Source organism: Sciurus vulgaris (assembly GCF_902686455.1).
Source record: "Sciurus vulgaris genome assembly, chromosome: 12".
NCBI lineage: Eukaryota > Metazoa > Chordata > Mammalia > Rodentia > Sciuridae > Sciurus > Sciurus vulgaris.
Window position 1 is genome coordinate 19,867,458 of NC_136473.1, and position 478,436 is coordinate 20,345,893.

General features: G+C 37.8%; 5 protein-coding genes, 1 long non-coding RNA gene and 1 pseudogene across 23 annotated transcripts; 2 read left to right on the forward strand and 5 right to left on the reverse strand.

Moving 5' to 3' along the window:
• The first annotated feature begins 29,253 nt into the window (after positions 1 to 29,253).
• ABI1 (abl interactor 1) lies at positions 29,254 to 145,494 on the forward strand. Of its 14 annotated transcripts, none has more exons than XM_079106510.1 (12): positions 29,254 to 29,505; positions 75,714 to 75,881; positions 117,227 to 117,403; positions 120,753 to 120,767; positions 121,478 to 121,578; positions 122,995 to 123,135; positions 127,563 to 127,663; positions 128,840 to 128,920; positions 132,866 to 133,039; positions 136,045 to 136,131; positions 139,826 to 140,011; positions 143,338 to 145,493. In XM_079106510.1, exons 1-12 carry the CDS (start codon positions 29,389 to 29,391, stop codon positions 143,511 to 143,513), a joined length of 1,524 nt encoding a protein of 507 aa, XP_078962636.1. In that variant the 5' UTR covers positions 29,254 to 29,388; the 3' UTR covers positions 143,514 to 145,493. The 14 variants fall into 14 exon arrangements, with proteins under 14 accessions (XP_078962636.1, XP_078962645.1, XP_078962642.1 ...); XM_079106513.1 differs by lacking the exon at positions 29,254 to 29,505 and adding an exon at positions 29,610 to 29,964 and having other exon boundaries at positions 143,338 to 145,494; XM_079106519.1 differs by lacking the exon at positions 136,045 to 136,131.
• PDSS1 (decaprenyl diphosphate synthase subunit 1) lies at positions 144,921 to 180,650 on the reverse strand. 4 transcript variants are annotated; one of them, XM_079106524.1, is made up of 11 exons: positions 180,448 to 180,650; positions 176,690 to 176,754; positions 176,267 to 176,387; positions 173,952 to 174,082; positions 167,350 to 167,491; positions 163,801 to 163,912; positions 163,600 to 163,709; positions 154,679 to 154,759; positions 154,431 to 154,544; positions 148,906 to 148,986; positions 144,921 to 145,693 (listed from the first exon to the last, which is right to left on the reverse strand). In XM_079106524.1, exons 1-11 carry the CDS (start codon positions 180,574 to 180,576, stop codon positions 145,553 to 145,555), a joined length of 1,227 nt encoding a protein of 408 aa, XP_078962650.1. In that variant the 5' UTR covers positions 180,577 to 180,650; the 3' UTR covers positions 144,921 to 145,552. The 4 variants fall into 4 exon arrangements, with proteins under 4 accessions (XP_078962650.1, XP_078962651.1, XP_078962653.1 ...); XM_079106525.1 differs by lacking the exons at positions 176,267 to 176,387; positions 176,690 to 176,754; positions 180,448 to 180,650 and having other exon boundaries at positions 167,350 to 167,576; positions 173,952 to 174,071; XM_079106527.1 differs by lacking the exons at positions 173,952 to 174,082; positions 176,267 to 176,387; positions 176,690 to 176,754; positions 180,448 to 180,650 and adding an exon at positions 169,373 to 169,468.
• A 93-nt stretch (positions 180,651 to 180,743) lies between these two features.
• Positions 180,744 to 244,573, forward strand: LOC306641450 (protein adenylyltransferase SelO-like). Its single transcript, XM_079106499.1, is given in 20 exon segments — positions 180,744 to 181,226; positions 185,109 to 185,227; positions 185,851 to 185,979; positions 204,077 to 204,141; positions 204,217 to 204,273; positions 204,361 to 204,459; positions 204,629 to 204,696; positions 207,068 to 207,155; positions 210,185 to 210,254; positions 211,096 to 211,168; positions 211,495 to 211,578; positions 212,306 to 212,435; positions 217,029 to 217,073; positions 217,194 to 217,275; positions 217,373 to 217,465; positions 232,318 to 232,397; positions 233,531 to 233,574; positions 240,112 to 240,191; positions 243,908 to 243,952; positions 243,954 to 244,573. Coding segments are annotated over 20 exon segments (1,776 nt in total). The 5' UTR covers positions 180,744 to 180,979; the 3' UTR covers positions 244,032 to 244,573.
• Positions 213,831 to 217,015, reverse strand: LOC306641456 (large ribosomal subunit protein eL8-like; annotated as a pseudogene). Its single transcript has one exon. The product of its transcript is annotated as a large ribosomal subunit protein eL8-like (transcript).
• A 5,639-nt stretch (positions 244,574 to 250,212) lies between the features above and the next one.
• On the reverse strand, positions 250,213 to 359,438 carry APBB1IP (amyloid beta precursor protein binding family B member 1 interacting protein). Its single transcript, XM_079106500.1, has 14 exons — positions 359,082 to 359,438; positions 317,973 to 318,044; positions 312,880 to 312,967; positions 309,561 to 309,853; positions 307,513 to 307,590; positions 300,874 to 301,033; positions 299,362 to 299,483; positions 281,052 to 281,138; positions 278,540 to 278,683; positions 273,951 to 274,061; positions 263,608 to 263,706; positions 262,805 to 262,919; positions 253,780 to 253,883; positions 250,213 to 251,115 (listed from the first exon to the last, which is right to left on the reverse strand). Exons 2-14 carry the CDS (start codon positions 318,042 to 318,044, stop codon positions 250,606 to 250,608), a joined length of 1,983 nt encoding a protein of 660 aa, XP_078962626.1. The 5' UTR covers positions 359,082 to 359,438; the 3' UTR covers positions 250,213 to 250,605.
• Positions 359,439 to 373,379: 13,941 nt separating this feature from the next.
• On the reverse strand, positions 373,380 to 378,128 carry LOC306641599. The gene is made up of 4 exons (XR_013758208.1): positions 378,061 to 378,128; positions 375,740 to 375,798; positions 374,133 to 374,177; positions 373,380 to 373,559 (listed from the first exon to the last, which is right to left on the reverse strand). It is a non-coding gene; the product is annotated as an uncharacterized lncRNA (long non-coding RNA).
• Positions 378,129 to 415,857: 37,729 nt separating this feature from the next.
• On the reverse strand, positions 415,858 to 416,142 carry LOC306641254 (small ubiquitin-related modifier 2-A-like; the record flags this gene model as incomplete). Its single annotated transcript, XM_079106251.1, has 1 exon — positions 415,858 to 416,142. The coding sequence occupies one exon, from the start codon at positions 416,140 to 416,142 to the stop codon at positions 415,858 to 415,860; it is 285 nt and encodes a 94-aa protein (XP_078962377.1).
• Positions 416,143 to 478,436: the final 62,294 nt, after the last annotated feature.

Consider the following 478,436-nt stretch of genomic DNA (forward strand, 5'->3'; position numbering starts at 1 on the left):
GATTCTTGCTTTTATTTCTTGTGCTATGGGAGTCCTGTTAAGGAAGTCTGATCCTAAGCCAACAAGGTGAAGATTTGGACCTACTTTTTCTTCTATAAGATGCAGGGTCTCTGGTCTGATTTCGAGGTCCTTGATCCATTGTGAGTTGATTTTTGTGCAGGGTGAGAGGTAGGGGTTTAATTTCATTCTGTTGCATATGGATTTCCAGTTTTCCCAGCACCATTTGTTGAAGAGGCTATCTTTTCTCCATTGCATATTTTTGGCACCTTTGTCTAGTATTAGAAAATTGTATTTATTTGGGTGTGTGTCCATGTCTTCTATTCTGTACCATTGATCTACCTGTCTATTTTGGTGCCAATACCATGCCATTTTTGTTACTATTGCTTTGTAGTATAGTTGAAGTTCTGGTATTGCGATACCCAATGCTTCATTCTTCCTGCTAAGGATTGTTTTAGCTATTCTGGGTTTCTTATTCTTCCAGATGAATTTCATGATTGCTTGCTGTATTTCTGTAAGGTACATCATTGGGATTTTAATTGGAATTGCATTGAATCTGTATAGCACTTTTGGTAGTATGGCCATTTTGACAATATTAATTCTAACTATCCAAGAACATGGAGATCTTTCCATCTTCTAAGGTCTTCCTCAATTTCTTTCTTCAATGTTTTGTAGTTTTCGTTGTAGAGATCTTTTACCTCTTTGGTTAGATTGATGCCCAAATTTTTTTTTTTTTTGAGGCTATTGCAAATGGAGTTGTTTTCCTCATTTCCCTTTCAGCTGTTTCGTCGCTTGTGTATAAAAATGCTTTAGATTTATGCGTGTTGATTTTATAGCCTGCTATTTTGCTGAATTCATTGATGAGGTCTAGAAGTTTTCTGGAGGAGGTTTTTGGATCCTCTGAATATAGAATCATGTCATCCGCAAATAGTGACAGCTTAAGTTCCTCTTTTCCTATTCATATCCCTTTAATTTCTTTAGTCTGCCTAATTGCTCTGGCTAGAGTTTCAAGGACAATGTTGAATAGAAGTGGTGAAAGAGGACATCCCTGTCTTGTTCCCATTTTTCAAGGGAATGGTTTTAGTTTTTCTCCATTAAGAATGATGTTGGCCATGGGCTTAGCATAAATAGGCTTTACAATGTTCAGGTAAGTTCCTACTATCCCTATTTTTTCTAGTGTTTTGAGCATGAAGGGGTGTTGTATTTTGTCGAACACTTTTTCTGTGTCAATTGAAATAACCATATGATTCTTATCCTTAAGTCTGTTGACATGATGGATTACGTTTATTAATTTATGAATGTTAAACCACCCTTGCATTCCAGGGATGAACCCCACTTGATTGTGGTTGCACGATTTTCTTAATATGCTTTTGGATACGGTTTGCCAATATTTTGTTAAGGATCTTTGCATCGATATTCATCAAGGATATTGGTCTAAAATTTTCTTTCCTTGATATGTCTTTTCCTGGTTTGGGTATGAGGGTGATATTAGCTTCATAGAATGAGTTTGATAGGGTACCCACTTTTTCTATTTCCTGAAATACTTTGAGAAGTATTGGAATGAGATCTTCTTTGAAGATCTCGTAGAACTCGGCTGAGAATCCGTCTGGTCCTGGGCTTTTCTTGGATGGTAGGTTTTTAATGTCTTCTTCTATTTCATTGCTTGATATTGATCTGTTTAAATTGTGTATGTCCTCCTGGTTCAGTTTAGGAGGAGCATATGTCTCTAGAAATTTGTCAATGTCTTCGGTACATTCTATTTTGTTGGAATACAGATTTTCAAAGTAGCTTCTAATTATGTTCTGTATCTCAGTGGTGTCTGTCATGATATTTCCTTTTTCATCACTAATTTTAGTAATTTGAGTTTTCTCTCTCCTCTTTGTCAGTGTGGCTCAGGGTTTGTCTATTTTGTTTACTTTCTAGAAGAACCAACTTTTTGTTTTGTCAATTTTTTGAATAGTTTCTTTTGTTTCAATTTCATTGATTTCACCTCTGATTTTAATTATTTCCTATCTTCTACTACTTTTGCTGTTATTCTGTTCTTCTTTTTCTAGGGCTTTGAGCTGTAATGTTAGGTCATTTAGTTGTTGACTTTTCATTCCTTTCTGGAATGCGCTCCATGCAATGAATTTTCCTCTTAGTACCGCTTTCATAGTGTCCCAGAGATTTTGATATGTTGTATCGTCATTCTCATTGACCTCTAAGAATTTTTTTTGTCTCCTCCCTTATGTTTTCTGTTATCCATGTTTCATTCAATAGCATATTATTTAGTCTCCAGGTGTTGGAGTAATTTCTGTTTTTTATTTTGTCATTGATTTCTACTCTTGCTCCATTATGATCTGATAAAACACAAGGCAGTAGCTCTATTTTTTTGCATTTTCTAAGGGTTGCTTTATGGCATAACATATGGTCTATTTTCGAGAAGGTTCCATGTGCTGCTGAGAAGAAAGTGAATCTGCTCGTTGATGGATGGAATATTCTGTATATGTTTATTAAGTCTAGGTTATTGATTGTGTTATTGAGTTCTATGGTTTTTTTGTTTGGCTTTTGTTTGGAAGATCTATCTAGTGGTGACAGTGGTGCGTTAAGGTCACCCAGAATTACTGTGTTGTGGTCTATGTGATTCCTGAAATTGAGAAGAATTTGTTTGATGTACAGTGTTGCACCATTGTTTGGGGCATAAATATTTACTATCATTATGTCTTCCTGATTTGTTTCCCTTAAGCGATATGAAATGTCCTTCTTTATCCCTTCTGACTAACTTTGGCTTGAAGTCCACTTTATCTGATATAAGGATGGAAACCCCCGCTTTTTTACTGAGTCCATGTGCGTGGTAGGTTTTTTCCCATCCTTTCACCTTTAGTCTGGTGCTCCACTGGCAGTTGGCGATCAGTTTGCTGACTGTCGGGAGGTGAACCTCCTGCATTGGGTGATGGATAGGTATAAGGCAGGCGATGGACTGGCCAGATGCAGGCAAATGGCGGATGATAGGCACCTGACAGTGAGCAATCTGCACTCAAAAAAGGCGTCAATATGCTGGCAAACTGCTGGTCATCAACAGCAGACAAGTGGGGTAAACACCAGGGAATTGATAAGCAGCCAAAATTGCCTCACCGAGAAACAGATATCCTCTGCTTGAAACTGGAGTTACAGAGCGACAAGGAACGCAGCCTCCCTCTAGTCCGCCATCTTGGATTCCCCCCCTCCTGTTTGTATTTCTTGTCTATAGTTCATATGCCCATGAGTTGATTGGGTTGCTTGGTTTTCTGGAGGCATTTTTTTGAAGTTCTTTATGTATTCTGGATATTAATACTACGTCAGAATAGTAGCTAGGAAAGATTTTCTTACATTCTATAGTTTTGCTCCTCCCACTCTCAATTGTTTCCTTTTCTGTGTAGAAGATTCTTTATGTCTTCTCATTTATTAATTCTTGGTTTTATTTCCTGAACTTTAGGAGTCTTATTGAGGAAGTCATTGGCTTCACCTATATGTTGGAATGTTGATCCTACATTGTCTCCTAGCAGTTACAATGTTTCTGGTCTAATTTGTAGGTTTTTAATCCATTTTGAGTTGACTCTAATGCAGGATAAGAGATAGAGTTCTAGTTTCATTATTCTACATGTGGATTTCTAGTTTTCTCAGCAACATATGTTAAAAGGATTGGCTCTTCTTCAACATGCTTTTAGTGTCTTTATCAAGGATCAGATGACTGTATCTTTGTGAATTCGTCTTTGGGACATCTACTGTTATCTGTTGATCTATCTATATGTTTTTATGCCAGAACCATGCAGTTTTTGTTAGTATAGTTTGATAGTATATTTTGAAATCCAGTTGTAATGCCTCTAGCATTGCTTTTTTTTGGCTTAGAATTGCTTGACTATTCTACATCTTTTATTTTTCCATATGAATTTTAGGGCTTTAAAAAAAATCTAACTCTGTGTAGAATGTCTGATATTTTAATAGGGATTGTGTTAAGTCTGCATATCATTTTTGATAGTATGAAATTTTAACAATATTAATTCTGCCTATTCATGAACGTGGGAGGTCTTTTCATCTTCTGGTGTCTTCTTCAACTTCTTTTTGTAGTGTCCTATAATTATCATTGTAGCCATCTTTCACCTCCTTGGTTAGAATTATTCCTGTTTTCTTTTTTGATGTTGTTCTTTTTAGATATACATGACAGTAGAATGCACTTTGACATATTATACATACATGGAGTATAACTTATTCTAATTAGGCTACCATTCTTGCAGGTATATTTGATGTAGAGGTTCACTGGTCTTGAATTCATATATGAACATAAGAAAGTTATGTCTGATTCATTCTACTATCTTTCCTATTCCCATCCCTGCTTTGTCCAGTCCAATACATTTCTATTCTTCCCTACCTCAGCTAGGTCATTAATCTCCAGGATTTACAAAGAACTCAAGAGACTTAACACCAAAAAAAAAAAAAAAAACAAAAAAACAAAAAAAAACCCAGAAAGCAAAAAACAAATAACCCAACCTAGGGAATTTTTGTTTTGTTTTGTTTGTTTTGTCTGAGGCTGACATGAATAAAATTGCTTTCCTGATTTCTTTTTCAGAAAATTTATTACTAGTGGTATCAGAAAGCTATTGATTTTTGTGTGTTGATTTTATATCCTATTTTTTTCCTGGATTTGTTTATGAGCTGTATACGTTTTCTGATGGAGCATTTTGGATTTTCTAAATATTGCTTCTTATCCATTGACCAATAGAGGTCATTTGATTTATTTCTTTCATTTGTATCCCTTTAATTTTTTGCTCTCACCTAATTTCTCTGGCTAACATTTCAAGTATAGGAATGATAAGAATGGACATTGTTATTTCATTCCTAATTTTGGGGAAAAGGTTTCAGTTTTTCCTCATTAAGTATGATGTTGAATTTGGGTTTGATGAATATAGCCTTTATGAGGTTGAGGTAAGTTTCTTTTAGCCTAGTTTGGTCAGCATCATGAATGGGTGCTGAATTTTGTAAAAAGCTTCTTTGGATTGATGATATGACTGATTTTTGTTCTTAATTCTATTTATATGGTTAATTGCATTTATTGACTTGCATTTGGTGAACCATCCTTGCATCTCTAGAATGAAACCAACTTGGTCATCATGTACAATTTTAACATGTTGTTGAATATGGTTTGCTAATATTTTATTAAGAACTTCTGTGTTCATCTGGGATATTTGTCTATAGTTCTTTTTCCTTGACATGTCTTTATCTGATTTTGGTATCAGGGTGAAACTGGCATCTTAAAATGAACTTGGATGTGTTCCACACCTTTATATTTCATGGAATAATTTGAGAAATATTGAAATTAGTTCTTTATAGGTCTGGTCTTCTTTATAGGTCATTTTGGACAGCTAAGAATCCATCAGGTTCTGGGCTTTTCTTTGTTGGAATGCTTTTTATTACTGCTTCAGGCTCATTGCTTGTTATTGGTCTGTTTAGGTTTCCTCTATCCTCTTGATTCAATTTTGGCAGGTCATATAGATCTAGATATATTTATATTTATTCAAATTTCCAATTTATTGTTATATAAGTTTTCAAAATAGTCCCTAATGATATTGTAGATGTCTTTTTTTTTTTTTTTTTGTACTAGGAATTAAACTCAGGGGCACTTAACCACTGAGCTACATACCCAACCCCTTTTATTTATTTTGAGACAGGCCCTTTTATTTATTTTGAGACAGGCTCTTGCTAAGTTACTTAGATCCTTGTTAAGTTGCTAAAGCTGACTTTTAACTTGTGATCCTCTTGCCTCAGCCTCCTGAGTCACTGGAATTACAGACATGTGCCACAATGTTGAGCTGGATGTCTTTTATGTATATGGTGATATCTCCTTTTTCTTCTCTAATTGTATTAATTTAATTTTTTCCTCTTTATATATATACATATAAATATATTTATATATTACATTTATATATTTCCTTTTATATATATGTATATATAATATATATTATATATATTTAGTTCTGGATGAACACAATACCTTTATTTTTATGGATCAAATCTAGTGCTTCATACATGCTAGGCAAGCTCTCTACCACAAAGCCACAGCCACAGCCCTGATTCTTACCTCTTTTGGTGAGTTTGACTAAGGTTTTATCAGTCTTATTTATCTTTTCAAAGAATCAACTCTTTGTTTCATTGATCCTTTGTAGTTTTTATTCTCTATTTTATTGATTTTTGGCTGTGATCTTAATTGTTTCCTGTCTTCTACTGGTTTTAGAGTTGGTTTGTTCTTTTTCTAGGTACTTGAGAAACATCATTAGGTTATTTATTTGGAATGTAGGCACTAATAGCTATAAACTTTATTTTTAGAATCTCTTTCATAGTGTCACATATATTCTGATATGTTTGATTCTAAGAATTTTAAAATTTTATCCCCTGATTTATTCTATCACCTATTCATCCTTCAAAAGTATATTTTTAAATCTACATGTGTTTATATATTTTGTGTAGTTTTTTTTGCTGTCAATTTCTAATTTCATTCCATTATGATATAAGATGCAAGAAATTATGTCAATTTTTTATACTTCTTAATAGTTTATTTGTGGCCTAAATATGATCTGTTTTGGAGAAGCATTCATGAGAAACTGAGAAGAAAGCGTATTTGTCTGTTGTTGGAGGAAATATTCTGTAGATGTCTGTTATGCCCATTTTATTTGTAATATTTTTTAGGTCTGAAGAATCTTTATTGAGTTTATGTCTAGATGACCTATCTATTGATGAGAGCAGTTTGTGGACATCACTTAGTATTATTGTATTGGGGTTCATTTGAGTCTTTAAGTCAATGGTGTCTGTTTTGTGTAAATAAATGCACCACATTAGGGCATAAATATATATTCTCCTCATATCTTCTTTTTCTAAAAATCATTTATATATATATATATATATATACATATATATATATTAGTTGTTGATGAACCTTATTTTATTCATTTATTTATATGCTGAGAATCAAACCCAGTGCCTCACACGTGCTAGGCAAGTGCTCTACCACTGAGGCACAACTCCAGCCCCTCCTTATATCTTCTTGTTGGTTTTCCCTTACCAGAACAAAGTGACCTTGTTTGTTTCTTCTGATTAATTTTGGCTTATAATCTGCTTTGTCAGCTATGAAAGTAGATACTCCCTCTTGTTTTTAGACTCCATTTTCATGGAATGTCATTTTCTATCCTTTGACTTTTAGCCTGTAGCTGTCTTTGTAAGGTGAGTATCTAGCAAACAGCATATAAGTGGGTCCTGTTTTTTGACCTATTCTGCCAATCTATGCCTTTTAACTGGAAAGTTGGGACAATTTATATTTGGTGTTATTGAAGACAGATGTTTATTAATTTCTGCTTTTATTTATTTTTGATGTTTAATTTGGTCCTATTTCTCATTTGTTTAGCTACTCTTCCATCATTTGTGAACTCTAGAGATTGTTTTGATTTTTTTTTTCTGTGTGTAGTATTTCTTTAAGTATTCTCTGTAGTGTCAGATAAGTAGTCATGGATTCTTTTGGTTTCTGCTTATTTTGGAAAGTTTTTATTTCTTCTTCAATGTTTAAGGATAGCTTTGCTGGATATGAGCAATCATGATTGATTTTTTTTATTTTTTCATGACTTGAAACACATCCTTTCAAATCTTCCTTAATTTTAGAATTTCTCCTCAATAATCCAAAGTAATACTGATTGGCTTGCCTCTAATCTATTTTTCTCTTAAGGTTTTTAAAATTCTATTCTAACCTGCTTGGGTTTTTTTTTTTTTTTTCATAATTTCTATTTCCCTATTCAACTTCTCATCAATATCTTATACTGAAATCTTTAAATTATTTGGCTGTGTATCTGTTTTCTCTTGGATTTCATTAACCATTTTTATAATACCTATGTTAGGCATTATAATTATAATGTGTCATGGAGAGGTTCTTTTTTGATTTTGTCTCTTTGGTATTTTGAATGCATCCTTATGTGGATGTCCATGTCAATGCCAAGGTTTAGAAAATGTTATTATTTCTCTGAAGAGGTTATTCATACCATTAGAATGTGTCTCACAACCCTCTTCAATTCCAATTATTCTTAAATTTGGTCTTAGGAGTTCTTGTATATTCTGATCATGGTTATTTATTTTCTTTTCATTAATACAGTTATGTTATGAATATTCCAGGCTTAATCACTTTGTTGATTTTTATTTGATTTATTAAACCTTTCATTTTCAAGATTTGTTTGGTTCTTTTTCAGTATTTTTATCTCCCTATTGAATTTCTCATTCAAATCCTGAACTACTATCCTTAAGTCATTAGTTGTTTTCCTCTGTTCTCTTAGAATTCATTAATCATTTTTTATAACCAGCCTTTTGAATTCTTCATCTGATATTTCATCCATTTCAGTGTCATTGGAGTCAGGTGCTGGTGAATTATAAACCTTAGTAGATGTCATGTTATCTTGTTTTTTAACATTTCTTGTACTCTTGTGTTGAAATTTGTGTGTGTTGGAATGGATTACTTGGGCCTTTTTAGGTCACAGCCTCCTCTTGGTTAAGTTTTCTAGGATACAAGATTGTTGTGAATTGTTCAATATATTCCCAAGAGTGTTTTGTAGCATACTTTTACTGCTAGTTCTTTGGTGATTATTAGTATACTTTGATCAGTGTATATTGAGCTCAATGATATCACTTTCTCTTTAGGTCTCACAAGAACAGGGTTTTTCTTATGGATCAGGCTGTTGTATACAGCAAGAATATTTAGGATGCACTCTCTGTGAATGCTATTCTGTCCTTAACAGCTGTATATTCTAAAGAGATATGGGTTGAGATCCCCCATAGGCATGATGTCCAGAGTCTTTTTGTTTGTTTTGTTTTGTTTGGTGAGGGCACTGGTGATTGAACCCAGAGGTTCTCTACAACTGAGCTATATTCCCAGCCCTTTTTTAAAAACTTTAAGACAGAGTCTTGCTCAGTTACCCATGTTGGCCTCAATCCTCCTGCCTCAGCTTTCCAAGTCACTGAAATTGCAGGCATGCACCACTATACTTGGGTTCTCTCTTTTTCCTGTAGGAGTGGATGTCCATGAGTGGGACCAAAAGGCCACCCTTTAGCTATTCATACTTGGGACTGATCATTGGTTTGGTTTTCCCTCCCCTATTCTTCTTTTGGGGGTGGTGGGTACCGGGGATTGAACTCAAGGGCACTCAACCACTGAGCAACATCCCCATCCCTATTTTGTATTTTATTTAGAGACAGGGTCTCACTGAGTTGTTTAGCACCTCACTGTTTCTGAGGCTGGCTTTGAACTCACAATCCTCCTGCCTCAGCCTCCCGAGCTGCTGGGATTACAGGTATGCACCACTGCGCCTGGCTCTCCCCTATTCTTTTTGTTAAAGTATTGCTGAAGTTTGTGTGTGGAGCAGAGTATGCTGTCTTTTGGCTGGGTTGTAGATATAGCTCAGAAGCAAAGTCTCTACCATGTGAACTTGTAATGTCCCAGTAGATTCCCAGCATCTCATAGAAGAGGGGAAAACAACAGCAACAACAGCAGTGAAAAATATACAGCATTAAAATAAATACACTTTGTGACATTTCCCACACTAATTACCACTAAAACAGGAATGGCAGGTCAATAATTGGCAATAGCAACAACAATAAACAACCATAAACTAGATCTAGCTTTAAAGTAAACAGGTGTCAACTATGCTATCAACACTAATAACCACAACAACACGAATGACTGGAACAGGGATTATATAAACTATGTTTTTCTAAAAGATGGTAAAAATGCAGTTCATTAAGAGAAAAGAAAGTGACTCATGAAGACAAAAACAAAGTTTAGAATATTCAAAGTGTGAACAGAAAGCAAAAGAGAAGTAGCAAGTGATGGCTCTAAAGAAGAAGGAGAAAAAGAAACAAAAGAAACAAAATTGAGACCAAGAGAATCTGGCTATTAGAAGAAGAAAGAAAAAGTAACAAGAGAAACAAAGAGAAGACAACATCAAAACTAAACCAAATAAAAACCCTAACCCTCAAAAGACAAGGCAAAATAACTAATGAGTTAAAAAGTGATAAAAATGAGAAAAACAAAACATACATATATATACATATATATATTTGAATGTATATATATTCTCATATACATGTATGTATTTATGTGTCTCCACAAACCAGGAATATCACAGCAAGAACACCAAAGGAAAAAAGTTCTTAATGAAAAATGAAAGAATTGTCTCCACCGAGGTGGTCGGAATTGTCTATGAGGATGAATGTTTTCTGCCTATGTTGGACTGTCCTTCTTTCCATTTCTTCTTGGGCTATATTCAGAAAATGCTAGATTCAGAAAATGGGCTAGATTCAGAAAATGCTGAAGGTTGTTAAACTCTTTTTCTTTTTGTGTTGCTCATCAAGCTGCCTACTGCAGTGATCCAGAACCAAAGGTGGTTGAAATAGCTCTTAGCTTCCATTCTCACCAGAGTAAAGTAGGATGGAATGTGAAGTCCTGTCAAATGGAGTTTCTTCTGGACAGACTAGATTGATGCCCTCCCAAGCAGGGCTGATGGAAAGTATTATGTGGAAAGTTCCAGCAGCTGGGGTTAGATCTGACTGAGCCTTTGGAGCTTCATCAAGCAGCATCTGCTCCAGGTGATATATGCTCAGGAGAGATTAGATCAGTCATCTCCTAGGGCCCAGCAGGTACCCATTTGTGTTGGTCATTTGGATCTTAGGGCCTCTGAAGAATTTTATTCATAGAGTGGGTAGTCTACCCTCCACAGACCTTATACACTCTGTTGCCCACAAATATGGCCTTTCTAGCTAGGCTCAGCTCCAAGTAGAATCAAACCCATTTGTTCAGTTTCCTGACCCTCTTCTGGCCACATGAGCCAGTTGTACTCTGCTCTGTTCCTCTAACCTGGAACCCCTGAGTACAATATTCTCTATCTCTTTCAATCACTTTCTGCCACAAGGTAGGTGTGTTTCCTCACTCTATGACAATATTTACTGTGATCTCCTGGGCTCCCCCAGCTGGAAACTGCAGCATGTCCTTCTCAAGATGACTCTGCCTCAGCTCACCACTGACCAGTTTAGAAACACAGAGCACTTTTCAAACACCAGCTCATTGTGCAGCCTCGGGTTCAGCTAAGTGCAGACTGCTTTTCTGTTTTTAGGTTTTCCCGTGCCAAATTTGTCCGCTGTGTCCCTCTCTTGCTGTTTGTGTCACCACTCCCTTCTATGGTGAACTGGTGCTGCTGCCACCATTGGCTACGCTCCAACATGCTTACTCTTGTCCTCTGTTCAAAGTACCCAGATTTCTGGGTCTTTATGAGTCTGTGATTATCCAATATTGAATCTCAGTATATCAATTCCCTCTGTTACATACATGGCTGAGGAGCACTTCTGGTCTTGAATCTGGAGCCACAGAGCAACAGGAAAGTGTACCCTTCTTCTAATCCACTATCTTTGATCAAGTCTGTTTTTTTTTTTTTTTTTTTTTTTTTTTTAAATAAGAGTAGCAAACCCAGACTCATGTCCAGCTCATGCCTGGCTCATGTTTGTAGTCCCAGCTACTGAGGATGCTGAGGAAGGAGGATCCCTTAAACCCAGGAGTTCAAGGTCAGCTGGACAACATAATGAAACCTCACCTCAAAAAAAAAAAAAAAAAACTTTTTTTTTTTTTTTGCATGATCGTGCTGGTTTAAATGTGGTAATTCCTAATGATGTGATAGACTGAATCACTTCCCAAAGTGCCTTCCAGTTATGTGAAGCTGTAATTTTACCTAAAATATGACATATTGAGACACTAATTAATGCCATTCAATATTTTCAGTACAGTACCTAATGTGAGGCATTCTTAATCATATATTTCTAGAAAAAATTGAATTAAAAGTAGATCTACTTTTATATATGCCTGTAAGGAAGGTAACAAAGCATTTATGGATTCTAAGAAACACAAAGGAATAAGCATTAAAATACCTTTTTAAAAGGATTCGTTTAGATTATCCTTCCTCCACAACATTTCCTTAACTCCTACCACGTCCCAAGTGATGTATTGACACTGAGATTAAAAATCCCCTTAAAAGGGCTGGGGCTGTAGCTCAGTGGCAGAGCACTTGCCTAGCCATGTGTGAGGCACTGGGTTCGATCCTTAGCACCACATAAAAATAAACAAATAAAATAAAGGCATTCTCTCCATCTACAACGACAACAAAAATTTTTAAATCCCCTCTAATGACAGACACAGTTTGAGGTAGCACATACCTACAATCTCAGTTACTCAGGAGGCTGAGGCAAAAGGATAACAAGTTGAGGCCAGTCTGGGGTAATTTAGCAAGACCCTGTCTCAAGGGGAAAAAATAGAAAAAACAGTACTGAGGAGATAGTCATTGGTAGAGCACTTTGCCCTTGCTTAACATGTAAGACCTTGAGTTCAATTCCCAATACTGAAAAAAAGAATCATATATATATATATATATATATATATATATATATGATATATATATATATGGTAATGGACCTTTATTTTATTTTTATGTGGTGCTGAGAATTGGACCCAGTGCCTTGCACATGCCAGGCAAGTGCTCTGCCACTGAACCACAACCCCAGCCCTATTATTTTTTAAGAACACACAAAATAACAAGTGTTGATGAGGATGTAGAGAAATTAAAAACCTTTGTACTTTGCTAGTGGGAGCATTAAATAGTGTAGTCACTGTGGAAAACAGTATGGTGTTCCCTTAAAAAAACTAAAATAGAATTACCATATAATCTAGAAGTTCTGTTTCTGAGTATTTTCAAAAGAATTAAAAGCAGGAATTCTAAGAAATAGTTCAGGTGATGTTCACAGCAGCATTATTCAAAATATAAAGTAACCCAAGAGTCCAACAACAGATAAATGAATAAAGAAGATCTGGCATAAATGTGCCATGGAATATCATTCAGCCTTGAAAGGGAAGAAAATTCTGACACGTGCTCCAACACGATGAACCTTGAAGACATTATGCTAAGTGGAATATGCCAATCACAAAAGGACATATTGTATTGTTCCACTTATGTGAGGTGCTAGAGTAGCTAGATTCATAAAGATGGAAGGTAAAATAGAGGTTGTCTGGAGTTAGGGGAGGTAGAGTAAAGGGAGTTTTGGTTTTTACTGGGGATGAAAATTCACTTTGAGAAGATGAACATTTTCTAGAGATGAATGGTGGTGATGACCACACAACAGTGTGAACAAAGGCACACTGAAGAGTACGCTGAAGTTGGTTAAAATCATCAGTTGTACATTACATATATTTTACAATAATAGCAAAATCAACTTTATGAAGTTACATGCCTTTGGAAAGTCTGGGAACAGTGGGAAAGGAGAGAAATCCTATTACATAAAAATTAATTTTGTTATTCAAGTCATATTTTCATGGATAACTCAAGCCTTTATATTTATTTCAATGAAGCCAAATCCAGTGAACTATTTTCGGTCAGGATTAGTCAGAACTAAAAGGCTGAACTGTTTTTCTTCAGAGACTGAATGTCGTCCCTGCCTGCAATAGACCAGTGTGTTCCAAACAGAGTAAATAGAATTGCTCAGAAAAAGAAAAAAATACTGGTTCCCATACATTTGGGGGCCTGTTTCTGAATTTCATATATTTTTTTTTCTTTTATCTGACTATGCACCTGCCATTGTGAGGCAAATTTAATTTTAGTTGCTTTTATTTATTTTTTAAAAATATTTTTTAAGTTGTTGATGAACCTTTATTTTATTTATTTATTTATATGTGGTGCTGAGAGTCCAACCCAGTGCCTCACACATGCTGGGCAAGTGCTCTGCCACTGACCTACAACCCCAGTCCTATAGTTGCTTTTAAATATATTTTAATAATATATTAGGTGAGATTCCTTATAAAAAAGTAATAACTGTTCATTGCAGTATTATGGTGATAGCCAAAGACTAAAATCAATTTACATGTCCCTCCAAATGGGATCAGTTATTTATGACTCATACATTCAGTGGAGTGCTATGAAGAATAATGGGTGAAGTTTTAATAGATGATATGGAATGATCTCCAAGATATATGATTAAATAAGCAAGAAAGAAGGCATAAGACTTAGAATTTAATAAAAAATAGTTTATATGTGCCTGGAGTAATCATGAATCCTGTAAGAAAGCAATAACATTTGTTGCCCCTGGTGTTGTTGGGGACAAAGTCTTTTTAATGCATATTTTTTAAACTTTTGAAAACTGAATTACACATTTGACTAAATAAATAAAATCTGTGAAAAGATAAGGGAATCAAAATATATTTCCTGCTTGCTTAAAGTGGGTATATTATCTATTAGGAGTAACATAGATATACATAAAAAGTGTTGGGGATCAAAATCAGGTTTTGTGGTATGCTAGGCAAGTGATCTACTACTGACCTAAACCCCCAGCCCAACTACATTCCTTCTGATCCTGACCCTTGAGATGATGTAAAAGTGAGCTTCATGTGTGGACATTTGTATTGACTTGACAGTGTGTGGTTCAGGTGTTTTACAAATTTTTGCACTGTGTTTCAGAGTAAAAATATGTTTTCCATCACCATCAAATACTCATATACACATTTTCATGTATACATTTTATTTAAAATTAATAAATAATAATTTTAAGCTTTGTTAAGTCAGAACAGTTATAAAATAAGTTTTATTTTAAAATAATATGTATTATGCACTCTAATACTGTCTCTTTACTTTTATAAATCCTAGTCATGACCTATTTTATTGATTTTTTTTTAACTTAAACTTTATTTATTTCCATGGAGCTGGGGAATGCAACTTGACATTACTAAGCATACACTCTTAACACTCCCCAGCCTCCATTTTATTGATTTTGTGATTATGATTAGAGAGATTCACAATCGAAAAACACTGGTGTTCTTTATGGTTATAATTGAATCCTTGCAAATATGTTACATTATTTCTTATCGGTATCTCTGTGAAAATCAAAAAGTATAAAACTGGTAAGTAGTGGAATAGCTAAGTCTAGAATTCTTATTTATTGGTACTAGGAATTGAACCCAAGTGTGCTTTACCACTGAGCTACATTCCCAGTCCTTTTATTTTATTTATTTTTTTTATTTTGACACAGGACCTCACTAAGTTGCTGAGGCTGGCCTCAAACTTGCGATCAGTCTGCCTACGCCTCCTGAGTCACTTGTACTGCAGCCATGCGCTTCTGTACACTTGTAGAGTTTAAGGTGGTTTAACTGGTGGAGCTGGTAGGGAGGAAGAGCTTTGTGAAAGAACACCACTGTTTTCAACAGAAGTGCTTACATTTGGTGAAAACTTATTTTTAAACAGGTACTGCTGAGTATTATATGATATTATCTTAAGTATATCATTTATTACTCCCAAGACAAAGAAGCCAGCAAGGTTATGTAACTTGCCTCTGGTCACATAACTGATCTTTAAAACAAATGAGGGATGCATTTCTGAAGGAGTGGTATAGAATACCTTCAAAGGCCTCTTCCATTAAAGTAATAAGAATATTGGCAAATATTGTAAAAGTCACATTTTTCAAAACTTTGGAAATTAATCAATCTTTGTGATACTCTGAGCAATATTGATTGAAGAAAAACAACCAAATCTCAATAAGAACAACACTTTTTAACTTGCCTTATTCCTATGCCTCTCTCCCCAGCTCAGCAGTACCTCTGAAAACAAAACACCAAAAAAATAGAATAGAAGGGGACATGCTCCCACTCATTCTATAAGGCCAGCATTACCCTGATAAGAAAAACAAAAATATCACAAGAAAAGTAGAGAGCTATATTGTATGCATGTGCCAAAATCCTCAACAAGGAACCAGCAAATCAAATCTAGCAGTATATCAAAAAGAATTGTAAAACATGATCAAGTTTGACTTGCCCCAGAATTGTAAAGTTATTTCAACATATGAAAATTAATCAATGTGATATATACCATATTAACAGAATAAAGGGAGAGGAAAGCATTTTTGTCTTAATTGATGGTAAAAAGAAAAAAAAATTGACCAAATCTAACATGCTTTAATGATAAAAGATTTAACAAACTAGGTATGGAGGGGAATTTCCTCAATCCAATAAAAGGCATTTATGAAAAACTCACATCTAATAACATACATAGTGGTAACAGAGTGAACGCTTTCTTCAAAGTCAGAAACATGAGAATGATATTTGCTCTTGCCATTTCTTTTTTTTTTTTTTTTGGTAGTTGTTGATGGACAAAATGCCTTTATTTCATTTGTTTATTTTATGTGGTGCTGAGGATGGAACCCAGTGCCTCACATGTGCTAGGCAAGCGCTCTGCCACTGAGCCACAGCCCAGCCCCTGCTCCTGCCATTTCTCTCAACATTGTACTGTTGGTCCTACACATGGGAGTTGGGCAAGAAAAATAAAATCTGGAAGCATCCAAATTGAAAAGAAAGAAGTTGAAGTATGTTTATTCACATATGACATAGTTTGGTATATTAAAAAGTCCCAAGTATTCATACACACACACACATACACACACACACACAATTGGAGTTAATATGTCAGTTTGGCCAGGTTTAAGAATACAAGATCAATATTAAAAAACAATGATATTTCTATGTTCTAGCAATGAAAACATCTGAAAATAAAATTAAGAAAACAATTACATTTATAATAGCATCGAAAAGGATAAGATACTTGAGGGTAAATTTAACAAAGGAAGCATAGATATTATATACTGAAAGTGACAAAACATTGCTGAGTGAAATGAAAGAACTAAATGAATTGATGTTCTGTGATCATTGACCAGAAGACAACATTGTTAATATGACAATAATACTCAAATTGGTTACAGATCAGTGCAGTCACATACAAGAGACCATTAATAAGATTAACAAAGTACCAGAAGACTTATTGCAGAACTTGTCATGCCAATGCTAATGTTGCTTTGGAAATGGATGGCAGGAACAATGAAAACAATCTTGAAGTAGAAGAGCCAAATTAGACAACTTGGACTTAATGACACAAAAGCCAGGTGTGGTGGTACATACTGTAATCCCAGTGGCTTTGGAAGCTGAGGCAGAGGGATAGAAAGTTCGAGTCCAGCCTCAGCAACTAAATGAAGCTCTAAACAACTTAGCAAGACTCTGTCTGAAAACAAACAAAATAAAATTAGAAAGGGCTGGGGATGTGGCTTGGTTAAGCGCCCCTGGGTTCAATCTCTAGTACCAATATAAATAAATAAATAATAAAAATGAAAAGGATTGGGATGTGGCTTAGTGATAGAATGCTTGCCTAGCACACATGAGACCCTGGTCAGTCTCCAATGATGGGAAAAAAAAAAAAAAAAAAAAAAAAAGGATTACAAGAGTTGCTTCCTAAAAACCCATAAAGCACTCTTGTGTCGTTTATTTAGTTCCCATTATGACTGCATTCTCCACCCCTTACTCTCCCCCAAAGGAGGAAAAGAACAATTGTCAGTGGCAAATGGCAGCTGTAGGGAAACACCAGCAGCTGGCTTCTCCTGGTGGCTTCCAGTGATACACACGTTATCAGAGAAAGTTCTCTAATAACGAATAATAGAAATGATTTCTGAAAGTATAGTCTTTTCGCTAACTTTATTTTTAAAATTTTCTTTGCAGTGCTGGGGATCAAACCCATATGTCCATATGGTAGGCAAGCATTCTATCACAGAGCTCACCCTCTACTAATTTTTAAAAAGCACCTCTTTTTGGAGTGAATGCAGTCCACACTAAGACTTTCAGTTTGGGACACCTAGCTCGAATCCTACAACGAAGTGCCTTCTGTGTATGTAATCTGTACTTGTAAAAATTCCCCCAGTTGTACTGCACACCTGACAATGTTGTTTTCTTTTGATTATCTACTTCCCGAAACTTCCCACGCAAACCTGAGGGTGATTCAAAGAGCTGCTTGATGCTGTTGTTTGAACATGCCTCTATTGCTGAAAGGGAAGAATAAAGAAAATGAAAATCAAGATGAACTAGTCAGATTTTCTTTTTGAGGAAGATGGGTTTGGAACTGATGAATTTCAATCTCCGATTTTCTTGAATAGAGTCAATGAAAAACGTGGGAACGGAGTTCTCCGTGATCTGTACCATTTAGAATGGGTAGCAGAGCATTCGTTGTAGAAATGACATCAAGTATACTGCCTCAGTTCTCACTCACCTTCCAAATGATTTGCTCTAGAATTTTCTTAGTGATTGCATTTCTCTCTGTGGGTTCTATGCATAAGTAATCCTGAATATTTATAACAATCCTTTTTAAAAAATCTTTCCCTTCCCCCCTTATGCTCGTTTGAGTTGTTTTCTGTAACTTCCAACTAAGTGCATGGATTGTCATTTGTCCTTAGAACTTTTTCCCCAGTACTTTAGATTAAACCTGGGGCCTTGTGCATGCTCCACCAGTGAGATATGCCCCATCCTATTATTATTGTTATTACTACTACTACTATTAGTGGTTCTGGGATTTGAACCAAGGGCCTATACATGCTAGGCAAATGCTTAACCACTGAGCTATACCCTCAGCTCTTTTTTATTTTTATTTTGAGACAGGGTCTCCCTAAGTTGCTGTGCTCTCAAATTTGCAATTCTCCTGCCTCATCCTTCCAAGTCCCTGGGATTACAAGCATGCACCACAGTGCCTGGGTCCTTAGAACTTTTAAGTATGTTTTGTTCAATATATTAGTCAAAGTCCAGTCAGGAAAAGAGAAATAACTAGATATTTCGAACAGTGAAGAATTTTTAAAGCCCTTCATAGGGTTAGAGGGGCAAAATTCAGGGAAATCCATTACACTAGTTCCAGGTTCAGAGAATTGAGGTACTTGTTATTGCTGTCAGGTCAGCTGCTCCAGAAACTGCTTTGATTGTTCCTAATGCCTACAGGATTATACTGAAATCAAGAAAGAAAGGGAGAGGAGGGTAAGTTGATTCTGTACCTTCCAAGTGCAACAAGAGGTTAATTTGTCCAATCCATATTTCAAATATTGCAACTTGTAGAAGAGAAGTAAAATCCGTATGAGATTTCACTTAAAGACTTTTTATTTGGTGTGTGGGGGAATAGGACACCAGGCATCTTGCATTTTTATTTTTCCTTTTTTTTTGTTTTTTTATTTTTTGAGGTTGAACCCAGGGATGCTCTACTGCTGAACTACATCCCCAGTCCTTTATAATCTTTTACTTTGAGACCGGGTCTCACTAAGTTGTTAACTGGCCTTGAACTTATGATTCTCCTGTCTCAGCACCCCCCCACACACACCGAGTCACTGGGATTACAGGTGTATATCAACACATCTGGAGAGAAGGCCAAAGTTCTCTAAGTATGAAATTTTCACTCCTGTGTGCCAGATAACAGGGTCAACAATTGCATATTAAGATAATCTAAATTATATTCTTTTGACTGGACTATCTCCTAATCTTTCTGAAGTATGGTTTCTATAATTTTCATCAATCTGATATTTTAGAGTACAGTACATACAATTTCAGTTTCTTCCCATGTGTATGTCCAGAATTTGTGGTTACAAACTGTTCTTCACAACCAAATTGATTAATCTGAGTAGATGACCATGAAATGAAAGTACAAGATCTGATTTACAGCTTGGTCTGATTTACAGTTTGAGTTCTAGGAATGAATCATTCTGTTTAATGTGAATACTATTATTCTTTCTTCTGTTGAACTTTTTTTGACTGGCATTTCATTATAATTCATTTAAATAAAATCCACAGAAAAATGCTGAACCAATAAAGAGCATGAAAGTACACACTACGGAGGGTGCTGGAAAAAGGTAGAGGGAAGAAGTTGATTTTTGAAAGTTAGCATGATGTTCTTAATTTAATGTCACAATGTCTATCTACAATTCTTTTTTTTTGGGGGGGGAGGGCAGATGGTACTGAGGATTGAACCTAAGGATGCTCTACCACTGAGCTATGCCCCCAACCCTTATAATTTTTATAAGACAAGGTCTCAGTAAGTAGTCCAGGCTGGCGAGGAATTTGTGATTCTGCCTCAGTTTCCTAAGTCACTGGAATTACAAGCATGTACCATGCCTGGCTCATTTACAATTCTATTTTATTTTATTTTATTTTTTTGGTACTGGGGCTTGAACCCAGGGGGCGCTCCCAGCCTTTTTATTTTTATTTTGAGACAGGGCCTCGCTAAATTGCTGAGGCTGGCCTGGAACTTGTGATTCTTCTTCCTCGGCCTCCTAAATCATTGGGATTACAAGCGTGCACTGCCATGCCCAGCTCATCCATAATTCTTAATACTATTTCTTGACCATTTGATCGCTTTTGCCTTTATTGCTTGGAAAAGCAAACTGTCCCATATCCTTTTGGATTGGGCGACTTCATCATATGTCAAAATCAACAAAAATATGTAATTTTTTCCTTGCTTTTTAATATTGGAAGCAATGGATTTTTTCCATTCTGTCTGAACTTTCTTTGATCAGCTTCCCTGAGATACAATTTAGTTATAGTAAAACTAATAGATTTTAAGTGTGTAATTCAAGGTAGTTTGACAGATGTGTGTAGTTATGTAACCCCCACTACAGTAATGAGCTAGAACTTTTCATCACTTCTAAAAGTTCATTTGTATCTCCGGAGTTACCTTTCACCATCACTCCAGCCTCTGGCAAAATCTGATCTGTTTTCAATCGCTATAATTTTGTACTTTCTAAAATTTCCTATCACTGGAATCATAAAATATATAGTCTTTTTGTGTATCTGGCTTCTTAGCTTAATGCTTTTGAAATTTGTTCGTATTGTTAAATGAATCAGTTTATTCCTTTTTAGTGCTCAGTGGTATTCTACTCTATGAATTTATTATAGTTAGTTCATTCAAATAAACATGATTTGAGGTTGTGGCTATTTTGAATAAAGCTGCTATGAATATTTGCTCATAAGTCTTCATGTGAATATATGTTATTGGTTTCTTGAGTAAATTCATAGGAGTAGACTTGCAGGATCATAGGATAAGAGTGTGTTTTTCTTTTCATAACTACATGATCACTTTTCCAAAGTGACCTTAACATTTCCACTTCTCAGTGGCAATGTGAGAGTCATGGTTGCTCCACACACAGCTGCTTAACACTGGTGTTATCAATTTTGGTTTTAGCTACCCAACTGGGTATGTAATAGTATCCTGTGGCCACACACAGCTGCTTAACACCGGCGTTATCAATTTTGTTTCTAGTTACCCAACTGGGTGTGTAATGGTATCCTGTGGTTTTAATTTATATTTAATTAATGACAAATGATTAGCATTGAGCATCCTTTTTGGTATTTATTTGTCAGTGTTTATCTTCTTTGGTGAAGTATCTGATCACATCTTTTGGCTTGTTTTAATAAACTGCTTTATTTGTCATTTTATTATTGAGTTGGGAGAGTTCTTTATGTACCATGGATACAACTCTATCAAGATACTTGTTTTGCAACCGCCTCCTCCTGCTCCTCCTTTGCTTTGCCCTCCTACTCCAGTGGTGTCACTCGAATCTTATTAGGACATGCCTTAATATAGGTATTGTGCTCTTGTTTTGTAAAGCATCCATGTGCTGCCAATTTTTGAACATGATACTAGGCAATTAACAGCCAAATGGATATTAACATAATTCTTTATCTGTTATTTTCAAATGGCCAGTGGAATCTTCTTCATCTGGAATTTGATTGTGTCAATTTCATTGACTTTGGTCACCATGTTCTGGTTGTGGGTCAGTAGAGAAGGGAACTTACCAATCGTATCAGAACCTAGGTCTACAATTCGTGTAATCTCCTTGATGAGAGACTCTGTGGTCAAAAAAGACATCAAACTTCTTGGTCGGTTTCTCAATCAGTTTTTTATTCTTGTTGAGTTTATTCAGTACCTTGATGTCCACATGGACACATGCAACACCTTGACCTTCTCAGTGCTGTTGTTCTTTCAGGACACACACACAGAACTTGGGATAGAGAGTGAACTTAAGTTTATAGGTGCAAACCACTCCAGACGCGGGAACTCACACAAGAGATTTTATTAAGCGGACAGGCACAGTGTCTGCCCATAGGGTGAGAGAGAGAGAGAGAGAGAGAGAGAGAGAGAGAGAGAGAGAGAACATGAATGGCGGTGGAGCTGTTCTTAAGTAGTGGAATTTCGTGGGCTAAAAACAATTGGACCAATGACTGACTAGGAAGTTTGCAGGCTAACAATCTGGGTTGTAAAATGGTGGTGGTGGTGGGCAGAATACTGGTGACAGCAATGACAGATCTGATGTCAATACCTGGGAAGCAATTGTCTCTCTAAGGGTCAGGATCTTCAAGGAGGTCTGCAGCTGATTGCAAAAAAATTCTGTTCCTTTTCCTGGTTCTAGTGCAGGATTTGCTACAGCACTTCATAGAGTATTGTTAGAGACTTTGCTTTGCTGATCATGGTGCCTAATTCCTCAGTAACTGGAAAAGAGAGCTGCCATTTCATTTTCTATTTCCCTTCCTTTTTTTTTTTTTTTTTTTTTTCGTTCAGTGCTGGGGGTCAAACCTGGGACCTTGTCCGTGCTAGGGAAGTGCTGTACCAGTAAGCAGTATTCCCAGACACCATTTCTTTTCCCTAACAATATCTTTTGAAGAAAAAATTCTTTACTTTTGCTGAAATCCAGTTCATCATTTTTTATTTTGCATTTTATGTTTTCATGACCTATTTAATTAATTATTGCTTAACCCAAGTATATTAAAGTTTTCTCCCATGTTTTGGTTTAGAAATTTTTATAGTTTTTTTTTTTTTTTTTCCTTTCATTTGGTCTATGACCCATTTTAAAGAGGCAAGGGAGAGGTCTTGCCCTGGCGGAGGGTTTGTGGGCCCAGCTTGCAGATCCTTGCAGGCAGTGTGGAAGTGTGGCAATGTGAGTGAGAGCAAGTTGGTGACATCTTTCAGCTGGATACATTGCCCAAAGTAGACCTCATAAGTGTGCTAAGAAGCAGTGATTCTATTGCAGAGAGCTACATCACAATGTACATCACAAGTCTATGCACCTGGAATCCAGGTATCTGCTTCCCTTCACTAGAAGCATTCATGATTCATTTCAAGAAGATATGAGAAGAAAGAATGTAATGAAGAAAGAAGGTGTAATGCAGCCTTGAAAATGGGTTAGAAGAGAGAAGAGATATGATCACATTTTTCCTGAAAGCCCCACACACAGCAGGCAGGTGCTTGGATCCTCTCCAAGAACATCGTCCAGCCTGAAGGCCAGATGTGTCCAGATGTTGACTTGAAGGCTACCAGCTCTTATAAGCCCTCATCTTGGTGCAGTTTTTTCTCCCCTTTATGCAAAACAAGAAAATACAGTTGGCCCTATACCCATCCTTCTCCCTCCACAGTCCCAGCAGCTGCAAATCAAAATGATCTGGAAAGAAATTGTATGTCTGTGGACAGATACTTGTCTCGTCATTGTTTCCCAGATCATACAGTATTAAAGAGAATTACATTGCCATTTCATTGTATTAGGTGTCAGAAGCCATCAATACAGGCAGAAGATATGGAAATACGCTGGCATTTTTAACAGACTTGAGCATGTGAGGACTGTGGCATTCTCAGTAGACTTAGAACCAATCTCCCGGTGTATTTCCTGTGATGTTCCTGAGAACCTTCAGGACTTCACTATGAGTCAGCCCCATGGGAATGCAGTAGGCGGGCAGTTGAGCTGGTGTGAAAAAACCTCAGTAAGGGCTTGTAAGACCACATCCAACACCGCAACCAGGAGCACAGAAGGAGCCCTCTCCCCATGTTTTAAGCTTAACTTGTTTTATAACAAAATCATGTCTTGTGAAATTTTGCAGACATTCTGAGTCATACCAAGAAGTTTGGATGTTCTGGGGAGCATAGGATGTCATTCAGTTTTGTCTTCATTTTGATGTGTTATCAGGTAGGAACTTGCAGACATGATTAGGCCATGGAGTCTCCTTCCTTGGGAAGGGGCTACTCCAAGAAGCCCTTTCTACCTTAAGTTCCTAGAAGTTCCTTTCTACCTTCTGCCACAGGAAGACACAAGAAGGTTTTCAGCTTGGGCACCTGACTTGCAACCTCCAGAATTTGAGAAATAAAACCTGTGCTATAAGTTAAAAAATAAATAAATAAGTAAAATAAAGAGGTAAGGGACTTTGAATCTCAAACTAAAATGTTTCTTAGCCAGGTGTGGTGTCACACTCCTGTGTTCCCAGCTACTTGGGGGTGGGGAAAGACTGAGGCAGGAGAGTCGCAAATTTAAGGCCAATCTGAGCAACTTAGTGAGACCCCGTATTAAGATAAAAAAAAAATAAATAAAAGGTCTGGGGCTGACAGAGCACCTTTAGGCCCAATCCCCAGTACATCAAAAAACCAAAACAAACAAAACAGAAGAACTACCACCACAGTAAACAAAAAGACAAAAACCTACAATGTGCTTTAGAAAATATTTTGAAACCCACATCATTGCACAGATCTGTAGAGGGACAAAATTTGTATGTATCCTCTTCTTCCCAACTGGTTAAACCAAAGGAGATACAGGTAGAATTACTAGTTATTATTCAATGCAGTTGCTGCTGGAAGACTGAAAATATCTTCCTTTTTATCATTGTAACTTGTATTATGTTTTTTTTCATTGTTTTCTTTCTTCTCTCTCTTCCTCCTTCCCTCCCTCCCTCCCTCCCTTCCTTCCTTCCTTCCTTCCTTCTTTCCTTCCTTCCTTCCTTTCTTTTTTGATGGAGTGTTGGGGAAAAGGGGCTGAGGATGAATTCAGGGGTGCTCTACCACTGAGCTATATCCCCAGTCCTTTTAATTTTTTATTTTGAGACAAGGTCTTACTGCGTTGCCCAGATGATGTTGAACTTGTTATCCTGTCTCAGCCTCCAGAGTAGCTAGGATTATGGATGTGAACCACCCTGCCTTGTTCTATACTTCATTTCTAATATCATTTTTTTCCGTGTCTTTGTTAATTTTAAGGCTCAAACATTTTATGTCTTTTCTGCTTGCTTCATTGTTCTCCAATAAGGATGTATTAACACCTTCCATTTATGACGATATATTAATTTTTTGTAAACTTTTTATTTATATATCGAGCGACTGTGATGTTTACTGCTAAGAAGTTATGATAAGTTTATTTTATTGAGGAATTCTTCCCTTTATTGTAATTGAATGTCCCTCTTTATATTTTGAGGTCTTGAATCTAAATAGCTTGATGTTATTGCTATGACAGTTTTTTTAGGTTAATATTGGACTGGTAAATATTTTTTCATCCCGTTACAGGTGTCTCTTGTAAGCAACATATAGTTGGATTTTTTTCTTTTAAAATACCGCACATAAACCAGGTGTTGTGACACAAGCCTGTATTCCCAGCAGCTCCTGAGGCTGAGGTGGGGCCAGGCTAGGCAAAGCACTAAGCAATTCAGTTAGACCCTGTCTCAAAATGAAACTTAAAAAGGGCTGTGGATGTGGCTTGGTGGTTAAGCACTCCTGGTTTCAATCCCTAGTGCCAAACGAAACCAAACCAAACAAAAAAACACATGTAAGCCAGGCATGGTGGCATAGCCTGTAATCCCAGTGACTCTGGAGGCTGAGACAGGAGGGTGGCAAGTTGGAGGCCAGCCTCAACAATTTAACATATCTCCTGCCTTGAGATAAAAAGGAAAGGTGCTAGGTAACTCAGTGAGATCCTATCTCTAAATAAAATACAAAATGGGGCTAAGGATGTGACTCAGTGGTTGAGTGCCCCTGAGTTCAATCTCTGGAAGCCCCCAATAAAAATAAAAATAAAAATAAATAAATAAAAGGGCTGGATATGTAGTTTAGTAGCAAGGTGCCCTTGGGTCCATCCCCAGTACAAAAAATAAACAAAATAAAATACCACGTGAAAAATCTCATATGTTTTATTTTTTAACTTGAAAAGAATATTTTGTTAATATAGGTAATCTGTGTTAGCTTTTTATTGCTGTGATAAAATTCCTGAGAAAAACAACTTAGATGATTTATTTTAGCTCATGGTTTCAGAGGTTTTAGTTCATGGTTGAAGCAACTCACCTCATTGCAGCCAGGAGCAGAGAGGGAGCAGGAGATAGGGGCCTGGGAAGAGAAATACTATTTCAGGGCACACCCCCAGTGACCTATTCTTTTAAGGAGGCCCCCCTCCTATAGTTTCTACCACTTTCCCATAATGCCATCAAATCATAAATCCATCAATGGATTAATCCACTGAAGTCAAAACCCTTACAATACGCTTCCAGGAGTCCCACCTTTTGAATATTTCTGTACTGGGAAACCGTCTTCAACACATAAGCCTTTGAAGGACACTCCAGATCCAAACCATAACAAACTCAAATTCACCAATGTATTTCATTTTCATTGTCTTGCATTCCACTTTCCCTGTACTTCAAAAAAAAAAAAAAAAAAAAAAAAATCAGTATGATCAAGGTCCAAGCATCTGAACCATGATCATCCTTTGAATGACATTTAGTTGAGTTAAATTCTAGGTTGAGAATTTTTTCCCTTGGTGCTCTGATGATATGGCTCCCTTACATTTTGTGCATCATGAAATCAATTTAACAGCCCTTATTAGTGTTAAAAATGAAATACCATTTACCAGAGTTAAGCCTCCCCTCTGCCTTCCTGGCATAGTAGGGAAGATGCTGCTGAGAATTCGAGCCTCTTTTATGGGAAATAGGCTCAAGGAAAGAAAGAGAAAATAGGATCACAAATGAGATTATATCTCTGATTTTTTTTCCTTCTTCTCACTAGCTTGTTAGAGATTGGTCCATCACATGAACTCTATGTGCACCTATGTATGTGAGTTTTTTCTTGTCTAGAAGGAGGTGATGTCAGGAGCTGTCATCATCAATATTAACACTTTATTTGGGCACAGGTAGGGTGATAAAAGTGGGTGGGGGCTTTGGTTATAGTCAAGGGAAGGATGATTCATGGATTATGTAGATTGTTTCATTTACTGGCCACTAAACAGATTAAAGGACTTCTATATGCAAACCCAAGACTATGCAGTGAAGGGGATTCCCAAGGGATTTACAATTCACATGGAACTCACAAGCAACTATACGCCAACTAGTTTCTTGAAGTGCCTAAGAGCAGAATGAAGTGTGTATGTTCTCATATGATGGAGTTTTGATCATCTTTCTTTTCTAGTAACTTCTACAGTCTGATTGACCTTCTGAGTGTACTCAATACTGCCTGGCTTCAAATCTATGATGTGAACTTACTTTCTTTTTTAGAAAATTGTTTATCTTCTTTATATATCAATGTTTGGAACATAAAACGAACTTTCTTTTTCCTCATCAAAGCATTCAAATTTTTGTTAAAAAATGAAATAAAGTGGAAACGTCAAGACTCTATATCTAGTTTTGTGAAACTTTATAGAGTTTTCATATCATGTATATGATATACGTGTGCCTTGGGTCATAGCATAATATTTTTTATTTTGAATTGTGTAAAAAACAGTTGAAAGACATTTGTTAGAGTATGGTGCTGTGTTTTATGGTTTTATCTTTACAAACCCCATTTTTTGTGTGTGTGTGTTCGTTTTATTCATTTTGTTGCCCAGGCTGGCCTTGAATTTCTGGGTTCAAGTACCTTAGTAGTTGAGACCATAGGTGTGTATCACTGTGCCCAGCTTAAAATTCATTTGGTTTTAAATAAATATTGCTTGATTACAGATTATAATTATCAAGGAAACCAGTTTTTAAAAATGCAAATATAAGGGATTAGCACTGAATCACTTTAAAGATATGAGTGATTGCTTCTTTGAAATTGACTTTGAATCACAAATTTTTATACATAGCTTCGTTATGCATTGGATAGGTGAAAGACTTAGCAAACTGGACTACTATTTTCAGTGCTCTTAGTTAAATCTCTTAAGCTAAATTTAAATTTCCCTATAAGAGAATTATATTTTGATTATCTCTCAGAGGTATAAACATTAAAGATATTTGACAGTACTTTGAAAATAGTAAAGCAGTATCACCTTCCTAATTTCTCTACCATTGTTGAAATGTATTGATAACATGGATATTTGCAAGCTTCATGATTTCCATTGTTAAATTTGGCCCATATGGAAATCAAAAACATATTAAATTATAATAATTTGGATTAAATCATGTTTGGCTTAATAACAAATACTAAAGAAAAACAATGATGCCTATTTCAGATATTATAGAAAGTAATCCATTTATCAATTTATGAACCATTGAATCCTTGATGTAGAATCTGTTGACTAGGGTAAGCTGTCAACGATATGGAGCTGTGGGAGATCAAAGTTTTTCCTTATAGAGGCTATATATTTTATGGTCTCTAGTAAGGGCAATAGTCTCTAAATATCTGTCAGATGGCAATGTTTAAAATTTGGTTAAGTAATGCTGTTACTCCTGTAGTTGTGATTCTAAGTGACTTCATGGACAGAAGTTAAAATGTGTTTTAAAACGATATTTAATGTTCTTTCCGCCTTTGAACAACACTTCTCATAGCCAATTATATGAAAGAATTTAATTTTCCCACGCAAAGAAAAGTTTGAAGTAAAGAATCTTTTGAACCTCTTCCAAAGCAAGTGATGATATCAAACAAAACCAAAAACTATTATGCACAATTTAGAGAAAATGTGTATGTGACTTTAAAAAGAAGGAATATATATGCAAAGGAGGATCAGGGATAAATGATACAAGAAAAATAATAGGACAGGAAAATACTGAAAATTATATGTTTTCTTTTTTAAATGTGTGTTTATTTTTAAATTGTCTTTAAGGGTACTCAGTATCCTTGTTCAACTTGTACCCCCATTGTCTAGTACATTGTTTGGTACAGAGTTGGCAATGTTTCCTAAATGAACTAATGGGGGCATAAGTTTAGGAAGGAAAACCTGAATCACATATCTCTCAGGAGATAAAGACTTTGAGTTTCTCTTTTCAATCCTTATCTGAATGGATGTCTTTGATTCACCGATGTTGATTAGTTGGCCAAGTTCTTGCAAGTTTCAAAGTCTTCTAGAATCACCCTGTGGCGCCATCATCCGGAGGAGCAAGGAATCTCCGGACTTAAAACTAATGCCCGGGTGCACGTTGTTTATGCTCCATCGCGTTAGTTGTGGAGGTTCCCTGAACGCATGCGCTTTTGATGGGACGCCTAGCCTACGAGAGACTACAATCCCCAGAAGGCCGTGCTACAAGAAAAAAAAGTCCCCTGTTGGGGCGGGGGCGGGAGGAATGAAAGCTCGCGAGAGAATAAGGTTCAGGCGGCTGCGCGAAGTGGGTGGAGGGGGGTGGAGAGAGTGAGGAGGAAGAGGAGGAGGTGCCGTCCCACAATACCAGGCGGGAGGGCGGGTAGGCGGTTTGTATCCGGGCTGTGAGGTGCTCCGAGCCTCGGCGGACCTTGCTGCCTCTGTCTCTTTAACGCTAGAGGAAGCGATGCAGAGGGGTGGAAAATGGCAGAGCTGCAGATGTTACTAGAGGAGGAGATTCCATCTGGCAAGCGGGCGCTGATAGAGAGTTACCAGAACCTGACCCGGGTGGCGGACTACTGTGAAAACAACTACATACAGGTGAGGAGCGCGGGCGGGCGGGCAGCGGGCGCTGGCCGGGGCCGAGGACCCGCCGCCGGCCGCCCGAGTGACCAGCCCACTGGGCGGGGTGCGAGCTGCCCCGACCTCAGCCGCTGCCTCCACCCCAGCCCCAGCCCCAGCCCCGCCGGGGAGAGGACAAGTGGCCGGGCTGAGGGAGTCGGGCTGAGATACAGGAAGTGGCCGCGGCGGTGGAAGCCGACCGGAGGGGTGGCAGAAAATGGGCGAGGGAGCGGGGAGCCCGCGGGCGGCGCAGTCCGGCGCCCCCCTGACGCCCGCTTCCCCGAGGGCTCGGCCCCCGGCAGCCTCCCATCCGCCGGGCGTGCGTCCGGGAGACCCCAGCGGCCGCCGCGCCGCCTGGTCGCCCCGAGACGGTCCTCGGACCGGGCGAGGGGAGAGGAAAGGGCAGGGAGAAGCGGCAGGAGGCAGAGGAAAAGCGGGGCGTGTATCCGCCGAGGCTGGGGTGGGGGCGATTATGTCAGTTCAGCCCAGAGGGTGTGTCTTTTATTTATTTATTTTTTTTAAAGAAAATTTGTCATGAGTCACATTAGACAGACCTCCCTGAGGAGAGAGGGAAGCGGGTGTGGGGAGCGAGGGAGGGCGTTTGGGAGAAGTTGATCCTAAAATTCCTGTAATTGAAGGTTAGTCAATCTGCCAGTTTGCCCTTTTTCAAGTCGGGTTTTCCCCCCTTCTCATCATTTTCACTTCCGCCTCCCGATAATGTATTCTCGTTTTTAAAGCACCAAGTATTCTTAACTATTTGGAAAAATGACTTAAATCCTCTCTCTTCCTCCCAAAAGTTCTTGAGCTGTTAGCTTCGTGAGTAACTTTAAATAGAGTGGTGTCATCGCCAGTTGCTTATTTTTCTGAGGTTTCTCTTTCTAATCTAAGTACATGTATAGAATTATGAATCCAAATAGATTTCCAAACGTACTTAGTTATTCTTTCAACCACAAAGCAAAATACCTGTTATTGTTACTTTATCAGAGAGTTCTTGGAATCTTAGCTATGACAGATGCTTGTTTTTATTTTGGTGATTGGAAGTGAATTGTGTGATAGTTTGATTTGTAGGTCTTTATGTAAACTGATAGTTTGCAGTAGAAGCAAATAAAGTAGCAGAGACCTTTGTGCCTTTAAAATGGCACCAAAAATTCGCATTTGGGGGGGGGGGGGGTACCGGGAATTGAACTTAGGGCCGCTTAACCACTGAGCCACATCCCCAGCCCTATTTTTTATTTTGTATTTTATTTAGAGACAGGGTCTCACTGAGTGCTTAATGCCTCTCTTTTGCTGAAACTGGCTTTGAACCGTGATCTTCCTGCTTCAGCCTCCCAAGCCGCTGGGATTACAGGAGTGTGCCTCCGGCCCGGGACAAAAATTCGCTTTTTAGGGCCAGACCAACCTGACTTTGAACGGTTTAGGGTTATTGCAATTGAGACTTTAAGTATTTATAGAAGTTCCTCCCATGTGATTATCGTTTTTAAGAACCAGTGGTTTCTGTGTGGGCACATGCTTTTCTTCTTTATTTTTAGAGGGAGATACTCTTTTCAGAATATTTTGAATATTTCTGTTTCTGGGTTAGTGACATTGTATCTTCAGTAACACTACTAGGAATTTCGTGACTTTTTCAAGCTATTACTTTAGGAATTCTACTGATAAGTAAACTTGTTGAATGCCTGCTATGTCTCCTGTATTACTTGTTTTTGCAAACTTTATATTTGGCCTTTTAAATCTTGTGGAAATGTGGATACAGTTTGCAAATAGAAAAGTGATCTTTTAGTTTATTGATATTAGAAATGTGCAACTTTCCATTCATCTTAATTGAAAAGCCTTGAAGTTGAGGTGAACCTTAATTTGCTGAAAAGTAGTAAAGGTTCTGAAAGGGCAAACATGGGAAGCTAAATTGCCCCCATTTTAGAAAAGGCATTTCTTCTCTGTAGAAGTCAGCAGATAAGTACTTCATTAAGGGGTGGCTTCTTGTTTTGCATATTGGGAAATCTGACAAGCATGTGGTGTGGTAATGCTTCTTGTTGGCAACTGTTGGTAACTATAACAGGTTTTAACCTGTCTGTTGACTGTTTATTTTTCAGGTAGTTGTAGGCGGTAGTACTTTTTTCCCCCTCCCAGGCTCCTTCCTTTTCTCCTGCTGTTAACATGTAACTTGGAAGCACTTTAAAACTTAATTGATAGTATCCTTGATTGACAGAAGTTATTTCTCTTGTTCTGTCACTTAAAATGTTAGACATGGTGCCAAGAATCACTGTCAATGACTCCAGGCTTTTTTTGGTGGTCCTAAACCTGAATTACTCTGATCTTACTGGGGAGTGAGGATATTAAAGTCACATAGCAATGATTATTGCCCTACCTGAGTTTAGTAGCCTTTAAACTTTGGGCTTTATGATTCATGTCACTAGTTGCCTTCCTAAGGGGCTTAGACAGGGTCAGGTTCAGACAAGCTCAGATTATGATGTGGATGTTCTTGTGGTATGTGGTACTGCTGACACTGGTCCTGTGAATGAGGAACAAATAGGATTAGAAATATCCATTTAGATGTCTATTGAGATCTTTCTATATCCTTTCTGTGATTCTGATTGGGTTGTAAATAAACATATAAATATACCTCCTCTAAGGTAAAGTATGTAGTCACCTGTGTTTTGAGTTTTAATTATTGGTTGGATGATTTTTGTTTTGAGAATTCATTTTCATTTTTCTTATATTTTGATAGTTCAGTCTTGCTCCACTGAGAATTTCTTTGGTTTAGTGCAGTTGAGTCCTTTGAGCAGTCTGTCTTTGGGTTTCATTGGTTCTTAATTATTAAATTGTAATTCTAATAGCAGAACTTCTCAAAATATTCCACTATTCTTAAAAAGGACAAGATTTTAAGGTTATAGGGGAAATAGTATTTAAAATAGAAAGTTTTTATGTAGACTTGTAGAGAAATCTTTGCCATTTACATCTTCTTGATATAAAATTAATTTTTTTTTCTGTTGGATTATGTCAAGTATAGTTGTTCCTTGAACACATTTAACTAATTCTCTTTGCTCCTCTTTAGGATCCTTACTCCTTTGCTACGAAAACTATTTTGGGGTATAGGAGGGAAAGAAAACTAAGTGGAGTGGAGTAGACATTGTTTAAGAAAGGCTTCTCAGGATGCAGATTACTATATTGGGTAAGGACAAAAATGTCTTCCATACAGCTTAACTTTTTAATTTTTCTGGAAGAATTCCACCAACAAGAGCATCATCTGGGTTAACAAGTATGTTCTAATCATTAGTCATATTATTACTGTGAGCCAGGTAGTTTCACTTCCTTTACTTAACTCCCGTGACATTTGCTTAGTTATGCACATTGAATTTTGGAAAGCAGGTAATTTTTGAGCAGGATCATTTTGGAGTTGGTAAAAGCTTACTTTTCTGGTATTGTACGAATTTATGTTAGTTTATAAATTGTCACTTATTGTATGTTTCTCCTCCATCCTTTCTTTTTCTTTTTGCCCAGCCTGATCTTATACTCCAGGGCTCAGGTGAATCCCCTGCTTCAGCCTTCCTAGAAGCTGAAGACTATAGGGGTGTGTGTGTGTGTGTGTATGTGTGTGTGTGTGTGAGAGAGAGAGAGAGAGAGGGAGAAGGAGAGAGGGATGTTGCCTCTTTCTCTGCCTTTTTTACATTTTTGGTAGCAAATCTGTTATCTAGGTTTAGAGACATTGAATATCTAACCTAAAGTTCAACAGCTTGTATGAAATAGTGACTGGAATCAAACCCCAATTTTCAGTTTTCCAAATTCTAAATTCCTTTTAAAAAATCCTGAATAGTCTGCTTATCATAATATAGGGAATTTAAAAAATGTGAAGAGAATAATAGAGAAGAGCAGTAGTAATAATCCAGTCAGTCATTCCTTTAATTTTGGAAAGCAAGTAAGTGACCATGAGTGATTGGATATAGGACCCTCAAGGATATCAGAGTCCCTGGATGTTGTAATCCATTATATGAAATGATGTAGTATTTGCATATAACCAGCACACATCCTTCCATATACTTTAAATCATTTCTTGATTACTTATAATACTAAATACAATGTAAACGCTATGTGAATGTTGCTTTACTGTACAGGGAATAATGACAGGGAAAAATCTGTACATGTTTGGTACAGATACAGGTTTTTTTCTTTTTTCTTTTTTTTTTTTTCTTTTTAAACCAGGGATTGAACTCAGGTGCAGTCGACCACTGAGCCACATCCCCAGCCGTATTTTGTATTTTATTTAGAGACAGGGTCTCACTGAGTTGCTTATCACCTGTCTTTTGCTGAGACTGGCTTTGAATTTGCAGTCCTCCTACCTCAGCCTCCTGAGCTACTGGGATTACAGGAGTGTGCCACTGCACCCTGCACATTTTCCTCCCCCCAATTATTTTGACCAGGGTTGGTCTACTCCATGGTGACTGAACCCATAGATAAGAAGGGTCAATTGTAATTGATGCTGTTAATATCTAATCTGTCACAGCAGATATTTATACTTAATCCTTACAGACTCCAAGATAGGAGTGCTCTCCCATAGATGAGGAAATTCGGGTTTAGAAAAGTGAAATGAATTTTGTTTGGTCACAAGATTAGTAACTGGCAGACAGGATTTCTGTCTAAAATGACAGACTCCATAAGCTTTGCTTTTTTCATGTAACATTGTTTCCACATAAATGAGTCTAGAACTTAGACTGGTTCAGGAATGTTATGGAATAAATAGATTCTTGGTAAATTTTGGGAACCTAGCAACTCTAAGTTGTAAATATAAGAATGTTTGTAATTTGGAGATTTTCCAAAATCTCCAAATGATGGAAGAGTTGGCTGTAGGAATTGCGGGCTAGTTTTTCACTGAGCCTCATGGATTCTTTTCCTTTCTATGCATCTCTTTGCCTATTTTTTTCCTATTCTGATCCAGTATTGTAATTATGGTAAGAACATTTGTAATATTAGCAGAAGTTAATGAAAAATGTCTTGAAATATTTTTGGTAGCTCTGATTTCCATACACGTTGGATTTGGGGAAGGATTCATAATGATTGAGGAGATTAGGGAACAGGAAAGGTTAGAATTCTTACGATTGCTCTTTGAAGTTTGAGTAAAGCAGTGATACAATTGGATATGTAAATGAAGTAAGCAGGGGTTTAGTTAATTTTATAGAAGATCCTCAGGTAATTGTTAAATTGACTCATACTGTTTCAACATGTTTATTAATGCTGTTGTCAAGCATCAAACTGGGTTGGGTAGAGCAGAATCTGACCTAGCACATTTCTTCTTTTGAAAGTCCATACCATGGGATATCTTATCAGTTCTTGCTAGAAATATTCTTAAAAGAATAATACTGAATATTTTTTAGGGTATATATTATTTAGAAGTTTGTATTAAAACTAATATCCTCTCTTTTTCCTTTTATAAACTTTAATGTCAATAAGAATTTTACATGTGGTACTTCAGTCCTGGTTTGTTTAGATCTTCAGTGTTCACATGTTTCTTTCTTTTGGAAAGTTTTTAGGAAATTGTTGAAATAATCCTGTAGGACACTTCTAATTCCTCTTAGGTGCTTCTGCTTTCTCCTGTTCATTCTGATAGCTGAGAAATATTCCTTGTGGAAGAGAAGAGATATTTGGGCAATTTAAGATCTGGCTATTTGTATTAAATTATCTTGTAATAATTTGTGACATTTTTGAGTTAACAGTCAATGTATTATTCAGGAAGGAAGAATATACCAGGGCACTAATGACACATGCCTGTAATCCAAGCTACTTAGGAGGCTGAGGCAGGAGGAATACAAGTACAACACCAGTCTGGGCAACTTAGTGAGACTGTCTTAAAATAAAAAATAAGAAAGTGCTGGGGATGTAGCTCAATGGTAGAGTGCCCCTAGGTTCAATCTCCAGTACTACACATATACCAAAAAATGGAAGGAAGAGTGCTAATATTGGAACAAAAGATTGAATCACACAACTTATGAAAATATAATTCTATATAATCTATGAAAATAATGTGTTATGAAAAGTAAAGTTCACAATTAAGTGCTAATTCTAGAGCATTTAAAAAGTTTTGAAGGAGGCTATACATTTTTTCTAATGTCTTATGTTGCTTATAATTTTTTGAAGTTGTGATTTGATTTTAGTAGAAATAATAGTCAAACCCCTAAACTACAGACTTCTTAAATCTTATTATTATATTAATAAGACATCATGCTATAAAATTAGGGATTTTTTTTTTTAAAGTATGTCACTGAGAAAAATAGCAATTATTGGAGTTTGTTTTATAAAGTAGTAGCTGAATTTTTTTTTTTTTTTTTTTTTTTTTTTTTTTTTTTTTGGTACGAGGGATTGAACTCAGGGACCCTCTACCACTGAACCACATCCCCAGCCCTATTTTGTATTTTATTTAGAGACGGGTCTCTCTGAGTTGATTAGCCCCTGGCTTTTGCTGAGGCTGGCTTTGAACCATCCTCCTGTTTCAGCATCTCGAGCTGCTAGGATTACAGGCTTGTGCCATCTTGCCTGGCCCAAAGTGGTTATTTTAATGGTAAATATCTATTCAGACATGGAGGTTATTTTCTAGTGCTTCCAGTGCATAGACTCAATAAGTATTTTAATCTTAAATTTTCTAACATTCTTCATTAATAAAACTTTCTCAGAAATGGTTGGTAATTAAGCTATTGTTTGTGAAGAAAATCTGAAAGCAAAACAAACAAAACATCCTAAGGAAGATAATGTGTACTTGTTATTAAATGTATTTTAAATTCTATATATATCTACTTAGCAAATTCCTTAACGGAAATGTTTAGCAAACATTTGTGGAATTGAATTTTTATGTTGACTAGAGAATACTGGTAGGAACATTTAAAGTATACCTATGAGTGGAAGTAAACTTTAAATCTTACTTTAGAAACTAAGCATAGGTATTCAAAACTCAATGGAAAATTTTAGGCATTTTTATAAATGAAAAAATGATATAGTGTAATGAATGCTGTTTATTTAATAAAGGTCACCTCATAGCTAGTATCTTTTCATATGTTCCTCATATCTCAAACTCATCTTTTAACATATAATTTCAGCCAGCACTGTTATCTGGAAGATATAAACTAAATCTATTTCATAAATTGTATTTATTTATTTATTTATTTTATTTATTTTGAGTATTAGGGATTGAACTCCTGGGTGCTCTGCCTTGAGCTACATCTCTGGTCCTTTTTATTTTTTATTTTGAGACAGGGTCCCACTGAGTTGCTGAGTCTGGCCTCAAACTATGCCTCCTGCCTCAAACTCCCAAGTTGCTGCTATACACGCATGAGCCACCATGCCCAACTTGTGTAAATTTTAAATGTGGGAGAAAGAAATAGTGAAGTTTATGTCAGTTTATTTGTGACAAAAGGGAATAGATATCCTTATAATTGATATAAGTTGATTTGAGGGTTGTGGGTTATTATTGTTTAAAATGGTTGATATATTTTAAATTTACAACTAATTTCGTTGGCAGTTCCATAGATTGATTAGAATATAGTTATATAATTTGCCTCATAATGGAATTTTTAAAATATGAGATGAATTCATGTGATATATAGCCAAATGCTTTAATGTGTATGGTTCAGTAGTATTTAGTACAGTGTCGTACAACCATCATCGTGACTGAATTTCAAATCATTTTGATCACTGCCAGAGAACACCAGTACCTATTAAGTAGTTTGTTCCATTTCCCACTCATGTTGTCTACTCCCATCTATTATCCACCAATTTCCTTTCAGTCTCAATGAGTTTACCTGTTGTATACATTTCTTATAAATGGAATTATATTATGTGGCCTTTAGTCTTGGCGTTTTTTCACTCAATACAAAAACATGTGAATAAACAATATTATAATAACATTTAGGCATGTTTTTTGAGATTCATTAACTTTGTAGTATATATGGCTACTTCATTTCTGTTTATGACTGAAAAATATTCCATTGTGTGTCTATACCACATTTTGTTTATCCATTCATCTATCCGTGGACCTTTGGATTAATTCTACCATTTGATTGTAGTGAATAATAGTGCTATGAAAATTCATGTACCACTATTTGTTTGAGAAACGTGTTTTCATTTCTTTTTAGCATATGCCTAGTCATGGTTCATAGTGGTATTTTGTTGTGAAACACATAATTGTCAAAGTTTGCACTTAGTTTTGAATTTTTAGCCCCCTACTTCAGTGTAATGAGGAAATCCTTGGCGTGAACACAGACTTAGAATTTTAGTGTGAATTGGTAGAATTTAAACCTTGAAGCCTGATTTTTCACTTCATGCATAAGTGAATTTTACCCCCTGCTTATGAGAGTAATATAGAGTATGGTAATTGTACAGATTTTAAGCTTTTTAGAAATATATGGCTTAAGTAGTACAAGTGCCTTGTAATACCATTCCTATGAATGGCCTTTCAGGAATTTATTTTTTATTATCTATAATTGGTAAACTCATTCGTTTGTACCAAGGCAGAAAATATTGTAGCCATAGCGTATTTCATTTCATTGTATTTTTATTTAAAAATCTTTTTTAAAATTAAAAAAAATTGTTTTAGTTGTAGATGGACACAGTACCTTTATTTATTTTGTATGGTGCTGAGGATTGAATCCAGTGCCTCACGAGTACTGGGCAAGCACTCTACCACTGAGCCACGACCCTAACACTTAAACATCATAATTGACTTCATTTTTTGTTCTATAATCAGGTAACTCCTCATTCCATAAAACAGAGTAAATGTTCCCCACGGTATATTTTAAAAATTAAAAATGTCTTATAATACCAATGAGGTTCTCTAATTATTGTCAAATGTAAATTATATTCTTATTTAGAGTGTAAATGAAACAGTATTGTAGATGTATAGTTGGACATTCTTAGTGGCTTTTTTTTTTCTCCCTCTGGCTTTTCTTTTCTTTTCTTTTTTGGGTGCTGAGGATCGAACCCAGGGGCCTTGTGCTTGCAAAGCAAGCACTCTGCCAACTGAGCTATCTCCCCAGCCCTCTCCCTCTGGCTTCTAATTGGAGAAAATTATTATTTATCTATTTGAAACTTTAAAGGGGACTAAAATATTAGGTTAATGAAAAAATGTTCTTGAAAAACTTCAGTTTACCTTTTATTTGTTAATTTCCTGAATGCTTTATAATTAATTCCTTTTTTTTTTGGTACAGGGGATTGAACTCAGGGGCACTTAACCAGAATCACAACACCAGCCCTTTTTTGTATTTTATTTAGAGACAGGGTCTCACTGAATTGCTTAGCTTGTTGAGTTGCTTCTTCACTGAGACTGACTTTGAACTCAGAGTCCTCCTTCCTCAGCCTCCCAAGCCACTGGTATTACAGGCATGTGCCATTATGCTCAATTAATTCATATTAATACTTTTTTTTTAGATTCAAGATATTTTATTAACAGCTACTACAAATAGTAAGATAGCTCAGTTAGATTACCAAATACAAAATCAACATAGAAAAATCAGTAGTTTACATATATTCAAACAATCTTTTGGAAGAGTTAATGGAAGAAAAGATTTCATATATAAAAGTAACAAAAATCATATTAGTGTTTGTCAATAAGAATGTGAGACCCATTAAAAATAAAAATAACACTGAAGCCAAAAAAATAACCTTTCTACAAATAGAAGGACCATATTATTGTGTAAGTTAATTTGTAAATTTTAACAGAATCTCAGTGAAAATTTAACAGTTTTAAGCTATATCACCTGATGCTAAAGTTAGTGAAAAAAATAAACATAGAAGTGGGACCAGCACTAAAACACATTAGGGCATTTATAAAAACCTAAATAATTTAAGAGTATCATACTGGTCTATTAGCAAAACAGAATGCCCAGATGTAAGTACACTCAGATACATAGAGAAATTGATTGTATAAAGAGGGCATCATTTCAAATCACTGAGAAAAAGAAGTAGTGAATAAATGTTATTTATTTACATAAGTAAAGTAATATCCCTGCCTTACCTCATATACCATGATAAATTCCATATTTACCAAATATATTTTGGTAAATAACACAACCATTAAATAAGAAGAAGAAAACTTGAAAGTTTTTTCTTTATAAATCTGGAGTTAGAACTATCTAGTCTTTCATGACGCAAAATCCCCGAGTCATAAATTATTTCACTGGTACTTTGTTATATAAAAATCAGTTTTTTATGAAAAGAAGCATCAGAAACAAACTTGTAAGAAAAGACAACTAAGAGAGATATTTACAGCTTATATCACAAAGAGCTGTCCTTCCTAACATGTAAATTGACAAGATCATAACCCTTTTGAAACATAGAAAAAGGAAATAAAATTTGCTATTAATAAACAACAAGATAGTTAACTCACTAAAAAAGAGAAATGTAAATTAAAACCGTGGATGAAAGATCATTTTCTCTCTCTCCATTGGCAAAAATCCAAAGTTAGCTAACATACTCTATTGATAGGACTCTGGAAGGGAAAGCATTTTCTCATGCATTCTGACAGCGGTGTGTTACAGTCACCCAGAATCATTGTGTTGTGGTCTATTTGATTCCTGGAATTGAGAAGGATTTGTTTGATGTACATGCATGTGCCATTGTTTGGGGCATAAATATTTATGATCATTATGTCTTTCTGATTTATGGTTCCCATAAATAGTATGAAATGTCCTTCTTTATCCCTTCTGACTAACTTTGGCTTGAAGTTCACTTTATCTTCTATAAGGATGGAAACCCCCACTTTTTTTTACTGAGTCTGTGTGTTATATGTTTTTTTCTCATCCTTTCTCCTTTAGTCTGTGGATATCTTTTCCTATGAGATGAGTCTCTTGAAGGCAGCATATTGTTGGGTGTTGCTTTTTAATCCTGTCTGCGAATCTGTTTTTTGATTGGTGAGTTTAGGCCATTAACATTTAGGATTATTATTATTATTATTTTTAATGATGAGTGAAGGTTTGGTGGGGTGAAGAAGGGAATGACTTTTTTTTTTAAAGTTCTTGAGTTAATTTTAATGAATTCTTTTTTTATTAAAAATCATAAATTTACATAGGGCAATGCTGTTTGATTCATTCTGTTATTTTTTCCCTTCCCCCCCACCCCTCCCACCCCTCTTTTCCCTCTATACAGTCCTTCCTTCCTCCATTCTTACCACCCTCCTTATCCCTAACCCTAAACCTAACCCTAACCCTAATGCTAACCCCTCCTACCCCCCATTATATGTCCTCATCCGCTTATCAGCGAGATCATTCGTCCTTTAGTTTTTTGAGATTGGCTTATCTCACTTAGCATGCTATTCTCCAATTTCATCCATTTGCCTGCAAATGCCATAATTTTATCATTCTTTTTTTTTTTTATTAAAATCTTTTTTTATTTTTACAGACACATTTTGATTCATTGTACACAAATGGGGTACAACTTTTCATTTCTATGGTTGTATACAATGTAGATTCACACCATTCATGTAATCATACATATACATAGGGTAATACTATCTGTTTCATTCTACTATCTTTCTGTCCCCCACCCCTCCCACCCTGTTTTCCTCTATACATTCCAAAGTTTCTTCATTCTTCTCTTCCCCCCATCACCCCCCTCGTGATGCACTTATCAGAGAAAACATTTGGCCTTTGCTTTTTGGGCTTGGCCTATTTCACTTAGCATGATATTTTCCAACTTCATCCATTGCCAGCAAATGCCATAATTTTATTCTTCTTTATGGCTGAGTAATAGTCCTTTGTGTATATATACCACAGTTTCTTTACCCATTTGTCAATTGAAAGGCATCTGGTTATTTTTATTAACACAAACAAGTTACTTATCAATCCATGCCTTATGATTGTGCGGAACAGATGGTGGTTGTCTATGTGCACAAACAAGATGCAGAGCCATTCTGTCTTGGTACTTATACTCAAAATGGAGTAGCACAGGGCAGGCTGCAGCTCTAAACAAAAGGAATAATTCAGGGTAAAAATTGAGTAATACAGGACAGGACACAGCCTGCTCTATGCACTGGGCAAGTGCTACAGCTGCTGCTCCCTGCCATTTTTTTTTTTTTTTTTTTTTTAAGTAATGCTTCCATCTTGGGTTGGGGATGTAGTTTGGGTTCAAGCCATTGTCTAGCAGGTTCAAGGTCCTGGGTTCAATGTCCAGTACTCAAAGAAGTCAAAACCAAACAAACAAAAAATCAATTTCTACTCCTGCCAGCAATGTACAAGAAACCCTTTGGATACAGATCCACATATTCTAAGAAGAACATTGTCAAACTTTAAAAATATTACCTAATCAAATTGGCATAAAACAGTGTTTCATTATGATCTTTTTTTAAAATTTTAATTAAAAATCATAAATTTACATAGGGCAATGTTGTTTGATTCATTCTGTTATTTTTTTCCCTTCCCCCCTCCCACCCCTCTTTTCCCTCTATACAGTCCTTTATTCCTCCATTCTTACCACCCTCCTTATCCCTAACCCTAAACCTAACCCTAACCCTAACACTAACCCTTCCTACCCCCCGCCCCCTTATATGTCCTCATCCGCTTATCAGCGAATCATTCGTCCTTTAGTTTTTTGAGATTGGCTTATCTCACTTATATCCTCCAATTTCATCCATTTGCCTGCAAATGCCATAATTTTGTCATTCTTCATGGCGGAGTAATACTCCATTGTATATATATGCCACAGTTTCTTTATCCATTCATCAACTGAAGGGCATCTAGGTTGGTTCCACAATCTGGCTATAGTGAATTGAGCAGCTATGAACATTGATGTGGCTGTATCTCTGTAGTATGCTGATGTTAAGTCCTTTGGGTATAGGCCAAGGAGTGGGATAGCTGTGTCAAATGGTGGTTCCATTCCAAGCTATCTGAGGAATCTCCACACTGCTTTCCAGAGTGGCTGCACTAATTTACAACCCCACCAGCAATGTATGAGTGTACCTTTCTCCCCACATCCTCGCCAACACCTGTTGTTGCTTGTATTCTTGATAATCGCCATTCTAATTGGGGTGAGATGAAATCTTAGGGTAGTTTTGATTTGCATTTCTCTTATTACTAGAGATGTTGAACATTTTTTCATATATCTGTTGATTGCTTGTAGATCTTCTTCTGTGAAGTGTCTGTTCATTTCCTTAGCCCATTTGTTGATTGGATTGTTTGTATTCTTGGTGTAGAGTTTTTTGAGTTCTTTATAGATTCGGGATATTAGCGCTCTATCTGAAGTATAAGTGGCAAAGATATTCTCCCACTCTGTAGGCTCTCTCTTCTGAGGATTGCTTTAGCTATTCTGGGTTTCTTATTCTTCCAGATGAATTTCATGATTGCTTGCTCTATTTCTGTAAGGTACATCATTGGGATTTTAATTGGAATTGCATTGAATCTATATAGCACTTTTGGTAGTATGGCCATTTTGACAATATTAATTCTTCCTATCCATGAACATGGGAGATCTTTCCATCTTCTAAGGTGTTCTTTAATTTCTTTCTTTAGTGTTCTGTAGTTCTCATTGTAGAGGTCTTTCACCTCTTTTGTGAGATTGATTCCCAAGTATTTTATTTTTTTTTTGATGCTATTGTGAATGGGGTAGTTTTCCTAATTTCTCTTTCTGAAGATTCATCACTTCTGTATAAAAATGCATTGGATTTATGAGCATGGATCTTGTAACCTGCTACTTTACTGGATTCACTTATGAGTTCTAAGAGTTTTCTGGTGGAATTTCCAGGTTCCTCTAAATATATAATCATGTCATCAGCGAACAGGGATAGTTTGAGTTCTTCTTTTCCAATTCGTATCCCTTTAATTTCTTTGGTTTGTCTAATTGCTCTAGCTAGAGTCTCAAGAACGATATTGAATAGAAGTGGTGAAAGAGGGCATCCCTGCCTTGTTCCAGTTTTTAGGGGGAATGCTTTCAGATTTTCACCATTTAGTATGATATTGGCCATGGGCTTAGCATAGATGGCCTTTACAATGTTAAGGAATGTTCCCACTACCCCAGTTTTTTCTAGTGTTTTGAGCATGAAGGGATGCTGTATTTTATCGAATGCTTTTTCTGCATCTATTGAAATAATCATGTGATTCTTAACTTTTAGTCTGTTGATATGGTGAATGACATTTATTGATTTCCTGATGTTGAACCAACCTTGCATCCCTGGGATAAAACCCACTTGATCGTGGTGCACTATCTTTTTAATATATTTTTGTATGCGATTTGCTAAAATTTTGTTGAGAATTTTTGCGTCGATGTTCATTAAGGATATTGGTCTGAAATTTTCTTTCCTCGATGTGTCTCTGTCTGGTTTGGGTATCAGGGTGATATTGGCTTCATAGAATGAGTTTGGGAGGGTTCCCTCCTCTTCTATTTTATGGAATACTTTGAGAAGTATTGGAATGAGCTCTTCTTTAAAGGTTTTGTAGAACTCGGCTGAGAACCCATCTGGTCCCGGACTTTTCTTTGTTGGTCGGCTTTTGATGACCTCTTCTATTTCATTGCTTGAAATTGATTTATTTAAGTTGTGTATGTCCTCCCTCCTCGTTCAGTTTAGGTAATTCATTTGTCTCTAGAAACTTGTTGATGTCTTCGAGGTTTTCTGTTTTGTTGGAGTATAGATTTTCAAAATAGCTTCTAATTATGTTTTGTATTTCACTCGTGTCTGTTGTGATATTTCCTTGTTCATTCCGAATTTTAGTAATTTGAGTTTTCTCCCTCTTTCTCTTTGTTAGTGTGGCTAAGGGTTTATCAATTTTGTTTATTTTTTCAAAGAACCAACTATTCATTTTGTCAATTTTTCCGATGGTTTCTTTTGTTTCAATTTCGTTGATTTCGGCTCTGATTTTAACTATTTCCTGTCTTCTACTTTTGGTGTTGGTCTGCTCTTCTTTTTCTAGGGCTTTGAGCTGTAGTGTTAAGTCGTTTATTTGTTGATTTCTACTTCTTTTGTTGAATGTGCCCCATGAAATAAATCTTCCTCTAAGTACTGCTTTCATAGTGTCCCAGAGATTTTGATATGATGTGTCTTTGTTCTCATTTACTTCTAAGAATTTTTTTATTTCCCTCCTGATGTCTTCTGTTATCCATTCATCGTATAATAGTGTATTATTTAATCTCCAAGTATTGGAGAAGTTTCTGTTTTTTATTCTGTCATTTATTTCTAATTTCAGTCAGTTATGATCTGATAGAGTACAAGGTAGTATCTCTATCTTCTTGTATTTGCTAACAGTAGCTTTGTGGCATAAAACATGGTCTATTTTAGAAAAGAATCCACGTGCTGCTGAGAAGAAAGTGTATTCGTTCTTTGTTGGATGGTATATTCTATATAAGTCGGTTAAGTCTAAATTGTTGATTGTGTTATTGAGATCTATGGTTTCTTTATTCAATTTTTGTTTGGACGATCTATCCAGCGGTGGGAGAGGTGTGTTAAAATCACCTAGTATTATTGTGTTGTGGTCTATTTGATTTCTGGAATTGAGAAGGATTTGTTTGACGTACATGGATGAGCCAATGTTCGGAGCATAGATATTTATGATTGTTATGTCTTGCTGATTTATGCTTCCCTTCAGCAGTATGTAATGTCCTTCTTTATCCCTTCTGACTAGTTTTGGCTTGAAGTCCACATTATCTGAAATGAGGATGGATACTCCAGCTTTTTTGCTGTGTCCGTGTGCATGGTATGTTTTTTCCCATCCTTTCACCTTTAGTCTATGGGTATCTCTTTCTATGAGATGAGTCTCTTGCAGGCAGCAAATTGTTGGATTTTTCTTTTTAATCCATTCTGCCAGTCTATGTCTTTTGATTGATGAGTTCAGGCCATTAACATTCAGGGTTATTATTGTGATATGATTTGTATTCCCAGTCATTTGACTCATTTTTGTTTTTTGACATGATTTGGTTTCCCCTTTATTTGACTATTCCTTTAGGCTAGTTCCTCCCATTGCTGATTTGCATCGTTGTTTTTCATCTCTTCCTCATGGAATATTTTGCTGAGAATGTTCTGTAATGCCGGCTTTCTTTTTGTAAATTAATTTAGCTTTTGTTTATCATGGAAGGATCTTATTTCATCATCAAATCGGAAAGTAAGTTTTGCTGGGTATAAGATTCTTGGTTGGCATCCATTTTCTTTCAGGGCTTGGTAAATGTTGTTCTAGGCCCTTCTTGCTTTTAGGGTCTGGATTGAAAAATCTGCTGATATTCTTATTGGTTTCCCCCTGAATGTAATTTGATTCTTTTCTCTCGTGGCCTTTAAAATTCTGTCTTTATTTTGTATGTTAGGTATTTTCATAATAATGTGCCTTGGTGTGGGTCTGTTGTAATTTTGTATATTTGGAGTCCTATAAGCCTCTTGTAGTTGATTTTGCATTTCATTCTTCAGATTTGGGAAATTTTCTGATATTATTTCATTGAATAGATTGTTCATTCCTTTGGTTTGTTTCTCTAAGCCTTCCTCAATCCCAATAATTCTTAAATTTGGCCTCTTCATGATATCCCATAATTCTTGTAGATTCTGTTCATGATTTCTTACCATCTTTTGTGTTTGGTCCACCTTGTTTTCACAATTAAATATTTTGTCTTCAATGTCTGAGGTTCTGTCTTCCAGGTGATCTATCCTATTGGTTATGCTTTCTATGGAGTTTTTAACTTGGTTTATTGTTTCCTTCATTTCAAGGATTTCTGTTTGTTTTTTTTTTTTTCAGTATCTCTAACTCTTTATTGAAATGTTCTTTTGCTTCCCTTATTTGCTCTTTGAACTGTTGATTGGTGCGTTCATTTAATGCCTGCATTTGTTCTTTCATCTCCTCGTTTGCTTCCCTGATTGTTTTAATTATGTACATTCTGAACTTCCTTTCGGACATTTATTCTGTTTTGTCATTGGGTTTTATTGATATAGTATCTAAGTTTTTTTCGGACATTTTCTTCCCTTGTTTTCTCATATTGGTCAGATGTCAGTGGGACTCTGTGATATTGTAGATTTCCTCTATTTGCTTATAGCGTCCCTATAGATTTCCAGTGTATCACCTACCAGCCTTCAGTAGCCTGAAGTCTTGGATTAACTTCATAATGTAGTGCTTCCAAAGAACGCTGCCCCTAGCCCGCTACTGGTTCCAGGGAGAAAGACCTGGAGAGGTCTCTTGCTGCCCAGCCCTGGTCCTAGAGGCTGGTTGCAGGTCGGAGGTCTCCACTGGCTTGGGGACTTGTGGCTGGCTCTGTGTAGACAGGCTCTCACTGGGCGGTTTGCCCTGAGAAGCTAGCCTAGAGAGGCGCTTCCTGCTGGAGGGGGCTGGGCTGCTTGGGGAAGTCCCTGGTGCCCTGTGCTGGTCACTGAAGCAACCTGCGGGCGGGCCGGAGCTGGCTGCGCTGTTTCTGTGCAGAAAGGCTCTTACTGGGGGGCCTGCTCCGCGAGACTGGAGAATCTGTCCCTGTGGGAGGAGCCCACTGCCAGACTGCACAGAGCTGCCTGGGGGAGTGTGGGGACTAATGACACGTTAACTAACTCAGGCTGACTCCTTACTCCCTGGCGAGTGAGCAAGATCAAGGCCTCAAAGGCGGTTTCAATAGTTAATGACGATGAACCGGACCACCGTCAGGGATTGGTTAACAGTAGTTCTGCAAACGTGATCAGCTCGTGCTTGCTATATAGTCTTATGGGACTCTCGCCTGCGTGAACACCCCATGCCTTGCTGACCTTTAAGCTGATTGGTTCCTGCCAAGCCCCTACCCGACATAAAAGCTGTGTGATTTCCTCAGTAAACGAGTTCCTGCTGTGACGGATCTCCCTGACGCGTCTGATTGTCCTCTGCATAGAGGGCTGGGAGCGGGCGATCAGCGGCCTTACCTATCCCGGTCTGACCTTGTTGGGGAGTGTCCCCTTCCCTTGCCGCTGGTCGAGCAGAGCAAGGGGGCTTAAGACCCCAACAGGGGAGACTCTATCTGCCCTGTCCTACTCTAATAAGCCACTGCAATCCGGGCCTGCTGCCCAGCTGAGCTTCACTGGGTGGGGGAGACTCACCCCGTGGTTCTATTTTAGTCCGAGTCTCTCAGTGCCTCCCCTTCTTGAATCCTGGGTTCTGGAGCGACTGGCGATGCAGTAACCCTCTAGTCCGCCATCTTGGATCCAATTTTATCATTCTTCATGGCAGAGTAACATTCCATTGTATATATGCGCCACAGTTTCTTGACCAGGAGCCAGTGCTAGGATTATTATTGAGACATGATTTGTATTCATTGGGTTTGTATTTCATTCATTTGGGTTTATTTTTGGTTTTTAACTTGACTTGGTTTCTCCTTTGATCAGCTTTTCCTTTAGGGTAGTTTCTCTGTTTGCTGACCTACATTGTTTTTCATTTCCTCCTCATGGAATATTTTGCTGAGAACATTCTGTAGTGCAGGCTTTCTATTAGTAAATTCTTTTAACTTTGGTTTATCATGGAAAGATTTTATTTCATCTTCAAATCCGAAGGTTAGTTTTGCTGGGTATGATTCTTGGTTGGCAACCATGTTCTTTCAGAGCTTGAAATATGTTGTTCCATGCCCTTCTGGTTTTTGTGGTCCGGACGGAGAAATCTGCTGATATCTGTATTGGTTTCCCCCTATATATAATCTGATGCTTTTCTCTCATAGCCTTTAAAAATTCTATCTTTATTTTGGATGTTAGGCATTTCCATTATAACGTGCCTTGGTGTGGATCTGTTGTAATTTTGTACATTTGGTGTTCTGTAAACCTCCTGTATTTGATTTTCCATTTCATTCTCCAGGCTTGGGAAATTTTCTGATATTATTTCATTAAATAGGTTGTTCATTTCTTTGGTTTGTATGTCTGTGCCTTCGTCAATCCCCATAATTGTTAAATTTGGTCTTTTCATGATATATCATAGTTCTTGGAGGTTCTGTTCATGATTTTTTACCATCTTCTGTGTTTGGTTAACTTTTTCAAGATTAAATATTTTGTCTTCTTCTTCTGAGGTTCTGTCTTCCAAGTGATCTAGTCTGTTGGTGATGCTTTCCATTGAGTTTTTATTTGGTTTATTGTTTCTTTTATTTCAAGGATTTCTGGTTTGTTTGTTTGTTTGTTTGTTTGTTTTTTAAGAATCTCTATTTCTTGTTTAAATGTTATTTTGCTTTGTGCAGTTGCTATTTTAACTGTTTATTGGAGTGATGGTTCATTGCTTGCCTTTGCTCTCTTATCTCATCCTTCGCTTCGTGAATCCTTTTAATTATGTTCTGAACTCCTTTTCTGACATTTCTTATACCATGCTGTCATTGGATTCTATTAATACAGAATCTTGATTTGTTTGGAATACTTTCTTACCTTGTTTTTTCATATTGTTCACATATCTTCCCCTCTAGCAGTGCAGATCTGGGGTATTGCAGTTTCTGCCCTATAGGCTTATAGTGACTCTGCAGGTTTCCAAAATCTCTTTTTAAGGGGGAGATAAATATTAGCAGCACTCAGTACAGACAGTATGCAGCCCTAAACCAAATAGCATGAAGATGTTAACAATATTGTCATAATAAACAGAGAGGATGAGTTCAATTATTACCTACAGAATAACAAATAGATTTGCAATGAGGTCTACAGTTTCTAATGGTGGACAAAAAATATGGGGGGTAGGATATAACTGTTAGTGAGATCAGAAAAGAGTATATAGAAATAATAGATTATAGAAAGAGTGAAAGCGGAATCAAAAGAAGTTGTTTGTTAACATGAGAAAAGGGAGAAAGAGACTGAGGAAACAGGTAAACAAAAGTAAAATAGAGACAGTAAGAAAAATAAAGAACAAAATTAAAATTTTTCAAAAAGGAGAAAAAAAAATCTACACTATAACAGTCATATAGTATTCAAACCTCCCAGTCTTTAGTAGCCTGATGCATGAGAGGTACCTGACATTGAGCTTCCAGTCTCCAGTAGGCATCTCAGGATGGGATTAGCCCCACCTAAAGATGGCAATTTCTGTTTCCAGGATAATCCAAAATGGTTCAACTGACTTCCAAACTTGTTGGCAAATGGGGAGCTGCAGCAGGGGATCTGATGTGGGGTGTGGTTGGTCGGGCCAGGGGTCCTGCAGGTCCTGGCTGTTATCCCAAAATGGCAGCAGCCACATGTAACCAAAGCTGCAGGTACTGTAACAGTGAACTTCCAGGCAACAGCAGGCAGCTGGCCATCTGCGGGCAGTCTGCAGGCTACCGGCGGACAATGGGAAGGTGGACCTCAGGCGGTGTATGATGGGTAGGTGAGAGGCAGACAATGGGCAGGCAAGAGGCAGACAAACGGGCAAATGGCGAATGATAAGTGGCAGTGAGCCATCTGATCAAAAAGTAGTTGATATGCTAGCCGACTGCGGTGATCTGGGCGGACAAATGGGGTAAACAGCAGGGGATCAATGAGCAGCAAAGACTGCCTCACAGAGTAACAGATTTTCCTCTGCTTGAAACCCAAGTTATGAAACAACAAGGAATGCAGACTCCCTGTAGTCCGCCATCTTGGATCTCCTCATATTAATAATTTTTGTAAGCCATGATAAACTTGTGCTTGGTAAATTAATTTTTTCTGTCGTAAAGCAAATATGGAACTTTCTCAGAACCCAGTCTATTTAGGCCACGGGGATTTACTTCCCCTCATTTATACACCACAAATGTATATATTCTACCATGTAGAAAAAGGTACTTCTTAATTTCCAATATTAGCAGCCTAAGACTTATAATAAATACTAATTTTAAGAAAGTAGTGTGTATGTAGGTGCCATTTTAAAATCTTGATTGCCACCCAGGAATGGGCTCTTAGCTCATAGCCTAGTAATACCATTATTTTTTGTCAGTTTAGTTTTTCACTTATCATAAACTATTTAATTTTTTTTTTTTTTTTTTTTTTTTTTTGGTGGTACTGGGGATTGAACCGAGCCTTGTGCTTGCAAGGCAAACACTCTACCAACTGAGCTACATCCCCAGCCCTCATAAACTATTTAAAATATTTTCTTCGCTTTTGAAATCTCTTTCCTTTCTTGTCTTTTAACTTATAGAGAAAACAGACTTCATAATATAAGACTTAAAATTTCCACTACATCTTCAAACCTATATAAATAAGGCATTCTTGCTTATCCTATTCTACTTTCTTGTTGTAATGAAGGAAAGGTGTCCTTCTGCCTAACTAGGGTCAGTCCTTTTTTTCTTTGCTCTGTGTTCCAATCTCCTTCCCGCCTTCCCTCCTTCTCCTACCCCTCCCCCTCTCTCTCAATATTTTTTTTTTAGTTGTAGATGGACACAGTACCTTTATTTTACTTATTGATTTTTATGTGGTATTGAGGATCGAATCCAGTGCCTTACACGTGCTAGGCAAGCACTCTGCCACTGAGCTACAACATACCTAGCCCTCCCTCCTCTCTTAACCTTTCCAGAAACCTTACACTTTTTTTTTCTTTTTTTCTTTTTTTTGGGGGAAGGGTGCTGGGAGGTGTTTTACCACTGAGCTACATCCCCAGTTCTTCTATTTTTTATTTTGAGACTAGGGTCTTTGTGAAGGTCTTGCTAAATTGTTGAGACTGACCTTGAATTTGTAATCCTGCTACCTTAGCCTCTCAGATTGCTGGGATTATAGGCATGTGGCACTGTAGCCTGTGAGAAAAGGAGTATTAAACTCCTTTTGCCTTTTCTTTTCCCTGCTGAATTTTTTTGCAGTCCAGATTGAATCGTTTCGAGTCTCCCCCATATTGGCAAACTCTTTGACTTTATATGCCCATCTAGTGACATATCGTTTTAAAACTATTGTCAACATCGTCCTTCCTCCTTCCTTCGTTTTACATTCACTCTTTAGTTTGCTTCATTTGGTTTGTCATCTCTACTGCCTCCTTGTTGCAAAATTCATAGACTACTTTTTTCATTCTCTTCTTACTTGTCCTCTCAGCATCATTTCACATAATTAGGCATTCACCATTTCTCAGTTATTCTCCTCTCTCATCTTACATAACTGAAAGTATAGACATGCCCCACTGAGCCATGTTCCCTCTTTTTTGAAAACTTGATTATTGGGCTTCTGTGATATCTTTCTTTCCTGTTTTTCTTTTCTGGCCTTTTGTTTTCCTTTATCTTTTCCTGTAAGTATTAAAGTAGCTTTGTATGGGCTGCTTTCTATACATGTCATCTTAAAATGTTATATTTATTCCCATTTGAATCTCCAGATTATATCTCTTACACTAAGTTTAGATTCATATGTCTAAACACCTACTTGTGACACCTTTTTGTTTGAATCACAGGTGCACTAGACTGACGATGCTAGAAATTGAACTCATCACCTTCCCCCAAATCTTTTACTACCTATCTACTCATTCACCTGTTGGAAACTTGTACATCATTCTTGACTCTTATATTTCCTTGTTCCTCCATCTCTCTCTCCACTAATGCATATATTATAGATCCTATTGATTTCTTCTTAAATGACTCCAAGATTTGCCTGTTCCATTCCACTGTACCACCCATTCATTACAAAGCATTCTCTGTTGCTTGGGCAACCGCTAGGGCTTCCTAACTTTCCTCTTTATATTACCACATATCTCTTTCTAATCCGTTTCCCACACTGAACTCCTGTGTGATACTGAGGTGTTTTTAAAATAGAAATTGATTGTGTCATTTCCCTGCTTAAAAATCCTTCAGTGATTCCCCATAAATACACTGCTCTGAATGATGGTTTGAATGATAATGTCTTGCTGCAATTCATGTTGTGCCAATGGTGGAAATACTGAGAGGTGGGGCCTTTTGAGGTGTACATGTTATAAGGGTTACCAACTCATTAATGGGATTAAGTGCCCTTATAAAAGAGCCTGAGGGTCTGTTTAACCTCATTGCCCTTCAGTCTTCTGCGATATCCAGTACCAAGGAACAGACCCTCATTAGACACCCAAAACAAAAAACAAAAAAAGGTGGATATTTTAAAGACATAGATGAATAGGACATGATGGTGGATTGAATATGGTATGTGAAGGAAAGAGAATCCTAAAACTCCTAGTTTAATTGTTTTTCCTAAGCATGTTAGGTGGAAGATGGCAGATGGTTGGGTAGCAGGTAGGAGGAAGAATATAGAGAAATCTGTTTTGAACATGTTAAGTATGAGATGCCAGTTAGACAACAAAGTAGATTGGTCAGATAGCCATTCTGGACTCAGGGAAGAGTCAAGAGTTAGACATTAACATTTCAGAAAAGAAGTAGTGCTATCCTATAGAAATAATGTGAACTATATACATGATTTAAAATTTTTCTAGTAGCCACATTCACAAAAGGTAAAAAAAGGTTGAAATTAATTTTAATAATTTTATTTAACTCAGTGCATCAAAAATATTTCAATAAGCAACCAATTTAAGTTGTTTGTTAATAGGATATTTAGGAGGATCACATGTTCAAGGCCAGCCTTGGCAATTTAGGGAGACCCTGTCTCAGAACAAAAAAATAAATGGGCTGGAAATGTAACTCAGTGGTGGAGCATACTGGTTCAGTCCTCAGTACTGCCAAAAAAATACATGAATTGTTCAAGGAGGCAAGAGGTTTCATTCTAGTTTTCATTCTATCACTTGTGTCTTAATCAGCCTTTGACTCTTTTATCTGCTATAATAGGATGAGTTTAAATTATATCCAAAGTGACAGTTATCATGATTTTTACAACAGTTTGTTTCTATGACTTCTTGGTTTACAATTCCAGTGATTTTCATTAGATTCTCACTTCTTCCCATTTTCACTAAAAAGACTTTCTGATTTAGTTATTCCTTCTATTAAGTTGTTAGCAAATGTTGCATTTAAATACTTACTTGTAATTAAGATGTCAAGACACTGAATAATATGTTGTTTAGGAAATGGTTTAATAAAAATTGTCTGTGAACTGTGATTCCTCTTTAATGTTCTAAAGTCTTTATATTCCAAATTTTTTCTAACTGAAGAGAGAAAATAAGATGATATATTAAATTGGAATATCTTCATCTTTATCCCTTGGGCAATTTTCTACCCTATAGATATGCAGGACTTAAAATTTATGATCTTATTACTCCTTTATACTCTAAAAATTATTGGGGACTCTGGAGAACCTTTTTTAGATGGATTATATCTATAAATTTTTACTGTATTAAAAACTAAAGTGGAAAAGTTTAAAACATTTTTTCATTCAAAATAAAATCTAATGGGTTTATTCTTAACATAAATAATATATGGGAAATAATAGTCTTCCAAAATGAAAAAAGTTTAGTGAGAAGAGCGGGTGTTGTTTTTATATTATTGTAAATCTGAGTAACTAATAGAAGATAGTTTAATTCTCATATTTGCTGCTACATTTAACCTGTTGAGATGGTTTATTTTGGTTGAAGTACATGAAGAAAATCTGCCCTTACACTATTTTAATAATCTGTGCTTATTTGTGCAATGTGTGGATAATTTTCTTTGATACTGTATTAAAACTTGGCGGGTAGTTGGTTGTTTCTTAAAGGTTAGTTGTAGGCCTGGAGTTGTAGCTCAGTGGTAGAGCACTTATCTAGCCATGTGAGGCACGGGGTTCAGTTCTCAGCACCCCGTAACAATAAATAAATAAAAAAAGGTATTGTCCATCTACAGCTAAATTTTTTTTTTTTTTAAAGAGTTTAGTTGTAGTGAGTGGACTGAAAGCATATCAGTGAAAATTTTATATTCCATTACATTAAAATTCATTGCAGTGGTCATTTGAAAAATACTTGTTCACTGAGTTATTCAGAGCCTTTTGAATGTAGGTACATTTCATTATATATGAAAAAAATTACATTGATTAATATTACACAGATTTCCTTAGAAGAATCTAAATATTGAACAGCTTTTAAGCTCAAGATGATGAATAAGGTTTTCCATAATTCTAATTTTTGCTAGAAAGGTTTAATGTTATTATTGGCAACAAATATTACCAGTAATTTTCCTTAAATTGATAGGGCTTTCTTCATGCAGTTTTAGGAATATGTCTGCCAAATATCCAAGTCTGAATAATGATAGTTTGTCGATTTTTTTTTTTTTTTTTTTTTTGTGGTGTTGGGGATTGAACCCAGGGCCTGGTGTGAGGCAATCACTCTACCACACTCTACCAACTGTCAATTGTTTTTAAAGTAATAATGATGTTTTGTGGAAAGTTATGTTATTCAGTTTGCAAATAAATTGCACACGATTTTTCCTAATGGCAACCTTTGTATTTAGTATGCATCAGAAGTGATTTATGTGGGCTTCCCATTTTGTCACAAAGAATATTAAAAGATATCTTTTTAAATTTCAAGATTTAATAAAATTTATAATTTTCCTTGCTTCATCAAGAATATTTTTACGTGAAACTGGCTCCCTTTCCCCTTTCTTTTTGTATAGTTATTTGACAGTGAAAACATAACGACTAGTACTGTAGTTGGTGGCAATGCTTTGATTTATGTTGAAGGATTACAGGTTGTACTCACCTTTGCTTTTGTACTACCAGTGCAAATGTCAGCGCAGAAAATGGTCAAATAACAATATTATTATGAAAATAGTTTTGACCTTGTTGTGAATATCTCTCCCCCTTCCCAAAGGATCTTAGGGATACCCTGTCCCCCAGAGCTCTGCAGACCATACTGCAGAACCTTTTTTATAGCTAAATGGTTCAGTAAACTTTATGCCTTCCTTATGTGCTAAGGGAAGTCTGAATTTTAAATATCATTGTATACCACTATGTATATTGAGCATCTCAACTAAAGTAAATTGAGAAATACCTCATAAAAATTTAAAATTCTTTAAGTAGGAATTCTCTTAGCATAGCATATACTATGCTAATTATTTGGGGTAGATTTTTAGATTCTGGGTCTTAGAATTTTTCTGTATATTTTACCTCTGGTCAAACTAATGTTTAAAAAGTTTCATATATCTAATTTTCCACAAACTTTACACATACCAAAAATTTGGTCATGTGTTTTTATAAATTTGATTTATAGGCAGTTGTTGAGATTATATGATTTTTAGGAAGCAGTTAAGAAATAATAGTTTTTAGGCTGGAGTTTTGGTTCAGTGGTAGCATGCTTGCATAGCATGCCTGAGGCCTTGGGTTCGATCCTCAGCACCACATAAAAACAAAATAAAGGTATTATGCCCACCTACAATTAAAAATATATATTAAAAAAGAATACTATACTAGTTTTAATTTAAAAGTGTAATAGTCATTTATTTCTAATTTTAGTATGCTTCTTTTTGATTTTAAAGAAATCTGTTGTTGGTACATTCACATCTTCCTTTTCAGTACCAATATATTATGTCTTTAAAAATAAAGCAAGAGAAAACCACAAAAAAAGGAGGGTACAATTTGTTTTAGCTGTTTTCTGGCATTTTTTCCCCCTTTTATTATGTCTCATATTTTCCATGAAGAAAGACTTTGAATTAATTCATTTCTTTGTCAAATCATATCTCTTTCAAAAGGTTTAGAAATCTTTTGCTTTTTCACCTCCAGTTCCATTAAAAATAATAATCATATTTTGCTTTGAGTAGTAGGAAGACAAACTAGAGTTTACTGTTTTAGAGTAATCAGAGAATGCCATAAAGATCCTAAAGAAAACCTGCAAGCCAGGTGTGGTGGTGCATGCCTGTAATTCTTGCAACTAGGGAGGCTGAGGGAGGAAGTTTGTAGATTTGAAGCCAACCTTGGCAACGTAAGTGAGACCCTACCTCAAAATAAAATGGCTAGGAATGTAGTTTGGTAGTAGAGTGCCCTGGATTCAATCCCCAGTACTACTAAAAAAACCAAAACCCAAACAAAACAAAAACCCCAAATATGGAATCTTATAGGATCTCATGTTAGAATTGCCAGAGTTCCAAAGGAAATGCTTGGTAACATGAAATGTATGTATAATTGTATATAATGTGCTTCACAGTTGACAGAATGTATTAATTCTAATGAGTTATTCAACAGCCTTTATTTTTGAGTTGTGTCTCACCATGTTGACCAGGCTGGCCTTAAACTCCTGGTCTCAAATTTTCCTCTTGGCTCAGCCTCCTAAGAAGCTGGAATTAGTTACACTACCATGCCTGACCCAGCATCCTATTTTTACATATTATGTGTTAGATGTGTTTTGCCAATCAAATTTAATCTCCCTCAAGGAATTTTTGTCTGCCTTCCTCACTAATGAAGTAAATCACCAACTATAATAAATTATACCTAGAAAAAGTACATATTAGCATGAGAATGTATATCAAGTACGCCCACTTACCTTGGTGTCAGAGAAGTGATGATGGAGTTCTGAAAGGTGAATATGTGTTAACCAAGAAAATTTACTCATGTAAGCGTGACCATTATAAGGGGAAAGCATGTGTACAGGCCCAAAGATGAGTGAAAGCACAGTGATTTTGAACAGTTTATAGGCTTGTGTTTTAGAGTGAACAAAGGAGAGAGTGCTATGTGAGGAGGTAGTTAGGAACCAGAGCAAACTCTTAGCCTCATTGACTCTTTTCAGGATTTTGGTCTTTTTCTGTTTTTTTCTGAGCTTGATGAGAAGGCATTCAAAGTTTTAGTGATGGAATAACATCATTTTTACTCTTTAAAAAGAGTGAAGAACAGTTTAGAAGGAGTCTTGGGTTACAGCTTGGCAAGAGCTCAAGAAGAGATTAGGAGCTGAGTGTGGTGATGCAGGCCTGTAATCTCATTGAATTGGGAGACGGGGGAGGAGAATTGGAAGTTCAATGACAGCTTCAGCAATTTAGTGAGATCCCCATTTTAAGATAAAATATAAACAGAACTAGGGCTATAGCTTAGTGGTAGAGCACCCAGGGCTCAAAACAAGGGGGGAGAAAACAGAAAGAAAAAGAAAAAAAGAGGGAAAAAGAGAAGAGATGGGGGAAGCTAGAATACAGGTGATGGTAGCAAGTAGTGGTGGATTATGAAATCCCTAGTGCCTGGAATCATCATGATAGGCTGTGACTCCTAGTTTTTGTTTTAATTTTTCCTAGAAAGAGGAGTGTTTGGGATGGAGGTACAACTCAGTGGTAGGGCACCTTGCCTAGCATGTGTGAGATCTAGAGTTCAGTCTCTAGCACAACCAAAACAAACAAACAAACAAAAAACCAAACACAAACAAACAAACAAAAAACCAAACACATAGAGAATCCTGGGCTGGCTTTACATTTTCTTCTCAGAAATTCTATATGGCACTTCGAATTGTTTAAAAATAAAGTTACTCAATTCAACAAGCATCACAAAAAAAGAAAAAAAACAAAACAAAACAAGTGTTCAGTACTTTGGGGATGTGTTGAATTAAAGTGAAGGGAGATTCATTCTACAAATAGTTTTTAATGACCTACTCTGTGGAAAGGCTCTACTAGGTACAGTGATGGGTGTAGTGTAGATATTATATATAATATAGTTACATTAAAATCACTGTATGATAGATTATAAAGCATAATCTAAGAAAAAGGAAACTGTAGTATTCATATTTGAATGAAGAAATGTTCTCTATAGAAGGAAAAATATTTTTTAAAGGTTTACAATTTTAGTTTTGGCAGTTGGAATTTTGCTTATGGAAAGAGAAAATGTCAAGTAGCTTTTTAAAAAAGTACCTAGATAATTAATATGTTCCTATAAAAGATTCAAGTAATGCAGTTATATTAAAAACAAAACCTGCCAGGCAGGGTGGCACACTCATGAAATCCCAGCAGCACTAGAGGCTGAGGCAAGATCATCATGAGTTCAAAACCAGCCTCAGCAACTTAGCAAGGCCCTAAGTAATTTAGCAGGACCCTGTCTTTATATAAAATATAAAAAGGACTGGGGTTATAAGTGGTTAGGTACTTCTGGGTTCAATCCCAGGTACCAAAACAAAAAAACCCTGAAATTCTCCTTTCTTCTCCCCATACTCTTTATTCATCCACTCTCCCTACTGGTGTTTGTTTTATATCCTTCCAGTTTGTGAAGAGAGGATGGGGTGGTTTAAGAAGACTGTCTTGCATTGGGGCATGATAGATTGGGGAAGGGAGAGACTGGATGCATTCTGGATCAATTAGAAGACTGTTAAATTTGTCTAGACCTGAAGAGTGTTTCTAAATTGAGTTAGCTGTAGTGAAATTTAAAAGGAAGGTAAGAATCTGGTAACTTTGGTGAAAGAGATACAAGTCCTCCAAAGAGAAACCTCAAAGATGCTTATTTTTCCTATGTCTATTCTCTTTCACCATAAAGCCTATAGAAGGTAATTTGTAGTCACAGAAGTGAATCTTAGAGACCCTCTCTTTTTCAGCCATTAGTACACAGTTGGTTCCTGACACTTTCTAGCTTTTACTCCTCCACAATGGTATTGATTGGCATAGCAGTGGGTTGGAGAGTAGGAATAAGACTTGACTGCTAGCTGACTGTGTGGGCAGAAGTAAGGAGAGGGAGGAAGGAGAAGAAAGAGACTTCAAGGTCTCTGGTTATATACTATTGTAACTTGAGGTTGAGGTACAAGTTTCTCTTTAATATTTTTATTTCTGTTATAACCTATATATTTTCATTTTCATACATTCAGGGTTTTTTTTAACAAATAATTTCTAAACATATATATGTGGATTGGAAACTACTGCTCTTTGAAAGGAACTTTAAGAATTCTAAGGAACTCGTATGTAGTGTTTGGGGGTGTCTCAGGAAATCTTCTCAAAGAACAGGTTTAACTAAGTCTTTAAAGGATTGAGGGGAAAGGGAGGTTGGGAGGCATGAGGTATAGGCAGTAGAAACAGCAAGGCATTTTTCGGAGAGCTATGAGTAGTGTCAGATGCAAGGGGTGGTGGTGGAAGAGATGAGGTCTCAATTGAAAATGTACCTGACTTGCTGCAGAAAATCAGTTCAGTGTTTCCCACATTTAAAAATAGAAGTCATGTTTTAAATTTTAACATTAGTAGGATGAAATTATGTTTTTGCTGTATCCTGACATACTCTGTTCCTTTGTCTAGACACATTTGGCATAATCAACAGAAACCATGGAATAAGTGGGTAAATGCAGGAGAAATGATTTATAGATCTGAATAAACCACTTTTTGTTTGAACTTACTGTCATAATTTGGGAACTGCTTTGCATTAGTGGATTTGTTGTGTTTATTGATATGTCATTGCATATAGAGCCACTCATATCCAGTTCAGTTGTGTATTTTCTTCTACCTATTCTTACTCTTCTAGAACTCTCCATCTTCCAGCCTAAGAAAAAAAGAGAGAAGAAAGGCAGCATGGTACCATCTGTGTAAAAGTTCATCACTCTTGTTTTTTTTTTTTTTTTCCTGAGGTACAGAGTACTATTGAACAAATATAAGATACATTTACATCACTGAGAAGATTGCAGTTCTTCTTTTTGCAAAATTGCAATAAAGCATTCCTTTTATAGTCAGAAGTTTTAGGAAAAAGTTTGCTTTCTGAAGATGTTTTGATCTCTTGGATACTGTGAATCATATAGTAATCTTGTTCCTTATTATTTGTGGATTCATAAGAGATTAGAGCCATACTTATGGCTTTAATTTATTAAGTAGTGCTTTTTGGTCTCTGGTCTGTGTTAACCTCTTACCTTTGTTTTATACTCTTAGATATCTTGATCCCCCGCTCCCCTTCCCGCCCCGTGAGCATTGAATCTAGGGCCTTGCATATGCTAGGCAAGCGCTCTACCACTGAGCTGTATCCCTGTCCTGGTTATCCTGCTTTTTTATCTTGTGTATTTTTCTGTTTTGTTTTATACTGTTTATACTAGTGTTAGCTAATGGTCCTACCCTAGACAAATAAAATTAGGCGAAGGGTTAGATTGGATACCAGGCTCTGGAATTATTTTCCCTCCCTTCTGCTCTTCTCTCCTTCTGACAGGGTCTTGCCATCTCTTGTCCTGAACTACTAGGCTCAAGCAATCTTCCTGTCTCTGCCTCCTGATTAGCTGGGACCACAGGTGAACACAACCATGCCTGCCTAGAATTTTTTGAAAGCTCCTTAAGTGGTGCTGATGTCCACCCAAAGTTTTTTTTTTTGGTGTGTATGTGTGTGAGAGAGAGAGTATGTATGTATTTTGTGTTTTTGAATATCATACCTAAGCTCAGGCAACAAAAACAAAAATTATATGTACAACAAAAGAAAACAATGAACTGGGAAAAATATTTGTAACCCATATATCTGGTATGGGACTGATATCCTAAACTTATAAAGAACTTGTAAAACTCAATAGTAAGAAAACAACCTGATTTAAAAGTGTGCAAAGGGCTTGAATAGCTATTAAGACATAGAAAACATAAAAATGGCCAACAAGTATATAAAAGGGTACTCAACATCATTAATCATCAGGAAAATGCAAATCAGAACTACTGTAGTACTTCTCACCCATTGGGATGGCTATTATAAAAAAGTCAAAAGATAACAAATGGTGGTAAGGAAGTAGAAAAGGGAATACCTGCACACTGTGGGTAGGCATGTGGATTGGTATAGTTATTGTGGGAAACTGGGTAGAGGTTTTTAAAGAAAGCAAAAATACAACTATTCTGTGACCCAGCAATAGCTCTTCAGGCGTATACTCAAAGGAAATGAAGTCACCATCTCATAAAGATTTCTGCACTCTCATATTCATTATAGCTTTATTCCCAATAGCCAAAATGTGGAAACAACCTAAGTTTCCATCCATGGACGAATGGGAAAAGAAACAGTGATATATACAGCTGAATATTATTCAGACTTAAACATGAGATCCTGAAAGATATACTTAGTGAAATAAGGTGAATGGAGAAAGATAAATATTGCATGATCTCACAAGTTGTATTTAGTTAGCTTTCTGTTACTGAAACAAAATATCTGAGATAAAGAGAGGAAAGGTTAATTTTGACTCACAGTTTAGGAGCTTTCAGTCCATTGTTAGTTGGCCTGTTGCTTTTGGACCTGTGGCAGCAGTACATTGTGGTAGGAACTTGTGATGGAGGAAGTCCTCATCTCTTGATGGTCAGCAGGGAGAGGAGAGACTAGAGTCCCAATATCCCCTTCAAGGGCATGCCTCCAACAATCTAATTTCCTTGTATCAGACTATTGTGGTTTGTATATAAGGTGCCCTGCAAAAACTCATGTGAAACAATGCAAGAACAGAGGTGAAGGATTTGGGGACTGCGGTTGTAGTCAGTGGTAGAGCACTCACCTAGCATGCGTTGAGGCCCTGGGTTCAATCCTCAGCACCACATAAAAATAAAAGTATTGTGTCCACCTACAGCTAAAACAAACAAACAGAAATGATTTGGTTATGAGAGCTCAGTGAATTAATCCCCTGAGAGGAATTAACTGAGTGGTATCTGAAAGTGGGTAGGATGTGACTGGAAGAGGTGGGTCATTGGGGATGTGCCTTTGGGTTATATATTTGGTGAACGGAGTTTAGTCTCTGCTTCCTGATCATCATGTGAATCACTTCCTTCTGCCACCCTCTTCCACCGTGATGTTCTGCCTCACCTCAAACTCCCAGGGAATGGATCCCATTGCCTATGGCCTAAGACTTCTGAAACCTTGAGCCCCCAAATAAACTTTTCCTCCTCTAAAATTGTTCTTGTCAAGTCTTTTAGTCATAGCAACAAAAACCTGGCTGAAACATAGACCCTACCTCTTAAAGGTTGTACCAGCTCCAAAAAGCTCCACAGACCAAGCCTTTAATACATGGGCCTTTAGGGGTAGGGGTTGCTTATCCAAACCATTAGCACATGTGGAATAAAAAAGAAGGAAGGGAGGGAGAGAAGGAGGAAGGAAGGAAGGAAGGAAGGAAAAGGAAGGAAAGGAAGGGAAAATATCAAATAGATAAATATTCATAGATAGAAAAACAGTGATCATCAAGGGCAAGTGGTGGGTAGAATTAGGAAATGTTAAGTCACAGTTTACAAAGTAGTGTCCATGTAAAATGAAAAAGTTCAGAGATCTAATTTATAATACAAGGATTATAGTTAATAAAATAGTACTGTATTTGAGGTTCCTATTAAATGAGTCATTTTTAATTACTCTTGCTATAGATCCACACAAGCAAACAAAAGTGTATGATAATTGTTTCAGTCATTTTGTGTTGCAGTGACAAAAAAAAAACCTTGAGAACTAGATATAAAGAAAGGGAGTTTATTTAGCTTGGACTATTAAAAGTTCAAGATCAAGTAGCTCCATCTGGTTGGCCTCAGGTAAGGGCCTTCTGACTGTGTCATAGTATTGTGGATGACATCACGTAGTAAGAGTACATGCAAGAGAACACAGAGGAAGCAAAGGATTGAGCTATGAAAGCCATACTTGTTTTATAACAGTCTGCTCTTACAGAAACATACCGTTCCTATGAGCCCTAACTCACCTCTGTGATAAAAAACAATCCCTCCTAAAGATCTAATTGCATCCCTTAAAGGTTCCACCAGCTTTCAGTATTGCCACATTGGAGACCAAGGTTCCAGCATGTGATAAACCTTTGAGGGACAAATCATAGCAATATTGGACGTGTTACTTTGCTTCACTTGAGTAACCATTTTGCTATTGATATGTATCCCCTAATGTCATATCGAATGCCTTAAGTTAAACACAATGAAATTTAAGAAATAATGCATGTAGTTCATAAAAAAAAAAAAAATGCCGATGTCCACCTAGTTGAGAATCACTATTCTAAGCAGGAGTAGGTAGATAGTCAATATTTTAGGCCTTCCATGCTGTATGGTCTGTCACAACTACTCACTCTGCCATTGTTGTATGAAATACAAGAGATGGTAGGTAAACTTCTTTCTTGTGACAATGGTGGGGATTGAACCCAGGTCCTCAGTACATGGTAGGCAAGCATTCTGCCACTGAGACCCCAGCCCTCCAAAAGCTAATACATTACCAAATGGGTGGTACTGTGTTCTGGTAGAATTTATTTGCAAAAATAGAAGAGGAAATATTTGACCTTTTTTTATAGAACCTGAACTTTAATTTTTATGCTATATTATGGTATTGCTCAATTATGGAGCATAACTGTATTTGAACTAGCATGTGAGATGAGTGACTTTCTTTTTAATGCTGTTGTAGTCCCTTCTTGATTTCTAAGTGATTAAATTATGTTTTTTGGGGATTCAATATGTGATAATTTATTAATAAAAAGTTTTTCTCTGTTGGGTCTCTTCCTTTATATCGTAATATACTTATGTGAATAAAATATCCCAGTGTTAATGTCGCAGAGTTTTTGGAATAACTGTATTTTAGTAAATTCAGTTTGTTACAATAAAGATTTATTAATTGAATTTTTAAAAAATGGTACTGGCAATTTATCCCAGGGGTTGCTTTACCATTGAGCTACATCTCCAGCCCTTTTTTTAGTTTTTATTTCGAGGCAGGATCTTCCCAAGTTGCTGAGGGTCTTGCTGAGATGCTGAGGCTATCCTCTAATTTGTTATTCTCCTGCCTCAGCCTCAGAAGTCTCTGGGATTACAGGAATGTGCCACCATGCCAGGTTGGTTCTTATAATTTTTATTGAACAGATCAAGACATTAGGATAAAAATAGTTAATCATACAGTTTCATGAATTTTTGTCTTGATTTGGAAAATATGATTAATGAATCACTAGGCTAGAGATAGCCAAGACTGATTCTTTGAAATTATATTGTAAGCTGGTGAGGAAATAGGCATAATCAGTGGTAGGACCAAGTACTTTTTTTTTTTTTTTTTTTTTTTTAAGAGTTTCCTTGTTATACATAGTAGTTGGGTTCATCCTGAATGGAAATGGATTTGTTCATGATCTCCCCCTTTTCCTACTGTCCTTCCTCCCATTCTCACTGTCTCTTTGCTCTACTTGACTTCCTTTTACTTGTCTGTTAATTCATATTTGATTTGTCTTTATATTATCCTTTCCTTCCCTTCCCATTTTCTTTATTTTACTCTAGTTTCTACATATGAGAGAAAACATTTGACTTTTGAGTTTCTGAGTTTGCCTAATTTCACTTAGCATGATAATCTCCATTTCCATTTGGGGTTAGTTTGTTCTTTATTTAAGGCCTTTTGGGATCTCTAATTTTTTAAAGTAGACATTCAGTGCTATAAATTTTCTTCTTAGAACTGCTGCCATACTGTCCTAGAGATTTTGATATGTTTGTATTTCTGTTCTCATTTTTTTTCTAAGAATTTCTTGATTTCTGCTTCCATTTCTTTGGTTTGTTCTTTATTTAAGGGAGTATTATTCAATCTCCTTGTGTTTATGTGTTTACTATTTTTCTTGCTGTTGATTTCTAGCTTATTTCATTGTGATCTGATAGGATACATGGGATTATTTCACTTTTTTGGTATTTGCTGATTTACTTTGTGGTCCAGAATATGATCTATTTTGGAACAATATCCATGAACAGTTGAGAAGAAGTTAAATTCAGCTGTTTTGGGGTGGAATATTGTATAGATGTCCATTAGGTCCATTTAATTTTTAGTGTTGTTTAGGTTGGAGATATATTTATTGATTTCGTGTTTTGATGATCTGTCTATTGGTGATAAGGGTGTATTAAAAATCATCCAGTATTGTGTTGGTGTCTACGTGGCATTTAATGTCATAGAGTGTTTTTTCCATGTAATTTGGTGCTTTGACGTTTGAAACATAAATATTTACTATTGTTATGTCTTCTTATTGGATTGTTCCCTTTAGTAGGATGTAGTGGCCTTTTTTTCTTCTGATTAAGTTTTGTTTAAAATCTGCTTCTTTTCTTGAACCATATACATGGAATATTTTTTTGCCATCTTTTTACTCTTGGCCTGTGGGTGTCTTTGCCTGTAAGTCTCTTATAAACAACATATAGTTCAATCTTGTTTTTTGATCCATTCTGCTAATTTATGTCTTTTAATTGGGGAGTTGAGAGTGTTAACATTCAGTGTTAGTATAGGTATGTGTTTGTAGTTTCCTACCATTTTGTGTGTGTGTGTGTGTGTGTGTGTGTGTGTGTTTTGCCAAATTTAATCTGCCTTGATTTTCATTTAGGGAATTATTCTGTTGAACTTCCTTTGTTTGGGAGCTTTGGAATTGTATTTGAATTTATGTGCTGTTTATCTTTTGAGTATTCTTTGTAGTGCTGACTTGGTGCTCATGAATTCTTTTAACTTATTCTTGACTTGGAAAGTTTTTATTTTCCTCTTGAATTTGAAACGGAGCTTTGCTGGGTAATCTTGGCTGGCAGTTGTTTTCCTTTAAGGCTTAGAATATCTCATTCCAGGCTCTCCTTGATTTTAGGGTCTGACTAAGAAATAAGAAGTGAGCCTTATTGGTTTACCTCTAAATGTGACCTGGTATTTCTCTATTGTGGCTTAGAGGATTCTTTCCTTATTTTCTGTGTTAGGCATTTTGATTATGATATGTCTTGGTGAGCTTCTTATTTGACTTGGTCTGTTTGTAATCCCGTAAGCCTCTTGTGTGTGGATGCCTATCTTGTTTTTGAAATGGGAGACATTTTCTTTAAATAGCTAATTGAAAATGTTCTTTATGACTTTAGTTTGCATCACCATGTTCTCTTCTATCCCAATGATTCTCAAGTTTGGTGCTTTAGAGTTGCCCTAGAGTTCTTATATATTCTGGTAATGTATAATTTTTTTTTTCCTTTATTGCCTTCTGTGTCCTCAAGATCATATAGCCTGTCTACAGTTCCTCAGTTCTTTCTTCAAGGGCTAAGGTTCTATTTTCTATGCAGTCTAATCTGTTAGTGATGCCTTCAGTTGAGTTTTTAATTTGATTGATTGTGTCTTGCAATTCTGCTTGGTTTCATTTCAGTGTTTCCATTTCTTTTATTAAAGTGGTCTTTCATCTCCTATAATTGCTCTTTTATAATCTTTCTGTTTGTAACTTTTTTGGGGGGGTACCAAGGATTGAACCTAGGGGTGCTTAATCACTGAGCCACATTCCCAGCCCTTTTTATTTTTTATTTTGATACAGGGTCTTGCTGAATTGCTTAGGGCCTCACTAAGTTGCTGAGTTTGACTCTGAACTTGCAGCCTTTATGCCTCAAACTTCCGAGTTGCTGGGATTATAGGCGTGCGCCACTGTACTGTAACTACTGTTAACTACTACCTTACCTAGTAGTTTGTAAAAAGACAGCTTAAGTAATTTTCTAGCAAAGTGCCATTAATTTTGTTATGGATCAAAGGTGTCAATTTATCATTTCAGTGAGGAATGATTTAGAACAGTGTTAAATGTGTGTTTCTTCTACTCTCCTGTATAGAACATCAATTGTTTCATGGATCAAAGACATTTTCAGCTGTCCTGAGAAAGTGAACTTTCTCATTCTCCTCCCTTTACCCTTCTGATGATTTAAATTCATGTGGTACATAAATTAGTTAATGATTTGGAGTGGCTTATCTTAAAGGCAGTACTTTAGTACATTTGAATTATTTGCTCTTGGAATTACAGATGAGGAGGCAGTGTGGCATAGTGGAAGACTGTAGCTTTTAGAAACAGTCTTTCACTTTAAACTTTCCATATTTTCTTTATCCTTATTATTAAGCTAAGTGGAATATTTAAAATAAAGACATCTTTCTTATGTGTGGGACAGAGTACAACAGAATCTCTACATCCATTTTTGTATCCTCTTGGCATTTACCCAGTCCAGATTACAAAAGCTGAAGTAATCTTTCTAAAGCTTAAAACTAGTCCTATCTTTTCTTCCTGAATTGTTTCAGTGTTTCCTTATTAACTTCAGGATGATGTCTAAATTTCTTATGCTTTCAAGAACCTGTAGAATTTCTCCAGCCTTGGGTTGTATTTTCCCATGGGCCTGCTTACTACTTAGACTCACTCATCTCCAAGCTAATGTTCATTTCATCTCCAAACATGTTCATTTCATTCTGGTTAGAACCATGTCTAATTCTTGCCCTTGCCCTTCTTTGCCCCCAAGCTGATTCTGTTGTTCTTTTAAAACATTTGGTGGAGTAAAGTTTGGTACCCAAATGCCTGACAAGATTTGTATAAAGATCACTGCACTATGATTCAAATCTGGATTCTAGTTCTAGCTCCTTCATTTACTAGTTAGGGAATTCTGGCAAAATTCTCTGTGCTGTATTTAGTGCCTTCATTTGTGAAATCAGGCATCTGTTTAGTTTGCAAATGCTTGGAAAACTGAAAATACATAACTATTAAAAGTTTATCAAGTGTGTACTTTGGTTTTGTTCTTTTTTTCTTCTTTCTGTAGTACTGTAGTTAAGCCCAAGGATGTTCTACCACTGAGCTATATCCCTAACTTTTTATTTTTTGAGACAGCGTCTCACTAAGTTGTCCAGCTTGTGATCCTTCAGTTTCAGCGTCCAGAGTAGCTGAGATTATAGACCTGCACCATTGTGTCTAACAAATTTGGATATTTGTAAGATGGCAACATTTCCTGTTTGAAGAGAGGGATTATGCTATAGACTGTATTGTGTCCCTCCCCCTCCTATTCATGTGTTGAAGCCCTGACTCCTTATGTGACTTTGTAGAAGATACGGCCTTTAAGGAGGTAATTAAGATTGAATGAGGTCATAAAGGTGGAACCCTGATCATGTAGAACTGGTATTCTTATAAAAGAGGAATAGACACCAGAGATTCATCTCTCTTTGCTATGTGAAGACACATTGAGAAGTCTCTTCAATACAGAGAGCAGTCCCTTATCAGAAACAGAACCCTGATGGAACTTTGATTGTGGACTTGGGGCTCCAACCTCCAGAACTGCAAGAAAAGAAATTCTGTTATGTCAGCTACCCAGTCTGTGCTATTTTTCAGAGCAGAGTAATACATATTAAAATATGATTGCCTTATGGGAAGGGCAAACTAAAATGATTTCTTAGATAACATTTTACTAAGTAACATAATCAGCTATAAATTAGCATAGTATTTTAGAAGATAGCGTCAGTAATTTGGAAATTACCCTAAATAACCAGGAATATAACTATAAATTGTTACTTTCAAGTTCAGCCAAGAGCTTCTTTTGAAAGTTAAACTTCTCTCACCCCTATCGTAATAAAAGTTAAATCATTTAGGATGTATTTGTAAGCAACAAAACACAATTAGGCTTAAACAGTAAGAATATTTATAATTTCTTACAACAGAAAGATCCAAAATGGAATTGTTTCTAGATTTGTTAATTTTTCACGTTAGTGTCAAAGACGATTCAAGTTCTTTACATTTTCCTCCTTATCCTCCATGGGATGGTAGTGAAGTGTATTATTTGCCTTATTAGTCTTTTTTTTAGTGTCTACAAGATGATTACAGTGAAAATGTTACATGGTAATTGTTGAACATTTGGAAATACCACAAAAAGAAAAAGATAAAAACACAAGTAACTTGAAATTTAAAAAATGAGCATGTTGATGTATTTGTATTATATTTTTTTATGTATTTGATATATTTGTTTTTATTATGTAGTATATTAGTTTGTATAGGTACTAATTATACCAAACAAAAGATTATTCTTCATACAAAAACACCTGTTTTGGGATTCTTTTTCAGTTGAAGATGTATCAAGAAAATTCTCCATGTCATCAAAAATTCTTAGAAAATTTTTTTTCTGATTCTTGTAGTAATAATCATTGAGAATAATTGGATGCAGAAAACTATAAAGAACCATAAAAGTTAACCATTCCTCATCACCCAGAAATAACTGCTAACCAATATTTATTTCTTTTTTAGACTTTGTATGTATATATACATATTTTTAAAAATCAAGTACATAATAATTTTTTGTGTGTATACTACTGGAGATTGAACCCAAAGGCATTTCACCACTGAGTGACAGCCTCAGTCCTTCCTTTAGTTTTTCTTTTGAGAAAGTATCATGCTAAATTGCTGGGGCCGCCCTTGAACTTGAAATTGTCCTACCTCAGCCTCCCAAGTCACTGGGGTTACAGGCATGTGCCACTGTACCCAGCAAGTACATAATAATTTTATAACTTGCTTTCATTATTAAAATTTATACACTTTATTTGGTTCATACTCCTGCTAATTTGATTTTTCACTCTTATCTCACACCTGTGGGCTCATGAAGATTTCCAGTTGACTGAGGAAGAAAAAAATTATGCTTATAGCTTAGACACTTATAGCACTATAGTCACACTCAGGAGTGACTGAAGGACAATGGTAAAGGGAAATTATCCCAGTCAGTGACGATTTCATTAGTGCACCCTAGTTATTCATTTTATCTATAAGAGAAAAGGTTAGAGATGTAGATCTGTGTTTCATGACAGTAGTTAATAGATTGACTGACTCTTTATGTACTTGGTAGGAATATGGTTAGAATTATAGGGAGTAGATATGTGGATATACTTCCAAATGGATGCAGAGTAATATTCTTTTTAAATTTTTCTTCAATGACTGTCTCCTCACGAGAACATCTTGATAATCATTTAGACAAAATAATACCTCTGGATTTCAGCTTATTTCTCAGCCACCTCTCTCTTTGCACAGTGTATTTATAAAAAAGATGTACAGATTATGGGTATGAAGGTTTTGCATGTGCTTAGCAACATGAGATTCCACTCACCAAGACTGACCTAGTTACTACTCTCCTGAATGACCAACAAGGAAGATGTATCAACTCAGTATTCAAACTGGAAAGCAGAACCACCTTGACTTATGGATAAAGAATTTATTAGGGGTTGGCATTGTGGCTCAGTGGTAGAGTGCTTTCGTAACATGTATGAGTCATTGAGTTTGATCCTCAGCACCACATAAAAGATAAATAAAATAAAGGTATTGTGTCCATCTACAAGTAAAAGTATATTTTAAATCTGGGCACAATGGCACACGCCTGTAATCCCAGAGGCTTGGGAGGCTGAGGCAAGAGGATCATGAGTTCAAAGCCAGTCTCAGCAAAGGTGAGGTGCTAAGCAACTCAGTGAGACTCTGTCTCTCTAAAATGCAAAATAGGGCTGGGGATGTTACTCAGTGGTCAAGTGCTTCTGAGTTAAATCCATGGTACCAAAAACAAACAAAAAAAAACCCCCAAAACTATAATAAAAATATACTATAATAAATTCTTTTAAAATACTATAAAATACTATAATACTATTTTAAAATACTATAAAAATTCTTTTACAATTATAGGAATAGTTGGGGAAGCAATAAAAGTCCAATAAGGGTGACCTCTATAATTTTTATTGACTACATGATATTCTGATATATGCATTTTTAAAATCCCGGTCATTGGCCACTATTGTTTCTAGTTTCTTTTTTTTTTTTTTCTTGTTGTTGTTGTTGTTATAACCAGAGATGATTTAAACATTTTTAAACATAGTTTGGCCTTTTATTTCTTTTGGGATAAATTGATTGGAAAATCAGTGCATTTTTTAAAAAAGTGTGAAACATTGTCTGCTTGTACTCCCCAGTATTATATGAAAGTATTTGCCCACGCTATACTGTTGGTCATCATGGCTCTTGCAATTTAATTTCTTTTCAGAAGAAATTAAGTTGTACAAGGTAATTAGTTAACATGTAAGGAGTAAATGAAAGGAAAGCAAGTATCTTGTGCTGATTATGAGATATTTTCAGTCAGTAATCCTTAAGTGTGTGTTAAACTATGTGTTTAAATATAGTTGCTCTTTCTGTACCTGGGTTTTCCTGGATTGTGCCTTAAGCCTGTTTTTGAAATGGGTAAGTCTGTATGGCACAGGACGATTAAAGAATTAGTTTGGGAAAAGTATCATTTTACTTAGACTATAATTATGGAAAAACTTTAAATTTCAGAACCAAATATATCTACTTATTGGAAATGCCCTGGGTATGTAAATTAACTTGTGAAGGTTTTAAAAATGTACCCTACATTACAGTTGAATTTGCAATTTTACATAATAAATGTAGTAACCCCGTTAATTATTTTGTGTTAGCTCTCCAGTAGCAGAAGAGTGTGCCTCAACTCCCATTCCTGTCCATCAGACACAGCAGGCAGCAGAGACTTCCTTTAGATGTTGCTGTGAGTGAAAGAGCTCCCGGACATGTTAGCTGTTGCTTAAGTAGGAGGGGGTGGAAAGATGGTGTGTTAAAGTTTATAAGGTCTCAACCTGAATTGTATGCAAAAGATTTATTGTTTTGACTGGATACTTGCCATAACCTGGAAGGATTTCTTTTTATTTTCACTTTTATTAGAATGAGAATTCTGTTGGAGAAAATTTAGATCCTTTCAGTGGTACCTGGGCATTTGAATATACATATACTCTAATCCTATGATTTGTACTTAACAGGTTTGTTGTTGGTAGTGTACTAGCACTTGACCTGTATACTCTTCTTCTTCTGATCCTTCTCCTCAAAATTGATTATGGATTTTTCCTGGGAGGTTTTTTCAGCTCTGAAACCAACCAAGGCCTTATGTTGGCCTTTAGCAAAGTAGATGTTTTTCTATAACTTATAGTGTTTAAAACTCTTCTCCTGGAAATTCCAATACTTGAAATTTTACATTATTTTTATTTGTATTATTATACTTTTTAAAGAGTCCATTAGGCCAAGAAGTGTTTTTTATATACTTGTATTTTGTCAATTCTCAGAACTTCCTTATAACTTTCTACCCTACTTAATAGCTCTGAAATTGGGATGGATTTTATAATTAATGATGGTCTTAAGAAGCTTTTGGTGAGGCAGGAGTCATAGCATAGTTTCCATGCTTTATGTTTGTGCAAATTTGTTTGTTTTCCTGGTGGCTCAGCTGGAGTTTTGGAACCTCTACCAATAAATATTTAAAGACCATTTGAAGAAAGAATAGAGTTCTGGTTTTTGTCTTAGATTTTTATTTTTGTTTTGTTTTACATCTTCTGGCAAAATCAAGAAAGTACCAGCATCAAAATGTGCAGAAATTGTTTTTGGCAACTCGGCAGAGAATAATGAAAATAAGTGTTATTTTAAAAGCTGTATCACCTGTGGTGGGAGTTCATAGTATTATTTACAGTATTCTGGCCACTATGTTTAATTTGAATATAACCATTAGGAAACATCAGATAAATCCAGATTATGGGACTTGCTGCATGACACGTGGCTACATTTCTAAAATAATGTCTGCATTTTGAAAGGAGGGGAGGGAAAGGTGTGTTTGGGCATGTTCTATATTTAAGGAGATGAAATGGACATGATTATTAACAGCTGTGTACAGTCTTTGGCTCTTGGATCATACAGAATGAAATAAAACAGTTTTGGAAGTTGGAGAAACTTGAGTTTAGGTTTGGAATAGAGAAGATAAAAGATATGAGAGACATGACATTTTAGAAAAAACTTAGAAATGATACTAACTCAGAAATGATACTCTTAAAGTTATCTGGTAGGTTGTACTTGAAACTTAAATTAAGCAAATAAAATAACTGGTAAGGAGTTGAAAGAAAATGATTAGTTTTGTTAAACATAAAAATAAATCAGTAAGTACTTTTAATAAATCAACAGCACTAGTATTTCAAAAAGTAAGATTTAAGGTGAGAGCTAGAACAAAACGACTGTTGTTTGGTATTTTCTGTAATATAACCATATCTGTATTAAAGCAGAGTTTACAAGGAATTCAGTGAAACTAAAATTTTAATGGCTTTTAGATATAAATCTTTGCAAACATTATAAACTAAGTAAAATATGAATTCATAAAACTAGGATGTTTATTGAAGTTGAAGGACAAGCACATAAGGTTATCCTTTATACTTTTATATATTATACTGTACTTATGCAGGGAAACAGAAGGCGATATTTATAATTGTGTATATTACCTTCTCAAGTCCTACATCTTGAAATTTTACTATCTCTTGTTTGATAATTTAGAGTAAGGTGTACTTGAACTTATTTTTAACTATGCCGAAATCATTGATACCCCAACTAAAATCAAATGAGAGCCAGGCACAGTGGTGCACACCTGTAATCCCAGCAGCTCAGGAAACTGAGGCATGAGAACTGCAGATTCAAAACTTGCCTGAGCAACTTAGTGAGGCCCAGAGCAAGTCAGTGAGACCCTGTCTCTAAATAAAATGCAAAATTGTGCAAGGGATGTGGCTCAGTGGTTGAGTGCCCAAGTTCAGTCCCTGGTACCAAAAAAAAAAAAAAAAGAGAAGTTTGATTAAAAGGGGAAGTACAATAAGGAGAGTAGATGCTAGGGGAAAACATTATGTGTGGAAAGGCTTATGGTACATTGTTAAATGAAAAAGGATATATAATTGTGGTATATTTTTTACATGCATACATACATGTACTATAATGACTTGAAGAAAATGTTAGCATGGTCTATTTGAATGATAGAACCATGATACATCTTTTCATTTGCCTTTATGTTTTTCTCTTATTTTCATTATGTCCACATTTAATGCATTAAAAGTCAGAAACAAGAAAAAAATTGAAAAGTATGTGCCATTTAAATTGTTACTTTCTTATTCTTTCCCTTTTTCCCCTTCTCCTCTTTTTTTTTTTTTTCTCCTTTTCTGTGCTGGGGATCAAACCCAGGGCCTCAGGCAAGCACATCAACACTGAGCCCCATCCCTGTCCCTAAATTGTGTTACTTTTTAATGACAGTCAAGACAAGAATGGTCTCTTTTTCTCTTTGGGGGATCAGGTATTTACATATAATAAAGAGAAGGAGGATGGTTTTTAAAGATTTTTTTCCTTTAACAATAGGTGAAGGATGAGAGAGTGAGAGGAAAGGCAGTTATGTGTAGGTGTGAGAGAGAGAGTGATTGATTATAGCTAGAAATTTCTGTTTTAGGCAGTGAAAAAGAAGAGATTACTTTGCCTGTGTAGTCACCTTCTGGGGTGAGAAAAGGACTGAGAAAGGCAGATTTTACTTGAAAAGATGCTCTACTTCAGCTCAGATCCTGACTTAGTAAAACTTAATTCCCATAGGTAGAGGAGAAAGAAGAGAGTTAATTATATGTATGAGATGTTCATGAAGTTAATTATCTAAGGAATTTCCTGTTTAGCCTTGGTTACATTGTTTTATTTTTTAAGGTTAACTATTTAAAACAACTAACTTCTTTTAAAACCAAATGCTTTATTCCATTAAGCAAACTTCATCAATGGTGTAAGACAGGAATGGCAAATGGGTTTCTTATCACATGTCAACTCCAGCAGTTAATTAAGAGTATTTAGACTTTGCAGTGAAGACTGCTACAATTAACAATGTCTGTTTTTGTTCCTTGGAGAAATGCTGGCTATTTGTCTTTTATTTTATCATCAGTTTTGTGTGACCTTTGGAAGATACTGTTTGGTGGTTATATGATGAAAATAACTAGGGGAGGAAGACCAAGTCTTGTTGGATACCAAACTTACAAACTCGAAACAAGTGGAAGTGGTTAATTTGTGTGTAGATTTAACTTTCAAATTCATAGTTCTTAGAGGAAATTAACTGTGAGTAGAACTGTAGCCCCCAATAAGGTAATTTAGTCTACATGTGGCAAGACTGAGAAAGTAAAATTTAAAATTTTATCTAATTTTAATTACTTCAAATTTAAAAATGGAGGCATTATAAAATACTGGTTTCTGCTAAACACAACTTTATTGTTTTTATACAAATACACTTTATTACCTTGGAACTTGCATGGGAGGTTTTTATGTTCAGGCCTGGAAGTGGCACCATTTCCAACTAAGATTTTATTGGTGCTTCTTTGTTACATGATCATACAGTAAAGGAAGTGGAGAAATAAAATGTACTTGTTCCTGAGAGGAAAGGAAAAACAGACTTTAGTTCAACACAGGCATTCTTTTCCACTCTTTTAGGAAACACTATGTGTATGATACGTACACTGAAAAGTAAAAAATAGATAGATGAAACTCTATAACAGTGAAAATAACTTTACTCCAGATTAGGTCTGCCTCACTTTGTAAACAGACTAAGAATAGTAGGGTACTTCCATAGCCTCTAAAAGAGCATTTGTGGAGAACCTTTGTTCTGTGTTTTAATGCTAAAAGACAATGTGTTCCCTCTTGTGGGGAGCAGCTACTTTTATTCAGTATTATACTAGAGTCCCCAGTCAGTGTAGGGGAGCACGAAAAAGAAACTAAGATACACAGATTGAGAATAAATAAAATTGTTTTTATTTAAAGACAGCATGATTGCGTAGAATATCCTAAGGAATCACCAAAAGCTAATAAGTGAATTTAGCAATGTTGTGGGATTACAAGGTCTGTATTTTAAAAAAAAACAGTTTTCTGTCAGTTGGCCTAATTCAATATTCCAAGACTAAAATCATATTGGTGCAATGATTTTTTTGATTGAATTGGGCTTTTTTAAATTAAAAGTTTTAACTTTTTCTATAGAATAAACGCATAATGAATGTTAACTTAAGTAAATATTGATTGTTTTTGTTTTTATTTCAGGCTACAGACAAGAGAAAAGCTTTAGAAGAGACCAAAGCGTATACAACCCAATCTCTAGCTAGTGTTGCTTATCAAATAAATGCATTGGCCAACAATGTACTCCAGTTATTGGACATCCAGGCCTCTCAGCTTCGGAGAATGGAGTCTTCCATCAATCATATCTCACAGGTAACAGCTTGTAAACACCTTTATATTTACATTTACTCAAATGACAGCTTATGTCTAAGGAGTACCATTGTACATTGCTTAATGACAGTTATATATTACAAGAAATCTGTTATTAAGTGATTTATTCTGTGAACATTGTAGACTGTGCCATACACACCTAGACGGTCTAAGTCAGTCACTTGATGTGGCCTCTTGATGCCATCAAGGGCAGCAAACACAAGTTGTGTGAGGTTGCTGCTGCTGGTATACCATGGCATACTGTTATACATAAACTTTTTTTTTTTTTTTTTAATAAACAAAAGTAGTACATTCCAACATACTGATAGAGTACAGTAAATACGCTATTAACATAATTGTTTCATATCACTATGAAGTATAATATGTACATAATTACATATGCTATCCTCTTCGATAACTGGCAGCACAGTAGATATGTTTAAATTTATATCACCTCAAAACACATGAGTTATGCATTATCCTAGGATGTTGAAACATCACTAGGTGATAGGAGTCTTTCAGTTCTGTTCCAATCTATTGGAACTACAGTTGTGTTTGTGGTTCACCACAGACAAAATGTGGTGATGATGGTGGACAGCCTGGAAATATTAATTTTTTGAAATATGAATTCTTTATCTTCTTACTGACTGTAGTCGTTATTACTTTTAGCTTCAGTTTTAAATTCAATAACCTACTTTTTTTAAAGACCTTTAAAAAAAGTTGTCCTAAAATAAAACATAAAAATGACCAATTAAATCTTTTTTGTTTTGTTTTGTTTTTCTGGTACTGAGGATTGAACCAGGACCTTGCACATGCTAGGCCAGTGCTGTGCCACTGAACTACATCCCCAATCCTTTTTATTTTATTTTGAGACAGGGTCTTGCTCAGTTGTGCAGGCTGAACTTGTGATCTTCCTGCCTCAGCCTCCTGAGTAACTAGAATTATAGGCATGTACCACCATGCTTGGCATTTAACTCATTTTTAAATGTGTACTTCAGTGGCATCAAGTACATTTATGTGCAACTCTTGCCATTCTTTGAATAGCTTGAGGTAAAATAAATTGCACGTAATTAAATTAAAGTTTACAGTTTTTAATATATTCTGACATACATATATACCCTTGAGATGATCAACACAATCAAGATCATACACAGATTTTTTTTGTAATTCCTCCATCTCTCCCTTTCACCCCATCCTCAGACTTTTTGTCATTATAGATTAGTTTACATTTTCTGGAATTTTATATAAAGAGAATCATACGATATGTACCCCCGCCCCTTTTCTGTTTTGTTTCACATGAATGGTTTCTTTGAAATTCATCCATTTTGTGTATAAAGAGTTCATTCCTTTTTTATTGCTAAGTGATTTGTATTGTTGCTCATTTTGTATATTCACATGTTATTTGAAATCTGGATTATTTTCATGTTCTGGCTCTTAAAAATGAAACTCCTATGAACATTTGTGTATAGAGCTTTGTATGGTCAAATGGTTTTGTTTCTTTTGAGTAAATATTTCTGAGTAGATAGTTCATATGGTAGGTGTCTGTCTGTAAGAAACTGCTAAATTGTTTTTCAAAGTGGTTATGCCATAGAGTCATAGGTTGCTCTTACCAGGAACAGATAATGTTCTTACGATAGATCCTGGATTTTGTCAGATGCTTTTTGGGCTCTGTTGAATGGACTATACTTCTAAAAAGTCTGTTAATATGGTGAATTACATTGTTTTTGTTTTTCATTTTGCTAATTTTAATGTTAAACTGTTCTTTCTTTTCTGGGGTAAACCCCAGTTTACTGTAATGTATTATCAGTTTCACAGATTATTAGGCTTAATTTGTTAGAAATTTGTTAGGAGTTTTTGCTTTGTTAGGAGTTTGGGCTCTTGAGGGTTATAGGTTATAATTTTTTTTTTATTTCGTGATGGTTTGGTGTTAGTGAATGCTGGTTTTATAGGCTCCGTTGGGCAGTATTCCATGTGGACCTGGAGTTTTCTCAGTGGAAAGGTTTTTAAACTACTACATATTTAATTTCTTTAATAGATAAAGAAAATGTATCTACTAAATACATAAATATATCTATTTAATATAAATACAAGCTTCTCCTTGAGTAAGCTTTCTGTCTTTCTTGGAATTTAGTCATTTCACTTAATTTGTTGGATCTGTTTCCATAAAGCTATTTATAACAATCCTCTGTCCTTTTAATATCTATAGAATCTGTCATGATGTAATATTACTCATTCTTGATATTGGTAATTGGTGTCTTTTTTTAACTTGTTAATAATATGGCTGGTTCATCAATTTCATTGATCTCAAAAATAGCTTTTGGTTTTATTAATTTTCTATATTGTTTTTGCTATTGCATTGATTTTCATTCTGATCTTTTAAATTTCATTTGTTCACCTTGGGATTAATTTTATAATTCTGCTTTTTGATTTCTTTCTGACACAGAGGCTATTTGGAAAGGTGTTATTTAGTTTCCAAATACTTTGATTTTGGGTTTTGCAAGGATATTTCTGCTATTGATTTCTTTTTTTTTCTCTTTTAAATTTTTATTTAAAAAATTTTTTTAGTTGTAGATGGACACAATATCTTTATTTATTTGATTGGTACTGAGGATCGAACCCAGTATCTCACATGTGCTAGGCAAACGCTCTACCATTGAACCACAACCCTAGCCCACTGCTACTGGTTTCTAATTTAAATCTGTATAGTCAGAAAATTATGCTTTGTATTTTTTAACATTAAATAATTAGGGTTTTTTTTTGCCAAATTTATTAGGGTAGAGTAGGGTGTGCAATATGGTATTTTGACATAAGTACATATTGTGTAATTATTACCCACTCTCAAGCTAATTAATATATTCATCACCTTTTTTTGGGTATGGTAAGAATATTTAAGATCTACTGTTATAGTAAATTTCAAGTAAACAATACTTTTTTTTTTTTTTTTAACTGTAGTCATCCTGGTGTAGATTAGATCTCCAAGATTTATTCATTCTGTATAACTGAAACTTTGAATCCTTTGATCAGGTTTGCTTTCCTTTACCTCCCAGTCTCTAGTAACTACCATTCTACTTCTGCTTCTATGAACTTGACTTTTTAAAATTTTGTATCTAAAAAAGTAAGCTTATTCAGTGTTTGTCTTTCTGTGCCTAGCTTATTTTGCTTATCGAGTCCTCCAGGTTTATCCATTGTTGCAGAGCTCAAGATTTCCTTCTTTTATGAGGAAAGAAAAAAAATATTTATTTTCTTTTTTAAGGATGAATAGTATTCAACACATATTGCACACACACACACACATATACCCTATATATTTTTTAATCCATTCATGGACTCTTAGGTTGATTTCTATTGTGAATAATATTTCATATGATTTCATCCTTTCAAATTTACCAAGAATTGTTCTGTACCAAAGAATATGGTCTGTTTTGATAAATGTTTTGTATGTATTTGAAAACAATGTGTATTTTGAAAATAATGTGTATTTTGATGTAATTGTATGAATTGTTTGTGTTTGTAACTCTCATTAGGTCAAGTTGGTTGATAATATTATTCAATTCTTCTGTATTTTTACTGCTTCTACTTGTTTTATTAGTTGAGAAAAATACGATATTGCCAACTGAAATTTTGGATTGGGCTGTTTCTCTCTGATTTTCATCATTTTTTGTTATGTGTATATGATTTTATTAGATGACTTCCCTGGACTTGTTATATCCTCTTGATGAACTGACCCCTTTATCATTAAGAAAAGATCCACCCGCCCCATTTGTTTCTTCTTGCCTTAAGTCTTCCTGATAATCATCTTTAACTTGTCACTTGAAGATAGACTCTGAGAAGCAGTCTGTTAAGACCTTGCAATAGTTTATTCCACTTCTCTCTTGCCTTTGTGCTGTTGGTGTTTTGCATTTTCCTTCTAAGTATGTCTTAAAACCCTGCAATGTTTTGTTCTTATTTTTATGCTTTTAAGAAACCAGTTTCAAAGAGATTTAGCCTTAGTTTATATTTAACCATAGATACCATTTCTTATTGGAAAATATATGATTTAAGTCCTTTTAACTATTGGAAATTATTTTATAGCTCAGAGTTCTGGTGGCCTTTATTCCTCTGTTATCCTTTAATATTTAGTGTTATGCTAGTCTGGTGGTAGTGAATTCTTTTCATTTTATATGTCTGAAAGAGACTTGTGCTTTCCCCCTTCCCTTTTATTGTTATAGCTAAAATACACAGAACATAAAATTTATCATTTTGACCATTTTTAAGTGTTACAGTTCAGTGGCATTAGGTACATGCACATTGTTGCACATCCATCACCATCATCCATCTTCAGAACTATTTTTATTTCCCCAACTAAAATCTGTACCCCAACAACCCTTGACAAATACAATTCTACTTTCTGTCTCTATGAATTTGACTTTTCTAAGTACCTCCCATAAGTAGAATCACAGAGTACTTATGACAGGCTTGTTTTTACTTAGCATAATGTCCTCAAGGTTCATCATCCACATTGTACTGTATATCAGAATTTCCTTTCTTTTTAGAGAGAATATTTCAGTCTGTGTATATATTGCATTTTTTTTATTTATGTATCTATGAACACTTGAGTTGTTTCTACCTTTTGACTCTTGTGGATAATACAATTATGAACCTGAGTACAAATATCTTGAAGACCCTGCTTTTAATTCTTTATACCCAGGAGGAAGTGGAATTGCTAGTTCATAAATAATTCTGTGTTTAATTTTTTTCAGCAGCTACTGTATTATTTTTAGATTTTGCGATAGCTTCTCTTTTGGATTTTAGAACAAAATTGATGTAGACTAGAATTTTGCTAAAATGATCCTCTGTGTAGAACAAAATCTATTTTTATAAAGTGATTCCTCCTGGATCTTGAGGACTTATACAATGCCTGGCAAATGATTGGTTTGCAGTAAATATTTACTGTGTTAAAATAAATCCTTCTGTGAAAGATACTTAGGAAAATTATAATAGAACCTAAGGTTTTGGTTGATTATTTTTTTGGTACCAAGGATTGAACCCAAGGATGCTTAACCATTGAGCCACCATCCCCAACCCTTTTTATATTTTATTTAGAGACAGGATCTCAGCTGAGTTGTTGAGGGTTTTATAAGTTTTTGAGTCTGGTTTGAACTTGTGATGCTCCTGCTTCAACCTCATGAGCCATGGGATTACAGGTGGGCAGTGCGCCCGACAGGTGATGACTTATGCATGGATTATAAGCAGAGAATCACTGTACGTTTAGTGTACCAGCAGTCATTAGTTTACATGGTTGTTGGAGATTATAAAAATTAACCAGTTAAGCCACCTTCTAACTGTATAGTTAAGTTTTATTATGAAGCAAACATCTTTTCTGTGCCTTGTGAATTGTTGTACTGCTAAGTGTGGGTCAGCTCTCAATATTTTGTCCGTTGGGCTTTCAGTGTTGTGAAGTATCTCCAAGAGTTTCGTTACTATGGAAGCATCACTTTATCTGTAATAGCATCACTTTTTTATCTCAACCGCTTTGTTTATGTATGTCATGTTCACCTTCACAGTGTTCCTCTATATTTATAGAGTCTCTCAAGTGACAACAATGTCAACATTCTTACAAACTACTACTACAAGCCCATTTACAGTCTCTTTGAATTTCCCTTTGTAGCATTATCACTTTTCATGTTTTTGCTGCAGTTTCATCTGTTGGCCAGTATCTCTTTTTGAAAAATGTCACAGTGGCTTATCATTGGGACAATTACATACTTTGCAGTCTGTGGATGAACCAAATGATAGAAATATAATTTCACTAATTAAACTTTGAGACAGTGACATGATTGGTCACTGTCACCTTGCTCATCTGATATTTATGTGATGATTTGTGGGCTGAATAACTAATAGTAACATTTGTACTTTATGGAATTAAAGGTTCTTGTGGTAACTGAATTCTGAACTACATTGTTGGGGAGCTAGTGTTATTTAACTAATGTGTCTGACTAAGATTCATGCATATCAGAACTCTGCAGAGCAAGGACTGCCTGTACATATTTCTTCAGTAACAAAACATTTAAAATTATTTTCTCCCTTTAATTATGCATGTTTTCTGTACTCTACTGAGTCTATTAAAGCTTACCAAATTCAGTTATCATGCTGTGGAAGATATTTTAATTCATATAATTGGAGAGGTTTTCAATAGATTTAAAAATATAGCTCCTATCAGTTGACTTACTGAGAGTAATGGGAAAAAGTTCAAAGGGAGGAAATGAAGCATTTTATTTGTAAATTATTTTGAAATACTTGGGACTCTTAAACATAACTTAAATCTAATTGGCTAAATTCACTTAGAAATGAGCTTTTGTGGGGTATATATTCTTTTGTGGTGCTGGGAATTGAATACAGGTTCTGTGTATACCAGGCAAGCACTATACCCATGAGCTACATCCCAGCCTTGAGCATATATTTTCCATTGGGGAGGTAGAAAGAGCATTTCCTTGCTGCTCCAAATTATTGTTCTTCAGTTATTACTTGAATGAACTCATTGTAGTGAAAGAAATTTGTTTTGAATCTCTCAGGGATTTATAAGAAATTTATTTCTGTCTTGCCGTGCCTGCAAGGAGGCATGCTTTTAGTTAAAATTTTGCTTTATAATCTAAAATATAGAAAGTAATATTAAGAGAAAACCTGTCAATATTTAAAAATTTCCAAATCACCCACTTCTTAACTTTATTATAATTAGTCTTTTGCTCTGTAGAATGATTATCAATATCCATGATGATTTCCTTTTCCATTTGGAATTTTAAGTTTTTCTCAAGTCATGGAATTCAGAACCATAGGAACATTAGGTCTTTTTTTGTTTGTTTTGTTTTTGCCATATTGGGGATTGAACCCAGGAGCGCTTGACCACTGAGTTATTTTCCCAGCTTTCACTTTTTATGTTGTGGAAGGGTTTCATTAAGTTGCCCAGGCTTTCCTTGAATTTGAGATCCTTCTGCCTCAGCCTCCAGAGTGGCTGGTATTACTCCACCTGGCAACTTTAGATCATTTTGTTTATCCTCTAACTTTTTTATGATTCATAACACTGACACCCAGAGAAATAACAAATCTGCTTTAAGTTGTAGATAACTAGGATAAATAAAATAAAAAACTGATCACTTTAACTTACAGATGACTCATTGGGTTTCTCTTCTGTACCACAATGCCTTCTTATTGTAATTGCAGTCTCCTGTATTTAGGAATGAGGTGAATTGCCCATCCCCTGTTTCTGTAGTGGGTGAGTAAAAACCTTACATAATGAACTCTTGAAGTAAGTGCAACTCTTAGGGGACCATTTAGTTTTATGTAGGCAAACCTAGTCATTTATAGGCACTGTATAGCTAGATTGAAAGAGCTAACTAACCAAATCAATGTTCTGGGTTCTCAAATGTTTTGTTCTTAGGATCTTATTACATGTTAAATTGTTGAGCATCTGAAAGGGCTTTGGATTATGTGGGTAGACCTTCCAATATTTATCAAAAATTCAAACAAGAATTTAAACATATTTGCTAGCTCATTTAACAATAAGATAAACTCATCAAGTTAATACAGTTGACATTTTAATGCAAAATAACTTACGAAAAACAGATTTTGTGAGAAAGCATTGTTTTTTAATTTCTGCAAATATCTTATGTTTAATAGAAGAAAATTAGATTATGAAGTCTGCTTCTGTATTCATTCTGTTGTGATTTATTGTTTGGTTGAATTACATGAAGAAAGTTTGGCCTCACACAGATAGTTGGAGAAGTTGAGAACTATCTAGGGACTCTAGGAATCTTTAGACCACAGTTGAGAACCATTGCTATATGTGGTTATTATAGTTTATTCCCTATGGCTATTTCATATTTCCCTATGGACATTTCATGTTTCCAATTTCATATACTGACATACATGTTTGTTTGTTTTGATAGTACTGGTATTGGAACCCAGGGCCTCATGCATACTAAGCATGTACTACCACCACTGAGCTAACAAGTCCACACGTTACCATATTTTATTTTTAGGGTTGTTTTTTTTTTTATTTTTACAGACTGCATTTGATTCACTTTACACGAATGGGGTACAACTTTTTGTTTTTATGTTTGTACCACAATGTAGATTCACACCACTCATGTAATCATACATATACATAGGATAAAAATGTCTGTCTCATTCCACCATCTTTCATACCCCACACCCACCCTCCCTCATTTCCCTCTACGTAATCTAAAATGTTACCATATTTAAAAAGCGCCCAAATTAATATGTTTCTACCGATAGTTTCAGTTGGCTCTTTGTTGAATTTTTGGTCTATCCTTACTTTAGTGATATTTTTGGTGCCCTTGTCTATAAAATCAAGGGACTTCTACTTATCCCTAATGGCTTGCTAATATTTATCTTAGGTTTCCTTAACCAGTGTACTAAAAGTATTTCAAGATTTTTTTTTTTTTTTTCAAGAGCAGGGGGCTCTTTTTTTAGTTGTTGAAGGACCTTTATTTATTTATTTCTTATTTATTTAATGTGGTGCTGAGAATCGAACCCAGTGCCTCACACACGCTAGGCAAGCACTCTACCACCGAGCCACAACCCCAGCCCATATTTCAAGAATTTTAAAATCAAGTATGTTATTCTTCTTTCACACTTGTTACTAAATTGCCCTTCTTCTCCCAAATTCATTTGTTGAAGGCCTAACCCCTATTAGCTTAGAAGCAGTCAGTGGAAATAGGGTCTTTAAAGAGACAGGTTACAATGAGGTTACTTGGGTGGTCCTAATCCAGTATGACTGGTATCTTTATAAAATGAGGAGATTAGGGTATAAACACACACAGAGGAAAGTCCTTATGAAGGCAAAAAATAGAAAATGGCCATCTGTAAGCCAAGAAGAGAGGATGTTAGCCAAATTTAACCTTGGTGATATGCTGGACTTGTAGCCTCTAGAATTCTGAGAAAATAAATTTTTGTTCAGTCACCACATCTATCATACTTTTTTATGACAGTCCTGCCAGACTAACTCAGCACTTTTATCTTTAGCTCATTGCTTTTATACTTTTTGTCAACTATTATGGATATAAACTTTTTACCAGAATCTTCAATATTGGCAGAAAGATATGTAGGTTAATGAATGTCATCCTAAATGAAAAAAGCATACTATGTTGAATTAGTGTCCAATGGCTAGCAGCATTCAGTAGTGCTAACATGATTGGTCAGTTTACCTTGAAAAATACATTAACTGCACTGTTCCGTACTCCTTTGATTTATGTATATGTCTGATATTTCTAAGATGAACCATGCTTTGATAGACTGAGTAATAGCCCCCAGAAATATCCAGGTCCTGATATTTGGAAATGTGGATGTTACCTTGTATAGCAGAAGGGGCTTTGCAGATAAAAATTAAAGATTTTAAGATGAGATTATCCTGGATTATATAGTGAACCATAAATGTAATAACAGATGTCCTGATAAAAGGGAGGTAGAGGAGGATCTGACACAAAAGATCAGAAAGAGATACAAAAACAGGAGCAGAGGTTGGAATGATGTGAGCATCAGTCAAGGTTTGTTAGTAGTTACTAGAAGCTGGAAGAGACTAGAAAATATTGTTCTCTTCGATGGGAAGCAGGTGTTAGTTTCTACCCATCTTAGAAAGTTTGGAATTTATTTTTTATATATATATATATGTTTATATATATTAAGTGTATGTGCATATGTTTTAGTTGTAGATGGACACAATACCTTCTTCTTCTTCTTCTTTTTTTTTTAATGTGGTGCCGAGGATTGAACCTCCAGTGCCTCACACATGCTAGGCAAGGGCTTTACTGCTGAGCTCCAGCTCCAGCCCGAAAGTTTGGAATTTAAATCGATGTAAGTTTACTATACTTTCTAGAAGACCATAACAAGGTCTAGAATTTCTATAAGGTATTATTTACTGTATATAAAATGCAATCTAAAATTACTGTTCCTCTGAAGAAACAGGAAAACATGACAAATACTCAAAGGTGTTGAATATCAAAGTTGAGATGAAAGTATTTTATTGTTTTATATTATATTTTTTTCATTATATAGTGTACTATGAAAGATTTTTTCCCCCCATTTGGACATATAACTGTTCCTTTGATCAGTCCTAGATTCAGGAGCTTAAAATGTTTTATGATCAAAGAAAGATTTCAAGATATTGAATCTAGTCTCATTCTTCAGTATTTTTCTCACATATCTAAGGTCTAACCTACGCCTTACAGTAGGCTAGTCTTTCTTACAATGGTATTTCTCACTTTCTTTTGTTGTTACTTCTTCCCCTGTAAGCTGTTACTTGTGTAGTTAATAGGTGATTCAAAGTCCAGGAAACAGAAACCATTCTAGCCATTTAAAGTATGAATTAGGTCTCCATGAATAAGTCCTAGAACTCATACTGATCTACTGTGGAAGCCATTAACACCTATGGTGCCACTGGTACTACTGACTTTTAAGAACCCGATTCATGGATTTCAAATCAAGGTGCCTGAACTGCCTCTACCTGTTCTTAGAAATCTCATCAATCCGGGCATCGGAACTTGGAATCCAGTCTTCAGTGCTGCTGCTTATCCAGGGAATGGGCTCCTGGAGCAATACTTTGGGGAAAAAAATCTTACTTCTCTACTTAGTAGCTTGTCATTAGAAAATAATGTGAAGGGAGTAGTAATAGATCTACAACTCACTTTTATTTTCTGTATTCTGTAAAAGTATTTTATTGCTAGATTAGAAATTATATCCAAAGGCCTAGTGGTAAGAATAATTGGACAATGTTGATTTTAGCTTTTTTAGCTTGTTAGCTTGTACAGAACAAAAAGGTACTTTGGGGAAGGTGGTAGGGAGGTTGGAATGAAGATTGAATGAGCCGGTTTTATAACATGCATTGAAGTTATTTATACTTCCTTAGCACTTCAAACTCATACCACATGGTACATTTATTATGCATTGGTGTTTTTTCCTGTACGTGACAAGTTTTGAAAGACAGAGGTTGTTTCATGTCCCTGCTCCATGCCCCACCAGTACTGGGACTTAAACCCAGGGCCTTACACATGTTAGGCATATCATTATTGAATTTTTTAAATTCTAGAACCTAGCACTCTAGCTGGCACAGACTAAGCATTCCATAAGTATTGGTTTAAAAATTACATTTGGGAGAGGTTGGTTTGTGTACTATTAAATACAATACAGGGAAGTAGTTAATAGACACTGTGATAGAGAGACAGAAGTGCTATGGGCATATAGTTTGGGTGGCACTGAGAGAGTGATATTTGAATTGACAAAGTTTGCACAAATAAAGAAAATTTTAAAAAATTTTAGAAAGTTTTTTTTAAATGCCTGTGCATTGACATGTTGACATGGGAGTATAAATTCTAGTCTGAAGTAATGGCATTAGACAAGACATTTGCCACTTTTCCCCAGTGACTAGGGTATAATGTTGGGAATGACATATGTACCTACAGGCTAGTTTGGAAAAATAAATCTAAAGTTCTAAATTATATTTTTTGTCCCTGTGATTTTATTTCATTGATGATGCATGATGGCTTGCATTATGTTAAAGGGGAAGATAGTATTCTTTTGCTTCTTCCCTGCTTCTTTTATCTGCTTGGTGCTGGAATGATACAGTTCCTGAGTCAGAGCAACATGCTTAGCAGAAATAAAGCAAATACCAGTCTTCCTAAAACATCAGATGGCAGACTGATTTGAGGCTTGAATTAAAGATGCTATCTTAGAAATTGGAGACTGTTCCTTGCGTTCAAGGTAAACACCAGGTTATTCTGCTTCTGTTCAATATGCTTTTTGGAGAGATGAATCACACAAGCTTCCTTATAGTCTTAAATAATCTATTATGGAGTTGAGAAAGCAAACCTTCAGTCTCCCTCCCATTGATTACAAAGTTTGGACTAAACCATTTCTTTATTGAACCTTAGTTAATAGTATAATGAGGGATTTTTCTTATCACAATAAAAACTACCTTTTTATTTTTTTTTAAGACTTTGGGTTTTTTTTTTTACAGCCAGGTTATAGAAGCTAGTTAGGGAGTCTTCTTTCCAGATATCAGATTCTTTGGTTGTCCATTCACCAAATTGCAGCTAAGACCTCCTAATTTGTTTCTGTGTCTTCATAGTAACCTGATCTTTATCAAAGTCTGGAAATAATTCTTTCACTTCCTAAAACAAAGTTCAGATTCCTTAGTGTGGTATAAAAGGCTCTTTGAGCTGGTTTTTTCCAACTCTCATCATATTTCTGCTGTGGTCAACATCTTGAAGTGTTCTAAACACAGCATGTGAATTTATACATTTTCCATAATGTATATTTTACCTGGAACAGGGTACCATCTGGAGTCTTCACTGGTCAGCTCAAGGTAACTGGCTTTCTCTTTTGAACTATACCTCTCTAATTTGATTTTGGATATGTGTTCCCTACCTCATTCTTTATAGGTAAGGGTCATATTTTATTTATCTATGTATCCTCAATACCTAGTAGCTGGCACTTAAAAGTAGTTTGTAAGTATTTGTTGAATGAGTAAGGTGTTAACGATGTGGTACACTTCATGTAAGATCTGTGTTTGGATCCTAGTTCTGCCATTATGTGATTTGTTCGATTTGTTCAAATTACATGTAGGGTTGTTAAATAAATCTGAGTTTTCTCATATGTAAAATTGGAACAAAAATGCTGACCTTAGTGATTCAATGAGGAATTGCATGGAAAACATTTAGCCTAACGCCTGAAGATAAAGTGGTGGCATTATTATTAAATGTACCATCCCTTCTTTCTCTTACAGTTAGTCTCTCTTGGCCTTTCACCGTCTTCTATTTAATCTCTCTTGTGCCCCAGTCATTGTTTAAACACATTCATGTTCTCCTGTCTTAAAATGAGCTTTCCTGTCTTTTGAGATACTGCCTTTTCTCTCTTGAGTTTGATAATACTGCCTTTTTTCTCTTGCATTTCTAACCCAAGTTCTTGAATATACTACCTCATGGCATCTTCTTCCTGAAAATATACATGCCCCAGCTCATTGTGATTTGACTTCATTTTCCTTCCATTCATGGGATTTAGTTTTTTAAGAAGTCATCAATCATATCTTTGTTCTAAATCTGATAGTATTTTTTAACCTCATCCTTGTTGCTTTTATTTGTTGCACATAACAAATTTCTAATCATGTTTATGTGATTACTTATTTAATTTCTTTCCTTTCTTTAGAGATAAGTTTAATGATAGCAAGTTTAATAATGATCTGTTTTATGTGTCATTAAACCCTAGTGCCTTCTTCAGGCACTATCTCTCAGGGAGTGGATCCTCAAGCCTTTGAGTTATCAATATGGCACTTTTAGAAGATCTTTAGTCCTTTGCAAATAGGGCATAGATGTTAATTTTAATTTTAATTTTTTAATTCTGGGGATTGAACCCAGGAGTGCTTTACTACTGAACTACATCCCCAGTTCTTTTTATTTATTTTGAGACACGGTCTAAGTTGCTGAGAGCCTTGCTAAGTTGCTGAGGCTGGCCTTGTACTTGTGGTCTTCCTACCTAAGTCTCCCAAATCACTGGCATTACACCTCCACACCTGGCATTAATTTTGATTTTAGAATGTTCTCCATTTCAAAGCAAAATGGGTGTACCCTATTGTAAAATTTGAATTACCAATTATTTGGTTCAAAATAGATTGCTCAAGGTGGTCACAAAAAGTGACCTGGAAAAGTCATAAAGTGCAGGGAATCTAATCAATGGGTAAGCCTGGGGATGTAGCTTGTGGTAGAGTGCTTGTGTAACATACATAAGGCCCTGGGTTAAGTCCCTAGCACCACTACAAACAAAAACAAAGAGCAAACACAAAAACAAATAAATAGTAGAAGAAGTAGTTTTAAGTTTGTAATTAAGTATTAGCAATGTTTGCATTGTTCTCTACACTCCCATTCTGTCTTGCCATTCTTGTGAAATGACCAGTTAAGAGCTGTTCATCCAAGAAATAGGAGAGTGAATTAACTTCTACCTTGTAAAACAAAAACAAAAACTCTGTGCCTGTTACAATTTTTAAAAACCCACATTCACTTATACATTGTGATGTCATGTCAATCCATTTCCCTTTCTGCTTCATACTCTGTTTTAAGCATCCTAATGTACTGGTCATGGAAGAGCACCTTTGTGGTTGCTCTTCCCTTTGAAGACTTGGAATATCTGCCTCCACTTTCTGCTTTTACTCCTTCACATTCTTCAGGCTTCAGCTTAATTGTCTCTGCCACATGAAAACCTTTTCCTAAGTCCTAGAAAGCTGAATCTTTCTTAGTTACTTTTGTACATAACCCGTATATGACAAATAACTTCTGTTTGATCATCTTGATCTGTTCTTTATTCTCTCTGCCTTGGTCTTTACCATGGAAGCTTACTTGATGGATTATGTTAGTGAGTGTCTGTGACTTCAGGCTTCAGAGTTCAGTCAGTGTGTAATAAAGGCAGATCAGAAGCAGTAAGGAAGGAAAGCCTCAGAGTGTTAGTGTTCTTTGTTTCTTCCCTGTGAAATTACCATGGGTTGGCTGTGTCCCTAGAGAGATCACAACTTCCATCAAGGTAGCCTTCTTTATATGACTTTTTCTTCGAAATTCTAGGAATTTCTCCTACCCCTTATCATTTTGGATTTAGATATTTCGTTCCTTTTAGCACTAGTTCCTGAATCTTCCCTTCCATTCTCCACCTTTCACCAGTCCTTTAGTTCCTTTGTACATAAATTCTCGTGAATGATTCTAATTTGAATATTTTATTGCTTTCTGATTAGAAATGTGACTAATATAGTCCACCATCTATTATTTGTAATAATACAAATAATACTACTTCCTGTCAAACAATTGCCCTTTTTCCACTTTACTTAAGTAAATAAGAGGTCCAGCTGGTTTAACTGGAAAGTGCTCTTTTCCTACTTTAGGGAGGGCAGTGCTATTTGTTTCTTGTATTATACATTGTGATTCTATGAAGGAGTTGATTTGAAATTAGGGTTATGAGCTGAGAGAGAAATCATGTCAATAGCTTGGCATCTATTATGAAAGACATTTTACCTGGTGCTCATACATTTCTTAGATTTTAGTCTACCTTGTTTAACAGTGATTTTCCTAATTTCCCCTTGTCTCCTGCATACATATTATTAGAGTACTCTGTTGTTTTTACAATATCCTATACTTTTCCTTCATAATATTTATTATTTGAATTATATAGTTTTCTGTCCATTTATTCAATATCTGCTAACTGTAGGGGGTTTGTAACGGACATTGCTGTCTGTATTCCCAGCATCTGGCATGTATGCATAAATATATTTATTCAACCAATAAAAGGAAATGAAGTTAAAGTGGAAGACCATAGCATCTCTTTGGAGAATCATGCTGCAGACTTCAGGGTTATAGTTTTGGAAGGGTACATCCTTTGCTAATTGCAGTTGATGAAAAATCATTGTATCCTCTTTAGAGATCTTACTTTACTATTTTCCTCCTCATATTGAGGTAACATTGTTTACTAAGTACTCCTGAATTTGTGCTCAGAAAGGTTTGTACTTGTCTGGCATGGTGTTGCATCCCAGCAACTGGAGAAGCTGAGGCAGGGGATTGCTAGTTCAAAGCCAGCCTCAGAAATTTAGCAAGGCCCTAAGCAACTCCATGAGACCCTTCTCTAAATAAAATACCAAAAAGGTCTGGGGATGGGGCGCAGTGGTTAAGTGCCCCTGTGCTCAATCCCTGGTACCAATAAAATAAAATAAAATAAAAGTAGGTCTATACTCATTTTTATGACTTGATAATAAAAATAATACTTTGTGACTTAAAACACTTTCCAGGGGAGCAGTTTTGAGTGTGCATGTTTTGAATGTGCAAGAACAAGACAAAGGTTTTTGCTTTGAACAGTTTGAGAATAATTTGTTGGTATGATGCTCCCATTAATACCTGAATACTATGGGCTGTATTTTTAAAAATTAGATACATTCTATTGCATAACCACAATACAGTGGTCAAAGTTGGTAATGAATATTGATGTCTAATCCTCAGATTCCCTTCAAGTTTGTCAATTGTTCCAGTATCTTCATAGGAGAAGCATCCAGTTTAGAAGCATTTAGGTATCATGTCTCCTTAGTTGCCTTCAATCTGTAACAGTTCTTCAGTCTTCCTTTTACTTCACCTGACCCAGCTACTTTTGAAAATGTATAGGCCAGTTATTTTGTAGAATGTGTCCTGGAATGAATATTTTTATTATTTCCTCAGGATTAGATTTAGAAGACACATTAAAGATGACTTTTTAAAGATAATAGTTTCCTGTTTAAAAAACACTCCTGTTGTTTTTGTTTTTAAACTTTAGTGCTTAGATTCTAAATCTTTTTTTAGTTTTTAGGCGTGAGAATCTATGATAATCTTTAAAGTTAGAGGAAACTCGTTAAAAAAACTTGGCACATATATGAAGACAGAACATCCCTCAAAATATTTTGTTAGAGACCAACAAAATACACATATCATAGGAATTTTTCCCAGTCAGGAACAATTTATTTTGCTAAAATTTTTCATGAAGATTATTTCTGATTGAAATTTTTTTTACATTTGCCAGCAGTGTTTAAAAACTTCTAAGACATAAATAAGTATATTAATTATGACAACTTATTTCTCAAATAGTTCTCTTGGTTAAAAACACATTTCATTTTTTGGTTTTTAGCCATGAACTAATTTGAATATCCAAATGAGGCAGTCAGAATCACTATTCTAAGCCTGTTTTTAGATTGTTTCTCTCTTTAGCTGATTTCCTTTTTCGCCACCTGCAGTTTTGTGCAATTGCAAGTATTCTCTTGTTTCCAACAGCCCTTCCCCCTCAACTAGCTGGGTGTTTGAGTAGCTTGTCTAATACTTTTGATTTGTTCTTTTTGAAGAATGAATGCAAGTTATAAAGCCTTCATTGAGTATTTATATTGATTTAAATGTTTTTGATAAGATATCAAGTTATTATGGATTAAAAGACTCCTTGTCTTTCAGAATCCCTTTTGATTATCATTTATCTTACTATTAATGTTAGTATTAATTTATAGAATATATCTGTTCCATTCTTGCAGGGTTTTTTTTGACATTTGTCTCTTCTAAGCATATAACTGGACTCAAAAACATATTTCCTTTAATGGAGTATTTATTGTATTTACAGTGAACATAATTATTGGTATATTTAAATTTAAATGAACTGCTAATAGTTTGCATTTCTACTCCTGGTATCTATTCTATTCCTTTTTTCTCCTACCTTTTTTTTTTTGAATAACATTCTTTGGAGGCCTTATTATATGTGTGCATGCATATATGTGCACATGTGAATATTTGTTTACTCTTGATTGTGGTGAATTATTTCCCTTTATGTTTTGTAGATGTTGTGAGCTCTTTTTAAGTTCTTATCTTTGAGATCTCTATGCAGCCTGTGGGATATATATTATAAACTAAAGGTATAAGTTCTTGTGCTACCACTTGTGCTAAGACTATTTATAGTCTTAAGGACTATTAAGTGTTCAGGACTATTTATAGCTTTTAAGTCTGAAAACTTAATGGAAACAAGTTACACTTTCTGAGATAATACCAGCAGTTTCCATGTATGTTTTCAACTGCTGCTATAAAAATTCATAAATTTGGTGGCTTATAAAACAACACATCTTCCATTATCTTACAGTTTTGGAGGATAGTCTGAATGGTGTTTCACTGAGTTATGTGGGTAGGGCTTTGTTGCTTTTAGATATTCTAGGGATGAAATCTATCTTCTTGGCTTTTCTTTTAAGCTTCTGGAGGCCTGTATATTTTGGTTCATGGCCTCTTCGCCCATCTTCATGTCAGCAATGGTCAGTTGAGTCTTTTTCACATTGCATTACTCTAATCAGTACTGACTCTCTTGCCTTACTCTTTTATTTATAAGACACCCTTGTGTTTTCATTTTGCCCACCCCAGGAATCCTGGATAATCTTCCCGTCTCAAGATCCTTGATTACATCTGCCAAGGCCGTTCCCCCCCACCCCGCCCCCCGCCCCCTATTGAACTCAGAGGCAGTAAACCACTAAGCCACATCCCCAGCCTTATTTTGTATTTTATTTACAGACAGGGTCTCACTGAGTTGCTCACTGTTGCTGAGGCTGGCTTTGAACTAGAGATCCTCCTGCCTTAGCCTCTGGAGCTACTTGGGTGGCATGCACCTCCATTCCTGGTTGCCAAGTCGCTTTTAGTATATGAGTTCTAACTTTGCACCTTCAGCAAGCCTGAAGGTATTCTTATTTTGTCCCTGTGTGGCATAAAACTCCAAGCCCCTTGTTTTCTGCTCTGAGTTTTAGTCCTTCCTCCTCCTTACTCTCCCAGGATTTTCTCTTCTTTTTATCATTGTACCATGAATTTTAAAAAGATGCTACCACACCTTTTTAAAAATCAAGCCTATTTAGGTAGTTTGTAGTGGGCAGGCTTTCAGGTTCCCAGGGTGCCATGTTGTCCCAGTGGGCATTTCAATGTATTTGAGTTTAATAAGACATATAGTTCATTACCTGTGTTTTATTTTTCCTCCCTCCCTCCCTTGTTGGACTGGGGATTGAACTCAGAATTGCTCTGTCACTGAGTTATTCCCCCAGCTCTATTTTTATTTTTATTTTTAATTTTTATTTATTTATTTTTTATTAAAAATCATAAATTTACATAGGACAATGTTGTTTGATTCATTGTTATTTTTTCCCCTTCCCCCCACCCCTCCCACCCCTCTTTTCCCTCTATACAGTCCTTCCTTCCTCCATTCTTACCACCCTCCTTATCCCTAACCCTAAACCTAACCCTAACCCTAACGCTAACCCCTCCTACCCCCCATTATATGTCCTCATCCGCTTATCAGCGAGATCATTAGTGCTTTAGTTTTTTGAGATTGGCTTATCTCACTTAGCATGCTATTCTCCAATTTCATCCATTTGCCTGCAAATGCCATACTTTTATCATTCTTCATGGCGGAGTAATATTCCATTGTATATATATGCCACAGTTTCTTTATCCATTCATCAACTGAAGGGCATCTAGGTTGGTTCCACAATCTGGCTATGGTGAATTGAGCAGCTATAAACATTGATGTGGCTGTATCTCTGTAGTATGCTGATGTTAAGTCCTTTGGGTATAGGCCAAGGAGTGGGATAGCTGTGTCAAATGGTGGTTCCATTCCAAGCTTTCTGAGGAATCTCCATACTGCTTTCCAGAGTGGCCGCACTAATTTGCAACCCCACCAGCAATGTATGAGCGTACCTTTTTCCCCCACATCCTCTCCAACACCTATTGTTGCTTGTGTTCTTGATAATCGCCATTCTAATTGGGGTGGGATGAAATCTTAGGATAGTTTTGATTTGCATTTCTCTTATTACTAGAGATGTAGAACATTTTTTCATATATCTGTTGATTGCTTGTAGATCTTCTTCTGTGAAGTGTCTGTTCATTTCCTTAACCCATTTGTTGATTGGATTGTTTGTATTCTTGGTGTAGAGTTTTTTGAGTTCTTTATAGATTCTGGACATTAGCGCTCTATCTGAAGTATGAGTGGCAAAGATATTCTCCCACTCTGTAGGCTCTCTCTTCACATTACTGATAGTTTCCTTTGCTGAGAGAAAGCTTTTTAGTTTGAATCTATCCCAGTTGTTGATTCTTGCTTTTATTTCTTGTGCTATGGGAGTCTGTTAAGGAAGTCTGATCCTAAGCCAACAAGTTGAAGATTTGGACCTACTTTTTCTTCTATAAGATGCAGGGTCTCTGGTCTGATTCTGAGGTCCTTGATCCATTTTGAGTTGATTTTTGTGCAGGGTGAGAGATAGGGGTTTAATTTCATTCTGTTGCATATGGATTTCCAGTTTTCCCAGCACCATTTGTTGAAGAGGCTATCTTTTCTCCATTGCATATTTTTGGCCCCTTTGTCTAGTGAGAAAATTGTATTTATTTGGGTTTGTGTCCTTGTCCTCTATTCTGTACCATTGATCTACCTGTCTATTTTGGTACCAATACCATGCCGTTTTTGTTACTATTGCTTTGTAATAGAGTTGAAGATCTGGTATTGCGATACCCCCTGCTTCGCTCTTTCTACTGAGGATTGCTTTAGCTATTCTGGGTTTCTTATTCTTCCAGATGAATTTCATGATGCTTGCTCTATTTCTGTAAGGTACATCATTGGGATTTTAATTGGAATTGCATTGAATCTGTATAGCACTTTTGGTTGTATGGCCATTTTGACAATATTAATTCTTCCTATCCATGAACATGGGAGATCTTTCCATCTTCTAAGGTGTTCTTTAATTTCTTTCTTTAGTGTTCTGTAGTTCTCATTGTAGAGGTCTTTCACCTCTTTTGTGAGATTGATTCCCAAGTATTTTATTTTTTTTTGATGCTATTGTGAATGGGGTAGTTTTCCTAATTTCTCTTTCTGAAGATTCATCACTTCTGTATAAAAATGCATTGGATTTATGAGCATGGATCTTGTAACCTGCTACTTTACTGAATTCACTTATGAGTTCTAAGAGTTTTCTGGCGGAATTTCCAGGTTCCTCTAAATATATAATCATGTCATCAGCAAACAGGGATAGTTTGAGTTCTTCTTTTCCAATTCGTATCCCTTTAATTTCTTTGGTTTGTCTAATTGCTCTAGCTAGAGTCTCAAGAACGATATTGAATAGAAGTGGTGAAAGAGGGCATCCCTGCCTTGTTCCAGTTTTTAGGGGGAATGCTTTCAGTTTTTCACCATTTAGTATGATATTGGCCATGGGCTTAGCATAGATGGCCTTTACAATGTTAAGGAATGTTCCCACTACCCCAATTTTTTCTAGTGTTTTGAACATGAAGGGATGCTGTATTTTATCGAATGCTTTTTCTGCATCTATTGAAATAATCATGTGATTCTTAACTTTTAGTCTGTTGATATGGTGAATGACATTTATTGATTTCCGGATGTTGAACCAACCTTGCATCCCTGGGATAAAACCCACTTGATCGTGGTGCACTATCTTTTTAATATATTTTTGTATGCGATTTGCTAAAATTTTGTTGAGAATTTTTGCGTCGATGTTCATTAAGGATATTGGTCTGAAATTTTCTTTCCTCGATGTGTCTCTGTCTGGTTTGGGTATCAGGGTGATATTGGCTTCATAGAATGAGTTTGGGAGGGTTCCCTCCTCTTCTATTTTATGGAATACTTTGAGAAGTATTGGAATGAGCTCTTCTTTAAAGGTTTTGTAGAACTCGGCTGAGAACCCATCTGGTCCCGGACTTTTCTTTGTTGGTCGGCTTTTGATGACCTCTTCTATTTCATTGCTTGAAATTGATTTATTTAAGTTGTGTATGTCCTCCCTCCTCGTTCAGTTTAGGTAATTCATTTGTCTCTAGAAACTTGTTGATGTCTTCGAGGTTTTCTGTTTTGTTGGAGTATAGATTTTCAAAATAGCTTCTAATTATGTTTTGTATTTCACTCGTGTCTGTTGTGATATTTCCTTGTTCATTCCGAATTTTAGTAATTTGAGTTTTCTCCCTCTTTCTCTTTGTTAGTGTGGCTAAGGGTTTATCAATTTTGTTTATTTTTTCAAAGAACCAACTATTCATTTTGTCAATTTTTCCGATGGTTTCTTTTGTTTCAATTTCGTTGATTTCGGCTCTGATTTTAACTATTTCCTGTCTTCTACTTTTGGTGTTGGTCTGCTCTTCTTTTTCTAGGGCTTTGAGCTGTAGTGTTAAGTCGTTTATTTGTTGATTTCTACTTCTTTTGTTGAATGTGCCCCATGAAATAAATCTTCCTCTAAGTACTGCTTTCATAGTGTCCCAGAGATTTTGATATGATGTGTCTTTGTTCTCATTTACTTCTAAGAATTTTTTTATTTCCCTCCTGATGTCTTCTGTTATCCATTCATCGTATAATAGTGTATTATTTAATCTCCAAGTATTGGAGAAGTTTCTGTTTTTTATTCTGTCATTTATTTCTAATTTCAGTCAGTTATGATCTGATAGAGTACAAGGTAGTATCTCTATCTTCTTGTATTTGCTAACAGTAGCTTTGTGGCATAAAACATGGTCTATTTTAGAAAAGAATCCACGTGCTGCTGAGAAGAAAGTGTATTCGTTCTTTGTTGGATGGTATATTCTATATAAGTCGGTTAAGTCTAAATTGTTGATTGTGTTATTGAGATCTATGGTTTCTTTATTCAATTTTTGTTTGGACGATCTATCCAGCGGTGGGAGAGGTGTGTTAAAATCACCTAGTATTATTGTGTTGTGGTCTATTTGATTTCTGGAATTGAGAAGGATTTGTTTGACGTACATGGATGAGCCAATGTTCGGAGCATAGATATTTATGATTGTTATGTCTTGCTGATTTATGCTTCCCTTCAGCAGTATGTAATGTCCTTCTTTATCCCTTCTGACTAGTTTTGGCTTGAAGTCCACATTATCTGAAATGAGGATGGATACTCCAGCTTTTTTGCTGTGTCCGTGTGCATGGTATGTTTTTTCCCATCCTTTCACCTTTAGTCTATGGGTATCTCTTTCTATGAGATGAGTCTCTTGCAGGCAGCAAATTGTTGGATTTTTCTTTTTAATCCATTCTGCCAGTCTATGTCTTTTGATTGATGAGTTCAGGCCATTAACATTCAGGGTTATTATTGTGATATGATTTGTATTCCCAGTCATTTGACTCATTTTTGTTTTTTGACATGATTTGGTTTCCCCTTTATTTGACTATTCCTTTAGGCTAGTTCCTCCCGTTGCTGATTTGCATCGTTGTTTTTCATCTCTTCCTCATGGAATATTTTGCTGAGAATGTTCTGTAATGCCGGCTTTCTTTTTGTAAATTCCTTTAGCTTTTGTTTATCATGGAAGGATCTTATCTCATCGTCAAATCTGAAAGTAAGTTTTGCTGGGTATAAAATTCTTGGTTGGCATCCGTTTCCTTTCAGGGCTTGGTAAATGTTGTTCCAGGCCCTTCTAGCTTTTAGGGTCTGGATTGAAAAATCTGCTGATATTCTTATTGGTTTCCCCCTGAATGTAATCTGATTCTTTTCTCTCACGGCCTTTAAAATTCTGTCTTTATTTTGTATGTCAGATATTTTCATAATAATGTGCCTTGGTGTGGGTCTGTTGTAATTTTGCATATTTGGAGTCCTATAAGCCTCTTGTAGTTGATTTTCCATTTCATTCTTCAGATTTGGAAAATTTTCTGATATTATTTCATTGAATAGATTGTTCATTCCTTTGGTTTGTTTCTCTAAGCCTTCCTCAATCCCAATAATTCTTAAATTTGGCCTCTTCATGATATCCCATAATTCTTGTAGATTCTGTTCATGATTTCTTACCATCTTTTCTGTTTGGTCAACCTTGTTTTCACAATTAAATATTTTGTCTTCAATGTCTGAGGTTCTGTCTTCCCGGTGATCTATCCTATTGGTTATGCTTTCTATGGAGTTTTTAACTTGGTTTATTGTTTCCTTCATTTCAAGGATTTCTGTTTGTTTTTTTTTTCAGTATCTCTAACTCTTTATTGAAATGTTCTTTTGCTTCCCTTATTTGCTCTTTGAACTGTTGATTGGTGCGTTCATTTAATGCCTGCATTTGTTCTTTCATCTCCTCGTTTGCTTCCCTGATTGTTTTAATTATGTACATTCTGACCTCCCTTTCGGACATTTATTCTGTTTTGTCATTGGGTTTTATTGATATAGTATCTAGGTTTTTTTTCGGACATTTTCTTCCCTTGTTTTCTCATATTGGTCAGATGTCAGTGAGACTGTGATATTGCAGATTTCCTCTATTGGCTTATAGTGTCCCTGTAGATTTCCAGTGTATCACCTCCTAGTCTTCAGTAGCCTGAAGTCTTGGAGTAACTTGATAATTCAGTGCTTCCGAACAACGCTGCCCCTAGTCCGCTACAGAGGTCTCTGGCTGCCCTGCCCTGGTCCCAAAGGCTGCTTGCGGGTCAGAGGTCTCCACTGACTTGGGGACTTGTGGCTGCCTCTGTGTAGAAAGGCTCTCACTGGGCGGTCTGCTCCGAAAAGCTAGCCTAGAAAGGTGCTTCCCGCCAGAGGGAGCTGGGCTGCTTGGGGAAGTCCCTGGCTGCCCTGTGCTGGTCACTGAAGCAACCTGTGGGCGGGCTGGAGCTTGCTGCACCCTGGCTCAGGGACTTGGAGCTGGTTGTGTGCAGAAAGGCTCTCACTGGGGGGCCTGCTCTGAGAAGCTGGAGAGTCTGGCCCTGTGGGAGGAGCCCATCGCCGGAGTGCTCAGGGCTGCCTGGGGGAGACTCTACCTGCCTTGCCCTACTCTAATAAGCTGTCCCAATCTGGGAGTGCCGCCGGGGCCGAGCTTCACCGAGTAGGGGAGACTCCCCAGTGGTTCTATTTTAGTCTGAGTCTCTCAATACCTCCCCTTCTTGAATCCTGGATTCTGGAGCGACGGGAGGTGTAGTCACCCTCTAGTCTGCCATCTTGGATCGCCCCCTCTTTTTATTTTGAGATAAGGTCTAAGTTTCTGAGGCTATTGGCCTTTAATTGCCTCAGTCTCCTGAGTCACCGGGATTATAGGCCTGTATCACCATACCTAACCTGTATAGTTTTTCTTAAATGGCATTATTTGAATCAGTCTTGTTTGAGAATCTGTTATCACTGTGTTTCATTATCCTTAGTTTTATATTGAGAATTATTTTCCCTAGGACCTTTAAAGGTAATAGTTTGTTTCTTCTATCTTCTAGTACTGGGGATTATATATCCAGGGCTTTGCACATGCTAGGCAAGTGCTCTACTACCATATTTCTTACTTTAAAAAAAATTTTTTTTTAAAGATGTTGACAGATCTTTATTTTATTCATTTATTTTTATGTGGTGCTGAGAATTGAACCCAGTGCCTATCACATGCTAGGCAAGTGCTCTACTACTGAGCCACAATCCAGCCCCATGTTCCTTACTGTTAAAATAAAGTTTTATGGAGATATGATTAATGTATCATGTAATTTATCTGTTTAAACAATATAGTTCATTGTTTTTTGGTAGCTATCACTCCCAGTTCTCAGCATTTCCTTCACCTACCTCCACACAACTAGTAATGTACTTTTTGTCTCTATAAATTTGCTTATTCTGGATGTTTCATATAAATGGAATCACCTAATACATGGTCCTTTGTGATGACTTATGTTTATCGTGATGTCCTCATGGCTCATTTATGTTAGAAATTAGTACTTCGTTTCTTTTTATTGCCAAATGATATTTCGTTGTGTGAACAGAGCACTTTTTATTTATCCATTCATCAGTAGATATTTGGATTGTTTCTAGTTTTTGGCTGTTATGATTACTGTATGAACATGTGGGCAAGTTTTCATTTTCAGTTATATTGGTTGGTATACCTAGACATGGGATTGCTGGATCATATGGTAACTTTGTGAGAAACTACCAGCTCTTGTCCAGAGTGCCTCTGTATACCTTTTTACCTTCCTGCAGAGCAGTATATGAAGGTTACAGTTTTTCTATATCTTTGCAAATGTGTTTTGCCCCTTTTTGGTACTAGGGATTGAACCCAGAGGTACTTTACCACTGAGCTATATGCTCAGTCCTTTTTATTTTTTTGTTTTGAAGGCAGTGTTTCTCTAAGTGGTTAGGACCTCGATAAATTGCTGAGGCTGGCCTGGAACTTGGATCCTCTTGCCTTAGCCTGCTGAGCCACTGGGATTACAGGTTGTGTGCCACTGTGCCCAGCTGCGATTTGTCTTTTTTAAGCATTGTTACTATAGTCATCCTAGTTAGTATGAAGTGGTAGCTTTTTGTGGTTATTTATTTATTTTTTATGCTAGGGATTGAACCCAGGGTCTCACCCATGCTAGGCAAGCACTAAACCACTGAGCTACAACCCCAACCCTTATTAGTTTTGAGACAGGTCTCACTAAGTTTTTGAGGCTGCCCTCTAACTTGACATCCTCCTGCTTCAGCCTCCTGAGTTGCTGGAATTACAGGCGTGCCCCACGGCACCTGGCTTCTCATTGTGGTTGTAATTTTTCCCCCATTTTGTAGTCTGTAGAACTTGGTACTTCTGAAGTTTTAGTCTCTCAGGGCTTTTTTTCTTTCAGGATTAAAAGACACATAGGTGTTGAAGGTGCTAGGTTTTTCTATTCTGATTAGTTACTACCTTGTCTTCATTTGCTTTCTCATATCCAAAGATTTATTAGAAATTTTTGTCCATTGATTATTTCCCTTATTCTTCTGAAAAGGTATGTGTAAAATATATGTAAAGTCTCAGGAAGGAGAGACATCAGTGTGTAATCAATTCTCAAGTACATACTTATTCTTTTAAGTATCCTCTGAGTATAAATATCCCTAGTTGTGGCCATTATTTCAAAGAATTACAAAATGAAAGATAGTCCTGTGATGAATAAAAAAACTAAGAAGGCTCAGAGTAGACTACTCTTGAGTATAATCCAAATCCTTTTGATATTGGATTTGATTCTTCTTTTTTGATAATACCTGCTGTGTATATAATGTAAATGGGGCATGTTGATATTTCCTTATTTCTGAAATTGCTAGTAGTTTTCTTTATTATTGGCTATAAGGTTTTAATGGTTTAATGTCAAGTAATCTCAGATAAGTACTTGAATATGGATTGAGGAACAGGATAATAATAACAAAAGCTAATAACATTTTTTGAGTTCTTTCTACATACCAGACATTGTCGAAAATCCCTTACTTATGTTAACTCATTTCATCCTTAAAATAATGGTCTGAGATTGATACAGGATTTTGTTTGCTTTTTATTTTCCAAATCATCATATATTTCAGCTTGTGTCACTGCAGATTGCTTACTCTAACTCTTTGACTTTAAATAGCAGAAGAGTTAAAAATACAATGCACTTGGTAGTTTACACTAAGATATCATAAGTACAGATAATATTGCAGTGCAAACCTTTTCCAGCAGCTTCACAGGGTGGTGGAGTAGAATCTTTTGGACAGGCTTGGACGTTTGTTCATAACCTGCCAGGATCACTATGGACCTGGAACACAAAGGTCATTAGCTGGACTCCCAGTTTTTTTCATCTCAGTGATTAACATTGACAATTCTTTATCAAGCACCTTCTGGGGTACTTTATGCAGAGATTTCATTTAATCTTTAGGGCAACTTGACAGTGTCCTGATGGGGGCTTCTGTTTCACAGATGGGAAAGCTAAGTTCTTACTCAGGGTTGTTCAGTTGAATAAATGGTAGAGAGGAGGAACTGACAAGCTCCATCTGAGTTCTGAATTGAAGTCTTCCATGGTTTCCCTGAGGGTGGCTCCCTGGGCTTCTGCAGGGAAACTACCTACAAATGTGGGTGGTTTGAGAATTAAGGAAGGTTTGGTAGAGGTAAGGATGGGATCCTGGAGACCCTGGTTCCAATCCCTGGTCCTCTAGTCTCCTGAACCCATCATTGTAGGAGGAGCCCTCCAGTTTATTGACTCTGAGAGTCTGTTCTCTGATTCTGGAAACAAGAGGGGCCTCTGCCCAGGGCAGGATGGTGAGAGCCTGCAGAACACATCATGGCCTTCCTTCAGAGCCTCACCTTCTCCCCTTCCCTCTGGCTCACATGCTTCCATCATGGGCCACACTCATCAGGGCCACCATTCTCACTGCCCCTTAGCTCGGACCCCTCTTTTCCCACAGATAGTTTCAGCACTGGCACCTCCCCATTCAAATTCACCATCCTACCATCCCTGCCCTGTTTTACTTATAAGGAGTCATCAGATGCCACTAAATAACAAAATCTTGTTGTTTGTCCCTCTGTGAAAGCAGAGCCATGGCCAAATTCTTTATCTGTTTCCTTAGTACCCAGCACAGTGCCTGGCACACTAGATTCTCAAGAAATATCTGTTGAGGAAAAAAATGACACATGGTTTATCCAGGAGGTAGAGGGAGGGCAGGGTTTGATTGAGGTTCTTCCTTTGCTTCTGAGCAGGAGAGGGAGGTGGGTGGTTCAGAGCAGATTTCCCATTGCCACAGTGGGTTGGAGCCCGTTTCTAAGGGTGGACGGTCAGCTCTGGCAGAACCCTGTGTCTACTCACCCGCCCCTTGTGGAAGATCTGGGAAAGAGCATGGTTTGGGAAGTCAGTGGGACTGGAATAGGTACCAAGTCCTTCATGCAGAGTAGTGGGTCATACCCTAGATTTGAGTAGTCCAGGTTTGATTTCTTGTAAATTACTTGATTTCTTTGGGCTTCAATATCCACTTCTGGTCTGTCCTTGGATGATGTCCTGGGGTAAATTTTGAGGATTTCTGTCTTGTTCCGTGGTTGGGAGATCCTGCCAGGATGGGGCATTCCTGTAGGGTTCTTAGCTGCTCCTTCCTTCCTTTTCTGTGGTCATAGCCTTCAGGCCATGGGCCAAAGTTTCCCTAGGTCCCTCACAGCAGCCCTCACCTCTGAGCATCACAACTGAGCAGCAGAGTCTGCTGAAGTGTGTAGGTGATCATGGAGCTGAGTGGAACATGTAGCTGAGCTGTTCTGCCCAGCATCATAGAGAGTCCAGTACTGCATTTCACTAGCCTCCTTTGTGCAGGTGAGCTGCTGAGTCTCACAGTGACAGTCAGGACCAGAGCTGGGCCTATATCATCTCTTACTCTTCCGAGCCCAAAGACACTTTGCTCGTCACCATGGAAGTTAGGCCTGAGCTTGCCTAGAGGAACAAACACACTTGTTCTCTGTGGAGATACATCCTTCTCCCTGCCGTAGTTCCCAGGGGCATATGGAAGGAAAGGGAAGAAGGAGGAAAAGACTGGAATGGAAAGGAAAAGAAAAGAAAGGAATAGAAAGAAAGGAAGGAAGGGAAAAGGACAGGGAAAGGAAAGGACTTTTTGGTTGTTTAAAAATGTCATTTATATGGTAAAAAAACTGAGGGTATAGAGTGGTTAACTTCTCAAGTTCACACAGTAAATTGTAGCGTCAGCTTTTTTTTTTTTTTTTTTTGGCGGTGCTGGGGATCGAACTCAGGGTCTTGTGCTTGCAACGCACGCACTCTACCAGAAGAGCTATTTTAAATCTGTGCTACTTGATTCTTGAGCCTATTCATTTAGTTGTTAGACTATACTGCCTGATATTTCTAGAGAAGTTAAAATAAATTACCTTTTTAAGAAGAGAGAAACATTCATGAAATATTAAAATAAAAGTTAATTTTTGTAGAGTGTGGTGGTGACACCTGTAATCTCAGCAACTGGGGAGGCTGAGACCAGAAGATTCCAAGTTTGAGGCCAGCTTTGACAATTTAGTGGGACCCTGTCTCAAAATAAGAAACAAACAACAGGGCTGGAATGTACCTCAGAGGTGGAGTGCCCCATCCCTAGTCAAACACGCGCGCGCGCGCGCACACACACACACACACACACACACACACACACACACACACACAGAGGTGACTATTAGATAAGGTAATAGGATGAGGAATAACTACAAATTCATGACCTGATATTTAGAAGATAAACTGCTTTAATGTCTTAAAAGTTCATATTTACCTTATATCCTAGTTTGGATAAAAAATGGTTATCACTGGGTTGGGGGAGTAGATCACAGTGGTAGAAAGTCAAGGGCTTGACTTTGATCACTAGCACTTCAAAAAGGAATAGTTACCATACAAGTGTTCCATACGTTGTCTTATTTATGTTCTTAAATAGGTGGGTAGGAGGCAAAAGATGTTATTGGTCAATACTGAAAAATTAGGCATGGGCCAAAGTGTTGGTGACAGATCTGGTTTTTCTCAGGATAAAATATTTCAAAGTAATTCTTATTCAAGTGTTTTATAGTATGTTTCCCCATCACAGTCTGATTTGCAACTCTTCTAAACAGATCTATTTTATAGTATATGTATATAGGTCATTCTGAATCAAGTTAACTTCAAAGTTGATTGGGGCCTTGTTTTGAGCTCATTGAACAAAGCTCTGTAACACAGAATTTTGGGCATAGGGCCATTTCCAGAGTCTGGTCCAAATAAGCATTTAACAAAGCCTGTCTCTTTGTTGGCTGAAGACTTTCTCTGTGGAGCTTATTCAGGACTCTTTTATACTTTTTCTACTCTTCTCCTTTTTCTATTCAGGGCAAAAGTATTTCAGTTTTCATTCTGTAGTTTTGGGTTTTTTTTCCTCAGCAAACATTTATAATGTTCTCATTTATATTAGGGCTCTTCACCTGTAGTGGCAGTGACAGTTGTGATGATAGTTGGCACCCTAATGTGATATTGTAGAAAAGAAATGAAACATTAAGTAGTGTTGCTATGCCATACTTCTTTCCTGCCTGCCTTTCCATCTTTTGGTAATTAGGAAGTTTTTTTTTTTCTGGAAGACCTTTAAAAGAAGCATGTATGTTATTTTTTCCCCAACAATGTGACAAGAGAAAGAGAACATAGGTAAAACAAGATATTTCTATATTGTGGTTTTAAGTAATCATATCTTAAAATATAATTTAAAAGTCTTTATCTATTCATCATTTTATTTCCACATTTGTTTTAGAACATAATGTTTTCCTATCTGAATAGAATTGCTTTTGGAGTATTTTCTCATTCCATTAGAACTTTATCACACAATTTGTTTATTCAATTTCTAGTTATCTAGTTAAGGTCCTCCTTAACCCTTTAAAAAGAAATTGGCAGTTGATCAATTAGTACTAAGTTACAGTTAGGTAGGAGCAACAAATTCTCATGTTTGTTTTTTTAAAATATTTTTAGTTGTAGATGGACACAATACCTTTGTTTATTTAGTTTAGTGGTTTTTTTTTTTTTTTAATGTAGCGCTGGGGATCAAACCCAGTGCATCATGCATGCTAGGCAAGTGCTCTACCACTGAGCCACAACCCCAGCCCCTCTAGTGTCTTATTGAACACACTAAATAACAAAAGTGTATTGTACATTTCAAAAACCTAGAAGAAAGGATTTTTTTTCAGTTGTATATATGTATGGATACATGATACCCCACGAAAGCAATTTCTGTTTTTCTGTATCAGTTAAAAATAAAATATCAAGTTTTGCTTCCTTATTTCCATAGTCTTATCATTGACTTTATTAAAAGTTGAAGAACAGATGCTTAACTTATTTTTATTCGTTCTTTGTTAGCTTCATATTTTCATGCCCCTTTACTTACGCTGTTAGCTGTGCTTGAATTTTCCTCATCTTTCTGATATGCTTTCTTAACCTGAGAAATATGGCTGACTAAAATAAAATTTCTCTAGTGGAGTCTGTGGATGCTGTTCCAGGAATTAACTTATCTCCTTTCCCCTTTTCCCCTACCTTCCTTTCTTTCTTTGTGCTGGGGATCAAACTGAGGGCCTCATATGTGCTGTGCAAACACTCTACCACTGAACTATATTTCCAGCCCTAGCAAAATGAAATCTTAATGAGCTAAAATGAGTCAGCATTCACTCTTCAGCTTTCTGATTTCAAACTAACACATTATTTTTTAATTTTTAATTTTTTTTTATTGATACCAGGGATTGAACCCAGAGGCACTTAACTGAGCTACATTACCAGCCCTTTTATTTTTAATTTTCTGACAGGGTCTAACTAAGTTGCTTGGAGCCTCACTAAGTTTCTGAGACTGGCTGGGATTACAGGCATGTGCCACCACACCCAGTTTACATGCTTTTTTTCTTTAATAAGTGGGTTGGGCTGGTGTAGAGATTACTTGATGAGCATGCACTAGGCCCTGGGTTCAACCCACAGCACCATAAAACAAAACAAAAAAACCCAGTGAGTCTATAGACTTCTCTAGGTGGCTCACCTTGGGACTTCTAATTCTTTTCATCTAGGATTACTAATTACATCTATAGTATAAGATTAAAAAGTATTTTTCTTTTCATGAACTGCTTCTTTTGTTATCTAAAGAAAAAAGTGTGAAAGTAAGGAAATTCAAGTATGAGAAAGAATTAGTTTTACTGCAAAAGCTGTCACTTGGTGAACATATGCATGCTGCTGTTATACAAATGTTCCAAACCTGTTCCCCTCCTCCTACTCACATTATTTGCTCACCCTGCCATACGGAGGGTTGTACATTACTGGACGGGCTGTGATTTAGACTTTCATGATTCAGAATGGGAAAAATGGGGAGGGAGTGGAACCATAGGAGAATTTTTTAAGCAATTTGAAACAGTGTACTGAATTTTTCTTTAAGTATGTGAGGGAAGTAAGAAGGATGAGAAAAAGATGTTTTCAGAAGGAGAGTTGTGGACTCCACGATGTTTGAGAAACAAGAAAAGGACTTGAGCCATTTTGAATTCATTTTTCTCTTGAAGACTGGAGATCATGTGAGAATGCTTTTTCAATAGGATTTAACCAAGTGAGATAAAAACTTTTTCATTTTGTTTTCTTTTTGGCCTTTTTTGGGAAGTAGGGGTAAAGATCACATAATTATAACATAGAGAGCTGATTGGAGAAAGACCAGATTGGATTCAAGTGGACCAATTAGAGAAGGATATTGCAGTAGCCAAGGCGAGAGAGGGTAGTGACTTAGGATTAAAGTGTTAAAAACAGAAGGAAACCAATTTCTGATATTTAAAGGTAAATGTGACAAGATGTAATGAAAGCAAATGGTAGATATCTGATGTATATAACTTAATAGAGATCCAAAAACAGGGTTGAGTAGACTTAATGTTTGATTTGGGACACATTCACTTTGAGATATCAGTGAAATACCCTAGAGGAACATCAGTTTTATATACAAATCTATAGCTCAGAGAAGAGGTCTTAATAGATAAAGTTTATGTGTATATAAACGTTAATTTAAGTCTGGATGTAGGTGAGCTTGTCAGGGAGAGGTTATAAAGAAGAAAATGCCTAAGACTAAACCTGTAAGATGACCTTCAAAAGGAGACACAGTGAATGTTCAGAAGAGGTAGAAGCAAACCAGGTCTTTAGTCCATCGTTTTCACCTTCAAATAAAACCTTAGTATTTTGTGTTTTATGGAGTTACAAATTCTTAAATTTAATTCCATGCCAAACAGAATTTAGCTAAACTTTGTTCTGGTTAAACTTGTGCTGAACCTCTTAGAAAAGGAAGCAATTGGGGCTGAGGATGTAGTGCAGTGGTAGTGCTTGCCTACCATGTGCGAGGCCCTGAGTTTGGTCTCCAGTACTATGAAAAGGGGTTAGGGTGAGTAGAAGGACTTGGGGCGGGGGGTGGGGGGGGAAGACATAAGAAGGCCTTATTTAAAAGAAAGTAGATCTTTACATTTTATAACATTAATGACTATTAGATAATCTTTAATGTTACTGAAGGAAGGTGGTCAGATGTGAATTGTTTTACTGTGAAAATAGCTGTTTAAAGAACTGTGAAGTGTCTTGAGATTTTGCCCAACAGTTTTATAGATGCTGGCTGAAGACAAAAGATTTATAGGTCAGAGACAGGATTTATGAAAATAACAGGAACCAGCGTTAGCATTTATGTCAGTTTGCCAAACCCTCTGATCCATAGAGGAACATGTTCAAGACTGAGTGATCCTGTGGTGATGCCTCTCTTATAGTAAAAACTGTTATAGCGGGGCTGGGGAGATAGCTCAATTGGTAGAATGCTTGCTTCTCAAGCACAAAGCCCTGGGTTCAATCCCCAGCACCGCAAAAACAAAAACAAAAACAAAACGACAACATCAACAAAAAACTGTTATAGGAAAGGAAATTCTAGGTTAGGGAACCCAGACTTTTATAATGGGCAGTAAGCCTAGCTGACCTTTTCCCTGGAAGGAGATAGCATCTTTATTATACTCAAGAAAAAAAACAAAAACAAAAACAAAAAAAAAACTGCCCTTTACTTCTTAGGGATACACTGTATCTGTACTTCAAGACTATTTTGTATTTTAATAAGACAGTATGGAACAAAGAGAATGCATTTCTCACAAGATGTATAAAAATGTGACATACCCAGGTATAATTTTGAACAATATTTATCCCTCCTCTCTGTACCTTCTTGACATCTAGTAAACTTTCCCATGATTACACAACTTCACTGGTCACTGATTAATCTTTAAGACAGAATCTGGTACTGGATCCATTCTGTTTTTCTTATAAGACATTGAATTAAGATTGCTATCAACAGGATGGCAGGATGGGGCCAAACTTTGATTATTTGCCTCTGAATCTGAGACCTATTCTGCTGAACCAATTTGGGGAACCTTTAGAGTCTATCTTATTGAGCCAAGTAGCTTTCTGTTTGTTTTTGTACTACCTTCCTGTTGACCAGAAGCATTAATGTGGATATTGCAGGATATGTTGTACAGATTTGGCCTTGTCTTACAAGGAGGAAGTGTTAGGGCTCTTCTATCATTCATAACAATCTTGGCCAGTTGACTTGAAACTGACCTGAATTCCTCTAGGCCAACATAATTTAACTGATTGCTTCAGCTTAAATCAGAGACTTATTTCAAACCTAATTGGGTGACTTTCATTGTAGGAATTGTGAGGAATAACTGCCTCAGTGTGCACATAATTAACTCATCAGTTTTCCTTATAGGAGCCTCCCTCCTGATCAAGAATAGCCTCATTTCAGAGAGATCACAGTTGTCTATGAAGTACATTATCCTCTCATGATTCTTTCTTAAACACTTGAAGGTCAGCTATGACTACCTCTAAGTTGCAAGTCACCACATTTTTGGAAGGAGGCAAGTTTTTGACTTCCATACAAAAAGTACTCTCTCAAGGCTGCATATTACTTATGAGGCTTTTACTTCTATAAAGAATGTCTTGTTTACAATTGTTGCCCACCCCACTGCCACAGGTGGGAACTGCTTAAGTCACAGATTGCAGGATGGCAGTTTCTCCAGTGTGGCTTTTGGCCTTAGGTTTCTCAGTTCAGTATGTATAATTGAGTCTAGTACTTGCTTTCAGAGAGACTACCTCAAGGCAATGGGTCCAATCTTTCCAATCTGTCCCATTTATCTGGGCTTCCAGCCAGGTGGCATTCATCTGTCCCTTGGAATGACTGAATAATAGCTAGAGGAATGGGGATAGAAAAGACATCTAGAGGTCTTGAGAATTGTTTTTTGTAGCAGACAAAGGATCTTGGACCATCCTCTGCTGCTTCCAACCTCTCTGCTGTGAGGTCAGAGAATGGTGATCAGAGCATGTTGGACTGGGTATGTGTTGGACCTGCAGTCAGTTAAATTTAAAATGTTGCACAGTTTGTGGGAACTTTATCAGGAAATTTTCTTTTGTGAAGATGACTCCAGTAGTGATTCTGAAAGACAGAGTTCACAAATATCCCTCCCTTTTTCTCTTGAGGACTGATATGTTTCTCCCACAGGTGCCAGGGTGTCATATGCCTTCTACTGCCACAAATACCATTGATTTCACATTCCAGTAGCTAACTTTACCCTTTTCTCTAGTCATTCCAGGCTTGTACCCACACCTTTTTTCTGGAGCAGTCAGGTATAAGAGGGACGACAGCATTTTTATTAAACTTATGGAGATCTTCTTCTCTCTTCCACTTTGGTCCACATGGGACACCGCAGGGGGACTTGATGAGCCGTGTATTTAACCAAGTGGCCATTATCTTTCCCAGTTTTTTTTAGAAGAAATGTCTATGTAAGTGTTCCTGCCGCCCCATTGTGTTCCTGGGAATCCAGTCCATTGCTTTGTGCATGCTAAACATGTACTTTCCATTCCTCCTTTGCCCATGTTTTCTTAGGGTTTTTTTTTTTTTTTTTTTTTTTTTTTGTTGTTGTTGTTGATGATGAGTTTTTTCAATTTTTTTTTCAATTTTTTCAATATATATATATATATTTTTTGGTGGTGCTGGGGATTGAACCCAGGGCCTTGTGCATACTAGGCAAACACTCTACCAACTAAGCTGTATCACCAGCCCATCAACTTTGTTTTTGAGGAGACTGTTTTTATTACTTATCAATACAAGATGCTTGTAGATGATAGAAAATGTGGAAGGCTATCAGATAATGTAGACTAACAGCCTATTGTTGAGTAATTTTTGTGATTAAAAGCATACCTTGCCCGTCACCATGACTCATGCCTAATCCCAGCAGCTCCAGAGGCTGAGGCAAAAGGATCGCCAGTTAAAAGCCAGCCTCAGCAACAGCTAGGTGCTAAGCAACTCAGTGAGACCCTGTCTCTAAATAAAATACAAAATAGAGCTGGATGTGGCTTAGTGGTTGAGAGTCCCTGAGTTCAATCCCTGGTACCAAAAAAAACAAAACAAAAAAAATCAGCATGTAGGGGTATACCCAGTCTACAAAATTATCCTCTTGACTTCATGTTCCTACTGCTCACATCTCTGCTACCCATCATTTTCAAAAGAGGCATACCTAGAATTGTCAGGAAGGGCATTAATCCAAATCCAAGAAGTGCCTCCAGTGGAGGTTCCTTCTCTTAACAAGAGGCTCCAGTTAGTAAAAGCATCTGTGAACAGAGATTTGTACTCAACGGATTATAGGGTCCTGAAGCTACTAGTGCTTTTCTACATGGCCTCTTATAGTAGGCATAATCTCTGAAGCTTATAAGCATTCAAAAATTAGGCATGTAAAATATCAGTGCCAATTATATATACTGAGCATGGAAGCCACAACTGTAAAACTTTGAATGAATCCCAGTGGCCCCACCCAGAAGGTCACATTAACTTTCTTTTCCCCACTGTTGAACCCTACTCAAAGGAGGTAACTTGTCCCTTCAAAGGATTTGGGCTTCTATATCCAACAGTGCCATAAAATTTTGAGATGGCTCTACCAGAGTTATCTAGTGTCGTGAGTGTATTTGTTCTTCAGTCTCTCTTGGAAACTTCAGAAACTCAGCCTCACACCTACTCATTCTTCTCTTTATAGAAAGGCTAACCTTGAGTTAGGAGGAAGCTTGAGAGAGAGTGCATCTTCACACTATTTATTAAAGGGCATTTATTCTAAGTTTTAAGTGCTGCCAAAGCTGCATTTCGATCAGCCAAATAAACCTGTGATGTTTTTGATCCACCCCAAAGCACTGTGTTTTGTGTCAAGACCACCATTATTGACATAACCATTTCAGTTTGGTAAATCTTGAATCCATAAATGGAGGCAATAGGTTTTGTACTCTTCGGTCAACTTGGGCTTAATTTACATAGTGGCATCATTGTTTTTAGGAGTCCACCTGTTTTGAGTGTGCTGTCATTATAGACCAAATACATTTGTGTCTTTCCACAGTATCAGAACATATTGAATAACAATTCACAGACTGTACCATTTTCATCAGTGGCAGTTCACTGAATACTTGTGGGTCATCTGGTAGTCAGAGCCAGTCAATCACAGGTTCTTCTATCCAGATCTTAATTTCTAGTATCTGTCACACTCAAGTCATATATCCCACTTTACACAGTGACATATGTAGGTTACAGGGTCAGTAAATTTTAAGGGTATCACAGGGGTTCAGAAGGCTGAACTGAGGGCACAGAGGGCAGATGTAAATGCAAAGAGTCACTGTAGGTGGTCAGATAAGATTATGAATCAGCCTAAGAACTTGTTCAAGGCACAGAGCTGTCAAAGTGTAGAACCTTATTCTAGACCAAGTTCCAGACAGATGGAAGGTTCGTTGTCAGCTTAGAGCATCAGCTTGAGATGTCAACTTGGAGTGGGACCTGTGTGGTTGTATGATCAGGAGAAATCACAATCTGCTAAAACCTGAGGACAGAGATTTGGAGGTTTGTCACTGCGGCAGTTTTCTTGGACAAGGCTTGTGACTAGTGACAAAATGACAGGGTCAAGGTGCTGCTTTCTAAGGGTTCTCCTCCTTTTATAGGTCTCAAGTGAGGAGATTGCATCGTTGTAGTGATCTGGTATGTTTGATAAACTCATGGACATGGTTTTGCCTATATGAATTTAATATGCCAGTCCATCCTTGTGTTTCTGATTAATTTGATAAGTTCACAGGGATCACTTTTATTAGCACAATTTATCAGGTTGTACCTATGGTTGTGCTAGGCAGATGATGGTGGTTTACTTGTATAAAGTGTAGAGTCTTTCCTCCTCAGTACTTAAACTCAAAATGGAGTAGTTTCTGGCAAACTACTGCTTTACAAAATGGAGTATCAGAGGTTTACTTAGCTTTAAAATGGGTGTTCTATACATTATGGAATAACTCAACATGGCCTGAAACCTGATGTCTATATATTATGGAGTAACTCAGCAGAGATCAGCCTGCTCTCCACATCACCTTAATGTGGGCTATTTGTTGTTCCATTGTCAAGTTAGCATTTCTTAAATTTTTGATCAATTTTAGTATTAAGGGTAGGAGAATTAGAGTTGACAGCAAGAATTTTTTAGATTCTCATTCTCCAGTGAATCAACTTTAGCATATTTTAATCTCAGTCCATAACAATAAGAATTTATGGACTGGTTGGTCCCTAAGGGGATTTGTCTCAGGGAAGTTTCTCATAGAAGATGAATGCTTTCTCACAGCACACAGGCCCCTCTTCCAGAGCATGCTGTGGCTCTTTATTGTCACCTCCAGAAGATTGACCTGCAGGAGGAGCTGAGCACTAAGATAGTTAGCTTTGCCATTTTTTAACAAGCATTATTTGCCTTATCCTTTGTCTTCCAAGCATGCTAACCAAAGATTTGCCTGGTTCTGCCCAGAGGAGCTGCAGATTTACCTCTTTTTCACACTCAGTGAAATATGTGTCTCTGTAACAGTTGTCTGAAAAGGGACAGAACCTTATGTGCTCCCCCTCCACCAGACAGATCTTAGTTGTTATTCATGAGACAGACCTACTCCTAACTATCAGCTTGGTGAGGAAACTCTTCCATCTGGAGGAGAGTTGGAAATAACCAGGGCATTATTAGTTTGTTACCTTTGAAACTACCTACTTCTGATACTCATCCTGAAATATCTCTTCAGTTCAGCCTCATTAACAGTAAAGTGGAAGACTTCACAACCATTCTCATGGACTTTTCTCAGTTCCTGTTAACTGCACCTTCCTTCTATTGCTAGAAAAACTATTTTCCTCCCTCCCTCCCTCCCTCCCTCCCTCCCTCCCTCCCTCCTTTCTTCTCTCTCTTCCTCCCTTCTTTCCTTCCTTTGTATGGGGGATTGAACTCAGGGGCACTTAACCACTGAGCCACATCCCCAGACACCCCCCCCCCCCCCGCCCCTTTGGATTTTATTTAAAGTCAGGGTCTCACTGAGTTGCTTAGCACCTTGCTAAGTTACTGAAGCTGGCTTTAAACTCACAATCCTCCTGCCTCAGCCTCCTGAGCCACTGGGATTATAGGCATGTGCCACCACACCTGGCTTAGAAAACCTTTGTAAACATTCCATCTTCATTGCCAAAACTGTTCAATATTGTGAAAAGTCTATGAGATTTCACCCTCGTAAGCTAATAGCTACCACAGTTCCATGGATTCTGTTGGAAGACATAAGACTCTTGAATCAGAGACAAAGGACATCATTACTCATGGCAATTGCAATAGCCAGAGTGTCAGCATTTATACTAGGTAGAGCCCCAGTTTCTACAGGATACTTTAAAGAGAGCCAGGTGATGCTTGCACACACAAAGTTGGATGCACTACAGGAAAAGGATTCCAGATGTGGGGTGGGGGGCATACTTTTTATTTATTGGACCTGGGGCCTTGCATATGCTAGGCAAGTGCTTTACCACTGAACCCCATTCTCAGCCCAAGGGGCCACACTTTTGAAACAGGCAGTAAAGCTTTTGACCTTCGTCTTGAAGGCCTATATTATATTTATTATATTAGATAGTAAACAGACTTTCCTTTTGCTTTCTAAGGAAACACTGTGTGTAACATGTTCTATGTGTAATTAATCAGAACAGAGGTACTTAGTACATTTTCTCAGAAATTGTACAGAATTGTTTTGGAGTTGGGCTAGCTGGCTAGCTTTTTTGATTATAGGTTCTTTTTTTTTTTTTTTTTGGTACTGGGGATTGAACTCAGGGTAACTTGACCACTGAGCCACATCCCCAGCCCAATTTTGTATTTTGTTTAGAGACAGGTTCTCACTGAGTTGCTTTGTGCCTCACTTTTGTGGCGGCTGGCTTTGAACTCACGATCTTCCTGCCTCAGCCTCCTGAGCTGCTGGGATTACAGGCATATGCCACCATGCCTGGCTTGATGACAGGTTCTTTCCCCAACCTATTTAAAAATTCTGATGAAATAAGATAGAAAATAGAATTTTAATAGATCTATTAGAGGCATAACATTAAGCTTTCTTTCCCCCGACAGTACCTTTCCTTCCCCCTTTTTCTGCTTTAGTTCAGTTCAGAGTTCTAGGCTTTTCTCATCTAGTCAACTATAGTTGCCTCTTAACTGGTCTTACTGTTGATAGTCTTATTCTTTCTATCCTCAACATCTCTGTCAGAGGTTTCTTTAAAATGCAGATATGATCATGTCACTCAAATTTGTCATTAGTTCCCCATTATTGTTAGTACAATACTTAAATTGTTGAGCAGTTGCATGATTAATTCTTGGAATGACTCTGCTATCCAGTTTTTAAATGTTCACAACTAAATAAAAATGCATAGTTTTATTATTATTATTGTTATTATTACTTTGTGGTACGGAGATGGAACCCAGGACCTTGCAAGTACTCTATCATTTAGCTACATTTCCAGACCCCCCAAAATATTTTTTTAATGAGCTGCATTCCTAGCTCCCCCAAAATATTTTTTTTAAAAACCTCATAGGCTATTAGTAGGTAGTCTGTACCAAACGGGTGCAGTTTGCTTGTTAATAGTTTATAACCTTTACTTTTATTTTTTCCTTTTATGTTTTTGTCTGTTGTGTTCAGTCTTTCTGCCTTTAATAATTTCCATGTTTGCCCCTTACTTCTTTTCATTTTTTAAAAATATATTTCTTTTTTTTTTTTATCTTTGTTTTATTTAGTTATTTTTATGTGGTGCTGAGGATCGAACCCAGTGCCTCATATGTGCTAGGCAAACATGCTACCACTGAGCCACAACCCCAGACCCTAAAATATATTTCTTATGTAAAGACTTTGAATTCTTTTCACCCTAGTTTAATATCTTACTCTGAATACCTTTCTAGTAATTTCAGATAATATGTATGTATGTCATTGCAGCACATAACTTCATTGTGTTATAATTAGTGATTTTTTTTCTGGTCTGCATCCCTACTATACAAAGTGTAAGCTACTCAGTACAGGATTCCTTAATTTGGTGTCCTGACAAGTTGTTGTAGAATCAAATTCATTAAATTAGTTAGTTGGTGCTTTTAATCACCACTTCGAGACTTGAGGAAATTTATTTGTTTAATTTTGAAGGTAAAGATAGGATTCACTGGAAAATAGGTAAGGGTTACAGTCCATGGTTCACCCTATATTTGGCCCAATATAAGTGGACTTTCATATATATTTTTTACCATGTCAATTAACACTGTCTTGCTTTATTCAAATTTAAAATACAGACTGTGGATATTCATAAAGAGAAAGTGGCTCGAAGAGAGATTGGCATTTTGACCACAAATAAGAATACATCAAGAACTCACAAAATAATAGCACCTGCAAATATGGAGCGCCCCGTAAGATATATTCGGAAACCTATTGACTACACAGTTCTGGATGATGTGGGTCATGGTGTCAAGGTAAGCATTTTATAGTACATTAACTTGAACTGATTTTGGATAGGAAATATGGTGATAATTTTCTTAATTGATAGTCTCTTTAGTAATTAGCATTATAATTTTTATATTTAATATTTATTATTTATTAAACTTGGAACAGAATTTTACCTTTGGAAGAGGCTATATTCAGAAAGATATTAAACTTGAAAAACCTGTTCATTAAATCAATCATTTGAATTCTAGACTGTTGTTTTAAATTTGTATTGTAAATGCTTTTACAACTGAATAATATTTAAAAATAAAAAATGCTTTCAAAAATTGGTTTAGAAAATAAATTATACATACTTTTGTCCTTTTATTCCTAGATATGTATGCATAGTTGTATATGTGTGTATGTTGATATAGTTCTAGCAATTTATAAAAAAATGAAAATTTTATGAAATTTTCTTCTTTATACCTGTTGCCCTTTTCCCTCTCTGAAAAACAAAACAAAACAAAACAAAAACAACAACAACAACAACAAAACCACAACAGACTTTTAGGAGAGATTATTTGTTGCTCATGTTCATTGATAAGCATGGCAGAATTACCTGATCTTGAAGATATCTATAGTTTGTCAGTTTTGGGTATTCATGTGTCACTTTGCAAGCATCAGGAACGAACTAAATTCTTTAACCATCTCTGCTTAAGATAAATCATTTCTCTGAAATACGGTAGTCCCTTTCTTAGAGAAACATTATTTTATTTTGTTTCTGGTCTTCAAAATATTTTATAATAATTTTTAAGGAGTGAGCTAGAATCTTGGAACTTTTTCTATCTTGTTGATCTGGCTACTATTGTTACTAGGTTTGTTGCATTCTTAGTTTTCTGACACCAACAGCATTGATCTTTATTTTACACTTATCTAAGACTTTTGAATCTTTTCTTCATTTTTATTATTGGGAATTATAGGTAAATAATATGTGGAGGAGAGTACTTATTTCTTGTATTTTTGTCCAGAGTTGTGAGTATGGTTGTAAAATAGGTAAAACTGAATTTTGAGAGTCTAGGAAAAGCATTTTGTATTATTACCCATCTTGGTATTAAAGCTAGGCACACACACACACCCTATACATATTTTTATGTTCACCTGTATACACATATACATTCTCACTTGCTTCTTTTGTCTCTTCTTGATTTTTCTTCCCACTAAAACAATATATATTCATAGTTTACAAAGGACTTTCCATATATGTTAGTGTTCCTGTGCTTATTTTTTAGCTTCAAAAATACCATGCAGTCTAGGAGTTCTTGGATTTTATTAGTGGTGTTAAAAGATAAACATAGGAACATTAAAATTTGGTAGCTCCAGACCACAGGGGATATGAGGAGAAATTCACAGGAGCAAGACAAAGAAAATGTTTGGTTAATTAAAGGTTATTTGGCAATTTTGGGGTGATAAAGTCTTTAGAGATTAGTTGTCAATTTTCTGGTTATTTTAAGTTGGGTTTTGGTTTGCTTTGTAGGAACAGAATACCAGAGCTTTCTTAGCATAATGGCCTCCCAGTTCATTTAACAGTGTAGATGATAAAGCTTTATAATATTTCCATAGGGTTGTTATTTTTAAAATTAATTTCATTAAGTAAATGAGTGAGCTAATCAGTCATTTCAAAGAAAGAATTGACCTTACATACCTTTACTATCTGTCATTTGTAAAACTCTGATCTGATTATGGAGAGAAAAGAGAGGAAGTATAGAGAGTTTTTAACTTTTGATTCTAAATGGTAAAATTACTTATCCATAAATGTAACTGTTAAGAAAATGAAGTAGAAATCTCAGGGAAATAATAAATGTCTTATTTTGGGTATGTTTTGGGTATATTTAAGTCGACATGTAACTTATTATTTTAGGTTGCTCACAATTAAAATATTTTGAATTAGAAGATAATTTTCGACAGCCTCAACACATCTGCATATATAAACACATTTAATAGAGGAGACTGAGCTCCATAAAATGTTAAAGGTTACACCATTGCATAGAAGCAGAGTTCAATCAGAATTTTCATTCCCAATCCAGCTGTGACAAGCTTACACTTGAATGTTAATGTTTTTGGTTTCCTGTTTACTTGAAACAAATGAGCAGAAAAGTGTAAGTGCATTTGGAATATTTTTGGCTATTTAAAGATAGTGTTCACTATATTGTAATGCATATACATTATAAGATACATATACCATAACCTGTATATTTAGTCAAGATCCCATTGTTAGTCACATTTATTCTTCTAAATCCGGGTGTGAAATGAAGTGGTTAGGTAGGGTTCCAAACATTGTTTTCCAATGATTGTGATCCCTATTATTTTATGCACCAAAGAATACCAAATTCCTGGCACAGTTTCTATAATGGAGAACATATCTAAGAGAAAGTAAATTCCTCTATTGGATGATTTCCTTAGAGTCACCTGAAAAATGGTAGATACTTAGTGATAATAACAGATGTTAAGGACAAAAACTTGAAACCCAGAAAAATCTATAAAAAAGTAAGACTCTAGGAACTGAAGTTTTTTTTTCCCTAATGGCACAGTGTAAGTAGTGATGCATTTAGGACTATACACGTTGTTGGATACTTGTAACTAGTCATCTTTCAAAGAAGTAGCCCTTAGAATCAAATCAAACTTTTTTGAATTTCAAATTTTGGCTAAACTGGTTCAGGAGAAAACTTAGGAGTAAGAGTAACATAATAACCTCCTGTTAGCGTTGGATTGCTCAGGATTTGACTTTGTAAGCTAGAAATGAGAATTTTTTCCAGACCCGGTTTGCTAGGTCTTTTCAGTAAAAGAATTTGGAAGCAACCTGTGGTTTTGAATTTTAACATTTGCAGTCTGGCACCTTTTTTAAAAAAATGCTTTGATTAGTGCATTATAGTTATACATAACAGTCTAGCACTTTTTATGATGTACTACTGTTGAAGTAATGCTTACACATGAACATTCACAATCCAGTAGTCTTATGACTTGTAGACTGATACATTAAAATAGGTTTACATCTAATGTATTGTGATTAAACTTTATCCTATGAACTAATCTGCTGAATTAGTTCCATGGCATAAAATTTTGATCTAAGAAATTATTGGGCTTGGATCAGCTTGACATAATTAAGTGGTGGTTTCCTTATAAATATATTTCTTTTGAAAACTATATGAAATGTGTAAGTATTTTCCTAGTAATTATGAATCTTTTTCTTTATGAAATATTTGAAAATGAAATATTTGAAATGTGGCTGGATTTGTTTATTAACAAAAACTGAGTGACTATAAATGTAAACCTGTCCTATCAGATATAACATATCTAGAATTAATTTCTACTTTTCCCCCCCTTTTTTTTGCCAACGTAAAGTGGCTAAAAGCCAAGGTAAGAGACATTACTTATCATTTGATCCACAGTATTTCCTCTATATTGGTAGAGACTGCAGAGCCACTAAAATTTGAAAACTCTTCTTATGTCTGTCTGCTTTTCCCTATAGGTTTTATGTAGATTAAATATACTCAAACAGTTCAAATCAGCAACATTTAGCTTGGCTGTGTTAATATATCAAAGATATATTGACATTTGCATTTATATAGGAACATTAATTTTGCTAACATTTATTGCTTTGCTCATTTTTTGATAGCTGCCTTGCTTTCATTGACTTACAATTAGGTTTCCCAGACATCATATGTGACTTTGTTACTGAATTATTAGATAATTTTTTAGATGGGTGTCTTAGCAAATTGACAGTGAGATCTATAGTTCATGTTTTATGCATACATTTCAGAAATTTTAAGCAACTAAGTATTTGCGTGCCAATGTTTGATTTTCACAAACATGTTTAACAATAAAACAGTACGTAAACTTTAATAGTCGTACCTGTATTTTGCCATGAATCAGTATGAATGACATAAAATAATAGGAAAGACTGAGTGCAGGTGGTTCCTGAGTTATTAAAATGTACCAAAGTCTTTATTAAATCTGTCTGGGAATCCTTACTTCACATTTTGATATTAAAAAAAATAATACATGGTGTTAAAACATCAAGAGAACAATTTGATATAAAAATAAATGCTTTTCTTTCCACATTTTAGCATGGAAATAACCAGCCTGCAAGAACTGGCACACTGTCGAGAACAAATCCTCCTACTCAGAAACCACCAAGTCCTCCTATGTCAGGCCGGGGAACGTTGGGGTAAGAATTCAACTGCATTTTACAAAAGAATTTCTATGTTAAAAGATGTTTCTTAAATGTATGGATCCTTGTCTTGCGACACACTTTGTGTGACACTACCATTTACAAATTGTTTTGATTCTTATTTCCCTAAACAGAATCCAAAGTGAATCTCCCTGCTTAATAATATTCCTTGTATAAGTCTGTACTAGAAAAGTTGTTTTGTGTATGTATAAATTAGTAACATTTATTTTTTTGTCTTCTATTGTTTAAAATTAAATAGAAATCTGACTATTTTATTTCAAATGCAGTGAGTTTTACATGTAAATGGTGTCTTTGCCTTGTATTTATAATATTTATGTAACAGAACTAATAAGTGGTCTACTTAGTGTAGTTTTACTTACTAGTCTGCAACTCCTCTGTTTCTTCTGGAACCTGAGACTTAGACACTCTTTACTTGGAGTACTTCTACCTGTGTATTGACTGGTAATCTTAAGCCCCTTCATACTGGAGTAGTTTATGAAAAGGCCAGTTGGAGAAGTAGAAAAGGTAATGGTGGTTTCTTTCTCCCCATTTCTCAAGGTATTAAATATATCAAATACTTACCAAGACTTTTTTTTTTTAAACCACTGAGTCATACCCCCAGCCATTTTTAACTTAGTGCTTAGGGCCTCACTAAGTTGCTAAAGCTGTCCTTGAACTTGAGATCCATTTGCCTCCTGAGTTGGTGCGATTACATGTAGCATGTGTAGTTGGTAGAGGTGTTGACCAACAATTGGAGCTTAATTTCTGTTTTCATTCTTTAAACCCTCTGTCCCTGGGGCAGAGGGGAGAATGAACTTATTAAACAGAAAAGTAAAGATCAATTATTTGAGAGATCAGTGACTATACTTAGAATCAGAATGTACTTCCTCCATATTCATGTTGAAGTTTGGAAACAAATTGATATTTTAGCTTCCTATGTAAAGGACAGGACTTGTGGATGACTGAAGTGGGAATAAAGTATATTTCAAAGTTTTATATTATTGAGCATAAAATTACAACCATTATTTTTAGAAATAAGAGCTTTAAATTACCCTTTCCTTTAGTTTTCCTACGTTAAAGTAGCAAATTTTAGTTTTTTGTTAAAGTAACAAAAATTTATATACCCCAATTAAGAATTACTTTAATTACAAGCTTTATTAATTTTTTAAAAAATTTTAAATGTTGATAGATCTTTATTTTTTTTCATTTATTTATATGTGGTGCTGAGAATTGAACCTAGTGCCTCACACATGCTAGACAAGTACTCTGCCACTGAGCCACAACCCCAGCCCCAAGCTTTTTAAATTTAAAAAAAAAAATCTGTTAAACCTATTCACAAAGGGAGAATCAGATTTGCAGGAGGGAATACTGTTTTATCTCTCTTATTTGTTATTTCTTTGTTTTCTTCTTTAGACGAAATACTCCTTATAAAACCCTGGAACCTGTTAAACCCCCAACAGTTCCTAATGACTATATGACCAGTCCTGCAAGACTTGGAAGTCAGCATAGTCCAGGCAGGACAGCTTCTTTAAATCAGAGACCAAGGACACACAGGTAAGCTTCAGGTTGAGCGTTTGAACATTTGAGTGTTATGATGGTGTAAAAGGTGCTAAGTTAAGGTGAAGTACTACTCTAATGTTAATATTGAATGTGAAAGTCAAGGGTAATAACAGTAATATATGTGCTGCTACAGATTTGTTTAATTCCTGTTTTTTAGATTTTTAATTTTTTTGTGGTATTGGAATTGAATCTGATGCCCTGTATGTGCTAGGCAAGTACTCTACCACTGAACTACTCACCTAGCTTTTTAAAAAATATATGTTTATACTTAACAGATTGTAAATATTTCTCCCTTTCGACACAGATACAGTTGTATATTTAAATTAAAGCTAAAGAATATTTTTTCAAATGGTCTTTTAAAAAAGCACAAGGAAGGTACAGAATGGGAGAAAAACTTTGCTGCCTGCACCTCAGAGCATTAATATCCAGGATATACAAAGATCTCAAAAAACTTAACTCCAAAAAACCAAACAACCCAATCAATAAATGGGCAAAGGAACTGAACAGGCACTTCACAGTAGAAGAAATACAAATGGTCAACAAATATATGAAAAAATGTTCAACATCTCTAGCAATTAGAGAAATGCAAATTATAACTACACTGAGATTCCATTTCACTCTGGTCATAATGGCAATTATCAAAAATACAAGCAAGGATGTGGGGAAAAACGTTCACTCATACAGTGTTGGTGGGATTGCAACTTGGTACAACCACTCTGGAGAGCCGTATGGAGATTCCTCAGGAAACTTGGAATGGAACCACCATTTGACCCAGTTATCGCACTCCTTGGCTTATACCCAAAGTACTTAAAATCAGCATACCACAGTGACACAGCCACATCAATTTTATAGCAGCTGAATTCATAGTAGGAAAGCTATGGAACCAAACTAGGTGCCCTTTGACAGATGAATGGATAAAGAAAACATGGTGTATATATATATATATACACACACACACAGTGCAAGATTACTCAGCCACAAAGAAGAATGAAATTATGGCATTTGCCAGTAAATAGATGGAACTGGAGACTATCATGCTAAGTAAAAGAAGCCAATCCTAAAAAAACGTTCTCCTTGATATGTGGATGCTAACACACAATAAGTTGGGGGAGGAGGGAAGAATAGAAATTTATTGGATTAGATAAAAAGGAATGAAGGGAAGGGGGAAGGATGGGAATAGGAAAGACAAAATGAATCAGACATAACTTTCCTATTTCCATTATGAATACATGACCAGTGAAACTCCACATCATGTACAACAACAATAATGGGATCCTAATTAGAATAAGTTATACTCCATGTGTGTATAATATGTCAAAATACACTCTACTGTCACATATATCTAAAAGAACAGATAAAATTTTTTAAAAAAGCATGAGGCAGGACTGGGGTAGTACAGTGGTGGAGCGTGCTTGAAGCTTTGCGTTCAGCGCACGCGCACACACACACACACACACACACACACACACACACCCTCACACCCTCCTGCAGCAAGGAAAACAAGCAAACAAACAAAAACAACCAAAAACCCACAGAGCAACAAAAACTTAAATACCACAGAAGTTAAACCACATTAAATACCACAGAAGTTAAACGTTGTGGTTTAAACTTTAAAAAGTTTGAAGAAAGAAAATTTCACTGATTCTTGAGGATGAATATCTTAAGAGAGTTGATACTCTGGAGTATGTTATTGTATACATGTAGAAATCAGATACCCCAGTGGGTGTTTTAAAAACTTAGTTAGGAAGTATAACTTATGTTCTATAAGTTATGTACCAAGTATCTAACTTGATAGAGTAATTCAAGTTGAACTAACATATAACTATCACCCAGAGCAGAAAATGGAACATCATCAACAACTCAGAAGTTCCCATCAGACTATTTCCTAGAGCCTGCCTTATTCCCCCTAAAAGTAGCCATCTTAATTTTTGAGCACTTTTGTAAAGTCAGATTTATTATATAACTTAGTATGCTTTTGTCTTCAATTTTATCTCTTAGTAACTTGGGCAAGGAACCTCCCTTGCCTTGACTTTTAGGTTGGCAAATTGGAGCTAACTTATTAACAAAATTATTTGGGAGGATTCAGCCAAGTAGAGCACGTGAAATAGATAAATGCTAGGTAATTGCTAATTGTTGGCTGTTGCTACTATGGTAAATACATTGTTGTGTTGATACTTGCATATACTGTGCCAGATCAAGTTCAGTGAGGACCAAAATTATTCTCTTTTTTTGTTATTGAATTACTTGATAAAAGTATGGTTTTACCTTGTAGTGGAAGTAGTAATAGTTTGATTATATTTAACAAGCAGATACTAAGAATTACTTTATTAGATACTAAGCATATACCATAATAAGGGATGGGGTGGGTTTTTTGTTTGTTTTGTTTTGTTTTTTTCAGGAGCTCATTCTGCTAGAACAGTGGTCAACATACTTTTTCTATAAATAGCCAGATTGCCAGTATTTTAGGATTTGTAGGTCACATGACCTCTGTTGCAATTACTCAATTTTGTCTTTGTAGCACAAAAGTAGCCATAGACAAATGTGTGAATGAATGAGCATGGCTGTGTTCCAGTAAGGCTTTATCTATGTCACTGAAATTTGAATTTCATTTAATATTAGTGTATTACAGAAAATTAGTCCTCTTGATTTTTTTAAAAATGTAAAAAATTTTCTTATCTCATAGGCAAAAATCAGGAAGTGGGCCAGTTTTAGCCTGCAGGCCATAACTTACCAACCACTTTGTTAGAAAAAAGACATTTAAGACAACAATGGTAGGACATAATAAATACAGAAATATTTGTGTGCCTATGATGCAGTGATGGTACAAAGCTGAGTACTGAGGAAGTTTGGAAGGCCCTCTCATTTAAGCTTTCCCCCTATTAAAATGTAATAATCTAAAGATAGATTTATCATATTGGAGAAGGACATAAAAATCTTATGCAAGCACTGCAAATCTTTGCCCTTTTGGGCTTGTGGGCGTATTGAGCAAATATTGATTTTTAAGTACAGTATGAACTGGGTGGGGCGGCCTGTGCCTATAATTGCCAGGTACTTGGGAAGGTGGGGTAGGAGGGCCGCCTAACACCAGGAGTTCAAGGCCATTAATCTAGTGGGACCTTGTCTCAAAAATAAGTAAATAAAATCCGGAGCCAAAGGCTATATGTGCACATACAGGTGTTTTCACACATGTATTTCTCATGGCTAAAAGGATAGTATATCCTTGGTAAGTAGAATAGTAAGGAGTTGATGAGAATTTATCAGCAACGGTTATTCCAGAATATCCATGCTGAAACTTTACTACCTTTTTTCTGTTGATGCTCATTTTCCATAAAATTTCTGTTTTATCATTTTTCTTTGAGATCAATGGAATTTTTTAAAAATTAAAGTCAACTTATTTATTTCTCTAATAGAACCTTTCTAAGTAGAGACTACTAGGGAAGAAAATAGTTGTTTAAAAAGTGAACACAAGCAGGTGCCATGGTGCACACCTGTATTCCCAGTGACTCAGGAGGCTGAGGCAGGAAGATTGAAAGTTCAAAGCCAGCCTCAGCAACTTGGTGAGGCCCTTTTTCAAAATAAAAAAGAAAAAGAGCTGGGGTTGTAGCTCAGTGGTCAGTGACCCTTGGTTTCAATCCTTGGTTACCCCGCCCCCCCCAAAAAAAGGGTGAACATAAAAATCTTAGATATTCTTGCAGACTTTTCCTGCAGTAGAAGCAAATAATTCTTCAGGGAATGAATGGAGTTTTTCACATAAATTTTACACCACGATTAATTACTCATAGTTCATTCACTTTCATCTTGTACATTCTCTTTCGTAGTGACCATAGTTGTTTTTCTTTCTCTTTTTTAACTTCCCCAGTCCTGGGGATCTGAACCCAAGGCCTCATGCATGGTAGGAAAACATCCTAGCACTAAGCCACATTCCCCAATTTCTTTATGCTTAACTGTTAATTCCATGATAGTGTTGTTCTTTTCTGCTTTGTTAACTGCAGGTTTTAAATACACTTGTCAACTCCCTGTGAGATTTTTATTGACCATATCTTTCTCAACAGAGATGGTTCCAAATGTTGAGAATTAGAGTGAAACACAAGAGCCACTTCAAGTGTAAGAGTGAAGTTTTGTAATACATAGTTTTAAAATTTACACAGTCATAAAAGGAGTCTTTAGTGAGTTGATTATTATTATTATTTATTTTATTTTTTTTCTTTGGAGACAGTTTTTCTCACTATGTTGTCCAGGCTGGATTTGAATTCCTGGTCTCAAGGTGATTCTCCTGCTGTGACCTTCTGAGTAGCTGGTACTGCAGGCATGCACAGCCACTCCTGTTTTACCTTTGGTCTTTTGTTGTTGTTGTTGTTGGGGGGGGGTTGTTGTTTTTAATCTTTAAATGCTTCTTTCATGTGTTTTTCTTTTCTTTGCAGTGGAAGTAGTGGAGGAAGTGGAAGTCGAGAAAATAGTGGAAGCAGTAGTATTGGCATTCCCATTGCTGTGCCTACACCTTCACCACCCACTATTGGACCAGGTATGTCATTCTTTATTTTAATATGTGGTAATGTTTCTGGGTTAAAATAAATTAGTCATATTAGATAGAATTATTTATTAAATTCATGATTGGAATAACAAATTTAAGAATATTTTAGATTCATTTTCTTGTCCTATTTTTTTTTCTTTTTGTGTACTGGGGATTGAACCGAGGGGTGCTTTACCACTGAGCCACGTCCCTAGCCCTTTGGATTTTGAGACAGTGTCTGTGTCTCACTTAGTTGCTGAGGCTGGCCTCTGACTTGTGATCTTCCTGCCTCAGCCTCCTGAGTTGCTGGGATTACAGGCATGCACCACTACACCTGGCTTTTAGATTGATTTTCACAAAGTCATTAGGATTTTACCAGTTCTTTCTTCTTACATATGGTGCATATTCTTCTTTACCATTTTGCTTTAGAAATAGAAATACTTGTCTTTTTTTTTTTTTTTTTTTGGTGCTGGGGATCGAACCCAGGGCCTGCAAGGCAAGCACTCTACCGACTGAGCTATCTCTCCAGCCCCAATACTTGTCTTTGTTAGTAGTCAAGAATGACATTATTTCAAGAGCAAATCAATATTGTATGATATGTCAGCCAAAAGATCAGTGTCTATAAAGGTGAATTGATTCCAAGAGTTTTGATGTTGCCTTGTGGGCTAGTATTTCATCTCTGATGTTTGCTTGTTCTGTGACTTTACTACTTTTTTTTATGAGATTCACTACATAATTCTGTGAAATGCAGTGAATATAAAATGAGATTAAAATAGGAAAAGTTCTTTTCCTTTTTAGAAAATATACAAATTTAAGACACCCTTGGAAAACATTAAATCAACCTCCAGAATTTTAGAAAATGAAGTGGAGACTTTTGATAGTGTTAAATATGTATGTTTTAAAAGTAAATATTATAATGAGAAATGTTTGGGAAAAAAATCTTAAGCTTCTCAAGTATACAGGTGAAGGAGAAAAAGGTACTTATAGAAGCAGGCATGTTTTATAGTTAATACAATTATAAATTCAGGGTCCATTTTACATAGTAAAATACTTTTATTTGAACAAGCTTACATATGAGTTGTCTCTTTTTTCTTTTCTTCTTCTTTTCAATACATTGTGTTTTTCTGCTGTAGAATGTTTAGATCTCTTTTCTTGCACTCTGACCTGAATTGTAAACTATTTTATTAGAAAACATTTCTGTCCCTCCTCCTTCTGGAGTTCCACCAGCACCACCTCTGCCACCAGTTCTCCCAGTGAGCACTGTGATAGGTGAGATTGCATAACCATTGGAGCCATTGAACTTACTTTATATAATTCATAATAAACTCCTTTGTAGCTAATAGACTAGTAGCTTTTATAGATAATAGATTATAGTTGATAATACAGAGGATAAAGTATGAAATCTAATTCACACTAATCTCTTCTGGTGAAAAGCCTCTGAACTTACATAGTAAATAAATATATAGTAACATTTTCCACAATATGAGACTTTTCTGTGTGTGGTTAACCAACTTAATTTGGTTTTTATTTGTCATTTAGATTCTTGTAGAATTATAACAATGACTGTTAAAAAGAAATTTTAAAAGTCAGCAATAAAATTCCCTCTTCCCAATAGTGAAGGTTGGATTGGTGTATACACCAAAGGATTGGGGTGAAGGTGGGGACAGGAGGAAGAAAAGTGAAAGGAAAATGTGTGATGTGGGGTGCTCTGATGCTTTCCTGTGGATTATAGTTTGAAAAACTCTAGTTTCTAGTGATAGCTGAGAATGCCATGAAACAGTTTTCTCACTAAATGCATTTAAATTGTTCCAAGTTGGGCAAGATTAGACCGAACATATAAGTAGTTCCTCATATGTAGTTAGTGTAAAAACCATTCAGCATAGAAATACACATTAATAGTAATCTGGGTAGAAATGGATAATGAGGTATTTCAAATAATGAGAACTGTGTTTCATTTTAGGTAAAATTTAGCTGTATGGTAACATCTTTTCAAAACATTTACACATATATACAAGGAAAAGGGGGGTAGGCAATAAAAAAAGAGCTTGATAAAAGAAATTGTTAATGGGAAGTCTGTGTGAAAATATGTCTTCAACCTAATTAATAGTCGAGAATAATAAAACCACATCGAGACACTATAACTACTGGATAGGTAAAAATGTAGACCAGTGTTGGTGAGGATGTGTTGTAATTGAAATGTACATTGCTGGTGGGTATTTTAGTTGATACACTCACTTTACAAAGTAATTTTTTGTTAAACCTGGTCAAGTTGAACATATGACTACCTTAGATTTATCAGTTTCATTTCTAGATATTTACACTGGAGCACTAATTCCCAAAATGGTTAAGTGATCCCGTGGGGATTGCAAAGATCCTTTCACAGAGTTTTTGAGGTTATAATCATATCCATTATTCGTCATTTTCATTCACATTCTATTAGAAGTATATGGTGGAATTTTCTAGAGGCTACATGAACTGTAATAAAGTCATTGCTACATGATGGAATATGTACTTGCGTGTTTGTGTGTTTCAAAGATTTATCAGAAAAATTTCTAATATGATAATTATCTATAGTTGTAACACATATCAACAAATGGTTTTTGAGGTTCTCTAGGTTTTTTGGGTGACCCTAAGAGCAAAAATTGAAAACCACTATCTTAGAGCAGTGGCTTTTAGAGTTATATACCCAGATTATCTACATCCAAGAACTAGTTAAAAATGTAAATTTTTAGATTTTAATTCATTCCAGACTTACTCAGTCAAAAACTCTGAAGGTGGGATTCTGCAATCTGTATAACAAGGTCTTAAAGTGAAATTCTGATTATTGATGAAGGTTGAGAACAGTTATCCCAGGAAATTCAGGAACTGTATGTAGGAATTTTTATAGTAGTGGTAGTAATAATAGCACAAATCTTTATGCAACCCAAAACCCAAATGTCTAATAACAGTAGAATGGATAAATTAATTGTGGTATATTTATATACAAATAGAGTAACAGAAATGAATGACATTGGTACACTTATCTACATGGATGAAAAAGTAGTATTAAGAGGAAAGAGTACTTCAACAATATGTATAGATTCATTCCATTACAAAAATTTTATAAATTTATAAAAACTCTTATTAGTTTATTGTTTTTTAAGGTTTTATATCTATCTATATATGTGTATATGTATCAAAAACTACGTAGAAAAGAGAGGGTTTAACACATGCCTTGTGGGGTTGGGAATGCAGGAGAGGGGCAGAAAGCTTTAGTGATTTTGTTAGTATTCTATTTCTTTAGCTAGGTGTTTGTCTTGTTTAAAAATTCATCCATACTTGTATGTATTCTATATATAATTAATATATAACATGTATAGCAGACCCTTTGACATTATGATTTATTTCACAGTAAAATATTAAAATCTAAAATAGCTTGAAACTGCTAAACAATTGTTTTTAATTTGAATCACCAAGAAAAATAGATTAGATATTTTATACCTTTAAGTCAAATATAGAAATCATTTTACAAAGATTTATGTTAAAAATTACTTAAGGTTTACTTCTTAGCTCTCTGGAACACCTATCTGTTCAAAATTACTCATTCACAAAGGCTTTGTAAATATCTTATTATTTTTAAAATGTATTTCTATTTAGAAAATGATTATGTAGGTGATTTAGATAATTAGTGATTGCCTTTGGCTTAGTAGTTGCAAAAGTATCAGATCTTATAAACCAAATTACTTTTTACTTTTCATGGTTCATTCAGCATTTGGGTAGGTTAAGGAGGATAATAGTTTTCCTGAAGTTGACTTTGAAAAGTTTAGTTAAAATTGCAGATTGCTTTGGGCATAGTATAGGGAGAAAGCCTATGTATGGGAAAAAAAATAGATACTCTAAACAGAGCTGTCTTGAAATGCCTTATTTTATAGAATCTAAAGGTTTTTCTAGTTTTGACATTTGGGAAAGTTTAAATACTCTGATAAGTAAGTTAATCTTTCATTTAAAAATCTGATTTTTTCCTCCCTGAGTACTAGGGATTGAACCCTGGGCACTTTGCCACAGAACCACATCCTCAACCCTTTTTAAATTTTTTATTTTGAGACAGGGTCTCGCTAAGTTACTTAAAGAGTTTCAGTAACTTGCTGAGGCTGCCCTTAAATTTTTAATCCTTCTGTCTCAGTGTCCCTAGCTGTTGGGATTACAGGCATACCATGCCTGGCATAGAAATCTGATTTTATATGTGTTTTAAAACTAAAAATCTTACTTCTCATAAAAATGATTCTACTGTAATATGTAATGGTAATATTATCTGCTAGCACAACAAAGATAATATTACCATTACATATTACATACTACTGAAAATAGTAGTCAATGTAGAAGTTATGCTTAACAGTTTTAACTTTATCTAATTTAGACTTAGCCAGATAGATTCTTATATATTGTTAATCAAAATTGTGAAAATTTTGGCAATTTAAAGGAAGAAGTTTATAAATGTGCTTGCCTAGCATGTGTGAGGCCCTGGGTTCGATCCTCAGCACCACATAAAAATAAATAATAAAATAAAGGTATTGTGTCCATCAACAACTTAAAAAAAAAAAAAAAAAAAGTTGGCCTTTATTTCCATGGGTATTGTTTCCAAGATCTCCCAAAGATACAAGAATTCTTAATGCTCTAGTTGCTTATATAAGATGGCATAGTATTTACATGTAACCTACACACATTCTTGGTATACTTTAAATCATCTCTAGTTTACTTATTAGATCTAATACAATGTAAATGCTTTGAATACTTGTTAATACTATATTGTCTAGGGAATAATGATAAGGAAAAAAAGTCTGTACATGGTTAGTATGAATGCAGGTTTTTTTTTTCCTTGAGTATCTTCCATCTGAGGTTGATTGGAACCAGAGATGTGGAACCCATAAATACAGAGAGCCAACTATATTCTAAAATGCACAGAAAGTTCATATTTTGGATTATGCTTATTTGAAAGGTGTAGAATATTGCATTTTTACTTTTATTGCTTTCTACGCAGTAACTGATTTTACCTGTTTTTAACTTCAGAGGTAGAGTTATTTGATTTTTATCTTTACTTTTCTCTTTATTTTGCACTTTGGGCTTTACAATTAAATATTTCTCATTGAGAATTCCCCCCTCTTTGTTCTGCCATCTGAGGTGATTATAATGCTCAAGTTTCTTTGTTGGTTGCCTTTGACTAATGCTTTTCAGCAGCCCCGGGCTCAGCTCCTGGTTCCCAGTATGGCACAATGACCAGGCAGATTTCTCGACACAACTCTACCACTTCTTCGACATCTTCTGGTGGATACAGACGAACTCCCTCTGTGACTGCTCAATTTTCTGCTCAGCCTCATGTTAATGGAGGTCCACTTTATTCTCAAAATTCAAGTAAGCTTGTGCTTTGCAGGCATACAGCAATAGTGGAGCTCCTTTTGAAGGAAATTATTTGAAACGGGCTTTGGCAGTGATAGACAACAATTGAAACTGTGCTATTTCATGTTTACTTTTGCTTTAGTTAGTTCTTGAATCATATCATTTTAAGAGTAATTGCTTACCCCTTTCTTCTCCAAAATTCAAACTTAAGTATCAAGTCTGTACTAAAATTTAGTGCTTCAGTATTCTTATTTTTATTACTACAATGTAAGTGTAGTAAGTTTTATTACTACAGTGTAAGTAATAACAAAAACATCACTGAAATAAATTAAATGAATTAATTTTTATTGGCATGCTTGCAGCAGTTCAGAAATACTAAAATCAAAGGCCAAACATTGTGAAAAATTTTCTTTAAAAGAATAAAATTAAATTGCTGGCTATCACTTTTAAGGCCGTTAACTTATACTGAAGTGAGTTAAAAACATTTGTGATGCCTGCTTAACTACTCCCATCTTTGAATAATTCTAACAGTGGGAAGGATTTTCTTTTGATTGCTTTTTGTTTGCCTTGAATTGCACATCTTAATACTAATTACAGACAATATTTAAAGCTGATAAGGTTAGAAAACAGTTTAAAGATAGGATTTTAGAAAGTTTAATAACTTACTGTAGTCATTTCCTTCACTTAATTCAAAAAAGGAAGAAAAGGAATAACAAACAATGCAAAATAGGATCTTAAATGAGCCTGTTATCCATTATTTGTTATTGGCTCAAAGTTGTGGTTATCAAGCATAGACTGTAGTTTTTGTAGTTACTTTCTAGACCAGTATACTGTATTATTTTACTTGAAAAATGTTGAATGCTCCATATTTACGTAGAAGCTTGGTTTAAGTTCTTTTTATTTGTAATGCATGTCCCAAATATGTATTTTAAAGCAGAGCTAGGGAAAGTTTTCTGACTCATTTTTGGTTTAAATTTTAGAGATGAAGATTAATTATTTTTGTAGCACAAACTCCTAGAAATTGAAAAGAACTTTGGTAGAAATGTCAGAATTCCAAGATAATTCCAAACTTATACCATTTTTTTCCATACTAAAATTTTTATTCAAGCTGCCAAGAAGTATTGAACTACCAATCAGAAGTTTACCTCACATTTTCCCTTGTCTTCTTTTGATATTAGAAGATAGTGTCTAAATATTCCACAAATTCATAATTCACCTCACTTGTTTTGTGAACTTTCATTTTTCATATTCTGCCTTTTTAGATCCCATCTTTATTATTATTTTTCCCCACTTAGACATTTAAGTTACTCTGCAAATAGGTATTTCACCTAATACATGTTTGTGTAGTTTTGGTAATATTTGAATGAATTATTTTCAAACAAGACACTTTGATTAGTGGTTGTCTACATTCTTTGGAATATTAGCAAGCAAATTTGACCTCAAATTTTAAATATATTATTTTTTGTCTAATTATCCTTCAATGAGTTACTGTTGGTGTTTTGGTAGTATGTAGTATGTTTTTAGTGTTGCGATGTGCATATTTTTCTTTTTGTCTAAATGTGGTGCTAATGATAAGTATCTCCACAGCATAGCTTTTCTTTTTCCTTTATATACTAACCAGCATGGCTAGACACTAAGGGTTGTTTCTAAAAATCATTTAGACTGTGGAAGCTTTTCTATTTATTTTTTAATTAAAAATCTAACCTTTTATTTATTTAACAGCCTTCTATATACAGATTATCAGAATGAAAGAGGACCACTTTCTTAGTGAATTGAATGTAATTTTTGGCTATATAGTGAATATTAATGTAAATGTATTGCTTTAAGTTGTTGCTTCTTTGAACCCTGAACCTCTTTCAAATTTTTATGCTTAACAGCAAAATTTGTATATTGGATTAATTGAAACAACCTTTTAATGAAATGATCCTTGGAAACCAATAAATTACTTTTCTTGTTAATTTATTGTCATTTATTGGTGACCACCAATATATTGAATTTTACGATCTAGTTTTATTGACTTTTTCTGAGTCATTTTTGGCAATTCCATTCTTGTTAAAATGAGACAAAATAGTAAAAGTTTGAATGTTTTTTTCTAACTTATGTTTTTATAATTTTTAATAACATTTGCTGCCCACATGAGCAGTTGGTATCAATCTCCCATAAATTATGTCCTTTCTCTGAAAGAAGTTTGAGTATGTTTCAAGCTAGCCAATGATTTGTAAAAAAATAATTTAATGTAAATAGCTGTACATTTTAACTTACTGGAGATCAGGTGTCCTTTTCAGAACATTGATAAAAATGTTACCCTTGAGATAGCTTGTCTCCTGAAACTCTGAATTAACATGGTATATGGAAGACTAATTCTTTAGTAAGTTTAGGAGTGATATTTTTAAAAATAAAATTGCCAGCTTAAAAAATAATAATAACCTTGTTTTACAAACAAGGGGTTTTCCTGGAGACCTGTGTGTATATTTAGATAAAAACTGTCTTTAAAGAAAAATCTGAGATTAATATATTTATGTATGCAGTCAACAGCTATTATAGAATACGTTTATTTATTTGACCTCTAATTTACATTATCTTAAGATTAGACAAACCTGTTAGTTTATAGAGTTATAGGAAAAGCAGTATTCTGGAAACTTCTATAGGTATTTCATTATCTATTTTAGAAGTCTTTTCTTAGAATTAGAACACTTCATTGTATTCAAGTGAATGTAATGGAAAATTAAATGTTAGCCCAAGCAATATAACATTAGCATTAAATTAGGTAAGTTTGTTCTTTTATACATTTAACCAATTGGCTAAGTACAACATGGCTTCTTTATGTTTATTTTTGAGACATGAACTTGAAGAAGGTTCTGCAGGTTTTTGTTTTGCTTTTTGTTTTGTTTTGTTTCATTTGCAAACTGTTCTTTGCATACTTATGTTTGTGGTCCTTGTAACTGACTTCTGCTTTTTGTTTGTTTCCTTTTCTTTCCTTTATCTGTTTTACTTCCCCCATACTGTGTTGTTGCTACCAGTTTCTATTGCTCCACCTCCTCCCCCTATGCCTCAATTGACTCCACAGATACCTCTCACAGGCTTCGTGGCCAGGGTGCAGGAAAACAGTAAGTTTGGAAAAAACTGAGCTATCAAAGAATAGAGGCTGTCTCTTATAGCATGCATGGCTGATAAGTCATCATTTTCCTTTTATCGAGAAGCTAATCTTATCTTGAAAATAGGTGCAGATATGATTGAAACTGAAGAGCACGGTCTTCAGTTTCTTCTCTTGTGCATGATTACTGACCCATATAAGTTTCAAAACTGCAATTTACTTGTTTTTTTTTTTATGATCTAAAACATGAGATCTGATCTTTGCATATTCTTAAGGAAAGTACTCAAATACAAAAATGCAAATTGTACAGAAACTCCTAATAATTATTAAAATTAGAAAATAACATATAAGCATAATAGTGTGAGATTATATTTATTAAGAAATTGGGACAAAGTTTGTCCCTCTTTAATTACTTTCTTTTTCTTTTTTTTTTTTGGTGTCAGGAATTGAACCAAAGGGCACTTAAACACTGAGCCACATTCCTATCCTTTTTAAGTTATTTTGAGATAGGGTCTCACTAACTTGCATAGAGCCACCTCACTAAGTTGCTGAAGCTGGCTTTGAACTTTCTATCCTCCTGGCTCACCCTCCCAAGCTGCTGGGATACAGGTGTGCCACCATGCGTGGCCTAACTACAAAAATATTTTAGAAAAAGCTTGTAGTCTCAGATCTTTCTACATAGAATGATTTTAAACATATATGAGGTTTTCTGTTAAGAATGAATCTTCAGGAAAAAGTAAATTACATCCCTGCTATCCATTTAAAGGTGAGTGATAAGGAGTATAGAGCCTGCTTTCCATTTGAACTACATGTGGGCCCATGAGGATTATTCCTGAATATGTACATCTGCCAATTTTTCTAGGTTACCTCTGAATGAAGATCAGGTTTAATGATTTTTGTCATTTTTAATATGTGGCTTTAATCAGGACAGACTAGTTTATATTACTGCCTGGTTATTTTTGAATTTCCAGAAGGTATATAATCCTAACTACATGATCACCCTGAATGTTGTGTGGCAAAATGTAAAATAACCACTACTATTGAATTATATTGTGCCAAAAAGCTGTTGAAATTAAGATGAAAAAGTGGTCTAGTTCTTATTTACTTCTTTTGAGACCATCACTATGAAAATAGGAATGGTTTAAACAAATGAGTAAACTATTTGACCAGCCCATTTTTCAGGAGAATATATTGTGGCAAATTCCATTTCAATGTTTGCTCACTCTGTTGTGTTATTTTCCCCATTCCTTCCCTTCCACCAGCCAAATATTTGTTTATTCAGTGTTCCGTGCTAGGTTCTGGGAAGAATACAAATAGTTTAAGACAAAGTCCCTTCCTTCAAGAAATATATGATCTAGTGGATTTATTATAAAACATTATAGTCTAAAATGTTGAAATTTCTAAGTGTAAACCATCTTAACTGTTCTGTTGAAATCTCAAAAACAACTTTTAAAAGTAAGTGAATAAGTAAACTGCTAGTCTTTAATGCTGCAGCAGTTTAAAAACAGCCTGCAAGAATTTACAAACTAAACTAGTTTGTTTTTGTGAACTGCCACATTTCTAAGAATTAATTAGGAAGTAACTTAAAATAGCCATCTTGAATATTAGTTTTGTGGGTCCAAAGGTCATTGACTCACTTTTTGGTAAAATTTAAAAATAAAAATCTAGTATTACTGTACATTATTTTAAGCATGCATGATCTGCTAAAGAGGCCGATGGAACAGCTTTTTAAAATTCTTTTTACCAGACATGAACTTGAATCTTTGAGTTATTCTCATTGTAGATTGACAAAGTTCGTTTGATATCTATTTTCTGTGAAAGCAAGTTTAAAAATTTGAGAATAAACGTGTATTGGCACTTGAAATGTTTTATGAAGTACAGATTTCCTTTTTCTTAAATACCCAGTTTCATTGGGACTCAAAAGTGGGTGATAATAAATGCATGCAATAATTAACCTATTAATAAGTGTTGGTTTAAGACATGAGCTCCTAAATCAGCATTATGTTTACATCTCTTTATGATTAACATCACAAAGCCTTTTTGAACTAAATATGCACTGTGCATATTTAGTGTAATGCAGAGAATTGACCAGACTCCTGCCATAATTTGAAGATATGTCAAATATAGATTTATAGCAGTTCAACTTTTGAGTAAAAACATCACATTAGTAAGTGTGTATAAACCAAGAGCAGTGGCTATTTAGTTAGGCAAGCATATTGCAATTTGTACATTAACCAAATTAAGGATATGAGCTATGGCTATTTGATATCAAGAGGGGTTCATACCTATTTTCCTCTTCTCGGTAATAGAAAGCTTTGGAGGTATGGACAAAGAAAATGGATTTATTCATGTGATTGAAAAAATGAATAGTAGACCCTTTTGATAGCTATTAGAGTAAGTATCACTACCCAGGATTTTTTTTTTTTTTTAATTTTAAAAGCCCTTTTCATCTCCTAAGAGGATACTATAAATCACAGTTGAAGTGATAATGCAAGGACTATTCTCTGCAAATGTTTTAAATATGGACCTCTTGGTTATACTTTTAGCACATTTATTACAAATCAGGTAAACTTTAAAACCTGTGTCAATTTTCATAAAAACATTTTAATTTGTCTTTTGAACTTTTAAGGAAATTTGTAGATCAGAAATGTAAGCATAAGTTGTGTTCCAGGTTTGAATTCCTTAATATTGGGAGCATTTGTTACTTGGTATCATAATGGTTCAGTGAATATAGTTCTAATCTGACACTTTCCACTTCTCTGTTAACATTTTTGATCATTTAAAGTACACACACATATACATACCACAGCCATCTAAAATTTGAGGTATGAGTCATTTTTATTGTTTTATTTGATATTAGCTCCTTTTTTTTTTTATTACATCTTCCCTCAACACTTTATGTTTAAGTCTTAATTATGATTGTATTTTTAGAAAATTGAATCTTTAGGATCTGGTCTTTCCCTCATCTCATGCCTATGTTTTATTAGCCATATGGAAAATGTTAGCTTCCTTTCTACATTAGAAATTTATTATGAATATAAACATTTTTTAAAATAATGTGGTTATCTACTTGTTGAATTATTTTTTAATTTAATTTTACTTGTTAAAATTTAAGTAATGGAAAACCTAGAAACAGAGCAGACCTGATCTACCAACTTTGCTTTTCTCTCCATTGAAACAAACAAGTAAAATAGTCAAATAAATAAAAATATGCCACTTGAGATTTAATTTCTAGGGCACTGAAGCTATTAAAAACCCAAATCAGGGGCGTGAATGAGCACAATAAAAAGTTATTAAATCATTGTTGTAGTGTTATTAGCATTTTACTATAGACTAAATGACAAAGATGAATAAGTTTTATTAAGATAGTTAGGTCTAAAGAGCAACATTTGTCTTGACCTAAGCCTTGGAATAAGGAAACTTCTTCACTCCTGTAATCTTTATAAAAAGAGACATTGTGATCTAACAATCTCTTGCATTCATTAATTCGCAGTACTTCTTGATACCCTTATAGCTCATTTTAATATTGCAAAATTATTCTTAAGAGTAGCATAAACTTAACATACCAAGCTTTTATTTCTAATCATTGCATGTTACTGTAGTGCATGCTATATATGAATGAATTAAAGCTTTCTTAAGTTCTGTTAATTTACAGATTTCCATTTAGACTATTTTCTTATTGAAATTAATTATCTGAATCTTTTTAGTTGCTGATAGCCCAACTCCACCACCACCACCTCCACCAGATGACATTCCCATGTTTGATGACTCTCCACCCCCACCCCCACCTCCTCCAGTGGACTATGAAGATGAGGAAGCCGCCGTAGTTCAGTATAATGATCCATATGCTGATGGGGATCCTGCTTGGGCCCCTAAGAATTATATTGAGAAAGGTAAGATACCATCAATATGGAATTGATGCACAGGACAATAATCTAATTACACAATTTTAGAACTATTTAAAATAAAACACTTTGCCCCATGTTTCTCAGTTTGACCTGTATTACCAACCAATATGATTTACTTAAACCTTACTGCCTGTACTTCGTGTTATTTCCCAAAATAAGAGGGTTCATTCTTCATATTTTAAATTAAAATATGCTTTCAACTGCAGATTAACTAGTCTATCTGCAGTTTATAGACACAACAAATAAGGTACAGAAAGGAGCTAATTGACTAAAATAATATATAATTGGTAGAGATTAAAAAGTTTTGCAAGCTCTTAATTAAAATAGAAATCTTTCACATCTAAATATTTAAAAATTTATTGGCACTATCATGAGAAAAAGCCTAACTTGATTCTTTTATGATTTCTTAGGTGATAAATCATTAGCATTGTTTTCATGAAATTCTAAAGTCCAAATTTACCTACTATACCTGATATTCATCGTGATTATCTATTAAAGAAATCTGGATGGGAAAGAAAAAATCAGGTTTCTAGAGTTTAATTTTTCAGAGTAGTTAAAAAAATGCTTGTAATTTAGTTGCTCAATTTGGGTTGCCTTTGAACTATATTGCCTTCCATTTACTTTATTAACTGACTTAATTAGCAAATAATTTTAGGTAGCTCTGAGACCACTGACAGTGTTTGAATTATGTGACAAAAGCAAATTCATTCTTTTTCTTTTTTATATTTTTAAACACTAAATATTTTACATATTATTAGGGAAGTCTTGAATGTTCTTCATATTTGGAGGCCTGTGTACCCTTCAAATAGGGATAGGTTTCTAAACTTTAGTTTTGGATTGTGGTTTTATCCATATTTTCTTACTTTGTTAAGCAAATTTAACTTTATGTACAAGGGACTGTTACGTTTACAGAAATTGATAAATTTGGAATAATATATTGATATACTTGATAGTAGAGCAGGATTAAAGAATTTCTTCATATTTTGAAATAATGAGTCTTAAGCCAGAGGTTACTTTTTTTTTAAGCAAGTCCAGATAGTAAATATTTTAATTTTACTATTTTATTTATAGTAAATATTTTAATTTACTATACTTAAAACTCAACCTGTGGTAGCACAAAAGCAGGCATAGGCAATATGTGAGTAAATGTGGTTTTGTTGTAATAAAACTTTATTTATGGAAAAAAAGCAGTGGCTTGAATTTGTCCATGGGCCATTGTTAATGGACCCCTAGTCTAAATCAAAAGATGAGATTTATTAGGATTATACTTAAACCCAGTATGTCACCATTGTAATTACAAAAATGAATGAAACCTGAAATTTTTAAATCAACAGTTAATTTCATAACTTTTCCAAAAGCCCTGTTCTTATGTTAACTTTACCTAATATTTACCAATCTACCATAGTATTTATGTTAAACTAATAGATCTTTGAGTTCCAAAGAACCCTGCAGTACACATGGAGGGGTCTTTTATACGGATTAGATTCTGGAGAAGAATGAATTTTTTTTTTTTTTTGGCACCAGGGATTGAACCCAGGGGCGCTTAACTACATCCTCAGTCTTTTTTGTTTTATATTTTATTCAGAGACAGGGTAACACAAAGTTACTTAGGGCCCTGCTAAGTTGCTGAGGCTGGCTTTGAACCTACGATCCTCCTGCCTCAGCCTCTGGGCCACTGTGATTACAGGTATGCACCACTGCAGCTGGCTAATCAAGTTGTTAATGGTTAAATATTTTAGCAGGAAAAGAAATTACCTGAGGGAGTATATGCATTGGGGAGGAGGCTGGGTGGGACTAGGTTTTATTTTAAAAGGGCAACTTAAGAAACAGAAACATAAATTAATTTGGCTCAGTACTTTATCAGCCTTTTGCCTAAGTGGAACTAAGAACATAATGAAGTAAAATTTTTTTTAAGACTTGAGGTTCAGGCCTTTGTCATTATCAGTATAAACATCGTCTACACCCCTCAGAATCTAATAATCCACTTTGGATCTAGATATAAAGAAAGGAATATTACCAGTGTCAAACAATAAATAATTATATTATTAATTAAGTTAGTAGTTAATTGATTTTTATTCTGTTTTCTTTACTAAAATAATTTTAGGATAGTTAATACTATTAATTTGATATATTTTTGAAACTTGGTATGCCATTAAACTCAAAATCACAATGCTATCATTCTCTTGCAGAATTAAAATGGAGGGAAATGCACTTGTTTAGTCTACTTAATACAGCATTTTGCAAAGGGAAAAAAAGACTGCCTATTTTAACATAGCAAATGATGACTATGTAACAGTACTTCAGATGTCTCCCTTGTAAGCCACTAATTCAGAATAATTATGGGGAGAGGCAGTCTTTCTTAGGGGAAAATGAATCTCAGAGTTAAATATCTTTATTAAAAGTGCTTATTTTGGGGCTGGGGTTGTGGCTCAGTTGGTAGAGCGCTTGCTTAAAATGTGTGAGGCAATTGGTTCAATCCTCAGCACCACATAAAAATAAATAAATAAATAAAATAAAGGTATTGTGTCCATCTACAACTAAAACAAAATATTTTAAAAATGCTTATTTTAAGAAAAAAATGACCACAAATAAAAATGAGGTAAATCAATGAAAAAAATTCATATATAAAGATACCATTTCATGTTAGAAAATTATATTATTTTAGAATTATGTAATAAAGGTGGACTGAAGGAACTATTTAAATTTATAAGCCAATGGAAAACTAATTTTTTGGTTTGCTTTTCATTTCTATAACACCGTTTGCAAAGAAAAAATATTTTGAACTCTGGTTTGGAGAGGAAAGAATATTTTGAAATTCAAATTCCAGATACCACAAAATTGCAGGATTTTTTTTTTTTAAGTTTTAATTAATTTTTTTTTTTTAAACTACCTTTGCCACCTGACTAGTCCTAGCACATGCCTATAATTCCAGTGGCTCTGGAGGCTGAGGCCAGCAGATTGCAAGTTCAAAGCCAGCCTTAGCAACTTAATGAGACCCTGTCTCAAAATAAAAAAAAAAAAAAAAAAAAGGTCAGTGGGTGGTGCTGGGGCTGTGACTCACTGGTTAAGCACCCCAGGTTTCAATTCCTGGTACCAAAAGGAAAAGTTCTTACCTTTAAGGTAAGTGAATTTTTTTTTTTGAAACAGTGTAGGTATGTATCGTTATAATCTCTATTGATATATATCACAACTTAAAATCTACATAAAAATAGTTTGTGTGCTACATTATAGATTTAATTGGCATTAAATTTTAAAATTCAAGTTAAATGTTAGGTAAAGTATACTTACATGGTATTTTGTTTTCTTCATAGTTGTTGCAATATATGATTATACAAAAGACAAGGATGATGAGCTGTCATTTATGGAGGGTGCAATCATTTATGTTATAAAGAAGAATGATGATGGCTGGTATGAAGGAGTCTGCAATCGAGTGACTGGTCTCTTCCCTGGGAACTATGTTGAATCAATCATGCACTATGCTGATTAATTATTTTTCTTTCCTTTTTTTTTTTTTGGCTTTTAAAGTAGGTTCTTATTATTCAGTCATACTGTGGGACTCTTATGTTAACAGAATTGTCTTAATGTTTGAAATGTGCCCATATTTTCAGGAAATGCTGTTTTATCAGTATATTTGAATGTCTACCTGTAAGCATAAATCTTTGAGACAGTTTTTATATTGCTAAATGGCAATTTTTACAAGAGGCTGTCCATAATTGATTATGCTTATGTACTTACTTACACATTGTTAATTTTATGACCAGCATAAATATTCTGGGGAATTGGGGTATATTTAACAAATCGTGATTCAGATTGTATCATTACATGTTTCAGTGCAGCATGGTTACTAATACTATGTCAAACTAATATTAAAATCAGAAAACTTAAATGCTGGTGCTGGTCATACTTCTTTTTAGATTCTTATTTTTAAAAAGTTTAAAGCATGCAAAAAAATTCATGTATTGAAATGTACTTAAAAATTCCAAGATGCTTCCAATTTGTGTAATACTTACCTGGCATACCCATTCTAGGTGAGTCTCTAAGGTCTACATGTGAAACAAAACAAAAGGGGTTATCTGTAATGTTGTAATTTGTACCTAAGTTTTTTAATGAGTGAATTTCAATTATCAATTTTTTCCATTCATAAATATGTAAGTGAACCAAAGGTTTTTGTCCTTTCCTTCACTGGTTTGCTTTAAAAAAAAAATACAAAACTGATTTATTGCAGAATTATGGTTCTATTTTCTCAGCATATTAACTTGGAGAAAAAATTTTTTAGCCTTATCTCAGTCTGTCCCAATAGTAATGTGACGGATGTTTGCAGATTTAAAATCTGAGATGATTATTTCAAGTCAATCTACTGAATTACTTTTTTAAAGTAACTTTTGAATCTAAGAAAATGTGTCAAAGTATGCACATCCTTCTATAGGTAAAAGTCTTAAAGATTGCCATATTAGTCCTTCAGTTTTACAGTGGACTGTTCTAGTACACTGGTTCAATGAAAGGAAATTATAAGTATCTTTTACATATTGTAAAAGTGTATGCGATTAATTTGTGAATAGGCACTATTTAATCCATTACCTGGCACTAGAAACATAAGATTTTAAAATAATTGGGAAAGAAGATGGGTCATGTATTAATCAGTGAACAGAGATATACTTAACCAACAGATTTGTATTGAAATGCAACACATGCACTTTGTGTGTCTCCTCTTAATTTAAGGGAAGGTTAGAGGGATGTTTTCTCTTCTTGTGTATAATTCTGTATTGCTTAGGATATTAAAGTAGAGCACTCAGTGTGGGTTTCTGTGTATTGAGGATTTATTTGAATTTCAAATTAAAGTTATGTACTGGGCGTTACAGACTTAACAGCATAGTGAATGGTGAGACTAGTGCAAAACATTTATTTCTGAAAATTAAAGACCATTATTACTACCAAATCAATGTGACTGTTTCATATGCATTTTGCCTTTGTTAATTTCAAACAAAGTATCATTAGTGATCAACTAGCTACCTTCTTTTTTCTTCAAGTGGAATGTTCTCTTAATTTGTATATAACCTGTTGTCTAAATTTTATGTACAGTCTTTTATAATAAACCATTCTCCTATATGAAATTTTGGATACTGTTAAAATATAAATAATGTGGATTTAAGAGCAGACTTCACAATTTTCTGACCTTTACTCCTATGGTGAAACAAGACAAATCGTTTGAGTTTTAACATTGATTATTTATTTGTGTAATGGCTTTACATGTGGATATTAACAGTGTAAACAAATACCACAAATAACCATCAAGATACCTCGATTAGAATTTAAAGGATTACATGACAGATTCAGGCAGTTTAATTAATTACATTTAAAAAGTTCTGTGGAAAACTTGCCAATAAAAAAAATTGCCCATCAATAAGATTGGAATTATTTTTTAAAATGATTTTTGGTTATTTGCATATGAAGCAAACAAAGTATATTCCACAAAATTCTTTAGGCACAATCTGGTAAAATAGCTGCCAGAAAGAAAAGAAAGAGTTGTCATTTATCTCTTGTAAGTACAATTTCTGAGAGCTGAATGAGGGCATCTCTTTCTGGGGATGGTCGAAGTTTACTGATCTCTCTTACTGCTTCGTGGCAGTACCGCTGTGCGAGGTAGGTTGTTTGTTGCACACCATCACTCTGCAGATACGGAACAAAACAGAATAGCAGAACAGCTGTGACTGACTGGATCAGCTCTTGGGTTTCTGCTGTGCTATGATGAATTAAAACATACTTTTGAGGTCAAATGAGCCAAGGGTTAAGTCATATATAGTTAATAGCCAAACTATATATCTCATGGTTCTATTTCCAACTCATAATCCTAGCTTCCTCTGCTTACTTCTTTTGGTTTCTTTTCTCAGACCAAAGCACATTTTTAGTCTGTTAGCATACAAAGTGGCTGACTCATTAACATCCACTAGCCATCTTATTTCTTCCTACTTTTTACTTAAGTATTAGAGGATTTAAAAAGTTTTATCTATGTAAAATACCTAAAGCAGAATTTTAAATGAAAAAGTTTAAAAATAAGGAGAGCTGGGTGCAGTGGCACACACCTGTAATCCCAGCAGCTGGGGAGGCTGAGACAGGAGGATTGCAAGTTCAAAGCCAGCAACTTAGCAAGGACCTAAGCAACTCGGCGAGACCCATCTCTGCATAAAATATAAAAAAGTGCTTGGGGGTGTGGCACATGTGGTTAAGACCTCCGGGTTTCAATCCCAGTGAAAAGTACTTTAAAGTGAGAATGGGGGCAGTGTCAAGAGAGGTGCCTTCGGGATGAAGCAAGGAATGTACACTCAAGGAAGAATGCAGGCAACCTGGAGTGAGACGTCAACCTGTTTATATTCTTATTTCTTGATTACCAATTTTTATTGCCTTTCTGTTAACAAAGATGGGCATTTGGCCACCTACACATAGTGTGTCTCCTAATTTAACCATTATATTGCTGTTTAGTTCTTCTGTTAATGACTTGATACCAGTGCTCCTATCTTCTCCTCTATCACTGCTCTTTAGAGATTTACATTCTGATCTGTAGCTGTTTTTTTTTTAATGTTGGTGCTCTCTAAAAAGCTGAACACTAATAAAATTCTATTTCTATGATGTAAAAATATTTACTGTGAAATTAAGTCATGACTAATTTTTATTTCCTTCCTGGCTAATGATCCCTTTTCCATTTAGAGTATTTCTAACATCATGATTGAAAGGCCTGATTTTCCCTTCCAATTGCTCAAAATATGACACATTTTAGGTTGTTGTGTCTTTCTGTACAGAAGCTTATCTTTTTCTTAAAATGTTTCCACATATTTTGCCATCTGCAAATGACCTACCCAGAAAGTGTGAATGGGAATTCAACCTCTGAGTCCTTACGTGTGATGACTTGTTTGCCCTTAAACAGATGGATTGACTGAGTATAGAACTGTAGGTAGGAAATGTTTCTTCATCACTCGAAAGGCCTTGTTCCATTGCCTTATAGTATCTGCTGCTTTTTCTATTGACTAAGCCAGTTTTGACATCTTTTTCCTTTTGCAGACCATTTTTTTGTTTGATTTTCTTCCTGAAATGTCTGTTAATTATAACAATTTTTCCTTCTCATTTTTCCTGTAACTATTAGATTTTTGGAAGATTTCCTTAATTTTACACTGCATCCCTTCTTTGGATTTTTGTTTTAACTCGTTTCTAAAATATCCTGCTTTTTAATTTTATGAATGAAGTATCTTTTTGGATCATTCTATTTATATTTTTCCTGAGTATTTCTGTTCATCTTGGTCTTTCTTGCTTAGCAAGCTTTAACCAACTCAGTAATTCTGAGTTGTCTATTCATATTTAATGAAGGAACATGTCTAGAAGCTGAGTATAGAGGGAACTATAATTGAGAGAGGCCTTTGGGCAATTGGCTTCAAGAACATTTCTGTGGAGTTTTGTGTAAATGCATTTCTGGCTAGGCATGCTTCACCAAGAAAAAGGCAGGTTTCTGTATAAAAAGGCACAGCAAACTCTTGTGTTTTGAATTGCGTTTGGAGCATTTCACTATTCTGCCTATAAGCCACAATTTCCCTCTTTTCAGTCCCACTTCTCAGTCCAGTCTTCAGTAATACAGTTAGCACTCTGTTCAAGCAACCACAGACCGAACATTTTTTTAAAAGTGCTTACCGAACATGTAGATACATTTTCCCCCCAATACAGTATAAAAACTATAGCCATAGCATTTACATTAAAGAAGTGGGTACTGTAAATCATCTAGAGATGATTTATGTATATGAGACAATGTGTACGTTATATGTGAAGGCTGCACTGTTTTTTATAAGGGGCTTTTGCGTATCTATGGGGTTGGGGCAGGGTGTCTTGTACCCAGCGCCCTAGGGATACTGAGGGGTGACTATAATTATTTCTAAAGCCAGAACCTCTCTCAGGTTTCTTTTTCAGCTCTAACTCCATTTCATACTGAGTTTTTATATAACTGCCAAACCACCCTCTTAGCAAATTGTGGCATATAACATACATTAGTTAAGACAAATATATCCTTTTTGGAAGGGTTTTCTGCCTTTGGAAATTTAAAAATCTGAGAGGTTAATAACTTAACTTCTTTCAAGTATTAGTATATACTAAGTCTGGATCTTAGACCACTTGTTTAGTAACTGTTTGCTTACTCCACCTCTTTTAGTAGATCTGTTGCCTCCAAATGACTTTGAATTTGCAAACAGCTCATTCTCAAAAAACAGTCACCCAAGTTGAAAATTTGCAAAGATTTGCCTTCTACAGAACAGTGCTGAAGATATATGACAGTATATTTGAAACAAGCCTCTAGACCCTGAACACAGTTAAATGCTTTTTACTTTAAAAGAAAACATTCATATAAATCTATAGTTTGCCTGTGTTGGTTTAATTATTTTTAAATGACCATTTCTTTAGTTACCCCTTCATAACAGTTATATAGCATGGACCAGGAAAGACCATTTATGAGACTTGCAGTCTTAGCTGTAGAAGGATGAGGGTTTGGACTAGGGTGGAGGGCAGTCTTGGGAACCTTGGAGCAAGCAGTGCTGCTGACAGATACGGGGGAAGACTGGTTTAAACCAACATGGCTCAACTCTGACTGCACAGTAGAATCACTTGGGTGACTTTTAAAAACAATGTGCCAGCTGTACCTATGACCAATTAAATTAAAATATGTATTATGGAAGTATTATAGAAGTGAAAAATGAGTATTTCCTTCCCAGTTTCTATTAAATCAAGAGTTGACTGAAGTTGGTCTTGTATCTGAAATGTAATTTTTCATTAATGTTACATGATTGTTTGGGTACGGGGCTATACCACATTGTACATGCTGCTGCCTTTTTTCTTTTAAAAAATCTTACCTGTAGTACGTACTGTCGAGCTCTGTCCACATCTCCTGGCAAACTGAACCGTCTCATTATCATTGCATTCATTTCTGGGAACTAACCATAAAGAAAGAAAATCTATTTACTGTTCTTGAAGAATCAAGTGTTCTGACACTAGTTGGTAACAATTGGAAATGATAAGAAACAAAGGAGATTACTTCTAGATAATGTAAGGGAGCAGTAAACTGTAGCATTAAAGACACTGAGCTAGGAGGGACAATGTCCATGCCCAGGAGCTATGTTGGTGACAGGAGAGGAACAGCCATTGGTCCTTAGTCCAGTGCTGAATGAGAGAGGCAGTAGCAACAAAGTACATCTCTAAAAATCATTAACTTCTCTTCTGAAACTTCAGATTGCATCAGAATCACCTGTGCTGCCTGTTGTGGCTCTGCCCGTTTCCAGTTCAGTAGCAGAGAGCCTGAACATGTATTTCTGACAAATTCCCAGGTGATGCTAATGCTGCTGTTCCATGCTGACACCGTGAGAAGCACTGGCCTAGGATTAGAGTAGTAATTAGGCATTCTAATACTCACCTAAGTGGAAATGAAAGCTACTAAGGTTGCTAAGCAGAAGGTATTGTGAGCTCTGCTCTACGCAGTGTGTAGAGTGGGTCTGAGCAGTGGTGCTCAGTGATGGCTGCACGTCGAAATCTTTTGGGGAAGTTAAAATACAGTTGCCTGAATCCCACTCCCAAAGATTTTCATTTAGCCTACTGGTTTAGGGTTTAGCTTAGGCCCAGACATTTTTAATGTGCAGTCCAGCTTGAGAACCACTACATTAGATCCTAATCAGGCTACTGTAGTAAACTGAAAAAGGTAGGAATAAAGCTGTGGTAATTAGAGGGAAAAAAGCAGTGAGGTACAAAAGACACTGAAGATATAAGTTTGTATTTTATAGTACTCAACAACTATTTTGAAGGATTGCCTCCATTAATAGTAAGGAAACCAGGAGAGCAAATCACTTTACTCCCTGGATCTAAGCACCAGTCGTGGTCGGCCACCAGCTGCCACAGCTGAATGAGTTCCTTAATCTCATATCTTGGCCTGCTCATCTGCCTGGTGATCTGAAATTCTTGATTTCTAACAGTCTTCCATTCCTTGGAATAAGAGGTAAGATGTGTTTGGTGTTAGACATGTCAGTGCTTACAGCAGTTGCCAGTTTTTCCCTGGCAGTGAACCTGAAGGATGAAATGAGTTGTCCTGCAACCATCACCATGGAAGAAAAAATAGGGCACACAGAAAAACCTCAACCAAATGACATGAGGAAGATTTTTTTAAAGTGAAGTATATGTTAGGACAAAGTTCTAAACATGTTGAGGCTGCTAACATGCTTATAGAAATTAAAGAGCCAGCAACTAGCTAGTTCTTAAAACAGCAATTTGCTTTAGTTGTCTTTTAAAAATAAAATAATTTAAGATTTACTGAAAACAAATCAGGAAAGCCTCAATTTTATTTGTGAAAAGTCAGATCAGGCAGGTATTTGTTAACATTTTTTAATACCACTGTCAAAAACTGGGTAGCTAGGATGCTCTATCTTTAAAGTTGATGTGAACCTGTCCTGGGCTTTATCTGCAGCTTCAACAAGTAGTAAAATGTGCTGCCTGGGTGGTTTCTCTGATGCTTTTTTTATACTAAAAACATTTGCATCAAGTGTGACTATATCCTTCCTTTGTTTTAACATGCAAATAACAAACCTCCCCATCCCCCTTCAAGTGTATGTGAAGAAATGAGAAACAGGAAGAATAGTTGTCTGTCTGCAGATTTAGTGAAAAAAAATAAGAATATTTTTGTTTGCTTAGGCTGTTTTTAAGAGTAGGAAAATGACCTGTAGATGAGTCAGAGTCCAACTGTGAAATCCTCCCATAAATGAATCTACAAAGGTGATCAGTAAACTGGAGTGTTTACCAGAACAAAACTTGGGTAACTCTAAGGCCCCAACTAGTCACCACAACAGCATAAGCTTGTGCAGCTGGTGCAGGGGATGGTGGTGCCAGCTGGAAATACAGCTACGTGCTGACATTTAGTGACTTACCAAGTAAGATAAACAGAAGAAAAAGTTTTCAAAAAGATCTTGCAAACTAATGTCTCACAAAAGAAAAGACTTCCATTTTGTTTCTGAAGATTTTAAGGTCTGATCAATATATTCTTGAGAAATTTAACAAGGTATTTGTTCTTAAAGACAGTATATATACACATAGATGACCTCTCCAGTTATCCTGAAAGTATTCTATTTTCTTTGTGGTGCTGAAAATCAAACCAGAGCCTTGCACATGTCAGACCACTGAGCTACAACCCCCAAAACTTGTTAAATCCTCTGTAAAAACTGTTATCAGAAAATACTTTTAGAGAGATGTCAAGAATATTAGGATCCTAAACACAGGGAATTTCACACCTGCCAAACCCAGCAAATTCTAATTTCAAGATAACCCAGCATGCCTTAAAAAGGCAGTTCCCCAATATTACCAGTGAGACTCAAGATGTTCGCAATGGTTAAATTCAAAGACTAGGCTACAAGCTCACCTTTTACACACACCTTAGAACTACTCTACTAAATGGGTATGTTAATTGCAAATAAGAAAGAGCAGATGCAGAGCACTGCCCCTGCGTTTTCAATGCCAGGGCACACTGGTTATCTTCTCTGTGGGGAGACTAGACTAATGGGTATTACCCAGGCTCACCAGGTACTACCTTCTATCAACATTATCAGTGGCAATAATAATCCATGGTGTAGTAAAATGAATGCTGGTTCTGGAAAACTTGGCAATGTTCAATTGCCTTTTGTGCCATTTACCAGATGTTTAATTTTGGCCAGACTTGAGTGTCAGTTTCTTATTTGTAGAACAGACACCATCATTTCTATCACAAAGAGGAGTTGTGAGATTAGATATAATATATGAAAGAATTCTTTATCAACCAAAAAGAATGCATTTTCATTAAATGAAGATACTGTACTTCCTCATGTTATGTTTGAAACTTGTTTTAACCAAAATTAAAAAATGATAAGCTCCATAAAATTGAGGGGAAGGACGGCTGGGGTACTGGGGATTGAACCCAGGGGTGCTTAACCACTGAGCCACAGCCCCAGCCCTTTTTTATTTTGAGACAGGGTCTTGCTAAGTTGCTGAGGCCAGCTTTGAACTTGCGATCCTCCTCCCTCAGCCTCCTGAGCCACTAGGAGTATAGGCATGTGCCACTGGGCCTGGCTCCCATAATTCTTTTGACAAATTTCTTGCTAAGAATACCTTTTTGACACTGTAATCCATTAGTAGAACCTACACTTGCTGTTTTATTTGAAAACAATTTATAAATACATATTTAACTAACTATGAATACATATTTGACTAACTTCTGGCCCTTGTGCACCAGACAAAAATCAATCTATGAAATGAGTATTATCCAGAGTTACTTCCTGCTTGGCCTCATCATGTGTTCCCTTTTCTAAGGCTACAATGTGCCTTTTTAACTCTCTTTCCCCACTGCCTTATGGGCAGATGAGAAAAGAGCTGCTGTCTGGTGACAGTGAGTGGATGCCTCATGACCCTGGGATTTCCCACTGAAACACGCATAAAATCGTGGTTTGGGGCTGTGAAACTTTTTGTTCCTTTTTTCTTGCCCCCGCCCCTGCCCCACCAAACCCACTATTTTTCTATCACACATTGCTGACACATCAATATGTAGGAGTCCATTCAAACTTCTTCTGACTTTGCACCATTATATCTGAAGGCAGAATTAGCCACTACTCCTATGTGTAGAACAAATTAATTTCTTTTGAAATATGTTCACAGTGAAATAATAGGAAAAGGCAAGTCTGTTCTGGAACCAGTCATCTTAAGGTTTAAGTAGGACTCAACTGTTAGTATCATGGGGCTCATGAAAAATATTTATAAATGTGAGATTTCTAAAAGTATAGCAATCACAACTTTGTAGGAGATTGTAGGCTTTTTTTTTTTTTCTTTTTCTTTTTCACAAGGAAAGGCTTGTTCCTTAGTTATCTTGATTGATAATCCCAGGGCCTAACTGAATCTTTGCCAAACTAGCTGGATCAGCCTATGTAGGTCATATTCTTTACTCACATTTACTAGCCACTATCTAAGGATATTGTTATAGTTGTACCTGTAATGATAGCTAGTGACTAATTTTTCTAATCTCATGCAAACCCTTACATTTACATGGCTAATGAGTATTTTTTTGTGTGGGGGGGGATTATGGTAAAACAGGAAATGTTCCTCACTCCTGCCTTAATGTATCAAAGGGAGTTTTATTAAATTTTTACCAGAACTTGGCACACACATTTAGTAATGTCCCTGAGTTTAAGCTGGAGAGGTAGTCTCAGTGGGAAAAAGGACCCATTAACAGCACACTTCACTTCTTACCTTGGCCTCAAATTTTTTCAAGAGGATGGAGCCTGGTAATAATGATGTTCCTACCACGTGCCCCAACATCTCTGTTCACAGCCTTTACTCTTCAATTGACTGCTTTTGCCCAAGGCAACCTGACCCAGCACCGGGGACATCAGCCTCCCCTGGGATTGAATACCCTTGGCAGCAACTCTACTAGATAGTGAATGCAAGATGATCACTCCTCTCTAGAGCAAAATGGAACCGAGTTCTACAGAAGACATGATTTATCTTTGTAAATTTCAAATCAAAAAGCTAGTCTTTAATTTAGTGACATGGTGATAGACACCTTGGGTGTTTAGCAGTAAGAGCATTTAGCAAAGCCACAAAGGTGAAAAATCTGTTTAAGAAAAGGTCCGAGCAGCAGTCAATGCCCCACTTTTTTTCAGATAACATTTGGTACAGCCAAATGCAATGTGGCCAGGGACTAGCGCAAGCTGTGGAAATGTCGCCTTGCAAGTCAGCACAGCATCTTTGATGCCTCCTAAGCCTTTCATCCATATTAAGGAGAATATGAAGGCAGCTTTACTTACTTCCTTGACAGTCCCTCAATCTGGAGAAAGAAGGAACTGATTCTAGTGCATTCCATTGACTCTCAGAGCAGTGAACAGTCCCATTAAACTTCTGGAACTGAAGAATTTCTCAGAATTTCTTAGGCTTAGAGGCCCTTGACGTTTCCTGTGCCTCTTTAATGGGCTCTAAGGCACACCCAAAGTCTAGTCCTACAATCAAGATATGGAAACCATTCACCTTGCCAGTGCCTCAAATATATGAAATAAATCCTAATACTACCTTAAATGAAATGCATATGGCACTTAACATTTACAAGATAATGAGCATTATCTTAATCTTCCTAACAACCTGGGGAGGAAGTCTCTAATCTTTTCTATTTTACAGATAAGGCATAGAAGTGGAAATGACTGGCTCCAATATCTCAGTCCTGCAACTAGAATCAAAATAGGATCTGAAACCAGGTCAAAACCAATTATTTAATTAATTCCCTCCCCAGCTACTCCTTATCTCAGCCTTTCCATCAAATGTAACCAGAGACATTGGTTCTGTAAGGCTACACAGCAGTGCATCAAAGCGAGTTTGTAAAACCTACCTGCTGACAAGCAAACAAGACTGGGCCAGTGGCTAACCCGAGTTTTAGATCAGCAGATGTTGGTTTGCCCATCTGATCAGAACAGGAGGTGAAGTCCAGTACATCATCTATGAGCTAGGGAAAAGAAAAGGGGAATGTAAAAAGCACCACAGTGCCGACATCACACGGAAAATCCTGACACTGGGCGGGTGGGGGGAATGCGAGCTGTCCCTCCCACCACCATTCTCTTAAATAAGAAACACACCCACCTGAAAAGCTATTCCCACATTTTTTCCATACTGATAGGCAATCTCATGCACCATTGGGTCAGGACATCCTAGGACAGAGACCTGAAATAAAGATTGTCAGATAAGCTGCTGGCAGCCAGAAACAAGGCAGCCAAACCCTAGATCAAAGAGCCAGATGGCTATTTCCTTAAATAAGAGGTTGTGAGGCTAGATTACTTACAGTCAGGAGATACTGATACCAAAAGGATACAAATGGGTACAAAATGAATGTTTTCTTTTTCTTACCTTTTTTTTTTTTTTTTTTTGGTAGTAGTAGGGTTGAGAACCCTGGGCCTTGTGCATGCTGGGCAAGCACTCTTTATCACTGAGCTAGCCCACCCTCTGTTTTCTCAAATGCTAAGAAAACTATCTTCCCTCCACCCAGTCCCCTCTTCTTTCCAACAGGATAAACAGTCTTTCTCATTGCTTGGGAAAAACTGAGCTATTAGGGGACAGTTCTGCTAATAGGCTAAGTAAATCTTTGTGACATGAAAAAGGAACAGATTCTAATATGTGAGATACTGGCTTCCAGCACTTATCACACTGACCCAATTACTGTTGGCTTTAATAACCTCTACAAACTATCCTTCATTTAGGGCAAGATATCTCATCTCATCATACATGTGGACGTGGCCTCGTATTTCCCATCTGTCCTCCTTTCTTTTAATAAATTTTGGTGATTCCACTTACTTCTGAATGCAGTGGTTTCCTGCTTTGTCTGTAACAGTCTCAAGCCTTGTGCTTCAGACATTCAGACACTATTCTTTCATCATCAGAAGGATGTTCCTTGGTTCTACTCTTCCTATATTTCTCTTGCAAGTAATATCATTGTACAACAAGTGTTTTATCCCCTTGTTAATGGAGAGAGAAATAGGACTTCAAAAGTCTTTTTTAATACGCAAAATAACCAGTGGATGCCGTCCACTCGAGTGCATTTCCCACTGCTCTGCTAAGCATGCTAAGCAGGCCTGGCAACATTTGCAGAAAACAAAGCATGGGTAAAAAACCAAAAGAGGGAAGGGGGTGACACACTGTGCTTTACTGGAGAGGAAATGTGTACACTGTCTATACTGATTCTCAATGAGGAAGAGAGAAGGAGGTCTTCCCGTAAAGATCACTGGTCGTAAATAATCCTGTCCCCTGACCTTTAGTCCCTACCTCTGGTTCTCTGTTTAAGAACCGTTTTTCAGGCATCAGCATGGTACAGGGGGCAGTCTCTGCAGTTCGCCAGCAGGGTTGGGTTTATGCCCCTTACTACTACCATATGACCTTGGCATGCTATTTAAGCTTTCTGTGCTTCTGTTCCCTTTTCTGTAAAATGCAGGCATTACAAGCACTTACCTCACAGGGCTGCTGAGAAGTAAACGTGATGTTACACCTACGCCCTCAGTAATTTTGCATGGCATCTGGTTAGAATTCAATCTTTGTTTGCTCTCATTAATCTTCCCTCATCTTCCTTATCCCCTGGATTCAGAACCAGGAGCCTGGGCAGGTCCACTCACTTCTGCTTTTTAAAGCTAGATCAAATAACTTCCTGAGCCTGGAGAATGTTTTTTGACAATGCTGTGGCTATAATGCTTGGCAATAAGTGCAGAATAAAACTGCACACAATCATAAGAGGTCAGGTGACCACTTACTTGAGTGAATAATAAGCTCATAACTGCTTTCAATAGCAAAGACCTAACCTATAGGCTGGATGGAGGGGCTCCCCTTTTCAACTAAATAATCTCTATGAGACAGGGGAATAATTTTGAAACTTTGAAAGAAGCCAAGGTATCTATCAAATTGGCTCAAAGAATGAGCATGGCAAGATTTGGGCAGCTTGGGATATGCTGAGCTGGGATAAGTAACTGATAATGAAGCACTCTCCTGTGGCAAGATTCATGCTGTCTTTTAAACAAAAAGCCACCCAGAAATACAAACTGAAAAAAAATGAAACCTTTTTTAAAAAATGTCTTCTAAAGTTAACAGATTAACATTTATGGAGCATATGTGATTAGCACTTGGTATCATCTTGGTTAAAGTTCACAACATCCCATAAATGCTGTTATGAGGCTGACGATGAGAAAAGCTCACAATTTCTGGTCACTCACTCTGCATTCTGAGATTTATCACATAGGAGGTCACTATGAGGCCTGAGGAACTGAGATGCCAAGGGAACAAGTATTATCTGTCAAAGACGCGCTGGCATCAGAATCTGAATCCAAGTGCCCGGCTTCAGATACTGTTCTATCTTTTTGCAAGGCTGCTTCCAAAAGACAACACAATGGCAGCTCAGAAAGGTCAAGGAACATGCCCCAAAGTCAGCATAAAGCTGTGAGATCTGCATGCCATGTCCCCTCCCCACTCACATCTGCCAAAACAGACATGAGCTCCTCATTAGTGGGCAGCTTCTACCTCACACACAGGCAAGAGTCAACATTTCTGTTCAGATTGCAACTTCTACAGTGCGAAGACCTCCCCAGAGAGTCCTGTTCCCCTGCCTAGAACTTTCTGGATCTGGGGCCATCTAACTGAAAACAACCACACATAGCAAAATCACGCAACAAAGCACAACCCATGTGGCAAGGAGGTGGGCTGACATGAAGGAACACGCTCAGCATCAGAGATGCTCACAGCTTTCTGATAGTGGGTGGAGTTTGGAGAACAGTTAAGGAAAGCTCCACTGGTGTCTGTGTTCGGAGCAGACGCGACAGCCAGGTTGTGCTGTGCGAGTGCGCTTCTTCCTGGGGAAGGGCCACACCTTGCATCAGGTTCTTAGGAGCTGTGTCTCAGAAAATTTGGTAAATACTGTTTGTGTTAGAGGGGACAAAATATTTCATATTTAATAAGGATCTCTATCTTTTTTGTGTGTGGTACTGGGGATTGAATCCAGGGACACATTACCACTGAGTCATATCTCTAGCCCTTTTTATTTTTCATTTTGACACAGGGTCTTGCTAAAGTTGCCAGGTCTGGCCTGGAACTGGCAATCCTCTTTCCTCAGTCTCTTCAGCCAATAAGATTTTAGGCATGCGCCACCCAGCAAGGATCTCTACCTTTGAAGGATCTGTTTTGGCACCAAGGATTAAGAGAGATATTTGGATGGGTGAATGCACATATTGTGGTCTTATTTGTTAAAAACACCAGACAGAACTGGAATTCTACTACCACAGAAAATATCAAAACAGGATATTGTCAAAATCAGCTGAAGATATTGGGAGAAAGTACACACAACATAATATCTACAACCATAATCATACAACCACATCCCATCTCCCAAAGTTTCCACCCAATGATGCCACCAGCAAGAGACAAAGCATTCAACACATGAGCCTTGGGGGACAACCCACATTTAAACTATAACTCTACACACATACATAACACATGCATATGTATTTCCCAGCTCTTTCATTGAGAAGGCCTGGAAACAGTGACATATTCTTAATATATAAAGAGCTCTTAAAACGAGGGGAGAAAAGACCAAATACCCACTAGAAAAATGGGCAAAACACAGGAACGGAGAATTCTCGAAAATGAAAGAAATAATAGGGCTTTTAACCATAGGAAAGATGTACAGCTTCATTCAGAAAGGAAGGACACAAAATAATCACTGTGATACCATTTCTCATATATTGAATTGGCAAAAACTAAGAAGTCTAATGCCATATTTAGTGATTAAGGCTGTGGGGAAAGAAGATACCCTCATCAACTCCTGATAGAAATGCATACTCCAAACCCTTGTACAGGGGATTTGGTTACGTGTCTAACAAAGCCACAAATACACTGCCTCCTAAATCTACCCTGAACACACCTCTCACAATACAAAACTATACTTACATAAGGTTAGTCACTGGAGTGTTAGTTGTAATGGTAACATACTGGAGACCTAAATGCCCATTCACAGGAGTAGCTAAGTAAACTATGCTACATCCACCCAATGGACACAATTTGGCTGTTTTTAAATGAAGTGGGTTCTAGAATCATCATGAAATCACTTCAGAATATATTACTAAGTGAAGAAAGCAAAAGCAAAACAAACACATAGACCACTACACTCTTTGTTGTAAAAAAGAGAACTAACAGACACCTCTTTGTTCATTTGTGCAAAATGAAACATGGGAAGGAGGAAATAATGAGACTAGTCACCTATAAGGTGGGTGCAGCAAATGGGGGAGAGACAATGGCATAAAGAAAAAGAAAAGGGAGTTGACTTCTTGTAAGTTCTGACTTTTAGAGCAACGTTACTGTCTCACATGCTCAGAATAACAAGAGTAACAAGACCCTCGACACAAGACAAACAGAATCGGTAACAATGGGAAGGGACCCCTAACATGGAATTAAAAAGATCCAAATTATATTTCAAACAATAACATAACCACACCAAAAAGGAGAGGTAAAAAAAGGAGAGGTAACTTTTTTTTGTACCAGGGACTGAATCCAGGGGTGCTTAACCACTGAGTCACATCTTCAACTCCTTTTAATTTTTATTTTGAGACAGGGTCTCACGAAGTTGCTGAGGCTGGTCCTCCTGCTTCACCCTCCCCAGTCACTGGGATCAAAGGTATGTGCCACCATGCCAGCTAGGAAAGATTACTTTTAAATAGTGCTTTGATTTATCCTCAAGCTAAAGACAAGAGAATGGGAACCAAGTTTCTCACTGTTGGGGAAGAGTTACAAATATGGAAAAATGGTATGCTAGAACAAATCATGAACCCTGAGGCATTAGGTGGATTTGGAGCCACCAGTAGGATACCTCAAGGTTCCAAAGAAGTAGGGATGGATACAGAAGTACAGAAATGCACATATCCATTTGAGTTAGTCAGCTGTTTGTCACTTTGAAGAAACACCTGAGAAAATCAACTGGAGAGGAAGATTTATTTTGGCTCACAGTTTCAGAGGTTTTCCAGTCCACGGTCACTATGCCCTGCCACTTCAGGCCTTTGGTGAGGCTGAACATCATGAAGGGGAGTACTCTGTGGATCAGAAGTGCTCAGCTCAGGGCATCCAGGAAGCAGGAAGACAGAGAGAAGAAGGGTCCAGGCACAAAACACAGCCTTCAAAGGCATGCCCCCAGTGATCCGCTTCTCCCAACCACATCCCATCTCCCAAAGTTTCCACCCAATGATGCCACCAGCAAGGGACAGAGCATTCAACACATAAGCCTTGGGGGACAACTCAGATTTAAACTATAACTCTACACACATACATAACAAATGCATATGTATTTCCCAGCTCTTTCATCGAGAGGGCCTAGAAACTGACATCCAGTGCCAAAATTCTGATTTCTAAATATCACCTCCATCAAAAGGAATCTGGGCTCGGTGGACGCCAGGGCTGGAAAGCACAAGATGCGGGTGGAATATCTCCTGCCAGAAATTAAGAAAGTGCTAAAAGAACGGTGGGTGCATGTTAAAGGATATAGGAGCAAGACTAAAAACCTTCCCCACTGGCTGAATATGGGACAATTAAGCATTAAACACTGATAAAGGGTTAGAATCCTTAGAATAACAATCTAACATCATCCAGATAAGAGCTAACCAGAATACTTACACGACTGTAGAAGAGTGATTTGGAAGGAATGACAGGAAAACCACCATTTGGCAACCACCTCAGTAATAACTGCCTCAGAAAAGAATCATTAGTAGATGCTGAAACCAGTAGGTGAGAGTTTGATGAGAAACAATATTTACATAATATGAAAATGCCTCCTTAAAAATAGGGCAATAGTTAACTTTAAAGTGAAGAAACCTGGCAGACAGCACCCTTACCAAGTGATCAAAGTACACATCACCACTTATAAGCTGGAGACATCTTGCATCTCCTCAGGTGATAAGACGGAGGAGAGCATAGCAGTGCACGTTGTACTCTTGCCAAAAATTCATAACCTGAATCTAATCTTGAGAGGCTCAACAACATAATTAGCCCATGTTCTTCAAACCATCAAGGTAATTACATAAGATGAAGACAAAGAACTGCTCTAGACTAAGAGAGACGAAGATCTCATGGCAACTAAAGGCAACAAGAGATCCTGGAATGGATCCTGGGGAAAAAGACTTCTTCCCTTATGCTACTTTGTATTTGGACAATTGGCAATCTGATTAAGCCCTATAGATAGAAATATGGTAACAAAAAATACAGTATTCTGATAATATGACCCATAGCACAAAATTCTGTGGTAGCACCCTAGAGCTTTGAAAATAAAGCAAGAATAAACCCTACTGGTTCCAGGCCACACATAGTTCTGGAGAGACAAGAAACTCAGGCAAAAGGGCTGAGGATATAGCTCACTGGTGGAGCAACTGTATATATGAGGCTCTAGTTCAATCCACAGGACTGCAAAACCAAACCAAACCCACCCCTCCACCGAGAAAAAAAAAAAAAAAAGGGACAGAAACTCACAAGAAAAACAAAGCAGGATTATCATACCTAGTTCTGGCTGAAGAACACTGGACAGGCAATATGACCTGACAGCTCTCATTCCCATCCAATGGTCTGGGCGACAAGTCATAACTTTTTTTGATAAGCTACAAAATGTATTTTGCATGACCATATAAATAAATGCCCAATCATTTTTTGAAAATAAGATTAATTCTATTTTAGTATCAGTCACAAAACAATCTCCCTAGATAGCCCTCTCTTAGATTCCCATATTATTTATATATTATTAAATATATATATTATATATTAAATTATTAAAATACAGTGGTTGGTTAAAAAGGGTAAGGTGGCTGGGGATTAGGTGGTAGGGGAAAAATGGTGTCCTCAGTAGAATGAATCATAAGCTGGTAAATTTTCTTCCAATTCTTAAAACATTTCAGAAACCCATTAGTTCTTCTATAATAATACCAGTCCCTACCTTCCTATTCTCTCTTTTGGTCTGTCTAATTTGCTTTGCATGCATTCCTTCAGAGCTCACATAAGTCTTTGCATTTTAAATACCAAGAGTACATAAAAATAGCAATTTCCAATACATAACACCTCTGGAATATTTCCACCGATGGACACTTAAATATAGAAGCTTTTATTCAGAGAACTCACACTATGATTTTGCTTTATTATTCTAACAGCTCTGGGGTTTAGAAATAAATTACATGGAAAATAGATAGTTCTGGGGTGATGTCGGCATTCCTCCTAGTGGAGAGCATAGAGCATTTATTTCGTTTTTAATAAAGGTTGAGCCATGTTCACATACACATCCATTATTTTCTTGCTAATAATCTTTGAAGAATGAGGTCTCTTTATAAAAGAATGCATGCACATTTTCTTTGGCTTTGTAGGCAGAGGATAGCGACCAGAATTAAACCTTTCCTTGATAACTTAGATCTGTCTTCTTGGATTCCAGCACTGAGTGAATTAGTTACTGTTCTAGCCCTAGGCAATACAGCGCCTTTGTGCCCAGGATTGTCTACTTTGTGTGATTCCAATTCCAACAGCCCCACCACCTGCTCATGCCTCTGAACTGCAGTCTCAAACCTATGAAATTACCAATGAACTTCTCACTTAACAGACTGGTATGTCTTACGATGGATCCTGATGCAGATTTTGGCCATCTGGGGTAGAATAATCAATGAAGGATTAATGTAACAGCTTTAAAGTACCCATTTTTAAATGGGTCATTCTTTTATTTAACATTCAGTATCTATCATATTTTCATCTCTTAAAAAAGAAAAACACACTTGTAATTTCTTAGAAATAAGAACATAATAGCTCTTTCAATAAAAAGACAAAAATGGCTGAGATTCTGGCCAGCATGTTCTACATAATTCACATTCCTTAGGGTTTCAATTAGATCTATTTTAGGAAGAAAGTGTTGTCCTCATTCTTTCCCGGCTCACAATTACACATTTCTTGACACTTATCAAAACAGAAATGGTATCAGCAAGGGACTTATTCACTGGAAAAGTCTGAGAAAAAGCTGTCTTTAATTGTAATTATGTTAACAGTATGTCAAAAGCAATTTCCTTTCGACCCTCAGAGGTCTTCCTTTCTTACTGCTTTAATCACATGGGACGATTATATATCTCTGCATCCGTTAGGCTAAGAGATGTTCAAATGAACAATTGTATGGAGACATTGTTTTTCACTTGTGAGCTTAAAAATGTACTACACCTTTGAGGCCACAGATTAAAGACAGTGATGTTAAAATATCAGTATAAGTAAGTGTGAATAAATCAGTATGAATAAATAAGGCTTATTTATATTTCATATAATGGTATTGTGAAGATCTGCTATCTATAAAAAAAAAAGTATGGGGCTGGGGTTGTAGCTCAGGGGTAGAGCACCTGCCTAGCATGTGTGCTGCACTGAGTTTGATCTTCCACACCACATAAAAATAAATTTTTAAAAAAGATATTATGTCCATCTACAACTTAAAAAAAAAAAAAGTAGGTAGAACACTAGTAAAATCGAATATTTTCTGCTGGGTAATCATTATATTTACGAACACAGCACTTTTTAACTTTTTAAAGTAAAATGTCAGAAAAATTTATGTGACAACAATCGTGAAAAAATTTGCCATAAATTGTTCAGAATGTAATACATTGGACAATAGATTGGGGATATATTATAAAGCTTCAATTTGATTCAATTCTTAGGAGGTAAAATTATAAGAATAGTTAATGGCTGCATACCAAAAGACAGCAAAAATAAAAACTACAGCCCATAGTAGAACTTCTCTGTTGTTTGGGACTATAATTCTTCCTCACTGACCTTCCAGGATTTTGGAGAGTATTTGTGTGTGTGTGTGTGTGTGTGTGAAACCCATAGCCTTGTGCATGCTAGGCAAGCACTTTGCCACTGAGCAACGCCCTCAGCTCCTATTTGGATACTCTTTTAAAGTTCTCCAGTGATGTTTTCTAGAATTAGCTCCAAAAAAGAGCTATAAGGCTTTTTTAACTTGAAAAAAGACAGAACGTACATACTGCTTTACAACTGTTGGCTATCAGACTTGCGGTCTTCTTGAAGGTCTTTTCAAGATAGTGGGCAAATCTTTCATTCTCATTTTCTTTTGACCCTAGCTGAAGAAATTCACCTGTAAAGAAGGAAAAAGGTCTCTTGAGATATGGTTTTATTGCTTGCTAAATACCAGGACTGAATAAATAAAAAAGTTATCATCAACCTACCACGCACCAAATCTTCAATAACTTGGGTTAAAATAGATATAACAGTTGTGTTTCCAATCCGTGCCAGAGCTATAGATGCTGCAGAAAGAATTAAATCTCCAGCAAGAACAGCCTAGAGAAAGAAGAGAAAACACTCAAATAAAAAGATCAGAGCAACGGAGTCAATGATGAAACTACCTTTGTCAGGATAAATGTGGAATAGGAAAGAATAAGTCCCCCCTTCTCAGCAGGATTACATAAGGATCAGTTACAGATTTGGGCCATTGTCTGACCTGAACTGGATTTCAGATAATACCTTACTCACGGAGAAGGAGTGGACTCCTTCTGACTTCATTCCCCAGATGCCACCAAAATGCAGCTGCCTTTACTGGATCATTTGCTCTTGCCATAAACCATGTCACTGTGCCTTTTTACTTATTGTTCCTTCTGCTCAAAAAGTTTGGAGGCTGGGGTGTAACTCAGTGACAGAGCACTTGTCTAGCATGCCCAAGTCCCTTGATTTGATCCCCAGCAACACACAACACACGTATACACACACACGCACGCACACACAGTTCTCCTTTTTTCACTTAGCAAACTCTGATATGGCAGTCTGACCAAATGCCTCCTGCTGACTGAGTGAGCACAACCCTTGAACTCTGCGCCCCCAAGCAGTGTTGTCCTGCTCTTACCACTCCCAAAGGACCCAGCTGAGAAATTGTTCCTGCTAGTACCTAGCACTCCAGTGCATAGCACATTTTTTTGACCAATGAGAATTCAATTAAGGAAATTTTGCTCCAAGTTCAATGCTCTTTGCACTATTCACACTACCCTTCTTTCATAGAACTCACCCCAAATTTTTTTCAGTGCTGGGCATCCACCACAGGACCTTGCACATCCTAGCCAAGTGCTCTACCACTCAACTATACTCCCAGCCCGATAAAATATAGTTTTCATTGATCATTAGGTAATCAATACTTTCCCAACTTTAGATCATGAGATGTCCACAATGTATTAGCAAATAATTATAAATTATTTGTAGTTGAATAATACACTGTAATCATACACTCACATTAATTAGATATGGCTTACATGTTATTAAGTCCTATTGTAATTAGTCATAAATACTAGAGCTCACAGAAATTGTAATTCACAGAATTTTCAACATAACCATTTTAGGTATTTATTGTCTTTTCTCTAGTATCTAAAAGAGAGACATGTAACATTCAGTGTACGTTTACCAATTAATCACCATTTTTATTTAATACATATTTTGTATAAGCTAGCACCATGTAAGCATAACTTATAAAGTCATTTTACCCATCATGACATATATGGACACACTTATGCCCACCCATCTACCCTCCACAGCATTAGCAACTTGAGGCCTGAGATTCCTGAGCCTTTACCTTTTTGCTTTCTGCCCCTGAGGATCCTAGAGGCCAAAGAGTTACAGCATATGAAGCTGGAACCACAGCCTCTAGACGGCTAGGTGTGAGGGGTACAGGGAATCAGGAGTACAGGGCTCACGTGGATTCTTGTAGTGATAACACAGTCACTGCGGTTCAGAGAAGGAAAAAGGTGACTGGCAGGCAGAGCTGTGCCGAGCACTCTCACAGCAGAAAGAGGCAGGTGATGGCAGCAAACACCTCCTTTTATCTGCACTCAGAAGCCCCCATCAGCAGAGGCAGACGCGCAGGGCACCAGTCAAGGAGGAGACCATAATTTGTTTCCCTGATGGTCCTTCCCTGCTCAATAGCTCCAAATAAGGCTTCAGGACTGGCTCTGCCTGAAAACAGACATAGCTTATTGCAGGAACGAGTCATGAAGTTACCCATAGCCTCTCCAATACAAAACTCCATCCTCTTTTTGCCAGCATTCTGATGTTTAGAATTCAGTGAACAGGACATAAAATATTTTAATCTAAAATTTGATTCCATCTCACTCTAGTCAGAATGGCAATTATCAAAAATACAAGCAATAATAAGTGTTGTCGAGGATGTGGGGGAAAAATGTTCACTCATACACTGTTGGTGGGACTACAGATTGGTGCAATCACTTTGGAAAGCAGTATGGAGATTCCTCAGAAAATGGAATGGAACCACCATTTGACCCAGTGATCTCACTCCTAAGTTTATACCCAAAGGACTTAAAATCAGCACACTACAGTGACACAGCCACATCAATATTTATAGAACCTCAATTCACGACAGCAAAACTATGGAACCAACCTAGATGTCCTTCAATAGATGAATTGATAAAGAAAATATGGTACATATACACAAGGGAATATTACTCAGCCTTAAAGGAGAATGACATTATGGCATTTGCAGGTAAATGGATGGAACTGGAGAACATCATGTTAAGTGAAATAAGCCAATCCCAAAACACCAAGGCCAAATGCTTTCTCTGTTAAGTGGATGCTGATCCATATTGTGGGGTAGGTAGGGAAGAATGAAGGAACTTTGGATTGTACAGAGGAGAGTAAGGGGAGGGGTGGGACAGGTTGGGATGGGAAGGACAGTAGATTAAGACAGACATTATTACCCTATATACATGTAAGAAAAAAATTAATATAAATAAATTTATTTTAAAAATATAATAAAACTTGATATAAAAGTCATATACATCAAATTGCAAAACTCAATTTCACAACAAAGGCATTCCTGTTAAAGTAAAATCACCACACGAAGGACAACTGAACAGGAGGGAACCAGGTATTACAGCTATGTGAGGGAGAAGATGAGAGGGCAAGTTATGTTTGCATAAATTTTGCTGTTCAACTGGGCAAGATGGCCCAGGGAGGCACCTATGTGGGGGTGGATGTCTGCTCTCAAAAGGCCTCTGCATTTTTATTTGTTACTTTTTTAAACTTTATTCCCACTGTTCATATGAATCATTGTATATATGATTTACATATCCTCAAACCAAAGTCCCCACCGTGCATGCTGCCCTCAAAGAGTGCTAATAAACTAATACAGAATTAATTTTAAAATACATATCCATACAAACCAAACCCTATCATACTGACTGTATTCAAAAAGATAAGATTTTCATGGTAGAACCGTATCTGAGATTTTTCTTCATTTTTCATTTTATTTATTTGCCTCGACACTCTTGCACACAGAAGTCAGTCAATAAATATTTAAACTGAATCTGAGTAATCTGAGTCCAAAAGTAAAATGTATGATTCCTCATGAAATTCACTTTTTGGAAACCCATGGATATCCCTTTCCTTACAACCAAAAGAAATTCTATACGAAATGGTGAGTAGGGGAGATAGCTCAGTTGGTAGAGTGCTTGCCTCGCATGCACAAGGCCCTGGGTTCAATCCCCAGCACCACAAAAAAAAAAAAAAGAGTGAGTAAACAGAAATACTAAGTTTATTTCCCTATGGCATTTTCTCTTGTATACCAAGTATCTATATACAAGGATGATGTGAATACTTTTTTGAAATTTATAAGACTATGTTTGAGCAAGTATATTTTACTTTTGAATGAGAGTCATATCTGAAAAGCAAATGTAATCCAAAAAGCACGTGATTTGGTAAGAAAGTTTCAAAAGCCATACCTTCTTTTCACCCCAGATCTTATTAACCGTATGTTTTCCTCTTCGAGAACTTGCGTCATCAATAACGTCGTCGTGAACCAGACTAGCAGTGTGGATCATTTCTGCAATTAAGGCTATGGAGCGCTGGCTGGCTTGCATATCTCTAATTAACAGAAAGCAATGCTTTTTAACAGAGGCGCCGCCTAGAACCTTCTCAGCAATCATCTTGTGAAAACGGGACATCGGATCTAGGACAAAGAATTTTATTTCTCTAAGAGAAACTGTGTAAAAACGTTGGCTTCCCTACAGAGCCATTTCCATCACTTGGAGAACATTCTAAAAATGTACAAAGACCCTGCCAAGATTCTAATTCATGGACCCTACATTAAGGAGTAGAATTTGCATAGTCAACAAAAAAAGGATAAACATCTCAAACGTCTGGCCACTGGGGTGAAGAATCATTTTTATGTCCTTTAGTAGTGGACTTGGCCAGCTGTCCAAGTTATAATTAGGTTCCAGTTAAATTTCAGGGTTGCAAGGTGAAAAAAGGTGAGACGTATTCTTAAAGTGTCTTAAAGAATCAACTGTCACTACATTCAAAGTTCTTAATAGTGTTAAATTAATGTTCAGTATGACAACACCAATAACCAAGACAGCGTGTTTTAGGTTTTCTTCTAATTCATATTTAACTTTTGTCTTGCTGGGCTGCCCAGGCCTGGGCTAAAGTGCTCCTCCTGCCTCAGCCTCCCCTCAGCCTCTAGAGGAGCTGGGACTACAGCATGTGCCTCTGCGCCTGGCTCCCGGCACAGTCTTTATCACTATCACCATCTGTGGGGATTTAAGAAACCCAAATTTCAATAAAATCAAACTAAAGAAATAGCCAACTACATTTTCTGAATCTTAAACATATGTCTGACTTAAATGTGCACTAAACACCATGTTTCACTTATTCTGTTTACTTTCCAAATAACACCAGGTTATACTTTTTTTTTTATTTTTGGTACTGGGGACTGGACCCAGAGTGCTTACCATTGAGTTACAGCCCTTTCTTGATTTTTTGTTTCGAGACAAGGTCTTGTTAAATTGCTGGGATTACAGGCATTCACCCTGCGTCCAGCTAGGTTATATCTTACGAGGGAAGAAAACAGAGTCCTATTGAAACGACTCTTTTCTTTAAAAATCAAATCTGAACGTCTGTACAAGGGAATGTTCATTCCTCATACCCAGCAGAATGTAATGAAAAATGAAGTGTAACTACAGAAAAGATGCAGGAATTAACGATAGACACTAAAACAGCATGTGACTATCTTCTGATGTTGCTTTAAACAGAATTTTAAAATATGACTCCTTGCTGGGTTCTCTTACCCAAGGCCTTAGAGCTAAGCCTCAGAACCTTCAAATGCTTTCAGCTCAAAAATCAATTTTACATGTTGCTCATCATTTATTAATATTTCACAAGTCACAACATAACAGTGCTTAATACTTCCAGATCACAACAGATTCTTCCAAGGAGGAAGAAGTAAAAGAAGAGCAGTGGAGTTTAGAGACAAATTGTAGTACAAAGCCACTTCAGTGGGCTGGGGGTGTAGCTCAGTAGTGCATGTATGAGGCCCTAGGTTCGATCCCTAGCACTACAACAACAAACCACTTTAGTAAGTAAGAAAAGAGATTGACTTTCAGGAGCTAGCTCTACATCACTCAGCGAGACACTCAGACTCTATATTAGGACGCTTACAGTGTTTTTCAGTTAAAGTCACTAGGCCTTGTTGTTGACTTGAAAGCATAGGGAAAGATAGACTCTTACAGTTGGTTTTAAATATAAGGTTATTTACTTTTTATCTTTTTAGTTGTAGATGGACCTTTATTTCACTTATTTATTTATGTGTGGTGCTGAGAATCAAACCCAGTGCCTCACACTAGGCAAGCGCTCTACCACTGAACTATAACCACGGCCCAAATGTAAGGCTATTTAAAAGAATATTTTCTCAACTAAGTTTCAGTCTAATAAAATATACTTTTCTTAATAACTAATAGTAGAACTTACCTTAAAGACACTGTCAAGGCCTCTAGCTTTTCTCAGCATTCCTAAGTTGGGCACCACTTCCATTATCACAAGTTATGTCAGCAGACAGGGCTCCCGCTGGGAGGTTGCAATGGAATGGAAGCGCTCACTGAGACGCTAGTTTGTTTTGTTTTGTCATTTGAAGATATTAAAACAAAGATTTATTAAAATATTCTGAAATTTCATAGACTAGCTATGCACATAAAAATGTCATTTTGCATGGCTTAATTACTCACGAACGAAACGAGAATTCTTGCTTAGAATGTTATTTGGCACTGTGACACAGCCTGTACATCAGGTTTTAGATGCCTTATGAGTCTGATGTATTTTTTTCTACACAATAAGGCTTTAATGTGTGCCAGCTTATAACTGCAAAATACTGCCACTGCTTATCCTTAATGCAGCGTCCTGTGGGGACAGATGACTGAAATTTACAGATTACAAAAAAAAGCTCACGCCATGTTTAAGATGAAATCTTTGAAGTGCCAAACCGAGTCATGCCTTTGAAAAGCTGGGCACCATTCCTACTTCCTACTGTGAAGTAACTGCCACACTTTTCCAGCTCCTTGGCGAGGTGACAGGCAAGGTAGCACGAGAAAAAGAGGCCCTTCCTTCTGAAAGCTGGCTTCATCCTGTGTGCTGTGATTCAGCAAGCCCCTCAGAATGCTTCCCCTTCATTAGATCAAAATGATTTCCAAATGAAGAATTTCAAACATACATAAAAATGAGTATCATGACTCTCCTCTGGCAACCCCTTCATCCAGCTTGCACATGACTTTACCTTTATTTATTTTTTAGATACAGGATTTCACTATGTTGCCCAGCACCTCACTATGCTGCTGACCTTGTTAGCACTCCTGGGCTCAAACGGTCCTCCTGCTTCAGCCTCCTGAGTAGCAGGGATGACAGGAATGTACCACCGTGCCTAGACAGGTATGGCTAAAAGCATTCCCCACTCACACTATTACATAATGTGAAGTCTTCAGTGTGCGGGGGATGCTGTTGGCATCAACATCAAAGGTGTCCATAATCTAAGGGGTGGCACAGGATGTAGGAGGGATGCCTGTGAGCTCAAACTTGTGGGCCATTGTCCTTGGCCAAATCCATACCCTTCTCCAGGTACTCCCCATCATTAACAAGGGCATTTACTTGCCAGTGCTGGAAGTTTCACACAGGAATAGATAGTACCGACAATAGTAGGACACTTCAGCAAGGCTACTGAGTAGGAGAGCTTTGGGAGAAAGATGCAGAAGCCACAACTGTGCTGTATTCAATCAGTGGAGCAATTTTAGAGAAATGTATTTATTATCAAGCCCCTCCTTCAACTTTTTTTTTTTTTTTTTGAGGTAGGGGGTCTCAGTATGTGGCTCAGGGTGATCTCAAGTCTGATAAAGCTCAAAAACTTTGGTATCATAAGTGCTACAGTTAGTTTGGGTTTTGCTGAATTCTATTTCAAGTTAGGTTATCTGGGAGGCACTCTGAGATGGAGACTAATTTACAGGATGTGGGCTGGGCACATAATGTAGCTCAGAGGTAGAGAGCTTGCCTAGCATGAGCAAGGCCCTGGGTTTGATCCCTAGTACCACCAAAAAAACAAAAAAGTTAATGAACTGGATCCCATAGGAGTACCTGTGGGATCAACACCCAGGGAAAGGAGGGCAGAACAGGAAGGAAATGCAGACCCAAGAGTCTTAGCCCAGAAGCTCTGCAGCTAGAATGGTCCTTCATCTATCAGTCCCTAGATAGCAGATGCCTCCAGAAGGGACAATAGCCTAAAGTAAAAGGGTTCTTTATGTTAGAAGCACTTCTTGATGGGCTGAGAAATGAAGGCCAACAGGCATCAACAGCACCTGGTATAGTGGCTGGGGCAGAGTCTTTCAGTGAAGGGTGCTGGAGAAGGAAAAGCTCAGAATCCACCACAACTCTATTTATTGGACACTGGAAGCCTGAGTCTGCATTCTCACTTTACCTTTCCATGTATGGTGATTATCAGGATACAAGGAGAAAAAGATTGGGTCTTAAGCTTTTCAGGGCCATATTATCTTTTGAGAGTATATTATAAGCCATGGATACTCTTCCCTAGAAAAACGCAAATACACAAAAAAATTTAGCTGGGTGTGGTGGTGTATACCTGTAATCCAACAAGCTCAGGAGGCTGAGGCAGGAGGATCTCAAGTTCAAAGTCAGTCACAGAAACTTAGTGAGGCCCTAAGCAACTGAGTGAGACCCTGTCTCTAAATAAAATATAAAAAAGGGCTGGGGATGTTACTCAGTGGTTAAGCACCCCTGGGTTTAATCCCCAGTAACAACCCCCACCCAAAATTTTGTATACAATTTCAAGGGTTCACAGACCCCCATAACTCCCACAGACCCCAGGTTAAAAACTCCCAGTCAAGTCATCCAGCAGAAAACATTTAATAGACAATTGAAGAGATTAATAAAGACAAAAAGAAAAATCAGTAATAAGTAGTTTTCCCTTCCTTCGCTATTTCTTAAAATACTTGTTTCCTGTCTTCTAAAATCCTCACCACGTTACTACTTACAGATATTATACACACTTCGGAAACAGAATGTCTGATAAGCTTCATAAAGACCCATAAAACTTTGATTGTCAAATGATAAAGAGGGTCTCTTTCCATTGTGCCATCACCAGGAAACAAGCATGTGAGGCACAAGAACACACTTGAGTGTCACTGGGAAGAAAAGATACTCTGGTGGCACTGGCTAAAACAGAGGCAGGGAATGGTCCTGCTCCTGAATCTTAAAATGTTTTTTCACACTGTTCTAGACCTTTCTGGGCAAGTAAATCACAAATGGCCCGGCTCTTCAGAGGTCCGCTGCCCCTTCTTGCTTCAAATGACATAGAAACAATAGACAGATATTTAGCCCATTAAGGGCCCAACACAGAAATGTCTCTGGGAAGCAAGTATTCCCAAGAAGTTGGGACCTGGGGAGTAACACTGGTAGAGTCCTGGACCATCCAAATGCAGGCTGGGATTGTGACTCATCTATGCTGGACACTGCCTGTGTATTATATCGTAGTTTAAGAAATTAAAAATATAAATATACTTTCTCTAGACCAGTGGTTCTCAACCAGGGGTGATTTTGCATCCCAGGGGACATTTAGCACAGTCTCAAGTCACTTTTGGTTGTTATCAACTGAGTGGCCTTCAGTGGCAGCCTAGGGATGGTGTTAAACATCCTATAATGCACAAGACAGTCCAATTCCCTCCCACCAACAAAGAACCACTGAACCCAAGATGTCGGTAGTGCTAAGGCTGAGAATCTTTGCTGTAAGACCACGTGAGATGTATTTCGAGTTTGGTTCAGGGGGATCATTTCTGCTATACTGCCTTCCAGGTAAAGTAAAAGTGGTCCAGATGATGGTTAAAAGGTTTTACTGCATTCTCAAAATACACTGTGAGTTCTCTGAAAATCTAAGTTAAATGGAAGGTGATTCTGAGCACTCCAATTGACCTGGACATAGAGCGGTACTGCTGCAAGACACATGGCTGAAGGCAGAGGTGGCACCTGCATTTGCTAAGAAATACCTGGTGCTCATTCTTACAGCAGTATCATTAAAGTTAGTGCTGACAACTCTTAGAAATTCCTTCAAAGTGTTATCTATTAAGAAAAGGAAATATGAGACTGTTCAAGCCTAGGGATGTGTATCAGTGCATTATGGTCTACTCAGGACCTGCCATCAATAGATTACATGAAGATACTTCAGCAATAAGGTAAAGAGTTTAAAAAATAATGGCAAGTAAACAGAGAAGAACACAAAACTAAACATATCAAATAACCGAATACAAGAGAGGGGAAGCAGAATTAGCAAGAGGGCTGGCTGCACAAGGTAATGGGGAAATGGTGTTTCCTTTTAAGATTTCCTGGAATATTAAAATGGTGTAGCTATTTAAAAACAAGTCAATATGTCTTCTTTAAAGATTTCTCTTCTGCATGATTCAAAAAGTCACAGGAAGCAGCAAACCTGGGTGTGTGCATCCACAACCCAGAATAATGGCCTGCTTTAGAACAATCAACCTTTGGACTAACCGTCCACATGTATAATGATTAAATACATATCCTGGTATTCTTCACTTCCCAGTGAGAAAAACAAATCTGGTTTTAATTTTTTTTCCAGAATTTTAATTTGTAACTTAAGCACATCAAAAGGTCTGCAAAAGGAAGATATCCAGGGTGACATTAGTGACTCAAAAGTAAGAATCTATACATCACAGAGTGAATTCTTAGATATAATGCTTTTGTTTTTGGTAATGGGGATTAAACACAGGGGTGCTTTACACTGAGCTACATCCCTGGCCCTTTATATTTTGAGACAGAGTCTTGCTAAGTTGCTTAAGGCTTTGCTAAATTATGGAGGCTGGCCTTGAACTTACAATCCTCCTGCTCTAGCCTCCCGAGTTGCTGGGATTACACGTGTGCACCACTGCACCCAGCTAGATAAATGTTACATTTAAAATGGGAAACAAAATGGTAACCTGGGGAATGAAAAAATCCCAAATATAATACAATGGCAGAGGTGTGAAAGTACGTAACTCACCGGGAGTTATTATGATGAATATTACATGCTCTGGCCATTAGCACCACAATTATTGGTCGAAAGGCTTTTCCTTTTCCATCAAAGTAGTACTCAGACATTTCCTTAAGTTCTGTTGTAGATATGAGCAGCTCCTGAAATAAAGTTTTTTGTATCGATAAGGCATTTTAATTGTACAATAAAGTCAACAAAATTTATTTTTACAAACTTTGTCTCAATTTCAGTATGTCTACTTCAATGAAGAAAGCAAACACTCTGCTGGATAAGGCTCCAACACTGTGGACACAAACCTGGATGCCCTGCAGGCTGGAACACGAACAATGCCTGGCTCAGCCCCAAGCAGTCTCCTGCTACAGCAGGTACTGCTAATGGTATTGGGGATAACATCAGATAACAGGTGACGCTGACAGACAGCAGTAGATGAGAGGGAGCACTGAGTGGCCCAGGAACTCTGGACAGAGAAAGAAACAGGGGCTGGGAGGGAGCTTAGAAGGCAGAGGACAGAAGAAAAAGGGGTGTGTGGGAGATTAGAAGTAGGTCAGGAGCATGCTGGAAGCTGCACATTAAGAGAAGGAGACAGACAAGATGGTGTGCAAGAAGAAGCAGGGGTCAGTAAGTCTGGCTGGGTCTGTATTTAGCAGAAGATATTTCAGAGGTTCATAGAGGAAGTACAGGCATAGTTTGCCTAATGACAGCAGCTTAACATTGTGTTAGGGAAACGTTTTAAAAATATGAGCTTTGGAATGGAGAATACAGAAGTAACCTGAACAGAGCTGTGCGTGAAATACTGAAAGTTCAGAGAAGGAGGAGATTAATGAGGGTTAGAAAACCCAAATATTTCATGGGGGAGATAAGCTTTGACTTGGATTAGAAAAACTGGTAGGGTTTTGATTTGTGAAGAGGGGAGAAGGCCTTCCAGGTCTTCCATGGGTGTGTGTCTGTGCTGCTCAAGGTACATGGACGAAATCAGACCTTATCTCCTGGGAACAGTGGGACTCAGGGGAATTCAATACTGTAGGTCTGTCACTAATTCATTAGATTACTGATTCAGTGCCAAACACTGGAATAAAGGCAGAGGTCGCAAAGATAAGCAAGACAACCCTTGCCTTCAAGGAGCCCAGGCTCTAGATGGGGAGAGGTAGACCAGGAATAGCCATCAACACCATCCAGTGTGATGAGTGCCATCATCAAAGGAAGCACAATCACCCTGGGAACACCTGGGGAGCCTCTGGCTCAGGCTGAGATAGGACAACAGCAAGAATGGACGTGAGATATGGGGGTGGCCTGACCTGAGGCAGTGGGGACTGAAGGTAAGAGACGGACTAGAAGGATATGTGGGGAAAGGAAAGGAACAACTTAGAATCTTTCCTGTGTTCCTAGGTGGTACTACAGTGACCAGAGACAAAAGGAGACAAAAGAATTTCTGAAGGGCTGGGATGTGGCTCAGTGGTCAAGTACCCCTGAGTTCAATTCCCAGTACCAAAAAAAAAAAAAAAAATTTTTTTTTTTTTGAGGGAAAAGGAGAGTTTCAAACATGTTAAGTTAGATTCAATCATGGACACTTTTTTCTTTTTGTTCCCCCCAAATCTGCAAGTGTGGAGAAAAAGGAGTGCTACTGGAGACTGAGAACTAATGGTGGAAGCTTGAGGAAAAAGTGGAGAACTTTGGGGCAAGAAGCTAACAAGGGGCATGTGAACATTTCCAGGCAACACTTAATTTATTTTATTTTCCCCTTGTATAACCCACTTCAGTGCTAGCAGCCTGTGGACAGAGGCCAGGTAATGGTTTGGGGTCATGGTTTACTCTGGCATAGGGCACTAAGAGAGGTCCAGGGGGACAGGCCCGCCATAAATTCAAATCCATACATTGGACAGAATTTTAGAATCCATGTGAGGTCAGGAGTCACTGAAAGTTTATGGGAAGAAGAGTTAAATGAAGGAAGCCATATTTGGGGTAGTCAATGATGATCTTCAGAATTAGGGAAGATAGTCACAGGAGTCATTAAGAGGTGGTAGATATAAAAAGGAAAGGTTAGATTATTCACTACACATCTTTATGCTTCCAGTACCATTTTTTTCAGCTTCTAAACTCAGCAATAATGTCTTTCTAGACAGTAACATGTACTGTATCCTCCATCTTGCCCAGCACTGGGTTGCAACATGGTTTTTGTTCAAGTAACATTCGAAACCTAATGTATGCAAGTCAAGTTCACAGTGGCATTACACAAATGTGAAAACCTAAACTGTTTTTCATAATTGTAAAACTACTAAGTTTCAGTAAACTCAAACATACTTCACAGCACAATCAAAAAAACTTACCTTTCTAATGTCCTCATACAGACCTTTCAAGTCTCTCCAACCCAGTTTAAAGGGATCGGTGTATTTCTCACCACTCTGTGTTTTACTACAACAGCACACTGCTGGTGTCATGTGATGAAATCTGGGAAAAGTGAAAATGCACACAACTTCATTTTAGATTAAGTATAATGTACATGCCTAGCAATAGATCATTTTTATAAAAAGGACCTTGAGGATTGACAATATCAAAGAATGATTAAACTATATTCATTGTTTTTGGGTTGAGTTCAAATTTTATTATATTTCTATTTTTTGAAAAGGCAGAAAGCATGTAAAGCAGTAAACTATCATATTCAATTTGTCGTCTTAGCCCACTGTAATCAAGTACAGAAATCTATTGGCAACATAATAATTTTAGTAGTTCAGTATGAATTACAAACTTACCGTGACACAGTATATACATTTGGAAAAGCAGAAGTTAAACTCTTCACAAGACTAAAACATGGCATCTAGAAAACAAAAGTATCAAGAAACTTGTAAGAATATTGCGAAAAAAACTTACTTATAGCATTGATAATAACCCTCCCATAATTCATAATAAACATAATTTATATCTTTTAAGCATCCATTTATGGGTAATTGAAAACTTTAAAGACAATTTAAAAAGTTTCTTTTTCTTATTACAAAAGCAGTACTTGTCATTACAAAAAATATAAATAAGAAAAAAAGCAGAAAAATTCTAAAACTCTATAGATTCTTGAAACAAATAAAAGCATCACCTGAGATGGCAAGAAGGTAAAAGATTTCAATATTAAGTAAGGTATTTACATGTATACAAACTACCTATTTTAAGTTATGGTTATTAAACATTTTTGGAAATGGTGCTTTTGGATTAATGATGTTTAAAAAAGTGGGTTGCAGGTGTAGTTTAGTGGTAGATTAACAATTAACCTCAGTGGCACGCTCTAATATTAACTTAATCAGAGATCTAAAAAAAATTCAGGGGTAGCAACAAATATTACTTTTAAAAATCATTAAGCACTACCATTGTAGGCTAGAAATATTGTAATAGGCACCATGGACTTCAAAATGGATTTGCAGTCTTGAATTCAGGAATTTTACTAATTTGTTGTGTGTGAGGGCAGATGCCAGTAATCCCAGCAGAACGCTAAGGCAGGAGGACTAAGTTTGAATCAATGTGGGCAACTTAGACCTTGACTCAACCTATTTTGTTCAGTCTTCATGGGTAATTAATTCATACAACTTCAATTACTTTATTAAAATACTTATAAACAGAACATCTTAGCGGAATAGGCCAGGTTAGGCTGCACACACTTGTAATCCCAGCAACTCAGGAGGCTGAGGTCAGAGTATTAAAAGTTTGAGGTCAGTCTCAGGAACTTAGTGAGAACCGGTCTCAAAACATAAAAAGAACTGGGAATTTTGTTTAGGGGTAAAAAGAAACAAGAAGAAAAACCAAAAAAACAAAACAAAAAAACAAAAGACAAAAAACCCTGCAATCAATGTTCAATACCCAAAAGAAAAAAAATAAGAGGAACAACTATTCAGTTTGAGACTAACTTGGGGTTAACGGTTAAAATTACAGTTAATTTCTAACAGTTGTTAGTAGCATAGTCTTTGGGAGACAGAGCTAGGTTCAAATCTCAATATTCTTAGCTATTTTACTTTATGACAGCTTTTTAGTAAAAACTACTTATGGAGGGATACTGAGATTAGAGAGTACAATGTATGTATAGCACTCATCTCAGAGTCTAGTACACAATATATATTTTTTAACTTTTTATGATACTGGGATCAAACCCCGGACCTCATACATGCTAGGCAAGCCCTCTACCACTGGCTTCATATTCCCAGTCCCAAAGGAAGCATTTAATACTATATTTATTCCATCAAGCTGTGTTCTGCTTTAGGAGTTCCTTAACAGCAATGTTTGCCAAAGGGAGATTAAAATTTCTTGGAAGAGCAGTAAGGTATTAAAAAGAAGCTGCAAAACTACAGCTGAAGCACACTGCTAGTAGTAATGACAATCCTTTTCAAATTCCAAGTGTTCCCTCTCTATCACTTACTCTCCCTCAAAGTAGACCTTTCCTCATGAATTCACTTTTTAAAATAGGGGAAAGTGATTGATGAGAATCAAAGACACATTGACAAGTGATTTGGCATGATAAAATGTACACTGATTTTTATCCTGTTGCACGATTTGTTACTAATACAAACATCAGGAAGTAATAGCACTGTGTTGGAGAGTCAAATGTGGCTTAATTATTATTGCTCTGTCCGTATGGTCTATCAGGCCCTGAAAGACTTGAAATAAGTACATATGCCTGAAGCAGACACCTGAATGCTAATCTGTTAATTTAATAGTGAGAAATAGTTTTCACATAAATCAGAAATATACAGATTGGCATCATCAGCACTGTCCCCGCTTGTGGTCCGGGAGGCAAATATGGAAGCCATGAAGCAGATTCTCTTTTTGGGCTTCCTTGGTGGGCACAAAGTCATAAAAAGGAAAACTTCAAAGAAAGAAGCATTAGGCAGACATGATGGCACATGCCTATAATCCCAGCTACTCAGAAGGGTGGGGCAGGGGGATCAAATTCAAGGCTGGCCTCAGCAACTTAGTGAGATCCTGTCTCAAAATAAAAAATAAAAAGGGCTGGATATGTGGCTCAGTGGCAGAGTGCTCCTCAGTTCAATTCCCAGTATCTATCTACCTTAAAAAAAAAAAAAAAAGTGAGAAAGAAGACATTAAGTATCCAGTTGCACAGTGGCATATGCCTATAATTCCAGTGGCTTGGGAGTCTGAGGCAGGAGGATGGAAAGGTCAAAGCCAGAAAAAGCAAAGCACTAAGCAACTGAGACCCTGTCTCTAAATAAAATACAAAATAGGGTTAGGTATGTGGCTCAGTGGTCAGTGCTCCTGAGTTCAATCCCCCCGTATCCCCAAAAGTATCTAGTGGCATTACATGGTGCATACATCTATCTCCTCCAATAAGGTCATGATCTTTCCAACTAGGACAGCACTTACCTTCCCGTAAGAGTCTTCTACTGTGTTTCCTACACCTCAGACAGTATTCCTTTTTTACTGTCCAGGTTGTCTAGGAACTCAGCTACCATGCTTTCTCCAAACTATTTTTGGATAATGTGTGATATGTATCCACTTTGGTACAAAGTAGACATTTATAAATGCTACATATCTCATGCTAGTAAATAAATGGTGTTTGATGAGTACATGGATAAATGAAGTGTACCAAATCCAACTGCAAACTTAATCCTAAATTCAAATAAAAAAGGGTGGGAACTTTGCAGATACAAGGTGAATACTTGGATTGGGTGACTGGAGAAGTCTCTTAAAAACCAAAGTCAGGGTGTAGATATACTAATAGGATGGGCCTAAGTGGTGGCACCCTGAGAATCAGAGCCATAACAAGTTTATAACTCCTAAAATGAACAAAAAATGAGAAAAACAAAATTGGACCCAAAGGCAGTAGGACAGAGCCTCAAGGAATCATGGTTATTGCAGAGACTCTGACTTTACTTCAAGAAGCCGCCGGTGAGATTTTAAAGATTCAAAGTTCTCTCCCCAGGCATCCTTAGCCTTGTCTCCTTCCAAAGTCCTTCTAGTCCCATGCAGATGGGCGCTTCCTGTGAAGCACCGACGTACGGTACCATTTAAGTCCGGGCCACCCCGGCCAGCGTCAGACCCGCCTTCTCCTTACGACCCTTTCCGAGCAACTGCTCCAAGGTCGAATGCATCCTCGGTGTCTTGGAGAATGAGATCGGAACCCCTTTTGCTTTAAGAGGTCTGTCCTCCTGGAGTCGGCCGGCTCAAAGGCGCAAAGGGACCGGGGCAGATGGCCTCCAGGAATTTCCTCAGTGTCCACACCCACGAGACAGTCTGATCACTCCTGCGTCTCCCCCGGGGCCAGGCTCCACACCACTTGCCCCCACTCCCCCGCCGACCAGTCCCCGAAGCTCCCGGGTCCCGGGACACCCCTCCTTCAGGCAAACGCGCAGCTCGGTCCCACCAGGGATGCCCCGTTATCCCGGCCGCCCACCCCCGGGCGACCCCGGGCCCCCGGCCTCGGCGCACGTGCTCTTCGCTCCCATTCATTCCGCGCGTCGCTGTCATTGGCGCGGTGACCTCTGCGCCCGCCTGGGACACGCGCTCCCCGCCTCACCTGCGCTAGGGGGTCGGGAGCGGCGCGCGGCCCGGGTGGCCCCGCGTGGCGGCGAGAGCCGGGCCCGGGGTTCCGCGCCGCCGGCCTCCAGGAGCAGCCGCGCCGCCACCGCCACCAGCGCGAGGCCATGGTCCGAGTCTGAAAGTCGCGGCCGGGCGGCGGCTCCGCCTCTGGCCCCGCGGCCCTCCTCCGGGGACCCGGAGCCGGAAACCTGGCACAGGAAGCGCTTGCGCCCCGCCCGCCCCGCTCCCGGGCACGCTTCTCGGGCGCCTGGCAGCCTGCAGCCCGCGGGGCAAGGCCGGGCGTCCCGAGAGGCGGAGGGAAGGCGTGCGCGGAGGCGGCGGCCCTGCCCGGGGCCCTAGGCCTGACCTGCCGCGAGGCGAGCGCTCTGTCTCCACCCCTTTCCCGGAGCCGCCCGGGGCCGCCGGTCACTCCCAAAGGTACCTGGGGTGGACCGGCTGTTAGCCAGAAGTAGCGCAGTGCGCCAGACTCGGCACCGCCAAGCTCTTGTTCTGCGTATTTTGGCAGAAATATGATTCAGAGAAGAGGGCTTGGGTGTTGTTGCCTAACCCGGAGACCACAGTTTCCACATCTGCTTGTCTTGAGTGTGGCCTGCCACGCTGTCGTTTGCTGCCTTTTACGATCTGCCCGAGAAGGAAGTGCCAACCTTCTGCTTCTTCCCAGTAACAAGTCAAACCATGTTCAGGGCTATTGTGAAATAGAGGCTAGATTGGCCCCATCTCTCGACTTTTGGACTCTCTCCTCTGAAAACCTAATAGGTATAGTTTGACATCTTGCTCACATCTGGATATGTGAGTCCCACGTTTGGGTGTACTGAGCTGCATGCTTTTAAAAAATGTCAAATTTATTTGTATCCAGCCCAGGAAGTACTGAGAATGCACAGGGTTGATACCTAACTCTATTGTCAGATCTATTCTGGTGTTGAGACAGCATATTAATAACAGAAATCTGTGATACAATTAAACATTCACACACACACAGCCAAAAGAGGTGTAAACATCAAGGATACTGAAAAGAAACTCTTCGCTGAAAAAGGTCACTGTTAGGAAGAAATAAACCAGCAAATAGGTAATTGCAGCTCCAATTTGTATTTTTTCCTTTGTTCTGAAAAACGCTTGCATCGAATGCAAGTAACCCTATAGCTGAGCACATTCATTTTATATTTATTTTACAGGTAAAAAACTTTTTTACTGAATAAAAATGTTGCAGAAAGGAACCTATCAAAATAAACCAATTTTGTCTTACATTTTCCAGGTCATGAAGAACACTTTTAAAAACATGTAGTGCTGTACAAGTAAAAGTTAATATGCACATATGGCTTATCTTGATGGAGAGTAGGTTTATGTTAAACCTCCAACAGGCAGAATTTGCCAAAGTCAAATGTAGCATCACTTGCTTGTATTGTACTTGACAATCCTTTATTAATGTACTATCATTTTTTACAGATAAGGAAATTTGCAGAAGAATTAAACCACTGTTGGCAAGTATAGTACTGCACAATTCCACCACACCATTTGCATTTAGAGATTGCTTGGCCAGATTAAAACCAAAGTCCTGGTTTTTATGTGTTGTAATATGAGGAGCCTAAGTAGGAAAACAGGTGTAATTAATTAAGACTTCCAACACCACTGTATGGCTAAACCCTTGAGGAACAACCATCTGTCAGTAGGACATGCAGAATTCAAAGGTAGTTTTTTTTTTTTTTTAAACTGGGCCAACCATGAGTTTAGGAAGTCAAAAAACTGAGCTGTGCAGGTAACTGTGAAAGAGCAGACTTCTCTTGTGCGGGGTCTAGGAACGATTTCATTATTTTTTTATTGTACTTAGGCAAATGAAATTACCAGTACTTATGGATAAAAATGGACGAAGTAGGTCATTCATAGTATTTTCAAAGTTGTCATTTCAATGTTGGAGTGTTGGCTACACTTCAAGACATTTTCTTGCCATATTAATGGCACTCAAAACATGGAAGGCAGGTTTTATATCAAGGAGGGATTATAAACAAAATACTGTATGGTTTTGTTTTGTTTTGATTTGGTTTTTGATACTGAGGATTGAACTCAGGCACACTTAACCACTGAGCCACATCCTCAGCCCTTTTTGTATTTTATTTAGAATCAGGGTCTCATTGAGTCACTTAGGACCTTGCTAAATTGCTGGGGCTGACTTGGAAATTCTGATCCTTCTGCTTCAGTCCCGGGAGCCGCTGGGTTTACAGGTGTGCGCCACTGTGCCCAGCTGTTCCGATGTTTTGACATAGCACTGCATGAAACATCTCTTCTAGATATTAGTAGAAAAAAAAATCAGTGGACAATCAACATAATTCTGGCAAGAGCATTTATTTGAGAGCAAAGTTCAAACATTTACATTGAAAGATTAGCAGATTGTTTTCCCCTGTGCTGGAGTCCAAACCCAGAGCCCCTGCAAGTTCTGTACCATTAAACTATATTCCCAGCCCTTCTCTGAGATTTTTAGTGTGACAGGTTGAGGGGTGGATATCCCTGAAACAGATCAGACTTCTTTGTTCCATGACCAGAGGTCACCTATATTGATGGATCCCCTCCTTGCGAAAACTGTTCTCTATGTGGTACATACCATGACTGCTAATAGATCATTATATATTACCCGTGCTTTACTAAAATGTCAATCCATCATAAAGGAGAGTGCATTAATTAGGTAATTTAGTCAAGTCACACACAGACTCATCTAAAAGAAGAAAATAGATGGATCTTCTACTCTTAATCATAATTGTCAGGTTTTCTGAGATTATCTGTTTTTATTTTTATTGTGCATGTTGGGGATTGAGCTACATCTCCAGCCCCAAATCATCTGTTTTTTGATTACTCACTTGCTCCCTCATGATTCACCATGTACTTAAAGGGAAAACATAAAGAACTGACTCTGGGCCATATTTTCCTGAATTTATTGCTCATGTGAGGAAGATAGAAACATTACTCTCGTTGTTATAACCAACATGTATGTAGTTCAACTAGGCTTGGATGGAATAAATTGTAATTATTCCAAACAGTTTAGCAAATTGTTCTTTTGCCACCCTTCTCTACTGATTTGAAATAACATTTTCTCTATGTAGGAAATTCTGTTATAACTTTGGGCTGTTTTTGTGCTTTTTATTGAGTTTCATTGATCTTTGTTTTTATTTTTTGGACAAAAATACTTTCAATTATTGTATTCTTAGAATTTTTAATATGATAAGCAAACTAATTTCTCTTACTTAAAAACATGTATTCTGTTTCTTTTTCCAGATTTGCAATTTATCTGCTTCTTAAAAAAAAGAAAAGAAAAACCTCCCACTAGGATTTTAATTAGATTCCTATTAAATAAATATTAAATAAATAATAATAATTTGGTGACACATTTTGGCTATAAGTTCTAGCCGGAAACATTGATTTTTATGCACATTAGTCTGATTGATTAATTAATTGATTGGTTGACTGATTGATTGATTTTGTTGTTCTGGGGATTGAACCCACGGCCTGGGCATGCTAGACAAGCAATGGACCACTGAGCTATACCCCCATTCCCTATGACACTATTAATATGCTTACTCTCTTCTATTTTTTGTTTTAATTGCTTTGGATTCAGAAAGCAGATTAAGAATTTAAGAATTATTTGTAAAACGAGAATAAATACATTCTTGACTAACCGAAGCAGGTTCAATGCTCTGTTTTCCTTCACAGCTTCTTAAGTGAGGAACATGTGCTTTAATGTTTGAACTTTATGAAACAGTTTGTCAGATGCTCTTTGGATTTTAAACTTTTATCCTTTTGAGCAGGCATGAATCAAATGTTTCAAATTTTGCAATGGGATCCAGAATAAGTTTGTACATTTAGTAAGCCATGTGTTGCTTGATCTTAGAGTTACTTATGTATATATCTGTGTCTTTGGTTATTATGAGTTTCTTAAGGACAGAATGCATGTGCTTAAGTGCAGAATGTTTTGGTTCTATTGAGTTGACTAACGTAGTTATGTAGCTCACCTCTATTTTATTTGTTATTATTACTTATAAACATGTTGTACATCCTACTTGTCTCCCAAAACGAAAATCTTTATAGACAGAATATGTGTCTTGTTTCAAACATTTTCCATTTCTCCATCTTCTTGGACAGATCCATATATAGGTTGAGTATCCCTTATCTGAAGTGTTTGGGACTGGTAGTAATTCAGATTTTGGAATTTTTTTTTTTAAGCTTTAGGAATGTTTGCATATACACAATGAAATATCTTGGGAATGGGATGAATATCTAAACAAAAAACTCATTTATGTTTCATATATCCCCATATGTGTTGCCTGAGGCAATTGTATATATATATTTAGTGTGCTTGCATTTTAATTGTGACCTGTCACATGAGATCAGATCTGGAATCAGCTTGTGGCATCATGTAGGTGCCCAGAAAGTTTAGGATTTTGGATCTTCAGATTAGGGATGCTCAAACTGTACATGCTCTGTGAATATTGGATAATGTTGAAAATGATAAAATAGTCTAAATAACAAAATATGAAGAAAATGGTGGTTTAAGTAGGCATTTTAAAGAACTGTAATTTTTCAAAAGAATATTAATGCTGTATATGCAACAAATGAGAACAATAAGAAGGGTTTTGTTTTGTTTTGTTTTGACAGCTGTGTTGCCAATTGATCCTGTTCAAGAAAATTATGTTCGTAAAGTGAAAAACTGTATTTTTTCAATTGCCTTCCCTACTCCTTTCGAATCAAGAGTACGTCTTGTAGCAGTCTCAAAGGTTAGACTTTATTTTTTTCACACCACAAATACTTAACTCACTAAAATGTTTGTCTAAGAAGGTATAAAAGTCGTTTCGAGTTTTTATTGTTAATCTATTGATAACTCTTTGTATTTAAAACTCAGAAGCCTGGAAAATATCATTCTTACAATTCACTTTTTGATACTTATTCCTGGAGCATAGTATTCAGTTTCATCCTGAAGTTATTTTACAATAAAGATATGCATTTGTGGAAAAGAAGAAAATGAGTTAAATTCTTATTCTACGTAACTTTGAGAAATAATCTCTAAAAAATTCTAAATTGTTCTCTCATGATACAAATGTGTTTGATTGATGTCAAAATAGGGCATTTACTTCTTTCTCGTTCCTTCAAAGAATCCATGCTAGGAAAAATATTTTTTGATGTATCACAGGAAATCCCTGAAAATTTTAGAACCATCTCACAGAATTAATTTTCTGCAAATAGCATCAATAATCATAGAAAGTCTGGTATATCTCTTATAAAAATGTAAACATTTTGGGAAGAAGTTTATTCTTACAATCTTCTTCTATTAGGTCTCTTTTCTTGAAATTATTCAAAGATTTCTAAGGTTTTGTATGATGATTTTTTTCCCCTACCTCAGGAAGTTCTAGAAGATATTTTGGATCTAGATTTATCTGTATCAGAAACGGATGATTTTATCCAGCTTGTAAGTGGTGAAAAGATAGTATCTGAATCTGTTCCATTGGCTCACCGATATGGTGGCCACCAGGTAAGAGTACAACATCATTTCCTGTATATAAATGGAAACATTTGGTTGAAATGCTGACCTATTAAATTATTTTACATTATTTTCTCTAATATTAGGATATTGAGGCTTCAACAAGATGTTTCTAGAGGAATGTCATCATAAGATGCATATGTCATGGGTGAAAAACCTGAATACATAACCAAAGAATATAAAGAGAGAGCAAACAAGTATATGAAAAGATATTCAATGTCATATCATTAGGGAATTGCAAATTGGGACAATGAGATATCACTCCACACCTATTAGAATGACAAAAAAAAAAAAAATCCAGAACACTGAATGCTAGTGAGGATGTAAAACAATATAGAGTCTCATTCATTGCTAGTGGGAATGTGAAATAGTACAATGACTTTAGAAGATAGCTTGGTAGTTTCTTTAAAAAGCTAAACTTACTTCTACCATATAATACAGTAGTTAAACTCCTTAGCATTTGAGTTGAAATGCATTGAACTTTATGTCCACACAGAAACATGCAAATAGATTTCATAGTAGCTTTATTCATAATTGCTAAAACTTGGAAGCAACCAAGTTACCCTTTAGTGGGTGAATGAATAAATAATCTGTGGTGCATCCTGACAGTGGAATAGTATTCTGCACTAAAACAAAATGAGCTATCGATCCCTTAAAAGGCATGGGAAAACTTAAGTGAACAAAGCCAATCTAAAAAGGTTATGCTCTGTATGATTCCAACTTTATTACATTCTGGAAAAGGCAAAAGTATAGGGACAATAAAAATATCAGTGGTTGACAAGGGTTAAGAGGAAGAAGGGATGAATAAGCAGAGCACAAAGGACTATTATATCAATCAAACTATTATTTGTGATAATATAAATGGTGGCCGCACATCATTATACATTGGTCCGAACCCAGGGAAATACACCACCAAGAGTGAACTCTAAGCTATGGACTTTGGGCAATAATGAGATGCCAATGTGTATCACGTTGGTGGGGGATGTTGATAATGGAGAGGTTATGCATGGAGCGGGGAGAGGGATCTGGGAAATCCCTCTACCTTCTCAATTTTGCTGTCAGCCTAAAATTGCTCTGAAAAATAAAGTCTTTTTACAAGGTGGAAGAGAGGAGTCGATGGAGAAACTGAAACCTAAACTTTTTAAATAGTGGGTGGAGCCTAGTTCAGGCTAGTTCCGTGACAAGTTGCCTAGCGTTTGCCAGGTCCTGGGTTTGATTCTTAGCACTACAAAAACAAACAAACAAACCAACCAAAAACTTAAAAGCTAAGCTTTTAAAAGTGGAATTAAGAAAACTGGGGCAGCACAAATATAAAATTCATGTGAAGTTTTGCTAGAGAACTCAGTGCAATATTGGCAAGAGATATAAGCAAAGCCAGCTAGCACAATGTGTCAATATTAAAGTCTCAGAAGGACAAACATAATTTTGCCAATGTAGCTGTAGATCAGCGTTATACAACTGCTAGAAAGGCAATACATAGGAAATCAAAATTCATTGGAGGGTGTAATAGATGCTGTAGCAATCAGGAAATAATGAAGGCACATTCTAAAAAGTGAAGCAAAATGTTCAGACAAGTTTAGGGCATGGTATGAACAGATAAGAAAATGCAGGACCAGTTGTTGAAATTTCTGTCTTTTCTAAAGGTTAAACACAATTAAACATTGCCTTTTATTTAGGGGCTGTTTTTGTAATGCTTGTTTACTAGGGAATAATATTTAGGACCAGCAGTAAAGTATAACTGTGTTGGTGTAAGGATTAAATTAGGACATATGTGAAAAGTGCTTACATAATAACTGTTACAGTAATTATAATGTTGTGCCCAGCGACTGAGACCCCACAAAGACCACCAGAGACCATGATCAATGCAAACAACAAAGAGTCATTTATTAGCAAGCTCGAGCCTGGTCCTCCCTGCACTTGGTAACCAGTGACGCTAAGAGGCCCTGAGCCTTTGTTCAACAGGTCTTTTATACTGCAAAGCAAACAGTTTTACAGTGTTCTTTTTAATTGGTTAACATTTGAACAGCTAAACATTAGTCCTCCTCTGGTTGGGTCCTGCCAATCTATTTGATTCTCATTGGGTCCCACCAGAACTGAACGGTCCTAGAGAAGAAGGGAGGAGGGAAGGGGTGAACTGTGTAGGAGATGAGTCGGAGTTAGGCCCCCCTGTCCTTGATAGATAAGGTTTCTAGGCAGCTGCACATTCCTCAGACAAATGTCTCTTAACAACCTCAATAAGCATGGGGGCCCAGCAGTCCTGTTTGCCCTGTATTGGCTTTTGAGGGTGCAGTCGCAACTGCCTGCATCCTGGTGATTAAGACAGTTAGCTGCACAGAGATCACCCTGGTCTCAACAATAACATCTGGCTCTGGTTTGTTGGGTTAGTTAATTCCTTTCTTTTTCAAAGGCCCATGAACTAAGAAGCAAAGTAATTGAAACCATTAGAATTAGAAAGGATTTTAAAGGTCACCTGTGACCAACTTGCACCTCAGTTTCTTGATCTGCAACGTAAGAGGGTTGATTTTGGTTCAGGAGCTTGGACCAGGAAAAGTAGATCAGCAAAGAAATCTGCCGAGTTTTATTGAACACACCATTTTCTAGACATACTACAGGGTTTGTTGTTTTGTTTTCAAGGAATAACAATGTTTTACTAAACTGTTTCTCAGTTGAGAAACTTCTGGACTAAATGATCTTTTAGTCTTCTCTAGCACCCAAATGCAGGAATGTCACGGTTCATCTCATATGTATTAAATTTATTTGAAAGTCTCTTATACTAGTGCTCACCTATACTGCTGAAGTACAAAAACAAACCTTAAGCTCTACAGAGTTTCATTAAAGCATTCTTTTTTTTAAATTTTTATTTTTATTGTAAACAAATGGGATACATGTTGTTTCTGTTTGTACATGGAGTAACAGAACACCATTTGCGTAATCATACATTTACATAGGGTAATGATGTTTGATTCATTCTGTTATTTTTTCCTTCCCCCCACCCCTCCCACCCCTCTTTTCCCTCTATACAGTCCCTCCTTCCTCCATTCCTGCCCCCCTCCCACCCCCCCATTATGTGTCATCATTCACTTATCAGCGAGATCATTCGTCCTTTGGATTTTTGAGATTGGCTTATCTCACTTAGCATGATATTCTCCAATTTCATCCATTTGCCTGCAAATGCCATAATTTTATCATTCTTTATGGCTGAGTAATATTCCATTGTGTGTGTGTGTGTGTGTGTATATATATATATATATATATATATATATATATATATATCACAGTTTCTTTATCCATTCATCAATTGAAGGACATCTAGGTTGGTTCCACAGTCTGGCTATTGTGAATTGAGCAGCTATGAACATTGATGTGGCTGTATCTCTGTAGTATGCTGATTTTAAGTCCTTTGGGTATAGGCCGAGGAGTGGGATAGCTGGGTCAAATGGGGTTCCATTCCAAGTTTTCTAAGGAATCTCCACACTGCTTTCCAGAGTGGCTGCGCTAATTTGCATCCCCACCAGCAATGTATGAGTGTACCTTTTTCCCCACATCCTCTCCAACACCTATTATTGCTTGTATTCTTGATAATCGCCATTCTAATTGGGGTGAGATGGAATCTTAGTGTAATTTTGGTTTGCATTTCTCTTATTACTAAAGATGGTGAACATTTTTTCATATGTTTGTTGATTGCTTGTAGATCTTCTGTGAAGCATCTGTCCATATCCTTAGCCCATTTGTTGATTGGGTTATTTGTATTCTTGGTGTAGAGTTTGTTGAGTTCTTTACATATTCTGGAAATTAGTGCTCTATCTGAAGTATGATTGGCAAAGATATTCTCCCACTCTGTAGGCTCTCTCTTCGCATTGCTGATAGTTTCCTTTGCTGAGAGAAAGCTTTTTAGTTTGAATCTATCCCAGTTATTGATTCTTGCTTTTCTTTCTTGTGCTATGGGAGTCCTGTTAAGGAAGTCTGATCCTAAGCCAACAAGGTGAAGATTTGGATCTACTTTTTCTTCTATAAGATGCAGGGTCTCTGGTCTGATTCTGAGGTCCTTGATCCATTTTGAGTTGAGTTTTGTGCAGGGTGAGAGATAGGGGTTTAATTTCATTCTGTTGCATATGGATTTCCAGTTTTCCCAGCACCATTTGTTGAAGAGGCTATCTTTTCTCCATTGCATATTTTTGTCCTCTTTGTCTAGTATGAGAAAATTGTATTTATTTGTTTGTGTCCGTGTCCTCTATTCTGTACCATTGATCTACCTGTCTATTTTGGTGCCAATACCATGCCGTTTTTGTTACTATTGCTTTGTAGTATAGTTGAAGTTCTGGTATTGTGATACCCCCTGCTTCATTCTTCCTGCTAAGGATTTTTTTTAGCTATTCTAGGTTTCTTATTCTTCCAGATGAATTTCATGATTGCTTGCTCTATTTCTGTAAGGTATGTCATTGGGATTTTAATTTGAATTGCATTGAATCTGTATGACAATATTAATTCTGCCTATCCAAGAACATGTGATATCTTTCCATCTTCTAAGATCTTCCTCAATTTCTTTCTTCAATGTTTTGTAGTTTTCATTGTACAGATCTTTTACCTCTTTGGTTAGATTGATTCCCAAGTATTTTATTTTTTTTGAGGCTATTGCAAATGGAGTTGTTTTCCTCATTTCCCTTTTAGCTGTTTCGTTGCTTGCGTATAAAAATACTTTAGATTTATGTGTGTTGATTTTATAGCCTGCTATTTTGCTGAATTCATTTATGAGGTCTAGAAGTTTTCTGGAGGAGTTTTTTGGATCCTCTAATATAGAATCATGTCATCAGTAAATAGTGACAGCTTAAGTTCCTCTTTTCCTATTCCTATCCCTTTAATTTTTTTAGTCTGCCTGATTGCTCTGGCTAGGATTTCGAGGACAATGTTGAATAGAAGTGGTGAAAGAGGACATCTGTGTCTTGTTCCCATTTTTCAAGGGATGGTTTCAGTTTTTCTCCATTAAGAATGATGTTGGCCATGGGCTTAGCATAAATAGCCTTTACAATGTTCAGGTATGTTCCTACTATCCCTATTTTTTCTACTGTTTTGAGCATGCAGGGGTGTTGTATTTTGTCAAATGCTTTTTCTGCATCAATTGAAATAACCATATGATTCTTATCCTTAAGTCTGTCGACATGATGGATTATGTTTATTGATTTATGGATGTTAAACCATCCTTGCATTCCAGGGATGAACCCCACTTGATTGTGGTGCACAATTTTCTTAATATGCTTTTGGATACGGTTTGCCAATATTTTGTTAAGGATCTTTGCATCTATATTCATCAAGGATATTGGTCTAAAATTTTTTTTCCTTGATGTGTCTTTTCCTGGTTTGGGTGTGAGGGAGATATTAGCTTCATAGAATGAGTTTGGTAGGGTACCCTCCTTTTCTATTTCCTGGAATACTTTGAGAAGTATTGGAATGAGTTCTTCTTTGAAAGTCTTGTAGAACTCGGTTGAGAATCCATCTGGTCCTGGGCTTTTCTTGGATGGTAGGTTTTTAATGGCTTCTTCTATTTCTTTGCTTGATATTGATCTGTTTAAATTGTGTATGTCCTCCTGGTTCAGTTTGGGAGGAGCATATGTCTCTAGAAATTTGTCAATGTCTTTTGTAGTTTCTATTTTGTTGGAATACAGATTTTCAAAGTAGCTTCTCATTATGTTCTGTATCTCAGTGGTGTCTGCCGTGATATTTCCTTTTGCATCATGTATTTTAGTAATTTGAGTCTTCTCTCTCCTTCTCTTTCTTAGTGTGGCTAAGGGTTTGTCTATTTTGTTTACTTTCTCAAAGAACCAACTTTTTGTTATGTCAATTTTTTGAATAGTTTCTTTTGTTTCAATTTCATTGATTTCAGCTCTGATTTTAATTATGTCCTATCTTCTACTACTTTTGTTGTTATTCTGTTCTTCTTTTTCTAGGGCTTTGAGCTGTCATGTTAAGTCATTTAGTTGTTGACTTTTCATTCTTTTCTGGAATGCGCTTCATGCAATGAATTTTCCTCTTAGTACCGCTTTCATAGTGTCCCAGAGATTTTGATATGTTGTATCATCATTCTCATTGACCTCTAAGAATTTTTTTTATCTCCTCCCTGATGTTTTTTGTTATCCATGTTTCATTCAATAGCATATTATTTAGTATCCAGGTGTTGGAGTAATTTCTGTTTTTTTATTTTGTCATTGATTTCTACTCTCAGTCCATTATGATCTGATAGAACACAAGGCAGTATCTCTATTTTTTTGCATTTCCTAAGGGCTGCTTTGTGGCATAACATATGGTGTATTTTTGAGAAGGTTCCATGTGCTGCTAAGAAGAAAGTGAATCTGCTCGTTGATGGATGGATTAATTTATATATGTCTATTAAGTCTAGGTTATTGATTGTGTTATTGAGTTCTATGGTTTCTTTGGTTGGTTTTTGTTTGGAAGATCTATCGAGTGGTGACAGCAGTGCATTAAAGTCACCCAGAATTATTGTGTTGTGGTCTATGTGATTCCTGACATTGAGAAGGATTTGTTTGATGCACCATTGTTTGGGGCATAAATATTTACTATCGTTATGTCTTCCTGATTTATGGTTCCCTTAAGCAGTATGAAATGTCCTTCTTTATCCCTTCTGACTAACTTTGGCTTGAATTCCACTTTATCTGATATAAGGATGGAAACCCCTGCTTGTTTACTGAGTCCATGTGCATGGTAGGTTTTTTCCCATCCTTTCACCTTTAGTCTGTGGATGTCTTTTTCTATGAGATGAGTCTCTTGCAGGCAGCATATTGTTGGGTCTTTCTTTTTAATCCATTCTGCCAGTCTATGTCTTTTGATTGATGAGTTTAGGCCGTTAACATTCAGGGTTATTATTGAGATATGATTTGTATTCCCAGTCATTTGGCTTATTTTATTTTTGGTTTTTAAGTTGGCTTGGTTTCTCCTTTGAGTGGTTTTTCTCTAAGGTAGTTCCTCCCTTTGCTGACCTCCATTGTTGTTTTTCATTTCCTCCTCATGGAATATTTTGTTGAGAACATTCTGTAGTACAGGCTTTCTATTTGTAAACTCTTTTAACTTTGTTTGTCATGGAAGTATTTTATTTCATCTTCAAATCTGAAAGTTAGAGAGGTTTTGAAGATGGCGGACTAGAGGGTGGCTGCATTCCATGTTGCTCCAGGACTCAGGATTCAAAAGAGGAGATATTGAAAGACTTGGGACCAACTCAAAGCAGCCGGGTGAGTCTATCCCATTGGGGAGGCTTCCCAGGTGGGGCAGTAGTCCCAGAACGCAGGGAACTTTGTGAAGTAGAGCTGCCAGCGAGATGCCCCTCCCCCCGCTGGAGCAGTGAACTCGGACAACTGGGAGAGTCGTAGAGGAGGCCGCTCAGCACAGCGCTGGGACTCGGAGCAACCACTGGGGCTCCGGTGGGTGCCCAGGGGAGGAGCGGTGAGGAGAGCTGTGTGGACTCAGAACACCGGGGCCTGCCCTGAGGAGGAGGAGGAGGAGCATGGCCACTTGGATTCGGAGTGACTGCACCAGAGCTACAGGCGGTTGCCAGAGGAGAAGCTGCGCGGCGAGCTGTTTGGACTCACACCACTTCTGAACACCGGGGCCTGCCCCGAGGAGTAGGAGGAGGAGGAGGAGGAGTGTGGCAGGTCGTTTGGACTCGCAGTGACTGCATTAGAGCTCCAGGTGGCTGCTCAGAGGAGGAGGAGATTGGTGAGTGGTTTGGACTTAAAGCGACGGCTCCTGAACACAGGGGGGCTGCCTGGAGGGGAAGCACAGTGGGTCGCTTGGTCTCCAGTGGCCGCACCAGAGCTCCGGGCGGCTGGTAACCTGGAGGAGGAGGAGGAACGGGCTGGGTCACTTCCATTCGGAGCGATTGCCCAGGGCTACGGGTGGCTGGCGGGAGGAGGAGGCACGCAATGAGTTGCTCGGATTCCTAGTGACTGCACCGGATTACTGGGCGGCTGTCTGGAGGAAGAGGTGTGAGGCAGGTCTCTGGGACTCAGAGCGATTGTACGGGGCCCCAGGTTGCTGCTCAGAGGAGGGGCCGCATAGCCAGGCGATTAGGTGCAGAGCAGGGTCCCAGGATCTAGGAGGCTTCTTGGTGGAAGAGCCGCACAGAGACACGCTTAGGGGTGGAGCGAAGGTTCCAGGACTGCAGGCAGATTCTCTGAGGAGGGGCAGCCTAAGGAGATTCATTTGTGAAGGGTGAGGCTCCCAGGCCCAGGAGGTAGGGCCAGGCCCCTGGGAACTTTGCAGAGGAAGGCAGCCTAGCCCAGGTGGTAGCTGTAAATTGAGGGGAACCTCTAGGAGGGGAACCGAGACCACCCCACCGGGTGAGTCTTCCCTGCCGGGTGAGGTTTCCCCAAAAGGACGGTAAAACCAGAGACACAGGCCCAAACAGGCCTTGCCTCAGCCCACAGCCTAGTTCCCCTTTGGATGACCATTGGTCAACAAGTGGAGGCACCTCTGCCCACTAGCAGGGAATATACCCCACCTGAAGGCCACCACTCCTAGAGAGGCAGCTTCCTTGTGGAGCACCGCATTATCAACTTCCTCCAAGACTTCAGCCTACTGAGGCTAAGAGGGAATATATATAGAAATCTTCAAGGACATTGTAAGTCAATAGAGGAAATCTGCAATATCTCAGCGGTCCACTGATACCTGAACAATATGAGAAAACAAGGAAAGAAAATGCCGCAAACAAATCTAGATGTTACATCAATAAAACCCAATGACAGCATGGCAGAAGAAATGACAGAAAAGGAGTTCAGAATGTACATAATTAAAATGATCAGGGAAGCAAACGATGAGATGAAAGAGCAAATGCACACACTGAATGATGAGATGAAAGAGCAAATGCAAGCATTGAATGATCGCACCAATTGACAGTTAAAAGAGCAAATACAGGAAGCAAAAGATCATTTCAATAAAGAGTTAGAGAAACTGAAAAAAAAAACCAAACAAAAATCCTTGAAATGAAGGAAACAATAAACCAAATTAAGAACTCCATAGAAAACATATCCAGTAGGATAGAACACCTGGAAGACAGAACCTCAGACATTGAAGACAAAATATTTAACCTTGAAAACAAAGTTGAACAAACAGAGAAGATGGTAAGAAATCATGAACAGAATCTCCAAGAACTATGGGATATCATGAAAAGGCCAAATTTAAGAATTATTGGGATTGAGGAAGGCCTAGAGAAACAAACCAAAGGAATGAACAATCTATTCAATGAAATCATATCAGAAAATTTCCCAAATCTGAAGAATGAAATGGAAAATCAAGTTCAAGAGGCTTATAGGACTCCGAATACACAAAATTACAACAGACCCACACCAAGGCACATTATAATGAAAATACCTAACATACAAAATAAAGACAGAATTTTAAAGGCTGTGAGAGAAAAGAACCAAATTACATTCAGGGGGAAACCAATACGGATATCAGCAGATTTTTCAATCCAGACCCTAAAAGCTAGTAGGGCCTGGAACAACATTTTTCAAGCCCTGAAAGAAAATGGATGCCAACCAAGAATCTTATACCCAGCAAAACTTACCTTCAAATTTGACGACGAAATAAAATCCTTCCATGATAAACAAAAGCTAAAAGAATTTACAAAAAGAAAGCCAGCATTACAGAACATTCTCAGCAAAATATTCCATGAGGAAGAGATGAAAAACAAAGAAGCAAATCAGCAAAGGGAGGAATTATCCTAAAGAAATTGTCAAATAAAGGAGGAACCTAGTAGTGTCAAATAAATAAATAAATAAAATTTAAAAAATGAACCAAATGACCGAGAAACCAAATCATATCTCAATAATAACCCTGAATGTTAATGGCCTGAATTCATCAATCAAAAGACATAGACTGGCAGATTGGATTAAAAAGAAAGATCCAACAATATGTTGCCTGCAAGAGACTCACCTCATAGAAAAGATACCCATAGACTAAAAGTGAAAGGATGGGGAAAAACATACCATGCACATGGACTCAGCAAAAAAGCTGGAATATCCATCCTCATTTGAGATAATGTGGACTTCAAGCCAAAGTTAGTCAGAAGGGATAAAGAAGGTCATTTCATACTGCTTAAGGGAAGCATAAATCAGCAAGATATAACAATCATAAACATCTATGCCCCAAACAGTGGCTCATCATGTATGTCAAACAAATCCTTCTCAATTTCAGAAACCAAATAGACCATAACACAATAATAATAGGTGATTTTAACACACCTCTGTCACCACTGGACAGATCTTCCAGACAAAAATTGAACAAATAAACCATAGAGCTCAATAAAACAATCAATAATTTAGACTTAACGGACATTTATAGAATATACCATCCAACCAAGAGCGAATACACTTTCTTCTCAGCAGCACATGGATCCTTCTCTAAAATAGACCATATATTATGCCACAAAGCTAATGTTAGCAAATACAAGAAGATAGAGACTCTACCTTGTATTCTGTCAGATCATAATGGATTGAAGTTAGAAATAAATGGAAGAGTAAAACACAGAAACTATTCCAATATCTGGAGATTAAACAATATGCTATTATATGATGAATGGATAACAGAAGATATTAGGAAGGAAATTAAAAAATTCTTAGAGGTAAATGAGAACAAAGAAACATCATATCAAAATCTCTGGGACACTATGAAAGAAGTACTTAGAGGAAGATTTATTTCATGGGGCGCATTCAACAAAAGAAGTAAAACTCAACAAATAAACGACCTAACACTACAGCTCAAAGCCCTAGAAAAAGAACAGACCAGTACCAAAAGTAGTAGAAGACAGGAAATAGTAAAACTCAGAGCTGAAATCAATGAAATTGAAACAAAAGAAACAATACAAAAAATTGACAAAATAAATAGCTGGTTCTTTGAAAAAATAAATAAAATTGATAAACCTTTAGCCACACTAACAAAGAGAAGACAAGAGAAAACCCAAATCACTAAAATTCGGAATGAACAAGGAAATGTCACAACAGAAAGGATTGAAATACAAAACGTAATTAGAAGCTATTTTGAAAATCTATACTCCAACAAAATAGAAAATTTCGAAGACATCAACAGGTTTCTAGAGACGTATGAATTGCCTAAACTGAACGAGGAGGACATACACAATTTAAATAGACCAATTTCAAGTACTGAAATAGAAGAAGTCATCAAAAGCCTACCAACAAAGAAAAGTCCGGGACCAGATGGGTTCTCAGCCGAGTTCTACAAAACCTTTAAAGAAGAGCTCATTCCAATACTTCTCAAAGTATTCCATAAAATAGAAGAGGAAGGAACCCTCCCAAACTCATTCTATAAAGCCAATATCACACTGATACCTAAACCAGACAGAGACTCATCAAGGAAAGAAAATTTCAGAGCAATATCCTTAATGAACATCGACGCAAAAATTCTCAACAAAATTTTAGCAAATTGCATACAAAAACATATTAAAAAGATAGTGCACCATGATCAAGTGGATTTCATCCGAGGGATGCAAGGTTGGTTCAACATCAGGAAATCAATAAATGTAATTCACCATATCAATAGACTTAAAGTCAAGAATCACATGATTATTTCAATAGATGCAGAAAAAGCATTTGATAAAATACAGCACCCCTTCATGCTCAAAACACTAGAAAAAATAAGGATAGTGGGAACATTCCTTAACATTGTAAAGGCCATTTATGCTAAGCCCATGGCTAATATCATTCTAAATGGTGAAAAACTGAAAGCATTCCCCCTAAAAACTGGAACAAGGCAGGGATGCCCTCTTTCACCGCTTCTATTCAACATCGTTCTTGAGACTCTGGCCAGAGCAATTAGACAAACAAAGAAATTAAAGGGATACGAATTGGAAAAGAAGAACTCAAACTATCCCTGTTCGCTGATGACATGATTATATATTTAGAGGAACCTGGAAATTCCACCAGAAAACTCTTAGAACTCATAAGTGAATTCAGTAAAGTAGCAGGTTACAAGATCCATGCTCATAAATCCAATGCATTTTTATACATAAGTGATGAATCTTCAGAAAGAGAAGTTAGGAAAACTATGCCATTCACGATAGCCTCGAAAAAAATAAAATTCTTTTGAATCAATGTCACAAAAGAGGTGAAAGACCTCTACAATGAGAACTATACAACACTAAAGAAAGAAATTAAAGAACACCTTAGAAGATGGAAAGATCTTCCATGTTCTTGGATAGGAAGAATTAATATTGTCAAAATGGCCATACTACCTAAAGTGCTATACAAATTCAATGCAATTCCAATTAAAATCCCAATGACGTACCTTACAGAAATAGAGCAAGAAATTATGAAATTTATGTGGAAGAATAAGAAACCCAGAATAGCTAAAGCAATCCTTAGCAGGAAGAGTGAAACAGGGGGTATTGCAATACCAGATCTTCAACTCTACTACAAAGCAATAGTAACAAAAACGGCATGGTATTGGTACCAAAATAGAAAGGTAGATCAATGGTACAGAATAGAGGACATGGACACAAACAAATAAATACAATTTTCTCATACTAGACAAAGGTGCCAAAAATATGCAATGGAGAAAAGATAGCCTCTTCAACAAATGGTGCTGGGAGAATTGGAAATCCATATGCAACAGAATGAAACTAAACCCATATCTCTCACCATGCACAAAACTAAACTCAAAATGGATTAAGGACCTCGGAATCAGACCAGAGACCCTGCAGATTATAGAAGAAAAAGTAGGTCCAGATCTTCAACATGTCGGCTTAGGACCAGACTTCCTTAACAGGACTCCCATAGCACAAGAAAGAAAAGCAAGAATCAATAACTGGGATAGATTCAAACTAAAAAGCTTTCTCTCAGCAAAGGAAACTATCAGCAATGCGAAGGAAGAGCTTACAGAGTGGGAGAATATCTTTGCCACTCATACTTCAGATAGAGCACTAATCTCCAGAATCTATAAAGAACTCAAAAAACTCTACTCCAAGAATGCAAATAATCCAATCGACAAATGGGCTAAGGAAATGAATAGACACTTCACAGAAGATCTACAAGCAATCAACAAACATATGGAAAAATGTTCAACATCTCTAGTAATAAGAGAAATGCAAATCAAAACCACCCTAAGATTCCATCTCACCCCAATTAGAATGGCGATTATCAAGAATACAAGCAACAACAGGTGTTGGAGAGGATGTGAGGAGAAAGGTACACTCATACATTGCTGGTGGGGCTGCAAATTAGTGCAGCCACTCTGGAAAGCAGTGTGGAGATTCCTTAGAAAACTTGGAATGGAACCCCATTTGACCCAGCTATCCCACTCCTCGGCCTATACCCAAAGGACTTAAAATCAGCATACTACAGAGATACAGCCACATCAATGTTCATAGCTGCTCAATTCACAATAGCCAGACTGTGGAACCAACCTAAATGTCCTTCAATTGATGAATGGATAAACAAACAGTGGTATACATATATACAATGGGATATTACACAGCCATAAAGAATAATAAAATTATGGCATTTGCAGGCAAATGGATGAAATTGGAGAATATCATGCTAAGTGAGATAAGCCAATCTCAAAAATCCAAAGGACGAATGATATCGCTAATAAGTGGATGATGACTCCTATTGGGGGGAGGGAAGGGTCAGTGGTAGGGTTAGAGTTAGGGTTAGGGAGGGGGGGCAAGTATGGAGGAAGGAAGCACTGTGTAGAGGGAAAAGAGGGGTGGGAAGGGTGGGGGGAAGGGAAAAAATAACAGAATGAATCAAACAACATTATTCTATGTAAATTTATGATTACACAAATGGTATGCCTTTACGCCATATACAAATAGAGAAACAACATGTATCCCATTTGTTTACAATAAAAAAGAAATCTGAAGGTTAGTTTTGCTGGGTATAGGATTCTTGGTTGGCAACCATGTTCTTTCAGAGCTTGAAATATGTTGTTCTAGGCCCTTCTACCTTTTAGAGTCTGGGTTGAGAAGTCGGCTGCTATCCTCATTGGTCTCCCCCTATATGTAATCTGATGTTTTTCTCTCACGGTCTTCAAAATCCTATCTTTATTTTGAATGTTAGGCATTTTCATTATAATGTGCCTTGGTGTGGATCTGTTGTGATTTTGTGCATGTGGTGTTCTGTAAGCCTCTTGTATTTGATCTTCCATTTCATTCTTCAGGTTTGGGAAATATTCTGATATTATTTCATTGAATAGGTTGTTCATTCCTGTGGTTTGTAGCTCTGTGCCTTCCTCAATCCCAATAATTCTTAAATTTGGTCTTTTCATGATGTCCCATCGTTCTTGGAGATTCTGTTCATGATTTCTTACCATCTTCTCTGTTTGGGTGACTTTATTTTCAAGATGAAATATTTTGTCTTCATTGTCTGAGGTTCTGTCTTCCAAGTGGTCTAGTCTTTTGGTGATGCTTTCCATTGAGTTTTTTATTTGGTTTATTGTCTCCTTCATTTCAAGGAATTCCATTTGGTTTCTTTTTGAGAATCTCTATCTCTTTGTTGAAATGATCTTTTGCTTCCTGCAGTTGCTCTTTCAGCTTATTGGTATTATCATTCATTGCCTGCATTTGCTCTTTTATCTCATCCTTTGCTTTGCAAATCATCTTAATCATGTATAATCTCAAGTCCTTTTCTGATATTTCTTCTAACATACTGTCATTGGATTCTATTAATATAGAATCTAGATTTGTTTGGATCATTTTCTTCCCTTGTTTTTTCATGTTGTTCATGTATCTTCCCCTCTAGCAGTGCAGATCTGGTGTGTTGCAGATTTCCCCCTATAGGCTTATAGTGGCCCTATAGGTTTCCAAAAGCCTTTCTTTAAGGGGAGATCAATATTAGCAGTGCCCAATTCAGACACTGTGCAATCCTAAACCAAATAGCCCCTATGAGGATAATAACAAAAATTGTCATAATAAACAGAATGAGTTCAAATATTATCTTCAATAAAACAAACAGATTTGCACTAAGGTCTGCAGTTTCAAATGGAGGATAAAGAGGATGCAGAGGGATGTAGAATGTGGCTGTTAATGGGATAATAAAAGAATATACAAACGTTCTAGATATTAGAAAGGGTGAGAGTGTAATCAAAAGAAATTGGATGTTAGCATGCCAAAAAGGGAGAAAGAGACTCTGAGGGAACAGGTAAACAAAAGGAAAAGAGAGCAAGAAAATTAAAGAAATAAAAACTTAATTTTTTTCTATAAGGAGAAAAAAGAAAATCTACAGTATATCAGTCATATAGTAATGAAACCTCCCAGAGTTTAGTAGCCTGATGCATGAGAGGTACCTGACAATGAGCTTCAAGCCTCCAGCACACGTGTCAGGATGGGATTTGTCCCACCTAAAGATCGGAGCTATGGCTTCCAGGATTATCCAAGATGGCCGCTCTGGCTTCGAAATGTGTTGGCAAATGGGGAGCTGCAGCTCAGGGTGTGGCCGTGGTCAGCTGGAGGTCCTGGAGGCAGGACGCAGTTGGTCAGGCAGTGGTCCTGGAGGACAGGTGCGTTTTTGGGGTTGTGGGATCCTGGAGGCTGGTTGGAATCAGTTGGTCTGGGTTCTTGGTGATAGGGCGCAGTCAGTTGGTCCGGGGGTCCTGGCAGCAGGGAGCAGTCAGTCGATGTGAGGGTCCCAGAGGCAGGGAGTGATCAGTTGGGCTGAGGGATCCTGGAGATGGGGCTCAGTCAATCCGGTCAGGGGTCCTACGGGGCCTGGCTGTTGTCTCAAAATGGCAGCAGCCACGTGTAATCAAACCTGCAGGTACTGTAACAGTGAACTTCCAGGCAACAGCAGGCAGCTGGTGCTCTACTGGCGGTCAGTGATCAGTTTGCTGACTGTTGGATGATCGGGAGGTGAACCTCGTGCATTGGGTGATGGATAGGTGTAAGGCAGGTGATGGAAAGGCGAGAGGCAGGCAAATGGCGGATAATAGACGCCTGACAGTAAGCAATCTGCACTCAAAAAAGGCATTGATATGCTGGCAGACTGCAGGTCATCACAGCAGACAAATGGGGTAAACACCGGGGGATCGATAAGCAGCAAAAACTGCCTCACCAAGAAACAGATATCCTCTGCTTGAAACCGGAGTTACAGAACACAGCCTCCCTCTAGTCTGCCATCTTGGATCTACCCAAGCATTCTTTTTTGTAGGTTTTTTTGGTAGTATAATAGGTTAGACTAATAAATTAAAACTTTTATCAATTTCATATTAATGTTATAAATATTTATTTATAGGGATGTCTTAGCCATTTTGACCTTTAGTTCAAATTAATTTGTTTTTGATTGATGGAAAACTAACTTCCTGGTATCCCAAGTTCGCTCCCAGCATTGGAATTAATCATTCTTTGTCCTTTCCTCTCACAGAGTGGGATAAAATTAAGTATTGTTCACTTTGGAACTTTTTAGATGTTGGTGAGAGCACCTTTCAGACTCTTATGGATACTTGAAATTAGTGGTGGTCTGTTCCTGGTTAGGATAACAAATTAAAATACTGGATGCATTTTTCTCAATTCCATGTTTTTAAGCATCATTTAAATATTCCATAGCTGTTTTTAGAACTCCCAGTGTGTGCTGGGAACTGTAATGGTGAATGAACTGTCCTCCTTTCCCTCAAATAGCTACTGGTCTAGGGAAGTTGATAAATAACCAACTCCAGGAACATGAAGGTAGTGATTCAGGCCAGTATAGGAATTGTGGGAGCTTCTAGAACCACCCCTGCGTCCTACAGAATCAGAGGTGACTTTCTGGTGGAATAATATCTATGTTGAGAATGGAATGTTCTCTATGTTAGCAAATTATTGTCGGCCATAATAATTATTACTGTCTTATGGACACTGGTAAATGTCAGACATTGTGCAAATCACTTTGCATATATTAGTGTTCATTCTAACATCAACATGGCAAGGGTTATCTCATTTAGAGAAATAAAATGTCAGTCTCGGGTTGAACAACCATAAATAAATTTTATCAGAAAAATTTGAAAATAGTAATCATGAAAGTTCAAGAAGCAATTTTTTCAGGTACAAGTGTAATTATGATTTTATATTATATACATATAATATAGGCATATTCTAATTAATAAATTGCTCTGGACTGGGGTTGTGTCTCAGTGGTAGAGTGCTTGCCTAGTATGTGTGAGGCACTGGGTTCGATTCTGAGCACCAGATATAAGTAAGTAAATAAAATAAAGGTCCATCAACAAGTAATAAAAATATTTGGGCTGGGGAGATAGCTCAGTTGGCAGAGTGCTTGCCTGGCAAGCACAGGCCCTGGGTTCAATCCCCAGCACCGCAAAAAAAAAAAAAAAAAATTAAATAAATTGCTCCTAGTTTTCTCTCTCATTCTCTTTCACACACACACACACAAACACACACACACACACACACACACACAAACACACACACACACACAAACACACACACACACAAACACACACACACACACACACACACACACACATGCACACACACACACACACAGGTATATATATTTTTGGTCCTGGGGATTGAACCCAGGGTCTTGGACATGCTAGGTAAGGACTCTACCACTGAGCTACATGCCCAACCCTAGTTTATATCCTCTAAATAAATCAGTTCTAAGAGTTCTATACCTTACAAATTTGATCTGAGTTATAGATGATAAAAGAATCAATCATGTTTTATAAAGTTTTTATTAATGGATTATAGCTATATATAATAGTAGAGTTCATTTTGACATATTCATACATGCATATATAATTTGTTTCATTCCAATCCCCAGTATTTTCCCTTTCCCTTTCCTCCTCCTTTTCCCTGATCCCCTTCCTCTACTTTATTGGTCTTCCTTCTATTAATTTATTGTTTTTTAAATTGGTGCATTATACACATACATAAGAATGAATTATTTTAAATTTATATTTTATTAAGTGAATTTCACTTGTTTTATTGATTTAATTTATTTTCACCATTATCCCAGTTGTTGAATTCTACAAATACAACACCTCATTCTCAATTTTGACAAAATGACCTTGACTATAAAAATTGTTATTAAAGCTTTAAAGATAATATGCATGAATAATTTTCCTTTGCCCCTTTTAGTTTGGAGTATGGGCAGATCAGCTTGGGGATGGAAGAGCTCACCTTATTGGAACCTATATGAACAGGTATCATATGTTTTCTTATGTAATAATGTGTTTGTTACACATTAACCTAAATCTAATATGTAAATTTTTTTGAAGACAGGGTGAAAAATGGGAGCTCCAGTTAAAAGGCTCAGGAAAGACCCCATATTCCCGGTATAGTTTGGTAATGCATTTTGTAATCTGATTAAGAATTAATGTCTTGATTACAAATGAAATTCTTTTTACTTGTATTTCCTATAGAAATGGTGATGGGAGAGCAGTACTTCGTTCCTCTGTGAGAGAATTTTTGTGTAGTGAGGCTATGCACCACCTTGGAATTCCAACTAGCAGGGCTGTAAGGTAATTCCTTTTTCCTTGAAGTAACTTTCAGGACTGCATCATATTCTCTTCTGCAATGTGTTAGGAAAATACAGCAGATAAATCTCTGAGAACATGTTCTCTTGTAGTTTCTTATCATTTAAGGTATTTCTTCATAGCAGATAAATGGTTGGATTTGCTTTTGTTTCAGCCTGGTTGTAAGTGATGATGAAGTATGGCGAGATCAGTTCTACAATGGAAATATTTCGAAAGAACGAGGTAACTGTTTTTAGAATCCTTATATAAAACTGAACTAAGTTCTTTAAGATCAACAGTTATTGGACATCTTTGTGATCATCTTAAAAACAATGCATGGTGGGGCTGGGGTTGTGCTCAATGGTAGAGCACTTGCCTAGCATGTGGGAGGCACTGGGTTCCATCCTCAGAACCACATAAAAATAAATAAAATAAAGGTATTGTGTCCATCTACAACCTAAAAAAAAAACCATTGTTCTCCAAGATGTAATTTCAGCATTGCAGTATCAGAATAGAGTAGCCTTTCCTGTATCCTTAAATCACCAATCCATCCATTTCAAAGGCAAATATCTGGAAAGTGAACAAAAATGTTTAAGAATAGCTGGGAAAAATGTCACAAAGCCAATACAGAAAGGTTCTTATATTTCACTCCCAGGAGAGCCCCACAGATCTTTCCAAAGAGCCTGATTACTGTGACTCTATGTTCTCTTCCAGTAAGCTGAATTTTCTTTTTCCTTTGCATTTAGTAATTTAGAAACAAAAAACTAGTAAGGGGGTGAGAAAGTATGCTGTAGAGGCACATTTGCACGTTTAGAGAGGCAAAAGAGACGGAGAGAGACTTGACTCTGAATCTCTGGGGAAGAGAGGAGACCTGAAGATTAACAATTAACATTTTAAGAGCTTAAAAGTGAAGCTGTCAAGAACTATTGACAGTACTTTGATAGTACTTTTATCCTAATATTTGCCCAGGAACCATGATTAGTGGTGGACAAGAAAAAGGATACATGAAAACTGGAAGTGGTTCTTCAAGAAATAGCTTTGTGACTTGGGCAAGTCACTTAAACATTCTGCCCCTTAGTTTCTTCACCTAAAATTAGGGGGTTAGACTTAATGTCTTCTCATGCTAAATTGAGCGATTTACTGACTCTTCATTAAGGAGACACTTAGAATACTTTTTTGAGTTTTTACGTATTTTCCTAGATGTTTCTACATCTTTTGTTAAAAAAAAAAGCACATGAAAACTATCCAGGTTAGTATTAGAATGAGTCTTGACTCTGTGGATAAGGTATTCAACCCAGAAAATACTACCCTTTCTGTTTTTACCATTGGACTAAACTCTAGTGGGTCCAAAATTAATAAGTATAACTAGTCCCTGTTCTTAAGAAACTCAAGAATCTTTGTAGAAAAAAGACTCAAACTCATGGAGCAAATTAATAATAAAAAAATGAGAGGTCATTAAAAGGGAGATCAGTTGAGCTTTATGGAGGAAGCAGGAATTGATCCTGAGCATAAGGTTAGGTAGGAGTTCAGTAAGGAGAGAAGAGGGAGTGGGGTATGTGGAAGAGGGGAGACCAGCACAGGCAAAGACCTGAGGGAGCATTGAGCCTGGTAGTCTACTGAAGGACAGACAGCACAACAGAGCAGGGACTTGCTTTACTCTGGCATAGACTTCACCTCGACATACAAATGATGTTAACACAGCATTTTGAAAAACCAAAGGCCGAACGAATGTTTTCCCTGATAAGTGGAGAACGATATATAATGGGGGTGGGGTGTGGAGAGTGAGAGAAGAATGGGGGAACTTTAGAGTATGTAGAAGGAAATGAAGGGGTAATGAAAAATGGTGGAATGAGACAGACATCATGACCCTATGTACATGTGTGATTACACGAATGGTATGAATCTACATCATGCACAACCATAGAAATGAAATGATGTACCCCATTTGTGTACAATGAATCAAAATGCAGTCTGTAAAAAATTAAAAAGTAAATAAATAATTTAAAAAAAGAATATCTATGAAAGAAAACTTGGTATTTTAACAGAAAGGTAAATACATTGTATCCATGTCAAAAAAAAAAGAGAAAGAAACATGGATTCTGTTTACTAATTGTATTAGTAATGTCTATAAGCAAAACAGAGGAAGACAATAGAAAATAAAAAGACAAAATGCATGGATTCATTTTATTTCTTCAGTATATTTTTAAGTTAGAACATATACAAGAATATTAGTTAATTCTCAATTAATTACTGGTCTGGAAGACATTTATAATAAACCTAAGCAAAATAAATAATTTAATAATTCCTTACTTCAGGATGAGATACAGGGAAAGGGCCACAGTTGATGAGGCAGTGGAGAATCTGTAGTCTGCAGATAATAGCCACTTCTCAGCCTTGAGCCTTGCTGTTTCTACACGTGTAATGGTTCTAAGCATTCTGATCTGGATGATAGAAAAAAACTCTTGACTGTTCATACGGTAGAACTTAGTTGTTTTTTTGGTAAATTAAGTAGTTATCTTCTTTTTTTATTAACATTTAATTTTAAGGCAAACATTTTACTGTTATTGGCGTAGCTTAACATAGTTTTAAGCTAAAATAAGTGTTTCTTTTTAAGGTGCAGTAGTGCTGCGTGCTGCAAAATCATGGTTTAGAATTGGATCATTAGAAATTTTGGCTCATCATGGTGAACTGGATTTATTGAGGTTAGAAAATTGCTTTTGGTTACAAAATTCCTTTTTTTTTAAAGTTATTTCCCCGATTTTACTGAGAGGTAATTTGTTATAAAAAGTGTACATATTTAAGGTATACAATGTGATGTTTAGACATGTATACATTGTGAAATGATTATCACAATCAAGCTCATAAACATATCTATCTCTTCCGGGTTACTTTGTGTATATGTATGTGTGGAAATACTTAAGATCTACTCTGAGGAAATTTCAAGTATACAATATATTATTATTAACCTCGGTCCGTATGTGAGGTCCACAGAACTTATTCATGTTATTACTAAAACTTTGTGCCCTTTTATTAACATCTCTCCCTGTCCCGGCCCCTGGTAACTGCCATTTTTTCTCTATTTCTGTTAAGTCATCTTCTTTAGATTCCACATGGAAGTGCACTCATGCTGTATTTGTTTTTCTGTGCCTGCCTTCTTTCACTTCACATAATGTCTTCCAAGTTTATCCATGTTGTTGCTAAAGCTAAGAAAATTACACTTTTTAAAAATGGTAAAAACAAAAAAGTAGGGGAAATGCTTATTTATGAGCTATGAAGTTAAATATTTTGTTTTCTTATAAGTAAAACTGAGAATTTCAATTAACTCTGTGTGTGTGTGTGTGTGTGTGTGTGTGTGTGTGTGTTGCTGCGTGTCAAACTCAGAGCATCACACATGCTAGGCAAAAACTACCACTGAGCTACACTCTCAACCCTCAGTTAATTATTTTTAACACTTGCTATGTGTCAAATACCTTGTGAGGTTTCTAGGAAGTTAAAAAAAAAAGAAGAAGGATAACACCCAGTGGTCCCTTTTCTCCAGGGATTTATTATGTAATATGCAACCTGATTATAGCTGAGGGTCTTCATGCCTCTGAGAGCCACGGGAAAGTAATTCAAACTCCCGGTTGTGCAGCCTCATTAGCTCTCCTCCCAGTGCTAGGATTCCCGGGTTCATCCCCTCTCGTCTGTTCCTTTACACATGGATTGACCCAGCAGTGAAGTTCAGCCCGTCAACAGAACAGACAAGCAACAGTCCAGATTTACACAGAGCCTTTAGGATAGAGTACATCTCTCTGGAGATTTCTACGGGGGAGCCAGAAGAGAGGTTGTTTCATCTTCCATCATTCTCTGTTGTCTCGGTGCCTGCTGGGATCTGTGCACACAAAACTCCATCTTCTTCAAGCCGACTTAGCTAATTGTTACTTCAGACAAAAACACTTCCTCCTTTAAGAGGAGTTCTATTTCCATGTTAAGATTATACAGTTTTTAAAAATCATTATAAATATAGAAGAAAAATTCTGCTAGACTCTTGTATCATTTGGAATGAGGATCCTATATTGTAGTTCTTGGTGTAGGAAATCTCATAAATGAGAATTATTCCTCGTGTGACAAATGAGAAAAAAATGATGGAAATGAATCGTTAACACTTACTATGACTGCTCCGAGTCTCTCTTTTAACAAATGTTTACTGAGTTCATGGTCATTCTGCTGTAGGAGAGAGTCGTTTGTTTTCCCTGGGTATTATTTCTAACCACCCATTTACTTTCTGGGCTCACTATTGCTTGAATTCCCTCTGTGTGGTAGTCAGCTTTTCATTACTGTGACCAAAATACCTGTCCAGAGCAACTTAGAGGAGAAGTTTATTTTGTCTCATGGTTTCAGAGGTTTAGTTTGTGGTTCACCAAGTCCATTGCTCTGGGCGCAAGGTGAGACAGATTATCATGGTGGAAGGACGAGGTGGCAGCCAGGAAGCAGAGAGAGGGAAGCAGGGAAGAGGCCTCAGGAAAGAGAAAGGCTTCAGAGGCAGGCTCCCAGCACCCCAACTCTTCCAGCCATACCCTATCTGCCTGTAGTCACCACCTACTTTATTTGCTATTAGATCAGAGCACTCAGATTCAATCATTTTACCTCCAAACATTCCTGCATTAACACAGGAGCTTTTGGGGACACCTCACATCCATTGGAATGTTCTATCTAGTGACTGTACTTCACTTATATCTCTGCATTTGATTCGTATTGTTCAGTAATTCATCCTTGACATGCCTCCTCCATTGGCTAACAGGACATTGCTCTCCTATTTCTGTCTAGATATTAGATAAACTCTACTCCTATTGTTTTGACTGAGTTATAGTAATTTCCAAATCATATTTACAACCCATTTTGTTTTCTGAATTCCTTCTTATTCAATGCAGTCAACTCTAGTGGTTAGTCAATTAACTAAGATAGTTGGTTAAAATAGAAAATAAAAATATAATAGTAGATAAGCGCTTGAAATATTTTAACTCAGTCATTTGCCAATTCTTTGTCACCTTATTTGTGAAGTTTTAAGTGGCCATCCACATATAATCTTTCCCTGTTCTCTTATTGCCTTATTGCTATACTTTAAAAATACTTCTTTTCTTTTTTTTCTTTTCCTATATTTTTGGGGGGTGGAATATCAGGGATTGAAGCCAGAAGCACGTAACCACTGAGCCATATCCCCAGCCCTTTTTGTTTTGATTTAGAGACAGGGCCTTGCTAAGTTGCTGAGGCTGGCTTTGAACTTGCAATCCTCCTGCCTCAGCCTCCTGAGCCACTGGTATAGTTGTGCACCACTGTCCTGGCTAAAGGTTTCTATTCTTACATTTATTGTACTGCAATATCCTGATTTCTACACATGTTCTTCTTCCCTAACAGACCATGAGCTCTGGCCTGGATCTTACCATTCTTTTTCCTAGTACTTGTCCAGGTTTTGGCATACATTAGGTACTCAATGAGTGTTTATTGAGCTGATCTGAACTTGTAACTTAATAAGGTAGACTCTAATATGATTTTTGAAGCATACTTCTATTTTTGGTGTTGAAGAAATATTTTTCTTTTGCCATTTTGGCTTAATTCTTATTAAAGCTTATTCTTAAAATTTTTAAATTTTAAGGTTGATCTAATGAATTCATAAATGCTGAGGGTAGATTGAGATGCTTGGATATGCAGCCCTGTATTCTGAAGAATATTGACACTATCTCCTTCTCTCCAGGACACTATTAGACTTCATCATAGTGGAACATTTTCCCTCCATAGATGTCAAAGAATCTGATAGATATGTGGTAAGTGGGACTCCTTTTTCTCTCGTTGGCCTACCAGTGTTAGAGAGCTGGGACAGGAAGTGCAGAGCACTTTGAACATTTCATCAGAGGGAGATGAGATGAACCATATTGTAGACAAGACAGGTGTTCTGTTTGAAAGATGCCTCAAAAAAAGCAGGTGTTCCTACATCCCAACTGCTTGTTATTTTTTGGCATTTATAACTTGGTCATATATCTTCCTCCCTCACATAGTAGGTATATAGATATTTCTATAGTAATAGTTGAAAAGTAAACCAAATACCTAATAAGAAAACATGATTTCCTATTCTTGTGGGAGGTTCTCAATCTTCATAGCCCTCTTTGTTCTTTCAACAATTACAGAAAAGGGAATTCTGTTATTTTTCTTGGTGACACTGCAAAGTTTGTAACTCCCAATGCTTTACTTTAACTCCCTTGTGAATTTTATTCAATTTTTCTTCTTGCTCATGGAGGATGTTGATCATAATGCCATATCTGAGTCTCTTAAATATATTATTTCTGGATGAAATATTAAAATATTATTTTATTCCATTTTACTTACATGTGTGTATTTCTGTTCTTTAATTGCCTCCCTTTTTTAAAAGTAGTTGTAGATGGACACAATACCTTTATTTATTTATATGCGGTGCTGAGGATCGAACCCAGTGCCTCGCACGTGTCAGGCAAATGCTCTACCAATGAGCCACAACCCTAGCCCTTTAATTGTCTTCTGATACATGTTTGAATTCTTCCCATATTCTTAAATATGTACATTGTTTAAAGATCATAAAAGATTGTATCATATGCTATAAAAAAACCGAAAAACTCCTGAATTTTATTTTAGGATTTTTTTTCTACTGTGGTATCTGAGACAGCACAACTTATTGCCTTGTGGATGTCTGTTGGCTTTGCTCATGGTAAGTTATCTATTGAATTCTTCTGATGAGAAAGTAGAATTAATTTTTTTTCAAACTTAAAGTTGTATTTTTATGTATTTAAAAATATTCCTATGTCCTAGCAGCTCAGGAGACTGGGGAAGGAGGACTGCAAGTTTAAGGGCAGCCCCAGAAACTTAGCAAGACCCTAAGCAACCAGTTAAACTTTCAATTTGTAATCTAAGTTTGTTTGGTCTCTGAAAAATGTGATATTCCTGTGACCTTTTCTATTCTGAATAATTTTATAGAGTTAAAAGAAAAAGTTTGTTATTTTAATATTGTGTTTTCAGAATTTTCTGTTGTTTCAGGTGTTTGTAATACTGATAACTTCAGTTTGTTATCCATTACAATTGACTATGGTCCATTTGGTTTCATGGAGGCCTATAATCCAGGTATGTATGATTTATATATATTTATGTATTTCATTTTTAAAAATCACAGGTTTACTTTAAACTGTTATAAATAATATAGTGATATAGTGTAGAAAGAATTGGGTTCATTCATAAAATGGTTTCTTTTATGCCTGCTCTATCTTTTGGGTACCACAAATGATATAACAGTGAATCTTTTGGTGGTCTCTGAATTACACGTTAGAGAAGATGACATAAAGTGTATCAGGGAATATGTTGTTAGACAGACCTGGGCTTGAGCTTTGGTGTCTGGACCTTGGAAACTCCTCACTTCACTCATACATAAAATACAGGTGACAGTAATACCCTACCCAGTGGAGGGCTCGGGAAGGCTGTGGATAGGGCAGCACTTTGAGCTGGAGTTTGGGATACATATGTGATTGGGGTGTAGCTCAATGGTAGAACACACCCCTTCTTGTACAAGGCCCTGGGTTCTATTCCCAGGATGCTCTTCTCCCCACCAAAAGAAGAAATAGATATGTGATGAACTAGAAATTCTTATAGGTTAGAAATGTATTCCTCTACTAGGCAAATATTCATATTTTAAGAACTTTTAGTGTGCATGGGTATATTGAGTTAAATATTTAATGTCAGAACTATTTATCTAATAAATATATATTTATTAAGTTTAAATATAACCTTAAAACATAAAAATGCTATTTATTTATAATTATCCCCATTTTTAAGCTATAATATCTGTTTTAAATAGATTTTGTACCAAACACATCTGATGATGAAAGAAGATATAAAATAGGAAATCAGGCCAATATTGGAATGTTTAATTTAGGCAAGTTGTTGCAAGCTCTAAACCCATTACTGGATCTTAGGCAAAAGCAGCTGTGAGTAAATCTTAAATCTATGTGAAAATATATTGTATGATGATCACTTTTTGAAAAACAAGAAACTAACTTTTTTAAGGAAACATTTGTTAAATACTGAAGGTATACACACACATCTATATATAATATTTACTATAAAACTGTATGTGTTTATTTATTTTTGTGGTACTGCAGATTGAAACCAGGGCTTCTCTACCACTGAGCTACATCCATGGCTTCTCTTTATTTTTTATTTGGAGATAGACTCTTGCTAAGTTACTTTGGCTAGCCTTGAAATTGTGATCCTCCTGTCTCAGCCTCCTGAGTATCTGGAGTTACAGGGGTGCACATGTTGTCTGGATCAAGCTATATAGTTTTCTCTAGCACAATTTGGACTTTTTTCCATGGTAACTAAGGATAAAGTCTTTATTGTTTATTGCTTTTGAGATGTTATGAGAGCTGAGTTTATTTCCTACTTGATCCAAGGGTGATTTAGCACTATGTTTCTTAATTTCTAGTTAGTGGGAATTATTGTCAATATTTTTATTTTTATCTTTTTTTTTTTAAACAGTACTGGGAATTAAACCCATGACCTCAAGTATGCTAGACAAGTACTCTACCCCTGTGGTACATCCTCACCGGTCCATATTTTTATAATCAAAAAATGTTTTTGGTAAAACCTCTATTTTTCAGAATATGATGAGGGTTCTTTGTGGGCCAACATAAAATATTTTTGGACATGTTTAACAATCACACATAAAAATGCATATTCCATAGCCAAAGGTTTTAATATATCAAAGTGAGGGTATTAATTATGTTATTAAAGTTCTTCAGGATACTTTTTTTAAATGTACTAGAAAAGTTTGATTTTTAAGAGATGCATATTAAGAGCTTCTTCTTTAGGCTCAGAATGTGGTTTAATGGTAGAGTGTTTTCCTAGCATGTGTGAGGCCCAGCACTGCAGCAAAAAAAGAAACAAAAATAACAACAAAAGTCACAAACAACTTCGTTTTTTTTGTTTGTTTGTTTGGTTTGGAGGGGTACCAGGGATCGAACCCAGGGGTGCTTAACCACTGAACCACATATGTAGCCCTTTTTATTGTTTATTTTGAGACAGGATCTGGCTAAGTTGCTTAGGGCCTTGCTAAGTTGGAGGCTGGCTTTGAACTTATGATCCTCCTGCCTCAGCCTCCTAAGCCGCATGAGCCACCATGCCTGGTTAATTGTATTTTTTATCAAGTTTTTAAAATTGTCTGAAATTTGCATTTTTATTCTATTTATTTATTTATTTATTTATTTATTTATTTATTTATTTATTTATTTATTTATTTTTTCGGTTTCCGAGTATTTTACTGATATATATAGCTTTTTCATGCAAGTTACACAATGTTTCTAAAGCTCCCACACTGCGGGGCATGTACTTGGTACAGACAAGTTTACTGCCTTTAGCCCAAGACACTGGACGAAGGACAATTTATTATTTTTATGTACAGAAACCCAGCAGTGTACATTCATCCCAATTTTGTGGCGAGTTCTTTAGCCCTTGTCTTTTCCAGCTTGGTGATGCGAGCCACAGATTTTGAACCCAGGACGTTGCCTCCCCAGTGGCTACGGACTCATCATATCTGTCATTGTAGTTGGTCCTGATAGCTTCCACCGTCTTAGCCAGAGCTCCTTTGTCTTCTGAGTTCACCTGTGTGAAGGCAACTGCGGTGCACGTCTTCCTGTGAACCAGGCGTCCCAGCCTGGCCTTCCCCTTGATGACCCAGTAAGGGACTCCCATCTTGCAACACAGGGCTGCAGGAAGACGGCCAGCTCGATGGGGTCCACGTCATGTGCAGTCACCACCACTGAGCCTTCTTGTTCTCTACCAAGGTGGTGACAGTACTGACCCCTGCTCGAGGGACTGGTGGTTTCTGTGGGGACATCCCCCTTGCCAGCGACCTGCTTCTCAGCCGGGGCCAACAGCCTCTGCTGCTTCTCCCGCTTCCTCTCTGGTCTGTACTTGGCCAGCTTGAGCAGCTGGGTGGCTGTTGGCGTCCAAGGCCTGGGTGAACTGGTTAATGCGGGAGGCACTTTGAGCTGCTTGTAGAGAATAGCCCTTCGCCGCTGTAGCCGGATGTAGCGGGGCCACTTCACAAAGCGAGTAAGGTCCCTTTTGGGCTGGATGTCCTGTCCGATGCCAAAGTTCTTCGATCTCTTCTCGAACAGCGGGTTCATCACCTTCTTGGCTTCCTGCTTCTTGACCACGTTGGGGGCCGGAGCCACCTTCTTCCCCTTGGCCTTCTTTCCTTTCGGCATCTTGGGCGGCCGGAAGAGAAAGAAAGTGCATTTTTATTATTGTATTATTAGTGCATACAGATCTTTACTTACATTTTCTTCAAAAAAGTATCTTCTACCTTCCATAGTTCTTCATCATCAGTATGCTGTCACCACCCCCACCCCTCTTTCCTTATCCTTTTTAAATTTGAAATACTCATTCAGGTTTCCCCTGTTGGTTCTTACTAAGTGGTGTAGGGCCTCACTAAGTTGCTGAGGCTGGCTTTGAACTCATGATCCTCCTGCTTCAGCCTCCCAAGCTTCTGGGATTACAGGCGTGAGCCACCGCACCCAGAAGTACATCTTCGGTTTAAAGAGTCTGTGCCTTTAGCATTCCATCATCCTCTCATCCCTCCATTTATAGTCATTTCAATACTTACTACCATTTTGTTTCCATGGTTTTATCTTGAAGTCTCTGCCTCAGTTACTCTCCAAGTATTTCACACATACAGGAAATATAGGTACATTCTCTAAATTGCATAACCCTTAGTGTTTAATTTTACTCTGGTAAATGATTGATATCAGTATATTAGTATGGATTCAGTTGTATGTAGCAGTATTTTATCATGCACATTTATCTGCAGACCTAAGCCATGTTCTCCAGACTAGTTTTTTTGGTAATAAAGCTGAAATTTTAATTTCCATCTATCAATTATTCAGAATTTAGACTAAAGAGAAAAGGGATATTTGTCTTTTTCAAACAAGAGTAAATAATGATTAGATAAATTTGCAATGTTTAGAGTTATTCAAATTGAAATATCATTTAGCAAATATACATGAGTGATAATCTGAATACATTAATAACAGAAAATGTTAAGATATTTATTGGTTCATCCACTGGACATTGAGCTCTGTAAATGCAAGGACAATATTTTAATAATTTCTGTGTCTCTAATGCATTTGATGAAAGCTAAAATAAATCTTAAAAAATTTAAAAATTTTTTTGCAGTATTGGGGACTAAACCCAGAGTCTGCACGTTAGGAAAGTGCTCAGCTACATCCCCAGCCCTATATTATACTTTTTTTCCCATCACCTTCCTCCTTACTCCCCACAAAATCTAAAATTTACCATTTCCAATACATGATCCCAAACAGAAATCAGGGCATATAGTGATATTTTTTAGCCACAGTAGCAAAAATATTACTAAAAAATTTAAATTTTGCATGTCTTCTATTGTTTTCTTAATTTAACTAAAAATATTGGAAATACAGTCACATAGTTAAAAATCAAAGTGGTATAAAATGATGGTCATTAAGCAATATTGCTGCCACCCTGTGTCCCATCAATTTTATATCTGATTTGCCCTGCAGAGTTCATTGATTCAACTAGTATTTATTGAGGCACTCAATGTGTTCCTAACACTGTTCTGAGTGCTAAAGCACAGAGCAATGACTAAAACAGCAGAGGGAAAAAAGCCCAGTAGTACTTACTTTTGGAGGGAAAGACAGTCAATAAATAAAATAAGTTAATTATATAGAATACTAAGAGTCGAGCACTATGGAGGAAAACGAAGCAAGGGATGGTGGCGTTTAGAATTTTAAAAGAATAGTCAGCACTGGAGTAAAGACTTGAAGGGTTTTCAGGAGCAAACCATGCAAATATCTGGGGGAAGGACACTAAAGGCAAGGGGACAGCCTGTGCAAAGGTCCTGAGGTGGAAGTGTGTGTGGTGTGCTTAAGGAACAGCAAGAATGTCAGTGTGACTGCACAAAATAAGTTGGGGGAAGTTACAGGAGATAAGGTCAGAAAGGTAAAGGGAATGGAATTTCAGAATGGGTTAAGCTTTTGAATAATTTAAGATATACTTTGGAATGTTAAGAGATAGTTTATTTAAAGATGTGTTTAAGGTGAAAAATCTTTAAGTTTTATATTTCCATAAAACATTTTATTGTTATTTCATACTTTCAGACAAATAAAATGTTTGAATCGAGTGAGATATTTGTAATTCATTATTTTGGCTCTAAATGATTTTTTAAATTCACCAAAAAAAAAAAAAAAAAAATGTCTGTTACTCTGTTGGTATTTTAGATACATATCCACCTTGATCCCACAAGCTAATTGTTTATGGTGAAGACATGATCTGACCTGTACTATCTCCAAATCTTTGAGACAATATACTGGTAGTTTTCTTTGAGATATAATATATAATTAAACTGCTAAGTTGTAATTAGTAACATTTAATCTCCATGTGACTTAATATATATGAAGGTTCTCTTTAGTCTTACAAAATATAATTTGAGAATGTTAATTTTAAATCAAAGTTTAACTGTTTTTCTTTTTTACTCCTCATCCTAGTGCTGCTCAGATTCTTGATCGGTACCCTGCTCAGTATTATGCAAGGTTTGTCAGTCTTGAATATGTGTTCTTGAATCTGTATTAAAACGTCTTGGTTATTTGGAGGAAAATTGATAAAGTAGTGAGAATTTTAATAACAAATTGAACTGACATTTTTCCTTGTAGGTTCAGAAAATTGTTCAAAGCCAAATTGGGATTACTTGGAGAAAAGGAGGGTGATGATGAGTTAATAGCATTTCTCTTACATGTGAGTTTATCATTTTATGTATTTTTATTAACATTTGAATTACTTCACAGTGTCTTTTTGAAGACTGGAGATTGCTAAATGTCATTACTTTCATTAGCTCATGGAAAAGACAGAAGCCGATTTTACAATGACATTTCTACAGCTCAGTGAGATTACGGAGAGCCAGTTACAGGAGCTCAACATTCCTCAGGTATTAACTTGTGACAGTGGCTTTTTTCTTAATTCAGTTTTCTTTAACGGGTTTATTGACATATCATTATATATTACAGAGTCCCACTCATGTGACTATACAATTGAGTTGTTTTTAATGATTAACAGATATGTGTAATTGTCATAATTCAGTTCTAGAACAATTTTATCACTCTAGAAATATCCCTGTGTTCAATCCTTGTTTCTACTTCCAGCCCCAAGTGATTGCTAATCTGCTAATCCACTTTCTAGATATTTCATATCCCTGGAACCACATAGTAGGTGAGCTTTGGTGCCCAGCTTCTTCACTTAGTGTAGTTTCAAGTTCATCCATGTTGTGAAGTACATCAGTAGTTCTTTTCCCGCTACTGACTGTGGGACTTTGTCCATGTGTGGATACACCACATTTTTCTTGTCAACTTACCACTTGATAGACATTGTGTTGTTTCCATTTTTTGACCATTATGATTAAATGCTACTATAAATAATGATATACAAGTTTTTGTGGATATATGTTTTTATTTCCCTCGGGAAATGAAAAAAGGCAATATGAGTCATAGGAGTAGAATTGCTGGATTGTTTAGTAGATTCACGTTTAATTTTTTAAGAAACTGCCAAACTTTTTCTAAAGTGGCTGTGCTTGATTCACTGTTAAGAATATGTGTTGCCTTTTCATTTCAATGCGAATACATAGGATTTATGGAATGACATGGGTATATTTAAGGAGTCTGGTGAACTTTTAAAAAAATTTTTTTAGTTGTAGATGGACATGATATATTTATTTTTATGTGATGCTGAGTATCAAACCCAGTGCTAAGCAAATGCTCTACCACTGAGCCACAACCCCAAGAAGTCTGGTGAATTTTAAAGTGATTTTTCATAGACATGTTCAGAATCTAGAAGTCGCCAGAAATGTAGTTTATTAAACCTGGGGACCAAAACCTACTAATATTGTACAAGACCTGAAAACAAAGTCCTAAAGTCCATGTCGTTTGAGGGAATAGCTCAATGTAGTAATAATGGTAAAATTTTCATTAATTCTTTAACTCATTTTCTGTCAGCATTTTCTGTCATGTCTGATGAGGCCCCTTCTTAAAGGCATTTTCATGCTAAGAGCACGTAGTCTGGAGATCCGGCGGCAGAATATCATGGTAGCTATGCCTGGAGCCGGGAGTAAGCCCTACGGGTCTCCTAGTCCGTCGGACCTGCATCTCCATACACCGCATAGATCAGTATGTCTTGAATTAAATGCAGATGTGGAGTCCAGAGAGGAAGCAAAGGGTGGACGACTTCTCTTTGGGGCCCTAGATCCAGTCGCAGTCACGAAGGGAAGTCACAGGATGTAGAAGTAGGTCCTACGGAATTTGAGTCGAGATGTCTCCATCTAGTAGCTGAATACGCTTGAGCTCCTCATTTCACTCCTCCAAGTCCCGGTGCCTCATCACTAACACAGGCAGTCAGACCCGATCGCCCACCCACCTCCTCCCCGCATGTTTAAATAGGTGGTGTAGTCACCTAATTAATAACCCTTTCTCCATCCACACATTCCCCTCACCCTGCTCCTGGGAGAAACCATTTTTATTAATTTCTTAAATTGTACTTCTAGCATTTCTTGGTGCAAATGAAAGTGTATATGTGTTTTTTCATATTAAACAGAGCCTATTTATATAATACATGCTTTTACTAATGTGGTATAATATATCCTGAAGATCTTTCCATGTCAATAAATAGAAAGAATTCTCATTCTTTTTATGGTGCAAAACACTCTATTTGTTGAAGTACCTTATTTTATCTAACCAGTTCCCTACAGTGGGATTTGCGTTGGTTGTTATTAGGGCATATATAGATTATTTCATTTGGTACAGATGTAGGGAATTTCCAGTAATGAAGTTCTAGGTTAAAGGACATGCATTTGTAATTATGCTAGATCTTATCGAATTGCTATAGCCTTGGATATTTTGAATTTTTATCAGAAATATGCCATTGTCCTGCTGTAACTGTGGGGGACTAGTTTGAGGACCCCAAAGGATACCACAGTCTGTGAATACCCAAGTTTATCATATAAAATGATGCAACATTTGCATATAACCTTGGTTCATCCTCACACATACTTTTAAGTTGTATCTAGATTACTTATGGTACCTAATATAATGTCAATACTTACAAATAGCTATCACACTATACTGTTAAGGGAATAGTGAGGTTGGTCCATTCAGTACAGACCTGATTTTTTCCTGAATATTTTTGATCTGCAGTTGATTGAGTCCATGGACATAGAACCTGCAACTAAGGAGGGCCAACTGCCTTTATTTTTAAGAGGGAAATTTTTATTAATGAAAAAGATCAAAATGAATGCTGGAAAAGAAAATACTATGATTTTCTTCAAGGTTTATTTCCCTGATATTTTTGATCCATTTGTTAAAAGTAGTCTCAGGCTTAGCATCACAAAATTTTACACTGGGAATGACCTTTAAGATCAATTCATCTTACTATATGCAGACAAAGAAACTTTAAATGACTGACCAGTTTCACAGAGCAGGACATTATAAAGTCAGAACTAGAACCAACATTTCCTGCTGTCCTTTTCATTATGCCATTTCTGCCAATTTTTTCTTTGTTAATACCATTTTAGTGATTTGGCATTTTAAGCACCATTATTGGACCAAAAATAAGTCTTAGTTTTCATATGTAGTGCAACTGAGGCAAGAAAAGTTTTTTTCAGTCATTTCAAAAGGTAGTAATTGTAATGATTGCAGAGAGCAAGCAGATTAGGTGGCTGTGGATCTAACCTTCACTTGCTTTGTTTATAAGACAGGAATAATAACAACAGCAACAATATCTGCCTCATATGTACTCCATAGTTGTTAGTGATCAGTGGCAATGCATAGGTAGTTCTTTTAATTTCAGCCCTGTGAGTGGGATTCTGAGTATAGAGTCCATGTAGGGTTTGAAGGAATGGTATCATAATGGAAACGATTGACAGGAGACCTCAGCCTCTTGTCACTTACTTTAGAATTATTAAACAGAAATAGTTGTTTTCAGCATGTTAAATAGGAGTTAACCAGTTAACTAAGATTGTTTGAAAAAAAAGCATGGCAATTATTGTTAAGGTGGGTATAGATCACACTTACTATTTGATGTACTTACAGATATAGAATAGCTATAAATTGCAAATCTTAGGAGTGATTTGAATAGAAGAATGTCTGCCTGTTTAGTTGGAACTACCGAAATGCAGAAAAAGTTAACCAATAAGCATTTTTGTTGTAATTTAAAAATATATGTGATTTGTTTGTTACAATTATAATTTAATTAGTGATAACCAGTAATCATCATTTTATGTGTGGAAAACTGGGACAAACTAATGTTAAATTGACTTGCTCAAGTTCATGACAGGTATAAATATTTAAATTACCAAGAGTTGGAAATTGGACCAAGGTTTCAAGATGGTGGACTAGAGGGTGGCTACATTTCATGTTGCTCCAGGACTCAGGATTCAAAAGAGGAGATATTGAGAGACTTGGGACCAACTCAAAGCAGCCGGGTGAGTCTCTCCCGTTGGGAAGGCGTCCCGGATGGGGCGGTAGTCCCGGAATGCAGGGAACTTTGTGAAGTAGAGCTGCCGGCGAGACGCCCCTCCCCCGCTGGAGCAGTGAACTCGGACAACTGGGAGCATCGGAGAGGAGGCCGCTCAGCACAGCGCTGGGATTAGGGGCAACGACTGGGGCTCCGGAGGCTACCCAGGGGAGGAGCGGTGAGGAGAGCTGTGTGGACTCAGAGCACCGGGGCCTGCCCTGAGGAGGAGGAGGAGAAGGAGCGCGGCCGCTTGGGTTCGGAGTGACTGCACCAGAGCTACAGGCGGTTGCCAGAGGAGGGGCTGCGTGGCGAGCTGTTTGGACTCAGACCACTTCTGAACACCGGGGCCTGCCCTGAGGAGGAGGAGGAGGAGGAGGAGGAGGAGGAGGAGCAGGGCGGGTCGTTTGGACTCGCAGTGACTGCATTAGAGCTCCAGGCGGCTGCTCAGAGGAGAAGGCGAGTGGTGAGTGGTTTGGACTTAAAGCGACCGCTCCTGAACACAGGGGGGCTGCCTGGAGGAGGAGCATGGTGGGTCGCTTGGTTCCAGTGGCCGCACCAGAGCTCCGGGCGGCTGCCCAGGGGAGGCGTGAAGCGGGTCACGTGGATTCAGAGCCACTCTGAGCGACTGCTCCTGAACACCCGGGGGGTTACCTGGAGGAGGAGGAGGAACAGGGCGGGTCACTTGGACTCGGAGTGATTGCGCAGGGCTACGGGCGGTTGATGGGAGGAGGAGGCACGCAGTGAGTTGCTTGGACTCCCAGTGACTGCACCAGAATACTGGGTGGCTGTCTGGAAGAAGAGGCGTGCGGCGGGTCTCTGGGACTCAGAGCGATTGTACAGGGCCCCAGGTGGCTGCTCAGAGGAGGGGCCGCATAGCCAGGCGATTAGGTGCAGAGCAGGGTCCCAGGATCTAGGAGGCTTCTTGGTGGAAGAGCCGCATAGAGACACGCTTAGGGGCAGAGCGAAGGTTCCAGGACTGCGGGCAGATTCTCTGAGGAGGGGCAGCCTAAGGAGATTCATCTGTGAAGGGTGAGGCTCCCAGGCCCAGGAGGTAGGGCCAGGCCCCTGGGAACTTTGCAGAAGAAGGCAGCCCAGCCCAGGCGGTAGCTGTAAATTGAGGGGAACCTCTAGGAGGCGAACTGACCAGCGAGACCTCCCCACCGGGTGAGTCTTCCCTGCCGGGTGAGGTTTCCCCAAAAGGACGGTAAAACCAGACACAGGCCCAAACAGGCCTTGCCTCAGCCCACAGCCTAGTTCCCCTTTGGATGACCATTGGTCAACAAGTGGAGGCACCTCTGCCCACTAGCAGGGAATATACCCCACCTGAAGGCCACCACTCCTAGAGAGGCAGCTTCCTTGTGGAGCACCGCATTCTCAACTTCCTCCAAGACTTCAGCCTACTGAAGGCTAAGGGGGGATATATATAGAAATCTTCAAGGACATTGTAAGTCAATAGAGGAAATCTGCAATATCTCAGTGGTCCACTGATACCTGAACAATATGAGAAAACAAGGAAAGAAAATGCCGCAAAAAAATCTAGATGTTACATCAATAAAACCCAATGACAGCATGGCAGAAGAAATGACAGAAAAGGAGTTCAGAATGTACATAATTAAAATGATCAGGGAAGCAAACGATGAGATGAAAGAGCAAATGCAGGCATTGAATGATCGCACCAATCGACAGTTAAAAGAGCAAATACAGGAAGCAAACGATCATTTCAATAAAGAGTTAGAGAAACTGAAAAAAAACCAAACAGAAATCCTTGAAATGAAGGAAACAATAAACCAAATTAAGAACTCCATAGAAAGCATATCCAGTAGGATAGAACACCTGGAAGACAGAACCTCAGACATTGAAGACAAAATATTTAACCTTGAAAACAAAGTTGAACAAACAGAAAAGATGGTAAGAAATCATGAACAGAATCTCCAAGAACTATGGGATATCATGAAAAGGCCAAATTTAAGAATTATTGGGATTGAGGAAGGCCTAGAGAAACAAACCAAAGGAATGAACAATCTATTCAATGAAATCATATCAGAAAATTTCCCAAATCTGAAAAATGAAATGGAAAATCAAGTCCAAGAGGCTTATAGGACTCCAAATACACAAAATTACAACAGACCCACACCAAGGCACATTATAATGAAAATACCTAACATACAAAATAAAGACAGAATTTTAAAGGCTGTGAGAGAAAAGAACCAAATTACATTCAGGGGGGAACCAATACAGATATCAGCAGATTTTTCAATCCAGACCCTAAAAGCTAGAAGGGCCTGGAACAACATTTTTCAAGCCCTGAAAGAAAATGGATGTCAACCAAGAATCTTATACCCAGCAAAACTTACCTTCAAATTTGATGACGAAATAAAATCCTTCCATGATAAACAAAAGCTAAAAGAATTTACAAAAAGAAAGCCAGCATTACAGAACATTCTCAGCAAAATATTCCATGAGGAAGAGATGAAAAGGGAGGAATTATCCTAAAGGAATTGTCAAATAAAGGAGGAACCAAGTAGTATCAAACAAATAAATAAATAAAATTTAAAAAATGAACCAAATGACCGGGAAACCAAATCATATCTCAATAATAACCCTGAATGTTAATGGCCTGAATTCATCAATCAAAAGACATAGACTGGCAGATTGGATTAAAAAGAAGGATCCAACAATATGTTGCCTGCAAGAGACTCACCTCATAGAAAAAGATACCCATAGTCTAAAGGTGAAAGGATGGGGAAAAACATACCATGCACATGGACTCAGCAAAAAAGCTGGAGTATCCATCCTCATTTCAGATAATGTGGACTTCAAGCCAAAGTTAGTCAGAAGGGATAAAGAAGGTCATTTCATACTGCTTAAGGGAAGCATAAATCAGCAAGATATAACAATCATAAACATCTATGCCCCAAACCGTGGCTCATCATGCATGTCAAACAAATCCTTCTCAATTTCAGAAACCAAATAGACCATAACACAGTAATACTAGGTGATTTTAATATGCCTCTCTCACCACTGGACAGATCTTCCAGACAAAAATTGAACAAAGAAACCATAGATCTCAATGACACAATAATTTAGACTTAACGGACATTTATAGAATATACCATCCAACCAAGAGCGAATACACTTTCTTCTCAGCAGCACATGGATCCTTCTCTAAAATAGACCATATATTATGCCACAAAGCTAATGTTAGCAAATACAAGAAGATAGAGACACTACCTTGTATTCTATCAGATCATAATGGATTGAAGTTAGAAATAAATGAAAGACTAAAACACCGAAACTATTCCAATATCTGGAGATTAAACAATATGCTATTATATGATGAATGGATAACAGAAGATATTAGGAAGGAAATTTAAAAATTCTTAGAGGTAAATGAGAACAAAGGAACATCATATCAAAATCTCTGGGACACTATGAAAGAAGTACTTAGAGGAAGATTTATTTCATGGGGCGCATTCAACAAAAGAAGTAAAACTCGACAAATAAATGACCTAACACTACAGCTCAAAGCCCTAGAAAAAGAAGAACAGACCAGCACCAAAAGTAGTAGAAGACAGGAAATAGTTAAACTCAGAGCTGAAATCAATGAAATTGAAACAAAAGAAACAATACAAAAAATTGACAAAATAAACAGTTGATTTTTCAAAAAAAATAAACAAAATTGATAAACCTTTAGCCACACTAACAAAGAGAAGATGAGAGAAAACCCAAATCACTAAAATTCGGAATGAACAAGAAAGTATCACAACAGACAGGATTGAAATACAAAACATAATTAGAAGCTATTTTGAAAATCTATACTCCAACAAAATAGAAAATTTCGAAGACATCAACAGGTTTCTAGAGACATATGAATTGCCTAAACTGAACAAGGAGTACATACACAGTTTAAATAGACCAATTTCAAGTATGAAATAGAAGAAGTCATCAAAAGCCTACCAACAAAGAAAAGTCCGGGACCAGATGGGTTCTCAGCCGAGTTCTACAAAACCTTTAAAGAAGAGTTCATTCCAATACTTCTCAAAGCATTCCATAAAATAGAAGAGGAGGGAACCCTCCCAAACTCATTCTATGAAGCCAATATCACACTGATACCTAAACCAGACAGAGACACATCGAGGAAAGAAAATTTCAGAGCAATATCCTTAATGAACATCGACGCAAAAATTCTCAACAAAATTTTAGCAAATCGCATACAAAAACATATTAAAAAGATAGTGCACCATGATCAAGTGGGTTTCATCCCAGGGATGCAAGGTTGGTTCAACATCAGGAAATCAATAAACGTAATTCACCATATTAATAGACTTAAAGTCAAGAATCACATAATTATTTCAATAGATGCAGAAAAAGCATTTGATAAAATAAAGCACCCCTTCATGCTCAAAACACTAGAAAAAATAGGGATAGTGGGAACATTCCTTAACATTGTAAAGGCCATTTATGCTAAGCCCATGGCTAATATCATTCTAAATGGTGAAAAACTGAAAGCATTCCCCCTAAAAACTGGAACAAGGCAGGGATGCCCTCTTTCACCACTTCTATTCAACATCTTTCTTGAGACTCTAGCCAGAACAATTAGACAAACAAAGAAATTAAAGGGATACGAATTGGAAAAGAAGAACTCAAACTATCCCTGTTCGCTGATGACATGATTATATATTTAGAGGAACCTGGAAATTCCGCCAGAAAACTCTTAGAACTCATAAATGAATTCAGTAAAGTAGCAGGTTACAAGATCAATGCTCATAAATCCAATGCATTTTTATACATAAGTGATGAATCTTCAGAAAGAGAAATTAGGAAAACTACCCCATTCACAATAGCCTCGAAAAAAATAAAATACTTGGGAATCAATCTCACAAAAGAGGTGAAAGACCTCTACAATGAGAACTATACAACACTAAAGAAAGAAATTAAAGAACACCTTAGAAGATGGAAAGATCTTCCATGTTCTTGGATAGGAAGAATTAATATTGTCAAAATGGCCATACTACCTAAAGTGCTATACAAATTCAATGCAATTCCAATTAAAATCCCAATGACGTACCTTACAGAAATAGAGCAAGCAATTATGAAATTTATTTGGAAGAATAAGAAACCCAGAATAACTAAAGCAATCCTTAGCAGGAAGAGTGAAACAGGGGGTATTGCAATACCAGATCTTCAACTCTTCTACAAAGCAATAGTAAGAAAAACGGCATGGTATTGGTACCAAAATAGAAAGGTAGATCAATGGTACAGAATAGAGGACACGGACACAAACAAATAAATACAATTTTCTCATACTAGACAAAGGTGCCAAAAATATGCAATGGAGAAAAGATAGCCTCTTCAACAAATGGTGCTGGGAGAATTGGAAATCCATATGCAACAGAATGAAACTAAACCCATATCTCTCACCATGCACGAAACTAAACTCAAAATGGATTAAGGACCTCGGAATCAGACCAGAGACCCTGCAGATTATAGAAGAAAAAGTAGGTCCAAATCTTCAACTTGTTGGTCTAGGATCAGACTTCCGTATCAGGACTCCCATAGCACAAGAAATAAAAGCTAGAATCAACCACTGGGATAGATTCAAACTAAAAAGCTTTCTCTCAGCAAAGGAAACTATCAGCAATGCGAAGAAAGAACCTACAGAATGGGAGAATATCTTTGCCAATCATACTTCAGATAGAGCACTAATCTCCAGAATATATAAAGAACTCAAAAAACTTTACTCCAAGAATTCAAATAATCCAGTCGACAAATGGACTAAGGAAATGAATAGACACTTCACAGAAGAAGATCTACAAGCAATCAACAAACATATGGAAAAATGTTCAACATCTCTAGTAATAAGAGAAATGCAAATCAAAACCACCCTAAGATTCCATCTCACCCCAATTAGAATGGCGATTATCAAGAATACGAGCAACAACAGGTGTTGGAGAGGATGTGGGGAGAAAGGTACACTGATACATTGCTGGTGGGGCTGCAAATTAGTGCAGCCACTCTGGAAAGCAGTGTGGAGATTCCTTAGAAAACTTGGAATGGAACTGCCATTTGACCCAGCTATCCCACTCCTTGGCCTATACCCAAAGGACTTAAAATCAGCATACTACAGAGATACAGCCACATCAATGTTCATAGCTGCTCAATTCACAATAGCCAGACTGTGGAACCAACCTAGATGCCCTTCAATTGACGAGTGGATAAAGAAACTGTGGTATATATATACAATGGAATATTACTCAGCCATAAAGAATGATAAAATTATGGCATTTGCAGGCAAATGGATGAAATTGGAGAATATCATGCTAAGTGAGATATGCCAATCTCAAAAATCCAAAGGACGAATGATATCGCTAATAAGTGGAGGATGACACATAATGGGGGGGAGGGAAGGGTTAGTGTTAGGGTTAGAGTTAGGGTTAGGGAGGGGGGCAAGTATGGAGGAAGGAAGTGCTGTATAGAGGGTAAAGAGGGGTGGGAGGGGTGGGGGGAAGGGAAAAAATAACAGAATGAATCAAACAACATTACTCTATGTAAATTTATGATTACACAAATGGTATGCCTTTACGCCATATACAAATAGAGAAACAACATGTATCCCATTTGTTTACAATAAAAAAAAAAGAAAAAAAAAAAAGAGGTGAAAGACCTCTACAATGATACAATGAGAACTACAGAACACTAAAGAAAGAAATTAAAGAACACCTTAGAAGATGGAAAGATCTTCCATGTTCTTGGATAGGAAGAATTAATATTGTCAAAATGGCCATACTACCTAAAGTGCTATACAAATTCAATGCAATTCCAATTAAAATCCCAATGACGTACCTTACAGAAATAGAGCAAGCAATTATGAAATTTATTTGGAAGAATAAGAAACCCAGAATAGCTAAAGCAATCCTTAGCAGGAAGAGTGAAACAGTGGGTATTGCAATACCAGATCTTCAACTCTACTACAAAGTAATAGTAACAAAACGGCATGGTATTGGTACCAAAATAGAAAGGTAGATCAATGGTACAGAATAGAGGACACGGACACAAACAAATAAATACAATTTTCTCATACTAGACAAAGGTGCCAAAAATATGCAATGGAGAAAAGATAGCCTTTTCAACAAATGGTGCTGGGAGAATTGGAAATCCGTATGCAACAGAATGAAACTAAACCCGTATCTCTCACCATGCATGAAACTAAACTCAGAACGGATTAAGGACCTTGGAATCAGACCAGAGACCCTGCAGATTATAGAAGAAAAAGTAGGTCCAGATCTTCAACATGTCGGCTTAGAACCAGACTTCCTTAACAGGACTCCCATAGCAGAAGAAAGAAAAGCAAGAATCAATAACTGGGATAGATTCAAACTAAAAAGCTTTCTCTCAGCAAAGGAAACTATCAGCAATGCGAAGAAAGAGCTTACAGAGTGGGAGAATATCTTTGCCACTCATACTTCAGATAGAGCACTAATCTCCAGAATCTATAAAGAACTCAAAAAACTCTACTCCAAGAATTCAAATAATCCAGTCGACAAATGGGCTAAGGAAACGAATAGACACTTCACAGAAGAAGATCTACAAGCAATCAACAAACATATGGAAAAATGTTCAACATCTCTAGTAATAAGAGAAATGCAAATCAAAACCACCCTAAGATTCCATCTCACCCCAATTAGAATGGCGAATATCAAGCATACAAGCAACAAAAGGTGTTGGCGAGGATGTGGGGAGAAAGGTACACTCATACATTGCTGGTGGGACTGCAAATTAGTGCAGCCACTCTGGAAAGCAGTGTGGAGATTCCTTAGAAAACTTGGAATGGAACCGCCATTTGACCCAGCTATCCCACTGCTTGGCCTATACCCAAAGGACTTAAAATCAGCATACTACAGAGATACAGCCACATCAATGTTCATAGCTGCTCAGTTCACAATAGCCAGACTGTGGAACCAACCTAGATGCCCTTCAATTGATGAGTGGATAAAGAAACTGTGGTATATATATACAATGGAATATTACTCAGCCATAAAGAATGATAAAATTATGGCATTTGCAGGCAAATGGATGAAATTGGAGAATATCATGCTAAGTGAGATATGCCAATCTCAAAAATCCAAAGGACGAATGATATCGCTAATAAGTGGAGGATGACACATAATGGGGGGGAGGGAAGGGTTAGTGTTAGGGTTAGAGTTAGGGTTAGGGAGGGGGGCAAGTATGGAGGAAGGAAGTGCTGTATAGAGGGTAAAGAGGGGTGGGAGGGGTGGGGGGAAGGGAAAAAATAACAGAATGAATCAAACAACATTACTCTATGTAAATTTATGATTACACAAATGGTATGCCTTTACGCCATATACAAATAGAGAAACAGCATGTATCCCATTTGTTTACAATAAAAAAAAAGAAAAAAAAAAAAAGAGGTGAAAGACCTCTACAATGATACAATGAGAACTACAAAACACTAAAGAAAGAAATTAAAGAACACCTTAGAAGATGGAAAGATCTTCCATGTTCTTGGATAGGAAGAATTAATATTGTCAAAATGGCCATACTACCTAAAGTGCTATACAAATTCAATGCAATTCCAATTAAAATCCCAATGACGTACCTTACAGAAATAGAGCAAGCAATTATGAAATTTATTTGGAAGAATAAGAAACCCAGAATAGCTAAAGCAATCCTTAGCAGGAAGAGTGAAACAGTGGGTATTGCAATACCAGATCTTCAATTCTACTACAAAGTAATAGTAACAAAAACGGCATGGTATTGGTACCAAAATAGAAAGGTAGATCAATGGTACAGAATAGAGGACACGGACACAAACAAATAAATACAATTTTCTCATACTAGACAAAGGTGCCAAAAATATGCAATGGAGAAAAGATAGCCTTTTCAACAAATGGTGCTGGGAGAATTGGAAATCCGTATGCAACAGAATGAAACTAAACCCGTATCTCTCACCATGCATGAAACTAAACTCAGAACGGATTAAGGACCTTGGAATCAGACCAGAGACCCTGCAGATTATAGAAGAAAAAGTAGGTCCAGATCTTCAACATGTCGGCTTAGAACCAGACTTCCTTAACAGGACTCCCATAGCAGAAGAAAGAAAAGCAAGAATCAATAACTGGGATAGATTCAAACTAAAAAGCTTTCTCTCAGCAAAGGAAACTATCAGCAATGCGAAGAAAGAGCTTACAGAGTGGGAGAATATCTTTGCCACTCATACTTCAGATAGAGCACTAATCTCCAGAATCTATAAAGAACTCAAAAAACTCTACTCCAAGAATTCAAATAATCCAGTCGACAAATGGGCTAAGGAAACGACTAGACACTTCACAGAAGAAGATCTACAAGCAATCAACAAACATATGGAAAAATGTTCAACATCTCTAGTAATAAGAGAAATGCAAATCAAAACCACCCTAAGATTCCATCTCACCCCAATTAGAATGGCGAATATCAAGCATACAAGCAACAAAAGGTGTTGGCGAGGATGTGGGGAGAAAGGTACACTCATACATTGCTGGTGGGACTGCAAATTAGTGCAGCCACTCTGGAAAGCAGTGTGGAGATTCCTTAGAAAACTTGGAATGGAACCGCCATTTGACCCAGCTATCCCACTGCTTGGCCTATACCCAAAGGACTTAAAATCAGCATACTACAGAGATACAGCCACATCAATGTTCATAGCTGCTCAGTTCACAATAGCCAGACTGTGGAACCAACCTCGATGTCCTTCAATTGATGAATGGATAAACAAATAGTGGTATATATATATACAATGGAATATTACTCAGCCATAAAGAATGATAAAATTATGACATTTGCAGGGAAATGGATGGATTTGGAGAATATCATGCTAAGTGAGATAAGCCAATCTCAAAAAACCAAAGGACGAATGATATCTCTAATAAGTGGATGATGACACATAATGGGGGGAGGGAAGGGTTGGTGGTAGGGTTAGAGTTAGGGTTAGGGAGGGGGGCAAGTATGGAGGAAAGAAGGACTGTATAGAGGGAAAAGAGGGGTGGAAGGGGTGGGGGGAAGGGAAAAATAACAGAATGAATCAAACAACCTTGTTCTATGTAAATTTATGATTACACAAATGGTATGCCTTTACGCCATGTACAAACAGAGAAACAACATGTATCCCATTTGTTTACAATTAAAAAAAAATACATTATAAAAAAAAAGAGTTGGAAATTTCAAGTACACAGAAAACTTAGCACTGTTGATTATTTCAGTATTTCATTTCTGTAGTAAACTACTGTATTTTATATATGAAACTCTTCCCACTCTATAATTCCCTAGGTAGAACTATTTGCTTTTGCTATATATGTATATGTATGTTTATATATACATTATTTATAGGTATTTGTATACTTTATATGTATATAAATAAATATAGAGAGAGCAAAGTTATAAGCATGCCTGTATATATGCATGTGTTTTATAGATGAATATAAAAATATAAGAAAATAAATAATACACATAATATATAATAATATAATAAAATATATAATTATGTAATAAATATAATATGTATTTTATCTGTATATATATGTATATAAGACACTTCTCAAATGGCATGGAATTGTTTGTCTATATACTTTTCTTCTTTTTTTTCTGGTACTGGAGGTTGAGTCTGGGGTGCTTTACCACTGAATTACATCTTCAGCCCTTTTTACTTTTTATTTTGAGACAGGGTCTTGTTATCGAGACTGGACTTGAATTTGCAATCCTCCTACCTCATCCTCCTGAGTTATTAGGATTACAGGGTTGTACCACACTCAACTATAATACATTTTTCTTCTTAAAGTAGAGATGGTGTCCTACTAATTTTTATATCCTTGCACTTAACTGTAGTTCCTAGTACATAGCCAATATTTCATAAATATCTATTAAGTGAATTAATGGATAAGTAAACAAAATGCATCTGCAGATTAAGGTTTTTATACAATAAAGGTTTTCCCTATGTAAAAGAAGACTTGATAATATAAGTATTCACTATATAATCTCTACTTATAAGAACTTTGTGCATTTGTTTCTCTTAAATCATGCCATTAACCTGGATTTCTGTGAAATAGAATTTTAGAGTTAAATGAAATACGAAAAATGTTTTTGTGATACTTCTACTTGAAATAGCATTCTTTATAAAAATCTGGGCAAGTTATTACTAAATAACAAACAATGTAAAGGAAGATGAAATTAGAACAAACTGAGCAAATATTAATATAATAAGCAATATATTGCCATATTTTCACTTAGCAACTGTGGGCATTGAAGACAATTTCAAGGCACGAACTCTTTCCTACCTGGGTGTCCAAGTACCTTTTGAGACTGAAGAGGTAAAGTCATCTAATCACTTCCGAAAGACAGCGTGTGATATATTATTTTATCATTGTCAGCCTGTCAGGTTCCTGTCTTTGGTTCCATTTTTCAGCATTTCCTTTTTCTCCTGGGTGAAGCACTAGGGTCACACCGCACCTGAGCAGAGAGCATCCATCTGTTCACTCAACTCAGATTACACAGCTCCCACATGAGCCCTGGAGGGGGGTCCTTAAGTTTCTGTCCAGTGTCTATTTATTGTCACATCATGATTCATAATGAATCCGAAGCAGCTGACATGAAAGAGAAAAGAAGTTGAAGTATTGGCAGGTGAAGGAAAAAGGAAGAGCCAGGAAAACCACAGGACATTCAGGACAAAATAGCCCTTTGCCGCTTAACGGGCCCTGCCAGCTATTTATAAAATGAACCCTCAAAAGGGAAACTTCAGTACATCAATAAAAAGTTATGTTCAGAGAACTATGTTTAAGACAAGTAAAAGTATCAATTTAGATTATTTTAGACAAAATGTTTTGTTTTTCAGAGGTGGAGGTCCAGGGATTGAACCCAGGGGTGCTTAGCCACTGAGTCCACACCCCCCGCCCCTTTTAAAATTTTCTATTTTGAGATAGGGTCTTGATAAATTGCTCAGGGCCTTGCTAAGTTACTGAGGCTGGCCTCAAACTTATTAAGTTACTGTTACTCCCTCAGCCTCCTGAGTTGCTGGGATTACAGATATGTACCACTACACTTGGCAAAAAGTTTTTTATTGGTTAAAATAAAAGATTTTGTATTACCTAAAACAACTAAACAAGGTAGTATTTTTTGTAGTAGTGTTTATTCAAACTTAGTCTCATATTGGTTCCTTTTTTCTTTTTCTTTTTTGTGGTGCTGGGGATTGAACTCAGGCCCTACATATGTAAGTCTAGCACTCAACCACTGACTTACATCCCCAGCCCACCAATACAAATATAATATGTAATATATCACTGTTGTGTCTTTTCAATCCTTCCTATCATCCTTTTACACTCTGACTCAATGTGATTTTTAAATGTTTTTTCCTCACTATTTGTCTGGTGAAATGATTTTCTCCTGTTTGTAAAGGGAACATAATTTGGGGAGATGGTGGTTAATTTTGTCCTCTGTTCATTTTTAGTAACAAGAATGACTCAGATTCTGAAAGAAGAAAAAGAATGATAAGTAAGCAATCCTTTTGATTTTCTTAATTTTAAGGATTATCACATAAAAGCAACATTTATACAAAATCAAAAGCAATCACTTTTTTAAAGGGGTCTGAGTTTTGTTTTGTTTTTCACTAGAATAAGTTTAGGTGAGTATTTTAGTTGAGTTTAAGTGTCACATGTGGGTCTTCCTAATTTTAGCAGATGTCTTTAAGAGTATGATAGCTCTCCAATTAATAAGTTTTCATACTAATGTTAAATAATGTTGTTAAATAATGTTGTTAATAGACAAGAAAGTTGTTTGGGATATGGTGGAAAGGACATGGGTTTTTTTTTTTTTTTTAATAGTCTTTAGTTGTTGATGGAGCTTTTAATTTTTTATTTATTTCTGTGTAGTGGTGAGAATTGAACCCAGTACCTCATGCATGCTAGGCAAGCACTCTACCACTGAGCCACAACTCTTGCCCGTGGATTTTTGAATAAGGCAGATGAATCTCATCTCTGCCAGTTTTTAGCTAAATGATCTGCAAGATATTTAACTCTCTCTCAAGGCCCTAAATGTAGTAAAATGGGGATATTTTGTAAGGATATTGTAAGGATGAGCAATACTATGTAGAAAGTATCTTGTTACAGTGCCTTAGCAAGTGCTAATAAATGATAGCTTTAAAAATAGCTATCTTTTATGTATTGATTTTCAGTTTACCATGTAACTTCATACCTAACTTGGAGATGGAAAAATAAGAAAGTTAGTTCATTTTGCAATGCAGGTTCTAGCAAGACGAAGGAGGTCATGACAGAAAAACCTAAGACTGCCTTGAGACTTGTATCAGGAGCTAATGAGTGTCATCGGAATGGTTGACTCATATGATGAAATAAGGTCATGCTGTCAATCCTTGTGAGTGAGGAACAAGATGTTTCTTGAACTCAGAACATTATTGTAGAAATAAAAGCAAGTCTAAGTTTTTATATTTAAGTAGGTCATCTGTTTCGAGTTCAACATGGGTTTAGGTGCTGACCACTTGTTTTAGTCAGCCATTTCACTGCTGTGACCAAAAGACCTGACAAGAATAATTAGAGGAGGAAAAGCTTGTTTGGGGGCTCATGGTTTCAGATGTCTTAGTCCATAGATGGCCAATTCCATTCTTTGGGACCCGAGGTGAGACAGAACATCATGGCAGAGGTGTGGGATCTAGGAAAGCAGCTGGGGACATGGTACTAGGAAGCAGAGAGGAGAGCTCTGCTCAACAAGGACAAAATATAAACCCTAAAGTCACGACCCCAGAAACCTACTTCCTCCAGCCACACCTACCTGCCTCTATTTACCACCAAGTTAATCCTTATCAGGGGATCACTACACTGATTAGGTTCAACTTCTTATAACCCAGTCATTTCACCTCTAAACTTTCTTGTATTGTTTCATATATGAGCTTTTGGGGTTAATATCTAAACCATAGGCACTTAGGTCCATGTGGACACTCATACAGAACTCATGGGCCAGCCCAGAATATCAATAATCTCAGCAGCCAAGAGAAAGAAGAAATTGAAAGAAAAAATATGTGGTGCAGTCTGTCATATTTAGAGTTGTTTGGTTATAACAGAGTAGATGAGGTGGTAAAATGAAAGAAATTTTGTGAGCTCAAGGCTATAGTTTTGCTTCTGTTATTTTAGAGAAATAACATGCTCTCAAGAAAACAATAAAAAATCAGTTTCCACAAAAGACAGAGGCAAAATGAGTTCATAATGACAGTTCATTTTTTTAAGGTACACCTTCATATATTATATTTAATTGATCTATACATTGAAGTATATAAAAAAATGGTTGCCCAGTTTATGTAACAATGTCTCCTGGGGATAGAATTAAAGAATAATACTGGCATGAAGAAATAAACATCTAAAAAAATATACAGTTCAGTGAAATCTGAGTCCTCAAATCCCTTCAGGATCTTTTCACCTCTTTTCACTTCTGGGTACATTCCTGGCCCAGGTTGGGTCTACTGTCCTTAAAGGAGCATCGTAACGTGGGCTCTGGCCAGCTGTGAGTTCTGGGTCTGCCTGGTCCTAAGTGTTTCCTCAATGGTATCACCATGTCGCTTGACACCTCACTTCTTTTTCTCTCTGGTGTACAATTTTTTTTTTTAATTTACTGGCTCTTTTTAATTATACATGACAGTAGAATCCATTTTGATATAATTATACAAGCATGGAATCTATCTTATTCTAGTTAGGACTCCATTCTTGTGGATGTACATGATGGGGGGATTCACTGTGACGTTTTCATATATGTACACAGGAAAATTATGTCCGATTTGTTTTGCTGTCTTTCCTTTTTCTATCCACACTCCCTTCCCTCCATTCTCCATTGTCTAAATTACTGAACTTCTATTCTCCCCACCCCTTGTTGTGGGTTAACTTCTACCTATCAGAGAAAACATTTGTCTTTTTCAGGTTAACTTATTTCACTTAGTGTAATAGTCTCCAGATTACTGCAAATACCATAGAATTATTCTTCTTTATGACTGAGTAATACTCCACAGTGTAAATGTACCAGAATCTTTATGCATTCATCTGTTGAAGGACACCTGGGTTGGATCCATAGCTTAGCTCTTGTGAATTGAGCTGCTATAAACATGGATGTAGCTGCCTCACTGTAGTATACAGATTTTAAATTCTTTGTATATATTCTGATATATAATTTTGAACCACTTAATTGAACTATAATTTGAAAACCATAAAATTTGCCTGTTTTAAGTTATAATGATTTTTTTCTCAAAATTAAAAGTAGTTGTACTATTATGGTCTAGTTTATTATGGTCTAGTTTATTATGGTTAGTTATTATGGTCTAGTTTTTAAGCATTTTAGTCCACTTAACTTGTCTTAACTTTTGTTTCCTCATCTATACAATGCATTTATAAGTTGTTGAAGAAATTAGTGGCACATAGTAAGTACTCAATTACTGCATTATTTATAGCGCACATTAACTATCTTTGCCATAGGAGGGTAGGCAACCCTGGAATGAATACAGTGTGTCTATTTGTTTGTTTGTTTTTGTGTCAGGGATTTAACCCAGGGGCAGTTAATCACTGAGCCACAACCGTAGCCCTTTTTATTTTTTATTTTGAGACAAGGTCTCACATAGTTGCTTAGGGCCTCACTCAGTTGTTGAGGCTGGCTTTGAACTTGTGATCCTCTTGCCTCAGCCTCCCAAGCCTCTGGGATTACAGGCATATTCCACTGCACCAGGTGAATATAGTGTTTTCTAGAAACCTGAAGACTGAAAATATATTGCCACTTAAAATAATTTCAACATGTTAAAAAAACAATAATTAGGGAATATTGGCTATTAAAATTTTTAAAGAAATTCACCAAGTTGCAAGCAATGGGAATGTCCAAGATGAGTGACTTAAAGATCCTGGAAATATTTTTTAACAACACTTAACATTTATTATTTTTAGGCTTTCAAATTACACTAAGATCATAATCCACCAGCAGGTGTTGGTCATTTCTCTTTCATGCTGCTTGGTGCCCAGTCCAGGGTCAAATTAAAACTGTATTTAATAAATGTTTTTGATTACTGCGATGCTCAGGACAACCACTGGGTTGTTTTGGTTTTTGTTTTGTTCAAAGATGATACTTCTGATGGTGTTTACTTTTATATGACTGTAAGATTGATTAGGAATAGTTTTAGTCTTTTTTGACTATAGAGATTGATGATAAATAGTCTTTTCTACAGTTGTAATGGAAAAAATTAAGATTGCCAGACTTTCAGAGGAAAGCAGCTGGTACCCCCAAATGAAATATCTCCATTTATTTAAAATGTTACCCTAAGTAGCTCTAGCATTGGATGATTGGGTTTATATTGCCAAGGACATTTTCTAAAGCCTTGAAATACATACATTGGCATTATCTGCATTAAAATTTGGTTGGATTTAATTCTCCAGCACTAAATGATTTATCCAGCGAGCATTGTTAAGCCCAATTATGTGCCTTTTGTATGAGTCACATTATTTAAAGCTGAAGTCACCAGAAGGAATTAGATTTCTGCCCTCAAAGAGCCTATAATCTAGTGAATCAGTGCTTATCAAATTATATGGAACTCTGCTGGGACTTTGTTCTCATTAAGCACTGCTTAAATTTTATTGCCGAAGAGAAGGTTCCAAACCAGATATGATTGTACAGAATTAGGTAGTTACTCAAAAAATCTTGTACAAGTGGAACATCCCTTATTCAATGTTCATTTCCGATTTCAGATTTTTTACATTTTGAAATGTTTGTATAGACTTTAGTGGGTGAGACTCCCTGTCAAAAACCTGAAATCTTAAATTTGATCCCAAATATTTCTGCCTGCAGCTGCAATTCCTAGCGTGTTTTAATAGTACTTCCTTGCCAGGTTCCTATGAAGCATTCGTCAAATTTGTGACTCTTAACTAGATGGCTGAGTGTGTCCACAATTCCTTTTTATGTAAAGACCACAAATATTATTTTTGTATATATGTGTTTTTATTATAAAGGAATTCTATATGAAAATGAAATCTCACAGAAAGAATTTTAAAAGAATCCTTTATTCCCTTCATCCAAATACAATTACTATTTACATTTTCATGCATTTACCTCTAATTTCTCTTTTTCTATGTTTTTTTTTCTTCTTTTTTGGTACTGGGAATTGAACCCAGGGGCACTTAACCCTGAGTCCATCCTCAGCCCTTTATTAAATTTTTTATTTTGAGACAGGGTCTTACTAACGTTGCTTAGGGCCTCCCTAAACAGCTGAGGCTGCCTTTGACTTGTGATCCTCTTGCCTCAGCCTCCTGAGCCACTGGGATTGCAGGTGTACACTACCCTGTCCACCTTTCTATGTGTTTTGATTAGGAGAAAACAGAGTAGGGTCATAGCATGGTATAATATTCTTTGTTTGTCTCTCCCTGCTCTCCTTCCCTTTCTTCCTTCTTCCTGTCAAACCCAGGGCCTTACATATTCCAAGCATATGCTTTCCCACTAAACTATACCCTATTCCCTATGGTATGATTTCAGATATTTTATTCCACTAAAAATAAATTAAGCATATTTTCTTGCTATTTCTTTTTTTTTTTTTTTTTTTTTGGTATTGGGAATTGAACCAGGGGTGCTTAACCACTGAGCCATGTCCCCAGCCCTTTTTGTTTTTTATTTAGAGAGACAAGGTCTCATTGAATTGCTTAGGGCCTCGCTAAGTTGCTGAGGCTGGTTTTGAACTCTCCATCCTCTTGCTTCAGCCTCCCAAGCCACTGGGATTACAGGCATGCACCATCACACAAAGGTTAAATATTTTAAAATTTGTTCTTGTAAGTTATATGTGACAGTGGAATGTATATGACATGTTATATTTATAGGGAGTATGACTTCCCATTCTTCTGATTGTACGTGATGTGGATTTACATTGGTTATGTATTCATATATCCACATAGGAAAGTCATGTTGGATTCATCCTACTATCTTCCCTATTCCCATTCCCCCTCCCGCTGCCCCCCACCTGCTTATTGTGAATTATCAGAAAGAACATTCAGCCTTTGGCTTTTTGTATTTTTGCAGTGCTCAGGATTGAATCCAAGGCCTTTTGAATGCTGAGCATTCACTCTATCACTGAGTTACGCTCCCAGCCCTATACTATATATTTTTATGGCTGCATAATATTTCTTTGAAAATACATGTAATGTTTACTTAACCATTCCCTTATTGTTAAATATTTTTTAGTTTTCCTTTAATATAAATAATGCTTTTTTATGTTTAAATGTATTTCCTTATTACTATATTCCTACAGAAGTAGAATTACTGGACCATAGGATCCTTAATTTTTAGATTATCTATTATACTGGCAGATCTTTAAAACTAAGTTGAAATGGAATAGATATGTTCTCTTCATTTTAGTTGTTTGGAAACTGATGCTGGGAATCATGTAACTGATTTCTTTAGAATTCTCAGAATTTCTGTTGGGCCAATGGGGAAAGCATGCCTCCTCCCCACCCAGTTGATAAATCATTTTAGAAAAGGCTCATCTCAAATAAACACATGGTTCCCAGAGTTTTCAAAGTGTACAATTATTGAAGTACTTTTTTTAATATAAAAAAGTGTGTTATTGTCAAAAGTACAGATATACAAAAGGTTTTATCATGTGACCTTTCCTGTTCGCTGCTGGGTCAGACCGAAATTCTGTTGCTTGCAGATGCTAAAGGCAGAAACTCTTTTTATTCCTCCACCCTCCATGTGGGCTGCTAGGCCTAATGCAAATGAAGTATCTATTTCTCTGAACTTTATGAAATGCTTAATAAGCCTACAATGATGAAAAAAACAAATTAATGATGAAACTGAATAAAACAGGTAAATCATAATGCTAAAATGTTTTTATGAATCATAAAAATACTCAACATTATTTAAATAAACACTCAAAATTGTCTGATACTGACACTTCTCTTTTGAGCCAGCAAAGTTTTTAAAGATTAACAAATTTCACTGGTGACTTAACATGGCCTTTGTTCTCTCAGTAATTTATTGTTCTAAGTTTCTTTTCTCCTCTGGGTTAAGCTATTAACCCTAGGTATGTACTCAAGAACTGGATGGCTGAATCTGCAGTTCAGAAAGCAGAAAGAAATGATTTTTCAGAGGTAAGATGGTTGACTTCTCTGGTTTATTTTTATTAATTTTACATGTGACATATCTTAAATGCACTTATTTTGTTTATAAACATTCTCAACCATACCATCGCCAACACCAGCTTCCCACATTCAGTCTGCCTGTATTTTCTTGTTTACCAGAGATTCATTTTCTCTTATTTTCTACTTTAATGTGTTCACATTTTTAATTATTCATTTTCATTTTAAATATACATATGTACATTATTCGAACATCTGAGGGTCTGATTCTGCTGTTTATTGTTTGTGTTTGGGCATTTTGAGTTGAGGGCGTGTTTTTCCAGAGGGAATAGTTAGCATTTGCTCCTATCAGGTTAGAATTATCATGTGCTTTACCAGAGCACTACCAACCTAGGTTCATTTTAAATTAATCTTAGCAGCAATGAAGATAAATCAACTAGAGCTACACACATCAGCATGAATGAATCTCACATATAATATGAAACAAAACAAGCAGGAAACAGAAAAATTTATACATTGTGTTACCATTTAAATATAGTAGAAAAACATGCAAAAACACACCAGGACCATGCACTGTGGCTTCAGCCATATTGGAAGTATTTGATTTCAAATCTTTCATAATTAATCATTTAAAGATACATTACATGTAATGTATTCCTTTAGGCCAAAAATGGCCCTGGCGCTCACGATGTCAATGACCAGTCCTACACCTGGCGCAGGTATTATTGATGAGCTGGCCCTTTCTCTCTAAAACTTATCACAGCCTCCAACGTGCTCACAACATGCTGTGTCGTCACTGTCGACTATCAGAGATGGCATGTGAGGGAAACTGTTTTTGCTATTTCTAATTCAGAACTTGCGTTCACTTTTTATTTCAGTAGTCTAACTAGCTTGACAATTTTAGGTTTTCACTTCAGAAAATGGAATATTTTTAAATGTAATCTTTTTGTGGCATTAAGGAAAACAGAGAAGGAAATAACTCAGCACTTATCACTAGATAAATTTATCTGAGCTGGGAAATCTAAGGTTGTTTTGTTGGTCTGTTTCTCCTGCCTTCCTAGCTTATATTCTTTCTCTTTCTCCAAATTATGTTTGATTAATAATTTATTGCCTACTGGATGGAGTGGGAGAATAGGATTTCTTAGGTTCAGGCAAACATTCAGATTGATATGACTTTTGTTTATTTTCCTGGTGTAGGGGATTGAACTCAGGACCTTGTGCATGCTAGGCAAGCTCACTACTACTGAGCTGTATCCCCAGATTGATTTGACTATTTTAGACCACACGTGGCCCCCATCAGCACAGAATGTTAGAGGACAGGTACATAGCTTTCAAGAGGGCAGCATCAGGTTCCTCGTGTTCAGGAGTTTTTGCAACAGTACACACCAGCAGTAAGTCAGCTGGAGTGCAGGAGATGAGAGCCACAGTGGGAAGATTCAGGGGTCTCCTTGGCCTAAAGATGCTACCCAGAAACCAGTCTTTCATCACAACATGATAGGCAGAGTTTCCGAAGTCCCCACAACAGACAGTACCTACAGGCACCACACTTAGGAAAGCCCAAAGCATTATATCAGGTATTTCCAGTTCTACCAGTCCTTAAGCAATTATCAGTCATAGTAAATATTGTATGGTGATACTGTTCACACACCACCTATCAGGTTATCAGGGGAACAGACCTAGAAACTAACGATCAAATTCTCATGCAGGAGAGGGAAAAGAATATGTTAAACCTTTGTACATGTAGCCCTTTATATCTGTAATTGGTTTTCTTTTTCTTTCATCAAATATTTCTTGAGAATCCACTCAATGCAAGCCACTGGGGAAAAGTATAAAAATCTACTTGAGTCACTTTTAAACTAGTAGGTGAGATTGATAGTCATGTGGCTAACTTCAGTAAAAGGGCCTGGCTAGAAAATACCCGGGGAAAAGTTCCAAGAGGGGTTCTGTTTATCAGATGCAGTCTTCCTATTTGAACATTAATGATGCACATGGCCAAGAAATAAGTGAAAAAACAATGTTCAGCATTCTTAGGAATCAGGGAAATGCACTCCAGTGCATTCATCTCACTCCAGTGAAAATAGAAATCGTCAAGAATACACACAGTAATAAATGCTGGTGAGGATGTGAGGGAAAAGGAACATTGATACATTGTTGTGGAATTGTAAATTGGTACAACCACTGTGGAAATCAGTATGGGGGTTCCTCAAAAGATTAGGAATGGAACCACCACGTGACCCAACTATTACCACTCCTCAGTGTTTATCCCAAAGAATTGAAGTCAGCAGAGTACAGCACACACAACATGACTGTTTACAGAAGCACAGTTCACAATAGCCAGATTATAGAGCCTGTCAGCAGATGAATGGATAATGAAAATATGACTATCTGTATAATGGAGTTTTACTCCTCTCAGTCATAAAGAAGGAAATTATGTCATCTGCAGGAAAGTTGTTGGAACTGGAGAGTGTTGTTAAGCGAAATAATTCAAGACTCATCACGTCAAGGGTTGCATATTTCTCTCATGTGGAGGCTACAGAGAAAAAGGGAAAAAAAGTTGGAGGAACTCATGAATTTAGAAGGGAGAACGAAGAGTAGAAGGAAATCACGGGGAGAGAGGAGAAAAGGGAAAGGGGAGCTACTGGGAAACGGAACTGACCAAATTACACTAGATACATGTAGTAACATGTCAGAGTGAATCCCACCATTATGTGTGACCATAATGCACAATAACATTAATTAAAAGATAAAAGTCGGTGATCCTGCTGGACGTGCAGCACATGCCTGCAGTCCCGGTGCTCATCAGCTGAGGAGGTGGTTGCTTGAGCCTTGGGTTTGAGGCCAGACTGGGTAAGACCCTGTCTCAAAAAAAAAATAGTGATATAATAATATGGTCTTTTGGCTTTATTTCCTTAGTGTAGCTAATCATCCACCTTTTTAGTTAGTTCATTTGTATTTGTTTCGTTTGAGACAAGTCTGCTCTGTTGCCCAGGCCAGGGCTCAAGAGACCCTCCTGCCTCCGCCTCCTTAATAGTTGGGACTGTAGCCGCACACCACCACATCCAGCTTCAACCACCTTTGTCTCTCATGATGAAGCATTTACTGTACAATACCTGAGGAAGTCACAAAATCACTTAAAACACACATTTTGGTTTTGGACTTACTGTTGAAAGACATGTGACTTAGATGCCTCTGTTTATTTTCACGGGGCAGAATTCCAGGAGGAAGCAACGTGAGCTGGAATCCATGCCCTTGATTTGGAAAGTTTGCAAATCATTAACAACCTTTTATTTTTCAAAATATTTTAGAAAGCTATGATCTTCTTAATGCTTTGAAGGAATCTTGAAATTACTGGGATATATTTGTAGTCTTTGTGGCACTATGTATATTTGTTTGCTCTCTCATTTTGGTCCAAAGTAGTACTTAAAGAACTTTCTGTGGAATAGAACAAATTCTTTTTTTTTTTTTTTTTTATTGTAAACAAATGGGATACATGTTGTTTCTCTGTTTGTACATGGCGTAAAGGCATACCATTTGTGTAATCATAAATTTACATAGAGCAATGTTGTTTGATTGAATAGAACAAATTCTAAGTAACAATTATAGTTGAGGTTTGGATACAAGATAAAATGTATCAGATTAAAAATGTTCCTTGCCACTTTAGAAATTTAGAAAATTAGAAGTGTCCTGAGTAAGAAACTCTGTTTTACCTACTTGAATTGTTTAACTAGGTTCGTCTTCTCCAGCAAGTACTTCGGCGTCCTTTCCAGAAGCATCCCTGCCGCTGAGAGAGCAGGCTACGCCTCACCTACTCCTTCTTGGGCCAAAGATCTCAGAGTTAGTTGCTCATCTTAATTTGGGAACAACCAATTCAGAAATACCCCTATTATTTAACTTAACATAGAATAATCTATTTAATAAATTCTTAATGACCATTTACATTTTGATGACAATCTCACATTTAATAATAATGATTACATACAAAAGTATTTTTAGCCAAATTAATTGGACCTTCTTATTTGAAACATCTCCATGACCGTTTTTGTTCTAATCAATAACTTAATGGAAAAGGAAAATGTTTTTAGCAAACCATGTGAGTTAATTTGAATGACTAAGAAATCTTATGATGGTTTTTTAATCAAAATGGTTTGTAAGTATTCATCTAGTACTTACTAAATATTATGCATTGGGGGTACATTGATAAGTATGTAGTTTAATTGTACTCTTAGAAGATTTTTTTCTGTTATTGAATTTTGAAACATTTACTGAAGTACAGAAAATAGTTTTATGAACCCAATTGACATTTACCATCATACTAGGCATAAGTGCATAGCCAATCTTTCCTCATCTATATAGTGACACTCTTCCTCTGTATTCCTACTTACTGTTTTAAGTAAAGTATATATATGTATGTGTGTGTGTGTGTGTGTGTGTGTGTATATATATATATATATATATATATATATTTTTTTTTTTTTTTTTTTTGGTGCTGGGGATCGAACCCGGGGCCTTGTGCTTGCAAGGCAAGTACTCTACTGACTATCTCCCCAGCCCCTAAAGTATAATTTTTATATCCACACTTGTTTTTAGGAAAATCTAGACATTGTTTTATTTCCTCTACAAATATTTCTGTATGCATCTCCAAACGTTAATATCTTAAAACTCATACACCCAAAGGACTTAAAATCAGCATACTGCAGTGTTTATAGCAGCTCAATTTACAATAGCTAGATTGTGGAACCAACCTAGATGCCCTTCAACTGATGAATGAATAAAGAAACTGTGATATATATACACAATGGAATATTACTCAGCTATAAAGAAGAATAAAATTATGGCATTTGCTGGTAAAATGAATGAAGTTGGAAAATATCATCCTAAGTGAAATAGGCCAAGCCCAAAAAACCAAAGGCCGAATGTTTTCTCTGATAAGTGCATGACAATTTGTAACAAGGGGGTTGGTGGCAGGGGGAAGAGAAGAATGAAGGAATTTTGGATGGTGCAGAGGAAAATGGGGTGGGAGGGGGTGGGAGGGGGTGGGGGTGGAAACAGAGTAGAATGAAACAGTATTACCCCATGTATATGTATGATTACACGAATGGTGTGAATCTACATCGTGCACAACCATAGAAATGAAAAGTTGTACCCCATTTGTGTACAATGAATCAAAATGTGTCTGTAAAAATAAAAAAATATTTTAATTAAAAAAAAAAAAACAACTCATACAGACCAGGTGTGGAGGAGCATGCCTAAGTTCTGGCTACTCAAGGCTGAGGTGGGAGGATTGTTTGAGACCAGGAGTTTGTGGCCAGCCTGGGCAACATAGTCAAACCCCATCTCATCAGCGGGGGTTGGGGTGGGGAGGGAGAAAACTCATTCAGACCTCTGATACCTATCTTTATCACTTTAAGACAAATTAGCAATTAGTCCCTAATGCATCAAGTGAATTTTCAAATGTTTTTACATTGTTCCAATTACAAGTTACTAACATCATCATTCTTATTTTATTTATTTGTGGTACATGGGATTGAATCCAGGGCCTTGCACATGCACGCAAGCACTCTGAGCTGCACCCCAGCCCATCATTGTTATTTTGTAGTTACTTATGTTAACTGGGATCCAAATAAGGACTGCACATTAAAATTAAGTGATAATATATCTTTGATATCTTTTGGTATCTTTGGGTATATTACCTATATACATACATCATTTTTTCCCTTGGTTTTTCTTTTCTTTTCTATTTTTTCCTTTTCTTTTTGTGGTCCTTGAGATCTCATCTAGGACCTTGCACATGGTAGGCAAGTGCTGTACTACTGAGCCACACCTCTGGACCAGTTTGTTTGTTTTAGATTGAAGAACCCAATTTGTTTATTCCATACTGTTTCCCACAGTCTGCATTTTGCTGCTTGCCTCCTGTGGAATTTAGTATATTTTTACATCCCCTGTATTTCTATAGAGATTTAAACATTCAGAATTGTTACAGTTTGCAGAAATACCATCAGAAGGCAAATGTGCACTTCCATCAGGAGCTACATAATATCTGTCTCTTGTTGTGATACAGCTGTTATATCATTGCCTTGACCCACTGATGTAATAAGGGTTACAAAATTATGCTAATATAATCATATTATTTATTAACTGGTATCCCTCTATGAAGAAAAAAAAAACTAGAAAAATCCAGACAGAGAATACAAAATGAGATGCTAAAAACAGATATATAACTGCAGTAAGAGCAAAAAGAATACATTTGCCAGTTCAAAGATAGTAACTGCTGAATTAGAATATAAACACAACAAATTCTGCTTATATGCTATTTGTAACTGGCAACCCTAGAACATAATGGCAGAAAATTTGAAAGTGAATGAATGGGAAGATTTGTCAGGTGAACAACTGAAAAAAGGATGTAGTTGTATGAATATACAACCAAGTAAGCATATTACATAGATATATTATTCAATTCACCAGGAAGACCTATAACTAAATTTTGATTATATTTACTAAACTGTGTCAGAATATACAAGGTGTAGGTTTTCAGAACAGTGAAAAGATATTAACAAATCTACCCTCATAGAAGGAAATCTTACATCTTTTTTAGCAATTGATGGCTAAGCACATCAGGTATTAGATGTTGGAAGATTGAACAACATAATCTTGTTCTAAAGAACGAATATGGTACATTCTACACAAAAATACCTGTACCATCTATAAGAACTGACAACACCGCAAGTCATAAAAAAAGTCTAAATAAATTTCAAAACCCCAAGCTAGTATAAAATAAGGAAGAGAGAGAGAGAGAGAGAGAGAGAGAGAGAGAGAAGAAATACAGGGGTGGAGGGGTGGGGGCGGGGAAGGAATTCCATCAAAAAAAAAAAAAGAAGGAAGATCAGGGGAATATAAGAAGGAATTGAGGGGAAGGGAGGAAGGGCAGGATAAGGCAAAAACAGTGGAATAATTCTGATGTACATATATGAGTAGACTACGGTGAATCTCACCATTATGTATATCTATAAGACACTAATTAAAAAAAACAAATATAAGCAAATAGATCAGTAGATTAGAGGAAAGGGAGTAGGGAGAGGGAGGAGAGGGAAGGTAAGGGTAAGGATAAATATTGGGGACTGAATTAGAGTAAATTATATTCCATGCATTTATAATTATATCAAAATGAACCCTAATGTTATATATAACTGATATGAATCAATACAAAAATGAAGAAAAATAAAAAAGCTTCCAAGACTCAATTATTAAGTTGGATAATCTTAATACCATACTGCCAATGTTTCTATGAACGAATCAAATATGTGAATCACATAATAAAGGTTTCAATGTTCTCCCTTTGAAGACTTAGGGTAAAATCTTCCTTCAGATCCTATCATATGGCAGGTTAAATGTCTCCCATAAACTGTCAAATGCTGTGGTGTTGGTTGCAGTTGATCTATTACATGAGTCTTTGTCCTGATGACGTTATGTAAGAAATTTTATAGTTTTTATGAATCAAGATATAGGATTACTGTCTTAATCCTTGCACTCTTTCCCTCATCCCCAGCTCTACCCTGGCTTTTGCATTTACCCACATCCAGACACCTCTTGGCTTCATGGAAACAGAATGATTTTGCTTTGCTTCCAGGGCTAACCTAAATAATCCCATTCAAGTAAAGGAGCTGTCTGTGAAGGCCTTCCGGTCAGATACCAAAGACTCTGTTCCACTGAGTGAAAACTGCAGAGTTCATGCAGTTTGGATGCTGGTGCTTGGGTCCATCAAAAGCAAACTTCTGCCCAGGACTAACTAAAAGCAGCCCAGATTTCTAAGACTTCTGACAATAAATACATTAATAGTGGATTTGTACTCACATAAGAGAGATCAAAATGGACCTACCATGTGGGTCATCCTGAGACGCAGCATATTAACCCTTTGGTCAACTATAATTGTGTCAAAATTTTGATTACAAAAGTAATTCTCTTCAGTATCTTGCCTAAAATACACATCATCAAATGTTAAAATTCATGAAGAGTGTAATCAGTTTTAATTTTTAGTTTTTTCCCCTATAAAAGTGTATGGTATAGATGAAAGTTAGGAGACCTGGGATGTGATCCATCTCTGTGGCCTGATTTCTTCCTTGTAAAGATAAGAAAATGTTGAAGTGACACTTTTGGGGTTTTCTCTGAATCCCATTACAACCACATACCTTTCTTCTACTCTCCAAAGTCCCCACTTCCTACTCTCTGGACCCCTCCTGATCCACAGCAATGGGTTCCTATGACCTCTTTAATCATGTTTGACTAAAGATGGTGTGACAAGGAAATTGTCTTTATTTACCTTGACTGATGATGTACTTTTTCAGAGAATTTTCCCAGTTAGGATGAAAGATAGCCAGGTTGTCCCAGCCTCCTTAGACAGAGTTGATAGAAATTTGGGAATTGCAAAGTGACTTTCCTGTATCATAGGAACTGAAAAGTACAGGGACAATGCAGAGAGTAACAATGTTTGCAAAGTAACAATAAGGTGAAAGTACAGAGAAGTGAGAAATGAACTGCATTTCCAAGAACCCTCCTAGGCCCTGCCTGAGATTCTAGGCACATGCTGTTACTGGAACTGTGCCTCTGATCCATGGAAAAAATGCCACTTTTGCTTGAGCTTGTCCAGAGTCGTAATTGATAGAATGGGTTTGATTATTTTCCGGGTGCCTCCATCCTTAAGATTCTGTGGCTGTCAGATGGAAAGAACACTTATCCCTCCTTCTGCAGCTGTGATCACGAACTACCTTTGAGGTTTTTAGACTGAAATAAGCTCAGCCAAGTACTACTCTTTTGGTTACAGTGGCCCTAAATTCTAAATTATTCTTGAAGATGAATGCATTTTCTGATCTGCAAACCAGTTGGTAATTTTGACTCAGATAAGTAAATCCAGATTATAATCCTTTTGAAGGATCTTTTGTCCTGAGCCACCAGTGACTGAACTGAACAACTGTGTGTGGCAATAGATATTTATCTCTCCTTGTTGGAACTTAAATCTCCAAATCAGTCTGTCACCAAATCTTGCTATTAATACCTTTCCTGTATTGTCCCAGAGATCTGTAGAATGGCCGGGCTTTGGTCGGGTTTCAGAAAAGCTGTTTTTTCAGTGCACTGACATTATAAAAATCACAAACTAAAACAAACCGGTAAGAGAACGGGAAGAAATGTATTGCAAGATAATGATTTATCTGTTATCAAGTGCTTGCTTGAGAAAAATTTAAGAGCACCTTATCCAGATGTTCCCTTCTCCCTCTATAGGCCTACCTTACCACTTTAATTACTAAATATTTTGGTTTTTAAAACCAAATTTAAGTTTTGATTTAGAGTTCACTTTCCCCAAAATACTGAAACACAAGATTAATTATCCTCCTTAATTAAAAAAAAATGATTTGTTAATTTTCTCCCCACTCTAAGATGATTTTGAGGAGTTTTAAAATAAAATTTAAAAAACCAGAGTCATGAAAATGAAAAAAAAAATTGTAAAAGGCTTATCAGAACCTAATTAGAGGTTTGAAGTAAAAGGAATCCAGGATAAATTGAAGTTGGGCATTAAATTCATCTCTGAACAGGACATGGTGGTCCATGCCTATAATTCCAGCTACTCCTGAAGCTGACATTGGAGGATTGCAAGTTCCTAGAAGCTTGAAGACCCCCGACTCAAAAACAGAAAGGGCTGGGGATGTAGCTCAGTGGTAGAGTACCCCTGGGGGCGGGGAATCAAAAGAAATCTCTGAGGAAAAACATTCTAGGTTGATGACCATGTATGAAATTGCCTTTTCCTATATTTCTTTGTCTACATTTTATAGGATATTTATAGCATTGTAATATTAGAGAATCCAAAAACCATTTTTTTCAATTATGTACTGTATCATCACATATTAAAAAAGCAAAACCCAAACTGTATGTGTCTAGGACCCTGATTAATCAAGCCAAGGGTTTCACAGAAACTGAATATATTCTGCCTGCTGCCTGTCATGTTTATCTTTTTCCTCTTGATTTTTTTTTTTTTTTTTTTTTTGAAAATTCTGAAGGTCACAGACATAGAGATAGAAAATATGTTTCAAATCAATAAGACTTAAAAAGGCACAGGATTCGGAAAGCTTTTGGAAGGTCAAACATAAAGTAGTGTTGATACTGCTTAAAATCTATCCGATACTTCTAGGAATACCGTCTTCAGCAAAAACTTCCAACTTTTATTGATCTGAGGCTTCTGAGCATCATAAAACAAACGAACCCGAAACATCGTTTAGTAAACTTGAAAGGGAAGGTGAGTTCCTCCGAGGAAGAGGCGCGTCCATCGTCGGGGGTCGAGGCTGGCCGGGGGGCCTGGGGGCGGAGCGGCGGGATCAGCCCGGGTCACTTGGGGTCTGCAAGCTCCGCAGCTGGTCCGGGGGACAGTGGGCGGCGGCCCCGGCTAGGCCAGGTGGCCTCTCTTCTTCTGCAAGGCCTTCATGAGATCCGACATGAAGTCCTGCTCCCCGCCCGCTGCCCCGCCGGGGGGACCCGGGCTCTCCTGCCTCTTGGGGGGCACGGGAGGCCTTTTGGCGGCCGTCGGGGGCGGCCGGGCGGGTTCCGGGGCCAGGCCGGGCGGCGGCGGCGGCGGCGGCGGCAGCGCGGAGCCCGGGTCGCCTGCGAACGGCGGCGGCGGCGGGGGCACGAAGTCCGGGGGCGCGTCGTTGAAATCGGGCGGCGGCGGCGGGAGCTCCTCGTCCTCGGGCGGCGGCGGCGGCGGCGGCGGCAGACAGTCGTCGGGCGGGGCCGGGAAGCCGCCGGGGCCCGCGCCCCTGGCCTTGGGCGGCGTCGCGGGGCTGCCGCCGATGTCCGAGGACCGTCGCAGCGGAGGCGGCGGCGGCAGGCTGGCCTTCGGGAGGTGGTGCGCCCGGGGCGTTCCCGGGTCCTGGGTACCCGCGGCTGGCTTCTTATCCTTCAAGAGAGAGAAAGGCACTCGTTATTCTTGACAAAACAGCCACCGTGGAGGTGAAGACGACAATGACACTGATATGTTGAAATTCGAGGTCTCTGCCCCGGTGACCTCAGTCCCTCGGTCCCATGTTCATGAGTGCGTCTTTGCTCTGGGATTCAGGGATGGCTCCAAATGGCCTTTAACATCATCACCCAGGGTGCTCAACCACCACGTCTTCTCCACGTGGAAGACTTGGCTGTATTCGACCAGGTGTTCATTCCATTTAGATCCTGTATGTGTCTCCCTGGGACTCACTTTATTCAGGAGTTGGCCCTTGACTCTAAAATGGCTTTCCTGGCATAGATCTTAGCTCCCTATGGGGTGGCCTCAGTCTTATCTACCAGCTCAGCCTTGAGGCAACTCAAAATAGAAACCAGGTAGCCGCCCTGGACTCCCTGCTCACTCCTTAGTACCCAAGACAAGACACCAGGGTCCTCAGCATATTCAGGGGCACATTTTTTCCCCTTGCTCTGGGCTGAGCTGGTTGTGAAGCTCAGCTGTCAGGTGTAGGCATCTATAAAATTATGTTGTTCCTGAACCACCCCCTGGATAGCACAGAGGTGATTAAGAGGCTCCCCCAAACCTTCAAAAAAATCTCCTGGCTTAGGTGTCCTACTTTGATTCGGACCAAGAAAATGGGAGAGGAAAAAAATGAATGTAAATATTTCTCTCTGGGCTACAGGTGATAATCTTGCAATCTAGGCAGAAAGGATCTCTTAGCTGAGAAGGGTTCCACTTGCTCTTGGGTCCCTATTTCTTCTCATTAGATTCCTAGAGCATTCCTTTTTCAGACTGTGGACTTCTAGAAAGGAGCTTCTGCTATAACAACTTCAGAGGAGGCAATGTGTGTTTGGTGGGGAGAGAAAACATGATACCGGGTCTACTGTCAGTTACCTTAATAGTGTGAAAGTCAAGTATAAAGCAAATGCCATATCCCTGTCATATTGGTCTCAAGTTATGGTGATATCAAATACAATAAAATCCAGAATACCAAATCTGACTAAAGTCCAACGGGAACATTGCCTTCATCTACCAGCAGTGGAACTGGTAAAAATCATGATGTATATTTATGTCTTGCAATTTCCCCAGGAAATTTAGGTAACCAAATTGAATGTCTTTGTTTTGCTGATAATTATCACTCCTGTTTACATCATATCAGGTTTCCATTTTCTTTCTTTCTGTGCTTAAGAAATTCTTTACACTGTGAAAGTTTTTAGAATTTACAAGTTTTTTCCTTAACAAAATGCTTCATGACTGGTTGCTATTTAGTTTATTTATTTAACATGATAAGCTAATTAACTGGTTGTGTGTGTGTGTGTGTGTGTGTGTGTGATTTCTGAATAGACAGTTTGGGAATTGTGCACACATAGTTAAATGATTTCTGTTCTGTGGTTCTTTTATTTCTCTTGTCCTTTTAGAATACTTTCTTTCAGTTGACATTATAGAAATAATGAAAATAGGGCTGGGAAGATAGCTCAGCTGGTAGAGTGCTTGCCTTGCAAGCACAAGGCCCTGAGTTCAATCCCCAGTAAAGCAAAAAATAAAAATAAAAAAATAAAAAAAAAATAATAATAATAATAGCTGAAAGTGCATTGCATGATGAGATTTTCAGATTGGAGAAGACAGCATTTAAAAGCCTACATTGATTTTCAAAATAATAAGACATTCAATAAATCCCAGGATTTAATTGTTTCTACCACTGGATGATGGACTAAAATAAAGGAATGAATGAAGTGAAAAACTATTGAAGTTAAGCACACTGATTATAATAGCTGGGTGGTATGCTATTATTTAAGGCTGCTTTGAATCACACATGGGAAATATTTAATGGAATTTATAGTCATTTGAGATGTTATGAACTGGATTAGTAACTAAATTATAGTTGCTAGCTATGATTTTTAGATAGATTTAAATGAACTTTCATTAACCTGTTGAAAAAAAGTTAGAATGTTTCACCAATTGGGCTATTATTATTGTTGTTTTTTGTGGTGCTGGGGATTGAACCCAGGGTCTCACACATGGTAGGCAAGTCCTGTACCACTGAGCTACATCTCCAAACCTTGGCTATTATTATTATTATTATTATTTTGGCTATTATTTTTGAATGTATTTTTTTTTCTCCATTACGCTGAGGATATATGTAGAACATTAATAGGAAAAATGTAAAATGCACTTTTTGTAGTGTAATCTTTTTAGTAGTCTTATAATGTGGTTTGGGGTTTCACTTAACACTTCATATAGGGTTGGTTGTCCTAATTTACTCAGGAAAAATAAGCAAAAATTTCCGGATCTTAAAACTCATACATACTACTTGCAGAGAATACTAAAATCACTAAACCAAGAAAATCACTTCTTTTAAAATAAATGTAGCTAAATAGTTTCAGCATTTAAAAAAAGTGCTTACATTTTCATGAAACAGTAACAGTTGGTTTAAACTTTTGATTCGTGGTAACTTTAAGATACAAAATATAAAGCAATTTCCTAATGAAATTATAGTATAGTGACTTAGTTACTGGAGCTATATTTGCTCTTTGAAAAAGAGCAGTTAGTGGAACTCTGAGCCTGGTTTAGAAGATAGCTTTATAGATTCCACTTTGATTTGTGTTGGTTCCACAGTGGTCTTACCTTAGTTGTTTCAACATGTCTCTGGGCCTCTTCAAGAACAGCCCTGACGGAAGGTGCAGTCTGGGGTATCTGACCGTTGGGCTGGGCAGGGCCTGTTTTAAGTCCTGATGGGGAAGAAAGCAAAGAATGGGCAAGATATTTTCAACATCCTTGAACGTAAATCTGAAAATACATAGTTTACATCACTAAAGCAAAAGGAGGATTCATAGGTACGATATGGTACCCGTGACCCTATGAAAAATCAGGTTCTGCCTGAGAGTGTAGCTCAGTGGTAGAACCTGTACTTCAGTATGCCTGAGGCCTGGGTTCCATCTCCAGCACAAAATAAATACATTAATTTTTTAAAATTGGAGGTTCTGTGCCAAAAGTTTACATGAGATTCAGCAGAGTCAGCAGGGGGTGGGAATGTGGCTCTGTGGTAGTGTGCTTTCCCAGCATGCACAGACCTTGTGCTTGATCCTTACCACTGCAATCAGTCAATCAATCGATTCTGGAAATTGAACATACTTAATAAAGCCGACTGAAAAAATTCCGGATGAACCGGGAACCTAGACAATTGTATGTTCTGCTTTTAAAAACTTTTTGGCAATTGGAGAATAAACCTTGAAAAATCTATACTTATTTATTTACTTTTGGTAAATAAATTTTGGGTTAAACCCAGGGGCGTTTTAGCACTGAACTACATCCTCAACCCCTCTTTTATTTTATTTTGAGACAAGGTCTTGCTAAGTTGCCCAGGCTGGCCTCGAACTTGCGATCTTGCCTCAGCCTCCCAAATTGCTGGGATTATAGACGTGTGTCACCATGCCTGCTATAAATCTACTAAAACTTTTTTTTTTTTTTCTGTTGAAGGTTTTTCTGAAATGTATTCATCCAGTTTCATATCATGCTGAGAACAGGAACAGTATTTTAACATTATCCTCAACAAAAAGTCCTTTAAGCATAGAAATAGATGAGGGTGAGCAGAGTGGTCTACCAGTGTGTAGACCCTGAGGTATCCTGGAATTAGATGCATTTTCTTTTTCTCTCAAAAGTCCTGTCATGTACTTTTTATTTCCCTGCCTTTTAATTTGCTACAAATGGATGGCTTATTGAGGATTTATGATTTTTTGGTGATGGCGAGGATGGGGCCCTGGGCTTTGCATATGCTAAACATACACTCTACAACTGATCTACACCCCCAGCCTGAGTTTTATAGTTAGAAGAATATCAGAGAGAAGATGGTACATGTTGTGTTGATTATTCTGTCTCCTTAACAAGCATCCTGGAAAAGATGTTTTCCACACACTGAGGCCATTTCTCCTGGGCCTGCACTGCCACCCAGCCCATGCCATAAGATCTACTCCTCATCTGGTAAAGGTGGGGATTGCTTTAGCCAGCCTCAGTGCCTGCGATTCTGTCACGTAGTTACTTTTTCAAAGGGTTTTCCAACAATTTGAGGAACCCATTCATCTACATAACAACCCAAAGAAGCCTGTTAAGAATTTCAGAAGGTCAGGGAGAAAAAGGCAAAGTTTGGTGAGGAGTAAGATAATTATAGTCTCAAAGTATCTCTCTACAAACCATTAGGTACCAAATGAAAAATCCATTCAGAAAAGAAACTGGACAACATCTTAACCATATGCTCAAAGTGAATGCTTCCATCAGGGACAGACAGGCAGGACATGCATCTGATCCTCGTACCCTGAGGACCCCACGTGACTCATGCAGTGTTCTTGCCAAAAGCGTATAACCTGAAATGAATCATGAGGAAACACACATTTAAACCTAGGGACATTCTACAAATAAAAGGCCCCTTTTCTTAAAAAAATGCAAATGTTTTGAAATTCACAGAAAGGCTGAGGCACTATTCCAAATGAACGGGGACTTACAGACACAGTGCCCAGATGTGATGTATAATCCTGGACTGAAGCTGTGCCAGGAAAAATCCATTGCTGTATAGGCCAAAACTGAAGCAACTGGCAAAACTGAAATATGGACTGTAGTTCAGATGGAAGTATTCCATCAATATTAAATAGCAGACTTCTTGCATTTGAGTCTCGTAACTATGGCTAATAAGAAAACAGATTTGTTTCTAGAAAATACAAATTGAAGATTTAAGGAACAAAGGGGCATCTACTCTCAAGTGGTTCAGGAAAAAAATATGTGTATATAACGTGTAGAAGAGGAAGTTGAGAGAGAAGGATAGACGTAGTGAAATATTCAATACTGATCATCTGGGTAAAGAGTACATGGGAGAGCCAGGTGCGTGGTGCACATCTGTAATCCCAGCTGCTCAGGAGGCTGAGGCAGGAGGATCACAAGTTCAAAGTCAGGCTCAGCAACTTAGTGAGGCCATAAGCAACTCAAAATAAAATACAAAACTGTCTCAAAATAAAATACAAAATAGGGCTGGGGATGTGGCTCAATCGAGTGCCCCTGAGTTCAATCCATAGTAGCCACGCCCCCCCGCAAAAAAAAAAAGTGCATGGGAGTTCTTCTTTATGTTATTCTCACAACTCTTCTGTAAGTTTGAAATTTTCTTAGAATAAAATGAAAACGGATGTTAGTGTCCATTTCTAAATTTAAAATAGTCCTGACTGAAAGCACTTGCTATAGGCATAAAGTCTTTTTATAAGTACCCAATGCCCAAATGAGAAACCTAGGGATTGGAGTCTTAGTCTTGGTTCTTTCCATGGCCTTGACCTTGAACAAGCTACTTAATTTTTCTGGGGTTGGGTTTTGGCTAAGTGATTTCTGTTTCTTTCTTTCTTTCTTTCTTTCTTTCTTTCTTTCTTTCTTTCTTTCTTTCTTTCTTTCTTTCTTTTTTCAGGGTATAAGGCCATTTTTTATTAACCCATTTCATTTTAAATACTATTTTTTTCACAAATATCACTTTTTACATATATCACGTGGATAAAAGTAATGTGTAATTTAAGGAAGCAGTTTTTCTGAATGCATAAAATCAGCATGATGGTTTCTAATTCAGAGTTATGAGACATCAAATGTTAAATGTAAATTCCCTAGCAGATTGCTGGCATATAGTCAGTGTTTACTGTTTCCTTCTTTCTCCAAGTTTTGCTGTATTTTCTATAAGAAAAAATATCTTGAAAGCCAAACAATCAATATAGAAATATTTAAGTAGGGTACTGCAATTTCAGACTACATACTATTATGTACAGTTTAATAGATTATGACAAATATTCAAGACGATAGAACTTTGGAGACAAAAGCCCTTTTCATTAAAAAAAAAAGTAACAGTAAAATGCACAAATTAAGTACATACCAAAAATTAATTTGATTGGTGAAATTTAACATTCTTTCCCTTGATGGCCATGGATTTGTTTCTTTTTTTAAAATTTATTTTTATTGTAAACAAATGGGATTCTATTGGTTTTTTCTAGCTCAAAACTCTAGGAAGATGGCTGTTTGCAATTCCAATAGGGCATATATACCTTATCTTAGGTGGGCATATGGTTTGTAAAGACCATTTGTCCATGGAACTGAATTTTGGTACAAGTTCATGCTGGCTATATCACCACTATTGCGTGCCCATGGTGTGTTCATTGCTACAGAGAAGTATAAGATTTAGACTATTGTTAAGTATCAAGGATTTGTTGATTTTTAATGTGTAGAATTAAATCATATAACTATACCAGTATTTCTTAATACCTCCTATTGTTGATGAATATATATGTTGTCTTCAGTTTTTAGCAATTTAAAATAATGCTCCCATCCACATTTTGTACTTGTGACAACCTATTAGCATGATTTGAAAAATATCATTGCTATTAATAATATGCTGTCCATTTCAAAAAACTGGAAGAAAAGATTTTGAAAGTTTTTACCAGAAGGACATGATGAATGTTTGAGGGAATAAATGTTTGACTTGATATGAATATTGCATAATGTATACATGTGTCAAACATTACATAGTGCCCCATTAATAGGTATATTTTTACATTTTTTATAACACTTTAAATTAAAATAAAAATCATTGTTATTGAAAAAAAAAAAGTACTAAATAGCAAAGAGCAAACTGTCGTTGATCTGGAATAAATCATTGTCGTTTACTACTTTTGAAATAGAATGTCTCCTGTCCTCCTCGCCCATTTGGGTAATCCTAGCGGAAACAGTAATCCCTGTGGTTTCTGACTCCAGCCAGACTTACACGGCCTCCACATGTTTATCTAGGACTCTGGGTTCAACTGTCTCAAGGAGGAAGGACGGGAGAAGAGAAAAGGGAGGAGATGGTAGATAGAAAGGGATGCTAGATTCCCAGAGAAAGATTTCAAACTAAAACTGAGGAGACAATAGGCAGACTGGGCTGGGGTTTATTTCCTCTGTCTCCTGCTAAATGATTTGGCAGCATGGAGAACGGGCGAGAGAGACCAGGGATGGGGTCGGGGTCCCATGGTATACCTCAGCTGAGTTCTGGTTCAGCACTATCCTGTGCAGTTCCAAAGGTCCGCTCTGCTGGGCAATGACCCAGGGAAGCAGTTGTTAGTGGTGAAGAAGGGGCTCCCTGACGAGGCTGCAGAGAACTTACGGTTCCCGTGAGTGTAGTCAGCCAGTACTCCCTGGCCCTGCTGTGGTTTGGAAGTTGGGTGCCCTCCAGAGGCTCATATGGATTGGAGGCTTGGTCCTGAGGGTTTCAGTGGGAGGTTGTGAGTTTTTAAGAGGTGGGGCCCAGTGGGTGGTCCTTAGGTCGTTAGGGTCACTGCCCTACAAAGGGAATATCGATCTCCTGGAATAAGTTCTCAGGAGAGTGACTCCTGAATATTTCTCTCTGGTTTCCATTTTGCAATGTGATTTCTTGCTCCCACACACACTCCCACTATCTATCATGGGAACCTGGCCAGAGCCTGCAGCATCCTGTTTGGACTTTCAGTATCCAAAACTGTGAGCCGAGTAAACCTCTTTTCTTTATAAAGTTAGACTACCTTGGGTATTTCATCATAGCGACAACAACAATGAAATAGGCTGATATAGATCCTAAGGAACATATTTCTTTCAAGGCTATTCTTGATGTCCCCCTTAACATTTTTTTTTTGGGGGGGGAGAGGGTACTGGAAGGAACATATGCTTTGTTTTGTACTGGGCCCCTAGGTTATCTTCTCATGAGCAGGTTCTTTTTTTTTTTTTTTTTTTTTTTTTTAAGTTGTAGATGGCCACAATACCTTTATTTTATTTATTTATTTCTTATGTGGTGCTGAGTTTTGAACCCAGTGCCTCACACATGCTAGGCAAGTGCTCTATCACTGAGCCATGACCCCAGCCCATGCACAGTTTCTTGATAAAAAAAGATGAGTTTAACCCCCCATTCCCCTCTCTCCTGTGAGCTCTTTCTAGGAAATGCTTTCTGCTCTGTTATAACACAAAAAGAAGACTGTCACCAGATGGAGTTCTTAGGTCTTGAACTTCCCAGCCTCTAGAACTGTGAGCCAAAACAACTTCTGTTGTTCATACATTACCCAGTCTGTGATATTGTTAGCACAGCACAAAACACACCGAGTCCCTTAAACACTTTCCAAGAGCCCTGCTGATTTTGTGTGATGTGCTCAGGTGGAGAGAGAAGCTTCAGTAGAACTACTTGGCAAGAACTAAATTTTAAAAGATGGCATAATTTCAAGCTGGTCTTTATTGCTAAGAAGCAGGTGTGATCATTCTGTGTGTACAAATGGGTGTTACTAGGAAAAGTAAACCCGAGTTTCTTTAAACTCATCTTCCGTTCTTTCTCAGCTAGTCGCTGATATTGCCCTTTAAAACTAAAAATCCTACATGGAAGTTGATGGTGGCAATAAATTCTAAGGCATACCTGGAAAGAAAGCTTAAATTGAGGATTTTCCCTTCATTGAAAGATTTGATTAATAAGCAAAGATGGCTACCAGAGATAGGGGACAGACAGATGTAGACGATGGGAACATGAAGTTAAGGGAATAATTCTATAAAATGGGCCCAGTGTGCTGACCCCCACATGCTTTCTTCTCCAACAAGCAATTTGCCTGCAGCCCTGCTTGGCTTACGTGGACAGGATATGTCACATTCCTCAGCAAACTTTCTGTTATCTGCAGGAGAAATGCAGGCCTGAAATAGTGTCGATAAGAGGAACCCAGGTTACCCTGAAGGGGGAGAATCTCTTGACCCTTTTCATAGACCAGATCCCAAAACTCAGGGAGATAAAGAGAATTCCTCCTAACTGTAAAGTCTGTAAGAATTTATGGTTAAGAATCCAATTAGAACCAGTCAGCATGGGCCAGAGTGACCTAGAGTTGTCATGGCAGTCTGATGTCACCCTGCTGTCAGTTAGAAGTCAGGAGGTGGAACTGGGCAGGGTTCTCCAGAAACTTCTCTAGGATTCGCAGTAAAACTGAAGGGCGGAAGGGGCATGTTGCCCTTCTCCTCTGAGAGGAAAAGTGTTCCCTTTTCCTTTTCCTATCCCTTTAATAAACTCATGCCTATTATTCTGAAATCTTTCTGACTTGATTGTAAGAATTGGGATTTGAAGGAGGGTATTCAAGCTGTCTCAATTTCCCAAAAGGCCCCAGCCCTGTAATACCAGTGGGGTTTATTTTAAAATCTCAACACATTTGTTCTTTGGAGGGTCAGCGGCTATGACAGAACCGAAGAATTTTTGGTTAATACGACTCTACAGCAGCACCCACATGGGCTAATTTGCTTTCCTTCTGCTAAGGGACATTTAATCATGTGCAAGATCTCTCCTCTGAATCACTGAAAATCTCATGGGTTGCAATGGCAGGCTTAAAAAAATGATATTCTTCAAAAACTGGTTACAAGCAAGTCACTTAGAAGGAATGGCACTACCATTTATTGAGCACATAGAATTAAGGGTATTCATATACGTTGCTTTACTCCAGACTTAGAGGAGCTCTGTAGGGGACCCACTCTGTTTTTCACTTGTTATTCCTACCATCTTTGAATTCTACCTGAGCACCTGTGATCAGCCAGCCTCTGCTCTCTGTGCTGAGGAGACCATGATTCACAAGCCCCGCCCCTGACCTCCTGATGTACTGTGAAGTCTAGAGCAGGGGGTCAGATACTAATATTACATGAACTATTGATTTTGACTGACATACCAAGCACAATTAATTTGAGACCTGAGGATAGGTAGGAGTTAGCTACATGGAGGAGTGAACATCTGAAAGAGTTCTGCCCTGTCTCTTGCACGGGTAGCTCTGGGCTGCCTCAGGACTCTGCAGTATCCCCACCATCAAGAAGACTCTCACCGGATGTAGCCCCTTGAACTGGGACCTTCCTGAACCAGGAGCTAAATAAACCTTTATTCTTCATAAATTACCCAGTCTGTGGTATTCAGTGATAGCAAGGGAAACAAGGATTAAGACAGAGGCCTTAAACTGCCTTTAATACTTCCTTCTAGAAATCTTAGTGTTAGAAGAGATTCAGCAGGTACTGATTTTTGGAAACTGGGCATATTGCTCTAGACCTGAGTGAGACTTAAAGCTAGAGTATCTGTCTTGAATGACCCTAGGGGTCTTTAATGGAAAGGACACCAATGCCCCTGGGAGAGTTACTCTAGCTGGCGTCAGAAGACCTCATTCCAGCAAGTGGTCACATCTTCCGTGGGGGAAACTTGACAGTCCAGGAACTTTCAGTGGTATTTCCTTCCCAAACTGGAGGCCTGATAGAATTTTGACATCTTCTAGAGTCATTGAGACCCAGCTCCCAACCAGTCTCAGCAGCCCCTCATTTTATGAGCTCAACAAATATGCCAGGCTTATAAACTCTGGGGACACAATATAGAACAAGAAGAAATAGTCTTTTTTTTTTTTTTTTTTCTTTTGAGACTTAGACTGAATGGAGAACACAGGCAAGAAACAAGTCAATGAAGTAAAATAGTCACAAATTGTGACAAGTTCTCTCGAGAAAACTAGCATGAACTCTTGTAGGGATGACACTGTTCACAGAGCAGCCAGATTGGACACATCCAAAGAAACAACAACCTTCAATTGTTGGGTCAAGTCTGCCTCACTGTAACCTGCACGCTTTCAAGCTGGTTTTACCCTTCAAAGTAGCAAAGAGCACATTTACTGGAAAACAATAATCATAACTCTTCTGTTATAGGTGGTCAAGTTTTTTCAGTCATTATTTATCATAAACATAATGTCCTTGAATCCAGCTCAGTCATGTAGAAGATAGTGGATACTAGCTTCTTCCATCTTCAGTTTTCTCAGCTGCGGCATGGGGATTATAATCTATATTTTGCAGGGTTATTGTAAGAACCCAAAATAATGTAATCATCCCTCTGTATCCCTGGGTCCTACATCTATGAATTCAATCAACCATAGATCAAAAATATTTGAAAAAAAAGAGTGTCTGTACTAATATAATACAATAACTACTTACTTAGCATTTACATTGTATTGGGTATTATAAGTAATTCAGAAATGTTTTAAAGTATGCGGGAGGATATGCATATATCATATGCAAATATTCCAGTATTTTACATAAAAGACTTGAGCAACTACAGATTTTGGTGTCCATGGGGTCCTGGAACCAATCCCCATGGAGACGAAGGGACAGTTGTATGTGTAAAGCAGCACATGTACTCATTCCATCCCTTTTTCTTATAAACATAAGCAAGTTGCCATTATGTTGTCATTAAAATGTGTCCAGGATTGAGTATGAAACTCTAGTCACAATGCCACTCAGGCAAAACACCAGGCCATTATCTCATCCTTGGTGTAAGTAGTCTGCTGGGTGCTAAAGGGCCTTGGACAAATATACTATTTGAACTCTGATGAGACACATCTCCCTACTAGCTCACCCTGAACTTGTGATTGCTACCTTCTCTACAAGCATATCATGAAAAAATAGTCAAAACTTTGTTAAAGTTACTTGGATGTATGCTTGGGGTGGGGTGAGGTGAGGCTGAACCTTTCCATGGGAAAAGAAATGTATTCCAAGCAGTGTCTACAAAGCGTGTTTTTCTACAGTGTGTTGGATAAGTTTTGAACATGAGCTCTGAGCTTCGAATGCACATGGGAATTTCTCCTCTGCTTAGTACCTGTAGAAGGTTGATCTGGCGGAGCTGCGTTGGCGGTCCCCAGGTTTGTCCACCGAGAGGCAAGTCCAGCCCTTGCCACAGCCCTCTGATAGTTATCATAGAGAGTCTTTCCATACTAGGGAAGGAATACAAAGGAAGAAAGAAGGAAATCCATGAATCTCAAGTTCTGCACTCGATTGCAATATATGCATTGAGAAAAAAAAATATATTCAATGATTGCTCTTTTCACTCCTTTCCCAAGTTGGTGCTTTTCATATATTTCAATAAAAAGCCACTCATTGTTTTTTCACATGTCAAATATTTTTTCAGATTAATATTTCTGAAAAAATATTATATTTTTAATACAATGTTTCTACCTACACATTAGAAGAGAGCTGTAGCCAAACAATTCTGATTCCATGTGTTTACGTAATTCTACTGTAGATTCAATCTTGTGTTTCCGTTTTGTAGGGCTGGAGGTCAAACCCAAGGTCTCATGCCTGCCAGGCAAGTGTCCTACCACTGAGCCACAACCCCAGGCCAATCTTGTATTTTTTAATTGCACCCAGAGCTTGCAATCCTCTCCATGAGTGAATATCTGAAAAGTTTCATTTGAAAGTCAATCTTTGGTTCTCAGGTCGGTAGAGAGGTGCATATGTCTAGCACTCTCATTAATTAATAAATGCAGTGTGCAAATAAATGAGATGCTGTCTGAGGCTGTTCCAAAAGTGGGTCAGCTGTTTCACAGTAGCACAGGAGCTGCACCCAGGCCAGGAGGCTGGCTGAAGAATTCCCAGCAGGGAGAAGCCGGAAGGGGCTCTCACCTTGGCGATCCTTATTCCCATGACCCACTGGTTGAGCGTTCTCGCGTCGTCACAGCAAAGATACTTGATGTACTGGGACTCCTTCTGAATTTGGGGGTGCTAGAAAGAAGCAATTTTGAACAATTTATAAACTTCACTTATTAGGACATCAAAGATGCGCTCACAATAACTTTCTCTTGTTTTTTTTTTTTTCCAATCCCATGGTGCTGGGGATTTGACCCCGGCCTTTCCGCTTGCAAAGCCAGCGCCCTACGGGATGGTCTATATCGTCAGCACACTCTCACAATAACTTTAAAAAACAATGATATATGTGATTTACAGAGGGGTGGCAAAAGTTACTGGTAGCCATTTTAGGATTAGGAAATGAGGCATTTTTAAAAATGACTTTGAAAAAATTTGAGAAATCTGCTATACAAGTTATCACAAGCACCTCTTACTGTAATTATCTATAGTAATGTTTGTTTTTGTCTTTTTATTTCCATTTTTTATTTCAGGTGGTACTAGTAGTGATTGAACCCAGGGCCTCACTCATGCTAGGCAGGCAGTTTACCTCTGAGCTACATCTCCAGCTCTGCCTTTTTAACTTTTGCTCCTTCATATCTCTTCTATCTCTGTCTCCCAAAGAAACCCAACTTGGTTCTCCATTTTCAGATAAAGAAACTTAATATGCTTCTTATGTTATTAAACAAATGCCTATCAGAATGGTGGTTTTGTGACTCCCCAAGCCTAGTCCAAGGATTATTTCTGCTACAAGAATTCGGTTTTGCAATGAGCTCCCTTTCTTAACTATTGTCTAGCACCCAAGTGGGCCAATGGCTTCTGGATGAATGGGATGACTTCATAGAAATGTTTCCATCCATTCTCAAGTGACACTGAGCAATGATGGCTTGTGGAGATGATCAGCGTTATCTAGGCCTCCAAGGAAATCACAGGGAGAACAATGACTTGGCAGACATGAAGGGGAGAGAGAGAGAGAGAGAGAGAGAGAGAGAGAGAGAGAGAGAGAGAGAGAGAGAGAGAGAGAGGGAGGGAGGGAGGGAGGGAGGGAGGGAGAGTTGTCCTGTAAGGCTTATTCTTAGTCCTTATTGCTCTTATAACCTCTGTTTTATGTTTCTATCTCTGATAGACCATGTGTTCCATGAGAATAGGAGTTACGTGTGATTTGTTGCTTAGTACCTGGCCTGGTGCACAGTTGGTATTCTAGTCTTGGTGTCAAAATAATTGTTGAAAGAAATAAACAAGCACAAGGTTTCTTGTTCAAATAGTGCAGCCATAAGGTGAAAGGCAAGCAACCAAGCCTAGGTTCTGAAATATGTGCCACATCAATTTTCACAGGTCATTATAACTTTCAATAAACTTATGGGATAGAAAAGTAACTACCAACCACAACCATTGTGTGTGTGTGTGTATGTGTGTGTGTGTGTGTGTGTGTGTGTTGTGTCATGTCATGTGTACCATCTCTTGTTCCTCCATTCCTCAGAGTAGTTTGTTAATCCTGCCAGGATAAGCATAAATTGCTGCTGGTGCTGAAAGAGAAATGAGATGCCAAGACAGCCGGAAGCAGCTATGAAATTCAGTGGTCAGGAAAGGAGCAAAGCTGCCCGAATCTTCTCGTAGGGATTGCATAGACCCCTCCGCTTTTACTTTCAGCATAATCACTGACCTCCAAGGAAACAGCTAATTTCCAAAGGTGATCTGAGTGAAGTGCCTCTGAATTTCAGCTGGAACCTGAGAGGCAGCATCTGGACCAGTGGACCTGCTGGTCTTTCCAATGAGCCAGTCTTGATATTTTTATTACTGATCAGAAAGAACAAAGACATATACATATAGAATGTAAGATACGTGTGTGTGTGTGTATGTACGTATATATATAGTATGTATATATAGTATGTGTATATATATGTGTACATATATATAGTAAGAGTTTGATGAGGCTCTGAGAGGTTAGTATATGTCTCTTGACTTATCACCTAGAATTTTTATATTCATATTAAGCTATTAAGCCAAAATGCCAGAATCCAAGGATGCTGCAGAAAATTGAGCCGACTGATGAAAATTCTTAGACGTTTGATTTTTAAACATATTGCTTTCTTTATTTTCTTTATTTAGGTCCTTTACCCCTCAGCATCTCTTGCAGAATGGTCAGTTCCTATTTGCTTGGATTCTCTCTCCTGAGGTTTATTTGAATGCTGCTGTAGGTTTTCAGTTTGGCCGGCAGATGGCAGCAAATGCTTTGGGATGGTTACTGCCCATTTCATTTTTTAAAATTGTGATTCAGAGCTTGCTTGAAAATTCTGAATGTTCGATTTTAGTTTTGCAAATGTTACTCCAATAATCATGTTCTTTGGAGGCCTTTAAAACTGAAAATCTCTATCAACTCGAGCATTGTGGTCCAATAGCAAAAAAGAATTTGTTGCATTAATGAACCTCTGAAGGTCAGATTGATGAAAAATATAATAAGCCAGGCACTTATTAGACAGAACGTAATATTCCACAAATGCCTGCAACATTCTCTTCAACAATAAAATCTGCAGAACCAAACCAAAGCCCTGTCTTTCAGTTCCAGAAACATGGCTTCCTAATCTACAACAGCATTTGTGTTCCTGATTGTCAGTAAGAGGGGCAAGCATGGGTCTCTCCAGTGATTTAAGGTTTGCAACTGTTCTTTAAAGGTACATTTTTTTCTTCTGGAATATTTTTAAAGTTGATATTGTTACCTTGAGCTTAGTATTTGTTGTTTTGGTTTTTTGTTTTGGTGAGTGACGTTATCAGGTGCAGACCGTAAATTGTGCTTGCAATGAAATGCACAAAGCAATTGTTTGCCTAGAGGTATCCATTTAAGCAGCACAAGCAACAGTTTCTTAAGCATGTTATTCATCCAAATATAGCAGATGTGGTTTTTCCATTAAATAGACTGGTTCTGAACATGAAACAGAGATCTCTAAGGTCTCTTGCAGTGCTCAGATTTTGGGGGTCTAAGATAAGTCCCCTAATGGACACAAGGCTCCTTTTGTGTTTTCTTTGTAATGGATTCCAGGACACCATGGAGCCAGTCAAAGCACTGGTTCGCCAGTCCTGAGACCTCACCTAGCGGCTTAGTCCCTAACTGAGACCTTCGACTGAAAACTTTTTTGCCAAGGGGTTTATGGAAAATGCTGGGTCAGTGCACTGCCCAGATTCTTCCTCAACGATCTGATTGTTCCTGACCATAAGAAAAGAGAAACTCTCTTAGGACATGCAGTGCAGCACACAAATTGCAGAATGTTACTGACCAAGGGATCTTACAGATCCTCTGAACTTACAGAATGAGGAAACAGAGCATCAGAGAGGTTAAGCAATTTGTCCAAGGTCAAAGGTAGCAGCAGAACCATGACTAGAATAAAAGTCCCATTCATTCAACCAATCCCTCTGGGTGCTGAAAAATACACTGATCTCCAGGTATACAAAGAAGAATAAGAGACAGCTCCTACCATAAATGAGGGACAGTGGCTGGGGGAGACATATACCAACAAATATGGGATTACTCTATGACATGGTACATTTCATAATAAGAGTCTGAAAACAGGCTGAGAAAGGATTTTTGAAGCAGTGACAATGGTCTGGGAACCGTGGACAGAGGCAGACACTAAGGTGGAGAGAGGAGTTGGAACAAGGGCCTGGATTCAACCTAGGATCGTCCTCCAGGCATTGGGGGCCATCAGACATTTTAAAACAGCAGAGGAAGGCAGGAAGTACCTGGTGGCTCTGAGGAATATGGACCTGGCGTGGAGAGCGTGATTAGACAGAGGGAGGGCTGAACAGAGACCCTGATGAAAAATCAGAAGCGCTTTCGCCTCAAGGTTTGAATGAGAGATTTCTCTGATTCTATCTTGGTGAAGTAGGTGGCTGTTTCGGGTTTGTGTCTCTTCTAGAAGACATGTTGAACTCCCGACACTGGGTAACCTTATTTGGAATAGAGTCTTTGCACGTCTGGTTAAGTGAAGATGAGGTCATGCTGAATCAGGGTGGCTCTAAATCCAATATGATACGTGTCCTATTGAACCAGAGGAGTAGAAGAAACACAGACTAGGACACACAGCCATGTGACAGCACAGGCAGAAACAGGCATCATGTAGTTGGAAGCCAAGAAATGCCGAGGATTGCTGGGCATTTCCAGAAGCTAGAAGAAAGGCACAGAACAGATTTGCCCTCAGTGTTCTCCAGAAGGAATCCAACTCCAGTTTTGATTTTGGACTTCTGGTTGCTTGAACCATGAGACTAATCAATTTCTATTGTTTGAAGTCATCTAGTTTGTGGTTGTTTGTTATGGAAGTCCTAGGAAACTATTACAGTGGGTGATGGGTCCATTAATCTTGAGAGGTACTGAAGAAGGAGGTTGTGAGGACAGAGAGGAAGTTGAAATCACTGTCTGGCAGGTTATGGTCGAGGGACACTTTGAATGTGGTTACGGCAGGTCTGGGGCTAGGACAGGAGGTGAGTCTACAAGCCAAGTCTGATTGGAAATGACTATCATATAGATGGCTCTCTAGTGTTTCAGAGAGAGCAGAAGTCTGGTGAGAACCAAATGTAGAAAGAACAATAGAGAATATTCTAGTGTGTGTGAGGGAGGGGGGGGAGGAGGAATCGGCAGAAGTGGAACAGGAGCAGGTGGATAGAGAGGGGTCTAGGCTGAAGATGATAAATGAGGGAGTGTTCACCGGTGCAAGAGATGTCAAGAGGTGCAGAAGCCTGAGGCCTGGAAAAAGCCACTGTTCACTGGAAATCTTAATAGTGAATTTCAATGGAGGTAGAGGGATAAGCCTGTTAGCATGCCGACTCCACAAAGCCATTAGTTTTGTTCACTGATGTATCTCAGGGCCTTGGATAAAAGCCGATTTAAAAACAAATATTCTTTGAATGAGTGAATTATCCTAACAGAGAGAGTCGAGGACCCGGAGACCCTAGGACTCTCTCAGTACATCTGAGTTCAAGGGAAGGAAGAGGCCACCTCAACCCCTGGATTGAAAGGGTGGGGCAGATAAAACTGAGATGATTTGGAGCTCCCAAACCTAGGAATGCTTGAACATGTCTGTGACCCAAGGAGAAGAATTCTCTAAAAAAAAAGGTTGGAGATGCTGAAGCAGAATGAAGTCAAGGGTGGCTTGGCCTCAGGGGTGCTCACTTGGCCTCTGAGGCAGAAAGCAGGCAATAGGACAGTTTCTGTGTTAGGTAGGTTGAGGAAGTAACTGGGGCTATTCAACCCTGTTTGCTCTCTTCTTCAGCGAGGGGTGCTGAGTGAAGTGTTTGTGGGTGAGAGACCATTTGAGAAGACTGTCGACAATGTCTGGGGCCGAGGAGGTGGAAGAGTAAGAAGAAATCAGGACAAAAGCTGGTAACATGTGTGAAGGCAAAAATGACCTAGAGGTCGTCAAAGAGCAGACTCCAGGATTAGAGTGAGTGACTTGGCTCAAGTGAATGGTCCTCAAATGTGGCATGACTCTTGAGCAAGCAAGAAAAGGGGTCTAGAATAGGGAATGTTGATCCAGAAGCTCAGTTCTAAGAAAAGTTAAGATAGGAAGTAAAGAAGAAGATAGGAAGTTGGTTTTCAAGCAAACACATTTATATACCTTATGAGCATGAGTGACTTTGGCCAAGTTCATGAACCTTTGTGAGTTTCTGTTTCCACTTTTTAATATAGGGCTGATAATACCTCTCAAAAAGGGTCATGCAAAACTTAAATGAGGTAATGTGAGAAAAAAACTCAGTAACATGACAGGGAATTTGTTACTCCTAATGTTATCAATGATAGAACCAGGTTTCAAAGAGCACAGTGGTGAAGGGGGCCTGCTGTGCTTTTCTGTCCATCCACCCACCCACCCATCCATTCATCCATTCACCCACCCATTCATCCATACATTCATCCACCTACCCACCCATCCATTCATCCATTCACCCACCCATTCATCCATACATTCATCCACCCATCCATCCATCCATCCATCCATCCATCCATCCATCCATCCATCCATCCATCCATCCATCCTTTTATCAGATGTGTACTGAGCTCTTGCAATGTGTCATATATGAACTGAGGCTCTGGAACACAATGGAAAAATTCCCTGCTCTCAGGGCACGTATATTCTACACAGGGAGAAAGCCAATGAAAATGCAAAGCAGTAATATAATTTCACATAGTGAGAATTATGTGATGAAAACATAGCAGAATGAAGGGTAGGCAACAGGCGAACCAGGGGGCAGAATTCCAGGGCTCCTTCCATGCTCTACCATCTTGTAACAGATCTCCATAAAAACGTAATTTTCCCTGGAAAATATTTCCTTCTTCTGCTCTACCACATTTCGCTGCCGAATGGAGTGAGAAAGAATTCCCAAAGGAGCAGCTTCCTCGTGAGCTCAGGGTGGGAATGTGCTTTAAGAGTGAGAGGACAGGGAAGGCAATGATTCCTGGGTACTTGACACTTCCTTTGGCTTCCGGTGTCTGTGCCTGGTGTCACAGCCTCTTTGGGACCTGTGATGCCTATACTGCCTTCTTAGATGTGGTTCTGGACCAAGAGCATCTGCATCACTTGCAAACTTGTTAGAAAAGTGAATTCCTGGGCCTGATCCCGGACTTCCTGAAACAGGGACTCTAGGGGCCAGCAGTCTGTGACTTCACAGTGGTCTAAGCAATCCCAGTGCAGAGGAAAGTTTGAGAACCACTGGCTAATAAAAACAATTATTTAGGGGCCAAGGGGAGAGTTCAGTGGCGGGGTGCTTGCTTAACATGCACAAAGCCCTGGACTTGATTATCAGCAATACAAATAAATTATTTAATACTAGAGTGAAGTAATAATGACCTACTTACTGAGTGCTGTTATGCTTCTAGACAGTATACTGATGTTATTAGGGGCTTATTTTATTTACTTTTTAAAAAAACTTTTATTGGTTCTTAATAATAATAATGCAGAATAGTAGATTTCATTGTGGCCTGTTTGTATATGCACATAACATAATTTGATCAATTTCAATCTTACTTCTTAACGAAGGATTGGGTACTCATGTCTCTACTTTGAAGAAGAGTCAATGAGTCTTAGAGTCTTCAATGGTGTCCCAAAGGTCACAGTTAGTAGATGATAAGCCCAGTACTCAAACTCCAATCTTTCTGACAGTATCTCTACCCCAGCCACCATGGACTGCCACAGTCATTAAGATCATACTCAATAAGATACTCTGGCTTGAATTTATGTGTCAGTGAGTGTCCATAGAATCATGCAATCACACAACGTGTCTCCCTGTATTCCTGAATCTCTCTTGGAATCTGTACATAATTTTTGTATTTTAGAAATTGGCTCACTCTAATGAAATATTTGAAAATCAAGAAGTTTTTCTTGGGCTGGAGTTGTGGCTCAGTACTAGAATGCTTGACTGGCATGTGTGAGGCCCTGGGTTCAATACTCAGTACCACATATACATAAAGAAAAAATAGAAGAGCCACTGACAACTAAAAAAAAAATTTAAAAAGAAGTTTTTCTTTTAAATAATAGGCAGAAAGGAAAATGAGTGACCGCAGTGTTCATAATCAAATTATGTTCCCCAATTACAGACCCTTTAACTCAGCAAATTAATAAAAATTCTCAATATTTTGGGAAGGAACTAAGAAGTATGCTTAAGAGCAGGCTGCACAGGGTGGCTGAACATAAAGAAATTAGCTCAAGATCAGAACTGATCATCTTCCTGTAAAAAAGGAAATGCTCATTCTTCTGGGGTTGCTCATCACGTTCCATTGGGCTCTGCTGGCTTCTCCACCTCTGATCCCCCTCTTCTCTTCAGGGGTCCCTGACTCTGCCCTGAAGACCTAACCCTTATATAGAAGAGCTTTTTAAAGTTCTAGTTCAGCATAGCTATTCTTGGTGCGGCCCTGGAGAACCTTGTTTCTGAGGTCAGAGAATTCAACCGTGTGATGATTCTAGGACCTAGTCCCAAACTTGTGAGTCAGGGTGAAAAATACAGTCCCTGTCCTGTTCACTGTCTAAATCCCCACCCAAGGGACCTCTGGTCTGAGATCTTGTCTTTCTCTTGCCAGGCAGGCCTGCTTTCTGGTCTCTGGATCCTAGTCCTGGAGTTTGGTCCTTCCTCTCTGCTATTAGATTTCCATTCCATCTGTCCACTCCAAAGGATATTTCATCACCAACTAAGTCCTGACTTGCTATTTAGTATTGAGACACATGCTCATACTGTGCAAAACTTGACCATTTTAGGAAGAGTAACTCCTGGGCTTCATCCTTAAATATTCTGATTCAGTGAGCCCACAGCCTGGCAAGCTGCATTTTAGCAAGCCTCCAGTAATTTTGCAGCCAATTTACTGGACAGCATGTCAGAAATTTTCCCCAAACCTTCTCCTTATTTAAGAAATGTGGACAATGCTTGAGCAATGAACTGTGTTGGAGTGCCCGTTTGGAATTTAGAACCTCTGTTCTGGCAATCGCTCAGAGTCTTAGAATCCTAAACAAGGACCACTGGGTCAGATAGGAAGACGGTGGAGACGTGGTTCAAGGATGGGTGACATTGTGATTGAAGGGTGACAGAAGAGGCTTTGTGTCCAGGTCTATGGTGGCCTAGAGAACAGTGTCTGAGAGAACTGCCTCTGAGCCACCTATCTGGGTTCTCATCCTGACTTAGCCACTTAGTGGCCAGGGAATCTCTGTGCTCAGATTCCACATCTACAAAATAAACTAAATACTATGTAAATGTTTCCATTATTCTTATTATTCTTCCTAAACAAGGAATAGACAAGAAGATGCAAGAACCAAAAGATCCAAAAACCTCACCCGCCCTCCTTCTGACCTAGACGGACCCCCCACCTCAGGTCCTTTGTTCTTACAGGTCTTGTTCCTGGGATGCTCTTCCTCCAGGGGATTCTTGCTCTCTCATTTCATTCACATGTCACTTTTCTCAAATGTCACTGCTTTTCTTTGATCATCCCATCAAAAGAGGTCCTGGTACCAGCCCTGGCACCATCTGCCCCCTTCCTGCCTCATACTGATCCACAGTCTTATTAATTACCTGCACATGTTTCATACATTTTGTTTATTGCCACTATCCTCACACGAAATGCAAACTCCATGAGGGCAGGGATTATTGTCTAGGTCACTTCTGGGTTCCCAGCACCTGGGACAGTCATTCAACAAATATTGAATGAGTGAGTGAGTGAGTGGATGAATCCCTCTCCCTTCCTTCAGCCCATTCACACTAGTTATCCTAGGGTAGAGTCTCTCAACAGCAGCACAGTGGACACCCAGGGACAGATAATTCTTTGGTCTGGACTTGCCTTGCCCTTTGAGGGATATTGAGCAGAAACCCTGGCCTCTCCCTGCTAGATGCCAGTAGTACCTGCTTTGTGTCCCCCAGTTCTGACAATCAAAAATGTCTTGTGACATTGCCCAATGGCTCTGGGCATTTGCCCCCGATCGAGAACTGCTGGGGCAGAGTCGGGATGACTAAGCTGGTATAGTGCTCAGTATTATTAATATGATTTATAAATCACTAAAAGTAGATGTCCAGTAATGAGAAGGAGGGCTAAGATGTCTAAATGAAAACTAGGAATATCCCAAATCCCTAATGAAGGTGACAATTTCAACCAATTATTGATTATAATAAACAATAGCAAGTTTGCAGGGAGTCAAAATTATTAAATATGGTAGATTTGGCCTGTGTATCATATTTGACTAAGAACAAGCAGAAACAAAAACTTACCATGGTCCTAATCCCAGAGATCTGTAGGCTTAAGGACCCTCAATACATCACGTGTGTGGTTTATAAGCATAACACATCTACTGATCTGACTGATCTGAGATTCTAATTTAGAAACATGTAAACCATGCCAAAAACCTGATAATATACACTACCTTTTGACAATACTCACCTTAAAAAGTTTCATAACCTGGTAATGGTAAATAAAATCAGTTTTTGCTATTTTCTATTTTTTCTAGGAAATCTTGGCAAGTTCTTAATTTCTAAAAACTTCTTACAGGGGGAAAAAAGAGTCCAATAAATAAAGAACTGAAAACTTTTCTGTTTCATCAATTAAATCATAAATTAAAATTTTCAAAATATGGAAGTTTTATTTTCAGCAGTGAGGAAGAATCCCAGTCAGATTTACTTGAAGTTCTAGGTTCAGAGAGTAGGCTTAGGGGAAATTATTCAAATTGATAGAAATGTTCCCCTTCCCTATTATGCTTTAGAAACAAACAGAAAAAATTATGTTACATTTGTGGTTAACTGTACAACATTTTACATTTTTTTTCCCTGAAAAGAAAATATTAACCAAATCACTCACAAATCTCAGTGAAGGACTTTTTACCACATACCTTTAAAACAAAGCAGTAGTCAGTGGGTGCTTTGTATTTCATTTTACACTGAATCCCATAGTAAATGTTGACATTTTCAAACTGTATAAAACATGCCAGATCTCGAGATGTCTGAAAGAGAGGGGAAAAAATCACCTCAACTGAGACAACAGTTAATAATTTTCCAAGGTTGTTCTTGACGGCACAACAAAGGATTTCATTTTAGTAGAGAAAACATTGCATTTGGGGAGAATTTATGTGAACATCTCCCACATCCAGGTTTCTCAAAGTCAAGCCTGCATAAAGGGTAAAGGAGAAAGAGGCAAGGAGGGCAAGACCGTGTGCCCCAAAATGCGGTGGAAGATGCCTCTGTCGCTGTAGCCCAAGGACTCCCAGACTCAGAACCAGCCCACTTCCAGAGGTGGCTTTTGATGAGTCAAGACCGGTGACCTCTGGACGGAAATTTCATTTTGGCTTTTGCCATTCCAAGTCAGTGAAAGATTTTGTGATTGAGCATTTAAAAATATTCCCCTCTGGCTGAACTAGGAGAGGTAAATCGGATGCTCGGTAAATTATCTCGCACTCTCTGCACTTCCTCAGGGGGAAGAAGGGTCTCTTTCATGCTTTCCCTTTACTGCTGTTGGGGTTGCCATGGAAACGTGAGGCCTCCACCGATAATCCGCCTCGTGAAGACACAATCTCTATTCTGTATATTTGATTAGACCTGAATTACACACTTGTTCCATTATTATTATCATTATTATTTTTACGTTTGCCTTCTATATAATTGTTAACCTCGTCAGTGAATAAAGAACAAAGGGCAGAAAAGGCTATACCTTGGTACGCAATTATTCCTTTATATACGGTAGTGCGTTTTTTTCTTACATTTTCTTCTGGATTTTTGGAGTTTTAATTTTTTGATTACATTTTTTGATTACATTTTTTTGATGCATATTTTTCATGATTTAAAAATATAATAAGGGGCCGGGGTTGTGGCTCAGTGGTACAGCGCTCACCTAGCATGCATGAGGCCCTGGGTTTGATCCTTAGCACCACATAAAAAGAAAATAAAGGTATTATGTCCACCTACAACTAAAAAAAAATAAAAAAATAATAAAAAAATAATAAAACCTACACCTTCCTTTACCACCTGTTTCTTATTCCTTGTCTGAGGTACCACAGTTAATAGTGTGATAGTATTCCTCCAAATGTTTTCTGAGGAAACATTTCTCTACTTATGTATGTTTAGAAGTACTTACCCATATACATTCATATATATATATATATATATATATATATATGCAATTTTTTTTTTTTTTTTTGCAGTGTTGGTTGTTGAACCCAGGCCTCCTTCCTTGCTAGGCAAGTGCTTTCCCGCTGAGTTACACTCCAGCCCCCAAAAGAACAACTTTTGTTCAGTCTTTATTAGTATTTCTTTTTCTGTGAATTCTCACTTAACAAGTGTTGCCATTTTTCTTTCTTCTTCTTCTTCTTCTTTTTTTTTGGTACCAGGGATTGAACTCAGGGGCACTCAACCACATCCCCAGTCCTTTTTTTGTATTTTATTTGGAAACAGGGTCTCACAGAGTTGGTTAGGCCTCACTCACTTGCTGAGACTGGCTTTGAACTTGATCACAGCAGCCTTCAGAGCTGCTGGGATTACAGGCATGTGCCACCACGCCTGGCTCTTCTCCTATTTTTTTAAAAATATTTTTTAGTTGTCAATGGATCTTTTTATTTTATTTATTCATTTATATATGGTGCTGAGGATCGATCCCAGGGCCTCACACATGCGAGGCAAGTGCTCTACCACTGAGCCCCAACCCCAGCCCCTCTTCTCCTATTTTTAACTATGTTGGGGATTGAACCCAGCATCTCACACATGTGAGGCAAGTGCTCTGCCACTGAGCCACACCCCAGCTACAAACAACTATTATTTATTTAAATTTTTCTGTTTTTGAGAAGAGGTCTTGCTGTGTTGCCCAAGCTGGCCTCCAACTTGTAAGCTCAAGATCTCCTCCACCCAGCCTCCCTTGTAGCTGGCAGGTGTCACCATGCCAATGGTCAATAGTTTTCTTATTTTGTCACAAATGTGTATGTTTTTCTTGTTGATGTTTTGAAGTTTCTACATATTATGGAGACACATACCAGGTTTTCCATGCTGTAAATATTCTCTTTGACTCTAGTCTTTAATATCTTGCTTGGTATCTTTGGCCACAAGAAATTTAAAACAATTTTATATAGTCAAATCTGTCAATATTTTCCTCTTGGTAATTTTGCATTTTTATTTCTTATAAAGAAAGCTTTCCTTAGTCCCCATTTATGAAAATAATAACCTTTATTTTCTTCTATGACTTTATACTATCTTTTCCTTGAGATATTTTAATTAGTCTAGGATTTAACGTAGTCCATGAAATGATGGGGAAAACTATTTTTTTTCCAAATGGATATATAATTATTTCAACACTGTTTATTGAATACCACACTGTTTACCCTCTGCTGCAAAATGCCAGTTTTAATTTCCCTTATATGGGATGGTTTTCTGTGATCTATTCCTCTCTACGTGTGTTATTTTTTATTTACTGTTTTGAACTCTGGGAGAAGAAGTTTTAGTTCAAGTTTCATTACAATTTTAGGAGTCTATTTTAGAACAGTATTTCTTTCAGATTAATCTTAGAATCTGTCTGTGAATTTAAGTAAAAAGAATCCTACTGAAATTTTTGTAGAGAGTGCATTGAATTTACAGAAATATCTGGGGGACATTAATCTTTTCTTCTAGCAACATGGGATTTATTAAATTCTACTTCATTTCTTTCATTAAATTTTCTACTCTATGCTAGGTAAGTCTTGAACATTTCTTGTTCAGTTTATTGCTAGGTTTTTTTGTATTCATTCTTACTATTCATGGAATCTTTTGCGTTATGTTTAATTTGCATGTTGCTTATGTAAAGGAAAACAATGACCAATAATTTGGTAAGTTTATTTGCTCCTAATAGTTTTTCAGAATTTCTTATTGAGTAGACAATTATGTCAACCATGAACAATGAGGATTTCTGCTTATTCTTTTCCAAATTATACTTCTTATTATTTGCCTGGCCTTGCTCATTAGTTTCCATATCCTGATGTTAATGACAGCAATGAGAGAGGGTATCTAATGTGAACTCTTCTAATTTTTATCACAGTGAATTGATTCTAAAGGCTTAATTACAAATATTACTTATATTTAAGTATGAAAGACAAAAAACTTTCTATAATGAAAAAATTATTTATGGGTCAACTGTTAAGTCCCTGGTGTGGACTGGAAAGAAGATGATACAGAGAAGAAGGTATCAGTTCTAAGATTGAGACCAGAGTACAAGAGGCTGAGGGAGAAGCAGTAGCTTTACTGCACCTAGAGTTACCCATAATGCTCCTGCTGCCTCCCACAGATTAGAAATTTTCTCACTAATGGGGACTGACCTTGACTTTCACAGTGGCTTCACCTACTTGGAATGTGGAGTAAACCTTTTATCAGAGGAAGCCTGCAATTCAAAAACAAGCCATTTGGTGGTGCCCTGGATTTGGTTCACCCCAGATAGATTTGTGATAGATCCTAAAGCTTTTTAAAGATGAACAAAAGATGGAAATAGCTCAACCCGCTAAGAAAGATCTTAGGAAAAGCTAACAGGTATAATGAATGTTAAGATTTCATTTCAAAGAAGAATTTACTACATGCTTATAGATTGTGGCAATAATCCCAACTCACCAAGTAGAAATTAAACTTTATCTAAAATTAGGCAGAGAAATGCACCTCAGAGAGCAATTTAAATCTTCAGAATACAAGGGCTAAAATTTCAATGAAGACCTTATTGAGACTTCTAAAACCTCTATGATTCCAGATAAAATAAGTTTTATCACAATGACTATAGAACAAGAAAGTGAATATGGGAGGAAAAAGTCTTCAAGAATGGGAAAAAGTAACAAAACAGTCTCCAGAAAGTGCTTCTGCCATAATTTTGGAAACTGGACCTATTTTTTATTTTACTTTCAAGAGAGAGTTATGAGAAAACTCAAAAGTATTCCAGTAATTCTGTCCTGTAGGATATGTATTTGTATAAATGGTATCACAAATATCATGGAAATGGGTGTACGTAAATTGCTACCGGAGGGATTTCTGTAGTTTTACTTTCATGAAATGCTTTTTGCTAAAGTGTTCCTTTTTGGTTGCTGTTATTTTGCTATTTTGTTTCTTTTTGATTGCTATAGTTTGGATATGGAATGTCCCTCAACGACCCACATGTTAAAGGCGGGTTCCAGTTTGTTGCTCTACTGGGAGGTGGTGGAGCCTTTAGAAGGTGGGACATAGTGGGAGGAAGTTAGGTCATTGGAGGCACCTCCCAAAGGGGATTGTGGAACCCTGGTCTCTCCTCTCTTTTGCTTCTGGTTGAGATGAGGTCTTCTTCCACCATCTCCTGCCATAATGTGCTGTCTCTACACAGGCACAAAACAAAGGCACAATTGGCATGGACTGAACTCTCCAAGACTGTGAACAAAAATAAATTTTTCTTCTTTTTAAGTTGATTATCTTAGGTAATTTGTCACAGTAATGGAAAACTGACTAACACACTGACCTTAGTCTTTCCTTTGGGGACATAATAAATTCCAGAAGCCCTTAAAAGAAAATATCGCCTTTTCCAGGATTTCTTTCCATCTTCTTTCAAATAAAGAGCTCCTTCAAGTTCTGGTACAATGACAGATGTTCCACAGAAACTTTCCTGAAATTGAGATTCAAAAGACATAAGGCATGGAAAGTAAAACACATTCTTATTCACATTTAAACAAACTTTCACGTTAGCCTTCAAAATGAAAGTCAATTTGTCTGCAACTCTGCACGTGTTTACAGTATATGCTATTTGCCCAAAGGGAGGAAAGTACAGGACAGAATTGGACACTAAAGTTTCTTGACCTCTGAGCTCTGTGACTGTGGACCATTAAACCTCAGTTACTTTACTTGCACCAATGCAATAATAAGCCAGTCTTCAAAAAGTTGGTTGTGAGTACAATTGTGGTAAAATTAAGCATTCAGTAAAGTCTACATCCGTTGTTATAAATTGGAGAATTGAAAAATGATTACTTTCCAGGTAAGTAAAAAAATTACTATTTTGCTGTTAGTAAATACAAAAAATATATAATTCTACATATAAGATAAGTTAATATTTGTTCTTGAGATAGTTTTCTTTAAAAAAAATGGAGATAGGAATTGTTAATACTACATTATCAGAAAGGAAAAACAAAGCACATTTTCCAAGTGTATGTTTCCAAATCTCACAACTTGCATAGAATTAAATAATTCTTAATAAATTTGTTTTAAAAGACAATAGAATAAAATTACATATTCTAGGGGCTGGGATTGTGGCTCAGGGGTAGAACACTCACCCAGCACCCATGAGGCCCTGGGTTTGAATCTCAGCACCACATAAAAAAAAAAAAAAGGTATTGTGTCTGCCTACAACTAAGCATATATATATATATATGTTTAGTATCATATATATATAATTAAAATTACATACTCTATCTTTTTAGTTCAAATACTCAAACTATTTTTTGCTTGCTGTTTATAACTCTCAATATTCTTTTTTTTTTTGATCCTATAAATACAAAACAACTTAATTTTGAATCCCAAGTAAATTTATATGTGGTAGAGCTGGAGAACATTTTGATCACATTTTCCCCACCCCAATTATTAGTTAGTTGACCTGTTAACCTATATTTTGACCCAAATTAGCAGGGCAATGTTATTTTTCATAGCAAAACATACTTTGTATTTTCTTTCACATCCAGCTATAAAACACTGCTGAGTTCCTATCATAAGGGCAATTCAAGTGATTGTATCAATCATTACATAAACAGTGCTCAATTTACGGATAGCTTATTTCTAAGCACTGATTAAAAACAAATAGCTGTGTCAGAAAATATTCCCTTTTCATGTCTGTTGGTCTCCATTCCTGTTAGTTACGTTCAGAATCCTTCATCCTTATTGTCAGGGACACCTGGTGCCTGATATTCTCCAGTTGAACCCCAGGTCTTGTTTGGTAAGTAGAAAGGACATCTCTATTTCCACTGTTGGATCTTCTGGGAAATGCCCGCTATACCCACAGTCCTAGGAACCAGACCTTCAAGCATGTGCTTGGGACCTTGGGAGGAGTGGCTTGCAAGGTTCTGGAGCCGGATGCACTTGGTACAGGGCTTAACAGAGCTTGGGAAGGAGCAGAATCTTGAGCAGGGGCCTGGATAGACCTTGGTGAGTGGGAGAGAGCTCTCTTCAGTGTTAACAAATTGACCCCAGGAGAAATGTGGGCCAAGGCACCACCCGGTCTTCTGAATTTTCAAGAGTTGTCCAGAATCTACTAACTAAAGAAAAGAGCCAATCTTCTGTCAGGGGCAAACAAAACCTGTCTGGGCTCCAGCATGCCCATTTGTGACCTTTGTCCTGGTACTTTCATCTGTACTGGGAGCTGGGAACACAGCAGAGATTTTTTTTAGCATGGTTACTAGGTAAAAACTCATTAGGAGTCTCCCAAAAAACAATCATCAAATGAACTTCTGGAATTTGCGCCTATAGTGATCATCATCTGATATCTGAGTTTTCCCATCTCCCTGAGTCTCTGTGATGATCCAATACAATGGTTCACAGTAGGGCTCAGACTTGCCCATGAGCACACTGGGCAGAACCACATCCCACCTCAGCTCTCTAACTGCAAACCTCATACCTCCTATCAAACCTGGCTGCTGGAGAAGCATCTCAGAAGATTTAGAGAAGATTTAGAAATCCTTCCGTCTGACTTCCGTGGAACACTTAAGTAATAAAACATGAACATTAGCAGATGAGTGTATCAGGATCTGAGTCCTTTTAGTCAAGAAATGCAAACTATATTGTCTGAAGCCTTACTTTATTACAATGGATCAAAGGAACAGTTTAATTATTTAAAAAACTATTATTCAGTGATAATTCGATTTTAAAATTCCAAGTTAAAATTTCATGGCATGTCTCAGAATTTCGTATTGTTCTAAGGAGCAGATCATTTAAAAAAAAAAAAAAAGGTCCTTTTCTTTTCTTCTTCCATTCTGCAAAATTAAGCTTACCTCAAGTAAGGATTCCTTGTTCTTGGCATTCATTTTTTCATTGGAGTCCTTGCCTTCTTTTTTCCCTTTGTTATCCAGGTAGAAATTCTAAATAAAATGTTAAGAGATCAGATCAGCAAGGAAGTCAAGGTCTTTGGGGAGAGAGAAGATGTAGATGCACATAAATAAATGGAACCATGGGGTATATGGCTGACGGCTAGTCAACTGGCAGAAGTGACTACGGCAACCATATGGTAAAAGCTAACCCTTTCCTCTTTTCTGTCTTATAATGCACAATCAATGAGGAAACAAGAGAGAAAACACTAGCAAAGAATGTGATATTATTTAATTATTCAATGCCATAGTCGAGAGCATTGGTTTCAAATGCTGGAAGCTGAGAAACCCTAAGTGCCAGGAAGGACCTGGGACTGGAGTGAAGGCTGAGCCCAGGTCCCAAGTTCAAGAGAGCAACTACTCAGGCTGGTGTATGCCCCACCAGAGCCCAGTGCCCTGTGGACTGGAGATTCTGACTTCTCAAGAGAAGCTTGAAATTTGAGTTTCTGCAAATGTTGCTGACTGCTTTCATTATTCTTTTTAACTGGTGGGTCAATCGCAATGAGGGCTTTGCTACTTGGCAACCACTAAGGGGAGAGAGAAGTGCAAGGGACAGTTCTGAAGAGAGCAGTCTAAACCAGGGCGGGGAAGACCACGATTCAGAAGTGCTCACCAATGGGGCCTGGGTGTGAGCGCGGTTTGTGTTCATGCACGTGTCCTATCTTGTTAATACTGAATATCAAGGAGGTAGTTGAAAATAAAGTGTTTGAGTTTCTAAAACATCATCAGCAATCGAGGACTAAGTTTTATATAATCGGTACAGCTGAGGTACCCACACGCAGTGAATATTATATGTGACCACTGTCACAATTCATGTATTGGGGACTTTTATATAAAAACATAGAATTTTATAGAATACCATGTGAAGAAAGGTATTCAGAATAGAAATTAAACCTCAGGAGCACAGTGACTACATTAAGGACCTTCCTGAATTTAGATACGAATGTTTACTTACATCATAAAAGTGTACTCCAAGTGTGATCCCCAGATCACCTTAATGTCCAATCTCAGGAGTGGTGGCAGAATCCACCTGTATTTCAATGTGCTTCCTGGATTTTTTTTTATGCACACTGCAGTTTGAGAACCAAGTGTATGAGACAGAAAGTTAGGAGGCAAACTACAGGCAAATAAGATCTGAAGAATTAGGAGAAATCCTAGAAATGCAATGCATAAAAACAGTGATTTGCTGAAGTAAAAAGGGGAATTATGTCAAGTACAATTCCTTTGAGAATTCTTACTGAAAAAAAAGGTTATTTTTTAATGTATTTTTTTTAGATTTTTCTACTTTTACTTATTGTTTGAAAAGACAGTAGGTTGTGAATTACTATGGTTATAATGCAGGACTCAAGGAACTTTTAATTGTACATGATTATCTTGAGGAATATAACTAATCATACTAGATAACATATACTAGCTGCCAGAAGTCTCTGCTAAGGCCTTACAGGTATGCTTTTCAATTCATTCTTACAAGAACTTTGGAACACAGATGCTATTGCTATTGCTGCTTTACCAATAAGGAAACCCAGATTAAGTGATTTGCCCAAGGCTAATTAGTTTCAGAGCTTTGAGGTCTTCATAATTTTTTTCAGCATTAAAATGCTTTATATAGTAGGAGACAGCTCAGCACAACAATGTGAATGCACTAAGTGTACTGAAGGGCACACTTAAAAAGGGTTAAAATGAAATTCTAGGGAGGGGGAAAGGTTGATAATGGGTAGGAATTAGAGGTTGATAATGGGAACTAAGTTACAATTACGTAGGATAAGAAGTTCTGATGTGTCACTGCACAGTAGGTTGACTATAGATAATGAGAACGCATTGTACATTTTGAAAAATTGAAAGAAAGCATTTTGAATGTTTTAACCTTAAATAAATGATGATTGAGGCCATACCCTGATTTGAACATTACACAATGTGTACATGGAGTGAACATGGACATTACATGGTACCAGACATATATGTGTATGATTTTTATGTTTCTATGTATCAGCTAACATTTCATGAGTTAAAATTGCATTGTGTATACAGAACACATTTTCTTTATCCATTCGTTTGTTGACAGGCACCTAGGTTGGTTCCATAAATTGGCTATTGTGAATTGTGCTGCTGTAAACATTGTTATGAATGTATCGCTATAGTACACTGATTGTAGTTCTTTTGGATAAATACCAAGGAAAGGGATTGCTGGGTCATATGGTGGTTCCATTTCCAGTCTTTTGAGAAAACCCCATGTTGCTTTCCAGGGTGGTTGTACTAATTTGGAGTCCCACCAACAATGTATAAGTAAGTGTACCTTTAACCCCACATCCTTGCCAGCATTTATCATGTCTGTATTCTTGATGATTGCCATTTTGACTGGAGTAGGATGAGAGTTTTGATTTGCATTTCCCTGATTGCTGAGGATGTTGAACAGATTTTCATTTTTTTTTTTTTTTTTGCCGTTTGTATTTCGAAAAATGTCTGTCTAGTTCATTTGCTGTATCTCAGCCATAAAGAAGAAGGAAATTATGTCATTTGCTGGTAAATGGATGGAACTGGAGAACATCATGCTAAGTGAAATACACCAAACTCAGAAAGTCAGGAGTTGAATGTTTTCTCTTATATGTGGAAGTTAGAGAGAGGGGGGAAAAGGAAATAAAGAAAGGAGGGGACCTCACAAAAATAGAAGGAAGACCAACAGAGTAGAAGAAGGGGACTGAGAGGGAGTCAGGAGGGGAGGGCATGGAGTTCCGGAGAATGAAGTCACCAAATTATGCTATGTCCATGTACAATGTAGCACAATGAATCCTGCTTACATAGATAATTTTAAAGCATTAATTGAGATAATAATAATAATAATAAAATAGTAATAATAGAAGGAAGATCAGAAAGGTAGAGTAAGAGGATCAGGAGAGAGAGGAGGAGCGTAAAGGGAAGGTATGGGGAATAAGATTTATCAAATTATGCTATGTGTGTGTATGAATATGGCATGAGCGTGGAATCATGGGTCCCAATACTATGTTATCATTATAACGTACCAATAAAAATGTGTAAAAAGAGTTATGGAGATTGACTGTGGTGATGGTTGCATAGCATTATGAATGTGTTAAACCACTGAATTATACTCTTAAAAATGACTACAATGGTACATTTTTTAATGGTATATTTCACCATAATCAAAACATGGTGGGCTGGGGTTGTGGCTCAGTGGTAGAGCACTTGCCTAGCATGTGTGAGGCACTGGGTTTGATTCTCAGCACCACATATAAATAAATAAAAATAAAGGTCTATCAACAACTGAAAAATATTAAAAAAAAAAAACATGGTAAAAAGCAAGGCATGGTGGCACACATCTGTAATCCCAGGGGCTTGGGAGACTGAGGCAGGAGGATCAGAAGTTTAAGGCCAGCCTCAGCAACTAAGCAAGGCTATAAGCAACTTAGTGAGACCCTGAGTCAAAATAAAAATAAAAAGTGTGGCTCAGTGGTAAAGCACCTCTGGGTTCAATCTCCTAGTACCAGAAAAAAAAAAAAAAAAAAAAGTAAAAAAGTCATAGGAATTTTTTTTTAAAGCCTGAAAAATGTTATGAAATGTTTTAAAATAATTATTTTGTTGCTTAAATAAATACAAAGACAATGAAACAAAAATGATAAATTCTATGTTACATATATTTTCTTGCACTTAAGAAAAGGTAACCTGACATGCACTGGCCTATTCCTGAGAGTGAACCGAGTATCTAGGAAGCAACTCTTGATCTCGTGTCTCAGACACTGGAATCGTGTGGGGTGAACTGAAGGACCGGACAGAACTCGAGGAGGACTCCATGGCACTGTTTCTCCTCCTCATCTGGGAGAAGGCGAGCCTGTGTCACTCTCTGCCGGGATGTTGAGGGAAGAGCATAACTAAACCGAAGTTCACTTTTGACAGCCTCTCACATTTTCAGTTTCTAAGTAACATTTTACCTTCTAACGTCCAGTGCTACACTGTGTTTTAAAATAATTATTCTTTTTTTTACATCCTCACTAATTCCAGTATAATTGACAGTGGTATTTAAACATATAGCTGATAAAGTATGAAACCAATGACTGACAATTAAATACAGATGCTAGAACACACAATAAACAGGAGGAAAATGTAACAAAACAGTGGAACAATGATTTTAGGAAAGCATATAAATTCAGAAAATAAAATAACTCGATTTTACAATGTGCCCTCAAAAGTACATTATTCTAAATTGTACCTGATGTGACATAGTCAAGTTACTTAATTGACAAATAATAGTTGTGTATCTTCATACATGTGACAACTTTGTATATACATTATGTGAAGATTTGGTCAAGCTCTGTCACCTCACCCATGTATCATTTTCTTGTGGTGAGAATGTTCAAACTCTATTTTAGCTATTTGGAAACATATAATCCATTATTATCAACTGTGGTTCCCACAAAGTACACGAGATCACTAAAGCTTACTCCTCTAGGCTCACTGAAATTTGTACCCTTTGATCAACATCTTCCCTTTCCTGGTCTTTTCTTCTTACCCCACCTTCTGATACCCACCTTTCTACTCTGTCTGAGATTAACCTTTTTAAATTTCACATGTGAGTGAGATCATAAAGTATTTGTCTTTTTGTGTCTGGCTCATTTCATTTAGCACAATGTCCTCAGTTTCATCCATGTTGTTGTGAATGAATGCAATTTCCTTATTTTTTAGGGCCATATAATATTCCATCATGTATATATACCACATTTTGTTTACCCCTCATCTACCGATGAACACAAGCCTTGTTTCCACGTCTTGGCTATAGTGAAAAATGCTGCAATAGATATGGGTGTGCAGATATCTCTTCAACATACCAATTTAATTCTTTGGATATATATACCCATATGTGGGATTGCTCAATTTTTTTAAATTAAAAAAAATTTTTATAGTTGTAGATGGACAGAATGCCTTTATTTTATTTGTTTATTTTTGTGTGGTGCTAAGGACCGAAACCAGTTCCTCACACATGCTAGGCAAGTGCTCTGCCACTGAACTACAGCTCCAGCCCTGGATTGCTCAATCCTATGGTAATTTTTAGTTTTTTGAGGAACCTCCACACTATTTTCCAAAATAGCTGTGCCAGTTGGCATTTCTGCCAGCAGCATTCAAGGGTTCCCTTTTCCCCAAATCCTCATCACCATGCTTTTGGTTTTGTTTTTACCATAAAGCAAACATACAAAGGAAGCCTGTGTTGGAGGCTTATTTTTAGAATAAGGCTGATTCTCTTCAGTCAGAACTTTCAACAGTGCTGGGGTCAGTGGCTCTATTCAGGTTGCTCTGTGGCAGCAAAACTCAAAATGTATTCATTTTCTTTTGCAAATGGAAACTGGACAAATGAGTTGAATAATAAGAGGATTTTAAAGTGGGAAATGTGACTTTTGGTCACAGCTGGTTCTCTCTTCTTACAGCTCCTGAGAATGCAAGTTTTGGAGAGGGATAGGGAAGAAATAGAAGAGACACATTACTTTTTTTAAAAAAAAAATCACCTTCTTGGAATAAAGAATAAATCCAGCAAATAGTGACCAGTTCCTGAATAAATATTTGTAAGTACCTTTTACACGTGCAAAATGTCCCTGTCCTTAAGACTCTTGCTACCACAGTAGGAAGACAAATAAAGACAGATGAGAGAAGATGGACAGGCGGCTACGTATCGATGGTTGCGTGACACAACAAAAACTCAAAACGAGTCAAGTTCTATAGATATTCTTTCAGAGGAAGAAATTACTGTAGACTGACATGGTCAAGAAAAATCACAGAGGGAGTCAGAGGTGAGCCAGGCCTTGAAAGATGATCAATATTTAGATAGGGGTCAAGAGAATAAGAATATTCTAGGCAGGAGAAAAAGCATGTGCAAAGGCACAGAGGTCTTTAAATATCAGGTGTCAATGAACGACCAGCCCGGCTAGAGCTGGAGGAATTAATGCCCTCTACCAGAACCAATATCGGAATATTGCTCCCAAATCTCTTCTTTCCTGTGTCAGAACACACCTGTGCCTGTCATCAAGCAACAGAGCAGAATGGGTGAAGCTTATTTCCATGCCTCTCTTATGCTGGACTTGACTGTGGGACTGCTTTGGCCAACAGAATGTGGGTGGAAGGGACAAATCATCAATTTTGAGCAGAGGACTTATTTGTCTGTTCCTTTGCCATTGGAGAGAAGAGTGTGTCACAGGTGTGTGCTGCCCAGGACAAGAGATGGGCAAAAGTCCCTCAATCTGACTCATGCTCCGGAGCCAAGGACAGACCTATGTACCCAGGAGGAAGTCGATGTCTGCTGGTTCAAGGCACAGGATTCTGAGGTTGTTTTGTGTACACAAGCCACACTGTCTGGGGAGAGGACCCAGGGCACCCAAGTCAGGGGTAGACCTTTCTTTAATGTGATAGTCCACCCCGGGAACCACAAAGATGATGACTTATGACTTTCCTTCTGGTTGGGCCTCATCCTGGATGGTCAGTGGGTAGAGCAAGGCTGGACTAGAATGGAGGTGGTTTCCCCCCACAGTGAGTGACAGGCGATGGCTTGAAGCTATTCTGCACCTGATAGCTTGGAGAAATTGTGTTTTTCTCCTCTTCACTTCTTACTATGACAGCCAACAATAAACTATCACCACCTCCAAGTCTCAGATAAGAAATGGAATTACCTATAAGTAAAAAGTGCCTGAAAAATCAATAGGGGTAATATTAGAGTGTGGGATTATGGGTGATTTAAATTTCTTTTATTTTTTCCGAATTTGTCAGCTTTTTAAAAATAACAAGTTGATGTTACTTTTGATGTCAGAAAAGCAAGCTATGAAAACACATGAAAAGTAGCCTAGTAAGCAAGAAACTATACAAGAATGGGCTTTACCAGTACCGTGTATGGGAAACAGATTCTTAAGGATCCTGTCAATAAGAATGGCTATTGTTGATACTTGAATAATTGCCCATCACCAGAACCAGTTCTCAGTCCTTAGATTTCGCTTTTTGTTTCAGGTGATGAGGTTCAGGACCCACTGCCCCCAAATATAGCACCTGGGCACTTGAGAAAACAGCAGAAAGGGGGGAAGGTCAGAGCAATCTTCTCCATCCTTCTTCCCTGAAGCAGGCCATAAAAGAATTCTCTGACCTTATTGTAAAGTAGATCAGAGATCCTAAAGAGCTTCACATGAGGGCTGCCCTCTCTGACCCCAGAGAAAAGGAATGTCCTTTACTCTGAAGTCACAGAGCGCGCGCGCACACACACACACACACACACACACACACACACACACACAATCTGAACAAACAGGCTTTGCTAAATTCCCCCAATTTATTACCATAAGATCTTCTTGTCCTCCTCTGCTTGACAGTCCATAAAAATACCCAGTTTTCTGTGTGTCTTTGGGTTTTTATTCTAAAGTCTCCCATGTCACGCAAAACTTAAATAAAATTGTGTGCTCTTCCCTTGTTAATTTGCCTTTTGTTATAGGGGCCTCAGTCACAAACCTAATGATGGTTGAGGAAAGAAATCTGTTTTCCCCTACACTAGTAGTGTCGCTGATCTTTGCCCAGTGAGTTTCTAGGAGCTACTTTTACTAAGACAGTAATGTTCTACTGCCTCAATCCACTTTCCCCTAAAGAGACGAGACCACTTGGTCAAGGGGCCCCTGTAGAGAAGAAAAAATAATAGCTTTCCATCACCCATTATAGGAATCAAGGATAGTGCCCCTACAGTAAGACAGGTCAGCAAGGGAAAAGCTTAACAAGTTGAATTAACAAAGTTTTATGTGATATGGGCTCCTTCAGAGATGAAAAATCAAAGATGCAGAGAAAACTGAGTTATTATGCTTGTCTGGGGAAAGAAGGGGACAGAGGTGGAGAAACACGACAGGACAAATGGGGTGTGATCTAACGATGATAAACTAGTGGACGAGGGTGACCAGATTCCTTTTGGTCCCTCTCTGTATGACATTCCTTCCCCCAGGACATGGGACAGGACATCTGTCACATGAGAACCTTCAAGTGGGGAAGGGAGGAGATCAGAGAGTAACCTTTCCAGACTTTATGGTTTGTGTTGGGGAGAATAACTTTGGTTTCTATGACCTGCTTTGGGGGACAAACAGGGGAAGGAGGAAAGAGGGAAGAAGATCAGAGAGTATTTTTTTGCTTTTGAGGCCCTTCAAATGTCCTTTAGCTCAAATTACTGAGCATGCCAAAGTGCACTGGGGTATCATGTTCTGAGTTCCAGCACCCTTGCCCTTACCTCATGCTTTAAAGGGCCTCTGCATTAAAGGGTCTCTGATTCTCATCCGGTCACTCCCCTACTCAGAGTGATATCAGGGGGCCAAAGGGACATGATCACTTGAAGCCAATGACCCTGTCCACTGGGCAGTCCATGAACTGAGGGCCTTAATTTCTTGCTCACATGGATCTGAGACTCTTCCCTGAATCCTTCCTCCTGAGGGTTAAGTTGTTACTAGTGGGGACTTCCTAGGACAGAGGGCATGGCCAATGGGCTACTGTTTGCAAGGGGGAATGAGGCATTTGGAGCTTGTTGTTTGGGCAGGAGTGTCCACATCTGTGTCCACAAGGCCCTGTGGAGCAGGATGGGTGGTTCTTGTGCAGGTGATGAGAACCAAGCCACCATGTTGTCACATGGAACCCAAAGGAATTCGTACTTGGTGATTATGAAGTACGGAATAGAGAACACTGCTTATTAACTGGGTCTATGACTTTACACCTACAGATGCATGTTATTTGAATCTTCTGTACTGTTACTGTAAACTGTGCTGTTACCCCAGACCCTGTAAATGTTGGGGTGTGACCTGCTCCGAGGCATGTCCTGCCTTCCTGTGGAATTCCCTGCTGCTTTCCCCCCATCCTTTCATTTTCTCTTCTCCTCATCATCAGGCCTAACTGAATTGCAAAAGAAAAATACAGAAGAATTTTTCGAGGTGTTCTCTCTTTGAGAAGGTAATACTTTTCCAGGATCCCTGGAGCCCTGGGAAGTTTATCAACTACACAGTGGTCAGAATCATCAATGAACAAAGTACCTCCTCTTAGGTCTTGTTGCCCACCAGCCTACAGTTTCTTTCACTAGGTTCCCATCCTGACAACTCTGTCCTGGTGCTTAAGGTAGAGTGCCTGCCCCGCCCCCCTCAGCCCACGGTATCCCTGCTACACTCTGCCACTCCTTGGTCCACGTCCCCAGAAACCCAGCCTCGCAGAATGTCCCCATACCACTTGACTCCTTTTGTCCTCTGCTTGGAGCCTCACTTCTTCCAGAATACCGGCTATTGATGTCTATTTCAGGCCATCTCCTAGATACATCTGCTGTATCTGCCTCTGGCTTGCATTATGTCATCCACAGTCTCCTGTGCTGGCTTTATTCCAGCACAAGGCAGACACTCATGGAATGTTTGTTGATGATTCTCGAGTAATGCTGGACATCATGGGGGAACCCTGAGATGAAGGGGTTTAAATTCTCACTCCTTCATTTGTCTGGGTCAGTTTCAGGCAGCCCAAGGTTAGCCTCATATTCACGCTTCTTTGACATCCTGCCTACAACTTCAGGGGTTGGTTATACAGCACTGTGTTGCAGATCAGAGTCTGGGCCAGTCACCTTGTGAAAATCCCTATCCAGAGCTCATTGCTGACACCTTCCTGGATAGGTGCTCACATCCTCCCAGCCTCCTTCCCCTCCTTCCTTTTCCAGACTCTTCTATACACTAAAGCAGACAAAAATAACAACAATGGTTATTATCATTATTACAGAAAATGTCCTTTAATTCTCATGATATATGCTTTAAAAATAAATTATGTCTATTTTTTTTTAAACAGGAACATAGAGACCTGGTGAAGTAAATTGCTGTTCAAGGGCCCAAGGTTGGTAAAGTGAAAGAGCCAGGATTTAAAACCCACACTCAGCGCCCACACTCAGCAGCTCCACAGCACTGCTTTACAGCAAGAGGCAGGCTCTTAAATGACAAATCTGAACAGAAAATTTCCTCTTTTGTGAAGCTATGACTTAAACCCTTGGCACAGTGTAGCAGGTCCTCCACAATAAGCCCTATGCACGTCTGTTTCCGGAATGTCCTTCATATCACCCTCACTGGGCCTTTTCTACACCTCATCACATGATCTTGACTGGTCCTTGATAATCCTGGACTGTGATTCAGAATCCTCCCCCTCCTGCCTTGCACACTGGTCTTAACCCCCATGGCAAACATAAAAGACATCAGTTCCTCAGGGAGTTCATCCCTCACCCCCAAGACTGAGAGACCCTGTTGCAGTTCTCAGAGTTACGTGGTTAGTCCCTGCTACCATATCTACTTCTATAAAACTGAGTGAAGTTTGGCCTCAAGCTGCCTCCGTATGATGTGCATGTATGCGTGCATACCTATAGATATTCTGTGGTTGCTGTTGATACTGGAAATTGAACCCAGGGTCTATCTACCACTGAGCTGCATCCTCAGCCCTTTCTGTTTTATTTTGAGACTGGCTTTCACTAAATTGCTGAGGGTCTGGAACTTGCCATCCTCCTGAGTATCTGGGATTGTAGGTGTGGATTACTGTGCCTTGCCTCTGTACATATTTTAAGTTTGGGCTAAAAGTTTCTCAGTCTATAGTGAATTTGATGTGTAAACAGACTGTAACCTGTTCTTGTAACAAGTTGCTGAGTCTCAGCCAATCCACATGTGACCACTTAAACCATGTTTGACTAAGACAGACAAGAGCTATAACCAAAGGAGCTGTCGCTAAATCTCACTTCCCTTTCTATATGTCACTTCCTGTCCTCTGGCTATAAACATCACACATGCATGTGATGAGGTGGAGTATTCCAAACCACTTTTGGTCCAGACTGATGAAATTATCTTCTGATATGTTCACCCTGATCATACACACAATTTCTCATAGAGGATTTGACTTGTATAAACTTTCATGTATTTTTATATTTCTTCTTAAACCAATTGTAATTAACCTCTCAACAAGGAAAAATTTTGTAGATTACAAACTTTTTGCTTCGCATTACTGTTGTTTTGGTATTTATTTGTGTATGTACTTATTTATATTGTAGTCCTGAGGATCCAATCCAGGATATCACACATTCAGGGAAAGCTTACCACTGAGCTCCATCCCCAGCCCTTGGCTTAGCACTATAAGAGAGAGAAGACTCGGTGTTCCTCAACAATGCTAAGCCCAGGAAAGACAGCCTGAGGTGCACAGAATTTATACTGCTTAAAGATCAGCAAAAGTAGATTTGTAGACATTTTTTCTTTTAACAATTCAACAGCTATTACTTGCTACACGTCTTCACTGGTTGGGAAGAAATTCAACAGGAACAATCCTCATGGAAACTTCCAATTGTTGAAGATGATAAATAATTACATAAACCATTACTTCCTGATAGGCACAATATCTCTGTGAAGCAGAGGACAGTTAACTCTAGGGGACCCTAAGTCCTGGGGGCTTTAAACAGTTTCCCCCTGGAGGACACTCTCCAAGGACACACCAGCATCAATTTCTGTTTCTTCAACCTCCACGTGTACTCTTTTCTAAAGTAAATCTGCCTGAGAATGGATGGCTCCTTCCACAACCGCTTTATACCTGTTAGAAAGGAAAGGCATCTCTCACGCCCACAAGAACTTTACTGCCCTGGGGTGTGGAGCTCAAAGATCCTGAACAAAGGGGTAGCTTGAGAGACTGGTATAAAAAAGAGGAAGACTCATAACAAATCCTTTTGGAAGTCAGGTGATTTCTAGTTCTTTGCTTCCAACACAATGGAAAGTACCTAATTATCTTGCCAGATGATGGATGAAAAGAATCATCAGTCATCCTTCCGTGACCTTGAGCTGACAACTTGGAAGGAGTTCAAAGAATCGAATGGTATTCTTCTTTTCCCATCCACTTATTAATGTGAACAAAGTTTCATCTATACAAAGTACTTAACATCCATAAAAATGAAAAATAGAAAACCAATATAACTTGTGTTCCCTGGTATGATATGGAACATTCATTCCTTGATTCTAGAATTAATCGGGGGGAAAATGACTCCATTTATTTATATAATTAAGAGATGTCCTTCCCATTTTTTAAAAACTTGTTATGCTTAACTAATGTCAAAATTTTAAAATGTTTTTGTATTGTTTTATTCAACTGTGTTTTTTTTTTAACACAAGTATCTTAGAGTGGGCAAAAATTAAAGTTTATCAATTTATAAACATAAGCTGTAAAAGGGAGGTAGAAGAGGGAAATCAAGAAAAGACTTTCGAGCATAAAAGATTACAATATGATAAATATTTGTGGAGCAAATAGAATGGAAATAGTTCAAGGGACCGGGGAGGAAGGAACAATGTAAAAGGTTCCAAATGTTAAAGAAGCTTATTGTAGGACACCAAGAATGAACCCCAGTGTCAATTATAGACTTTGGGTTGTAGTGACAATGATCTGTCAACATAGGTTCATCCAGTGTAAAAATATGCCATTCTGGTGGTGGTATTTAGAGTGAGCTATGTGGGATCTGAGGCATAAGAGAACTCTACATTTTCTGCTCGATTTTTCTATGAACTAACTGCTCTAAAAAACGACCTTATTCATATGCTTCTTAAATGGGTGTTGTTAGAACTCAAACTGCCATGGGAATACTTTTTAAAGTATTGGATACTTTTTAAAGGTGCCAAAATTGGGTTGGATACTTTTTTAAACAGTCCTAATTTAAAATATGCTGGACATTGCATTCTTGGCATTTGCTTAAACTTCTGATGAAAAAATTAGAAGTCAACAGGCAAATATGTGAATGGTTCATGTTGTTACAAAGTACTTAAAGGGGTTATGCAAACACAAAAGTTTGAACTCCATTCATAGATGGATCCACTGTGTGAGGCTGGCCATAAATCGCAGTGTGGGAAGAGAGGAAAGAACAGAGGTAGGGGGTCTACAGGGAGGGAGAGGAACAACAGCTGTGGACAGGGACAGAGGGCAATAGGTAGAAGCCCATGGGAAGGCTGGGACCAAAATGCTCGTCATGGTCTCAATAACATTATCCCCAGCTCCAGACCCTGGGAGGCCTGGCCACACTTCCTGTCTTTCACTCAGTGATACACCTCTGAGGACTTTAAATTTCGGTTTGAAAAAATTTCAGACAGAGCAGTATCTGTTCTGATCAAATCATCTCAATGATAGCTTATAGCATATAGTTTGCAGCATCTGTGCACCCAGACCAATTCCTGTTCTTAAATGGAATAGAGCATAACAGCAATCATCAGGAGAATTAACTGGGACTTACTCTGTTTTTCTTCATTTTCATGAGAACTCCCCTACTCTCCTCCAGGAGCAGTGCCCCCAGTTAACCCAAGGACCTCCCCCTAGGCCCTCCCTCTCAAAAGTTCTATCTTCCAATATCACTGCACTGAAGACACAGTTTCCAGCACATGGACTCCTGGGAGACAAGCCATACCTGTCAACAGTACCTCTGTGTGGTGAATACATTTTTTTCTTACGGTTAAGCCCACTTCCTTGTTTTACTGCTTCATCTCAATAATACATCATGCTGTAATTTTATCCCACGTGGTTCCTGTCTTAAACCTAGAAGTTTTACTTCAAGCATTTTTGCACGTCTTTTTCTCCAGCTAGATTATAAATTTCTTGAGGGTAAAGATTATCTTAATCTACATATTCTCCACAAATAGCACAAGGTCATACCTGTAACAGACACTCCATAAACATTTGTGAAAGTCATACATATGTCTGTTGGAATGAATTTCATTAAAGTCTCTTCATACGTGTCAACATTGGAAAGAGGTTCAATTTGTTAGAAACTTCTGTTGAGACTTTACTAAATAGGTCACTAAGAATCCGTCCTTTTATGATTCTGATTAGATCCAATTCTTCATGCACAGTTTCTTACTAGCTCTTCAAATACGTCCTAGGAGGTGCCATGGCTTGGACCAGTTGAGCAGGAAGATAAAGCCTGAATCCTCAATGACACAGTCCTGACTAGTGAGTAGAAGCTCCCTGTTATGCTCTTCCAATTTCAGGATTCATCATTTCATGCCAATGTTGGCAATTACATCTAGAAAAGCCTAAATGAAATACAGGATTATTTGGACTTTTCAGTTAACTGCTTGAGACATAGTTTGAGGAGAAAAATCTAAGGCACTTCAATGAAAGAACTTTCTGGTTGTATTTATGTTAAAACCTTCCTCTGGAAATACCCTTCTCTGGGGCTCTTTTAGCAGAAATCTAGCATAAAAAAAGACTTATGTTAAAAACCATCAAAGGGTCTCAGCATAGAACTTTCACAAGGGGATTTTAGGTATTTCAAAATCACAAAGCCTCCCTTTTTAGGGGCTGCGACATCAGTATGGGAACCAGCACAGTGTACTTCTCTCACTCTGGGGTCGGCGTACCAAAACCACTATGTATGCAGGGCACTGATCAGAAGTCAGAATTCAGCCAAATACTGAAAAAAAATACTGACTTTTTAAAAAATGCCTCCACTTCTATTTTGGTCTTTAAATTGGATTGCAGATTAGGAGAATCCAGTTACTTAATTTTAAGAACATATCATTATTCAAAAGAATTCATTAGGAGGATTCCTGTTTCCTCCTATGACACAATAGCTTGCAGTAGACCAAACTTCCACAAAAAAACAGCTAGACAAGCTGGATTAAAAAAATCAGTGTGAGGGCTGGGGATGTAGCTCAGTTGGTAGAGTGCTTACCTCACAAGCACAAGGCCCTGGGTTCAATCCCCAGCACCGCAAAAACAAAACAAAACAAAACAGAACAAAAAGTCAGTGTGAGAGCAGTTGAGGCAATCAAAGACTCAAAGGGTCAAGATTGAAAAGAGAAAGGAGCCACAAAGAGGTGTCCAGACCTTCTGAGAGTCATGTTTCCTCTCAGGGTATTTGTTGATACTTAACCCAAGGTGAGAGGCTGGCAAAGGACTTGAAGAGACACTTCACAAAAGTGGGATATTCAAATGGACAATAAACATTTGAAAAGGTACTTGAGTCATTTGCATAGAGAAAATTCAACTTTAAAACCATAGGAGGGGCTGGGGTTGTGTCTCAATGGTAGTACAGCGCTTGCCTAGCATGTGTGAGGCACTGGGTTTGATCCTCAGCACCACTTATAAATAAGTAAATTAAAGTCCATCGACAACTAATAAGAATAAAAAAAAACCATAGGAGATGCCACTATACACCCACAGAATGGTTCAAGTTGAGCGAGAGAGAGAGAGAGAGAGAGAGAGAGAGAGAGAGAGAGAGAGAGAGAGAGAGAGAGAGAAGCAACACCAGGGCTGCCAAGTATCTGGAACAACAGGAATTTCCATACAATGTTAAAGGGAGAGCAAATCATAGGGTGCACTTGAAAAATTGCTCAGAATATCAGCTAAAGTTAAATAAGCATAACTTATGATCCAGAAATCATATATATATGTATATATATGTGTGTGTGTGTGCAAGAGAAATGTCTCTGCATTCAGTACAAGACATGTACAAGATATTCCCACCAGCATTACTTGTTTAAGCCCCAAACTTGTAGTTTGGGGCTTAACAAGTGAACAAGTGAAATGTTCATCAATAAATATATATGGGTATAGTCACACAATGGAATAAAAAACAGGAGTGAAAAAGAATGAAAGAAATGGAAGTTGAGTGAGAAAAAGCTAAACACAAAAAAAAGACTATGTGATTCTATTTCATATAAATGCCCCAAAGAGGGGAAAACTAAGATAATAAAGATCAGAAGAGTGGTCACCTTGGTAATGGGGAATAAAGACTGTGAAGGGGTGTGAGGAGCTCCATTAATGCTGTGTCTTGATGTGGGTGGTAGTTACCCAGGTACGTTCACTTTGTACAATTTCATAGAGTTACAGTTATGAGAAATGCATTGATTCACTTGACACTTTGGCAGGTTGCAGACATCCACTACCGCTCATTCTCCCCTTCCTTCCCTGACCTATACGACAGCCCTGCTGCACCAACTCCTGGGCGCCATTTTTATGGACTCATTTTAAAGGTGCTTTGTGGAAGAGTTATTCAAAGTGGTAGTCACCAATCTAACTCCACAATTTTTGCTGTGTACATAACTATTCATACAAAACTGTGTTTCTCTGCATCTCAGTGTCACCATGTAGCTATGTTTGGGCAGATGGAATGTACGTAAGTAGAAGTCTGGTTGTGCATTTCCTGGGTTCTCTTCTTTTCCTATAGACTAGAAAATGGGAAGTGGAAAAGATGCCTGGGGCCCAGAGACGGAGGTGACATGTGGAGGATGGATGAGCTGTTCTACCTGCTCATGTCTGGACCAGAACGTGAGTGAGGAATAAGTTTCTGGGTTGATTGAGCCACTGATTAAGGGGGTCTCTTTGTCACCGGGGCTTAGATGATGCTCTCATTAATACAGACAGGAAAGTCTGGTATTGAAGGTAGTTACAGGCTAAAAACTTGATACTTTTAGTGTTTGATATTTGTCACAATTGCTTTGTTGTCAGTTGACCACCATATCATCTCTAGAAGACCCCAGAAAAGAGCACAGTAGAGCATTTTCCCATGAAGGAGCCGCTCTGGAGTCTCTTAATTCTGCCCCTAGTTATACAGGACTTGTTTATTTTACCGTAAAAAGGAAAGTGCCTGGATAACCCCGGAATCTCTTCCATCTCTAACATTCTCAGACTTTCCTAAAAAAAGGTAGACTTTCATGCCATTATGTAACAGTGGTCCACTTCACCTTTTGAATATAGCTCTGAGGCTTATTTTTTTTAAAGGGACATGTTTTCCTTTCCCTCTTCTCCCTCTCCCCCTCCCTAACCTGGGGACTGGAAACAAGATTACCTTGAGTTAACTTTACTCAACAGGAAGGAGAAGTGTGTCAGAGGAGTGACTATCTCCCAAATTAACAAGGGAATCCTAACCCTCCATCAGGGAGCCCCCATCAGGCACACCTGGAATGGGGCCTTTGAACAGCTCCTTTAAAAGCCCTCTGTTTTCCCTGACGGCAGAATCACAACCTCGGGGACAGGAGTGCCCTGTGTTTCTCCTTTGCTAGCAAAGCAATAAAACAACTCTTTCCTTTTTCTCAAAACCACGTCTTCCTTACTAAATTGGCATTAACCGACATTGGGGATAAGGACTGAGCTTTTGGTTACAATTACAGTTGCTCCAGGCCACAGTGGGAAAAGGTTGAGACTTCTCAATGACATACTTGCACACATGACCTAAGGGAAGCATTTTCAAATTGTACATTTTTGAGGTGTTCCCTTTAGTTATCCCAGCATCAATAAACAACAAAGATATGAAATTGTTTTTGTTGTTTGTTTGTTTTTTTGGTACCAGGGATTGAACTCAGGGGCACTTAACCACTGAACCACATCCCCAGCCCTTTCTTATGCTTTATTAAGAGACAGGGTCTCACTGAGTTGCTTAGGGCCTTGCTAAATTGCTGAGGCTGGCTTTGAACTTCTGATTCTCCTGTCTCAGACCTGACCCCCAGCCGCTGGGATTACAGGCATGTGCTACTGCGCCCACAGGATCTTCAAACAGAAAACACTAGTAGCCAAAAGTGCATCAAGGTATAGAAGCCTAGTGGAGTCCAACTGTAATGCTGACAGAAGAGGAAGGATAGACAACCACAGATAGGTGTGTTTTGGTTCTGAATGAAAAGAAACAAACCGATTTTTTTTTTTTTTCTCAATTCTTCCAAGGGCTCTTAGTTTACAATAGTCAAAGATAGAATTTGTATTTATTTGAAAGGAATGCGACATTTTGTGAGATAATACTAGGGTCCATACTAATATAATATAAAGCTGCTCCCCCGCCCTTTACACTGCAGTCATTTCCCGCCTCCCAGCTTACAACCTAGCTTGTCAGTCTGTGAACATCCTAGCTCGCTATTGGTTCATCAGTCAGCCTGCAAGTATCCTTCTCCGTTATTGGTCCGGTTAGCCGGCAGAATTCAACTGCTTCAGAATAGCTCCCCCGCCATTTTGCTCTCTCTTTCCTCCTGGCTGTCATGCTCTCTCCTCCATTTCACTCTCTCTTGCACGTGTGCTCTCTCTCTTTTCCTCTCATTTTCTCTCTGACCCTGCAGGGAGATACTCTGTTTGCTTAATAAACTCCCTTATGTAAGTTCCTGTGTCCGGAGTGGTTTCTGGGTTCTTACACATACACAGATGGAAAAAAAACTCAAACCCTTCATGCTGTATATGGTTTAACAATACATGGGCATCTTACCTGGGGATTTTTAAATACAGCGTATTTTTCCTCTTTCTTCAAAAATAGTACTTTATTTTCTGTGTCTCTTGTCCAATCTGATAAGACTTCAACAACGTTTTCATGGTCTTCAAACAACCTCTCTGACGAAATAAGGAAATAGCACTTTTTCAGACCTGAGACATCAGGATTTTCAGCTGAGAAATAAACTATTATTGAACTGAATCCAGGGCTTCATAGTTTTCATCAAGGTTTCTACAATTCTTAATTCTTACATGATGTCACGCTGTTACACCCCTATTATGTTTATCTTTCAGAGGCAGGCTTTCAATTTATCTTCCATTAGGAAAAACCCATTGCAGGTGGCAGAATCTACAATACAGCGACAAAGGTTAGCCATCATGCTTTATTATGATAGCCTTTTTTTAACTTTAAATAGTCCTAAGAGGAGGCAAACATTTTCTTTTGGAAAGGACAATAGGGCAAAGATTATTAAAGACTTTGAATGCAATTGCGAGATCCACAATGTGTACCCTAAAGCACTGCTCCCTAAAACTATTAAAAAAAAAAACAATGTGTATGAATACCTGAAACAAACTTAAAACATAAAGGAAAGCTTTCATTTATCTTCTTGACTCATAGAATTGAAGAAAACGTCAAAGGACTGTTTAAGTAGAGAGTATTTCTTGCAGAAAAAAAAAGATCGCACCCAAACTTCTAAAACAGGTAATTTTGGGTTCTACCCATCTCTGCTGGAGGCAACGTAGGGTAAGTGCTATTAAGAAAAATAAGTAAAGCAGGCTTGGTGGCACATGCCTGTAATTCCAGTGGCTCCAGAGGCTTAGGCAGGAGCATTGCAAGTTCAAGGCCAACCTCAGCAACTTAGCAAAAAGCCCTAAGAAACTTGGCGAGACTCTGGAAATTAAAAAAAAAAAAAAAAAAAAATTAAAACAGGCTGGAGAAGTGGTTAAGCACACTGGGTTGGAATCCCCAGTAACAAAACATGAACAAAAATGAGAAGTAACAGAGAATTTCTTAAATTGCTTTTGAAAAAGAAACTTCATTGATTTCTACCGTTTTCCTGTCCTCTCTGGGGCTAAGGTTGTTCCTCTAGACCAAGTGTCAGAGATTAGGCAAGCGGGAAGGGAGGGCGAGGGAAATGAGCACAGATGTGAGGTCCTCAGAGTTACCAAGGCAGCAACCTCAGGGGCATCGACTGACAGATTCCCAGGCTCTCCCACAAGCTGCTGAGCTCACTAGGCATGCAGCAAGAGGAATCACCCTGCCACATTCTTTCCTTTATGGACCTAAGAGAAAGATGGCGATGGTAATGCTTATAACCCTCCAGGTCCAGCCACCTGCTACAGTCTAAGTCTTCTTGCCATAAAGAAATGAAGAGGCAAGCTCTAAACTCACATCAGGGCTGTGACATATGGGAGGTCTTGAGTCTTGAACAAAACTCTTAAGAAACCAGAGGCCATAAAGCAAACCCGCTTTTTGGAGTGCAGCCCCATTGCCAGGGAGGGGACTTACCAATTTGTAATTCTGGGTATGTTTCATAAAGACACCAGTCCACATTGCAGTCACAATGAGTTTTTTCAAAAAGATTATCCAGAACATCTCGGGCCAGCTGTCGCTCATCCACCATCAGTGACTTTGTGCTGTTATCATTCATGTGCACCTTGACCACTAACTGAGGAGAAAGCCACAGAGCAGCCAGTAAATTTCAGCAAACGGAGAAGTCCATGAAGATTAAGGTTTCTACGTTGTTATTTTTGTCTGCCAGCTTAAGAACGTGTCCTGTAAACTCGCTCATTGTGAACTCACTTGCCAGCCCCTCATATGCTAGGAATACATAGGTGGAAGAAGCAACTCACAAAAATAGAAAACAGACCATAAAAAAGCCTTTGTCCCACATTCAGAGTCATTGCATTCTGGGTGGGAGAGGAGAACAAACAGACAGGACTAAGTGCCGGCTTCTTGCTTTCCCAACATCTTTCCTGGTCCATCCTGGAGGCCTGCAGCATTTCTTATTTGAAAGCCACATCTGCATCTTTTTAAAAACTTTAGCTGGAGATAGGTTTCATTTCATACAACTGCAGAGTTGGAAGACACCTCATGGCAAGGCCAACTTTGTAACAAGATATCAGTGATCAGTCGTAGATTAAGGGAAAAGAATGCAGACCGTAAACCAAACTGTTCTGGAGGCATACAGGCAAATGATCTAATTTACTTTCTATTTCATTAAAAAAAGTCTATTGAATGAATTTGCAACCCAATTGATAGCCATCAAATCTGGAGATTTGGTGGGGGTAGAATTTACTTATCTTTAATTAGGACACAAAATATCACTGGCAAGGTGTCAAAATAGTTGAAACTTCTGATCTCCCAGAGAGGCTATGATTTGGGTGTGATGGGATGTAATAGAATTCATGAAGAAAAGCAGCTAGGATTTGGATTTTCTTTGATAGCTGTATATATGTAGTGTGTTTGCTGCATGTTGGTTCTGGTTATTTCCCAGTATGACTCATCATTATTAAAATTCTGATTTGATGGGCTGGAGAGGAGAGAAAGGCCACAAAATGGGCAACATTGCTTCTTCTCCAAAAGTTTGGATGAGGTTCTGAGCAGCTTCTTGTCCCGCTCCCACCTAATCCAACCTTAACAACATTCTAGTGAACAGAATGAGCAGTTCCTATAGATTCCTATGCACAGGTACTGACAGCAACGAAAGGATGTGTATGGTGCTAAAAATCTGGGTGAGCAGCAGGCAGTGGCCATAGTTGAAGCATTTACCCAAAGTTTCCTCTTCCCAGTACACACACACCCAAGGTTAGAGGTAAATGTGTACTTCCTCCTCCAGGGGCCCATCAAATCAGATCCCTTTTCCAGGCTTGTTTGGTACCTATTTCCCTCAAAAACCTGTGACCCATAAACCAACAGTTGGAATGTTGTTCTCTTCATATATAAATACGTGTGTGTGTGTGTGTGTGTGTATGTATATATATATTTTAATTTTAAGATTTTTTCTTTGTTTTAATTAGCTATACATGACAATAGGATGCATTTATGCATTTTGCTAAGTCATTCATAAATGGAATATAATTTCTCATTTTTCTGATTGTACCTACTGTAGGAACACATAAGTTGTGCAAGTTCCTTTTGAAATATTTAAAATAATTGGCTCAAGTTCCAAAGTGTCCAAGACAAATTCCTCTGACCTTAGAAATGAGGCATGAAGGGTTGTATGGAAAAATAGAAATTCCTCAAACTGCTGTCTTTACTGAAATTTATTTTTCTGTGGAAGGCATATTTGCTGCTCTCTGCTGAGAATTCTTGCTGTGAAGTAGCTACATGTCGTAAGAAACATGACTGGTGAATATTAGGGCTTAGAAAGCAGGGTTTGATTACATTTCAATTCTGTGTAGGAATGACACACCAACACATGGTGTTTTCCCCTTTTTAAAAATTTTTTCTTTTTACTTTTTATTAGATAAATGTATTTGCATGTAAATAAACATTTTTTTTTGTTTGTTTGTTTGGTAATGTTTTAGGGGGAAAATCCTACAAACAGATTTTTGTCTACTTTCAAACAATGGAAAACCCCAAAGTATTTCAAATTTGAAATATTTTCTTTAGAAAACACCCATCCCATGACTTCCTATGTACGTGATGTCGATTTCTACCTTCCTTCTGCTGCTGGTGTCTAATGTATCCTCCTTTTCTGTCTTTTGGTTTCATGTTGGGGGTTCCTTTGTTTTTATAGAGTGGAAAAATATACGAAACCACATAATTTCATGGTGAAAGAGAATTTTTTTTGGCAAAAATTGCAAAGGATTTAATACACATATACTTGTGAATATCCATAATTATGGAATTTAAGAAATATGAAAATCAAGAGAAAACTGGTGACTTTTAACAGGAAGAAATTATATTTATTATTCTTCGCAGCTTCTATCATATTTGCAAACTGTAGAGTACCTGTATACCAACACTACATCTCAGTTATGTGAGTTAGTAAGTTGTAACTTCAGTACTTTCCATATTTACTTGATATCATATGGAGCAAAATGATTCAAGAATGAAAAATAACTTCACCTTTCTAATCCACTCTAATCTATAAAGATTTTATAGTTTCTGTAATTTTTCTTCTTAGTGTTTTCATTTGCGAGATGTTAGACACTAAAATATCCTAGCCCTAACTCATTTACAATACTTTTTTTGCTTCTATAATAAGATTTACAAATGGAAATGTTCTCCTGTGTTTCAGAGCTTTAGAACAAACAAATAAATTAAGTTAATGAATGAATGTGATTCTCTTTCAAGTTCCAAAAGCTTTGCAGCACAAGCATGTTCATTATTCATAATTCAAAATGTTGTCAACCCCCGAGGTAATACTTGAGGACAAATACTTCAGAGGGACTTGATTTTCATCCTTTAAAAACATGTTGGAGGTGGGGTTGTGGCTCAGTGGTAGAGTGCTTGCCTCCCACGTGTGAGGCCCTGGGTTCAATCCTCAGCAATACATATAAATAAACACATAAAATAAAGGCATTGTGTCCATCTTTAACTACAAAAAATTTAAAAAAAAAATGTTGTTACATAACGTGTGAGCACCTTGCAGTTCCTAAGTAGGAGGGTCTGTTATTTTCTTTACCATGGGCAAGATTTAAAAAAACTTATTTGCAGTTTCTGAAATCAGAACACATACAGAAATCATTTTAAAAATTTTCTGCCCTTCCCACGAATCGGAGAGAGTTCTGTTTTACATCTTCTTTGTTGAATCCAGCCGGATTGTGCTCTGTATTGACTGTGACAATTCATCTAAACGAAGTATGGCTGAGCTCTTTCATTTTCTGATAGATGGCAGGAAATCGGCACCGTGTCCTCCTGTTCTCCTAAGGGCCAGCTGGAGCAAACAGACTGCATCTGCTACGTGTCCTGCCTTCTCTTTTCATTTCTCTTACTGAGAACATACACACCGCGGCCCTCATTTATAAGTCATCCAGGGGTTTGAAATCGTCTGATTGCTACTTCTGTCTTTATTTTTCTTTGGTCTCTCTCCCTCCACAGGTAAAGTCAGTGACCGAGCACAGCTCATCCCCACTTGACATTTGGCAAGTTGTGCTGTGTATGATTCTGGGTTAGAGAGGACACCCCACTGGCGTCCCTGTGCCTATAAGTCGTTTTCCATGCATCAGTCAGCGTGATCCTAACACTGTATATTAGTCTCATACTCCCATTTTTATCTTATTTTATTTTTAAAAAGATTTTTAGATGTTGATAGACCTTTATTTTATTCATTTATTCATATGTGGTGCCGAGGATTGAACCCAGTGCCACACACCGCTCTACCACTGAGCCACAACCCCAGCCCCTCCCCTTTTTAAAACCCTCAAACCCACTGTGCTTCTGATATGATCCACACTTCTTCTCCTGCCTAAGACACTCTATGGCTCCCACCTCCTCTCCAACTTCAATTCCTTCCTTCACTCAATGGCTCACTGAGCGGTGGCCACACGGTCCTTTATTTTTTCCATCTTGTCACGCTCATTCTCACCTGTGCCTCTTTCCCCACCTGTCCCTCTTCTTGGGATGCTCCCCTACCACACTTCCATATAGCCATCTGCTTCTCACCACTGAAAACTTTGCTCAAGAGCTGCCTCCTCAGTGAGGCCTCGCCATCCCCAAGTCCATCTAAAAGAGTAACTCGGGTACTCCCTGCAACTTCTTGTTTCATTTTCTTGTAGCAATCATCTCCCTTGCTAGAATTCAACTCAACACAAGTAATGACCTCACTTGTTTACCTCTTGACCCCCTGGTACCTGCTCTAAGAGCTGGGGATACATCACTAAGGGACACAGGTAAAATTCCCTAGAGGAGCGTCTGCCCGGGAGGGAAGAGGATACAGGCAAGAACTTAGAAGACAGTAGGTTGGATGGTCACAAGCAGTGAGGAGAAAATAGGGAAGGATAGGGAGGATCTGGGAAGTGTATGCGTAGTGATAGGGACAGCCTTGCTAAGGCGGTGACTGAATACTTAAAGGAGGGACACAGGGTCCCCACTTAGAATCTGCAGAAGAGGTGGGGAACTGACAGGTGCAAAGTTTCCAAGGCAAGGTCTTACCCAGAGTGTCTGAAGAGTAGCCATGACAACAGGGAGCTAGAATGGGGTGAACTAGGATGAGAGATGAGGCCAGCGAGATGACTGCGGACGGATCACTGTAAAGGCTTTGGCTTCACTGTGCAAGATGGGCAGCCATCGGAGGCTCTGGAGTAGAGGAGGAGAGAGTGGGAGCCAGGGTGAAAGAGGGGAGGCTGGCCTTAGCAGCATGCCAGCTCATCCCTAGTCACGGGAAAGAAAACGGGATCCATGAGAGTCGGGAAACAGGTTGGTGGGAGCTTGTGGAACTTCTCTTTCCATGGCTTCTATCTTTGCAAAGAAATTGGCGACAAAATCAGTAGCCGAGAGAATGTGGTTGGGGAAAGAGGTTCTGAAGGTTTTACAAAAGAGGACACAGTATAAATGGTTTTCTAACTTAGTGTGAGAGTGACTGGACCTGGGGAGCTCCGGCAGCACTGAGTCTCAGGACTGAGTTGGAGGAGGATGTGGGATTTGGCCAGGGTTTGAGAGAAGGATCGATAATTCCATGATGACCACGGAATTCTATCTGCTGTGGTTTGGGTAAGTGTTCCCCTAAGGCTCATGTGATGAAGGTTTGGTCCTCAGCTCATGGCAACACTGGAAGGTGGTAGAGCATTTAAGAGGTAGGGCTAGTTGGAGGACATTAGTCAGTGGGTTTATGCCCTTGAATGGGTTCACTGGGACCCTGGCACCTTCCTCTTCCTTTTTGCTTCCCAGTCATCATGAAATGAATAACCTTCTCCACTGTGGGCTCCTGCCATGATGGACTGGGCTGCCACAGCCCAAAGGAAAAGGGACAAGTGACCCTGGAACCTCTGAAACTCTGGGCCCAAACAAACCTTTATTCTTAGGAGATGATCATCCCAAATATTTATTACACTAAGGTAATACTGACTAACACATAATCATATGTAATGGGGAGAATAATAGTAAAGAAGTTTATGCGTATTTGAAAGAAATGGAACCAGACAGATCTGGAAAAAAACTCTCCTAGATGAAGCTTGAAAGTCTGGATTCAGGGATAGTCAAGGATTATTGAACAAATCAACATGTATGGAACACCTTCAAAGAACGGTGACAGGTGTTTATATATAAAGCATAAGACCCTATCTGAAAATGATTATTCACCTGACTATGAATAAAACATTCTTAATGAGTCTCAGAGATGTTAGATGCTTCAGGATTGGAAATAAGATGAAGGCTGTTTCATCTTTCCATTAATTTACCAAATTAACCATTATTAACAAATTTTATTATAAGGTCTAGGCTTCTAATGAGTCTAGGTATGGGTGTTTCTGCTATAACACAATGCACATATTCCTGAAAAACCTCTGCTCTGCAAAAAATGCACAATAAAATTACAGACATATTGGGAAAGTAGGATTAGGGATATGTCACTCAAATTCTATGCAACTTGGAAACCTGAGTACCAGCAAAAACATTTGGTTCTTGGGGAGATGACTTGGACAGCTAGGGCAGGCAGCAGGGCTAGAGGCTGCCCCAGGGGAAGTGAAAAAATGCACAAAAGCAATTGTGGCAATGTGAGAGCCATTGAAGCTGACCTCTGACCCAATTAAGGCAGGTCCAGAAGGTGGCGCCACCTGCTATAAGCAGACAGCAGAGCAAAGCCCAAGGAGCGCTCTTCATGGGAAGGAGCCCTAGATGGACAGAATTGTTTTAAATTTTCTCAAAATAGAGCTGAAAGGGTCCCTGCTGGTATGGCAGCCAAGCCAGAGCCTTATCCTTTCTTATTACAAGTAAATTCAACTCCCCCTACTTCAGCTAACAGAGAAAATCATGCATAAACTGACATAAAGATCATGTACAAAGCCAAAGGTGTTTCCATTTTCATATTAAGACAAGTCCCCAGTTTATCAGATTAACTATGTCCCTTACCTTTATTCTTAGAATTTTTTTAAAAATAAAAACTATTTGGAGAATACCATTTGAAATTTTTATTTTTATCATTAAGTATAATAAGTTGTTACTAATTTAACCTCCCCCATGCAAAAGTGATTCATAGTTTACCTTTTTAACCTTGGCCTCCTTCAGTTTTTCCAATGCTAGCTTAATTTTATCAGCCTTGGCTTGGGCTTCTATTTCTTCCTGTAAAATGGTGAGATATTCAACACGGTCCATTAATAATACCAGTGAGTATTTACTTGTGCTATCACACATGGTCCAATTTCACATGCTTGATTTCAGAATTTAAATAACTATAACCCAAAATTTCAATCCAAAGACACAGAAAGCAGTCACCATTCGTACCCTGAGAATTTCAACATAAAAGATGAAATGATGATCTTAACAATTCATCACATAGTTAGATCACAAAAATCTCACAAACCGGTGAGACCAACCTAAATAAGCTATAAATGGATTCAACTCAAGGAATTTAAGCACTTTAGAAATTATATGCACATTCTTGGATTAGCATTTTAATATTCCTAGTTTCTATTATATTCTTTAAAAAGACCCTTAACTCCCCAAAAGTTAAGCACTAGACCCAAACTTAAGCTTATAAATCACCAAGAAAAGCACTGGTAAACACACATGAGCAGACAGAAAAGAGAGCAAAGTATTTTATGAGCCTAAATTCCTTTGATTTTCTTAAGTTAGTATTGTGAGAATAGGGTTATTAAGGCTCCCCTATCTATTTATGATGAGGAAATGAGTTTTTCGGGTTACATTTTTAATTACTTGAAAGTAGACATATATCTTTTTATATCAGTGGTTTTTAAAAATATTTTGAGACCCAAGACCCTTTAAGAATACATTGAAAGTGAGGAATTCTCTAAAGCTTCCTGTGTATGTTCAACTTTGTATTTACTTTGGGAACTCACTGGCCCCCTTGAAATCTTCAGGGACAGGAGCCTCGGCTCTATATTGATTACCAATTGTCAAATAGTTTTTCTAAGTAAACACAATGGAGCAATGAGTGTGACAGAGTATGATTTAATATTTGATTTATATTTAAAATTTGTCGACTCAAAAGGCATAACTTCCAGGGTCACAAGGGTCAAATTTACAAATACCACAAATACGGAAGCCATAGGAAATTGAGTTGGGTTACTCCAAAATGTTTTTAGTGGCTCACTCTAAGAAAAATCCTTCAAAGTGTTCTTTTTACTTTTGTGAGAGACAAATTTGGGGTAACATCCCAAACAATGACAATATGAACTTTTCAGCTGAATATTTTCAAAATTAAGAAATTTATTACTATCGGGAACTCATTAGCTTATATCACCCTCCCCAGTGATGATATTATAAGTGATACTTAAATCTATCTTTGCCTTACTGAACAGGGATGCCAATGTCACCGAAATTCAAATTCAGTTCAATTCAGGGAATTTGTAACAAGTGCCCGTTATTCCCTATTCCTGGGCTAGAGCTAGGGACATTAAAAAAAAAAAAAAAAAAAAAAAAAAATCAATGCTGGAGTTCATACAAAGTTTGTAAAACATTTCTCCCCAAATTGAGTATTATCAGGGAGTGTGTGTATACAGCCATAACTTTTAACCAAACTGTCATAAATATGGCCCTAATGTGTTCTTTATACACACCTGCTATGGTGTGAAATGTTCCAACCCAAACTCATGTTGGAATGTAATTTCTATTATGAGGTATTAAGAGGTGGGACCAGGTAGGACCTTTAAGAGGTGGTTGGGTCATGAGGGGTCTGCCCTCATGAATGGATTGATGGATTAATGGATTAATCCACTCATGGGTTAATGAATTATTAAGAGCAGCTTTGTCAGGCATGCTTGCTGTGTCTTGCCAGGTTATGATGCAGCATGAGGCCCTCACTAGAAGCCAAGCAGATGCCAGCACCACACTCTTGAACTTCCCAGCCTCCAGAAGGGTGAGCTAAATAAGTCTGTGTTCTTGATACATTACCCAGTCTATGGTATTCATGCATCTTGTTTATGGAGGACTCTGGTTTTGCAATGAACATACTCACTATCCTTATTTTTTTAGTACTACAGAGCTTTGAGCACGTAAATTTAGAAATGTAATTATCCAAGATGATGGATGGCAGAGGTCAATGGTTCTGCCATCTTTGGCCCCACACTTACCTGAGAGAGAGGCTCAGGAGGTGGTGGAGGCAGTGGAAGGTCTAACATGGGATCAGCTGGTGGAGGTGGTAAATCATCCTCATATTGGCTGATACTGGTTGCAGCAACATTTGCTCTATAATCCAGAGAGGCTGCACCACTGCAATTTGATGCCTCCAGAGCTGCTGAATGGTGTTGCTCTTGAGAGGATTCTTTCTGTGCCTGGATTGTCCGCTGCTCAGCTTCACTTATGTCTGCTACCAGATCCGCCATCAGGGCATCTAAATCTTGGTCTTCCAGTGCATTTAAAGACTCTGACGGGGAAAATGACATTAACAATAAAAAAAACTATTTGCACCTGGAAAATCCAAAAGTAGATATTTTTAAGTGTGATCTCATTCTTTTGACTTGTTATGATATAATGAAAAAGGTTGATAATATTTTTATTCAGTAACACATGCAAGTATAGGAATTTCTAAAATGATTATTGCTGCATTTGTTGAGTGCAATGTGAGCTTTTAACATGAAGAAGAGAAAATGTATTTTATACTTATGTATAAAATGTATTTTATCACATCAGCTATAAAGTCAAATCTAAGCACAGAAATAGAAGACTAGGTAGTGAGGAATTCTTCTGTAGTGCAAGATCTCAGGATTTTAGGAAGTAGGGAAGGGAAATGGATGGAAGACGAATTCTCCCTAAGTATTTGGAAGGTAGACAGAATAATGCTGATAAATATATTTGGAACAATGTGGGTTTCAATCTACCAGGTTTAATATGACTTTAGACTTTAGGGTTGAAGATGGAGTTTTTGTAGACTCCACCCAGCTACAGAAGATCTCACATTCAAAGAAGGAGTAGTTAATAATAATAGCAGGAATTAAAGCAGAAAAGGTGTTAAGGAATTAAAAATGTTATGGGATTAAATGGTAAAGACTTTATGAACATGGTGAGCGGGGAGTGAACTTATGAAAGAAAGGGAGAGCATGGATTTTCAGGGTGAAGGGCAAGGAGAGAGGTACACCTTAGACTTTCTTCCAAGCATGAGTATGATCCTGAAGGTATTAGATTGCCAGGCATAGAGGGAGTGGTGTTGGTGGGTGGTGTTAGCCGAGCATGTTGAAGATCAGGCAAACACTGTGGGGTGAATGTAATGAATTACAGATGGGCAGGGTGGAAGTGACCCGCAAGAAAGAGGACTCTTGTTGCTCCAGGAGGAACTGAAATGAGGAAATAGGGGCAGCAGAAATAAAGCCTAAGCATAAACCTTTGTGAAATAATTTATTGTCAAATATTGTCAATGCCATATAGCATATTACATCAGAACTAATAGTTCTAGTGCACAGTACTTTATACTAAAATTCTGATCAACTAAATGTGTAAAATAGATTTATTTTATTGTATACCATTTTGACATAAAATTTCTTTATAAGATAAAGTTAAATTAAAATATTTTCAGAGAAATATATATAGGACTAATAGCCTGTTCATAATTTCCTAACAATTATATTTTGACTGTTGACATGAAAACTGTTTAATCCATTCTAAATATTTCAGGATAAAATCCCAATAATGATAGTTAGATAAATAATTTTCAAAGAAAATTTAATATATTGATGAAGAACCCTAGATTTATTAATATAAATTAAATGAGTAATATGAAACAGGAGAATGGGTTCTGAATTCTGTCACTAACTCTCTGAATGACTTTGAGCAAAATATTTTGAACTAATTTTAGCAATTTTTTAATGTGAAGACAGTAAAATATTTATTCCTGAATTTACTCTAAAATTATTTAATTTTTCAATCAAAGGGAGATCTGCAGAGGAAAGGGAAAAGGGGTAAGGGGTGAGGTAGGAGGGGGGAAATGCTGGGGAGTGATACTGGACAAATTATATTGTTGTACTGTGTACATGTACAAACATATAACAACAAAACCCATCATCCTATGCAACTAAAATGCACCAATAAAAATGTGGAAAATAAAAATAAAAATTTCAGTTTTCTGTAAAAAATGGGACATTTAATTGGTCTTGTCCTATCCCCAAATTAAGTGACATGTGTGCATCTCACCTCCTTAATGAGATGAGTCTCTTAGTTTCTTGTTACTGCACTGTAACATTGCTATGTTTAGAGATTGCTAGGTTTCCTTGTTCCTGGCATTTCCCAGTATTTTTTGATACCAAGCAGTAAGTCAGTGCTAAGAAAACTGGTTGAATTGAATGAAATGTTGATTAAATTTTAATTTTAATTGAACCGATTATATAGCACTTAGCTGTAGTAACTGTGGTAAAGCTAAATCTGCATCATCCATACTTGAAAGACTTTATTGCTATTATAATTTTGCAAAAGTGTATTGCTTTTTTGAAACTTCATGAATTGCTGCCATATTGGTGGAAAGAAATCTGACTGGAAGAAATAAGTTTATGTGGGAAATAGCAAAGAGTAGAGAAAAAAGACAAAATCAGAAGATGTGTCTTATAATGTATCAAGGAACAGTCATTGGCATTCAATGACTTTTCAAAAACTACTGAAAATGATAGAAACATAGAAACTCAACGAAGAAAAAAAGAAAACTTGGAACTCTGGATTCTCTTGTATTGGGGCTTTTATTTTGTTTTTATATTTTTTGTAGGCACTGCAAGATTTTGGCAAAAACTTTTTCAAGAGCTCCAGTGAATTCTCATTAATTTGAAAGTGATTAAGATTTAATATAATTTGAATAGCATTTGAGCTAAAGATTTTTTCTGTACTAAATAAGAAGAGAGATTTTTATTAATAATAGAAAATGTCAATCTCAGGGATAATTTAAAAATGTCAAATATAGCAAATTGCTTATAAGCATATATCATATATAAATTAGAACATTTTGAAGTATTCACTCCTGTATTCATTCATGTATAATCAATCATTGTGAAATAGGTCATTTTTATCCTTGAACAGACATTTCCTTATTGATATTTGCTTACATTACTCCTTAGCAACAAGAAGAAACTCCCCTTCTCCAAAAAACCAAGATTATTTAAAGTTTTCACAAATGCCTCCTCATGAAGGTTTAAACAATGATATTAAAGAAATACCTAGTTATTTGGAGGAGAAAAGCTATTTCAGGATGCAGTTTGCCATTTTGTAGTAAAATATTATTTCCTTTGCATTACAGACAAAAATGTCCAATTGATTTTCTTAATTTAATCTAGATACAGTAAAACACAATTTGAAATCTCAAAACTTTAATCATAAAGTTCAGGTTCCTTTAATTTTGTTTTCAAATTATAGTTCCATACAAGTTTTAGTCATCATTATTTCAAATTCCTTAAGAAAAGAAATTGTTATGCTTACCATTTAAATCTTTAAAACCCACACTGTAGTTAAATTCTGTTGTAGGTGGTTTAGGGTCTGGAGGAGGAAGAGTGTCAACTCCCAAACTCTGTGAAAACAGATCCCAGTCCCCTAAAAGTTATTCATGATACCAACATTGCACATTTTAATCAGTAAGTCAAAAACATTTATTATTTACACATTTTCTCTTTAAATATGTTCTTTAAAGACCATATTCTTACTTGAAAATGTTTTATGTGATTTTTTTCCCTATGGAAAATTACCATTTAAGACATTATGCTTTAAGGAGCATCTTGAAATGGACCAGGTCAATTGAGAATAAAGCAAATGACAATTAATTCTACAAACAGTGGAAAAATCTTCTTGTAATGATGAACACATGATACTATGTATACATTGATAAGAACTTAAGTAATGACATCATAAAAAGAAAAATCTAGCCATTTGGAGGGGAAAAGCTGTTTCAGGATGTAATCTGTTATATAATAAAATGTTATGCTGTTGGTCTTAACTAGTACAAATTTTATGAAAAGAAAATTAAGGCACTGTATGTATAGATCTGAGGTAGAGTCCTTGCCTAGAATATCTGAGGTCCTGGATTTAATTCCCAGCACTACAAAATTAAAAAAATAAGTAGAATAAGTTATTAATTGTGTAAATAGTATTATTTTTATTTGGAAATAAGTGATTTTTATGTGATTTTAAACTATATTACATTTATAAATTAATTTTTTCACATGTTCTCAAATGTGAATATTTTTATGATAGTGAATGTATCCCTTTATATTAATTTAATTTGATTTAAAAAAAAATCCCTGTTCATTTTTAAAAGTTCTGGAGGAAACCAATCAGTATATATTTGAAAATAAATTAATGAAATACAGCAGTTTTTCAAATGGCTAGGAAAATATGCAATCAGTTCAAAGGGCAATTGATGGTAGATAAGCTGAAGAACAGATCTTGGACTCAGGGATGAGGTAGGCCTTTTTCCTTGCCTTGAAAGAAAAGGGGAAAGAACCTACCTGGTGGGAGAGCTGTATCAGCCAAACTGAGGACCACACCCGCTTGGGCACAACAAAGAGCAAGTAAAAAACCCCAAGGTCCTTGACTAAAGGTAGGGTCAATAGACTTGGAGGCTCCTTTTTACCCACTTTTTAAAATTTTCTTTATTTGTTCTTTTTACTTATACATGACAGTATGATCTATTTTGATATATTTATATAAACATAGAATATATCTTATTCTAATTAGGATCCCAGTCTTGAGAATGTACATGATGGTGAGATTCACTGTGGTGTCTTCATATATGTACATAGGAAAGTTATGTGAGATTCATTCCACTGTCTTTCCTATCTCCATCCCTTCCCTTCATTCCCCTTTGTCTAATCTACTGAATATCTATTCTTCTGCTCACCCCCATTATTGTGAGTGAGCTTCCACATACCAGTAAAAACATTTGACCTTTGATTTTTTTGGGACTGGCTTATTTCAATTAGCATGACAGTCTCTAGAGTCATCCACTTACTTGCAAACTTCATAAAGTCATTCTTCTTGATGGCTGAATAATACTCCGTTGTGTATATATACTACAATTTCTTTATACATTCTTCTGCTGAAGGGTACCTAAGTTGATGCCATAGCTGAGCTATTGTGAATTGAACTGCTATAAACATTGATGTGGCTACATTGCTGTAAATAGTGATTTAAAATCTTTTGGATATAAACTGAGGAGTGGGATAGTTGGTTCAAATGGTGGTTCCATTACTAGTTTTTTGAGAAATCTCTATACTGCTTTCCAGAGTGGTTGCACTAATTTGTAGTCCCACCAGCAATGTATGAGTGAACCTATCCCCCCACATCCTCACCAACATTTTCTTGTTACTTGTATTCTTGATAATTGCCATTCCGACTGGAGTGAGATGAAATCTCAGTGTAGTTTTAATTTGCATTTTTCGGACTGCTAAAAACGTTGAACATTTTTTCATATATTTGTTGATCATTTGTATTTCTTCTTTTGAGAAGTGTCTGTTCAGTTCCTTTGCCCATATACTGATTGGGTTATTTGTTGTTTTGGTGTCAAATCTTCGTAGATTTTCTCCCATTCTGTAGGCTCTCTCTTCGTGCTCTTGATTGTTTCCTTTTCTGTGAAGAAGCTTTTTAGTTTGATGCCATCCCATTTATTGATTTTTTTATTTTCCTGTCCTAAGCTGACGTAGTGGAGCGTTTGGCCTACATTTTCTTCTGGTAGGTGCAGGGTTTCTGGTCTCATATCTAGGTCTTTGATCCACTTTGAGTTAAGTGTTGGGCAGGGTGAGAGGTAGAGGTTAAATTTCATTCCAAATGAATTTCATGACTGCTTTTTCTATTTCTATGAAGAATGTCAATGGAATTATAATAGGAATTGCATTAAATCTGTATAGTGCTTGTGGTCGTATGGACATTTTTTTGGGGGTGGGGGATACCAGGGATTGAACTCAGGGGCACTCAACCACTGAGCCACATCCCCAGCCCTATTTTTTGTATTTAATTTAGAGACAGTGAGCTGAGTTGCTTAGGCACCTCGCTTTTGCTGAGGCTCGCTTTGAACTCGAGATCCTCCTGTTTCAGCCTCCCGAGCTGCTGGGATTACAGGTGTGCACCACTGCATCCGGCAGTATGGCCATTTTGACAATATTAATTCTGCCTATCCAAGAACATGGGGGATCTTTCCATCTTCTAAGGTCTTTAATTTCTTTCCTTAGTGTTCTGCAGTTTTCATTGTAGAGTTCTTTCACCTCTTTTGTTAGATTGTTTCCTGAGCATTTTATTTATTTATTTATTTTTTTTTGAGAAAATCGTGAATGGGATAGTTTTCCTAATTTCTCTTTCAGCGGATTCATCATTGGTGTATAGGAACAAATTGATTTATGGGTGTTAATTTTGTATCTTGCTACTCTGTTGAATTGATTTATAAGTTCTACAAGTTTTCTGGTGGAATGTTTTGGGTCTTTTAAACATAGGTTCATGCCACCAGCAAACAGAGATAGTTTGCTTTTTTTCTTTTCCTATTCATATCCCTTTAGTTTCTTTCTTTTGCCTAATTGTTCTTACTAGGGTTTCAAGGATTGTGGTGAGTAGAAGTGGTGAAAGAAGGCATCACTGTCTTGTTCCAGTGTTTAGAAGGAACTCTTTCAGTTTTTCCCCAATTAGAACAACACTGGCCTTGGGTTAATGTATGCAGCTTTTACAATGTTGAGGTATGTTCCCACTATCCCTAGTTTTTCTAGTGTTCTAAATGGGAATGGATGATGTATTTTCTGTATTTTGCTTTTTCTGCATCTATTGAGATAATCATGTGGTTCTTGTCTTTAAGTCTTTTTATGTCCCACTCTTGAATTATAGTAATAATTATCCACCATGGTTCCATGAAAACCCCAGACTGCCCGATCAAGGGCAGTCACTCCTCTCCCTCGCTGTAGAAGTGAGTGAATGAACAGAGAAAGGTCATAAATGTCCACTCACACTCTCCCCCTCGTGGGAGGAAAAATAAAGTCCTCCTCTGCAGAAATATGGCGCGCGTCCTAACTCATCTTTTAACCAGGACCCTTTCACTGATGCCTAGGGCCTCACATTTTGTCTCTTCTTTTATAGAATGAAAACTTTCATGAATTTTATTAGCAATGTAAAGTAGATATAACTAATTTTTTTTCAAAAAAGTCTTTGAAAACATTGATGGTTCATTTATTTTGTAGAAAACTCAAGATCTCTGTCTTCTTCAGGAATATTGGGTTATTTTTATTTTGATATATTGTTATGACCTGAGTGTCCTCTGAATCAGAGAAGCATTTATGAGAACATTTCAAGACACTCTAAAGCTCACCAGACTTTGTGTCCTGGGTCAGTGGCCTTTGGGTCTGTGGCTGCTGGGCTCCGGTTGACCTGACAGTGGGGGGACCTCTGAGTCAATCTGGTCTTGATGACCCCACTTTTCTCAGACCTGGAGCCTATGGCTGAATGTTCTTCATGTCCTTTGAGGGAACCAAATTCTGACAGTCCACTCAGGGGACCACAATTACTCCCACTTAGTCCTTTACAATGTAGCATTCTCTCAAAGGTGAAAAACATCTTTACAAAAGATGATGTCATGTTCTCAGCTAGTCTTAATAAAGTTAACCACAGGAGAAACTACTAGGTGGTGATGGTGGTCATAGGGGAAAAATTCCTCCATTGAACACAATAAGCATTAAAATTTCCATAACAGACTGCATGAGACTATATGTATGTATGTGACCAACATACTAAATTACTAACTCAGAATGATAGAATCAGGAAAAGGTTTTATCCCCCCCCCACCACTGTCACAGTTATATCAAGAATATGTAATACAGAATATTGTCAGTCTCCAGGTTTATTTTTTTTTTTTATTTTTTTAGTTGTCAATGGACCTTTATTTTCCTTATTTATTTATATGTGTTTCTGAGGATCAAACCCAGTGCCCCACACATGCTAGGCAAGTGCTCTACCACTGAGCCACAACCTCAGACCCTCCAGATTTATTTTCTTATTTTTTTGCAGTGCTGGGGATTTGAACCCAGGGCCTTATGCTTGTGAGGACAGCACTCTACCAACTGAGCTATATCCCCAGCCCCCTTCCAGGTTTATTTTTAAAGACATCACTCTTGTCATATAAAAATCAAATTCTATAATTCCATTTCCCTCCTCCTTCAGGCAAATGGATGAAATTGGAGAATATCATGCTAAGTGAGATAAGCCAATCTCAAAAAGCCAAAGGACGAATGATATCGCTAATAAGTGGATGATGACACATAATGAGGGGAGGGAAGGGTTAGTGTTAGGGTTAGAGTTAGGGTTAGGGAGGGGGGCAAGTATGGAGGAAGGAAGGACTGTGTAGAGGGAAGAGAGGGGTGGGAGGGGTGGGGGGAAGGGAAAAAATAACAGAATGAATCAAACAACATTACTCTATGTAAATTTATGATTACACAAATGGTATGCCTTTACGCCATGTACAAACAGAGAAACAACATGTATCCCATTTGTTTACAATAAAAAAAATACATTATATATAAAAAAAAAAAAAAAGAATGGCGGTTTACCTGGGTCAGAAGATCCATCTCTCCCAGCAAAGTGCTGAACATTTGGTCTATATCTTCATTTGAGTCACCCATCTGAGAAAGGGAGAAACCCACATGTTAACAGTCTCATAAAAGCTTATCTTGGGATCATCACCATGTCATGTCACCTTTCTTCAAATGTCCGATCCATGGCAGGAAAGACGGAAGAGAACTGTACTGAGAGGAAAGTCCGTGTTACCCTGAAGTCCATGCTTGACTGTGATCCAATCTGCATGGTCCAAGATTGAGCCAGACCTTGAGAATTGCCTCAAAGTGAAAACAGAACTTTGCTTTTATAGACTAAACTAATCTCCTTGGAGCCAAGTGGCCAAAGTAGACATCATTCTGGAATTCATGTCACCATATGACACCTAGTCATAATGGAGAAAGCTTCAAAGCTTGGGTATGAGAAATGTAGAGCTTCACCTGCATTTAAAAACTTACATGAAAATCATATGTCAAGAGTGATCAAACACATTTACCATGTGATTCCCTGCTTTACAAAGATATCTCTGAAATAGAAGCTTTTGTCACATTTATTTGGGAACACTGGATTTTTTAGAGAACTAGAAAGGCCACACAGTCAATGACAAAAACACTATTTTTAAAAAATGTTATAACCTCTCATTGCCTAAACCAACTGAAGCAATTATCCCAGAGAGGAAAGTGTTTTTTAAAGTAGTGGCCCGATGCCTTGGGGGGTGTAACCAGCTACTCTCTTTCTTGACATTTTTGGCAAGACTGGGATGAGAAATCAGGAAACAGGACTAGCCTTCTTACTGCTGTTTATTAGCTGTGTGTAGTTCGAAAAAGGGAATCAACTGCTTCATCTGTCAAATGAGGAATTTGTCAAATCATTTGTAAGAGTCCCTAAATTCTCTAAAACACTGTAAGATGAATGCCAATTGTAGTTCAAACTAAGGGATCTGGCAGGGATGGAGGATTAGCCTATATTACAGATGGCCCACCATGTCTATGGGTTCAACCAAACACAGCTCAAAAATATTCAAAATTTTTTTTCTGTACTGAACTTGTACAGATACTTTTCTTGTTATGATTTCCTGAACAATACAATATAACAACTATAGTTCCACACCACATAACAACACATGATTTCTTTGGTCAAGAACAGACTGCCTATAACACCAAGGTCCTGTGATCGTATTGCTTGGTGAAGTTGTGACCATCTTTGTATGATATGATGTTCTCATGACAATGAAATTGTTAAAGACACATTTCTCAGAACTTACCCCTATTGGTAAGGGACGTGTGACTGTATTTTCATGATATATATATAATTTAGGTAATATATGTAATCTAGAGATGATTTAAAGTATAGAGGAGGAGGCATATAGATTGTATACAAATTTAAGAGAATTGAGTATCCTTGGATTTGAGTATCCCGCCACAGATGTTTAGGGATGACTGTATTTAAGCCAAATGAATGATACAATGATTATCATGTACTCACTGTTCAGCTTTAACAATTATCAACTCATGACTTACCTTTTTAGTTTAAACATGTCTATCTTCCCCCAATAGATTATTTTGAGACAAATATTATTTTTTCATAAATAGTACATAGCTCTATTGATACCATAACCAAAATATTACTATATCTATAGAGGTGTGTGTGTTTAAAATAAATTATCCACTGAAAAAGGTTCAGTCACAGCAGATTTATTCTTCCAATAAATCATTCTAAAAACTTATAGTTCAGCCTTGTTATGATTTAAAAAGAAGATACCCCTCATAAGTTCATATGTGAGATAATGCAAAGATTTTCAGAGGTGAAATGATTAGATTATGAGAGTCTACCTATCAGGGGATTAAGCCACTGATAGGGATTAACTGAGCCATAACCGTAGGCAGTAGGCAGGTAGGGTGTGACTGGAGAAAGTAGGTCACTGGGGGTATGCCTTTGGGGTTTAGATTTTGTCCTTGGTGAGCGGATCTTTCTCTGCTTTGTGGTCCTGAGTTACTTTCCTCTGTCATACCCTTTGGGCACAATGTTTCACCTCATTTTGGGCTGACAGCCATGGCTGATCATGGACTGAATCTTTGAAACTGTGAGCCAAAATAAACTTTTCCTCCTTTAAGTTGTTCTTGTCAGGTGTTTTGGTCCCAGTGAGGCAAAGCTGACTAAACAACCCTCTCACAAGACTTCAAACCGATACTTCAGCTGTACCACATTTTCAATTTTAATAGCACTAACCAATTAGAGCTTCTCTCTCTCTTAATACAATATTTATATGGAAAGCCTTTGTCCCACTGACTCTGCTTTCTTCAAAATGACACAAATGATTTTTTAAATATCCCAATATTTGAAAGCAAAGTGATGCCATGATGATGATGATGGTGATGATGATAAAACTAATCTAGCACTAACATGTTCTGAGAACATTTCCATAATCTAGAGCTGATATCAAAACATTTAGGCCGAGTACAGCACTGACACACAGCCATGAGAAGAGATGAGGCTATAAAGACCATCTGAATGAAGCAGTGTAGATATCCACCTGCAGGGTGAGTGCTTAATTATCCCACTTTACCCTTGACAGTAATTTTGGATTTATCACACAGAGAATCTGACATAATGACCTCTCCTTGCTAAATTTTCCTATCATATATTTTCTTCTTTCCCAATTTTAAGAAGGAAAAGTGATATTCTCCCTCTCTTGTGAAACACAAAAGCTGCCCTGAGCTACAGTTACTGAATATATTCAATAGCAATTTCAAGTTTTAAGTTTGTGTGACGGGCTGACAGATCTGGTTCCATGAGAATGTTACAGGTCAGACTATGAAGGAATTGACTAAACAGACTCCATTTTGCTCTGAGACTCCATGTTATGTAGGAAACAAGTTTCTCCCATGGGAACACCCCGCCTCTGTACCCATCATTAGTTACTTGGTGTGACGTGTTTAACAAGATAAAATGACAGTTCCTATGTAATGAAAAATTGCTCTCTTTTGATCTCTATTGCTCCTAACCAGTGTACCATGTAGCAGTAATTGTGTGGTTGTTAGTAACCATTCTTTAGTTTATACCTAGGTGACCCACTCCCCACTTCCCCCTCTGTCGATGATCTCATGATGTTAATGTGTAATTTCGAATCATAGCAACAGACACTTATGATTGATGTGATTTTTGGTATAAGAACCTCTACAACCCTGTGGTAGGGACTGTTTCCCAATAGCCATTTTTGGGGCATTGTGTGAGACAGTCAGCCGGCCGGCTTAATAAAGACTCTCAAATTTGGACTTCTCAGTGGTGATTGGTCTGTTCTTATGTTGTGCCCCATAACAGTTTGCATGTCGTATATTAAAGGAGGCACATTTGACTTGCTATGAGATAATTTTCTGGATCACCCTATCCGGCTTCCAGTGGAGGAGGCATCTTGTAGAAGCATCGGAAGGGAAAACTGAGTTGGCCAGGAGGGACCAGTGCACTTAGAACAGAGAGACATGTGAATCCAAGGAAGCCACTAGGTAAATGCTCTGAATCAGACCACATAAGGTAGGCAGGTGAGCACCAGGTACAGAAGTGACAAGGAAGGCATAGTTCTAAGTCTATGTGGGCAGGTCTAAGAGTCAAGGAGATAAAAAAATAAAATAAAAAATGACTGGGGATGTAGCTCAGTGGTAAAATGCCCTGGGTTCAATCCCCAGTATCACACAAAAACAGAAAGCTGGTAATAAGGATCCTGCTGTTGATGGGGTGTTCTCCTAAACCATGAAACTTGGAAAAGCATTAAAATGATGAAGAATAAAATCTTGGAAGGAAATGCGACAATCACGAGTCAGAAAAGCCCACTGAGCCCTCAGACTTTAGCTTCTCAGCCTATACACACCACTGATATACAGTGGGCCAGGGACACACCAGAGTGAATCACCACCCAAGACAGAAATAACTCAAAACAGCAGCACATCCTCGTGGCTTCTCCTGAAACTGCCCCTACATTCATCTGTAAAAGTACTCCCCTCTGCCCTTTCATTCCTTTCCCTCAGAGTCCGCTATTGAATTATTAGAAGGTTCACATCAAAACTGTGCTGTAAATCTAGAGTCATAATGAAATATGCTTCTGAATGAGTCGCAGTTCAAAAGACATTTCACTTAAAGGCTATTTTTAACATAAATTTGTATTAATCGGTAAATTCAATCATCTTACAGGATTGTTCTCCTTGCATTCCTCATTTTTGGAATAAACAAACAAGGTTTCAAACAGGTATTATGTATATATACATATATATATATACACACGCACACACACACACACAGACATAAATATATATATACACACTTAAATATATATATATACACGCACATAAATATATATAAATACATATTATATTTGTGTGTGTATTCATATTCTCTCTTTCTCACACACACACACACACACACACACACACACACACACACTGAGAAAGCAGGGCTGTGCATGTTAATATGTGTGGTATTTTCCAAAGGTCAAGCGAAAGAGAGAGAACACCCAGCCCTGAGAGCCAAAAGTGTTACTGGGGTCATTGTGGGGTGGGGAGCCCTAGTGAGGCAACTTATTGCAAAACAAATCCTGTCGACTGGGTGGAGTCAAAATCCTTTCATGGGTATGTCATTTTTGAGTTCATTTTGTGTTTTGGGGAGAACAACAAATTGCTGATTGAAGGAGAATTGGAATAGTACTTTACCAGATAGATTTTGTTGTTCTCCTCTTTGGGGAGAGGTGATGGGTGGGATGGGAGAAGCTGTGTATCCAGGCCAAGCCCTGCCTTGCACTCCCTGAACAAGGAAATTTCCCCTAATGCTCAATGTTTCCCAAAGTCTCAAGTTTCTAGGCCTCAAACAGTTTCTCTTGTCCACCTCAATAAAGTTTGAAAATACATACTTTAGAAACCCACAGGTTGGAGGTGTCGCTTAGTGGTAAAGGGCTTGCCTGTCATGAAGGGGGCCCTGGGTCGAATTCCCAGCATGACACACAAAAACAAAATCTATCCTAAGTATTCTGACATATATATTTGATGGAACACCTGTATATGTGAACCTCACATAGTTAATTAGGTTTGGAGGCAGGTTTCATTCTCTTTTAGTTTAGCAACCCCAGCCATGATTCTGGACCAAGATCAGGGTAGCCCTTATCCTACCTGTCAGAGTAGCTGGCCTAAAAGCAGCCAGTTCTACGTCCCACTGGCATTTCCAACCAAGTAAGTCCAACTCAATAATCCCTTCCTCTCCATGCTTCGCCCACATGCCCTGACTTGGTTAACGATCATTCATCACTCATTCGTCTGATTTAGAAACTTTAGTATAGTTCTTTCTTTGCTCTTCCCATATTTTTTTTTTTTCCATCCTGTGAGTCAGGAAATCCTGTTGATTTTTCCTGTGGAGGGCTTCTCCTTTATTTTCCCTGTCAGTCTTAGATGAGACCTTCGTCAGCTCCTTCAGCCTCTCTGACACCACATCAATTCTCACCACCACCACCCCGGCTGCAAACTTCAAATATGAATGTGAACCGGTCCCTCTCCTGTTTGCAAACCCTCCATGGCTGACTGTGAGGAAGTGGAGAGAACTCAGGTGCTCACATGTCTTTCAAAGTCCTTCATAATTTGCTTAAATCTACTTTTCAACTCCAGTCATTTGGGGCCACTGATATATATATATATATATATATATTTTTTTTTTTTTTTTTTCATTCTCTGTTTAAAACCTTTGCATCCTTGAATATGCTATTCCCTTAATGTAATATCCTCTGTGCATGTTTCCTTCATAAATGCTGCTTTATCAATCAAAATTCAGCTTTTATGTCAAGACTTCAACAGTGTCTTCATATCCAGTAGTGAGAGACATTTGCTATCCATTGCTCCTAGCAAACTTATGAGTGAATCCTGGCCCCAGAAACCACCTCAATAAGGTATTGAACCTCCTTTAACCTGAGTTTCAGAGTGTTTATCTGTAAAGTGAGAGAATAATGCATCATTCATAGGACTTTTGTATCATTTATATGAAAGAGCATATGGTGCTTGGCATAAGTACTCGATCATAGCCTTTACCATGTGGAATCATGCTAATTTTGTTACTGTGTTAGAATCTCTTATAAAACTGAGAAATGTTATTATGTAAGGATCAGATCTTGTTGATCTTTGTTTTAAAAAATGCTTTGTTGAAAGCTCAGAGAGATTAAGTAACTTCCCAGATGAATGGTAAGAACTGGGGCCAGAGCCCAGGTCACAAACTGCATGGAGATGCTTTCCAAGGCTCCACTGGCCATATTCTGCACACGGTTCCTGTTGTATTGCATCAGATATGATGGCCAGTCCCTAGAGCCCTCCAAATGTCACATTTCCTGTCACCACAGGGCAAGTACTAGAGATTGAACTCAGGCCTCACACCTCAGGCAAGTGCTCTACCACTGAGCAATCTCTCCAGCCCTGTTTATTTTTTATTTTGAGACAGGATCTCACTAAATTGCCTAGGCTGACCTTCAACGTGTGATCCTCCTGTCTCAGCCTTCCCAGTGGGAGGCTGTCACTGCACCTGGCTTCAGAAAGTGTCCCTCTAAGCTGCCTTCACAGCTCTAGGTTTGTGAAACTTCACTCACTCTATCAACATTATTTTTCTTTATCTGGTGCTTTCCGAGTGACATTTATGAGATACATTTTTGTTGGGAAACACAAAAGTTTCATTGGGGTTACATCTATTCAGGTCCGAATTGGTTTTCAAACTGAAAGTTTTAGTTGTTTTGAGAAAAATTCTAATCGCCACCATGCAACACAAGTGGCATTACCGGTGGCTTTCCTTTTCCATACCATTCTGATGTCAATTAATACTTCAAGTGATAAATTAATGAACCATTATTTAATAAATAGAAACAACTCATGTTTTCTTAGTTGTTCCTTTATTCCAATCATATATTTAATTAATTTTAACTCCATAAACATAGTTTAGTTGTGCCATAATAGACCAGATTGTCTGTGTCACATTAATAAATATAATATGGAATACATTTATGTGGGTTTTTCTATTTACATAAAATTATATGTAATATATGCATTGGGTTTCAAAGTAGAGAATAAATTTGGGGCATGTGTATTTGGTGGTTTTTCATGTGCTTATATAAATTTGCTAATCTGTAAGAACAATAATGAAGACACAAAAATGAATACACACATAAGCATGTTCAAGTACTGCTGTGTTATATATGTAATGATTTCTGGCTATGAACTGAATTATGAGCACAATAGTATTAGATGAAGGGTTTGAAACTAAAATATTTTTGTAAAAACATTTAATATATTAAATAAAATATCTGATAAATTTTCATGTAAGAAGAATTTTTTCATAAAACAGAAATCACTTAAAAAGATGAAGTACTTTTCATTTTGATTTTCTTAAAAAAAAAAGTGGTCCTAACTTCAGCAAACACTCAAAAGCTTGGTAAGATTTTGTTTTCTCTTGTGATTGCCAAATTTTGGCTTTATAGAAATGATGTATCTAGCGGCAGCAAGCACCAACATAACAAATAAATGTTATTTACATTTTTATAATGAAGCTTATCTCAAAAATCCCACTTTATCCATAACACCAGATTAAGATATCACAAACCCAGGGGTGGTGTCAGCTCATCTGAATGGTGGCAAAGCTCATCTTTTTAGCTGTGCCTGTAGTTAGGTATAGCTTTTTCTTGGATTGAGTTATGTACAACAATAATAAGATGAAAATTTTAGAACAGTAAGAATTAAAAGACAAAATACTTGTGAGTAGGAGTTTTTAAATAAAAGCATGGGGGATGTGGATTATAAATATGACTTGGCAATCACAAGTCACAAAGAAACACAGGCAGGTTAGATTAGTCATATATATATATTCACATACATATATGTGAATATATATATATTATATATATGTGTATATATATATACACACACACACACACACATACATATATATATTTTTTGGTACTCCCCAGTACTTCGTATTTTATTTAGAGACAGGGTCTCAATGAGTTGCTTAGTGCCTTGATGTTGCTGAGGCTGACTTTGAACTCCCGATCATCCTGAGCTGCTGGGATTAATATTTTCTTAGGGCAGTTGCTATCTATCTGCAGAGAAGCCCCCACTCTGTTGATTGTGTGCATGGCTGTGGGTTGAGGGGAAAGGAACTAGACATTCCCTCTACCCACCTGATGTTGATGACAATGACAGTTAGTGAGTATTAGCTGTTCTCATTCTCTGCCAGGCCCTGTCCTGCTACTATACATGAACTGACTGATTAAAGCTGTCCTCATTCCCTGAGCAGAACATTTAAATTCCACGTTGTACGGATGAGAAACCCAGGCACCCAGAGGTTAAGTAGCTTGACCAAACCCTGTAAGACTTCCTGTATGGGTTTTCCATAACTGTACATCTCCTTGTCAATATGACAAGCATTAAGTATCAAGACTTTATCTATATACTGTCTTTCCATTGTGACTATGGCTAAAGAAAAATCATTGCATCCTAGCATTGAGACTCTAATTATTTATAGGTGAGCAGTGTTCTGAGTCTACAAGTAGCTCACCAGAGCCAAAATATAATTAGAATTAATGAGAAATAAGGTTAAAAAATCTGAGACTCTCTGTATCAATTTACTTTGATTTAAAAATTACTTTTGTTTTAAAAAATCTAGATAGTAATATTTTTTTCAAGTAAAAAATATCAACACATTACAACAACAGATTGCACAGAGGAGAAAAACCTTTAAAGAATATGCTCACGAAAGGGATCATACTTGTATGGAATATAATACTGTAGAACCCAGACAATCAAATGCTGAAATGTTCTGAAATTGCTAGGGTAAAAAGTAATTGGAAAATAATTTAAAATATTGAATTTTCTCTGATTCCTTCAGTGTAGCATTTTTTTCAAAATGCAATGAAAGCACTTTATCAAGAGGAAGTGGTTGACAGAATAAGCTGGTTAAGGTCGTTGCAATGTTTGGGGGTGGAGGCAGGGGAAGCCTGGGTTCTGTGCAACATAAAACAGGAAATAGAAGTATCTCTATCTCTAAAATTACACATAACATCGAATTAATTCACTGATAAAGAACTAAGATGAAAAAATCACTTGGGCCTTCTCAACCAGCTTTTCCCATTTCTGAGATCAGTGAAGATCTTAACAAATAGGTTACCAAGTGGTTACTGAGTTAATAGGACAATCACAATGGACATAGATGATCAATACAGCATAACACAACAATCAGTCACAAAGGAAATTAGTATGGACATTGCAGCTACGCATATGTGTAGCTATGTAAAAGGATATGCAAGACAACAGACTTCTTTTACAAGTGATATTGTCATGGCAGAAGTTAGAAAAAAAGTAAAAGAAAAAGTAAAAAGCAAAAGCAAAAGAGTCATCATGAAATGACATGATTGCTTTCAGTAATTTAAAAAACGCTGAGGTGATGCTGAAAATCTTAGAATTTGGTATGGGGTAAACGCGCGCGCGCGCACGCGAGCTGAACTATCACATTTTTCTAAAGGATGACTTTTAGATGTACCTATTTCCCAAATGCTTTGATTTTGCCTGAATGCAAGGTGGGGGGAGGGGTAGAGTGGGGCACTGTGCTAAGTCAAGCTTCCGGGTTGGTAGGAAGTAGATGACTCAATAAGACCTGGAAATAGTGGTGCAAGCCTGTAATCTCAGCTACTTGGGAGACTGAGGCAGGAGGCTTGCAAGTTCCAGGATGGCCTGGGCAACTTAGCAAGACCCTGTCTCACATGGAAAGGGCTGGAGGAGGTGTAGGTCAGAGGTAGAGCCCTTGCCTAGGATGCACGGAGGCCCTGGGTTCAACTCCCGGTTACAAGGGGGGGAGGGGAAGACCCAGTAATGTTCTAACACAGCTCAGAAGTAAGACAGCATGTGATACATGAGGTCAGGTCATAAGAACACAATCTTCTCATATCCTTCAGGGTGGCTTTTCTCTTTCTCTGGGAGACAAGTTGTAGACCAGTTTCACTTGGATAAACAGAGGCCTCCTCACATTGAAATTTTTCTTAAGTTCCCTTTTTATTCTATTTTGTCTCTATAAGGAAAGGGGAACCATTTTTGTATTCAGGATCAACTATGACATAAAACCAAACTGAAAACATAATTTAGGGTTTCCTGAAGAAACAAAATAGAAAATATTCCATTCACATACTTTAAATGAACTCTATAGACATTAATTTTCATGAACAAAGCTCCTGTGAATAATTAAGTGTATTCATTGTCCCCTGCTTGTCTATTTTCTTTTGAATCTACTCCACCTTTTGTCCCTACTATGTCGCAAAACTGTTTGGATCAATGGTTAATTCTTAGTCAGCATTTCACATACCATTTAACAATACGGATTGCTCCCTCCATATCCAGGGGTCCCACATCCTCAGATTCAACCAACTGCAGCTCAAAAATGTTTGGTTAAAAAATCAAGTCTGTACTGAATGTGTACAGACTGCTTTTTCTTGTCATTATTCCCTAAACAACATAACAATTATTTACATAGCATTTACATTGTATTAGGTATTATAAATAATCTAGAGATGATTTAAAATACACAGGAGGATGTATGTAGGTTATATGCAAATACTGTACCATTTTATACAAGAGCCTTGAGCACCCTCAGTTTTTTATTCCATGGGTGCCCTGGAACCTACCCTCCATGAATACTTTCTGTACTTTGTTCAGTTGGCTTTCCTGACAGATTTCTTTCCTGCTTTCCCTCCTAACAGAGCCAATTTACCTTGAAGGTAATAAAGTTTAAATTTCAGGTCTCCTTATATGCAGATTCCTTTTGAGACTGAGTTTCTTCTTTGACATCCAACAGCAGCATGAAATACTGCTCTTCTGTTGGGAGATCAGCCTGGTAGTGTTCCAGGGTTTAGGATGGGGCCAGGGAGCTACCAGTACTACCTCTACATCCCCTGGATTCTAGAATGATGAATCTCATGGACATCGACTTTCTCTGATTCCAAGGAGAAGATCTGAAGGAGATCCTACATGGGGTCACCTTGAGACAGGCTTTGCGACACTTTATATGACTCCTGGGACCTGCCTAGCAGCTGGGATGGGGTGTATTTTGGCTGTGTGGTCCTGGCTGAGCTGACTAGCGGCTGTCTGGCCTATAAGCCATCGGTGCCAGGCCAGGTTTAGTGAGAGCAAAGGCTGTGGTTCTTTGAAGTCTTGCCCGAGGAAGAAACCACAGAGGAAGTTACAGATGAGGCCTCACCATGGAGAGATGCCAGGCTAAGGAAACTTCTCTTCTAAACTATAAATCATAAAAACTAATTTTGAGCAACCATGCTGGAGGAATGACTAAATTACCTCTTACCTCTACAGAAAATTGTATTTCAAATTCATTCACATAGGAAAGAATGTATAGCTAAAAAAAAAAAAAAAAAAAAAAATGTAGAAAACATGTTAGTTCTCAAGTAATACAATTAAGAACGTTGCCTTTATAGATATTTATGGTATTTGTTGGTTTTAAAAAATTCATCATGTGTTCTGATTTTCTATTTAAAAAAATATTTTCAGTGATAGATGGAAACAATACCTTTATTTTGTTTGTTTATTTTTAATGTGGTGCTGAGGATTGAACCCAGTGCCTCAACATGCTAGGCAGGCCCTTTACCACTGAGCCACAACCCCGTGGTCCCATGATTTCCTTTCTTGCTCTAAATATTTTATTTACTTTTTGGGGGAATTTGAGGACGGAACCCAGGGCCTCATGCATGCTAAGCACATGCTCTACCACTGAGCTACGCCCCCTGTCTCTAAATATTTAATTTTGTTCTTAATTTTTTGTTCATAATTTTGTATTCTTTTTCCAAAAGAGAGTTTCCTCAAATTGGGTAGGATTTGGACCCTGCAGGTCCTGGCTGTTCCTGCCAACCTTGCCAGCCTCTGCTTTCAGCCTCCTTCGTCAGGTCCTCCTCATTCCCTCTGTCCCCCTCGTTTCTTTTCTGGCCTCTACACTGGAGCCCTAGGTGGTCTCGTGCTGACTCATGACTTTACATACCAGACACTTGCTGCCAGCTCCCCAGGTGTATCATTAGCATGAACATCTGCTTCATCTGTCCAACTATTTACTCTTCACCACCCTGGCTCCCCCCCAACCTTTGCCTCATGGATTTTACTCCTTTAACACTCTGCTCACATGGTCCTCCCCACTGTTCCTTGAACACTGCAAGCATGCACTCTGCAAATGCTCTGCTCTCTGCCTGGAACACCTGTTCCCCATGTACCTGAAGAGCAGCTTTCTCTCTGCCTTCAGGAGGTGCTTACATGATCCTTCCCCGATCTCGTTCAAAATCAGTTCTTTCCCCGCATCCATCTCTACCCTCCCCTGTTTATCTCCTCTTCCCACTTATCAACTAGACTACAAGCCTCATGAGGGCAGGGATCTGGCTGCCTTTGTTTACTGTTGTATTCCCAGAAAACAGAACAGTGTAGATAACAATGTAGATATGTGATAGGCACTGAGTGAATATTTGTTAAATGAATTGATAAATTAAAACATTAAAATGTAATACATTCACTTAGGGTCCAAGAGGGCAGGGGTCAAGGCTGCCTTATTCACCTTTGTGATTCCATGGTGAAATGCAGTGCCTACCTTGGTCATGGAAGACTTTCAAAAGTATCTGCTGATATCTGCTGAATAAGGTGACAAGGGAGAGAAGTAGAGAAGGAATGAAGAGAGAGAGAGAGAGAGATTTAAAAACAGAGAATGGTTTACAACCATCATGGTTGGTGGCAGTAATAAGGAATGGATGTTAATACCATTGGGTGGAAGACGCTGGAGAACATGATGTTCATTCTGTGCATTTCATCCACTCTGTTATAGAGTCAAGCTATAGGATTGGTAGAAAGTGAGATGGCCAAATAAGACCCCAAATGCTCAACAGACTCTGAAGTAAAACTGTACAAAACACAATACTTACCACTTATCAGGGAAATATTTTAAATGAAAAAGTCTGGTAGACACAACTTAATGAAATGATCAAACTCAGGGTCACTACCAGTGGGACAATATGACATCATGTGCTCCTGATGCACCTGATGTCCAGGGCCAGGCAGCACCTCTAGAAGACTCTGCCAGTTCCAGTCAAGAGGGATGCAGAGGAAAAATTCAAATGGAAGGACATTCTTAAACAACAACAACAACAACAACAACAACAACAACTGTTCTAGATTCTCCAAATTAAAAAAGAAAAGAAATTATTGGAATATTTTGAAAAGTTAGAATATAGCCTAGGTGTCAGAAAAAAAAGGATTAGTTAAAATTTCATGAGTGTGATAATTGTATTGTGGTAATTGTATTCTGAATGTTTTTGTTCTTCAGAGATGAGTGATGGGAAAAACAGGGTAAATGTGGCAAAATGTGAATAATGAGTGAATCTAGGTGGAAGGTGGTCATTGAACTGGTCTTTTTTTTAAGATTAGAAACTTTTCAAAATAAAAAAAAAATAAGTGGAAAAAAGAACCAAGGTGAATAGATCTTTGTTAAACAAAATGAAAGGAGAAGGACGAGGAGAAAAATGAAAAGTAGGGGTAAAGAAGATGTAAATGAAAAAGTCTATTCCATATACTTGTATGATGTTATCTCATCTAATTTTCATAAAAGCCTTGTGGAAATAGATAATATCACTTCCATTTTCTTAGATAAGGAGTGTGTGGTCAGGAGTTTGAGTGCCATGCTCAATATCACACAGTTAAGATGTGGTTGGATGGGATTCAAATCCACGTCTGGACTCTCTGATGCCATTGCTCCTGCTTTCCTCAAAATATATCATGTAGATAATGACTCACTGCAAGAGAAAAACAAGAGAAAACACAGGTGGAATGTATCCTTAGATATGCACAACACTTTGCTGAGACATCACACATATTCAAACACATACAAAGGCAAAGGAAGGGGAAAGATCAAGGCACAGAGTCACACAGAAGACAAACAGAAACAGAATTTCATGGAGCCATGTTTCCATCTCAAAGACGAGCTTTCACATCACTATTTCTAGAAATTTCTAAAACAACATTATGTTTTTGTAGTCATGATGGTGGATGTTACATGCTGGTACTTTCCCTCTATGAAAGATAACACTAATATCTTTTCTTTATAAGTACTTAGCCTCAGGTATTTTGTTATAGCAACTGAAAATGGACTAGTACAAAGAAGAAGGAGGTTAAAACAGTTTGGACTTGATTTTTAGTTTTGCTTTGGCAGGGAAGATGAATGTTTTCTAGTATAAGAAAGATTTCCCTGTGTGATTAGTAAATAGCTAAGCTTGGGAATATTAGTGTTAAATGACTTTTTTAATTTCCAGGATTATAAAAAGGATATTTTCTAAAGATTCCTAACAATTGAGAGTCACAGTCTTGTCCATTTTTGGAGTAATGAAAACTAGGCACGCCCGCCAAGGTTAGAGAATCAGCACTAGGCAGAATACATTTTTTCAAGCTTTGCTAGAAAGCAGTATATGGCCACTGAAGAGCCAAAACTATCACTGTACACAGTTAATGAATGCCTGAATTTACCACAATACTACGGTAGGACTGATGGTTAGTTTTATGAATTATTTTAAATTGCAAAACAAATTCATAGGTCGTTACAGAATAGCAAGGAACACTAAAACCAAAAGGAAAAATAAGGACAACATATTTCCTTTATTCAAGACATGTGTTTTTATATTTTACACTTCTGAGATCAGGATGATTCATATTATAGAAAATTTGTCTACCATAAGCATGAGTAATCTATGATATAGTTTTTCCCAATTACTTGTGTAGGAACTGAGTGGAGCAGAATAGGTGTCTATTCTTCTAATTGTAATTCAGATGAGTTATCTGCATTGGCATTCGTATTAGTCTGCTTTCTGTTATTGTGACAAAATATCCAAGATGATCAACTTAATAAGGCAGAAGGTTTACTTTGCCTCATGGTTTTGGATCACTGTTGCCTGGCCTTGCTGCTTTCAGTCTGTGGTGGCACAGTATACCACGGAGGGAGGGAGCTTATAGCAGCTGAGGTCTATTCATTGGATGGCAGCTGGAAGCAAAGAGAGAGACAGGAAAGGGCATGCTCTGCTTGCCTTAGGATCTTTACATTTTTAATATGACATACTTTGTAATACTAAGAAGAAAGGATATGTGATTCCATCATTAACAGTATACTCTTATTTCTTAAAATCTCTCTGAACATTTAATGCAGCATTCCTAAACCTCCAAAAGAAAGTGTTAATAAATGAATGAATGAAATATAGTATCAAAGGTGAGTGGTCCTCACGACGAGGACTGAAAACTGACCTTTGGTTTTAAGCTCACAGATAACTTCCCTGGTTATCTGAGGAGGAGAGTTCAGGGTGGAAGCTGAGCACCCTCATATGCATGGTCTGGGGATGTAGCTTAGTGGCACAGCGTGTGCTTGGTATCTCTGTGGTCCTGGCTTTGATCCCCAGAACTGCAAATTAAAAAAATGAGTAGGAAATAGAGACAATAACACTGACAACTCTCTGAGAAGGTGGGGTCCATAGCGTCCGGGGCAATTGTAAAATGCTTTCCTCCCCTCTCCTCTCTCTCATTTGGAATTCTTCCAGAGTCACTTTCCTTGCTCCAAGCATCTTTCATGTGGACGCGCTACACTATAATGTAATCAGTTCTCTATTGCTGGAAATGTGTAGCTTGCTGTTCTTTTCAAGATAGTGTGATCTCAGCCAGACATCTTCATCTGCAGAAAATTTACACGCAGTAGGACTTTAGGATAAAGCAGAAAATGTGCACCTTCTCTTGCCTTTCTGGTGGGGAGAGGGATTTTCTGTGCTTTTGTTTTGTCAACATCCTGCACCTGGCACTGCAAACCCCAAAGGACTGTGGCTGTTGGTGAAGATAACAGTCAAGTGTGGTAAACTCTGAGTTAATGTGCTGGCCCTTTATTTCTCTGTGTCTGAAAGTATGTATGTATGGCCACTTCTGTGACTGCTGGTTGTCCAAAATATATTAGGGTAATACATGCCATGGAAAAAGACAAGCTAGATTTCTTTTCTTTTCTTTCTTTCCTTTTTTGGAAATGCTGGTGCTGGGGAAGAGCTCTACCACTGAGTCACATCCTCTCTTCCCCAGTTTTAATTCCTTTCATGAGTCTCTTAGTAAATATTCTCTCTTCTTCTTCTTCAAATACACTACTGACAATACTTTTATTTTCTTATTTTGAAGGAAGATGGGAATTGAATCTTTACTCCCTCATATTCTAGGTGATTCACTCCTTAAAATAAAACAATATGAAATATTTTTTCTCCTACCTTGCCTTCCATAAATTTTCCAAGGTACAATGTGAGGACTTCTATCTTGTACACATATCATTTGTGATATATGGACCCATCTAGGTGGGTGGGCCACACTCTAAGGGACCACTGAGCCCCATGCGTTGGACCAGACCCTTTGCCAGGGTCAAGAATAGAGTTCAAAACCCAGCGCTGCCACAGGTTGGCTGTGTAACTCTGGGCAAACTACTTAATCTCTCAATGTTTTAGTGTTCTCATCTTTAAGAAAGGTGTGATAATAAGTTATTTCATGGGGTTAAAGTGAGAATTCTACAAATTAACACATCTTTGTGAAGCACTGAGGACGGGACCTGGCTTAGATAGGAGACCTCAGGAAATGTTGCTCTTAAGGCCATCAAGTCATTGAAGCTACGGTCATCATTTAGCCTCCCTGGATGCCTGGAAAGCTGATGTGCACAGTTACAGGCTGAGGTCAGTGACTCAGGAGAAGAGGAAGATGGTGACCACAGCATGGCATTTTAGAGTCAGTCTCCTGATGCACCACCTGCCCCTCTCTCCACCAAGGAAATCACCCATCCCCACAGTTGTAGCTGGTTGTGGTTGGTGGGGTGGGGAGGCCATGGGTTAAAAACAAAGGGAGAGGATTAAAAAAGAAGAAGAATAAAAGAAGGACTACATCTTTTGAGACCCTAAAGGAAACCAAGAACACAGATCTCTGCTCTGTGGTTTATGTTGGAACTGCCTAGATTAACAGCTAGGCTCACACCAGATGCACAATAGTCAAGAGGAAGGCAGGGGCTGCCGGTTCAGGAAGGGTAAAAGTTAAACAGCCACAGGAGCAACATGTGGCCTACGGGTGGAACCAGCACTGCAGCTGAGAGTCACAGCAGGTGCTGTGGGAACGATTATCATCCCTTCGGCACAGGACGGTCACATGGGAAAACTCTCCGGAGATGCACCCAGGACTCTGAGGAGGAGCAGAGAAAGCCTGGGAGCTGGGTGTGTGGTGAAGCCATTGAGTGTGCCTGGAGCAGGGGCTGTTACTTACTTACTGTTAAAATAACAGTATTTCCCAGTGATACTTTAGGTCCCTAGGATCTAGAGAAATGGCATGCTTGAACAATATGCATAATGATCACTTGTTTATTTTCACTTAAATTATTTTATCTGTGCAGTGATGGGTCAGAATTTCAGACCATGATTTTTCACTTCTGAATTTACTTATTCATTAGCTCAGGAAGCATTCACGGAGTAGAATCTCTCTGCCAGGAAATTGCTAGACTCTAGGACTTGAATATGGGCTAAGTGAATGAATAAAGTTGAAAGTCTAAAGAGGATAAAAGGCACAAAATAACTTAGCACTAAACAGCAATAATATAAAAGGCATAAAAAAATAATAAGGGACCAGAGAATAGAGACCACTAATTCTCTTTGGGTGATGACTTGTTCTTGGCAGCCTGAGGGATGGGTAGATGATAAAGCTGTTAGGATCATGTGCAAGGATTTTGGATCCTGGAAGACCTGAGTTCTTTACTGGCTTAATTACTATGTAATATTGGGAAACTTAGACTTAACAGAGTCTTGATATCTTCATCAACAAAATGAGAATATTTCACTATAAAATGAGGGTATTTCCTTGTTAAATGCTCAGAAAGTGGTAACAGTGGTTTCTATAATTATTGCTGTCATCCTACAGTTAGTAAATGAATCTTATAAAGACAGTACCAACACTTGAAAGTACATGTGGGTTCATCAAGGTAATTAATCTACTGAGGCCAAAGCTTTGGGTTGGGTTTTGCATTTTCCCCACAACCTTGCAGCATGAGCATAATCCAGACACTGAAAATGAAAATTCTTGGGCCCTACCCAAGAATCAGAAACCCAGGGGTGGGGGAACCGATAATCTGTGTTTTAACAAAACCTCCACGTGATTCTCTTGCATGCTAAGACTTGAGAATCATTGTTCGACAGGTAGATGGCACAATTTAGGGGAAAAAAGAAAAAAAAAAAGGTAAAGCACAGAATGTGAAGAGATTAAGAGAACCAAAAACTTTAGTCAAGACAAAAATCGTTTCTGTTTTATGTCCAGCACAAGGGAAGAAGGCAGCCCTTATAACCTCTGTCGTTGCAATGTTGAACACACATTAGAAACCATCATGCATTTTTATTGTTTATAAGTACAGAACGGAAAAGAATCTGGCGTTAACCTATGTATTGGGAAACCAGGCTCCTTCTTACCAGAATGTTCCTGCCCTGGGCAACTGCACAACCTCTTGAAGCAAGTATTCACTCAATTCCTATTGAATGACCAAGCACTTGCTTTATTCTTATAGAGGCACATTCACTATATAATGATGATGATAATTGGTGGTTTTAAACTGGGCCCCCCATTCTTTAACTAACTTATTAACAAGTGGGGTCTATGTCCTACTACTTTGAATCTGAGCAGGTTTGTGACTGCTGCGATGGATGCAGTATGACAGTGTGACTATGGAGGGTAGGGCAGTAAGGGCATCCATCTCTTAGAAGCTCAGGTCACTTACAGGGGCTGTAAAAAAAGGGCTCTTTTCATCAATCTCAGTCTAGCTCAGCCCAGTCCAGGGGCCAGGTTAAACAACCGCCAGGTAAGCCCAATTTCCTACTATCTGAGTTACCCCTGGCTGTTTGTTTTCCTAACCAAGGAGGTCAAAGATATCAGGGAACTGAGACAAGCTAGCCCTGCTGTAGCTCATCTGAATTTCTGACCCACAGAATCAGTGACTGTCATAAAATGATCTGTTTCACACCATTGAGTTTAGGGTAGTTTGTTATGCAGCAATAGAGAAATGAAACAAACAATCCTACACCACTTCCAGGCCTCTACTACGCATCTGACACTATGCTATGCTGTATGTGCTGTGGTTCTCATCCTTCCCACAGATCTGTGAAATATTTATCCCTGTTTTGCAAATGAAGAAATGAAGGCTTGGAAAAGATTGGTATCAATCAAGGGCATGTGTCTGGTAAACAACCTCTTTATATCAAAATTTAGGGCATAAAAATACAAAAGTGTCAGTCTTTAGCAGAATAAACCTAAAAATTAGGAAATGGCAAACATTACAAGTTATTAATGACATTATTATATTGTCTTTTCTTTAAAAATATTCATGCCTAGTTGGGAATAGCGGTGCATGCCTGTAAACTCAGCAGCTTGGGAGGCTAAAGCAGGAGGATTCCAAATTCAAAGCCTGCCTCAGCAATTTAGCGAGGCCCTAAGCCACTTAGTGAGACCCTGTCTCAAAATAAAAAAAAAAAAAATTTAAAAAGGGCTGGGGATGTGCCTTAGTGATTAAGCACTCCTGGGTTCAATCACCAGTACCAAAAAAAAAAAAAAAAAAAAAAAAAAAGAAAAAAAAAAGAAAAAAAAATTCATGCCTTTTCTATGAAGAATGGGTATCTATGCATCAAGAAGTGTAAAAGCCAGTAACTTATTGCTAATTATATTTTGTAATTGTATCATTGTAATATATACTACATAATGTCAATATTAGTAACCAATTTGATTTAATTTCCTTTGCCATAATTGTGAGATGTTTGTAATGAAAAAATGCAGAAATTTGTGTCCTTGAATAGACCATTTGGTCAGCAATTTACCTGCCTGCAGTGTCACTAACTGAAAACTAGCTAAGATCTGAGCATGTTTATGAAGCAAAGAAATGTGCTTATCAGTTCAGTGGACATCTGATAACAATTAACAGCTCTACATGAGTTTCTTCAATTTCTTTGTTAAATATACTTACAATTTCCCATGACTATTTTTGTATATGGAAAATGAAAGCCTTTCAATTTAGTTATATTGTTCTACAGAGTCTACTTGGGATCACACCTGGTCTACAGTACACATTTTTCACTTCTTTCAGAGTTGTGAGGAAACCCAGGTCTGGAGTGGAAACAATGCATTTGCAAACACTGAAGCCCCAGATTTTTTTAAATCATTAAAGCTAATTCTCAATTTCACTCATGTGTCAACAAAATAAAAAGAGTAAATAAGGATCTTGGAATTATCCCTGGTCACCATCCCAATGGTACCTGTTGGGGACCTGCTCTACCATCAGAAAATGTACGAGGAGTGAATGGAATATACAAATGTGTCAACCTTGACACAGAGTGATGCTTGCCTACAGATAGGGACATTTGAAATTCACTGAGAACTTCTGGTTCCAAATAGTGGGGATGAAAATATGCTTTCTCCTAAAATTCCAATGAAGTGACTCCATAAGAGTCTGGAAAGCAAGGGATGTTGGCAACACCAGACAAAAGTTGTTGAGGAATTTTTGGAATCTGTTAAGCAGAAGGGGCTGTATAGATTGAATAACCAGAGCTATGGAAATGCAGGGGTTTAGAGGAGATTTAGAGGAGTTTAGAAGAGGTTTCTAAAGATAAGAGGTTTACAGGAGGCTTCTAAAGATAAAGCCAAGACAACTCCCAAGCTCAAAGTCATCAAGAACAGACATCATGGGACACTCAGTTGGAAGAGTAACTATTTAAAAATTTATAGGTCATTTGACTTCTCTGTCACAAGAAAGAATAAGCTGTCTCCAGTGTAAGATCAGCAAGAATCTTTGCCTTACATAACTTGGGATAAGTGTCTCAAATTCCTAAAAGGATCTCAAATCCCAAATCAAGTAGGCCAGTATCCAGAAAACTTGGGACCACATACCAGATAGGTAGATCCTAATCTGCCTACCATCCAACAAATCAATCAGAAGAAAACAGGAAATTTAGCACTGGAGTGCTCAGCTTCCAGTGCATGGCTTTGCTGGTTTTAGCAAATAGTAGTTAAAGAGGACTGAGATTTATATATCTGATCATTACCCAAACCAAAGAGGAGGGCTGCCTATCTATAAACCCCCACCCTCATCTACAAACCCCTAGATATAGCCAGCCTCCTAGTCAAGAAGGAGGCTTGCGATAGCTGCCAAGTAAATCCACACCATCTTCCTATATTATTCTAATCCTTGAATTAAAATTATGAAACAACAAAGGGCATCAACTATTTGGGCAAAAATAAGAGCACTGAGATTAAAAACCAAAACACTGACTCCCAGGAAACAGTTGATGAAAGAAGTGGAAGAGAGATTGCTTAAAAATTCCAATTGAGGGCTAGGTTGTGCCTCAGTGGTAGAGCATTTGCCTAGCACGTGTGAAGCACTGGGTTCGATCCTCAGCACCACACAAAAATAAGTACATAAAATAAAGATATTATGTTCATCTACAACTGAAAAAAAAATTTTAAAGTTCTAATATATTCAGAGAGATTTAAAATGACATACATCAAGAATAATTAGTCATTAAAAAAGCAACCAGAAAATAAGAAAACAACAATCAATATTACTTGATAAACACACATGCGGAAATCACAAAAAAATTTTGGAAAATTAATTTCAGAAATATATTAAAAATGCATAATAACAAAGAATGTAACAATAACTCATCAGTGGGAAATACATTAGAGTGATTCACTAAATTAACATATTAAGCAACATAGTATATGATCATTACAATGCATAATGGACAGGCAATTGGTACAATCCAACACCCATTCCTGATAAAAACTTCTTCTCAAGGTTGAAATTGTTAGTGTTTTTCCTAACTTGATAAACGACATCTACCCAAAACAAATGACAACCATAATTCTAATTGTAACAGCAAGGATTTCTATGTTAGACGGCACCAAAGGGGTCCTACCATTATTGCTACTCTTTATTTTTGTTCTGGGAGTCTTTAATAACATTCCAGAAAAAGATCTTAAATTTATAAATAGTTTATCGCAGGATTTGGTAAACTTTAAAGAGGTTTGCAGTTCACATAGTTTTGTTCAAATTACTTGAGATTGTTGTTATGGGGAAAAGCTGTCCTAGATAATATGTAAACAAATAAGCATGGCTAGTATCAATAAAACTTTATTTACAAAAGCAGTCACAGTGGATTTGGCCCATGCATGGGTTCTAGGAAAAAGAAACAATATAATATGTACATAATGTGACTGTCTAGATAGAAAATTCAAGAGAATCAAGTCAAAAGTTGAATTAATAAGGTGGGTAATAGGAATTAACTATAGAACATCAATAGCATTCCAGTATATACAAAAACGAATATTAGAAAATGATACAGCAAAATGATCAAATTTATAATAGCAACCAAATCTATGAAAAACAGAAATAAATTATAAGCAATTTACCGACTCTATAAAGAGAAAATCATAAAACTACATGACATTAAAAAAAGAATTGAAAAATAGAAGGAACAACTACGTTAAGGAACATTCAATATAATAAAGATGTCACTTCTCCCTAAAGAAATATAAAACTTCTTGCAACTCCACTTGAATCTCAGTGGATTTACAAAAAGAAAAAGAAAGCCAACAAGTTGATTCTGAACTAATAGTAAGAATTGTATTTTAAAGACAAATAAAAACATTTTGGCACATCAAAATTTAACAACAGAGATTAAATAATTCAAATTTAATGTATAAAAAATTTAGCAGATTAATAATTAATAATCCCTAATTGTTTATTTAGGGATTTAATTCAAAAGAATTTTACAAAATATGAAAGAACTCAAATGCCCGAAGATGGAAACTGTGGGATTGTTGGAAATTCAAAACTATTTAAATATCCAAAAAAGATGGGAAGAGTTAATTAACGCACTCATTTTTTTTGTTGTTATTGTTATCATTAAAAATGATGACTATGAAGACTATAACAACATACATTAGATAAAATAAGTGGGACACAAAATTATGTATATTTTAATATTATAATATAGAAAACAGAAAGAAAAACAGATATAGAAAAAATACCAAACATATCAAAATGTGAAATTGTACTAGAATGTTGGTTTCTTTTCCTCTACTTTAAAAAACTTCTATAATATTGTATTTAATTTAATTTCATAATTTAAAAGTTAAAAGTCACAATTACCACATACAAGTAATTGGTGCTAAATCCAAAGAAGTAACTACTATGGTTTGAATATGATGTGTCCCCTGAACTCATGCAGGAATTAAAACTAAACTGTAGTTATAAGTAAATGATATTAAGGTGAAAAACTTCAACTATGGTGTTTATGTGGGGCCTTTGGGAAGTGATTAGATTAGATTAGATTGGAGTAGGTCATTAGAATAGAGCACCCATGATCAAATCCTGGTAGTTTACACTGAGAGTGAGAAAGACCATGCACAGATAGAGATACTCAGACACAGGCTGGGGAGATAGCTCAGCTGGTAGAGTGCTTGCCTTGCAAGCACAAGACCCTGAGTTCAGTCCCCAGTACCGCAAAAGAATAAAAGAGACACTCAAACACATGCATGATTCCACCAGAGTGAGGTCTTCACCAGAACCTATGCTATGCTCTTTGAACTTTGCATCTCTAGAACTATGAGCCCATATAAGTCTCTTTTCTTTATAAAGTAGCCTTTCTCCTTTATTTCATTATAATAATGAAAAACTGACCAATAAAGTAACTTTAAGGGCAAGTTAGCACAACCACAAGTGAAAATATAAAATTCCACTATGAATGCTATTCATAAAAAATGGGGGAAAAGATTCTTCTCCACTTCACCTTATCAAGGCTCTGTTTCCCCCAAATTGCTGAGGAATTGATTTGAGGAGGACAATTTGAGATAGATAAGCGCATTACAACACTTCTTTTTCTTGACCAGACTCAAAAAGTTCATCATGAAAAGAAGCAGCAAACTAAATGAATGTGTTGTGTATTGCTTGGGGGGCAAACTTTATGACGGTTATTTCTAAGATGTGTCTGTTTTTGTTACGAGTCTTTGACTTGTCATTAGTTAATTATTTTATTTAATTCTCTGGAGGCAACAACTGCAATTAAGAATTTAGCATTATTTGCCTTGGTTCAGAATGATTCATCATTAAAATTTTCAACCAAGAATATATTATTTTGTTTATATAAATTATGGTAAACACTAAACTAATGTTTTATAGAAACCAATATTAAATAGTTAGCTTACAAAATTATAAGCTTAAAAGGATAGCACATTTTCTCTATTTGACTAATTAATGAGCCCTAAAATAAAGACATTACAGAGAATTTGAATAAAAATAAGATTTATTTTATATTTATTAAAAACTAGTCATATACAGAAAATCTCAATATATTTCCTAAGGGAAAAATTATATAGATGAAGCCTCTGACCAAAATATAACACAAATCAATAATAAAGGATTAAACAAATAAAGTTTCTTAAATAAAAGGCATTTTTCTAGCAACTTATAGAACAGAAAAGAGAATTTCGAAAGGACAATGTCAAACAATCTAGAAATTAACCATAGTAAAAAACACATATACACACATCTTCCTAATTTAACCAGAGTCAAATCTGGAGGAAACTTTGAAGGAAAAAAGAACAGTGAAAGCAGACAATAATTAAAGCAGAATACTAACAGCAAAGGAATGAAATAGATAATAGAACAGAAGAGAATGTAGAAATAACATTAAATAATATTGAAGAATTGTGTGCTTTCTAATTTTACCAAAATTTAAAACATAAAATGAAATACAATTTTAATTTTTAGGGAACAGCATATTATAGAGTTTTGTGCCTACTTTATCACTAAAAACATTTTTCAACACTATGTCTTCCAGTGATGCACTGATATACAAGACAATAAGGTACAACTGAGGTACAACATAGGTGTTTTGAGGCAGACACTGAAAGAAAAATGTGACACTGGAAAATGTGCTTGTTTAGTTTTTTGGGTCAAGTGTTCATGAAACTTTCCAGATAACTTTTCAGTAAAATTTTAAAGTAACCATCTATTAAGTCCTTGCACCTCTGATTTACAAAATTTCCCTGTTGTCCAAGGAGGCTGTCTTAACAAAGATAGTTAAAAAACTCAGATTTCATAAATATGAATAAAGATGCAGCTTTGCCACTCTCAGTAGTAAAAGTGGCAACAAGTTTTTCCTTTCTAAAAAAAAAAAAAAATGATTTAGTCATTTGAGCTTTGATCTAGATTATCCTCGCAGTTAATTTAATCTTCCCTGATCTTTGTTTTATTTTATACTTATTTCTATTGTCTGATATTGCTGTAGAGGGAAGCGGGAAAATCTTATTTATCTGTCTCTCCCTCTCTTACCTCACTCTCTTGTCTGCAATATTATTTCCCACTGAGTACAGGGCCTTTGTACCAGGTGGTCCCACAGGGGTCTGCAGCAAAGTCCTCTTCCACCCTCCTCTTCTCTACTCTATCTAGAATTCCTGGTTTGCCAGTATAGATTGTGATATATCGAGATCCAAGCCAGAGGTTATCTTGGGAACTGGGGAGAAATCAGCCCAGGCAGGGCATGGATGAAAATCAGATCTGGGTCCGGAGGGGTGGACAGGGCAGTGAAGGGAGGCTGTGTCTGGGTGTCTGGACAGAAGGCATGAAAATCAAATTGAGAGTTACCAGAATCATGGAACTGAAACAGAAACCCACATTAGGATGTGGGAAAGCAGAGGAAATGAAAGGAAGAAAAAGCTTGGAGAAGAAACACACGTGTGCGGACTCCACAACCAGGACATTTGCAATGTCTGGCCACAGCCTGGTCATCCATGCTGTGGATGTCTAAAGAGAGTCACTTAGACACAGCATCCATCTCCCCAGATAATCCCCTCTCAGCCAAAAAGTAAAATAAAATGAAATAGGCAAACCAGATCATATTTATTTATTTATCTAGACCTACAGTCCTAAATCATTCTTCTTCTCAGGACCTTCCCCTGTTTCTGAGGTCCCCGTTCTGATCAGGTATCTTGGCAGTTTAGCCTTTCCAATGCCCTTGAACCTGTCTCTTTCTTTTCCTAACTACCCTGCTGGGTCAGGTCCTCCACATGTCTTATCAAGACTCCTTAGCTTATTGTTTATCTCCCTACCTAAAATCTCTGCCTTTAAAATCAGCTTCCAGAATGCCACCCAAGTGATCTTCCTAAAAACCAGTTTAGTTCACATTCTTTCAATTAGCAAAGCTGGGTGACTCTCTACTGTCTGTAGGATTTATCTAAACTCCTCAATGTGACTTTGAAATTCTTCCACAATCCTATTCCTATTGTCTTCTACTTCATCTTTCAAATATCCATCCCGTTCACCCCATAAAACCTACTCTGTTCCAGTAACTATCATTTTATCCTTCTCTGGAACACTGAATGCTTTCACTTAAATGCACTGAATCCAGAGCACATATTGCTTCCATTGCATCTTTTCATCTTCTTAGTGGCTCTTTGAAATGGGATTCTCTTTATATAAATTTGCCTATTCTGGATCTTTCATATAAATGGAATCGTACAATACATGGTCTTTAGTATCTGACTTCATTTACTTGGCAAAATACATTCAAAGTTAATCTGAACTCTACCATGTATTATCACTTCAATTATTTTTATCAAATGAGGGGTATTGGGGTTGATTCCCTTCTTCAGCTCTTAGAAAATATGATGCCATGAACATTTGCATGGATGTGTATTTTCATTTCTCTCAGGACTTTCAGGAGTGAAATTACTGCATTTAACTTTTTGAGGAACTACCAGACTGTTTTCCAAAGCTGTGGTACAATTTCACATTCTACCAGCAGACTATGTAGATCCCAATTTCTCCACAACCCCAATAACACTTGCTATTTATTACCTGTCTTTTTGATTATAGCCATCATAATGGGTGTGAAGTGATATCATGTGTTTTTTTATTTCTAGTTCCCTTATGGCTAATGACATTAAGAATATTTTCATATAATTTTAACTGGTTATTTCTGTATCTTCTTTGGAGAAATGTCTAGTCAGATTCTTTGGCCCAGTTTTAAGATAGATTATGTCTTTCTATATTATAATTAGATTGAAAAAGTTCTTTAAATATTCTAGATATAAGTATCTTATCAGACAGATGGTTTTCAAATATTGTCTCCCATTCTGTGTATTGTCTTTATGGTTTCTTGATATTTTTGCAGCACAAAAGCTTTAAATTTGTCCATTTTTCTTTCATTGATTTTGTTTTTAATATTATATCTAAGAAACCATTACTTTATCCAAGGTCATGAAGATATAGTCCTATTTTTTTTTTCTCTAAGAGTTTTATGATTTTTTATTATTTGGGTGTTTATTTTTATGTCTATGATCCATTTTGAGGTAGTTTTTCTGTAGGATGTGAGTCATTATTTTTTAATGGATGCTATTGGAAGCAGAGTTTTTTAATATTAAAAATGCTCTTTCTCTTTCTGTAATGTGGTGACTTACAGTTCTCTGCCATTCAATAAAAGCACACTTATTGAGACTTTTTTGCAAGTGTCTGTATCAGGCAACCAGTCCCTATGATAAAATAAAAAGAAATGTTTGCAGTAAGCATGATAGTACTGTAGCCCAGGAGTAAACTAAATTAATTAGGCTAAGTTTATGATTTCTCCTTTAGAGAACCAGATTCCAGGAAACCTGGTTTAGACTGAACCCATCCATTGAAAGATTATTGACTAACCTGGCATGGAAATGAATCCTTGCCTTAAACACACAAACATGACACACTCACACAAATTGGAAATCCCCAAGTTGGTTTAGGGATGCAGGTCAGTGGTAGGGCACGAGTAAGGCCCTGGGTTCAATCTCCAGCACCACCAAACAAAAACAAACCCACAAGTTCACAGCAGATGTAGAATAAATTGAACTTCTAGAAGTATATGTACTTTATATGTGCTTGATCCAACAGTTCTCATGTAACTTCATTAAGTTAAACTGAAAATCCCCAAAGATTTATTTCTTTGGTATGACATACTTACAGACTTAACTGTATTGCTTCTGTTTATATTTCACCTAACAGACTGTTTCCCTCATTTCTTTTGGTAAAGAATCTGAACCACCCGACACCAGTCAGCTATCCTCCAGTTTCTTTTTCTTCCTCCACAATTTCTTGAGCAGCACAAATAAAGTTTTGCAGCAGAGATAGCCAGTCAAAAATGAAATTATTCTTCTCGTCATTTCATAATGTGAAAGGAGGGCCAGGCAATCCCTCCATGGCCCGTATCCACCAGGATCAAGAGCCCTCTTAGGCCTTTTTCTGGAGTGATTAGATTCTGTACTCAAGCCCAGAGGAGCTTTAACACTCCTCAAGGACAGGTTACCAGGATATCTGGGCCCTTTAGGTCTCAAAGGGATGAACACCAAATCTGGCAAGACCACATCAACCAGGGAAAGGCAAGCTCAAGGTGAAGGAGTGAACAGTGGAGACAGGCCATTGCTTCCAGGTGAGGATCGGGGGCCTTGTGGGAAAGCCCAGGCCAGCCCTCATTGTCACTGGTGTGTACAGGGCATCCTCACATCTCCCCAGCTGGCTAAAAGAACTGCTCAGAGAAAACACCTCAGAGGCTGGGCTCACCTACAATCAACTCCCAACACACTTCTCCAAGTTCATCTCCATCTTCCTGTCACTAAAACTTAGCTGATAGTGAAGGTGTCCAGGGGCATATATTCCAAGAGTCTCAGCGGATGCCTGGAACAGCACTAGTACTGAAACTTATGATGCCATGTTATTTTCTATATGAACATACCTATGATAAGGCTCATTTATGTAATTGGGCACAGTAATAGGTTAACAATAACTAATGATAAAACAAAACATTTAGAGCAATATGCTATAATTGCCAGCACCACTATTCTTGAGTTTGGGGGACATTTTTAAGTAAAATTAAGATTACTTAAACACTGATATCATGACTGGTGATCTGATAACCTAGAAAGTAGCTATTGACTAATGAGAGGGTAGTGTACACAGCATGGGGACGCTGGACAAAGACATGATTTACATCCCAGGTAGGATGGAGTGAGATTTCATCACGCTATTCAAACTGTGCACAATTTAAAAGTATGAATCACTTCTTTCTGGAATTTTCCATTTAATATATTCATATTGCAGTTGATTATGGGTAACTAAACCTGTGGAAAGTGAAACTGCTAACGGGGCAGGGGCTAGTGTAGTTTATTTTTAAACACATGATTTGCATTACTGCTGTGCTAGTTCTCCCATTTTTCTTCACTCAGGTAAGATTCATCTCCACATGAGCCCAGTTCAAGATCTATGACTTCATTCCAGCAATTTACCCGTGACTCAAATCCTATTGTAGCAACAGAGTCAGGATCACGAATCTGACAGTTTAAGACCTTATTATGGTCTCTCTCTCTCACTCTCTCTCTCTCCATTCTCTACGATGTTAACAAGGGCAAAATTTACACAACTCCTTAGTACTGGCATAATGACTCCACTGGCATTTTAACCTTGAAATGTGTTAGTTCATATTAATACATGCAAACACTTACTATGAATAACAGGAGTTATAGGTGAGCACAGGGGCACACACCCATAATCTTAACCACTTAGGAAGCTGAGGGGGAGAATCACAAATTCCAGGCAATTTAGTAAGACCCTGTCTCAAAATTTAAAAAATAAGATGAGCAGGGAGGTAGCTCAGTGGTAGAGTGTCACTAGGTTCAATGCCCAGTACCAATCAATCCATCAAACAAAAATAAAAATTTAGTAGGAGTTATAAATATGGAATAATTATTGAAGGTCAGAAACCTATAGTATCTTACTTAATTCCCCAAACAATCCTATGAGTTACTGACATTATTCCAACTTTATAGTTTACAAAAATCAGGCCTAGCAAAAGGAAGTTGCCTGTGCACAGCGAAGCTTGACTATACTCAAAGCAAATTGTGAAGCTCGTGTTCACAATCACTATGTCCTGTTGCCTCCTGAACATGCATTGTGTTTACAAAGAGGGGAAAGTTGGTGGCTGCTTTTTCTGGACCTCTGTTACCTTGCCGATCTGTCCAGTTCTCATATAATTGGTTGCACGTCTGCTTCTGCACCACACTATGAGTTCAGACACAATACTGTAATTTCCTCCAAGCATGTGATACATACCTTGTAGCTCCTGGGTGATCTTAGACAAGTTATTTAACTTCTCTGTTAGCTTAGTTTTCTCATCTATAAAATGGCAACGAAAACAATTATTGCTACTTTAGATATTAGTACAAAATTACGATACTCTTTAGGGTTTTGTTTGCTTGTAGGTAGTGAATAAACACATATGCTTCCTTTATTTTCTCCAAGAATATGTTTGATATGATTCATAAAAACTTTAAAAATTTCTGGTTGTTATTTTTTTTAAGTTTCTGAAATTGAAATGCATCATTGATAATTTTTTTTTTTTTTTTTTTTGGTGGTGCTGGGGATCGAACCCAGGGCCCTGTGCTTGCAAGACAAGCACTCTACCGACTGAGCTATATCCCCAGCCCCATCATTGATAAATTTGATGTCCCACAGTACCTCATGTGTGCCTCCAAAGACACTATAAATAGGACATTTATTTATTTATGCATTTATATGCTTTAACCATTCTTAAAAGAAAATAAATATCTTTTTTTGAGAAGAAGTATTTCCAGTTGATACCCTCTAATATATTGACTTCACTCAGTAGTTTAAAGTCGTTATTTATGCTCTTACATGGGAGGTCTTTATGTTTACTACTCTTAAGTATTGACTAAATTAAACTAGTCTTTATTTTTGAACAGTCCTGCCTCTATGCTTATCATCTTAAAGCATTAAAGCGAGGGAAAAAAAACATCTTGGTTTAACTTAATCCAAGTCTTTCGTTTTATAATTGGGAAGACGGGGGGAAGATAAATGCCTTTTTCATAGTCTTCATTAGTTAATAATCATTCTACATCCCCTGAAAAAGAATTTAAGGTAATTTATGGATATAAGACAAGAAAATAGGAAATAGAATAGGATTTAAACAGCAGCTGAATTTGATCACAGATATGGTTCTGGGTCTTCAGGTGGCAAAAGCAGAAATGCAATCTTTACAAAATCAAAGATGCTTCTGAACTCTATCAGATCAATTCCTTAAGTAAAGCATGGAGTCCTTACAGTGGGTTGGGAACAATGTTTTAAATCTACTACATCCTTAGAAGTGAACAACCGGCTCCCAGCTTGCTTGTCTTCTCTCCTGCCTCCTAAGTCAGTTTTGCATCACATAGGAAAAGATTATTAGAAATGAAACATCCCTCCCATGTCTCACAACTTCTGTCTTTAGAAATGGTTGTTCTGTTACCCGCTGCTCCTTATGACATCTTGTTGGCACTCTTCACACACCTGCATCTGAGAGCTGAGAGGGCAGGAAACAACTTTACCTCTACAGTCAGTGACCCATATCCATGGGTCTCATCCATGGATATGACCAAACTCAGGATATATACATATATATATATATATGTAGAGAGAGAGAGAGAGAGAGAGAGAGAGAGAATATACATATAGAATATACAATATAAAATTGCATCGCTATACATGTCAAACTTTCTTGTCAGACTCTGAACAATACAGTGCAACTATTTACATAGCATCTACCTTGAATTAGGGACATTAACCAATCTAGATATGATTTAAAGCATATGGGAAAATGTGCATGGGATATACACAAACACTACACCATTTTATATAAGGGACTTGAGCATCTGCGGAAGAGTTCCTGGAACCAGCTTCCAGTAGAGAGCAAGGAATGATTGTACTAGTTTCCCACAGCTGCATGACAGAGTGTCCACAGAAAGTAACTGTTAAAAATGGTTAGACAGAGAAGGGAAGGATAAAGTGAAAGAATAGAAATATGTGTACTCTTATCATTTACCTATTGGTCATTTGACTGAAAGATGGTGATGACTATGCTTTATGTCCTTCAAGGCATATGAATAATAAAGGTTTATTTCCAATGTGAAAATACAGGAGAAAATATTTATTTTTGAAGGGAGTGTATTATTTTCATTTTGCTTTGTTCCAAATGTTGGAAACAAAATATTTCAACATCTTTTGAACCCTTACCATAAGTCAGGCATGATTCTAAGTGCTTCATATGTACAGACTCATTTGATAGCTAAGAATTCATAAGGGTTCATCCAGTGCCCCAGTGGACCTGCTGAAAATCTGCCCCCAGTTTAACAAAAGCCTTTCTTTGCTGTCAGATGCTGTCAACTAGTCTCTATATTTTTCTTTTCCTTACTATGGCTTGCACTACTTTTTGATAGAATGTTGTCGATTTTTAAGCACCGCTGAGTGAATGCTAATGAGAAATGTGACAACTACACTGTAACTAGGGAATCATATTTGCAGTAATGATTTGATACCTAGAACTCTCCTATAAATGGCAATTAACATGGTATGCCTTTGAAATAAGTATGAATATATCTGTTCTACTGGAATTCAGAAAGAAACAAAAGGTTTACACACACACACACACACACACACACACACACACACACACACACACACCGGTGTGTACAATCCTAAATCCACAATGGGATAGCTACTTCCGTCTGTTGCATTTCCAGAGTTGAACTGCTGCTTATTTGTAGAGCAGACACACCTTTAAAAGACCGAGCCACTGGGAAGAACATCTGTAAGTACAGTTTCTGGGATGGAGACTCAACCATTCTCAGCAAGAGAGAAACTGCACTGGAATCTCCCCGAGGCTTTTTCAAGCCATGCCCTAGACATTTCCAGCTCCATATTTCAATTTTACCACTGTCACCCTCTCCTGAAAGGGAGGTGTAATTTTGGGGTGGAGAACCACCGCAAGGAGAGTTGCCGTTGAGGAGGGGGTGTTTTGCTTGTGAACTAGTAGGCGGAAGTAAAAGTGGAAAAAAAAAAAAAAAAGAGTTGACAACATGGTTGCCAAGGGCAACAGATCACATTTTCAGGATGTGGGTTTAGGGCAAACTGATTTGCCATTTATTTCCAGTTCTTTTTCATTCTTGTGGCACATTCTTAGGCACAATCCAGAAAATATAAGGTGGAGAGAATGGATAAAAAAGGAAAGTAAGCAATGACAATTTGAGGTTGCTTGGTTTTGTGGCTAAATGGTTAATAAAGCAACCTGGGTGCAGGTTTAAATATGAATTCAAATCAGGTGCTAGAGACAATTTCACACGAATAGCAAATACTGTTCCCTCTTTTTTCCTTTAGCTTACTTGGGAATTCATCTAATGCCCTCTGTTCAGCTGCAGAGTTAACCTACAATGTCAGATATGATGTTTGTTGATTTATCTCAAGTTGTGCTGTATATTTCAGCAGTCGCTAGCCACATTCAGCTACTCAGCACTTGAATTGTGACTGATCTGAACGGAGACAAGCTATCTGTGTGAAAAGATATTGGATTTGGAAGATTTAGCATGAAAAAAATAGTTCACTCATAATTTTACTATTACTGGAATTTGACATAAATTCAAATAATATTAAAGAACAATCTTTATCATTAAATAAAATATATCATTAAAATTAATGCTATTGTTTCTTTCTGCCACGTGGCTTCTGGAAACTCTAAAGCTCCACATGTGGTTTGCATGTTTCAACTGGATAGCACTGTCTGGAGTATCACTATGCTTACCTTAGTTTTTGACTCTAAGATGAACAGTTGTAACACATGAATGCAGTCTGAATATTACTCATCAGGGGTTAAATCAGAATCACCTCATTTCCTTTCCCACTGTATTTTAAGGTCCAGCACTGTTAAGCTGTTTTAAGCCTGGTGCTTGGGCAGGCTTCTTCCATATAGTTACCTGGAAATGCTTTTATCCTTCAGAGTGCCCCTTGGTCACCCCACACAAAGTCTTCTCTACTGTCAATGTCTTTACTGTACTACTTCTGCATCTATCACTGTACACTATGCACTGTGATGTGTTTGTTTACAGACTAGTCTCTCCCACTAGACTGGAAGCTTCTAGAGATAAGGGACCAGATCTTTTTGTATTGCATATCCCTCCACGGTGGCACTTGGTTGGCCCTTAGTAGATATGATTGAAGCTGGAAGGAAAAACCAAGTTCCACTTATATTATAATAAGCATTTGATGCAACTAAAGGGAATGTTCCGTTCCGGCTCCCACTCTGTAAACCTGGCTTTGAGGATAGTGAATGTAGTGAGCTGCCTCAGAGTTTCAGCTTCTTATGTGACAGTGGTTGTAAGGCCATTTTCTTTGGACATCGTACTGCATTTGTCCAAGTTCATGGCCCAGCAACTTCATTTCTGTTTGCTGCTTCCAACAAGGAAAATATAATGTACCAGAATTCTAAACACGTGGACAAAAAGTCTTGGCTTGTTAAGCACAGCATTTATGGAGTTGAATTAGAAGAAGTATAAAAATGTGGATGGAGATGTAGTTCAGTGATACCAGCCCTTCCCCCTCAAAAAAAGAGGGAAGTTATTTTAAGGCGATAATACTGCATCTCAAATATAATCAGTTCATTGACTTAACTGTCAGTTGTGAATCTTATCAGCAGAGATGAATGAGCTTGTTAATCCTATAAATACAGTAGCCTTCAATAATCATATTTAACCAGTAACTTAGTTTGATAATACATTGTGATACAATGTGAAATCACCTGAAAACTATTTTTTAGGATCCTCCCCCTTGCCCCCGGCTGCCATGAAGCCTATGCATTAATAATTATTTAATTTTTGAGACAAAATGCAAATAATACACTTATAGACTGGATTTTTGCTCTGTGAAAAATGTGGTCTATGAAATAGTCATCATGGACTTTTAGCAGCATTCCACCAAATACAGTATTATTATGTTGTAATTGTGCTGCTTGGATCCCTATTAATGATTGCTAAATGTCAGTTAGGTTGATCTCTCTGAGGAGCTACTTCCTGCCCACTTCTGGCTTTCCAAATATCTGAGCAGGGTCATCTCACCTCCTTCAGCAGCTCCTAGCAAAGCTTAGTCTTTCATTCTTGAATCCATTTGAAATCCAGCTGTATAAAGAGGAAGCTCCCCTCTCTTCCAAGTCTGGTCTTAGATTTTGAAAACAGAAACATCTTTAACCTCTGGGCACAAAAAGCTCTTTTGTGGAAAAGGCCTCAGTCCTTCCTCCCTCTGAATCTTGTTTGAACTTTTCTATTGCACACAGCATCCGTGTCACTGGTTAAAATTTTATGGACAAATATAGGGCTTTATATTGTTCATTTCTCGCTTTTTCATTTATTAAAAATAATAATTCTCATGGTCCCAGAAGTTACAGAAGTGGACTGTTATTGATTCATTATGTTCTTATTTAGCTACATAGTAAAGATTGCTTATTGGCACTTTCCTAAATTTTGAAAGAAGGTTTAAAAGATTTAGGATCCCCAAGATCTGGTTTCATGTTCAATTTCTTACTCGGTGTAACCTTGGGCAAATTCTTTAATCTCTTCAAACTGTCAGTTTTAATTAATAAAATGGGAATAATCACGGTATCTTCCTAGTTACTTAGCCTTATGTATAATAAGCACATCATTACCAATTGCTACTTTATATTCATAAATCAAACTGAACCTCTGATCATCTCCTTTCTAACTTCCCATCTTAGTAGATCATAATTCCATCCTTCTAGTTGTTTAGATCAAACACTTTGGACTCATCCCTGGCTTCTCTTTCTCTTGTACCCCACATCAACTCTTAGAAAATCCTGTTGGTGCCAAGTTCAAAAAATGTGCAAAATGCTGAAACTTCCTAATAGACTCGTCCCTCTATAACTGCAGAGATCACTCGCATACATCATGCATCCCTTGATCACTTGCCTGTACCACACAGGCCTTCTGGCTGTCCTCCTATAACACCATGCCCTGGCCCTGGCTGTTCCCTTTGCTCAGAGCACTGTTCCCCTGATGGTTAACTCCATCGTCTCTTCCAAATCTTTGCTTAGATCTTACCATCTCAGCGAGGCCACGCCTGCACATCTTATTCAAAACACAACTTCACCTTGGTCAAGTTAGTCTTTTTTTTTTTTTTTTTTTTTGGTACCAGGGATTGAACCCAGGGGTGCTTAGTAACTGAGCCACATCCCCAGCCCTTTTCATTTTTTCATTTAGAGACAGGGTCTTGCTAAGTTGCTTAGGACCCCACTAAGTTATTATTATAATTTTTTTTTGATATAGGGCCTTGCTGAGTTGCTGAGGCTGGCTTTGTACTTGCAATCCTCCTGCCTCAGCCTCCCTAGTTGCTGGGATTACAGGCGTGCACCACCAGGCCTGGAACTTAGTCTTTTTTAGGGTCCTTTTCACTTAATACTATATTAGTCACTTATTTATTATGTCTATCAAATATTCTTTGTCTTCCCCCTAGAACAGAAGCTCTATAAATGCTGAGGCCTTTGTCTCATCTGTTCACTGATGGTTACTAAGCACCTAAAATAGTGCTCAGCTAATATTTTTGACTGAAAATGATTGCTGTGTCTTTAAAGTAGAAATCTAAGTAATATGAAAAAATTGGCAGGGTCTAAAGTACCCACTTTATTACACTTAAAAATTATAGTCATCTACTGATGATCTTGATCCTTCATTAATGACTAAGAAATCACTATTTCTGTGGTACGTACTCTTAAATCATTTCTAGTATGCTTTGCTTTTATGTTATTTAAAGTAAATTGTTTTTACTTGGTGGAACACTCTCCGACCATTCTTAGCGTCAGTAGCGTTCCTAATTTCAGTTTCCAAGTGCCTAGGTCCTCTAATCCCCAGCCTGACAACAAACTTTGCAAAGGTATGTGCATGATTCTTAAATGCTTTTAACAAACTAGCACATTTAGAATAATGTTACCTTTAGAGCAGATAGGACACTGTTACTAGAAGGAGGCCAGGAGATGTACTGGTAATACTGGTGACACATACCCAGATGATGGCTTTCTTACCTTTTATTATAATGCCCAGTTATATATTTTTATTCTGTATTACAAATATATATGTATTCATTTGTATATATGAAATCATTTATAATAAATATGAAGGAAAAATATAGTTCACTTGTTCTAATATTACTTTTTATTTTTCTTCAGTTTGAAATGACAGAGCTTTCTGGATATAAATCTTCCAGCCAGTTGTGGAAACATAATTGTTGTGTGATGAAGCATTTATCCCCTCTCCCAGCCCACAACCATCTCACTGATGAATCTGCGATATGAAACCAAATCAGAAAGAGTTCCATCAGAATTTGATAAAAAAAAAAAGACTTACTACTTTGTTGATTTAATCAACATAGCAGGCTGTCATGAGGAATTTAAATATAATAAAGATAAAAATAAAAACACATGATTGCTGCCAAAGCAGATTATTTTTTCAAAAGACAAATATAAAGATAATGACTTTAACATTGATTATACTATCTGGTCTTCTCACTGTAACAATCCAAGTTCTTTGCTTGGTTACTTTCTATTCATCCTCCTTCCCCGACCCCAATCTGGTGTAGGGACCCAATATGTGTTCACATAGCACATGACTCAGGTCATTTGTTGAATATAACTTCCTAGTTATGCTTCCCTTTCTAGACTGTAAGCTCGTTGAGGAGAGGATCCATGCTTTCTCACCATTGGTACCCTAGTCTTCAATGTGGCACCTCAATGTGGCCTGGTTTAAACATCAGCTCTGCATCTTATTCCCTGTGTAAGTTTCTTACCCTCTCTGTGCTTTCAAATTCACAATGATGAAAAGGGAGTGATAACAGTCTAAGCCCAAGATGCAAGGATAAACAAAATGATACCTCTAAAATAGTTAGCACAGCATCTGGTACATGACTGAGTGTCCTTAATCTAAAAATTAAAATCCCAAATCCTCCAAAATCAGAAACAATTTTGAATGCCAACATGGAAAATTCCACACCTGACCTCATGTGACAGGTCACAGTCAAATGCCGGCTTATCACATACAGTTTATCCAAGGGAAAAATTACTCTCCAGGCCCCATGAGGCAACAATATACAAGGTTTGTTTCATGTACAAAATTATTTTAAAATATTGTATAAAATAATCTTTAGGTTATGTATATAAGGAGTATTTGAAATCAAAAGGGAATATTGTGTTTAGACTTGGGGTTCATCCTTTAGATATCTCATTATTTATATGTAAATATTCCAAAATTTAAAAAATTCAAAATCTAAAATATTTACAGTCAAAATATTTTGGATAAGTGGTACTCAACCTGTATAAACTAAAGGAACATTATAATAAAATGTTATTTACTATTACCATATGGGGATCAAAACGGAACCTGAGTTGACAGAAAAGAAATCTCATAATTTTAATGATTCAAGTTCATAGTCAATGCTAAGGAAATGTTTGGAAATGGAGCCAAGAATTCAAGTCACAGAGTATGTACTGAGATTGTGTAGTGCTCTGGAGCAGAGTGACATTTCTACCAGCTCAAGCCTCATTGTTGACCGAAGGATCAAAATTTGGGACCAAAGGTCAACTGAGATTCAGGGAGCTTCATACATTTTGATGGTACCACCCAGAATGAATTGAAATATCCTGAACTTTTAGCAAACACATTTTGAGTCCTGACTATGGTGATGGAATTGTCTAGATAATGGGGATACAGTGGTGGTGGGTGCTGTCTTCTCCCAGATGCTGTTCTCAGGCCCCACCCTGCCATGCTACTGTACAATCCAGTCCCTAGTGCTGTTTTCCCTTCTGTAGAAAAATGTAATTGTTACTTTTCTAGATACTTTCTCTAAAGTTCATGTTTTTCATGATCATTATATTTGCCACATATATAAAAATCAATATCCAACTAGTGCCCCTACCTAATATCAGTCAGTCTTAAAATCTACTATTTATTATATACCTGAATTTACATAATAAAGACTTAAAGTTCCTTGACACTTAAGATAACAGCACTGATATAAAACACACACATAACTTTTCATTTTGAAAATGCCAATTATATCAATAATAATTGCTCTATCTTGAGGTTCTATTTAGTTCAAAATTGTTCCATTTTGCAAACTCCTAAGATCTTTCTTTTGCCTTTAAACAAACTTTTGAGGTTCTAGAAAACTGTAAAGTTGGCTGTCTGTTAGGCTATAGAACACAAACTTAGTTTATTCTAAAATTTGTGGACTCACTGAAAGGCTTTAGGTATAAAAATAAATAAAATAGAAGAAAATTAGAAATAAATGAAAATAATAATGCTATTTTGAAGAAAATTCAAGGTGGCATATCAAAAACAATAAAACAGTTTATGACAATAAACTTTATAAATAGTTCATTTATCTATAACAAAGTTAAAAAGGCAAAAAATGTGGGAAATTGGTATGCAGCTTGGGATATAAATATAAAAAATTTAATGGGTGCTACATAGACGAGTACTGTGTGTAAGATTCAAAGTAGCTACCTGTTTCAAAGTTATATTTTTTGAGAAATAGCAATAGAGCACTTTTGAAATGTAACATTGATCTGTGGCTATTCTCTGTTTTTCAATAGAATGGAAAGTTTCTATTTTACATATAGGCTAGAAATCGACTTTTTACTTTTCAGAAACAAGACTTTAAAAGTGTTACTATTCCAGAACTTAACAAAATCCGTCAGCATTATTATTATTTTGTAGCAATGAGGATTGAACCCACCCCCTGGGCATGCTGGTGCTCTTCCACTGAGCTTTGTCCCAGTCCCTTGCTATCGGGATCATTTCCTCCATTATTACACAGTCTAATCATCTCACTTTACTGTTAAGTTATCTGAGGTCCAGAGAGGTCAAAACAATTTCAGGTCAGCTTTGTCTGGGAGTTAGAACCCAAGTCTCAAATACCCAGAAAAGACACAAATAGTAGTAAGAATGTAAAAATTATGAAGTATGAATACTTTGGGGATGACATTAAATTTCACAACCATGGAGCTCACAGGAAATACCACTGGAAACACTGAGGAGGATTTCTTCACAGATGCCTGCTAACCTTGCTAGGCAGCATTTCTGGCCCATGTGCCATGCCAGTATTTCAGTGAGGCCCAGAGGAAATAGCGCTCTGGGTTTATTTAAAAGGACAAGGTTCTCTTTCTGAAATTTCAGTTTGGACCCCCTGATTTAAAACTGAGCAAAGGAAGTACCCTTGCCAGTGTTTAAACCACATTATACCACCAGAAAGCATACCTGGAGGGGTAATACTTTCTTTTCTTACTCATTTCTCTTTCTCCAACAATCACATTTAAAGTTCCTTCCAAAAGCACTTTGCTGGGAGTGGCTCTAGGAAACATATTTTGCTTTCCATCCTGGTATGAATGCTAAGAAATACCTTCCCAGAGGGAAAAGAAGAGGTACACCCGTCAAAGGGGCAAGGTCTTTATCCCAGGAGAGCTTGCCGGGGACACACGGACATTTTGGTGAGTTTCTTTGAAAAGGCCTACTGCACCTTCACTCTAAGCCAAACGATGAAACTTATGTCTGGTGTCCAAATTTTAAAATGAAAAGGAGACTATTTCGGAGGAAACAGTAATTTTGATAAAAGAAGACACAGTTGTCTAAAAGTTTTAAAGAAAGGAAACACTTTGAGATGTATCTGGCAGCCATCGACACCAATTCTCCCAGGACTTGCATTTAAACTGGGGTCCCAGAGCGGGGGAATTCCTCCAGCTTCGGTCAGGTTGGGGCTCCTGGACGTGCTGGACCCGCGAGGGTGCACATCAGTTCCCTGTTCAACCTTGTAGCAATTTCCTGGGCAGGAAATCTGTCAAATCTGATGAAACAGAATGCGGCGAAGCCTAAACCGAGACCCAACCCCTGGCGCCAACTGGGTTGGGTGCGGAGGGGACCCCGGGGACCGGCTGGTACCCTCCAGGGTCCGGCCAGGGGCGCGTGTTCCCGTGGCCAGCGCCGGGAGCCGCGCCGGGCCTCGGGCACCACAGGCATGACACATGGTCCGGTGATGCCCGAGGGGCTGAAGTCGCCGCTCGCGGGGCTCCGGACCCGGCGGGAGCCGCTTACCTCGACGGCTCTGCGGGGACTGACGCGCGGAGACGCGGTGGGGGCGCCCGGCGGGCTGGGCAGCTGGGGGCGGGCGGCGGGGCAGGCGGCGCGGTCGCCCTCGGCTCTGAGGTCGGCTGCACCCTGGCTCGAGGTCCGCCGCCCCGGGGAGGAAGTGGTGTCGGCCCTCCCCTTTCCACGCAGCGCGCAGACGGGTGGCGCTCGCCGCGCTGCTTTGCACCGAGGTGCTCGGAGGCGTCTGGTTAGGGGCCAGGGACTCAGAAACAGGGCTGCAGGACCCCTAAAGCTCGCGGGCTGCTCTCCCAACTCATCAGGCCTGTGCCTTCTTTCCTTTATGTACCCTCCCCCACACCCGAGAATAAACAAACGAAAAAAAAGCCCAACAACGAAAACGATGTTTGTTTTGTTTGGTTTTTAACTCTGGGACAAGATGCGCCTTCCTCCTTCATCCTTCTCCCACGTGCGCGGGTCTCAGGAGCGTCCCCTGGCGAGCGTCCCCCATCTTTGTAGCCTTGATAAATTAAGAACTGAGGAACTCCGGGCCAAGCCTGGTTCCACAAAAGGCGTAGAACCCACTCTGTTTTGCAACCGTCATCCGAAGCGTTACTTCAGCCTTCTCTGTGCTTCCTCTTTCGGGCCACTTGGGTAAGGCTTCCCGGTCTTGCAGTCTGCCCACAGGGCATGCGGCATGGGACAGCACAGAAGAGTGACTGGGTGCCAGGGGTGGCCAGGTGACACCGGAGGGAGTCAGGGCCTGGGTGAGGGCAGAGAGGAAGGGTGTGCTCAGCATTTCTCAACCATCAGCGTGGCAACCCCATCAGATACAGTGATGAAAATAAGTGATGCAAATGCACAGGGTCCTTTGAGGCCCCGCAATTTGTAACAGTGAAGGACTGACTGGAAATACCCAGTGACTGTTGGGAGTGGGGTCTCCTGAGAAAAAGTGGCTGGGGAAGTCTGAAAATACAGAAGTTAAAAATTGGTTACGATTTGTAAATGTGGTTGAATTCATCGCCTCTTCCTCTCTACAGCTGGGTCTGCAAGGGCTTACAGGCAGCAACAGGACTGTGGCAGCAATCTAACGACATACATTAGGCACATAAATTACTAAGGGAACTTCTGATAGATGGGTCATTTACTCAATGAGAAATTACTTATTAAGCATCCACTCTTCTAAGAACAAGAAAAAATGGTGACGAAAACAATTCCTCCTCTGGTAGATGGTGCATTCTAGTTGACAAAAAAGCAGATGATACAAAAATGAGTAGCTACCATGTGGAAGAATGTGTTTTGAGGGAAACTAAAAGGCGAAGGATAGAAAGTGATGGGTGTGGGAATCTTGTTGCTGTGTTGATGAGGGCGACTGAGGAAGAGCCATCTGATAATCGATTCTTGAGCCAGGCCGAAATGACATGAAAGATTAATTCATGTTGGATTTTTGGATGAGAATATTCCAGGCAGAAAGGACAGCGCCTTTGACGGCCCTGAGTTAGGAGAGCACTAAAGATATTGGAAAAGCAGCCAGGAAACTAGTATGACTGGAGCAGCCTGAGAGGAACAGATAGAAGATGAGATCAAAGAGAAAAAGGTGACCAGATTGTGTGTGGCCTTGCAAGCTCTATGTGGATGAGATTTGGAGGTGACATGGAAAGTCATTGGAAGGTTCTGAACAGAACCTTAAATGCTATGTAGAAAAAAAAAAAAAAAAAAGCAAGCAGTGAAATGGGGATCTTGTGGGAGGGAAAGTGGTTAAGGAACATCTCCTGGTGAAGTAATGAGAAGGGACAGTCATTCAGAGACTTGGAAAAGCATTCCTGAAGAAGAGTAAGAAAAGGTGCTCAGATAGGAACATGGAGGCAGACCAGTGTGGCTGAACACAGTAAAAGAGTAGGGCAGTGGTAGAGGACAAGGACAGAGAGGTGAGTAGGGACCAGATCAAGCATGGCCTTGTGGTCAGTGTTGAGGGCTTTGGGTTGTATTCTAATTGCAGTGGGAGATACTAGAAGGTTTTTTTCTTTCTTTTTTGTTGGGGGGGGGGTACCAGGTGTTAAACCTAGGGGCGCTTAACCACTGAGTCACATCCCCAAGCCTTTTAAAATTTTTTTAAATTTTGTGCTAGGGCCTCGCTAAAATGCTGGAGGCTGGCTTTAAACTTGTGATCCTCCTGCTTCATCTTCCCAGAGGCATATGTCATACTTATGGTATAAGGCATCATATTGTTTGGAAAACAATTGAATAAGGCAAGGGGAGAGAGAGAGAGAGAGAGAGAGAGAGAGAGAGAGAGAGAGAGAGAGAGAGAGAGAGAGAGAGAGAGAGATCGGTCTGTCCCTTAGTAGGTTGTGGCAAGAGTCCAGATGGAAAAGATTGTCGCTTTGATTAGTATGCTAACAGTGGGAATGGTAAGAGTTGGGATTCAGGACACAGTTTTCAAAATAGAATCAACAGCATTTGATGATGCGCCATGTTGGTGGTGGAGCTGGGGAAGCTGCAGAAGGGATTAGGAATTCAATGTAAACCAGAACATTTATAGTCATGGAAACTGGTTCCAGGCAAGTCAATAGAAAAGTCAGTAGGGACAAGCCATGCAGGGTTGTGTGGACCATGTCTAGGATTGTTTTCTCAGTCTAAGAATAAAGAGAATGTGTTAATAATATTTTAATTTGGCAGGTGAAGGGATTTAAGTTTTGGAAAAATCATTCTGGCTATCATTTGGGAAATTGATCAGATGAAGAAAGTAATAGACACTGGAAGATGTCCAGGCTAAAATGGGAAGGAGATTATATGGTTTTGACTAGGTTGGTAGCAGTAAAGAAATGTAAAGAAATAGATGGACCAGAGGGATATTTGCAAGGTGTTGGCAGGAAACTGTGATGACTGAACACAGGCAGAGTGCAGAAGAGGGAGAAAGAAGTCAAGACTGACTGTAAGAATCAAGCTGGTGTCATGATGGCTGACAGTGCTGGTATGGAGACGAGGAAGTCTGGAAGAGCACTAGCTGGGCAGGTGAACACCATGAAGTTTATTTCAAACAAGCTAAGTTTAGCAAGACTTTGAGACAGCCGAGCGAAGACTTCTCTGTAATAAAAAAATGAATATAACTATGACAACATGGATGAACCCCCAAATAATGCTGAGTGCAAAAAGCCAGATTACAGAAGTACATGTATATGAACATATTTATATAATATTCTTGAAAATTCAAACTATTGTGATCAAAAACACAGAGGAGGGGAGAAAGGAGGGAAAAGGGAAAGATAGACAAGTGGCACAGGAACATTCAGAAGTGATGAACATGTTCATTACTAGGATTTTGGTGGTGGCTTCAGTGAATGTAGCTATGTCAAAAAGGATCACACTGAACATGTTAAATATATGTAGTACTATATGTCATTTGTACCTCAATAAGACTGCAAAAAAAAAAAAAAAAACTTTACACCCTGCACTGCTATTCAATTAATGATTTAAAAAAATTTAAGTCTTGAAATCTAAACTAAATTTTAGTTATAATCTTATTTATTAATAAGAGAACATTTAAAAGTCTGTAATATTAATATTTTAAGCAAATATTGATAAATAGGGAAGGCTTTTTGCTTTAGATTTTTCTTAACATTTTGTTGTTGGAATCCTTGGTCTGAAATCAAGGCTTATTTATGTTAATAAGAGAGCAAAAGGGAGAAAATTTCAAAATTTTCAGGAAGAAATATGAAATGAGATAATGCTAATTTTCTAGACTCTCTGACCAATACCAGAGGCAGCAAAAAGTAATTGGATTTTGCAGATATCCAGGTACCATTACAGGTATCATAAGGTGATGAAATAATATAACTGTGCTATGACAATAGTTTTTTTTTTTTTTAACTTAACATACTAAAATTTAAAAAAAAGCAGGATTTAAGCAATGCTAAAGTTACTGTGCCCCCCCCCCCCCCCAATACTGGGGATAGGATCCAGGGCCTATGCATGCTAGGCAAGCACTCTGTATCTCCATCCTTTTGAAAAAAGTATATAATTGTTATAATTATATAATTATATAATTAATTTTCTGTATGTGTAGATGCATGACAATAGTAGTTAGATTGGTTAAAGTCAGACAATGTGCATGAGAATTTATTGCAATATTGCCCTGTTAAATATTTTAGAAACTCAAATTAAGATTTGGCAGCTTTAAATGGGCACAGAGTCACATTTAAATTCTGACCATAAACATTGCCCAGCTGGATATAAGTTCAATACAAATTATTTCCCTAGGGCATTTAGTTTACCAACAAGATCTTGTTAAATGGAAACATATGAATTATGGTTTGCACTACATTATTTATCTTTCTTAGAGATGAAGAAAAACTAGTGCAACAAAATTTCTGCACTTTAAAATAAAATTTGATTTCATTAAAAGAAGATATTAGCAGGTATTTTATTATGATTTTATGATATGATAGTTTTGGCTCTGCATATAATAATAGTAACTGCTGTTTACTATTATTCACTTTTTGTGAACATTAACTTTTATGCACTATGATTTTTTTTCATTTGTACAGTGAATCTTTTCTTGGTTCACAACGCTTCATTTCTTAATTTACAGATAGAAATAAACAGCTTTTAAGTGTACAAGTTGATGAAGTTTTCTTGATGGTATTTTTAATATTGATAAAGTGCATTGTATCATTTTTTTTCTGTTATGATAAGCAGTTTCATGTGCGTGCCTACCCTATGAAATCTTTGCCTATTCCAAGATCATCAGGATTTTCTTCTATCTTTTCTTATAATTTTAGTTGTAGTTTTCATTTTTGCATGTGACCAGTTAATTTTTACAAGTGGTATCAGGTAGGAGTTGAGATTCAATCTATTTCCATGCATTTATCTTGTTCTCTAAACAACATTTGATGAAAAAATTTTCTGGTTTAGCAGTGCCCTCTAATTTGGGTAGGTGAATTGCCTAATTCTGGGGTTCAGTGACAGCCCACTTGGCTCACATTCTAACCTACTTCCCCTAGTTTGTTTTTTGTATTTTATGAAGCTGATCCTTTGGTTTCCAATAATCATTTGTCTCTAATTCAATGTGTTCAGAACTCAGGTGGGAAAAAGGGGTGATATAAGTCCCTTCCAACAAAGAGGTCCAGGTTCAAAGCCAGAGGCTGAGTTGTTTCAGGTCCAGGATCCATGAATGTTTCTGTTGCCTTCTTCCCCAGTAAGTAACCACTTACATGGGGGCGATAACTAGGTAGTGTTTGGTTGAAGAATTTTTTTCTCCTCATCTTCTTTTAACTGGACAGTATCCTTGACTCCTATTAAATGATTTTTTTAAAAGATAAAAATATGATCCACATACAAATATAAAATCAACACTTGCCAAGGATTTTAATTCATTAATTAATGAGGGAACTTGTAAGATGTCACAACTGTTTCAAAGAAGCATATGTTTATATGTAATGAAGGAATGCAGAAATTAATTTATAAATAAATAAAAGACTAGCCTCTCCCCAAGGCAAGTCAATTACATTTCACTAGACAGGAGTAATTTGCATTTTTGTGGGCTAGAATCATTTGTATTGTTACCAGTTTCCTACAGTTTACAGAGTTGCAAAACAGCTCAAAGACAATGAAAGATGAAGATAACCAGATGTTTCAACTAGACAGAACACTAATGTTTTCTGCTCACTTCAGAAATTTTCTGACACTTCTAATCCTCACCCTGTTTTACCTGGGTATCTCCATCACCAGCATCTAACCAGCTTCTGTTACCTGATTTTATCTAATTGTCTTCTTGATCTTTGCACTTGGTATTGAACAGGTACTTCAACTTAAGTATATGAATACAAAGAACTTCTAATTTTCCCTTAAACTAATTTACCTCCTGTTTTCTTCTTGTCTTAGAAATTGATTTCTCAATATAAAACCCAGGAGCTATCACTGATTCTTTTATTTCTTCCTCCTCATCTAATGCATTAGCATATCTGCTCCCTAAATATGTACCCTTCTCTTAGCCTCATCTTTTATACCAAGCCACATAGACTATTCCTCATGGTCACTTTAATATCATCTCAATTGGCCTTGATGCTTACCCCATCACCCTCAATCTGTTTTTCACCCAGCAGTCAGAAGTATTCTTTAAACAAAACCAAGTAACATTTACAAATGCTCACTGTAAACCAGGCATCATTCCAAGTGTTCCATAATAAAGCACTTTAAACAGCCCCCTGCTGTGCCATTGTTGCTACCTTTGCTTTATAAATGATGAAACTGACATATGTAGATATTAAATAACATGCCTTCATTCACACATTTAATAAATGGTAGAAATGGTGTTTGAATCTAGGTAGTCCAGAGCTTGGACTATTAACCACTGTATGTCCAGCTTCTCTGAACATGTAAGATTTGTCTTACTTGCTTACATGAAATCTGAACTTGTCCTTATACTTAGGTTAACATTTGAGCTCCATGCCACAACTTCCAAGTCTCTACAAGATCTGAGGCCAAGCCCATCTTCCCAACTTCATCCCATAGCTGTCTTTCCCACAGCAAACCAAGTTCAAGCCATACTGGTATTTTTCCCACTGTTCCTAAGTATGGAGAGGCTCTTAATTCCTTGGAATGCAGATCTCCTGGTGTTTTCCTTACTGATTGATGTCTCTCATTCTTTCAGTCTCAGCTTAAAGATGACCTCTGGCCCCTGCAAGGTGATCTCCATAAAGTCAAGGAGGTATAGCTGTAAGTAGTGGGTGAAGGGGGTCTGGGAGGCTCGGGGGGGTCTTCATTTCCTCAAACACATCATCCTAAATCGATGTATTCTAAGAAATGTAGTGTGAACTATCCTATTTCAACCCCCATGATCAGACTGTGAAACCTAAGGAGGAGAGCGGGAGATGACTCTTTTTATGTTCTTCCCCCACCCCCAGCTATAAAATCAGGTCAATCACAATGGCTTCCTGCCCTAATCATGGGTTGTTGTGTTGATAACATATTCAAGATGGCTTTCAAAGCTGGAAACAGGAACAGACGTTAGTAACTGCAGGCTAATGTGGACTTCACACTATGGTGGTGTCATCACTTGTGAATCATGCCAAGGACCAGGCAGTGAGCTCAACAAGCTCAGGAAAGAACTTGGTAAGCTTTTCATTTTCCTGCTCTGGAGACCTCCATCGCTGCATGAGCATTGATTTAGTAACACTATGTTTACTTTACTATTTCAGTAAATGTAGCAAGGAATACACTTTATTTTTCCGTGGTACTGGGGATTAAGCCCAGGGCTTCACACTGTAGATACTCTACCACTGGCCCTAAGAAATACACGTTAAATGAGAAACTTCTCCCTTGTTCACTTGAGTCCAGATTTTCCGACTACCAATTATCCTTCACTTTTTCTCATCCTTTCATTCTTCTCTCCTTCCTTCCATGCACTCTCGCTTTCTTCCTTCTCATTTCAGCCAAGATTGAAGAAGGACTCTGGTCAAAGTGAAAACCTCTGTATGAACAGATGAATTTCAGGCATAGTGAATCAGGAGGACAGTATTCTCCCTCTTAACCATTAATGATATAACGATTCCTGGTATAGTCAATTGATCAAGCAGAGTTGTTAAGACTCCACAAAAGCTACATCAACTACTTCTACTTTTCTTGATTTTGTTCAGTTTTATATCCTATGACCTCAGGTAAAAAGACAATATAATTCATAACTGAAAATTTAAATTTGGAACGAGAGTCATATAAAATATTTCTTTCCTTTTTCATTATCATCTATTCTCTATCAGTGTCAAAAACTAAATTGTCTTACCTGGAGCCATGCTTCCAATTTGTCAGTGAGATGGTATTTGGTGAAATCATCATTTCTGTTAAAAGAAATTATTGCAGCTCCCATCCCTATTTCTGATACTGTTATTTTTATTATTATTTTAAAGGGAATCTTACTTAGTCCCCCCCCCCCAGACTCTTTTCATTGTGATATGATTCTCTCTTGTGAAATGAAACCCAGGAAACCCTTATGGGCAGGGTCGCAAAGTATGTGTCCCCTCCCTCTTCCTGGTTTGTAGGATCTCCTCCAGTTTTAAAGCTGTCAGTATCTTGTTGTCGTCATTCTGAGCACACAGGAGACCCGTTTGACTACTTCCCATGTCACGCTGGGGCTCAGGGATTGTGAGCAGCATTTCCCAGTCCGGTCTGCAGTTCTCTTTATCCTCCTGGATGCTGCTTCCCTCAAGGGCAACCAGATGAGAATCAGGGCACGTGTCCACCTGACTCAGAAGCCTCATCCCCAGAGGCTGGGCAAGCCCTTTTCTGTTCCTCTTCTCACAGACTCTTTCCTCATGGCCCCAAGTTTTATCTTATCAGAGCCTGAAAGTGTAGGTGGGAGAACCGAATTCTGCTCAATTGCACATTATTTCAAATCTTTGTAAATACTTTGTGCTAGTATGACTCACCTCCAACATTCATTCTTTTCCTCTCTGACACAGAATCTTGGGTAATGTGTCCAGTGAGAGGGTCTAATTCCAGGCCCCATTGCAGTTACTTATGGCCATGGGAATAAATTTTGGCTCATGAGAAGTAAGTGAAAAATTATTTGAAACTTTAAAGAAGTGCTTTTAAGATATGTCTTTCTTCACATCCTCCTTCCTATTGCATGGACTGTAAACCCTGCTACTGCCCTCTTGGACTATGAGATGACCTTGAGTTTAGGAGCTCCATGATAAGAACACCAGGGCAATGAAGCTAGAGATGCCTGTGTTTTTGAGAGCTGTGAAGTACCCTCATTAGCCCTGGACTGCCTACTCTAGACTCCTTGTGTGAGTCAGTCCCTAATTTTAAGATCTCTGTCATACACAAATATGCTTCCTATCTAATATATTCAGGGGTCCTTGTTCTTTTAAAAAATTTTTTTTGTAGTTGTGTATGGACAGAATGCCTTTATTTTATTTGTTTATTTTTATGTGGTGCTGAGGCTCGAACCCAGTGCCTCACACATGCCAGGCCAGTGCTCTGCCACTGAACCCCAGCCCCAGCTTGGGATCTTTGTTCTTGAAGCTCAAGAAAACAAGAACTCTCTATTTTCTGGTTCTTCTTGAAAAAAATAATACATATATTTACAGATAATTTCTAGCCGACACACCTGGATCTTGGCTTCTTAAACTTACAAGCCAAGGACACCAACCCTTGGGTCTCTAGGTTCTGAGTTCTCTGCCCTCAACTCCCTAATGCTTATGCTGGCTGACTGTGCTGAGGAGTTGGTTAGGTCAGGAAAGAATCTTTAGATACTGTTATGGGGTGCAACTTAAGAACAGACCAATCACCACTGAGAAGTTCAAAATTGAGAGAAGACTCAAATTAAGCCAGCCAACTTACTGTCTCACACAATGCCCCAAAAAATGGCTATTGGGAGAATAGCCCCGACCACAGGGTTGTAGGGGTTCTTATACCAAAAAATCACATCAATCATAAGTGTCTGTTGCTATGATTCGAAATTACAAACTAACATCATGAGATCATCAACAGAGGGGGAAGTGGGTCAAAGTGACCCTTACCTAGGTACAAACCAAAGAATGGTTACTAACATCCACACAATTACTGTTTACATGGTACATTGGTTAAGAGCAATAGAGATCAAAAGAGAACAATTTTTTATTACATAAGAATTGTTATTCTGTATTGTTAAACATGTCATGCTAAGTAACTGAGGATGGGTACAGAGGTGGGGTGTTCCCATGGGAGAAGCTTATTTCCTACATAATATGGAGTCTCAGAGCAAAATGGAGTCTGTTTAGTCAATTTCTTCATAGTCTGGCCTGTAACATTCTCCTGGAGCCAGATCTGTCAGCCCATCACATTCCCCACTGGTTTTTTGTACATAATCAAATCATTGATTCATTAGTATAGAGGTGATTGTAGTGAGTGTGCAACACTATTAGTTTAACAGATTGGATTTTATCTCTAACATATTTAGTTAAAGAGTTTATCATGCATGGCCTGATTAAAAGCCCCAACATAAGTAGGATGAGAGGTCTTGCCATCACGGTTATTAGTTAACCAGGGGGACCAAGAAAACAGATTTTGGTACCAATTTTCCTCGGTTTTTAGCTTTTTCTCACTTTTTGAGCCTTTTTAAAATCAAAGATAAGCTATCATGAATGACAACTGAGTGGTTAGTATAGAAACAATAGTTCTCCTCTAAGGCATATATAATTTTCCTTATTTTAAAAACAGCAAATTTAACCCTCTTTTGTTTTGTAAAACTACCTCAGCAGGTGAATCAAGGGAATTTTTAAGTGACTTACAGAGTTTTTTTTTTTTTTCTTTTTCTGTTTGTCTACTTAAGGTTTTGAAATTTTAGTTTCCTGTTACGTGGAGTTGGCTATGTTTATTCCCATTAGGAGGGGAACTAAGACAGGGGTCACTCGTTTAGATATTAGCCCCATATATTTCTTTTTTCTCCCCATCATACTAGTACAGCTGGGGAAAGATGTAAACAGTAACACAGAATTCATCCCATTTGGTAATCTTGAAAAGTTGAAGGGCCAAGCATGGAGTTATTCCTGACATAGTTCAAGCAAGAGAAAAAACATGATTAAAAATTTTTCAGTCTTATCTTTAGATGATGGTTGGGGTCTCTGAGGACTGTCCATTTTTCTGTTGTCTTAACTCAGATGTGATGAGTCCATGTGTGAGTAAGGTCCCTTCCATTTCAGCCGGGCATTAGTCCTTTTTGGAACTGTTTGACATAGACATAGTCTTTTGACTGAAATGGGTGTTGGAAATCAGTGGTCTCTTGGGGCTGGTTCTCTCATAAGTTGAACCTGTTGGAGAGACTTAACAACAGGTCAGAACAGGAGCAGGTTCTTGGTAAGGGTGGAGGAAGGGCTCTGGAGCATTAACATTTTAATCTCTTAGAAGTCATTTGCCTCCAACTTTCTGGACCCAAACTGGTCCTTATTTTTGTGATTTAACCCAATTTACCTATCTATATTGACTGTCTTTTAAAATTGTTATTATTACCCCTCTAAATTTAGGGACTTTTTACTGCTGTAAGGAAAAAGGGTGAAGACTGCTCTTGCTGCTTCAAGCTGAGAGGGGACAATGTGGGGTGGAGTAAGCAGTAAAAAGTTCCTTTTTAGAAATTTGATCTTTCTAGGGGCAAAAGTCTTGTTCTATGAAAGAAATAAAAAAACATGAGTACAAAATAAATAGCATCTGGAACATGTCAATGAATATCATGAAGCTGATAGAAATTAATAATCTCTTATCAGGAGGTAGAAGGAAAGAATCTCTAGATACTGTTACAGGGTGCAACTTAAGAACAGACTGATCACCACTGAGAATTTCAAATTTGAGAGTCTTTATTAAGCCAGCCAACTTACTGTCTCACACAATGCCCCAAAAAATGGCTATTGGGAGAATAGTCCCGATCACAGGGTTGTAGGGGTTCTTATACCAAAAAATCACATCAATCATAAGTGTCTGTTGCTATGATTTGGAAATTACAAACTAACATCATGAGATCATCAACAGAGGGGGAAGTGGGTCAAAATGACCCTTACCTAGGTACAAACCAAAGAATGGTTACTAACATTCACATGATTACTGTTTACATGGTACATTGGTTAAGAGCAATAGAGATCAAAAGAGAGCAATTTTTCATTACATAAGAATTGTCATTCTGTATTGTTAAACATGTCATGCTAAGTAACTGAGGATGGGTACAGAGGTGGGGTGTTCCCATGGGAGAAGCTTATTTCCTACATAATATGGAGTCTCAGAGCAAAATGGAGTCTGTTTAGTCAATTTCTTCATAGTCTGGCCTGTAACATTCTCCTGGAGCCAGATCTGTCAGCCCATCACAATATAAGGAAGCGCATATGGAGGTGGAAAGATCTGGTTAATTCTGGTGACTTCTAGAAGGTACTTTTGCCAGAAGCTCCACACTGTGGTTAGAGTTGCCTGTTTACACAGACTAATCTGCCCATATCACCTTCTTACAAAATTAGGATATGCATGGATTCATCTGTGTTGACAGATCTTTTGGTTTAGGCATGTTCCAATGGGACCTTAAAAAGAAATCATTATTTCAGCTTTTTGATTACAAGTAATCTATTACACAGGTATCTTCACTCTATTCCTGGACTTAATATCTTTAAGATTTCCCTCCTGGGAGTGGAGGTTGAAGATGGTGTGCAGAGGGAGAATTGAGAGTGAGTTAGTTTATGGTTTAAAAAAATGGGTGTGAACAAGAGAGGATTGTGGGGCAGAGGGAGTACGTAGTACTTGAAAACAGAGGTACAGATCTCCTTCCTTACTCATTTCACAGACATCAGTCTACACAGCTTTGACTTAGTCTGTGAGAATTATATGCTGAGGGGACAACAGACTTTTAATTTTTCCTGATAATAGTTGTAGTCAGTTACTTCTGATTAATATTATACTGATTTGTTTAATAATGGGATTGTACTGGATTGAATGGTGTCTTAGTCTGTTCAGGATGCTAGGAAAAAATACCATGGACTGAGTGTCTTATATAGACATTTATTTCTCATAGTTCTGGATACTGGGAAGTCCAAGATAAAAGTGCCAGTAGATTCAGTTCTTGGCAAGAACCCTCATTACAGCTTGTAGAAGGCCACTTTCTCAGCATATCCTCACGTGGCAGAGAGAAGTTCTGATGTCTCTTTCTCTTCTTTTAAGGGAACTAATCCCATCATGGATTCCACCCTCTTGAGTTTATCTAAGCCTAATTACCTCCCAAAGGTCCTACCTCCTAACACTATCACCCTGAGAATTAAGGTTTCAACAAATGGATTTGGGGAGGACACATCAACATTAAATACATCACAAATAATGTCCTCCCTAGCCCCAGGTTCATGTCTACCCAGAATCTCAGAATGTAACCTTATTTGGAAATAGGACCTTTATGGATATAATCAAGTTAAGATGAGATCATGGTGGATTCGGGTGAGCCCTCATCCAGTGACTGGTATTCTTCTAGGAAAAACGGAGAACTAGAAATACAGAACTATCTATGAAATTGTTTTTGTCCTCAAGGTTAGTTAAAACATTAGAGAATAATTACAGAAAGAACACAATATTAGAATTTGAATAATAAATACTTTCTTATATATAATTAAATTGATTAGAATATAGGCTTATATGCTATGACAACAAACCAAAATATCAAGAACATTGTACATTTTGGTCTATGTCAACATCACGTCTGGTCTGGTGGCCCTGCTATATGAGGCTGTTACACATCCAGAATCCCTTTAGTTTGTCGTTCTGTTGTGTTATCTTTTCCTAGAGGTCCACAGGAAATCTTTAGTAGAGTCCTGTATTACTGTCCTAAGCATTTTGGAGTCAGAATGTGTTTCTTTTGAATGTGGCCTTGTGCTGGGACCAACCATGAAGCAAGAAAAAGAAGTTCCTGCTTAGGGAAGTTAGTGGAGTCTTTATGTGCGTGGTCGGTTAATTTGTTTTCCATCACTGTGACGAAATATCTGAGATAACTTAATAATGGAAAAGGTTTATTTTGATTCATGGTTTCAGAGTTGAAGTCCATGGTTGATGTCCTGGATGCTTTGGTGCCATTGGTAGTGCAGTAAATCATGGTGGGATCATGTGGTAGAATCAGCTGCTCAGTTCACTATGGCTAGGATACAAAGAGGGAGGGGGAGAGAGGAACAGGAGAGAGCATCAGGGTCCCAGGATCTTCCTCAAGGGCACACCATCAGGGACCTAACCTCAACCCACCAGGCCCTACCTCTTAAATGTTCCACATGGCAAAGTCACAAGTCTCACTTGTTTGGCTTATTATCCACTGCATTTATATGTTTATATACGTGCCAGAGAATTTTGGTTTTATATCTTCAAAATCAGTGTTTTCTCTTTTGTGGTGAATGACCTTAATGATTATAGATAAGCAACAACAACAAAAAAAAGTCCTCTTAAAAACTGTCATTCTTGTCAAATTTTTTCTTCTCATGTGGGTAAAAAATTGATAGTATAGTCTCCTGATTTTTATCTAAGCAGAAGTTTAAATCATTTATCACCATAACATTCTGTTGAAATAATTTTTTTTGGAAACTGAAAAGGAAGTCATTAGAGATAAGGTTTAGCCCATATTAGAGTGTTACATTGTTATTTGCTTTTTTAATACATGGTTACCTTGATGATTAGCTCAGATGATGTATATAAAGCACGTAATAGTTATTTGAATTGTTGGTAAATAGTGTCCTCCTCAACATACATTTTTTTCCAGAAGGAATGTCCATTTATTAACAAAATAAAATTTCCTATCCTTATTACCCTTTGTCCCCCAGCATCCCCTGGGAATCCTTGGTTTCTCTTGCTCAGTGATCATGAAGATTTAGAGACTGAAGTGGACAAGAAGCGATGAAGTGTAGGGTTTTGCAGCTCCTTCGGAAGTGACATGTGTCACTACAGACAAGTAAGCATGGGTTCTGTGGAGCTGACTTTGGTACAGGTTAGAGCCAGTTAATTTTGACCAACCTGTAACATAGAGGTTTAAACTTTTAAAATATTTTTTGTAGGGTTTTGTTCAAACATTTGCAGAGGCAATAAATGATTTCCAACAAATATAAATCTATTTCCTTTTTGAAAAAACTTAAGTTGGCAAACAAAAATTGTGTTTATGGTGTACAACATGATGTCAAATTGCTAATTACAACATGTTGCTAAATTAAGCTAACATATGCATTACCTCATACTTTTTATTGTTGGAACACTACAAACTATTCTCCTAGTCGATTTCCAAGTACACAATGCATTGTTATCAACTATAGTCACCATGTTGTACAATAGGTCTCTGGAACATATTCCTTCTGACTGACATTTTGGATCCTTATACCAGCATTCCTCAAAATCATCCACCTCCTTTATATTTTTCACTGTCACTCAGTGGTGCCTGGGCCAAGTAAGTCTTCCTGTCTTTTTTGCCAAGGAGCCACCTATGTTATCACTCATTTCATTGCTGCTTTGGGTTATTGTTTACCTGTGTTAGTTTTTGTCACTGTAATAAAATACCAGAGAAAAACAATTCAAAAGGAGGAAAGATTTACTTACAATTTTAGAGGTTTCTGTATGAGTGTGGCTCCATTGTTTCTGGGCCTGAGACAAGGAAGAACATCATGGTGGAAGGTTGTGACAAAGAAAGCTGGTCAACTTGTGGTGTCCAGGAAGCTCTGAATCCACTGATGAAGCCAGAGCCCTCATGATCCAATCACTTCTCAAAGCCCCATCTCTGAACACTGCAGCATTGGGGACCAAGCCCTCAACCCATGAAACTCTGGAGAACACTTCATATCTATGTCATAACAGTCTGCATTCTGAAGTGACCTTCCTCATCGTTAAGTTCATTGTATTGTGGAGGTGATGGGGGCAGGTCTTAGTTTAGTGGCTGTGTAGCAGCCCTTCCTGCTTCTGTCTATTGGAGCTACCCCAAATCTTTCACATTGTTTTATAGTCAGTTAGAACCATAGCTCTATAGTTGACTTCTTTTTCAGGAAAAGTAGTTAGCACTCAGTGGAGAGGAACACAAAACTCACATGATGAATATGAGGACACCCCTGGACATTTTACATGGTATATGTTTTTTTATTTTTAAAATTTATTTATTTATTTTTTATTTTTACTGTCTGCATTTTGATTCCTTGTACACAAATGGGGTACATCATTTTGTTTCTATGGTTGTGCATGATGTAGATTCACACCATTGGTGTAATCATACATGTACATAGGGTAATGATGTCTGTCTCCTTCCACCATCTTTCATACCCGCTCCCTCTCATTTCCCTCTATGTAATCTAAAGTTCCTCCATTCTTCTCTCACCCCCACTCTCCCCCCCATTATATATCATCATCCACTTATTAGGGAAAACATTTGGCTTTTGGTTTTTTGGGATTGGCTTGTTTCACTTAGCATGAAATTCTACAATTCCATTCCTTTATCTGCAGATGCCATAATATTATTCTTCTTTATGACTGAATAATATTCCACTGTGTATATATACCACAGTTTCCTTCCATTCATCTGTTGAAGGACATCTACTTTGCAAAACTTTATACCAAAAATACAAAGAACCCAATCATTTAAATGGGCCAAGAAACTGGACAGACACTTTACAGAAGAAGATATACAGGCAATTAATAAGTATAAGAAAAAGTGTTCAACATCTCTAGTAATTAGAGAAATAAAAATTAAAACAACTCTAAGATTTTATCTCACTCCAATTAGAATGGCGATTATCAAGAACACAAACAATGATAGATGTTGGTGTAAATGTGGGGGAAAAGGCACACTTTTACATGGTATATTGACAAAAACTTTTTACATAGTCTTAAAATTCTGACATATACTAATTATAACTTTAAACAAAAATAAATGTGTACTGACAGGGACTAAGAACTAAAATGTTGGATAGAAGTTAATTCTTCATATTAAATGTATCACAAAATCTGTAGCTAATGGATAACTGGGGTTTTCAGGGCTAATAAATAGCACTCCCCCGTTCCCCTCTTGGATTCTAAGCAACTAAAGGATAGGAGTAAGAATCAGACAGATGGAGATTAAAAAAAAAATAGGAACTCTGTAATTGAAGTCTGAATTGTAGAATTTGGCTTGACCAGGGGCAGATCTAGTTTTCTGATATTCCTCTGAGAATTGAACTTACCTGAGACAGAGCTGAGGAGTTGCTTGTAGTTTCCCATCTTGGTTGCACATTTGTATCATCTGGGAATTGTTTTGAAAACAGCAGGTACTCAGACCTCCACCTCCAAAACAGTTGAGTCATAATCTCAAGCATGGAGGAGTTTGGGTATCTGTATTTTTAAAAAGCCCCCCAAATGATTCTCAGGGAGCACTGAGAAGCTCTGAGGGTGAGGACCACGGAGCCCGATTGCTGTAAAGTCCTGCTTCCGCAGGATGCTGCACAGAAGAAGGGACATGGGGAAGCAGATAGGGGATGAGCTATACTTCCCTGTGAGATGAGTGAAAAAAAATGAATGTGTGGTTTGATATCTACTTTTGATTTCACAAAATTTCCTGGCTTTTATTTCATTAAAAATGACATTTGCCCTGGGCTTTCTTTCCTCTCTTTCTGGAACCCTAATTGCAGGTATGCTAAACATTTTTACTGTGTTCAATGTGTCTCTTATGACCTTTTCTGTAGTTTTAAATCTTTTTTTTTTCTATCTGTGCCTTAGTCCTCTAACATGTATATGATAACCCAGTAACTGTAATTTCCCATTGCTCTGTTTATTCTGTTAATTATTTTGACAAAATTACTTGCCTTTCTTGTGCGATGTCTGGCAATTTTTGATTGAATGATAGACATTGCAAATAAAAGCTGCAGAGATCTTTTGAGTGTCTAGATGATGTCATATTCTTTGCATTCTAACTTATTTCTAATTTGCTCTACTCCTAGGCTCCTTTATGGGTCTTGGGAGTTCACTGAAAATACTGAACTGTTCCCTCACATCTCTGGTTTTCTGGTTTTCTGGATTCTGAACTCTAATCAGTCTCCCATCTTGGTAAAGATGCCAGTTTCTCAGCCTCTTCCTTGCAGTTTGTAAATCAGCAAAATCCCTTAAGGGATTTATGAATTAAAAATGAGCAGAGCTTGTGTCCTATTAGGTGGGTTACTTTCTGGAGAAGAGACTAAGTGAAAAAACAAAGTCACACACACAATCACAAATGCACACACTGCTGACCACTGGTGGCCACACAGATAAGCACTTGAGAGAAGATATGATCCCATTTTCCTCCTCTACAGGATATGATTCACCAAGGTAGCATTTTCTGCACAATTATATTCTTTCCTGTGGTTAATTCAATTCTGTGGATAGACTTTGGGGACTATAGGACAAATGGCACGTTATTTTGAGATATGATTGTGTGTGGAATTCAATAACCATGGAGTTTTTATATCACAGTTGATTACTTTTGGTTTTGAGGCATCTATTAAATTTTGATGCTAAAGCCTAAAGTAGTCTAAGATGTTTGTACATGCAAATAAGTGAAGAGTGTAAAGCTTCATGTTGGTGCATAAGTAGAATGTTTCAGGACTTAAGATTTTCTTAAAGATTCTGAAATGGAAAGTTATGTTACTAAAAATGGATATTTTAAACTCAACTTTTGTAGCTTTTCACAGTGCTGAAACTGGGATGGAGAACAAAGAACAGTTATGTGGAGATATATTTGTTGTTCCTAGTATGTACAAGAGGAGATGAAGTCCTATCTGGGGATGCTCTAGACCTTCAACTGGAGTTTGCAAAGGGCAAGAAAAATTCACTAAGAGGCTAAGTGGCCAGTATGCAGTTATTGCTGGTTTGCAGCAAAATCTCACAGAACATCAAATATTGATTAAATAGCAATAAGCAAAAGAAAATATATGGGGCTGGGGAGATAGCTCAGTTGGTAGAGTGCTTGCCTTGCAAGCACAAGGCCCTGGGTTCAATCCCTAGCACCGCAAAAAAAAAAAAAAAAAAAAAAAAAAAAAAAATGTATGAGCAAACAAACCTTTGATGTTGGGAAAGTGACTATCTTTCCACAGCTTGCAGGAGTATATTTAGAGTTATTTTGAAACTTGTCTTCAGGGACTCCAGGATCAGCTCAGAAATCATCTCTAGTAGTTGTATTCTGTGGAAAGTTGATGCAAAAGTGGAGAAATCTCACTAGACTGTGGCCTTTGTGAAATTGACAAATTTTGCAGTTTCCAAAAGAGAACATCAGTGTGTAAAACATGGTTTATATTCCTATAGGTTTTTTCTTTTTTCCTCAAATGCCTGTATGTTTCACACACCTGGATAGGATTACTCAGGTAAACTATTATAATTTTGTCAATCATAATTAGTGATTTAAAAATATGTCTGTAAGGCAATGGGCTGCATTTCCTAAAGTTGTTGAAGTAATTATGACTCTTAAGTTCAGTTTTGCCTGGATTTAAAAAAAAAGTTAATGAAGCCAAACATGGTAGCACGTGACTGTAATCACTCTGACTTGGGAGGCTGAAGCAGAAGATTGCCATTTTGAGGCCAGCCTGAGCAACTTATTCAGACTCTGTCTCAATAAAAAGAAAAAAAATAAATAAAAATGGCTGAGGATGTAGCTAAATGGTAGAGCTTTTGTGTAACATGCGTGAGGCCCTGGATTCAATACCCAGTGTGCCCCCCAATGAAAATTTGCCCCCCAAATTCATATAAAATATTTCAACTTAGTTTGTATATATAATGAGCCTCCGAGGGGATTCTGTTTTTCCCTCTGCCTTCAAGGCCTACTGCCAATGGCCCTGCCTTTCTTCACCCCTCCCCACCATTAGTTTCTAGAAAAGAGACGATTCAGGGTATAAAACTGCAAATGTGAAGGACAAGTGCATTTTGATTAGAGATGAGAAGGTTAATAGAGTTTTCCATCACTATATCTAAGTTGATGAGAATTTTTAATAAGACACGTAATGGACAGGTTATCAATTGAAGGTGAAAGTGTGGGAATATGAGTCTAGACCAGTTGATGCCTGGAGTCTGCTATGATTCTTTTTTTTTCCTGTTTATCAACAAAGACCCTGGGTGTTACCGGACCTGACAAATCCTCTTTGGGGGATTAGGACAGGTGTTATCATTTCAACTTGGGACCTCATTAGGTTAAGGTGTCCAGTGGGCTGTGTCAGCACATTTTGGAATGCCTGAACTTGGATGTACATTTAGTTTGAATCAGCATACATTCAGAGAGTTGATTGGAATTTACAGGGTGGTAAGCTCATAACTTTTCATATAAAAATGATTGGTGTTTTACCTCAGAAGCATTGTTTTCAACTTTGCTTTTTATTTTTGGCTCCCTTCCTTGGTCTAGTCATCTTTTGGACAAATTCATAGCTTTAGAATCATTTTGTTAAAAAAATAAATAAGCCAGGTTCGATGGGGCATGCTCCTCAGTGGCTCAGGAGGATGAGGCAGGAGGATCACTACTTCAAAGCCAGTCTCAGCAACTTAGTGAGGCCCTAAACAACTTAGCAAGACTTTGTCTCAAAATAAAACATAAAGCTGGGAACGTGGCTCAGTAGTTAAGCACCCCTGGGTTCAATACTGGTATAAAAAAAATGATAAAATAAATAAATAGAAAGAGGGGCTGGGGTTGTGGCTCAATGGTAGAGCGCTTGCCTAGCACGCATGAGGGATTGGGTTCAATCCCCAGCACCACATAAAACTAAATAAACCAAATAAAGGTATTGTGTCCATCTGCAACTAAAAATATAATAAATAAATAAATAAAAAAAAAAGAAAGAAAGAAAGAATGGGTCTTGGTAATTCAGCTACTGTGTTTTCTACAAAGGTTTAAAAGGGGTAGTTTTTAAAAGTCCTTTTTAAACAAAAGACTCAATCTGCTCAGAAGTGGTGCTGTTTCCTATTTGATTAAGAAAAGAATGTTTCTAGGTTTAAGACAATCAGTTTTCTCATTCATATGCCAAGACCAGGCCTTACCTTCCATTGTTGATGAAAGGAGCCAGAAAAGGAGAGAACAGAAGTAATGAATGAAATGCAAACCGGAGATGTGGACATCTCGGGTACTAAATTACTGGGGGTCAGTGTAAGGTTAAGTGACATCTGGTGTCTCTCCTGCCAAGCTGTGCTTCCAAATGCTGTGTCTTCTCTTCTCTAATGAGCTAGGAGAATTAAATTTTTCACAGTGGTCTGCCCTTGGGGTTATAGTCATACCCAAGACTTATTTTTGAAGTCTCTCAACCTTTGACTTAATGTTAGAGTAAATCTATGAGTCTCTAACTGAAATTGTGGTATAATTTGCTTAGAAATATAATGACCATATTTCTCCCTTCTACAAAATTATGCTGAACACGGATAGTCTAATAATTAACCCCCTTAGGATAATACACTTTCCCCAGATTTGTTTATTTTTCCAGAAATTGAATTGTAATGAGTTAGATAATGCCTTAGCTTTCTTTATGTAGATTTAGATAATTTTGTGTTAACTCAGAGAATTTAAGTTGAAATACAACTGATGTCTCTGTTTATCTTATAGTAATAGATATCATTGGGTTAGCCCATTTTCTTCTCTTCTCCATTCACACACACACATAGTACATGTGTGCACATGTATCCTTAAGTATGAAGATGCATATACAGCTTTTAGTCTTTAACAGCAGAGTAATATCTTAAATTTAGAAAGGAATATTGAGATTTTTTTCTTAGTTTCTACCCTATCTCAGCAAACATTTTTTTAAACATTCATAGTGTAACTAATGATTGAAAATTACTAGAGTCAAGAGAGGCATTGCCTTTCAAGGAAGCTGTGAAATTTTCTGGATGGTACATTTGAGAACTAATCTTGAGACCTATTGAGACCTATTGTTTTAAGTCTGTTTGGGTCACTATAACAAAATTCCATAGAATGGGCTTATGGACCATTTCTTTTATTTCAAATATTTTATTTCCTCACACATATATAACAGTAAGCTTCTTGATCTATGTTTAAATTTTTATTTTGAAATTTATTTAAAAATGTTAATGCTATGCATATTCTTTCTTTCTTTCTTTCTTTTTGTACTGGGAATTTAACTCAGGGGTGCTTTACCACTGACCTACATCCTCAGTTTTTAAAATTTTTTATTTGAGACAGGGTCTTACTGAGTTGCTCATGAGAGTCTTGCTAAACATTGCTGAGGTTGATCTTCAACTTGCAATCCTCCTGCCTCAGCCTCTCAAATTGCTGGAATTACAGGCATGAGTCACCATGTCTGGCTGCTATGCATATTATTTCTTCTTAAATAGGTGGCTTCAGGTGCCTGGGCATTGCCAAGGATGTCTGGGTATTGCCGAGAAAGATGCCATACTGGGATTTAGGTGGTTGCACTTTCTTTAAAAAAGAATCACATGAATGTCAGTTTTGTTTGACGTGGTTGTTTGGGGTCTAGTAGAAAATAGCTCTCCAAGAACTGAACGGCAGATAGTTCCTCTCTGCCAAGTCTTCTGCTTAAGCCTATGTTGAACTGAAACTCAAGGTAAAAGGAAAGGCACCCTGTTCCACAGCATCCACTGAGGACAGCAAATGGTATTGAGAATATTATTTGCTGTATTTCTCTAATCTGTGATTTTATTTTCTGCAGTTTCAGTTTCCTATAGTCATCTGTGGTCAAAAAATAATAGGAGGAAAATTCCAGAATTTAATAATTCCTAAAATTTAATAGTGTGCTGTTCTGGGTAGAATGATGAAATTGCCTATCTTCCTACTTTATTCTGCCTGGTACATGAATAATCTCTTTATGCAGCATATCCTCACACTGTACCCTACAGATCCAACAGTGATGCACTACTAAAGTAACTGTTATCCATGTTTGAAATGAGCTCTGTCTGAGCCACCCAAGACCAGCCCACGCCATGCTGAGGCAGGGAGGGACTGTATGGTTCACTATAGCTAACCCATCACATTTGTTTTCCATGGGCCTTGTAGTCCCAGTGATGTCCGTGAAGATTTCTCCTTGATCTTTTACATCAGCAGGAATGGTTTCAATGTGAAGATGATGACTATATGTGATCAGGTGTTAATTACTGAGCCACATCACTCTCTACCTCTGAAGCAGCCAGGGACCAGGCTGGAGAGCTGGGGAACCTTGAAATTCTCTCCCCTGCTCAGTGCCCTCTGCTATTTCAGCGATAGCTCTACTGTTTCCTTTGCATTTGGCCCTTCTCGAAAGGCAGTATATAGAGTATAGAATCCCCATGTTTTGCCTCTCTACTGAATCTGTCCTAACAAATTGTGTTGCTTTTTCAAAAAAATCATCACAAGGGTGTGACTATGGAGAAAATGCAATGTCTAGCTTAGCTGTTTATATAATCAAATTGTTTGAAAGGTGGTGATTACTGATTACTGATGTCTTTTGCAGTTGTTTGAGAACATTCCTGTTTGCATCTACAAATTCTGACTTGTGTACTGTTATATTGTTACTTTGGAAATAAGAAAAGTGCCCCCCGCATCTGCTTCTTCAGTTATTGAGGCAAAAGAAGGCAGACTTCATGTCCAGAGAATAATCAAAGAAACTTTATATGCCAAACTGAAGTGTTCAGTCCGACAGCCAAATTAAAAATCCTTAGTTTCAGCCATGAATAAGCAAAATCTCAACACTGTTCAGTACACTGGGCTAAATAACCAAGGCATATAAAAGGAAGCCTGTGTTCTTGGTGTGGCAGTGAAATAAAGCTTTGAGATGGGGCCAAAGGACTGATGGGAAATCGGTCCTGATCTCTGAGGTCATGATTCTTAAACCACTACAGCTGATGCACTTGGCTCCATGTGTGATTTATTTTTGGCCACATGAAGTGGCAATGTGCCTGCCAGTCATATTTGACATCCACTAGCAGTGTAGGAACATTCTCAATCCCTGAGCATTAAAGCCACCAAAACTGTAACTGTTTTAAAATATCAAAAATATGAATAAGGTGGGTATGAGGTAGTAGTCTGCCTTCATGGAATTTTCACTCAAAAGACTCTTGAGAATTATTTTTAAATTGGTATTTACATCCTGAGATTAAGTTTTCCTCAGTGGTGTGAATGCAATCTCTCTTCATATATTTAATCCTGTAAAAACTTGTTTGCTATTTAATGGTTTCTGATTGAGTATATTTCAATATGCCTATCCTTTCCATACCAAAAGTCTTCTATTAGGGATATAGAGTATTATTGATTACATAGTAATTTATTTATTGAATATGAGGGATGCTATGTTGTGCATGCTATGCATTTAAATAATTTCAACTTCATAAGAATTGAAGGTGGTCAAGGAATAAATTATTTTTTTCTGAGGCTTCTAGGTCTTTCAGGTATACTTTCATAGTTGACTAATGTTTAATGAACTGAGACTACCATAACAAAATACCATAGAGTGAGTATTTTCACTATGATTTTCCTTATTGTTCCAAATTGGATTTATTTTTTTGGTGATGGCTCTCTTTCTGGTTTGCTGATGGCTGCCTGCTCTTTGTGTCCTCACATGGCCTTTCCTGGTGTCTCTTCTTGAAGGACACTAATCTTATTAAATCAGGACCCCAACCATTTGATCTTATTGAGCCATAACTACTTCTTTAAAGGTTCCCTTTCTAAATACAGCCAGAATAGGTGTTAGGGTTTCAACATACCAGGATTTTTTTGGAGGTAGGGAATGGGATACACAGATATTCAGTTCATTGCAATTGGTATTCAGAGTTCCACATACACAAGGCAAGCTACCCTTTATGACAGCTGAATAGAACTTTCCATTATAGTTGGAAGAATTGACTTATGAGATTTCATCATAACTGATCTCTGAATGGTGGGTGAGATGTACCACAGGTTAATATGAAGTTGCTTTAGTTTTTTTCTTTTTTAGCCATTTATACCCATGCAGCAGCATCAGTACCATTCTTTCATTCTATGTGGGCTAGTTTTCAAAACACTACTATGTCATTTCTTCCCATCACACTCCTAATATCCACTTGTGAAACAGTGAGCATGTGCAAGCTGGCTAAAATTTTAGTTTCCTCATTTTAATTTAAACGATATCTGTGTTAGCAGGTAGTATATTATTCTCTTTGTGGTGGTCTGGATAGAAAACAACTGGCCAAGTTCACAGAGCTTGTTCTGGCGGAGGTCTGATCTGAACACTGTTTGGCTCTATTGTACCTTGTGCTCTTTTCTTCCATCCCATAAGCAAGTGTGCTATGTTCAGGGATTTGATGAGACAAAAGGAGGTCTTGTGTTGTGATTCCTGTCCTTGGGATTCTGGTCTGCTTAGCCTCCTTCCTATTACCAGGACAAGATGGCCATGCAACCACTAAGCCCGATCTGACCTCCCCACCTGTTGAAGTTCAGGAGAAATTTTAAAGAAAATTATTTTCAAGAAGGTACTTTGAGAACTGTAGTCCATGTATAACTTAAATGATAGTATCAATGAAACTCAGGTCGAATTGTACTTCTGTAAGTCAATCCAGCCTGAGTACCTTAGTTTAGGTAGGCCTGCTTGTAACATTTTGGTGCTTTACTTTTTACTTGTGTGATTCAGGTTAATAGCACCTTACAATTTAAGTCAGTTCTTTCTGGCATCTGGTAGTGTTTCAGGCCTTCAGCACAATATGTCGTGTGGGGATCCACATTAAAATTTACCAATAGTTGCCTGTTGAATAGGAAGTATCAGGTAAACCCCACAAAATCAGGAGGTCAGTAGATAGCAGAGCAAATGCTGGCCCCTGAGCATGAATGTGGACTTCTGACATGACCTGGGACATCTTTAAGGAAGTGGCAAGATAAAAATAAATTAGGGAAGGACTGAGTTTCATCCAGTTGACCATGACTGCTTCAGCCAGCTATCTATAAATCTGGCAATACTAACTGATGACAATGCAGTGCTACTTCCTTGGTTTTCATTAAAATCAACTCAGCCAGAGAAGATTTCTTTAGTTCATTTTCTTTTGTGTTATAATATATTGCTTTCGTTTCACTAGTTATTTGAAGACAGGTCATGATAAGAAGTAGTTGCTGAAGCTACACATACATTGCAAATGCAGAAGGCATCCAAAATTCCGACTTTATTTTCAGGCTGAGTTGGATACATATTTGCATTTATTTCACAAATGACAGCTAATTAAAATCTGAAAGTAAAATGTCACTTAAAGTTGAAATAATAGGGATTTGATATTTTTAAAATTTCCCTTTGTAGTTTTTTAAAAAATTGTTTACTAGATATTTTTACATGGTAATGCATTGTCAAATTTGAAAAGTGTATTTAGACATCACTGCAATGATAGTTTAACACAGTAAAACTTTTTAAAATAATCAGAATCTCTTTTGGAGTAACATAGGTATGACTAATTAAAAAATAATGTTCACTATATCTAGTCAGATGGGAAGAAGATTAATCTTGCATCACCCAGTGTCCAGGCAGGTGACAGAAATTGCACCAGTGATTTAAACAAGGAAAATTTAATGCAAAGATTATTAATTAGGAGAAGGTAGGCAATCAACAGGGGGTGAAAGAAAGCTCCACAGAATACAATAGCCAAGTTACTAAGGGAGAGAATTCCCAGGGCTTGACTTTGGTTTGTTCCTTCCAAATTCATGTCCTAGAAGTTTGGTCCTCAATGTGTTGGCGCTGAGGTGGCAAAAACTTTAACAAGTGGGACCCAGTTGGAAGGCAATGAGTTGATGGAGGCTCTACTCTTATGAATGGATTACTTCTGTCTCTCAGAAGTTGGTTAGGTCTAGTGGAGCTAGATTAGTTAGAGTGTGAGTTGTTATAAAAAAAAGTGAGTCTGGCCCCCCCTGCCAAGTCTCATGCATCCTGTCCTGCAATGTGACTGTTCTCTGCCTCTTGCATATAGTTCTGCCATGATGCTATCTGCCATGTTGTAATGTAAGCAGAAGGCCCTCATCAGGGACATTCAGCCTCCAAAACTATGAACAAAATAGATTTCTTTTCTTTATAAAGTACCCACTATCTGGTGTTCCATTATAGCAACACAAAATGGACTAAGACCAAATCCAAGGAAGTAACAAACTTGGAAAAGGAATCTTTTCCCACCTCCCCCAAGATAAATATTCTGAAATTTTCAGAGATGGCACTGCTGTATCCTGTGCCAAAGAGGTCCCTGAGGTGCTCCACATGAGAGGTTGTCAGCAGCTATTGGAATGGGACTAGTAAGAAGTAAGAAGGAAGTTGCTTGCCAAAAATTCAGACAAACTTGAGCACCAGTGGGTACTTGCATGCCCCTGGCAGTCTCACCATAGAAGTATGAAGAAAAGCACACAAGAACCAGCAAGAGAAGGCTCTTCCTTTTTCAGTATCCCTTCCATGCTCTCCACAGAAAAGGTTCACCTTGTGCCAGAGGGCAAAGAAAAAACATGTATTAGGTCTAAATCCACTATCACAAATCCAAGAATGAATTCCACAATGACGCACCACTTCATATGCACTGGGATGCCTACCCCTGTCCAAAAGATGTTTTTTAAAAAAGCAATCATATCAAAGTTTGGTGTTTTAGTCAGATTTTTCACCACTGTGCCCAAAGAACCTGACAAGAGCAGTTTTAGGGGAGGAAAAGTTTACTTGGCGTTCATGGTTTCAGTCCACAGACAGTGGACTCTATTGCTCTGGGCCCAAGTGAGGCCCAGAGAACATTACCTGGGGCCTATGGCAAAGAACATCATGGTGGGAGAGTGTGGTGGAGGAAAGCAGCTCAGAACATGGCCACAGGAAGGAGAGACAGTGAGTTTCACTCACCAAGGACAAAATACATTCTCCAAAGGAATTCCCCCATTAATCAACCTCCTCCAGCCACACCTACCTGCCTACAGTTATCACCCCATTAATTCCTATCAGCAGATTATCATGCTGATTAGGTGAAGGCTCTTATAACCCTGAATTTCACCTCTGAACCTTCTTACATTGTCTCATACATGAGCTTTTGGGGGCACCTCCTGACTAAACTGTAAGAGTTGGTGAGTGTGGGGTTCAACGAATGCTTTCCAACACTGCTGGTAGGAATTGGGAAGGGGTGCACTGGAAAGCAGTCTGGAAGTTTCTCAAATGGCTAAGCATAAGAGCTGCCAGGGGATCCAGCAATTTTATTCCTAGGAAAGAAAAGAAAAAGGAGAAAAGTAAATATATCTCCACATAAACTTGAACACAAATGTTCATAGAAACATTATTCATAATAGTGTAACCGCGCTCTGGGGGGGTGGGGGGGGGCTCTCTGCCATGTCCTGCATGGAGGAGAAAAGGGTTCATTGCCAGAAAAGAATCCTGGCTGTATATCACTCAATTACCCAAGAAACTTATCTACTCAATAAACACACAAGAGCCAATACTCTTTAAATGAGAGGGGGCATGATGGGTCCGGCCATACCAGCTCTGGCCTCTTATAGCAACTTGTCCAACTCTCTTTTATTTATAATATATAGATAAAGGGGGCAAGGACCAGGAGGAGCTTCTTCTGTGATGGACAGGATAGGGTGGATTAGGGGAGCCATTCTCTCAAGGGGAAAATTCCAGAAGGAGACAGGGAACCACTCCCATGCAGCGCCACATGCTTCCCAGCAGATCCTAGAAGCCAGGCCTCTGTGTCCCATGGCTTAACCTAGTCTGATTCTGCTAAATAAGAATGACTTCCCACAGTGGTCCACTTTACACTTTGAATATAGCCCTTGCTGCTCTGACACTGTGACTTATTTTTAAAATGGACATGTTTCTTTCTCTTCCTCTCCCTCCCCTTCCTAATATCTCCCCATTCCTAGTCTTGGAGGAAACAGGATCATCTCCATCCTAGGTAGAGTTGATACAACTTGAACACACATCCGTTACAGGTATGAGGTAATTCAGACTTTGGAGATGGCACCAGAAGATCTCAGAAATGACTATGTCACAATTTAACAAGTGAATTACAACTCCAACAGAGAACATGTGGAATGTAGCCTTTGAATCACCTTTAAAAAAGCCTCCTGTTTCCTCTGGTAGACAGAAGCACAGCCTCTGGGATAGTAGTCCCCTCTTCTTCTCCTTTGCTAGTGACAGAACAAAACTTCTTTTCCCTTTTTTTCAAACCTGTGTCCTCATTATTGGATTGGCACTGGGACAAGGAAACAACCCAAATGCCGTTAACTGATAAAAGTGTAATGAAGTGTGAGATAGCCAGAGGTTATGGTTTTGATATGAGGTGTCCACCAAAAGTTTCTGTGTTCCCGCAGGAATACTCAGAGGTAATCGTTGGATCATGAGAAGTTGTAACCTAATCAGTTCATCCTAGTTTGAATGGACCAAACTGTACACAGGCGGAAAATGACTAGAGGAGATGTGTCACTGGGGCCAGGCCCTGGAAGGGTGCATCTTCCCTGTGTCCCTTCCCCTCTCCACCTCACTCTCTGACTTCATGCTTCCATGAGGCAGGCAGGTTTTCTCCTCTGGGTCTTTCCCCCATCATGTGCTGCCTTGTCTCAGGCCCAGAGCAATGAGGTTGGCCAATCTGCAACCTTGAGCCCCAAATAAACTCTTCTTTCTCTCGGTTGTTCTTGTTGGGTATTTTGGTCACAGCAATGAAAAGCTAACTAAAACACCACATAGAAGAATGTTGTTTGGCAACAAAAAGGAGCAAAGTACTGCAGTGTATTATAACTGGGATGGAAATTGAAGCTACTATGATAATTGAGAGAAGTTCACATACCAAACCACATGGTGCTGCATTTCTTTGAGATGTTCAGAATAAGCCAAACTATAGACACAGAAAGCAGGTTAGTACTTGCCTGAGCTGGTAGGAAAAGGGTGAAGAACCGAGAAGTAATGGCTAAGAGGTCTGGTGCTTCTTGATGGGGTGATAAAAATGTTCTAAAGTTGATTGTGGTGTTGATTGAACAACTATGTGAATGCATTAAAATTATTTAGTTGTACACTTTAAGTGGCTAGATTTTGTGGTGATTGAATGACAGCTTATTAAAGTGATACTGTTTTTTAATTAATAAGAGAAGTGTTGAATTGAGAAAAATAAATTGATAAGGGGTGAAAATCTCAAAAAACAATGGCTTATAGTGTATCCATTTTATTATGCTAATTTCAAAGTATTCTTTTATGGGAAGCTGCTAAAATATCTGAAACCCAGAGAGGTTAGATGAGTTGCTTAGAATGTGAGTTTCCTGACTCCCAGTCTCTTTTTTCTTGTCCAAGAAAATATGACTTCAAGAGAGTCTTTCAACCTGTAATTTAAATTCTAGATTGTAACAGCCTATATCCTTCCCAGAGAGAAGCACTTCTGAGAAATGTGTAGCAGATTTATCTCCAACTCAGAGGTGTTAAAGGGGCCAAGTATTAAGAAATTTAGTCATGTGAAAAGTACATGTCAGGGTGTGGCTATGGCACAAGGCCCAGTTATGAAAATCTGCTGGTTGGGAAATAAAGATCTGAAGATGAAAGTATTGATAGTAAGATGTAGGAAGTATCAAGTTCTTTTTAATTTTAATAAGTATAGACTCCTTTCTTTTTCTTCATTTTTTATTTGTTTTAATTAGTTATACATGACAGTAGAATATTCTTTTGATATATCTTACATAATGGAATATAATTTCTCATTCTTCTGGTTATACATGATATAGAATCCCACCAGTCAAATAGTTATATGTGTACATAGGACAACAAAGTCTGATTCATTTTTCTATCTTTCCTAGCTTCATACCCCATCCCCTTCCTGCATTTCCCTCTACCTAATCTAAAGTAACTCTATTCTTCCCTAGACCCCCTCCCCATTGTGAATTAGCGTCCACATATCAGAGAAAACATTTGACCTTTTGTTTTTTGGGATTGGCTTATTTCACTTAGCATGATATTCTCCATCCAAATACCAGTAAATGCCATAATTTCATTCTTCTTTAAGGCTGAGTAATATTCCATTGTGTATATATACCACATTTTTTTTATCCATTCATCTGTTGAAGGACACCTAAGTTGGTTCCACAGTTTAGCTATTGTGAGTTGAGCTGCTATAAACATTGATGTGGCTGCATCACTGTAATATGCTGATTTTAAGTCCCTTGGGTATCAACTGAGAAGTGGGATGACTGGGTCAAATGGTAGGTCCATTCGAGGTTTTCTGAGGAATCTCCATACTGCTTTCCATAATGGTTGCACCAATCTGCATTCCCACCAGCAATGGATGAGTGTAACTTTCCCCCCCACATCCTTGCCAACATTTATTGTTGTTTGCATTTTTGATTATGGCATTATTTGAGAATGCCATTCTAACTGGGTTGATATGAAATCTTAGAGTAGTTTTAACTTGCATTTCTCTAATTGCTAAAGATGTTGAACATTTTTTCATATATTTATTGATCGATCGTATTTCTTCAAATTCTGTACCTTACATGCATGCTCTTGTACTGCTTTGCATTTTAAACTCCCTAGACATAAACCAAGAGACACAGTTCTAGACCATACTCAAACAACATTTCTTTCTTTGATAATTCATACCCCAAATTGTTTAGCTATAAAGTTTTGCTTATCTGTGGATGATTTTTATTCATTTTTCTCATTTGCATAACAATCTTTCTTTCATCATTTCTATTTTGACAAATCAACATATGGAAGTTATATGACAGACTAATGTTATTTCCAGTAATACCTAGAAAAGAAATTATTTTCTTTCTTGAGTAGAATTATCACAACTAACTGAGTTTCAGTTATATAGTGGAGGTTAACCTTTCTGAATAGATCAGGAATTCAAAAAACTTTTTCCTTTTAAATACATAAGTTTTATATTAACTTAGTACATTTTAATGTACATTTTGTAATATAAGTGATATAAATACACTGAAAGTTTCAGTGTATCATCCAATGTTATCTTTTTAAACCAATGATAAGTTTTAGAGTTTGGGCATCTTCCTGCAAGGGAAAACTTTCAGGTCATAATAAGAAGGGATTCAGAATCATTAAATCACAAACTTTGCATAACACCAGAGATGATAAACCAAGAAGTTTTAAAATTCAATGAAAATATTAGGCTGAAAATATTGGTCTTGTCATGTGAACTGATTTTTGACTGGGAGAGCTATAAAAGGCAAGAAGCTCCTAGTTTTGACAGAGGGGTGGTAAAGAGGATGGCCAGAGTCTTCATTCACATCATTTGAGGTCACCTTTGTGTCCCTAAACCAAGCAAAGCTAGTGTGTGGTTGTGATTGTTTTCATAATTGAATTGAGTAACATAAACCAGTTGATAAATGCTTCCAGATCTTTAGAAAATCTGGCAGAAAGTCCTCTGTGTGTTTAAAATTTAATCATATATTTCTGAACAAAAATGAAAGACATGAAATAGACTTAATTGCAATAGAATAAATGTAACTGGCAGCTCACATTACTTATGTATATGAGAGCTTTCAAGTGTTCATGTAACAGGCTTAGCCTTCACAATTTGATGAGTAATTTTTGCTGCTGCTGCTCTTATGAAGACAATCTGAATGGTAACATTCACTGAGAGAAAGGAAATTGAAACAGTCTCTTGTCCACGTGCTGCTGTTGGTATTTCTTTGCTTCCCTAGTTGAAGCAGCGTGTGCTTGTCCCGTGCTACCTGGAAAGCTATGTGTGTTGGTAGAAGATGGGAAGAGGAGGACCTGAAAGAATAATTTTACCTGCACTATCTCACCATGAATGGGAGGCCAGAAGATATCAGAATAAAGATGTAATTCCTGCTGATTTTCAGTTCACCCAACTGAAACGACCAGGTCCTGTTTGTCACAGGAACCAGAGCAGCTGGAGTTCTTTCCCCTTCCAGATACTCAATCCCTCCTCTAGGGATACAGCAGCATTTACAGCTATCTGTAGGAGAATTATTTCATGCCTTTGGAAATCACCTGTGCAAATTGTTTTCCACTCCCAAACACATGCCAAGTCCCCACTCTCAGGTTTCTTACTCTACATTTTCAGGGTAACATCTTGCACTTTGCATTTTTAATAATCTCCATAGATCATTCTGATGTGCAGCCAGGATTGAGAGCCAATGTCTGATGGAGTAATAACAAATATATTATTTTTGCTTTCTTGCATGCTTGTTTTATCTAAGTGTCTCCTTGGATTTGACTATTTTTCTGAAATCCATTTGTTGATTTATTGAGTCATAAATTCCTTTATTCCATTTATAATTTATTCAGGCTACATTTCCTGTACACACAGGGATTGTGCCATAGTAGGCTCACTTATGGCTAAGTGAGAGTGAGGAGTTATGGAAGGGGATATAAATAAGAAACAAGTAATTTTGACATAAGGTAAAAACTACTGCAACATTAGACTTAGAAATGAGGTAGGGTCTTAATCTAAGAAACACAATATTGACATCACTAAAATAAGGACAGAGTGGAGAGGGCAGGGAAGTAAACCTGGGCAGGTCTGGTTGTCCCTGTCCTTGGTGCTGAACAATTCCCCCCCCCCCCCCCCCACTTCCTCACTAATTGTAAAACAGGTGAGGAAAGGAATAGAGAAAGTGGTGGAACACAGACACAGGCAGATTAATGAGGTTGTTGGAGAAAGTCATCGAACTATTAAATCAGTGATGCTAGAACTTTGGGAGAGTAGGGAGAAAGATTTTAAGTAATTAATTTCCAAGAAGTAACTTTGTTTCGGGCGGGGGGAGATGGAGTCTCCAATACTTTATACACTGCTATTCTATTGACAGAAGTGGATTTTCAGGAGTGTTAACGTGATCTTCAATGAGTTCTGAAATACACCTTTAAGCCAGGGGTAACTGAGAAGCATTTCAAGGTGAGGAAACAGAATTAATAACAAAAAGAATGAAATGGACTCACTCAAGTTTAACATGGAATGAACATAAGTGTGGTGGCAGGATAAAATGGTGAAAACATAGCTAAGAATTGTATTATGGAAGTTCTTGTCTCTAGGACTTATAAGAGGGGCTTGCAAAGTCATTCTAATGGGGTCTCAAAGTCAACAGAGCTTAAACTTTCGACTGTTAAGTAGTAAACTTGGGTGATGGAGGAGAATGAGTTTCTGTTATTTTGTGTAGATTTTTGCCTTATGTACACATGTGTGTGGCAGGTTTGAATACAGAGACAATTCTGCTAGCCACAGAGATTGTTAATATGGGAAGCTGTTACATATAGAAGGTGAGCTGGCATTGAGAGTGAGAAACAATGTTTCCTAGGTCTCACTTCAAAGATATTAAATATGTTGCTAATGTTTCTACTCAAAGAGCTAATTTTTATCCAGTGCAAACTGGTTGGGTTCTTCCAGGCATTAAAATATTAAAATAATTCTGTATTGGTTCATTTACTGCTCTAACCTTAAGCTCCTAACTGATTCCTACTGACATTTTGGTTGCCCTACCCAACAATGGGAGCTCTTAATGCTCTGTGAATAAAAGGGTCATGACTGACCAATGAGGAGCATCCAGACTCAACCCGAGCACATGGTCTTCTGATTGGTTGGTTATCATGCCATTGTTAATAAATTCTGACACCATCCCTGTCTGCTCATGCTATGCCCCTCTTGCTCCAGAGGGCACAGTGAGATAGTCTCAAGGAAGGTCAGTCACACTATCACCACTTATTTGAAAAAAGTTGTTTGTTTTCTGACACTTCCTTAGTGAGCATATTACCAGTGATTCATCACTTAAATTTCTTCATGATAACTGTGTTAAATCAACTTTTAATTACTTAATGGGATAACAGAGGTCATTGACTTACACAGAGAAAAGGTTTATTTTGCTCACAGTTGGAGGTTCCAGTTCCTGATCAGCTGAGCTGTTTCTCTGAGCCTGTGATGAGGCAGCACATTATGTTGAGATTGTGTGGTGGAGCAAAACCAGGAAGCACAGGAATGGAAGGAGGGGGTCAGGAGTCCTATAGTCCCTTCAAGGACATGTCCTCAGTGACCTAAGGACCTCTCCCTTGGTCCCACCCTTAATGGTTTAACCATTCCCAATTGTACCACCCTGGGGATCAAGCCTTTAACACATGGACTTTTGGGGGGCATTCAGGATCCAAAATGTAGCAGTAATTTTGCATTTCTTCATTTCATATTTAGTATGTTATCATTTTAATATTTTATATTCTTCGTATTCATAAGTTCTACCAATTTCATGTGAAATCAAGCAAACTTCTTATACTCAAGTATTCAGAACATATTATTTTCATTTTAAATCAGATCAAATGATGGTAGGTTTTCAGATCAACTTATATTTTTAATACTCACACTTTTTTCCTAAATACTATGTTTCCTGGATTTGGGTCTTGTTTGGAAAATGATTTAAATAACACTATATCATTTTTACGAATAGGAAAAGAAGAACTCAAGCTATCGCTATTTGTTACAACATGATTCTATGTTTAGAGGATCCAAAAAACACCAACAGAAAACTTCTAGAACTAATAAATGAATTCATCAAAGGAGCAAGATATAAAACCAACAATCATAAATCTAGTGCATTTCTATTCATAAGTGATGAATCCTCTGAAAGGGAAATTAGGGAAACTACTCCATTCACAATAGCCTCAAAAAAAAAAAAAAAAAAAGATACTTGGGAATCAATCAAACAAAAAAAGGTAAAAGACTTCTACAATGAAAACTACAGAACATTAAAGAAAGAAATTAAAGAAAACCTTAGAAGATGGAAAGATCTCCCATGTTCTTGGATAGGCAGAATTAATATTGTCAAAATGCCATACTACCAAAGGTGCTATACAGATTCAATGCAATTCCAATTAAAATCCCAATGACATTCCTCATAGAAATAGAGAAAGCAATCATGAAATTCTTCTGGAAGAACAAAAGACCCAGAATAACCAAAGCAATCCTAAGCAGGAAAAGTGATGCAGGAGGTATCACAATACCAGAATTTAAACTGTATTATAGAGCAATAGTAACAAAAATGTCATGGTATTGGCACCAAAATAGACAGGTAGGCCAATGGTACAGAATAAAGAACACAGAGATGAACCCACATATGTATAGTTATACTAGAAACAGGTGCCAAAAACATACAGTGGAGAAAAAATAGCCTTTTCAACAAATGGTGCTGGGAAAACTGGAAATGCATATGCAGTAAAATGAAACTAAATCCCTATCTCTCACCCTCCACAAAACTCAACTCAAAATGGATCAAGGACCTAGGAATTAGACCAGAAACTCTGGACCAAATAGAAGAAAGAGAAGAAAAGAATCTGCATCATGTTGGCTTAGGACCAGATTTCCTTAAAAAGACTCCCAGAGTGCAAAAAATGAAAGCAAGGATCAATAAATGGGGTGGATTCAAACTAAAGAGCTTTTTCTCAGCAAAGGAAACAATCAACAGTGTGAAAAGAGAGCCTACAGAGTGAGAGAAAATCTTTTCCATATGCACTTCAGATAGAGCGCTAATCTCCAAAATTTATAAAGAACTTAAAAAACTACACCAAAAATGCAAAAAATCCAATCGAAAAATGGACTAAGGAACTGAGCAGACACTTCACAGAAGAAGATATACAGGTGATTAATAAATATATGAAAAAGTGCTCAGTGTCTCTAGTAGTTAGAGAAATGCAAATTAAAACCACCCTAACATTTCATCTAACTCCAATTAGAATGGTTATTATCAAGAGCACAAGAAATAATCAGAGTTGGGCATGGGATATGGGAACAAAAGCACACTCATACATTGCTGGTGGGATTGCATATTGGTACAGCCTCTCTGAAAGGAATGTGGAGATTCCTCAGCAAACTTGGAATGGACCTACAATTTGACCCAGTCCTATACCCAAAGGACTTAAAATCGGCATACTACAGTAATGCAGTCACATCAATATTTATAGCAGCTCAATTCACAGTAGCTAGATTGTGGAATCAACCTAGATGCCCTTCAGTAGATGAATGGATAAAGAAACTGTGGTATATATACACATGGAATATTATTCAGTCATAAAGAAGAATAAAATTATGGCATTTGCAGGTAAATGGATAGAGTTGGAGAATTTCATGCTAAGTGAAATAAGCCAATCCCCCAAACCAAAGGCTGAATGTTTTCTCTGATAAGTGGATGATGATACATAAGGTAAGAGAAGAATTGAGGAACTTTGGATTGTGTAGAGGTAAATGAGGGGAGGGGAGGGGAGGGGGATGAGACAGACATCATTACCCTAGGTGCATGTAATGAATACACTAATGGTGTGAATCTATATCCGGTACAATCAGAGAAAAGAAAAGGTGTACCCCATTTGTGTGCAGTGAATCAAAATGCAGCCTGTAAAAATAAAAATAAAGAAAGAATACATATAAAAAAATTTAAATCCCCCAAAACCATAAAAATAACATTATATCATTTTATCCATAGCATGTCTCTAGAAAGCAGTATGATGATGACTGTCACATCCAGAAAATAACAAAGTAATTAGTTAACAAGTCGCCACAGCTTTCTCCCAGGTGTCTCAGTAAGTTCATATGCTGATTTAGTTTAATTATTTTAGTATCATTATGAATACCTGGGGGTTTAATGTGGTTTAAATATTATTCTTTTTCTTTTTTGTCACACTGACCCATCTTTGGCCAGTGGGAACTCCTTCAAATTGTCTCATGGATGAGTTGATGTGTGGTTAAATTTGCTGCATTTAAAAATCACTCCAAATAATTTCTCTCTGTGTGGTTAAACCACCAATTTGATGCAAAGATGATTTGAAAAATATTTATATATTTGAAAGTCAAGTCTACAATATATGTTGTATTCAGAAAAGTCAAGTTTCTATTTCTGGCCCTTCCATTCAGTAATAATTTTAAAGTACATTTTATGGTTTATCCCTTGAAAGTGTAAGTGTATGTGTGAGTGGAAGTTATGTGTTTATTTTTATATTTTTCCCTATTAGATAAATACTACATGCCTTTCATACTCAACATTATATTTTGATGATCGCTTTGTAGTACTGTATAGAGGTAATCTCCATTCTTTCTTTGTGGCTGTATGTGTTGTAATAGAAAATTTAACTTATAATCTGTTTCTAATTTTGCATTAAATACATTTACATTTAAATTACATGTCAGTCCCATTTTCTGCATCTGTATCCAAATCAATAAAACACCCTAGAGAAAAATCTCTCAAATGTATACTGAGATGTATCAAAACAATAGCCATAGAGGCATTGTTAATAATGTCAAAAACTGGAAAGAACCTAAATATCTATCAGTAGTAGAAAGGATAAATAATTATAGAACAGAACCCTGCATAACAATGAAAATCAATGAACTACACTCATGAATTCAACATGGATATATTTCACAAACACAAAATCAAGCCCCCCCCCGAAAAAAAAAAGAAAACCAAAACAACAAATAAACAAATAACAGGACACACACGATGCCTTTTTTAAAGAGATAAAAGATATGCAAAATTAAAGCACTTTTTGTGCTTTTGATATAACCATAGCATTAAAACAGTATTTAAAGCCAGCCCAAAAAACCAAGGCCAAATGTTTTCTCTGATATGCGGATGCTAATTCACAATAAGGTGGGGGAATAGGGAAAAATAGAGTTACTTTAGATTAGGTGGAGGGGAGTGGAAGGAGGGGAAGTGGTATGGAGGTAGGCATGATAGTGGAGTGAAACAGACATTATTACCTCAGGTACATGTATGACTGCATGACCAATGTGATCCTGCAATATGTATAATCAGAAAAATGAGAGATTACACTCCATGTATGCATGATCTATCAAAATGTATAAATGCATTCTACTGTCATGTACAACTAATAAGAACAAGTAAAATTTAAAAATTAAAGAGTCAGGTAATGATAAACACTAACTTTAAAATGGTGAATCACCAGCAGGAGTAGACTGAGTGCGAAGGAAGATAGTGATATTAGACAGGGAACCACCCAGGACTCCAGAAGGACAGGTAATGTTCTGATCTTAAACTAAATGTGGTATTTAGTTTTAATTGAATTTTTTCTTTTGCCTGATGAGAAACAACTCATTCATGTATTATAGATATTTTGTTTATTCAATAATGTTTTTCTAATCAAGTGGTAATGTCTAGAAATCAAAGATATACACATATAAGATGAATAAAATAACTGAAATTATGCTGTGAATGGTTATTCATGGCTGGGAATAAAGATTTCAGAGCCAGAATCATACATATATATTTTTCTTCTTTTCTTTGAGACATGATATCACTGTTTAGATCTCAAACTCTGAGTTCAAGTGATCTTCCTGCCTCAGTTTCCCAAGTGCTGGTGTAACAGGAGTTCACCCTCAACTTAGGATCATACATATAAATGCGAATAACAAGAGTGTGGTCTGAAAAGCTGCTCAGTGACTCCAAAAGTTACTGTAGTGATGGTGAAGGTAATGATGTCAAAGGTACATGTGAGTAATTTGAATGTATACATCTATATTCAAATTATATATATAAATTATATATAAATAAAAAAATATAATATAAAAATAAAAATATATTTATATGTTATATATAAATATAAATATATACATATATATATATTTTTTTTTTTGCAGTTCTGAAGATTGAACCCAGGGCCTTTTACACTCTAGGCAAGCACTCTACTATTGAGCTACAGCTACAGCCCAGCGCAGTGTAATTTTTTAATGGAATATGAAAGTGGAAAAAATTGCTTTTCTTAAATTAAAGGACATTTCAATTATATGTGATTAAAGTATGTATGCAACTAAATTAAAACGAAATAATATAGACAGGTAGACAATTTGAGTATTTCAGATACACCTTGCAATGTTTATGTATATAAACATACGTAAACATATACATATATATATGTGTGTGTATATGTTGGGTGTATACACTGCACCCAACCTGCATGGATTTTTTTTAACTTTTCAATGCATCTGTTTTTTTCCCCCAGATGTTGATAGACCTTTGTTTTATTCGTTCATTTGTATGTGGTGCTGAGACTTGATCCCAGGGCCTCACACATGCTGGGCGAGCACTCTACACTGAGCCACAACCCCAGTTCCTTGCATGACTTTTTAAAGGGCTACTTTTATTCTGAACAACATGAGAAGCCACTGAAGGGTCTTCTGATTGTGCTCAGGTCACTGTAGTTCTTAGTTTCCTGTTCCCAAACTATTGGCTACCTTCCTAGCCTGATGCACTGCATTTTCACAAGATGTATTTTAGGCTACTTCATTTCCTCGGCTCCCTTTTTACTTCCTCTTTTATTTCAACATTCCCATGTTTACTTCCTTTTCTTTGTCTCCTATCCACTGGTATCTTCCATTTTATAGAGTCATCACTTTCCTCTTCCTTATTATCATTTTCTGTAAGTGCTCAACTGAATTTTTTATGTTCATTAGCCTATTTTTTTCATCCAACAATTTATACCTGTGTAATAATACCACACTGTACCCTGTAATATGAAATATTAACTAAAAATATAAAATACTTTAAAATAAATAAACGAATGGCTTTTGTTTGGATGGAAATGACTCATTTTCAATGCTTTCCCTTCCCATCTTGCCCTGTCTCCTTGTAGATCCCCAACCCAGGAAGTAGGATTTATGGTCCTCCCTTTTGAGACTGAGATTCAGCTGTTGAGAAAGAACTGGTCATTGCTAGGGAATGGACAGACAGGACTGAAACTGCCCAATCAGGTCTCAAATGAATCTTTTGTATAGTCAGATGTTATCCTGAATCTTCTGTGACAGTTGGCTTTCTGTTACTGTAACAAACATCTGAGAAAACTCATACAGAGAAAATATTTATTTTGGCTCACAGTTTTGAAGCTCTCAGCTCCTGGTTGGTTGGCCCTGTTACTTTTGGGCCTGTGGCAGCACATCATGGAGGAAACATCTGAAGAGCAAAACTCTTATCTCATGGTCAAGAGCAAAAGAAAGGAAGACACCAGGGTTTCAAAAATGTCCATCAGAGGCATGGCTCCAATGATTTAAACTTTCCCTTTAGGCTTCACCTCTTAAAATTTCCACCAACTCCAGGAGCACCATTTTGGGGACCAAACCTTTAACATGCGGACTTTTGGGGGACCTTCCAGATCCAAACTACATCAGCCTATAAATCACTTTAGATAGGTCCTCAGGATAGTCATAGATTTTCAAGAAACTCTTGAAAACATTGTTCACAAAGAAGATGTAATACTAATAGCACCATTTTTTTTTCTACATTGTTTTTTTTTTATTTTTTTTTTTCTATTTTTTCTTTATTGTAAACAAATGGGATACATGTTGTTTCTCTGTACATGGCGTAAAGGCATACCATTTGTGTAATCATAAATTTACATAGAGTAATGTTGTTTGATTCATTCTGTTATTTTTTTCCCTTCCCCCCACCCCTCCCACCCCTCTATACCCTCTATACAGTACTTCCTTCCTCCATACTTGCCCCCCTCCCTAACCCTAACTCTAACCCTAACACTAACCCTTCCCTCCCCCCCATTATGTGTCATCCTCCACTTATTAGCGATATCATTCGTCCCTTGTCTTTTTGAGATTGGCTTATCTCACTTAGCATGATATTCTCCAATTTCATCCATTTGCCTGCAAATGCCATAATTTTATCATTCTTTATGGCTGAGTAATATTCCATTGTATATATATACCACAGTTTCTTTATCCACTCATCAATCGAAGGGCATCTAGGTTGGTTCCACAGTCTGGCTATTGTGAATTGAGCAGCTATGAACATTGATGTGGCTGTATCTCTGTAGTATGCTGATTTTAGATCCTTTGGGTATAGGCCAAGGAGTGGAATAGCTGGGTCAAATGGAGGGTCCATTCCAAGTTTTCTGAGGAATCTCCACACTGCTTTCCAGAGTGGCTGCACTAATTTGCAGCCCCACCAGAAATGTATGAGTGTACCTTTCTCCCCACATCCTCGCCAACACCTGTTGTTGCTCGTATTCTTGATAATCGCCATTCCAATTGGGGTGAGATGGAATCTTAGGGTGGTTTTGATTTGCATTTCTCTTATTACTAGAGATGTTGAACATTTTTCCATATGTTTGTTGATTGCTTGTAGATCTTCTTCTGTGAAGTGTCTATTCATTTCCTTAGCCCATTTGTCGACTGGATTATTTGAATTCTTGGAGTAAAGTTTTTTGAGTTCTTTATAGATTCTGGAGATTAGAATAGCACCATTTTAAATACCTATTACATCTATGCTGTTTGGCATTGTTTAGGCACCTTCTGCTTAGTAGGAAGCAGATGATTTGATGATTTACAACTCAGTTCTACCTTTAAGAAATAAGGCTATCCCATTTTGACTTACTCAAATGTAGAGTTTCTGCCACACCCAGAGTGGGTGAGGGAGAGGGTTTCTGTTGGAGGAATGTGCTGGCTGTAGATTAATCATTAAGAAACTTATTTAATAAAATAAACACGGGAGACAATTATCTTTTTAAATTAAAGGGGGTGTGATGGATTCAGTCATGTTAAGATCTGGCTTCTAATACTATGGAGGAGCCCACCTTCCCTTTATTTATAGTCATACAGGTAAAGGGGGACAAGGAGGAGTTGCTTCTGTGAGGAACAGGATGAGGTGGAGTTAAGGAAGCCACTTGCTTTAGAGGGTCATCCCAGTAGAATTAGCATTTTCTCAGGTGGCGAGCCACTCTGCAGAGAAGTCACCTACCCCACGCTATCTGAAATAGCCTCTCATGACTGCCAGTTCCTGGAAGTCAGACTTTCATGTCCCATGGCTCAGCCACGCCTGATCCTGCTAATCATGGATGGCTCCCCACACTCAAACCATCGTTTTCTTTTGTACGAGCAAAAGACCAACTTAAAATACATGCAATGAAAACTACTGATTTTTTTTTCCTGCTAGGAATTGAACTAAGCTAAGCATGTGCTCTATCACTAAACAATACTCTCTGCCCTAAAGTATTGATATGTGTAATTTCTTAGATTCACGGTTTCATGGGTTTCCAAAACCAGAACTGACACTAGCAGGTTGGTACTCAAATGGCATCTGTTTGGACTGATTTGGCTTCCATTATGAGCAATAAGGACCTATACTCTAGAGACATTAAATATTTGATCTGCCTATGGCACTCAAAATTCCTTCCCTACTGCGTTTTATCTAGAAATCAGAACTGAATATGGGATGGTTTGAGCATATTTTTAGGACAAGTTGTTATCAGCATGAAACCCTCCCAGCTGATGTCCCCTCAGCAGAAGTGAGTGTCATGGCCACTTGCTGCTTCTTGAATTTCTTCATCAGGTCACTTCTCATGACTGGCCAAATTTCAGGCAAAAAATTATGAAATAATTTCTCTAAACATTTAGGGGCACTCATATATACATTAAGCACCTTAAGATTGCCCTGCTGCAGGGCAGCTAGAACTTTCACACTAAGAAAAATTACCATAAATCTTTTTTCTCAAGGAGTTTCAAAACTGAATTACGTATTGTAAAATATTCTCACTTTAGAATTCTGCAGCCCCACTAAAATTTAGCATGGAATTTTCATTTAAGAATTTCTACAAGTTTTGGAGAAAGAGGTGTAGTATTAGCTGATGTCCCAAGGGCAGCACAATCACAAAGGTTGAGTGCATAAAGGGAAAAGAGTGTGCAGAGCTAAGAAGGTGCAGCTCCCCAGGTGAGCATATGTTGCTTGCATGAAATCAGAGCTCTGAGGCCAGGCTCTCTGTGCAGTTCTGCATGGAAGCTGCCAGCATCAAAGGCCATTGAAGCCATTTTCCTCCCCATAGAGCATCAGAGCAGAGATGCATGCCCAGAGAATAGCCCAGGATGCTGGGGCAAGTTCCTTTCATAATATGTGGTAGCAAACCTTCCTTCATTTGAACCTATTATGAATCTGGTATTTTCTTAATTGGTTTCTCAGAGACAAAGTTCAAATATAGGGGTATCTGGTTCAAAACCACACATTTTGCCAAGAGGGTAGCTCAGTGGTAGAGAGCTTGTCTAGCATGCACGAGGCCCTGGGTTTGATCTCTAGCGCCACCACCACCACAAAAATCAAACAAACAAACAAAAAAGAATGCTTATGTTGGCAAGAATTAAGGTAAAAACTTTGGTCGTGGAAGGCAAGCAAGTGAAAGGAAAACGGGAAAAGAATGGAAGAGCATAAACTGCAAAGAGGAGACAAAGAGGTTAGAGGAAAGATCAGAAGGTTGGAATGATGGAAAAACATTGAGAGGAAGGAATAGCAACTAACAACACTATTTTTAAAAATGATGAATACAAAGGAATTGTAGGTTAGGAAGAAAACAAGGATAAAAAGCAATTGCTGCAGGGTGAGTTCAGTAAAGCAATGCAACAGATGGGAGGGAAATGGAGCAAAGCTTGTAGAAGGGATTTCCCAGAGATGAAGCTCCTCCTACTTATTGTTTAAGCAAAGAGGTGGACAGAAGTCAGAGGCCAGATAAGAAATGGAAAATACTCAGAAGCAATGGCCAAAGCAGGGGCTGAACAGAACAGCAAGAAGACACAGAAACATTTGTGCCCCAACTGGGAGCCTCTCACAGACTCCTCTGGCTTTATACTGGGCCTGTGTGTGAAAGCAGCCAACCAGGTGGGAAATACAGAACCTGGTACTGAGCACATTCAGAGTCTTTCACTGATGTTCTTCCTCCAGAAACGTGCGTATTGGTCTCAGTTGAAAGGAGTCCATTGGAACCTTTCTACACTAAAATGAGATTTTTAAAATAGTAGTCTCAAAGTAAAGTAGTATAGCGGTTATCGAAAACAGTATGGGGTTTCCTCAAAAAAGTGAACATAAAACTACCGTATGATTTAGCAATCCCACTATTGAGCCTATATTTAAAGGAAATGAAATCGTTGTATCAAAGAAATACCTCTACACCCATGTTTATTGGCAGCACTCTTCACAATAGCCAAGATATGGAATCAACCGGGGTATCTTTCAACGGATTAAGAAAATGTAGTATATATACACAGTGAAATATTATTTGACCTTAAAAAAATAATGAGATCCTATCATTTGTGGCAACCTGGATGGAACTGGAGGGTGTCAAGGTTACGTGAAATAAGTCAGGCACAGAAAGATAAATAACACATGTGCTCACTTATTTTGTGGAAGCGGAAACAGTTGGTTTTATAGAAGTGGATCTTAGAAGCCTGGTTACAAGAGGCCAGGGGGAGGGGAGGGGATGGGAGAGAAAAAGAAGGGCTAAATAAGGGGACACCAAAACATAGCCAGGTAGGAGGAAATAGTCCTTGTGTTCTACAGCACAGCGGGGAGCGGACAGACTACAACAATTTATTACATATTTTGAATTAACTAGGAAGGAGTCCATAGTCTCCCAACTCATTGAAATTATAAATGTTTGAGGAGATGGAAATAGTAATTTTGCTGATCAGGTCATTACACGTTGTATACCTGTATCACATTATCATTCTGTACCCTGTAAATGTGTACAAATATTAGGTGAAAGTTAAAGATAAGAATAAAACATCATCTCTGATCATGTAAATGTAGTAGTGGAAGTTTAGAGTTAATTCCTCTATCAATTCGATTATGTGATTTAAAAATTTATGTTTTAGGAAATTTAGGACTAAGTAAGTTTAAGGTAAGTATTTAAAATTGTGTGACATTCTGTCTGGAGTTTACACCCCATTGAACTTGTATCTGAAAGAAAAATGGGTTATATTTATTTTTATTTTTATTTTTTTTTTAATTTTTTTTTTTATTGTAAACAAATGGGATACATGTTGTTTCTCTGTTTGTACATGGCGTAAAGGCATACCATTTGTGTAATCATAAATTTACATAGAGCAATGTTGTTTGATTCATTCTGTTATTTTTTTCCCTTCCCCCCACCCCTCCCACCCCTCTTTACCCTCTATACAGTAGATCCTTCCTCCATACTTGCCCCCCTCCCTAACCCTAACTCTAACCCTTCCCTCCCCCCCATTATGTGTCATCCTCCACTTATCAGCGATATCATTCGTCCTTTGGCTTTTTGAGATCGGCCTATCTCACTTAGCATGATATTCTCCAATTTCATCCAATTGCCTGCAAATGTCATAATTTTATCATTCTTTATGGCTGAGTAATATTCCATTGTATATATATACCACAGTTTCTTTATCCACTCATCAATTGAAGGGCATCTAGGTTGGTTCCACAGTCTGGCTATTGTGAATTGAGCAGCTATGAACATTGATGTGGCTGTATTTCTGTAGTATGCAGATTTTAAGTCCTTTGGGTATAGGCCAAGGAGTGGGATAGCTGGGTCAAATGGTGGTTCCATTCCAAGTTTTCTAAGGAATCTCCACACTGCTTTCCATAGTGGCTGCACTAATTTGCAGCCCCACCAGCAGTGTATGAGTGTACCTTTCTCCCCACATCCTCGCCAACACCTGTTGTTGCTCGTATTCTTGATAATCGCCATTCTAATTGGGGTGAGATGGAATCTTAGGGTGGTTTTGATTTGCATTTCTCTTATTACTAGAGATGTTGAACATTTTTCCATATGTTTGTTGATTGCTTGTAGATCTTCTTCTGTGAAGTGTCTATTCATTTCCTTAGCCCATTTGTCGACTGGATTATTTGAATTCTTGGAGTAGAGTTTTTTGAGTTCTTTATAGATTCTGGAGATTAGTGCTCTATCTGAAGTATGATTGGCAAAGATATTCTCCCACTCTGTAGGCTCTTTCTTCGCATTGCTGATAGTTTCCTTTGCTGAGAGAAAGCTTTTTAGTTTGAATCTATCCCAGTGGTTGATTCTAGTTTTTATTTCTTGTGCTATGGGAGTCCTGTTAAGGAAGTCTGGTCCTAGACCAACAAGGTGAAGATTTGGACCTACTTTTTCTTCTATAATCTGCAGGGTCTCTGGTCTGATTCCGAGGTCCTTAATCCATTTTGAGTTTAGTTTCGTGCATGGTGAGAGATATGGGTTTAGTTTCATTCTGTTGCATATGGATTTCCAATTCTCCCAGCACCATTTGTTGAAGAGGCTATCTTTTGTCCATTGCATATTTTTGGCCCCTTTGTCTAGTATGAGAAAATTGTATTTATTTGGGTTTGTGTCCGTGTCCTCTATTCTGTACCATTGATCTACCTTTCTATTTTGGTACCAGTACCATGCCGTTTTTGTTACTATTGCTTTGTAGTAGAGTTGAAGATCTGGTATTGCAATACCCCCTGTTTCACTCTTCCTGCTAAGGATTGCTTTAGCTATTCTGGGTTTCTTATTCTTCCAGATGAATTTCATAATTGCTTGCTCTATTTCTGTAAGGTACACAATTGGGATTTTAATTGGAATTGCATTGAATTTGTATAGCACTTTAGGTAGTATGGCCATTTTGACAATATTAATTCTTCCTATCCAAGAACATGGAAGTTCTTTAATTTCTTTCTTTAGTGTTGTATAGTTCTCATTGTAGAGGTCTTTCACCTCTTTTGTGAGATTGATTCCCAAGTATTTTATTTTTTTCGAGGCTATTGTGAATGGGGTAGTTTTCCTAATTTCTCTTTCTGAAGATTCATCACTTATGTATAAAAATGCGTTGGATTTATGGGCATTGATCTTGTAACCTGCTACTTTACTGAAATCACTTATGAGTTCTAAGAGTTTTCTGGTGGAATTTCCTGGTTCCTCTAAATATATAATCATGTCATCAGCGAACAGGGATAGTTTGAGTTCTTCTTTTCCAATTCGTATCCCTTTAATTTCTTTGGTTTGTCTAATTGCTCTGGCCAGAGTCTCAAGAACGATGTTGAATAGAAGTGGTGAAAGAGGGCATCCCTGCCTTGTTCCAGTTTTTAGGGGGAATGCTTTCAGTTTTTCACCATTTAGAATGATATTAGCCATGGGCTTAGCATAAATGGCCTTTACAATGTTAAGGAATGTTCCCACTATCCCTATTTTTTCTAGTGTTTTGAGCATGAAGGGGTGCTGTATTTTATCAAATGCTTTTTCTGCATCTATTGAAATAATCATGTGATTCTTGACTTTAAGTCTATTAATATGGTGAATTACGTTTATTGATTTCCTGATGTTGAACCAACCTTGCATCCCTGGGATGAAACCCACTTGATCATGGTGCACTATCTTTTTAATAGGTTTTTGTATGCGATTTGCTAAAATTTTGTTGAGAATTTTTGCGTCGATGTTCATTAAGGATATTGGTCTGAAATTTTCTTTCCTTGATGAGTCTCTGTCTGGTTTAGGTATCAGTGTGATATTGGCTTCATAGAATGAGTTTGGGAGGGTTCCCTCCTCTTCTATTTTATGGAATACTTTGAGAAGTATTGGAATGAGCTCTTCCTTAAAGGTTTTGTAGAACTCGGCTGAGAACCCATCTGGTCCCGGACTTTTCTTTGTTGGTAGGCTTTTGATGACTTCTTCTATTTCAGTACTTGAAATTGGTCTATTTAAATTGTTTATGTCCTCCTCGTTCAGTTTAGGCAATTCATATGTCTCTAGAAACCTGTTGATGTCTTCGAACTTTTCTATTTTGTTGGAGTATAGATTTTCAAAATAGCTTCTAATTATGTTTTGTATTTCCATCCTGTCTGTTGTGATATTTCCTTGTTCATTCCGAATTTTAGTGATTTGGGTTTTCTCTCGTCTTCTCTTTGTTAGTGTGGCTAAAGGTTTATCAATTTTGTTTATTTTTTCGAAGAACCAACTATTTATTTTGTCAATTTTTTGTATTGTTTCTTTTGTTTCAATTTCATTGATTTCAGCTCTGAGTTTAACTATTTCCTGTCTTCTACTACTTTTGGTGCTGTTCTGTTCTTCTTTTTCTAGGGCTTTGAGCTGTAGTGTTAGGTTGTTTATTTGTTGAGTTTTACTTCTTTTATTGAATGCGCTCCATGAAATAAATTTCCCTCTAAGTACTGCTTTCATAGTGTCCCAGAGATTTTGATATGATGTTTCTTTGTTCTCATTTACCTCTAAGAATTTTTTAATTTCCTTCCTAATATCTTCTGTTATCCATTCATCATATAATAGCATATTGTTTAATCTCCAGATGTTGGAATAGTTTCTGTGTTTTACTCTTTCATTTATTTCTAACTTCAATCCATTATGATCTGATAGAATACATGCTAGTGTCTCTATCTTCTTGTATTTGCTAACATTAGCTTTGTGGCATAATATATGGTCTATTTTAGAGAAGGATCCATGTGCTGCTGAGAAGAAAGTGTATTCACTCTTGGTTGGATGGTATATTCTATAAATGTCCGTTAAGTCTAAATTATTGATTGTGTTGTTGAGATCTATGGTTTCTTTGTTCAATTTTTGTCTGGAAGATCTGTCCAGTGGTGAGAGCGGTGTGTTAAAATCACCTAGTATTATTGTGTTGTGGTCTATTTGGTTTCTGAAATTGAGAAGGATTTGTTTGACATACATAGATGAGCCACTGTTTGGGGCATAGATGTTTATGATTGTTATATCTTGCTGATTTATGCTTCCCTTAAGCAGTATGAAATGACCTTCTTTATCCCTTCTGACTAACTTTGGCTTGAAGTCCACATTATCGGAAATGAGGATGGATACTCCAGCTTTTTTGCTGAGTCCATGTGCATGGTATGTTTTTCCCCATCCTTTCACCTTTAATCTATGGGTATCTTTTTCTATGAGGTGAGTCTCTTGCAGGCAACATATTGTTGGATCTTTCTTTTTAATCCAATCTGCCAGTCTATGTCTTTTGATTGATGAGTTCAGGCCATTAACATTCAGGGTTATTATAGAGAAATGATTTGGTTTCCCGGTCATTTGGTTCATTTTTAAAATTTTGTTTATTTATTTGTTTGACACAACTTGTTTCCTCCTTTATTTGACAATTCCTTTAGGATAATTCCTCCCTTTGCTGATTTGCTTCTTTGTTTTTCATCTCTTCCTCATGGAATATTTTGTTGAGAATGTTCTGTAATGCTGGCTTTCTTTTTGTAAATTCTTTTAGCTTTTGTTCATCATGGAAGGATTTTATTTCATCGTCAAATTTGAAGGTAAGTTTTGCTGGGTATAAGATTCTTGGTTGGCATCCATTTTCTTTCAGGGCTTGAAAAATGTTGTTCCAGGACCTTCTAGCTTTTAGGGTCTGGCTTGAAAAATCTGCTGATATGCGTATTGGTTTCCCCCTGAATGTAACTTGGTTCTTTTCTCTCACAGCCTTTAAAATTCTGTCTTTATTTTGTATGTTAGGTATTTTCATTATAATGTGCCTTGGTGTGGGTCTGTTGTAATTTTGTGTATTTGGAGTCCTGTGAGCCTCTTGAACTTGATTTTCCATTTCATTCTTCAGATTTGGGAAATTTTCTGATATTATTTCATTGAATAGGTTGTTCATTCCTTTGGCTTGTTTCTCTAGACCTTCCTCAATCCCAATAATTCTTAAATTTGGCCTTTTCATGATATCCCATAGTTCTTGTAGATTCTGTTCATGATTTCTTACCATCTTCTCTGTTTGTTCAACTTTGTTTTCAAGGTTAAATATTTTGTCTTCAATGTCTGAGGTTCTGTCTTCCAGGTGTTCTATCCTATTGGATATGCTTTCTATGGAGTTCTTAATTTGGTTTATTGTTTCCTTCATGTCAAGGATTTCTGTTTGGTTTTTTTTCAATATCTCTAACTCTTTATTGAAATGATCTTTTGCTTCCTGTATTTGCTCTTTTAACTGTCGATTGGTGCGATCATTCAATGCTTGCATTTGCTCTTTCATCTCATCGTTTGCTTCTCTGATCATTTTAATTATGTACATTCTGAACTCCTTTTCTGTCATTTCTTCTGCCATGCTGTCATTGGGTTTTATTGATGTAACATCTAGATTTGTTTGCAGCATTTTCTTTCCTTGTTTTCTCATATTGTTCAGATATCAGTGGACCGCTGAGATATTGCAGATTTCCTCTGTTGATTTACAATGTCCCTGAAGATTTCTATATATATCCCCCCTTAGCCTTCAGTAGGCTGAAGTCTTGGAGGAAGTTGATAATGCGGTGCTCCACAAGGAAGCTGCCTCTCTAGGAGTGGTGGCCTTCAGGTGGGGTATATTCCCTGCTAGTGGGCAGAGGTGCCTCCACTTGTTGACCAATGGTCATCCAAAGCGGACCTAGGCTGTGGGCTGAGGCAAGGCCTGTTTGGGCCTGTGTCTCTGGTTTTACCGTCCTTGTGGGGAAACCTCACCAGGCAGGGAAGACTCACCCAGTGGGGAGGTCTCGCTGGTCAGTTTCCTCCTAGAGGTTCCCCTCAATTTACAGCTACTGCCTGGGCTGGGCTGCCTTCCTCTGCAAAGTTTCCAGGGGCCCGGCCCTACCTCCTGGGCCTGGGAGCCTCACCCTTCGCAGATGAATCTCCTTAGGCTGCCCCTCCTCAGAGAATTTGCCCACAGGCCTGGAACCTTTGCTCCGCCCTAAGCCTATCTCTGTGCGGCTCTTCCACCCAGAAGCCTCCTAGATCCTGGGACCCTGTTCTGCACCTAATCGCCTGGCTGCGTGGCCCCTCCTCTGAGCAGCCACCTGTGGCCCCGAACAATCGCTCTGAGTCCCAGAGACCCGCCACAGGCCTCTTCCTCCAGACAGCCGCCCAGTATGCCGGTGCGGTCACTAGGAGTCCAAGAAACTCACTTCGTGCCTCCTCCTCCCACCAACCACCCGTAGCCCGGGGCAATCAATCACTCCGAGTTGAAGTGACCCTCCCCGTTCCTCCTCCTTCTCCAGATAACCCCCCGGGTGTTCAGGAGCAGTCCCACTGAGTGGCTCTGAATCCACGTGACCCGCTGCACGGGTCCTCTGGGCACCGCCCGGAGCTCAAGTGCGGCCACTCAAGACCAAGCGTCCCACCACGCTTCTCCTCCAGGCAGCCCCCCTGTGTTCAGGAGCTGTCACTTTAAGCCCAAACAACTCACCACTTGCCTTCTCCTCTGAGCAGCCGCCTGGAGCGCTAATGCAGTCACTGCGAGTCCAAAGGACCCGCCGCGCTCCTTCTCCTCCTTCTCCTACTCCTCCGGGCAGGCCCCGGGGTTCAGAAGTGGTCAGAGTCCAAACAGCTCGCCACGCAGCCCCTTCTCTGGCAACCGCCTGTAGCTCTGGTGTAGTCACCCGAATCCAAGCGGCCGCTCCTCTTCCTCCTCGTCCTGAGGGCAGGCCCCGGTGTTCAGAAGCGTCGTTCTGATTCCAAACAGCTCGCCGCACAGCTTCTCCTCTGGCAACCGTCTGTAGCTCTGGTGCAGTCTCTCCGAATCCAAGTGGCCACGCTCCTCTCCTCCTCCTCAGGGCAGACCCCGGTGTCCTGAGTCCACACAGTTCTCCTCGCCACTCTTCCCCTGGGCAGCCGCCGGAGCCCCAGTGGCTGCTCCGAGTCCCAGCGCTGTGCCGAGCGGCCTCCTCTGCGGCGCTCCCAGCTGTCCGCGTTCACTGCTCCAGCGGGGGGAGGGGCGTCTCGCCGGCAGTTCTACTTCACAAAGTTTCCTGCGTTCCGGGACCCCCGTCCCATCCGGGATGCCCCCCCAGGGGGTGAGAGTCACCCGGCTGCTTTGAGTTGGTCCCAAGCATCTCAATATCTCCTCTTTTGAATCCTGAGTCCTGGAGCAACATGAAATGCAGCCACCCTCTAGGCCGCCATCTTGAAAAACCGGGTTATATTTAGAATTCAGGCTGGCATAAGACTGAAGTGCAAGTTGAAGCGAGAAAGTTTTAAATCAAAGTGAGATTGGTGTGTCAGAAGTGCTTGTGCCAGTGTAATTGGGAACTTTACAGGAAGTAGAAACTGATGATTATCTTCAAAGACCTTGGATACAGATTGAACTAGGGGTTTAAGTCTTCTGAAAAACCTCATATAAATGTTTACAAGTGTTCAAAAGGCGAGATAAAGAGCAACTATGCAGGATTTTTTATGTTTTGACCTTTCATCTAATAAATTCTCTGAGAAACATTTCTTATGAATGTCTCACAGAGAGCTCATAAAAAATACAGAATGGAAGAAGCAGTTATCATTTCTTTAATTTTCAACACTGACTACGGTGACATTGACCATTTTTTGTCCATTTGTAAAGCGTTTCCTACATCCTCATACAAAATTGTTTTATGTTATATGTATTATAGGCTTTTTGTTAGCTGAGGTCTTTCAGAAAGAGAATTTAGGGGAGTTCTGCCATATCCAGTGTGAGTGAGGGTTAGGGTTTCTGTCAGAGGACGGTGCAGACTGTTGATTAATCACTAAGAAACTTATTTAATTAAAATAACACAGGAGCCAATTATCTTTTTAAATGGAAGGCAGTGTGATGGATTGAGCCATGCCAAGATCTGGCCTCTCATCAGATGGAGAAGCCCACCTTCCCTTTATTTATAGGGGATCAGAAGGAGTTTCTTCTGTGAGGAACAGGATGGGGTGGTTAGGGAAGCCATCTGCTTTAGCGGGTCAACCCAATAGAATTAACATTTCATCAGGTGGTGAGCTACTTCTGTACAGGCTCACTTATCCCAGGCTATCCAACAGTCGCCTGTGACTGGCAGTTCCTGGGATCAGACCTCTGTATCCCATGGCTCAGCACACAAGAGAGAATAGATGCTTATGGTTTTTAAGCCCATGCACTCCTCTCTAAGTGCAGCGGGAAGTCCAGGAGCGGGGTTCTGTGAATCAGAAAAGTAAAGATAAGAAAAGAAAAATTTCTCATTCCAGGGAAATTTCCCCCAAAATATCTGGCTGAAGAGTGCACGGCACTTCTTCTCAAAGCTCTCCACTCAAACATGTTCACCTACTACTGAAATTCTCTCACATCTCTTTCCCATTTTCCGTCATCTTAAACAGACCCTCTCTCCTGAGACATACTCTTCCAGAAGCCCCCCCCATCCCTTGGAAAGAAGCATTCGTATATATTAGAACACTTGATTTAGGACCCCTTGTTTCTCTCAAAAAACAAACAAACAGAACCAGTTAGACATCTCTGGGACTTCCTAGACTCACCTGTAGGAGTCTAACACCCATTTCTCACCCTGCAAATATTCCCTCGAGGATGCTTTCTTTTTTTTCCTAAATATAGGAGCTTGTTGAGATTAAAGAAATCAGAACTTATCTTATGTGGATCACTCCACATAAGAATGTGCCAAATAGCTGGCTGTGGTGGCAGATGCCTGTAACCCAGCTACTCAGGAGGCTGAGCAGGGAGGATCCCAAATTTGAGGCAGGCTGGGAAACAGCGAGACTCTGTCTCAAAACAAAATATGCTGGGAATGTAGCTTAGTGGTAAAGTGCTTATCTAGTTTACACAAGGTCCTGGGTTCAATCCCCTATTCTGGGGGAGGGAGGTGGGGAAAGAATGTTATAAATGGATCCTTCTCTGAAGAATGTCAAATCTTAAGTTAATCAAATATTTTTTTCATCAATTAAGAAGGACACAAAGTTGTAGCCATACAAAACATTCTCAAGCTAGATGTACATATCCATGTCTTCCATCTGCTCTGATGTATTGTTTTGATAGAAGAATTTTTAGAGCAGTTTTAGGTTTACAGAAAATTGAGCAGAAAATAGAGAGAATCCCCTATTCCCTCTCACTCTTCAATCCTTTCTATAATTCCCCCTATTTTAATATCTTGCATTAGTGTGGTATACTTGTTACAATGGATGAACCAATGTCAAAACATTATTATTATCTAAACTCCATAGTTTTCTTTAGGGTTTACTCTTTGTCCTTGTTTACGAGTTTTGACAAATGTATTATGTATCTACTATTATATTTCATACAGAATAGTGTCACCTCTCTAACAATACTCCACGGTCTATACAGTTCTCCAGAATGTCATAGAGTTTTAATCATGCAGGATGCAGCCTTTCAGGCTTGGATCTTTCACTCTGGAATATATGCTTAAAGTTTCTGTTTTTTCAAAGCTTGGTAACTTTTCTTTTTATTACTGCATAATATTCCATTGGACAGGGGCATCTGAGTTGGTTTATTCATTCACCTGCTACTTCCAAGTTTTGGCAATCATGTATACAGCATCTATTAACATGTACATTTTTGTGTGAATATAAGTTTCAATTTATTTGGATAAATGTCTAGGAATGTGATTGCTTGATCATATGGTAAGACTAGGTTTAGTTTTGTAAGAAATTATCAAATGGTCTTCCAAAGTGGTTGTACCATTTTGAAATCTCACCAGCAATTTATTGTCTTTTCATACCCTTTGGGTCAGCATGAGGTCACTGACCAAAATTTTGGATGGGAGTTCATGATATGTATTGACATCTACTAATCTGTGGGAGCTTCTATGCCAGAAGACATAATGGAGTAGTCACTTGCTTGTATCTGTTTGTAGACATTGTCAGTGGCAGCTCAGATTGATGCAGATGAATTATATTGGTGATAAAAATCCCATGCAAAGTTGTCACTGGTGATATGGTTTTCTGAAATATTGACTGTTTTTGATAAAATTGATTTTGAAAAAATTTTCCTGGAAAATTGTGTTACATTAAAAACATGTAAAATTGCTTATGTCTACATATACATAGACTGTAATTTCAGATAATTATGTCCAGGTGTTTTGTCTATTTATATGTCCACAGGGAGCATTTAAAATTATTTGTGTTGTGCAGGAGGATAGCATGCATTTCAGGATGCGTAGAAGTGCTACTGCTCTTTTTAAGAGCTGTGGTCCGATCTTAACTGAACATGGCATGATGCTAGGGCACCCATCTTTCTTTGAAAAACTGGAAGGGGGGCTTCTTTCTAGCACCATGTTAAGGTGGATGTAGCTGCTGACCAGCTGCCACTGTCTTGTGGATTGTTCACAGGGACACCTTGGATGCCATCAGCATCTCTCCTTGAAGTTTGTGCTTGCTTCCTGGAGACCCTACCACAACCAGCATTCCCATAATGCTCTGTGCTGTGTGGGCAGGGCTGTGGCACCCAGAAGCTGACATTGCCTTCAAGGCAATTGGGTATTTTCTGTCAGGCTCTTCAAAATTCTCCCAGCCTCTGTCCATTGCCCAATTCTAAAGACACTTCCATGTTTTAGGTATTTATTTCAGCAGTGCCCTGTTCTTAGTACCAAAATTTGTATTACTTATTCCTCTAGTTTGTGTCCTCTCCAAAATGTAAGTGGTGCCAATGTGATAATATTCAGAGGGGACCTTTTAAGAGGTGATTAGGAGTTGGAGGTGTAGCACTTGCCTACCATGTATTAGATCCTGGGTCTGATTCTCAGAACCACTAAATAAATAATTATGATTAGGTCATGAGGGATCTTCTCTCAGGAATGGGATCAGGTGACCTTGTGAAAGGGTTTGGTGGAGGAAGTTCATCACTTTTGCCCTCTGCCTTCTGCCATACAGTGTTCCCCGCCTACGGAAGATGTGATATCCAAGGTACCATCTTGGAAGCAGAAACTGGAGAGCTCAACAGTCAATAAACTTGCACAGTGCCTTGATCTTGGACGTCCCAGCTTCCATATTTGTTTGAAGTAATTTCTCTTCTTTGTAAATTACTCAGTCTCAGATATACTGTATATACTGTTATGTAACAGTATAATGGAGTGATAACAGTTTTCTTTGATGTTATGAACAGACTACTACTAACTTAGTGCCTTAAAATAACATTTAATTCTGGGGGTCAGAAGTCTGAAGTTGGCTTCATTGAACTAAAATCAAGGTGTTGGCAGGGCTTCCCTCCTGCTGGAGGCCCTAGGAGAGAATCCATTTCCTTGCCTTTTCCAGCTTCTGGAATTCTGCTCTCATGCTTTCTTCCATTTTTTTTTTTTTCATTTTAAACAAGAAGTTTATTTAAACAAGACACTTGACTTGAAGGAAAAACTATCTAGGAATCTTTTTTTTTTTTTTTTAAGACTAATTTACTCCTATTTAAAGACAGATTGCCCTACATGTAACAGCTATGTACAAAAAAGTTATAAAATTGTCCTTGGTTTTACAATGATAAATGAAAAACATTAAAATTCTCCAATCGAACGAGGTATGCAAGGATTTTTATGTTGTTCAGGGTTTTTTTTTGTTTTGTTTTGTTTTTTGTTTTTTGTTAAAACAGTGAGAGCAAAATAACTTACTGGAATATAAAGATCAGAGCTAAATGAGCAAGCCACTAATGGAGAAAGGGGATAATTTCACAGAACCAGTATTTTCCGCCCATCCCATCTCCATTTGATGTCAGTCGAAACGTATCATTGGCCATTTAGTTGAAAAAATGCAATATGCTTGTGCACATATACCAGTTACTTTATGTACAATAAAGGAATGGGGAAGGGGAAAATGAAAGAGTAGAGAAAACTATACTGTAGTAGTCAGGATGTGGTGGAACCAAGTTGCAGTTTTCTAATTAAGAATGTATTCTTGGTCTGTAGGAACAGAATTCTGAAGTAAAGTAGCAGGTTCCCTTTTTAGTAGACACCTGTCTGCTGCTGGAACACATCCATTGTATCTTCATCCTCCATTTCCAAGTGTGCAGGTGTGTCTGTTTCATTAATTGGCTGCCAATCGAATCGGAATCTGATCTGGCTCATCCACAAACCCTGTCGTTCACAACAGGCTTTCATGAGTTCACTAAGTGGTGTCTGCCTCTTCATCTTAAACCGCACCACAGAACCATCCTGCCCCTCCACCTTCAAGTTAATATGATCGTTGGTCTCAGTCTTGACTCCTTCCTTGGGCTTTTTGTCCACCATGGTGAGTGCTCGAGGCCGCTTCACAAAAGAGGTACCAGGTCCGCACCGAACGAGCACCCAAGCAGCTCCAGGAGTGGCAGAAGAAGGAGGTGGAGAGGGCCCACCGCCTTCTTCCATCTTTAAGTCAGAAGGCTAGCATCTCTCTGCCTCTGCTTCTTCTGCTTCTCTCTTCTAAATTTGAGGGAATTTGGATTTCATTGGGCCCATTTGAAAATCCAGGATAATCCCCCACATTTACAGTGAGATGATCAACCTTGGTTCTGTTGGCAATTCTTAATTCTTCTTTGCTGTGTATCCTAACATAGTCACAGGTGACAGGTAGCAGCATGTAGACATCTTCGGGTAGCCTTTCTGTGGCCACCACTTTCTATGTCCTCATATTCATTAGATGATAGGAAATTTCAAAGTTTTAAATCTAAATTCCCTGGATATTTCTGATGGAGTGACTTCTCTGAGGACCTCTTGAAATAGAATATGCGGAGAGGGGCAGCCTAAAGATAAACTGTTCCTGAGGATGGTACTATCCTGACACTGCTCCACAATGAAAGCTATAGCTTGTCCACCGGCAAGAGACTGAGTCAGTCTCAACTTCCTGTGCTCCTTCCCTAAGATTCCTGTGAATCATAAGGCAACTCTCGGTCCTGCAATGAGGAGGGGGTCAGCATCCTTGGAGGAAGAACAGAATGGATTTTCCTTAATGGCAGTTGTGAGAGATAGAATTTATGTAATTTACATTTTTCTAAGTTCCTAGGGTCAAGATATTTCCAATTCTGATAGACACAGTTTTCCTTCAGTTATTAATATACTCATTACATTCAGTCATGTTACAATTAAATAGTTAGCATAGGGATCACACTTATTTTATAATAAATGATACTTTGGCATGCATCTATTTGGTTCTACCATGTGTTGATATCATGTCAGAGCCTACGTGACTGATTTTCATGTTCTTGGTATTCGGAAAGGAGTGTACAACTGCTTAGTCTTCTTGGTGGTGTGCATGACTTTCTTCTGAAATACATCTTGATTTTTAATTAAGATAAAGAAGTCCTGTTGAAAGCCTTATCTACAATTCTCCTTTCTGACTTGTATTTGCAGAACCATCTCAAGAATTGTATTAGTTTCAATTCTGTAGAACAACAGTATTCAATTCGGACAGACTGAAGGCAAAAATAAAAAGATAGTGGTGGGGGACTTACTATGTGGACACAAGGAGTCTCACAGACCCCAGGGGCAGAATGCAGTTGAATTCATGGAACTGGAGCCAGAATACAAAGCTGCCAAGACCCTCTCTGCATATGCACTGCATCCTTCTCTTGCTTCTTGGTTTCAAAGGGCAGAATAGGCCACTCTTCACACTTTCCAATTACATGTCCTAATACCAATCATATTCTCTCTCTCTCTCTCTCTCTTCCCCTGATCCCCAGTTCCCTAGTTACAAATTGTTGGGAGAAAAAATTTGATGGACCTGGTTTCATTCTTGTGCCCAGTTCTAGCTCAAAGAGCAAAGCCAGGTGCTGTACTAAGCATCCATATACACCTTTGAGTTAGATCTCGGTTGATTTGGAAAATGAAAACATGCTGTTTTATTAACATTTAACTGTGTGTACTAAGAATGACCCAGCTGGCATGGGTGGAAGAAGATGCTTTATCTTTAAACTATTGCTGAAATCCTGTATATACACCAAATAAGCCCAAGAACAAGGGGTGAGCTCTGTGCCTTCTTGAATTGTGAGAAATGCAAAACTTCTTCATCACAGAAACTTGCAATGAAAATTTGATAGTCAAGTCTCTGAATATTACTGGAAGCGAAATGCTGAATTTATCAAAATGAACAGAAATAGCATCTCATTCAAATGCAAATAAATGACTTAATTTCAAATGAATTTTTCTAAGTAGTGATATTTTTTGATACTTCTGAGAACCATTTCTCTTTAAAAAGGGTCATATCCTTTCAAAAAAATGAAGATATGTGTTTTCTTATTTTTAAATCATTTTGAGAGAATCACATAGTTTGTGAAACTTATGTGGTGAATATAGAAGTGAAGTATTTAAAAACCTGTGCACGACTACATTTAAATTTCACCCTTGAGAAAATTAAAACAATATGCAACTCCTGAACGACAATTAGCATTCCCATCTGTTACTGAAAGCAGATGTTGTCAATAAGCTCGTGCTTTTGGCTTCCTGAAAAATGTTTTTCTTCTAAGTCTATATTTTTTGTAAAAGCCCCAAATCTTACCACACTAGAAAGCCAAATTTCTATTTAAAATATTTCTATAAGTGATCTGAATATAGGAAAAGAAGAACATGCCTAGCACATTCACACATGATATTGAATTGGTTGAAACTGAAAGACTACATAAGTTAATTGTACTGACACTGTAATATTAGAATACAATTTAAATAGAAATTGAGAACATTGAAATATAGTCTCTCCCAAAAAGAACAAAATTCGGGCTAGAGAAGTTAATCACTTCCTTGGTGTCTACACCTCCTTCTCTGATAGTCTGAGGAGGTTCTCCTCCCTTCTGTATGACATTGATCCTTGTCCACAGCTAGTTGGAATGAAGGTGGTCACATGACCCTCACCAATCACCCAATTCTCTCTCAGGGGAATCTGGAATTGCAATACAGAGAATAAGGGAATTTTACCTCATGCTGTTAAAACATATTTCTGAGACATGATTTCAGGGCTGAAAGTGAATTTTATGAGGAAACATGAGCAATGAAAGTTAAAGGATGATGCAAAACTATGGAGCCTCACAGAGGAAATAGATCTGAAGGGGAGTTTGATGTGCAGGAAGATAAAGATGAGGGATCATCTCTCCATCTACTTTATTCCTCCATTCCTCCCTCAAGTAATCCACCGTTCATCAGTGGTTATGGACAGGGTTACTGATGAGGTGGTGGGACACCCCGGGGCTTGACTACAAGTGTGGTTGATGGAAAAATTAAGGATTTTGAATTTTTTTCTAGGGGTGGTGGGAAGATAACTAATTGGAATTGGCCTGAATAGATTTGTTCTAGGAAGCTATCTTTGATTGAAGGATGGAGAATGAGTTGGAGTGAGCAAAGAGTAGATGCGAAAGGCCCAGAAAGACAGCAAGGGTTGAGAGGTGGGTACCTTGGAGACTCTGATTTTACTTCCTATGTGTGTCAACTTCCAGTGTTGTTAAAATAACCTCCCTCTTCCTTGAGACTATTCCTTTTTATTCAGACACTAAACAATCCAAGTTGTCCAAGCAGAATGCTAGATAAATATTTCCACACAGGTGTCCCAAGTTCACTTCAAAGGTAAGATACAATGTAACCAATCCCAAACCAACTTGCTCCTCATCCTGGGCTCCTTTGGTGAGTCTCCTAAAACTGGGATTTATTCTTGGCTCCTTTGTCTCCTTTAGTCCATTAGTATAGTCACTAAGTTCTGTAAGTTGATGCGGTTTAAGTCTGTGCTCCCTTCCCTTCTTATATCCCAAGGGCAGTGGCTCTTTCCCTAACCTTCTTCGCTCGCTCCTGAACTGCTCTCTGGTCTCCCCACCTCTTGTCTCTTCCATTTTAATCCACATTTCCTATGGGTAACAAAGGAGTTTTTAAAAAATGAAAATTCAAGTGTTCATACAACTTCCTAATGAAAAGAAGGCATGAAATAAAATTAGCCTAGTTTTCCAGCACAATCTAATCCTCATTTATTGCCCAAATTTTCCCACTTGCCATTCTCCAAAACAAGCCTTGCAAGCCCAATAACTTTTTCGTTGAACTTGCTTCCTGTCTTCCTATGCCCTTCCTTTATTGATTCTATTCAGAGGTGAAGTGTATTTCCTACCTTATGTTTTCTGTCTAGCTTCCCTCCTCCCTTCAAGGTCAGGAACAAGAAAACTTTACTAACACTGGAGCACAGAGCAGGACTAAGCATAAATGCAATCTGAAAATATTGCTATTATGGCAAATGTCATCATTGCTGAAGATTTTATGTGAGATTTGAAAAGGCAGACCAAAATCTTAAGAAAATTAGAAAATCGTTTTTCGGTTATCAGGTACACCAGAGAGCATTTACAAACTGGAATCCAGCTTCAAGCTTATGACCCGGTAAGTAGATAACTTTCTAGGTAGTGAAATTTCTTAGAAACGACTATCTTAGCTTTAAGAAGTAGGTGGATCTGTCCCCAAATACACCTCAGCTGTTCTGAAGACCCCTGTCAAGAGACTCAGAGGCTTCTAGAAAACTGACCTTCTGTTTTGGTTCCCAGTGCCAAGGTCAGAAATGAGCTTGGTCCAGGCTGGGGGAGCCTGGGAAGGTGGAGGATCCTTGCGGTTGCATTGCTGCTTGCGTAACTGGGCAGTGTCCCCAGAGCGGGTAAGGTGATCTCTAGCACACTCCAGAGTAGGCCTACCTGGACGGGGACCCTGAGGCTTCTAGTGCCATTGGCAGTGACACATGTCCTGGTTGGGGTCCAGGAGCCTGCACCTCTTGTTGCCTGGGTGATGTGTTAATCTCTTTGTTGTGCGTCCTACCTATACTCCTTTCTTTTTGATTTACCTAAGTCCAGTCTGTTCCCAAACTATGGAAATCTGATCCAATTATTGAGCTTTGTCAGAGTGATATCAGTATTATTTATTTATTTTCAGTTGTTCAGGTGTTCCTCTTTCTTTCGTGTCAATGGAGATTGAACCCCGGGGTCCTCTATCACTGAGCTACATTTCCAGCCCTCCCCCTCACCTTTTAAAAATGTGAGACCGGTCCCATTAAGTTGCTGAGGCTAACCTTGAGTTTGCAATCCTTCTGACCTTGAGTTTGCAATCCTTCTGCCTTGGCCTCCCAAGTAGCTGGGATTACAAGCATGTGCCATGGCACCCAGCCTGTTCAGGGTTTCTAAAAGCTATGCCTTTTATAAGGAGCCAATGTTTTCTTGAATGAATACTTTCAAATATTCAAGAAAGAGATAATTATGAGGTCTTTATAACCATACCAGAGCATAGAGAAAATCTTTTTAGAAAATCAGCATGTAAATTCTGATCAAAATAGCACAAAAAAGAAAATTATAGACTACTTTCCTATGTGAATATCTATGCAAAAATCCTAAATGACAAGGCAAATAAGAATCCAGCAATAAATTAAAAGAATATACAAAACCAAATGGGGTTTATTCTGGGATTTTAAGAAAGCCTTAGTGTTAAGATATTTATTAATATAACTCCCCAATCTACCTAGGTGTCCATCAACAGATGAATGGATAAAGAAAATGTGTTATAAATACACAATGGAGTTTTACTCAGTCATGAAGAAAGATGAAATTATGTCATTTGCAGGAAAACAGATGGAACTAGAGATCATTATGTTAAGTGAAATAACTCAAACTCAGAAGATCAGTGAACGTATATTTTCTCTCATATGTAGAAACTAGAGAGGAAAAGGAGAGGAAAGGTGGGAATAGACCTCATGAAAATCAAAGGAAGATCAATAGAGGAGCGGGACCAAGGGGTGGAAGACAGGGAGGGAGCAGGGAAGTGCTGGGGAGTGATATTGGCCAAATTATATTGCTATATTGTGTGCGTGTATGAATATGTAACAACAAATCCCTTCATTGTGTACAGCTGTAATGCACCAATAAAAATGTGGGAAGAGAAAAAATATAACTCCGCCAATTTATAGGTTAAAAGATAAAAAGATAAGTGTACATTGATAAAAGTCAACATCTGTTCCTGACTTTAAAGAAGTCACATAAAACTGAACAAATGAATGCTCCTTTAATATGATGACAGTACATCTCTCAAACCAGAATGTAGGATTATACTTATAGCAATATGGGAGCAGTCATATTAAAACCAAAAATAAGACTGAGATGGTATTATTCCTGTTACTACACATTAAAACACAAAAGTGAACAGTTTTCTTATATTAGCACTAATTAGTTAGGAAATGGATAGACCAGGTCTTGTTTTCATGAAGGTAATTATCCCTACAGAGAGATTTAAAAGAAGATAGAGCTGTACTTGGGGATAAGAAAACTTTTTAGATATCAATAATCAGCAGGTACATTCAGTAGGAGACCCCATGTAAAATTATATTTGGAGAAAAAAAAATTTTTTTTTATTGTAAACAAATGGGATACATGTTGCCTCTCTGTTTGTACATGGCGCAAAGGCATACCATTTGTGTAATCATAAATCCACATACAGTAATGTTGTTTGATTCATTCTGTTATTTTTTCCCCTTCCCCCCACCCCTCCCACCCCTCTTTACCCTCTATACAGTACATTCTTCCTCCATACTTGCCCCCCTCCCTAACCCTAACTCTAACCCTAACACTAACCCTTCCCTCCCCCCCCATTATGTGTCATCCTCCACTTATTAGCGATATCATTCGTCCCTTGTCTTTTTGAGATTGGCTTATCTCACTTAGCATGATATTCTCCAATTTCATCCATTTGCCTGCAAATGCCATAATTTTGTCATTCTTTATGGCTGAGTAATATTCCATTGTGTATATATACCACAGTTTCTTTATCCACTCATCAATTGAAGGGCATCTAGGTTGGTTCCATAGTCTGGCTATTGTGAATTGAGCAGCTATGAACATTGATGTGGCTGTATCTCTGTAGTATGCTGATTTTAGATCCTTTGGGTATAGGCCAAGGAGTGGGATAGCTGGGTCAAATGGAGGGTCCATTCCAAGTTTTCTAAGGAATCTCCACACTGCTTTCCAGAGTGGCTGCTCTAATTTGCAGCCCCACCAGCAATGTATGAGTGTACCTTTCTCCCCACATCCTCGCCAACACCTGTTGCTTGTATTTTTGATAATCGCCATTCTAATTGGGGTGAGATGGAATCTTAGGGTGGTTTTGATTTGCATTTCTCTTATTACTAGAGATGTTGAACATTTTTTCATATGTTTATTGATTGCTTGTACATCTTCTTCTGTGAAGTGTCTATTCATTTCCTTAGCCCATTTGTCGATTGGATTATTTGTATTCTTGGTGTAGAGTTTTTTGAGTTCTCTATAGATTCTGGAGATTAGTGCTCTATCTGAAGTATGATTGGCAAAGATATTCTCCCACTCTGTAGGCTCTTTCTTCACATTACTGATAGTTTCCTTTGCTGAGAGAAAGCTTTTTAGTTTGAATCTATCCCAGTTATTGATTCTTGCTTTTATTTCTTGTGCTATGGGAGTCCTGTTGAGGAAGTCTGGTCCTAGGCCGACATGTTGAAGATCGGGACCTACTTTTTCTTCTATAATCTGCAGAGTCTCTGGTCTGATTCCAAGGTCCTTAATCCATTTTGAGTTGAGTTTTGTGCAGGGTGAGAGATATGGGTTTAGTTTCATTCTGTTGCATATGGATTTCCAATTCTCCCAGCACCATTTGTTGAAGAGGCTATCTTTTCTCCATTGCATATTTTTGGCGCCTTTGTCTAGTATTAGAAAGTTGTATTTATTTGGGTTTGTGTCCGTGTCCTCTATTCTGTACCATTGATCTACCTGTCTATTTTGGTGCCAGTACCATGCTGTCTTTGTTACTATTGCTTTGTAATAAAGTTGAAGTTCGGGTATTGCGATACCCCCTGCTTCATTTTTCCTGCTAAGGATTGCTTCAGCTTTTCTGGGTTTCTTATTCTTCCAGATGAATTTCATGATTGCTTGCTCTATTTCTGTAAGGTACGTCATTGGGATTTTAATTGGGATTGCATTGAATCTGTATAGCACTTTTGGTAGTATGGCCATTTTGACAATATTAATTCGGCCTATCCAAGAACATGGGAGATCTTTCCATCTTCTAAGGTTTTCTTCGATTTCTTTCTTTAGTGTTCTGTAGTTCTCATTGTAGAGGTCTTTTACCTCTTTTGTGAGATTGATTCCCAATTATTTTATTTTTTTCGAGGCTATTGTGAATGGGGTAGTTTTCATAATTTCTCTTTCTGAGGATTCCTCACTTATGTATAAAAATGCATTGGATTTATGAGCATTGATCTTGTAACCTGCCACTTTACTGAATTCACTTATGAGTTCTAACAGTTTTCTGGTGGAATTTCCTGGTTCCTCTAAGTATATAATCATATCATCCGCAAATAGGGATAGTTTGAGTTCTTCTTTTCCTATTCGTATCCCTTTAATTTCTTTGGTTTGTCTAATTGCTCTGGCTAGAGTCTCAAGAACTATATTGAACAGAAGTGGTGAAAGAGGGCATCCCTGTCTTGTTCCAGTTTTTAGGGGGAATGCTTTCAGTTTTTCACCGTTTAGAATGATATTGTCCATGGGCTTAGCATAGATGGCCTTTACAATGTTAAGGAATGTTCCCACTATCCCTATTTTTTCTAGTGTTTTGAGCATGAAGGGGTGTTGTATTTTATCAAATGCTTTTTCTGCATCTATTGAAATAATCATGTGATTCTTGACTTTAAGTCTATTGATATGGTGAATTACATTTATTGATTTCCGGATGTTGAACCAACCTTGCATCCCTGGGATAAAACCCACTTGATCGTGGTGCACTATCTTTTTAATATATTTTTGTATGCGATTTGCTAAAATTTTATTGAGAATTTTTGCGTCAATGTTCATTAATGATATCGGTCTGAAATTTTCTTTCCTCGATTTATCTCTGTCTGGCTTGGGTGTCAGGGTAATATTGGTTTCATAGAATGAGTTTGGGAGGGTACCCTCCTCTTCTATTTCATGGAATACTTTGAGAAGTATTGGAATGAGCTCTTCTTTAAAGATTTTGTAGAACTCGGCTGAGAACCCATCTGGTCCTGGACTTTTCTTTGTTGGTAGGCTTTTGATGACCTCTTCTACTTCATTACTTGAAATTGATCTATTTAAATTTTGTATGTCCTCCTCGTTCAATTTAGGCAATTCATATGTCTCTAGAAACCTGTTGATGTCTTCGAAATTTTCTATTTGGTTAGAATATAGATTTTCAAGATAGCTTCTAATTATGTTGTGTATTTCAATCATGTCTGTTGTGATATTTCCTTGTTCATTCCGAATTTTGGTGATTTGGGTTTTCTCTCGTCTTCTCTTTGTTAGAGTGGCTAAGGGTTTATCAATTTTGTTTATTTTTTCAAAGAACCAACTATTTATTTTGTCAATTTTTTGTATAGTTTCTTTTGTTTCAGTTTCGTTGATTTCAGCTCTGAGTTTAACTATTTCCTGTTTTCTACTACTTTTGGGGTTGGTCTGTTCTTCTTTTTCTAGGGCTTTGACCTGAAGTGTTAGGTTGTTTATTTGTTGATTTTTACTTCTTTTATTGAATGCGCTCCATGAAATAAATTTTCCTCTAAGTACTGCTTTCATAGTGTCCCAAAGATTTTGATATGATGTTTCTTTGTTCTCATTTACCTCTAGGAATTTTTAAATTTCCTTCCTAATATCTTCTGTTATCCATTCATCATGTAATAGCATATTGTTTAATCTCCAGGTGTTGGAGTAGCTTCTGTTTTTTACTCTTTCATTTATTTCTAACTTCAAACCATTATGATCTGATAGAATACAAGGTAGTGTCTCTATCTTCTTGTATTTGCTTACATTAGCTTTGTGGCATAATATATGGTCTATTTTAGAGAAGGATCCATGTGCTGCTGAGAAGAAAGTGTATTCGCTCTTGGTTGGATGGTATATTCTATAAATGTCCGTTAAGTCTAAATTATTGATTGTGTTATTGAGATCTATGGTTTCTTTGTTCAATTTTTGTTTGGAAGATCTGTCCAGTGGTGAGAGAGGCGTGTTAAAATCACCTAGTATTATTGTGTTATGGTCTATTTGGTTTCTGAAATTGAAAAGGATTTGTTTGACATACATGGATGAGCCACTGTTTGGGGCATAGATGTTTATGATTGTTATGTCTTGCTGATTTATGGTTCCCTTAAGCAGTATGTAATGTCCTTCTTTATCCCTTTTGACTAGTTTTGACTTGAAGTCCACCTTATCTGAAATGAGGATGGATACCCCAGCTTTTTTGCTGAGTCCATGTGCATGATATGTTTTCCCCCATCCTTTCACCTTTAGTCTATGTGTATCTCTTTCTACGAGGTGAGTCTCTTGCAGGCAACATATTGTTGGATCTTTCTTTTTGATCCAATCTGCCAGTCTATGTCTTTTGATTGATGAGTTCAGGCCATTAATATTCAGGGTTATTATTGAGATATAATTAGTATTCCCGGTCATTTGGTTCATTTTATTTATTTATTTATTTATTCATTTATTTATTTATTTTGAGACGACTTGGTTCTTCCTTTATTTGACAATTCCTTTAGGATGGTTCCTCCCATTGCTGATTTGTTTCTTTGTTTTTCATCTCTTCCTCATGGAATATTTTGCTGAGAATGTTCTGTAATGCTGGCTTTCTTTTTGTAAATTCTTTTAGCTTTTGTTTATCATGGAAGGATTTTATTTCATCATCAAATTTGAAGGTAAGTTTTGCTGGGTATAAGATTCTTGGTTGGCAACCATTTTCTTTCAGGGCTTGAAAAATGTTGTTCCAGGCCCTTCTAGCTTTTAGGGTCTGGATTGAAAAATCTGCTGATATCGTATTGGTTTCCCCCTGAATGTAATTTGATTCCTCTCTCTTGCGGCCTTTAAAATTCTGTCTTTATTTTGTATGTTGGGCATTTTCATTATAATGTGCCTTGGTGTGGGTCTGTTGTAATTTTGTATATTTGGAGTCCTATAAGCCTCTTGTACTTGATCTTCCATTTCATTCTTCAGATTTGGGAAATTTTCTGATAGTATTTCATTGAATAGATTGTTCATTCCTTTGGTCTGTTTCTCTAAGCCTTCCTCAATTCCAATAATTCTCAAATTTGGCCTCTTCATGATATCCCATAGTTCTTGGAGATTCTGTTCATGATTTCTTACCATCTTCTCTGTTTGTTCAACTTTGTTTTCAAGGTTAAATATTTTATCTTCAATGTCTGATGTTCTGTCTTCCAGGTGTTCTATTCTATTGGTTATGCTTTCTATGGAGTTCTTAATTTGGTTTATTGTTTCCTTCATTTCAAGGATTTCTGTTTGTTTTTTTTTCAATATCTCTAACTCTTTATTGAAGTGATCTTTTGCTTCCTGTATTTGCTCTTTTAACTGTCGATTGGTGCGATCATTCAGTGCCTGCATTTGCTCTTGCATCTCGTCATTTGCTTCCCTGAGCATTTTAATTATGTACATTCTGAACTCCCTTTCTGTCATTTCTTCTGCCATGCTGTCGTTGGGTTTCATTGATGTAACATCTAGATTTGTTTGCAGCATTTTCTTTCCTTGTTTTCTCATATTGTTCAGGTATCAGTTGACCGCTGTGATATTGCAGATTTCCTCTATTGTCTTATAATATCCCTGAAGATTTCTATTATATCCCCTCTTAGTCTTCAGTAGCCTGAAATCTTGGAGGAAGTTGATAATGCAGTGCTCCACAAGGGAGCTGACTCCCTAGGGGTGGTGGCCTTCTGGTGGGGTATATTCCCTGCTAGTGGGCAGAGGTACCTTCACTTGCTGATGAATGGTCATCCAGAAGGGAAGTAGGTTGTGGGCTGATGCAAGACCAGTTTGGGCCTGTGTCTCTGATTTTACGGTCCTTTTGGGAGAACCTCACCCAACAGGGAGGAGTCACCCGGTGGGGAGGTCTCGCTGGTCGGTTTTCCTCCCAGAGGTTCCGTTCAATTCACAACTACCGCCTGGGCTGGGCAGCCTTCTTCTGTAATGTTCCCAGGGACCCGGACCTACCTCCTGGGCCTGGAAGCCTCACCCTTCGCAAACGAATCTCCTTCGGCTGCCTCTCCACAGAGAAGCTGCCTGCAGTCCTGGAGCCTTCGCTCCGCCCCTCAGTTTGTCTGTGGGGCCCTTCCACCAAGAAGCTGTCTAGGACCCTGCTCTGCACTTTTCGCCTGGCTATGCGGCCCCTCCTCTGAGCAGGCACCTGGAGCCCCTTACAATCGCTCCGAGTCCCAGTGACCCGCCACACGCCTTTTCCTCCAGCAGCCACCTGTTGTTCCGTGCGGTCGCTCTAAGACCAAGTGACCCACCACGCACCACTTTCTCCACCAGGCAGTCACCCAGAGATCTGGTGCGTCACGAGTCCCAAGAACTCACTGTGCACCTTCTTGTCCCGACTGCCTCCCGTAGCCCTGGTGCAGTCACTTGGAGCCCAAGCACCCCGCCGCGCTCCTCCTTCTTCTCCAGACAACCCCCCTATGTTCAGGAGCGGATGTTCTGGGACCAAACCACTCACCACGCTGTTCCACCGGATAGCCGCCCAGAGCCCTGGCGCAGCTCCTCCAATTCCAAGCGACGAGCCGAGCCCGTATTTCTCCTTCTCCTCTGGGCAGCCCCCCGGCTGCTTTGAGTTGGTCCCAAGTCTCTCAATATCTCCTTTTCTTGAGTCCTGAGTCCACGCTGCTCCTCTGGATAGCCGCCCGGAGCCCTGGCGCAGCTGATCCAATTCCAAGCGACCTGCCGAGCCCGTATTTCTCCTTCTCCTCTGGGCAGCCCCCTCTTCAATGCTCCCAGCTGTCTGTGATCACTGCTCTGGTGGGGGGAGGGGCGCCTCGCCGGCCGTTCTACTTTGCAAAGATCCCTGCTTTTGGGGCTACCGCCCCGTCCAGGACTCCTGCCCCGTCCGGGACGCCTGCCCAGTGGGAGATTCTCTCCCGGCTGCTTTGAGTTGGTCCCAAGGCTCTCTATATCTCCTCTTCTTGAGTCCTGAGTCCTGGAGCAACACGAAACGCAGCCACCCTCTAGTCCGCCATCTTGAATCTCCTGCAGAAAAATTTTTTAAAAAGTAATTCCAAACTTCATCTAAAAAAGTAAGTCTGAAAATATTTGGGAAAATTTGGTAGGATGTCTATGACATCACTAGGCTATGGGAAATTTTCAGCTCTATTATAATCTTATGGGACCATCATCAAATACGTAGTCCATTGTTGACCAAAATGTTATGCAACCTGTGGTGCATATGTATAGAGCACATACATTCACTTGAACACAAATACACCTCAAATAGAGTCTCATACATATACGTATTTCTCAAATTTTACACAGTATATTTGCTTCTGCATTTAGTCATGCAAATACATGCATAAAAACATATACTTTCAAATATTTTTATGTATATACATACAATTGTTTTTTGTATCTTTACAAATCTTTAGACATTTGCAAATGTGTAGAACACTCCAGTTTGATATATTTAAATCTCCTCAGAGGTTATCTCTACGGAGTGCCATGCGAAAGGGCTTCCAGCTTGCTTTTTACCTTTCTGTATTTGTTGTGTTCTCCCTGTTTTATTGTTTTAGAGAAAAAAAATCAGAAATGAAAGCTTGTTTGAAAGGACTATAAAAGGTAAAATGAAGATTGAAAATATTTGTAGGTTTTAAATTTCACCAAAGTACTTGACATGAATTTACCACCATCATATGCGTACTGGATGGCTTCTTGAATTTTGGACTGTCTACTTAAAAACAAACTGTCAAAATAAAAAGATTCTTAACCAATAAAATTTGACCTAGTTTATTTCTGCAATTCTACATAAAACAGAAAAAAGCAAAATAAAGATAGAGTAGCCCTCAGAACCAGAACAGGTCCCAAGAATTCCCACCAACAATGTGATTGACAGCATTTCCAGAAAATGGTATAGAGACAACTTAATTGGTTACAGTTTAATTGGTTAATAGTCACAGAGACTCCTACAATTAACTAAGACTTGGTGAACTAAGACTTGGTGACTGTAATTAAACTCCATGTTTGTTTGGTCTGTTGTGCTTAGTGTAGGGGCCTAGTCCAAGTGAATGGCCTCCTACAAAAAGTTATTTAACAGAACACACAGAGGAGACTGGTGAAACATTGACAGGGCTTGTGTGTCCCATGGAGAAAGACAAAGCCCACATCTCCAGTCTCTCAGGAGCCCAGGCTAGGCTGTGGATCCTGAAGCATGACTTTCCTCTTTTTATTCTTGTTGATATTTTTATTATTTCTTATCATTTTGGGAGGATGGAAAGAGACAAAATATAAAACCTAATATTCTAATGTGCTTCTTCCGTGTGTGTGCGTGTGTGTGTGTGTGTGTGTGTGTGTGTGTGTGTGTGTACTTCCTAATTTATATCGGTAGGTGTCTATAGTAGACTCTCACAGAAGCAAATTGCTATTGCAGACTTGGACACTGGGGAGTAATATAATACTTCATATAGAGCATGTACAGACTACAGACCATTTTACTTTTTCCAAGTGCTATTAATTGTGATTTGCCAGCTTCAGTATCAAATTCATCAGTGTGCTGGCAATGTGGCTCAGAATACCCTTTCTCTTGATTTAAATGTGCTTTAGTTCTTGCTCTGCTTGTGAAAGGAACTTGAGGGCTCTAATTATGTATGAAGAATAGATAAATGGCAAAAAAAAGATTTTCTTTCCCAAGAACCACAATAGAGAATTAGAAATGGAACAGGAGAAAATGGCAAGAATACCAAATAATAAATTTCAGCATGTCCTTAGAATTTGAGGTGAAAAATGTGCACAAGCCAGAAGTTTGCAGTCTGTATTTTGATTTGTTGTACACAAATGGGGTACGTCATTTCATTTCTGTGGTGGTACACAATGTAGATTCATACCATTCGTGTAATCATACATGTACATAGTGTAGTGATGTCTGTCTCATTCCACCATTTTTCATACCCCACCTCCCTCTCATTTCTCTCTACGCAATCTAAAGTTCCTCCATTCTTCTTTCACTCCCAGACCCCCACCCACATTATATATCATCATCCACTTATCAGGGAAAACATTCAGCCTTTGGTTTTTTTGGGATTGGCTTATTTCACTTAGCATGATATTTTCCAATTCCATCCAAAGTGAATTGGAGGAAAAGAAAGCAAATATAAATGTTGTCTGAATTAAAAGTCACATTGGGGGAGAAATATGAATTCCTTAAGAAAGATACTGCTGCTGCTGGCCCTGCCATTTTAGCAGGTTGAACTATAAAGGTGACAGTGAATACTAGATATTGGAGCAGAGTCCCTGAGATAATAATATTGGTACCAGCTTCCAAGTATTGACTCAGTGCCACCCATGAGCCACTGAGACGCTGATGAAAAAGATGTCATCAGGTAACTTCCCCTGATGTTGAAGAAAAGTGAGCATGTGGGGACTGACTTGGGACTACTGTGTGTGGATGTCAGAGTTTTAGAAGCTGGTTACAGGGTGAGAAGGATTGAGAAGGAAATGCAGATATCCAGGCCACCAGTTCAGGATTGAGTTCGTGTATCTCCTCTGAATTTCTATTGGTTATAGTCCAGGAATTTGGCAAGTTTTCCACTTTTGTTATACTGTTTATTGAGGAAAAGCAAGCTCACAGGATGGACCATGTGATTAAAGTCCAATGTCATAAATGCAGTTTTATGCTCCTCTCTTTAATTTCTGAGAAAATGTATCCACGTATCCTAAGAGTAGCCTTATTATATGAACTATTGGTAGCCATGTGGGAGGACACAAGGGAAAAATTAAATTGTTGAAATTTGAAAAATCTTAGTGAGAAGCTTTCTATGAGAAAAAAAAATGGTGCTTTTCTGAAGTACCACATCCTGGAGAAAGCTAGTGAGGCTATTTGAAATTTTCTTGGAGGGGTTTTAGAAGACGTCAGAATTTAGCCAGGTGTGGTGGCACACACCTGGCACTGGAGGCTGAGGCCGGAGGGTCATGAGTTCAAAGCCAGCCTCAGCAAAAGCGAGGCACTAAGCAACTCAGTGAGACCCTGTCTCTAAATAAAATATAAAATAGGGCTGGGGATGTGGCTCAGTGGTCGAGTGCCCCTGAGTTCAATCCCCAGTACCAAAAAAAAAAAAAAAAAAGGATGTCAGAATTTTTGGCATAGGAGAAAAGATTGGCATACAAATTAGATAAGGTAAATCTCAAATTAGTAATAAAAATCATTAAAACTTTTCAGAAACATCTTAAATATTTGAGGGTTACTTCACATAGAATAATCCTGTTTTCCTGTTTGCCTAATGTAAGTCTTTTTTGGTGCCACCATAGACACGCAGTCTTAAGACAAGTTGGGCGGCAGTTCTTGTTTCAGTTAACATGTTCTATATTTTCTCCATGATTCTGGATCTATGTGTTTTAGTCAACTTTTTCACTGCTGTGACTAAATGATCTGACCAGCACAATTTTAGAGGAGGAGAAGTTTATTTGAGGGCTCATGGTTTCAGAGGTCTTAGTCCATAGAAGGTCGGCGCCATTCCTTGGGGCTTGAGGTGAGTCTGAACATCATGGTGGAAGAGTGTGGCAGAGAAAAGCAGCTCACATGATGATCAAGAAGCAGAGAGAGACTTCGCTGGCCAGATAGAAATATATACCCCAAACCATACCCTAATTCCCCCCTCCTTCAGCCACACCCTACCACTTCAGTTATTGCTTGGTTAATCCTTATCAGGGGATTAAATCACTGATTGGGTTAAGACTCTCACAACCCAATCGTTTCTTCTCTGAACCTTCTTGCGTTTTCTCACACATGAGATTTTGGGGGATACCTCACATCCAAACCATACCGCTATATAGTGTCTAACAAGTCAGATTTGGCAAAGCCACAGCCAGAGTGAAGGTGGAGTTGGAGACGGATGAAGAGATGACAGGGTGTTATGGTTTGTACATGAGGTGTACCCCAAAAGCTCACGTGCGAGACAATGCAAGAAGATTCGGAGGAGAAATGATTGGGTTGTGAGAGCTTTAATCCAATCAGTGAATTAATCTCCTGGTAGCTATTAATTGAGTGATAACTGAAGTGGTAGGATGTGGCTGGAGGAGGTGGGAATTGGGGTCAGGGCTTTGAGGTATATATTTGTGTCTGGCAAGTGGAGATTTCTCGATTTCTCTGCTTCCTGGTCATCACGTGAGCTGCTTTCCTCGCCACACTCTTGTGCCATGTTGTTCCTGCCTCATCTGAAGCCCTGAGGAATGGAGTTGGCGGTTTATGGATTGAGACCTCTGAAACCGTGAGCCCTTAAATAAACTTTTCCTCCTCTACAATTTTTCTGGTCAGGTCCTTTAGTCATATCAGTGAAAAAGCTGACTAAACACAGGGAGAGGGTCAATTGCTTTGCACATTGGTAGAGATAATAGGTCTGTTCACTGTTAACTAAGAGACATTTTGGGGGGTATAGATTGCTGACTGAAATCTCCCTTAGAAACAGGAAAAGAATTCTAAGTGGTGACAGGGACTGGATGAGGGACTCTCACTAAGCAAGTAAGAGCTTGGAGCAGGGTACTGGGTTCTGGGTTCCCTCTTCTTCTTCTTTTTTTTGGGGGGGGGAATTGACTTCTTATTCCTGTGTTAGGATGTCAGGTAACCTTAGCTCTATATATATCCTCTGTTCCTGTTTCCTTTGTGCTAGTTTGGAATTGGATGAAATTTGGTGCAGCAGTTAAGGCACCTGGTAACAGTTGGCCACAGGTGGGAATATGCATTAATCAGGGAAGACAGCAATTAGAGGGAAAAAAAATCACATGAATATAATTTTTAAAAAAATTTTGTGAGGCTGGGGATTGAAATATTATTTCAAAGTTCTTTAAAATTCAGATTATCTTGAGCTTGCTTTAGTAAATAACAGAAGGTATTTGGGGACAAAATAGCATGTTTTTAAGAATAAAAGAATCTTTTCAATGAGAGAGGTTGCCAACTGAAATAATGTTTGTCAAACTGTGACAAATACATTTGTTCAAAAAAACCTGGGTTAGGCAGTAGGTGCAAGAAGAGGAACTGCAGAGTGACTGTTTAGATGTTGAGGGTCCCAGCATCCTTCAGATGAAGGAGAATTGCAGACTCAGGTCTGTGACCTCCATTAGGGGAGTTATCCTTCTGACCTTTCTATCATGGGGATGCTTTTGCCCAATTTCCATTCTGATCCTAAATTTGGTCCAAGTGTTACATTTACTTTCATCACCAATTTTGACAGATCCTAAAATATATTTTGCGTTGAGGGATGGAGAGGGGTAGGGGAGGAGGAAAGATAATGGGATGAGACAAACATCCTTACCCTATATACATGTATGTTTACACAAACTGTGTGACTCTACTTCATGTACAACCAGAGAATTGAAAAGTTGTACCCCATTTGTGTACAATGAATTAAAAAAAATACATTTTGTGAATCTAATAGCTGCCTGTATGTGAGGTGAAATATATTTTAATATAGATGTTGAGTTTAACAAAGAAACTAGAAACTTTCTGTGGCTTTGGATAGAATCCATTAATTGAATGGAATCATTTTATATGCTTATGTGAGTGACTTTCTCAGTGGATACAGAATTCATAGAAAAGCAACTGCAAGCAGACAAATAATAAGAGGGTTAGCTGAATTATAAAGGCTACTGCTAAGTTAATTTCTTATCATTCTGAGTATTTTATAGGAATTAAGGGATGGTCTGGAAAGCTGGTTTAAATTAAACTTCTTAAAAACAACAAAAATATTTGCCGACTTGGTCTACTTGAGGAACAGTTAAACTATTTATGTCAGAATCCAGTATATGATTTAGAAATTTTTTTTTTTTTTTTACAGTCAGTTGCTGAAATAATGTAGTGAACATTTATTGAGCAAAGTTTTATACTGGGCACTAAAGTAGATTTTAAAAACAGTTAAGACAGAATTATGGCTCTCTAATTAGCAGGAAGAAGTAAAGACAACAGAACTTCCAAACTTGCCAGTTTAGATGATTAACATCATTCAGAACTAGCTGGGTGGAATATTGATATTTTATTATAGCAATATGGAGTTGATTACGGTTCTCTATTCTTTAATTGGTGGTGGTGGGGTACTGGAGGTTGAACCCAGGGGTGCTTAACCACTGTGCCACATACTTAGCCACCTAGCCATTTTTTATTTTATTGTTTTAAAATTTTGAGACAGGATCTTGCTAAGTTGCTGAGACTGGCTTTGAACTTGGGATCCTCCTGCCTTAGCTTCCCAAGTTGCTGGGATTACAGGCATGCACCACCACACCTGGCTCTGTTTTCTTTACTCCCCTCTTGACTTCATTTTGTAGTACCTCCAACTAGATTAAGAAGATGTTATTTCCTTGCTCCATTGATGTTGGACTTTGTTATGTGATTTTGCTTTGGCCAACTTAATGTTAACAGACAGGACACATACAGAAGCTTGAAATGTGCTTGTCTGATATAGCTTGGCCTTTTGTATTTCTGCAGTCGATCATGAAAAAAACACTCCAGGTAATTGTCAACCACAGGATCAGAGATATGTGAAAGAGCTGAACCCAACCAGAAGCACAGGACCAAGCCTAACTAATACCTGTCAAGAAAGGTATTTTGGGGTAAAATAATATTTAAAAAAATTTTTTTAAAAAGTTGTCTTGCAGGTCTTGCAGACCTGTCAGCAAGAAATCACTTATCATGCCACTTCTAATTTCATTTTTCTCTAGCCAGTGGTGTCTGGACCATATTCTACCATATGGAAGCTTTAGCATTTCAACCTTTACATTCTGGCATTAATCCTAATTGGACAATAAATGAAATCCCATTTTTACCTGCAGATTTTTCCCTCAACCCACCTTTCTGTAGAAGTAAGGTAATCATCAAGGTGAGAACCTTGATTATCCTTAATGGTCACAAAAAGAAGTCACAGCATACACTTCATGTCAGGCTCTAATTAGACTCTCATATCAGAATTACACATGGAATTTCTTTAAATGCACTTCCCTGAATAATCACCAGAGAATAGTGATTCAGCAATGCTCAAGCCTAATTCTTTTGACTTACTCTTGGCAATGACATGGTTATTATAACATAGGATGTCTATATTTTAATCCAGTTGGTACTTAATAAAGTCCAGTTGGGAGAAAGGCTTATGGGACATTGTCCAAAAGACATATGCACATTTGCCTTTCTATGTGGTCCAGGATCCTTGAATCAAGTTGGACCATCAGGGAAGCAATTTTGAAGACATATTTTTCTTAGATCGCCATCAAAATGTTTTCATCAGTTGCATTTTGAATTCTCTAACGAGAACTCTATTCCTGTTGTTGAATATGTTGCCCATGTGTTTTTCTCTCTTGTCTTTATTGCCTGTCTGTGGGGCCTTTAAGGAAACACTTAACAAATGCCTGAAGGAGACAGACCTAATATATAGAAACAAAAGTTGCTCGTGTTGAACAGGTTTAATTTTTAAAAAATACTCTGCCTACATGTTATTTTCTATTTTCAGAAATTCCATGAAACACAGAGACACACACATACACACAGTTTTACTTTATTAATCTCTCTTATTTTTAAGATAAATTTTTTTATGATTAAAAGCAACATACTATCTTCATAGCAAATTTAGAAAATGTAAAGTATTAGGAAAAATTCATTATGTTTAACATAAAGATTTAACATTTGGTATATTTCCCTCAGCCCCTTTCTGTCTGCTTCTGTATCTCTTCCTCTGTCTCTCAATACACACACACACACACACACACACACACACACACACACACACACGCACACACACATTATATACATTATAATGATACTAATTTCAAAAAACCTGAGCTCATACTCATACACTGCTTTGGGTCCTGTACTTTTTACATAATATTATGTGTTATTTTAAAATTTTATTTATTTTTTATTTCGATTAATTGTACACAAATGGGGTATTACATGTTATTTTAATGAAAATGTTGTGGTCTGTTGTAAGAAGGTAGCAACTTTTAACCCTTGCCTTATTGTTCTATATTTAGACTGTTTTCAGTAATTCACTTTTATAAATCATGTTATGATATATATCTATATATATCTTTGTGCTTATAAGAGATTTTCTGTAAGACAAAATTTCAAGAATTTATATTCTTCAAAATGTTCACATTCCAATCTTCACTTATACTGAGCCAAATGAAAGATGCTTTCTTTAATCCCTTTCACTCTGGGCATAAATTTCTTTTAAAACCCTATTGAATGAGCACAGGATCCTGAATTTTATAGTAGAACCAATGAGCTGACAAAAGTTTAATGAGCCCATCCATTTGAGGAGGACTTAAGGAATAAAATATTCCACTGTTGCTCATTGATTGTGCTCTACTTATGTGGGAGACCTTAACAACTTTTCATTCCGTTACACCGTTTTCCAATAATTTTATATCTCTATGTATTTACTTCATTCCTCTGAAGAGTAAATGACCTAAAAGTAACATTATAAGAATGAAAAATAGTCCATCCTTTTAAATGATATTGTCTCTGTAAAACATATCCTTAATAATCTATGAGTAATAAAAGGAATAAAAGATGATATTCACCTGCTGAAATAAAAGCAGAATGAAATTTTATAAAAATGTTCTTATGATATTCAAATATTAGTTGCCAATGTGAACCTTAAGTTTTTATGTAATTGGATCAACTACAATTTCAGCATTTATTTTGACCACCATTATTTTACATGAAGTTTTATTTTTGTGGATATGTCTATAAACTTGGAAATTGCTTCTAATTGTCCTCACCTCCAAAATCTTTGAAGTTCTTTGGGTTGGCTTAATGTTTTAGTCAGCTTTTTCACTATTGTGACCAAAAGACCTGACATGAACAATTAGAGTTTTTTTTTGGGGGGGGCTCATGGTTTCAGAGGTCTCAGTCCACAGATGGCTGACTCCATTCATTGGGGATTGGGGTGAGACAAAACATCATGGCAGAAGAGTGAGGTGGAGGAAAGCAGGTCAGGACATGGCCACCAAAAAGAAGAGAGGGGGAGAGAGAGACTCTCCTCATCATGACAGAATATAAAGCCCAAAGGCATGCCCCCAATTATGCCCACCTCCTCCAGCTAGAAGATTAATACACTGAATAAGTAAAGGCTCTCTTAACCTAATTCTTTCACATCTAAACTTCCTTGCATTGTCTCACACATGAACTTTTGAGGGGGCACCTCATATCTAAATCATAACACTTGGTGTGTTAGATTTTCATTGCTGTGACCAAAATACCTGACAAGAACTATTTAGTGAAAGAAAAGCTTATTTTGGCTCAGTTTCAGAAGTTCAGTTCATGGTCCTCTGACCCCACTGCTTGGGGCCCCAGGTGAGGCAGAATATGGTAGAATGGAATGGTGGAACAAAGCTGCTTAGTTCATGGCAGTTGGGAATCAGAGAAGAAGGAATGGCCCTGGGTTAGATATAATTTAAGGCCTTTTCCCCAGTGATCTTCCTCCAGCCCCACCCCACTTGCCTACAATTACCACCCAGTAGGCCATTCAGCTATCAGCAAATTAATCCAGAAGAGGTTTAGACTCAATCAGGAATAGGGAAATGTCCAAGGAAAGAATAAAATGGTCAAAATGCTTATTGAATATTTGGAAAAATCTTACGGCATATTTTTTTGCTTCTCCATTCTAGAAAGTTCCACGTAGCTCATTGACATCACTTCATTCTGATATCTGCCATGTAGAGTCATGATACTTTCATAATTTCTAAGAAATTGTTTGCTTTGAAAATTTCCTTAGAGAAATACTTAAATTTTTTGGTGGCAGATTTTGAGCAGGACCAAGGAGAAATGATTGGCGTCACTTTTACAGTTATTAAATTACTGATTGGAGGCTCCTCCAAGCTCTGGTTTTCCCAGAGCTATAAAGTTTACATATTAAGGGATTGAACTCTACGAACTTGTGGCAGACAGCTCTAAATAAGATTTATACACAGATGCTTTTTATTGTAGATGTGTGTGTGTTGAACGATTGTCAAAAGTGCAGACCTAAATAGTCTCTGAAAAGAATTTTTGCTGTCAAAGTGAACCTGCCAGCATATAATAGATCATCCATGGAGAGAGAGAGAGAGAGAAGAGAAAGAGGTAGAGAGTGAAGTATGTGAAGGTGTCAAGGTTGTGGCAGGGCAGAAAATGGGGATTCATGTATATATAGAATTATTGGACCTCAAAGAAGAAATATTTGAGCCACCAATATATCTGTGAAGTACCTTTGAGGATAAGCGTAGTTAAAGTTTATCTTAGTCTGCTTTTGTTGCTATGATGAAATATAGGACAAGGGTGATTTATTAAGAATAGAAATGTCATGAGCAAGCTATGCCATTAACATAACTAACGTGTTTGTCTTTTCACATTGTCAGAATTTATTAAATAATAAATTCACAAGTTATACCACTTTTGGCAGTAGTGATTCACTGAATATTCACAGGTCACCTGGTAGTCAGAAGTCGGGCATTGCAAGTTCTTTTATTCCATTTTAATCTTAATTTCTAATATCTCTAACACTCAAGCGATGTATGTATTTCACAGGGGATATATATCACAGAAAGACTCGGAAAGGGTTCAGGTTGCAGGAGGGTTACAGGATGCTGTGCCTAGAGCAGAGAGCAGATAAAATTCAGAGTCAAAGAGTCGCTGTAGGTGGTCAGATAAGGGTTTTGACAAACTAGTTCCACCGACTTGTCAAGGCAGAAGGCCTGGATAAATGGAAGATCAGAGTTCCAGCTTGAAGGGTCAGCTTGAGGTGTCAGCTCTGAGTGGAACTGGCACTAAGACGAAGCCCTGGAACAGAACCAAAGGGTCATCACTGTGGTGATTTTCCTGGGTAAGTCTCAAGACAAGTGACCAGGTGACAGGGTCAGGGTGTCCTTGGTTGGGTTCCTCTTTTTATGGGTGATGTCAGGTAAGGTTGATAAGCTCCTGTGTCTGGTGTTTCTGATATGATTAGGTGTGGCCACATATCCAGTTGCTCCTGATTTATTTTGATAAGCTGGCACTAATAAGTTATCTGTGAATTTATGCCTTATGGTTGTACTGGGAAGATGGTGACTATTTACAAGTGTAGACAAGGTATGGAGTCATTCTCTGCCTTGGCACATGTAACCCAAGACAAACTACTGCTGTACAAAAAGGAGTAACTCAGGGTGGGGCGTAGCCTGGAGACTACTCTGCACATCCTGGAGGCGCTCAGCAGGGCACAGCCTGCTCTCTACAGGTGTACCTGGCTTATGGTTCTGGAGCCTGTGAAGTATAAGATGCACTGGCATCTGCTTAGCATCAGCTGAGGACTTTATTGTGGGATTGTGACATGGCAGAGGGTATCACGTGGTGAGATGGAGCAAGCATGCCTGTCCAGGTCTCTATTCCTCTTCTGATAAAGACACCAATGCCATTTGGGCACCCTACCCTGTGACTACATCCTAAAGGCCTCGCAAAGCCTTATCTCCACATCCATTAATTCATGACTGTGGGGATAAAATTCCCAGCACACGAAATCTGGAGGACACCTGGTCCACAGTCAGGGTCTTAGCAAATAGCCATGTAAAACCACACAGCACAGCTTCTGGAGTTGACCCTCATATGAGCAGGGTGTCCCGTGGAGTTAAGCAAAACATTCACTCTGACATCTTCAGATTCTCAGTGCCTGGCAAGCCAGAGGCACACATTAGGTCTTCACTGAGTCAATCAGGAGTTTGTTTGGCCTTTTGAATTTCCCAACAGTGTTGTCTGTCAATTCCTTTCTCTAGTGAACGACTGGGCCTTCGAGGAATTTCTAGAAGAGTCATGATTGTAAAGGGACATTTTAATACATCTCTCAAAAATGGATTCACCACACAGAAAGTCTATGGGTTTTTAGCATTCAGTCAATAAACAAATGTTTATACCATGTTCTAGAAATTGTTCTGTGTGTTCAGGGTTGTAGCAAGGAAAAAACAAGCAAAAACCCTTCTCTCATGGTGTTACATTCCAGTGACATAGAGGATGGAAACAGAAAAATTACAATTAGATTATATCTACACATATATATTTATACTATACATAACAGATACATGTACATAATATGTATACATAAAGCTTGGAAATTATATATGTGTAGATACATTAAATAGGAATTTTATGAATACATGTATATGAATGCATGTGTATGTGAATACTTACATAGATACACATAAAAATTTATATCCATATACAAGTGACCACTAAATATTTACAACACTGACTCATGGTCAGTCAGCCCTCCATATCTACAAATTTCACACCCATAGATTTAACCAACCACAGATTAAAAAAAAAAATTAGAAAAAAACGTATCTACTGAATATGTCCAGGCTTTTAACTTGTTATTATCCCCTAACAATACAGTATAACAGCTATTTACATAGCATTTGCATTGTATTAGATATTGTAAGTAACCTAAAGATGATTTAAAATATACAGAGGAAGTGTGTGGATCATAAGCAAGTACTATGTCATTTTATATAAGGGATTTGAGCATCCTTGGGTTTTGCTGTCCAAGGGATGTCCTGGGACCAATACCCTATGGATATCAAGAGACAACTGTACTTAGTCATAAATTTAAATAATTATCATCTCGCCTAAATAACTCACTAAGTTCACAGGGTAGTCATAATTGCAAAAGAATTAACAGTGATATTACTCTGCAAAAACCGTAATTTGGGAGTCCAACTTACATTTTAGAGTATGATACTATAAATGTCCAGCCCTTTCCTAAAATGATCACAGCAAACACCTTTCAATTATTCTTTTACTGTTCAAAAATCAAATTTTTATTTAGGCTCTGAAAATAAAATACAAATTTGATTTTGAAGAAATGAGGTGCATTCTTGAAGAGGAACTAAAATATACCTGTCAGGTAGATAATAAGGAAAAAGCAATGACCCAGGAGAAGGTGTGTTTGTTTAAGATACAAGTTTGGAATGAATTCCAGACAAGAGAGGCACAAATTGATCTTATAGTCTTTTAGTGATTCTGGCAGCACTTCAAGTACTTAAACAGTTTCATTTATGCTTTTCTAACTACTACACTTTGATTCTAAGTGGAAAGGAAGCAACAGTAAAATGTAAGGTTTGAGTTAACAGAGCTTGGCTGTGTCCTATACAAAGAATACCTAAAGGAAGTCTCAGTGGAACCATGGGCTCAAATGGATTGAAAATATTGATTGCCGGAGGCGGAGTGGGGAAGCACTTTTGGAGTCAATGGAAGAAAGTGGGGATTTATACCAACTTATTTCAAAGTGTTTTAGTCACTAGTATGTAAAAAATGGGAACCTGAGAGATTTGCTGGTATATAGTACAAATGGAGAGCTGGAAAAGATGTAAACAGCCATGCACCCAGAATTCACCTTAACCCTCCTGCACCCAGGTCATCCTTCTCTGCATATCAGATCTGATATGCTGACAATCTCCATTTCAAGAGAGGGAGAAAAAAGCATTTTCTAAGAAATTTGAGTGAAAAATCCAGACAGGGAGTAAAATTAAGACATAGGAATGCAATTAATGAAGATGCAGATTAATCTGCTCCAATAAAAACTTGGTAATTGACCCTTGTTTTATTTCCTGCCTCAAAAAGCATCTTAATATTACCCAGAAGAGTCCTGACTAGAAATAACTAAACTGGTAGATATGATGCAATAGTCTATGGCAATACTTCTAATCTTTTTGAGTTATAAATCTCTTATCAAAAGAAGATGGACAAGCCTGGTGCAGTTGCGCACGCCTGTAATCCCAGCAGCTTGGGAGGCTGAAGTAGGAGGATCATGAGTTCAAAGTCAGCCTCAGCAATGGTGAGGCACTAAGCAACACAGTGAGACCCTGTCTCAAAATAAAATATGAAGTTGGGCTGGGGATGTGGCTTAGTGGTTGAGCGCCCCTGAGTTCAATCCCAGGTACAAAAAGAAGAAGAAGAAGAAGAAGAAGAAGAAGAAGAAGAACAACAACAACAACAACAACAACAACACATGGTAAAAAGAAATACCCCATGTATTTGGGCAACAGAGAATTGCAATCTGGGCACACTGTATCGAGTCAGCCCTAAATGGTGTTCTGTAAGGCAAATGCAGGAGGGAGTCCCCCTTCTCTTCTACACAGATTTCCACAGCAGTTGCTTTTGGAGGCAGTTCATTGGTGAGCAGAAATCCTGAAATACAAACCCATTCTGGTTGGTTAGGGAAGTCCTAGAGAAGAGATGTTAAAGACAGGTAGACCATGACTTCAATTGTTCATCCATGTTGGTTGGAACATTCTGTGGTTGATTCTTTAAGGCACCAGTGCAATCCTCTTGCAACCCCCCCAACTCCACTTTAGAAAGTTTCAGCCTTGCAGATCCAAGATGGCGGAGTAGAGGGAGGCTGCGCTCCTTGTTGCTCTGTAACTCCGGTTTCAAGCAGAGGATATCTGTTTCTTGGGGAGGCAGTTTTTGCTGCTTATCGATCCCCTGGTGTTTAACCCATTTGTCTGCTGTGATGACCTGCAGTCTGCCAGCATACCGACGCCTTTTTTGAGTGCAGATTGCTCACTGTCAGGCGCCTATCATCCGCCATTTGCCTGCCTCTTGCCTGTCCATCGCCTGCCTTACACCTATCCATCACCCAACGCACGAGGTTCACCTCCCAATCGTCCGACAACAGCCAGCAAACTGATTGCTGACCGCCAGTGGAGCACCAGCTGCCTGCTGTTACCTGGAAGTTCACTGTTACAGTACTTGCAGATTTGATGACACGTGGCTGCCACCATTTTGAGACAACAGCCAGGCCCCATAGGACCCTTGGCCGGACTGACAGACCCTCGTCTCCAGGATACCTCAGCCCAACCGATCACTCCCTGCCTCTGGGCCCTCACATCGACTGACTGCTCTCGGCCGCCAGGACCCCCAGACCAACTGACTGCGCCCTATCACCGGGACCCCAGACTGACTGATTGCACCCAGCCTCCAGGATCCCACAACCACACCAAACACACCAGACCTTCAGGACCCCTGCCGAACCAACCGCATCCTGTCTCCAGGACCTCCAGCTGACCATGTCCACCCCTGAGCTGCAGTTACCCATTTGCGAACACATTTCGAAGCCAGAGTGGCCATCTTGGATAATCTTGGAAGCCGTAGCTCCAATCTTTAGGTGGGGCAAATCCCATCCTGAGACATCTGCTGGAGGCTTGAAGCTCATTGTTAGGTACCTCTCATGCATCAGGCTACTGAACACTGGGAGGTTTCATTAGTATATGACTGTTATACAGTAGATTTTCTTTTTTCTCCTTTTTAAAAAATTTAAGTTTTTATTTCGTTACTTTTCTTGCTCTCTTTTCCTTTTGTTTACCTATTCCCTCAGTCTCTTTCTCCCTTTTTTGCATGCTAACATCCGATTTATTTTGATTACACTCTCACCCTTTCTATTTTCTAGAAATTCTCTATATTCTTTTCTTATCCCATTAACAGCCACATTCTACATCCCTCTGCATCCTCTTTGTCCTCCATTAGAAACTGCAGACCTTATTGCAAATCTGTTTGTTTTACCAAAGATAATATTTGAACTCATTTTGTTTACTATGACAATATTTTTATTGTCCCCATAGGGGCTATTTGGTCTAGGATTGCATAGTGTCTGTTTTGGGCACTGCTAATATTGATCTCCCCTTAAAGAAAGGGTTTTGGAAACCTATAGGGCCTCTATAAGCCTATAGGGGGAAATCTGCAACACCCCAGATTTGCACTGCTAGAGGGGAAGATACATGAACAACATGAAAAAACAAGGGAAGAAAATGATCCAAACAAATCTAGATTCTATAGTAATAGAATCCAATGACAGTATGTTAGAAGAAATGTCAGAAAAGGACTTCAGATTATACATGATTAAGATGATTCGCGAAGCAAAGGATGAGATAAGAGAGCAAATGCAGGCAATGAATGATAATACCAATAAGCTGAAAGAGCACCTGCAGGAAGCAAAAGAACATTTCAACAAAGAGATAGAGATTCTCAAAAAAAAACAAAAACAAAAACAAAAACAAAAACCAAACGGAAATCCTTGAAATGAAGGAGACAATAAACCAAATAAAAAACTCAATGGAAAGCATCACCAAAAGACTAGACCACTTGGAAGACAGAACCTCAGACAATGAAGACAAAATATTTCATCTTGAAAATAAAGTTGCCAAAACAGAGAAGATGGTAAGAAATCATGAACAGAATCTCCAAGAACTATGGGACATCATGAAAAGACCAAATTTAAGAATTATTGGGATTGAGGAAGGCACAGAGATACAAACCAAAGGAATGAACAACCTATTCAATGAAATAATATCAGAAAATATCCCAAACCTGAAGAATGAAATGGAAAATCAAATACAAGAGGCTTACACAAAACCAAATGCACAGAATCACAACAGATCTACAACAAGGCACACTATAATGAAAATGCCTAACATTCAAAATAAAGATAGGATTTTGAAGGCCATGAGAGAAAAGCATCAGATTACATATAGGGGGAGACCAATACGGATAGCAGCTGACTTCTCAACCCAGACTCTAAAAGCTACAAGGGCCTGGAACAATGTATTTCAAGCTCTGAAAGAACATGGTTGCCAACCAAGAATCCTATACTCAGCAAAATTAACCTTCAGATTTGAAAATGAAATAAAATCCTTCCATGACAAACAAAAATTAAAAGAATTTACAAATAGAAAGCCTGCGCTACAGAATGTTCTCAACAAAATATTCCATGAGGAGGAAATGAAGAACAACAATGTAGGTCAGCAAAGGGAGGAACTACCTTAGAGAAAAACCACTCAAAGGAGAAACCAAGCCAACTTAAAAACCAAAAATAACCCAAATGACTGGGAATACAAATCATATCTCAATAATAACCCTGAATGTTAATGGCCTAAACTCATCAATCAAAACACATAGACTGGCAGAATGGATTAAAAAGAAAGACCCAACAATATGCTGCCTGCAAGAGACTCATCTCATAGAAAAAGACATCCACAGACTAAAGGTGAAAGGATGGTAAAAAACCTACCACGCACATGGACTCAGTAAAAAAGCAGGGGTTTCCATCCTTATATCAGATAAAGTGGACTTCAAGCCAAAGTTAGTCAGAAGGGATAAAGAAGGATATTTCATACTGCTTAAGGGAACCATAAATCAGGAAGACATAACGATAATAAATATTTATGCCCCAAACAATGGTACATCCCTGTACATCAAACAAATCCTTCTCAATTTCAAGAATCACATAGACCACAACACAATAATTCTGGGTGACTTTAACGCACCGGTCACCACTAGATAGATCTTCCAAACAAAATCCAACCAAAGAAACCATAGAACTCAATAACACAATCAATAACCTAGATTTAAGACACATACATAGAATATTCCATCCATCAACGAGCAGATTCACTTTCTTCTCAGCAGCACATGGAACCTTCTCGAAAATAGACCATATGTTATGCCACAAAGCAGCCCTTAGGAAATGCAAAAAAATAGAGATACTGCATTGTGCTCTATCAGATCATAATGGACTGAGAGTAGAAATCAATGACAAAATAAAAAACAGAAATTTTCCAACACCTGGAGACTAAATAATAAACTATTGAATGAAACATGGATAACAAAAAACATCAGGGAGGAGACAAAAAATTCTTAGAGGTCAATGAGAACGACGATACGACATATCAAAATCTCTGGGACACTATGAAAGTGGTACTAAGAGGAAAATTCATTGCATGGAGCACATTCCAGAAAAGAATGAAGAGTCAACAACTAAATGACCTAACATTACAGCTCAAAGCCCCAGAAAAAGAAGAACAGAATAACAGTAAAAGTAGTAGAAGACAGGAAATAATTAAAATCAGAGCTGAAATCAATGAAATTGAAACAAAAGAAACTATTCAAAAAATTGACAAAACAAAAAGTTGGTTCTTTGAGAAAGTAAACAAAATAGACAAACCCTTAGCCACACTAACACAGAGGAGAGAGAAGACTCAAATTACTAAAATACATGATGCAAAAGGAAATATCATTACAGACACCACTGAGATACAGAACATAATGAGAAGCTGCTTTGAAAATCTGTATTCCAACAAAATAGAATCTACTGAAGACATTGGCAAATTTCTAGAGACATATGCCCTCCCCAAACTGAACCAGGAGGACATACACAATTTAAACAGATCAGTATCAAACAATGAAATAGAAGAAGTCATTAAAAACCTACCATCCAAGAAAAGCACAGGACCAGATGGATTCTCAGCTAAGTTCTATAAGACCTTCAAAGAAGAACTCATTCCAATACTTCTCAAAGTATTCCAGGAAATAGAAAAGGAGGGTACCCTACTGAACTCATTCTATGAAGCTAATATCACCCTCATACCCAAACCAGGAAAAGACACATCAAGGAAAGAAAATTTTAGACCAATATCCTTGATGAATATAGATGCAAAGATCTTTAACAAAATATTGGCAAACCGTATCCAAAAACATATTAAGAAAATCGTGCACCACGATCAAGTGGGGTTCATCCCTGGAATGCAAGGATGGTTCAACATTCATAAGTCAATAAACGTAATCCATCATGTCAATAGACTTAAGGATAAGAATCATATGGTTATTTCAATTGACACAGAAAAAGCGTTCAACAAAATACAATACCGCTTCATGCTGAAAACACTAGAAAAAATAGGAATAGTAGGAACATACCTGAACATTGTAAAGGCTATTTATGCTAAGCCCATGGCCAACATCATTCTTAAGGGAGAAAAACTGAAACCATTCCCTTTAAAAACAGGAACAAGACAGGGATGTCCTCTTTCACCCCTTCTATTCAACACTGTCCTCGAAACTCGAGCCAGAGCAATTAGGCAGACCAAAGAAATTAAAGGGATACAAATAGGAAAAGAGGAACTTAAGCTGTCACTATTTGCTAATGACATGATTCTATATTTAGAGGATCCAAAAACCTCCTCCAGAAAACTTCTAGACCTCATCAATGGATTCAGCAAAATAGCAGGCTATAAAATCAACACGTATAAATCTAAAGTATTTTTATATGCAAGCGACGAAACAGCTGAAAGGGAAATGAGGAAAACAACTCCATTTGCAATAGCCTCAAAAAAATAAATACTTGGGAATCAATCTAACCAAAGAGGTAAAAGATCTCTACAATGAAAACTACAAAACACTGAAGAAAGAAATTAAGGAAGACCTTAGAAGATGGAAAGATCTCCCATGTTCTTGGATAGGCAGAATAAATATTGTCAAAATGGCCATACTACCGAAAGTGTTATTCAGATTCAATGCAATTCCAATTAAAATCTCAATGATGTACCCTACAGAACTAGAGCAAGCAATCATGAAATTCATCTGGAAGAATAAGAAACCCAGAATAGCTAAAGCAATCCTTAGCAGGAAGAGTGAAACAGGGGGTATTGCAATACCAGAACTTCAACTATACTACAAAGCAATAGTAACAAAAACAGCTTGGTATTGGCACCAAAATAGACAGGTAGATCAATGGTACAGAATAGAGGACATGGACACAAACCCAAATAAATACAATTTTCTCATACTAGACAAAGGTGCCAAAAATATGCAATGGAGAAAAGATAGCCTCTTCAACAAATGGTGCCGGGAACACTGGAAATCCATATGCAACAGAATGAAACTAAACCCCTATCTCTCACCCTGCACAAAACTCAACTCACAGTGGATCAAGGACCTTGGAATCAGACCACAGACCGTGCATCTTATAGAAAAAAAGTAGGTCCAAACCTTCACCTTGTTGACTTAGGATCAGACTTCCTTAACAGGACTCCCATAGCACAAGAAATAAAAGCAAGAATCAACAACTGGGATAGATTCAAACCTAAAAGCTTTCTCTCAGCAAAGGAAACTATCAGCAATGCGAAGAGAGAGCCTACAGAGTGGGAGAATATCTTTGTAACTCATACTTCAGATAGAGCACAAATTTCCAGAATCTATAAAGAACTCAACAAACTCTACACCAAGAATACAAATAACCCAATCAACCAATGGGCTAAGGATATGAGCAGACACTTCACAGAAGAAGATGTACAAGCAATCAACAAACATATGAAAAAATGTTCACCATCTTTAGTAATAAGAGAAATGCAAAGCAAAACTACACTAAGATTCCATCTCACCCTAATTAGAATGGCGATTATCAAGAATACAAGCAACAATAGGTGTTGGAGAGGATGTGGGGGAAAAGGTACCCTCATACATTGCTGGTGGGACTGCAAATTAGTGCAGCCACTTTGGAAAGCAGTATGGCAATTCCTCAGAAAGCTTGGAATGGAACCACCATTTGACCCAACTATCCCACTCCTCAGCCTATACCCAAAGGACTTAAAATCATCATACTACAGAGATACAGCCACATCAATGTTCACAGCTGCTCAATTCACAATAGCCAGACTGTGGAACCAACCTAGATGCCCTTCAATTTATGAATGGATGAAGAAACTGTGGTATATATATACAATGGAATATTACTCAGCTATAAAGAATAATAAAATTATGGCATTTGCAGGCAAATGGATGAAATTGGAGAATATCATGCTAAGTGAGATAAGCCAATCTCAAAAATCCAAAAGACTCACTGATAAGTGGATGATGACACATAATGGGGGGGTGGGAGGGGGGCAAGAATGGAGGAAGGAGGGACTGTATAGAGGGAAAAAGAGAGGTGGGAGGGGTGGGGGGAAGGAAAAAATAACGGAATTAATCAAACATCATTACTGTATGTAAATGTATGAATATGCAAATGGTATGCATATATGTTAAGAACATGTAGAGTAGGGGGAGCTCTTTGAAGAATCAATGAGGCAGATCCTTAAATTCTATGCCTATCTTAAATTCAGTTGAGCAGTACTTTTCAATGGAAACTTACATTGCAATATGTATCCTTGCTTACACATGCTTGTACACTTGACTATTTTCTTAATGTGAACCTTTGAAGCTGACATTTTTAATTAAACAGCAGGTGCATCTTTAAAGTTTTTAGTATTTAGAGCTAAAATTTGCCACAGCAAGTCTCTATCAATTTGTGCTCACATAAGGAGAGCCTGGAATTACTCCCACATCCAAAATTCTCACCAACACTTCTTTGACCTTATCCTGTTGCTATCCTAGTTATTTCATTCATATGAACATTCATTTATCATTACTTTAATTTGAAGGGGTCATGCTGGGAGAACCTAGGTCACGGTGCACTTGGCAAGCCAAGGTGGCTTGTTGAGGCTATAAACTTCTGAGAAAAATGAATGAGATATTTGGTGAGCCGGGCATTAGAAAAGAAAGACTAAATAGGACAATTTATACTAGAAGAAGGAGACTCAATATCCCAGACAGAATAAGGCTTACAAATAAGCCTAAGAACTGTCCATAAATGACAAAGAAGGACATTAAGAAGAAATTGTCATGAATAAGAATGCAGCTGGTAACACAGGGTAGGCACAACAGATAGTTGTAGGAAAGTCTTCAACAGAGTGAATTAAAGAATCAACTGGATACAGGTGAGGAACCAGCCAGCGACCAGGAAGCATTGGTCGAGGCATTGTTCCAGAAACTGTAAGGAAGGAATAAAGAGATGAAAATAACAAAGGAGAAATTAAGAGACAGGGAGGGTTGTGTTATGGGATACAACTTAAGAACAGACCGACCACCACTGAGAAGTCCAAATTTGAGAGTCTTTATTAAGCCAGCCGGCTGACTGTCTCACACAATGCCCCAAAAATGGCTATTGGGAGAACAGCCCTGACCACAGCGTTGTAGAGGTTCCTATACCAAAAATCCCATCAATCATAAGTGTCTGTTGCTGTGATTCGAAATTACACATTAACATCATGAGATCATCAACAGAGGGGGAAGTGGGTCAAAATGACCCTTACCTATGTACAAACTGAAGAATGGTTACTAACATCCACACAATCACTGTTCACATGGTACATTGGTTAAGAGCAATAGAGATCAAAAGAGAGCAATTTTTCTTTACATAAGAATTGTCATTTTGACCAAGTGGTTGTCAAAGTAACTGGTCACTTTTATGCTTGCCAGGTTGCCCAGAGAAAAATTCAGGAAATTCTGACTCAGGTAAAGCAGCATCAACAGCAAAAAGCTCTGCAAACTGGACCACCTCAGTCAAGGCGGAAGTAAAGACTCAGGAAACAGCCCACAGAGGCAGATGCCAAACCAAAGACAGATTGCTTAACCAACAGACGGGCGCTGACCCCATCCAGAATCACATGCACAAGTTTTTATCTAGTTAGTTGTTTCTGAGGACTAGGCAACTTCTGAACTCCTGTCTCTGTGAGAATGTATACTTTTTGCTCTCTGAAATGTATGACACCCAGCTTTAAAAAAGGAAAAAAAAAAAAAAAAAAGTAAAGGGGGGAGGGAGAGAAAGAGAAGACCTCTGCACTTCCCTTTGTTGTAGTCTCACAGTATAATGAATATTCTAATTTTTCTTAAATATTTCCCCATAATGCCAGAAATTGGCTTGAATGGTGCATATGCTAAATTCACAAATTAAAAGATTGCTCCTAAATCCAATAGTTAAAATTGGATCAGAATAGGGTTATCACAGGAACTTAAACCGTAAGCCATTAACATAGAAAAACTGTTTTTATTTTTATCTAACACTAACAGGAATAACTGTTCCTTTTTTGAAAATTTCATATACTTTATAAAGATAAAAGTCTAACCATTTTTTAAAAAAATTAAAATTCAACAGCCATTACCAAACAGGAAAATAATTGAGAATGAAATTTTATTTCTGGCAGGTGACAGTAAAGCTGGAAAATTAATTTCAGGGGTTTTTTTTCTTTTTTTTTTTGAGGCTTTTGACAGTTATTAGTTGGAAAATTCAGTAAATATTCAAAGATATGGAGCAGTGCCTATATTTGGAGAGCAGCAATACCATTATTCCTTTGTTTATAGTTGGGAAGGTTTTTGATGGTACTATCAGAGCAATGTGGTGGCAGGAGGTTTGGAACGGCTAGTTTAAATGGCGTCAGGAGACTTCAGGTTTTTGTTTAGCTACGTGACTGAATGCATAAATGCTTTGTGCTTTTGACTATCACTACCTACCTAAAGAAAGTAGATCAACAAGGCGATGCAGAACTTTGAAAAGGTTAAAACAAAAAACAAAAAAAAAAAGCAAGCTTTCGCTTGTCTTACAGGATGTTTAGTTTGCCAATACACTTCAATCCAATTGGTCTACACTTTAAGCAGACTCCAAAAGAACTGCTTTGCAAAGACCAATGGTACAGATGGTGTGACAGTGTCTAAAAGCAACAAATGGCTACATCTCCTTATGCCTGGCACTGTCATGATCTTCACTAACCTGTTTTGAAGATTAAGCAATGGATGAATTAAAAAAAAAAAAACCCACCTACGATATTAATAGAATATAGCAGACTTTCTGTATAATCGGCAGTTATTTGAAAATAAGGCAAAGGTAGAGAATACAAGAAAGTAGTTTTGGGAATATAATTTGAATGACTGTGAAAACATCTGATGTTAGATAATGAAATTGTTTGCCCATTCCTTAACTTGATGGCAAAGACCAGTAATGTACAATTGTATGGGTCTCTAAGGCCACGCTGCTCTCTGAATTTTTGTGTTGCTTTTGTTCATGAGGTGATCACAGTTGTCATGTTAGAATAATCTGAAAGGCATTATATAACCCCAACCCTTTGAGAATCATTTTTGCCTCATTCATAATTCAAGATGAATTTCTACAGACTTAGGTAAATTTTTCTGAAGATTAGCATATCAAATTAGATGTGAAAATGATTTAAAATGTTTTCCTAAATATTTCAGAAAACCAGTTAATTTTATAGTTTATCAAAAAAGTGCCCTTTTTTGTTACTGAATTAACCTAATATTCATCATCTTTTTTTAATACAATAAATTTAAACTGCTAAAAATCAGACTGGCTTTTGGTTGGATTTCAGGTGAGATGTGTTTAAGGCCAGAGCTCTTTCTCAATATTTGATTTTTCTAGTTTTTTTTTTTTTTATTCAAATAGGTGTTGCATTTATATCTGCTGGTTTAAATTCTGCCATATTTCGGGAGAGATTCAAGATGGCGGACTAGAGAGTGGCTGCGTTTCGTGTTGCTCCAGGACTCAGGACTCAAGAAGAGGAGATATAGAGAGACTTGGGACCAACTCAAAGCAGCCGGGTGAGTGTCCCCCATTGGGCAGACGTCCCAGATGGGGCAGTAGTCCCCAAACGCAGGCAACTTTGTGAAGTAGAGCTGCCGGCGAGACGCCCCTCCCCCCGCTGGAGCAGTGAACGCGGACAACTGGGAGCATCGAAAAGGAGGCCGCTCGGCACAGTGCTTGGACTCGGCACAACCCATCCGGGCTCTGGGAGGCTGCCCAAAGGAGAAGGTGCTTGGTGAGCTGTTTGGACTGAAAGCGACCACCCCTGAACACAGGGGGCTGCCCAGAGGAGAAGGAGAAATACGGGCTCGGCACGTCACTTGGAATTGGAGCAGCTGCGCCAGGGCTCTGGGCGGCTATCCGGTGGAACAGCGTGGTGAGTGGTTTGGTCCCAGAGCATCCGCTCCTGAACACAGGGGGGTTGTCTGGAGAAGGAGGAGGAGCGTGGCGGGGTGCTTGGGCTCGAAGTGACTGCACCAGGGCTACGGGTGGCAGTCGGGACAAGAAGGTGCAAAGTGAGTTCCTGGGACTCATGACGCACCAGATCTCTGGGTGACTGCCTGGTGGAGAAGGAGGTGCATGGTGGGTCACTTGGACTTAGAGTGACCGCACGGAACACCAGGTGGCTGCTGGAGGAAAAGGCGTGTGGCGGGTCACTGGGACTCGAAGCGATTGTAAGGGGCTCCAGGTGCCTGCTCAGAGGAGGGGCTGCATAGCCAGGCGAAAAGTGCAGAGCAGGGTCCCAGGGCCTAGGCAGCTTCTTGATGGAAGAGCCCCACAGACAAATTGAGGGGCGGAGCGAAGGCTCCAGGACTGCAGGCAGCTTCTCTGAGGAGAGGCAGCCTAAGGAGATTCATCTGCGAAGGGCAAGGCTTCCAGGCCCAGGAGGTAGGTCCGGGTCCCTGGGAACATTGCAGAAGAAGGCTGCCCAGCCCAGGAGGTAGTTGTGAATTGATCGGAACCTCTGGGAGGGAAACCGAACAGTGAGACCTCCCCACTGGGTGAGTCCTCCCTGTCGGGTGAGGTTCTCCCAAAAGGACTGTAAAATCAGAGACACAGACCCAAACTGGCCTTGCATCAGCCCACATCCTACTTCCCCTTTGGATGACCATTCATCAGCAAGTGAAGGTACCTCTGCCCACTAGCAGGGAATATACCCCACTGGAAGGCCACCTCCCCTAGGGAGTCAGCTTCCTTATGGAGCCCCGCATTATCAACTTCCTCCAAGACTTCAGGCTACTGAAGGCTAAGAGGGGATATACTAGAAAGCTTCAGGGATATTATAAGACAATAGAGGAAATCTGCAATATCACAGTGGTCAACTGATACCTGAACAATATGAGAAAACAAGGAAAGAAAATGCTGCAAACAAATCTAGATGGTACATCAATGAAACCCAACGACAGCATGGCAGAAGAAATGACAGAAAGGGAGTTCAGAATGTACATAATTAAAATGCTCAGGGAAGCAAATGACGAGATGCAAGAGCAAATGCAGGCACTGAATGATCGCACCAATCGACAGTTAAAAGAGCAAATACAGGAAGCAAAAGATCACTTCAATAAAGAGTTAGAGATATTGAAAAAAAACCAAACAGAAATCCTTGAAATGAAGGAAACAATAAACCAAATTAAGAACTCCATAGAAAGCATAACCAATAGAATAGAACACCTGGAAGACAGAACATCAGACATTGAAGATAAAATATTTAACCTTGAAAACAAAGTTGAACAAACAGAGAAGATGGTAAGAAATCATGAACAGAATCTACAAGAACTATGGGATATCATGAAAAGGCCAAATTTAAGAATTATTGGGATTGAGGAAGGCTTAGAGAAACAGACCAAAGGAATGAACAATCTATTCAATGAAATACTATCAGAAAATTTCCCAAATCTGAAGAATGAAATGGAAGATCAAGTACAAGAGGCTTATAGGACTCCAAATATACAAAATTACAACAGACCCACACCAAGGCACATTATAATGAAAATACCTAACACACAAAATAAAGACAGAATTTTAAAGGCTGCAAGAGAGAGGAATCAAATTACATTCAGGGGGAAACCAATACGGATATCAGCAGATTTTTCAATCCAGACCCTAAAAGCTAGAAGGGCCTGGAACAACATTTTTCAAGCCCTGAAAGAAAATGGATGCCAACCAAGAATCTTATACCCAGCAAAACTTACCTTCAAATTTGACGATGAAATAAAATCCTTCCATGATAAACAAAAGCTAAAAGAATTTACAAAAAGAAAGCCAGCGTTACAGAACATTCTCAGCAAAATATTCCACGAGGAAGAGATGAAAACAAAGAAACAAATCAGCAATGGGAGGAACTATCCTAAAGGAATTGTCAAATAAAGGAAGAACCAAGTCGTCTCAAAATAAATAAATAAATAAATAAAATGAACCAAATGACCGGGAATACTAATCATATCTCAATAATAACCCTGAATATTAATGGCCTGAACTCATCAATCAAAAGACATAGACTGGCAGATTGGATCAAAAAGAAAGATCCAACAATATGTTGCCTGCAAGAGACTCACCTCGTAGAAAGAGATACCCATAGACTAAAGGTGAAAGGATGGGGGAAAACATACCATGCACATGGACTCAGCAAAAAAGCTGGAGTATCCATCCTCATTTCAGATAACGTGGACTTCAAGTCAAAACTAGTCAGAAGGGATAAAGAAGGTCATTTCATACTGCTTAAGGGAACCATAAATCAGCAAGACATAACAATCATAAACATCTATGCCCCAAACAGTGGCTCATCCATGTATGTCAAACAAATCCTTCTCAATTTCAGAAACCAAATAGACCATAACACAATAATACTAGGTGATTTTAACATGCCTCTCTCACCACTGGACAGATCTTCCAGACAAAAATTGAACAAAGAAACCATAGATCTCAATAACACAATCAATAATTTAGACTTAACGGACATTTATAGAATATACCATCCAACCAAGAGCGAATACACTTTCTTCTCAGCAGCACATGGATCCTTCTCTAAAATAGACCATATATTATGCCACAAAGCTAATGTAAGCAAATACAAGAAGATAGAGACACTACCTTGTATTCTATCAGATCATAATGGATTGAAGTTAGAAATAAATGAAAAAGTAAAAAACAGAAGCTACTCCAACACCTGGAGATTAAACAATATGCTATTACATGATGAATGGATAACAGAAGATATTAGGAAGGAAATTAAAAAATTCTTAGAGGTAAATGACAACAAAGAAACATCATATCAAAATCTTTGGGACACTATGAAAGCAGTACTTAGAGGAAAATTTATTTCATGGAGCGCATTTAATAAAAGAAGTAAAAATCAACAAATAAACAACCTAACACTACAGCTCAAAGCCCTAGAAAAAGAAGAACAGAACAGCACCAAAAGTAGTAGAAGACAGGAAATAGTTAAACTCAGAGCTGAAATCAACGAAATTGAAACAAAAGAAACAATACAAAAAATTGACAAAATAAATAGTTGGTTCTTTGAAAAAATAAACAAAATTGATAAACCCTTAGCCACTCTAACAAGGAGAAGACGAGAGAAAACCCAAATCACTAAAATTCGGAATGAACAAGGAAATACCACAATAGACACGACTGAAATACAAAACATAATTAGAAGCTATTTTGAAAATCTATATTCCAACAAAATAGAAAATTTCGAAGACATCAACAGGTTTCTAGAGACATATGAATTGCCTAAATTGAACGAGGAGGACATACACAATTTAAATAGAACAATTTCAAGTAATGAAGTAGAAGAGGTCATCAAAAGCCTACCAACAAAGAAAAGTCCAGGATCAGATGGGTTCTCAGCCGAGTTCTACAAAACCTTTAAAGAAGAGCTCATTCCAATACTTCTCAAAGTACTCCATGAAATAGAAGAGGAGGGTACCCTCCCAAACTCATTCTATGAAACCAATATTACCCTGATACCCAAGCCAGACAGAGACAAATCGAGGAAAGAAAATTTCAGACCGATATCATTAATGAACATTGACGCAAAAATTCTCAATAAAATTTTAGCAAATCGCATACAAAAATATATTAAAAAGATAGTGCACCACGATCAAGTGGGTTTTATCCCAGGGATGCAAGGTTGGTTCAACATCCGGAAATCAATAAATGTAATTCACCATATCAACAGACTTAAAGTCAAGAATCACATGATTATTTCAATAGATGCAGAAAAAGCATTTGATAAAATACAGCACCCCTTCATGCTCAAAACACTAGAAAAAAATAGGGATAGTGGGAACATTCCTTAACATTGTAAAGGCCATCTATGCTAAGCCCATGGCTAATATCATTCTAAACGGTGAAAAACTGAAAGCATTCCCCCTAAAAACTGGAACAAGACAGGGATGCCCTCTTTCACCACTCCTATTCAATATCATTCTTGAGACTCTAGCCAGAGCAATTAGACAGACCAAGGAAATTAAAGGAATACGAATAGGAAAAGAAGAACTCAAACTATCCCTGTTTGCGGATGATATGATTATATACTTAGAGGAACCAGGAAATTCCACCAGAAAACTGTTAGAACTCATAAGTGAATTCAGTAAAGTGGCAGGTTACAAGATCAATGCTCATAAATCCAATGCATTTTTATACATAAGTGATGAATTCTCAGAAAGAGAAATTATGAAAACTACCCCATTCACGATAGCATCAAAAAAAATAAAATACTTGGGAATCAATCTCACAAAAGAGGTGAAAGACCTCTACAATGAGAACTACAGAACACTAAAGAAAGATATTAAAGAAAACCTTAGATGATGGAAAGATCTCCCATGTTCTTGGATAGGCCGAATTAATATTGTCAAAATGGCCATACTACCAAAAGTGCTATACAGATTCAATGCAATCCCAATTAAAATCCCAATGACGTACCTTACAGAAATAGAGCAAGCAATCATGAAATTCATCTGGAAGAATAAGAAACCCAGAATAGCTAAAGCAATCCTTAGCAGGAAAAATGAAGCAGGGGGTATCGCAATACCCGAACTTCAACTTTATTACAAAGCAATAGTAACAAAGACGGCATGGTACTGGTACCAAAATAGACAGGTAGATCTATGGTACAGAATAGAGGACACGGACACAAACCCAAATAAATACAACTTTCTAATACTAGACAAAGGCGCCAAAAATATGCAATGGAGAAAAGATAGCCTCTTCAACAAATGGTGCTGGGAGAATTGGAAATCCATATGCAACAGAATGAAACTAAACCCATATCTCTCACCCTGCACAAAACTCAACTCAAAATGGATTAAGGACCTTGGAATCAGACCAGAGACTCTGCAGATTATAGAAGAAAAAGTAGGTCCCGATCTTCAACATGTCGGCCTAGGACCAGACTTCCTCAACAGGACTCCCATAGCACAAGAAATAAAAGCAAGAATCAATAACTGGGATAGATTCAAACTAAAAAGCTTTCTCTCAGCAAAGGAAACTATCAGTAATGTGAAGAAAGAGCCTACAGAGTGGGAGAATATCTTTGCCAATCATACTTCAGATAGAGTGCTAATTTCCAGAATCTATAAAGAACTCAAAAAACTCTACACCAACAATACAAATAATCCAATCGACAAATGGGCTAAGGAAATGAACAGACACTTCACAGAAGAAGATGTACAAGCAATCAATAAACATATGAAAAAATGTTCAACATCTCTAGTAATAAGAGAAATGCAAATCAAAACCACCCTAAGATTCCATCTCACCCCAATTAGAATGGCGATTATCAAAAATACGAGCAACAACATGTGTTGGCGAGGATGTGGGGAGAAAGGTACCCTCATACATTGCTGGTGGGGCTGCAAATTAGTGCAGCCACTCTGGAAAGCAGTGTGGAGATTCCTTAGAAAACTTGGAATGGACCCGCCATTTGACCCAGCTATCCCACTCCTTGGCCTATACCCAAAGGACTTAAAATCAGCATACTACAGAGATACAGCCACATCAATGTTCATAGCTACTCAATTCACAATAGCCAGACTATGGAACCAACCTAGATGCCCTTCAATTGATGAGTGGATAAAGAAACTGTGGTATATATATACAATGGAATATTACTCAGCCATAAAGAATGACAAAATTATGGCATTTGCAGGCAAATGGATGCAATTGGAGAATATCATGCTAAGTGAGATAAGCCAATCTCAAAAAGCCAAAGGACGAATGATATCGCTAATAAGTGGAGGATGACACATAATGGGGGGGAGGGAAGGGTTAATGTTAGGGTTAGAGTTAGGGTTAAGGAGGGGGGCAAGTATGGAGGAAGAAAGTACTGTATAGAGGGTAAAGAGGGGTGGGAGGGGTGGGGGGAAGGGAAAAAATAACAGAATGAATCAAACAACATTACTCTATGTAAATTTATGAATACACAAATGGTATGCCTTTACGCCATGTACAAACAGAGAAACAACATGTATCCCATTTGTTTACATTAAAAAAAAAATTCTGCCATATTTCACTTCTAGCCTTTTAGTGTGGCAAATCATGTTTTACTTTCACTTAAGCATTTGTAATTTGGAGTATCTGGTACTAGCTAAGAAATAACTCTATAATTGAGTTTTGTACTCACCATGTATGGATCATTCCTCATCTATAATGTGCCCCAAATGCAGCTTCATTTTCCAGATACCTTGATGCAGAAAAAAGTTTTCCATCATTAGGTTAAAAAAAAAAAAAGAATTGTCATTTTGTATTGCTAAACATATCACGCTAAGTAACTGAGGATGGGTACAGAGGTGGGATGTTCCCAAGGGAGAAACTTACTACCTACATAACATGGAGTCTCAGAGCAAAATGGAGTCTGTTTAGTCATTTCCCTTATAGTCTGGCCTGTAACATTCTCATGGAGCCAGATCTGTCAGCCCATCACAGGTAGACCAAAGTTCAGAGGGAAGAACCTGAGAATACACACCAACATCCCTCATTCATTATGATGTACCAACTCAGTAAGAACATATCCTCAGTTGTTCCTCTTGCTCTCTTTCTAAACACACACCACCCAAACACATAAATTCATTTTGTGTTTTACTGACAGTTGCTAATACTTTTAGGTGTTGGCAAGAAATTCCAAAATATATTTCATCCAATATAATTTTTAAAGTAAACTGTTTAAGAAAATATAGACCACAGGTTTTCTCTTTAATACATTACCATGAAATTCATTGCATTTTTAACATTCTCCGAACTTAATAATTTATTAAGACAAAAAGATACAATTTGGACATTTGGGATAAACATAATCCCCAAGACAGAACAGGAGACATTGTCTTGTAGTTTAAAAGAAATTTTTAAACAAATAACTGCTGGTTTTGAAGCCTCTTAGTATTTTAGTGAATGTAAATATCCTGATTTTTTTCTGTTAAAGAGGGAAAAGATGCTTCAGACAAGTTTTTTTTAAAATTATTATCTATAGTTGATCTCTGATTTATCTGATCAAGTACTAAACAGTTAAGAAAAAGCACAAAGAAAATAGTTGTTTTCAGAATTTCTTTTCCCTTGGAACAATGAAAATATAGGTCTTTTCCCTCTTTTTAAAAATTTTCTTTCAAAACCTTTTTCTAAACCAGCTTTGAAATTTTCTCCATTTTCATACCCAGGCTTTAAAGTTGGAAAATCATGAATTGGTAGAGACTAAGGAAAATATCAAAATGGGTCGAATTTTCTCAGAGTTACAGGAACATCATACTAATGAATAGGATACTAACAAATCATGTATTTCTGAGGGACTTACTCCAAGTTGTAGTATTGTATGGGAATCAAAGCAACGGAATCAGAGGATATCCACTCCTTCAACTTCATTATTGATAAATGAGGAAATTAAGACACAGGAAGACAGGCAATGTCACCAAGCCAATGTCACATCTGAATTTGAAACCCATGCCCCAACTTCCCTGGTCATTTCTTGTACATTTATCAGTAAGGCTATAGTTTAAGAAATGAATAAATTATGCGGATCTGCAAGAAAACAATTACACAGTCTTGGAAACTTTCGGGGAAAGGAGATAGACCTGGAAAGGGAAGCAGCCAAGTTCAGGTGATGAAAGGAGACAAAAGGGCAGAGAACAGAGCTGGAAGGAGGGAAGCCACTGCTAAGGTCCACAAAGCTTCTCATCCCAGGAAAAATCGATGGACGATCCAAACAGGAAACCACTCAGAATTAGCAGTGCTCAGATATGTATATCTAAGGATGTGTTCAAGGGTAGATCTCCCTGATTCTGTAGTAGAAAACAGAGAAGGGCTGACTGGCTGACTGTTTTAGCCCTTCTTTACTGGCTTCTCTTCCTCCCATTCCAACATCCACTCTCACCCTATCCCTGGTTCCTAACTCCCAGCCACCAAGACCACTGTGCATCCTGAAAAAGATAAGTCTGGTTGACTTCAGAGTAGGTCTTGTAAGTGGGTGTGGAATTATCTCAGGGAGTTTCTGTTCCTCTCCGAAGTTTTACTCATTTTCTTGGCTGATGCCTGAAAGTCCTTCTTCTGGAAATAGAAACTTTGCTTTCCCAATGGGGGTGGATGACAGCATAAAGTGAAAATGACTGATTTTATTAACATATTGGCTGGAGAACATTTCCTTGAAAAGCTATCAAGCAATGACTAATTCTTTCTCTTTTTCTAACTCATCCAATATGTCAGTAATTCTATTGTCTTTACAAAACATAACCCTTGCCAAAGACTTCTCAACACCACCGCAGGCAACACCCAGGTCTCTTTCCACACAAAGCACAGAAATCACTTTCTTACTGATCTCTGCTCCATCTCTGAGTCTTTCCCCTTTCAGTCCATGTTTTTAGAGTTTGTACTGAGTAACACTTCCCCCTTCCCATATATTAAAGTGTTCATTGTCATTAACTTCTTGTCTATCATTTTAGTTTTGATTTTCTCTTTAATACATGAGGTATACAGAACAGTATTCTTAATTTTCGTGTGATGACTTATTTTTGACTATCTTCTTGTTTTTATTTTCTAGTTGTAGACAATAGAAATATTGTTGGAAATAGAGCATGTAAAATGGAATTGAGTGAAATTGCAATTGGCTAAGCACAAAACTTAAGTTTTATATGTCCCTGTAAGTCTGAAGTTGGGTAGAGGGAATATGAAATTTTGGAGGGAGTATTTTTTTGATCAGTACAGTGACTGTTATCATTTGGATCTGGCAGGTCTCCCCAAAAGCTTATGTGTTACAAGCATGGTCCTCATACAGAAAGGATCAGAGGTGGGGCTTTTAGGAAATGATGGAATTGTGAGACCTGTAATCTCATTAGTGAACTAATCCATTTGATTGTTTAATAATTTGAATGGACTACCAACTGGTAGCTGTAGGCAGGATGGGTATGGTTGGAGGAAGTAGGTCACTAGGGGCATGACCTTAGACATTTTATCTGTCCTAAGCCCCTTCCCCCCTTTCTCTCTCTTTACTTCTCAGCTGCCGTGAGCTGAATAGCTTCCCTTCTTCATGCCCTCTGCCATGATGATTCTGCAATGGAGTCAGAGGACCATGGACTGAGACCTCTAAACCATGAGACAAAATAAACTTTCCTCCCCTAAGTGCTTCTTGTCAGGTATTTGGTCACAGAGACAAAAACAAAAACAAAAACAAAAACAAAAATCAAAACTAACACAGAAATTGGTACTGAGAAGTGGGGTTATTGTTGTGAATATACCCAATGTATTAGTCAGCTTTTTGCCACTGTGACCAAAATATATGACAAGAACCACTTACAGGAGGAAATTTTTAATCCGGGCTCATGGTTTCTAAGGTTCAGTTCATGGTCACCTGGCTCCATTGCTTTGGGCAGGGGGTGGGGCAGAGCGTCATGGCAGGAGGGTGAGGTGGAGGAAAGCTTCTCAAATCATGGCAGCTTGGAAGCAGTGGACAAGGGGGAGGGTCCAGGGACAGATATAGTTCATACCACACCAACAGTGACCTATTACCTCCAGCCATGCCCCATTTCTACCCAGTAGTCCATCAAATGGATTAATCCACTGATTAGGTTAGAGCTGTCATATTTTGAATGATCTACCTCAGAATAGTCCTGCATTGCCTAACGCATAAGCTTTTTGGAGGATAATGATGATCCCAACCATAACATTCTGTCCCTGGTCCCAAAAGGTCATGTCCATCTCACAATGCAAAATACATTTAGTTGTCTCCAAGAGTCCTATAGTCTTAAGAGTTCCAGAATTGCCCAAAGTCCAAAAAAATCTCTTCTGAGACTCAAGACAAACTCTTGGTTGTTAACTCCTGTAAAAGTCAAAAGCAAGTTACATACCTTCAGGATACAATGGCACAGAATAAACATTCCCTATTCCAAAAGGGGGAAATAGGGGCATAGAAAGAAGGGATGGGACCAAAACAAGACTGAAACTCAGCAGGGTAAACAAGTCCTACAGGTCTGTGTTCAGTATGTAGGCACACTGTGGTGAGATGTAATCTCCAAACGGCAAGAAGGACAGCCCTGCCCCATGGCCTTGCCACTTGCAGTCCTGGCCTGGCTCTGCTCACTTCCTGCAGTTTTCCTCAGCAGTTGTTCCACTTTCCTGGTATCTCTTAATTCCTGGGTTCTCTGCTGCAGCCTCGGCTTCATTCCCAAAGCTTCACATATCACCCTCTCAGGGGCTGCAAGCAGGGATTCCAACCCCACTATACTTTGTCTGGCTCTGCACAGGTAGAAGCTTCCACCATGACAAAGTGACAGCAGGTCTATGCAGGATGATAATATGTTGTTTGATTTTATTAAAGGTTTATTGTTTTTTGCCTGGGTCCAAACATTTTAGCAAGTTCATAGGGTATCCAGGTGAAAGTCACCTGGATAGCTGTTTGGGGACACGCACTCAATTAATTACCCTGACTGCTGACCCCTTCTCACTTCTGCTTTCCAGAAGTTGGGGTTTAGATCTTGCTGAGATTCTGCCAGGAAGACTGGCTCCTTCCTCTGTTCTTGCTTCTCCCAGGTCAGTTCTAGATTGCTGTTTTCTCCACAGTTTTGGTCCCTCAGCTTTTCTTCTTTCAAAAACATGTAAATTCTGGTCCATTTGTAATACCCCCTTCTGTTCTTACAGCTGTTGTGAGTTAATTCCTTATATTTCCTCTACTTTGAATGGAATTCCACTAAAGCGGGAGAAATGCATGTACTCCATCAAATATCTCATACTAGAATTTGAATGAAAGGCTCTTTTCCATTTTAGAAAGGCAATGATATTATTTTTCCTATGTCTTCTTTATATCCTCCCCTTATTTGACACAGGGTGTCGTTGGTGGTTGAATGTGTGTCCATATAGCACAGTATAGTGGGGCATGACGGAATGGGGAGGAAAGGACATTCTGGAGATCAAAGGCTCTAGAAACAGCGGACCCTAGCATTTCCTTGTCAGCTGTCCCTGTGCTGGTCCAAGAAGCTGTCATGCTCTTCTGGACCATTGTAGTAGCCTCCCGGTGAAGGAACCCTCTCCAGTCATTACTCCACATCATGAAGAGTGTCCTTTCAATATGCAAATCCACCCCGCTCTGCTTTCTCTTATCACAAAGAGGCAACTTCTTAATATGCTCTCCAGTTCCCCTTGGCAAGTTCCTTCTGCTCTCCTCTCCTCTTGGAGACCTCACAGCAGGTGCCAGACCTCATTCTAGATGATAGGAGAAAGCAGGAACAAGGTAGATAAAGCTACTAATCTCTGGTGCGTAGGACCCCTCCACTCCACAAATTTTTTTTCAAGTTTCTTTTTCTTTTTCTTTTTTGCTAATCATGGTCCCATTCCTCACAGGACATTTTTTTTATAGCAAAAGCTAACAAAATTTTTTATTTTAGTATTTCATGGAGAAAAGTCAGGCAGTTCTTCATTTCTGACTTTTTTTTAAAATCGTAAATAAATGGGATACATGTTGTTTCTCTGTTTGTACATGGAGTCAAGGCATACCATCTGTGTAATCATAAATTTACATAGGGTAATGTTGCTTGATTCATTCTGTTATTTTTCCCTTCCCCCCACCCCTCCCACCCCTCTTTTCCCTCTATACAGTCCTTCCTTCTTCCATTCTTGCCACCCTCCCTAACCTTAACCCTAAACCTAACCCTAACCCTAACACTAACCTGTCCCATCCCCCATTATGTGTCTGCTTATCAGTGAGATCTTTGGTTTCTTGAGATTGGCTTATCTCATTTAGCATGATATTCTTCAGTTTCATCCATTTGCCTGCAAATGCCATAATTTTATCATTCTTTATAGCTGAGTAATATTCCATTATATATATATATATATATATATATATATATATATATATATATCTCACAGTTTCTTTATCCATTCATCAATTGAAGGATATCTAGGTTGGTTCCACAATCTGGCTATTGTGAATTGAGTAGCTATGAACAATCGATGTGGCTGTATCTCTGTAGTATGCTGATTTTAAGTCCTTTGGGTATAGGCCGAACAGTGGGATAGTTGGGTCAAATGGTGGTTCCATTCCAAGCTTTCTGAGGAATCTCCATACTGCTTTCCAGAGTGGCTGCACTAATTTGCAACCCCACCAGCAATGTATGAGTGTACCTTTTCCCCCACATCCTCTCCAACACCTATTGTTGCTTGTATTCTTGATAATCGCCATTCTAATTGGGGTGAGATGAAATCTTAGGGTAGTTTTGTTTTGCATTTCTCTTATTACTAAAGATGGTGAACATTTTTTCATATATCTGTTGATTGCTTGTAGATCTTCTTCTGTGAAGTGTCTTTTCATATTCTTAGCCCATTTGTTGATTGGGTTATTTGTATTTTTGGTGTAGAGTTTTTTGAGTTCTTTATAGATTCTGGAAATTAGTGCTCTATCTGAAGTATGAGTGGCAAAGATATTCTCCCACTCTGTAGGCTCTCTCTTCGCATTGCTGATAGTTTCCTTTTCTGAGAGAAAGCTTTTTAGTTTGAATCTATCCCAGTTGTTGATTCTTGCTTTTATTTCTTGTGCTGTGAGAGTCCTGTTAAGGAAGTCTGCTCCTAAGCCAACAAGGTGAAGATTTGGACCTCCTTTTTCTTCTATAAGATGCAGGGTCTCTGGTCTGATTCCGAGGTCCTGATCCATTGTGAGTTGAGTTTTGTGCAGGGTGAGAGATAGGGGTTTAGTTTCATTCTGTTGCATATGGTTTTCCAGTTTTCCCAGCCATTTCTTCATTTTCTTCAACCATTTGTTGAAGAGGCTATCTTTTCTCCATTGCATATTTTTGGCCCCTTTGTCTAATATGAGAAAATTGTATTTATTTATTTACACATGCCGTTCCCTCTTCCTGGAATACCAGTTCTTCCCCTTCTACCTGGGTCACTCTTTCTCATCCTTAAGATCTTGGTTCTCAAGTTAATTTCTCAGGAAAAGGATGTCTTTATCCTAGGCTTTCATGCATCATATATATTCCTTTCTGAAGTTGCAATTTTCCACTTGCTTTATTGTCTTCTCTCTGCTTATAATTTCCTCATAAGAACAGGAACTATGCTTTTTTTTACTCCCCACAATGATATAATGATGTATCTGGGCCTAGACATATGGGCACTGAATAACTGTTTGTTGGCTGCTGGCTAGATGAACGGTTAAGAGAATGAATGGCATCATCTGTGGATAGAATTGTGGCACATTAAATAACCAATGGCACCTAGTGTGATGAAGGCCATGAGCCACACCCCTTCTCCTGACATTTGTCCCTGATCTATAAGGGTAGGCTCTGGGTACTATATGATACCGTCGTTTTGAACAGGGCCACCTTGACTGGGGTTGACACTTGTTCCAAAACTCTCTCAGTCAGATTCTTCCTTAAGAACTGGAGACTGGGAACCTGAGGCAGATCAGGTCACCACTGAGGGCAGGGCTCCAGAGAGTACAAAGATAAGCTCTGGGGCTAGGATCACTGGGGGACCCCGAACACTGCCCTTCCCAAGTTCAGAGTTCCCAGGGTACTTTTCCAGTTTCCTACCAAGTTTTCTTTGCCTAAGCTATTTCAAGTTGGCTTTTATTGCTTGCAGCCAAAGAACCATATCTAACTTACTACTGCAATTGCAACATTCCAAGTCAGAAATGTGGGCTACAACTTGGACGGATGGCAGTCGTGATAGAGAGGAAGTGATAGATTTGAAGAAATACACCTGATTTTGATAGCAGTGGGGGATAAATTGAGCAGGAGTCAACGTCTGGAATGGAAACAAGTGGTTTTTAGTATGCTCTGTTGGGAAACTACCCAGAAAGTAGTTCATATCCCGGAACTTTCATTGTTTCCAATCAAATAGATTTAAGCACGTGAAAATGATTTCAGTATATTTTTTACTTTCTTAGAGTACAATAAATTGAGTAAGGGTTTTATCCCCTCTCTTTATTAAATGTGCAAGAACATTTCTTACAGCTTGTGGCACTGATGGGTTACCGAGCCTGTGGCTACTTCTAAAACTGCACTTGTTCTAATATCATCTGTCTGTGGAAAAATATAGTTCCTATGGAAGCAAAATTTTCCACTGCAGACTTCTCTATGTTGGTACCCTTTGTACAGAACCACCATTCTAAGCTTCAATTGTTGAGGGTAAAACTTCCAAGGTCAAGTAGAAGTGCTGTGGAAATTCTCTCACAGGGATGACCTGGGCTCAGGGGCCTCACGTCATCCCCACACCAAATAAATATGTTTTTGTCACTACCCTGGACCACTCACATTCCTCCCAGGACAATAGATAAGGTTCTTTGGTTTTAAGCAACAAAAACCAACTTGAAATAGCTTAGGAAAAGAAAAATCGACAGAATACTGGAAAAGTTCATAGAACCTGAGGAAACCTAGGGACTCAGAACTTGAAAAGGGCAGTGTTCAGGGTTCAGTATTTTTAGTGCCTATTAGTCAGTGATATGTATCTAGTGCCTCCTTGGTCTGTAAGACATAGTGCCTCCTCAGGCAAAGTGGAGGTCTGATCCAAGGTGGTCTTGGGCTGAGAGTGGCTCATTCTCCTTGGAGTGGATAATTCCATGACTTTCTCATACTTACCACAAGACCTGAATGCCTGTCTGTCCTTGGTCCTAGACTTCTTGGTGTCCCCCCACAGAGGCACCAAGAGGCATTGTCACAAAACTATGATAATCAATATGATGTTCTGTGTTGATTTACTTCCTGTCTCTCCTACCACACGGTGTCTTAAAGTCTGAGAATATAATATTTCATCTTTGTCTCCTAGCAGCGGACACACTGCAAATATACAATATTTATCCTGATTTGCTCTTTATCAATATTTATCCTTGACTTACTTTTTCAGTAGCTAAGGCCTGGGTCCTGGAAGGCAGGGCTGGAGAGGGAAGAGGAGAGTGAGCATAGGATGTTTATAGATATTATATCATGTATATGATTGTGTGTGTATTTTTAACATGGGAAATTATATCTATATATGTGAATATTTATGCTTTAGTCAGCTTTTTCACTGCTGTGACTAAAAGACCTTGACAAGAACAATTAGAGGAGAAAAATTTATTTTGGAGGCTCACAATTTCAGTGGTCTTAGTCCATAGATGACCAAGTCCATTCTTTGGGGCCTGAGGTGAGGCAGAACATCATGGCAGAAAAATGTGGTGGAGGAAAGCAGTTCAAGACATGGCTCCAGGAAGTGTGTGTTGGGGGAGAGAGAGAGAGAGAGAGAGAGAGAGCTAGAGAGAGCTCTGCTCAACAAGGACAAAATACACATTGCAAAGGCGTGCCCTCAGGGATCCACTTCCTCCCACCACACCCTAACTGTCCACAGTTACTACTAAATTAATCCCTATCAGGGGATTAATTCAGTGATTGGATTAAGGCTCTCATAACCCAATTATTTCATCTGTAAATCTTCTAGCACTGTCTTACACATAAATATTTTGGGGACACCTCATATTGGAAACCATAATTATATATACGTGTGTGTGTATTTATATACATATATGTTTCCCCCTGAGACTCCATTATGTTTCCCCCTATTCTTGAAGCAGGTTGTGTGTTACTTAAATTCATAAAGGAGTGAAGACCAAAGCGTTTTCCACTTCCTCCACTTACTCCTTCTGTTCTTCCCTTGGTTAAGCACAGGGAGAATGAAACAATTATAGTTCCTGTGCCAGATAGAAGCTGAAAAAACATGTTCCTTCCTTAGGCATTCTTGGTTGGCATGGGTCCTCATGTGTGCTCCTGGGGAAAGACAGGGAGATCAGCTTCCTTCTGTCTCCTGTGAGGTGAATGCAGGCAGAATGAGATTCCTGCAGAGCAGCGGCCTCATGGTGTGGGATGTGGAGACACCGCATCATTGACTTCATTCCTTGCATTCCGAGGCTTTCCATGGACACATGACCCCATTCCCTTTGCAGCAAAGGCAGCTGCAATGGCCTCTGTCAACCTGGGGTCCTCTGTCTCAGGTGGCAGCTACTCACCAGTTAATGGGTGATTATCTGATCTGCCCCTTGTGGGGCCTGTCTAAATAGAATCCAATAAAATCCTTACAAATGAGTTAAGCAGAATACAACCTGATCCCATTGTGCTCAGACCCACAGCTCTTTTTGCAGAAGCACATAATCCCAGTTGATGTTTTGTTTAAACAAAACAAAACCCTTAGTTCTTATGAGGAGCAAATAATCACATTCATAGTGAATTGCTGATCCAGTCAAGTCACCAGCAGTAGGTTCATTAGGAGACAATTCTAATGTCATAGGAAGAGTGATCCCAGGGCAGAGGAGGGGAGAGAAGGGAACTTATTATTGCCAAGGACCTTGCTGATATTTTCTCTTTGATTCTTTATAACCCTCTCTGATAAATTTCAATAATCCTGTTTTATAGGTGGAGAAAGGCCACTTGGAATTTATAAAAAGAAGGGACAATATATTGTTGGGCGGTAGAGAATTTTGAATTTTGTCATTAATCTAGAAAGCATTGAAGGGGCTTTGGAATTTTGGAGTAGCTGCCTTAGAGTCAAGGTGAAGGTAAGGTAAAAAATTAGGCCATGACTTTGCAGGTTCGTCCCTCAAAGTCCTTATTAAATGTTGCTATAATTACTAGATTAATTATGTCAATAGGTTGTGGTCCTTCAGGCATTGAATTTACTCATACACTAAATAATCTCTTATAATAAATGATTATAGGTCATTATGATCAGAGCAAAGATAATCACTCAATGTCAGAATTTAATTTCCCACCCATGCCTAACTACAGATGGTTCATTCTCGATGCACATTTTACCTGAAATCCCACACACCCTTCCAAAAAAGTGAAGTGAGCACATGTTTTGTCTTTGCAAACTTTAACACACATACACACAAACAGTAAATCTTTCTTTACATCATGGCTGTTAAGTAATAATTGGAACCATCTGTTCTTCCTGAACGTGTACCAGCATCAGCCCAGCCAGCGTGGGGCTGCACAATGAGGAATGTTTCTTCCCACTAGAACATATCTCCATAATACAGGGGGAGCGAAAAACTTACACAACAACTTAAATAAAATGAATAACAAAACCGTATTCTTTACTATTAAAATCTTTACACTCCTAAAACGAATATATAAGGAAGTAAAATAAGGTAAGCTTTCCTTTTAACTGAATAAAATATGAAAGTTTGTTTATGTGTTATCCAACTTTCTGTCAGTGTGACACAATACCCGAGATCATTGCCATTAAGGAGGAAGGGATTGTTTTGGCCCATGGCTTCAGAGGCTTTGGACTATGGTTGCTTGACCCTATTGCATTGGTCTTGTGGCTGCATTGTATGTTATGGAGGAAGTAGTTTGTTCAATTCATGGCTGCCAGGAAGCAAAAAGGAATAGGAAGAGGCCTAGGTTCTAATTTCCCCTTCAAGGGCACATCCCCAATGACCTAACTTCCTTCTACTAGGTTTGACCTCTTAAAGGTTCTACCATGTCCCAATAGCACCACCAGCTGGGGACCAAGTCTTTAACACACGGACCTTTGGAGAACATTCAAGATCCAAACTAGAGTATAATTGAATTTTCTTGGAATTTACAAAGTTACTGTGTTTAAATAAAGAAAATTCTCTTGAAAATTATTTTCTTGCCAACTGTCATAAGCTTTTAATTACTTTCCCACGGCCAGAACCCTTGGTTCTCAGACTTTAATCAGGAAAGTAATCATTTTTTTCCCCAACATGTAAACAAAGTTCTTAGTAGAGAAGTGGCCGTTTAGGCCACTTGGGTTCATAGCTTATGTTTCTCTGTGGATCTGCTATAAGTCAAGGACTCACCTTGGGGCAGGCTGAACATCCATTCAGAAATTTTTATGCTTCTTTTCTGCTTGTTTTTCAGGTGTTGGATACTCTTTTAATGCCTTGGGGGAAATCAAGTCACTCTTTCCTCATGGTGTGTCCCCAGGTGTTTCAGTCAGCTTGGCTGTTATGAAAAATACCATAGAATGAGCAGCTTTATAAATGACAGAAATTTATTTCTCACTGTTCCGAAGGCTAGAGAGGAGGGTGCCTGCATCTTCAGCTCTGGGAGGGCCTCTTCCCAGGCGCTTTTGGCAGAAGGGGTGAGTGATCTCTGTGGGGTTCCTTTTATACAGTCAATAATCACCTTCAGAGAGATTCACCTTTATGAATAAACATCTCCCAAATGTCCTGCTTCTAAATACCATCACATTGGGTGATCATAGGTTTCTACTTATGAGATTTGGGAGGATACAAATGTTGACTAGTTTAGATCAAAGATTAATTCTCATTGTATGAATAAAAGCCAGTAACCTTTAGGCAATTGATCATATTAGCAATTTCAATGAAACCAAAGTCCATATTCCACATCATTTCACTCTGATAGGTATCTGTCGGAGGAAGGAATGCACCTGGGAAAAGGGATTATAAACAAGTACTAGACATCATTCCAACGAAACGAACTTATCTACTCTTGCTCTTTCTTTTTTTCCTCAGCTATCCTGCCAGCCTTCTGGGTTTTTTCCCAGTCTCTGATAAAGCTAAGACAAAGGCTGAGACCAGGGCTGCTTCAGTCCCCAGCTTGCTGATCTCAAGGGTGATGTATAACCCACGAGGACCTGCTGCTGCTGGTGATCTTTGGGTATCAGGACACAACGCCCTTTAGGACAGTTCATGGAGGATGGAGGACTCACATCTAAATCGGATCCTTACAGGCAGCCACACAGAATTAAAATGAGATTAACATGAGTTGAATGTTCAACTCACTATATTCCAGACATTTAGACTCTTTTCTCATCTGAATCCTTATTATCACTCTGTGAAGCGAGGGATATTTTTGTCTTTGTTTTACAGTGAGAGAATGAGGTTTGGAGAGGTGAACTGTTCTGCTCAGGGCCACAAAACTAGTAAATGGAAGAACCAGCATCTGAAGTCAGACAGTCTGTCTCCAGCCACTGCTCTGGCAGAAAACATGAGTGTACAGCTCTGACTTCTCCTGGCAAGAGTCTGGATTTCCAAGCTGTCACAAATCCAGCTCTTTGGGATGTCTCCACCTAGGTGATCACAGCGCCCATAACATATTGTACCAGATTTGTGTTTACTTGGCCATGGAAGTCCCTGGGAGGAAGTTAAGAGGACTCAGTTCCTCCATAGGTATCAAGGACAAGCAGAAGAACCTCAGCTTCCCGACTTAACATCTGTAATTGGTAAATTCAAATGCTGGTTGGGTTAACAAGGTAAGTAGAAGCCCTTTACTGTTAAACATGAAAAACATATCAGCAAGAGGCATCTTTAAAAATGTGACATACCTTGGGATAATATTGTTTTTACAATCCCTTTAGTCGTTTAGTCTTAAATACTCATGTATGCATGTGATGTAGAGGTTTGGTTAAGGGCAGTTCGTCAAAGGTCAGAATAAAAGAAACCCTCTAATGTGCTTTTGGAATGAAGAAGTTAAAAATAACAGCAACTGCTTTGTTTTTCTCTCTCTTCATATTCATCTCCCTCCCGATACCCTGCTGCAGCTTCCCTGGGGACTGACTAGGACAGCAAGAAGAAAAAGCACCGAGTTGCTGAAGTCATTTCAAATCAGAGCTTTCTCTGCATAATCAAAGACAGATGTTAAACCAGGTGCTTTTCCTAAAAGGACATTTTTGAAATATGTTGCTGAGAATTGTCAGTTTCCATGCAGCAGCCAATGTTGTCAAATGTGCGAATTTGTTTAAATCATGGACAAGGAAATTTTAGGAACATGAAATAAAAAGAAAATTGCCATTCTGCTCACTGGAGCCTGGGAAACACCTGTGTGCTGAAACGTCTCCATATCTCACTCTCTTTTGAAGTAAACCAAGTGAAGCAAAGAGATGGTTTTGGTATTTCATGTTCACTGCTTCTCATCTGTCTATCAAAGATTAATTTCAAAAGTTTTTGTTTCTTCAAAAGATCATGAGAGAACGTAGGTTCTAACACCATTAAATGACTACCTAGGGAAAAAGTCACATCATTTTCCATTGCCAGAGTGAAGTCAAATAGGGCACCTCTCTGATCAACTTGCAATAAAATGCACATAACCAGGTAGGAGGGGTTCAATACCTAGAGGTGTCTTGGATGTGTGTGGATTCGAAAATGAAAACATTATTGGTGGATCATTAGCTTCTACTAGCAAGCAGATTACACTATAGTCCAGTCTTTCAAAGCTTTCAATTTGACTTGTAAATATTGAAGCCAGTTTAAATAACATTTATAAAACGTCAATTAAGTGAAGGTTGGAAATGGGGTTGGGGATGAGCATCTGAAAGATTTGATGAAATTAGAAGGTCTAAGATTTATGGTCCACATACCAGTATAATTTTTTAAATGCAGGACTTTCAGAATTGCTAATTGTTTCTTTGGTCAACTAAAATATCACCACTTTCATTTTATAAATGAAAGAACATTTGATTAACAACAACGAAATATAACCAGGACATAATCTGAGAGAAGGGACTGCCCTTCCAATTGAATAGATTTAGTTTTACAAAGTCAAAATTTGTCCTGGTCTTCTCATTTTGCCAGATTAAGAAATCTGCAAAATCCAAAAGACGAATGATCTCACTGATAAGCGGATGATGACACATAATGGGGGGTGGGAGGGGAGCAAGAATGGAGGAAGGAGGGACTGTATAGAGAGAAAAGAGGGGTGGGAGGGGTGGGGGGGAAGGAAAAAAATAATGGAATGAATCAAACATCATTCCTCTATGTAAATGTATGAATATGCAAATGGTATGCTGTTACTCCATGTACAAACAGAAACAACATGTATCCCATTTGTTTACGATAAAAATAAATTAAAAAAAAAAAAAGAAATCTTCATTCTGCCTAGATCCAAAGACCAGAGTTTGGGAGACTCTGGATGAGATGATGTGGGAAATGTGGGACTAGATGATCATTCAGTGTCTCTCCAGGTCTCTAGGTCTATGACTGGAAAAATGGAGAGTAAATTTACAGGCGAGAAAGATGGAGAACCATTCCAAGGCAATGGATGCTGGCAGTGCGAGTAAGACACAGACTAATCATTATAAAAGCACCATGTATTTGTTAAGGGTAAACAAGAAAGGTTTTGTGGGGAGGGTGAAACAGTTGAGTCCTTTAATTAACAGAATTTTCTTCTGTGGACGGATTAGGGAGTGGGAGTCGTGGCTGGGAGGGAGCTTCGAGAGTCTGGGGCTGCAGAAAGGACTGTCGCCTCCCTCAGCTGAGGGGATGCCAAGCCCAAGGTGAAGATCTCACTAACTTGGTCTCTGGTCTATTTCTGTTCACCATCTCTCACCTCCCTGCATCAAAAGTTTTATTCCATCCTCTCTTCCTGTAGGAAAAAATCCACTGGTAGCTACTTTACCTTTTAAAAGCAATTTTTATTTTACACTTTCCCCAGAGATTTTTATTTTACCCTCCCCCCTGGGAAGGGCTGGGAGAACAAGAAGAGAGAACGACAGAGCAGACCGGTGGTGAAGAAGCACAGAGCTACTCCCCAGAACCTGCTGCTCCCTTCAATTACTCTGCTCTGGTCGTTCCTCTTTTCCAACCCTTCCATTTTGTAGGCATAGACAAAAATGCCTTTTAACATACCAAACACTCAGTGTGTTTTGATAGCACCCTTACTTAATTCTGGGGAAATTGATCCCTCTGATTCTCTTTGAACTTTAGCTCTGAGCTATTGATCTTTTGGTGTTTGCTCCTGTTTTGTATCAACAACTGAAATAAAGTTAAAAACTTATTGGTGGACCACTAAGTCCATTAGAGGATGATGGATGTGTGTGTGTGCATGTGCACTTTTATCTACATAGTTATATATAAATGTGTGTAAGTGTGTGTGTGTGCGTATTTGTGTGTGTGTTTTGATAAGCAAATAAATTCAAAGATCTCAAAGAGCAAGACAGCTCTAGTAGTCCCTGGTATTGAAAAATGCATATGGAAATTCAGGGTGGTCTGATACGGTTAAAAACTGAGTTGAACTGAACACTGATCGCCTTGGGTTTCAATATAGAGCTAGATATATTTACCTAACAGGAGTAGCAGCCATCTTTCAAGCCGGGTCAAATGGCAAAAATAAAAAAAAATCTAATTCATAGAAGCAGAGTGTAAGACCAAGTTAAAGTGTGAAGAACTATGTAATAGTAAATTTTAAGCTCTAATTGAAGTGGGGGTCAGAGAAAGTTAATTTACTAAAAGGCCATTAGTAATTGCATAATATGAGAATGTTAGATTGGAGCAGAATTTTTTCCTCTTGTTGTGCTGGTATAGGACAGAAAATATTTCTCACCCACTGCAAGGTTTATGACTTTAATAAAAGGCAGATTGACAAGAGAAAAAAACATACAAATTTACTTAAAGTTTTACATGACACACAGTCTTCAGAAATGAAACAGGCAGACTGAATCTTAATGAATTATCATGCACAAGAATGATTGGAGAACAAAGGATATGATTTAATGGTATTAAGTGGGGGGCTTAGCAAGTCTCTTTATTCAGATTCTTCTTTATGTCCCTGTGTCTTCAGAGGTAAGCACATTCCTTTCTTTGGGGTTCAGGGAAGACCCCTCCGGAATGAGAGGGAAGATCAGCTAAGTTTTATGGCCTGCTGCAGGGAAGAAGGCATGCAGGGAATTCTTTCTAATTTTTATGGTCTACTTTAGGTGAAGGGAAGAAGGTCAGAGATCTTCCTGCTTCTATGTTTTCTTCAAATGCAAGGTGCCATATTTTGGGATAATGTGTCTTGAACCCTATCACATGCATGCTTGAATTTTCTTGCTTTGCTTGAATTTTCTTACTTTGACAATTATAGAGTCTGAGAAAATTTACTGATTTTAATAAAATTTCATAAGATGGGCAATTATTTGGATTGCCATTCAAACAATTGGGGGAACATGAAACTTGTGAAAAATAAATTGTGAAAAAAACAAAGTGCACTCACATGATAGACAGTGAAGAAGCTGTTGGTCTGGAAAGGTCTCACCAAGGAAGTGTAGTGAAGCTTCACCTGAGAAGAGGAAGCCAGCTGTGGAAAATTCTGGGGGCAGTAAGGGTAAAGGCCCATGAGGCAAAGGACATGGAGAAGAGTTGTAACAGAGAGGTGGGAGGAGTAGGTGGGAAACATGGTAGACCAGATGAAACCAAGCAGTCCAGAATGTCTGGGCAGTGTACTGAGGCTTCACCAGTTCATCCCAAAAGGCTGTTTATACTCTGAATTCTCTGTTTGATAAGAAAATGACTAAACTTTTCAGAGATTCAATTTTTCCCATCACTAAAATGAGGACAATGGATTAATACATGGAAACATCTGGCATGTGGTAGCCCCTCTATACAGGCAAGCGATGCATCTATACGCCTGTGATGTTAAACCATGTTCCACCCACATTGTTCCTTGGAGTTCAACTGGTCTCACCCCCTCATTCCTCAGTTGAGAAGCCCAGGGATGTTACTGGGCTTGGCAAAGTTCATGCCGTGCACCAGGGGTGGATTCACTCACCTGTATGGATGGAGTACTACCAATAGTACACTATGGAGACCATGAAGAATCTTATTAGGGCTGTGTGTTGTTAGAGGAGAGTAAAAAGGGAGGGGAGGTAAGATGGGAGGATAAGAAACAGGTCACTTATTATAAGCGGAAGACAGTTAAAGCAGAGACAATGCAAAAGATGACATTCTCAGTCTGAACTTGTCCAATGAACCCTACTAACCAAGAGTAAGTAGTTGATGAGTTCAAAGGAGGATGAACGTTTAAGGAGGTGTCATGAACTGACTTATAGAATTCATATGTCATTACATCAGCAGTTCAAGAACAAGCCTTGTTGAGCACTTATTGGGTGCCAAGAGCCATGCTAAGTGTCTTACATATATTTTATTCAATCCACACAAAGCCTCATAAAGGAGGTTACTATATTGTAAAACTGGGAAACAGAGCCAGGGAGGATGCTCACGGTCTCCCAGCTGGTCAGTAGTGGGGCTATGATTTATCCCAGGTAACCTGACTTCCGAGCCTGCACTCTCAACACTCTTGAGATCCTGCTCCCCAAATTAAGAAGGGATGGGAAATTCTTCCTAGACTCAGGGGATAATGTGAATAAAGGCAGGAACGTGCAGTGTCCTCTCTTGAATTGGCAATTTTCCATTGGTTCTCCTATGGAAACCTTGTAACCTTTTCCCCCTTGTGTCCTGGCCAGTTCCCACATCTGTTTGAAATAGTATCTCTTTACTCCAGAATATATCTTTAAGGGCAACTCAAACTTTTGTGGGTAGCCTGGCTCCCCAAAAGCACACCCACCTATTAAATCTCTATGGTTTTCAAGTTTTTAATTTGCTCACACCTCTAAGTCCTACTCCTCAGAGCCTAGGAGAAAAGCCCCTGAACACACAAGACCTCCAACACATGTTCCTCACAGAGGTCTAGAAATACATTCACCACAGTGGAAACTACACACCATAAACATAGCTTGCATGCATGTGGCGCTGTAGTGTGTGCCTGAACTGGATGTCCCAGCCATCTGGAAACATGTGACCTCTCTCAGTTTCCTAGGTCATGGGCTTTTCTGTGGAATTGAGAATGGGGGAAATCATACTATTAACTGGATATTTGATACTATTATGGAAATATTATCATTATGGCTTTAGCTGTGATACTAGCATTGAGGACATTCTTAAAGAGTCCTTATCTTTCACAGATTCATACAAAAATAATTTGGTATGAGGTGAAAATGGGATGGAGGACTGGTTGAACTGAGATTCAGACTCTGAAATCAGTAAATGTTGAAGCTGGGTGAAGGTTACATAGGAGTTTATTATACTATTTCTCCCACTTTATTATATCTGTGAAATTTCCATAATAAAAAAAATTTTAAATTGCATCTGCCATTTGAACTATGTTCGCTAATTGTGATA

What these genes read in the sequence shown, in the direction of transcription:
- PDSS1 (XM_079106524.1), bottom strand. Translation starts at nt 180,576, where the DNA reads ATGGCCTCGCGCTGGTGGCGGTGGCGGCGCGGCTGCTCCTGGAGGCCG. An exon ending in AGATCTGGGGTGAAAAGAAG is followed by an intron (nt 163,913 to 167,349) that starts GTATGGCTTTTG and finishes TTCTTTCTCTAG; the next exon opens with GCTGTTCTTGCTGGAGATTT. An exon ending in ATGTGGGAATAGCTTTTCAG is followed by an intron (nt 154,545 to 154,678) that starts GTGGGTGTGTTT and finishes TCTTTTCCCTAG; the next exon opens with CTCATAGATGATGTACTGGA.
- APBB1IP (XM_079106500.1), bottom strand. Translation starts at nt 318,044, where the DNA reads ATGGGTGACTCAAATGAAGATATAGACCAAATGTTCAGCACTTTGCTG. An exon ending in AGATGGATCTTCTGACCCAG is followed by an intron (nt 312,968 to 317,972) that starts GTAAACCGCCAT and finishes CTGTTTTCACAG; the next exon opens with AGTTTGGGAGTTGACACTCT. An exon ending in CTCCTGAGCCTCTCTCTCAG is followed by an intron (nt 307,591 to 309,560) that starts GTAAGTGTGGGG and finishes ACCATTTTACAG; the next exon opens with GAAGAAATAGAAGCCCAAGC.
- ABI1 (XM_079106510.1), top strand. Translation starts at nt 29,389, where the DNA reads ATGGCAGAGCTGCAGATGTTACTAGAGGAGGAGATTCCATCTGGCAAG. An exon ending in CCATCAATCATATCTCACAG is followed by an intron (nt 75,882 to 117,226) that starts GTAACAGCTTGT and finishes TTTAAAATACAG; the next exon opens with ACTGTGGATATTCATAAAGA. An exon ending in GGCCAGGGTGCAGGAAAACA is followed by an intron (nt 136,132 to 139,825) that starts GTAAGTTTGGAA and finishes GAATCTTTTTAG; the next exon opens with TTGCTGATAGCCCAACTCCA.